Source organism: Apteryx mantelli, chromosome 8 (assembly GCF_036417845.1).
Source record: "Apteryx mantelli isolate bAptMan1 chromosome 8, bAptMan1.hap1, whole genome shotgun sequence".
Classification (NCBI taxonomy): domain Eukaryota; kingdom Metazoa; phylum Chordata; class Aves; order Apterygiformes; family Apterygidae; genus Apteryx; species Apteryx mantelli.
Window position 1 is genome coordinate 22888640 of NC_089985.1, and position 514284 is coordinate 23402923.

A 514284-nucleotide genomic window follows, 5' to 3' on the forward strand; every position below is an offset into this window, starting at 1 on the left:
TAGGGAGAAGATCAAGTCCAGTTGTTTCTGAGCAAGACTTCACCTTGCAATGGTGGGACTGGGAAGAGGGGTGGGATGGGACTGAAACAGCAGCTGGGTATGCCTAGGGAGCCAAAAAAAGGCAAGACTGGACACGGAGTTGAGAGAAAAGTTTGGGACCCTGGGATAAATAATGGAAGGAATTATGGCAGGTATGGAGAGGAAGGATGGTCCAAGAAGCAGGTTGGTGCTCTCACAAACCCTGACCGGGCAGCATGCAGGGGCAGCCGGGGGCAAGAAGGGGAATCGCTGGGGCGAAGCCTGAAACCGCCGGAGACTGGGACTGCGGCAAGAAGCAGACGCAGAGGGTTTTCCTACATCGCCTAACGTATGGCCCATTCCACAGTGTCACATTCCACATACGGCCCATTCCAGGACTCCTGGATTTAAATGGCCTTTTATTAGCAAAGAATAAAGCATGCGTTTGTAGTCCCTGCATCTAGAAGATGAAAAGCTCCTGCTGCCATCAGTCACTTGTGAGCTGGTGTGACAGAGGTCTGCGCAGAGGTCCAAAGGTCCTGACACCGCTGCTTGACTCCTTGGGTTTCTGTATGATGCTGCATGAAGGAATTTCTACTTTTTCAGCTTTTTTCTCTTGACCAGAATAATATATGCACACATACAGCAAAATTCAAAAGCTAAAGCATGACAAAATTAAGGGAGTCTGTGTAGCCCAAATCCACCTCCCATTCAGGTGGCAGAGTATGATGATGTTACATTTTGATTTTGTCACTGCTTTGTGTTTTCCCCAAACCGTGAATGGAGCTTGTCTAGGAATAAAGGTGAGCCCGTATCGGGGAAAGGGAAGCGTGTGCGTGTGCAATTCCCACGCCGTTCGCAACATTGCTGGAAGGTGCGCGACGAGAAGAACGCGGGGGGCGAGCACGACAGCCACACGCTCTCCTGCCCGTTGCCACAGCCCCTCTGTTTCGTGTTGGGCAAATTCCTTCAAAATTCAGCCTCTCGGAGGCTGAATGCGGACTTCTGCGGCCGGCCTTGCGCACACCGCCTACCCGCTGCGCGCCCGGCCGAGCCCCGCGCACGCGCACGCGCTGTCCCGCGCGCCGCCGCCGCGGGGGCTCCGCCCCGCCCCGCCCCTCCACCTGGCCGCCACATTAGCATATCCCCGCCCCGCGGCGCGCGGCCGGCCAACGGCGCGCGGCGGGCGGGAGGGGGCGGTGCCGGGGGCGGCGGCGCTGGCCGCGCCGCGCCGCGGGGCGGGAGTTCAATGGGCAGCGGGGCGGGAGCGCGCAGGGCCCGCGGCGGCCCGCTGCTGCCTGCGCTCCGCCGCCGCGCGCCCCCCGCCCGCGCCGTCCGGTAAGGGCCGCCGCCGCCGCCGCGGACAGCGGGAGGGGGGCGGCGCGGGGGCGGCTGCCCGCGGGGGCTGCGCGCCCGGCGGCGGCGCGGCGCCCCGGCTCCGCTCCGCGAGTGCCCGGCGCGGGGCTCTGCCCCTCCGCGCCCGGGGGTCCCCCGGGGCCGGGCGCTGTCGCCTCCCGCCGCCTCCTGGGGGGTGCTGCCTGCCGCCCCGGGGCTCCGCCGCGCCTCCCTTGGCGGCGCCCCGTGGGCCGCGGCGGAGCCGGAGCTGGGGCCGGGGCTGGAACCGGGGCCGGGGCCGGGCGGACGTGCGCGCTGGCAGCGGCGGGGCCTGCGAGGAATGTGGGGCGGGGCGGCGCCGACCCCCGCCCGGGGCGCGCGCCCGCCCGCGGAGCGGAGGGGAGCGGAGCGGGCCCCGCCGCCGCCGCCCCTTCCCGCGGGACGGGGGCTCCCGCGCTGCGCACCCCCGGGAGCGCCTTCCTCTGCTTCCCTTTCCCCCTACCGGGGAGTTTGTGCTGGGAGAGCAAATTTCTGAAATATCTGGCTTTTTTTTTTTCTTCCTCTCCCCTCCCTTCGGGAGTGGAAACGGCTCGCTCTTAACCGGAGAAGTCTGGAGGTGTTTATAGAAAAGTTGGGGGATTTTTTTTTTTTTTTCAAGCCAGAGTCTCCTGCAGGAATATGAAACACTTCTTGATAATGAAAGGCATGTGTGCAGGGAGGGGAACTTCTCTCCCTCTGTCTTTTAACACGGGGGGGGGGGGGGGGCAGACGTAAGAGCTAATATTTACCAGAAAAAGGTGACTGTTACGTTGACTGAACACTCAGTGGAGTTTCAGTTCGACTGATGTTTTATAGCAAAAGGTTCTCTGAAGTTTTTCCCATTCAGAAGTACTTCGTCATCACTTTAATGTTTTTGAAAGCAGTTGTAGCGTTATTGCATGTCTCTTTTCTCATCCATGTAAAAAAAAATGCTGCGTGTCTCTAAAATACTGCGGTTTTAAAAGCATAGACTTGTTAAGAGAACAGGTCTAACACATCACACTGCTTTAACTTGACTTTGAAACTGGCCAGACTTAAAAGGGACATGTCTCTTTTAGATAATATGAAAATCTCTGTGTCTTGATATAAATAGGTATTATCTTTGTTAGAAGGAAAAGAGATTATGTGTGTTATTTTGTTTTTTTGCTTTTTTTGGTAATTGCAAGGCAGAATTGCAAAGTACCTTTGTAGCCATGAGAATTATATGTGGGAACAAAAGAAAGTTGATTAAACATAATGCTTAAGAACATTTAATGTAAACCTCACCTCAGTCTAGTCGAAGTGTTTGGAATTGCTTAATTGTCTGCATTATTTATATCATCTTATGTGTAGTCTCTTAAGTACTAACTTTAAATAGTGAACAGAAATCAAGGCAGTTAATCTGTGTTGAACTCTAAAATTTTCTTCTCCCTAGTACACACTCCCTAAAAGGTCTGCCAGATTAATTACAAAAATAACTGCTATTTAACCACGTTTCCTCTTGCATTTTTATATTGCAAAGAGAAATAAAGGGGAAATAATGGAAAAATAATTAAAGTGCATTAAAATAATGCCCATTGAAATACATAGTGGCAGTGTTCAAAACATGAAAGATGCTGCTGCTTCGATTGGTCAACACAGATAGGAAAAATATGTACAATACCCAGTCTCAACTTTCATTTAATACTTAACTGGATTGTAATGAATTTTATTTTTATCTACAGATTTGAGATTTGCTGCAGATATGTCTGCAAACAATTTCACACTTTTTGGCTGACGTGTTCCAATTTTGTTTTTTCCCTTAGTGTTTAGCGTGCAGTGTAAACGTTGAGAATTTCTCCCGGTATTGAGAGAATAATAGCAGGCATTGTGACCGCTGCTGGAACCGTACCTGAGTCCGCCACCTGGAGTCTGCTGCTTTGAAATGAATGGCTTAACTTGGCATGGGGAAATTTGCAGTAGCATTCTGTTTTTCCTAAATTAAATGAACACAGGTGGTTGCTTAGTTATACTAACTTAATCTCCCCAAAGTTTGTGCCTTTTTGTGACAGGACGGACTTCTAAGCTGTACTAAAGCAAGACAGCACCCCTCAAATGAACTACACTGAGACTTATAGATAGACTGTGATACTAAAATATTTTAAATCTCTTCATTTTTCTTTGTCTTTTGTTTGCAATTTGTAGTCAAAGATAATAGGCTTAAAAACCCACATAGCTTCTTTCAGGCTGTTTTCCTTTCTTAGACAAACTAATAGGTCAGAAGGTTCTTGCTGGGCCCAATCCGCCCGAGGAAAATTTATCCTATCAGATCACGGTTGTCTATGATCATAAGAGACAGGATGCTGAATACCACTTGGTGGTTGATGCAGGTCAGGATGTTTTTCATGCTCTGTATCACGTCAGGGGTTTTTTTGCATTTCTATTAAGTTACAGTAACATTTAATGGCATAGAACAGGTCTCAGTATGCATGTTATGAACTTGATTCTTACAGTTTCCAAAATAAATATTCAGGGACTGAAGTGTTGTCATGAAATGAGCATGTATTATTAGCTTTTGAAATAAAAAACTGTTTCTGCATACAGCTGATTTTTATGCAGGTATAGCACTGTATATTTGCTGTGCAAATTAAAATAGCTTGAAGTAATCAAAAACCTGTAGAATATTTCAGTTAAACATTTTAATGTAAAGCAGTATCATCTTGAAAGAATTTTTGGATCTTGTCAGTACAACAGTATTACTTCACAAATATTTCTATGCTGATCAGTACTTTTCTCTCTCCCCTCCTTCCTCCAAATTTTAAGGGCTTCACCTTTGGCTTGTCAAATGGACATTAAGCGACACTGAACGTTAACGGCAAGAGCTCTATAAGCGCAGCGGCTGCTGGGATGTTGCGGCAGAACGGTGGAAGTAACAAGCGTGGTTTGGGATTAGCCCGACTGTCTACCTCCAACTTCTTCACCATCTCTAATTCAGGAAATTGGGGAATGGGGCGCAGCACCAAGAGCAGCTCTCTGAGCAGCATTAGCTCCAACTCTGACTGCTATGATAATCCTGTTGTGGATCCAGAATATATCATGCAACTGGTGAATGATGTCAGAAAGTTTGCAGATGTGCTACTCTACTTGAAGGAAGCTGTTCTTTCAGAAGGTTTGTCAGTTTTTTTTTTTTTTTTTTATTCTAAATTCTCTCTGAAGAAAGAAATTCTCTCTGAAACTCCCACAATTCTGTCCATATGTTTTTAACTAGTCTTTACCATGGTTATTGCTCCCCAGTACCTCCTCTCCCCCCCCCCTCCATACTTGCATGGTGATCACAGGAAATGGTGGTTGTTAGTTCAGGTTCTGTATTTCCTCATCCAAACACTGTGCAATCTGTTTCATAATCAACCAGTGTGTAGTGCTTTTGGGTACATAATACTTAAAAGGACAAGGGAGAATAGGTGTTCAGCAGACTGCCTAGGCTGACACTAAAAGTTAGTGAGACTATCAGCTGATTAGTTTTCAACCACCTGAATGTTTTTTGTAATACCAAAGTCGTCTAACATGTTGGCCACGTTCCAGTTTCCTGGGCTAGTACAACTCTGTGGGGTTTCTGTTTCTGTTTGTTTTCTTTTTTTTAAGAAGCTCATACATTAATAGTTTGAACTTGAATTTCAAGGTATGACTGCTTAAGTAGAATGCAACTCTTCTCAACGCTTTCTTCCACTACAAGAGAAGTATTTACCATCTTCTGCCAGCAGGTGGAAACTGCAAAATTTTTTGCTTAGAAGAAGTGCGTCTTCCAGTTCCTTTAGGGAAATATTAGTCTATTTTTGATCATCAACAGGAAAACTTTTATTTAACTTATACAGAAATGTACTCATGTTAATAGCTGAACTGACACGTAGAGCAGCTTTGTATAAGATGTCCTGAATGCGAAGCATTTGCTGGCACTTCTGTGTTTACAGTTGTAGCTTTTTTTGCCCCTACCCATGCCTCACTGTTACCAATGTCCATTTTCTCTTAAGTTCAATTCTGACTTACTAATGAGCAAATTCAAGTAGTGTGCAGGTAAGCAGAAATCTCGCTCCTGAAGAGCGAGATCATACTGTAGATCCTTCTGCAGTTCAGAGACAGTGAATTTGCTATTGCTGATCTCTCTTCTTGTGTACTGGGTCAGTGCAATGGTTGTTATCTCTAACTACAATATGTGTTTAGGATTGCCACTTTGTTCACAGGTAGGGTAATAAGCTTAAAGCAGAATTGTTGTGCTATGATTTTAGGTCTTGCATTGGTGGTTCTGTAGGGAGAAGAAGATTAGAGGGTGAATGGAGCTGGTGCTTTGTGAACCTCAAATGCTTGAGTCTGCACTCGGACTGAAACAGCTATACCAAAAGGTGTGACCAAATCTTAACATAGTGGTAACTTTGGTGACTGATGTTAGTTTCATGTCAAAAGTGTTTTTGCTGAACTCGCCAGATGAACACATCAACTTGTGAGATGAAGTGTTTGGTGCTTACTGATGCTGAATAGGCATCCTGTAGGAAGGGACTGCCAAAATACAAAAATATGTTCCAGCAGACACGCAGCAGTTCTTAATTAATGCTCAGTTTTACATTTGGGACTCAGACCAAAGAAACTAACATGGAAGGCAGAAGTTGTCTCCTGTTTTTATACTACATTGCAGAATTACTTTGTGAAACAATGCTGACTGTTTAAAGGATTGTTAGTCTTATAAAGGAGAAATGTTTGTTTTCTTCCATAAGGAGAGTTCTTTATGACATCTGTCCCCAAAATCTCATAATAGTGATTTCTATAGTATTGGCTTGCTTACTGCTGACTGGAGAGGTCATCTTTGAGGCTGAATACTTTGGATTGCATCTCTTCATCTTGTTTATCTTTAGAAACTTCTATAGTTATCTGTTCAGAAACCTTAGTAAGTTTTTATTAATTTTTGGATGGACTTCTTATGTATAAAATTCTGAACTTGTACTAATTGCAGTTTACCACCATTCTGGAATTAGTTGCATGGTTTATTCCAGGGTGGAATCATTTGCAGTGATAGAAAAATAATTTTTTGAAATTTTGAACAGCATTAATCAAATGACTTGATGCAGATTTTGTTGAGTAGTAAAACTTTGCTGTACAATTTGTACCTAGTAGCAGAACTTATTTTGAGTTATTTTATTTTGCTTATATGCTGCATGCATCTTCAAGCAGTTCAGAGTGACAAGTGTGATGCAGAGTGACAAGTGTGATGCAGCATCACATCATCATTTTGCATCAGCAAACTCTGCGCTTGCCTGGCAAGCGTTTCTGGAGTCTGGCGTTTGAAAATTCCTGTCTAATGCACAGTAACATTGCTCCTGACCACGTGGCTCAGCTTGCTACAGGTTGTTCCCTGTTTGCTAGGACTGACTGTTCCACTGCTCAAATCTGCACCAAAAGTTTAGCTGATCCCAGTAGGTGCGGGTGTTTGATTTTTCCAGTTGACTGATTGTTGTATTCCCTGTTTGTTACCTGAGCTGTACTGGAAGTATCTAGCAGTTATTCTCTTATGTTTCATCCATCATTCTCCTGATGTAGTGCTACTGTCTCGGGTGAAAAATTTAAGCCATGTTGGAGTGTAATATGTATTCATGTCAGAACTAGATCACAAGTGCCTTTGGATATAGACTTGCATACTGGGTTTTGCATGGTACCAATGTAAGTCAATAAATAACATGAGTGACTTGATCTATTTTAGGAGAGAGGGTTACATGGCTGATATTGCTCACCCACTCATTGCCCTTTCTCTTTGCAGTACTTAAATTTCAGCAATATTACAATGAAATTATAAGAAGTTACATTAGTATTAATATGTGTTACTTTTAAACAAGATAAAGATAAAACCAGTGTTATTGCAAGTTATTTTGAGTCTGCATTAATTTTGGACTTTTACCCAGCAATGATTGTTATATAAACTGAAATCTAAAAAACTTGGAATCTACTTGCTAGCACCAAGGAGGAAACTTGCTTCTGAATGATGGTATTTCACTTTTAAAAAAGGCAAGAGCTCTCAGTATAGTTACAGGGTTGAAAAGTTTGTCAAGTGTTAGGACACGAGGGAGCTGCAGTTGCTTCTTGCGTTGAGTGAAATACCATGTGTTCCATATGCTTCAGTTCTTGATGTCCATTTTTAAAATTCCCTTTAGAATCTAGGCATTGTAGTCATTGAATGTAAAGATTTGTTATTAGAGGTCCGTCCTGATGTATAGGACCAAGCTCCAAGAGGAGCGCTGAGCGTTTTTTGAACCTAGGTCAATAAGTCAGTGTTGTATCATGAGACATTTTTTACTTAATATTACTTGATGACAGGCTGAAGCTGTAGTGGTTGAACTGCATAAACTGTCTGGACTTTTCGTCGAGACATCAGTTAAACTTCCAGATGGGTGAGATTGTCACGTCTGACATTAGTAAGAATAATTATATTATCATCACGTCTTTGATGTACTTGAACTGAAAAACCTTTGTAGCATGAGTACCCTCTGGGGTCAGAGGAAACTGAGATGTATCGAGGAGACTCAAAATAAGTTAGTCTTTTGTCCCTTCTGATAAGAAGAAAATGAAAATAGTTTCTTTTAAAAATAATAATAATCCCTGCCTGGCAGACCAAACTTGAGACTATGCTGAATTAACTTATAGGAGACACAAATCTATTTTTACAACCTACAATAAGTTCATCTTCTGTGCTACTGTCTTATGATTGTTTGAGTTTTCAACTATATTGATGGTTTGAAAGCTGGTGGGTTTTCTGTTTGTTTTTTGGATTACAGTAGTAACTATTCAGCTATCAGTTGAGGGTATGAGAAAATAATCGTTGCCTTCAACTTGCACCCCTCTTTCAAAAGGTAGGACATACTAGGAAGTACAATTTGGAAACTGGAGCTATTTGTAATCATCAGAGGTGTGACACACAAGAAGAGACGTAACTTTCCAAGGCAGAGAAAGTTGTAGGAAGGGAGTTGTTTGCCTCCCTCAAAAAGCTGCATAACTACTTGACCACAGTATTGAAAATACTTGCTTTGGAATGTGAAGTGCCTGGACTACACTTAAACTAAATACACCTTGATATAACTATATAATATGACTTACAGGGTTAATCCTTGTCCCAAAAGCACAGGTTTGCTATGTCCACAAGTAAAGATTGTTGAATTTTGAGGATGAGTGACTTGCACATACAGGAGATCTTCTTTTGGAGGAGGAGAGATATGGGGTAACTGTTATATACTGTTCAATCTCTTCAAAATATGAGGGTGCCTGTATCTAATAGAAGTTGTAAAAGAAAATTTGTAAGCCATTTTTGGGGCCAAAACATGTAGGACCTAGCTTTTACAAACTTCTATTATAGAATTTTGTGGAGTTCAAAATAGTATTGCATAGATCTACAGAACTGAGAATCCATGTAAGAACAAGTATTTTCATGGGAGATTGGTGCCGTTACAGTCTGTTCTGTTACCGTCCATAATAAATTCCACTGCTGCTTTAATAAAAAGATGCCACTGTGTGGTCATGGTTGAAATGGGATTCATATATTTGGTTTAACAGGATCACACAAAAGAATCTTTAGGGCACAATCTAAGTTCCTAATTATAAGATTTCGACTTGAAGTGTTTCATTTCGAAACAATAACTAGTTGCTCTTACTTGTATCAAAATCAGACATGGGGGAAACATTCCTGTTCACCTAGTCTGAAGGTAGTTAGCTCTTTAGTTTTATGGCAGCTGCTATCTATTTATTTATTTATTTAAGGAATGTAGTGTATGCTTCATACAGTAAGGTCTGCCCTTGGGACTGTGGGAAATACTGTGTTGCATTATGAATAGCTGTAAGGGTAAAATTTACATCTGGTCTAAAAGTGCTAGAGTAATTATACTTTCTACTTTATATATAATCTGCTTGATTGCACTTCAGAATATATTCAGGGATTATTGCTTGCTTTATCACAAACTTTGAAGTAATCTTCAAAGTGTGGTATTGTGCGCTTCATGTGGGTACTTCTGCATCCTTTTCATGAGCAAAGGCTTTTTTCCTCAAGTTCATTCTATTTGCAATTAATGTAGACTCTAGCTTATTCTAAAATGGTAATGTACTATTTTTCAGATATGTTGCAAAACAAAATAGACAGATAAAGCTCTCGCCTTTAATCCAACATTTCTCTTTGAGGATCAGATTTTGCTGTCTAGTTTCTTTGAGTTTGGCAGGTGGGTGAGTTTTTTTGTTTTGTTTTTTTGGCTTTTTTTCTGTTTTTTGGGGGGGGGGTTGGTCGTGTCCCCCCCTACCCCCTACACACACAGAGTTAAAACACTGATGAAGCTGGATGGCCTTAGTCAGGAATGTCTGCATCCTCTTTAGAGTAGCACCAGTACTTTCAAAAGGATCAGGAATGCTACCTAACTTGAAACCTATCAGGTCCTTATTCTTGAAGGATAGATATTCAGCCCAGTGGGACAACTTTCAAGGTGTGTCAAGTTAAATAGTTTCCTCAAAATAAGGAACTTGTAATTACTAGTGACTTCAAAACCTTGTGTTAGCACCACAGAGATAGATATTACCGCATGGTACACTGAAAGTCAGAAGTTGCCTGCCTGAGCATGGTTCCTGAGGGTCAAAGATGAAAGATTTCTCTTCAGCACCTTCAGGCTTGAGAATGTGTGCTTTTTTCTGCTGTCCATGTTTTATTATGAATAAGGCACTACAGTATTTTTTAGCATTTGATTTTTATTCCTTCTATCTTAAAACATTAATCTTCTCTGTAGCAAAGTTTGAGACACTATCTTGGAAAGTAAGTTTGTCTTGTTTTGCTGGGGATAGTTGAAGTTCATTATCTATTGCAGTGAAGATTACAGATTGAAATTATGATAACTTGTAATGCTAGGTGTAATTTTGCTGTTAGTTCTTTATTCCAATTTTGATGTTTCTCAGTGAAAGCAGCTGTCTTTGATACACCTTAAATTGAACATATTACCTGTCTAATGACACTTGAGGTTCTGAAAATGTAACTCATCACATGAGTGCTTGGTAGGTGGGCAGCCTGTGCTAAACAAAGATCTAATGAAATGTTTACCTTTCTTTGCAAGACTTTCAGAAAGAAATGTTTGTAATTTGTTTTGAGTAATGTTGGATGGACTTCTTTAAGATTTTTGTGGGAGGTGGTGCTGGTTTTCTGTTTAGTAGTATTTTGTATGTTAAATGAAAAACCTTTCTGGGAGAGGGAAAAGAAGAGCACTGACAGAGCAGCTAATTTTCAGTGACTGCAAGAACTTAGACACAATTATCAAATACATAAGCAATCTGTGAATTGATTAAGTGATCTTCAAGGATTCTCAGGAGAGAGCAGAGGAATTTGTGTAAAGTATAGTCCCTTGATTCTTTTATGGCACATAATGCAAAAAAGTGGAAGAAAAACCTGTCTAACAGATAATGAATCCTGCTACAGAAACCACCGCATTTCAGGATGTTGGCACATAGTTTGAAGTGGAATTTTTAATGCTAATCGCTTTCAGAATCTGTTGAAGTGTTATAGAGCTGTAAAATCTGAAGAATAATTCTGTAAACTAGCTTATTGCTAAAACACATTTTTTTTTGTAGATCTGCTCAGGCTTGGTCCGCAAGGAACTAACTGCATGTTTTAAATGCGCTAGGCTGTAATAATGGTTGTTCCTGCATCCAGTGTAAAGTCTGGCATTGCAGAACTCTGCTGAACCAAATAAGGTGGTAAGAGCTGAATTGTGGCAATTCTTATTTGCTGGTTTGCATGTTATTGTTCCCACAGCAGAGCTGGCAGAAGTGACCTTGTGAACCGCAGTGGCAGGGAAACCAGGACAAGTGGTGCATTAACTGAAATAAAATGGACTGGGGCAGGTGTAAGGCAGCTGGAAAGTGTAACTTCTGAAAGTGCTCCTGTGTGAATCACAAGTTTGTCTTCCCCACCAACAGCTGAATTCATGGCACAGTAGTGTAACTGTTAAAAGTCTACAGGATGCATCTAAATTGTTGTTTTCCTGTCTTATTACAAAGCTTGTTGCATCTGTTTTAAACCACGTTAATACTATGTTTCCACAGAAACTTAGAGCAGCTTAAGTGTGAGCTGCTGCGTTCTCGCTACATCTTCCTTGCACCAGCAGCCATGCTCAGGTGACTGCATAGCAAGCTAGTTCGGTGAGCTGAACTGGCTGAAAACCAGCCTTAAGAAAAAAGGAAATAGTTTTCAGCCACATCAGCTCCCTGGGCTGGCTGACTGTAAGGTTTTACTGAGCGCCAGCAGAAGAGGGAGGAGAGGGCTGGCAAAGGAACAAGTGGCCAGAGGTAAAAATGGAAGGAGACTGTGACAGTTTTAGCATAGCTTGTGTGGCGCTCCACCCTGACGTTACAGCATGCATTGCTAAATCCGGGACCAACTTTGTCTCCTCTATTGAATGTTAGGTTGACAGATTTATTTTCCTGAAAGTTTGTGGGGAGGAAAAACAGTAAGTAGAAAATGCCCTTTGTAGGAGGCAAATTAATCAGTCTCTTTAGCTCTAAGCTTTAGACATTCTTGAACTGGATAGTCATCTTTTAAACTTGCCTTCCTAAAACCCACTTTTTAAATGTGAAGACGTAAGCACTTCCAGTCTTTCTGACCTGGAAATTCCTTAGAACACCCTTTCACATATCTCCAAGAGCTAGTCACTTCTCCATGTTAGTACTGCCAGTCTGAAATCAAAACTGTTCATAGACAACTGTGAAATAGTCTTTCAAGCTAAGAGAAGTAAAGGAACAAGGATAAGGACAAAGTAAATATTTTCTTTTTTTTTTTTTTTGTTTTAACAAGTTAGAAGTTATTACTAAAAACTCAAAATGAAAAGTAATGTGGCTTTTTTAACAGCTTCTGATGCTTTTTCTGCCAAAATTGGGGGTGGAGGGGGAGTTGCAAGGCATGCAAACTGCCCCCACTTGCTGGAGATTTCCCTTTGCAGAGCTTTAGGACCACAGCAAGCCAGAGACCTGCTAGCTGTTTTCCCCCACTTCTCTTACTTTCTTGCTGTCATTTTTCCCAAGTCTCTCTCCGAAGCAGAGCACTGAGATCCCTGGCTCGGAGTCCTGTTCCTGTCCAGTGCAAGATCCTTCAAAAGCCTGAGAACTTCTGCAAAGAGAGCAGAAGCTTGATGTGCTCCAGAGAGCTGAGACGACAAGGGAGCTAGTGAAGCCTGAGGGAAAACAAGCCCACACACCAATCCCACATAAACTTGTTTACCATCAAAGTCTATGGGAGACATCAAGAACTAGAGACCATGCTTTTTCCCAAGAAATGTTAGGTTTAAACTGGAAGAGGGAACTTTCCACCTCTATTTCCATTTCACTGCTGGTTATTCCAAGCTGCTGCTTTTCTACATGTCTGGCTTTTGTTAGGAACTTCTGGAATTTTGGATGCTGTGACCTAAAAGAGAGCCAGAGAGGCTGGGCGCTTCCCCCCACAATTTGAAGGCTGCAACATCAGAAATCTGCTTAAGCAGCAGCCCTGCCTAACACCGACCAGACTGTAGCCAGCAACCCAAAGGACAACTTTTTTTTTTTTTTTTTTAACATGTATTGCTTTTTAGGAATCATCAAGCTATATGCTTGCAAAGTTGACTTGATTTTGGTGTAGATACCTGAATAACTACTAAGGGGGTAATATGAAAGTTTTGAGAACAAATGAAGATGAGGCTGGAATTGAAGGTTAGGCATGATTTGAAAGGAGGAAAAAAAAACAAACTTGACACTAAACTTGCTATAGCACTGTTATTGTTTACTTTGTTAGCCTTATGCAAAACTTCTCGTGTTAATACTAAAATATCGCATTTGTGAAACAATTCAGGTGCTTTCAATACTAAGAACGAGGGGGGGGAAAAAGTACTCTTGAAGTTCATTGCAAGCAAAGCTGTGTTCTTAATAGTCCAAGTGCACTGTAACCTGCCTATTAAATGCAGACTGTTAATGCTGAGTAGTAAATGCTGTTCCTTCAATTTTAGGGTTTGGGAAGATTTAAGTTAAATAGTAACTTAGTGGAGCAGCAGACAAGTTTGTGGCTGATTCGACTCCCCCTCCCCCAGGCACATACTCGGCATTCCTTGGGAACAAATGTTCACTTGTTGCTATAGTGTCCAAGATCAGCAGTCAGGAGGGGTGTGTGTGTGTCTTGAACGCTTATGAGTGTTTAAAACGTAAAATCAACCCTTATGTGTACTCCGGATATTTTTGTTGACTTAAATAATTAGCATATCTGTCTTTAGGAAGACTCGGAATTATTTATAAGAGCGCACAGGCATTTTCCATTTCTCTATGTTGCCTTTGAAGTGCCACAAGGGAAAAAATCTGCTGCTCTTCCTTTTTGCATTTCTGATGTGCAGAAGAATCTCAGAATATTTAATTTAAAGAACTTAGTATTTTTACCTTCCCTCCTCTTTCCACAGTAGCAGCACCTAGCCTCCTGAAACTGATGTTACAAGATTAGCAAGATGAAAGGTGAGCAGTGAGGAAGAGAATCAGTGGTCAAGATTTTCTCAGTTTCTTTTTTGACTGACTGAAAAGCCAGACCTTTTAATAAATAAATAATAATAATAATAAAAGTTCTTCTAATGTAGTTAGCAGCTTACTTATGAAAGAAGGGAGCACTTGGCCATAAAACCTTGCATCTCTGAGAACTCTGCACCAACACCTGAAAGATCAGATTTGATCCGTTTCCAGTGTGAACTCTTGTGTTCCTAACACTGAGCAACTCCTGTGTACCTGTAAGAGCCTCTTTGTTTAAAAAATTTCCCTTAATTAGTTTCCTACTGTTGCCAAAATGCATTGCAGCACATCCACAAACATACTCCATTTTCTTATTTCTCTGATGCATTAATTTGTTAAAGTTATAATATAAAACAAGAACATCAGTAGAAGTAACTTTTGCATGCCTGACAGCGTAGAGTTGTCTTGAATTGTTTGTTCTGTTGGTGGTCTGGACTTTGAGGTCTTCATAGACTAATTCTTTGAAATCATTCCTTTTCTACCTATTTCATTTGGAGTGCTGTCCCAGTTTGTGTAGTTAACTCACAGAGCTGAAGCTGACTTGTCTCTTAATTCCAAGCAAGTGTTCATCTGGCAGTGACAGCAGTTTGATTATGTTAGATTCAAAGTCTCACTAATGAATTGGAGTTAGAATTGCATGGCAGAATAGTAGATTTGACACAGAGCTTGGGCATTGACTTTTGTAGGTAGCTTTTAGCCTTTTTAAGGAAAGTAGGGATTTTATGGGAACTTATTCCTTTGTCTCCTTAAAACATTGTTTTTTGTTGAAGATTCAGGTGACTCAGCAGGCTCTAACAAATAGTTGTTTGGGTTAAACCTTTGTCTTAATGACATCCATTACAAAACAGGGTAACTGGAAAACATAGGACTTCAGAAACTTTACTGAAGAAGCTGTGATTTAGCTGAAGAAAGGAATTCTCCTTTTTACTTTCTTTCCTTCTTTACTGTTTGAAGGCACTTTATTAGACTAATTTTTAAAAATATGTAGAAATTCTTATTTGTCAAGTTTGCTTATCTTTACCTTGGAGAGACTATCAACTTAATAAAAAGGAGTTTAGTTTATCAAACTTAACTCTTTAGAGTTGTGCTCTGTGTCAGGACTAAACTGTTTATGTGAGCCAGCCCAGTTATTGTTTAAATTTGAAAGGGCAATGAGAATGTGTCTAATACAAGGAGTAGTAAAAAGCTTTTAAAGGAACTTGCCTGTGACTGACTTCTGGGACTTGGATGCCCTGTTAGAAAGTTCTTTTGCACGTGAAGCAGCATCTAAAATGGCTTAACTTGCTTTGGTCTAGAATGGCAAATGAACGGAGATTGAATGCTAAGGCTTGGCAGTATCATACACTCTTGCAGCATGTGAAATGACAAAATGAGAAGTCTGTATGTAGTTGGGTACTGAAGAATGCATGGGAGAAAAGTTGAAGCTTAATTTGTTTGAAATCTGTAATTTCAGCCACTCCAAAGTATTATTGTAATATTAGAGCTTGTTGCTTGTTTAAAATGTATTGATTCTCCGTGCTGTGCAGAACTTGGGTTTGGGACTCATAGGTGAGTGTTATAGCAATTCATTACACTTTTTTTAAAAAGTTTGTGTTGGTATTGCTTTGCGAAGAGACACAGAATGGCAGTGATATTATGTATGTAGCCATGCATACTGTGAATGCTAGGGAAGTTCTTATTTTGGAAGGAATGAAATGTTTCTCTTAACTTCTGTAGTGATGGCTTAATCCTGTTCTACCAGCTTTGGGAACCCGCAAGATGTAGACGACCTGGTGAGGAAGTGCCAACTGAGACTCATCAAAAATGTTGGCTTTGTTGGTTAGAAATGAATTGCAGGATTGTAGATCAATAATTTGTAGAAAGTACGTTTGCTGGATGAAGTTTAAACCAAATGTCTTCTATCTCTCTCAACCCATGCCCACATTTCAACAAAGGGCTTTGACATCTTTAGGAGTTTTGGCCAAATTTGAGTGTTGTAGCACAGGAATACCAAAGGGTGTGCTTCTCTGAGCCTTGTATTGAGATTTTTTTCAAAGCATGGAGATGTGATTAGTTTAGAGCTCTGTGTTGTGAACAAAATAAACCTCTTGGTTGATGTTTTATTCTGGCCCAGAGCATTTCTCAGCCCTCTTTGTAAGATTAGATGTTTACTGAAATTACTATAGATAGGGAATTCCTAAAATGTTAGTTTAAAGGCTGCTTACTATTCACAAATTCCTATAGCTGTTTTACAGTGTTGATAGTGATGTGAACAAATTCTTTAAGATCCTTAAGTTCTTTTGCATCTTTTCTTACTTATTCTTTCATCTATGAACAAACTCTTTGTCTATAAACAAAAAAGTCTGTTCAGATGTTCTTAAATGCTGGTAAGTGGAAGCAGATATCCACAGGAATCACTAAAGTGGATGTACAGAGAAACAAGACAGTATTGGTCAACAAAATAGGTTGTGGTCTCAGCACACAAGTAGGTTAACCACTGCAAGCAGAAGAGCAGCTGGAGACAGCTATTTGGTAGGTAGTCACAGATGTTTGGTGCTGCATCTGATAAGTCGAAAATTGTTTACCTAGAAGTTTATTAAAGTAAATGATTGAAGTTGGCATTGTTAGTTGAGTGAAGACAGTTTGTGAAGGTGACATATGAAATAGTGACAAATTAAATGCTCTCTGGTTCATCTTTCAGCCCCTGTGCAAGAACAAGCGAGCAAATTCAGCAAGGAATGGAGAATTTTGTTCAGCAGTAGCTAGCTTCAGCTCATGACTAGACACAAGATGTTAGAGAAGTAGGCAGAGAGCTTAGTTTGGAAAGAAAACGACAGATAAGGAACATATAAATAAATTGGATTCTTAATGATCAGAGAAGCTCGTTACACAAAATCCAATGCTGCATGCCGTTAGATGAAGAACTAAGTGGACTGGGCTACTATTCAACTGTGCAATTGACCTCACAATAAATTCTTTGTTTCTATTATAATTATCCCATTCTGCAACTTTTGCTGGCCTCTACATCCTTTCCTTTGGGTTTTTTCATTAGCTTTGGTTAGCTGGAATGACAGCTTTGGGGGTACTGGAGAAATAGCTTTATAAACCCAGAACCATAAAGCAAATGGATTGTGGTTTGTCTTTCACCTTCTTATTGCAAGCCATTTGTGTGTTTAAAAAAAAAAAAAAAAAAGCACCTGCTCAATTAAAAATGTATAGTGAGTTCTGCAGTGGGTTATTGTAATCTTTTGGGACATGCAAGTACCAGCATAATGTCATTTATTACTCTTCATACCAAGTCATCAAAGATGCTTTGGTGTGAAATATCTGATTCCAAAACTTTATTGCAGTAGTGATCAACTATTCCTGCTTCTAGTGGGTGGTAGGTTTTTTAAAAATATTTCTGTTTGAGCATTCCAAGGGTTCATCACTTTGCTGGGTCACCTGTATAAGCCGTATGGCCAGGTCTTACCTCTATAGTCAGGTGGTGGTTTCAGCATGACTTCAGTGCTGGAACTTTGAATAATTACTCCTCAGTGTTCACCGGTTTTCTAGACAACTGATGTCTGTTGACTACTGCAGTGATTTGAATCCTACTTAAAATGTAAGTTCATTTTGCTCAACGAAATCAACATTTAAACAACAAAATAAAAATGGAATGCTATCACACTGTATATCAGTCTATAATTGTGTATAAAAGAAAAGGTCTTTTAAAAGAAATGCACAAAGTAAATTCACATCTTGTTTAACACCACATAATCTCATAATACTGGCTTTGTGTGGCCTTTTGAAAACTAGGTGGGCTGCCAGCAAGAAAATAGCTTCTTCGCTTGATCATTGATTTAGACTAAAAGTGGAAGGAGCAGCCATGTAGAACAAACAGCATTTTAGACTAAAAGTAGAATGGGTTAAAGGTTAAGTATTTCTTTTTTTTTTAATAATCTTTTGATATTGGTAAGCAAAGGTTAAATTTGTTTTGTTTGGGGTTTTTTGAATGATTAAAACAAATCTTCATAATACCCTTTCTGCAGCTGAGTGATATGGCAAAATCAGCTTTCTGGGGATAGTCTTTCCTTTTAGAGAGTTGTTCTTTTTCAGACATTTGCAGTATGAAAGTTGAGTATTACTTCACATTTTTTCAGAACTTGAAGCAATATGCAAGCGACATAGTTACTTACAGCATAACCATTTTCTAGTTTTATTTTAAGAGCCTCTTGTGTTGTAAACTATTCGGTCCAAGGACTGTTTTGCTACGTTTCAGTGAAATGTCCTTGAATAAGAAATAAGTAGTATACTACCAAAAGTATAGTTATTAAATCTGGTGGATAAGACTTTCTGGTAAAATGTGACTGACCTGATTTATTGCAGATGTAGTCATTATAAACACAGCAGTCTTACATCCACTAGACAATTTACAATCCTGACTTTAGAAGTGTTCTTCAACGCTGAAACACTGTCCTCACCTACTTTTTATTCTGAAACTACTGGAAGACTCTGGGAAGTGATATGAGTGGTGGCTAAGATTGCCGCATAGGGTGTTCACTCTCATTTGTCAGAAACAGGTAAACATGAAAAACTCCAGCAATTTTCATCACTGTATTCTTGTCTGTAAATTTTGGTTTAATAAAAGATGAATGTATTCTAAAGATTAAACTGCATGGCTGAACACATCTAGGTTAGTTGAGTGGAATCTCCAGGCTAGTAGAATACAAAAGTTGAAGGAATGTGGCGTACAGCATATTGAAATAGATTGATGAAAAGCTGCATTGTGGTAGGGTTTTTTTTTCCAAAGGCCTCCCCACATACATACATGGGGAGTTAATCTATGAATTTAAATGTGAAATGAATGTGAAGTAACAACGGTTCTGTTGATACCAGTTGGCAAATCAACAAAATGAAAATATTTATCTGCTTGTAATATATGAAGAAATGCAAGGTTTTGATTATTCTAATCTATTTTGCAGGTACCCCATCTATTTTCTTAACAAAATACTGTTTCAACAATTCGAGGCATCTTGATTTTACAACTTTAATTTCTGAAAATAAATCTAGTTGTGATTTGCCTTATTTACATAGGTGATAAGGACTTCTCACACAAGCTCTGACTATTCAGAAGTACAGAACTGGACCATAACTAAAAAGCCCAGTTTAAAAAAGCAAACAAAAAAAGCTACAGCAACTTAATGTTGTAGAGGCTCCTCAGTGTTTTTAATTGCTGTAGAATGGGTTTTTGGGGGGGGCATATCTGGTACTCTGGCCTCTTCTTCCCCAATCTTTACAAGAAGCTGGAGCACATCTTGGTAAATATGATATTGGGATGATAACTATTGGGAAACGTCTTCTGATCTGCGTGCTTCAGCTCTTCATTAAAGCCATACAGCAGTAAGGAATCTGACAACGCTTCCTCTTAACTGTTAAATGGCAAAAGTCAACTTACTGTACTCTGTCAAATGGGCAGAGAGGGGAAGAAGGGAGCCAGAGGCAGGAAGACAACCTGAGCTTCAAAAAATATATAAAAAGTAAACTGTATTTTCATGCAAATTTAAAAAGACAACTTTATCAACAAAACTGTTGCCTTTCATCTAGAAGACATAAAAGGTATAAAGGGTTTTGCCTTTTTTAAAAAGTTTAAATTATCTATTAGAATGCAAACTACTCTTTGATAGAAATGCTTTTTTTATTGTTGTTCCTTAAAGTATGTATATTGTGTTGTGATTTTTATAAAGTGTTTAATAACTGGGAATTTTAAAAAAGCTTAAGGGATTTAGGTACTGAATCAGTTTAAAATTGTAAAAAGCCACCTTTTTATGGTTATGAGTTTATACAAGTTTTTTTTTCTCTTGTGAAGCACAAAGCTTTGAGGCCAGGACAAGGAACAGAGGTGAACTGAAAAGCCTTTATTCTAAGTTAGCTTTAAATATTTGAAAAATGACACTTGGAGAACTGACTTTTTTTCCTAAAAACTTTGTTAAAATTTTTCATTGTTCATTCTCACAAGATTTTCATTATAGCAATTGAAAGGATCAGACATTTAGAATCAAACTGAGATGCTTCGCAAACCAATTTTTTTTTTTATGTGAATAATAAAAAATAGCACCCAAGTTTCTTTACAGAGCCACGGCAAACTTGTTCTTGTGCTCTCAAATTCCACGTGCACTGGTGAGGGCAATATTTGCTATAAACATCAGTGGCAATCTGCTGTCCTCAAGGGTAAAGTACCACAGGCAATCATTTCAAAACAGAAGTGAAACAAGCAGGTAAGATCCTTTGCACTCAGTATTGTTTGTGTCATGTGCATGGGAGATTCGATCGTTTTGGCCAGTAGCATCTGTTGTTGCTCTGCCTTTCCCCAGGGTACCGCTGTGCTACCACTTCCTTTCCCTGCAGCTCTGCTACCTGAGAAAGTAAGAGCATCAGTCATTCCTCAGTCCTTTCTGTGTTTAAAGCTCGATACTAATATACAGTATCAGCTTTTCCATACACTGTATAGCTCTTAAGTTGCATCTTGGAGGTTTGTTTGTTTGTTGGGTTTTTTTTTTGAGTCTCAGGGAAATAAAATAAGTCTTGAGCTTGCTGTGTCCCTGATAACAAGATCTTAGTGCCCAAGATGTCCTTTTGTCATCTTTTCCAATGCAGCTTTGACATAATAATTGTCATCTTATTCCTTCTGTAGAACACACTCAAAGGTTTTCTGTCTTAAACTTTCTCTTTGAGTGTTTAATGAGGGCTATCTTAACCGGAAACAGGTGTAAGAAGTCGTGAACAGCATCCTGTGAAATGTGCCTCAACTTTGGGGAGCCATCCAGTGGCTTTGTAACTTTGTGTTATAGCTAAGGCCATCTACTGTCTCTGGTAACAACTGGAAGTGTTTTCACAGGAATAGTTTCATCAAGAAGCTTAGAGCCAGCCTCTGGATCCAGAGGTAGTACCCCTTTGGACAGGCAGCTCTGTAGGATGTTACCCACCGGGCGAGTGAGATGTCTGTCTGTCCTTTCTGTCATCCAATTTATGAAGCCGTTTGCTGTCTTTGCTCTGAAAGAGCTTCACCCGTCATTTGCTCGTTTTGGGGACTGGAGTGGAGGTAGCAGAGAAGTCTGAGGAGATGCGGGTCCTGCCATAAGAGGCTCTGCTGGCCAGCGCGTGATTCAGTGATAGGCCTGCTCTAAGTGACGTGTGCATTTCCATAGCTGCGTAAAGAACAAATAGTTATGAAGGCCCATATGCTCTTATTCTGCCCTCCTTTCCATCTTGGGCTTTTTCTTCTTCTGTATTCCCGGGGAGTGGGTAAGTATGTATTTTCCTTCTCCCTAATAGCAATTTGATTTTCCTTGGAAAATGTGATCTATTCAAGTAAATGTGAGTGGATAGGCTGATGTATCCTGGCCAATCCCAGGTAGTAATGACAAATCTTAGAAGGGCTGGATGGGATATTCACCTGGTACAACAACAGCTCTTCATGCTGGAAATCCTACCTGGAAATCTAGACTAACAGAGGATAGTGGGTTGGGGGGAGGTGGTTTGTTGTTGTTTGTTTTTTGTTTTGTTTTTGGCTTGGTTTTGTTTTGCTTTTTTTATCCAGGTGCAATTTATTATGCAAAAACTGCAAACGTGTGCTCTTGCTCTGCTTTTTCCAAAAAGTCAGGAAAGTATCTCCACCCTTAAAATCCTGAAACTGTAAATGCCAGGTGCTTTTTCATTTTAACCTCAAATTTGTATAACTGAATTTTAAGATCAAATGTAGTAGTTAAGTCATAAATACACAACTGACTTGCCAATATACAACCAACTTGCCAAATACTTTCTTACAGACAAATAATCCTTTTATAATATGAAACATGGAATAAAATACTAGTTTTAATGTACTGTATTTAATAAGCTGTTTTCAGAAAATTTCCTTGCAGTCTCACTGAACTGAATCTCCCTATTATTCTTCTCAAAATAAACTCCCAAACTGATGCTATTAAGTAAAATGTAGGTGTGGGGAGGTGTTTACTTTTTTATGCCTTTCTCATCTTCCTTCATTCCTAATCAAACTACATGTCCTTAGAATTTTCTTCACAGAATTAATTGGTTAACTGTTTACTTGCCGTAAGTTTTCACTTCTGCTGCAATATAATGTGATTAAAATACTGGTTGCAATGAAATCTGAGGTATGTGTTGCCAAGGACAGTGTATGAATTTGGTGTAGTGTCTTTTAATGATGCCATGACAACAAGGGTTGCCATGATACTGGTTAACAAAAAAGCTAGCACTAGCTTGCTTGCTATTTGGAAAACTCCAAGTACAGGAAAAAAGAAAATAGACCAAATTTTAGCTACCAAAGCTGTTTTAAGGCAATCTAATCTTTCAGATCTACAAAGATAAACAGCTTCTCAGTATATTGAAAATTTTCTGAAAAAATGGAAAAATAGAGTTGGCATAGAGTTTCCTTTAAAAGCTTTAGCAGTCACTTAAATACATCTGTTAATTTGAGAGCATTTTTATTAGCTCTTGCTAGCTTTTTCTAAAATAATTAATGTTCATCCCAGTAGGGAAAACATTATAGACATTTTTCCCCCTCTTTTTTAATCTGAAATTCCGAAACAAGTTATTCCATGTGTTAGGTTTCCAATAACTTTTGAAAAGTGAGCTATTACATAGACAGTTTTCTAAAAATCAATCTACTGATGATTATATTGCAACTTTTTTCAGAGTGACTCTTGTGAACCAGATAAAATTAAAGCTTGATAAGAGCAGTTGCCTTGTTACATACTGGAAAGATGTTCAGTTTTTTTAAGTGCTAAAGTTCGCAGAGTAGCGGAAAATGGCTGAAAGCAGTGCCAAAGATATAATGGGCACTAGTGCTGTTTCACCGTGTCTTTCTATCAAGAACACATTTAGCTGTTCTATGTAGATGGTTAGCAGAGGGTGATTTTTTTTTTCTTTTTTTCTTTTTTTTTTTTTGCTTTAGGCCTACAGTTTTCCACCAGGATGGAAACCACATTATAGGATTTGGCTAGACCATTCCATAATTCCATAAACTCTGACTTTGTCTGTGGCTGGACTATAAGACTACACTATGGAAATTGCAGCTTTTATTTTGTAGCAGCATATTTTTGAAAGTACATGATTTCACGAAATACAGGGGTTTTTTTGAAAACATCAGAGCCTATGCACTTTTTAAAAGTCAGTGAGTGAAAATAAGCTGCTAATTTCATAGGAGTTTATTGTAAATTTTAGTTGTAAAATCTCTTGTCAAAGATGCATCTCGAAAGCATAGATGTAAAAGTCCCAGAACTGAGAAGGACTTGAGAAATAGTCTCCTTACAATTGTCAGCTTCCTCTGGAACCAGTTGCTATATATATTTTAGGACTCTGGTTATTCTTTCTAATGCTTTACTGTAGCACCACTCAATGGCTTTATACCTGTTTACCTGGAGTTTTCAGAATTTTCTGCATTCAGCACTATTTTTAACACAGCAAGACTTATTTTTGTCTACTGTTACAAATCCACCTTGTAGGTCTTAATGACTTTTGAAAGATTTGGAGTTGCACGTCTCAAGTTGTGGTGTTTTCATTCTGAGTAAAATTACTTCCAATTTGCCTCCTCTCCTACTCTTCTCATCACCATTTTCATGCCTGTTTGTATAGCTCAGAAAGGAGACATTGCTACTGAAGAAAACGTGCCTTTCATAAAGAACCATAAAGCAAGAATTCCTGCAGAGTTGATGCCAACTGCTGGAGGATGAATAACACCTCATCTTGTGTAACGAGTGGGGCAGATGAATGACACCTGGGCACGTAGTTGTATTCATTGCATTTGCCAGAGCATGTAAGACGGTCACTGTGTTCGTTTAATGTTTTTGCGCTGGTCGCACCAGCGGTCTGTGTCAGTTGTGAGAGGACAGACAGTCGAGTCAGCACCAAGTTAGAGATACGTTCAGGTGATATCTGATGATGAAACCCTTTGCCATTTTGAACAACCTCAAACTGATATATACCTGATCTGCCTTCTGTGCAATGTAGCAGCAGGGTTTGCTGCTGCTGGAAACCATAGAGCGAGACTGCTTTGCTGTCAAACCTTGGCCTGTTTCTTGCTGCTGAAGGGATGTGTAGCTTCTGATTTCCCCCTCATAAAATGAGGCTGAAATGTGATGACTTCAGTAGTGCCTTTGGCAGCTTCCGGGCTTGTAAGAGGCTTTAACAATTGAAAAAACCTCCATGGCAAATTTTTTCAGAACTCCTTTGAATTTTTGTTTTAAATGGTTATAAAATTTGTTTAAATTTCACTTATGTCTGCAGAGTATTTATACAGCCAAATAAAGGAAGAAATATTACAGCTAAGGCAGTTTTTCTGCCTGCAGTGGCAGCCACTCCCGAATTGTGGCCACCAACAAATAGAATATATATGCTGCCATTAAAGGAAATATGTTTTTGTTCATTTTATGCCTGTACGTCTGATGAAAATGGCATCTAGCCCATATGTATATTGCTTTATGAAAGTTTCCTTGAGACTGGACTAAAAAGCACTGACATAGATCAACCTTACATATGATCAAACCAAAGTGTTGTTGAAGGAATTGTGTGTGAAACATGACTTGACTGTATATTTTGATTTAGTTCATGTGTTTTTACTCTGATAGTGACCTCTGCCAGATCAGACCCAAAAATGGCAGTGTTAGCTGTGTTAGAGTGGGGCTGCTGGGGAGGGGTGGGGATATGATGGACAAACACGCAAAAAGGTAGGTTAGTCTTGGACTGTTTCCCAAAGCTGCAGTTGTAGGGGTTAGATGATTTCAGCCCAGTTCATTGTTGTATGATCATCTTGCATCGTCTGTGCTGCTCACTGGGAAGTCTCAGAGTCTGGATCAGGTTCAGATCTGAATGCTGACAGTTTCCAAGTATGCAATATTGATACTGATGAAGATGGCAGTAACACATTTTTAGTTTAAAGTTACCTTATTTCAGTTAGCTTCATTCCAATGCTGATTGTTCTGACCTAGGTGGCATAGCTACTGATAACATTTGGTCCTTTGCCATAACACAATGGAAACAATGTAATTCACGTTGATGCTGAAAATGAGATTATTGGTAAATAAGAGTTGATGAACTTTTAACCAAGTTGATGGCCTTGGGGGCTGAAATGTTGGTTACTCAAACTTATTCCTCTGAATCTTTCAAATATCAAAGAGATGAGAACACAACTGCTTGCATTTCATAAAATGAAATTTTAATAAAAAGTTCTGGATCCAGGTATTGGGATATTGGGGAAATTGCTTCCTAGTTCATGTGATTATTCCCACCACCCCCCTCCAAGACTTCTCTGTCTGGCTTGCCACCTTTCTCTTGAAAGAGATGGGGTTTAGGCAGACGATGCAGAGTGGAACTTAAAACCAGAACTGAGACTCCTGTATCTACATGGAAGTAGAAGTGGGGCTGAAGTACTTACTCCTAACGTGAGCACACAGAAACAGCAGTTTATAAGGGAGATCTCAAAATGAGGACTAGACCTAGTGACTGGTTAGTTCTGTCTATTGGTTATGGTTCAGTTTTGTACATAATTGGAATTTAAGTCTTCTCATTCATCCTGCATTTATTCATTATCTTAAACTAGTGGAGGCATCTGTAAATCCAGTTAGTTAATTCAACGTAGGCACTTAAAAAGACAAGGTTTTTAATCATATTCCTGAGAGGAGACAGGGAAGCTATTTATGGAAAATACAAGCTCCCTTGTTTATAATAAAATTTGCACCGCAAGTGAGATGAGTCTGTATACATTTCCCCCATAGTCAAAAGACTGGTCTAAGTATACAGACTTGTGGAGCAGGTGTATGGCAGGTTGTTCCACATTGATAGTATCATTCATTGCATGTCTTGAAAGCTATGAAATGCATGAAGCAAAATAATCCCATCTTTCTACTTGTAAAAAGCTTCCTGTGGAAAGTAGGGCCTTATTAGACAAGGTAGAATAGAGTATTTCCTTGTAAATCATATATATATATATATATATATATATATATATATATATAAAAAACCTGATTTCAAGAGAATTTCACAGATAGGTTTTTGGTTACTTTAGCTATATACCCTACCTCTTCTTTTCACAAGTGGGACCAACTCAATTTTAAGCAAACCTTTAGCCATGGCAAAACAGTATTTGTCTAATGGGCTCACCTTCTCTTATGACTTGTGGAAGTGGGGTGGTGGAGAGAGGGTTTGCTGTTAGAAGGTGTTACTGCTAATGTAGCTGGAGAAGCTGTGAACAGCATGATGTGTGGATCTTCTGAATGGGTCTAAACTGCAAGGTGGGGGATGTGATGGCAATGTGGAAAAAACTGTTAGTCTGCCATTTAAACTGGTCTTGGCAAACATTTGTTAAAATAAACAGCCTCTGAAGTGTTTCGGCTAACAGTAAATCAGGTCAGACAAAAGAAATACCAGCCAACTGACACAGCAGTGCCTTTCCCAACTGTGTGTAATGTAATCGGCGTTTGCTGGCTGGGAGCAGGGCTGACGCCAACAAGCTTGCTCAGCAAACTTGATTTTGTTTTGGATGAGCAGAATCCATAGCTGTAAGGCCATTATTGCTTGCTAATGTTTAGTAAACAAAGGCTTCCCTTTGAGAAATAGTAAAATTAGAAAATAGATGCTTGTGCTGCTTTGACGGTGAAGATAGATGAGTGATCATAAAATGGGGTGACTGGAACCATGGCGGGGCGGGTGCTCAGGAGAGAGCAGTGTCCTGCTGGGGTGCTTGTCCGCATATGCCAACAGGCTTCCCAGTCGCTGTGTTATATCGCTTTTGTGTATTAGAGACTTCTGAAGATGCAGAGCTGAGACTAGAAGCTAAAACCTTGGTGTGTGTTTTTCAACTCTGAAATGCATGCTTTTTCCTGCTAGCCTTCTTTCTCTGCTTCTCCTATAGAGCATGCTTTCCTTGTGGCTGTCCTTACATTTTGAAGAGCTTGTTTTCAGCTAAAGTAAATGACAGAATTTAAACCCTGATGAAAGAAGATATACAGGAAACTACTAAGATGTCTCAAGCCATTTTTTCAATTTTAGGAGGTATCATCTAGCTTTTTCCTTTGTGGATGATATTTGGAAATTAGCCTTCTTATGTCTCTGCCAAAATGTTCTTTCTGGTACAATTTGAAACTTCATAACTTCGCTATCAGAGGTGAAAGTGGAAAATCAAACTCCTATATCTGTTTTTGTTTTGTTTTTGGTCTTTTTTGGTGGGGGGAGAGTTTTCCCCGTTTTGGACTGATTGCTTCTTCCAAGAGATTACAAAGAGTACTTTAGTCACCTAAGCCTACAGCTAGACTTGCATGCTTGGAGAGCTCCAGTGTGCTGCAGGGCAGAAGGGCAGTTGCCCGGGGCAGCCCAGGGTGCGTGGCAGTCGCCCAGGGTGTTGCACTCCACAGCACAAAGCGTCACAACCACAGAGAGTGCAATCTTGAGCTGGCCATAGTATCCATTGGTGGAAGAATTTCCTGCTTGACTTCCTGTTGATAAATGAACTTTTATAGTGAGGCAAGAAGGGAAAGAAGAAAAACTGACACTAAATACTGATTTTCATGGTTATTTAAATCAGATTGAATTGCATGAACTTGTTGGAAACATTTTCTCATGCATTCTTTTCACTGTAAACAGTACTTGCTCTAACTTTGTGTAGGTCTCTTAGCCTTATTGGGACTTCTCAGTAATAAAATTGGGTTTCTATTAATCTGGCATAATTAGATTGTTTTCTACCTGAGGCTTGTAAATCTGTCCTGGACAGGAAATTTCTGTATTAGTGTCTGGTGAATATCAGTTGCTCAGTGCAGTGTAATTGTAGTTCCTGATGGCTTTTTTCCCCCTGTCAGCACTACTTGTATCACAGACCTTTTGTCTTCTCCAGCCACAGAAACAATAAATGTTTCAAATATTTAGTAAACAAATAATGCAGTGATGGAATACAAAGAAATGTCAGTTGGGTGTAACCAGATTTTTGCTTTTGAGAGTACAAATAACTAACCTCATGCTTGAATGTGTTATTTTAGTGATAGTGTTCTCTTGGATGGTATGATAAACATCTAATTCAATTCAGCAGTTGTTTTCAACTTGTATTTCCCTTTGAAGCTTACTGCTTCTGTTTCAAACTTGAAGAGGCTTGTGTGCTTGAAGCCTCTCTCTCTCTCCTCCCCTCTATTTTTTGTTCAACTCAGTTGGTCTGGTGAGATACTATCAAATGTTAAACTACGTTTTGGGATCAGATGTGCTCTAGTTAGCCTCCAGTATGTGTTTGTGGGGTTTTTTGGTTGGTTGTTTTTTTGGTTTTTTTTGTTGTTGTTGTTGTTTTGTTGACCCAAGAGGCTGTTTTTAACCTGTAGCAACAAACCTCTAGTTGTGGGTCACACTGAACTCCCCAGGATAATTCATCTGTTTGTCTGCCCTTGAAACAGTCTTTCCTGAGGACTCTCAGACTTTGAGTAGTCTGTAGAGTGCAAGATGAGTTTGCCTGTTTCCTTGCCCCACTTCCTGTGGGACCAGGAGCCCACCTATCCACCATATCGCCAAAAAACCTGTGCTGTCATCTGGGCAGAGCCCTGGTTATGGGACGTGTTCCTGGGTAACTCTGATCATGTAATTAGGAACTGTTTTACTCTCTGTTCACAAGTGGATGCGTACCCATTAGATGGCAGACGCCTTCATTTTGGCTATGTATAGATGCAGTTCTGGTCAAAGAGTGCGCTCGTGCACGCCATCTCTAGCCAGCAGACTCTAATATTCATGCCCTGTAGGTGAGGACTGCGTATATTCTTTTTAAATAGAGACACGTTAAGGGGGAAGGTGTATATTACACCTTCAAATGCACCTGTGAAAGCCTATCTGTCCCAATCCTGCCAATCTAAATCATTACTCTGTCCCCCAGGCAAGATTTGGGAAGATTTGTCCACATCAGGAAGTTTGTAAGAAGAGATTAGAGTCTACTATCTCCATAGGCAATATATTTCAAAACTGAAGTCTACACACGAGATTTGTTTTCTGATGAGCTAGATGGAGTTGCCTTTAATTATCTAATGCTCCATTTCCTGGAAACATGTTACTATAATTTTCAGATATATTTTCTGTGTTGTCTGATCCACTTTGGGTTTGTGGGCATCAGTACAGCTCTGTCTTTCCTTTTCCCCATTACCTTTGCCTGGAGCTGCCCAGTAGTCCCGGTAGCATTTATGGTTGCATAGATTCAGTATAATTGAGCCTTTGATGGATTTAATGCCCAAGGGGACCATTATAATGATCTAGTTTCGTTATGGTGGCTGTAGAATTTCTCCAAGGGCTAGAAGGTGTGAATGGCCATGCTGGTTCAGACTAATGCTGCCTCTAACCCAGCGTTTGAGCTCCAGCAAATGCCAGAAGTGAATAGCTAGCAAAGAATAGAAACAGTATGTCAGATGTGCATGATACTTTTCCCAGGGTCAGAGCACTTCCTGCTCAGGGGAGTTCTTAAGCTTTTGCAGGTTATATACTTTGTTTTAGTATACTACTTAGTAGTTCAGTGGAGTAAAAAGTGGAGTAGAGTCATTTAGTTAAAAAAATAAAAATAAAAAAATTGTGGATGTAGATTCAAAAAGGGGTTAGATTAATTCAAAGGTGATGGGCCTGTAAACAGGTACTGAAGTGCATTGGAACAACGCTGGTGCAGCCGTTGTGTATGCTGGTCTGGCCTCTTCAGCAGCATCTCCTGCTGCCATGCTGCACATGCAACAGGCTAGCCGGACCCTTGGCCTGGCCCCATAGGACATTTATGTTCCTAGTAACCCACAGGGACACTCCTGCAGAAACTTGTCTGATCTCTCCTTGTTTCTGCATCAGCTTGTGTCCACGTTGTTTTGGCAAGGAGCTCCATGGGTCTCTTACATGAGCAACCACCCTTTTTTGTTTTGAAACTGGCTCCTGCTTGCTGTATTTAATCATCCTGAGGTTTGGTTTGGGTTTTTTGTTTGTTTTTGTTTTTTTCAACTGAAAGAGATAGTAAGCACTTGTTTCTATCCGTTGTCTTCATGCCTCATGATTTTGCAGCCTTCTGGCATATCCTCTTGTCCAGGGTCCCAGCCTCCACTGTTGTTGCTTCCATGGACTGTTTGATACCTGCAGTGTTTGCTCTATTAAAGTTCGAAACTCTGAGCTCTAGCACGCCTTTAGATCGACATGTGTCTTTTTTAAATCGCCTCCGCTACTAATGTGTGTGTGCGCTGAATTCTAGCTGCACTTCGTACCAGCCTCCTGACAGCTTTTTGCCTTTGCCTGCTATGCCTATGGGTCCTTGGTTAAAATCCCTGTGTGTATACCTGTAAATGAAGATACAGTCACAAATAAGTTTCTCTCAAATAAATTGCATAGAGCTTTCTTGATCTCTTGCTATGTAAATCAGGTTTTCCTAGACTCATATAAGTCCTGTAAAGGATACAAACTTTCAAGAGCTTCCCACCCCCGCTCCAGTAGGAAAAGAGCATGCCATGCTATGATTGATAGATAATACTTTTGTTTTTATCCACTTCCTGAGTCAAGGTTTTTCCCTTGACCATGGTAAGCCAGTTTGAGTCAAAAGAATCCCCTAATATTTGACATATAGGGAGATAAAGCCTGAAGCACAGTGCTTTTCAAAAAAATTGCTTTTGGTGACTGTGAGTCCCCAAAACTTACTTTTGCACTTAATAAATGCAGTATTATTTGTATGTAGCCCCCCACCCACACAGCAGACAGTAGCAGTATACTGTAGTGACAAGTCGTGTTGTGCTTTGTTGACCCTTCAGAAAAACTTACGTTCTTCTAGTCTAATAATGTCCTGTAATCGGAACAAAACAACTCAGATTTGAAACTGCTCTGAGTAGCACTGAATCACCTTGCAGCACACTAATTGTCTGTGCTGCCCTGCTGGCTGTCGCAGTCGCGGGCAACACAGTTAGAATCACCGTTGCTTTCTGCTCTAGGGGAAGTGAGTCAGCTTGTACGAGATCCTCTTTTTCTTTCTCGTAAGCCAGACTTCCCTGAATTTGAAAGCTCTTTACTGCAGCGTGCAACGCAGCACTCTAGTGCATGTGAAACTTTAATTCCATACAGCGGCTCCTCTCCTGTAATAGAGCGGAAGAGCTTGTGGTTTAACCTGTGCCATGGGTACAGCAAGAACCGCAGAAAAGGGGCGGCAGGGCCTTACACCCCGCAGCAAGGGGAGCATGCTGTGTATCACCCTTATGCATGTGTATTTGAGAATTTTTCGAGTTTAGGCTTAGTCCCACAAAGTTGTTTATGCGTTGACCTTCTTTGAGTTCATCAGGGCTGACATGCCTAAAGAAAGGCCTTTGTAGATCTAGGCTTATGTAATAAAGATGCTTAAGATTTGATTAACACTGGAGTTAAAAGCTAGTCAAAATTAGCCAACCATTGCCAAAAATCTTTACTTAATTCTATGAATAGATAGAGATGGTGTTGAATTTGTATTAATTGAAGAAACAGCTAAATGAGCAATCCAAATCTGCTTTAGCTGATACTGTTTTTTGAACGTATGTAGTTATCAAAATGGTGATTGATTGAAATGCCCTAAGGAAATGCGGGAAAATGATTTAATTGTGAAAAATTAATGTATTGGTGTAGAATTCCTAAAATGTTTGAATTATCTGTGCTTGACTTGGGGAGAAATGAGTTTTATGAAAACGATGCACGTCACAAACTGTTGGCAAATGCTAATACAATTTTCTTTTAAAACAATTTCTGTGGTCTAAGCAGGCCCAGCTTCCATATGGCCTAGATTTCCATGCAGCTGAATACCGTCAAAGCATTTTTTTGTGTCACTTTTGCATGTTAATACACTGTTTTAATGTAGTTTCTCCTTCACCTTTTCAGAAAATCAAGATGGCCTGCATCATGTAGTACATGAACGCTTGGGCGAGTTGCTGCGTGTTTTAAAAGCGGTGATAAATAAACATCAGACTCTAAACTCCGTTGACATTCTTAGTGCCACAGGAACAGTTATTGCAAAAGTAAAAGGTAAGGAAATACTGCTTTTCAAATTCTGGGAAAACTTGAATTAGTGACTTGACACTGACTCTCTTTTGGAACTATGGATAGGATTCCATGTATACAAAAGAAACAGGTTTTTTAAACCCTCAATTTTATTTAAAAATACTTCCTCTAAGTGAAATGTTTATTCTAACCTATTCCTAACCTGCTTAACCTATTCCTAACCTGTTTATCGGAAGCTAGCTGCAAAACTACCTAGAATTACAGAAGCAGAAGCCTTTGATCTTGATCTTTTCTTTACTTGTGTATTGTAGAATGAAACGAAGGGGTTTGATATAACCTTGGGTTTGCCTAAACTCTTTTTAATTCTGTGAATATATAGAGATGGTGTTGAATTTTTATCAAGTGCAGAAATACCTCAATGAGCAATCCAAATCTGAATGGCCTAATGTTTGTAAATTCCTCAGAGAGATCATAAGCATCTTAAAGGTGTCAAACAAAAAAAAGCAAAAAAACCCACACCTTAGAGGCATATGTTAATACTTTCTGTTGCTGGCCTTTGCTGCTGCAGTTCTTCGACAGCCTTTCAGAGGAATACAAATAGCGAAGCACGCAATCATTCCAGCCCCATAAACTGTAGCTGTTTTTCCTATGAGTAGCCTTGGACTGCAGCTCTCCCTATTCTGGAAAAAGTCCAATGTGTTACAGTGGAACTAGTACTGTTTTCTTCTATATGGCATGAAAAATGCTTTGAGTAGGGTTAAATCTCCACCTCTTTCCTATGTTAAATCATGTGGACTGTCTTCCTTCTGAGATGTATATAATTTAGTTTTTCTCCTTGTTCTAGGGTTTTTTTTTTCCTTCGTCTTCTGATTATCTTAATATGGCTGAATATACACCACAGACTCAGTAAAGTTGGAATGTCAGTCAAAATGCTAACATATTTAGCTGCCTGATTCCTATATCTTGGATTTTTCCAAGCTTCTTGTGGATTCTTTCTATAGCCATATTGTTCTGCCTGTTTGCTTCTTGAATATGGCAGGTTCTTGCAGCCCACTTCTCATTTTCTTCCTGCTACATATAGAGTTTCCTATAGGGCTGTCCCTGCTATTTGAGATCATCAGGACACTATACCTCTGCAATTTCTGAACTTGCTTTGAGAGAATTGTACATAACACTAAAAATGCAGAGGGTGTCCCCAAGAGGTTGCTGTTTGCTTTCCTGCTCTCTGGAAGAATTAAGTACATGTGTGCAATGGTAATGGGCTGTTTATCCGTGAGAACAGGTTAAATCTCCAATGAGCACAATTCTACAGCAGCCTTAGACAAGCCTGTTTCTGTGGTTAACTGATATGGTAAGATTCCCATGCGTTTCCCACTTCCCCCTAATTTCAGCGGACATAAGACAAAGTTCAATGTTTCTTTAAGAAAAATTGAGGAGAACTGACTTCACATATGTGATCAAATCAATTACTACAACCTTTACTAAATCATGTTACCTAAAACTTTTACAATAATATTAATCCGCTCTGGACTTTTTTAGTTTATCAGTGGTGTCTTTAATATACAATGCCCCAAATTAGTCACTGTTTATGCCAGCTGAGGCATAAACATGCCTTGTATGATAACATTGTTGATACATCCCAAAATTATGTTGGCCTTTTTTGTAATAACATCATGTTTTGTCAATTTTTGTATTTGATTTTAAGTCCGCTATAAGTCCTAGATCACTTTCTGTAGTTCTGCTACAGAACAGATGAACCAGTTACTCCAGATCTGCATTTGTGCATTTCCCACCACCCCTGTCCCCCTACACCTCCTTCTGAAGTGAGGAATTAAGCACTTTGTTGAATTACATAATTTGGGGGGGAGGGGAATGTTTTGAATGCAAGATGTTTTGAATACGAGTCCATTCCTTTGAAGCATTTGCAACCTTCTGAACTTGATGCCATACTATTCCCCCCCCCCCACACACACACACACCTGCCCCTTTGTGCGATCTGTTCTATCATCCAGTGTTAATAGCACTGAACCCTGGTCAGATGCCTTCCCACTTGATACATTCTCTTATATGCATCTGGTTTTGCCTGGTTGGATGAGCAGCTGCTCTTTCAGTAATTGCTTTGGGAATTAATTTATTTCTCTTGAAAATGAGCAGAAGAAATAACTTTATTAAATTTCTGTGCCACTTTTTGGCAATATAGATATTCACAGATACTCTTGGCTTTTTTCCCTAGATTTTAGTTGACATGGTTATTTCAAGTGCGAACATATTAACTAAACTAACTACCAACTTTATTTGGCTTCGGTTGTTGAGATCACTTGCTATTAGTATGTGGAGTTTATCAGAAGCTGGAGTAATGGAAGGATTACATAATTTTCTAGGTGAGAAGAAAAACTACAGTTAGAAAAACATTTTGCATATTGTGTAATTACAAAATTTTGAAAATAACTATTCTTCATTGTTCTAAGAATGTCACTTGAAATAAAAACGGCACAGTCGTATGTCATCCGGTTTTCTGGCAAATGTGTTCAACTAGATTGTGATGTAACACTATACTTTATGCAGGTCTTCAAGTCTGTGTTCAGCCATACCTCACTTGAACCATCTTAAATATGGTCTTATGTGATGAGAAATATCTCAGAAACAGACATCTGATAAGGGGTGCTTTTGTTATGATAGGTAACAGTCTCTGTCCATGAGTTGAAATTTAGTTAGTTTTGACACACGCACGCACACATACACACACCACCCCCAGACTGCATTACTTTGAACAGTTTTCTCATAAGCAGTGGTTTGACAATACTAAAAGTTTAGCTTTAAGACTCAAAATCAAAAGACTTAAGAATATAGTGGTCATGTGGTGCAAAGTGCTGATCTGATACAAATTCATTCTTCCAGTTTGAATAAATAATAGAAAAAAGTTATCTGATGGAGTAAAAGATTATGGTGTGAAATTACTGTCTGTACACAGCATTCTAACTAATTTGTCATCGAGTTATTTGTCTTTCTCGGAAGCAGCATACGGCTGGCCCAGAATGAGAGGCTGGCGTAAATGGTGTGATTATTCCTTGGCTAAAACACGAGCTTGCTCTGCTGTGGTGAATCAATATACTTCTGATCCAGGGCGGTGGGACTTGGCAGCATGGAGTTCCCAAGTTAATTATCAAGAAAAGACAGCTTTGGATGAAACTAAAGCACATGGTTTTGATCAATCTCAGTTATTTGAATTTTTTGGCAAAATTTATGGAAATCTGTCCGGGAGTTTTTCCCGGATTATAGCCCTGCCTCAATATTTACACTCTTGTTTGATACACATATTTTTCATATGAAGATTTTAGTAACCTTTGCTACTATTCGTTCAGCCATTTATTGTATTCCTTATGTGTCTGAAGATATAAACAGGCAGTTGCAGGAATTCAGCTCTTTAAGATTGTTACTTCAGTCTTACTTCCTCTGGACAGCAAAGCCTGTGCTATAAGAGAAAGGCCTTCTTCCCCCACAGCATAATCTTTGGTTAACGTAAGGACAATTTGTCCCTCTCTTTAGTACCTTTTTGTTTTTTACAGCTGGTTTTTGTTTTGAGGATGATATTAGTCCATTTTTGTACTGGAATTGGAGTATATTGCTGCTGGCACTGAGGAAGTCAAAGTGAAAAGACAGCGTTTTGCGGCAGGTAGTAATTATATCAGTCCTCATGTTTGCTTCCAGTGGTCTGTCAGTAACACATGGGTTTGCAGGTTTTCAGCTGTGGTTATTGCACTAGAAGTAATGTAACTTTTGAAAAAACAGGAAACTACAAGAATGTAAGGACTCGGTAGGACAGATTTAGTATCCTTTTTCTGCTCTCTTCCCAGGCTGTGTTAATGAAATAAGTCCATCTGACTCATCTGTTTCTTGTCATTGGAGGACAGAGCTATAAAAAGACACGGAAGCGTTCTGTATCTGTAGTCAGATTTATGACTAGGAAGAAGATTAACCTGGCATGGAAAATTTCTAATGTTGTTGTTGTCGTTTCATCCTCTCCTAAATAAACAACCTGGGATTTGCACATGAGTTTTTTCCTCCAGAAATAGAAACGTAACTGTTGTAGGTTCTAGAAGGATCTTTTTGAATGTCTCGGTGTAATGCCAGGGTCTCAAGTCTAGTTTGCCTTTGGCACCAAAAGTAGGGGCAAATTTGGCACCAAAAGTAGGGGCAAGTTGTTATTTTAACATATGCCTGCTTTTGCTTTTAATGAAATCGGTTACAGTAACTTTGGAACCAATAATTTAAACTCTGAAGACTTCAAGGCCTGGCCCATAAAGTATTCTTGCAAGTTTAAGTTGCACTGTGATTTATTGTTACGTCTTGTGCAGATGGCTGCTCCATTTAAACTGCTGCTAGTGGCAATGTTTTGAACATTACCAAAAGTTAGTGTGTTTGTGCCCCCTCCTTCAAGGCCACCTCGGTTGTTTCTTAGGTCCTTTGCTGGGAGTGATACAAATGTGCTTGAGTTGCAGATACCCAGTTTTGCTTGATGTTTTTCATTCCATTTTTGATGTTTTAGCTTTTCCTTTGGGGCTGATTGAAAGAAAAATCTGACTATAGTGTGTTAATTTTGTTATAGACAGGGAGTGATGTTCAGCTGAACAGAGTCTGTGAGACTTGCACCGTTTTAGACTGAGATTGCAGGGGGAAAGAGCTTGATTTCTCTGAATATATCCTGGATGTGAGGTGCTTCACTGGGCCACTCCGTGTGGACTCTACTCTTCATCTGCGCTCATCTGACTGCTTGGAGAAGAGTGTTCTTTAAATGACACCTCACTTGATCTGGAGGTATTAAGACTTACTGAAGTCAGTCTTGCTTATTAGTAAGGATGTTCTTGGAATGTGTTCAGTGTCCTATTTCTGGTAGTCACTTCCCAGTCTGGCACACCGTCATGCTCATAGCTGTTATTTTCCCGCTCACTATCTTTAAATAGCTGATGGCCCAGACAGCACAAAGTATGTATGTTTCATGATCACATGCTAAATTCAAGACAGTATTGTTCTTTTTCCTCTAAATTGCACCTTTTGACTTAATGGAATCACTAGATTGAAAACAGGTCCTTGATAAAGCTGAAAATTGCACTTGTCTTGTAAAAATAAATAAACAAATTCCTTTTTAGGTATGGTTATTCTATAATAATTCTGCATCAAAGTAAAATAGCTCTAGCAAAGGTGAACTAATTTCAGTTTTGGTGGTGTTTGTGTTGTAAATTCGGAGCAAGATCTATTAGAGGGCAGATAGGAAACAGTTCCTCAAACTTGTCTTGTCTGCAGTAAGCTAGAGGTGGGGAGGCTGCCAGATCTTGCAGTAAGTACAGGTCAGGGACACTGTGTGACACAGAATTAAAAGCAGAACTGTGGGGCCTGGACAGCCTGCTGATGTTCCCTGCTTGCGAGGCCTCCAGAATACTGTTCTTCTGCCTTTTTTTCCAGGTGGTGGTCTGCTGTTCTTTACTTGGCTTCCTCCTCCCATCCCCAAATTTCCCTTACATATATGTTTTTAAAATGTGGACTCTAGCATAATTAAAGATGAGAAACAATAACAAGAAGCATTAAAATACACTTCTGTGGGTTGTTTTTGAAATAATTCTGAAAGGGTCTCTAAAGCATTGTTGAGAGCCTAAGGAAAGAAAATTGGCTGCAAATGCAGTCGGTTCCAACAAGTCAGCTAGTTACTTGCCCAGTAGTGTGCGGGTTAGAGATGTACACCTGTCTGAGGAAACAGATAGTGGCGGTGTTACCATATGGAAAAAATTGACCTGCAAAGAGAAAATTCTGCGGTCTGGTGTAGGTTAGGCTTGTGCAGGCTCTCACCCAAAACTGGCAAGGAGAACTTTGGTGCTTTCGGTGCTGCAGGTGTCCCTGGGGAGGAGAGAGCCAGCAGACTCCTGCAGGCTCCACAGCATAGCGTGGCTCAGGAAACCCAGGGGACACAGCTGTCTTATTTGACTGGAAGGGGACCAGAGAGCACCCAAGAAGCTGGAGCTGTGCCGTGGCCACTCTGAGCTGTGCAGTAGCTGCCATGAGCTGTCTATGCATCAACTTTTAAGGCCCTGGTTGCACTTGGGTCATGACACCCAAGTGCCCTTCTCCACAGCTCCAGAAGCACTGCTCAGGTGTTCTCGAGCTGCTGCTGCTGGGCTTCTGATGTCCAAAAGCTCCGTGGTTGTTGCTGGTTCCCTAGTCCATCCTCCAGTCCATTCTGTATGTGATTCAGAAAGCTTTTGACGACTTGACCCCAAAGTTCAAAATTACAGCAGCTTGCAGCATTTCGTTGGGGTTATTCAGGCCGCCTCATTTTTTTAAGATACCTTGCCAGCTTTGGAAATATAGATCACCTTTAATGCAAGCCAGGTTTGCATTTCAGGTACTAGTTTGCAGACTTTAATGTATTGCATTCATATGACCAAAATTTAAAGTTCACTATGTGCCATCTGAAGTCTTACTTAAAAGTGCTGTTAAATTGTATACTCACTTTGAAATTTGTAGAACTATAGATAGATAGTTGTCATTTCCAGACATGGAAATATTACTATAGTTCATTGTTGTCAGTAGCTATTGTATGCAGTCAGGATGTCCTGGGGAAAGAGCGTGCATGGTTTAAAGTTGATGTTAAGTACATCAGCGTTCCAGCGGTAGTAAGCTAAAAGTAAGCTGTTTGTATTCAACTGAATTTGTAAGAGTTTGGGCTAATCTGTATTGGGAGAAGTGGTAATTCTGAAAATTTTTTGTGAGACTTGTTATTCAGTTGATGTGATGGAACCTGAAAAGAAAAGACTTGCTCGGTAAATAAAATGTAAAGCTTAACAGAACTCTTGGAGCCTTCCTGGAACAGGAAAGCACAGCAAGGCAGGCGGCTTTTCTTTAGGGTGAGGTTATCTATATTAATGCCTCACTACCAAAGTGAAAGAAGTGCTCATTCTCTGAAGACACTGGGGCTAATGGATATCCTAATGTTTCTGTGGTAAGTGCTTTGAACATATAGCTAGTTTTTGTTGGCTCTTTTTAATTTTCAAACAGTGTGTTTCATGCCTGGAGTCAAATGATTTTTCCAGTCACTAGTGGCTGGCAATCAACAGCTCTCCAAATAGTTGTTGTCACTTAATGATTTGGCATGCAGAGTTTATATTTATAAGCAGCTTTATCTCTGGAAAGCTGAGGTTTTCAACTAAACTGAACTTGGGGGGGGTGGGATTTCTTCCATTGGTATTTATGAAATTGTTCAAAAATTATGTATGTTCTCTATGAAATTTTATTACGAGTCTCATTTCAAACAAAGGTGCCAGAGGCATTTTTTATTTAATTACAAAATGTAGAAAAAAAATGAAGAGCTGGGAGAAGTCTTAATTTAGCAGTGAGCTGTGGCTACAGAGACTGTTAATCTCTGTAATACGTGACAATTTTTTGCTGCTGTCAGCTTATTACAGTGTATTCTTGCAGGTCTGCAAGTGACTGTTGAAATAGTCCACAAGAAGACCACATAGTTTCTCTAAAAGCTTTCTATAGAAATAGTTGTTATAAAAATGTTGGTTATGCCTGTTGGCATGCTGTGTAGAAAGAAATGGATTCAGCTGTGTTAATTTACTGGTTAAAAACTTTTCCTTTCACAAAGGAAGTCTAATGGGGGAACAGATTACTGTACTTTCTTTGTTTGCTACCCATTAGTGTTTAGGCACCTGGCAGGAAGTTTGAATGCTTTTAAAGATTAGAGTCTGTTACCTGAATTTGTTAAGAAAATGTGTATGGAATGGATGACATTTCAACATGATTTAATTTTTGCTACTTCTGGAGTCACTGCAGTCCATTATTTCCATATTTGTACTTGACATGCTAAGGAGAATAAATTTAATATTGTTACAGATCTTGCAAAAAGTGATCAATAGGGGGTGAATTGCTATATCTGTGTCAATGCAGTATCTCTGAAACAGATGGCAGTAATTACAGTAAATTTAGGCATCTAGATAATTAGGGATATATATTTTTTTTAATCTTTTTTTGCAATAGATACTAATGTGGAATTGTCTCTTCTCCCAACGTAAAGGTGACTTCCCTCCAGAAGGCATCAGCTTTGGCTCAGAGGAGTGTACATTACTTCTCTATGAAAAATTTCCCCATCAGCAGTGACCTAGAGTTTAAGCTGGAACCTAGATAAAAGAAACGCTGAGTATTCCTACATGGCTTTGTTTTTTCCGTTCTCCCTCCTCTCCCTCCTCCAGCAGTTTCGTTAATAGAAACCCTGGATGAATCACTCCTCTGCCGCCCTCATTACTGCGGTTTGCTGCGGAGGCTGGAGCCGGCTCCGTCAGCGAGTGCCTACGTACGGCTCGGTCACCAGCTCGACCATTTCGCTTGTCCGAGAACTCCCCATTTCCTATTTTGAGCCAGTGATTGTCCTGCTGAGTCTCTTCCCCACTTTTAACAGGCAAAACTGAGGGGGTTTTGCCATGCCATCATGGAGCTGCTAATTAAAGGGTTTTGCCATAGACGCTACCTTCTGGTAGCTTTCTGTTTTTCTGAACTCAAGACAGAAAACCTGTATACTGATACAATTTACAGGGTTGGGGGAAGATAAGGCCCAGAAACTATTGCTCCTGGTCTGAATTCTAGAATTTTTACCTAAAAAAAGGAGAAACAGTTGCCAAGTATTTGACTCTGCATTTGTGAGCTGTTATGTAGTGTTGCTGCTGCTGTATGATTTGATTCTTGCTAGTAAAGGACTCTTTTTCACTTCCCCCACCATTGCCACCACGTACCCCCACAAAGCTGCTTTTCAACTGGGAAGAAGTGAAAGAGTAATCTCATTCTCATTCTGGAAAAGTTTAGATCATTTTGTTCATCTCTTTATTTGTAGTGTTTTTAAAGTTTTTACTAATTTTTTTTTGAAACTATATTTTTCAAATTGTTCACAAAAGTATAAAATAACCTGTTCCTTAGGAGACTTCATGTATAAATTTATCTCCAGACCTAATAAGATTGCTTGATTCACCGCACTCTCACTGTTACTTGTTTTTTATTTCCTAAGCGGTCAACTTCAAAGAAGTTACTGAAGAAAACAAGAGAGAACTCTTTGGTGAAATATTTTCTTCCATTGAAACATTGGCATTCACCTTTGGAAACGTGTAAGTTGGAATTTAGAATGAATTTTGAAGAGGTCAATAGAGCTGAACAGAACTGGAACTAAAAAACAATACTTCAGTTTTCTTTTCAACAAATATTGACTGATAAGTGAATTTAAATGAGCCATATCCAGAACAGTTTTACTGCTTTACGTTTTGGGTCTTTTTCTCCCTTAACCTGGGAAAACATGATGGCATACAAATTGCAGGGATTACAAGAAGTACTTTTAAAATTATTCTGCAAAATTTTTGAAGGATCTTAGAATTTGAGTTTTTGTTCTCAGTGATCTGAAATTGTTTGGTGAGGTAAACTAATGAAGTAATGCAGTTCTTTGTTTTTCTGGCAGCGTTTCAGACTTCCTTATGGGAGATGTAGACAATGGCTCGTCACTGGGGCTTCCGGTATCTCGGAGAAGTCGGGTAGGCTAAGCACGTTCTTGTGGAGTGTGCAATCACCTCTCTTAAAGCTTTTCATTTCCCCTTGAAACTCTGTGCATCTTGGGGCTGGGGCATTTGGAGTCTTGTTTTAAAACAAGACTAAATCCATTAACAAAATGCATTTGGCGTCTCAGTATTCTCTGTTCTAAATGCCAGTGATGACTCACCTGAGCTAGCACTCTAATGTTAGAGTAAGCGGTAACCTGCTGTAAGTATGTTTCAGATTTTAAATAAAATTGAAATTTATCTCTTTAAATATGCTCTTTTAAAAAAAATCTCTTTAAAGAGCTTAGTGAGAAGAGCTAACGCTTACTTGATAATCGATGAAATGTAAGGTTTACATGCTGAAGTAGTTAGAATAGGCTTGTTAAACCTAGAAGCTAAGCTGAGGTTTAGTTACCTCTTTTGGGGCTTTTAAAAACAAATGTTCTTTACAAGATAACTTTTTCTTCCAGACTCAGTTCGTTTCAATAACACTTCACTAAGAGAGCTGAAAATAGCAGTGTCAGCTTATATGTAGTCAAAGAAAAACATTAGCATTTTAAATTCCCTTTTAGACACCTTAAAGGCAAGATTAAAAAAAATGCTGCTCTGAGTTTTGGTATTTAGACTTTTGGGTAAATCAAGTAAAATTAAAAGATACATAGAGATATATTTAGATAGATGGAAAATGCAGTTGATAATTGGTGTGTATGACAAGCTAAGTTGCTACAACGTGAGAAATTTTAGCTTAAAAAAAAACAAAAAAGCTTCATTGAGATGTGCTGCTTAAACTTTGTCAGCATTCTCTCAGGCAGGCTTGATCATAATGCTATGCAGCTACAGTTGAAAATTAGTCTTTAAGTTTTTACTGTGCTTTAAAACACAAATGTGAGAAAGATGGATGGTCTTAGTTCTTCTAATTCTGTAGTTGCTACAAAGCACATCTTCCCAAATGGCTTGGAGGGAGGGAGGCTAGTCAAAAAATTGCTTTCAGCAGACTTTCAAAGAGAGATATCGATTGCTGATTTTTTTTTTCCTTCCTTGTAATGGCGTTGCAATGCAATAATATGTTTGAGGAAATTGTCCCCATATATTGTACTGCAAACTGAGTGCTTGGCTGAAAGATCGTGCTTTTAAATCTTAAGGCAGGGGGAAAACAAGGGGAAATTAGAATATAGCAAAATTAAGAAGGAATTCTAGTGTAATCTCTCCCAAACTCACTAGCTTATATTTAAAGGCCTTTTTTATAATGTCATTTGCTCTTCTGAAGGTGGAAGAGAACAACTGTAAATAAACTTTGGAGCAGGTTGGATAATATGGTTCAATCTGTTGGAAATTCATCTTAAATTTTAGGTGCATGTTCATTCAGACAAATAAATGTACGTTTAATAGATGAAGCGCATTGCTTTGATCTGCAGCACAGAGAACAAGTTTGGAGGCCAAGCAGGAATTCAGCCTTAGGAGGAGTTAAATGCAAAATATTTAAGTACCTATATTAACTTCTCATTCCTGCAGATATATTCATTCTGTGGTTGAACATAGCAGCTAACTATATCTTATAAAGATTAGAGCATAATTTTTTTGGTCGAATTTAGCAAGTAAACACTTTGACTGTTAATTAAGGAGAGTGATTTAAATTGCCTGTTAAGTTAGGAGCCTTTCTAACGAAGCTGTTGTGGATTGCTTTGAAGTGGGGTGGGAGATGATCTTGTTTCTCTTGACTACAAGGGAATCTACATTCTTTTGTTCGGGCATTCAACTTGGAGGCTTAAGTTAAATGATATGTATATATCCTCTTATTTAGCACATGTAAAGATTTTTATTTTAGTCCTTGTAGTACAACTGGAAGTACAGGGGGAAGCAAAGGTATTTCTTAATTAAAAGCAACAGAGTTATAGAATATATCAGGAGAACTGAGGCAGACGTGTGACCTTTTCTTACTCCACAAGCTGTTGGAAAGCTATCGAAAGCGAGGTAGATGTGAAAGCGTAACAAAGGAGAAGGATAAAAATCCTCAAAATGCGTGTAAAGACTTGCCTTTAACCTAGGTTGAGAGTTCCTGGGCAGCAGGGGGAGAAAAAGAAGTCAGCTTGGTTGAAGTTCACTTGAGAAGTGGAATCTGTCTAGAAGTCAGTCAGGCTTTTTTGTTGCTTGGCTCACTGGGATGAGTGATTGGGCGTTTTGGGGCATATGGGTCAAGTTCTGATGATAAGTAGGAGGATATAAGTAAAAGTAACAGAGCAACACTATCTGTCCACGTGCCTGCCTTTAAAAAGTGTTATCATACGTTTGTAGTTGGGTGAATGTGGATGGACAAACGAGCATCGAAAGCTGCACTAACTAAATTGCCTGAACTACCGGAAAGGAGTGAACAGTTCTCAGGGCTGACATGATCTAGGTCTTATTGAATGGGAAGTGGTGTTTTGTTTTGTTGTGGGCTTTTTTGGTTGTTTGTTTTTTTTAAGGACTAGAATTCATAAGGTATACTTTTTCCCCTCTTCTTGCTTGTTCTTCCCTGACAGATGCATATCGCCTTAAAAGCTACTTGAAGACATTTGATACCCAAACCAGAATTAAATCTGAGGAATATTTATACCTCTATGCAGGAGAATATTAATCTACATCTAGATTCAGATTTTCTACTGTCAGTTCTGTTCAGACAGCTTGCTTTTGTAGATAGACAGCTTTGAATGGATTTCTTACCTGTTCGGAAAAAGTCATTTCTTCTTACTAAAATTAGATAGAAAATGTAGCAGCTTTCATTTTCTTAGGATTGGAGGGGGTGAGGGCTGATTTGGAGTGTAATTTGATTCTGTTTCTATTCATTACTATCTCCACTGTAATTGATTAATACCACATCCATTTTGGTATAAGAAAAAGCTGGTTTTGCTATGAAGTAAACAGTGCTTGTTCAGGGATTTTTCTGTGGTTTATTCATTATCAGTTTCATTTACATTAAACAAACAAGCAAAAAACCTAGAACTAAATGCATCATTGTTACCCTACTGCATTTTAGTTTTAAGTCTGAAAATGAAACAGCACAAAATCTAAAATGGAAACAATATATTTTTGTAAAACTTAAGGCTACTTTGTAGCTATTTCTTGGCCTTTGTCTTCTGCCTGCTCAAAACTCTGAGTTTTTGAGATTAGTTCAATCATTTAAAATGATGCAGGTTGAAAACAAACAAAAACCCTTGAAGGGTTTAACTAGGTAAACTTTTCATTCACTTAAATCTGTTCAGTGGCCTGGTTTACAGCACAGTCCTACAAATTGTTCTATTGTGCAATTAAAGAGGTAGCAAAATACAGTGTGAGGGCAAAGGTAGGGATGAAATCTTATGCCAAATTCCCTTTGTTTATCTTGGGATTAAATTCCGTCAAGTTGCAGTGATTATCAGTACTTCTTTAGAAAGTGTTCCTAGTCTTAGTCAGCCTTTGGGCCTGCCTGGAAATCTGCAAGTAGTTTGGGAGAGATCACAGCTTTATATCCTTAAGGCAGAAATCCACAATTCTAGTGACTTGCGGAAAGGTGTCTAAGTTGTATGTATATGACATTAGGTCTGTATGAAATGCTTTTTTTTAAAGATAGGGAGCAGTGTAAGAAAAGCTGGAAGTCCCTAAAATATCAGCCTAATTTGTTAAAAGATGAACTCTTTCACCACAACCTTTCAAGATTGTTGGTTTACAGACGTATAATGATTCCCTGCTATTTTATATGTTTCAATCTATAACCATTGGAGCTTATAAGGTTATCATAGATAGGATATCCTATCTCCTCAGATAAGAGGAAATTACAGCACAGTAAGGGGCAGATTATGCCTCTTATTTTATCTGTCAGTTCTAGTGAGAGCTTTTCTTCTCTAATTTAATGTTTTGTTTCTTGTACACCAGTCTTTTGAGAACCTTTCTGTGGAGTCTGGGGGATCACTGCATGAAAGGGATGATATTCAAGGTAGGTCATTCCTTTAATGTTAATAAACACCATTCTGTATGTTCTCTCTTTCTAAAATGCTGCAAATAAGTTGCTTGGTCACTCTTTTTATATCTATGTTGCCATTAAAATTTCAGTGTAAAAATTACTATAGCAGAGTGTTATTGTGTGAATAACTAACTTGGATTGCTTTTGGGGCAAAAAAAAAAAAAAAAAGGCCTGAAGCACTTCTGTATATGGCTGATGTTTTGATGGATCACTTTCTTAAACAAAGTTAGGCTGACCGTATGACTAGTCAGGATAACATACTATGACCCTTTAATTTGTTCTAAAACCTCTGTCAGTCCTGTTTAGAGTCAATTAGCATTAAAAAACAATTCCAGATCAGAGCTGCTTTAGCATTCACAGTGGACTAATACTGGCTTTGCTCTTGGTGTGTGGTCATGTCTAAAACTCACTTCCTCAAGTTTGATGCTTTATTTTCAGGACATCTTCGAGCCGAGGAGGTTGATAGCATGCTCCTAAGAACTGACAGTGGGATTGAATCAGCTCTGTCCTATGCTAAAGCATGGTCAAAATATACCAAGGATGTAGTCGCATGGGTAGAAAAAAAGCTTAGCTTGGGTGAGTGGCTCTTTCTGGCATTTAATCAGCTTTGTCATGATGGAATTAAATCTGTTGTCAGGCCCCTGTGCTGCAGACCGTCAATAATGTGATTTCTAAATTAGTAGCTGTTCCGCTGAAGTGGACAGAACTATCAGCCGTTTCCTATAACTAAAGGCCTGTAACAAAGTGAAGGTGATCCCCTCCATAGCCTGTCTGTTAGAGGAGGAATGTCAAAAGCATTTAGCATGTAGTACAGTTGTTAGTGTAAACAGTAACTGTGGAATGTGTTTTTAACAGAAGTGGAGTGTGCCAAAAACCTGGCAAAAATGGCTGAAACTGCTAAAGCCGTTGTTGGACCCCAGGTGAGTACCTTTTAGGTTTTTTGTTTGGTTTGTTTTGTTTTAAAGCTTAAATATGAATTGAATGCCTTGCCCAAAAATGAAACTTTTGGGGCACTGAGAAAAGGATTTTTAAATTGATACAGAATTGACTTATACAGAAAATCATTGGCTAAAAGATCTGCTGCTTTTCATCTCTTCCCATCCCCTTTGGAAATCTGGAGAAGTAAATTTATTTTTGTTGAAAATACAGAGTAGCCTTATGTTTTTTGCAATGTGCTTTTTTCCCCAGTACAGTATCTTGTATGTTTTGCAATCTGGACTTGCAGACTCTTTTTCCAGAGTATTTTCTTATTAAAATAAAATTTGACTGAAAAATTGCATAGTCATTTTCTATACTTGTACATAATCTGACTTCTATACGTATAGAAATACCTCATTAAACTTAACTGAAAATCTAATTCAGTCATACAGACTTTTAGAATGTCTTATCTAGAATGTTAATGTTTTCTGTTGTGTGTGATTTTAGGATTATATGCCATTCCAATCAATATTCATTAATGCTTTTCAAAATGATATTGAGAACAATCAGCTTTGGCAACAAACAGCTGCTGCTCTCCAGTCTAATAAATTTGTGCAGGTAAGCTTACAGAAAATGACCAAGATACTGTATAAGTTTTTTAAAAGCTTTGTAACTATACAGATTGTTCAAAAGAACAAACTCTCAGCTATAAGCTTTTTATGTACTCTATTCATCTTTTCTATCTAGCCTCTTCTGGGGAGAAAAAATGAGTTGGATAGACAACGGAAAGATATCAAGGAGCTTTGGCAGCGAGAACAGAAAAAAATGGTATTTCTTTCATATTTAATTATTCAATCTCAAATTCTTCAAAAAGTTGAGACTTTCAAACTAGGCTGTTTAATGTTACAAACCTAAATTCACATGGAGCACCTCTCGGGCTTACTGGATGTAGTTTGTAACTGTCGGCTTCCCGGTGTATTCCTATCTGTAAAATGGTATCTTTCTATGGCTGTGTAGTTTGAACTGCAAAATACAGGTCTTTGCCTAACAGCCTCTTTAAACATCACATTAAATAACTGGAAAAATAAAATCATTAATTCTGTGCTTTTTTTCTTTGTTGCATTCTGCAGCAAGAGCTAGAAGCTGCTCTAAGAAAAGCAAAGCTGCTATATACACAGCGTCAAGATGAGTATGAAAAGGCAAAATCCTGCACTGCTCGTGCTGAGGAGGAGCATCTTAGCTCAAGTGGAAGCTTTGTGAAAGATGTCAGCAAGCAACTGGAAAAAAAACGAAGACTAGAAGAGGAGGCTCTTCAAAAAGTAAGGGATTTTGTTGCTTGTTTTTAAAGATAAGTGTTTGCTAGTCTTACTCATGGTTCTGCAATGACAGCATTTGAGCAAGTATTTTGCTCATAAGTCTTAGTTTTAATCCTGCTATGCTCTTTCAGACTCTTTTCCTAAATGGAACTCTCCTATTACAACCTGTTTTTGTGTGTTTTCATCTTGCTTCTAGTACCAAGGCCTTGTAGTCCATTGGCCATCTATGCTTGTGTTTTCTCTAGGCTGAAGAGGCCAACGAGCACTATAAAGCGAGCATGGCGGAAGTTGAAGAGAAAAGAAATGATTTGGAAAGCTTTAAAAGTGATGTCCTAACACAGCTTCGGGAGCTTATTTACCAGTGTGATCTTACTCTTAAAGCTGTAAGGATGCTTTTTAAAATCTTTTCATAAGAAAGAAGAATATGACTTGAAATAAGTTGAACACAGTTATATAAAGGCTGTTAAGACTAAAAGAGAACCCCATCTAAAATATTAACTGTTTAAAATAGAAAATTTTTGAAGGATAGAGGTTGTTTTCATTAGTGCATTAGCAAAGGTGTCTGGTGGCTCAAGAGCACAGAGTGGACACTAGCACATTCCAGCGTGGAGGCTACTAATCTTGATGATATTCTCACTTACTACAAGATCCATTTTAACTAATTTAGTGTTTAAATTGAATAGATGTAAATAAGCAAAATATTGTCAAGACAGTGTATCTACATATGCTGTTTTCAAAAACTGTAGAGTCTATTTTGCAAATAGATGTGTACTCTGAAATCAGCAGCTTGAGGAAAAAATACTTGTTCGTTAATACCTAGTTACCATTTTGAACTTTGTCTTCAATTAACACATTGGCAGGATGAATTTCACTGGCAATCAGATTCTGCTTGCCTAAATCAAAAACACTGAGCATTCAGCTAGTTAATGCTGTTGTAGAAAGTTCAAAATCCTACTAAGCTGTTTACAGTGAAGAGGAAGTGTTTCTCATCTCGGAGTGCTGGGATGAGCAAGCCTGAATTCCTTGTGTAGGTACATCATGCCATATTAGCACAAGCTGGTCAGATACTGGCTTGTTAAAGGATAAAAGGAGGGAAGAATATGGCAAGGCAAAAATTGGTTCCTGTTGAAAAAGACTGGGAGGGTGGTAGATACCCCTGCAATCCCGAAGCTGCAATAGAGCCATGGAGTGTCCCTTCTTCTGGTCTCCCACTTGTGACAAAATATTCTAAAAGTTTTGCATAACTCAGCAAAGTAAGTGCTTAATTAGTCTGTTCCCTTGGGACAAGATATTTTGTCTTGTTTCAAGGCGATAGGGAGTTATCCTGGGTTTGGAACTGCCACTGCTTCATTGTTGTAGTGGCAACTAACACATTTCCTCGAGAGAACGAAAGCTGCCTTTTTGGTAGCAGTAAATTTTGCTGTTTCTTGTCTTCTACCCAAAGTGGAAAGACACTGGAATTGCCTTTGCTACCTGGAGGATTCAATAACCCAGTGAGGAAAAAAATAATACTGACACTAATGGATGAAGTATTTGCAGCTGACTTTCAGGAATCTTGCACAAAGTCCATTTCTACAAATGCTGCGATCTTCTAGAATTTGTCTGCATATTTGAAGTGTAAACTATTTAAATCATTCTCTGTCTTGATATTAATTTAGGTTGAGCAAAGTGCAAGTGAAATATCTAGTAAACGATCTACAAACACAGTTTGTTTTATTTTTATTTTATTTTTATTTTTTTCTCCTGCCTAACAGGCAACAGTTAACCTGTTCCAGTTGCAGCATGCTCAGGTCGTATCTCTTCCAGTTAACTGCCAGTCCCTCTGTGAGAGTGCCAAACTCTATGAACCTGGTCAGCAGTATTCAGAGTTTGTGAAAAGTTTGCCAAAGGAAGGTGTTCCTGTTGAACCAACTTCTTTTGAAACTCAAAGTTCCCAGGTTGATGGGTGAGTCCCAACCTACTGGTGGTATTTGCTTATTTCAGAATTAAATGAGGCACACACATTAAACAGTAAAACAGAATTATTGGAGGAATCAAATGAACCCTGCTGTTTTACTGTGGCTTACCATTGTTTTTTTCCTTGACTTATCTTTTGATGGTTGGTGATGATATGTAATGTTGACATTAAAACCTGACTTTAAATTACAAGGAGAAAGTCACTTTGTGTAGTAAGACTTGCTAGAACATTGACGATTGTTGTGTAAGTGAATTGACTTTCTACAATTTTAAGTGTAGATATTGGTTAATATGAAAAATGTAGGGTTTTTTCAATTGCATAATGTTTACCAGATGTGATGTGGCAGTAGTGCTTGATAATCTGTTTTAGAAAGTGTGAGGAAAGTACTTTTCTCCTTCTGCAGGCTTTGCTGCTACTGTACCTTCTCCTATATTATTTAGGTTTGGAAACTTTGTGGCAGGAAGTTTTGCTTGATTTCTGTCTAATGCTGTATGGCATAAAATCTCTTTTTAAGAATATTTCAAAGTTGCCATGTGCGTCTGACATAACTTAATTATTTTTTTCAACTGAATGAAATGGCAGCTTTTACTGTTAATCTATTAAAGAAATGTCTAAGGTGGAAGCAGAGGGGTACCAAAAAGACAACCTATTGTGTCAGTATGCCAAATGCTTTTCCACCTTTAACTTGTTGTAAAATAGTTATCTTGGCACTTGAGCACCAGAATATCCATTCCAGTCTGTATGTTTCACAGTTCTACAGGAAAGTGTCGTCATCGTCTTTCAAAAGGAAACCAAATACAAAAACTTAACACTTGAGTCAGACTTGTAGCAACAAAAGCCAGGAAATTCAGAATTAAAGCTGAGATTCTTAGTTTTTGTTTCTAAATTTCCTGCCTTTTAAGGCTGATTTAGACTGTGTTCATAAACTTTGACTTTAGGGGATTTAACTGTGCAGCTCCCCGAGAAAGTGATGAGCATGAAACTTCAAATTCTTTGTATGCCCTCCCAGCTACTTACTGCTAAAGATTTATAGGAGTGTGGTTCTCCTCCCTCCTCTTCTTGACGTAGCCTTATGATTCTTCTTGCACATGAAGTGATCACTTTATTGTTTTAGGTCTGCATTTATTTAGGGACAGTAGCTTGGGCAAATGCACATTTTAAATGTTTCTAAGTCTTTGTTATTTCCTTCAGTGGGATAGGGGAGAGCTGATTAAGCAACAACTTCCTGACCACTAAACTCTGCTAGCAAGCTGTTTTGTCCACAGGGTGCTTCAGCATTTTACACTAATTAGGCTGTTAACTGCTTTCTATCCTTGTCTTGAGAGCAGGTTTTTTGTAATGGACTGGGAGCCTCAACATTTTCTCTGCTTTTAATAAAAATTGATTCTACACCGATACTTCTCAATATATTAAAGTTTTTATGTCTATAGATGAATAGTTCTGATGGCTGGGAAGAGAATCTCTCAGAAGAAAGGATGAGAGTAGGATGTAAGAGTGTCTGAATTATTCTGGGTTTTAGATGAACAGATTTACTGTGTTTTCAAAATCCACAAAACAGGAATCATAAAACCTTGCAGAGATGTGGAAAAGCTGGTTTACGTTGCGGGGGGAAGGGGAACATTGGGAAATATTACTTAAAGTGCTGCCACCCCCCCCCCTTTTTTTTTAGTAGTATTTGGGCTTTAATAGTTCCATGTCAAATGTGTATGGTCATGAACAATAATTAAGCATTTTTAGTGCCCTGGGATGCAAATTAGATTGTTTTCATTGCTATCTTACTCACTCTCCAAACTACTTTCTTCTTTCTACAGGATTTTTAATAAGCAATCAGCAAACAGCGTCCATACATCGCATGGTAACTTATCTCAGTGTTCAGGAGACTTTCCTACCCAGACATTAGATGATGTGGGAAGCCCAGTTTATCATTGTTCACAAAAGATTGGAGAGAAGAGATCTTCCAGTAGCACAGATATCCAAGGTAGTTCTTTTGTATATCAGCTGGGTTCAATGTCTAAATAAAAATGTCTGAAAAAACAGGTTCTTGATATCTTGCTGTCATAAACTTAGAGTTGAGGAGGAAAAAAATTGCATTTTAAAGTCTGAAGCTTAAAAACAGTGTATGTACTTGAATGTAAGGCCAGATGGAAAATTGTCTTCATATGTTGACAAGAAAGATGACATGCAACTCAAACAGCAAATACTGTTAAACTTAGTGTACTAAACTATTTGAATTAAAGATGCTTAACATTAACAATTAAGAATCTTTTAGTATTTTTATAAGTACTACTTTGATTCCAGCTGTTTTTCAAAAGCACAAGTGTCAAGTTTGTAAAATTCATTTTCCTACATCCTAAAATTTTCCAAGAATATATGCTCTGGGTCTTTTTTACTATATTGCATGTTAATTTAACTTTTGCAATATTTTCCTACTTTGAATACGATCTTAGACTCTTTCAGTAAAAGAAAAGAATTTTCAACCTCATTTTGTCTTTGACATTTGGAATTTGTGGGTTTTCTCTTTAAAAGCGATGCGAGGGCCACCACCATTCAGATCATGGTCAGTTGGCAACCAGAGTGGAGGAATGTGCAGTGATTCTGAAAGTGCAGGGGGAAGCAGTGAGTCACGATCCATGGATTCTCCATCCACTAGCCCAGGTAAAGCTCACCCATGGCTATACTAATCTGAAATCTTTTCTTTGAGCTGTCTTAAATTAATGAAGAGATCATTGATTATTTAAGAAATGTTAGAGCCTATAATAAAAATGAGTAGTTGAGTAGAGGTGATATTTTCAGCTTCCTGAAAAATTTTCTCATCTTCTAGGGGATTTTAAAAGACGACTTCCCCGAACACCTTCTACTGGTACTATGTCATCTGCAGATGATCTTGATGAAAGAGAGCCACCCTCTCCTTCAGACTGTGGTAATGTCATTTCCATAACCTGAAGTCCTCATAGGATGCTTTGAATGTGGCTCTTCTGTTTAACCTACTTTACTCAGTATATTAATGCTGTGATTACACACAGCACTGTTTTTCAATGCAGTGTGCATCTGCTTGGGGTTGAGAGCTGAAAAATAAGGGTCAGGTCACTTTTGTGAAGCAGTGCAGAATTGTCTTCATACATTTAGATTAAGTATGTAGGCAGCCTTTGAATATTTCTAGTGCCTTTACCCTCCCAAGGTAAACATGAATGATCCCTGAACCATTCACTCCAGTCAGTTGCATTTCAAATTAGCTGCATTGCACTGAATCAGGTATTTAAGATCGCTGTGAAGTAAAATGCTTACATATGGAAAGCTGATAATTAGCAAATTGGAAAACACATAGATCCAAATGTTCAGGATAATATCTGACATTTTATCCTCTTAAACTTGCATAAACCAATTTGATAATGTCTGTCGCAGATTTAAACAGCCCATCTTTAATTTTCAAATGGATTTTGACTGTATAAAAATAGTGTTGCCACAGGTACTGAAACCTGAATAACTGGATTATTAATAATAGTTCTACAGTATGTCCACTATGCTTACAAACTAGTTCTGAAATATTTATGGCACTTGTTCAGTAAAGCATTTAAGAAGTTCTTCAGTTATTCCCTATTTTCTAAATACATACTTTTCACTCTAGGAATGAGCCTGTGGTTAACAATACTAGTTTAGGCCCAGATTTAAAGTATGGCAACATGGTAATGAATGCAAACTTTCCCTGGGAGTGGTATTCCTAATCAGTGTTTGAGCTTTTAAAAAGATTTCTGGGCAATTATCTATGCATTAATTTATTTTTACAGATAAAACTTAAGAGATTTTTGTTTTACAGAGTTGTTGATAACATTTTATGTAAAATTTGATTTTAAAAATTAGTTATGAAAAATAATCGTTGCTATTCTGTTTTAGAACCCTTGAAAAAATATGTTAATGTTATTACAGGAGAATTAGTGATGTTTTTCATGGTTTTATGAGTTTTGCTGTGAGTGTATATTGATTCTTCCCTGTTGCAATGTACACTTGTTGAAGTATTTCCAAAATATTATGGACCAAACTATACTGTCGTCTTTCATCTTCTAGTACAAGCTTTTATTTTGAAGTACATAGAATGAAACTTGCATGGACAATTATCTGAACTGTGGGACAGTAGGAATTAAATGTACTAAAATCTTCACATGCCACTGATGCAGGAAAAAAATGGCATATTAAAAAAGTAGAACTGATTGTTTGATTCTACTTTTATGTAAGATTATTTGATTGTTAATGTATGCCTGTTATACAGACTATAACATTGTTTTGCTTCCTTGGGATTGAAACAATTTCAGTTACTTCCTGATAGTTGCAATTACTTAGAATTCTATGTTCTACAGCACAGTCCTTAAAAACAAAACAAAAAATCCCAGTATTGTATTTAACTAGACATTAGAACGCCCATAACACAAAAATTCTGCCTCTAGGTTTAAATGATCTGACATCGGAAACTGCAAATTCTCCAGGACCTTTTAGAAATGCTAATATGTCTAAAGCAGCACAAACACACAAACTACGAAAGTTGAGAGCTCCGTCTAAATGCAGAGAATGTGACAGCTTAGTGGTATTTCATGGAGCTGAATGTGAGGAGGTAAGTTGAAAAGTAACTGGTCGGGTTTTATGTAAAGTTGGGAGTTTTAGAAACTTTGCATAACTTTTTCTTATGTAAAAAGTACAGTCTTTGTGGCTCATAGAATCATGATGAACAAAAAGCGAACAGCACCACATACCAGTGAATCTTCCTTCTTACTCACATATGGGGTGAGAAACACTAGAGAGGTTTCTTATTGTGTCAGATTGTGTCAAACCATGTGGTTTTTTTTCTTTTTCTCCTTGTAGTGTTCACTCGCATGCCATAAAAAATGTTTAGAGACTTTAGCTATTCAATGTGGGCACAAAAAGCTTCATGGAAGGCTTCACTTGTTTGGAGTGGAATTTGCCCAAGCTGCTAAAAACATTCCTGATGGCATTCCTTTCATCATCAAAAAGTGTACCTCTGAAATTGAAAGCAGAGCCCTTAATGTAAAGGTATGCCTAAGTTTGCTTAGGGATGGGATGGGGGGGGAGAACCCTTAACATGATAATGCTATACAGTTGATCTTATCTCTCTGTTTTACACTTGCCTTTAGAAGTAAAACAGAATTGTACTGGTCTTTTAATTTCAGGGCATCTACCGTGTGAATGGAGCCAAATCAAGGGTTGAAAAACTCTGTCAGGCTTTTGAGAATGGAAAGGATTTGGTTGAACTCTCAGAACTCTACGCACATGACATCAGCAATGTTCTCAAGCTGTATCTCCGCCAGGTATGTACTTTAGAGTTCAGATGGAAAACCAAAGCATCATAGTAAACTTCTTCAGTACAAGAGGAAAATAATTTATTTCAGCAATTCTGCAACTGAAGATGAAATTAATGTCCTTTATATTTGCATGTTATTCTCACATGGAACCTATGATAGGGGCTTTGAAAACTGAGATTACTGACAGCTGGTATTACAATTTGGATTCCGCTTGAGCATGATGCCTCTTAAATGCTAGTACTATACAAAGAACAGGCTTTTGTTTATCGACTTTTAGTGAGGCTTAGTTTTTAAAACCTTGTGGTTACTTTACTTGTGAAACTTAGAACATTCCTGTGCTCTTGCCTCAAAAGGCAGACAAATGCTAATATGTTGCTAATAAAACTTTGATTAAATGCTCATACAAGTCATGATGTGCTCATTATGACAGATTATCCACTATTTTCTCTGAAAATGAAATTCTAAGGTGATTGTGTTATCCAAAAGGGTTTTAGTGTGCATCTGAAAAGATGAGACTGTTGCCCAGTGAAATGACTGGATCACTTAAAAGACTTCTACCCCCTGAAGGAGTAATCCTTAACTGCCTTAGGTCCTGTCATGTCCCATTCCTCGCACTGGCTGTCAGAGATAAGCATTCTTAGGAGCATTCCAATCCCATGATCCCCATTAAGTTAAGTGCTTTTGAGATACTACAAAGATGAATTTTGATTTCTTTTTTCAAATAAATAAGATGGTAGCATTTTATATACATCATGCTGGGGTGAGTTGAGACACTCTGCTGTATTTTGAATAAGGTCCATTATGCAAAGTGTTTTCTGGAGGGGGAAAAAAAAAGTCAAATAATGTTTTCCCCAGTCTTATTACTGCCTCTGTGGCTAATCAGTTTGCAATTTTTAGATAGACCTGCTCACTTAAAAAAAAAAAAAAAAAAAAGAGAGAGAGAGAGAAAGACATTTCAGTAAGAAAAACTTTCTTCCAAAGTAATACTTTCTTCATGTTGCTATTGTATTGAAATTAGTTTTAGGTATCAAAATCTGATTGCTATGGAATTTTTTTGGATTAATACATGCCTGAAGTGTGCTGTGAGGTGTAGTGAATGTAGCCACCCAAGAAGTATAATAATAATCTCAGAAATGTAGTACCTTGAGAGGCCAATTGAAGGACTGGGTTTATATCCCAGGCTTTCATCTCCAGAAACTGTAAAATCTGCTTGAGTGTTGCAAATTAGTTTACTTTCTTAGTTGGTCTGTGACAAATGTATATCCCTGCTGAAGGATCATCTCACAGATGTGGTGCCTATTCTATGTTAAAAAGCTAAGTTCAGGCACAGTGAGAGTTTCTATCAAAACTTTGTGTTAAAATCTTTGTATTCAAACTTACAGTATCAAACTTGCAAGAGGAACTCCAATTTAGCAGAATTCAAATAAGTCTATGAAAATATTTTACAGAAGCCTGAATTAAACCTTAGTTAAGGTTATTTATTAAAACTAATTTGATTTTTATCTGGTTTTCCAGCTTTTTTGCTTTTATCTGAGCTGAGGCAGTGCAAATAACCAGGTCAAGTTTGGGGCTTTTTTTGTCTCTCTAATTTTTTTTTTTGATTATGAACTTCCATTATATAATAAGGCTGCTGTCAAACTGAGAGAATATTTCAATCAGAATTAAAAGTAAATGTTATTTGGCCTAAAATCCTATTAAAATTGGAATATGGACCAAACTTGATACCATGTGTGATATACTATCAAAGACTGGAGGAATCAATACTGCATCTTATTATCAGGGTATTTGTACACTTGCACAGTGCAACACCCTCCCTCACAGCAATTGCTTTCTTGAAATCTATGTCTCTACTAATAAACGTTCAGTCTTGAAACTCTTACAGCAAAGTGCTAGCAAAAAGATTTCTGGAAAAGGTGTAGGGGAGAGTTTTTGTTATCCGGGATTGTCTTTGACGGACTGGTTTGAGCTAATAGGAGCACAAGAGTTAAATGATGTGTGCATCTAAGAAAAGATAGTAGACCAGACAAAGCTGAAGAAAAACAGAAAGGAAACAAAGTTAAAATTCAGGCTTAAGCATATTTCTGAAATATTCTCATTTTCTCAGCTTCCAGAACCCTTGATCTTGTTTCGGCTTTACAATGAATTCATTGGACTTGCAAAAGAAAGCCAGAATGTTAATGAGGAATTGGATGTTAAACAAGCTAGCCCCAGATCAAAGAAAAGACAGTCAATCTGTATCGAACTGAATAGGATCATCATTAAAATTAAAGATCTTCTCAAGCAACTGCCTCTGCCAAACTATAACACTCTTCAGTACCTTATAGGACACCTTCACAGGTGAGAAAAGACTTTACATACAAACTGTACGTTGAAAAACAAACTGTTACATGCTGCAAACTAGGAAACTCTTGCACCCTTTGGATGTCTGTAGAGGAAAAAGCCTCAGGGTTTGTGTGCATTTTTGACTTTGTTTATTCCCTGGAATAGTTTTGTGTTTTTGAAAGGCGCCCTGTTTTGTTCCTAGATCCTATATACTTATGCCCCTATATACTTAGGCCAGAAGAGTGTTTAACATAGGCAGTTAAAGTCTGCTCCCTCTGACCTTGTAAGAGGTCCTTTAGAAAAAAAGGCAGGTGTGTGCTTGCATATCTCAACCACTGTCACTAAGTGCTTCAGAAATAGCAGAGTGACTCTATAGTTTGCCTTACATTTAATACTGTTGAGTCTAGGTTTTGAGTTTAGTCATGATCCTGGATTCTAACCTTTACTTCCCAATCTGTGTGTGCACACGGGCACCAATTTTGGTGTTCCAACACATAAGAGAGACAAAGCCAAAATGTCTTTATTTTTGTTTCCCTGAAGCTGTGGTTAGCCAGCTATTGCTTTGCCATTCTGCACCCATGTTCTCAACTTGTGGCTGCCACAAAATCTCTTTAGAAGATGGAAGGGTCTAGTTAAATTTCATTTGACTCAGAGTTATCAATTTAGGTGGTCAGAATTTTTGTATGTGTACATTTATGGAAGATTGCTCATATATAAACCATAACAGTCATAGATGGCTTTAATTCTTTCTGTTCTGGGGAAATTATATATACCCAGAGAAGGTGGTTCTTTTCTATTTTGTTTCCCAATATAATGAATTCTGAGGTGAAGGAAGAATGGAAAATACAAAGGAAAGAGGGAAGGAGCTGAGCTCCATTACACTTGATTCTCTGCTGGCATCAGGGTCAGCAACTAGTAACTAGTGGCAGTTGCAGGGACACAGGTGTGATTTAAGTCAGGATATGACCCAGGTACAGCAGTGATTTGGTGACTATGTATTATAATTAAAGTTGAATCATACTTGGTAATAACTATTCTCCAGTTACGTTTCACTTCCCTGTCCTCCAAATGCTGGATTGTGTGATGCTATATAGTAAGGATGTGCCAAACTGACTGTCACTGAAAATGGGTAATACTGGACTATAGCTGCATAATTAATTGGAATGAGACAGATAATCAGGTTTTCTTTTTCCCCTGGAAATGCCAAATAGCCACAACTATTAACTAAGTAGAACGTAAAAATACCCTTGTGTGGAAAGGGCTAGGTCCAAGTTACTGGTAAGTGCAGTCTGCACTGGTGATTCTGCTTGCCTACCAAACCTATGCTTGGCCTCAGTTTTTTTTGTCTTTTAGCTTTTTTAAATGTAAATTAGAATTAATGTCTAAAATATTTCTGAAGTAGTAAGAATTTCTTACTGTTGCGTGTTTTCCCCCCACCCCCACGCAGGGTTACAGAACAGTCTGATGAAAATAAAATGTCAGCCAGCAACCTTGGCATAATATTTGGCCCAACTCTGATCAGGCCACGTCAGACAGATGCTACGGTTTCTCTGTCATCACTTGTGGATTATCCATATCAGGCCCGGGTAGTGGAGCTGCTCATAACATACTATGAAAAGATATTTGATGTTTCATTGCAACCACTTCTGAGCACATCTCAGTCAGAAGAAACTGCTGTTACAATTGGAGTTGCTTTATCAACAGAAGAGAGGGAGCTGCAGCAGCAAAGGAAGTCATTTGTTGCTGTAAAGGAAGTGAGTGGCTTCTCCTGAGCTGATGCAATGTTGCCTGTGCCATCTTGTTTCGTGTTAAATGCTGCAGCGTTCCACAGCACACTTCTGTGAAATCCTTTTAACAGCATGGGTGGTTGTTGGTTGGTTGGGTTTTTTTTGGTTGGTTGTTTTTTTTAATTAAGGAACATCCTTCCTCTTGAGTTCTCATTTTCTTTTGCTCTGACTTTTGTTAACAGGGTATTCTGCTAGCTCCAAGTGAGAGCAGAGTTTCAGAAACAGCTTCATCAGTTTTGGAATCAGACAATAGCAAGGATGCAAAAGAGCAAGAAGATGCATCTGTAACTGGTTAGTGAGCTTTTATACATCTTGGGGTGGGTGAGTAAGTACCGTTGTAGATGATGCATTAGATTATAGAGTAGCTCTTTAAATTAGACATAAGCAAGTGGGAAAAAAACTACTCGTCACTGCTTGAAACTCTGCTTTATCCTTGTAAGAGGAATAAAGAATTACATCTTTCTAAAAGCTTTCAAGAAACCTGTGTTTATGGAATTGGATTATAAAGTATTTGGTAAGAGAACACAATAGTGAGTTGTTTGTTCTTTTACTTTGAAAAAGACCATTATGCTGTCACTGTCGCCCACGCACTGGATTTCTGAAATCAACTATGATGCTATAAGCCAGTATCCAGCAATTAATGTTTTGACCATTGCTTTTCCCCCAGGACATGTATCATTGCCACTCAGTGGGACTAAACTAGAAGGCTCTGGAAAGAATAACTCTCTGACGGAATCATCAGCTACCAGCATTTTGGATATTCATATTTCTGCTCCAAAAGAGCCAGGTTTGCTGAGCTAACTGTATAAGTCTTCAAGTTTTGTTGTTGTTGTTTTCTGTTAGTCTACTTATGCTAATGGAGCAGTTGATTCATATCTGTGTTAAAATCATCTACTTCATTTAGGAGTAACTATACATGATCCCTTTTAATTACACTGAGATTTTTCTCTTGAGCTGCTGTTACCAGTTCAGTCTGTACATAAATGATGCAACACTCAAACACATTATCCAATCTTTGAACTGAAAATGTCTAGGGATGGGAAAGCACCAGTGTTTAAAAAAAAAAAAGTGCCTTTTTTGCTTAGTGTATTTCTTGGTTACATCTGTACAGTACGTGTTTTACTGCTATTGAAATGCTAGTACTTGGTTAGGCTAGGGTACTCCTAGTATATACGCAAGGTTGTGCTGTATCCTGTTACAATACCAGCTGGCAAGGGGTCATAATAAAGTTAGTCTTGCTGACTTGTCTTTGTATTTGGTACAAAGATCCAGTAACACCTATTTGTGTATTTCTAGGTGATGCTGTGAGTCCAGCTTCAGAGAGAGACAACGATTCTTTTGTTTTTGTAGGTGAAGACAGCTGTAAAATTAACTTATTTCCTGTAAAACCTAGCCGTCAGATTACCAAAGTTCCACTGCGGGTTCCAAGGTCAAAACCAGCTATTCGCCCTGTGAGCTTACCTGTAGACCGAATACTTCCTCCATGTGTTTTGAATGAAAGAAATTCACGAAATGCAGGAGCAGTAAGTCCAGAGAAGCTTGGCAGGAGCCCTACTATTGAAGAAGTTTCAGAGGTGAAGACACTCCCTGCTGTTAATACCTGCTGCAGACTTTCTTGTTATGACCCCCAGACTCTGCGGAAGACTTGGGACAAGCAATATAAACAATATGATATAACAGCAAGGACAGCAATGATTGTGACTAATGTGCCTCAGGAGAACCGAGCACTTGAGAGTGGAACTGTAGGTGCCGTATCTTCATCATGCAGCGTTAGTAACAATTCAGCTAATGCCATTCTTCCTAGTAAGCCATATTCCGTTTCTCTCAGATCAGGAAGAACAACAACAGAAGGGAATGGTCCTGATACCAATCCTCTTGCTGCCTTCAGGGCACCAAGAACATTGCAGCCACCCCCAGGGACATTTTATAAACCACCCTCTAACAAGTCAAAACAAAACGAAGAGGGTTCTGCTAAAGCTTGTGCACCAGCCAGTGCTAGCTCTGTGCTTCACCAGGATAATGCTGTGAAACTGGCTAGGAGCTCTGCACTTCCGTCAGGTGATCCCATACAAAACACAAGCGAACAAAAAACTAGCTCAGAGGATATTCACCCCGCGGAGCTGAAGCCCACTTATCAAAGACTGAGACCAAAAAGGATCCAAGAGCTAGAACACAGGGAAGCTCACTTTGTATAGGGTGCAAATTCCTCTTGAACTATTATGCAAGTTGTTGATCTTGCCAGTGGAGGCTTTGCTTTGCCCCTTTATCCTTTGCCTTCCCTTGAGAATCCCATTTTTGTGCCATATTGGAGTTATTTTTATATATGCAGCATTTTAAAAATGGGGGGGTGGGGGGAATTGTAAAGGAAATAAGTCAGATTTCATTTTGTAATTAAGTAGACTTTCATAAAAATCTATTGCATTCCCAGTCTAGATGCAACTGATAGGCTCATTGGATAAGACACTGAGCTTCATTTCATAGTATGGAATGAAGTGCTTATTCAGAGAAGCAGCTGTTGCATGTAGCCATGAAAGGAGCCATTTTCTGTATAAACCATGTAATAAAAATGGAAAGTTTGATGTTTGCTGTCTAAGCATAAACCAAAGCTTGTGCTTTGCTCTGTTAAAGCATTTGTTCAGTTTTCTAATCTGTGCAATTAAAGCTTTGCTCCTGAACAGACTTACATACTGGCCAGCATGGCCCATAATTATGTATCATATGTGTATATTTTAGGCAGACGTGGTCATCTGTTGCCAGTTTTCTATGTTGTCACTTTAATGCTTTTTTTTGTACAGCAAAGATGCACTTACTGAGCTTTACTTCTCAGAAGCAGCAATCAATCCACATCTGGTTTCTTATATAGCCTAGTGAGTGGGGCAAATGTGCACAGTCTACTTGGTTTGGATGCCCTTCAGGAGGGAGTATCATTGCAATAGTGCTGTCTTTCTCAGCTGAATGAAAAGGCAGTGTGTTTGCTTGCTGTAGATCAGTTTCACCGCTTAACCTGGTATAACTGAAATGAAGAGCATGGTTTCCAAGTTTCAGTGAAAAAGCTGAAAATAACCAAAAATTTGCATTAGTAGGTGCATCTAATGGTTTTCACTTTGTATTAAATGGTTTTTACATGTGTACACTGTTATATTTGCTTTAAAATATATTAACTTGTTAACATTTCAGTGACTCTACGCTTTTTGTATAACTTATTAAAATACACACATTTGGCCTTTGCAATAGTAAGTACCCTGCTGAGTCTGTCTTGGGGGAGGGGACGACTTTTCACAATCAGATTACAATTACAACTAGTTGGACCCTTTCTCACATACTATAGAGTACAGTTACTTTAGCATGGTACCTTTTAAAGATGAGAATCAAAAGGACTCTCAGAGGATAGGAAAAGCAAAGAATCACTTTTCTGCTTTACAAAGCTAAATTTACTTTATACTTTAGTACTCGATTCCTTTTGTCCTTCCTCACAAAATATCCCAAATAAATCCCCCACTGCATTCAGTGGACATAATTTGATTTTAGTTTCTGGAACAAAAGATACTAAGCTGGCAATGCTGACCTCCTAATTCCTTGTCACATTAGCAGGGAAGCAAAGCTTGCATACTTGCAAAGGTCAGGCTACTGTTGGATGGTTCTGGTCATGCTAGGACCATTTCTTTAGGGAGCTGTCTCATAATGAAGGAAAGCCTGAAGATGCTGTAGACACTACTTCTGGCCAGACTACTATTGCAAGTTGTGTAAGAGGAGGGGTGAAGGCTTCTTGACATAGATGGGAGCTTGTTGCACTTGCAAAAGGGGAAGAAGGGAATTAAAAAAGGCTGCTTAATGAGCAGAAAGAGTGTTAATGAAATCTAGAGGCATCACAGCGAACTACTGCACAGCCAGTGAAGGGATGGTGCTGATAAGTATAGACCAGGACCACAAGCTGGCAAATTCTGTGAACTGCAATTAAATATATTGTCTCGTTATATTTAAACATTTTAGCATACTGTATATGCTGATGGCTTAAGACATTTTAATAAAAACTTAGTTTGACACTTCCAGTTAATGGTCGTCTAGGTGGATGGAGGGTCTCCAGTGTTCCCTAGTGCAGGCTACCAAGATTTAGGGTTAGTGGAGTGAATACTAATCCATGAGAACATATGAAAGTAGCAGACAGTATGATGACTTGGTTAAGAAACACTGGTTGAGTTAATGTACTCCTTCTGTACCACCAGCTTCCATGTTTCGCTAGTGTCGAGCACTTCCACTGTTTTAACTGTGCTGCAGATCTGTTTGGCACTTCTCATCAGGCTACCAAGAGCTACCAAGAGCGAATGGCTTTTCCCCAGGCTGCTGTACCTGGCTTCAGCGCTGAAGTGTTTGGAGGATGATGAAAGGAGTGCATGGCTTGTTGTGGTCATTTGGGTGGTTCTTGAACAGTTATTTGAAAAAGAAAATCTCACTTTAAAACTTCAAGCAGGTGTTAATGAATTCTCAGGCCCAGCAACACTGAGAGCCGTTAGCACATCCTTTTTGTACTATTTTCAGTAAGACAAAATAGTTGCTGAAAATAGGTGTATTTAGAATCTGCTGACTTACAGTGGAGAGACAGAATTTTAGGCCGTGTTGTGAAAGGATTCTGTGCAATTTGTGTGTAAATTGTATTTTTTTTTTTTTATTTTTTTATTAGCTAGGCTAACAGGACTGTCAGAAATGAGCACCTTGCCTTTGGCTTTGTAGCAGGAGGCTGGTTGGGGACTTCCCAAACCATTCTCCCTTTTCACATGAAAGGGGTCAGGCCTATTTAGGGGAAGAACAACCCCAGAAATTCTCCAAATGCTCGGCATTTCGGGGCTGAGAATGAGTGGAGACGACAGCGGGTGCTGTAATGTAGGTGATTTGCCTTAGAGAGGTCAGCATGTAGGAAGCAAAGGTGAAATCTCTTGTAATTAGGGTGATTCTGGTCCGGTTAGTAGCAGGTAATTTAGGAAGACTGAGACTTTTCTTTCCTCCTCAGGAAATACAACTCAAAATCAGCTGTTGGTCTCGTGCCTTACAGGCAGTAGTGTCTAGCAGAGCAGTGCGTTTCTGGATGGGGCAACTGTGCCTGGCAGGGCCCAGGAGCGGCGGCGGCCCTGCTGCTGGCGCGGCCTGGCTCGGCCCTGCGGGGATTAGCCGGGCAGTGCCCGAGAGGCTCAGCCCGGAGCTGGAGAGGGAGAAGCTTTGCGTGTCCTTGAAGGCAGCGTCCTTTTACAGTATCTGCGTATGTGGATGAGTAGATATTTCAACAGCTTTGCTGGGTTTGGATACTATAATGCTATGTTGCTATGTTACTATGTTATTTTAAGAAAAAAAATCTTCATGTGAATTATGTACATCTCAGGGTATTGGGAGTAACCTCTAAATCCCCTTTGTAACCTCTTTAAAGCCTTTTAATGTGATATAACCGAAGGAGCTGATGTGTTTCTTTCAAAATGAAAACCTTTAGTTTGGGTGAAGATGATTTAAAAGCATTGTTGTGATCCTGTTTCATGTAGTCCAGCCGGTGCAGCGAGATTTTAAAAGACGCCACCCTTTCCCATTTGAAGAAGTCTGCTCCATCTTGGGGACAGCAGGGGAGGTGCTGTGGCCTGTTACCTGCCCGCAGGGGGGCCAGGCAGCAGGGCAGGACCTGCTGGGGCACCAGCCTCAAACCTGCCCATTCCAGGCCCTTCCAGAACCTTCCTGGCCAGGCTGCTCAGGGCAGCCTCGGGCCTGCCCCTTCCAGAACTTTCCTGGCCAGGCCAGCCTCGAGCCTGCCCCTTCCGGAACCTTCCCTGCTCGGCTGCTCAGGGCAGCCTTGGGCCTGCCCCTTCCGGAACCTTCCCTGCTCAGCTGCTCAGGGCAGCCTCGAGCCTGCCCCTTCCGGAACCTTCCCTGCTCAGCTGCTCAGGGCAGCCTGTAAATGGGGAGAGAGGGGGAGGCTCTTGGCCTGTATGGGCTGGGATGCAGTGCCCTTAGGGCTAACATGTGGCTTTTATTTTATTTTCTTTGACAATTAATGTAACTTGTTGCTTGTCTTTATTTTCTGTTCCTCCAAAACTGGTAAAGAAGCTTAGCTTCAAGACTGCATTTTATTTGGGCTAGTACAGCGTGATGCAGTGTGGCCTTGCTTTCTGCATGAGGAAATGCCGCAGCAGGCGGAGGGGGATGGCAGAAAATGTGCAGAAATGTGTTGCCCTGGGGAGGCGGGGGGGGGGGGGGGCGGGAGGAGAGCAGGAGCAGGACGTGACCAGCCCCAGGTCACTCAGCCAGCCAGCATGCAGAACCGAGCTCTTGGGGCAGCGGAGCCTTTAGCCTGCTGGGAAAAGTCTTTGGCTTTCTTTTTGCCTGGAAATGTTACTAATGCTATCTATTGTTTCTTTAGATTCTGATGCAGATTTCCCAAGGTCTTCTCTTTGACACAGCTTCGCCACAACTGAATTGCAGTGATTCCACCCACCTGCCCCAGGTGACAGGACTCTGGGGTCATGTGAAGTGTGGGCCCCCTGTGGCTTACCCTCTGGGAAGAAACCTGTCTGTGTCAGATTTGCTTGGTAATTATGTTTTCTGAAGTTGTAATGCACTCGCCTCATCCCTCTTAAAGCTTTGGCAGAGTACTGACTTCCATGATAGCCTGACCTAATTAGTCACGACAGCTCTTTGTTTAGCAGGGCCCCTAATGCTACCAGAGCTATGGTTTGGAGACGGTCTTTTCAAACGCAAGGTTTGTTTAGATCTGAAGAAAAATCTTAAAGGTAGTATCAGCTTCCTGGTACAGACTTTATTGTGCTTGTGTTGGTCATATAAAACGGGGGGGGGGGGGGGTTATTCAGCAATGTTTAAACTCTCAGATTGAGCTGTTCTACAGCAAGGAGGGGATTAAAACAATCTCCTTACAGCTGAGCAGTGTTATTCTGCAAGGCGCTAACTGCATCTAAGATATGCATTCCTTGGCAGCCAAGCTGAACATCCCTTCAGAAACCTTTTTCTTTCCCATAGCACATCAATGCTCACACAGGAGGTAAGCTTGTGTGGTAAGTTTTCCAGTTTTTGTTGCTTCTGTTTAAGAAGTCCTTGTTTTGCTTGCAAATCCATGAATTCTTTAGTTTCTCTAATGTGACAAAGGCCTGAGTTCATTTGAAAGCTGACTGGAAATGCTCTGTGAATGCTGTTAGTGTGCGAACGCTAACATTTGTTAATTAGTTCAGATCATGTTTGTACTTTTTAAGTGACTCCCTGCTTAACACTTTCACTAGCACTACAAAGCAAGCTCAGAGCACACAGACTTGGTTTTCTTTGGATGAAGGTAAACTGGCATATGTGCTCCAGCTGCTAAGGCACATTCAGTCCGTGGGGCCAGACTAGAGCTCATCTGAAGTAACTCCCCAAAAAGGTATAGGGTAGATGTTGGGTCTTCAGTACTTGTGCAGATCTACTTTTATTGGGCCATACTGCTTGTCAGTGTACACACAGACTTAGTATGTTGGGAAACTGGACAAACCATTTCCATTTTTCACTTGCAAAATTCTGTGGGTTTTTTCCCATGTTTACAAATAATCATATTTTATATAAAAACGTAAACAGTTATAAGCACATTTCACAGAAGGAGGCTTAAGAGACAAGCCTTTCTGAATAAAAGTTTCTGTCTGCATGCCAATTTGTCTTCATAGAGAAAGGGAAATTCTGTTTCTAATATAGAGGTATGTAGGCACCTAGGAAAAAAAGTTTTCACAGGTAGAAGAAAAAGCTGTCTCAAATCTTTCAACATGTAAAATATTTGAGGGGTGAGTGCTAAGAAAATTCTCATTCCTCTCGGCCCTCGATACTATGCTTCTAACTGACAGAAGAACATTTATGTGAGGTAAACTAGATTATGCCAGATATAGAAAACATGCCTTCTGAGTTTGCACTTGGTATGCTTTGTGCTTGTGTTACTGCTGCGTGCCTTGAGCAGACAGGGTGATTAGGCTACCACTGGGTCTGCACGTGAGCAGGAGGAATTTGTTTATGGTGCCACATTTCCCTGTTTTGACGTGTGGAGGAGGCTGCCTGCTTCTTATTGTCTTTGATTCTTGGAAATGTACCTTTCAAAAGGAAGTTTCACTAGTCCTTTTCTTATTCTCTGTTTTCTTGTCAGCACTCCCCTCGTACCATTATATCAGCAACCATGTGAATGCTACAGCTTCCACCAGCTTCTATGCACTTACCTCTTTGCATCCTATTCTTTTGCCTCTCTTTAAGTGGCACAACTCATTTCCTCCCTTTCCCTCTCCTTTCTTTATTTTTTTCACTAGTCACCATATCCAAGAAATATCATTTGACCCCAACATGCTACAACTTCACATTTTTTTTTTCCTTCAAGTCTCTCCATATATGTTTCATGGAAACCTCTAAAATACATTTAAAAAAAAAATTGCAAAACTTCCAGCTTAGGTTTTTCACAGGAGTTTAAGATAGCTGGGCACAAAATTTCCTTATCTCAGCAAATCCCAGCCTGACTATGCATGTGTTAAGAAATGTGTTAGAATCTCAGCTATTCAATGATTCTGTGAAATTATATGTGCGGTTTTCTCTGCACATTCAGGTCTATGTGTTTGTTTATATAAAATGTTTACACACCCACTCACACAGTTGCCTCAGCAAAACTGTGTTAGCATTAATTATGTTAGCTTTTTAGTGAGGCTGTGTGAGGATATTGTCCTCTATGTATGTAAGAGAACGTCTCGCCAATTAAGAAATTGTCTGGTGGCTGGAAAGCACTATTTCAGAAAATGAGAAATGTTGGCCCATGAGCACAGACAGTAGGCATGAGTACGCATACTTTGAAAGCTATCTTTTCAGCTAATTTGTTAAATTATAATAATAATAATAGAAAAATACTTGCTTATGCTGCTGAAGGGTTTACTTCAGATGTTTTTGTAATTTGCATTACAGCACTTAACAGAATTTGACTTTGCAGATTCAGGAAATAAGAAAACTAATAAAATGCTGGCATTTAAAGTAGCTGGTAAAAATATGGCATGTGTAGGAGAGGTATGTGATACGAAGGTTTAATTAGGTCTTACAGTGACCATATGACTGATTTGTGGCTTTGTCTTTCATAAATTGTGCAATCACACAATCTTATTCTAATAGAACACCTGTGCTGCACAACCCTATGTATTGCGTGTAGGTGTTTATGTATGTACATCATAGAGAGCTTTCTGTTATCAGAGATCTGTTGTGTGCATAACTCAAGGACTACTATCAAATCTGTATTTCCATTCATTACTTTCATTACATCCTGATCCGTGTATGGAATATCTCCTTTTTTGCTGCTGCTAGCAACAAAGTAAGGATTATCAGGAAATCCTTAGAAGCTACCAGAGAAATTGTGCACAAGTGATGTGCTCCATAAGCTGAACAATATTTTCCCCTCCCATGTGAACTGATAGGCCCCAAACAAGCTTTCTATGTTTACTTTCAAAGCATCCACCATTTGCAAAGCAAAAGTGGGTCACAGGTACAGCTGACATAGATGACCGTAGAAAACAAACATGCCCCACCATCATCCGATTGTAATGTAAAAATCTAGTTAGGAGAGATTAGTTTAATCTGTTAGAGCCTTCACTGTGTACATGCAGGCAGCAAAAAAGGATCTGTTGTCTTAAAATAATTTATAAAGTTTCAGTGTTAAAATGTTTGTTTGCTGACTGAGTTGTCTGATTGCCTTGAAAACAGAGGTAGTGCTTAAACACAATGTATAGTCTAGCAGCAACCCTAGTTGTTCTGCACTTGCCATTAATCAGAGTGGACTTACCTCTGCAGTTTCATAAAGTCCTTCGTCTCTCTGCTGAGACTCCAGCAGGGTGAGCATCATTTGTGATATGAACATATGTCCAACAGAAATTAGATCAAAGCCACTTGGAAAAGATGAGAGTGCCTTGTAATCCTTTCTGAAGGAAGCCGGGTTGAAGTCAATAGTTTAGGTGCAAATCTATGCAAAGGCTTGAATGTCCTGAGATGACATTAAGCAAGGAAGCAATGTGCTAAGTGCAGTGCTCTGCAGTTGCAGCATGGCTTGGTATCCACGCATCATTCCATGTTAAATTCAGTGAAGTGGCATCTCATGGATGATTTTGAAAGGTCTCCCTGAAGCCCTGTGAAGGGGTAAGAAAGCAAATGCCACCAAATTCTTTTTTTGTTGTTTGTTAGGGGGGGATTTTTTGTCTTTAAAAATAAAAGCTAGAATGGCACACAGCTTCTACTTGGAAGAGTCACAGAGTTCTGGCAGTGAGACAGTGAAGGAAATTACGATAATACTTACGCAGAGCCACAGACTGACATGAGCACTGGTGGGAGTTTTTGCTGTACTGTTGTCTATTGCAACCCTTAAAGATGAAAATCTATAAAGAATTCAGTGTTCACTCAGCTTCTTTGCTTTGGGGTCTGACCATAAGCAGATACTACTTGGGGGTAATTTATGTTGGAGACGTGGAATGAGCCATCTAGTCCTAATAAGTAACTTGATTTAATAAATATTAATTGAAGTAGAACAGAGCTTGCTGAAAAGCTCTCTGAATGCATCTCTGGAGCTCTGAGTCAGAACATATTTACAGTCGTGTTTTACTTAGCTTAATTTATTTCTATATGAGCTTGCAGCTTGCTGTCATTTTAGAAGTTTTAAAAAACAAAATCAGAGAGGAAGTCTTGGATGAGAAGAATAAGCTTCTCTCCTGTAGTGGTGTTGTGAAACAGTTGCTTTTCTGTCCCACCATCTGTGTTTATAGGCAATGATGGTCCATGAGGAAATGGACCTTAGCTGAAGGGCATTTCTGAACACAGACATTATGAGAACAAACTTATGTGGCTTTTCACGAGGGAAGAGTAGCAGTAGCAAAGGCATTAATTTTGTCAGAATCACTTGTGAAAATGAGTGGGGTCAAAAATTCCATTTGCTATGAGTTGAATCAAATTTTCTCGTTACTGCAGTTCTGATTTCTCCAGAAAGCCTAGAAGAAATTCCCAGTCTCTACTAGAATGTTATGTCTCCAAAAGAAAAAAATACTTATGCCACCTTCATGAAACAACTGGAGTTTAGAGAAAGTACTGAAATCCCCATGACCTGAGAAAAGTGGGGTTTTGGAGTTTTGTTGTTGTTGTTGTTTAAGTAGTGAGAAAGATTTCTGCTTTCCCAAGACTATATCAGCAGACGTACAGTTGAAGGAATTTGCTAGTTCAGTTACTGAGGATGATGATTCTTTATTATAATAATATTAAAGAATATGAGAATTAGAGGATACAGTGCACTGTTCTTAACTGATGGTAATAAGGAAATTTGTAATGTATCAGTACCCTGGAGCTCAGGCTCCTAAGCAAAAGCAGGAACATACTGTAGATATTAATTAAATTAACAAGACAATGACTTAAAGAAGTTACGCAGTTCAGAGAAATTTTTGTTATTTTTTGTTAAGGTGTAATTTGGTTACATACAATGTAACCAAAGTAAAGGGACCCTTTACTAACCATTATTGGCAACCCTGAGGCTGGGAGAGTCCTGCTGAACTCTGGGATGAAATCAGGAAAGAGCTATTGTTCGCTGTTGGTAGCCAGTCAAAATATGAAACCAACTCTACATGATGTACATTTAAGTCTTTTCTAGGCCTCACTATTACTAACCTCATATGACATAAAATATAGAAATATCTGATTCACTGTATAATTGTCTTCCGCCTCCTGTACTGTCAGCTGAGAAATAAATGGTTAAATTAATTCCCAACCCAGATGCCTTTTTGTCGTTCTAGCTGCAACACTAGAATATATGCTATCCAGCAAAAATATTTTGGTTGTAAAAACTGTAACCATATTTTGCTGCCAAACTGCAAAAGCCAGAAAAAGAATGAAGAAAATGCCTCATGACTTTACTTAAAGATTTTTTTTAATCCTTGCTTTTTTCTTGTAGTATTGTCTAAGGGTTGTAACATAGGATTGAACTTGGAGAAATTAGATTTTTTAAAAATATTAATTTATTTCTGCTTATTTTAAAATCATTATTTAGCTTTTATTGTATTGTGTCCTATAACTAGTGGCTATGATGGTGTGATGTAATTAGTTACTTATCTCACTTTCTTGTCTTCAGTCAACAATATGTATGACTTTTCTTTCTGACTATCTGCAGAAAGTCATTCTTCCATGTTATAGCATTAACTGCTAGAAAAAAAAAAAGAAGTACAAAATAAGACCTATTTTTTTTCTTGTGAACTGAAGCTTTGTCAGAGTCTTCCCATGCTTTGCTAGTATGCTGCCGATAGAACCAACTTATTTTTGTTGGCCCTTACACTCAGGCCCCTGGAAGGGAAATCGCTTCCTGCAAAAGGAAAATTAATGAAACATTTACTTATGCCATGGATGTAAGTCACAGCTCTTGTGTTTGTTATCTTCAGGCAGCAAGTGCATAAAATAGTAACAGACACATAATTTGCATTAGCTTCTTATGAAAAACTGAATGAACAATTCATAAGTGTGGGGTTTCTTCCAGTTTGGGGGGAGGGGTTAGTATTTGTGTTAATACCCTTAACTTTCTGGAAACTGCATTTCTTCTAGTGCCTGTGCTATTCCTAATTGCAGCTATCTCAAACCACCACTGAATCTGTGAGCAGCATGCTGCTGCCTTTAAGAATGAAGATAGACCTGCACCATGACTAATCACATTAGAAGTTCATGTTACTCCTGAGCCCATGTGGAGATATCAACATACTGTTCCTAGGTATTATTTTTATCATGGACCTGCCCCATTATTTTACTATAATGTTTTGCCCTACTTGAATTAGTAGGGCTTGAATTTAAGTGCAGTTTTATGTTAGTCTGTCTGGCTGATGTCCAGACAGGAAAGGACATTTTGGAATTGGACTTGAATTATTCCAAACTATGTTTTGCTACAGAATCTGAGGCCTGTTTCTCCACTATCTTCTGATTACATTACTTAAATTCTTTTTTGTTTTTCTTCACTTTTGTCTTATGTTAACCTGTCAAATTCAGATCCTGTAAGCAGGATAAGGTTAACACAGTTTACCACTTGCATATGTTAAACTGTTCCATTTAGGAAAGCAAGGTTCTTTCTTTTTAATTCCCAGTGAAGGTTCTATAAACAAGGTAGTTTGGGGAAATATAAATGTATTCTTGTTCATCCTAAAATTAGAGATGATTCTAAAATGTGTCTGACAAGCCAAATATAATCTTTCTTCCTGTTTTATATGTTGGTTGCATTTACTTTAAGTATTAATGCCATAACTTAAATAGTTTGTTTTAGGCCAAAAGGAAAAGTGCTTTTAAATTCTGAGTCATTTAGCGGAATCTTAACAACAATCAATCTAGTAATTAGTCTTCCTCTTAAAGAGTGATTCCTTTAGCAGTTCATGCATCATTAATGAGTTGCTCATCCTATAAGGAATACCTTTCCCTACCACAAACTAGCAAGGTTTAATATATAAGCACAGTCTGGATAACCTCTCTTACTGTCTTTTTTTTCTCTCCAAGGTTATTAATCCTGGCTTCTCTGCTAATATATTCTGAGTCTCAGAAAAATACCTAGATTATCTAGGGCAAATGTTAACTGCCATTTTATCTGGCAATCCTAATCCCATTTATGGCCTTGCTTTGCAAATTTTTCTTGCTAACAGTAGTAGCAAAACTTACAGGGTGGTGCAAGTATGTCATCCATAGGGAGATTTAGGAATGTGGGCTGACTAAGATGGTGTGTACTACTAGGGAATCTCTCACTGAGATAGGAACAACATAATGCATGGTTCAATAAAGAGCCAGGAGGAAGAGGAGGCCATTGGCAGGGTACAAATTGTATGACCTTGTCACGAAGGCATGAATTTCCTTTCACAGCTGTCACAGAAAACTTGCAGAGTGCCCATCTGAGGGTTTAATGGAAGGTGAGAGAATCTGGAACAGAATTAACTTTTTCACACTTGTTTAGCTCCAGGTTTCATGTTGCAGAATAGCAGGAGGTGGAAGAGTGCTGGCTTATGCAGGATTGTCAGAGAGCCATCTGACTGCCCATAGTCAGCAGCTCTGGGAAGAGAACGTGGTTGGATACTCCTGTGGAACTGCGGGCATGCCATGCTGTTGGCAGCTGCAAGCTGATCACTGCTGGAGCTGCCCTCAACCAGATCTGGGGTAGCTTTCCAAGTGAGAACGTTCTTATGGCCATCAGCATGTTTACATGCAGGAACTGCTGTCACTAGTGACAGTAACTCTTATTTTCTTGATGATGCTCAGCCAATTTTTTTTCCTGGGATCCAAACCCTTCCAACAGCTAATTGCTCAAAAATGCCCTGGATTAGGTAAATGCCTGAAGAAGAACTAGACATGCTTCTTTTCCAGTCCTGAGTGATGGGGAAAAATGTGGATGTTAATTTCTAAATTTAGCCTTTTATGTCTCCCAAGTACACATTGTAGTAATCAATCCAGATTAATTTCCTAGCGTCAGTTCTGTGAAAAGGAAATATCTGTGTTCTGACACTTATTTTTGAAAAATTTGCATCTGTTGCTATATGGATGACTGCCTTTTCACACAAATATAGAGCACCCAACTTTGGAAGAATTAAAATTTAGCTATTTTGATACAGAATTTCCTTCTCGATCCTCTATATTCAGATCTTTGGTCTCAATGTGAAGTTTTCAATTAACGTTCCCTCCAGTATGAATTGAAATAGGTTTCAAATCCCATCAGTGTGAAACTAGATCTCCTAGACAAAACTTTTCCATGCCTGCATGTCATGATGCATGTTTAGGATCCTGATATTATCTGTACCATTAGGACCGGTTTTCAATTGCAGTGGTATGGTGGTGGGCAAGATAACCAAGCTGTGTATTTTCTTTGTTCTCTTTAGCTTATATCTACTGAAGATGGGAGGCTCTTGATCCACAAATGTCCATCTCTTCAAACCATCAATGTTAATTCATTTACTCCCTACGACCGCAGTAGATTTCGTAGCTGCTCCATCTTCCTGTGTTGCTCTGTTTGTAGCTTGATTAATTAAGAGTTGATGGAATGATATTGAAAACTGCAAAAACTGTTAACCTATGAAGTATGGGAATGATCCAGGTTTTGGCACCATCAGTTTTGTATGTAAAGTCTTTCTGCAGAATTTCTCACTTGTTATTTGATCACCTATAAGCAGCACAGCTAATTTTAGCTCAGTTTGACCTCAGATATTCTGCCTCAATCTCTTCCATGCTCCGTGTGTTAAAAGATATCCGCACATTCTTTAGGAACCCTTTCCAGCAGGATTAGTAAGGACTAGTGCCAGCCCTTCTCCCCTGTGCTGGCCTCTTCCTCCCTGGTTGAGGTCTAAATTCCTTTTCAGATCATAAAATGTGTACCTGAAATGACTTTCTGAAAGAGTCAGAGTTATTACTGATTTTTTTGTCAGCTAAAGCCTAGCTGACAGATCGGACAAAAATATTCTGACATGTTAGCCAAGCCTTGTCTCTTAAAATCAAACAAAACCTCCTCCAATTAATAGGTTTTCTACAAATGGAAATTTAGAAGAATGAATAGTGGCAGGAGGGATACAACAAATCATATAATCCATGAGCAACTCTACCTATGTAATTCGTGATACAGGTTTGGGTAGTCTCTAGTGATGGAGGCCTGCAGCCTTTCCACACAATCAGTTCTATTACTTTATCACTCCTATCACTGAGAGTGCTTTTCAATATCTAACTTGCATCCTCTTTTCTGCAGTCTCCCAGTTGTTAACCGGTTATGAAAAAAATACTCTTCAGTTATTTAAATTCTATAAGGCAGTTATAAAGTAGGAAGTCAATACAGGTAGCAAATTGAAATGGTTTCTTCATTTTTGAACAGGCCCCTGTATCTGGCAAGTATATATTTGGACTTATATTTCCAATCCTATTTTTCCTTTTGAAGAGAAAAATTGATATTGGTAATTATAATGAGTTGTGAACCTAGAAAACAGAGCATAAAATGATCTTAGATTCTGTTGTATCCCTGCTTAAATGTCCTGGGAGTTGCTGACCTAAAAGCATAAAAATCTGAGATCCTGTTTTTTTAATAAAACAGCAACAAAATGAATTTTCCTTTACAAAACCCTTTCCAAGCTATGTTAGTCAATATACACCTATAGTGCCTGAATGGAAAGCCTAATTCTGTCTTTATTGTAGTAAGTAGTTGATACAAAAATAAAGTCCAGCTGTAAATCCATCTTTTCTTGGAAACATTAGTTTGAAAGCACAGAGTTAATCTGATAAACGATGCAACAATTAACTGCTTTCATTATTTGCAAGTCCATGCTAATAGTTGGAATGAATGATAATGCCATATTTTCATTCAAAAGAGATACTTTTCCTCTCTTATTTTGACACTGATAAATGTGTCACAGGAAACAGCCTCCAAACAAAGGAAAACCAGGATTTTTCATGTATGATAGTGTATCAAATGCAAAATTAAATGGTGAAGACAATGAAAGGAACTGATCTATATGATAAAAACATAATCTTACAAGAAGAACGGTAAACACTGTTATTTTGCTCTGAAGTCTGTTTCAGTTGTCAGCTGAGAAATAACAATGTATTCTTCACAACAGGTTGACCAGTACTGCTGATACAGAAGATGAGCTTCTTCAGGCAAGTCAGACTTCTGCTATGGAAGAACTGGGTCATCCGGAAAAGGCAAAAGGTAAAAACTTAGTCTTTGGATTTCAGCTTTAGACCATACAGTCCATCGAATAAAGTGACTAGTATGTTTATCAGCATGTAAAAATCACGAATTCCTCAAAGAATCAAATGTGTTCTTGTATAGGCCTTTCACCTGGGATATACTCCAGTGAGGTTTGCAAAGCTGCTCCTTACAGACTAAATATAGAACAGTTTGTTGTACTGTTTTTTTGACAATAGTACAGTGTACCAGGAAAACAGTTGTGGGTAATAATATTTTGTTATGTTCACATAAAAAGATTTTCTGTCAGAAAATGTGGGTGTCACTCAGCTAAGGGAAATTTGATTCTGAATCTTAGATTCACTTTAGAACACTCAATTGTTTTTAGATGTGAATCCACTTAGGGGCCCTTATACATGAAACTTTTTTTAATACGGTTGAATGACATCATAAACTAAGGAGAAAATTAAAGAAATATTTTAAATCTTTTCACATCCTTTTAGATCTTGTAACACTTTTGTCTTTGATTAGAGCACGTGTCTTACTTGCCACCTTATTTCATCTTTGCTCATCTTTTCTTTGTTTAAGCCAAATTTTCATAGTCAAACAAAACCTTAAAACAGGGTCTTGGTCATCTGATGTACCACGACTACCTCTGTCCAGCTGGTTTCCAGGCAAAGGAAACTCCTTTGAGCTCCTATAGTGTTAGACTGCCTATTATTTCTAACTAAATAATAACTACAGTAAAACAGCTGTGAGGCTGTAACAGTCATGCAAATAATTATGCCATAAAAAGAGAGATCAGTAGGGTTAAACTGAACCATGGGATGAGTTGAAATGCTTACTTATACTGAGGTGGTGTTTTTTTTTCTGTGTCATCATTGTGTTTGAGACCTGTTTAAAAAAAAAAAAAAAAAAAAAACGCTTACTCAAATCTGGTTCAGTTCTTAGTCAAAAATGGGTTTAATGCACCTCCAATATTTCCAGCTATTTTGCAGACATGGCTGAGACAGAAACCCTTTGATGTCAAAATATTTTTTGACTAAACAATAAATAAAAAAACAGGTATTGTGTAAAAATGCACTAGCCGTTTTGTCCTCTTTTATAACTCCTGGAGACCTTGAAATCACTGGGAATGACTATTCTGGTTAAAATTCCGGAGTCAATCCATTAGCTGATTTTCTTTGTAGATAAGTTGCATGTCCCTTCTTTCATAGCTTTCTAGTGGATTTTCTCCCATAGTTTACATTGCAATCAAGAGCGGATGCACACAGCATTGCCAGCTCATGATTTAATACAGTATAAAAGTCATTCATTTGCATTTAAGCTAACTGGCACCAAATAATGGAGCCACCTTACAAAGCTAGACTTAAGTTACTTGTTACTAAGGAGCTGTAGTAGTTTGATTTTCAAGTTCAGAAAAGAACAAACAAACAAAAATCCACCTCTTTCTGATCCTCGAATGTGTGTACTGAGAGAACTGAAAGCCGCTGTTGTTTTTTTTTTTTAATTTTTTAGCCAATGGATATTTATATAAGCCTTCAGTATTTTCCATGTATGAAATACTGTTTAACTTGAGCAAATCTGCTCAGGTATTTGACCCAAAGTGCCTGCTTGGGTTTCAGGAATTTCCTTTTTCCTCTTCTCCCCTCCCCCCCCCATAGAGATTCAAAAAATGCTAACTTTGAGGGTTCCTGGTGTTGCCAGAGATCTTTCTGTGATGATCGTTCCTAGCTTGCAAGCAGGGTGATTTACTCTGTAACAGAGAAGTATTTTCTCCACTCTGCCTGAAGAGTAAAACAAACTAACCAAATTTTAAAATGGAGTCAGTAAAAAAACATTTCTTTCTTTTTTTTTTTTTAAAAGAACTGTGTCTCTCTGTCCACAGAATATTTCCAGAGAAGGAAGGTAGCCCAGACAAAAATCCATAGGGTCAAAAACAGCTATAAAATGTGTTTTTGGAAATTTAGCCCCTTTTTAAAGATAACCATTATGCAGTACCATAAATTAAGGCGTACCCACTCTTCTACCCAAGTTCATCATTTAGTCTAATTCAAAAGGGGGAAGACTTCATTACAGAGTTAGCAGCTCACACAACCAACTTAAGCTTGCATATTTAAATGATCATATTGCAGAGCTCAGTCCATTAATGGGTCCATCTGGGTATTACAGTTCTGGGTTGCTAGGACTTCTTGGTGTTTATCTCTGTGGGCTGATGGGCTGCTCTCTGATACTTTCTAGTGAATTCTGAGATACCTGTGTGTCATCAGGAAAAGAAACTATTTCAGGAAGGTATCAGGGCTAACAGCACACGATCTGTCCTCATCACACAACACGTTGTTTACCAGCTTGAAGGAAAAGTTCCCTTGTTCTTTAGCCTTCAATCCCATCCAAGCTAGTTAGCTCAAGCTGAAAGGAACACTAAATTCAAGTCTGAGGATTTTGTACGTGGCTGGGAATGGGATAAGAGCCAACATCTGAGCAAGAACCCAGGTTAACTCTGCAGCAGACAGTAACCAAGGGTCTCCCCAGTTCTTAGCCCTCTGACTTCATTAGCATGTAGACCCTGTCCCAGACATCTTACTAAATGGGTGGCAATGGGTGTTAATCAGACCTGGTGGCCACATCAGCTCCCAAGAAAGGTCTGTAATGCTGTATCCTCAGCTGTGCACAGCAGCTGTCAAGGAGAGGAGCTGTACTGTGGTGGTTTTCCTAGCCTAATAATTTAGTCATATCCTACCCTTTGCTGCTGGCCATATTTTGTCTGGCTTTAAAAGTATCGGGCGTGCATAACTTCCTAGCGGTGCATATTTTTTTTGTTCTATTTAAAAAAGAAAGCCTAGAGACAAAATGTGTGAAATAGGAAATGTTTGCCTGGTGAAAAGCTTACTACCTTTGGCCATAAGCGTAAGCTGTGCCTTATTAAAGCTAGTAGACAAAGTTACAGTGGAAAAAACAGGATAGTTCCAAAAATCTGTTCTTAATTATTCTGTGAATATCTTTCACTCTGCATAGCTCAGTCTGGAGAGGAAAAACAAAACAAAACAAAAAAACATTCACATGTGACCCATCTTGTATCTGGCTCTGCTGCTGTACATACTGTTATATATTTGGTGCCTGGTAGGGCTGGTGGGAGCAAAGGAGAGGAGGCGGGGAAGGAGGGAGGGCTTTTCTGTGCATATACTACAAGGCAGGATCTGGGGAGAGTCTGTCCTGGCTCTTGCAGAGACAGAGAGAAGGAAAGAGGGAGAGAGAAAGGAAAGAAATGCCACGTGGCTAGATACAAAAAAACCACAGCGGGTGCTCAGAGCCCAAACCCCATGTCACAGGATCAAAGGGTTGTAATTTCAAACCTCTGCCAAAACACAGAGACAGTAAAACAAACTAACACAGGAGCGGAGGAAGCTGACTGAAAACCAGGCAGGATGTTGCTCTGTGGGTAAGGCAATGCCCTTGATTCTCTGTCATGGCTACCAGCTGATGGCTGTTCTAAGTATTTTGAAAGATAAGGGGATTAATTTGACCTTAAATGGGGTCTTATATGTTACAGAACAAGATATTTGGCCTTACTATATACATGTCTACCTTTATTAGAAAATTGATAACGTTGAAGTGATTGTTGACAAAAAGAGACATTAAGTAAAGATTAAAGAATTTAGGCTTATGCTAAGGCCCATTGTAGTTACCTTTGGGTAAGCAGACCGCACCGACAACCCACTAACAAGCCCAGCGTTGCTAAAGCATAGGTAGAATCATCTTTTTTCTCTTTTGCATTCAGTCCTTTTTTCCTGTGTTGCTACTGAGTGGCCCACTCTGTGCAACAGCTTTTTAGACTTTTATTTGGTCTATTGGGGGTTTAGCACTACCTGCCTCCTCTTTTTACCCCATTCAGGATCCCTAAATGTTTCTTTAATAGAAGTGGAGAAGCCACCGAGTTAATGGTGATACTTGGTGGGAGTCTGATGAAATCCTTGCTGTTTCTGGGTGTTTTTTTGACATGATGGAAGAGGAATACCCTCAGGCATGTGCTGCACTGGACATTGCTGCTGTAGAAAAGGACCTCGACCCTTTAGCCTCCTAATGACTATGCATGGTTTATGTGTAAAACTTATTTTGAATGGATTTTTCCTTTTTTCCAGCTTCGTTTTCTTGTGGAGCTTGTATGGCCTCTGTCATTATTTCTTGCCCTTGTCTGGCTGAGGAAAGCTAATCCACTGTATCGCCAACATGAATGTAAGAACATCTGAGATATTTCAATACTTGTGCTAGATAATGCCTAGAAGGTCTCAGATGGAGATGCTGGCCCCCATTTGCCAGGTATTATTCCCCAGTGGCAGAAGGACAGCCTTTGCTGCAGGTAGTTTAGTCATTTATAGACATATGATGAGAATGACTTTAAAAAAAAAAAAAAGAAAAGAAAAGAGGCTCAAGTCTTCCTGCAGGGTACTCTGTGGATGGATTTACATGAAGCCTCAAGATTCTGTCAAGCTGTAATTTCTATAGTTCTGTTACTGAGAAAGTACTGCCTTGCTACTTATTTAAAAAAAAAAAAAAAAAAACTAGGTTAGCATTTATTCCAGTTGAAATAGCCATATTGCTTAGATCAGTGACTTTCAAAAGTTTTCATGTGTGGAAAGTTAATAATTTTCCAGTGTAGGAGTGGACCTTAGTGGAGCAAATATGAACTTTATACAGTAGGCTTCTTTTCTTAGTAGTAATCGCTGACTCTTGGGGGCATGCAAGCCAAGGACCTCAAGCCACAGTTGTACTGAGAGGCCATGAATACTGGTTGTTGCTTTGCGAGTAACCCCAATCCCCCTTTTTACATGTTACTGCTGAGCTCTCATGCCAGAGAGTTCAGATGGGCTCTACTTCTGCAAATCAGGCCAGAATTCAGCATGTTTAGTGTATAGACTACATAAATTACTTGATTCTAGAGATATCAGGTTTGCTTATTAGTTACATCATTTGTGAGTAGGTATTACCCCAAACTATTTCAGTAAATTTTGAAAGCATTCAGCAGTCTCCTGTCTCTATTCCTGTTGACATGAACACCTGTTTTACCACTAATTTCAATAGGAGCAGAATTAGTCCAGTATTGATTACTCTTGAAAATCCTATACAAATTATTCAAGTTTTTGCTTAATCAAAGAGAGAGCTTTATGGTTATCGTGGCATTCCTCATTCAGTGAGCTAACCCGTAACGCTCTTTGGATTCACACTGGCTGCATTAGTAAAGACACCTAATTCTTCATATTTTGTGTTTCCATACTCTAGGTCACTTCCCAAACAAGGCAATGCCATCTGCAGGAACACTGCCGTGGTTACAGGGCATCTTCTGTAACATGAACAACCCTTGTTTCCGCAGCCCTACCCGTGGAGAGGGTCCTGGTGTTGTGTCCAACTACAACAATTCTATGTAAGCAGAGCTCTGTGTGAGAGACTAGGCTGGAGTAATTCGGGCCTATTAGGCAACTGCTGACAGCCTGCTCTTGGTACCTGTCGAGTATTTCTTGGGCATGAATGATGTACGGAGAAAGGACGGAGTATCTTCAGCCTGCTCAGAACGGTGCCTCAGTGTGCTGAGGGATATTTTAGAGAATTGTTCGGTGGTGTGAATGAAAAGGGAGAACTGAAAAAGAACTGTGCGAGAGCTTTAGTGCATTGTTTGTTACAGCTGAGTCATGAAAGCACAGTAGACAAAGACCCTTAAAGAGAGGGCAATTGCAAAATTTTGTTAAAATAGATATAAAAATGCTTCAAATTCCCCTTTGCAAATACTCCCCTTTGGAGTATCCAAAGATAAAAATTTATGAGCCAACGATGTCAAGGCCGTCAAAGCTGCAGTCATTTGAAAGCTAGTAGCTTGGAATTAACTTGGCATTTCACCTTTTGTTCCTGGTGAGCAGGATTTAAAATAGTTGCATTTTTCTTGGGGTCAGTCGCACAGTAAGCTGAGGGGCTCTATTTTCTATACACTGTAGCTTTTCCAGGTTGCTTATTACAGACCTGACTGTCCCTTTGTGAGTCAGAGTAAATTCAGTGCATACAGAGGAAGCAAATACATTGTGTTTTCTGAAAGAATTTAGTCCTTCCTGTTTGCTGTTTCCTGTAAGCTAAAATAAGTCGTGCATTCTGAGAGTTATCAATTCACGTATGGAAAAACATAACACCCTTAAAGAAATGTAGTGCTTCATGACAGGTATATGTTCAACTTCAATCTCAGTTTTACTGCAAAAGGAAAAAGAACCCGTGCCAGTTGAATTCCTAGATGTTTGGCCTCCACTGCTGCTAGTAAGAACTTTCTTTGTACTTGCTTACAAACATAGGACCTGGCTACACCCTTACTTGAACTGCATCTTCTAATCCACAGCCAGCTTAAATTGTAAACAGTTGTCTGGCAAAATCAGGCACAACTGTTTTCCCACCTCTGCCAAATAAAACGTTTTGAAAGGACCTACAAGCCACTCTGGCACTGGAGGGATTTGAGCTGGGAGAGATGGAGGAAAATTCTGTACTGGGGTCATTCCATGTCAGTTATCCAGCTGAGCAGGACTACTTGTGCCCTGAATGCCCCATCCATTTGCTAAAGCCAAGCCAGAACCAGAGCACATTTGCACCATGGCTGTGAGGTGAAGGTGGTCTTGGGGGAAGGTCCTGTCTCCCCAGAAGACCAACATGGCTAATGAGAGAGTAAAGATTATGAGACCAACCTTCTGCCCCACCAGGAGCCCTCTTATACCTTCTGTGGTTTCCTCCAAACCTAACTCAATCCCACACCACCTGAAACTACTTTGTGGTCACCATAAAACTGAGCTTTGATGTTTCAAGACTGAGGACAAAACAACTTATTTTTTTCCTCATCCATGGCACACAGAAATTCAAAAAAAAATTTTTTTTTTAATGAGAAAGGTTTTTCTGAGTCATCACTCTTTAATTACTATTTGTTCCTTATTTCTCCTTTCAGCCTTGCAAGAGTATATCAAGATGCTCAGGAGCTCATACTGAAAGCCCCTGAAATCTATGACCTTGGCAGAATCTGGGAAGAACTGATCATTATGACTCAGTTTATGGAAACAATGAGAACTAATCCTGAAAGAATTGCAGGTAATTGTTTTCTCTGTATCCTTTGGACTATTGGATTTTTTCCTTCTGAGACCTGACTAGTAGTTACTTTGTAGAGACTAACAAGTTATAAATGTATTTTACACCTGGCTGTCACTCTACTTACTGTTAGAGGATAAGTTAAAGCTCATTGTAACCAGTAGTATAAAAAACACCTTTCATGGAGAAAGGGGAAAGGCATTCAGCTCCTTTATACAACCAGTTACCTTAAATAACAATAGACAACACTCAAAATACAAAAGCATGGATATCTCACCACCCAAAATAAGACATGTGGATGGAGAGATTTCATTAATTATAGTAGAGGTAAAAGCAGTAAAAAAGCATCCATGGAAGATGCAGAAGAATTTAAGCTAAGAATGTTCTTGAATAAATGTTAGGAGCATAGCCCAGAGGAAAGCTTAGAGAGACTTTTTTGTTTCAAGTGTTAACTGAAATAGATTTGGAACTGTGAGGAAAAAAACATTTTCTTGCTGTTTTGATTATTCCTGTGTTTAGAGAGAGGAGACATTGCATCCTTTTTATAAACAAACAGGATTGCAAATTATGACTCCATCAATTTTTACTTAAAACAACCTGCCACACTCAAAACACTGTTCTGGGAAAAAGTAGTGAAAGGGCTAATAATAAATTTTAAAATTCATATTTGGGTTTTACAATGTTTCAGTAAAAAATCTGAAAAGATACTCCCAAAACTAATGACACAAAAATAGAATGGCTTTGAGAACTGATCTGTCCCATCCTCAAGTCCTTTGCCATAGGAATAATATTCTTGTTAAAATCAAATATTGTAACCCTGCATACATTTTAGTAAGAAGATATGTATAAACCATCTGATACGCATGCTCTACTATTTCTTTGGAGATTTCTAACTAGAAATCAAGAAAGGGACTATCTCATTATAAATAACAGTGGGAAGATCAAAATGCCCCAGAATGCAAATAACAAGAACTGAAGTACAATCTGAGCTGTGGTTTGGAAGCAGCTATAGAAACCAAACCTCTCTCTTCAGAAGTGAGGAAAAACAAAGCACCAGGGGTTTGCTACAGATAGCTAAAAAAAACATACCCCATGGTTCTGGAACTTGTCTTTGCATCCCATATCAACTTCAGCAGTCAGAAAATAGAGAATATTCCTCCCAACTTCTATATAATGTTAATATGGATTTAGAATCTGGTTTTTTTAATACAATTTATTTTAAAGATAGATATTGGAATCTCCTGTTTCATAGAACAGAGAAAAAAAAAATCAGTGCTGAAGTGACACCACTAGTGACAAAATGTGAATTGCCACTTTTTTCCATATAGAAAGAGTTACTGCAAAATTGACTGCAGAAGTTCTGTGTGTAACTTACTATTATTGCCTGTAAGAATCTTAACAGAACTTTATTATAGCTGCAAAGTTGAACAATGAAAAATTAACATATGTCACAAGGTCATTCATTCTCCTGGTTCCTTCAGACAGATCCATCTCTTGAGTCCTCCTTCCTCCTCTTTCCACTCCCATCCCTGCATCACCATGTTTTCTAAGATGTATTCCTGTAGTCTGCTTTCTCCCCCACAGCGTCTGTGTGCTACAAAAAAGTGAGAATATGGGAAAGAAATGGGTCCCTGCTCATTTTCAGTGTTTAGTGTTTGAACAAATACATGGAGAAGCAGTTGCTGAAGAAGTCCTGCTAAGCCCGTGCTGCCCCAGGACAGACCATGCTTGATGCAAATGAAATTGTAAAAGTTAGTCATCAAACTCTGACTACCAAGCTTAAACAAATGGAGACCTTCAGCAACAAATTTGTGCATGGTTACATGGAGATGTCCAAAGCTACATTCCTCCTGTCAATGTGGTGTCTGCCGCTCCTATCAATTTCAAATTCCTGTTCCTAAGGCTGGAAGTTCCAGCCCTTTTCGAGCATTCTTAACCTACGTGTGGTGGCGCTATGTGGACCTCTTTAGTAAAGGCTGTAGTATTCAACAGACATGAACCACATCCACTTTCCAAGTTTTCACTTGGACCGTACCAAGGCAGAATCCTCACTAATACTGATTTATAACAGAGGAAAGGATTTTTTGTTGTTGTTGTTTTTTAAAGCACCACTGACTTTAAGAGCAGCAGTATTTTGACTATTGCTTTTGATGGATGGGATTAGTGAAATTTGACCTTTTTCATGTGTGTTTAGCTTAACAGTGGGTACCCCTTTAGTAGTGGGTTTGACAGTTTTTAGTTTAATAATGGATAATATAACTGTTAAACTATAAACCATCAATGCTTCTCTGTGGAAATTATGACGTTTTGCTTGCGAAAGGTTTTCAAAGGCCTTTTCTGCAAAATTATATAATCAGATTAAATAGTTAAAATTATTGACAGGAAATGATAAATTAGTGTAAAAGTAAAGGATTATTTATACAAAGCCCAGTAGAATGGAACCTCCACAGGGACACTAACAACAGTCGCACACTTGAAGCTGAATATTTAAGATAAAATATTACTTCCAAAAAAGGCAGAGACTTTCAAATGCAACAAGTCATGCTTTCAATCCTTCCATTCCTGGAATCCTACTCTGAAACATCTTTGAGAGGTCATATGCGTAGAGTAGGAATGTTCAACACTTTTTGATAACCACTCCCCAGTAAAGGATTAAAATCATTTTGAATTTCAAAAATCATTTTGGACACCATTGTCACTACTAAACAGCTGAGCCAAAGCATATAGTTTTTGCAGGTTTAAGCCAGGGTTTGTGATGTTCTTCAACTCACTTTGTCTCACTGATCTCTGCACTCCTTTCTGCATCCAGGAAGAGGGATTCGAATTCTAGATATTTTGAAAGATGGGGAGACTCTCACTTCCTTCTTGCTGGAAGATGCTGACCTCCCAGATGATGTCATTTTCCAGCTTATTAATGCTCAAGTGCGCCCTGAACAGGTGGGTGGATAACAGCTTGGTAGCTCTTTGCTCTGTGTAGAATGTAATCTCTTGAGCTGTATATGCAATGTAGTCTGAGAGCACTGCCCAGAATTTCTGTTTGCCTTATATGTTGTTTGCACCGCTTCCTCCTTATTTTTTGTGGATTTGGAGGAAGGGGTGTTTGTTTTGTCTTTAAAAAAACATATTGAAGATGCATTAAATAGAGGTGTTTGTTTTGATGCTGGTTTTAACCCCCAAAACAACTGAACAAACATCAAAAATGATGCTGTCAAGCAATGAGTCTGTCCCCGTGATAAAAGACTTGGCACAGAAGCATAAGGCAGCTGTGCACCATTTCAAGTCAGCAGCCCTGGTAAATAGCAGCAGAGAACTCAGGGCTGAAATGTTTAAATTCTCCGCCCCAATGTAAGCAGAGTAACACAGTGGCTTTATGAGATTGTCACACATGAATAGGTGGGAGTGGAAAAGCAAACCTGCTTTCTTTCCTATTAAATAATAGATCTGCTCAAGAAAATTCACGGTGAAAACAGCAAGTCAGATCACTCCTAAAGCAGCTAAGCAGGGAACTGTGTTTAACAAAGTCCAGGCTGTCTTTGCCTCTGCATGTACTGGTGACTGGGAGCTCTGCAAGGAATGCTCTGTTCATGAATGAAGGTTGTTGAATCAGAACTCTGGAACAATTTCTTTCTACACTGCATTAATGTGTGGGTGGAAGGAAGGGAATAAATGAGGCTGAAAAACACAATTCCTCTTTTTCACCACCACATAAAACCCAAATACTGGAACTGCATGTGGCCAGAAGGAGAGGGGATTAATGAACTTTCATTCAGTTCTTTTTGGACACCAGAGGTTCCAGCTGGTGTCCAAAGAGGAGCCAGGTTACTTATCCGCTGTATTTCTGACTAGTGCTAGGGAAAGCCCCCCTCTCTTCTCACTTTGTCATGAAGCAATACCACAAGACACTACCACAGCCAGACTAAATTGATATATCTCACTTATTTTCACACCTCCATATCAGCTGAGATGGTGAAAATTTGTTTCCTTACTGCTCATGACAAGAAGTATGTATATAGATATCCTGTTGGGCTTCCTTTCCCCTTTTCCTCCCAATCCTTTTCTTCCTCACAGATCTGCTGCACTGAGAGAACTGTGTGCTGCTGGCCGTGGTAGTCTGTATAAGCTCCCCAGTGGCCTTCTTTCATCTGGTGTTGAAAACTCTGTGGCTGCCAGTGTGTGCAGGACTGAAGTGTTTTCAACACCATCACTGAAAGTATGATTGAGACCTGCTGGAACATGGTGTCTTTCTGCTGTATTTTCTGGGCTGATGTAGAGAGGTGTAGTTCTTTTAATGCTAGAAATTAAAGAAATTTGAGCACCAGATAGAGAGAGAGCTGGAGGAGACCTGGTGTTAAATACCAATTTTGCTGTCCTATTGTGAAGTTTTATTGTTAGCACTAATCACAGAGGTACAAGATCATCTCACAGCAGCTGATTTACAGCTATGAGGAAAGAGTTATGGATACTTCCTCCAAGAGCAAATGAAGCAGAAAAACTAATCCCATAGTTTTAAAAAGACTGTAAGAAAATTGTTTTCAATAGCAACCAGGCACTTGCTCTCCTACAGAATATAAATCACTTAATGCTCTTAAGCATTATTGATGAGTCCAGCCCAAGTAACTTTGTTATGGTTGATTGAGCTAGAAATAGCAGAGCCATGACTAGAACCTAGATCTGAGTTTGTCTTGAGCCTTAACCATGGTACTTCATCTCCAGTTCTTCCTGCTGCTCTACCCTCTCTTCACTTGCTTATTGCTGTACACCCTCTCTCCCCAGTTCTGCTGGAATGGAGCTGATCAACCTGAAAGCAATTTGTTTACAAGAGCCTGACTGTTGCCAAAGCTAGCTGCAGATCTAGCTCTGAGCAGCCTGGGAGTGCAGGAAATGACACAGAGCTGAAAGCTAAACCTGATCAAACAGGCAACTAGCTGAAAAAATAATTTGGACTTCATCTTGCCTGCTTTGGCCAAAAAGTGACATGTTGATTAAAAAAAAAAATTAAAGTTTTCCTCTAAGGAGCAATTTTTTTGAGTCATTCTAAGATAAGGATAAGAGGCTGATGGTAAAACACAATAAAAAGTTCAGGAAAGATTGGCAACAGCCCACCCTACCGGAAAAATTGGAAGGGCGGAGGTTTGATGTTTTTCTAATCCCATCTGTTCATGGACATTCTTGAAATGCAGCTATGGTTTGTAAATAACCTTTTGGTTCTCTGTGTTTAATCCTTGTCAATGATGTTAATGTCACGGTTTCCTCATTTCACAAGTCAAAACAAAGTTCCCAGGCTGCCTTCCTGTGCAGCTGAGTTTCATTGCAATTCACACTGGATGGTGAGGATCACGTACAGTTAAAAAATGCTACTTCTTTCTCACATAAATTCCCAGGACAGTAGTGACCGAGCAATTAAGCAAATTTTTTTATTCACACCAGGCCAGTTCAATCCAACTCAAATGTTCTGGTTTGGGACAGTTTGGGGTTTGGGGTTTTTTTTGCAAGCCAGACTGTATCTGTCATTTGCATTTCCTCTTTATTCTGCCTCTCTCTACACTGTCCAACTTATGTTAAAAATGCAGCGTATGTGCCCTGTCAGTGTGTCATTCTTAACATGAGTTTTGGCTTTGCTGTAAAGTAGGTCTCACTTTCTCCGTAATACCTGCAGTGACAGATTCCTTTGTAGGTGAAATTGTGCAGTGGAAAGGCACTATTTGAGGCCACGCTCCTTTGATTTGTCGCATTTTAATGTTTGAAAATTGATAATTTAGTAACTAAATTATCACTGTTGCTGAATGGCCTAAAGTACATATTGTGCTGTATCTACTTTAGGGCAGGATAGACCCTTGCAAAGAGAAAACCTTTGCTTCCTGTGCTGACTGGACCAATAATTTGGACTGCACGTATTGGCAAAGAATAAGCAGGACTGCATGTATTCTCAAAGAACAAGCAATGGTGTAAAGGGATGAGAAAACTGACTGGGGGTAATTAGTTTAATTATTGTTGTGTGCTTAATTTCAGATGCGACCTCTTTTAATTTGTATTATACCTTAGAACTCTAATAATTGTTACTTTACTTGTACGTAGACTCTCTAGTGCAGCTGCAATAAACTAATGCTAATGAAAGAGGCCTTTAAATGGGCACAGCTGTAGTGATGATAGGGACTGTACCTGTCAGGTACTTTTACTAGCCATTCACATCCCTCTCTCACATTGCTATTTCAATACACCATCCGTTTGTAACTCAGGCTCTTTTATTTATATATATATATTTTATATATATATGTGTGTGTGTGTATATATATATATGTGTGTATATATATGTGTATAGATACAAAACTCCAGGTGTGTTACAGTGAGCTTTTTTAAGTGCAGCTCCATAAGCTAAAATTCAGGGCAGTTTCAGTAGACAAACTACAACACTGTGCTAGACCTCTCTTCTCCTGCCTTTTCTATCCTGGATGCTGACTCCCCGCAGTCACAGTTGCAGTTTTGCTAATGGCTTCTGACATCTGAAGCACTTAATAACTCCTCAAAGCCTGAATCCAGTCTTCAAAGCAACTCATCTCATTCTTTAGATTTTTAAGTATTTCTCTTACAGGCCTTGCCAAACAAGTCTCAGCTGCTAATTATAGAAAATTTGCAGGTATAATACTTTGAAAATGTTCAGAATCTCTTAAATGGCCTTGTTAATTTGCTTAAAAAGGAAATAAAAAATGCACCTAAGTCTGATCTGCTGTAGGTTTGGTGTGTTTGTTTTGATCCAGATGTCTGAGGTATGGAATGCTTGGGAGATGATTTTTCTGTAGGAAGTCTTATTCTATAGACATTTTGTCAATTTTTCCATGCAGTTTTTAAAATTAATTTAGCCTAAAGATATTGCATCTGTGTACATTTCTTCTTTGTCTGAAGTTCTGTTTGTCTCACACTGTAGGCATTTTCAGTTTTCATAGTGTTATGAACTTTTTCCATATAATTTGAACTACTAAAGGAAGTGAGCAGAGGATAGGAATATCAGCTTATGAACAATTTCCAGTACCACTTTTTATTATAGTGCCATGTATTCTGGCCATTAGAAAGCAAGTAGAACTGAATCCTGGACTTCAAGCATATTCTATTGCAGCAATATAGATCCCAGGTAAATCTACTGGTTTCTGTGGAATTATTCTGTATTTACATTAGTTTAACTATAAACCAATCTGTTCCCAGTGGTTAAGCACTAAAGATAATTCTTTTCTTCTGTTCCGTGTTTATATTAGAAGCCCTAATCAGTAGATTGGGTGCAGTGTAATGTACAAAGGCTTTTAAAAGTCTGGCTGTATGCCAGTGCACAGTGACAATGATTAGTGGCTGTGGAAGAATCATAGCTGAAATAGTGAAATCAAGCTTGAGAATCAGTGGAACTGGCCTTTTCTCTTACGTCAGCTGGCAGCAAAAATATAACCATACTAAACAGAAAGATAGTGATGTGGCACATTTGGTTGGTCCTGGGGAAACATTTTCAAGTAAGCCATAACTATCCCTCCTTAACCATAAGGATGGGTGGCATGGCATCAGGTATGCTTAGATGATGGAGAGAAAGGGAAAAAGGCTCTCAAGAACTTTACAGCGAAAGGAAGAATGAGGAGACAAAGAACCTGTCTGAAGGTGAGGTGATCTTGCATGATGTTAAGTGAAGGTGGTTCAAGAGTTGCTGCTTCAGCTGACCACATCCTTTTGTCATTTATGAAAACATTTGCAGGTGCTGAAATCAAGGTGTGTGCTTTGATAAATCTCTAATTGTTCCTGAGAAGTCTGAATGTTCCACAACAGTAAATGAAACATTGTTTTTGGTTGCAGTTTGCCTATGGTGTCCCTAACTTGACTCTGAAGGACATTGCTTGCAGTCAGATGCTTCTGGAACGCTTTATTATCTTCAGCAGCCAAAGGGGCCTTCCTTCTGTGCACAGGGCCATGTGTGCCCTCTCCCAGGAAAGCCTACAGAGAGTAGAAAATGCCTTGTATGCAAATGTTGATTTCTTTAAGCTATTTCAGCTGGTAGGTATTAACACAATTATCCTGTCTTATGTTGTCATTTTCCAGCTGGTATTTCATTCCTCTTCAAGAATTTTCTTTGTAATACATCACCAAGGTTCCAAGCTGTTTTTGATTATTTGCCCCAGCAAATGTAAGCTTAGTGGTTAAATTTACATGTTAAATTTATGTTTATGCACATACACACCTGAATATGCTAAACATACACTCAAATCCTTCATGTGTACATGTATATTTCTGTCGCTTTTTGCCAGAAATTAAAGCAACTCACAGTTTTGATAGCAAAATGGAGACAGAAAAATCAAGACCCCTTCCTTTACTGTCTGGCTGGCTCATCTGCAGTGAGGAAAATAAGCCTCTTTCTGGAACACTGCTGTTATAGAACCTGCTTGTTTAAGCCTTATTTGAGACACTGAAGTTCCTTAAACCTTGTAAACGTATGAAAATAAAGCTTTTTAATACCTTATTGCAATTCTGGGGGGAGATAAGTTCTTCACTAGATATGGAAACATGTCACTGGAACACAGCTGCTTTGATCTGTGTGACTACATGGACTTGATATGTAAGCAAGCCGTGTGTAACTCCGTGCATAGTCACATATGCAGAATGAAACATCATTGGCTTTTTTAAAATCGAACTTCTGCATTAGAAATACCTGTGTATTCCAGGCCAGGTAGTTTTCTGCACTCTTACACTTTTAGACCCTCTCTACTGCATAGTCCTCAGGCTACAGTATAACCAACCATATGTCAGAATTTTGCAGAGCTCCTTATGTGAGCAGGCCTCATTTTTAGGATGGGCAATGGATTGGGTTTTCCAGAACTGGACCTTTTATTGGCCCAAAGAAACTATTCAGTTTTCGTGTTCTTCCTTTTTTCCATGGCATCATATTTACTTCCAGTGAATATGAAAGCATTTGGATAGGCAGTTTGGGGAAAGCTTTCATCCCATTCTGTGCTGAGAGTTTATATACATTCCCAACTCTATGCTCTGATAGTAGGTGGAATGAGTGCATGGTTTCTGCTGATCCTGTCTTATGCATTCTCTTAGAGAAGGTGAACTAACCTGAGTATTAATTGTACTGGTAGCATTTCTATTTAGACTTGATTCATACAGAATGCCTACTATAAGAAGTGAGATTTAGGACTAAACACATACAACTTTGCCTCTATTTCTCTTTTTTTTCCTCCTCTAGCTACAGGAAGGAGGTTCTTAGTTCCATATAAACTCCAGGCTTTTCTCTGGTTTACTTCATGTTGTTTACAACACCTGTTGCTCATAGTTTCAAAGGAGCCAGGTGAAGACAAGTGCTTGAGGAATCCAATGCAGAGGCTGGTTCTCCTCAGGGGCCAAAGGGAAAGCATATTTTGAAGCAATGTTTGTGTTTACTTCCTGCCTGGACTGCAAGTGACAGATTGGAACATAATAACATGAGCTTTCCATAAAAGCTCTTACATTGTGATTCCCTGCCAGGTACCTACACAGTGCAGCTGTCTTCTGCTTTCTTAACTACCCACTGACTGAAAGGAATGGCAGGGAATCAGCCAGGTGTACAGCTGCAGTTTTGGGGAAATCTTTTTAGGGCCTGATCTCATAAATTTTACAGTCTGGCTATTTAAAAGTCCAACTTTATATTTTGTTGTAATACCAGAAGAAATAGATGCTTGAGAAAGCCTCCGAGTGCTAACCCTTAGAGCAAATATGATTCTTGAGACAGCTGACAGGGATGCAGTGCCAGAAGCACAGTAGTATGCGACAGCCTGCCATGGTAGCACCTGTTTCTTAAAAAGCCAGCAATAACTGAAGTGTTAGCTTCTGTGGGAAAGGCCATTGGGCCTGTTTGCAGGAGCCTGGAGAAGCCACTGTTTCTGCCATTTCTGACAGACATTGAGGAACAGACTGTCTCCAAAATCAGCAGGTCTCACAGGTGTAAAGTACTACCAGGTATTTTGCCTCCATGGCAAGCAGGGGCTTCTGAATCACAGCACTGGCTAAATTCAAAAGTTAGCAAGAGTCTGTACATGTAACTGAAAGATAAACCTCTGTGAGAAACAGCTCCTCATAAATCTCAGTTCCTGCATTCCTTCTCCACTTTTGTAACTTTGGTGTAACAGGCTTAGGTAAGCAAAACAGATCCTAAGTTGTATTTTCAATGGCCTGTGACTGTTTCAGCCTCATATTAGTAATAACAATTACTCAGGCTACTGTGTGAGTCTATGCACAGGCAATGGATTTGTGGCTCTACAGAACTCACATGACAGTTCCAAATAGCTCAAAGTACTGGAGCTAAAGAGCTGCTATCACAGGATTTTCTTGTCTAACTGTAATAGCTGTTGTCAGGTAGAAGCTAGACAAATATCATTATATTTCTGATGTATTCACAGCTTCCCACTGTGTTGGACAGAAACTCACCAGGTGCTGATCTGAGGTCCTGGGGGAGGATGCTGTCTAATGTCGCCCGAGCGGTGCAAGAAGTAAGTGGTCTGACAATAGGTGGCATCGCTTTTCTGGGCAGTGCGTGGTTCTCCTTTTCCTTTGTTCTATTTATGTTCTGGTTACCTGCTTTATCAGAAAGAAAATAGTCTTGTTTGGGAAGAGGCGATTCATTAGAAACTCATCTTTAACTCACTACAGAACGGACGTAGGCATTGATGGTTACAAAGCATATTGATCTTTTCAGGAAAGGCATGAGAGAATAAAAACTGAAAATGATGCCTGTGGCTAGGACAGAGGACGAGGTTCTGACTGCATGCAGACTTTATCAGTCTAGGCACAACTGAGACCTCTCCAGATACTTTTCTCCTTTAAGTGATTGCAATTAATAAAGAAGTCTTGTTTTACTACAGCTAGCCAGGAAGCCAAGTATTCAGGACCTTTTGGTGGTTCTGCAACCATTTGTTCAAGATGGAGAGCCAGAATCCTTAGGCCACTTGCTGAACTCCCTGTCTGATCTTTTCTGTGGCTACCCGGAAGGAGGTGGATCCAGAGTGCTTTCCTTCAACTGGTATGAAGATAATAACTACAAAGCCTTCCTGGGGATTGATACTACAAAGAAAAAATCCAGTTATCTTTATGATAATACAACCAGTAAGTTTTTTCACCAAACCCTCACAAAGTATGTAGACAGGTGGGCGTTATGTTAGAATGCTAGTATTGCTTTTACAGAATAATATTTTAAAGCAGTTGATTTGGGAAATTAGAGACTGGTGAAATGATTTTACTTCATCTTTATACCTGGAAGCAGAGAAGCCCTGGAATTGAGAACTGACTGAAATATATGTTAACTTTCAAAAGGAGGGCATAAAATCACCATAATAGTTAAGACAATCTGTCTTATTTTCTAATATCCACTGCTGCTATTGGACAGAACTAGATGCTTCTGAAGAAGGTTCAGGAAACTTCATAGTGCAGTATTCTGAAATTACTTCTCCTCAGGCAAATTTCATTTAAAGTCTATCAGTTTGACTTATGGCCTGGAGCACAGGAATTTTTAAATCTCTCCTTATAAATAGTACTTAATTTAATATATGGTGGCTGTTCTCTTCCTGCGTGGAAGTATATGTATCTTGTAACAATGAGTTCTACAGTATAATTAAGTCTTACGTGAAAATATTTGAATTTTAATCTGTTTTAATCAATTTTAAATTTTGTTTCTTCGATTTCCTCACTTCTTGCTATTGCACTAGGAGAGATTGCAAAGAGTAGCTGATTTTTTTTATCTTTTCTGCCATTTGTTATTTGATCTCTTTATTATGCCCCCTTCTGTCTGTTACTTAGTTTTTCTTTAGACTGAGACCACCAGCAATTTTTTCTGTACTAACAGCTGTATCGTAGCTGGTATTAGATTCTCTGTCCTTTCTGCTATGATAGATATGATTGTCTTAAAAAAGTACAGGTGAGCCTTTTGCCTGTTGAGAGACTCCTACCTTTCCCCACTCCTGTTGATACTTGGCTCTGTTCATGTTTGAACCTCCACAAGACCTGTAAAGGGCCCAGTATTCCATTTCTTCAGCCAGGAAACAAAATAGTTGAATGCTATCCAGGTATATTACTTACTAGTACATGAGTAAGGTGGAAATGTTTACATACAAAGTGTTTAACCCAAGTTATTGTAGGATCCACTTCTGAACTCTTCTAGGGTTCAACAGGTTCAGTTCCAAGCCTGCTGGATCTCCAGTCGAACAGTTCATATTGTGTATGCATTAACCACTGATAAGTTTAAAATAGTTTCATGTTAGTATCAACTACCAGGCAAAGAAGTCATCAGAAGAAAAGCAATTGGAGCTAAAAGCTGATCAGAGAGATCTATCTAGTTTCCTTCAATTTGAAATACCTTATAAATAATAGCAACTTTTGAACAGTGAAATTTGTTTCCTCTTCTATATTCCCTGCTGTCTATTTTGCAACTCCAAAATCTACTTGGTATTCTTTTCCATTTCATTCCAAAGTTGTAGTTCTACATTGCAAAATATGCTTAGCCTGTTCAAATTCAAAATGCTTTAAGCCGTCCATATTGCCAGTGAAAAGGCCTGCAGGATGCTATGTATGATAGAATTTGGGTAGGGTTACATAAAACTGTCTCTTTCTGTCTGTCTTTAGCACCCTTTTGTAATGCATTGATCCAGAACTTGGAATCAAACCCTTTAACCAAAATAGTCTGGAGTGCTGTGAAGCCCCTGCTGATGGGAAAAATTCTCTTTGCTCCTGATTCACCTGCTGTGCGACAAATCCTAAAAAATGTAAGAAGTTCTGAAAAAAAAAAAGTGTGTGTGTATGTATGTGTATATACATATATATGTTTATATATGTGTGTATGTATATGTATATATAAAAACAAGTTGCATCCTAAGAGACTTCTTTTGAAAAACAAAGGCCCAGCTATCTCGACCTAATCAGATTTTCTTCTCAGAACTCCTTTTGCTTTGGTCTTCAGAGGCCCATCACTTTCACTTGGTGAAATTAGGGCTCTGGAGTGATATTGGTGTATAAGAGATCATATGTCTGCTATCTCAAAACCATTACATGTTTGATGCAGAGGAAAATAGCCTGGAAAAGAGACAGTATAACAAAGAGTTGCTTGGGGTTCTGTGGAAACTTCTCAGCCTGAAAAGGCTTTCTTGGTGCTGAATTGCAGTTTCATCTTCCTTTCCAGAAATGAGCTCTATTGGAAGTATCCAGAGACTCAATTCTATCACTAATTAAGAACTAAAAAGAAAGGAGAAGGTGTGGGTAGATGAATAAGAGGAGGGAGGCAGTTGGAGAAGATAGATAGTCTCATAGTTAAAACATCAGTTAAAACTTGAGATGTCTGGGCTACTGTAAATATTATTATATTATTTCCCTGTGTGAATTGAGAGCTGCAGTTCTTTTTGTGCCTTACATGGATGTTGTGAATAAGAGAACTGATGGTTGAGGTGTCAAAAAACTAGGATAATAGTGACTGTAGATGTCGGACCTTAGCTGAAGCAGCCAGGTTAGGAACTCAGGCTCCAGCTATAGTCAGGGGAAGGGAGAGAAGAGGGATTTGAGGGAAATCGTTCTACCTAAAAGCTGAGTATTTAAAGGAATTAGTTAACTGGGGTTACTCCAGGCCCATGTTTTTTCCTTTACACGTGCAACAGAAATTTATCCTAAGTGATGTTCCAGTTGAATTCTACAAATTAATTTTTTGAGAAATATTAATGTTTCTGTTATTTAAGAAGTTTATTGAAGTACTGAAGGTAAAGCTATAGCACTTATAAGTTACAGCTTTCAGTGTCACTGGATGCCAAGATCATAAGTTCTGCGTGTTTATCTCTTTAGCATTCAAAATATTTTTTTCTGTTTTCTTATTCATCAGGCAAACTCCACATTTGAGGAACTTGAACGCCTCAGACTGTTGACCAAAGCCTGGCAAGAAGTAGGACCTCAGCTGTGGCACTTCTTTCAAAACAGCCTGCAAATGAACATGATCCGTGTATGTAATAGCTTAGTAGGGAGCCACAATAAGAACAGCCTTTCACCATCCTTTATTAAGGGATAGGAGAATTAATTTGGAAGATTTGGCTGGAAGCACAGCCTTTGCAGCAAAGAATCTGTGGCCTTTAAGGCTGTGGGACTGTGGTTACTGGGCTTGGTTTGAAGACTAATCTTCAATGCATTATAGAGACTCCAGGACAGAACCTCAGATCTGGAAAAACTCTAAAGTCTGGTAATGGCTTCTCAATAAAGGTGGCAATTGGTGCTGCCCCTCCTCTCCAAAACCTCCTTCAGGAGCAGGCAACTTGACTTTCAGCATATGCAAAGAAGGCAGCAGGACCATGTTTTTGCTGGACCCAGCAGTTTACTGACTTAGGAAATAGGAAGATTGCTTTGTCTTCACTTAGATCTGGCCCTCATCAGCTGCAAATAGTGTTTGTAAAGTAGGTCATACTAGAGAAAACATTCATTTTTCCACACTCTTCTCTATTAGATTAGACATTTATTACATTTATCTTCTTGCTTATAAGCAAAAAATGCAATTAATAGTCAAGGATAAATTCCTTTTTATCCATTCTTCAAGTCTCATCTCCATTTCAACTGTGTAACTGCCCATTTATAGAATTCATTCCTTAGCACACTCTTTTGTACTAATTCATAATTCAGAAAGAGTTACTGGAAACTCTTTTTGTCTAAATGGTACATGAAGAGGAACATTGTAGTGAAGTTGGCCTGATGTGTTTCCCCAGGACTCTCTGAAGCACCCTACAGTGAGGGGCTTCTTGAACAGCCAGCTCGGTGCTGAAGGCTTAACTGCAGAAGACATAATCAACTTTCTCCACAATGGGTCCCCAGGGAGCCGGGAGAAGGGAATGGCAGACTTCGACTGGCGGAACATCTTCAGTGTTGCAGATCAAGCTCTGCGTTTGCTCAGTCAGTATCTGGAGGTAAGGCCAGCCCTCCTGCTGCTGGTTTTAGACCAAACCCTTTTAGAGAATGTCTTACGAGGTAGGCAGTACTTGGGGTCTGTGGCAACAGACAAGGTTAAAACCATAAGACATCTTCATTTGTTTCAAATCTCATCTCTGTATTGAAAGCATGTTTTAAAATAACACAGTAGCATAAGAACATGAACAGTTATTATGAAAAACTTTAATTTGAAAATCCACAAATACTGTATTCAAAATTTTGGTTGAATCTCTGAACAAACTTTGTTCGGAGACAGAAAGTGAATGCAAAACATCAAGGAAAAGGTTTTTTTCATAAGTACTAATTACTGATAGACCACTAGTTTCAACAAGAGCAGGATGAGAGAAGCCCGAAGTTCTTTGGAATGTCCCACTCCATTATTTTAAGCACCTGATCAAATGTCCATTGAAATCAATGAGAAAATTTCTACTTGCTCTATAGCCACTTCTGACAAGGTGTCTGTGCCTGCTTCCTGGAATGTACCTCCCCCCCCTTCCCTTCTGTAGGGGCCCTGTGTTTTTAATAGGGAACTCTCAGGCTGTTTAAGAGCCCCACAGCACAGAAAGTGAGGTGCAGTTTCATTACGTAAGTAAAAAGAGCTAAAAATGTATTTATGATAGGGGTTTTTTTTTTTTCAGTGACTCCTTAATGCTGAAGCTATACAGATACAATTTATCTCTTCTTTTCATCTCTCCCATATTGGTGAGCTGAAAATATCCAGCATTCAAGAAAATATTTTGGAAGATACTTTTATTAAGAGGCTGCTCTGACATGAGCAATCTAACTTACTGATGAATTCATTAGACTCAGATGAACAAGTCCAGTGCAAAAAAGGTGACAGGCAAACTAGTGCATCCATTGCTTCCCAGGGCTGTATAAGTGAGGCCAGAAGTTACTTCTTATCTTGTATCTTTCTGACTGCAGGTAAAGATGTGTTGGGAACTGGGCTGCAGATGGGGTGGACTCCTGCTGAGTTAGATAAATGAAATGCCAATTCTTTTTTGTAAGCTTATGAGCCCAAAGTGAACTGGTGGACCCTGCCATGTTGCAGGTTAGGTCTGAGAGTTAACTATTGCTGTTGGCAATAATATTAATATGTGGGGGTTCTATATTTAGTATCTCCCATTGAAGGTCAGAGACTTTACAGAGATTAAATGTATTTTACAGCATCTCTGAAAGAAAAGTAAGTATTTAATTATCATTTAATGGTTAAATAAGTTGAGCCTCAAGCTCACGCAGAAAGTTGCTACCAGCTATAGGGAACAGGACCAAGTCCAGCTCTCCTGATTCCAGTCCAGTTCAGTCTGAAAGACCGTCTGTTCCCTGCAAGAAGGCAGGCACTGTGGGTTTACCACCATCCTAAAGCTGCTACAAGAGAGAATAATAAAGCTTTTGCACAAAGCTCTGCTAAGTCTTTTGATGCTGTTTTGCATCATGTTAGCAGAATTATTTCTTACTCAAGCTGAGTGAAATATATTGCTTGTTGCTGGTCAGTGCTGCAACATTCACAATATCAGGGCAGTAACTATACCTGGTAGTAGCTGATCTTTGTGTCCCAAAGTTGTTTGTAATGAGCTTATTCTTTTAAGTTTGATGTTTACACAGAGTTATTAGCATTTGAGAATGTCACACTGTGCCAAACACAATGGGAACAAACAGCTCCCTTTCTAGGACCCCCCCACACACACCTTTCACCCATAGTATACAATGAGGAGACGTGTGCTGCCAGCAACAACCTTTGGAGACTCCAGATCTCTGTACTGCAAGCTGTGTTGCAGTTGAGGATCCCACATGTTATGCAGTTGCTGCTCTTCCTCACTACCCCAAGAATTTCATTTTCTTCCCTTTGATTGCTTCAGGCAGTGGAACAGCTAAACTGTTTGCAGTGTTTACCAAAGCCCCTTTTAATACTTATTTCAGTTTTTATCTTCCAACCCTGTTCTTGGTAACTTAGTTTTGGTTTTCCCATCTTGACTGGGCCATTTTACATTGCTAAATAATAATTGGGACAATATATGAAATAAACTTCACCAGGTGGAAGAATGAATTTTGATAAGGTGATATTTACACAGGCACAAACTGTGCTGCAATTCACTGAAGAAAGCCTAGGTAGAGCTTTTAGCATTTCTTTTCAAAACAATTAAGGTTAGAGAGAGAAATTCTAACTCTTGGCTAGTAGACTACACTATTAAATCTCTTTTCACTCTTGAATGGGCTGAATTACTGCAACACTGGTGTGTTAGCCTGGGTTTTATACAGGCTTTGGTTTCTTTTTACTTGTACAGAGCACCCATAAACACTTCTTTTTTGTTTTGAATCCTTGTTGCTTCCTTGACTAGACATCTGGGTAAGAGCCTACACTGTTTCTCAGACTAGTCTAGGCACTGTCTAGTCTGCAGTGAATATTCCACAAATACAGTGCCATTCCCACAAATTCCTGTGGAGAACTAGATGAATTCTCCTGCAGCTGACACAAGTACCTTGAACTGAATTCCAGCCTGCCTCATCATAAATAAACTGCAAATAATCCCCCAGACACTTTGAAGACACAGTAACACAACAGGACTTTGCTACAGAAACACTGATAATTTGGATAGAACTAAACTGAGTTCCAGAACTCAGTAACTATGAGGGATAAACATAACCAAAAAAAAAAAAATAATACAACCTGAGCAGTCAGTCTAACCTGAATTCTTTTCTGACCTACAAGACAGTAAGTTTTCCTGCCTTATTTTCCTTTCTGAGATGAAATTCTATATAGCTTAATTTTATAAAGCAGACTAGGAGAAAGAATTTTTGCAAAAAGTTTGAAGCAAAATGCTCAGAAGGATGCTACGTCCGTCAAAGCTACAAAATAATAATGTTGTCAATTAAAGTATTGTTTTGTTTTCCTGCCAGTTAAAAATATATTTCCATATAGATCTCATTAAACTGTGAGGTGATCTTTCAGAATCTCATCTGTAGAAATGAATAATAAAATTGAAAGTGTAACAAGCATACTTCAATCTTTAAAAAAGCAAAGCATGATTTATCAGAAGGAAAGGCTAAACAAAGGAGTCTTTAAATTTAAGATATCTGCCCATTAAAAGCAGGTTGCCTCCATGAGCACTTTGATGTAATTTCTGGTTATTGACCTGCAAGAGATGATCAAGAAGATAAGATCAAACAAGTTAACCTCTTGGTATTTTATGAAGTGAGGGAATTAAATATTTTCTCGGTCAGTCTCAGGGTTAAATACATCTACCCTCTGGCAATGCCTTGCTAATTCTGGAGTGAGGAAGCCAGAGATACAAATATAAGACTGTAACTTTCCAGGTAACTGATGACAACATTTGTAGAATTCACAACCTTTTTGTCTTATGCCTGTTAAAAAGGAGGAAAATGGGGTACAATTAAAAGGATTAGATATTTTGATGACTTGGTGTCTTATGTATGAATTAATAATAGTACACTTTACAATAATGATGGAGACTAAGAAAGAAGACAGTTTGCTGTGATGGTTAAACCACATTTTAATTATTGAGCCAGTTGGAGCTTGTTAACTTAAGCCAGCAGGTTAATCGCACAGCAGAATTCAATAGGAACACAATATTATCAGTAAGATCAATTGACTAGCTGACTGGCATTAAATAATATGTTAAAACTAAAATGTCTAAATAACTAAGAGACTTCAAGAATCAAATTTATGCTGTGATCTGCCAGTGCTGCACTTGACAAAATGTTTTCAGCAAGTGCCATGGCTAATATGTTTTACTTACAGAGCAGCCATCATTTAGCTCCCTGATGTTCACTCAGGGATTGCCTAGGCTGAAGTAATTGTCCCAAAACTTGAAAAAAGGTAGTGTTTTGATTCAACAGGAGTGACAAAAAGTTCTAGTGGCCAAATTATTTAATAGCTATGTTAATTGCTTCTCCTGTACACAGACTGTGAAGGCAGTTCCTTATACCAGGACCTAGTCTGTGCTGCAGCTTCAGCCCTTCCGATTCAGTTATTTGTCTTTTTGAGGGAACCTTTCCAGTATAATCCAAGTGAAAGTTCATGTTTCCGTGGCTGAGTGATTACAGCAGCTTAAATAAATTTTATAAAATTATTCCATTCAATATATTTAGTAAAGATGACACCACAACTTCTGCTCAACTTAGTACCGGCTATGTGTTTTGTACAGGCACATCTAAATTTTTCTTGTCTTGCTTGTATTGCAACGGTAGCTCCTGCCTTGGTGGGGATATAAGGTTTAATGGCTGTAATTCTAGGAAGCCACCTATGGTCACCCACAATGTTAGTGCCAGTTTGAGATGAAGAGAAAATTCCCTTCTGACCCTAAATCTAATGATCAGTTTAATTCTGAGCTATTGCTCAGGGTGTATAAACTAGGCATCTGGGAATTTAATGCTAATAGGAATATCAGTGCAGCAGGCCTACATTTCATCTCTAACATCTAAATTGAAGCTAATTTATAGAGGAAGGATGAGGAAACTTCCTTGGCCCGCTTAGGCAGCCAGCACAACACAGCACTCTCTCAGCTGGGAGCAGGCACTACAAAAGATTTTTCTGATTTACAACCCTATTGATCAGGGCAATGTTTTGTCACTATATCTGCAGAAGAGTCAATAATGTTTTGAGCACCTGCAAGACAGTTATTAGTCTGAGAAACCAAATAGTGTTGCTGGGAACTGTTTAAAGCACCACTAGGACTAGAATGGGGCAGGGTAGCCACGGTAGCATGCCTTCTTCACTACGTCCAGAGGGCCAGATTTTTCACTCATCTGTACATTGAGGACATTCTGTTATCAGACTGGTGTTATCAGGCCAGATAAGAGATGCTAGAATGATCTGTTATATATATTTGCTTTTCATTCTTCTGCCTCTCTGTCTGAAGGCTCATGTTTTCAAAAAGCCCCCCAATCTGATTCCCAAAACTGTCTCTCAAAGGCCATACTGTGCAAAGGTTTAAAAAAAGAAAAGAAAAAGAAAAAGAAAAATCTCAGGGATGAGAGTTACACTAAGAAATTTATCATAATGTCTGAGATAACTTGGTCTTTGCTCTACTTAAATAGAGGAGAGCTCTTCTTGATTATAGATATGGCTGAAGGGCGGGATTTAGCATTCTCGCCTCTTCCTAGTAAGACACTTAGTTTTAGGAGCTGTTTTCAAAAGCCTCTTTCAGAATTGTTCCATCCACTCACATTGACCATGCTAAAACTAAATCTGAGGTTTACAGGTCGTTTAAGGAGAATGTTGTTTCTGAGCTTGGATTGATAATGTTGTATGCTTTGAATTTGTCATAAGAATTAAGCTAAGAAGGGGAAGTCTTCATGGTGGAGGGGAGAGTCAACTTTTAATTTCAGTAGTTTCAGCATAAGCATTTAAAGCTGAAAATGACAGCTATTTCAGATGAACCTACCTTCTCTCCTATTGTCAACCACTAATGGGTGCTTTAATGTATACCTCCTGCTAACTTACTCCTATGCGATTGTTCTCTTTGTGATTATTTGCAGTGCTTAACTTTGGATAAATTTGAAGGCCATCTTGATGAAACCCAGCTGACTCGTCAAGCTCTTCATTTGCTAGAAGAAAACAAATTCTGGGCTGGTGTGGTTTTTCCTGATATAGAGCCCAGAGCCAACAGTCTTCCACCACATGTGAAATACAAGATTCGAATGGACATAGATGCAGTGGAGAAAACAAACAAAATCAAAGACAGGTGGATGATGGTTCCTTCTTAGTTCTTATCTGCTGTCAAATAAATATGAGATGCATAGGGACCTTACAACCTTCCTTGGATACAGGCATGAAATCAAATTGGATTCACTGATATTTAGTATGTAATGCAGAGCAGAATCCATCTCCAGTTACCTATGTCTCACTGACGTAAGTGTCAAACTTGTGACAGTTAGAGCAGGGAGTGGGTAGGTGCATGGATGCATGGCAAAGAGAATGACTCTGCTCAGAACCTGTTCAGTAACCTGCCTGAAGTTCACCTTCCCAAAGTTTCTAACTGGCTCTGTCACTGGGAGGGACAGACAAGGATGTACCATGTGTATTGTGACCCAGCTCTCCTCCCCCTGGACAGCAGAACTTCTCTGCTTTCTCCTCAGGTCCCCTTTCCAGTGGACTCGCTTTTTAAAGGGATAGCAAAAATGATTTCTCAAGCTTGTCTGCACAGAGAGATTTAATGGTGTCTGATAGTTCCACTCCAGCTGTTCCAGGTTAATCTCCAAGTATACTGTATTCTTAATACAGTTATTTCTACTCCAGAACAGTTACTCTGCAGGCAAATTTGGGGCCAAAATTGCTGTTCTGGGTAAGTGTAGAGGAAAATTAAAGGAAATAAAAGTACACTCCAAGTCATTTACTTTCTTAAGCAATGCATTCTGACAGCATGAAATCTGAAAAGGACAACTCCAGGTAGTGCCCCTACAAGTTCAGTGGCTAAGATTCCCCCCTCCCGTCCCCCGCCAGCCACTGCTTACCCAAGTGATTTTCATGCAGGTTTTCTCCTTAGGTACTGGGATCCTGGTCCAAGAGCCGATCCTGTGGATGACTTACGTTACATCTGGGGAGGCTTTGCATATCTCCAAGACATGGTTGAGCATGGGATTATAAAGACCCAGACCAACACTGAAGTGCCATTAGGAATTTATTTGCAGCAAATGCCATATCCATGTTTTGTGGATGATGTGTGAGTAAAAACAGTTTACAGCCTTAATTTTGATGAATATTTGGATTGCTGTACTACTGTAACTGTCTAGGTATAAATCTCTTCCATGTATACCTTAATACTCCCAAACACCATTTCTAGCCCCAGTCCTAAATCATACATGCAAGACGGATAAGTGAACATATTAGCACTCCCAAAAGCCGCCTTTGTCCACAACCTAGCCCTGGTCCCAACCCTGGCTTTGTTGTATCCAGACAACCAGTGTCCAGACCAAAAATGAACACAGCACACTGGCCCCTTAAGAGTCGTCTTCCTGATTTTGCATCTCACACAAAATCAGAAAAAAAAATCTGGTCTCTTTAGGCCTTATTTCCAAACAATAGCGACCCTAACCTCAAACTTCACATTAAATATATCCGAGAATCCATTTTCCATAGGACACCTAAATATAATGCACTGATCCCTAACAATGTCACCCCTGGATCCATCCCTGTTTATTACACAGAATCCAGCAAAAACATGAGCTTTTTAAAAGTTCTTTTACCTAACTCTAAAACTAAGCCTCCTTGTATAGTGTATAACCAGTACCTCTAGCAAAACTGAACACAAAGCATTGACCAGTGTTGGAACCAACACTCTACTTCCTTCTGTTAACTGTGGAGGATCCATCAAAAAGTCCTAAGCCTCTTTCCCTGATTCCTAATCACAGCTTTCGTTATATTTTAAGAACATTTCCTAAAGCAAAACTGAACATAAAATATTGGTCCCAGTGGAATTGGTATCTCTTGTTATCTCTATAAGTCTTGAAGAATGCAACAATAACCCAGGCTCTACAAGTCTTTTACCAAACCCTAACCCTAATTTTATTTAAATCTAGTTATACCAACACCCAAACAAAACTGTAGGTTTTAGTTCTTGAAGATGCTAGCTGTCTGCAGACCTTGCAGAGTCCCAAGACAATTTAGGCTCTTGAAACTTCTTTCCATAATCCTAACCACATCCCTAAACATGATTCCATTTATAACTATGTGACTAGTATCTGAAATACACGGCACTAATTTCTGTTAACAGCAGCCCTTTTCCTTCCCTTGTGGACGCTACAGCTTTCAGCAATAACCTAATCCTCTCCACCTTTATTTTCCCTAGTTCTAGCCCATGGATTTTTATGAGAGTTAACTTTTTTCCTTAAATCTCATATAAATTCACCAGGACTGTGGCTGTAGTTCACTATTGCATGCATCAGGAATTTCCTTCATTGATGAAGAGTGGGACAAAGAAGCCAAAGGAGAAAATTGGTTGCTCTGTAACATGAAAACAGAGTCCTTATGGGTATGGAGGTTTCATGACGAGGAAGGGGAGCTATGACCCCCATTAACATTGTCTAAACCAGCATGCATGGTCTGGGTTGTGTGAAGTGGTGCCACTTCCCTGTTTATGGCGTGCTTGTTCCAGTGCTAAGATATTGGCTGGCAGAACTGTGCTACTGCAACTGTCTTGGTATAAATCCCCTCCATGAAAATCTCACTCCCCCCAAAGAGTCCTGTAGAAATTATTTCGCAGTGTGCTCTGTGTAGGCAAATGCTAGTACTTCAGTTAACTGCAGATTGCAGAGATGCATCATTTGACCTGGTATTCCCCATCAGTAATTATCTGTTAGCCTGACTGAAAGTCACCCAGGCAAGGCTGCTGTTTATTTCCTGACCACTGAGAATACTGCAGGGGCAGAAACCCCATCGGTGCAAAAGCTCTCTGAAGCCTGCAGCAGCAACACACAGTTCAGGGCTGACATGCAAACCCAGTGATGGCCTCTGCAGAGAGCCTGCTTAAATGAAGCAAGGGCATAACCATGGTAAACGTATACATTGTGCTGTGTGTGGCCTAGCACTGGGCTGCACGGGTTCACCAACAGGCAAACCCATTGTGTCCCAAACCTCCAAGCCATTGCACAAAACTATGATTTAGTTTCTACAGACCAGATTGCTCTTCAGGAAATTTTAGTGGAAAAAGTAAAGATTTTCAGTTTATTTTGGCAATGGCAAAAGGGTAGTTCTATAAGGCTCAGAAGTAGGAACCTAAAGGCTTTTTGCTCCTCTTAATTTTTAGCAGCTCTTAGCTTTTTTAAAGAATAAAGCCTATTTGGGCTTTTTAAAGTAAGCTCATTCAAAATTGCCATCTCAAAATTGGCACAAAATGTTTTCAGCTTTTTCACCTCCAAAATCTCTTCACCCCCAGTAGTATGCTCAGGGCAATGCTTTGCCAGGGAGCCTGTGCAAACAGAGAGTCCGGGGGAAGGACGGATGGAGAGAGCAGTGCCTTTCTCACTGTACACAGAGGGCCACCCACAGCAGCCTGCCCCATCACTGCCATTTTGGAGGTGGTACCATTCAAGGCAGTTCCAAGAAAATTCCCAAGTCATGGTTTGCATGAATTTCAGCAGTCTTGCTGGCAACATGCAGTGCTTTTAGTATGTCATTTGTATTTTTTTTTTGTCACTGGATCTTGGGAACATAAGACGACAATGACACTCCAAAATTGTTAGCAAGTGTTCTAAAATACTCTTTGTATGTTATAGTAAAACCATTATGGCAATTCACTGTGAAGACAGATGTATTTCCATGCCTCACTACATGTTCTGTAGCCTTCTGCAACCCTTAGAAAACTTCTTTGTAAAATGGGAATAACGTTTATCTCAGGGGAGGGTAGCAACAACTAGTTCATTAATATTTGGGTTGCTTGTGAAGTCCCTTAACACCATGTTATCAATGTTTAGACTGAGAACTTCCAATCCTATGTTTCATAAATGCATAAACTATTCTTCCATGCTTTTTCTTTTTGTTCTTGCCTTTCATCTTAACACTTCTCTTTTACCTAAATTTCATTCATTCCTCTCTTCTTGCTTGGGTAGCTTCATGATCACCTTAAACCGCTCCTTTCCCATCTTCATGGTGCTTGCTTGGATCTATTCAGTTTCCATGACTGTGAAGAGTATAGTGCTGGAGAAGGAAATGCGTCTGAAAGAGGCTATGAAGAACAGGGGCGTCACTAATGGAGTGATCTGGTGCGCTTGGTTCCTAGACAGCTTCATCACGATGACTGGGAGCACATTCCTCCTGACAGCACTGATTATGGTAAGGATTACCACAGGAACAACAGCAGAAATTCCCAAACTCGCTGTTGTGTTTGAGTGGTTGATACCAGTTTGCTGTCGAGAAACAATAGTAGCCATTCATAGGGAGATGGAAACAGCTGGTGGCCTGTTCTGATCACAGCACTTAGCAGGCACGTTCTTGTAAGCAGACCTCATGGCAGCATTAGCACTTGGCAGAGTCAGAAAGATAAATTCGGTAGTGATATTTATTGCGAGATCCTCCACAAAACAATACATCAGGCTGATTATATACTGTATTTCCTGTAGACAGAGGCAGATCTCCCAATAAATAAGAATTGTGGCTTTAAATAGAAATGATCATAGTATGAAGAATCCTAATCTTGTACTTCACCATGTTTGATCCATTTATTATATTCAGTGGTCACTTAAACTATGGCACTATTGCAAAGGAAAGAGACACTGCGAGGACAGAACACATCCCTCCCCGCCTGGGGGGGGGGGCGGGGAAATCCTGTCTATCCTGTGACTCAGAATTGCTGTAATTTTTTGTAACATCTTATGTCAGTTTGGATTTAGTCTTTAAGGCCCACCTTTCATCTCTTTTAGCTGAGAACCAGCTTCTCCAGGCAGCTATGTTGGTTATATTGTTATATAAATCTGTGACATTTTGATAGGAAAGAATGCTGTGGCATCTCTTCTAACATGGGGAACTGGTGTTGTTATAAATGCATAGCTGGGATTCAATCTGCTCCATCTAATCAACCTGCCCTGATGAGTTGTTCTAGCTCTTTGCAGTTCTGGTACCGTTTGGGTGGGTAGAGAAACTGTACTTTATTTGCTACACTGGTTTAATTAAAAATCAAGATGTAGTTAATACCAGTGAGGAATGTGCTTATACCTATAATTCCCTTCCCTTCCTCAGTTTCACTATGCCTGCGTGAGGCACCTTTGTGCAATATAAATACATTCTAATGAGAGGCTGTAGCATTACATGTTTGATTAAAAAAAAATCAGCTTCACAGGCCCGGTGGGATAGTACAAAAATGTTGTGAACTATTTATATAACATTGTTTTTTAGGAGTAAATAAATAATCAGCGGTGGTCCATGCTCTTTCTTCAATCTACAAAAGCTCTAAAGAAGAAAGGTCAATAAAAGTTCACCCAGTGGGTTATTTAGTACAAAAGAAGCTCTGGGAAACTGCAGTTGGTTTCCTCAGTTGTGATAGCCTCCTAAAATTTGATCATCATTTAGGTGCAGAAAATAATGCTTTATAATTTTTGTGTTTTTTTTTTTTTAAAGAATGCATTCTGTCAGGCTTCCTTACATCGTCTTTCCTGTGCATTGAACAAGGGGACTGAGGACAAGATATGAAGAGGTCAATGAAAATTTATTATGACAGTTCAGATATAGCTTTATTTGAAATGTATGAATTTCCATGCAGGCACATCTTGCTTGGAACCATTTGCACATTAAGACAGGAACAGAATGTCTGTTTTCAATCAGTTATGAACTAAATTCAGTCATCAAATATGAATATGAGCTGTGCAGCCTATGGTACTAACTTGAAATCATAAGCTGAGAGCAGGGATAAAGTCACATCAAGGCTTTATGTTTGTAATGCCCATAGGTGTTAAAACATTATTGCCTGGGGAAGTGTTAGAAACCATATTAGGTAGACTGGCTCATTACTCATTGCAGGATACACGTCAATGGTAATTCTGATGTTTTATGCTAGTTCAGAAAGTGGCAATACTTCTAAATGTATTTGTTTTCCATTTGCTTGCAGTGCGGCCAAGTGCTACAGTATAGCAGTCCACCTCTCTTCTTTCTTTTCCTACTGACGTTTACCACAGCCACCATAATGCAGTGTTTCTTGTTCAGCACCTTCTTCTCCAAAGCAAATCTGGCAGCTGCCTGCAGTGGAGTCATCTACTTCACCTTGTACCTGCCCCACATAGTCTGCTTTGTCTGGCAAGACCACATGACTGTTAATCTGAAGATCCTAGCAGTAAGCCTTTCTCTGATTATCTGGTGTGTCCTCCTCACTGTCTCTGCTCTGTCCATATATGAGTAACAAAGCACTGCACACCTCCTCCTCTCTGCTTTTTTGATTGAGAGATGTCATCTCTTGTCAAACAGAGATTGCAAGTGAATAAGCCTTCAGCAAGCCTAGTCACCAAGAGATGTTTTCATGGCTTTTAGAAAATACCACAAAACGTATTTTATATTTTGAATGTTAGGAAATCAGCATAACACTCAAAGTTTAAAACATTTACTATAAGGCAAAACTAATTTAACTTCTAGTATGTTTAATAAATACAAAGGGAAGTCAGAAAATGGGGACAATTGTTTTCCTCATATCCTATACCCCAGTTAGTAGGGTAATTTCCAAGGATGAGAAGACCCCAGGCTCACACTCCTCCTTTGCCTGAATTTTGAGTGAGGATCTGAACCCAGGTGCTGTAGCTCTGACAAATATTTTCTGTCTAACGAGCTGTAGGCCATTTCTCGTGCAATACTTCCTTGTTGGTTCTTTCTTCCATTATATATATAAAATATTTAACTGTTCACTGGAGCTGGAAACTTCTTGCTCTGTTTTGCAATGAAACTGTGAACTTACAGAATCATTCATGCTGATTTTCTGTGGCCCAATGAATCAGACACTTGCAGGGGTTTGAAAGATCCATCTCTACTGAGCATTCTAACAACCTAGGTAAAAGAAGTGCGGTCTTCTCTTGCATTAGGAAATCCAGTGTAAAAAGAAAAAGAGAAAACAGTTACTCTAACAGCTGTAATTAAGTGTAAATATGGCTGTGAATCAGCTTTCTAACTGCACATATATAGCATATAACATTTCTCGTTCTACAGATAAAGGCAATAAAATGCAAAACTTGATCCTGTCATTAAGTCAGGAAATGAATAAGGTTGGCATTTGACAGGTCCTGATTTGGGAGGAAATGTGGAGACTGCCGTGCAGTCTGAGCAGGAAGAAGGGTTTGATTCTCTTCTCACTCTAAAGGAGGAGGAAGTCAGAGGTATAAAACAATGTGAGAAAGGATATTTGTTGACCAGAAATTCTGAATGTTTTCCTCTGTTCCTGGTATGTTTGGTCTTATATTTGTTGTTCAAGGGTTAGTCTCTGAAGAAGAGCTAACTACAAGGTGTGTAGGGAGGGTTGTGCACTTGGGGGGGGGGGGCTGAAGAAAACATGAAATTTTTTAGAGAAAAGTAAAGTAATTGTACAATGAATGATTGCTGAAAAACAAACACTTCTTTTAGCACATTATGATAGTACCTCACTGGGAGTTTCTGTCAGGATCTCTCTTGCCCCTCCTATTTTTCTACAGACTGATGTTCTTGGCCCTGCCTCAAACACTGAAGAAACATTTTATTCTTCCAGGACAGGCAAAGTGCATGCTACAAACTTCTAGACCCATCTTTAGCATTTGCAAAGCAGAAATATTAAAGGGAAAAAGAACAACCTCTGAAGCTTCGCTGACAGCCAAAGGAAATAGAGCCAAGGTTGAATTCAGTCTTTTATGGCTAAATGCAACTTAAAATTGTTATCGTTCAGAGGATTAGACATCTCAGTCCTATATATTATCAAGTTTCACAGTCCACTCCATAAAGGTCATCTTTTTTTGTACTTGCCGTACGAAATTTTCCTCTGTCTGATATCATGTCATTTTTCCTATATTCCAGAGCTTGCTTTCTCAAGTAGCTTTTGGTTTCGGCACAGAATATTTGTCACGCTATGAAGAGCAAGGTCTTGGTCTACAGTGGGGTAACATCAGAACCAGTCCCTTAGAAGGAGATGAATATAGTTTTCTATTTTCCATTAAAATGATGCTTTTTGATGCTTTTCTGTATGGAATACTTTCTTGGTACATTGAAAATGTTTTTCCAGGTATGTCAGTTTCTTCTTCATATAAAGTAGTGGTAACTGATGTAAGTCGTGTTAACCTAATCAGTGTCGGAGTATTTCTCTATCAGAAACAGGGTTTTTGACATTGTAGACTGTGATTCTGATCCAGCATGGCACCACTATTTTATTAAGGGTTTCCCTTTTTCTCTCTTTTTCTTTAGTCCTGAAAAGAATGGAAAGAAGAAGGAAGACAATTTCTGGTGCTGCTTTAAAAATTAAATAAAAATAAATAAATTGACAAAAAAAATAAATTGACAAAAATATAATTTTAAAAAAGCCAGTTTGCGTATATATTTGTGTACAACCTTTGAGAAGTTTCAGTCATTTCTAGTGAGAACTTTTCATCCTCATCCAGACATTTTGAAAATACAAAAAAAAAGGCCCTAGTTCACAAATGTACTATGGCCACATTAGGTCAACTGTTTCTTAAAGGATGGTACTATTTCCTGAGACATATAGTGTGTCCTAGGTGACTGAAAAAGTTCCCATGTGGATTCCTTTAATTTCTTAAAGAGAATCCTGGTTCTAGAGTTGAGTTCACAAAAGGATTTTCTTTGTTACCAATTACAAAATCTGGGAGCTTTCTTTGTGAGAAAATGGTTTGTCTCGCTATAGCTCAAATGGTTATCTTGTCTCTTATTGACTATGGTTATAGTGTAATACTAAACACTGACTGATCTGCTGTAGAAGCGAGGAAGCTTTCTTTTCATTAATTTCCTACTCCCACATGTGAATTGCAGCTCCAGAGTGTATTTCTTGGCAGATGGCTATCTGCAAGATCCTTTTTTTTTTTTGCTTGAGTGGTTACTCAGAATTTGAGATCTTGCAGATTTTCTCAACTATGAAAGAAAATTGATGGACTAAGTATGCCCATATCACTTAGGATAGTTAATCCAAATTAAGAAAAGGTATGGATTTATTAAATTGTTTTAGATCTCTTAGGATATTTTCTTTCAGAATGAAAGTGCAGCCTTAAGTCTGCTTTGTTTGTTTCCATTCCAAAGTGAACTATGCAACACCAAATTAATGCCTTTTTCAGTTTTTAAGAAATTTGTCCTCACAGAAAAGTTTAATGCAATGTAACATTTATTTTAAAAGTGAATTTGCAGTAACTTTCCTAAGAGTCCCTATTTGGACAAGCCCCTGTTGCAACCCTGTTTAGTTATAAAGAATGGACAGTGTCCTATTTCTACAAACACAGCAGGAATTAAACAACAGGAGAGAGATTCTTTGCTCACAGTTCCAAGTCTTTTTTTCAGCCAGCACTTTACACAAAAGTACTGTCTCCCAGGACTTAATTCAGTGACTTCAGTTGCTCCCAATATTTGCTCTGAGTGTCTCCTTGGCTTTTTTGCTCCTCTGTTTCTGTGGAGTTTCTCATAAAATCTCTCTCACGCACACACAGCTCTACCAAATCAATGCTGTAGTCTTTGAGCTTACTATATGAGTTCCCTTGATAATCCTTTGAATCCTTGAATCCTATGGTTCAGCTCCTGCTCAAGTTTTCTCTACATCCAGCCACCCTTAGGCAGACTGGTCCTTTTGCTGTTTAAGCATTCTGCTCCATAATGGAGTTCAGCAGTTGTTTTAGCCACCAGCTTCAAAGGGATGTAATCCAATCCATAACAAGTGCAAGGCAAACTGCTTATGGATGCAGACAGAGTGTTTGCGTGCATTAATGGGAGTACAGTTGCTTAATGTACAGGATATTTTTGGTAAGTCAGAAATAAACAGACACCTTCATAAACAGTGTCATAAACTAGCCACCCCACCAGTTGGCATCACAAATTCCCTTTGCTTATTTTGAATAAGTAACAGAAGACCAAGGACATCAGGACTCACAAAGGTGCCAGTTTTAAACGTAGCAGCTCAGATCCCTACATTCTATAAATCAATATATTCCAAGAAAGCAGTGTTGACTTGCACTAGCTCTGAATCTGGCCCAACAGGAACTGATGATGCTATTGTACTTTCTCTTTTTGAAACAGAATTAACCTGTGACCAGTAGACCCCATTTCTGTTTAAGAAAAGGATTATTCTGCCATTTTTCCTGGAAAAAGCTGTGTGTTGAAATATCAGCTAGAGTCTTTTTTCTGTTTAGTTGCTTATTGCCAGTTGTGAAGTCAGGCCCAGTGCAATAAGTATAAATACAATAAGCTTTTCACTCATGGAGACTCTCAAGTGTTAAGTGGGACATGAAAGGAAATCACTGAGTGAAACTGGGATCCCATCTTAAGCAATCAGGATCTTTCTTGGCAGTTACTGCCTGGTTGGTAAGCATTCAAATTGTCCTCAGGTAGCGGGTAGCTTAATTAGACCACATTTTTCTTGAGAAAACTTAAGACCAATCAGACTGCACATTTTGTGTTTATTTTACTCTTGTCCAAGAAAAAAATCACAAATAAAATCTGTTCTGCCAGGATCTTGGTGGGTGTTTTGACCTTCCCATATGCAATGCTATGACTGCTGATGCAACTGCAAGTGTTTGATTATAGCTCAGGCTTTGCATAGATGAATCTGTGCCACCTGAGGAATGTGGTTATGAAGTACACTTTACCTACTTATTTTTGTTTTAGGGGACTATGGGCTACCACAGCCTTGGTATTTCCCTCTGCAGGAATCTTACTGGCTTGGCTCTGGACACCCAAAAGCTGAGAAAACAGCAAATGCTAGTGGTGAGTTCTTTCAAAACTTTGGTATTCAGAACAGCTTCAAAATCACTGGGCTGCTTAGAGGTGGCTGCATGGCATTTCCATTATATGAGCTGCTGACAAGATTAGAGATAGCCGTACACTGTGAATCTTGGCAGGTGCCTTTGAACTTGGAGTGGTCTGCTCTTATTAGAGTTATTAGAGTTGAGTCACTGTGCATCTGAGGGCCCCTAAAGCAAGGGTTAACAAGCAGCATCAAAGCCCTCACTCTCTAACCAACACATCTAGAGACATTCAAGGAGTTCTCATTGCCCAACACAGCATTTGAGTGAAATGAGTGATACTGATCTTGTATATGCGAGGGCTCCCCCATACTTCTAAATGTGATTCTCTTCTACCTAGCTTGACACTAATTTAACTCTGTTTCCTTTGGGTTTTTACAATGGTAGGCAAGATCTAAATTGACACCACCCTTGCACCAACTTCAGTGAGTGCCAAAGTCCTGCTTTTGCAGAATTTTTCTGTGCATTGATGTTGGAGTAATTAAGAACAACATTTGGGTGATTTTATTTGAATAGCAATTAAACTGAATGATGATTAATGTCTGGAATAGATGCTTTCTGAAGGTGGTGTTTTGGAACCTGTCTTACATTTACAAGGTAACAGTGAAACCAATCAAAATGACAGATGAATGTGAGTCTTTTCATTACCATTCCTTATCTTTCTTCAGCTCTGGCAGACCACTGTCAAGGCAGTCTCATCTCAGGATGATACTTATAGACTAGCAGGGAGTTAATCCTCTGTAAACATGCTGATATTACATCCACTGCTAACATATTTTGATCAGAAAGGAGGAGGCTGTAACATTGTTTTCTTTGCAAAGGTTTTGCATTTTGGTGCATTCTAAGGGAATGAGCAGCTTTCCCTTTAGACTTGCTCTAACGGTATTCAAAATAGTAAAGGCTTTTCTAGATATTATGGACTCTGTTACCTACATCTGTTTTACTTCTGCTTTACTTCTGCTGCCCACCAGATTAGAACTTGATTGTGTAGGAAGGAGGAGAGAGACAAAGGAGGACTTGGAGCATGTTTACAGATGAATGGAAAAACTTCCAAAGACCCAAATAAGATGTCAGCCACTACATCTCATTGACTTTCCAAGGAATTTGGGTAGATCCTACACCAGAGCTCCTTTGAATATCTCGAAGTTGGAGAACAGAATTACTTACAGGGTTTTAACATTTTCTAGTTACTTAGGATAACACTAAACTTTAGCAGGAAAAGATTTCCATTTTTTGATTGCACTTAATGCCTCACATGTTCTGTGTGCTCTTTAATGTATTTCCAATACAAGGGGGCACAAAATTTCTTAGTACTCAAACTAAAGGACATGAGAAGGCTTGTAAACCCCCCCAAAATTCAGTTGCTCACATAGGTCAGCAACAGAAAAACTAATGGCTTCTGTTTTAATGTCAAGTTTTTATATTATGAGCTTTTATTAGCATTTTTTAGATTGGTTAGATAAAACATTTTGCCTAAGTCAAGCCTGGAGTTCATTCTGTAGGTGATGTTATATCAGATAGCTGAGCTGATCTAATAGTTCACTGTCGAGAAAAATGGGGAGATTTTGCAATACCTTCCTCAGCTCCCATCTTAGCTCTGTTGTCCCATCCCCACCCTTCCACTAGCTTTGGCATTTATCAGAACTTTCAGTGAGCTGATTCAGCTCACAAACCAAGCAGAAAACTATCCACTACTTTGCTTTATTATTTTTCTGTCAGATTTGAGAGTTGAATTAATGCACAGAAGTTTCTGAAGACCTCCAGAGCTGGCACAAAGCAGGTGGTAGAAGCAGGCCGGCATGGGAAGATGGGTGGGAAGGCCACAGGGCCCCTATCTTTCAGCAGAAGTAACCTTTCATATCACCTCCAGCTGCCTCATGTAACTTCACTGAGAGCGGCAGTTTATTTTTCTGGGCTGAAAAAAGTTTTGAAGCTTTGCTGATATGAATGATGAATTACAAGCTCTAGTGGTGCTAGGAACCCTAAGTTTCTCGTATCTGCAAGAAATGGAATATTTTATATGGACATACACAAATCCATGGATGCTGAAGGAGCTGGTCAATGTCATTGTGAGGCCACTCTCCTCTTTGAAAGGTCCTGGTGACTGGGGGAGGTTCCTGAAGACTGAAAAAAGGCAAATGTCACACCCGTCTTCAAGCAGGGCAGGAAGAAGAATCTGGGGAACTACAAGCTGGTCAGCCCAACCTCAGTCCCTAGTAAGACTGTGAAGCAAATCCTTCTGGAAGCAATTTCCAAGCATGTGAAGAACAAGATGGTTGGAAACAGCCAACATGGATTTACCAAGAACAAATTGTGCCTAACCAATCTGATTGTTTTCTGTGGTGAAATGACTGGCTCACTGGACAAGAGGAGAGGAGCGGATGTTATTTAATTTGACTTTAGCAAGCCCTTTAGCATATATTCCTATAGTATTCTGATAGTCAAATTGGTGAGATACAAGCTGGATAAATGGAGGATAAGGTGGGTAGAAAATAGAATGGACTGCTGGGCCTGAAGAATTGTGATCAGCAGTGCAAAGTCCAACTGGAGGCCAGTTATTAGTAGCATCCTTCAGGGATTGACACTGGGGTCAATACTGTTTAATGCCTTTATTAGCAATCTGGATGATGGGGTAGAGTGCACTTGCAACAAGTTTGTGGAAGATACCAAATTTGAGGGAACACTGGAGTATAGGGTAGGTATTCAGAGGGACCTTGACAGGCTGGAGAAATGGATTGACAGGAACCTCATGAAGTTCAAAAACGCAAATGCATAGTACTGTATTTAGGATGGAATAACCCCACATGACAGTACAGGCTGGACACCAATTGGCTGGCAAGCAGCTTTGTAGAAAAGGCCTGGTGGACAACATGTTGAACATGAGCCATCAGCAAAATTTGCCCTTGCAGCAAAGAAGGCCATCTACATCCTGAGCTGTATCAGCAAGAGTGTAGTGAGTGGTTCAAGAGAAGTGATTATTCCCCTCTGGTCAGATCTGTGAGACTGCATCTGGAGTATTGTGTTATCCAGTTTGCGTCTCTCCAGTGCAAGGAAGACATTGACTTACTGGAGGGAACTCAGTGAAGAGCCACCAAGATGATTAGGAAGCTGGAGCGTTTGGCATATGAGGACATCCTGAGAGAGCTGTATCTGCCCAGCCTTAAGAAGAGAAGGCTAAGTGGAGTTATTATTGCTGGTTATACCTACCTGATGGAGAAGATGGAGACATAATTCATAGGGGTGCCCAGTGGAAGGATGAGAAGCAGTGGATGTAAGCTGGAAAACAGATTCAAAATAAGAAAAAAAATTCTGCACTGTAAAGGTAGTCAAACACTGGAACAGGTTGACCAAAGAGGTTGTGATATCTATATCCTTGGAGATAGTCAGAACTTGATTGGACAAGGCAAACAAACTTAAAGCAGCCTGTTTTAAGCTGGCCGTATTCTTGAGGATTGAACTGGAGACCTTCAGAAGTCCCTTCCAGTCTAAATTATTCTATGATTATCTTAGCTAGCCTCAGAGCATGCTGAAACTCATTAATAAGAATTTGATCTGTCTTATTTCAATGTTTCTTCTGCAAAACATCTCCTTGAGTTTTCTCAGGCAGGGAGAGTTAGAAAGATCACTTCTATCTGATGAATTCCTTTGTAGGAGGCACATGATACCTACCTAGTGGAAGCACTAGGACTCTTCAATACCTCAGCTTACATGAACAGCTGTAGAACTTTTCTCAACTTGTATCTTTCCTTCAAGTAACACAAAGCATTTTCTTCATTTATCGTGACTGTTTAATGTGTTGGGAAGAAAACAGGACATAAAAATGTCAGATAAATTTAAATGCAAGGCTGAAAATAAAATTAAGCTGGTTAATTATCCTGGTACTTTTAAAAATGTAGTTCTATCAGTGCACTTCTGTAGCCCCCATTTTGTCAGTTTTAGGACTAGGCAAACTTGTTTTGTTGCTATTTGTTCACCAGGGAATTTCATAAGGTTTTATGAGTTAAAATTTCTGATAGCAGAAAGTTATGGTGAAATTCCACAACAAAATTAAGTCCTAGGCCATCTGATAACTTACAATGTGCTAGTTGCATTCTAGGGTACGAGCTTGCATCTGTTATGTAAACTGTTCCTTTAGTGGCTCCCTCTTCTTACAACACTCTTCTCCCTGCTTCAAGCCTGTCCTCATTAGTGATTTTGTGTGACTATTTTCCTTCTTGGCAGCAAAATCTAAAACCAAGCTGGGAAGATAGAAATTCTTGCACAAAAGTTGACACCAACTCATTTACTCTAGTCTGGAGCTAGTCTCTTAACCTGAGTAGCCATTTGCTTTTCGCTTAAGTTTCATTTGGATTTTTTCCTCTCTCTCCCTGTCGGGCTGGGAAATACTTCTATGGCCTTTCTGTCAGTGTGGTGAAAAACATAGTCTGGAGCTGTATGGACAAAATGTAATATATAAAAAAATGTACCTGGTATTAGTAAGGCGCCTCTACTCTGGGCCTATAATTGCAAATTTGTTAGTCCTCTTTCCTAAATATCCCTTCCTAAGAATTAGATTTTAAACTAGAAGGCCTCAAGTACTATGTTCCTAACCTGAGTAAAACGCTTTGATTAATGCTCTTGGAGAGTTAGGGCTACCTCCTTTTTCCCAAAGCAGCTCTAGAGATAAGGGGAAATTAAATTTTGTTTGGTTAAATGTTGGTTACTTTTGGTTTATATAGAAAAAAGTCCAAAATCAGAAGGCTGTGTGGACCAGAAGGCCATGGAAGGAGAAAAAAATGAAAGCAGAACAGAGAAATCTGAAGAACCTGAAAAGCCAGAAGCAAAGAGTGGCAGCCAGGGGCAGAAGGATGGTAAAAACAAACAATGTAAACACAAACGAAAAAAACAACCCGGTGAGCAGGGGAAGCCTAAAGCAGGTGTCCAGGACAAAGATGAAATGAATAGTAAGGAGAGAGAGCAACCTGAGTACTTCTCAGATATTATACTCATTGTGCTTTGTAACAACCTGGATGTAGGAATGATTGCAGAAGAACTATAAGAACTTAGTAGGCTGCAGGCATTAGCCTTAGTTTCTCCATAAAAGTGTGGAGTAGTATCATACTCTCCTGGCAGTATCTCTCCTCTTGACACTGTAGTGTGGCAATGCTGTCCCTGCAGGATGCACTCGGTTGTCCCGCAGCTGGTGTTTCATTGCAGTTGAGCAGGGGATAGTCTGAATTTCGCTGGGGGTATGTGACTGCCAGAGCTAAGCTCAGGAGAGACACTGACTCCCCCAGCTACCCTCTTAAGTTCACAATTACGTTCACTTACATTCACAATCCCTCAGAATATTTTTAGCTATCACCCATTAAGAAAGTTGTCCTCCAGGAGTGCTCTGTAGCTTATTTTTTACAGTGAAAATGCAGGCTTTCTCTATAGCAAAATAGTGTTCTTGGTAGGAGAAGCCTCAGAGACATGTTCATTGACTTTCTAGGGTTAAATAGAGCCATGATTCAATACAAATACTTATGCTGAGAGGAATGTTATTCCCTCCTGTCCCCTTTTTTTGCTTATCTTCAGCATGTCTTGCATCTGTAGGGAAAGGCTGGTCTCAAAGGGATTTATCTGAAGTGTTCTGTGTGTCTGTCTGCAGCCTTTTCTGATGCTGACATTATACACCATCTAAGAATTGCTGAATGACCTGCCTTGTTTACAAGGGCCAACATCTTCTTTTGCGGGGAGCCAGAGGAGTTTTCTGCATGTGATACTCTGAGGAATGCGTGTGGATTCTGTAGCAAAAGCAGCTACAGACAGCTGTGGGCTCACTCTGACTCTTTCAAAAAGCTGGAGATAAAAGTAGGGTCATCAGAGCTCCTCACGTAGGCACTGAAAACATGCATTCAGGGTGAATGGAAGCAGGACAGGACTTCAAAAGAAACAAGACAGGCAGAGGGCAAAGGTTACTTTAGCCAATCTTCTCCTAGCACTGCCTTATCTTTGTGGTGGTGTGCTCATCAGCTCCCAAGTTCCAGCTGCTCCACAACCACGGAGGTAGGGATTTACCTGTCACTGCACAAAAAAAAGCTTGCCTTCTCTTTCAACCAGCCACAGAGGAACTGCAAGGCATGTGGGGAAGCCAAGAGTAGACCTGGTGTAACTTAAGGACCAAGTTACTAAAAAGGCTTCCCGTAAGAGCTGGCTCCAGTGAGTGGGATGGGAACTGGAGACTGGTTTTAAGGGCTTAACTCTAGGGCAGTCCAATGCTAGCACAGGGCAGAAACACTATAAATCTGTCCTAACTGCTTGCTATGCTTTAAGCAGAGCTTTCGTCAAAGCCCGCATCCATATCCCCCACAAATGCTGCCACCTCTGAAGAATGACCTGAATGGCCCAAAGCTGCATGGAAGGAATAGCATCAGAATAGAAACATGGATCACCACAAAAAAGGGAACTCACCCCTCTACCTGTGCCATGTGGGTATTAGGGGAAACTATCAGAGCATTTGCCTCAGAACTTGTCAATAAGCCTTGCAGGCAAATGAGAACTGAGCTCATGGTACATCTAAGAGCTGGGATGGTACCTCAGTTTCCCATATATGCAGAAGTATCTAGTCAGCTTCCATCTCAATTTTTGTGAATTCAGGGAAGTTTGTATTTGATCCACTGAGGTGCAAGGAAATCTAGATTGCTTCACAAAGCAAAAGAAAGGTCTGTTACAAGCATCATTTCATTTAAAATAAAGCTGTCCAATCTAGTCCAGTGATTTCAGCTGCACTGTGGTATGTGCAGCTCTCTCATATGCAGCATATTTGGGACTTTTTCCCTGGCATTGTTTATAATGACAGAGTCATACCAGCCACTGATGGAGGTGGGGCTGTTTTCACCCAGATGGTATTGACTGCTCTCCACACCGGCCTGCTGGGTGCTGAACAATTAAGTAAACTGCATTTGCAAAACAAGCCACCCTACAAAGCCTTAAGCATTTTTTATAAACAAAAGTGGTCAGGGTCTTTAGTTTAAATTTCTCAGCTCCCATAATTCACATTGCCCAAGGGCTTCATTTAGTTCAAAGGAAGTTTGTTTTGTCTAGAAGCTGATGCAATAAAACATCCTGATGGTGATATTTAAAATAATGCATTTTTAATCCTGAGAGAAAGCCATTCCATGTAGAGCTCATGCTAGATACTGCCTAAGTCTTGAGCTGGCCTCAGCAAGGGAGTAAATTTCACCTACTAGGATTAAAGACAAATGTTATTTTTTTAAAGTGTCATGTTAAAAGAATGCACAGCTGGGCAGATGATTTGAATGGCAGATTTCAGCACAGCTGGAAAGGCAACCTGCTGCTTATTTAATGTAATTTTTCAGCCTATCTAGTTATTTACAGAAAACAGTCCCAAAATAATCTTTCTGCTACACAATAAAAACAGAAAGCATGTTAGCTTCATCTGATCCAGTGGGTTAGCTCTCCACAGACCATTACAATTCTGAGTTCTGTTTCTTCTTTCATGGATAGCATGGTAAGTCTGAATAAATTGCTCTGCAGTTAGTAGTCTTGCCTCAGTTTGATACTGGTGTGACTGGAGAATCTGGCTCTGGCACATAATGCTGCATTTTACTGGGACTGCACCGTTGTCTCTGCCCTTAATAATGAGTCATCCTGAAAGCTAGAATCAAAACATGGCCTTTTATTCTTTTTTCATTCTTGATTTCTTGCCTTTCAAGTAAATACCTTCTTTGAGCCTGAGCCAACAGGATTGATTCCAGGAGTGTGCATTGAGAACCTGGTGAAGATTTTTGCAAGCAGGTCCAAGCCAGCAGTAGATGGGATGAATATTACTTTTTATGAGGGCCAGATCACAGCCTTCCTTGGTCACAATGGAGCAGGAAAGACAACCACCATGTAAGTCTGTATTTTAGGAGAAGCAAATCCAGGGCAGTGCCCTATTGCTCTGTCCTGAGGCCTGCTCTCTTCACTCTTTCCTTATCACTGTACCACCCCTGCAACTAGTTTGATACACAACATCAAGTTTTTTTCCAGACAGGGAAATGCTTCCCCTATGCAAAAAGAAGATATTCTGGACTAGCTAAAGCCCTATGAAGAAAGAAATGCATAACACTAGAAAGTGAAAGTATAAAGTTTAGAGAGGAGGAAGCAATTCTCTCCCCAAAAGCACATTTTCCATGGTCAAACTCCCAATAGGTGAAGTGGGAGGAGAATTTCTGGCTGAAAGAGCTGAAGATATGAAAGCCAGCACAATCTAGTCTTGATTTCTCTGGCTAACTGGCTTTGAGTCAGTCTTGGTTCTTGGCCTGTGTGCAGAGGAGTAGGTAATATAGCCCCAACTGGTGTAAGATGCTGTTTAGATAAAATGGTTACCTATATGCAAGTTCTACACCCAGACTTAAAGTGTTTCTTTAGTCCTACAACACTAGTCTCAGGAAGCCAAACTTTAGGAATATTTAGTTTTCTTTATATAAAACATGGAATGTTTTCTATCAAAAACTTTGTTTGACAAAGTAGGATTCATTGGTGAACAAAACTTTTCATGAGTGTGTAACAATTCCACTAAATATTGAAAGAACTGATGTTTGTCACTGTGATGTTTCCCAGTTGAACCGTTTCTAAACTGTTTAACCAGAACTTAAGTTTCTAAATTGAAAAAGACTTATTTGAAATGTACTTTATAATGTTTTTAAGTTGTTCTGCAGGAAATATGTTTGACCCAAAACAAAAAACATTGCAATCTGCTGAAATTTTTGTAAATTTGATTTTTTTTTATTCCACAAACAAAAAATTCTATTGCTTTGAAATTTTCAGAACTGAAAAATCCATTATTCATCCAACTCTAGTAACAGGTTCCGCTCATTTGCAAGATAATGTTCTGCCTCCTTCCATTTTATGGCAGATAAAGGTGTACGGCATGACTCAGTCAGCGCGGATGCAGATCTCAAACAATTCCTCTGTATCTTGGTCCCAGTGAGTTTAATTGTAGACTCTCTGGACAAAGGGTTGGGATAACATGCTTAACAAACTTCTCTGAAAAGTTTGCTTAGACCAGGCTGACTGAAACAGTTTTCTAATGCACGCCAGGACGATACAGACAGGTCATACCAAAAGTTACATATTAGCAGGGCAAGAGTAGTTTATACGTATGGTTTCCACTTGAGTTGTTTCATCAAGTCCCACAGTAAGAAGTCACTATGCTCCACCTAGTGGAATTATGCAAGGAATCTTCCTGATTTATCAGAGGTGAGTGGGAATTTGCTCATTTTATTTTCCCAGGTCGATACTGACAGGCCTGTTCCCACCGACCTCTGGAACTGTGCTGATTGGTGGCCTGGATATTCAAACTCACATGGACTCCATTCGGCAGAGATTAAGCATGTGCCCTCAGTACAACATCTTATTCAATCAGTAAGTATCACTCTATACTAGCTTTAAGAGCACGGGTCCTAGTCTGCATGCTTGGTATATCTCCAAAGCTTATGTTGTTTCTCTTGGTGTGCTGGCAGTGGATATATTGCAGAAGCCCTCTTCCAGCTCTTAATGTTCCCATAGGATAGGTGTTGTCCTACTCCAGCAGAATTTCTTATTCTCCTGCTTCATTTAGTTGAGAACAAAGAGGTTTCCAAAGAAAATGATACTGTTGTTTGGCATCGATGTTTCCTCTTGCAGTGTGGAGTGTTGTAAGACTTCAGCCTGGGGATTCATGCACTATAATTTAGGCCACTTTTTTCCTTGAAAAATCTGGGCCCACAGTGCAGTAGAGGATACTTTTGTGCCCATGCTGCACTACCACCTAACCATTGATCACCTTCTTAGGTGTTTTCCAGCTTCACTACCATCAGTTTGTATTCATCCCAACAGCAGTCTCTCTTCGTCAATGCAGCTGCCTGTGTGAGCTCCCATTTTACACCCCATTTACTCCCGTTTTTAAACGGATGGTTTGACACCTACTATACCTGTCCTTTTGGTAGCAGGTTCTACTTTGAAAAGGCAAAGAAAGCCTGTGACATCTCAGTAAGGTATGTTGACCCGAAAGAGCATCTATGATCCAGACCAGCATAAAGCAGTCCCCCTCCTCCAGCAAGATAAAGCTAGAGTGAAATTATTGCTATTTGGGAAGAAGTCTGCTTATTCATTTAAACTGGCTCTATGCCTTTCTGTCTGATTTCACAGCCTTACTGTAGCAGAGCACATCTTGTTTTATGCCCAACTGAAAGGGAGATCCAGGGATGAAGCTGAGCAAGAGCTGGAAACGATGCTGGAAGACATGGGCCTCACCCATAAAAGGAATGAAGAGGCTCAGAATTTGTCAGGTGCCCAGGGGGTTCTCAAAATTTTCTCTGCTGCCTTTTCTTTTTCTTTGGGCAATTATCTTCTGAGTTCTGTGGGAACCGCTACCCCACTGTGCCCCGAGGAGGTCTTTATTTTCAAAGGGATAAGACTACACAAAGAGTAAAGATGGCACAATCTGTCCCTAAATCTTTTGCTGCTTATAAGTATGGGAGAAGTTCAAAATGTACTGATGACTTTTTTTTTTAATGAGTATATCAAAAAATACATCTGTCAGTATAAGAAAAAACAAAATACAATGTTTTATTTTTTCAGGCTAAATGAAATATTGTACCATCTTGCTGCTCCACTCTTTGGGTGAATGCTCTGGAATACTGTGTTATTTGTTAGGGACAGTTCCTTTAATTCTAAAGGCAAAATGGTATGTAGTGTATTTGCAATAGCATGGTAATAATGGACACATTTGCACATTCATATTCAAAAGCTGATCTGAATAAACACCCAGGAGTTCTTATACTTTTTTGTCCTACTTGCAACTGTAAAAGTTGGACAATTTAACATGAGAATATGAAAAATCCCAGATCTTCCTACTATTGCTTCTGGCCAGAACCAGAAAATGCTGCACATACGTGATGCATTCTAAAAATAATAATAATGAAAAAGTGCAAATTGTTCTGAACTTTATAAAAAGTAGCTATTAAAATTTGCAAACAGATTTCTGGTGGAGGATGGTTTTTGTTTTACTTGGATCAGTTTGTCCTCACTCTGAAGAGCTGAGTTCATTGCATCCCTGCCATGTATGCAGCTCTCATCTCACTCTCTCGGATGTGTCCCTGTCCTCTGGTAGGTGGAATGCAAAGGAAACTCTCTGTTGCCATTGCCTTTGTTGGTGAAGCAAAAGTGGTAGTCTTGGATGAGCCCACTTCTGGAGTTGATCCATATTCCAGGCGATCTATCTGGGATCTTCTGCTAAAGTACCGCTCAGGTAACAGGTTTGTGGGAAGGAACTGGGTTTTTTTAAAATCTGTCATAGATACAGCACGTGCCTGCTGCATAAATGGTCACTGATGCTGGGATATGAACACATGCAAACAAGATTTTCTGAGCAGACACCTATGGAGCAGGCAAACCTCAGACCTGGCTCTAGTGTTGAGAAAACCCTGCATTAATTGCCATAAATTATGCACAGTTCTGAGTTCCAGAGAGGGTCCATGCCTTGAAGAGTCCTCCTTGTCCCTTCTCCTAGGCAGAACCATCATCCTGTCAACACATCATATGGATGAGGCAGACGTCCTTGGAGACAGAGTTGCCATCATATCCCAAGGAAAACTCTTTTGTTCAGGCTCTCCAGTTTTCCTAAAGAAATGCTTTGGATCTGGCTTCTATCTCACCCTTGTTCGCAAGATGAAAAGCACCAGAAGTGGAGGGGATGCAGTAAGTATGCTGCTCCCTCCCTGTACATGTAATCTGAAAAATACTTACATGTATTGATGTGCTGCACAAAGGTTGAAAGCAAACAAGTGCTGCTTGTGGCTGTGGACAAAACTGATTTCAAAATGAAGAAAGCAATGAGAAAATTTGACACTTCACAAAGATATATGGCTAAATGAGGATCTCTGTAACAAATTGCTGACTTTATAAATTTGTATTCATGAGGACAGGTGAAAATGATAAGTGGACATGAAGCCCTCAGTGGTCTGTAGTTCATTCTGTTCAGTCAAGTATGCCTAAACATTTATGTATCAAGTTGCCTTTGTCCATACATGGGTCTTTCTGATGCCAGCTTTTGCAGTAGTCTGGATGTAAACGTGTTTTTCTCTGGTAACTAGCTCAGAAACTATGAGAGTCTGTATTTATCCATATCTAAACCAACTTCCCACAGCTTGAGAATTAGGGATCTGGAGAGTTTCTGCTGCTAGTGGCACTTTCAGTTTTAGTAGAAACATGATCTGTATATTCATGGCCACTGCTAGTTGCATTTCCCTGGCTATTTGTGTATAACTTAGAATGAGCAGATACACTTTGTGCAGCTCAATTTATGTTTTCTGCACTGCTTGATTCAGTCCTTGGATGACTTTGAATCTCAGTGTAATATGTTCAAGGTGCTCCAGATATGACATATTTTTCACTGACGCAAGCTGTTCAAAGGCTGACAGCCCTTACATCCTGCTTTGCATTTATCTGAAGCACTTTCATCTTTGTATCTGTTGCTTGTCCATGCTAGTCCCTCTGTAGCTGTGGATCTCAGTGCTCCTGCTCCTGCTCCAGCTGTACACGCAGGAATAAAGAAGGTGCTCCAGAGCAGGAACTGGATGGTAAGAAGTGGGATGGTTTGTCATTCCAGCACACAGCTATGTCTCCTGTTGTGTGGTGCTCTCATCTTACAGATCATTGCTGCCGAGGCCTCCTTTTCCAGCACTTGTCTCTGATACCTGTGTTTTATTGTAACATGAATTTGTTAAGGTTTCCTTAGGCTTTTGCTTACTGTTCCCCCTTTTTGATGTATGTGTGATCTAAGGTGCAGATGCTGAACTGGAAGTTTGGGTGCTTCTTAAGTATAGACCAAGTTTTGAACTCCTCTGCATCAGATGTGCAGTTTGGTAATGAAAATTGAACCCTATCTAGAGCAAAAGAAACCGGTTCTCTCAGAAAAAGTCTTTTTGGCTTTTCTACCCAAAAGAACAACTTAAGTAGATGTTCCTGAAGATTTGTTATGCTTTACTAACAGTCCTCAAATAGTTTCCTGCTACATAGTTCCAGAGCCATAACTAACAACATGGTCAAGTCTAGTAGAGAATTAACTGAGGTATCTGTGAGTTATGTAATAAAACAGTCCCATTTTGTATAGTACAAACAACAGCTTTTGAAATCATTCCCAGCATGGTTAAATATTCATTGTTTGAACACTGTTTTGACTTTTCACAGGAGATCTTAATGAGCTAGCGGAAATAATTCATCATCATATCCCAGGAGCAAAATTAATTGAAAGCATTGGTCAGGAACTCATTTACCTTTTGCCCAATAAACACGTTAAACAGCGATCTTTTGCCAGTCTCTTCAGAGAACTGGAGGAAACATTGGATGACCTGGGACTCAGCAGCTTCGGAGTTTCAGATATGCCACTTGAAGAGGTAACAGACACATCAAAATATTTGCCAGTCTTACCATCAGTCCCCAAAATGTTTTTTAAGAGTATTCCTGTTCTTAAGTGTGAAATCTTACTCATTCCTAATATGCCCAGCAAAACCTAGTCACATTTGCTGTGACACAAAGTCACTGGGATGGGCACAGAGAAAGGATTTAAGTTTGGCTGCATGTTAGCCTTATCGAACATGACTCAGTATCCTGAAATCTGTCTTTCTTTGTATCTTAGTTTGTTCCTTTCTTTCTTTTCTGAGATATTTCATAAGAGACCTCTGGTTATGTAATAAGCAGGAGTACTGAAAAGGTGTCCAAAATTATTTCTAAAATATAACATTAAAGGATAGTATATAGTGTTTCAGAGGTCAGCACCTGTACTATTCCTAATCTGGAAATGTGTTCGTCTATGGCAGGTTTTCCTAAAGGTCACAGCAGAAGCTGACTCTGGAATGCAAAAAGCAGGTAGAGATCCATGAATATTTGACAAACTTTTCCTGGGGCTGTTCTGTATTCTGAACACCTAGTAAAGAAGATGTGAGAACTGTCAGTCCTTGTATGGTGTTCTTGTCAAAATACACTTGGTCAGCAAATGTCTATTTTTAGGGCCTGTCATGATATCTGAGAAAACAGCAGAAGTCAGCAGAGACACTTTTATGTGGATTGGATCAGACCCTTAACTCTGTAAATAAAAACGGAATGTCAAGTCCCCAGTGTGTCAATGGTTTTAGTAGTCTGAGTATGAAATACTTTGCTGACCATCAGTCCATAAACTACATACATGATGAACTTTTTTTGTCCTGCTGAGTAAGAGGAGTGTTACCTACATGATGCCACTGGATACAGCCATACTGCAACAGTTGTAATTAAAGCAATGCATGATGCAACGTACACATTTAGTAACATTTGAAGCTTGTTAAAATGCTTGTGCTGCCTTCATGTATAGAGGATAAAGTGTCTTCTCAGCCCCTTTTCATCAGGACAATTCCTGTTATTAACTACATTTCCTAATGTAGGAGGTGCTCAAGTAAACAGTTCTACTCTGGGCAAAATGTTTACTGAGAACAAGACAGCTGAACAAACTCCACTAGAAACCAATGACACTTCTCAAATGCCAGTAGGCGTAGCAGGAGATGGAAATGAAGGCAAAGGGTCCCGGCAGTATAAAGGTTTTCAGCTTGTACGTCAGCAGATCAAAGCACTGCTCATCAAACGGTTCCATCACGCTACTCGCAGCCGCAAAGACTTCCTATCCCAGGTATTGACTCACTATTGCTGTTCTTGACTCTCCACAATGTTCTCAACACTATGTTTCCTAATAGCATCCCTATGCAAAGCAACAGAGGTGCTGCTAAGGGGTAACAGTGTCCTTATGAAGGCTGTTCTAATTATGGTTCCAGCTGTTCTGCCTTTTATTCTTTCTGCCCAGAGTCTGTCACCCTCACCAAGTTCATGATTCAGTCACTGCTAGCCCAGCATGTTCTTTTTAACACAATACAGCTCAGTGACAACCAGAATCTTAACTGAAAGCATTGGCAATTAAATAGTTGGTGTTTGGGAGGTAAACCAGGTTTCATCCATGTACTCCTGCTGTCCCTCCTTTGTTTATGTATATTCTGAGCTGTGTACGGTGTCAATGTAGAGCATATGTGTAACTTAGTGTGATGTTTTCATGTTTCCTGCAGGTTATTCTGCCTGCTAGTTTTGTGTTGCTGTCTTTAATACTTACAGTCTTTATTCCCCCATTTGGAGAATATCCCACCTTAACCTTACACCCTTGGATCTATGGACAACAGTTTACTTTCTTCAGGTGAGGGGAATCACTGTGTCAAATAATCACTGTCTCGCTGAATCACTGTACATCTCACTCTAACTGGTATAAAAAAGGTGCAACTCCACTGGACTCAGCAGACATAAAATAGCATGAAATTGGTGCAAGTGGGGAATACAGTGGCTAGTATGTCTAAACGATAGTCCTCAAACATACTGCTGTCTTTGATACTATCCTCTTCCTACCTGAATTCATGACCTCATTGCTTATAAATGTTTATATCCTGTCTAACAGTAAATCCAATACCAAATCTGATTGTTTTGGATGTGCCACTGAACTACTCCTTTATTCATAATCTTAGAGAACTATGAGATTCAAACCTATCTGCTGACCTGTGGTAGATTTGTTTATACTTCATACAATATTTGGGCAAAATTATAGAAACAAGATGAAAACAGAACACTTAAGTTTTATTAATGTTGTTGCTCAGCTGTTTCTCCCCACACTTGTATGCTTAGGCTGAGTCTAAATTTTATTGTCTACTAGCACCCTCTCTCCTTTCATTCCTCACAGAAGCTTCAGTTCTGTTCTGTCCAGATCACTGCACAAGTCCTCTGTGCTCTCCTGGGCACTGGCTTCACCTTCACTTTCATCCATTCCAAAGCCAAACATGCACCAAGGCAAAACATGTGCAATACAGAGGAACTTTACAAGCAATATTTAAAACCTAGACTAGACTGTAACTAGCAGAAAGCAACAAAACTGAAGACAATAATTTTGAAGCATTTCATTGTTCCTTGAAATGGAACCCATTTCACACCCCTGAGTTTCACATTGAAAATTTACATGGAAATTTAATTTAATTTACACATGCTGATGTGTGAAGCAGAGTCTGATATTCATATCTGTATAACACCTGGTACTAACAACATTCAGTAGTCTATTGTTATTAGGCTGTTGGCTGCAGGTACTTCATCGCTATTATTAGCATTGTCTTTTTGGCCCCAGCAAATGAAAATATAGAATATGTTTTTGTCCTCTGATTACTGAGTGTGACAAGCCTGACAGTGTAAAAATGTGGATTCAAGCCTTTTTGGAGAATATTGCTGTAGGGGCATGTTAGAAGTAATGCCATTGCTTTAGCCCATTAACTGTCTTGGAAGGTTGGGGGGTTTTGCATGCCTTTCCTTAATAAAATAAATCAATTATCAGCATTTGGAGGGGAGCAGGTAGTTCTGCCATATGGTTGTCCTTCACCATTTGCTTATGTGTATTCCATTATAGTAGTTTAAAATCCTTTTATAGAGAAAAATCTTACCCTATTTCCTTAGCAATGAGCAGCCTGGCAGTGAGCAGATGATCTCCCTCACTGATGCTTTCTTGAATAAACCAGGATTTGGAAATCGCTGCATGAAGAATCAGCCTCTTCCGTAAGTTGCTAGCTAATCTCCCTTGAGCTAGAATCTAACAGGATATTACCAGTAGAACCTGAGTAGGGAAAAAAGGAAGAATTGGCTTGAGTTTTCACTAGAACCCATGCTTCAGATTTGTCATTGGCAATAATATCTATAAGTCAAAAATAACAATGAACAGCAAGAAAACACTACTGGATTAAGAGTGAATCACAGCACTAGATGTCAATAGCTGGAAGCTGGCTCATATGGCCTTGTATTAGGACTTAAACAACCTTGAAATGTGTGTTAGTAAGCCACTGAGATCAGACCTGAATCTTCGCATTTTCCCTGGCACATGCCACAAGCAAGTCCCCTTAGGTTCTTTCTGTTCCTAGTGATAAAACTTGAAGGAATAGCTTCAGCAATTGCTCAGATGATGAAGTAGCAATAGGGCAGTCTCTGTGATTTGGAACTGTCCTCACTCTGAAGCAAGGACATCAATAGAGCTCTTAATTTAACATCTGTTGTCCTGCCCACTTTCTCTGACTGTGAGGCCTGCTTTGGAGGCATTTATGACTTGGCATGCTGTGTTCTGCCATTTCTTCCTTTTCTCCTGCCTCTCTCCCAGTTGTGATATCCATCAACTTGATTTTTCTCTGTCCTCCCTTCTCTTCCTCTTCCTCTCTTTCACATAGTGCAGGAGGAACCAAGAGAAAACTTTAAAAAATAAAAGAGAAAAAGTACTGAATGAGCAGGAAGCAAAGAAAAGCATGATCTCCTAGCTAAGATATGTGTCTGCTGCAGATTTCGTGTGTATTAGTGGGTCAGACACATTCCCCTTGTTCCTTCAGTTTCCCATCCACAAGCTGGAGACAATAACCTTGGCAGTGGTGGGGAAGGGGAAGGGGAGATGATATTTATTCATGTTTACCAAGCACTAAAATGTTCTTCTCGTTAGTCATGACTCATGGGATAATGGTTCAGAAGAGAATGTCTGGTGAGACCATTGTGATTTTGTGGATTTTTGAGCTCTCCTGAACTATATCTCTGCACAGCTGAAATACTATGTTTCTCTGCGCAGGAACTACCCCTGCACTAATATGCCAACTGTCTGGAATACCCCTGCTGTTCATCCTAACCTAAGCAGCCTCCTGCTAAGCCACAAGTGGAGCCCTGAGAATCCTTCACCTTCCTGCAAGTGCAGCACTCACAAGAAACTCACTATGCTGCCAGAGTGCCCTGCAGGAGCGGGAGGCCTCCCACCACCACAGGTAATGTTCCTGTGGTGCAGACCTTTGGAAAAAAAACAAAAAAAAATTGCTTGCTATGCCAATGTACATGGGAGGAATTGGGTACATTTTTTAAAGGGAGCAGGAATAGTTGGAATTTAAAACTCAGTTTCAGAGGTTTTGAAAAAGCTTGCATGTTTAAATTAAATTTGATGAATATTTTCATCCAAATTTCAAAACTTTCACATAGAAAAAATTCATTAAAATCATAACAGTTCATCAGATAACTTTTAAATAAAGCATCCTTTTTTTTTTTTTTTGCCTCAAAAGAATAATTCTGTTTAGAAAATTGCCCCCAAACTGAGAATCTTAAAAAAACATAAATCATGATTTAGGGTTGGGGTCATTTCACTGAAAAATGGAAAAGTTAAAGTTGAGTCAATCCAAAATATATATATTTTTATATTTCTTATATGGTTCCATTTCTAGAAATAAAGTACTAAGCTAGCTAATGAATGTTTGTTTGTGTGCATGTGCATGATGAGTAATTTAATAATCTTTAATGCCATATGGAGAAGAGATGAGAGCTACATTCCCACTTGTTACTGTCAATGAATAATCTTAGTAGTGCTCATTGTAAAATGTGCTTGCTCTTTTGTAAAGCAGGGGAAAATTATAACTTGTCAGTGTTTACATTTTCTAAATTTTTTTCTAACAATTTAAAGAAAATAGAACTGCAGCTGCACTCAGAATAGTAGCTCATTGTTTTAATGCCTCACCATGCACACTGTTCAACTTTAATGTTACTGTTTGCCAGACTGCACACATTAGCTAAATGACTTATTAAAATAATTATCGATTTTACACCAATGGCACAAGGTTAATCAATTTCTGTATCCAAATCCATGACATGATCTTTTAAAAATACAGGTTCGTTTTGCTTTGGTTTCTCTGTCACTATTCACAAAACACCAAAGTAAAGTTGTTTCAAATTTCCATAGAATACCAGGCTATGAACCAAAATAAGAAATGAATAAAGTGGTTATATTCTGATTTCATTCATAGCATCTCAAGTTATTTCTGATTTCCAAGTAATCTCTATCTAAAGGATACCCACAGTTGAATTTTGATAATGAGAGAAAAATTTAATCTTATACTTCCTATCCAAGTATGATGCAAAATTATTTCTTTTATTTATTTTGCTGATTTTCTAGTCCTCTAAAAGAAGTGTATTAAATATAGCAACATATTATCCTGATCCTTTTGCAGGATAGGATCATTTTGCCTAACTTGTCATGAAGATACAGGTCATATTTGATTCTCCAGGGAAAGGACAGTATGTAAATAATTGTGAAGTATGTCTGGGTGTGGACAGCTCATTTAATGAAGGCACTGTGAAGATGCTACCAGTCTTCCTGTGTATTTTCTAAAATCTGCTAGATACCTGTCCCATATTTCTTCTGTGTCAGCTAGTACTGCCTCCCTGTGGACAAATATAGGCACTTCTAGAAAGTTTGTTATTTTCTATGCACTAGGCTGTTTTCAGGTTGCAAGGTTTACACTCTGTACAGGGATCCTTAATAAGTACATTCTACTTTGGGATAAACTCAGCATCTTTGAGATTCTGAGTTTCACAGCAACCCTATATTTGCAAGACGCTTACAAAGGCATAGCATCACATGGCATCATTTTCATTACAAAAAAGAAAGTACTCTTCATTCAAATTATCTGACATACTAGTGAAGGTGAGCAAGTTTATAGTTTTAAACATGAATTTTTATTTCAACCTGCTAAAGTTTGGAAAACTATGAACAACCTTATCTTCACTAACACCTCAGTTTATTTGAAAGCCTCCTCTTTCATAGTTAAGACAGAGTCTTGAGCAAACTTGGCCTGTATTTTGAATAAACACAGGCCAAGTTTTAGAGTGAACTGCAACTCTTTTGTGTCAGGCATCACAGATTTCTGTGATTTCATTATTTATTCTCAAATCTCAGTGAAGTATGGATATTTTGGCTAGAAAATGAATGACCCACTCTGATTTCAATGATACTATGAACCTGAACAAAGTCCACCTAGAATAATGCAGTTCCTGTGAACCAAAGCTAGTTGTGCTGTTTCCTGACAAACACTTACTTAATAGGTTTAGAGACTGTGAAGTTTACTGTGACTGATTGGGTTTTCTTTTCCTTCCAGAGAGTGCAGCACAGCACAGAAATTCTTCAAGATCTGACCCACAGAAACATTTCAGATTTTCTAGTGAAAACATATCCCACCCTGATAAAAGGGAGGTAAGGATCAACTTTTCTTAGTTTTTCACAAGTGGCTTTTTGTGCCTGTCCATGAAATTCTCATTACCAATGTGATATAACATAGCACTTCGTTTGTTGCAGTATTGTGTAGACATGAATAACTCCTCCCATGATGTCCATACTCCTGTTAAAAGAGATATCTATTTTAGGAGAGTTAAAATGTTTTAACTATACCTACTTGTATAATCAGGTATACCTTTATTGGCAATTCTAAGTTTTGATGTACAGGGCATGCCATGTTAGAGGTAACAATGTCAACAGTGAGAAAACTTGTGAACTTACATGACATGGTGAACTGCCTTGCAGAGGTGCTACCTGGAGTGCCTGAAGAAACATAGCCACACCAGCATGACCATCTGCTTAAGTTAATTAGCACTTGCTTCCCAGAAGTGCTAAAGAACCCAGGGACAATGTTACATGAATATAGCTATCCTACTGCTAGCTCCTGAGCTGGCCTGAATGTGTTGCATGGTAATTAAGTATGCGCTGTCCATGGCCTAATATTTCTGATTCACATCTTGCTACCCTTTCGGTCTCCAGCCCGGCTCTTGAAATTCCCACAATATTAGCTATCTGCTGGCTGCCTTTGACTCTTAGGACATATCACAGTTCCTTTAGATGCATCTTTTTCAATCAGTTCATTATGGATTTAGGATAAAACCAGTGTGTGTGACTAGAAATCTTGTTCTTCTCTGTATGAGCTGATTATGAATCATGTCAGAAAATAAAAAAGGGGGGGGGAAAAAACACTCCAGAGAATACCAGAAGTCCTGACAACTCCACAACTCCAAGTAATCAGCACAAAAAATACGTATATAAAAAAAATTTCAAGCTGCTTAGGGAAACTCAAGCTCTGCAAGGCATAGGAATTCACCTTTAATTTCCATCTAAGCCAGACAGTACCATTGACTTTGGTTCAGTGCATGATACAGGATTCTCTTTGTCTGTTTCAGCTTGAAGAGCAAATACTGGGTCAATGAGCAAAGGTAAGAAACCAATTCACAGATTATGGTGGCAAATAAAGAAACAATGAAATTCTGTTTAACCATGGAGCCTCACAATGTTTCTCTGAATGGACAGGGGAATCGTAGCAGATAGCACAGAACAGACAAAGAAATGGCTACAGTGTGAAATAGGTTGGGGGTCAGCAAGGGTTTTACAAAGACAAGGGGTTATATTTGTTTGGGCTACCCCTGCAAGGGTGAAGGCCAGAGGCACACAATGGAACTATCACTGTTCTATTATCTGCAAGAGTCTGACTAATGGGATCTGAATGGTGGAGAGTTACAATACAACAGAGTGCTACACTGCAATAGTGCTCTGATGTGGCTCTGTCTAAAGCAGTGCAGAAACATATGACCTTCCAATAAAAGAAGTGGGGAAGATGTAACCCAGACACCAGCCTATCATATACGCAGAGGTAACAACAACAGCTTCTCATCCCCATGTTAAAAGTCTACAGTAGTTGTAAAACAGATTCCACCAGGGCTCTATGCTTATACGGAGGCATCAGCTAACCCCCATGTGATGTCTGCATTGCAGATATTAGGCTTAGAAAGATGACCGATTAGCTTGAAAAACTTATTTATTTAGGTTTTTCATCAGAGGAATTCACTTCAAAGGTAGCAGCAGGAGGACTGGCTTCCTTCAGGTATTGATGAGTCTTTAAAAAATAATAGAGGATCAAGTAGTTATCCAAACAGTCATATTATAATGCCTAAGAAAAAGGAGCAGATCCACAGCCAGACAAGACTGTCAGTTATTTTGATCTAAAGATTTTACAGTGTGCCAATGACTTTTCTCTGCGTATTCCATCTGAATAATAATTTTCTCAGGATCCTAACATGAATCCCTTGGAAACCAATATGTTTTTTATTATTTGTAAACATGATGAAGACCTAATACAGCTTGTTAGAAAAAGAGTGGAGAATGTTATACATGAATTACAACACGTATATAAATCAAACTTATATTAAAGGAGCTTTTAGCCTTTCCATCAATGTACAGAGCTTTGGGTCTATGATATGGCAGACTGATGATACTGTTCTCTTTGTCAGATATGGAGGAATTTCTATAGGAGGAAAGCTCCCAGTCCTTCATGTTTCTGGAGATCAAGTTATCGATTTTTTAAGTGATCTCGGCCGAATGATGAATGTGACAGGAGTAAGCAAGAATCTTTTTGCCTCTTTATCAAAGAATTTATGAAGCTAAAAACCTGCAGCACCAGAATTCCCCCAGAGAGATGATCTTTAGCCTTTTCTTTTTTTATTTTAGGGAGAAACTTCACTGGCTGCTTCTAAAGAAATTTCTAATTTCCTTAAATACATGGAAACTGAAGATAATATTAAGGTATTTGCTGGAAGTAGTCTGCTAACTCAGTCTTTCTTGAGGCAGATGTCAATCTGTGAGAATATTGTTAGTGGCATTATCAGACGCAAGAAGACCTGTAATACTGTATTTATTATGAGTAATATGGGACACTGTTAAATGCAAAATTATTTCTAATAGGGTTGGGTTGTTTTTTTTAACCACATTTTTTTGAGAAGTACATACCCTACTAAATGTTAAAATGTGCTTCTACAAAATCCCTTGGTAGAGTGGTTTTCCAACCCTGTTGGGAATGATTCTTTAAAAGCACAGTATGTGAGCTCCTCCTGCTGGACTTGTACCTAGGAGTTAGGAAATCATGGTCCTGGATTCTTCGCTGCTGACATTACCCACCAAAGTAGGTAAAAGACAGCCAAGTTTTCTTCTGCAGCTCAGGGTTATTATTTAAAGCTTGCTAAATGAATTTGTGCTTTCTGGCTCTTTTAGGTGTGGTTTAACAATAAAGGCTGGCATGCTATGGTTAGTTTCCTTAACGTAGCCAATAATGGAATCCTTAGAGCTAACTTGCGAATTGGCCAAGCCCCTGAGAAATATGGAATCACTGCTATAAACCATCCTCTGAACCTCACTAAGGAGCAGCTCTCTGAAGTCACTGTGTAAGTCTGCCTGTGTTCTGCCACTGGCTTCTGCCTCTTCCTCTCCTGACAGCTTACCACCTCTACTGTGCTCACACTCTGAGTGGGGATAATTCAGTCTTCCCTAAAGTTTTTATTCTTATCAGGGATTAGGTGTAATATCCATTCTTTTCTGTCTCATTGTATTCCCATAGAAATTCACTCCCATTCCACATATGAGCCATGACGTTTGGTTGTACATGATTATATATTTGTGCTGATTCTACAGCACTAAAGCCAGGTTCTGAAGTCTTCTTTCATGCTCTGAAGCCAGTAGGTCTACTTAGGAAATAACACAGAGATCAGAATTAGGAAAGGCATCAGAAGTTGTCCTTAAGTGACTACAGACAGGCAGTAGCCAACAACCGCTGGCTTGGGTGCCAAGGACAGTACACAGGCATGCAGTAGGGCTGGTGTATTCCGGAACCTTGGAAGCCATAATTTCTTAAAAAGACACCTGTGAGACCACATGACTCCCCGCTCATGTCTCCTACTCAGTTCAGAAATCAGTAAAGCTGAAACCTTCTGCCTTAGCACAGAGGCAAGATTTGCTCTTCATCTCACTGTTTGTGTCTTGCCTCTCTGAATACCTCTTCTCCCAGCTCCCAGAGCACTTCTACCATTGTGCCTTAATAGCTAGTTTGAGAAAGAAAACACCACCCATGAAAGGCTGTCAAACCCTGCTATATAGAGAAGCTGAACTGTCTCAGAGAATGACTACAATTAAAAAATCAGGGAATGGAGCCATCAACATTCATGTTTGTTAGCTATTGTCCCAAATATAACATGGGAAAATACATCAGCAAATTTCGGAATTGGAAATATCTTCTACTTTCAAAATAACCTTACTATTTCTAGATCTTAAAATTGCCTCCAGCTTTCCTAAATGTTAATATAGTGTTGTGTTGCTTCCATTCCCTTTCTCACAGCCCCTTCTTCTGTTCCGATGCAGGTTGACCACTTCAGTGGATGCTGTTGTCGCCATCTGTGTGATTTTTGCCATGTCCTTTATCCCAGCCAGTTTTGTTTTGTACCTGATTCAAGAACGTGTGACAAAAGCCAAGCACCTCCAGTTTGTCAGTGGTGTGAGCCCTGCTGTCTACTGGTTAACTAACTTCCTGTGGGACATAGTGAGTAACTGCTGGTCTGATTTCATAGCTTGCAGTTATTCCTGGGTTTGGATTAGCTGGGGACTAATAGGAGAATTGAATGAGGGTAATTTTGAGCATTGCAAAGCATTGATTTCCTGAAGTGTTTCTCAGAGAGTGTGCTAAGGATCTGACCTCTCCTAAATAATTTTAAATGGGGAAATTAAATCAGGTGCATGGCTCGTTATTCAACTAATGAAGCTGGAACTGTTGTAATCATATGGATTTCCAGTCCTTTCCACTGAATGTGTAATAAAGTACAAACAACCATAGCAGGTTAAAGCTCAGTCGCCAAAAGATAGTCACACCTGCCCTTTAGAAGTCCCTTAATGTGTTTCAAGATATTCAAGACATCTAAATGGGAGATGCACGATCTGCTGGAGCAGCAGCTGGAGGCCAGACAAAATACTCTAGTGTATCTAAAATGACATAGATGTATTTGTTTAGGCTCATTGTGTTGTTCCAAAAGAACTTAGAGCACAGTCCCAGGCTTGCTTAGACCGGACTCAACTATCCTTCCCTTAATCCTCAAGCTACTCTGTTACAAAGGGGCAAATTCTTTGCCTTGCTGAGGCACAACAAGGGGCTTATTTTGTAGCCATGTCTTCTCAACAAAGGAAGGGGCCACAGGCTTATGGAATAAGAAAAGTATGAACATGGAAAGGCCTCTTTGGGCTCCAGAAGGGTGCTCCTTCATGCGAAGGTTAAGCAAAGCACTAATTTAGTGAATGAGGGAAAAGAAGCATGTCTGTGAGCTCCTATTCTCTGCTGGTCACAGGGGACTCCTCTCCCAGCAGCTTCCTTGCCCAGGAATTCTGCCTAGCTGTGACTGTTAACCACACGGTGCAAAGGTATTAATCAGTGTTAGCTGCACTGTGAAAAGCTCTGCACAGGCAGCTCTGTGCATTGCTGTAGGCTAGTGCTACTATTGCTGAACAGAGATGCTGAGCAGAGCAGTCGCCAAAGTATGCTCACTTGAGCTTCTCCCAGGCATGTGGTTCAAGTTAGTAGCTTTCTCCATTTTATATACAGCCTTCGCACCGCCCGAAACAGTGCTTCCCTTGTATACCCACTGCCTCTTTCTGTGGGCAGACTGCCAGCAGCACCATTAACTAACTTGTCCCCAAACCATAATTTAAGGAACAAGTGTGTTGTATTTTTGATGAATGGTCTGATAAAAGGTGTGTCAGAAAAATGTTGAGTGCTGCCTTAAACCTGCTGATCCAAAAACTGAGAGCCACTAGTCTAGCTCATAAATTCCAGTGCTTCATCAATTTGAAAATCTTTTTGGAATAACATGTAGGTTCTGAATAGGTTTCCAGACCTTCTCAGGTCTCACACACTGATCTTCTCCCTCTGGTGTGCCAGGTGAATTATGCAATGAGTGCTGGATTGGTTGTGGGTATATTCACTGGATTCAACAAGAAAGCATACACTTCTCCAACTAATCTCCCTGTGGTTGTTGCCTTGCTGCTTCTGTATGGGTGAGTCTTCAAGGTTGTTCCTGCATGTGGGGCCCTATTTTCACACTGGAAAGATTTCCTGGGGTTGAGCCTGGTAGTTAGTGAAATCTAGCTTTAAAGAGTAAAACTGAATGGGTACAATACAGGTTAGAACTGGGTTCTGTCACTGTTCCAGGATACTCTGTCTGGCCACAGGCTGTAAGAAGGGGATTTTTGTCCCTACCTCATAGAGGTTTTCAGCATTAAATGTATTCTTTACAGGAAAATATATTTCTTCTTTTTTGCTGCTTTCTGACACCTACATTGTGTAGAATTTGAATGGTTGTTTATTTGCCTCTTTGACAGCCAATACCTGTAATTTTTCAGCTTTTAACGCAAAGGGTAAAGTGTGCTGAATCTTCAACAAATATCTTTTTTCTTCAAATGAGCATTTGTGCTGACAAAGTAGCATTTTATAGGGCTGACTGAAATTTACTTTGTCTCTTATTTAATTAGTGATCATATGTTTTTTACCTACAAAATCATACTCCTGCTAGCTCTGCAGCTAGGGTAATCTGGGGAAAACAGATCAGCCAGATCTATTTCTAGAGTTAAAAAATAAATGAAGCTTTTTGCATCCTCCTTTATATATCACAAATTAAGTCTAAGAGGGCACAGATCTTTTCCTGACAGACTACCTTTAATTTGCAGTAGTTTTCCTGTTTGTTGAATGAAAATCTTGAGGAAATGCAAGTTAGCATTTAATGTGTGTAAAATACTTCATGACAAGAAATGATATCAGAGTGTCCACTATTTCATTACATCATTTTTAAGTGCAATAATACTGTCTTTTAAAATGTTGTCTGTGGTGAAGGCCATGTATGTTATTTAAAAATAGAGTAATTCCTGGGCATGTGGATGGACACTTAAAATGTCTTCTCTTATTTTAAAGCATCTATTAAGATTTTTTTTACAAAACAAAATCATAATCACATGGCAATTGCTTCAATAATGATTTCATTATTGAATGATATCATTTCAAAATACAAAGTAGAAAGCAAGATAGATTCATAGAATCATATATTAGCCCTTGCTTCCAGCTCTAATCACAATGAGAAATTTAAGATGATTCTTTGTAACAATGCTTTTTTTGTGCCATGAAGCAATGCAGACTGTTCTTACTGAATTCTTCTTAGTCAGGCTGATTGTGGCTAAGCATTGTAAGTTTATTCCGGAGGAATATTCCTCTTCTGCTGCTCAGTATGCATTTGCTATGTCCAAAAAATCATGGCACAGGAAGTTTCAAATCAGGAGTGAAACACAATGGTAGAGGAGCTACGAGAGAATATCAAAATGTATTGAGTTTCTGATTTCTTTGGACGGTTCCAAAGGCTGAGCATTATCTGGCAAAGCAGTACATCGTATTGGCTTTATCTAACCTTTACTTGTTTCTCCCTTCAGATGTAGAGTCCAGTGGGATGTACAAGGATATCTGGGATAATAATTACCTTGCTAGCCTTTTCTCAATTTCATCAGTTTTCATTGTCCTATACTTGATCAGCAAACAAGACTAAGAAGAAGAAACTTCTTTTATTCAGGGAAACCAGGGAAAAATATTCCAGTGGAATCTCTGATTATGCCATTATTATGGCATTTCATTACACTTGGGATGAGAAGAAGAAAGTTCACCTTTATGTTTTCAGTAGGCAAACTAACATGAATGCTGAGAAGCTGTTATCAGAGTATTTCTATCTTTTGCATGCAGATGGGCAGTAATTCCCATGATGTACCCTGCTGCTTCTTTCTTCAGTGTCCCTAGCACTGCTTATGTTGCATTGTCTTGTATTAATCTCTTTGTGGGGATCAACAGCAGTGCCATTACATTCATCCTGGACTTGTTTGAAAATAACCCGGTAAGTGACGTTTTTGTGAAACCTTGTTTTAAAGAGCTTTGCAAAGAGTGTCCAAGTATCATCATCTCCAGAGATAACTGCCTTTCTCTACCTCACCATTTTTCTGGCAGTAAATAAGTGGATGGGGAACTTGCTGAGTGGCTGCAAGGACAGGTGAACAGAATAATCAAAGGAGAAGTGAATCTCAGGGAATTTGATGTCTTGGGCTACTATCCAAACACACCAGAAATTACATAAATATTTTCATCTCTGTGAGCAAACTTCCATCCCCTTTCACAGCTGGGTTGAGGGGACACTTTATGCTTGCTTCCACAGCCTGGGTTGTACAGGAAGAGGGAGAAGATAGAAAAGCGTGGAGTCACCACACCAAGAAAAGGCACTTGTGCCTGCTAGCCATTGTGCCTGAGGAGATGTTCTGTTTATAGTAGCATTTTGAGAGTTGCCCCAAAATGGTTTAACACTACCAGGTTGGTGACAAGAAGCACACAAATAGACAAAATATAGTGGTGCCAAAATTAGCTCTTAGAAAAGCTAGGAGACCAGTTTATAAACCCAGGTGGTTTGTATACACTACTACTGCCTCTACAGCTGCTGATTCTCTGGCCACTGAGGCTGTAACACCCTTTTTACATCTGGCTGCAATACAACTAGTTATCATTACTGACAGTGCATTTTCAGACACTGCAGTGATCAAGCATTGTTGTTTGGTGGGCAGGAGAAGCAGATCTTGGTTCAGTTGGAGTCATGGTTTCAAGGACCAGCTTTACAATACGTTCTGTCCCTGGTGTTCCTGCTTTCTCAGCCATACCCCTTGATAATGTAGGGTTCAATCTAGTGCCAGTCAGTCCGTGGGGCTTCTTTGAGAATATGTCTCCATTGCAGACACCACATCTCCAGAGGGAAAATTGCCCTTCTCTGGATTCAGTGGTGGTGCAGCTAGACTGCTACTGGTGCTTATGCTGTTTTGGGTATCTCCACATTGCACCAAAGTCTACTGTGTAGTTACCCTGAAACTGGTACTTTTTAAGATTATGGCAGTCTTGATTATGGGACTATTCCAGCCATAAATAAAAATATTACAATAGGTAAGTACCACTCTTTTTTTGTTGCTCCTTGTTCCTGCTTATAATAGCAGGACACTAGAATTACATGTTGCCTCTGCCACATAGAGAAATATTTTACTATGAAGATACATTTCTCTCTTCACTGACAATTTTTAATAAGCACCTGGTTTGGTGCAATGTGTGCCAACATTCTCCTGCACAGAGTTCTAGGTTGCAGATGCTTTGGGAGTAGCTTGCTAACAACTCTGTTGTTTTTGTTGTGAGAACAAAAAACATCCAGTTTCTCCAACATGACAGAGAACTTTTCACTCATTTTGCTATGTTTTCTTAAAGATGTCTGGTTTCAACTGCTTTATGATGTTTTTTTCTGTTGTTTATAGTCCTTGCTGAAATTTAATAAAACATTGAAAAACGTGCTGATTGTCTTCCCGCATTTTTGCCTGGGCCGTGGACTCATTGACTTGGCCATGAACCAAGCTGTGAGTGAAGTATATGCCAGGTTTGGTAAGTAAGAGTCAATAAGCAACAAGGGATATCAGTGTTACATGTCCTGACATTGGATGAGATGGTTGGAAGTGTAATTGTGGAAGATAAGTGGCCGTTTCTGAAATTCCCACTTTTCACATCATCAGGTGGGTGAGGAAGAGTGAGAATAAAAATTCAACCCCTTAGGAAGAGTTGCAGCTTCTAATACAACTGCCAGAGCTCCAGGGCCTGACCAATATTCTGTACTGGAAAAGAAACCATTTGTTCAGTGCCAGACTCTGGTCTGTGTTCATCACTTGTCCTAAAGTTCTTAGATCATCACAGCTGGGATATGTTTCTTCATTTCATTTCATTGCATTTGAATACTTTGACAGCCCTCATGTTGATGTTTAAAGTGGCTATTTTTCAAATGCATCCTCTTGGGATGTGGATGTGGCTGTCTTTGATATCAGACAACTTCTTATTAAAGAGTAGTGATATAGAAAAACTCATTTTTTTTATTCAGAAGAGGCATGACTTCCACATAATCCATGCAAATTTCTTGATATGATCTACAAATAATTGCTTATTAAGAGAGCTAATACTCATTTTTGCTCCCATGCAACAACACCTCTGGAGCTAAGCTGAGTTTGTGTTATATTTTCTTAAGAATCTTTACTGGAAAATGGCAGACATTGCCTGATCAAATGAAAGTACATGATCAAATAAAGTACAGATTTTTCATCCTAAACCATTATGCTTGTATCTTTTGTTCTGAGGGCAGTGTTTTGTTTCAGCAGTATTTCACCTTGCTTCCTGTTGCTTTCTCTCCAAAGGCGAGGAACATGTCTCCAATCCATTTCAGTGGGACTTTGTTGGAAAGAACCTTGTTGCCATGGCTGTTCAGGGGATTGCATACTTCATTCTGAATCTGCTTATGCAGCACCATTTGTTCTCTACAGGATGGTAGGTCTAAAAGCTTGTATTAATGTGTCTTTATTAGCAGGATGAGTGTCTTTGTTATTCTGTCTGTCCCTCTTGCTTTCTTTTCTCTTTCTTTTTCTCTGTACTTGTGGCTTTAATAGCTTCATCCTGTTTACTTACCTCATTTCATCTTAATTCACTGATATCCTGGTTCAAGAAAACATTGAAACATGTGCTTAAGTCTCTATCTTCATTGTTTTAACAGTATTTAAGCTTATGTTTGCATAACTTATTAAAGAAATTAGTTTTCTTCAATTAAAACTTTAATGGAAACTTTTTGGATCAAGAAATTGTAATAGTGAGATTACAAAATCACTTGGAAAGTTTGGAGTGTCCTAAGTGCTGGTGTGAAGTACTATCCTGACATCCTAAGAAGTTCTAGGCACAGGAGTTGCAGCCTGGGCACCATGCAAGCGTCCCCTCTTTGCTTTACAAATGTGCCCGTCTTAATGAAAGGAACTGCCTTCCAGGTGTGAGTGGGTCATTCACTCCTGCTGCAGATTGCCAACAGGGGTATTAATTGATACTATTCTGAAAATATTGTCTTACAGGGAAGTCTTCTCAAAAGATTTGTAGAAGGGTATCAATTCACTAGTTACTGAAGAGCTGCCAAATAGCCAAAGCTGTGACTGAGCAACAGCTTATGTCATATCAGTGACTGAAGAGGCACATACACTTGAACAGCCATTTTCTCCCTTTTTAGTACTTAGAGCTTAACTTTCAAAAGTCAGGGATTCTCTCAAGTGCAGGAGTGCTCAAGCCAATGTCACACTGTGAAATTTCAGTCCCACTGCTTCCACCAATCACATTTTTTGGGAATTGAGTAGCCCTTGTTTTGCACTCTGCTATTGTAACTGCACCCAGGGCAACTCATTGTTTCTGCAATCAATCCCTTGTTTTTTCCAGGTTTGCTGAGACTACCAATTCACCTATTATTGGTGAAGATGAGGATGTTGCAGAGGAAAGAAAAAGAATTATGAATGGAGGGAACAAAACAGATATCTTACAACTGCAAGAACTGACCAAGGTACTATTTTGAGAAAGATGAAATAAACAACTTGCTGCTTTTAGAATGCACTTGAGCTGCGGATGCAGATGCATATTGTATTTTTTCAAAATCATCCTTGCACCTTGGAAAATAACAAATTTTTTTAAAGGCAGGGTTTGGTCTGTTATTTCACCATTTCCTTTGGTTAAAAATCAAACCACAAGAAATTCCAGCAAGCACAGTGCAACCCTCCTTGCTCACTCCCTTACTAAAACTTTTTTTTACCTCACATCATCCAACCTGTTATCTATTGAGTGTCCATTTCTACTACTAGTCCTTTTTTCTGCAATGCGTTTTTTCCATAGATAAGTTTTAATCTCAAGCTAACCATTCAGTTGCCTTCCCATTGAGGACTATAGTTATTGCTAACTAATCTTTCCAGAAACTGAAGGCATCTGATTGATGCTTTCAGAATGCATGCAAGCCTGAGATACAAAAATCCAAAGATCACACACATTGCTGGGATCACATGAACAGAGAATTGGAGTATCATTGTTTGGACTAACTTGCTGTATTGTTCCACTTTGATATATCAGAAATACTTTGTCCCAGTGAAATGTAAGGTCTGTCTCCTAGTGTTAAAGATATGAAGTAAAAGGCTGGACAAAGAAAATTTGACATTTTTAGGGATCATTATAAATGTATATATTGTAGGTAAATGTTTGGCTCTGTGGAATGCTTACTCTTTCTTTAAAAAATTTTATTTAGCTATCTTTTATTCTTGCCTTGGTTCTGAATTTGCCTCATCCCAATTGCATTAAACTAAAAGATTCAGAGGATTTTCTCTGCTGTAGATGTCTTGAAGCAGGATTTCTCATTTTTTCTGTCGTTTTAGATTTATGCAGGTAGGAACAAGCCAGCAGTGGACAGACTCTGTGTTGGCATCCGTCCTGGAGAGGTAGGTTGTTCAATGGCACTAGAATATGTTTCATGGATCAAATCAGATTTCATGCTCCTGTTGATTTGCAAGTTGGAAATATTGAAGAATGTGATAAATTTTATAAATTAGTGCTTTGGTCTTCTGGGAGTGAATGGCGCTGGCAAAACAACAACATTCAGAATGCTTACTGGGGATACTGATGTGACGTCTGGAGATGCTGTAGTGGCTGGCAACAGGTAAGTGCCTTAAAAAAACAGACAATCTATTTATCAGGGTAGGACTGCCCAGATCATAGTCTCAATGACTCTCAGCATTTCCTTTCCAGTTTTATGTCACTGAGAGATACCACAGCTAACATACATTGGTACTTCACACTTTTAACACTGTTTGTATTGAAAAAAATGTGAGTAAGTTATAGTAATGCTAAAGATGGGACAAGGCAATCAAATCTGATCCCGTAACTGTACAAGGAGATTGCCAAGAGCTCCCAAACATAAGATATCCCATCCTACAGAGTACTTTGATCTCAGCTTTGGGACTTATCTCTGTTTCTAGCCACTTTGTCTACACAGTGCTGGCATAATACATAAGCAAATACATTGTGATACGGTATTTGTTTATGTTGGTTTAGTTTCGGGTTGTATGTCTTGGGTTCTTAGGTGTGGTTGGGGTCTGACTTTTTGTCTATTGCTGTGATTTGAACAATATCTATTTATTTGTACTTCTCTCTTCTTTCACTGCTACTACCAGCAGACAATGTTAGCATTGCGTCTTGCCTGTCTGCTCCCAGTGACCGTACCCTGTGATGAATTGGCTTGATTTTTTTCATCTAGAAATAAGCACCGTTTGCAAAGAATAATTTCTGCTGAGTAGCTGTTCAAAGAACTCTTCAAGTTGGCCTATACTTAAACAGGAAAATGGGTGAGGGAAGACAGGTTTCCACTCTTACCAAGACTCAGGTGACTTGAATGAGAGTATATTCTTTATTATACTGTGCAGGTGGATATTTTAATAGGCCCTTATATAAGGGAGGATTCATTTTCCTATTACAAGAGCTGTTGCCCCAGAAAAGAAAGATTTTATTTGAACTGTCCATCTCTGTCTTAAAGCTAGTGTTATAGATATGAGGTTCTTTTCTTTGATTCTCCAGTATATTGACCCACATCTCTAATGTCCATCAAAACATGGGATACTGCCCTCAGTTTGATGCCATTGATGACCTGCTCACAGGACGGGAACATCTCTACTTACATGCATGCTTGCGGGGGGTTCCAGCAGAGGAAATCAAGAGGGTAAAGCAGTCTTGCTTTTGACTTCTTCATAATTACACTGAGTATTTGTGGTGATTAACTGGGTCCATTTCATGGCTAGGGCCAGAATTTCCAAAGTGGGCTTGCCTCTTCTATTTTGAAGTCCTGGGAGTGGTTTCTATCATTTTGGATGGATAAATACCAGATTGCACTATCAAATCCAGGTTCTTAGGCATGAGTGATACCTGCAAAACTGTGGGACTAACTGTGGAAGGCTAAAAATGCAGCTGCTGTGACTCAGAACCGTGCTGGTTGCTGTTTTGTTCTCATCTTTGAAGTTGCTTATGTATGAGAAAGAAAATGTGAAGAAGATTCTAGAAGATAACAATGTACATTCTTGCAGTTAGGAAATCTATATCTGGGCCTGGGTTATGGCTTTACATCAAGGAATTAGAATTCCCCTCATCATCACAACATTTTTGGACCCCTCTCTGCTCCAATTCTAAAATGAATGTGCTAAAACCCAGGGTGCCATGTCTCTGACAGAAGAGGGATGTGTCAGCAATCCAGTCTGCTAATTGTTAGCTGTTGTGTGAAAAAGAGTGTCTCTCTCGTAGGTTGCTGAGTGGGGCATCCGGAAGCTGGGACTTCCTATGTATGCGGACCAGCTGGCTGGTACCTACAGTGGTGGCAACAAGCGCAAGCTCTCCACTGCCATTGCACTGATAGGCTGCCCACCACTAGTCCTACTAGTAAGTGCGTAGCAACATTGCTCTGTGATAGTGCAATATGACACCTCATTAAAATGTATCCTGTAAGAGGTACAAGTATGTTTAATGACAGTCCTTGCAAGCTGTTTTCTGCCCTCAACTCACATCTACTTCAATGTAATCTTGAGTTCTTTAATTTTGGAGACTGGCAGACATAGTTATGTTTTGAATGGGCCCTAAGCGATTATGAAAGAAAGATCTTCAGCAAAGAATGACTTGAGATAAAACCTATAATCCAAACAAATCTGATTTTAAATCTATATTGGTTTCAGTCTGCCTTTTCTTGTCAAATTATAACCACTCATGTAAGAGATGATCTTATGACATATATACCTTGCTGATTTATCCAGCAGAATAAATGTTTGAGAGAAGGATAGCTGCCCTTTTGCAACCTTTAATATCTCTGTAATAAACTACAGAAATTTAGACTAAACTATACAAATACTGAAATCTAGTTCTTGTTGAGTAAAACCTGATAGTTGCATAGTTCAATGGTAGTTCTAAATGCAATTACTTCAAAAATTATATATGTAGATTATACTGTAGCACTTTAATTTGTAGGCTAAAATATAACATTTTAATAACTTTTTGATATAATGGTTACTTGTGCAATTTCATGTGCCTTTACATGTATTCTGTCTGTACATAGTAAACAGACAGATTAAATGTTTTCTCATTGTTTTTCAAGAGCAAATGTTGAATGACAAATTTTTTCTCCCAGATTTTTTTTTTTTAACTACTGACTGGGTTGACTGATTTACACAGGACCAGATCCTCAGCTAGTATAAATCATGGTGGCTTCACTAGCTTCTTGGGTAGAGAAATGTGTCCTATATGATTATGTAAGTAAGAAGTAAGGTTATTTTTAAAACTAGACTTGATATAATTTGATGTAACTACTACCATTTTTTTTGTTTTGAATCCTAGATGCTTTGGTAATGAGGTATCACAAATGCTTACAATTTTGGTAGCTAAGACCCCAGACTGTGGACTGCCTTTGTCATAATGGTCACTGCATTCTCTTCCCTGTAGCTGTGTCCTACACAGACAGCATTTTATTCTTACCTGTGATTTCTTGAATTTGTTTCCTTACTGTTAAAGACCGCTTTGTGCCAGAAGTTTATTAATACCCATTCTTTCTCAAGGCACACATGCTTTCTCAAGGCAAAGATTTCAGTAGGGAAGCAGTTATACACTGAGGCCAAAATACACAAAGAATCAATTCTAAATGGATTTGCTTTTCCTTATCAGCTTCTTTGACTGTGGCTGTCTTAACATTTTCCTTCCAGGATGAACCAACTACTGGAATGGACCCTCAGTCCCGACACCTCTTATGGGACTCTATTGTCAGCGTGCTCAGAGATGGACGAGCTGTGGTTCTGACCTCGCACAGGTAAAAATAGTTGGAGTTCAGGCAATTTACTGAATCCCAGAGCAGCTGAAGTTGAGTTTTATCTCAAATATCTGTTCTTTATTTTGAAAGTATGGAAGAATGTGAAGCTCTCTGTACTCGTTTAGCCATCATGGTAAAAGGAACCTTCAAATGCCTGGGCACAATTCAGCAGCTCAAATACAAGTAAGCAGATTTTTTTTATTCCAGAATGGTAGGGGTTTATAGAGACACTCAGCACACATGACATACACCCTTCTTAATACAGCCATCCTGTTTGAAGGACTAACCCAAGAGCTGTCATTTAAACAGACCCATTTCTATGTGCAACTCTGTGATATACTGGACAACTTGAGCAGACCTCATTTCCACTCTTTTATGCTACAGATCACTTCTGGAAGGCAAATACAGACTCCCTAAATTCCTACAGAGCTTAACCTTAGGCACTGTCTTTCAGATATTGTCAGTGTTTTCATAGCTGCTGAAAATTAATTTCCTTCCCTGAATAATGAGACCATCTCTTCACCCAACTCCCAAACCCACATCTGCTTCCCAGGTTTGGAGATGGCTACATTGTCACTCTGAAAATCAAAGCTCCAAAGTCTGGGCTACCTCCAGATCCGAGTCCTGCCGAGCAGTTCATACACACAAACTTCCCAGGGAGTTTACAGAGAGAGAAACACTACAACATGCTGCAGTATCAGATTTGCTCCTCCTCTCTGGCTAAGATCTTTCGGTTAATAATCTCCAATAAGGAAAACTTGCATATTGAAGAATACTCTATCTCTCAAACAACTTTAGATCAGGTGAGTAAAAATTAAAGCATCCCTGAGAAAGCCTATCTGGCAGGATCTGGGCAATGCAATGGGGATGTATCCAAACACCTGAAGGACCATACTGTTCAGTGTAGGGAATTATTCTTGCACTTCTTACTCAGGCAAAACTCCCAGACTGCTCATCAAGGAGGGAGGATCAGATATGAAATCTGTAACTAATTCTCTGAGTAAATAGGTGCCATCTGAAAGCTGGTGAGACAGCATTTCCCAGATTCCAGAGTTCACCCAACCCATTCCATTAGGAGGAGCAGTCTGAGCAAGGTCAGCTATTCAGAATGAGGCTTGTTGAGCTGGGAATAACCTAGTGCTTCTTTCCATTTATTTTAAATATGGGGTTTTGACAGTGTTGTGTCAGAGGTACTGCGGTACCCAATTAAATTATACACTTCTGTCATGCATTTTTATACAGGAGCAATTAGACACAAAAAGCCTGGAAAGTGCACTGGGGCTATGGGCAGCACACAGTCCCTGGAGGACATTAGCCCCATTTGCCTGCTTTTCAGAGTAGTTCAGGGTCTGCATATAGAATCTCTCTTGTGTGGGGATGCTAGTGAGACATCCAGGCTGCCTTACAGCTTCCCAGTAAGATACTCTGTCTCTCCCCCCCATCACAACCAAACTCGCTCATGTCGTTCAAGCCATGCAAGCTTTGCTGAACCCATCTCCTGCTGAAAAAAAATAAGATTTTAGTTGCAAGCAAGTGCATCCAAAGGAGGGGAAAAAGTTGTAACAAAGTTTATCAAAATAAAGAAGAAACTAATGATCCCTGCTGATGTTCAGGGTTCTGATTCAGTAGATGCCTCTGGACTCCCCTTTCTGCCTTTTCCCTGCAGAAAGGCCAAGAGGTTGCAAACTTATAGAGCCATTCAACTAACTCATCTCAGTCAATGAGATGGTGACATTTGTCTGCTCTCCTCACACAGGTTTTTGTGAACTTTGCTAAACAGCAGATGGAGGATGAGGAAATTCCTTTGCATCCCCGTGCAGCCGGAGCCAGCCGAGAAGCAAAGGTGTCCCCTGCTTTGCCTCAACAGGCAGTTGCATAAACTATTCCTACAGCCACTAGCATCAAGAGTGTGCGCAGTGCAAGGATGTGCCATACCAGAGCAGTACAAGGGTAAAATAAAGGCTCCCATGCTCAGTATTATAATGATTTTTATACCTTTCTGAACACTGTGCTCTCAAGTCCTTAGCAACAGTGAACTTCTACTACTCTACAAGGAGAACTATGTACAATACATGCTGAAAGTGTCAAAGGAAAGGCAGGTGCTTGCTCTAGAACAAAATCCTCCTCTAACACAAGGTTCATCATAAGATAAAATGGAGAGGTCTTATTCCTCCTTATAAACGCAGAAAGACCATTAAAGACACCTTCTGTATCTGGCCCTTTTAAGCTGGTAGACTTACCATTTTTTTAACTCTAAATCAATCGCTACCAGTCAAAAGACCAATCCAAAGGCAGAGCATATTGCCCAGCTCAGAAATGGATTCCTGCAATCCTGAGAGAACACAGAACTACCAAGGTCAGAACATTAGTGCTGGCTGAAGGGGCTAGGCTGGGAAACTCCTTCATTATCATGCCAGGTGCCAATGCAAACAGACAGTTTTCTCAGCCAGAATGGGAAGAATCAACTTGGATCTCAGATCCAGGCAAGAAATTTGTTTAAAAAATATTTCTTTATGAAAATGATCTCATACTCGCTTATCTTATCTATTTCACTAATAGAAGCAAGAATGACAAAATGAGGATTAAAGGAAAGAGAGTATGTTCAAATTGGCCCAAACTTTTGTTGTCCCTTGGAGGCCTAGAAAGATATCCTTGTCACCAAACAAGATCAAATTTTTCTCCTTTCCTGTGACCTGGACCTCAAGGGGGTGTAAAGTTTGAATAAGGTATGTGCTGTCTGTCTGCCCAAAAGAAGAATTTCAGCCTGCTTGTACTTTGCACTATATTCAATGGGAAATCATTCAACATTTAGCTCTTTTTCTCTGGTTCACAGTTAAACTAGTGAAGAATGACAATACTGAAAACAAACTTATAATGATGTATTGCTTCAGTTATCTACCAGACCTCATCATTTTTAAGATATCTTCTCAGTGATAGGATGTGCTGCGCAAAAATAAAATCTGGGTCGTGTTTTTTGCTTTGTTAGGTTTTTTTTCTGCAGTTGATATAGATCTTTTTATTTGATGCAAGAACATCTTTGCTTTGTACTGTACAAAACATTATGAAATTTCAGTAACCAGCTTTAGTCTTCTTTTACCGTAATTATTTCAACTGAATTCAAAAGATAGGCTGGAATTTATTGCATATTTCATCCTTACAAATAGTTGCAAAAATCTTTCTATACATCTATTATAGATAAATAAATTAATCAGGAAGAAAACAGTATCTATGCATTCTCTTCATATTCTAAAATAGCTTCTGTAAAATGTTATTCAGATAGATTGCAGTAGTCTTTTTTTTTTTAACTAGGTTTGTACAAAACCCTTTGAAGTCCTACTGAACATCTTGTGAAAAAGAAAACACAGGAAGTCCAAAATGTAACTGATTTTTCTCCCTGACTCTAAAAATAGGAAGGGAGCTAGCATTCTGAGGACTATCAGTCACTGTGTGTGTTTACAAAGTGCATTAAAAATTATTCAGAGAATTCTGACATAAAAGGCTAGGTAAAATGTCCTTTAGTGTCATAAGAACTTGTTATATGAAAACAGGCCACCAGATATCACAGATACAGCATAGATTAGATCTTATAAACCTTATTTACTAGTATACAATTTACTGATAAAGAAGATATTTTAAAAAAAACGTACAGGATGTTACATCCACAAATACTTCTTATTTCACATTAATTTGGCAAATTATGGATTAGACTCAAGTTAGGTATTTGAGATATTGTCCACTTTATTCCAAGAATCACTCATACTCTTTGGTAATGTTATTTCTAACAAAGCACCTGCCTCCAGGTAGCACTCTCTCAATTCAAAGAAGGCAGAACATGCTGTCTTCAGGCCAGCAGGGCACGCTGGCTGAGCTGAGCTCTCCGGTAGCTAGCTGCTAAGTGCTCGTTCCAGCGCACTTATGTCACACTCTTGCTGAATGCCACTGCTAAATTTGAAGCTGCTTTTCAGCACAGGCTTCTCGATATCTCTGATCCATCAAAGGGGCCCTTGACTACCAGCTAAGCAATAGTCTTATTTTTCGGAGGTGCTCCTGAATTAGGGAATTCTTGAGTGTAAGGAAGTATAGCTTTCAAGCTATACAGTTTCCCCAAGCAGTAGAGATTCAACATGCATCAGAATCATCTAATTAATTCACTTATTTGGCAGGAGGTTTCTGAATAAAAAGAACCCATGAGCTTTTTCTTCTTGAAGTTCCGAGCAATATTCAAATTCATCTTTTTTTCTTACAACAAAAAAGGAATAATTGGCATTCGAAGACTTGGATAATCCTTGAATTCTCGTAGATAGGTGTAATGTTTATCCTTTGCCCAGATTGTCATCTGAATGAAGCAAAGCAAGGTGAACAGCCCCACTGGAAGGAAAGAATAAAAAAGATAATGTTTCATTATCAGAGAAAAAACATACTCTTTTATGCTGACAACACTTCGGGGAGAAGTACCAAAGCATTACTCACCTGGGACACACTGAGTCATGATAGTGAAACTGATCCATGTCCCAACCTGTTTTGGCCAAGGAAATGAAAAATATTTCTGGTGACAGCATTTGCATTTATGTCTCAATTGATCAAAAACAACCTTGTCCTAATATAGGTAAATAAAAAGCGAAGGTCAGCCAAATCAATTTCTGGTGTCAATAACCTTTAGCCAAAAAAGTGAACAGTGTCTTGTTATTACAAACAAAACCTTCATGTTTGCTTCCATAGTAATTATCATGAGTAAAATTTTAAGAATTACAACATAGTTTCCTTTCATTTTCTCTGCCTATTTTGTATTTGTTGCTCCTCCATCAATGTTAGGAATGGCAATTTTCTATGGCCGTAGGCCAAATGTTGTTCTCATTAACATCTGTTAATCTCCACTGAAGTCAAGACCTCATGCAGTCTTTCTGCACAAGAGTGCATTTTACCTTGAGTTGCACTGTTTTTAACTGCTTTTAAAATGAGCCAAGAGTTTGGTTCCTGATTAGAGGATATGAAGTGATTCACTGATTCAATCTTCTAAAGCAGCCACCACCAACACAAGTTATTGTATAACTCATGGAATTGGGGAAGTAGGCCTGGCAGGTCCTGTTTCATACCCTAACTTCCCCATTTTTTTCTACCACAATATCTTCTATTCATCTGTCCACTATCTTCTGCATACTGCGATATCCCTGGGCTCTTTTGCGTTGTAAATCTCCCGTGCAGCTCCATTCCCTCACTGCAACACACCCACAGTGTTAGTCTCCCTGTTCTTGTTTGCAAAATGTTCCCTGCCTTAAACTCTCTCTGCATCTTGTCTAGTAGCCATGCTGAGGCATACGCTCAGGGTCTGGAGACTGTTTAAGGTGAGGCCCATAAATAATGCATCGAGGGAGGAGAGGAAGAACAGGTAAGTTCCAGTCTGCAGTGTGGTAGGCCAAAGAAATTTCATGGGGTTTAGGGGAAGAAGGGAAATGTACTGGACTGAACTGTCTTAAGGTTTCCTTCCATTTTTAACATACCAACAGAAATGAAAACACGCCCAGCAAAACTAAAATCTTAGCATCTAGTTTGAAAATACATACCTCATATGTGTAGTTAGGACAAGATACAAAGAAAAACAGCCATGTGAAAGGATTCTTTGTTGGATATGGGATCTTACGGGTTCTGGATCCTACAGATTAGAAAAAAAAATCATAAAAAGATATTGACACTTCTAGGTAAACTGTAAATTTCTCTAATGAAAACCCAAATCTGCCTACTCATGTGTCTCATCACTGCCAGTGGGACAAGCAGGACATGGGAAAACAGGATGTCTGCTGGACCCAGAAGAATAAATAGGATAACTGTGAGGAAATGCTCCAGGCATTAGGAAGACATCCACATAATATTTGCAGGTATGGACTTTGATCACAGTCACTCCCATAAGAGGTACCTCAAGTATGTTTTAGACCTCAGAAATTATAAGTATTCTCAGAGTGTCACGGAATTGGGTTTTGACAGTCACTGTTGCTAAACATAACATGTTTTGCAGGAGGAACCCTGCCCTGCAGGGAGATCTTGTGCCCCCTGTAGGAGCCAGTCAAATTACTTTTGCTTGCTCGCTGAAGCATAGCTTGTACTAGCACTGGAAGACTTGTTTCCTTTTGCGCTACCAGTGTAGTGCAAAACTCCCCCAGCACAATCTGGCCCTAACCAAGAAAACGTACAGTAAGTTAAGAAGTGTTATTTAACAGTCTGGTGGTGGATTCCCTGCACTGTCTGATCTCCCCTAGAATCCAATCTTTACTGTGCTGAACAGCCTACACTTCTACAGCAGTCATCTGGAGGGTATCAACACCCTCCAGGATCAGGCCTCTCATGAGAGTGTGTAACTGTGGAAGTGCTGCCTGGATGCACAAAAGTGAAAAATGATAATGCAATTTTTACCATCTCTCCGGAGGTCACTGAGGGCAACATGAATAGAAAAATTTCCAGCTTCACATAGCTACAAGAAAAGCCATAACAGAGTTAAAAAAGTGTGCTTCCCTTCTATTTATTCTTCTTCCCTTTGTTAGTTCCTGGGGTACTTTAAAAAAGTAAAAAAAATCTATTGTAAAACAAGACTAAATAATGGCAGTTAGTGTCTTAATAAATGTCCTTAACCAAGACTGCTGACTGATAAGAGGATGGACTATCTTTGTTTATCTTCTCTTCAAACGTGAGGCCATATCATGTTGTGCTATATATCTATGAGATTTGTCAGCAAAAGTGGACTCAGTGGCCAAAAGGTCGAATTTACTTCTTATACAGTCCCCATGAGATCTAAAGGTAGTAAATCAAAGAGGATAAAAGTAGATCCAGCGGATACTTGCTTTATCTTTCGATTATACTCATGTCTTTAAAAACACCAGAAAACTTGATTTGGACAGTTTTGGTATCTCAAAAGTTATTAAAATTCCAAGATAAATAACAGTTTTCTTCTCTGGAGATTTATTGACATGAATCATAAAACATAATTGACCCAACATCCTCCACTGCCTTTAAATAATGCTTCCCCAATCAATTATGTGGCAAATATATTGAAATGGCTCATTTATGTAATTATAGACAGTCTCCAGAGTCTGCAAAGCGTAATTATGACAGCAAATGACTGGTGGTCAGAATTCCTGGGTTTTATATCCAGCTCTGTACTTCCAGTTACATAGCCTCTTTATAAAATGAGAATAGATTATTAACTCATGGAAATTTCATGCTTGGAGGCTGCTTTGAGATTCTCCAGTCACTGATCATTAGTTTCTCAAAGCAAGTTAACAGATGATATTCTAAACAAGTTAAAAATGGGCACGTCTTTGTGGCTAAACTATTGTTGCTTCTGTAAGTATAAAATGGTCATAGGCACCATGAGAATGAACAGACACTGACTTAAGGATTTTGCTTCATTAGGCAAGCTGTAAAAAAAAATTCTGAATCTCTTTCCTTGGAATTTAACAGCAACATAATTCTTTAGATGGCCAGTTCTTAGCAATAAAGGAGTTCACAAAACTCACTGGCTTTTAAACACAGGACAGGGATACCGGATTGTTCTAAAAACCGTGAGAGATATTCCAGTAGATAAATAGCCCAGTCTTAGAATGGATGTTCAGTCAAAATCTTCACATTAAAAATGGACAGGTTTATCTGTTCTGCTTGCCGGTGATCAACTTCAGTAGTATGTCCAACTGTTTTAGTTTTAAGTACCTGCTTATCCTATCCGCTCCTCACACAACATAAGAAATAAAGAAGCACGTTTCAATATTTTATATTAAAAAAAAAAAGCAACAGACCTACCAGAAACATGATCACAGCAAAATTTATCTGTTTTTTCCCGTAGGCTATAAAACAAAATATTTACTGATTATTAGGACTAATATATAACTGATAAAGGACTTTAATCATGCTGGGAGCTGTTTTGCTACTTACAAGGAGGGGTGTAAAGAGGATGATTGATGTAATAAGCAAGCCAAGCAGCAAATCCCCAGTAATACAAGCAGTTCTGAAAAATAGGGAAGTTTTCTTTGCTTTAGTATTTTTAATGTTAGGATACTTCAACTGTCCCATTTGTCAAGAGAAATCAATGCTATCTGCTAGACCAGTATTTACTGCAAGAACCACTGATCCTTCAAGTTATAGATAATACAACAAAAAATGACAACACTAAGTGTGGTAAAGTTGGAGGAGACAACAGGAAATAGCAGGAAAAGAAGTAGTGCTTGTAGAGTATGATTTCTTCTCAAATATCTCAGAGCTGTTTAGTTTATAAGCAGTTTTTGAAAATACGATCCTAGTATTGAAAATAAATTCCTCTTGTTTGGCAAGCCATTTGGCCAAAGATGCTGTGCCATAAAGACTGTATGTTAAAGATGGACTTCCTTTGCTAACCACAGAGACTTTATAAAACCTGACTTAGGCACTGTGGTCTCTTCCCTGCTTATTACTTTGTACTGGCCAATATCTTGCCCCTCCCCTTCTCCTCCATCCCATCAGTTTTCTTTCCTTCCCATGCTTTAACTTTTCCTCCCTAAAGTTGTCATGCCTGAACCTTCCCTCTGTCCCCTTCACTGTGATATCTTTAGAGTTCCTCAGTGGAGTTTGTCCTTTCACTGCTGTTCTTGGCTTTCTGTGATCCAGCTTCCATTCTCTAAATTCTGATAATACAGTTCTCGCTAGTAGATGTAGTGATCTATTCCCAACCAAATCTCAAAGTTTGTACTCGGGCTTTACCCACTGAAAAGCTATTTAGTGCAATGGTCTCTACCTCTTGGTAGTTTTTTCTGGTTCTGTCTCTTGTGTTTTTTTCTCCTGACACTCATCACTTCTTCAGTATCTTAATGACAGGTTATCTGCTCCCTCCTTGCCTCTCTGTGGGTAGGAGGGAGGCCCATTCTTGGCCCATTCCTCTTCCTCTACACTCTCACCTCTAGGTGCTCTTCTCTTACAGGCAGACTTTAACCCTTGTCCCTCTGTTGACCACTCATAGATCTGTCTCTCATCAGCTGAGATTTCTTCCTTTATCAAGCCTAGTGTCTCAGTTTCTAGTACTTCAGGGCATGTTTGGTTCGCACCTGGACTTTGGCAAGACCAAAACTGAGCTCTTTATCTTCCTTTCACCACTTCTTCTGTTCTTTTCCTCCTCTCATTCTTTCCCTCTTATTCTCTACTCTTGAGTAAAATACTGATCCTCTCAGTCTTCCAGATGACACTGTTTTCTTGGCCTTCCCATAGGCCCCCATGCCTTAGACATTTCTAGATCCTTCTGCTTTTTCCTTCACAGCTTTCCTTTTCTGCCCACACAGCCAAAACACCTATCCATCATTGCATTCCTACATGTCTTGACTGATTTAACTTCTTTTCTGGCTTTGAGTTTTGCAGCCTTTTTCCACTGTATATACCAAAACTGCATTTCTAGCAATAATACCCCCAAAGTGATTACCTCAGCATCTGCAACCCACACGAGCTGCTGGCCAAGTATCTGACTGCATTTTTCTGAAAATGCTGCTGTGAGGGGTAACCGCCCCCGCTGCTGCAAGTAGTTGTATCAAACATTCTGTTGCATTTCCACCTTCTTTTCAGAATTAACTGAGCCACCAAAGCGCCCAGAGACCTCAAATAAAATGGAGGCCCCTTTGGGTATGGCATAGTAAAAATATATAGTACGTCCTTGTTCTGGAATTAAGTATTAATGGACAACTGATGAGAAAGAACAAATTATTAACCATTAATTACCACTCTAGTGGGACAAAAGGGCAGAGAGATTAAGTGACTTCCCCATAGTGCCTTCTCGTCTTCCCAGGAAAAGCAGCAGAGCTGGAAGAAGAACTCCAGTTTTGAGCATTTTAGTCAGTGTCCTATCCACAAACTATTGCTTTCTCCCTAATGCTAATTTCTTCCACCATCATCCACAATCTACTAACTGCTGTACAAACTTAGATGGAAGCACAATTTGCCCTGAAAGGCTTCTAATCTTGGAATAGCATTTTATGAGAAACCTTTCCATAAGTTTGGGGCTTGGCACAGGCTGGGTCATATGGCATGTATTTTAGTACAGTAAAATTAAATAAATAAATGGTTTCTGTAAAGCATCTTTTAAACTTGGCTCAGCTCCCAACAATACATGCTGTAATTAAACTGAACAAGTATTGTTCATCCAAAGAACATGATTTACTGCAAGAGCATCAGATATAAAGAGTTTTAAGGTGAGTGGAGTTTGCTGCTGCTAAGGTCCTTAGCAGGAATACCATAACCAGCCAGCTGCCACTGTAAGCCTTACTGCTCAGACAAAAGCCTCCAGTGAGATTCAGGTAGGAACAGCAGAATACATGCAGACTTATAAGCTCACTTGAAAGAAAGAAATTGTTTCCATGAATCTTCCATATTCCAGGTACATGTCAAAGCTTTACAACAGTGCTTTATAAAGAGAGCTCGTATATCATCAAGTTCACATATTGCAAGGATCCCATATATTCTTCCTAAGTTTTTAAAGCTCTGCATAGATCTCTAAGGACTTCTGTCTTCTCTATTCCAATTTATCTTTCCTCTGATGATCAAAACTATTTTTAATGCCCTGCCTACATTTATTCATAGCTAGTATGTACCCCTTCATTTGTCTTGTTTTAGTTTAAATAATATTTCTTTAGATCTGGTGTTTTCCTTCCTCCAGACATGATCATAGAAAGCAACAATATCTCTTCTTTTTATCCATGAAAATGTTCAATAAAAACAGTCAAAAGATGAGTCTTTGAGGAATTCCACTGGTAATTTCCTTGTTACTAATTGTCTCACAGAACCTTTTCTGGCACAACCACTGTCATCTTTCCTCTAGTTAGTTCCTTTGTCACCATATAATTTTTGTATTAATCCCTATCTTGCTAACCCCAAGCCAGCCCTTTACTAAAATCCAGATAAATCAGATAAATCCAGATAAAATTCCACCTTACCTTTACCTAAAAAATCATGTATCTTAGAAAGAATGATACTACGTTAGTCTGGCAAGACCTGCTTTTTGTGAAACCATTCTCCATTTTACTGCATCTTCTACTATCTTTTTATTTATTCCTATTTCTTTTTGGTGAAACAAAGACAAAGGGTGAAAATCACAAATCTCATCAAGTCCCTTCTCAGATCTCTGCTTACCAAGATCGCTAAGTGTCTTTGTTTAGAGGTAGCTTTTCATTGTTCTTGGGAAATAAGCAATCTGCTATGTATGTGATCTTACACTTGAAGTTAGAAGCTTTATCTACCATCTGTATGTGAGATAAAAAAGGGAAGAGGGTGTGATATTTTTCTGACTGGTGCAATTTGGGAGTAACACCATTGAAGTCAATGAAATTATAAAAGTGAATCAAACCCAAGCACTGCTAAGCAGGAAGAGAAAGAACTATGAACAACTTCACAGATGAAAGCCAATACCATGAACCTGAGAAGGCAGAAAACTGTTGAGAATGACTGGTAAAAATGACAATTTTAGCAACTACAGTTTGTATGGTTTGAAATGAACAGTTGTCAGAGATGGCAGGGAAAAATGAGGATTTATCACACTGTACAGATTTTTTTTCAAAGTAAAGTTTTTCGATTTTCATGTATCTGCTGCTCAGCATGCATTAGTTACTACTGTGTCAAAAACAAATCTTAACAACCCATGCATCCCTCTGCTTCAGAAAACATTGACAGTAAATTGCTAGGGAGGATTCTTTCTGAAGGCTACTGCTTAGCTATAGACCTTCCTTCCATTCAGAAAGCAGAAAGCATGAAGCCAGAATTATGGTGCTGCTGCACAGCTGTAAGGCATTAGCCACAAGGTAGAGCTTCAGCTGCTGGGAGTATCACTGCCATAATATAAATTCCAAGGGACAGTGTAAATACAAAGTGTTAAATACCCAAATGTTGATATTATACTATGTGCTTTTCCAGCTGTAGATGATCATCTGCTGTATTCCGGAGTATAAAACATATTTTTGATCAACAATATGTATTCTGTTGTGAACATTTTTTAAATTACCACAGTCCATGCATAACCACACAGTCTATTGCACTGCCTTGCGGGCATCTAGGAAATAGGAGGTCTGCATCTTAACAACCACGGTATGCCACAGCAGCACTGATAACATTAAGGTGTGCTCCTGAGCCACAGGAAGAAAATACAGAACAGCCAAGCCGCTTTGTGCTGGAAAAATTAAAGGTAAATTAACAGTTGCTAAATGAAAAAGAGACCATTGGGGGAAACAAGGTGCAAAATAACTGCTATAAAAAGCAGATTTTTTTAATCAACCCTCCCAACAATGTACTTGTCTCTACTACCTTAAAAGTTGAGATTGTTACTAAAACCTTCATACCCAGGGGGCTACCTGAGTGAAAAGAAGGGAATGCTGAAGGTATGAAATGCTAAAAGAGCAGTGAGAAAACTGTAACATGAATAACAGTATGGCAACATGTGGGTTATACAATAGCAAAATTACTCTAAGAAATCTTTTAAAAGAACCACAGATTTATGGGTAAGATTTTCTGTGCATTACTACAAAAGCCACACTGACAAATCTGTGCTGCAGCAGCAGAGCATAGGGTGGCTAGGTTCAATATATAAGGGGGCTATGGATAGATTCTGTCACAATTTACCTTCACAATATTCCTCAGTGGCATAGTCCCATGGGAGAACCGATGAACAAATATTGTTTCAATCAACCTTTTGATGTAGTGGAAAGAATGGCAGATACATGCCAAGCTAGAAACAGCAAGACAAAAGCATTTAAGAATGCTTAAAAAAACCAAGTGTGGCAAGACATTTGGAATAAAACTACAATGCTAACAAGAAATACTGCTCAAGGCCTGCAAACGAACTTACTTAACTACTGGATGTGGGCTTGATGTAAACCTCTCATCCAGGCCATAGACAAAAGGCATGCGGAAATAAAACAGAAAATAGATGAACAATGGACCTGTATATTCTATCAAAAATACCTGCAAAAAGAGAGAGAATAATTAGACAGCTGAATCAGATGGTGGTTGTGCTTTGGTTTCTTTGTAATAAGTAATGCAGTGGGATAAACACCTCCACTGAGCCAGAATGGCATTTGGAGAGGCAAGGAGGGGATAGCAGGTTTGGGAATAGGATATGAAACTTGCAGACATGCATTTAAATCATTTGCAATGCATTTGCAGTAATTGCATAGAACTACAGCCATTGTCAGTGCAGCTGACACAATCTGGGTAAGAACAGGTTATCATGGCAACCCAGAGCTCCTGATAAATGTGCATGCATGTTACATTTACACAACTGCCCTGCTCTTGCCCTCAAAAACTATTGCTTTATTTTGGGTCAAAATGAAATTTGGTGAAGAATTTATCGTGAAAAAGAGGAACTTTGTTTCTAATGAATGAATTTTGTTTAAACTGGAAACATGTTTTGTAAGTGTTCACATATGACATCATTTATATGAACAGGTAACATAGCACATACATGCATGATAAACATGTATGTGCTGTACATTTATACAGACCTGGCATCATTTTGTCCCAGAAAACAACCAATTCATTCTGTATTCAAATAAACTCTTGTTTGAAAAAAAAGAGAGAGGAAAGCAAAGGAAGCTATTATCTAGCTTAATTTCATTTTCAAATGTATTTCTTAGGAACATCACTTTAAATTGAGGTTGACTTTGGACCAAGCTTTAATAGTTTCATTTTCCTCTTCTATAACAGAATAAGGTAGGTCCATACCTCAATTATGGAGAAAGAAGGGAAGTTTTGTGTGCTTCTGTCAAAAAAAAACACATTTCACTGCTTTCTAACACGTTTAGAGCTATTTTGACACTCAGAACAGTTGTATTATCATCAACTTCTGTAATAGAATCAGCATTTTTTCTGGCAAAGGTATGATTTGATTGTAGATGAGAAGTTTGTCTTTTTATTTCATCAAACTGAAGTATTTCTTGGCTTACATTTGAATGAAGTAGCTTAAAGGGCAGGGAGAGCAGAGTGTAAATGAAGGACGATGAAATGGCGGAAGTTGACTGGTGTTACTCTGCATTGTGATATTTCGATGTATATTAATGCATGTGCACCTTGAATCTGCATTGTCTTTATAACTTTTTCCTGGTTTTTGGATTGCATAACAGCTGCCTGTTTTATCAGCAGAGCATCCAAAGTAATGACTGGGGATTTAGTCTTGCAGAATAATCTTTTTTTGTTTGTTTTATCTTTTATTAGTATTGTCTTTGCTATTTGTCATTAACACACAAGATATTATTAGTGTTGCATAGCTAAAAAATGCTAAATGTGCCTTTAAATTACTGGATACCTTTCCCTTTGTGCTGTGCTGTTTAATTAGAACTAGTGGATAGTATGTGCATTGTGGAGTTTCTGAAGACCTTTAAAGGTCACCTCACTGCATAAACAGCAGTGCTGTATCACCTGCTGAGTGAGCTGTGATGGAGTGAGCCTTTGAGTTAGGAGACCAAATGCAGCTTTCTTGGATGGCTGCTAATACTGCAGAAATGATCAGCTGTCATAAGCCTGCCATTAGCATCCTGGGGCGGAGCTCAGACAGCTAATTTTACTTTCATGTATTTTCCTGCTAAAGTCAGTTGAATTACAGAAATGTAAAACCACTCACATGCCTCTTTGCAGGAAAACTCATAGGTGTATAATCCTGATCTTTGAGAGGAGAGGTCAGAAGTTATATAGGCCCTGTGAACCAGATCCTCAAAGACATTTAGACACCTAGTTCCCAGTGATTTTGCATTAGACATCTAAATCTGTGTGAGAACCTGCAGCTTAGTTCAGTAGAGCCAGCCTACCCTGCAGCAAATTTTCACTGCTGCTCTCCAGGGGACTAGGCATTCAAAATATTCTGTTACTGGTTTCTCTGGTTAAATGAACTGAAGTGATGAGGATTCATTGCCTGCATCCACTATTAGAGCAGTTATCATGCAGAAATATTGGAGAGAGACAGAAAGTGATGTAAGGATTAATAATGGAGAAATATCCATTAAAATGTCTCCGACTTGTAGTGTAGCTCACCATAGTCCATCCTATCTGTGGCCCTAAATCTTTAAAATATAAGGTAGCGGTTGTGCCAACAGGGAGGTGCTGCAGGATTTCCTCATCCCTCAGGGACTTTCCTTCTGAGAAGGAAAGAAGTAGTTACATCTCAGTGAAATTAAAGTCAACTTTGGTAGCATCTTAGCCTTATATTGTACTTTAACCAGTCTGTGAAACTCCTTGGCCTGACATGGGTTCACTGGAATCTCAGTAACAAACTAAAAATGTTTGTATTTAATTTTGATTTACCCCAGTAATCACATATAAGCCTTCTTAATCACATCTAGACAGGAGAATTCTCAATCCTATCTGCCAGCCTAGCTTACTAGACTTGCTTCTTCATTGCTACAGAAAAAGTTGCTGATGGGTAACTGTCCTTTAGTACAGGTCACTGACCTCTTAGCTGCATCTCCATCTCCTCTCTTCCCCTCTTCTCATTGCTCATCACCAGACACACCGAAGCTGGGATAAGCTGAGATTGGAAGGCCCTCCTACAGAGCTTTTTATTTCCTCCTTTCTTTCCAACCAACTAACTATGAGGTGATTCCACAGGACTTTGGCTTTTCCCTGGGAAAAGGAGGTAAGACAGAGATGAGGCTCTCTCTCTCCCTGCTTTGTAACATCTCATATATTCAGGATGTTTCCAGACACTTACTTTAACTTCCCATGTTAGGAGTTCGACCTACAAGACACATTCCAGCTTTACGCTGCTTGAGCTGGTGCTCAAGCTTTGAACTCCAGGATTTGGGGGAATCACCAGAAGCCCAGCATTTTCTTATAGCAAGTCTCACAACATAAGCCCTTTGAGGGGTCTTACAAGGTAGATATTTGTGGAAAGAGATAGGATACTCATGCTCCTGTTTGCCATGGATAGATTCTACACAATGAATTAATCTCTACCAGCACAATTTTAAGGGACTGTATAAATCAAATTATGCTGAATAGAAGCAAAAACAAAGAAAATGCTACAGTTTATATTAAATGTTAAGATGAATTAACACAGTTTTGCAATTAGACTTTCTTTTGTGCACCAAGGCAATGTACTAAGAGGCTTCTATTAGCAATACCTATATCTAAATTAATCAAGTCAGCCAGCTGGCATCAGCTATGTCAGCAAATCCTATATCCATAGTAATGTATTTTGCATCAGCTTACTCCAGAAGAACTGTAATTCCTGCCTGAGATCAAAGGATTATGTGAACTGACAGCTATAACTCATAGCCCATCTTAGCACTCCCAGCTGAGCATCACTGTGGGGATCATTTCAGTGCAGCTAAGGAAAGACAGCATCTAGATTCCGTGCTGCTTGTCTTCAAAGCAGAAATGCTCAGGAGTTAGCAAGTGCATTAGAACAATGTCCAGACTCCTGAGTTAATTACCAAACACCAAATACCTGGGTGGAACTCTGTTCAATACTTTCAAAGAATTAAATTTGTTCTGGATTCTCTTCAGCCTTCGCAATGCTAATTAGCATAGCTGGAAACTCATTCTTAAGACCTAATACCCATGCAAAGTACACCTTTTATGCCAGCTCCCTGCTCAGAGCTTTATTACTCTAGTCCTCACAAGTACTTACTTGGATCCAGTCTTATCGACTGCCTTGCTGGATACCACTGAGGATCTGCAAAACCGTATAGAATTGTGTGATTTACAATACTTGTTTTTAGATTATCAACTATTATAATGAATGCAACACAATAAGATAAGATTTAGTTGAAGATTTTTAGGATTATTTATTTTATCATGGAATGTGAGAAATCATGAGAAATTATGTAGCAGGAAAAACACAAAGATGTATGAGGATAGTATAAAGAAAGATGATTTTGAAATCTCACTGTGATCACATTCATGTGCAACTTGCTTAGCATTATGTGTGTATACACCACATTCCAAACTATGTAATTTCCTCTTATTTATATACTTGGTATTCTAATATGATGTGAACTATTGCAAAAGTTATACTCACATAATTTATGGAACATCAGTCTGATTTCCCTAATTGTGGCATTTGATTCAACCTAGGCAACAAAGAATATTATACATACAAAACATATTTTGAAAGATAACTGTTCAAGACTATTCAAGTAGAAATGTGAATTTGACAACAATATACCTTTAACTTTCTTATAGATGGCTAGGGTTGGTATGGATGTTTCAAAGTACTTCTTACAGGAAAAGGAGAGGATTTAATTTGTGGCTCTTGTTTCAGAGACAGCTACTGTAGCAGTGATCAAAGGTGAGCACAACAGCAAGGACAGACTGAAGGGTTGTGAGTGAACAAGGCACAACTGGCACTGCCTTAGTGAAGCAGCTGAAGTCAAGCTCTTTGTCTAAGAGCTCTTTCTGAAAAAGGGTTGTACTCTGTAGGCAGAGTGAAGAAGGGTGCATGATTGTAGCCTCTTCAGTGACCAAAGAAAGGCTATCAGGAGATTAAATACTTTTTGCAAACACTAAATTTACTCAAGAAAAGTTAGTAATTTTTCAATAGTCACCTACCCTTTTAAATATATTTTTGTTTTACCTTATCTAGGAAGCATAGCTGTTTCTTTGTCTTCCAGTCAAGGATTTCCACCTGAGAGAAAACAAAATGATAATTATTAAGCAGAAGTGGCTAACTTACTTATTGATCAAAATACACATATGCCAGGGGGGCGGTTCCTTATGTTATGAAAAAAAAGGAACAATAAAGGATAGAGAGTTAGTTTTCACAGGAGTCAGTAAGGAACAAATTTACCTTCAGAATTGTTATGATTTACAAAACTAGAAAGACAATTTGACAAAGAATAATAATGTATATGTGCATATATATGCATGTAAGCAAATATTTTGAGTACATACAGCTTGAAGATTCATATGCATTGTTTCCAGAATATGATCATTGTGAAGAGAATGGAAAACATTGGCAGATATATTGAACAGAGCAACTAAAGATGCAGAGTTCAAAAATCCTTTAGAGGTTGTAACAGGAATATTAGTGATACTCTTACCTCTTCAGATCACCTGCATTAGAAACTACATATTAGCATTCCTAATGCCTATCAGTAGTGTCATCACAGCTTGGGAAAGGATAGAGTGGGATTATTTCTGTGATCCTATTAGATTTTGACAGAAGGCTATGATTTTAATTGACAGCCAAGCAGAAAAGTCCTTAGACGTTTCAAAGCCCAATAGCAGCAGGGTAGCAAAACCCAAAATACATTGGTCTTTTAATTTAATTTGCTCTCATCAAACTCTTTGTAATGGAACTTTGTGGCATAGCTAAGAGAGAACGTTCAAAGCTTATCTGTCACACCAGATGACTGGGACTATCATTACTTAGTACCAAAGAGTTTGTTGCGTTTTTTAAATAAATGCCTAGCATTAATTATGCTTGGTATTAACTGACCAAGAGAAGAGATTAACATTAAACTTTAAATATGATTCCTAACTAAAAATAGAAGTCACAGTCCAGTATCTCTCTAACAGGGTTGCTTTGAAGAGATCACTTGGTAAGAGTATCTTATTTCCGTCTTGTACTTGTCCTAAATTGTTCTTCCTTTGTTGGTGCAGCAATAGAGCACTTCAGCTTCAGCCAGAAGTATGAGGTCCAGCCTTCACCACAAGAGATACTAATACAGTGATATGCTCTACTTGTGCATTGTAAGATCTAAGGGGGGGTTAAGGCAGGTAGGCACTTTTCCTTCTTTATGATGCATAATGAAGGTGTGACAGGTTATTGGGATGTTACATTTTTCTCTTCATTCTTTATGTTTGAAATACCAGGAATTTCAAGTTTTACTATCTCCATTTATGGAAATCTCCTATGAGGAGCAAGTGAAATGGATTCCCTTCTTATAAGGGTATTCTAAAACTACAGCATTCTGACTTTTGCAGTCCACAAAACAGGTGCTGTGGAGGCTCTAAACCATTTTGCATCCCTCCTGATGCCGAGCTGCTGCAGGGGTTATTGAAACCTTTGGTGTATCTCAAAGCTCTTGTGTCAGTGAATACCATTGGGCTACCCTATAGACTGCAGCAGCACCCACAGCCTTAGCAGTCTCCTTCTCATGACGTAGCATATACATACTGGACCAGACTCCTCCAGAGGCAGATTTAGTCTATCAATCACTTTCAGTGTCTGTACTAGAGATCTTCTCCAGGCCAATTACAGAGTGTTTTTTATGTCTTTCTGCCACCTACTATCTTTTAATTGGGTTATTTTCATTATGCACAGACTGAAGATTGTAGAGCATTTTCTTTTGTTCTGTGGTCTTCCTGGGAGTAGTTGTACAGAAATGTAGAAGTATCTCTCTGAACTTTTGAAATCAGTGTGAAAAACTGACAAACAAATCAGCCAAGACCTGCTGCACTGCTGTTTGGCTCCACTCCAGAGTGTTTCTTTGAAGTGCCAGACTGGCATAACTGCCTGTACTGGCCCATTTCTTCAAATACCTAATGGGAGCATATAGGGAAGATGAATCCAGATTCTCCTTGGAGGTGCGCAGTGATATGGCAAAAGGCAATGGACACCATTTGCAATATTCTAATCAGATACAACGAAATTTTTTTCACCATGAGGGTGGCTGGACATAAGAACAGGTTGCCTAGAGAGGATGTGGAATATCCATCCTTGGAGATATTTAAAACTGGACCAGACAAGACCCTATGCAATCTGATCTAGTTGCACCTGCTTTGAGCAGGAAGCTGGACTACATGCCTTACAGAAGTCCCTTCCAACCCGAATTATTCAATGTTTCAATTTTTTTGGACACTAATTTCTGAACTTAAAACATTTCAGTTACTTTCAGTTACTTTCAAGAACTAAGCAAATACCACACCTCTTTCGTTTTTCAGAAAGAGGAACAAAGGAACACAGCTTTAGATTCTGCCCCAGTCCATGGAAAGCTGTGCAAGGACAGAGTGAAGACAGAGTGAAAACAAGGTAAATGTTTCTTCTAATTATCATGCTTCTTAGCTATGTCAGAGCATCCCCACAGTGTTTAGATGTTCCTTGCAACATAGAAGAGACAGAAAAGCCTGATCCAAGTTAAGAAATATTATCTTTTCTGAACGTAATGGCCAATCACATGAACTCACATAGCACTAAACACAGTGTTTCCAGTCTTCACAGCTCAGCACCAAGTCAGTTAATGTATTGGTTGGCAACAGTTTTTAGATACCCAGCAATCTGTTCTTGGAACATTCACTGATGGGTATCATCCCTTTCAAACATAAACTGTCCGGCTCAGAGAATTTTAATCTCTATGTGTTTTCAAAGCATTTAGCACAATAGGGCACTGATAGTTGGCTTGCATTAGTGCAGTATGACTGTTACAGTCCACTTATTTGGTGAATTTTTAAAGGCCTTTTAAATTACAGCTCCTCTAAGGCTACTTTTAATAGAACTCAATCAATAATCAGATCTGTGCAAGATACCTGTAAGTTAAAACTCTTTTGGAAGTGACTGCAAATATACCCCTTCAGAGTTTAGAAGATAAATTTGTTGTAGTGCATAAGGACCAAAGATTGAAATTGTCTTTAAAAAAGAGGAAAATGTTTGTTTGTTTTGTCTAGAGTGGGTAAAATGCAAAGAAAAATCTACAGTATATGCAGAAAGAAGTACATTCAACTATTAAACTTTTATTCATAGGAGAAGTTGTTTATCAGTGGGGAAAAACAGTTGAGTAGACACAGTGTTTAAAAACAATTTTTAAGATACAATTTCCCTCCTATAGGATTACAAAAATATAGTTGATCTATGCCCCCCCCTTCAAAGCCATGTAAAATGCTAAAATGTCAACAGACCTTCAAAACTGATGTGACAACCATTATGGAAATACCGACACACTTATCACATCTGTGCATCTTGGAAGTTTTATTTGCAGCCATTTGTACTCAGGAGACTCAGTAAACTGTAGCTTGGTGAGATTTTGTGAGCACTGACATAAGCATATAATGTATTGATTTCTTTTTAAATTACTCAGTAAAAAATTGCTTATTTTACAGTCTGGGAACCAACCAGACCAAAGTAAGAGAAATGCAGAATGAATTAATTCTCCCTGAACTTTTAGAGTGCTTACGTTAAGTCAGGTTCCTTTAATGTGATCACTAAAAAAAAAAAGTCCGATGTTTGCCACAGTGTTAATTAAATCAATCATTCTAAACATCTTCCTTTTCCCATGGAATCGGTCATTTCCTTCTTCTCCTTAGACTCCTCTGGTATACTGTGTTGTTCCTGAAGAAAGTAAGCATGCCTTAGCCTGATCTCACACTAGGGCAAATCAAGAATAACTTTCTAAAAGTCAATGGGCTTAAGCCAAAGGGAAATTGCTGTAAGTGTAGTTATACTCAAAACTATGCTTATGCTGCTGGTGCTTCAATTGACTTTTAGTCTGAAACATCCTTGCATCGGAATGTGAGAATGGTTGCAGGGGATGAGGTTAAGGATCCATCTAGAATGGTGTTGTTTTTTTCTGATGTAGCCAACAACAGGTGCCTCAGAAAGAGTAATAAAACAGGGCAAGAATGTAGCAATGGCGGGGGCGGGGGGGGGAATGGACAGACAGACATAGAGATCAAGATTCTCCTGCACCAGAAGTGTGCCTTTGTATTTAATAGCTTTTCATGGATTTTTTAATTGGTTTATTCACTTGCTTTTTAAACTTGTGTAAACTTTTAGCATCCACTTTGTCCTGAGGCAAGGAGTTCCATAGCTTAACTACATGGTGTGTGAAGGATTCTCAAAACAGAATCGAGGCAAATGTTTAGCCACAAAGCCAAATTCCATCCTCCTACCTGTGGAGTGCAGGACCTTATCCTATAAGAGTCAAACTAAGTAAAGCCCTACCTCTCCAAAGCCATTGGCTTATATTTCATGAGGCCAGAATCCCATTACATTATTTCACTGTGTATAAAGGGAGGAGATACAGTGATACATAGACTCAAAAGGTTTTACACAGTCAGATTTCACTTTTGTAGAATTTAGATGTCTAACATTCACAGGTTCACAAGACGCACACTACGTACTTATTCCTCAGTTTCCTAAGTTCTGCTCCTACACATGCCTTTGAGTACCATCATCTTCACTGTGCCGAAACTCTTAGTACATTTTTACTTCTTCCACCCATTTCAGATTTCCTAGCTAGGCATGCTTGCATCTAAATCTTTGAGGACCTTAATCCAGTTGTCACCTTCATCCCAAGGTCAGCACAAAGCACAACATTTAGATTATTTCTGGGTGAAAGTAAACTGTCACCAGAGGAGATGGTCTAGTCCTTCATGCTTTGTATGTAACAGTTAGACGCCTTGCCAGTTAGTGGAAAAACTGTATTCTAGACTGCCCTCTGCCATTCCCCACCCCTCCCGTTGAAGCTGGGACACCAGGCAAGGGATAAAGGATTCATGAGACCAAAACATACAGGCCAAAGGGAACAGGAGTGTATTCCAGTAAAAAGTGTGGTCCCCTACCAAAGAGAAATCCTGAATTTCCACCTCTCTGGACTGCTTCAAGAACTGTTCCCTTTCATTGTCATTCTGTTCAGCTTTTCCCTGAAGTCAATCCCTTTTGGGATATCACATAGTGAAGAGGGAGAGTTGAGTAAACTCAGATACCTCAACCAGACTGTCATTTCTACTCCAGGAGCTGGGTGCCTAACCTGAAGGCATGGCAAAGCCTAACTCCCTTTGTGGACCTGGATCTGAGTACAGTAACAGAAAGGTATAGAGCTATGAATGGTCATCCTTCAGAAAGACAAATCAATTTACATAATTGACAGAGGATCCAATGATTCTGTGCATAAACGATCATGAAGGAAACGAAAAATTCCCTTCCTTGTAGAGTGGGAGGTTGGGTGGGTTTTTTTTCCACAAAATGGAAGATCTACTAGGGGCTTGTGCTTTCACAGTGAATTTTGGCTCTTGAAAGCTTATGAAAACTTTCCAGCTTATGCTAGCATGACATCTTTCAGCAGGTTACACAAGATGGGAAAGGAACCTGCACCAGTTAATACTGACTCAGTGGGCATTTACTTGCATTGACTGAGACAGCTGCACATTGCTGATTTCCCCATCATGCTGAAGAGTCGCATCATTCATTGAACATCACTGTCTCTATTGAGCAGACTAGAGTGCCTCCATCTGAGGACCTAAGCCAGTTTTTACTTAATACTAACTAGGTGTCCAGGGTTTTCAGTAGCATTTCACAGTCTTTTCCATGCACAACATAGAATACTTGTTGCTTCAGGCCTCTGGTTAATGATGATAATTTTCTGCAATGACTATATTCAGGCAGAAGAGGTTTATAAATTCTCCCTGAAATCACAATCATTTCTTTGCATCAGCACTGTGATTTGCAATGTTGAGCCCAAATATCTGTAGTTGTTCCATTACTTCTCTTTGTGGACCATTGTGTGTGTGGATGTCAATACGCATCCAGTGTATGCTTTAGGCATGGAATTGAAGAGACTGAAGAGAGACAAATTTTTCCCTTTTTGCCTAGAAGTATCAAGGATGTCTCCTGTCTACTGACATGTAGGAAGACTGGAAGCCCTGGGAAGTCTGGAGCCTTTATACTGAGAGCTGAACATACACAATTTATATTCATTTCTTAAAACATACTTCAAATAAATCCATTATTTTCTTTAAAATGAGACTTTTGATTTGAAACATAGTCTTCAAACCCTGAGTAGCTTAGGCACTCCCTGCCAAGTATATATAAATATAAGTATATAAAATTAAGAGCTTTTCTTCCACGTTCTATAGAAAAAAAGGACAAATTGCCTATCTTTTAGGTGAAGCAGCACAACTGACTGTACAAAGTGTCGCTAAGTATACAAAAAACTGGCAAGAGAAGAGAAAGAGAGAATTTTTCCCCCTCCATTTTCTAATCTTTTTCTGTGTTAATAATCTTACATGTTACTTATAACAGCAGAGCAGACATTTTCAAACAGCAGGGTAATCTTCAAATTAGCAGTGTCTCTTTAAGTTACCACTCAGATATCTCATATATGGCCTTGTCTTGCTCCGGGCAGCTCATGGAGCACACAGACTCTTCAAACACCCTGCGGGCCAGCAGCCCTGCTTCTGGCACTTGCTCGACTAGGTTCTAGGCAGCATAGCTCTGAGGGGAGAAACCTTTGTAACAGGAGCTGTGACATCTCAGCAATGCTAGCGAGGCAGTACTCACCCCCCCCAGCATTCAGAGGGTTTTTGTCACAGTCAGAAGAGGGAGAAGCTTTGAATGCCAGCAAGGGGGGTCAGTATATTATTGCTTTTAGGCTGTAATGCATATGTTAGCTCAATATATCTTCAGGGAGTGAAGATTCCAAAACATTGTTGGTTATCACTGCTCACAAAAGCCACTTTCCATCCAAAACAGGTAAGAAAGCAAAGTACAGCTGTAGCTCTTATGACACTTATTTCTACAGTATGAGTATATTTGCTCAAGTATCTTTCCTCTAGGAAGACAGAGAACCATACCATTTTCTTTGTACTAAATGCTTTTGAAGACTTGCACCTGTCAAGTAAAAAGAAAGCGTAGAATTCATTAGCCTAACTTCAGAGCTCTGTACTACACACATTTATATCTTAGCATGTCAGGTAAATGGCCTTTTTAGGGAAAAGAGAAAAATGGGCACTTTTTGAACAAGTTGTATGATTAGCTATGAAACTGGAGAGTTGTCCTCTAATCAATTTAGAGAAATAAACACTATTAAAGAATATTAATTATCTAGATATAAGTCTCCATAGCATAGATTCCTAAATCTTGAGATGAATCTCCTCAAACTATCAAGTGCAGTATATGTGCTGAGTAAGCACATATTTCTTTAAACTGTAGCTGTTCTAAAATGTATCTAAATGTATAATCCTAAATTATAAATGTATCCTAAATGTATCCTGAGATATTAGTGATAAAACAGCTATGAGGTGGAATTAGAAACACACCAGTACCTGAAGCAAACAAGACCAATACCAGCATTATTACGGAATAAGAAACCTACAGGCAGCTATTAAGACATAGGTCTAAGAGTCCAGGGACCTGACTTGCATATCAGTTCTAATACAGACATTTCATAATAACTATAGGTAAATCATTCAGCCACTTTGTTTTGTTGTTTTTGCTGTAGATACACTGGATCCGGCATACCTTGGCTTAATTAGGTTGTTGCTCATAGTTCTGGGTACTAAGTTTGAACACAGTCAATTCAAAATAAGGACTTAAAAGTACTTCAAAAGCTGACTCTGCCTTTCACTGGCTTCCTAAAAGTCACTTCAATACTGTGATGCCTGTTTTTGAACTGTGTCTCTGTGCAATGAGAAAGACACTCGTAAAGAAAAAGAAGAGAATAGCCAGTGTCCGAGCACTCACAGTCAGTCTGACATTCTTCCCCATCTTTTTGTAGGTCTGTTCACCGGGGAATCATTTTTTCATGGTTATGGGAAAGGTCCTTCCTATGTACTCAGGAACCTATGAAACTGATTATGTACTAAGCATAATCAAATACGCAAACTAAACAAAACAGGAAGAAATATTCTAGCAGTATACCTCTGCTTAATTGGTAACAGTCATCTTATAAAAAATTCAGACAGTGTCAGTTTAGTGTTTGTAAAGTGCTTTGTGATTCTTATAAGGAGGCACTACAGAAAAGCAATAAAGAGTTAATGGTTTAGAGATATACAGAGAACAGTACAAGACTATACAGCACCTCAACACAGAGAACACTAATGTTTGTAACATCAGTAGACTTTTTTTTTTTACTTAGGAAGCCTTAGGAGAGATGAGACACCTTCTCTCTGTTGCTAGTTCAGTTTTGAATGTATGGTGGGGGAATTGTAATTCAACATACTAAGCTATCTTGAATTTATGATAGAAAGCAAATCAGTGGGGACAACAGTACAGAAAGTGATATGCAACACCACTGTTCAGAGCTACCTAGGCTGTCTGTCTACAGCCTACACAGAGTCCCCTCACTGATGATCTAGGCACTGGATGATCTACATAAATCTGCTTCCACCCATTGCCTGTTGTACAGAGAAGAGGACTGAAGACATGCAAGGATGACATGTAAATTCATGAGGCATTCTGTATTTGGAGTAGTGTTGCTCAGGCACTTGATTTAGGACTCGAAGACCTGGATCTGCTGCTATTACTCTGCCTAGAGAGGTGGTGCAAGTCACACCGCTTCCCTTTGTTTCTCCAGCTGCACAATCACATCACAATAACTACATCCATGCTTTGAGGTCTCCTGGTAACAAGTGCTATATAGAAGTTCAGTACAGCTGAGGTAGAAGAACAAGTCCACAGACCAGACAATGACTGGAGACATTTAGATATTACATGTATGCCTGGTCCTGCATTTGGGTCTCACAGGACTTCGGGACAGTGATAAAAATGCAGAAGGGGGCAGTGAAAAGTTTAGTCGTTTTTCTTAAAATTCCACAGGGAAGTGAACGTTGCAGAGGAAAAGGCACTATGCAGGCACCTACCTCCCTCCCACACTGGCTAGAGACAACTTATTTTGCTGAAGTGTTAGCAATGTCCAAAGCAACTTTTTATCTTTGAAAAGCAAAATCTGAACTTTTAGGTCATGGTAAAGGAGCAGCTGCTTTTCTGATTATTTTAGACTCAGTTAGTGCTATAAGAGCATCTGGTTTGTATTCTACATGGGGAAAAAATTGCATTCCTTTTTAAGCGAGTCTTGTGCTGGAGAAACTGAAGTGTAAGCCTGCAAAAACATAGTCAGTAGAGTCAGCATTGCTATCACTTAGCAAGTGCCAATCTCTTAAGAATTTTTATATTAGCCAGTCTAACTCTCTCTGTCAAAGAGAGTATGGCTGTTTATAGAAGTTGATGAGATATGTTATCCTTCATATCCTTCAGGTGTATGTTACTCTGCACCTTATACATACAAGGCGCTGAGCGTACTAACTTCCTTCTGGATAGTTTTTATTTCCTGCACAAGACTCAAATACACCACTGTAATAGAGGGCTAGTGGAACATACTCAAGGGCATGGGTACTGCAAGATAACTTTCTCTCTCAGCCTTCGAGCAGGCCAGTAGAGCCGCATTCCTCCCGTGGTGACAGTGCATGGTCTACACCATCCCGGGCGCACTGGACTTTGCATGATGGCGAGGGGAGCCAGACTGGAAGCTGTCCTTGTGGCTGGAGACACAAACTTCCTCACAGGCTCAGGGCCACCCTCACCAGGCCGGGGAGCTGCACCTGAGGCACGTCTGGGCAGGGCACCCGTAGGTGCGGCAGTACGGCTCTCAGTGTGATGCACAGCAGCTGGTGACAGGGTCTTCAAGAAGTTGGAAATGCAAGCTCCCGAGAACATTCCTCTCCATCTGTCTGTCTGCCTGTCTGTCCCTCTCTCTCCCGCTAAGGTGCTCAACCAGACCCACCCCGGCTGGCCACGGCGCTAGGCGTGGCAGGATCTGCAGCGAGCCGAGAGCCACTGACCCAGCGACTCCGCGGACCGCCAAGGGCCCGGCGGGTGCCGGGGACCCCCCTCGCTCCGGGCACCGCCCCGCTCGAGCCCGTCCGAGCGGTGGACGGCCGGGGAAGCCGGGGAGAGGGGCGGCCAGGGGAGCAGCCCCGGGAGGGAAGGACGCGGCGGGGGCTCCCGCGGGGCAGGCGGGCGGGGGCCGCCTCTGCCCCGAGGAAACGGCGGCCCTGCGGGCTGCGCCCCTCCGCCTCGGCCCGCCCTGCCCCCGCGGCGGTCACTCGCCTTGGCAGCCCGGGGCGCGGGAGCCTCCGGCTCCCCGGCGCTTCAGCGCGGAGGAAGCGGGGACCCCGCCGCCGCGAGCGCGAGGCGGCTCCGCAGCGCGCCGGGAGCCAGCCAGCCCGCCGGGAGCCCGCCCCCCCGGCGCTGCCCCGCGGCGCGGCGCGGCGCCGCCCGCACCCACCTCGAAGAAGCCGGCTCTGCCGCCCATCCTGCGGGCTGCGCCGCCGCGCCGCGCCGCGCCGCGCCGCCGCCTCCCGCCGCCGCCGCGGCGCCTTCCCCGCGCCCGCGCCCCGGCCAATCAGCGGCGCCCGGCCCCGCCGCGGCCGGGAGCCCTCCGGCGGCGGCGGCGGCGGCGGCGGCGGCGGCGGCACCGCCCCCGACGGGGCGCCGTGCTGCGGCGCGGGGCCGAGCTGCGCCGCGCCGCGCCGCCCCGAGCCGAGCCGAGCCGAGCCGAGCCGAGCCGGCGGCCGCCTCCCCCGCCCCGGCCGGGCCGCGCGCGGCGCGCGGAGCCGCCTCTCGGGGCGCCTGCGGGAGCGCTCGGGGCCGCCGGTAGCTCCAGTGCACCAAGTCCCGCGGTTTCCCGTGCCCAGAAATGGGGGGAAATCGCTGACGTGCGCCGGCTACACAGATGACAGTTCCGTGGCATCTGATTCAAAAGGAAAATGTGTTTTTCCTCGGACGTTACAGAGTTAGTTCAGGAAATTAATCGTATTTCCTATTTTTTACTGATATGAAGTATCTTAATGGGAGAACCAGCAAAAATATAATCGATCAAGATCCAGAAACATTCCCCTTCTTTCTCTGACACTAAACCTTACGCTACAGCAGTGATGTGACTGACAACAGAACTACGCGGGAATGGGCTCTTCTCCTCAGCGTGAGGTGTGCCTGTAGCCCCAGAGGATTAAATGTATGGCTTAAAGCAGTACAGAAGCTGATACTGTTTTTCCTCCAATCAGTATTCATTAAATGATATCCTTTTTTCTAGAGCTAAAGTAATTAAATATTAGCAAATCCTATATGCTGTAAAGGAACTTGCTTTTCCACTGCTATAAATTTCCAATAATCAGAAGCATTTATGTTTTGCACTGCGTAAAAACCCTTTGCAATCCCCAAATTTAACCTGACTCCATAGAATGAAAAAAAAACCCAAACCAAAGCTGCTTAAATGCAATATCAAAAAATGGCTTTCACAAAAAAAAAGAGGCCTCTACTGGAAAGCTTGAAGGTGGATCAGAAAGACCCAACAGGACAGAATTCATTACTAGTGTAAATATGGACAAATCTATGAACAGCTATGGACCTACTCCTCTTCAAGGCAATTATGAATTTGTACAGTTAATCTCTGGGCCAGGTTAATCTTTCTGGGTTTTTATTTTAAAGAAAAAAAAACAAAATTACTGATTTTCCAAATAAATTCACATTTCCTTCAGTATATTTCAGTTCCACACGTTCTGTATTCATATAAAGAAAACATTAAAAATATGTAAAAGTAATCAAATCAAATATGTAAAAATAATTCAAACAAAAATATTAAAAACATTTAGACTAATGCTCTATAGCAGAAAGTGTTCAGAGGATGTTTTGGATGGAGAGAAGTTATGCAAATTGCTGATGCTTTGGCTCAATGTACAGCCCAGGGAAGAAAGTCTGTAAGGAACACAATTCAGATTGCAGTGCTGACAGCAAAATTGCAATTTAGAGCTTGTTGTTCCCCTTCACAGTAGTTATGCATAGAAGAAAAACCCTTCACCCTTGGCTCTGTAATGCAGGAGGACTTTAACATTCACCGTATCGCGCCAGCAACAAGTTGGTCTTAAAACGAACCAAAACCCTCGTCCTGAGTCACTGCAGTGACTCACTTCATGTTTCACCCAATGTATCTTCATTTAAATCATCTGGCATAAGACTGGAGTAATGTAGTCTGAATTAAACGTTAAGTTTCATCAAAATGTAAACATAAACCTAAATAAGCATTTGGTTTCCTTTTGGGGGCTTTTTCCCTCATTTTCTATCAACCACAATTTGTTACTTAAACTCAGAGTGTCATGACTAAAGCTTGAGAGCACCTAATAAAAAATATGTGTAAAACAATAAATTTAGGCACATTAGAATAACTTACTGAATGACTGATTTACAGAATAATCTATTTCATCTAAGTGCTTCCCATTAGAATCACTTACAGAAGAGTTCCCGCTGTCATTGCCGGGAACTAAAGCAGGGGATGAAATATAACCAAAATAGGGTATTTTCTAGATGCAGCAAAACTATTTATAATTGACGAACTCCTCTTCCTGCTCTCATCGCGGCTCCTCTTTGGGGGCTGAAACAGGGACGCGGCTGCACCGTGGCCACGAGGCGGCCCGGGACAAGCAGGACGGGGGGGGGCGCGCCCACCCGTCGCCCCGCCCATCGCCCATCGCCCCGCCCATCGCTCAGCGTGCCATGCCGCCGCCGGCGCCCAGGGGGCGCTGCCCGCCCCGGGCCGCCCAGCGAGGGCAGGCGCCTGGCGAGCGCCGACGCGCAGGCGCAGAGCGGGCGGGCGGCCGTTGGGCGCGTGACGCGAGCGTTGGCGCGGCCGGCGGGGCTCCGCACCGGGCGTTGGGAAGCTCGGCCGCTGCCCTCCTTCGCGGGTGGGCCCGCCCCGCCGCCCATTGTCCTCGTGCCATGTGACCGGGGAGGGTTACAGAGCGCTCCCCCTCCGTTGTTTCTGCTTAGTCACCGCGCCGCGGGAGGGTAGAGCCGCCTTTGCCCGCCACGGCAGGTATCGCGGAGAGCCGGGCCGCCGCCGCCGCCGCCCCCGCAACGCGCGGCTTCTTCATGGGGACGGAGGGCCCCCGCGCCCTCCTGGAGCAGGCGACCACCCTCAACCTGCAGACCGGCAACCTGCTCAACTGGGGCTGCCTGCGCAAGAAGTGCCCGGCCACCCCCGGCGAGGAGGTGAGCAGGGGGCGGGCGTGGGGCGGCTCCTGGCCCCGGGGCTTCCCCTCAAGGTGCCGGCGGCCGTTGGCGCCGGAGTTTCGCCTCAGGGCGGCGCGGCGGGCGAAGGGGACGAGCTCCGGGCTCGGGCTGGGGGCGGCCGGGCGGCTGCCCAGCGCAGCCCCGGCGGCGGGGGCGTCTCACGGGGCGGGCTGCGCTGTGCCGCAGCGGTGTGGCCCGCATGGCGGCCGGGGGAGCATCCAGGCACCTTCTGTCGGGAGTCGGGAGCAAGAAAGCCCAGAGCGCTCAGGGGAATACCCGGAATAAAATACTCGAAGGCATCGCCCGGTGTCCGCTATCGCGGCGCAAACGTTTAGGTGCTGTAACGGCCGCCTTGGTCGTACCGCAGAACACCCGCGGCGCCGAGCTGCGGGGCGCCGGCGGCGGTAAGCAGCGCGCTCCAGGCACAGCCGGGGCGGCGTTGTTGCCTGTGCTTCTGCCTGTTGTAACGTTAATACTATCTTATGCTCGCGCTATCCGGGTATGAAATAGAAAGGACAATCGGACTTTTTTTGAAGTCTGTTTTATGTACTGTAGCCTAGTTAAAAGGCAGTCAGACTCGGGTTCTGTCAGGTCTGTCCGGTCTTCAGAAGAGCAGTATTGACAGGGCCGGCCTCACTGTGGGGGCTAATTCCTTCTCAGTGAATGTGGTTTTGCTGTTGAAATACGCATGAAAACCAAGGTGCTCTCTCTGCGAGCAGTAGAAGTGTTAGCCAGAAGAAGCTTTGCTAGCAACAGGTTAGAGGCCCTGACACCTTCCACCCGGGGGCATTTGTCTACCTGGTGAAACTTTAAACTTTGCTGTGTTCAAGTCTCTTGCTGATGAAACCAGACCATGTTTCTGGTCTCGAGGAATAATGACCATTACAAGATTAAGTATTGGCTATAATGCCAAAGTAGATTGCTGACACCTCTTTGGCAAGAGAGATATAAATTGGTATGAACTTGCATTGCAAATGATGAAAATTCTCTTTTCTAACCTGAAATTAATTTTAATAACTCATTTTTGGTGACAGGTCTCAGCCACTGTTGTCTTTTGTAAAGACTATAGATGGCATTTTTGATAAAACTTTGAAAAAAAATAATATTTAAAAATAATAGTTTAAAAATATTTACCTTTAGCAATGTGTGCCAACAGTTAGATAATCCTGTACAAGTGGGTGGAAATCCTTTAGCCATAGTCTTCAGAACCTCTGTATTTGCTGTCTCATCATTACACAGTAATCTGAAAATGGTCATTTAATAACCACAAGAACTATAACTTCAGCTGGTTAATGCTATATAGTGGCACCGTTGATACTACAGAAGTTGGTTGAGTTCGTACAGGTCATGTAAAAATGGTATAAAAAATAGACTGTCTAGAAGGATGATGTAATAAGAAGGAAGAATTCATCATATGAAAGTTATTTGTTCTAATATGCAACCAGGTCAAACTAAAAAGTTACCATCACATGGCAACCTTCCTGTGCCTAATGTGAAATAGGGTTAGATTCTGTAGCAAAAAGCTGGCTGTATCATAACAGACAGCCTTGCCTCTGGAGAGTTGTATAAAAGTGGTGCATGCCTAATCAATTAAGATATTTTTCTTCATTTGTTTACAGAGAAATCTGCGATTGTACATAAGACTGCCTGCTTCTGAGAGTTACTAGAATTCCAAAGCTCAATAATCATCATTAATTATTGGAAATAAATTATTTTTTAACTGCTCTATTTAGAGTAATTTGTGTGTACATTTTTTTAGTGTAAGAATCTAAGGCAAAATTCTGCAGAATATGAACTAAGTTAGGAGTTTGGGGACCTAACTTATTTGGAAATAAGTTAGGTATTTGGAAAAGCTGTTCAAAGCAGCCAAATACACCGTGCTTTTCACATGTGTTAGGAGGTGGGGGGGGGGGAGGGGAGTGGTGTGCTTTGGGAACAGGTTAGTGTATACTGACTTGATGGAAATGCAAAGTGAGAGAGTTGTGTGGTAGTTATATGCAGAATATACTGGCACTTCACTTTTTCTCAGAAATGAAGAGATAACATAAGTTACATCAGAATGTACTGAAGAAGTTCCAGCCTTGTGATTAGTTATTTGGTGGGGGGAGTCAATTCTTGCCTTTTGACTCAGTTATTTTTTCCCTCCCATTTTTAAATGGTTAGGAAAGAATGCTTAGAATTTGTATTCACAAAATATTTTCACTGTATTATGTCTTAAACATTGTGCTAACCACTTTTACTTATGGGAGGGGGTGGGGGGTTGGCTTCCATACTTGTCAGTCCATACAAGCAGCTGATGTTATTATGGGCTCTCTGAATTGGTGTTAGTTGCCACAGGAAACTGCAATTCAATTTTTTTGTATGATGATACAAAAAAATAGGTATCGACACAGATATAAAATACACTGTTGAAAAGTAAAGTAAAGCAGTGGCTCATGAAGGGTCTCTGTCTGCAACAGGTATCAGTTTGACTGTACCTTTACTTAGCCCACTGGATAACAATTCCTAAGTTGTATAAGTGGGAACCTAGAGCACTGGAGCAGCTAAAGCATTGGTGCAATATGCAGTTAATTAGCTTGTTGAGACTTCATAGTAGCGCCTTATTATGTTTAAGAAGACCCATGATCAGAATCCTGGTCAGGTGAATTTTGCATCTGTGGATGCAGGAAAAATGCAACTGCAAGGTAGGATCTTAGTTTCCATCTTCAGTAATGGATGCCTTAAAGGCATTAATGATATGGCGCAATGGAATAGGCAGGTAATTAAGAACAAGGGGCAGATGCATCTTGGAAAAAAGTAATGAATATAATGAATGTATTGAATTCTCATTTCCAACAATGTAGCATGTATGCTATTACCATCCAACTACATTCAAACCTAAGAATCTCTGCATTAATAAAACTAGTTCTGTTTTGCTTAGAAGTGTTCTTTTCCTTTAAAGGTGGCATTGACCTGAGAAATACATGAAACGCAATACTTACATTACTGCTAAAATTTTTTGTGAAAGAGGAGAGGAAAACATATAAGTAGAATTAAACTAGTTGGAACAAGTTTCCAGTGGAAACTATGAAGGAATAATCTTCTGCGGTTGAAGGAATGGTGCCATTAGTTTACCTTCTGTCAGTCCTCCTAATACACCTATGACTCTTTGTATTTCTGTGCAAATGTAATGTAACTATACAAGAATATGAAAAAATATTTTATAGGTGCGGGACTGCATTCAAAAAACACTGAATGAATGGAGCTCAAAGATCGGACAAGATCTAAACCAGGTAGGAGATGTTCTGCATCTCATGTCTGTGTTACATGTGACCAGCTAAATATTTTTTCTTTTCACACCTTTTAAAATATAAATTAATCTATTAAGTTTATATAAATGCATCTGCAGCTCCAGATATCTTAAAATATTTCTCAACTCCTATATTTTTTAATATTTAGTAAGTTTGAAAAGGCTAAGAAACACTGAGTTAAACAATCCTGTTGATGAGAAACAAGACAATTCTTAGTAAAATAGATGTCCTGGTTAGTAAGATTTCAAGCTTATTGTTGGGGCCATTGCAAAAAACTAATGTACCTTACAAGTTTGCTAGTGTGCTTGTAAAAACTCAGTAGAGAATTTTCTGAACTTTGACTCTTTCATGGAGATGATAAACTAGATAGTTGAAAATTGCCCAGTTTGAGGGGAACTCTAAGTGTAGCCTTGGTTGTCTCAGAAATATTCCTGAAGATTCAGAACTAGCAGTTTTCCCTTTAAGAGGTAAAGGCTTATGGGTAGTAATTAAAACCAAGTTCCTGGCCAAGTGACATCAAGATCTAGTGTATTTGCCTGTTCCTTTTTCAGTATTATTTTTGAAAATCAACACAGCAGTAATGAGCTCCCACTGAATACATTATTTGTTCTGTGAGATATTAACATACTTCATATAAAAAGTAACTTTCCTGATGGTTCTTTTCGTTCATGCTCATTGGTTCTTGGGTAATGCTGGCATAAACTACTAGTTGCTGTATTCCATGCTGGAGTGTGGTGAAGCAGTTATTGCTGTATGATTTGTGGAAGATTGAATGATCGCTTGAGAAGATAAATATAAACATTTGTCTGCATAAGGTGTAGAAATCCTTTTAAAGTTAATTATTAGTGTAAATTAAGTTTTCTCTTAAAACATATTACCTGCATAATTCCAAATTATTTTATGAATTATACTGGTTTCTGAGAATTCAAAAAATCTTAACTTTTTTAAAAACATTGACTGCATAGAATAACTCCATGACTCACTTGAAGATTTTTTTTTTGTATGATAGCAGGAATTATGAAGAAGTTCTTGTTGAAGAGTGTGTGTGTGTGTGTTTGTGTATGTGTACAGATACACACACACACACACACACACACACACACACATATATATATAAATAAATAAAAGCACAAACTTTGTGTAGATAAAGCCTCAAGAAAAGTCACCTTGTACCAGCTGACATAAGATTTCAGTCTAGGCTTAGATGTGGACAGAGAGTGAAACCTCTGAAATTTTCCAAATTTTTACTATAGTTATTTTATAAAATAGTTGTTTTAAATCTCTGTATTTTTCAGCATTTTCATGTTTGGATTTACTGAAATTACAAAATATTATTATGCAAAGTTCTTCACACCCAACACCCCAAACTACTAGTTCTGACGGTGGAGTTTTTAAAACTGAATGAACTGGTTTTGAGGGTTCTCCTTTCCCCCCCCCTTCCTTCTCTCTCATTGTTTTTAGCAAGGCATTTTGAATTGTCAGTGATATGTTCACATCAGAAAAGCAAGATCTCTACTGAAGCTTATTCCAACAATACTGATCAGTAATTCATGTTTTTGATGTTATGAGCATATAGGTCATCTCATACATCTTTATTTTCCTCTGCTCTCCTCATAGAAGTCAAGAAGCATTGGGTTACTGTCTTCTTTGTGTCATTGCATTTTTATAATACTTGTGATGCAAGGCTTTCTTGCTGAATTACTTAAAAGCATTCTTGAGAAGCTTATTACTGTCTTCTAGTGATGAGTTGCTCCTAAATCTAGTGTGCTTACTGCAGGAAGTGCTGGAGGTTCTGGAATGTACTGTAGCTCAAGCTATAGAAAAAATAAATCCTGAAGAAAGAGATGAGTTGAAAGTATCAGGTAAGAACAGAGTCAAGGGATAAATCCGGTGATGATAAAAAGGTTTCATATGCTGTTATTAATAGGGTGTTCATATATTTTTCTTGTTTTGTAATTGTTAAGTGAAATAACAGTAATATACCCTGTCCTACTTTGCTTTGGGGAATCTAGAATTTGGTCAAGAAAGTCTTGAATTAATGTTTCAGGTATTAACAGCTCAGCGGTCTTCTACTTTAACTTCCATCCTCTCAACAGATCTTAAATGTATTTTATGAACCTTAGTTGACTTTTCTGATACAAATTATTACAGTTAATTCTGCAATTAAGAAATAGCATTGGAAGCACATTTATTTGCATAATTTTTCCAGGTTGAATATGATGAACTTGAAGGAGGCAGTCCAAACTAACACTAGTACATTTTGAGTGTCAGTAAGTTGTGAAGAGGTCTGTCTGTACTGTTAAGTTCGGGGTTTTTTTAAACAGGATGTTATGATTACCACTTAGTGTTTCGATGCTTAAATCCTACTTTCTGGTTGTTCAGATCATCCATTAGATGATTTCCTGTTTCGAGACTATATAACAACTTTCAAATTTAAGAGAACAGTGTCTTTATTGGTCAATTTTCAGAACAGTTTTTTTCAGTCTTCTGAAGTGGCTGGTATACATTCTTAAGAACCCTTTACCCAAGAACTCATGTATAGTGTATATAGCAAAAGTAGTAAATATCTGTTTATTTGGTAGTAGCTGGCTTGTTTTAGTTATTGATTCTAGTTTCTTTGAAAATAGCAAAGCTTTTCATCGTTGGATCAAACTCTTCATCAATCAGAGATGCAGTTGGCATGGGTAAGTGTGAGATTCAAACATCTGGTAGGGCTTCATTCTGACTTAAATATTTAGAAATAGAATTCAGAGCTTTTCCAACTAAGAGGTATATTCAATGACTGTCACAAGTATGTTCTCTTTTCCTCTATAGAAGGACCTTAGTAACTTTGAGGGGGAAAAAAAAATAATGTTGCTTCTGTCAGAAAGCTTAATAAATGTGGAACCCCCCCGCCCCCATCCCTCCAATAGTCCTTGGTCCATAAACTCATATCTCATTCCTTGCTCCAAGCAGGAGCAAGTTTTTATTCTTTCATACAAAACTGGTTAAATAGTGAATAGCACACAATGTTTTAGTAACAGTGATATTGTAAGTTCCTGTCAGTTCTTATTGGTTGCCAGTTTTTTAACACAATATGAATTTCAGTACTAACTGTATGGTATTTCTGAGATTGCTATTTGAGAAATAAAACAGTGCTACAAGCAACTGACCAAACAATTTTACTGAAAATAAAATACAATGGCTGTACTGATGTCTAAAGTTCTGTTGTCTATCATAGCCATGGTTGTGAGCAACACAAGTACTGAACTTTACCACTTTGGAAGATTGGGCCTGAGGGATTTCCAAAGAAAAAAGGGTCGGGCATCATTCTTTTCTAGCAATACCCCATTTAATAGTGTCTTTATTCTAAATTGTAGTATCATTTGCTAAAAATATGTTGGTAGAGTCATCTTTCAAGAGAAAATACTTTTAGTGACTTAGTTTTATTCTTTTTACTATGCAGAAGAGACCTCATGACTTGCATTCTTTATAAAGCTCTGTGACATTCCAAGACTTGCCACTTCTCTCTTGCAATTTAAATGTTCATAATGGGGTGTGTTTTTCATCTGACTCCTCACATATATTGCATAGATCTTCTGTGTCCTGTATTTGGGTTATAATTGGTGGAGAAGATTATGAATTTAGTAAGAAATTGATGGAATTGAGGATTGTATTAGTCATCACTGTCTTGAGGAAAAATATATTTTTAACACTGAAAAGGAGAAAAGAGCTTCAGGCTGCATTTGATTTTGTTGTGAGACCTATAATTGAAATTTGGCCTTCAGCTCTATCTTTGATTCTTTGTTAAAATCTTTGTGTTACTATCCTTGACTACAGGTACTCTCAAAGTTCTCAAATGGTGAATTGCAAACTAGCAGAGTGAAAACAGGAGGTGTGTTTTTTGCAGAATTTGAAGTGTCATGGTGCTTATGTTCATACCTTGCACACAATTTTGCAGTATTTTTGTTCTTTCCTCAGCATGTTCTGCACTTGGAGTTGCTCAGTTAGATTCTGTCATTATCGCCCCACCTCCTATTGAAGATGGAATTAGCCTCTCCTTGGAGTATTTACAACCCTATTGGCAAGAACTCGAAAATCTAGTTCAAAACAAAAAGATTGTTGCCATAGGTACCTCTGACTTAGATAAAATACTGCTAGAGCAGCTGTATCTTTGGGCACAGGTGAGAACAAACTTCCTATTTGTAGCATTTCTGAGACAGATGCGTTGATTGCCACATTGTTATAAACTTCTGTTGTAAATGGTTTTATATACAAAATATTAATTAGCCCTGTTATTTTCAGCGTATTACTGATGGTCACTATGTTGTTTGCGGTGGGGGAGGCTCCAACTGTGATTGTCGCTTGCTCCGTGTTCTTACATGAAGCCAGCAAAGATTGGAAACTGCGGGTCTGTTCAGTAGCAGGTTCTTTGAAGTAATGAAGGTTTGAATTTTGAATGCTCTTAGAAAGGATTATAAATAGTATTGGAAAGGAATATAAATAGTACCTAAAAAAAGCTTTCAGATTTATTCCAGTGACTGTCTAAAACCATAGCCTATTTCACTTTCAGCTTTATTACTCTTGGAAGGATTTATCTTTAGAAAAATGCTGCTTGAGTGCTAAACATAAGTGTAAGGAGGAAGGCAGACTATGAATCAAGTGGCGTGATGTTTTTTTGTCCAGTGTGGCTGATTGCCTCTTGTCATGTTTGAGTGATGGAGGTCTGTAGTAGTATGCTCGTGTAAGCTTGTGAATTTACTGTTTCCTGATTAGTTCTTTGAATGCTCCTCTTATTTTGCTTTTTTTCTCCATTTTGTGTTCTTTTGAAGTTTGTGAACATACTGTATCTGTATAAGAGGTCATACTAAGAATCTTGATTTGTACTCATCACTGTTGCATATATTGAGAGCAGAATAGTTGGGGGCATTCATGACCACTTACATGGTGATCATGGATGTAATTTGTGATGAGCAGACGAAGACTCAATGGAGGAGATTCCCTTGTAACTTAATCTGATTTAGGCACTTTACTTGGAGACTTGGAAGATTGCAAATTATATATCCTTAACAAAAAACCTGGGTTTTTAATTTGAAACATTTTCAAATCTAGAGCTCCCGTAATGTTTTTGCTAGGAAGAAAAAAAGAACTGCTGCTCTAGGAAGCACGGCAGACTGGAAGCCAGAATGCATTGGTATATGTTTCACTGTGACAGTATTTGACGTTAGTTTCTATCCTTGTTTTGGGTCTTGTGTTGCAGAAAACTGCAGATGGAGGAATTACCAGTTCAGCATCCTGCAAGTTTAGGGTTATTCTTGTCCAGACGTCAAAACAGCAATCAAAGGCAAATTGTTCAAGCAGTGTTTCTGTTGTAATAGAGGGTATCGGGAAACAAGTAAAATAGAAGTACATTAATATGCTTTTTTTCTTATAAAAATATTCTGTTACTTTCAGGTGAAACCAAGTAGTAACCAGGTAAATCTAGCTTCCTGTTGTGTTATGCCACCTGATCTCACAGCATTTGCAAAACAATTTGACATACAGCTATTAACTCACAATGATCCAAAAGGTAAGACTTTACCAGATACCTTAATAGAAGACTTCTAAATACATTTATTCTGTACAAAACGAGGAATAATTTTTCTTTGAGCTTCAAACATTGTTACATTTGAATCCAGAACAAAGAATTCTAAATGTATACCTTTATAAAATATTCCTATTAAGCTCTTAAGTTTTTGTTTCTAGAAAGATAAAAGCAGTCTTCCAGGATGGGATAGTCTTTTGGAATAGTTTTAACTGGAGGATTAAAAAAAGCAAATGGAACAAAGCATTGAGAACTATGTACTACATACTGTTCAAAAATTGCTTATTTCCAGCAAAATATAGAATCAAATGAGTTGTGTTGCTGAAGCCCAATAAATGACAAATGAAAGATACCTGCAGAGACTTTCTTTGAAACAGCTTGTGAAGTAACATTCATGGTCAGTTGATTTTGATAGTTTAGTAAACTAGTAACTTTGTCTAAATAGGACTCTTTCAAATAAGTGACTTTTTTAAATTGCATTATTACGAAAAGAGTTAGTGTAAATTCTGTACTTGTTTAGAACAGTGATTCATTTTTTTTAATGATTGAAGGACTTTGAGACTTTCCTTTAGACTCTAGAACTCTTGAGTTACCAGCTCCCTAGAATACTGTGGGATATTGCATTAGTTTCTCTTGTACCTTGTCTAATCTTCCTTACTATAATGATATCTTAAATATATTGCTGGAATTGTATACCAAAAGTCTTGAACAATATCTTGCTCATTCCCTGACTGTAGTCGTCTTCATGACCAGCTGTTTATGGTGATAGTACTTTTTCTTTCCTTTCTCTTCCCCCCTCCCCCAAGAGGAGAAAATATGACAGTATTGGTGAATTACGCATTTTATAATACCCCTGTCATTAGTAATGAATTTAATCAGTGCTTGAGCACATATCAGCACTTGCCCCTGCAGCACAGAAGATGAATGACAATTCTATCTGGCAATTTTTATGTCCTGTGAAGTCCAAAATGCAACCTGCAATTTCATGCTCTATCAAAAGTCATGAAATGAAAGAGGTGAGGATTTGGGGTAGAGAACAAAGCAAGGAGTGGTTTTTCTTACGTGTTGCTTGCTAATGTTAACTTTTCTGTTTTGGTCAGCTAAAGAGTATTGAGTGACTATCTTTTGGGAACTCTCCTCTTTCAAGAGATTGTTCCTTTGATATTTAAGAGGAACACCTGCAGGATTTGTATTGTCCTTCCTTTTCTGCTTTGTGATATTTTAAGGGCATTTAAGCCCATTTTTCTTAATTTTGGTGCAATAGAAACATTAGTAGAGCAGCAGGCAAATAGATGCTCTCTGGGCTTGCACAAGTGAACCCAGTTGTGGGAGAAGTTCTACATCTTGAGCTTCCAATGACTGCAGAGGTAACTGAGAATGTTCAGTACTTTGCTGATTTCAGCCTTACTCTTTACTCACCTCTGGTTTGTCTAGCTGACTTCTCAAACTTAATTTTTGGTACATCCTGCTAATGGCTCTGCTCATAGACCCCTCTTGATATTGTAAAAGTCTCAGTTAATTAGTTCTGGTTGCTAATGTGGCAAAAACAAGTGTCTCAAATTTCTTTAATATTGAGGAACTTACCCCACATTCCAGAAGAATGGATCTGGGGACTATTTGGCACAGCTTAAGATATTTGACTGTAGGCAAAGCTTCTCTTACTGTTATTTTTTCCAGTTGTTTACATGACATTATTTAAAGCTTGAATATCCCTTTTTAACTTTAGAATTGCTCTGTGAAGCAAGTTTCCAAGAAGTTCTTCAGGAAAGCATCCAGAACACGAAAGCCCACGAATGGACTCCTTTATGGCTTCTGCGGTATTCGGTCATTGTTAAAAGCAGAGGAATTATCAAGTCCAAAGGCTATATCTTACAAGCTAAAAGAAATGCCTCTTAAAACACTTCCTCATTTTTACAATAGCTTGCTGTTTTAATTTCTTGGGGACAAGGGGAACATTGCTGCTTTTGTAGGAAGACTTTCACAACAGCTGTAACAAAGACCAAAAGTTGTAATTTTTCTAAGTGGTGTCAGCAAGAGTGTCTGCAGTGTTCTAATACTAATTTTCTTTCTTAACCTATTCACCAGTTCATTTAAAATATGAAATATTTTGTTTTCATTAAACTGTTTTCTAACTGAAATTATCTATAAAGAAAATGTTCAAAATATTTTTTTTATATGACCACTACACTGTAAAACTATCACTATATTTTAGCTACCCTCAGGTAGTATAAAGAAACTTGTATATTTTTATTTTTAACAGGTTGAATTTCTCTTAAATAATAGCTATTAACCTGGTAGGTACCTAGATTTCAGACTTTCAAAGACTAATTTGTGTAGATAATTCATCTTTCCTGAAAAATTATCAAAAAAAAAAATTGATATGTCATTACTTGGTATAGGCACATCAGCTGTTTAATTTGTGTGGATGGGAAAATTGGTTTATTTCTAATAAAGTATAAAAGACCTCTGTGGTTTGGGAGGCAGGGAGAAAGCATCTTCAGAATTACTTTGAGTGTTACTTGAATTCCTTCTGGCTTCTTTGTGCCTCTGTAATTTATGTACAAGGGTGATGGCATTTTTACAGTTTGAAATAGAAAATGTATTATTGTGTGTTTAAAGTAAGAGCTGGAAACAAGTGATGAAAAACCTGTTAATTGAAAATCATAATGTGCCTGGTTTATTCTCAACTGTGGCTTGTTTTTTGATATTCAGGAGCCACAGAAGAGAGAGTAAATGCGAGGCTGTTCATTGTATGATCATGTACAATGGATGACTGACTTTGAGGTTGCCTAGGAAATTTTGTTGCTCGAGTGCCATTCAGAAATGACACTAGCATATAGCTTGAAGCTACGTATGTTTCTTTGTGGCGCTGTCTTAATGTGTACTGTACTGCTAGCTTTTGAATCCTAGAGAGACTGCTGCAGCTAAGGCAAGGCTTCTCATTTAATACAGTCTTTCTTTTGAATAGGCCTTTTCATTTCCTAGGCCTTTAAATCAGAATAGATACCAAAAACTCAACCTGTAGTTCAGCAGGGGCTTGATGCTAAGTTTCTAAAATCAAACAAGCATTTTCCTAATGACTTCAGATAGTAACAGGGCTTTATGCTAGTACTTGTTAACTTGGTTTTACATATTTCGAGCTTTGGACTGTGAGGGAATTAACTTTCACTATTTAGGCAGCTAGTGGAATTTCAATGCTTGTAGGCACTGTCTAGAAGTATCAGCTTACTGTAATCCATTCCATTAATTCAAAACATTAACTTTTATCAAGATATTTTTGAGTCCTTAAGTATCTTACCTGTATGTGGCAAATTCTAGGAAGTTTTCCTAGACTTCTTCAGTTGTTTTGTTAAATAACAGAGGGAGAGAACTGGAACTAGTAATGCAACAAGAAAATGTTTGAATTTTTTTTTCTTAACCAAGATTTAGTCTTTTTTTTTATGGAGGGTTGGTGTGTATCAGATTTTCAAAATAAGATGAGGTTCATTTCAAACTTCTGTGCCATCTTAGAGTTGTGTGCTGCTGATGACTAACCACTATTTGTAAATTCTGTTTCTCTGTGTTGGTGGACTATTGACATCCTGTATTGTATTAGACTTGCATGTGTTCAGTTTTACAAATTGAAATACTGCAAAATAAGAATTATGCTAAAACAATGTACAGGTTGTCCTAATGGGATTTGGGGGTTGGACTAGATGATCTCCAGAGGTCCCTTCCAACCTCAGCGATTCTGTGATTTATTTCCTTACTGTAAACCATTAACAGTTTTCTTGCTATAGAAAAGTACATTTTAAGAGATGATCTTATTTTTGTAGGGTCACTGACAGTGTAGCAATTTATCAGGTTTTCTGATTATTGATTTGTTTTGCATTCAAGTGAGAGAGATGGGATTTCCTTTCATGAGGAACTTGAAAATTTGAATTAAAATTTGAAATCTATGTACACCTTTCATCTCTGCTTTGTATGAATTCTGAGCATCTCAGTGATAGTATTTTACACTTTCTGGGACTTTATCATGAAATGGCATGTGTAATACTTTCACATAATAGAGAATGCATACTCCCCACTGTTGGATGGTTTGCTGATCTGAAATTACCACATTCACAAATTTTAAAATAGTATGAAAAAAATCAGATTCCTCAACACTGAAGACGTACATTAGTATGTCAACTGGTGTTTTTTCTCCCTCATCTATACTTGCACCTTTATAGCCAGCTTTCTTTAGATTGCATTGTTACAGCAATCGGTGCCTGTGACGGAAACGGAGACCCATGCATAATGTGCTCCTTGCTTTTTGCAGAAAGCATGTTTATATTTACTTATTTTGTTCATTAAACTGAATTGAATGTGAATGTGGTAAACATTAATTGGCTTTCTCAGGCTTTTCAATGCAAAGTAGATACACCGCTCTGTTGCAGCCGGGTGCTGGTCAGCACTCCCCTTCAGTTTCTGATGAACCTTTGCTATTTTCTGTTTTATATCTGTACCTTGTTTTCATAAGCGGGGGATGATACAGAGGCAGGTCATGGGAACGCTGCTCTCCTGCTTCCGGCGGGGTGAGCGCCGGGCCGGGCCGGGGCTCGCGTGGAGGCAGGGCAGCGGCAGCGGCAGCCGAGCGCCCCTGCCCCTGCGCGGCGGCGGGCGGGGCTGCGGGGCGGTGCCGCCGCCGGAAGTGCGCGCGGAAGGGGCGGGGCGCGGGGAGGATGGTGGCCACCAGGCGGGCGGCGCGGCGGAGGGAGCCGAGCCCCCCGGCCGCCGGGGGCAGGGGGAGCCCACCCGGGCGGGAGCCCCCCGGCGCGGCGGAGGTGAGAGGGGCCGGGGCGCGGGCCGCCGCGGAGCGCCCGGCTCCGCTCGGCGCGGGGCCCGGGCTGCGGCCCCGGGCGGCCGCGCGCAGCGGCCATCTTCCCCGCGGGGCCGAGCCTGAGCAGGCGCGGCCTGGGGCTGGGGCTGGGGCGGCGGCTGCGTGGCCGGGGCTCGGGGCAGGGGGCGGCCGCTCCTGCCGGGCTTCCCGCCCCGGCCTGCAGCCCTCGTTAAGCCACTCAACGTTGCCACGGCTGGGGCAATTTTTTTTTTCTTTGCACTGTTGCAGTTTTAGCAGTTCCCTGTGGCTTTTGCAGCAGGCACGCAAATAACTGTCACTTCGACTCTAATTATTTAGGCAACATGTTTTTTGCTGGCCCAGCATTACTCTTTTGTGGGGAGGAGCCTGCTATTGCAGAGTGTGCTTGCCTGCAGCAGAGCAAGTTTCTCCCCAGACTTTCAGCTGCCTTCGAGGTAATGTACAAGCATCGTTCAGGAAGCTGATTCAAACTAGGGTTTGAGACCCGTCAGTTCCTAAAACAGCTATAATTGGATATGGCAACTATTTTGGGGTACATTCTATCTAGGCCATTGCTGGGCCTGAACATTTTATAGTTGGGCAAATCTTTGTTTCTGAATGTTATTTTTTGAATTTGTTTCCCATGACAACTTGCTAGAACCTTTTAGAATTAGACTGAAGATATCTGGGTTTACTTGCATTTCTTTATGGGAGTAGTGTTTTGGGTTTTTTTTCTACTCCTGTGTTGATCAAAAGACAGCAAACAAATGGGTAAGCTAGGAATGGATTGGTAACGCTTCTTCCATGGAGATAGGGCTACTAAGAGAGAGATAATACATTATCAGCTTGACTAGATTTGTTTAAAAAAGCATTAATGATTAGTAAAGCATGCTTTCTGTGGGGTTGTCTTGTTTGTTAATTGCAGACTTTTTCATTTCTTTTCTAGACAGCATCTGCTGAAAATAGTACTCCTGCGTCTATGAGGATGACTAGAAGAAGGAGTAAAGCAACTTGTAGGCCAGAGGTAATTCATGAATCTCAACTTGAAGAGCTGGAACATGCAGAAACAAAATCAGATGTCAGTGATACCTTAGAGATGCAAATGATTAGAAATCAGAACAGAACCATTGCAAAATCAGTTGCTGAACCACAAACTGATGGGGATGTGTCAGAAACAGAATCAAACTGCTCTTCTGTGTCTGGTCTTCAGACACCTTTGTTTATAAGGGTAACAAGAAGACGACAAATAGTAGTTCCTTATCAGCCGGATTCTCCTGCCAAAAAAAGGCATGACAAGACAGCTTTTCTAAATGAGTTAAGCAGGACTCAGGATGAAGATGATGTCTCTGAAGCTGAGTCTTGTTCTTCTGCTGTTTCTGGTGTCCGGATGCCTAATGTTACCAGAACTACAAGAAGCAGGCAAAGCAAAAGGAAAGTGCAATCAGATCCAATTTGTGAAGCCCAGGGTGAAGATATTTCTGATGCAGAGTCATGCTGTTTTCTTATGGAACCATCTGTCACTACCAAACGAATTACTAGGAGCATGCGAATGAAATCGCAAGCAGAAAATATTGAGCAGACTGAGAAAGTAAACAAAACTGTTTCAGAAGATCAGAATTTAATTGAAGACACAGTTAAATCTAACCCAGTAACAATTTCTGATTCTAGACCTGCTGCAAAATGTGTCTCTGACACAGAAGACATTTCCTCTCTCACTCAGGATAATAAAGAACCCAGTGCTCCTAAGAGCAAATGTTCTCCCAGATCTGCCAATACAACCCTGAGTGAAGATGTGAAACAAGATTTTTTGAATGATACAACACCTAGCAGTCTTGCAAAAGTAACACAGAGAAGTATCACTGAATCGCCTAGAAAAAAAGCAATAAAGGATATACAGACTGTTGGAGTAGATGACTCAAAGGAAGTATGTGGCCAAATACAAGAAGAGCACAGTCAAGTATTTATGGAAGGGGGAAAATTAAAAAGCATGGATCTTACTTGGACTGACTGCATGAGTCTCAAACAATCCCTAGAATCCCAAGGACAAATAACACCAAATAAAAGTAAAAAAAATCCAGAACAGGAAAGAGCAGATGCTGAGGCAGCTGTACAGGAGTCTTTCAACCATGCTGATGAATTAAGCATGCATAAGCAATCTAGTGTAGTGAGCAGCCCACAAAAAGACATAACTATTGCACAAATGACTGATAGCATTGATGGTGAATCCAGAATGCTTGAAATCAGTGTAGACAGTAATGAAGACCAAACAGGACAATATACTGAACCTGTATCCCACGGCAGCAAAAGATCAAACAAGAAAAATGATTCTTTTGCATTGTTTCTGAATAAAGATGAAAGCGATGAATCTGAAAATAGTGATGTAGCAGACACATGTATAGTGGAAGAGGATCTGAGTTGCGCGGAGGCAGATGAGAAGACACCTTCCCTGAACAAATCTTTAGAAGACAGTTCACTGCGTGCTGAAGGGCTTTTTGTAATCGATACTGAGCCAGGCATGGGTTCTAGCCAAAAGTATTATCTAGATCAGGTAGACCTGGTTAGTGATGCTGGAAGTAAGCCTGAAGGAAGCGCAAAAGTTGAGGAATCCTCAGATCTGGAAGAGGCTGAAGAGGAATTGATAGATGAAGATGAGAAAGATGAAGAAGAAGAACTGTTGAAAAATAAGATTGATGTGTAAGTATCTTTGGGGGAATGACTAAAGAATCCGCGTTTCATTCAGGCAAACGCATAGTATATGTACATAAGTGCTAAATGATGTGGAATAAATGAAGGAGTTGTGTCATCACAAAGTCATGGACATGAAACTGGGGTTTTTCAGATTATAAAATAGAGTTGTTATATTTAGGTGCCTAAATATATGTGTGTGTGTATATATATGTAGATATACATTCAAAACTGAAATTCAGTGGTTTTTTTTTTTTTCTGTTTAACGTGTAGCAGGACAGAAGTCTCTGAACTATTTAGGCCTCTGGAGATGCTACTTTACCTGGCCTGGCACGTGTTCAGCTTAAAAAACAAATAAAGTCCAGTAAATCATCTATACATAATTTAATTAGGTCATGCTTTTTAATCCTAGTCAGTAGCTTCTGACACTTCTATGTTTTCAATTCTTCCTATGCTGTGTGATGGTAACACTTCAAGTGAAACCAGCTCAGCATTCAGTCATAGAATAATTCAGGTTGGAAGGGACCTCTGGAGCTCATCTGGTCCAACCCCCAGTTCAAACCCCTTTGTATACTTTGTATGTTTAAAGCATAGTATTGTGTTGCATCTGATAAATAAGCCTTACCCTTTCAAAACATTCAGGTAGACAGGAAGTCGTACAAAAATTTAGACAGGCATTCAGTGTAAAGATATTACGGGAGATTAGTTCATAGCTTAACACGAAATTATAAAGGCCTTGTATTAATAAGTATTCAAGCTACAATAAATATCTGTTGTACCTGTTTAGATATTAGCATATTTCTTCATAAAACTTTATTATTCATTCTTGCCATCAAAAAACTCCTTTTGAGTCAGCCATCATACATTGTTTATAAATTCATTCCTTTGACTGTCTGAATGAAGTAATGAAAAAATTGTGAGACGTACTAGCTTTGAAATGTTTATTGACATTGTTCCTAGTAGCATTATACAGACAAGGACTTAACGTCATCATTTCTCTGATGAATTCTAGTCTCTTCATACTTTTCACTAAGAGTTGAAAATATTTTTACCTCTTATATGTTTGGGTTCCCCCCCGCCCTTTGCTAGCAAGCTATTAAATGTATAGAAGAAGGGTGTTGGTCATGAGTTCGTTTTGCAAGCAACAAAGGATTTTTTTTGTATTTTGCAAAATTAAGCAAATTAAGAATTCAATTTTATAAAAGCAGTATCTAAGATAGGAATACTACATGAAAGATATTTAGAAGAAATTCCACTGGTAGTGCTCTTTAATAAACATTCACTTCATATAATAGCATGGGGTTTTTTTCCTCATCTTAATTATGTAACACCATTTCTTCTAGGTACAGAGAACTCAAAAAAAAAAATTGCAGTGCTGCACTTAATTGGGAAGAAGAAAATGTTTTCTGTGTTTGTCTTTCTCAGAGGACAGTAGAAGATTTAGCTACATGCTTGTTAATTTTATTTAGTCATTAACTGTTTCTCTTTCAGTTTACATCTGTCCAGCAGCATAGATCCTGGTTTGAATATCAAGAAGCTTGGAGGTTTATATATTAGCTTTGATGCAAAAAAACAAAAACCCAGCTCAAATGTAATTAAACAACTGAAAGAGAAAAAGAAGGATGAGGTAATGTGTTTATAATTTTGCAGTTAACTAACTACAGTAACACAAAGATATTAATTTAATAATTTTGTTTTGCTTGTTTAGAAAGACATATCCTACTTTCCTAATTTGTGGAGAACTTCTTTCTTGCCAAAGAGTGTATATAACTTTGGTTTTAATTCTGAGAATATAGATATAGATATATAGATATATATATCTATCTATATAGAATATAGATATATGTGACATTTAAGAAACTGAAAAGCAGTGCAAATACCAGAGTTATCCTGTAGAGAAGAGAACTTAACTATGTCTGTAGGTTTACCTAACAGTACATGAGTTGAAGGTCTGCTAACAAGGTTTTTAGTCCATAGCAAGAATAAATTTCACTAAATTCGGGTCCATACCATTCCTAATATGGGATTAGTGATTGTATTTCAAAGCACTGTTGAGAAAAAAGGAATGCATTATTTTCATTGAGACTGTTTTCTTAGGCTCATCCATGATAGCCCTGTTTACTCTGGTATATTCACTATCTCATTTCTTCCAAAGCTAGCTAACTGCTTTCTGTTGTTGGCCAGAATTCTGCTCCCTCTTTCCGTTTTGAGGGTCACTGCTATCTTCTTTGTGACTCAAATAAGCCATTCTCAACTCAAATGTATTTTATTCTAATGCTTACTTAGATTCTGCGTCATTCCTTTGGTAGCTTCTGTTAATACAAGTGAGCAGTAAAATTCTTCTCAGATGTTGTTAATTTTTTTTTTTCTTACAGCTCTTGCAGAAGAGTATAATAACTCCAGATTTTGAAAAAAAGGAATGTGTTCCACCCTTTAGGGAGTCCCTTCACCAGCTGAAGAAACAGCGCAAGGTGAGTGGAGAGCTAATAACTCAAATGACAAAACAGAACATTAGGTTGGAAACCCCATGTTGGGACTGCGTGCGCATACAGGCCTCACATGGTAGTGGAATGATGAACTGAAAATGAAGTTAGGATCTTCCTTGAACCATCTTGTGAAAAGCAGTCTTGTGGAAGCAAAGTCTATTTGCTAATTGTGTCAGTCAGAAGTTTGGAAGGGTAAATGCTGATGTGGTGTCAGACCTGAGTAGGATCCTTGTTTCTTTTGCTTGCCTTAACTACAGCATTGATTAAACATGCATTTTTAAGCTTGGGAGTTCTTTTCAGTTTTGTTTCTCTGTAGTTCTTACAAGAACAACTTTTACATATCTAACACTGTCTACATAATGCGTTGTTTCAGACGTTTAAGTAACCATGAAATTGAAGTGAAAGGTAATGCTCTCATGTAGTACAAATCTGTGATTAATACAGCACTGATGGCCTACTAATAATAAGGGTCATAAAATACACTTTCTTAAAGGTACAAAGATACGTTGTAAATACTGTACCCATCTTTGTGGGTGAGGGGGGTGGGGAGTAGCCCTCTATCCTGTCCTGGTTGTTGAATGTAATTTGATTATTCTTGGCATTGAATCCTAGGCAGAGCGAGAGAAAACAACAGGTGATGGTTGGTTTGGTATGAAAGCCCCAGAAATCACAAGTGAACTGAAAAATGATCTCAAGGTTTTGAAGATGAGAGCTTCGCTGGACCCTAAGCACTTTTATAAAAAGAATGATAGAGAAGGTTTACCAAAATATTTCCAGGTAAGAAAGCAGCAGCAGTACTTACTACTGCTCTGAAGTTTTGAGCAGTTATCCTTACTCCCTGCCTAATTTGTTGGTAGCCTCTATGTTTTTTTGATTTAATTTCATAGTTTAATTGCTAAAGTATCTTGACTATTTGGCTGCAGTTTGCAACTGCTTAACTGTGTGTTTATTTATGTGTATGTGTTGAATTTTTTAATTTCAACTGTACAGAACAACAAATGTTTGACCTTTTAATCCCTATTCTCAGCCATCAATGGACTGGATTTTCACTGGCTTTTTTTTTTTAAAGTATTGGCTTTTTTTAACAAGGGTGTAGAAAATAATAAGTGTTTATTTTATTAATTAATATATTTTGAGTGGCACCAACTGGCTTATTGATCAGCTAGAATTTCTGCTGTTGTAGCTCTCAGCCTTGAAGCTTTTTGATGAGGAAAATAATTACTGCAGCAAATATAGAACTTGGCTTGATTCCATGTATGTATGTCTGTTTGATTAGGTAGCACACTTGAGGAAATGGTCCACATCCCTCAAAATACTACCGTTTCACTTTAAAGGCTGGATTTTGTTGTATGTGTTTTGAAGTTTCTGAGCATGAAAATATTTGGACAGATGTGTTCCAAATAATGAGATGTGGTCTGTTTTTACTACATGAAATAATTACTCCGTGTATCTCCACTACTGAACTGGCCAACATGCCAGTTGGCATAAATGTGATGCTTTTCAGGTTGGAGCCCTTAAATTAGAGCAGGGTTAACTACTGTTTAGTCATCTAGCAGAAACACTGTGATGATATAGGAAAGAGTTAAGACAGTCAAGAGGCTTTCCTTTCCCTCCTTGGAAAGACGTAGGTTTGTGCGGTTGCTTAAAAGTTAAGAGCTGGATTTGGTTTATGAAGGTAAGTGTTGATGCAGCAGTCCAATCTTGAAAACCGTACAATTTCAAAACTCAGACCCTCCTCCTGAGTGCACTAAAAATGAGAAAAAAAGTTACTTTGCATACAAAACACTGCTTATGTCTGACATTTTACACTTTACCAGGTTAAAAAAAAAAAAAGATACCATTCTGGTCATCTGTGTATATGTCTTAAGAATTGTCACTGGGGTTAAAAACAAAAAAAAGGAGCAAAACAATGAACATCTTGCTGTTACAGTAAGGTCGTTTATAATTTTTATTTTCTAGGTTGGAACCGTGGTTGATTCTCCCATAGACTTTTATCACAGCCGAATCCCTAAGAAACAAAGGAAAAGAACAATTGTTGAAGAGCTGCTTGCGGATTCTGAGTTTAGAAGGTATTTAAAAATGTTTTTGTAAGTCTAATCCTGTATGTGAGAGAGAACTGTATTTTAACTAATTACTTTTTTCTTTTTATTCAGTTTATATGTTGAGGGTTTTTTTTATACTTTAAAGAAGTAAGCATAAATCTGTTTTAGCAGTTCTACAGCACTGCCATTGAGAAGCTCTAAGGGACAGGGGTTAATTAGACTGTGAGAAAGTATATTTTTTATTTTCATAAAATGGTTTTATCCAACTCTGAGGGGTCATCACTGTCACTGTTAAGGAAATGTCACTCAGCCTTGTCCTGGTTCACTTCAAAAACAAGTGTCCCCACAGGCTTGCGCCAAAAACAAGGACTCTGAATGAGTGACTTATGTCTATGTATAAACCTTGTTTTGACTGAAAGATTGAATACTTTTTTGGCATAATTGATAGAAAAGTGCTGCCTATACTGTTTGTATGAAAGTTCATGGGATTTAGTTTTATAAGCGTGCCAGCTTGCCACTTGTCATAGGAATCAAAATTGCTGTAGAAGTCTTACTTGAAGAATATGATTGAATGAATTATTGTTTTTCCAGCGTACTATTTTTGGAGTAGATCCCATAGTTGATCCATTTTTATATTGGTTATTACATGATGCTAGTCTGCATTTCTCTCTCTTTCCCCTCCTCCCCGTATAACATCGTGTTTTCTTGCGGATAGTCCAGAATTTGGGATAGTAAAGTTTAATGTTGTCAGGCTTGTAAATGTCAGGCTTGAAATTAAGTTAATGTATCTATTTCTTAATTAATTTTCTGACTTTACATGGTTTGGCGGATGTTTGTTGAAGTAACTTTAAAATATGAAAGTTGCTGAAATTTGATCAATTAATTTATGCTGTGACTAATCAAGGGCTTCAGCCAGATATTTTAGCATTAATGCAGGTATTTGTCAGGTTTCCAACTTGCAATTAAAAGTCTCAGTACTGCTAAGTGTGTCATGATCCACAGTGATAATTGGGACAGGTACATAAGAATCTGTATTAGTGGAGCAAGTAACTCATATTTAGTAAGTATATCCTGTTCACTGTTTAGTGTTAATCTTATCTCACTCTTCAGTGTCGAGTAGAGGCTGATTATCTAAGTTTGTTAAGAGGGTAGCATAAAAATGAGTAAAACCTCTCTGTAACATTGTTGATATTGATGAGTTTTCCCACTATAAGAAATCGGTAGCAGTGTTTTGGCAAAATGTTCAAAGTGTAATCGCCTATGTAATGAAGTCATTGGGTATGCAAATATTCTTGATTCTTTAATCAAACTTATTTCAGAAACAAGTTTACCTGCATTTATCATTAATGCCAGTGTTGATTTCCCTTTACATAGACATAAGTGTACAAAATTAAAGAAATTTGACTCATAGAAAACATGAGAGAACTCAATTTGGCAAATTATATGTGTAGAGTGTTTTCCATGTTACCTTTTTCTGCACTTTAATTTTACTGTGCTTAAAAGTAAATTATCTATTTTGTTCAGATATAATAAAAGGAAGTATCAGGAGATCATGAGTGAAAAAGCAGCTTTTGCAGCAGGGAAGAAGAATCGGAAGAAGAAGAAGTTTCACAATTAAGACTTGAAGAAAAATAACAAGCTGGAACAACTTATTTGTTATAAACTATTTTACAGAATGCTTGCTGGTGTTTTTGTTTTTTTAAGATTGTGTAAATTGAGGTTTGGGGAAATTTTTGCAGCTGGGATTTTGTTAGGGGTCTTTATCAAATTATCAGGTATCTAAAAGTGGGTTTAAGTGAAATATTTAAATTAATGTTAAAAAGATGATGACTTGAAGGCATATTGTTAAATCTGAGCACTTAATCCAACTTCATGAATTATGGTCTGTTAAGTCTTCAGTTTAATTTCATTAATTCAGTCATGAATGGATTAGAAAGTTCAGCTTGTTAAAGTAGTACTTCACTTTGGGACTTACTGTGTACTAGAGCAAGTTTTTCCATGTCTTACCAGAGGTGCTGCTGGCCAATTCTGTAGCAAAGGGTAGTGAGGAATAGCTTGGTTGTGAAGTATTTATTTCAACAGTGAACATAATATGGTTGAGAATGCATTGGGATTCTACAGGTGCACATAGTTTTGCGTGCACACACACACTTTTTAACATCCACTCCTTTGTTGCTTTTTGTTAATTTTTACCATTTGGTAATTGTCTAATGGTCTTTGCAAAAATAACTTGTCAGTTGGGTCCATTTTCTAGGGTAATTTGCAGACGGTGGTCTGGTAGCTGACTTTGGAATAGTTCTTCAGGAAAATTAATACAGTGGGTTTGGAAAGCCTTGCTACCATCATAGAACTAGAGATAAGGTATCAGTTCTGTCTTTCTCCAGTGATAGTTTATAACCTTTTGTTCTTGTGTGAAGCTTTGTGCTGTTTATTTGATGTTTTTAATGACCTGGTTATTGTTATACTGGTGTTACAGTTAGTGTAACTCAGTTACTGCCTTTAGGTAGCAGAAAAGACAGGAAATAGCAGAAGTAAAACTACCGCTACATTGGTTTAGATGGATTGGGTGAATGAATGTCAGAAGACTAGGGATGCTGATTATTTTTGTATAATGAGAACATGGAATTTTGAAATTTGCAAATTTTAAACAAGAAGTATGTTTTTGACCAATGTTTAACATCAAATTTTCTACAATAGCGAATGAAAAATAGCTTTTTTTAAGGATTAGATATTTGTGCTGCAGATGGTTAAAATGAAATGAGTGTCATGGTATACACTGATCATCAACTGAAGTGTGAAAGAATTTTTTCTGTGGACCTTTGACTCTCAGTTATATTCTTCTGAAGTTGTCCATCTATATTCACTACCAGAGACAGACAGGAATCTAGATTCCTTAAAAAGCGTTGTCTACTTGGAGGTGAATGGTGCAAAAAGTAAAGGGAATTCATTGGGAAGTATCAAACACATACAAGTAGAACCATCTATCCCCATGTCTCAGCTAATATGCAGATGCTATTCTAATACATTTATACGTATGCTAATATTGAATGATAAAAAAGCCAATAAAAACACCTATGGTGTCTCATTTTCTGAATGAGACATGGAAGCACAAGAAAATTTATATTGAATACTGAAGAATGACAACTACTGTGGTGCCTTGTTTTCTTTCTGTTGCATCTTGGAGCATTTGAGTGGAAATTGGAAAAGCAGTGTACAACTTTGAAATGCTTTACAAGAGAAATGCAAGCTTTGGTGTTAAAACAGCAAGTACCAGCTCAGTTTCTGTTGCTCAGGCGGCTCAATAGCCAGCTAACAGCTCATTAAAACAAGTTACTTCATATGCAACATAGTTACTGAGGGATTTGTTTTATGTCCAATAGCCTTCCCCTTCCTTCACTTATTTCTAATACCTTCTGTTTTCCTACACACTGCGTCCAGCAAGTGCCTGTCGTCTTCTGTATGAACAATAGGCAAGATGTGCTGGATCGCGTCTGCTGAGTTGCAAGGTAGTACCTGCGTGTTTGCAGGCTTGCCAGTCCACTGTTGTCTGAGCTTGTGTTTCAGCCCCTCTTTCAGTGAAGGCACTAGTTTGTGTGTTTTCTCAGCTACCAATTTTCATAACAGTATAGGAATTTAATAGTTTGGACTCCTTTACCTTTCAATTAAATTTGATGGAAATTGGCATCAGATTTAAGTTACTGGGGAGAGTGAGTAAAAACAAAATGCATCATGTGATTGCATAAGCTGATGATGATCAAATCTCTCAGAAAATACTTAAATATATCAAAAATTATTTGAAAAACATTAGGATATTTTGAGAAACTTTATAAATTGCAAGTAATATATTCTTGTGACTGTGCTGCCCGATGCATTAATTTGTAATTCTGCCTTTATTGTAAAGGATAAACATTAACAAGAAATTTCCCTGAGATTAAAGAGTAATAGGTATCTTTTAATATACACACGCACACACTTAGTGATATTTTGGATGTTGCTAGAATGTTCTGTGCAGATATGAATAGTAATTCATTTCTTCTGTTTCTTTTTGCTTGCTCCCCCTGATTTTGCCTGTATTCCTCTTTCCTTTTGCTCTTGAGGCAGAAACTATCCAATGTTTGTATGGCCCAGTGAGTTCACAGTCCATCCCCTAGTGCTACAATCAAAGAGGATCAAAAGGGATTAGAGTAACAGTGGTAGAGGTATGAGGATTGGTGGGGTGCTGCCAGCAGGCATGGGAGTTTAGGCACAGAAGTAAACTACTACTGTGTGCTGCTCATTTTCACACTACTTCTTTATCGCTTCTTTGGGATATTTTAATAATCTCTTAGCAATCAGTTTAGTCTCTCTAAAACTGAAGCTATGTTTTCTTGTCTTCCTCTTTTTTTTTCTGTTGATTATCTTCACTATCTTCCATGTGGTATGACTGTTTTTTATCTCTTAATTTTTAAAAAGTTCTGTCTTTTTATTACAGGAGTCTAGATAGACGAGTCTTGGTAAAACTCAGAATCCAAGGATAATTGAGGTTGGCAGGGACCATGAGAGCTCATCCTGGCCACCCTGCTGCTCAAAGCAGGCTCAGCTCTAAGCTCAGACCAGGCTGCTCAGGGCTTTATACAGTTGGGTCTTAAAAACCTTCCAGGATGGAGACTGCACAGTTTTCCTGAGTAACCTGTTCCACTGCTTGACTGTCCTCATGGCGAAAGTTCTTTTTATCCAGTCAGATAAAATGATTATTCTTGATTATTTGACTGTCTCTTTGCCTATACATTGTTTTTTGATTAGTCCTGAATTCTGTAACTAACAGCATTTGTCCAGTTCATGTCACTTGTTGTAATTCTTGCATTTTTCTATTGCTGCATCATGCTCAAAGTCTTAACTACCTGAAAGACTATAAATATGTTGTCTTTGCAGCATTTTCCTCAAAACCCTCTTCATACAAATATTTTGTGGAATCCTTCCCCTATACTTTAGCACTCAGGCTTGCATTGCATTATACTGCCTGTATCCCAGGAGGGCTTTCCCTAGCCACACCTGCCTGTGTGCTCATCCGTAAAGAATTCCCTGCTGCTTTATCACGCAGTTTCTCTGTCTTTCTTCTGGACTGTAGCGCTTACTTAACTTGTAAGCTCTTTAAGTAATATTTTGTAAATATTGCTTACCGCATGCAAATATATATATAAAAGCCTCTGCCCTGAAATTTTCACTGGGAACTAGGTAAATTCACTGACAAACTGAGGCCATCCTTAAATACTAGAGATAGGGGAAATAGTATTTGTGAAGAAAAGCATTGTTGGAAGTGCAAACAAGAAGATTTTGTCATCTGTCACTTGATTTAGATGCTTTTTATGGGATTAATATTGTGAGGTTTTTTTAATATTTATCTGTGAATTCTGAGAGAGTTTGGTTCTGTAATGGGCTGTATTTATACTGTACTTAGCTTAGTGCGTCTTGCTTGTTATTAGCATTCCTGAGAGTGAGTTACAGTTAGTGACAGTTAATGTTATTAATAGCATATTTCATTTTCAAATAGAGGAATTTTTCCTTCCCTTTTTTATTTTTAAATAATGAACGTGATTACGGTTGGAAAGAGGAGAGGCCATAGCCACCCAAGATAGAAGATACCAAATTTTCGTAATTAAGTCTTAAATTTTCACAATCAAAATCAAGGAGGTTTGGTTTTAGTGCTGCTGCTGTTTGGGTTTTAGTCCTTGTTAAATTGCTATTATTAAAAATGCTATTCATCTTCTATCTGTAGATATGTGTATGTGGGGAAGAAAAGGTGATGTTAATTGAAGTGTTAAATGCTTCAGTTTTGTCTGCTACTTTTTGTGGGCTTGTTTTGCTGCTTGAAAATAACTTTAACCAGAAATTATCACGGACCATCACTGAAGTGCCTCCAGAAAAGAAGTAGGCTTATTTCCTACTCAAAATATTTTCGGAAGACTGTTCTGGAAGCATAGAAGCGTAAATAAGGTGGTTTGTAGACACTGACAGCTTTGCTCGAAGTTGCTGCTGTTGCAGACTTGCTTTTCAACGCTGCGTGTGCCAGTGGCGCGCGCCTCAGCGCTGCGGGGCGCCTCCTGCCCGCGCGCCGGCGGCCGTTGGTGCCCGCGCGGAGAGGGGGGAGGACGGCACTTCCCCCGCTGGCTTGGAGCGAAAAGGCCTCGGCCGTTTTCCGCCACCCTAGCTGGGAGTGAAGCGTCCTAAAACCGGTCTTTCTAAGCGGAGCTTGGGGCCGAAACGGCTGCTTCGCTGCCGCGCTATTTGGAGTTTGGTGCCGTTGTCTCCAGCCGCCCCCAAACCCCCCACCCCGTCAGGCGCACTCCGAGAGCTTCGCTGAAGGGAACCGGCCGCCGCGAAGCGCTAGGTCGGTCGGCCCGATTGCTCCGGCCCTGAGGGCAGGCACGGGAAAACGGAGTGAAAAGACTGCGGCTGAAAGAAAGAATAATAAAAGGAAACACGCGACTCCGCCGGGACTCGAACCCGGAACCTTTGAATCTCTTCATCCTCTAGAAGTCCAATGCGCTATCCATTGCGCCACGGAGCCACCTGTTGGACTTTTTGCACACCGCCCATAGAGCCTGCGCGCGACGCCCCGGCGCCCAACGGCCCGCACTCGCCGCCTCTCGGAAGGGACGCCCGGACTTCGGAAGTGCCGTAAGTGCGTTTGACCTCGGATGCGTTCTTTTCAGTCATTAACGATGCAGTTTTTTATCTTTTATTTTTAAGCAGTATGAATAGGCTTAGTGTTTTTAGCTGCTTTGCAAACAAATCCAGAGGTAGCATGTAGGCGCCCCTGAGCCCTGCCCACGGCCTTGTCCCGCGTGGGGGAAAAACATATGAAGGACAGGCTCGCTTTTAAACGTTTGTCATAGGGCTACGTTGTTATTGTTTTGAAACGCTGTTTTTTCATTCATAAATGATGAATATAAAATATTTATTGTCTTCACCCTTGGACATTTTAATATTAACCTGTATATTTAGAGAATAATGTGGAACTGTTTCTCAAAACCTCTCTAAAGTTGCATAAAGGGGTCTTCGTATGACTGGATCTTGTTACACACATGGAGGTGCTATATTGATGAATAATGTCCGCTTTGATTTTGCATTAATGAATATATATTCTAGCAGTATTTCCCATATTGCAATTATTTATAATGTGCTTTTAACATCATTCCACTTTTGGAGTAAATGGGAAAATGCAATTTCAGACCAAAAAACCCTTCCAGCCATAGCATCAAGGATATGGAAAATATGCTGGGTCAACTTTAAAACTTAAGCTATCTTAAATGCATTTCATATGAAAAATACTTTAAGGCTGGTGATTTCCAGCACCATAGGGTTTTAGAGAAAACCCAAACAAGATTTTTAAAACAATAGCATCTGAATTAAAGGAACTGGGGAAACTGTGACTGTGTTTACTGGGTATCCTATGCACAGCAGTGTTTCGCTGGCTTTCCGGTGCCACATGAGATTAAAAAAAAAAAAAAAAAATTCTGTGGGAATCTGATAAGACAAAACATAAGCAACAAGTGAGATGAAGACAAATCCACACAGTCTGTGCTAGAGACTTCCATACCTGTCACCTCATGATAAGTTATTGTAATGTACTTCTGCCTGAGAAACACGCCTGGAAAACAGCGACAGAGGATATTTCTGAGCTCTTAAAAAAACAACAACAAAAAAACCCACTATAAATGGAAAGAAGAAAAAGAAAATGAATTGGGGAAATTATATTTCACTGTGTGACAATATTTTAAATATGAGTGAAAACATTACAGTATATTTGGATTATTGTTCCAAATACCATGACTGGCTATTACTAAATCTATTTAAGGGAGCAATGACTGAACTCTACCTCATCTAAATTCATAGTAAAACTGCCAGTGGATTCAGTAAATCAAGATTTTCCCTTAAAAGCTGTAATTATCATCTGAAGTAAGTCTCTGTTTTTTTTTTTTTTTTTTAATCAAATAGGCATATTAAAAAAGCCAAATGACAGGCTACAGGGTTATTCTTTCCTCCCACCCTCCCCAAAAATTCAATTCTAAACCCAGGCACATCCTATATAGCATTCTGCTTCTGGGGTAAATCCTCGTCTCGTGTGCGTGGATGCCGCCGGCGCCTGGGCGGTGGTGCCGGGGGCCGGGTGGTGCGCGGCTGCCCCCGCTGCCCTGGGGGGTGGGGAGCGCACGGCAGCGGGCCCTGCCTTGTCCGCAGTCCGGGCCGGGGCTGGAGCCGGAGCAAGAGCCAGGGGGGCTCCATCGTGGCAGATGGCACGGGAAGATCTGCTCTGTACTACTGGGGCCTAGTTTATAAAGTAAAATGATTTTGTGAGAATCTCAGTTTTAACTTAATAATACTTAAAAACTATCGGTATCAATAGGAGTAGAGAGAAACTTGACCATAAACTTGCACCCTAGTATCTGAGGAATCAGGAAACAAATCAAATCGATGTAAAACAAACCTCTGAGATAGACTTGCCATTAGCTATTGTAGCAAGGGCTGAGATATCCAGTGTAATGTATAACCTAGGCAACCTGGGCAATGAAGGCGCTGTGCTGGGTCAGCCAGTGTGCACATCACCAGCAGTGAGCCAAAGCTAATTAGCTGGTTGATTATCAAATGGCTCCTCTAATGCTGCTCGGAAAATGTGGGGTTTCTGGGGTTTCCGTAGTTCAAGCAAGCATTGTACTGAAGTTAGGCCCAAGCTAACAATCCCTTGTGGAGCTGGAGCAGTTGTAAAAACATAGAGTATCCTGAGAATCACCAAGTTCTACAAGGCTCCGAGCAGGCCTGGTTGGATTTCCAAGCTCTGCATCCATGAGGTCTTGCCATAACTACACTGTTCTGGATAGTGGTGTTTACATACCTCTGCATGCTTTCCATAGTGCTCCTGGTAAAGGAATGCTGTGTAAGGAAAGCTTAATTTGAGTGCTTAAGCTGTAGCAGCTCAGGTTCTACACACTGCATAAAAGAAGCTGAATTTTCTTTTTAGTTTTTAAGAACTGAGTTGGTTCTCAAAATAATATGCTTAAATTTGTTTGTGCTGCACCATTAACTAAGAAGTCTAGCCAGCCCAGCATCATGTCTTCCTAACACCAGCAGCATATTTGCTGGAACAGCTAATCTGCAACTCAAATATACTGCTTGTAAATAACTAAGAATTGTCATAAACATCTTACAGTTTGGGGATGCCTGGACGCATTTACTGTGGGGTGAAGTGAGTGTCAGTACCTGACCAGTATGAGTTGATAACATTATACACTCACTTTGCACAGCACTAAATAACTGTAGGTAGTGGAGAATCTGAGTTCAGTGTGAGAAGGCTGATTCTGAAGGTGTGTGAGTGAAGAATCCTGAGATTCATGTGATTGTTGTATTTCTCTTATTTTCTGTTTGGTTAGTTGATTTCACAGGGAGATGCTAAGCTGGCTGTTTCTGCCATTCTTGCAGGAGGACTGAATGGGGAAGTGTTTAAAATTTTTCCAGATATTCCAGGTTGTTCAAGTCAGTTTGCTTTTTTCCCCTCTAAACAGTCCCAATGCAAAGTTCACCTTTCCTTTTGGGCAGCAGGTGGAGCTGCTGCATGAGAAACAGGGCAGCTCACTAGTTTGTGAACTAACAAGATGAGATGTGGTATGTAAGGCAAAAACAACACATCGAATTAACCTCTGCTTGCTGCTGGAACTAAATAGGTCCTCTGGACTTCCCCTCTTCTAGCGTCAGCTGAGGCCCACTTACGCTGCCAGCTAGCTTTCATCTTAGCTCTTCTCTATGGTCTGTTTCAGGAAGCAGGAGAAGTTTCTTGGGGGCCTATTGTGCTGCTTTTAGTTACTGGCACTTACAGAATTTTCACTGAACTAAGCTATTTTTACTAATTTTAAATATAGGAAACTGAGGCAAGAATAGCTTGACCCAAGACAGCAAATGGATCAAAGGCAGGGCCAGGAATAGCACTGTCCTATAGCACTTTTCCGCTGATAAAAAATGGAGAACTTAATTATGAGATTGAAGTAATCTTAGAGAGACTTTCTACAACTTGGGCATTAACTTCTATCACTATGAAAAAGTATTTACAGTATATCAAATCGATTTATGTAAGGTATGAACTTCAGTGAATTTATGGAAAGAGTAAATTTTCAAATTTACACAGCTTCTGCAGATGTTTGTTGGGAGGACCATTATCCTAAATATATTTCTTGAGAGCAAGAGATGGTGGAAGACTATAGAGAAGGAGGTTGCCACATACAGATTATCTAAATGGGATTGCTGACTCTCACGCAGTCTGTATATTTTGAGTGATCTCTTTCTCTCCCTTGAAGGAGGGGTTATTACAGCCCTACTGCTGTAATAATTCATCTGCATAATGCAGCAAGTGAAAAGGGCACAAGTTGCCGCATAGCACTCTTCAAAGTTGGCAGGAAAATTGTTGGAAATTTCAGGGACTGATCTTTCAGATAGGAGTCTGAAAAAGACTCTTTAAGGGAGTATTTCTCTCATTGATGCATCTCAGCTTCTGCATCTCTACCTTTTTCTTGGTGAGAGGCTGCTATCTCCACCAGACCATCAGAGCGCTGGGGAACTATCCTTCTCTCTTTTTGTCAGGCTGCCAGCAGGCAGATTGCTGTTGAGTTGTTTAAGCACCTCCTCCAATTATCTTATTTATGACTGTTGTTCAGCTAATACATGTTCTGGCTTCTCAAGTATATTTGGGTAGCCAGGAGTAAATCCCCAAAGCAGTGTCCTTGGGAGTTGAGAGGGCATGCGCAGTCGTGCCAAATCACTCCGATAATGGGATCCTCATATGGTGTGGCTGCTGCAGAGCTGGCTATGAGGTGAATGGAGTCTTTCGATGAGAAAATTTGAACCTTTTTCCTCATATTGTGCAAGTAATTTTTTAACAGTAATTGGAGCTCAGTTTTGCCCCTTTAAGAATCTGTGGCTGCTGCTTCTAGCTGTTTTCCAACTGTCAGGGCAACACAAGTATACCACACTCTGTTCTTTAATTCTCACAGGTTTAGTTCCAAATACATTTAGTTCCGAATATGTCAGAGCTAACATTCGTTTATTGTGCTGTGGTTTGCACACAAATACAGCCATGCTTGCAGGTCATACAAAACCATACTAGCACTGTTACACCAATTCCTCTGCTGTAGGTGACCTTGTAACTAAGGAAGGGTCTGATGTGGGAGGCACATTTGGGAACGCTGAGAAAGGAATGGGCAAAGTCCGGGTGTTCCTCTGCCCCCAGGTGTTTCCAGCTGTCATGACAGCCCCTGGGGGGGGGGGGGTGAAGCTGTGGCACAAGCTAAGATGATACTTGGCTCTAATCATGGAGTAAAGCAAACTGCAGCATGATCTAGAAAAATATGAGATGCTAGAATTTATTTTTCCTTTCAAGTCAGTTTTTATTAATAATTATTTATGATTTTATTCTAGTCTATATTATTATTTTATTTTTATATTTATATTTTCTTTATAATTAAGAAAGCAAAATACATAAAACCCAGTCTCTGCACTGGCTTTGTTTCTCTGAGTTTTTTTTCCCCCCATGTTTTTCTCACTTCCTGAATATGTATATTTGGAGGCCATTCACTGCAATTGTATCTGAGAGACTGACAGCTAAAGTAACATTTTTAATAAATGCAGATTATTGGAGTCAGAATCCAAAGTGCTCTGTTTATGGCGCAGAAGGATGAAAACCATGATTGCAAAGTACTCTTCATCCTTGATTCCCACTGACTTCCTTTGCTCCCTTGTCATTGTGCTATTGATTGTTTTCACTGAAAGTAATTGGAGCGTTAGCACTTGCCAGAGATCCTCAACACCTTCAGAAATCGGTTTCAGTAATTATACATACAGAGTTTTTCTGGAGAAGTGGTAAATGCTTGACAAACATTTACTTCAAGAAGGCTCCTGTTTGTGCCACACACCTAAGCAGAGTCGTGTGGAATCTCTCTGAGCAGGGTCGTAGGAAGTCTGGAGAAGTCCCAGAGGGCGGCTGTTGCCAAGCATGGAGTACCTCCAACTTCCAGCGAGGTGGGAGTCTGTTTCAAGACAGCTTCTGCATTTTATGTTGTTTACATGGGTGGGCTTTTCTCACCAGAGGATATCAAAATTTGTTTCAGAAACGCATAGGGTTTGAGTCAAACATCCTTCAAAAAGGATGCCAAAGTGGTGCCTCCCTTTCACTACATAAAGGTATTCTTAAAATGTTCCTTTCCTTGTTAATATTATGTTTTATGAGTATTTTCCAGTGGGGATTTGCTTTGCAGAATTGTTTCTTATTTAGTTTATGGCCAGTTTTTGCTTAGAATTTTTCTGTCCATGTTCATGTAGCTGATCACAGTCAAAATTAGCTACTGTCATTTTTTTCAAGTGTCACTATAGTTCTACTGTATTTTACTCATATTGTATCCATTACATTTAAGAAGCATGACTTTTTGTGCAGTTGTGTTATTCTGAAAAGACAGGGTTCTTCTGCTCTTTATTAACATTTCAGTTAAATTTCAGTTCAGTTTCAACTTTTTGACTTCCCAAAGTGTTTTTCACACAGCTCTTTTTAATGCCCTTTTGTGTACTCTTAGGTTGTACCTGTCCTCCTGTATGAAGTACTTAACTGTGATACATCCTGAATGATTTTCTTAACTATACCAACTACCCTTGATCTTTGGCCTCCCTATGTTGGGATTTCTGTTTGTGTGGCAACTCTCCATTTCTCCTTGGTTTAGTTCCACTTTTTTTTTTAATCCTAGATACCTGATTTCATTCACCCTATTTGTTTTGTAGGCATTTGTTCCTGTTCAGCTTAAGGTTATTTCCTTGGTATTATGAAATTTTATCTAGTCGCTCTGTGTATTACTAGTAATTTTCAGAGCAAACGAAGAGATCAGCAGCAGCTATTTCTGTCTCAACCTGATTGTCAAATTTATGGAGTAGAAAGCTTCAGTCTACCTTAAGTGCCGAAGCTGTCCTAAAGACTACTTGCTTAAGTTAATAATTATCAAAGTTGAAGGTGCAAAGTTTTGTTCTTGCTGTACTGAGTCATAGCTGGTAAAAACACTGACTTTGGATACTGAATCAGGCTTACGTTTTGAAATCTAGTCATAACCATCAGAGGTTTTATTCTTTAAAATTACCATCAAGCCAGCAAGTATTTACATAGTTGAGTTGTTCCTTTAAAGTTCTTCTGCAGATGACACTATATTTCAGCTCCTCTTGTGCTGTTCAGAAGAATATGTGTATACCTGTGAGTATGATGTAGCGGTTAAATCTTGAACTTCTGGATTCTTACTCCAGCCTTGCAACTACAATGATGAATTACCATAGGCAGTCTGCTCTGTTTTCCCTTCTGTGAGATATAGGTAATGCTCTCGTATTTCACACGTTGTTGTGCAGGTTAGTCATCTGCAAGGTTTAACTGTAATATTTTGAGATGAAACTTCCTGTGGAAATGCTTTATTATTATTATGTACCCTATTTTGTTTGTCAGTTCCTTAGACCAAATCTAACTGGAAGAGAATATATAATAGAATCTATCCAGATTTCTGACAGAGATTATTTAGGAAAAAAAACCACCAACAGCAAGTATACAGATTTGCTCTTAAGATTTCAAAAATAATTTAGAGGGGTGGGGCATGTTTTTCTAGAATATATGTTTATTAAGATAAAGTATCTTGAGATAATCAATATATAAATTTTACTCATCATCAAGTATGCAGATTAAAAGCAAGAATTTGAAAATACCGTTAAAAGATAATGAATCTGAAACAATCTAAAAATTCTTACCTTCTCCTGCACTGTTTAAATGCAGTATTTGCTTCCTCTCCTCACCCATGTGCTGTGTGAATGATGTGCACATACAAAACAAGTGCACTGTTTAGGTATTAGTGCAGTGCAGTCATCTGGTTCAGTGCAGACAGCAGGGGAATGTTTTGTAAGTAAAAACATTGGGTTAACTTCTGCTTTCATTTGAATCATTCTGGATCTGCACTGCCAAAACCAAATCAATGGAGTTATTTCAAGGTTGTACTGATGCTAGTAAGGGCAGAATTTGGCACAGAGTGCCTAGTTTTTTGTAATGAACCAAGTTGGCTTGGTGTTCACTTTAACAGAGGAAACAGGTGATTTTTGCCAAGATTTCTTTGGAACTGTCCCTGGGTTAGTAAATCCAAGCTTTAAGTGTTGTCATTAGCTTTTCTGAGGGGCAAAGTGCTTTTAATCTGCATTGATTGGAACCTGCTCTATGTAGAGGTAGGAAGATAAAATGCTGCATGCTCTTGCTTCTTTGTAAGACTTTCATATTACGGGATGTATTCCCCTTTTTGATTTCCCAGTGTGTGGCACTAGTTGTACTGTATGGATTGTTTTTCTTTCCGGCTGAACACTGTTGTTGAGTCTGTGTCCTGTAAATTGTTCTGAACATCCCTGGGTAAGTGTTGTCCCTAAGGTTGTTTGTGTGTAGTCAGTGCCACTTCTGGAATGCGCTTGCCAGGCATGTTTTCAAAGGATGAAAGGCTTTTATTCTTGATTAAATGTTCTTTTTCTTTTTATTTGGTTATGAATCTGAGTTACTGACTCAGCATAATATTTGAATACTGCCTCTGATCTAATTGCAGAAAAAATATTCTTTAAAAATCCTGTTGTTTTTGCAGGTTTTTATTTGCAAATGTTACACAGGCTGGGAATCTATCCCAGACTTATATGTACCTTCTTCTCCTCCTTCCCCCCAAAAGTTACTAGTTACTAGTTTACTAGATCAGTTTCAAGTGTGTGTTGAATTTATTGTATTAGAAGTTGTTTTTTGCAAAATTATCCCTCTGTAGACTTTTAGAGATACCAAATGTGAATTATATTTTAAAGGTTTATTTTTAACTTGACTTTGTCTATTTGAATTCTCACTTAATGGAACTGTATCACTCTTAATTTATTAATTTGATTTTTGTAGCTAAAGTCACAGTGTGCAATATGAGGTAATGGAGTGATATAGGAGTGGGTGCCAGGAGCTCTCAAATTCCAACCATGTATTTTTTTCTTTGACTTACTGCATAGTTTGGCAAGCTATTCACATTTTCTAATAGGTAAAATGAGGATGATATCCAATTCAGTGTTCTTCAGAATTTGTTTTCTTTTCAGGTTCAGATACTACTGTCATTCTTTGTGATAACAGGCACGGTGGATCTCCAAATCCAAGTTTTAGTATAAAAGTATAAACAAGAATTTTATTGTGCTCAGTGCAAATTGCTACTGTTTTTAGAAGGACAGGTAGTAAATTTGTGAGTTACTCGCAACAGAAATGTGACTGTGTAATATTTCCATGATATTTTTGTGGAATTAACTAACTCTGCAGTCAGTACCTGAACCTTCTAACACTACACTGACATTCTGCACCTTTCTCACTGTTTCGCTCCCGCTTGGCAAGCTGTGAAAGGAGTGTGCTGGCAGTAGTGACTGAGCGCCCGACCCTGTGCAGAGCCACAAACCTCTAGACTGCACAAAGATGCTCAGCAGCTCGTGGTTCTCTCTCGCACACTCACACTCTCTCAAACAGTCTCTCACACACGCCCCATTTTCCCTTCAGTGAGCAGGGAAGATTACATGGAAAGATGCCAAGACGCACATACTACCAAGTGTTACCTGTGGATACTCCAGGTTTTTAGACCAAGAGATGTGGCTGATGGGACTTCACTATTGTCTTAGGCCTCTCTGTATACCATCCCTGTATGCTCTCCGCCAAGTAGGGAACCAAGGTCATCCCATTTTACAGGTTTTATAGAAACTTTTCAGATTTACTTAATGTGAAAATGAGCATTCTCTTTTTTCAGGTAGAGATCTGAAACTACTTTATAGCAAGCAGTCAGAGAAGACTTCGGATTTTTTGTAATATAAATGATATCAGAGTGTAGATCAGAGATACACAGGAGTAGATTAAACCTTGGGTCATTGGGGCAAATGAAGACCCTGAAGGTTACGCATAGATTAGATACCAATGTGATAATTGGATTGTAGGAACCAGAAGTGGGTCTGTGGTCAGTGTATTGATGGAGGTCTTAATTAGGTGAAAAAGAATGGTACACCTTTTTGATACTTCGAAAGTAGGGTAAATGGGAACAAGGATTTGCAGGCTCACAACCCATATTAGTTAACTCTGAAATATAATTTTCAAATGTTAAAAGTGCCTATCTACAATAATCTGCCAAACTTCTGTTTAGAACTTCCAGTTGTATTACAACTAGGTATTTTTTCTGGGGATTAGGGAAAAAAATATTTCACGTATTGGGTGAAATGTGTTTACTATATTATATGCAGTTTTAACAAATGACATTAACATTTTTTAACAAGCCTTCTTTTTTTGAAAGATAGATGGATATTATTGGCTGTATGGGTTACTGGTAACCATAAGCAGATGGAGAAGCTATGACTTTGATTCTCAGTTTGGGTGGCAGTCTGCTGTAAGTTCTTCTCTAATGAAAATGGGAGGAAACATAAAGCATGTATCTGGCCTTAAATACAGACAGTCTGTATTTGAGGCCAGATACATGCTTTATGTTCCATCCTGTAGGGTCTCAAATACCTTGACTTCGCAAACACTGAGAGCTCTCAGCACACTCAGCATCAGAATTTTTGGCTCCAAGGCTTAATATGACAGTTGTAAATACTGGGCTCAAGTGTGGACTGAAGCCCATGGGAGCAAGCAAGAACCAGTAGACTGTAGGCCATATACATTTCCTTATAAATAAACCTGAAAGGATTGTCCACCACAGTGCTTCTGTATTATTATCCAACTACCACTTTTCTGTGTAAAAAGTAGAATTTCTGTCACGATGCCGCTTAGTTCTGTTGTCTTTGTTCATCAGTTCTGAGGCAGATGCATGATCAGAAGTGAAACAACTTGTGTCTCCCCAGCTGCAGCTCTCAGGACTGCCTTAATTCATGCCCTTACTGCAAGTGGTGTTATGCACGACTGCAAGATTAGAGAGAAAAGAATATTACCCTGGTTTCACTCAGAATGGTCTCTTGTACCTCAGAGGGCCTCCGATAGAAGGAACATTATGAGGAAAAATAACATCAGCCTTTTGGACGCCTGTCTGGTGTTCTGCTCTATCTAAAAGACCGTGTTTTTCTTATTTCTTATTTTTCCTTTGGAAAATTGGATCGTGAAGGTGATTATATAATGTAGTTTGACTAGTATCTTCAGAACTGTAGATGTGCCAAATCTATTGTTGGTTACAATAGATTATGCTCATTATTTGAGGTACATGTATTATCTTGTGGCCCAGTTGAAATCTGGCTAATTTGTATTACAGTTGCAAAACTTAACTTACCATGTATTGAAGTCAACAGATGTATCTGAGGAAAGTGAAAAGAACAAAGTTCCACATACATCAATTAAGTTAAAATTTGCTCTCAGGAATCTGCTTTGGAATGACTGTATAAGTAGGCAGCTGCATTGTACACTGACCAAAAATATTATGGCTTGATCAAGGGTTCAAAACTGACAACTATAAAAGAAGGACAAAAATGCTTTGTATGTGTAAACCCAGTAAATTTGCTTTAAAAGTCATTTAGATACTGCATAAGGGAATGTTATGGTGCAATTTTTCAGCAAGCTTAAAAGCAGAACATCAAACTTAGATTTTGCACTTCTGTAATCTCTGTTTTAACAGCTGTAATGGGAGAACACTGAACTAGCAAATGATTTTTATACCTGATCCTTGTTCCACATTCTTCCTTCCAATTTTTGTCTCATAAAACTGGCTGTGGAAGTTAATACAACTTATCAGTCTGCAGAAGACACAGTATGAAGGAAGAAAAAGCTGTACATCAAAGGCTCTTCAGTGCAGACAGTGCAGACACAAAACTTTCTGTGTGATGACTGTGCAGAGTTAGCTCTGCCACTCTACCTCAGCACTGATTTGCCTAAGTTCTAGCACTGCAGTAAAATAACATCCTTTGGTTTTTTAGGCCTTTACTTTTGTTTCCAAAATGCTGGCAGGCGGGAAGCATTGATTTAACAGCCCCCAAAATCAACTTCTTGTGTGCAGAATTGATTGGAATTTGCCTGTTTACGCTCTCATTTACTCAAAGGTCTCCTTTTTTTTTGTGGCAGTGATATGTTTGTGTAAGTTAATCTTGATTTATTTGGGTTAGTAATATGTACCAGTCATTACAGGATCAAAGCAAAACAACTGATAGTCTCCAGCACCTTCCAGAGTCTTTGGTGCCTGGAAATTATAGGAATCACTGTTAGCTAGATCTCTTCTTTTTGCCATCACCCTCTGTGTAAATAATAACAGGAGTGTAAATAATACCGTAAATGTGCCAGTTTGCAGCAGCTAAGGTGTGGAATCCAGAGAAATAGTCTGAAGACAGACTGAAAGAAAATATAATCACAGCCCCCCACCAAAAACTGCAGAGAGCTTTGGGTAGATGTTTAAACCCAGATAGAGGTTCAGTGATTTTCAGTCAGATTGACACAAGTGGCCTTTAACAAATCTGCTGCAGAATTATCACATGCTTTTGTGAGTGTCGTGACAATGAAGGATTGTGTGTGTGTGTGCACGGAAGTAGGAATATGGCTTCTTAATTTAACTTCAAGCACTAATCCTATTCAGAGCTAGTTTGAGGGGAGATGGCCACTTTTTTGTATTAATTGCTATGTAATTAATATTAGCTACATGGAGGCCTTAAGTCTTTTAACTGACAGTTCCGCATCCTGCTTTTCAGCAATACAGTTATGTACTAGAGACATTTGTGTGTTTTGTATAGTAGATTACCAGTTAGAATGAGAAAATAGTCAAAGAGCGTTTGGTGAAAGTGTGAGAAATTATACCCCTAGGCAGGTTGAACAAGCACCATCCATCCACGCTGCGCTGCCGATGGAGCAGTGGTACCATGACAGGAGGAGTTTGTGGGGGATCCGGGAAGCTGGAGGAGTGCAGGGGCTGGGCCAGGGAGCAAACGAAGGGAGAAAGTAAAAGCATAAAGATTTGGGCTTTGGAGAAAGAGAGTAATATTGATGGTGCTAAAGAAACTTTGGCAGGGGAGTTGGGTTTGGTTTGGCATTGGCTTCCTAGGGTCGCTCCTTCAGTGCAGAACAGGGCTGTGCTGAGTGGGCAGCTGCCCCCCCCGGAAGAACATGACAAAATCAGCCCCCAACAGCCTCTGCTAGTTTGTTTCTTCCTATTGTCAGAAATTCAGATGCCTGGGCAGCCCCTGGGCTGGCAGAGCTCGTGTGACCTAGCTTGGGCATGGGAATTCACACTTGCAAGTCACAGGTAGCTTGACTTTAATATAGTTACATAAATTATAAAATCATTCTTTCTCAACTCAGATATTTTGACATTCTTGAGGTCATACCCATATACCTGTCTTCCTTCAGGCTAAATATAAATGATACCTAGTGAATTAAGGTCTTTTCTTTAAGAGAAAAAAACACTTGGATAAATAATTGTAAAATGATGTAAATATACATCTCATTCTTGAAAGTATAAACACTTTCAGGGCAGATAGGCATCCTGAGCGAATGGATCCTGATTGAAACTCGTAAGTGGCTACCATAATCAAATAATAATAACAATAAACTTTAATGTGACATCTGGAGTAGTTAAGTTTACCTCTCCATAGTAATCTGTTGAACTCTGGACTGGTAGAAGGGGTTTTGAGCTTGGGCATAGTTTTACATTGATGTAAACTAAATTGTTAGTTTTGAAACTTCTTATTCCAGTTTATAAACAAACTTTTTTATATTTTCTAAAAATATCCTGCTGAAGTCACAACTGAAAAATAGGAACTTCTTTATTTCATAGTGGTCCAAATGTGCCAACAAATAGTTGGCACATTTTTCACCTAGTAGTCAAGGAATCAAAAAAAAAAAAAAAAGGCTGTGGAAAAAGCTCAGTGCGTTCCTTAACAACATGGTGTACGGCTTGTACTTCATTAAAAAAAGAAAGAAAGAAAGAAACTCATGGCTCAATTATCATCACTGTGATTCATCAGCTGCTGCCTCCTAGGCAGGTCCAACTGCTGATTGGGCATAACGCTTCTCAAGGTGCGTCTTTTAACAGGAGATTCTTGCAGTTTTAAGGCTACCTAGTGGAGTATGATAACCTCCTTGAATGGTAAGATCTGTTGTATATATTTATTAATCAGTACCATCTAATTGTTATAAACAGTGCTCACCAGTTAATAATAAATGTAATGATGTGCTAGGAGATGTTTCCAAACCAGCCTTTCGTAGGTTTAAAATTTAGAAAGATCTTGTTCTTGGATCTTAATTGTGGCAGTTATTGCTCAGTCTGTTAGCATTTTTCTTAAAAACCTGAACTGAACAAAATGTGATTATATAATAGTAAAGGTTATTCTAAAATCCACAAAGAATGAGATAGAAATCTTCTTTGTAATAATGTACTTATTGCAGTGCTTTGAGAAAGTACTTCAATAAGATTTTACATGGTATATATTTTTCATAAAAGTTTATATATTAAATACTGGCAAGTTAAGTAACACAGGGAATGTTTCTTCTCATGTTGTATTATAATCAGGGCATTTTTTATTTTTTTCAGACTTCTGAGTTGGTTTTAGATTTTTTTTTTGTCAATTTATCAATGTAAATTATTTGGGAAATAAAGTGAACTTTATTTCAACAGATCTTTTCAGCTGCCTTTGGAAAAATAAGGGAGAAGCTTGAGGAAAAATGCAGGAAATTGTTGAATAAACTTTTCTCTTGTGATTGATAGTTTTATGTCGAATTTGCTATCAAAAGACAAGATGCAGTGATTGCTTTGAGATAGACACAGGGATTGAAAAGATTTGAAACATGCTACGTGTTTGCCTGTAAATATCTGTGATCTAATGCTGTTAGGAGTATGGTAGAAAAGGCTTAGGAAAACAGCAGCTGTACTACCCAGCGAGAGTGATGTCTGCTTTTCCCACTTTGACAGCAGTACTGCTTAGAGCTCGTTTCACATGACTCTACATGTTTCTGCTCTTGGAAAAATGTTGCAGTCATGGCACAAGCATCAACTTCTGTGTGAGGGATGATACAATAAGCCATACTAAAAAGAGTTTGGTTTTCATTTTGATGTTAAGCAGTGATGCTGTTATTTTTAGCAAATACCTAACTGAAAGCAAACAAAGAACCTTTCAATGGTAAATAACTTATTTTAAGTAAGGAGACATGTATTAAAGAATTGAATCTTTCACCAAGCATCAAAAATGCAAAGATTTCTTAGATGCTCAGGCAAAGGTTTCTTGCTATTAAGTTACATGAAGTGGGTTCTAGTGTTTCTGCATATTTCTTGGTTTTGAAGCACCAGTTTCGGGCTTTAGGATAATAGAATCCTGTTCTTTATGCACATCAGTAGCATCTCTGTAGTTAATAAAACTGAGTGGATTTTTTCTCAGATTTTTAACTCTGAGCACCATTCAACACCAGAGGGTGCCAAAATGCAATATAATATCCACAAATTCCCTGTAAAATGGTATTATATACATAATATAGCTTATCTAAACATTGCAGTTTTGATCCTCTCAGCCTTTTCTTGTTTGACTGCCCACCACCATTATACTGCAATATCAGAAAATGCTCCTGGTTTTAGGTTTTCTTATAGCAAGACATTCTTGTCACCAGCAGCTGGCACCATCAAAGAAAGATTTTCAAGTATGCAATAAACTTTACTTAGCTACAGCAGCAATTCATGTTATGTCTTTGTCTTGCTTGTCCTGGCTATAATTCCATGTATAGGGGTCAGAAGCTGTAATTTCTGTTTCTATATGCCATACTATCAACAGCTAGTAATAAGGACTTTGAAATGCATTTATCGTCTTAGACAAATCCTTGTGCTGTGACTATTTTTCTAATTCTATTATTGATGTGATGTTCTTGTCCAAGTTGAAGCTTTCAGGAGCCACCCATGTTCTTCTGTTCAGGCTCATTTTCTCGGTCTTGCAGCCAGTGTCCTTCAATACAAGGGGAACTAAAATGTCCTCTGTTAGGAATTCATCAGTACTATTGATGGAGCTACTTGCATTTCAGGAGCTTAGAAATTTAACTTCAAGAAATGAAATATTGTGCCTTTGTTTCTTGAATGGGAAAAAAATCAATGTACTCTGACTAAATGACAGAGGATATTTTTCAGGCCATTTTACTTTCAAAAGGTGAGGAATACCATACCTACTGCTGAAGTCCCTACTGCTGAAGAACTGCAGGGTATTTCTAAAGTTGGTTATAGTTCTGGAATCAGTCAGGGAAGAGGTATGTTTCTTGCTGAAGAATACTCTAAGACAATGTATCAGACCTGAGCGATGGAAAATCATCCAGCAGTTTACAATCAGCATGATGGTGGCCTGAATTAGCGAAGGTCCCATGTGTGAATGCACATTTGATCAGTGCTTGCAAAGAAGCAAATGCTTCTTTGTGTCTTCCTTTGTGGTCACACTCAGTAATAAACTGAGCTCAACGAATAAGCTGCTAAGTCTAAAATTCTGAAAAGCAACCATTAATTTCATGCTTTTTTTTTTGCCCCTGCAGCTGATTGCAATCACCAGTCTTAATGTTTAGACACTTAACGTTACTGATTTATTGCTTTGAAGATCGATATCTAAGTGCAGTATTGGTTCCTGCTGTAAGTTACACCTTCAAATTGTGTTTGCACTGGCTTATATGCTTAGAATTATAATTAGATGCCAGGCTAAGAGCTCTTTAAAAATGGGTCCTTTATGTCACATAAAAGGGTTTCTGAAAAGAAGAAAAATAATCTAGGCACTGTTGGAGTCTTTTCTGTATATTTTTAATGAAAGGCCTGTCACTTTATTTGCTGGAATAGTGTCATCAGATTAGTGCTGCTTTCTTAACTGTGTCTAATCTCATTTGATTCAAGCATCATAGAATGAAAAAAATCAATCTAGCATAGATTTGTTTTGAAATAAAGCTTTTTTTAGCCTACGTGTTTAATTAGCTAACATGAATTAGCTGATGCTATTAGAAAAGAATGTGAACTAGCAAACTGGATGCAACCCTATGAAATTTCAGGGAAGTTTTGGTGCGGAAACCAGAAACTTTCAATCTGACTGTTTTCCTTTATGTTGGCATTTTTTAATTTAGCAGAGCTCAGTTAGCAGAAACTAGAACAAACGTTTGTCTATGTGTTTTCAGTAACTCTTTCAATGATGTGAAGCATTTCTTCTAGTCAGTCCCCTTCCATCTAGTGATGAAATCAAAAAGATTAATATTTGCCTACATCTTTGGAACAACTGCAGGAAATGTAAGATCATAAGCAACTCAGAAAATCCTTTACATATCAATATATAAAATGCAAGTCAAGCAAACTTTGTGGTGTTAGAGCAGTGACCTTCAACCAGACTCTGAGTCAAGAATTTCTGTTTCCAAGGCTGCTCATTCTTGCTAAGTATTTTCCTGGCATAATGTATGCATCTTTGTGGTGTATTGTTTGCTGGAGAATGAATGAAGGCCCTCTGGCTCATTTATCCTATTATCCCACTTGGGATTTGAGCTATACTGTGAAAAATGAGAAAGTCCAGTGCTCGCACTTTCCATTTTAATCTCCTCATTACGCTTGTTATGACAATTCTCTGTTGCATTAATATTTTTTTCAACTATAGAACTTAGTGGTAGTTTTGGAGAGTCTGGAAAAGTTGAGTGGTTTTGAATAGTAGCTAGCACTTACTGCATATTGTATAGTTGTGCTTTTGAAGCTCTCCATCAGCAGCAGTATGAGGAAAAAAATGTGTATTTTTAGTAATTTTATTTCACTTCCTCCATACTCTCTTCCTTTTCTGTTTGGTCTTTTTTTGTATTTCGCTTGTCAGCTGAAATTAGGGCTATCATTTTATCATAACACTGATAATAAAAGGTATAGTAGACTGAAAAGTTTAAAAGAAGAAAAAGGAAGAAAAAAGGACTTGCTTTATATCTGGGCAGATACCATTTAAGAATAGAAATACTGTTATCTAATATAAATGTTTTGATTTCCAAAGATGTATAAGAATAGATCACTATTTGTTCACTCTTGAAAGAATGAGACATATCTATTTATATCTATCATATTTATACATAATTATGAAAAGTCTTTCTTTTTAAAATAATTTATTTGAATTAAAAATTAGACCCAAGAGATCATATAGGGGTATTTTCAGTAATATTGAAATTACACATAGGTTGAATCTGGTTGTCTGAGTTTAAAGGCCAAATTTGAAAAGTTACTGTATAAGTACTCTGATTTATGCATCTGATTTACTTTGAAGATGCTGAAATAAAGGTAAAAATTTAATCAGATGCACATTTCATTACTCAGGTGAGGAACAATCTCCATTTCAAATATTCTTTAATGGGAATACATAAGACTTTCTGTAGCAAAGAATAGTCTTTTATGCAATTAGCTTTAGCTGGATTACATCATAGAATTGCCTTGTATTTATTAACCTTCTGTTAGGTCTGGATGGCTTGCTAAGAAAATAATATAACATGTTTTTACAGGGTTCAGCATGACATGGACATGGTTTAGACACAGGTTTTGGGAGAACAAAATAAATCTTTGTACCGATTTTCTTTCTTGAATTAATTATTCAAGAAATATAAAGGCAAAAATCTATGTGTTTGTAACTTTATTAATTTATGTTAATAGGGTAAATTGTCATAGTAGCCTTAAAGAAAAAATAGTTAAAATAAAAAAGTTTTAAGATCTTAAAGTTTTCTTAATCAAAGTCCCAAAATATAACTGTGAACCTGCTGAATGTATGAGCTGGCTGGGGCACCTCCGCACTTTACACTTTGTAGATGAGTAGCTGAGATAATTGTCTCCATCTGAGAGCAGAGGTAAGGAGCATTAATTAAGTAATTAAGCAAAGACTAATACACGGAAAGCCTGATATGCCCCTGTAAGGAGGGCCGTTATTATTAAACGGACTGTAACACCATTCATGGAATAACTGCATCAGTTTTCTAAAATGAAAACTGAATATTCCATTCTAGCAGAGAGTCCTTCAGTGCTGATGTCTGTAACAGTATCTGTTTTCTCAGGTATAAAAGAGACATCCACGACTTGGCACTTTTATATTGGAAATATTTAGATACTAAATACCAAAATGATTTCTAGAAATATCAATCTCTACTGCAGAATCCCTAATTTCCGCTGGTATCTCCAACTGACACCTTTCTTCAGAGGAGTTCAGTATACAGTCTTTGAGAGCTGATACCCTTTGTAATTTCTTCTTTAGGAAAACTGGTCTGATTGTTTTACTTTAGTCTCTAAACAAATAACAACTTAAAATCTAGCTATGCATTCAGACTGTTCTGAACTTGCTGCTGCTTTATTGCATTTGGCAAAGGATCTTAAGCCATTTACTTAGAGAAATCATAGGATGAAATGACTCACTGTTCTGGAAAATGCTGAGTGGCAAAAATCCATTAGAGGTTTTGTGGCACGGTGGACAAAATATAACCTGGAAAAAGTGGCAGAAACTTGGATGATTCACTGAGCAGTTAGAAGCTTAAAAATGGGGAGATTTTTATTCCTAAATTTCACTGTCAAACAGTGGATTAAAACATTTTAGACTGATCTGTTATTTTAAAATCAATGATCTATTTGCTTGTCTGAACCTCAAAGTTGTATTTTAGCACTATACTCTCCTGTTTTTCTCTTACGCTATGTCAGAACCATTCAGAGTATTAACAATTTTTAAAGTTGCTTTTAACTTTCCATCAAGACCTGATGAAATTAAGCAAATCAAAAAACTGCCCCTGAATCACTTTGAAGACGACATCACTTTACAAGGATTCAGTCAAAAGACAGCATACCTGCTGCTGTAATACAAGTATGGGTGGTTTTTTAACAATGAGGAGAAAAAATGTTTATTTAAAAAATGGAAACCTGTTATCTAACCAAATGTTGACCTACTTCCAGAGCAATTAACATATTTACAAAAACTCTTCTATGAGCAAAGCCGCACCACTGCTAATGTAATGGTGGGGAAAAACGGGAAAATTATAGTCATTGTTGTGTATCATTTTTTTCCCTAATCATGCTTTACTACAGGCTTTTAGTTTGTTGTTTGGTCTGTGCTAGATTCCTGTTCTCAGAAAGACTTCAGTAAAATTGGAAAAGATCAGGATTGCCAAAAATGTTTAGGAAGCTTCTCTCATTACTCTGTCATGAAGTTTGGGAACCATCAATAATCTCTAACCCTTCAGGGAAGGAAAGCAGAGCTCTGGGAGTGACTTGTCAAGCAGAGAGGAGGCGCAAGGCCTCGACGGCTCAGTGCTCTTCCCTGGTATTCCACTGGCCTTCTGGGTGCAAGCTCTGTTTGGGGACCCATGCACAGCCAAATTTTTTCTGCACAGCAGAAAATTTCCTTATAATTAAGTAGTTTAGGAAAATATTTCTCTATATTGTAGCTTAATATACTTGTGAGACTTTAATATCCTTCTCTTAGAGCAACATTTGAAATCCGCTCACTTTAGTACGATGACTACTATGTTACAGACTAGTGTTGTTATCAGTTTTCTGTAAGCGTCAGTTGTCATCATGACTTTTCAGATTAACACAGATACTTGTGCTAAGAAACCGCAGGTTTTACAATGCAGTTCTGTCATTCTTGCACCTTGCTTACCATCTTGTTCCAGCAGAGCCTGAATTTGTTGACCCTGCAGTTTTGATCTAGGCTCACTAGAACGCCTGTCTGTCTGAACAAGTCCTCCAGGACAGGCAATGAGCTAGGTTCTGGTTTTGTGTTGTGGAATGCTATTGCTGAGATACAAGTCTGTGTTACTTTTGCATGAATATTTGCTATCCTACTGTAAATTCTTAGAATTTCTGTGAAATAGGGGCAGTGTCAATGAAGGAAAATATATCAAAGGAGAACTGCTGTTACTACAGTACAGTGTTATAAATTAGCTGCTTCTGTCCTCTTTTGCTCTTCCTAATGAGAATCTGTAAATCTTCAGGCAGATGCCAGAGGAAAAGTTTAATGAGTTTGCCACTATTACAGAAGTACAGAAGCACTGCAGTAAACCCCTTCAGTTCTTTCTTGAGACAGCATAAAATCTGTGATGATGGGTATATCTGGTAATTACAAGATTACAGAAATGATACAATCAAAGGCAAAGTAGTGTAGCAGCTGGAAGCCTAATGTTTCACCTGAAATACATTGGGTTTTAAACAGTCTAATTATACACTTGTGCCAGTCAGCAGGTGTTCAGTATTGCTGCAGACTTGGGGCTTGAGTGGGGCAATAAACTTTGCTCTGAGTGAGATTTGAGTTCCTGTAAGCTACACTTGAGAACTAAAGTGCTTTCTAGCTTACACTAGCTCAGCTGTTCTTCTAGATGGTCTCCTATACTGCAATAGTACAGCTGTCATCCTGCCTCTGCACTGATGCTGTGTTACTGCAGCAGATACTGTGTAATATGGATAGGCAAGGCTGGGAAGTTTGGGGGCAGGTCTATGGGAACGTGATGTGAGGAATGTCACAGTACAGAGGTCAGCAGGTAAGGAAGGCCCAACGGTGGGGACTGAGAGAAATCAATAGAATCAAACCTCAAGCTTGCATTTAAAGGTGGTTGATAGCTTGAATGCAGTAACACCCTGGATCAAGGAGTAAGAGGGAGATGGGGAGGGACTGGAAAAAAGTCCCTTGGGCTATCTGCAAAATGACCGATAAAACTCTTGTGCAGACAGACTGATAAAGCATGAATTTTGCTACCATAAAATGAATCAAAAATACTTTGAACAAATTTGAACTGGCACAGCAAGTTTAGACTGGCTCAGCATTTTGTGTTACTTACCTGTGGTGTTTTTTATCTGGCTCTAGAAATGCTGGCACTGCCCTTAGCACATCTTCAAAGGGAAAGGAAACAGTTCTTGATTTATCAGACTTGCCCTATGTTCATGAAAGTATGACCTAGTAGCATTTTTGTAAGTGCTGAGTTGATTTGAAGAAATTCTTGAGTTCACCACCAATGTTTTCTCCAAATAGAACCCAAATACCTAAACATTTCAGCTAGCTTTTTGATCCAAAGGTGCAAGAGAAAAATAAGCAATTGCTTTTTGCAGACACAGACAAATGCTAGAGTCTAGTAAGTAAAGGCTCTGACTGCCTGTTACAGATTGATTTACTAAGATGATTGATGAGGTTACCATCCATATCGCCCTGTGTGGCTGAGCTCCTGGTAAAGCAGCTTCTGAACTGTTGCAATTTTTAGCTGAAGTTTTAACATTACTCAGAAACTGTTGTTATTGTTAGCTGTCTCAAAGCAAGTTATCTGTTCTTGTGAGCAACAGCCTTAAATGCATGTATGCAAGGACATTCAGCTTAGAGGAGTGAGAGAGCATCAATTGAAAATTAAAATAAGATTTAGTTTAAAGTTAGATGTGTTCCAGCTTTGTATCTAGTGCTCTATGAATCATTCTTACTGAACACAATAATTTATTTTAATAAGATTGCTTATTGATCACCTTCAGGGAATGCATTCTTTTTTTTCCAATGTAATTAGAAGTTGATAAAACCAAACAAATCAGTGATTTTAGTGAGAGAATTTCAGACAAAATTAATTATTTCTGTTATTACTTTGTATGCAGCTTTATGAAGTCTATCTGAAGGTAGCAGCTGGCATATTACATTCTGCTCTAAACCCCTAAACAGTTCTATTCATTTTGCTATGCTTTGCTAGGTAACCAGCCATCTTAAGCAGTAAAGATTTTTGCTATTCATTGTTTTAGAAATAGTATCAGGATTTTTTTCTAACACAACATCATTACAGTTTGCTGTATTTTATAAGGAAAAATTATTTTTATTTCAAAGTAATTTAGTTTATCATAAAAAGTTACAAAATAAGCCTCTTACATTAAAGTTAAAGGACCATGGCTTAGCAGGAATACATTTTTCATGTTTTTTTATCTTACTATTAAGTATATTTTGTTACTAGGATTCTGTTTGTTGGTTTTGTGTGATTCAGTGCATAACTGGAACAGTTCCAATCTGTGTGAGTAATCAATATGAAATGTTTTAGCAGGTGCATTTTCCTCTTAATTCATTATTTAAATGAATAGAAATAGTTTACATTATGGGTTGTGCTTAAAATTGCAAAATAAAAGTCAACACAAATGAGCGCACAGGAGGCTGGGGCACAGACCTGGCATGGCTTTGAAGCTTGGGGTACCAGCCTAGTGGTGAGGAGTGAGAAGGAGAGAGAAAAGGGAGGAAGAAGGGATGATACAGATTGCTAACTACACAGTTCAGAGGCTTGGGCAGCCGAACAGTAAGAGCACGTGCATGCGAGAGCGAGGGCCGCTCGTGGAATGGAGAGGCCCAGGACTAGTAGGCTGCTGTAGAAAAGGAGAAAACAAGCTCAGATAAAAAGTTGAGACTTTTGTTCTCATTTCAATGCAAAATCAGCCAGGTTTGCTCAAACCACTTTTATCAGCGACTTAAGCTAAAGTGATAGATTTAGCACTGGAGCATGTGAGGAGTGCCTACACAATCCTGCTTTCTTCTGTTACAGGGCAATAAACTGCAACAGCGGGACATAATGTCTTATAGCCACCATTTGAAAAAAGAGCACGTGTTGGTCCATTAGCCATAATTTAGCAAACACACACATATGCTTTCCTTTGTTACTTGTAGTGCTGTCAGTTTGATTTTTATCACAAGTCTAAGGTGACAGATTACATAGCATCCAGTTTCTGGAGTTAATTGATCATGTGAAAATCTCAGCCTTTTAAAAAAAGTTACATTATCTTTAGAGAGCAACTTGAAAAAAAGACCTAAATTTACCAGGGAAATTCAAACACCAGAAGACAAATAAGAACATATGTATTGTTATTAAATTGTGGAGCCTGATTTATGAGTTTTGTGTGTATAAAATCAAATATTGTGTATGAGCTGTCTTACTAAAAATGCCCAGGATGTTGAAGAGCATGGGGAGTTCAATACTGCAGGCCTACTTTTTCCTTCCCATACAGCCAGGTAGAAGAGGTGGAGCAGGACCTATTCTGCAAGAAAGTGTTTCAGAAGGCTATTGCAGTAGTAACTAAAGAGCAGCTTGAGAAAGTCTCTTTAACTGTTTGAGTGGTCTTGGATCTGCACATTTAAAAAATGCACACTTTGGAGTTGTTTGCTTCCCCCCCCCCCCCCAAAGATAGGACCATTTCATGTACCTAGTTTAGAGTTTGACCACACAAGCAGTAGAACTGGCACAGGGGAGATTAGTAACTTCTGGGCTGATAGAGATGAGGAATTGAAAGGAGCAACACTAGGGCATCTTAAATTTGATCAGACCACAATAAAACAGTAACTCGGAATCACAGCTATAATTTTTCTCTTGAGCCCCTTTCCCCACAGAGAGCTTAGCATGCCAGCTTTAACCAGATTTCTGACTATATGGCATATGCATTTACAGTCTGCTACTGTTAGGCGCATAATAGGCCCTGGCTGTGCTTCAAGCTGAGAGGAAGCTGTGCAGTCTTTCCAACAGTGCGTCTTGACTCAAGCTCCGTATTGCACTAACATTTGTGCTGCTACTGGTTGGCTTCAGCTGCAGGTCGAGTGAATTCCCATCTGCCTACAAAAGACCATGCAGATATACAGAAAGAGGAAAGACTTGCTGGACTGTAGTGATCAATACCTCCTAGTGAAGTGATTTGTGATGTTAGTTCTATTTATTTTCCTAAATAGAATCTGCACCACAAAAATACTGTTATAATTAGACTCAGTCTTCAAGATGTCTGCTAAGATACATGTACTGAACAGATTTGGAGATTTGTACTACTCTGTTCTGGTGAGATGATATGTTCGTTAATACTAGATCAGCTGATTACTGTCAGATCATATGCCAGGGCAAATTCGATGTGTATCAAGAATGCACATTTGCCGTTTCCGTTAATCAACAAGCATACACAGTACGGTATTCATGGTAACCTTACACCAATTGTAGGAAGACGGACAATAACTACTGTGGGCATAAACTTAGGGCACTGCAGATATGCTAGATCAAGTATTGTCAAATTCTGCAAGAGCACGGTGATGCTTTCAAAATTCTTTGAACAAATGTGCACTGGCAGATAGGTTTGTGCCAGATTAGCGCTCCGAGTTAAATTTAAGAACATCTGTATGGAATGAGACCAAAAGTTTATCAGTATCTTCACAGTACAAGTTTATGCTTATAAAAATAGTGTAAGAACAGAAATATAGATTATTATTGCTTATTGCCCTAAGATGCCACCACAGCTTTTGGTAATTCATGGCTTAAGGGTTTTCTGAGATTGTGGTTGTATCTGCATCTTTGTGTTAAACAGTTCTTGATTTTCTTTTTGTTTTTCCTGCATAAATTGTCTTTTAATTTATTTTAGTTTATTTTTATTTATTTATGCTAATATAAAATTATTTATATTTTTGCTACCCGGAACATCTGTGGCAATATGTTCCCCAATCGGACTGAGAGTTGCGTGAAAAAGCGCTTCTGTTCTAGTGCTTCTAGTTAATAACTGGAAATATGTTGATGTGATGAAGTGAAGCAAGTTGCATTTCTGTTCTATAAGGAAGGTAAATGAAGGATAGTTAGTCTATGCCTTCCATAAACATTAATTTAAAAATGATAAACCATTCTTTATGCACAATTTTTTTCTTGTATACTATTGGTGTTAGGAATTGGCTACCTACCGACTGACAATACCTGGTCTGAAGTCTGGCATAAGTTTAAAGTAACTCAGAGTGCTTGTGGTACTGTTCGTGAAATGTTTGGAAAACAGAACTGTATCACAAGAAGAAAGTCAGATATATTCCATATAACTGAATTGTAATTAACTAGAAATGATAATCTTCATCTGCTGTGTAGCTGCTGAGTCACATATATTTAAGTCCTGGCTGGTACTTTGTAGACTCTTTATCTTTACATCAACACTGTCCAGAACAACATGTACAAGTTGAGTAATGTTTTGTGTTTGTTTCTGTAGAGTCTGTAATGGATTTACTAATTGTCATGCTGAACTAAAAATTTGGGTTAGCAGTTTGGGTGCCTAGTTCACACTAGACCTCCCTCCCCCAAGAATTCAGTATCCTTAAGTCCTTCACAACAATTGGTCAAAATTTTTGCAAAGTTACCTTGATTGCTAAGCTTAAAACAATGATTTGAACAAGGAAGCACAGAGTAAATGGGGGACTAAATTAAATGAATGAGAGTATTGGTAGTCTGCTCAGTACGTTATGTGATACTGCATATTCTTACTTGTAAACTAGCTCTTGTACTAGCTCTGCCTACTCTGAGCTATTGCAAAAAACACTCCTCGAGGTGCAGGCTGAAGAGCATATTTAATGTCTGTGATGGTTTGAGCCCTTGGAGACGGAATTGGTTGAGCAGGGCAGTCTGTTCAGATAAATGCAGGGGATTCATTCACATGGAAACTGTTCCTGGAACACAGCTGGTGTGACATAGGAGTGAGAGGGAAAGCAAAACGCAGCTGCAGAGGGCTGCTCCCGCGAGAGTGGATCAGCAGAGCTCCGCTGTTCACAGTATGCGCAAGTTACCTCACATCAGCCTGGCCCAAAGTTGTAAGGGCCAGTGGTGAGACAGGGCTCTACAGTGAACAATTACTTTGAATTCATTTAAAGCCCGATTCTTATTTACATGTATAAATAAACCATGCTATGCTATGGTAGCAGCAAAAGGAACTTTAAAGTGCAGTGATTTTCATCCTCCTTAGAATCTCACTGATGCATTTCCAGAGTACTGAAAAGTTGTATTAGTCTAGTTTAAATCAGTTACGAGGGCAGAAAAAATGCAGACCTAGCCAGCACCAGCATAAGCTTTGTATTTACCTAGGAAATCTGCATTCTTTTTGAAGAAGAATTTTACCATATCAGATGTGCTTCCACTAGGAGGAGTTGTCATCATATGCTTACACTATAAGAGTGTCAGGCTTGGTGCGCTTGAGTTATATAGCTCATTTGATCAAAATGTAATTACTTATAGTTACAGAGTAAAATATCTATAAAATTAACCTATATCTGACTGGCTTGTGGAACTTATTGCTAAATTGTATCCATATAAATATGAAGGGAAATTTACAGCATGTGTTATCTTAAGAGCAAACAAATGTTTGCCATTTGCATTTAGGGCAAAAATTTAGTGCATTTCCTACAGATTAAAATTTATTTTGAATTTCATGTTTTGCATAGAATATTGTTTACTTGAGAATTTGAGACTTCTAAAGTCTGTTTTAATGGTCATAGGAGAAAAACTTGAAATGAAATACCAGCATGGCTAGAAAGCACAAGAAAGAGGCAAGAGAGGGAAAATTTTAAATTTCATATATACGCAGTCCTATGATTTTTTGTTTAGGTGGTTTTTGTTTAATGCTTAGGTTGTAAATACCGATTATAACTTAAAAATAGGGTTTTTTAGAAGTTCTAATGAGACATGCTTTCGTTCATATTTTAAATTCAATATAATATAGCTGTGGCTCAGATTTAAGTGCTTCCTTTGATCTGTTTGCCACCTAAGTATTGCAGAACTGCGGTAAACTTCGTGGTATACAGTTTTACTTTGTTTTTCGTAACATTTTCCAGTACTCATCTCTTTTCATCAAATAATGATATATCATAGCAAAATGTGTATTTTGACAGTTTTTCAGAAATAGGGCCTCTGCATAGACTCCCATGGGAGAAGGAGACAGATCTGAATCAAGTCTGACCTTTCATTAAGAGAGACTGCTTGAGACATTTCAGCTTATGTTTGAAAGACTTTTGGACTGTTCGAGACCAAAGAAAACAAATGTTTAAGCCTGTCAGATGTCACAAACCAGAACTGAAATTTTCCATGCAGCTTTACTATTTCCCTTGTCTAAAAGGGCTTGACTTCTGCACTGCATCGAGCAGCTACTGTGACTTAAAACACTGCCGCTCCTCAGCTGCCTGCCCGCTCCCTCTCCTGCAGTTACTGTCTCCACAACCCAGTTGGCAGAAATAGGAAAGTCTGTGCCTTGTTTGCTTTATTGCACAGTCCAGGATGGATTAAAAGGGTGAATGTTTATACGCAGCCTGTGATCTGGAATGGAGGAGGAGTCCGTACCCTGCAGCAGCCGAGCCTGAGAGGAGCAGTAGCTCAGCTTTGGTGCCCCAGTGGCACCTTTACGTGTGGCCGCTTCCACGTCGCTACAGGCCTTCTGCCAGCACGAGCTTTTGTGTGGCTGCACCGTGAAGGAAATCGGAGACCTGATCTGACTTGAAAGAACAGCCCTTTTCTTTGGGTTATTTTCTCTGTCAGATCACCTCCCCTCACTGTGTGGCCATGCACATGCTAGCGCTGGCGCAGCAGAGAAACCAGGGCAGGGCAGACACCCCCAGCTGGCGGCGGCGGGAGCAGGGCTGCCTGCCGCAGGGCTGCCTGCCGCAGGGCTGCCTGCCGCAGGGCTGCCTGCCGCAGGGCTGCCTGCCGCAGGGCTGCCTGCCGAGCCTCGCCGCCGCGGAAGGCGGCTGCTGGCAGGAGGGTGCCAATAGCTGAACGCAGAAAACCAAAGCGCTGTTTAGACATTCCTTTGGAATCGAAATACATGACTCATCAGTTCTCTCTCCATTCTTACAGCTCTTGTTCACATGCCTGGAAAGCACAGTCACTAAATGCTAGGTAGAGCTGAAAAATTGTTCTCCAGCAGTTTGCTAGCACAGCAGTAGCTTGAACTGAACCATAGCAGTTTTTAAAAATGTCACCAAAATAATTAATCTAATAAATTGTATCTTACAATATAGTAAGCGCACATCTGGTGTAGACAAGATATTAACACATTTGTGGGCAACAAATTACCATATTAGATATGGACAGTACAAGTAAATACCAGTTTTTATGTTAATTCCTGAGTTTTTTGTTACATTCCAAGCTTCAGTTGAATTAATTTTAATGAGGACTGGGCAGAGGAAAAAAAACAAACAAATTTAAACAAAAACAACAAAAAAGTAGCCAAAGACCTTGGTTTTTTTGTTTTTTATCCAAAAAATTTTTCTTATGCAAATTTTTTGAATTATTTGCTAAAGCGAAAAATCTGTTATTTGCCTCTTCAACACAGAAGAAAGCAAAATTGCAAATGCATATTTATTTCTAAATTTTTGAGAATTTGCTGTACAACCTAACAGTATTTTAGCACAGTTTATATGCATAATTATTGTATACTGCCAGCAGCATGGTGTGCATTCTACAAATGAGTAGAATCTTTGGAATGGTCTAATTTATTTGCTTGGACACATGCTGCTTAGGATAACTGTCGCCTCGTTTACTCTCTACCAGCTTAACCAAAATTACATAAAACTTTAGGTATTTGTTTGCATTCCCTGTACAAACAAATGTATTTATTTTAAATAGCCCATGTGGTTCATTGCACAGGAATGTCATTAGCAGTCTTTGTATCTTTTTAAATTCAGATATCTAAAAGGAAAGTTCTCATTACTTTCTTTTGTTTCAATAAAAATCACCACTGCATTTATTTAATTGTATTCTATAAATAATACAGTGGAGAAAGTATAAATTGGATGTTGATGAAAATTCAGCTGTGTGATTCTATTTATGAAAAACTTAGATATTACAATCAAGTTAACTGCAGATATCACCTTGCTAGCACTATATAATACTTGCCAGAACTGAAGTTTCATATTCAAAAATTTGTCCTTCTCTTTCTTTTATTCTCTTCTTCAGTTAATCACTCCCAGCACAGTATGAGATTACTAAAATGAAGAAAGTAAGCACATTAGATGTGTGGCTTAGCAGATATTTCAGAAATTGCTAATTACTGTTGCCTATGCTGTTTTGCCAACTGCCTTCATTTTATAGATATTTTAATCATAAGACTGCATGTTTTTTTTCCTTTCTATAGTATAGACAACACTAATAGGGATCATCTAATTAGATTCCTTATGTTCCTACTGTGATCAAGCTTACTGGAGTTACAAGCTTACTGGCTAATGCATTTTTGTCCCTTCTGTATTCTTCCAAATTTTTCTGAGATTTATTCATTTTTCTCTTCCACTTCCTTCACATGCTTCCCTATGGAAATAACTTGGCCTCATATTTTCTCCTTTACCAATGCTGTGATACCAGCTTGGCTCTTTTATTATTGTTTGACCTCTGTGCATGCTTACATGATGCTGAGAATAGTTGTATGTCAAAAGCTGATTCACGAAGTGCAGAAGGCATTAGCAGGTGCAAAGTATGTTTTCAAACTGTATGGATGTAATTGGTTTCTAAGAGAATTAAATACATATTTCATTTTACTAGGCCACAGATTTTTATGAACTTAAATTGCATGTCTTTATGCTGTCCTAACTAAAATAATAGGATCACCTTTTTTTTCTCTCCACATCTTTCCTCTTCTTGTATATTCTCTACATGTTATAACAGGTATTTATCAGAGGTACTACTGTGATTGTTTTTTTCTTTGTTTTCTTTTGTTAAACCACCATCAATGATCACATTGTTTCACATGATGTTCTTACGCCTTCTCTTTCCCCTCCCACCCTGCATGCCATCTGCATGCAGTTTGTGTTTAGAGCGCATGCCTGGCTGTGGCATTTTCGTAGGTAGGTAGTTCTTCCCTTGTAAGATGTTTATTGATGGAGGTCTGGAGATGGAGTCTGAATGTAGTAATTTTTACATGATGAGTAGTTGTCACCTATAATTCCTTTTCATTCAGGGTTAACTGAAACTTGAAGGTTTTGCATATTATTCCAGTTTGAAGAAGAAACTGGTGATAGCGTATCTTTGATATCAAATTTATATACAATGTACCAAGTTCCAGTTCTCAGAGTACAAGAGGATTAATACAGTAGGGGTAACAGTCTAATTAGTCATAGTTTCCCCCTCCTTTCAGCCACAGTCCTTGGCTCCAAAAGTGCTTTCTCTGGACTGTCTACTGCACTGTGCCAATATTTATTTGATCAGTGTCCGACATTTTGCTTCAGCTGATGGATTGCTTTTCAGGTATTTCTGATGCTTCTGTCTCTTGCCCTGTCTTGCACATGCTCTTCCCTTTTTGCTACAAGATGGGGATGGCTTCATAATACATTATTTCTGATCAGTTCATTACCGATCTATAGCTTTATTAGACTAGAACCGTGCTCAATTCCTAACTAGGAAATCTCTGCAACTTTTAATTTAAGGCAATGTGCTAGCAGAACAAGGCTGGTGGACACTGGCAGTTCACTGTTAATGTGTTCACAAATCCTGGAGAAAGAGGTTACCTTTCTCATGAATGGGTTATCACTGCCATAGACATGAAACATGCTTTGGGTCATTGACTGATGTCTTCTGACTTCGCCACTCTGCATTTAATATTTCTTTAAAAAAACAGTCAGCTTCTGAGATTTTTCCAAGACATACTGTTGTCTTAAACTGTACTACTGACAACATGCTTTCCACTTGGCAAATTTTGTAAAGATGGGGGAGGAGAAATAGAAAACATGATCTTGGCTGCAAAAGAAGAGGCAGGTTTTTTGTATTAAGATTGTAAAATCTCTCAGAGGAGGCATCATGAGGATGAGGACCACTTCCAGCCATTCTAGTTTTTCACTCCACTGCATTCAAGAGGAAATTTCTAATTGGATATGTTATGCTCTGGGATTAAGGATGTTTATCATTGCTGTTTACTCTATTTCTACTGGTAGACAAGGAATGTTAGAACATTGTTCTTTTGAATCACTCAGGTACTTCATGCTGCTTTACCTGCAATTGCAAACTGGGAGGGCTATATATGTTTTTAATTGTTAAAGGCAAACCATGTATTTTAATGAAAGAGGTGCTAACAGATTGGATTTTTTAGGCCTTATTCTTTGTTTCTTTCTGCAAATTGAAATCGACTGTAATCCCAGACCCCACATACCTGTTTGTTCTTTAAATTGAAGATCAGAGTCACCACACATACCCTGACTTCTGAACTACTTTTTTTTTTCCCTCCCCAGTGGTGTAGCTTTTAATTATGAGAGTCTGAGAGTTTGGATTCATTACAAGTGTTTTTTCATGATAAGTAACTGTTTGTACCTAAACTAATGCTGTCAAACTTTTCTGAAGCTGTTGGTCACAATGCTTTATATAAATTACTCTAGTGAGGTACGCTAAGAAGAAAATCTGTATAATTCCTTTTTCAAGGTTTTCTCAGTTTGCAAAAACTTTCTGCCATTGGAACATGAGTTACAATGGAACATTCAAGAAATAACTGTCTAAATTGCGTAATTAAGCATAAATAGTTATGGTGTGAGCAGCAAAGAAAACAAACCTTTGGTCACTGTTATTACTTAGTACTTCATTGGGAGGCCTGAGGCAAACAGAGGGCCTTGTACCTGGAGTATAGCAAGACAAAATCATCAGCAGCATCCTTTGATAGTCCTGGATTATTGTGATGGAGGAAAGAAGAAAACTAATAAGTTATCGGCATACAATATATTATTGGCATTAGAATATAAGCAGTTACATTTAAAAGTTGCACATAAAGCACCCTTCACTCTGCTTTTACTTCAATTATGGTCCAATATGTATGACTACAACTGTTCAAATGTTTTAAAGATATTACAGAAAAACAGGCAGAAAGTGAAAGCTAAGTTCGGTTCAGTAGAGTAGAATGCCACTCTAGGAACCTCCTCGTTCTTCTTGCTACCTCGGAGAGAAATTCCCCACTGGATTACTCTGATGGCAGCTTCATTTCCTACAGGCCTCTGCATAGCCAGTGTTCAGAAACAGAACTCTACAAACCCAGATTGAACTTGAATTTTTTAATTTGATGTAAAATTTCGAAATTGTATATAGGATGTGGGCAGTACTGAAAGACCTTATGTGTGTGTGTATTTCAAAATACTATCCTTTTACTAAATTTCACTCATGAGCTTGTTAAATAATAACTAGTAGATTTCTGTACAGCTGCAGAACAGAGGAAAAACTCTTGCTGAATAAATAGAAGCAAGCCATGGAGCAACCATGACTTCATCTCATAAAAACCGGATGACCTAAGTAAACTTCTAATGATCTCTTTATTACAGGAAACCTCAGATATACAGAAAGTCAGTTTTTAGGATAGGGAAAGAGAACAGAGATCCCACAACTCCCTCCAACACATGTTGTCTTACATTTTTGTTTCCTTCCTGTCCTCTGGTTATTGGACATGCATTTCTCAGTGGGAAAAGTGTGTGCTCCACATCTGCCACATATCTTACCAGTGTGTTTGTAATCATATTTTGGATAGTAAAAAATGCTGGCATTACCTACCCTCAGCAAGAGTTAATCCTATTTTCAGAAATGAAAATAAATTATTTAAAGTAGAAGAATAATAGTAAACTCCCTCAGCCTAAAACCAGTTCTCATAATGATGCATTTAGGATCTTTTCCACAGGCATTTTCTTTTAGTTTATTTGTAATCCTGTTTTACCTTGGTCACACACTGAAACTCTCTCTCATGTCCTGACCACTAGGTTGTACCCTCTGCCCAATCAACAATGGATTGGTAAACAAGAGCTGTTTGAGTTAATGCTTGTGGTGTTTTTCTTCATCAAAACTGCTGGGAGCAGAAGGATCAGAAAGGCAGCTAGTTATCTGCTTGTGGGGGAGAGGGGATTTTTTTTTTTTTCCATAGGAAAAAAATGCTCATCGAAAGAGTAGGGAAAAATCTACACAGGCTTCAACAAAGACTCAATAGCATATGAAAGTACTCCATAAAATAATCATATTCAAAGATGTAAATGCAGTATATTGAAAATAGTGTCTTTTAGTATCTTGTCATAAGTTACCATGTCATTTTCTGCTTGCACTTGAATTTCCTTTGATTTTTTTTCCTCCTCTTTGGTATAAATTAATAACAAAGCAAACGCAGCTGGCCAAGTGAGATTAGATAGCCATTATTTATCACTATATTGTTTAAGGAGCATTTTGTTCTGCAGAAATTCCGGGATTCCTTTCATGCTTAGTGCTAAATTTCTCTTTGTTCTGGAATGAAAAGTACAGCGACTCTTCACCAATTCTTGCAGATATTTTTAACTGCTGTGTATTAGCATGCAAACTAAATATTCAAAATGAAATATAAAATTGGCAGTCTTACAAAATATGTTCTAAGTTAGGTTGTTAAACGGTTTTGAAGACAGATTCCTTTTTGAGAGCAAAATTCAGTCTGTATCCGGATTAGCAGAAGTGGATGAACCAGAAAGGAGCTATTTGTCCACTGGTTTACCAGCGTCTTAACCAGCTAGCTATGTTTTTCTTTTACCTCCTTGAAAATCCTGTGCCTTTCATGCTGACCATCTTGCAGCCTGAAAGTACCCTCTTAAAGCAAAGCAATAAATGGCAGATTTCAGCGGAGCCGGCTGAGCTTGTCTTCCCCTCGCATGGGAATGTTCTCTGTGGCCATAACATTCTGCAGAGAAATTCTTTGCGGTGTGCTCAGTAAGTGCTGAGACTTTCTGATCGATGTTACTCCTTAAGATGCTCTTCAATTGTTACTATAATACCACCATTCTTTTGGTGCATTACTAAATTGCCAGCCATGGCCTGCGATATTTTCACAATAATAAAAAAAATGCAATGGAGCAAATGATATGTGCAATATAATGGTCTATCCAGGTGGAGGATAGCAGGATTTCACAATGTGATTTGAAAGTTAACGAGTTTGTTCTTTAATGGTCCGTGAAGTGAGCGAGTTCCAGGTTAGGCCTTCGCAACATAATGGTATTGCTGACTTTGAAATGTAACCCTTTTGACTAGTTTCCAAGGTTGAGTGCTGAGGTGAAATTCTTAGTGGCTTCCAAAATAATGTTTGGTCCAAAATGTTCTGTGGCTTCTAAAGATGCTTTTTCTAATGGAAATGCTTTTTAGATATTTCTAGGAATGTATTGTACATTAACACAGGTGATATTTCTATTATTGGTTGCCTTTTTTCTGGAACAATCTTTTTGGCAGCTTGTATTTTAAAAAGAAGAAGAAGAAGAAGCAGCTTCAGCACTTTTCTGGTGTTCCAAGAATTATAACAATGCTAAACAGCTAACTAATTCTGTCTGACAGAAAGCAATAATGGTTCTTTGCTGACCGTAACACATCAGCCTGTGGGCAACTTCTTGTTATGTGTTCAGAGTAGATAGACATGCTGGAACAAGTGGTTTGTTGCTGCAAAGTCATAATTCCAGTTAGTTTCTACAGAGCTAATGAGCAAGTACTGTTCTTGAACAATGTATGAGAGAGAGAAAATCTTAAAATGAAAAAAAAGTACAAAAAATGTAAGACTGAAATACTACATGTCTGAACATGAGTAATTCCTGTTTCTGGCGTCAGTGCTCTGATATGAAATTTTCAGATCACGAGTCATAGATTTAGAATTGGGCCTTCTTGAATTTATGACATGCTCAAACTTGCCAATGGAAAGCTCTCCACAAACTCGGAGTAATTCTTTCAAAGCTGTAAGTATTATAGATGCTCACATGGAGCACTGATGTTGGGAGAATATTTAATGTTTTAATGTCTATCTTTTATTTCATTTTAGCAGTTGGAGAAAAGGAGGAAAAGTGACAAAAATAGGCCTATTCACGGATAACTCAAGCTCAGACAACATCACGATGGAGACCAAATGTAGTAATCTCTCAGTTACTTACATTATAGATGTACTCCGTAATGGGTTGACTTTAGCTGTGTTCACATCTTGGACAAACACCCGCCACAGAATGCTTTTTATGTGGAGGACTTCACAGAACATGCAGTTTCATTCACTTTCTTCACATTCCCATGAATATCACTGCTGCTTTTGCTATTTCTCTTCATTGTGTACATTTTCTCATATATGTTACATGTTTGGGAGGAATGGTATTACCAATGAATGAGCATATTGAGGAACATTCTCCATGAATACAAAGGCTGAACATTTTTAACTGATACCATAGCACTGAGGGACTCCATTCATTTTCTGAAAGATTAATTTAGTCATGAGAGCTAAACAAAACAGTCTTCAACATTCTTGGTTTGTACGAATTAATTGTAAACCAAACATGGATTCTCAGCTGGCATAAATTGTTGTCGTGTTTCCACTGATTTTGGTTATGGTGAATTAAGATCCTCAGACATCATAAAGTAATCTTTACCTACCTATTACAAAATGGCCAAGAAAGTCTTCATTTCTTTGGGTATAATGGCAGAACTTACATGCTATTAAGTGCTCTCTGAGATGTTGAGTCATTTAATATTCATAAGCAATAATATTGTAACGGAGGTTTGTGGGGTTTGTTCTTGGTTTCTTTCAGAGTCAATGACATTGTGAGGTGAGGGAAAACATAATGAAGCATCTACCCATTCCTAACTGGCTGACCCAGCTTGGTCTCCCAGAATATTGCACGCTCTTTGAACAGTATGATGGCGTAGAGGTAAGAACTGGCTTTTTCAGTAAAATTGTTCAGAAAATCTCAAGACCACAGTCTGTTATAAAACAGCTTAATGTTGGAGCAAAAAACTAAAGGCTGATACTTTGCTTTTGTCTTAGGAAAGGGGAAAATAAAACCAATGCATTTTGTAACTGTGTGCTAGCACTCAGTAAAATACAGTCACTTAGCCAGTGAGCTAGATAAAATGAGCTTTTTATGCTTTCTAATGCTGCTTGTCTTATATCAATCAGGGCTGTCTCAGATTGTAACTAACGGGTATGTTTATCAGAGCAAGAACACATAGATAATTTAATGTCACATGTTAATTGTTATATGTAGTTTTTATAGGTAGATGGATATTATGTGGCTAAAAGTAGTCTTCACTATTGAACAAGTACCACATTACAGTAGAACTTTACATCGGTAATCTTGAAGATCCCTAGAAATTTATTTAGAAATTCTTAAGGCCTTTCCCCACGGGTTTTACTTGGTCAAAATGAGACTTTCCTCTTTATTGTCCATTTTGTAATTTCAGTCCTTATTATGGATGTATAGACTTACTGGCATACACATAGAATATCATCAGTTAAATACTACTTTTGACATGTTTTAATTCTGTCTCTCAGTACTCCTAATTTAGAAAACAAATATAGAAAATATAACTAAGTATTCTCATCAACTCAAAATATCCTTGGATTCATTTACAAGCAACTTAATTTTTTAACCATTTTTTGTCCCTAATCAAAGTTTCATAAAGTGGCAATAACGTTTAATTAAAATTGGCTTCTGTGTCACATATGTGCTGCTGGTGTCAGCACATGAGTGTCAAGGTAATCTTATAATCCAAGCAGAATAAAGATAAAAGGATTTCAAATATAATGCAGAATTTGTCACAACAAGGAAAAGGACATTTCTGCGTTCCAAAATGGACTCAGTCAATAAAACTTAGAAGCACATTGAAAAATTTTATTATGTGATTCACACTACCTTTGTAACACAAAAGATGGTTAAATAGATCTTTGTGACAGCTGAGTTGATAGCAAACTGAAAAAAACTTGCAGCAAAAATAGCTTACAGCTTTAATGGGCCTGAAAGCTAGCTTAAAAAAGTTTTTGCTGAAGCACAAAACTTAGAAATAGGCTTAGTGCATCATTTTGAATACAATGAACTCTTTTTAAGTTCAGGGCCACAAATCAGTCTTTCAGTTCTGCAATTTCTGTAGAATTTGTTCCATGGACAGTTGTTATATCATTTCTCAGTTCCTCAGCCAAACTGAATCCTTTCCTGAATCATAACTTTAAGAAAATGCCTGACTTACTGAGACTTCACCTACTTACTAACACGCTTAAGAATCACGTTGAACTGAGTTTCTAAGTTCTTGGAAGTCTAAGTAGTTGCCTTTGATGATTTCTACCTTAAAAAAAAAAAAAAAATACTAATAACTGTTTACATTGGGATTTTTAGCTCTACAGTAGAAGGTATGATTATATCCATTTTGCTGAGGAAAGTGATGCACAGTTTCTTGAATTAAATTATTCTTAGATAAGTAGTAAATTCATGGCAGTAGAAGCATGTAGTAGAGCGTGGCTGCTCTAGCCAGTTCAAGATCAGAAAGTGTTGTTTATGATCTTGAGTCTCCTACCTTGAAGCTTTCTTGCTTCATTCTTCTCACTGACAAATAAAATTTTCACATATTATTGTTCTCTGCTGCAAAAATGTAGCAGTTTCTTTAAAGCTACTAAAAAAAAGCTCAAAATGCTTCTATAGAAGCTCCGACTGTGTTATCCTGAGTGTGTGCTGTTCAGTGCTGGACTTAACACCAACCCTTTTTGTGATTCTCCTTAAAATATTTTTGCTAAAGTTTGAAGAGCAGGCATATCACATTTCTATTTGTTTGTGTGTGTTTGGACCATTTTAGGGGGGGGTTCTGAGGGAAGGGGAGGGGGCCTCCATCACTGTTGCCAAAGTTTAAAAATCCTTTCTACTGAACTGAGAATTCATCATTAGTATTAATTTTAATTTGAGTTAACGAAGAAAGACATAAGAATAACTGTTCATCTCGCTTCTTTTGTGTCACTGGATACATATGATGTATCATTTAGGAAACACTTAATATTACATTTTCAAACATAGAGCTAGATCTTCCCTCACAGCATCTAAAACAGCCTTAGGTAGTGACACAAAAAATGGAGGCTCTCAGCAATTAGAGGACTACTCAGCCTAAAACCAAGCATGTTATGCATTTGCACTGGTTTTAGTTTAAAAGCAAGATTTAGAAATGACAATTTCTGAAACTGGCTCAACTTAAATAGGAATTCTGTGTCAGTCATCTTCACTATTATACACTGTAATAATGTGATCTGTACTTTATGGTCCTAGGCCCCAGCTGTTGAAGCTCCATAAAAAGACCACTTTTCTGAGTACCACCTTCCTGTAACAAAATGGAGTATGTTCTATAGAACTGTCTTTATCTGATTTACAGACAAAATACAGAAGAGTTAAAATGAGAAGAAATGCATTTGATCCTAAATTTTCTATTTTGAATATGTTTTCTTTTTACTCTGAAAGATGTTAACATTAAATAGAAATTCTGTACATACTTATAAATAATGTCTTGAATTACTCAGCAGCTTATTTGGGGAATAAGCTAGTAAAGATTTAGTAGAGAGAAGGGGAAAGAAAAGAGAACAGTTCAGTTTTGATTATCTAAAATACATTAATGGGAACTTCATGTTACTCAAAACAGGGTCACAACCCGTGCTGTCTATTAATTACATTAAGTAGTCTCTTGATAATCCAAAACCTTCCCTTCTAATATTATTGTTCACTCTGAGATGCATCTTCCTTCATGAGCTTAGTGCAATTAGCATATTAGCAGTTCTGGGGGTTTATTCAAAGGAGTCTTAGTTTTTAGAAACTCTCCGGCTATCTTGACCAGTTTTGCTTTGAGAAAAATTTAGAGACAATGAATGTGTTTTAAAGAAAAATGCTTCATCTCTTTATTGACATAGCTTATCACTACCAAGGGATTTCATGTAACATGTGCTCGCTGTTACTTAGCTTACAGTATCAGAAACAGCAAACTTGTCTGAAGGAAATTTGAATTACTCCTGGACTGATAGGTATAGTATGTTCCTTACTCTGGCATTTGCTGCAGGACCTACTCCATCTTACAGAGGTTGATCTTAGGAAAATGGGAATTGGAAATCAAGTCCACCGAACACACATCATTTCCAATATCCTGCTGCTTCAGGAAATAGAAAAAAAGAGAGGTAAGATCTCTGTATTGTCTCCTAAAGGCTGAGAGAATGAGTTAAGGCAGCCTGAGCTTTCCTGTCACAAAGATAAGATAAATTAATATTCTGATTCAGCCTGCTCTGTCAAATATACTGTTCTGAATAAGAATCACAGGGTTACTGTACATAGACAGTAAGAAGAATAGCTAAACATTAAGCTGTTAGCAGTCTTTAAAAAATATATATATAACATACTTTTTTTTAGGACTTGTCATTAGAAAAGGCTCCGCTTTCATTTCACTTTTTATTGCTGTCTTCAGCTTACCAAGATAAAGTAATGGTAACAGACCATAATTGATGGAAGACTGTGTCAAGAATCTGTCTTCCTCATTTGGAAAGACCAAAACCAAAAGGTCAAAACTAAGCAATGTTGTACATGTGCCGCCTCACCCATGTGAGGAGGGAGAAAGAGTGTCTTACACAGGCGATCCTTACCCTCCTTTCCTATTTGGGGCTTAGCTATAAATTAAGACTTGATCAGAACATCTTTTGTTGCTTTTATGATGCTTTTTTCAGTTAAGAATCAAAATGCAGCTCAGGCCAGGCTCATGACAGTTGGAATGAGCATGCTAGCTCTGTGAGCCGTTCTGTTCTGAGGGGAAGGATATAGTAAGGTATTATTCAACTATGACTCATTGTACAGGATATTTTGAGAATTGTGAACAAGATAACAAGATACGATTATTATGCAGTCTGCCCAATAATTCTAAAATATCAGTGCCTAAGGGTTTCACAAATTTCATAGGAAGCAATGTTTTACTGAGCTGAGATTCCTGCCTTTCCCTTCTCTCAGTCAAGATGAAAAGACTTTTAGAGCCTGAGTCGAGATAAAATATTCATAAAATTTGTTTAGCTACTTTAACTTTTTAGAACAAACTAACATGCGGTGAACTAAAACTAGTTGTGTACAAGTACATCGGTATATTTTCTCAATATTTTCTGGTGAGTTCAAAATAGATTCAACAATTATGTAATTTTTCCTATAATTGCTTGGTTTAACTTTTGTATGAATGTAAATATGACATTTTTGTACCTGCTCCTTTGAACAAATTAGGAAGTTATTCAAGTTGATTACTGCAGTGAAACTAGGAAATATTTCAATTAGAATCTGTTTTCATTTGGTTTGGGGACTTGGTTTTGTAACCTCCAGCTTCTGGAGTGAAGAATAGATTACTGTTCTCACTGGAGCATTTGTCAGATGAAGGGACCCCTCGACCAGTCATTCACACAGTGAATTGACTTACAGATATTCATGTAACAGTTCCATCAACTGAATATAACATTGCAAATTCTATTAATATAATTACAATTTAAGGTTGTTCAGCTTCAGATATGTCAGGTTAAATCTAATCTTGCTGTACTTCCAGTGATTTCAGTGAATTTGAATTTGAGTGAAGCATTTTATCTCTGAATTGGAATGTGTATTTTATGACCTCCAGTCAGATATCCTGCAAGGTAAAGCATGATGCCATGTGTTTCTTTTTTGGCAGTTAAGTGCTGGAGTTTAAGCTAAGTTTTAATAAAAATAGCAGTGCTTCATATTTTTCTGGATGTTTAAAAATATCTTAGTGTTCAGTATTTTCATTCACTCTCCAGTTTGGGCTAATGAAACAATTAAGTGTATAATTGAATTATATGCTTGAAAACAGAGCCACCTTATAATCTCTGACTGGTTCTGTTTACACCAGGATATTTACACCCAAGGTGGCTTTACCTGCTGTATTCCGGATTCTGGGAAGGCTGCGGAGCAGATCAGTGCCGTCGGCCCGGGCTGCCTGCAGCCTGCTTTGTTTTCTCAGTGGGGCAAATGACTGTTATCTAGTCTCCAGCCTATTATGGCATGTTTTTGTTTTGTGGCTGTCTTTGGCAGAGTGCTGTGTCTAGCAGCAAAGTGCTTAATCAGTTACGCTGAAAACGCTTATTTTTCAGCACTGAACTGTACTGAAGTCAAACATCAGAACATCCAATGTTTTAAATCTTCCATTAGGTTAAATAAATATTATTGTCTTACTAAATGGTAAACCAGTACAGAGCAAAAGATATATTATTCTGTTTGCTGCTAACTTGAGCTTTAAACAATAGCATTGTATTTGTTGCTAGTTCAACATTTTCTATACAGTGCTTGATGTCATAAGTCATTTTAATATGTGAGCCTTTTCACAAGGTTAGTTTTATAGGTCTAAACATTTCTATGTACAGCGAAGTTAAGTTTTGGAAAATCTTGTTACAACATTTTCTGTTTTCTAAAATGTTATTTTAGACAAACATTCTAAAATGTTTACCTGGTTCTGAAGCTGCATTTAACAGGACGTGTCTCAGTACAGAGATTTGGATTCTTCCCTTCTAACTCTAAGTACTCTGCCTGTGGTTCCACAGTAATTAATGCCAAGATCTATGCATTGACATACTGCCCAGCAACACATTTGACCTGGATCAAATATGTGCACATGATCACTTATCTGTTGAATTAGGCAGAGTGTACAATTCAAAGTTCAGTAGCTTTATGCTTTTATGCTATCTTTATACCAGCCAATGGGAGGGAAATATTTATAAGAACTGATTTGACATGGGTATCAATAGCTAATCGATATTTAAAAAAAAAAAATCAAAATTGTTAAACCACTTAATCCAGCAGAATGAATTTTATGGTGGATCAGTGCTTTGGACAATGGGGCTGTGATATTTTTGGTTGGTATTAGAAAACCTAAAGGCTGCTCTACTGGACTCTTGACCTTAATTGAAGCTGGGTTTCCAAAATGCCAGCCCAAGCAATCTGTGCTGCCTTCAGCTTTCCTTGAGCTGCTTTTTCCCATCTCTGTTTCATTCCTTTGTTGTCAACACAACTATTCTACAGCTGCATGGTGAACCTGATCTGGAAAATTATCTGCCTGAAAAATAACTTTTCTTCCCTGTTGTTCATCCAGATAAAGTCCCCTTCCAGTTTACCGTTCAGCTGCACAAACATTTGTACAAGTATGAATGGTCAGGGAAGGGAGAGCCGGGCAGAGCCGTGGTGGCTGAAAGAGCCCTCCTGCCGTAAGTGAAACCACAGCCAAAGGTGCTGTACTGGGAGGCAAGTCCCTCTATGCTGCTTCTAGTCGTTAGAAAGAGACAGGCAAATTCAGGACGTAATTTACTCCACTTTGAATTTTAATCACCTTACGCAGGTGTCTATTTTTTGTTGTTGTTGATTATAGAGAGACCCTAGGATGACTGCCTTCATAGCAGAGCACCCAGTAAATGCTTGTAGCTGGTGGAATGAATCTAAGCCTAAAAACATTGTCCACAGTTGGACTGGAACATTTCATCTCTTCTTTTGAGTACAGCCTTCCAAATTTTAAGAAAATGTTTGATTTCTCTTTTCTAAATCCAAATGATCTCAAATGTTAACCTAGGGCTTATCACTATTTCATTTGTTTGCGAACCAAAACACACAGGTGGAAATATTATTCCAATTTCTAAAAACTTTCTTGCTAAATGCAAAAAGTATCAGTTATATACACACTTTCTAACACCATTTCATAAACATAAAGCCACAAAAATGGCTGGGTACTGAGTGAAACTGAAAGTTACTTAAATCCAGGATCCTGTATCAGATGGTGCCACAGTAAATGTCAAGTGAAACATAAATGGGCACACCAACCCATAGTGATGCTTTCCCAGAATACTTGCTCAATCTCTAAGCATTTAATCTAACAAAAATTAAGTTACAAAAGTTATGCATGTTGAGAGCTGTAAATATTCTTTCCACAGTCCTTTTGCCTATATCTTGACTTACTTTTTATGTGCACTGCAGCACATTCTGGGTCCGGGTGTCCCGATCACCTATTCATATATTCCTGGCATGCTGCGACTCCTTTGAGATGTACCTTTTGATTTCCTTTGCAGGAAAATTGTAGTCAGAGGGTGGGGCCTGCTGCTTGCCTGGGCTTGTCCCGGTAAGGAGTCAACATGCGTACAAGATTCGGGTACTAAAGCACTCGCAAGTACCGCAGTGTATATGTGTGGACTGAACTTCTGCTTGTGCTTACAGCAGTGGTGTCAGCTGCTGTCTAGCACCTTTTTGTTGTCTTATAAATGTTTGTTTGGGATAGCAAAGAAGTCAGGAAATAATATCTTCCAGATGTAGCTTCTTGTAATATGAGAGAAATAGGTAACAAATTTGGGGTAATCTGACTCCTGTATCACACAAACAATTCTTCCTTTCCAGAGCAAGAGGCAGAGCACTCTGTCCTGTAGCTATGAGCACTTCAAGAATGACATGCTGAAAGCCGTAGCCCGGTAGTTAAGAGCAGTGCTCCAGAAAAGAACTGTCATTTGCCAGAATCCCCTGATATAACTAAAGCAGAGTTTGATGCTACGTGGGGTTGAGACAGAGTGATATTTAGTCATATTACAATATCGTGCTACAGTCTTTAGAAGTGTGGTTTAATTGTGGTTTCTTATGAATTACGGTAATAGAATAAATCATACTTCAGGTATGTTGAGGAAGGACACCATGTTCCAGCTGCTTCAGTACAGTAGAAATGTCACTATAGAGAGGGTAATGTAAATATATTAATGTAGATGTCTATTTTGATATAATAAAAAAACAGCCTGGATTCTGCCAGATTTGGAAGATATTTTTTGGTTCCTTTATCTTCATGAATTTAAAGACAGAATTATTTTTAGAAAGTTTTGTGTCATTTGATGATTAAAATGTTTGTGTACACTCATTTGCGATGTATTCTTGTGTGCATTGCTGGTTGAGGTGTGAGTGGAAAGATACATAAAAAGTCAAGTGACAAGAAGTTTTCTTATGAGGCATTCTGAGAGCTGGAACTATGTTTTTCCACTACCTTTTCTTACTGAGCTGAATTCTGATTAATAGCATTTTATGGCTTAACATTATTTTATTAACATCTTAGAGTGTTTATATATAAAATGCAATACTGTTAACTCTTTTCCTTTGAGAGGCTAACGATATGAAGAATCTTGCCTTTTTAACTTATATTTGTATTGGTTTTCCTGTAGAGAGGGACTGCAGTTTTAATAGGATTTAAATTCAGATCTTTTATAATTGTATTAGTTTCATACAGAGAAGGCTAGCTTAATGGATTTAAATAAAATATAAACATTGACTGTTTTCTGTGGGTGAATATAAAATAATATGCAAAACCTGAATTAGGTGAAATGTAAACTGATACTCTGTAACTTTGTGCATTTGGTGGGGAAAAGAGATTTTATATTTAAATTCTTATATAACTGTTTTTGCAGATGTTGTATTTCTTTCCCTATTGCAGTAGTGTAAAATTAAATGTGAAGTGTTCTCTCTTTCCTGCTGTCTGCGTCTTCTCCCTCTCATTCATGATACAGAAGACCTAAGATGTGTGCTATTAAGAAGGAAGATGAGTGATACTTGTGAGTGATACCCCTGCTTGTGCTCGGGACAATATAAATGGAGAGGCAGAGAAAAGTCTATCTTCAAAAAGTTCTAAAATAACTGAGATGCTCTCTCGTGTTATTATCAGAAGACCAGAATAATTAGCATAAAGGCATAAATGGTTTTGCCTCATCGTGTCCATGTATATTGCCTTAGTCACTATCAGATATAGCCCTTTTGCTCATACTGTCTTTTTTTGCTTCTCTTTAAAACATTGCAAACTCAACCAGAAAGCTTTGGAGGGTGGTATGTAGTGTCAACCTGGCAGATTCCAGATTAGTGCTAAAGTATGCTGGTAGCTTTGCCAATAGATGGAAAGGAGGCTGCTTTGAACACTTTCATTTGTGTAACAGATTGCTTGCTACCTGTGTGGTCTATGTTGCTCTCACTGAGAGATATAAGGATTTGAAGGTGTTTGCCATTTCTTTTTGAGGAGCTCGGAAATGTAGGTATTGTTACATGTGTGAACATACAAATCTGACTGTACCATTTCATCCATAGAAATTTCCAACTTCATTTATTCTTACGTTCTGGCCTTCTATTTATCCTTTTCTCTTCATCAGTTATATTCTGAATGAAAAACTCAGAGTCTGTCACATGCAGAGAGAGGCTGTTAATTCTCTTGTATTTGAGATGTTTTACAGAAACATGAAAAAAAATAAGTTTACAAGAACATCTTAGCTTCATAGTAACATGGGTCTTCCATTCCTAGAAAAGAGAGGAAAATAGACCTGCTGGTGAGAAGGAAACCATAAAACCATGTCCAGCTTCCTCCTGGTCTTGTCTTCTGGTTTATTATGTCATTTACCAAAACTAGTCAACAAAAGAAAACTGGTTTTAGTGCAGTTGTAACCATGTTCATCAAACTTTTGAAACAGGACTGCCTAATCTATACCAGCACAAATTGGTTGATGTGGTTTTCAGTACCAAATTGAAGGTTGGGGATGGGACAACATGTTATTGTCACAGATTTTGTGCAATAATTAATTTTTCTAGTGTAAAGTGGATTTACTAATTGGGAGTTGTTAAAGATGATCAGTTTTCTTGCACTGTATCAGGCAAGGGCTGTTTTTCATTCAGCGTTTTGGTTCTAGCAGTGGCCAGTACTAGCTGACTCAGACTGCGTGGACCTCTGCAGTAAGCAGTTCTGCCAACTTCTGATAACTGCAGTGAAGATTTCTTCCAAAGCTTCCAGTTTCTTTCTGACTTAAGACTCACATTTTTGTGAGCTGCAGATTAGAGGAGTTTAACAGTAAACCAGTTCCTATTGGAAAATACTGATTTATCAGAACTGAAGCTTTAACCAGTAGTGAATGAGGATCAGACATCTAGTATGATACGAACCAAGTTTGCCCTCTGCTAGGTCCACAAGAAATGAATGTGCTGTAGCCAAAAACTCCAGCAAGTCACAGTATGTTCATGCTCTAGTTTTTCACCAAATGAGCTAAGGGTTATATAACTCCTCTGACTCTCCTGCTTTACTACAGCATTATTTCCAGGACCATCAGCTGAGAGACATTTCTGGTTGCAAAACTTCTGAGGCTATGGATCACAAGGCTTCTCAAATCTGACTCGTAATCGATAGCTGTTTGGGGTTTCTGAAAGGCCTTGGGTCTCCGGGCCTAAAACAGGCCAAAAAGCAAGACTGGATATTGGTAGCTTTATCCTGGAAGCCCAGAGAGCTACTGGCTAAATTTGTCCGTTTCAGTTAGCAACTAGGGGGAATCGTAGAAAGGACAGTTGTCATTGTTCATAGTTTTCAAATGAAATATTGTGGGATTCCAAGTACTGGAGCTTTTTTCACTTTTGGGTTTGTCACTCTAATTTGGCCTGATTTGTCTTCCATTAACTTGAAAATTATCGGTGAATAAATTTGATTCATTATTTTGTCCATAGGGTGTCTGTGGGAGTTAAGGGAATGTGGCATTTTGTTTGTTTGGGTCCTTTTTCTTCTAAGATAAGTCTACAGTAAAAACTTGCTTTGACTTTTGTTTTTTTAGGAAACCTGTAACCACTGCTGTGTGAGCAATCCATGCATACCATGTCGTAATCTTGGTGTAGCTACTTCTGCATTTTATCATTGCAGCTACACAGCAGTGCTTTTAAAGTAGATGGATTTTCTCCCAGCTATTTTAGGAAGACTGGAATTCTGAAGTTTAAGGTCAAACTGAAAAATTCTCATGAACCCTTTTGTTTCATCCCATCATCTCTTTCGTTACTGTGAGCCAGGTCCCTTTTGAAAATGCTCTCCCAAGAATTGGCAAGTATTCAGTTCTTAACACGATTAATGTACACAAGCTACAACAAGCAGATATAAAGTCTTGGCACTGGCTGGAGTCCCAGTTAGGTTCTCCTCATTCATCTGTTCAGACAGCTGCTTGTATAGATGTCTTTGCAGTAGGTGGAAAGATGCACCTGTACACGTTCCTCTTGTACAGACAGCGGAAGTCGAGGATGACCATACAAGGCCACAGCAGTGTGTGACACAAGACCAGGGACTGTCAGCGTGCTCCTGGGTTTTTAGCTTCCCTGGGATGATGTCACACAGGACAGCACTTCACCAGTAACACTTTTATGGCAAGGAGATACACAGGTAGCATGATGCTGTATAGATAAAATGATGATTAAGGGGGCCACAGCTCAGCATGGGATACTGGTAGGAGGGCTTGGCAAAGACACTGCAGTTGTTTCAGGACACAGATGCTTCCAGACTTTATCCCACATCTCAGTAAACCCACTTCCAGAAGTAGATTTAATAAAATATTGAAAAAACAAAAATCTTGCAACAGGATTCTAATCTGATTTAATTCAAATTAACTCACAACTAATGTACTTACCTAGTGTAGGCAGTCCTGTAAGTGCCTCATTCTTAAAGACTGCAGGCAAACTGCCAATAAAAATGCTTTATATAAAGTGGGGACAAGGATGTGTTGTGTAAATTGTCATAGAGAAGACAAACTTTCATTTACATCTGAAGACAGAACAAAACTACTAGGAAAAGGATGTAATGACTCATTCAAGAGTAATCGCAGTTTATGTAGGACTGCCCAGCTACCAGTCCTATTACTTAACACCCAGTCATGTAGCTAAGGAAATTACTACTCCTTTTCTAGTTCTTATTCATAAAAACATGACAATGAACCATGACATTATTTCCTATGTAATTGCACTGCCTGAAAATTTCCTGATTTTTTTAAATCAGTCAATAGAGAACATGTTATATGCTAAAATTGATTTGAATTTTTAGCATGGTTTTAGATGTTTTTACCTAAACTGTAGTATATATTGTTTAGATAGAGAAGCAAGACATTTTCCTTTATACAGTGAGGAAAATAATAGTGTGCACTTCTGTAGTATCTTCCACTTGATAAGCTGATGAAGTACTTGCACATTCTTTTATGTGAAAATCTCTACCATTGTGATGTACATTAGAAAAGTTTAAGTATACATCATATAGGAAGTGAGTCAGAGTATCATAACTATAAGTATAATCCCAGTATGTCAACTACTGTTACTGTATTCTCATCATAATTCTATTTTTCTTGCACAGGACTTATTAATGAGACATTCTGGTGCCCAGGGCAGGATCACAGTCTGTTTTTGTCTGGTTCCTTTTTCCTCTCCCTGCTCCACCCCCCCCCCCCCCCCAAAAAAAAAAGTGTATTTTGAAGAAAGATTGTGCATGAAACATCCTATGGGAAATCTCCATAGACTGTTGCTGGTGACAGTGAAATTATGGAGTCTGTCACTGTGCCCAGAACATTTCTGTTACCTCTCACTCCCTGTCCTCTCTACTTACCTGATTTTGCATGACTGGCAATGACAAAAGATACTGCAGAGTGCTATCAAGCCATTCAAGATTTGCCTGCTTTCCTAGTTCATCAGTAGCTCAAATGTCATTGCATCTGGGAAATTGAAAACGATTGAGTTTCTGTCATGGGTTTAGGCCTCATTTTATGTGAAACTGGTTTGAATTGAGATCATAACTACTAGGTTTTGTTCAGTGTCAGCGTGATGTTACAATTTTCTGTAATTGGGGGAAGAAGTTACTGAAATGTGGTGTCTGTGTCCCTCAGTGTGCCACAAGTGGTGAGTTATGGCCTACCACCAGTGAATCCTTTGGGAAACTGTTGTCTTTTACATTTACCTGAACTTTGCCTGGCTTGAAAGTGGTTATTGTAAAAGGTGTGTGGCAATACCAAGAGCGATGATGTTTTCCTACTGCTCGTGCCTGTATGTTAGGAATCTGAAGTGGGATTGCTATGGGGAGGGGGGAAATAAAAGCACAGTTCAGAAATGCCAAGCGTGAGCTGCTTTTACTTTGGATAATACTAATTTTCTCATCTTTTCTCTCCTCTTCTTTCCCTACTGCATATTTGAGCTCTCTCTATGTTTATTATTTCTCTCTTAACTTTACTAAACTTCATCTTACTTGAGCTTTCTTATGGAAAGATTCTGCTCATATCCATGACAACTCTCAAGACTCTTTCAAGAACTCTCCTTTCCCAATAACTGCTTCTGTAACATACATATTGGCTAAAGCATCTTGATGAGCTGAAGGTTCCTTAAGCTCCAGCTACACTTCAAAGCAAGGTCCAGTGCTCTTTTTTAATTTTATTTATTTAAAAAAAAATTTTAAATTTCATTCTACTGTAAGATGATGTACGTATAACATTCAATCCAATTTTAGATAGCTCAGCTTGCAAAACTCAGTATTCTGCATAAAATGCATAAAAACAAACTACAAAGAAGTAGGTATCCTAGTTCAATATCCAGTGATTTAGTCTATGTTAGGTTGCCGTTTGGAATTTTAATCCTGCTGTTGTCACCATCACATGTAGTTTAACTTGTTTGGAGTGAGGATACCACAGTTTCATTTATTTTTGATGACTAGTTTGATAATACACTGAGGTCTTGGAAGCTGAATAATCTGCTCCTTAATGACCTTTATCATTTAGACAGTTTAGGACCACAACATCAGCAACCTATGAAACAGACACAAGAGTCTCATTAAAACTAGTCCCGGGAGGAGTGGAAAAAGAGTCAAAGGAATAGATATTACAAGGAAAGTAACAGATATTAGAGTGAAATAAAAATAGTGCATGAAAAGGATGTCCCAAAACTGAGGAACTGTACAAGTAGGGATCAAATATTTAATATCAAAACCAATTAAATGTTTGACAGAGAAATATTTGACCTTGAAAAGCTAATGTCAATAGGATAGCTGTGAAAAGGTATCAGTTACAGAATGTTGGCTTATGAATTCTGACAAGAGGGGAAAAAAGAAAGTTGTCAAAATTGCTTTGGACAACTGGAGTAACTGTGGCAAAACAAGAGAGAACTGCTGACCTGGCAGCTTGAAAGATTGAGCTAATAGGAAGAAGAAAAACACAATGTTGAAGAAAAAATAGCAGATCTAGACAGTGCTTTGAGACTCAACTGAGTCTCTCTTGATTTCTATTTAAGCCAAAGCCTTTAGGTTGAATCAGTGGTACAGCTGAAGGTGCTTGAGATAATTTCTTCAAGAGCAATGTTCTATCTGTAATTATGGGATTGTTGTAAAGGGTATACTTCCCCAAAAGGGGTTAACTGACAAGAGGTTGGCTCCAGGAAGACTGGAAAGAGTACCAGGGCTTCAGATACACTGACTATAAGTGTATGAGTAATAATAGAAAAAAAACACACACACACAAGAACTATTAACTTTGATCCAGTCTGTCCAACAGATTCAGATCCTCTCCTAAAAAGTAATTCTGCAAAACCAAAAAACTAGGAAATGGAAATCAGCACAATTTTACTTGGTTACTGCTAAAGGTAGAGGGCTTCAAGGAAAATGAAAGAGTACAAAACAACATATTCAGACCCAAATGCCTAAAGGTAGGGATGCTGTGGTAAGGTGGGTAAGACCTTTAGGTAAGACTGTTCTGCATATGTATCTTCTACTGTTGAAGCTATTTTCTTCTTATGAGATCTTTGTTTCAAGAAAGCTATTCTGTATTACTGTAATCAGCTGGTCATTAAATGACAAGAAAATTCCCACCTGGCACAGACCTCTGGCTTTAAAGAACCCAGTTTCATAAACAAAAGGTCTTTGCAGCATCTAGCAGCGAAGGGTAGTTCTGTCTGGTTGACTCGCGTTAACAGGCGAGAAGACAAAGCAGCTTGTGTGCTCAGCTAGCTTCTGCAAGCGAGCGCTTTATTTGGGCTCCGAGACGAGTATGAACGATATTCATCAGAAGGAAGACTGAGGTGGACAATAGCGTGCTAAATGTGCACAGGCCCTGTCTGGGTTGAAACAAGCAGTAAAATGGCCTTATCTTAAGAAAGGAGAGGATGGTTTGAATGTATGTCTCAGAGGTGTAGTTGCTAAAGGGGGGGGGAGGCTGGACGTTCCTAGCTGTAGTGTCAGCCTGTGCTGTTCTTCTAGATAGCATAATGAGTAGTCAGCATTTCTCGTTGTGAGAGAGAGGCTAATATGTTTGCTCTCTTCAGCTGCTGTGTTAATAGCTCCCAATGCTTTACAGGTATCTGAACCTTTGTTTTAGAAAATGGATTTTATACCACCAGCCTGTTGCACAGATGACTTCACGTAACAGGGTGGGAAGAGGGGAAAGTCTACTAATGTAAGTAAATTACATGTGTAAAGTATGTAATATACCCTGAATTGTCCGTGAAAAGGGTGGATTTAGGAAACAGTTTATCTTCGCTTTACTTCCATAATTTCTCCTCTTAAATTAGCACTAAAGGTCTTAAATCCATGAAAAAGGGCACCAAGAGGTCACTGTATGTAAATACTTGGATGTCGGGGCTTCGGCGAGCCTCAGCCTGAATAGCCTGCGGAGGGGTGTGGTTAGAAAGCCGTAAATCACCGCTCGGCGCTGGCTGCGCGGCTCACAGCGCCTGCGGCCGCGGCGCTGCCTGAGCTCCTGCACGCAGCGCGCGGCCGCGGGGGGCTTCAGAGGCCGCCGCCGCCGCCGCCTCCTCCTCCTCCTCCCCGCGCCCGCCCGGCCCCGGCCCGGGGCTCCGCGCCCGCCGCCGCCGCTCCGAGCAGGTGAGTGGCGCCCGGCGCCGGTCTCGCGTGCTGCGCCAGGAGCAGGGGAGCCACGGAACCAGCTCTGTGCCCAGGCTTTGGACCGCGGTTGGTGTTTTCACGGCCGGAGCGAGCGAGCTCGGCAGTAAGGCGCCCTCGGAAGACTCCGCTCGAGTCATTTTAGTTCAGTTATCGCGAAGTGCTCGTCTTCAGGAGGGAGGGGTGCTGGTGCGCGCCGGCTCCTCCTGCGGCAGGGCCCTACCTGGGGGCTCCCGAGAGCGGCTCCAGGTCATTCACTGTAAGCGCTCAGGACCGCTGCCGTTGCGGGCCCGGCTCCCGGCCGCCCCGCTCCCGCCGGCCCCCCCGTTTCTTCGCCCGCTCCCGGCCGCCCTGTTCCCCCGCGTTGTCCCGCTCCCGCCGGCCCCCCCGTTTCTTCGCCCGCTCCCGGCCGCCCCCCGTTTCTCTCCCCCCGCCTCCTCCCGGCCTCCCCCGCCCCCGGCTGCCCGCTCCCGCTGGCCGGCGTCAGCCGGCACCGCCGCCCGCGGGACTGCGCAGCCCTGGGGAGCTGGACGGGACTCGCTGCCAGGAAGTCGCTTGGCCGAGACGAAGCTTTGAACTAATCCCCCCAAAGCCGGGCAAGCAGCAGTAGCGATCGGGCCGGTAACTGGGGGGGCAGCGTTGTCCTCTTTCTCGGGGGAGAAGGAGGAGGGGGGAGTGGGGGGCGGGTGGGTGTGCGCGCCCCACGCTGAGGGCAGGGGCCGCGGAAGCGGGCAGAGCCCGGCGCTGGCGGCGTCTGACGTGCACGCTCGGGAACTGCCCTGCCCGGGGCTCTGACTGCTTGGATGTTTGATCCACTGCGATACTTGAGCTTAGATTTTACCGGAATGAGTCCCCCTGAAATCTCTCCAGTAATCTTTAAGTTTAGAGCACTGGTGTACTCCAGATATCGAGATATTTCACTGAGTAGACAGAAATTAAATGCTGTGGGGTTGGGTTTTTTTTTTCCGGTCCCTTAAAGAGGAACATATGCAGAACTGCTTTCGTCTGTCCAAATCTGTAATTTACATAAATCGATTGTTAATTCCAAATAATAAATAGCATGCTTGCTGCTGGAAAGGTCTTTGAAAGAGTTCATTTTCAGTCAATGTGGGATTTTTACTTATTTATTTTTAGTAAAATAGTGGGAACAGAGCAGCAGGCAAAACAATAAATGACTTCGTATGCCAATGGAAGAACAAAAGCGGTATTTTGAATCATTAGCTGAAAAATGCGTAGATTTGACTTTAGCCTTGGTGAAGTTTTCTGTCTATTTGTGCTGGCAAAGAGGGGAGGGAATGTTTATTTCAAGTCAGGGCTTCGTACCATTCAGGATTACTGAGCTAAACTGGTGGGTACTTAAGCTTCTTAGATAATTTTATAGTATAAATCAAATGAGGTCTCTACTTGTTATTGAATCCTCTTTAATGATTACTCTTTCACGGCCTTCTTTATGGATCTCAAGGAGTTTTACAGGTAAAAAGGAAGTGAAGTATGGGGTTTATCTGTTTCTTTCATCTCAAACTAAGAAAATTTGCAAGGATAAGTTAACCTGTCCTGTGTGCTTTCTGCTGTCTGAGAATAATTGTAAATAACATTTTAAATAGACTGTCAGATTACAGTGCAAGGATGCGTGGTTAGGGTTCACGTGTGTCTGTGTATATATATGTGTGTGTGTATATATGTATATATATACACACATGCATATAAGGAGAAAGCAAGAACAGTTTGACAGCTCTTCAAGATCCTTTGAAAGCACTGATCCATCTGTAATCTTGCGGGTTTTTTTTTTGATGTTTGACAGGTTCACGTTTCTTCTGATAAAAGCTTAAAGCCTTTGAACTCTCATATATGCTTTCTCAATCTATTTCTCCTTATCACAACAGTCTGTAGATTCTTGAATCTTAATATTCTTTTCAAAGTCCTGTGACCTGTTTGCTAAGCAGCTACTGCATCAGTTTATTTTGTAACAAACTAGCAGAAAATATAGGTTGTAGAATGTTTAATCTAAGCTATTTTGGGAACAGGAATCCACTTCTACTAATAAAAAAGACTACCATACTTCTAGGGAAACAATTAACATGAAATCTGAGTGGATGAATTTATAGTGGCTTTAGTTTTAACCATATTTCTTTCCATAATACGTTAACTCTTGTGGCTTTTCAGTCATGTTTTGTTCTGTTTCCTTAAATTACTTATTTTACCAAACAGAGGAAAAAAAAAAAAAAAAAAGCTCAGGAAATCAGTCTGATTTGTATCCTGAGGTTGACTTTGCAAAAGTTCTTGCCCAATATGGTTGATCACTTCCATTGTTTCCAACATACACATACATAGTGCAGGCAAATGTGCCAAGTAAATCAACAGGGAGAAAAGAGTAACATGTCCTCCACTTTCCCTAATTTACTATTTTAGGAGAGGGGGGAGGTGATGAGATTTGATGTATTGAAAATAATTCTATTTTTTACAGAAGTTGACTCCATCCCATCCCTGAGAACATAAGGCAGTTTTTTATCAGTTGGATGTATTATAATGTGTTCAATAGGTAAAGAACTGGTGAGACTGGAAGTAAAGTGTCATACCATTGCCAATGGTACACCAGGTATAGACATAACACCAGGTATAGACTTCAGAGAACTTGATCTGAAGTCAGGGGGATTTTCCCTGTTAAATCAATAAGACTTTGAGAGATGTGTGAATCATTTAATGTCCAAAACTGGTTTAGAAATAATTCTGATAGCTTGAGAGTCTGATTACTTTTTTGTTTCCTTTTATAAGGCTTCCATTGGCATGACCATATACGGCCTTGGCCGGTTTATTAGCCATTCATGAATCTCTGAGGCCAAGCTGGAGATATTCCTTTCCATCACTCCCTCTCCTACAGTGTATTGAAACAACAAAATAGCAGCCGTCACCACTAGTTGTGTTTTGTTGTAGTATGGAAGGGCCACTTACTCTCGTATCAGATTGAATAAAGCTTCAGCACATTTTCTCAGGCTGTGTGAACTGCTTCAGAAAGTTCTCATGATGAGCAGCTGAGCCAGAAAGCTTGTATTTGTGTCCCAAAACCAAGAGGGCATAGATTGAAGAATTTTTGCCTGTTGTTTTGAGGTAGGAAAAGGTAATTTGTTTCATTGTTCATATGTTTTTTTCTAGCCTTAAACAATGATGTGAAGAGACACCCCCCACCCCCCAATGGTACATATTTGGTCTTGCCCAGCAAATACGTATCTGTGTCCAATCTCATATATTTCCTAAAGCTCATGATGGTTTTAAAGACCTCTTGGTTTGTATTTGCTCACCCCCATTCATAACAAACAGGACATGTCAAAAGCTATCTGCAAACCCTTCATGCCCTCCAATTCTCTGAATTCAGAATCTGACTCCTTTTAATTCCCTTCCCTTATACTTTCTCCAGTTACAGACTGTAGAAGGAAAAATGACATTATATATGAAAATACAAAATCACATAGCATTTTTAGCAGCATATTGGCATGAATTAGTCTTGTTTGCATCTATTTAGGGGAAACTTGTATGGCTTCCAAAGCTCTCTGTTCTGTAAGGTTCTGTAATTTTGACACATAGGGATGTGTAAAACTGAATTTCATCTCTTTTTGTTGCTACTCTTCTGGCATAATTTCTACCATTCCTATTGTTGATTGCATAGTAACAGACGTTCAGAGAGTACTGTCTCTTGGGAGTAAAATTTTCAGGGTTTCTCTCTGTAGTACAGTCAAACATTCCTTGAATCATATACTAAAATATTTGAGACATTCCAGAGTCTTCAGCTGAAGAGGCTCACTACTTGCAGTGTTTACATTCAATACGAGAAAAAAATATGGAAGTTTCAGCAAGACTTTTGTTACTGAACTGATTGTTTTAGTTCTTGGTTTACACTTACCAGGAATTCTTGGTAGAGTAGCAGATAGGTAAGCAGATAAACTTACGGGTCGAAGTTAACAGACTGGGCTTGTTTGGAGGGGTTTTGAGGGGAGAAGTGCTTGAAATACTGTCAGAGCTTCTGTACACACATAATTGTGGCTAAGTATCTTGCAAATTCTTGAGTTGTAAATATTTCTTATTAAGTACAGACTCTATTTTGAGTCCTCAAAACGAAACTCAGGATTGGGTACTGAATTTGTGGATTGTGGAATGGTACTGAGAGAGAGTGACTTAAAAGGTGAAATGATTAAGACATAACTGAGGGTTTGGGTTTTTTTATTTTGTTAAGAAAGGCTTCTTAGGAGGGGCGGTTAAAAGGAAAATGCTCTACTGTGAAGGATCGTTGTTTATTTAGTGAAAATTCTCACAGTTTTGAATTAGAAACCTACTGGATTGCTGTAATATCCTGTGATAGGGCTAGGAGAGATGCTATTTCCAGAAGCTTTTCTGCTATAGTATAGAGCAGCTGTGCTCAGAGCCTTGGCAAATTTAAGATTAATCATAATCTAAATATTAATTATCATTTGTACTTAATGAGTATTTATTGTAAGACCTTGAATAAGGGAGAAGTGGGAAGGTGTTTGTTGTGGAAGTCTGGAAAACCTTATCCAGCCTGTGAATTTCTCTGCAGGGCAGCTGACAGAAATTAGAATTCTTCCATGAATTTGAGATCAGCTTTAGTGTTCCTCTAAAACTAAGCCTTTTAGGATAACTATTGAGTTGAACTAACAGTACTTTTAGTGCAGCAACACTTTGATTGTACCTGTGATGCTGAGGCTGGATAAGGGGTGGGGAGGACTGTAGAGCCAGCTCTGCTGTCACTGCAGCGCCTCTGCGTTCCCCCAGACCAGAGGAATTCTTGTGCAGTGGTAAGCAGATGGCTTTTCAGGATACTACTATTGTTTTTCAGCAAGAAACTTGACCAAAGTCAGAGCAGATTCTCTGTCCAGAACTGCTGTTTCCAGAGTCTTTTCTGATTTCGTGTGAGTCTTGGCTGCTCCTGTGGCTTTTTCAGTTTTCATAGGAGACACCTGGTCGATTACCACCTGTGTCCAGTAATGTAGGATTGGTTGACCCTAGGTCTGTTGGCCAGTAAAGTGGCTTTAGCAGACTAATATAACTGGGTAGGATAAGACAGGCCTGCCTTATATTATATAACATTATGGAGTGAGCACAAGGCAGCTTTTTTGAGGAACAGAACGGGGACCTGTGTCTGAAGTGTTTGCCTCACAAAGTTTTGCTCATGGTAATAGAAAACCCTGTACTGTACAGCAGGCTGTAATTGATAGTGTAAGAGATAGACAGCTATGCAAATCTCTAACGTCAGCAACGGTTTGCCCCAGCGGGCTGTGCATGCTGCAGAAGAGAATTCCAGTCATCTGCTCCTGCCCTTATCTCTTGGTTAGAGCCCTTTAGTTTATAGCCTGTCAGAAATATGTAACCATTTCTTTGCTGGATTTATTACTTGAGCAAGACTCTTCAGAAACAGTTTTTCCATCACAGTGGTACCTGCTACTGGGTTTAGAAGGATATTCTTACAAACTGAGCTGTAGAGTCTCTTATTTTTGACAGAATGCTTTTAAAACTTTGCTTTTTGTTAATGATCGGGTTGAACATCAACACCTCAAACTACAGCTGTGAAGGAGCAAAAAAGAGGAATTTTGTAGGAAAAAAATGGACAATGGCTCAAGGCCTACACTTGCATATGTGCCCAGATGAGTAGCTTTTTTGGTTGTGACTCTTCATATGTATAAAAGTTAATATACACGTGTATGAAATGTGCAGTTGTGAGCAACATGACTGAATTGTAATACAGGCTGCATCTTGAAGTATCTGACTGCCTTAAAAGAAGCAAAGTGGAAGTTCAATTCTAGGTGCTTTCATTAGTCATGCTATTTAATTTCCATTAAAATGGGGACTTTGATTGATGTGCTATGGTAATTTTTTTTTTCCCCACAGAACCAAGAATGATAGCTGCAGGCAAATTTGCAAGTCTTCACAGAAATGTGCCGGTGAACCATCAGTTCTCATTAGCTTCTTCCATGGACCTTTTGACCAGCAAACCCTCGCTGGCTGAGCATCGCGCAGATTCCTTTCAAGACATCTCTATCCATGGCACTCTCCCCAGGAAGAAGAAGGGAACGATTCCCATTAGGTCTTGTGATGTGTTTAGCCACATGGGAACGCTGCCATACACCAGGACGCACCGGCAGCAACCATCTTTTGTACAGGATGTCATAGAAGAGTATCCTCTGCAAGATGGGCAGAGCAACAAACTCCATGTCAGGTACTTTGTAAAACCTTAATTTAGATATGCTTTATGTACAGGAATTGTTATGCATTCTTCTAGACCTTTAAATGTCCAGTTACAGGCCCAGCTCTTTATTATAACTTTGTGTGCTAATGGAGGTTGATATATGGTGTTTTTTTTTTTTTTTTTCCTCTCTAGTACTCAGTTTAGTTCTTGGTGGAAAAAGCCAAACCCCAGAACCGTTGTGAAACACAGACTATGTGATAGTTGGGGGAAAAAAGGGAAAAAAAAAACTGATTGGATTTCGGGAACTCTCTTTCTTTTTTCTTCCCTTTTTTTCAGCTTATTGAGTAGTTCAGACTTAAATCATTTTCCTTGCACAACAAGATCAGTCAGTACATGGGCTGTTAAGTACTCATGCCTGTTTAAAATATCCTTTCTATACAATTGTTTCTGTGGGATCTAGGATTTGGATTTTTGGTCTTTTGACATCTGTGTAGTTTTTAAAAATAATTTTTAAGGGCTAGGTCTTGCCTCCAAATGTTTAAAATGTATAGCATTTCAGATACTATTCCCATTGAGGAAACTTTCTAAGTAAAGATTCAGAAGCGACTGAATTGACATGAAATGACTCTTTGTATTGTTCTAACAAAGCAATCAGGAAATCTGTTCAAATTTGTTTTTGGATTCAGTGCTTATATGGGGGGAGCACAGAGGAAAGCAGAGAGAGATGTTCCAGCTGCTGCCAACCTAGAGCTACATGTGAACTATGGTTCTTGAAGATCCCGTGGAACCCAAAGTCAACTGAGCTAATGGCAAATTATCCCCTTAGTAATTCTTATTTGACTTCCAGGTTATAATATCCATGACTCTTGAGGAAGACTTCTGCACTCATAGCTATCTTTTCTTTGGGGAATCTGTTATCATCATTGATATTTCATTGCTTACAGAAAAGTAATTAACTTTGCAAATGTCCTTGTTTGTTCTGATATTTAGGTCTATAAAATGGGAAAATTTTTCCAGCTGACACCAGAAAAATTTGGTTTGATACAGTGGGTCAGTTAAAGGCACAAAGATGAGAGAGTGTTAGGCTGCCTGGGTGACAGAGGTTGAGAAAGGATAACCAAATGAGAACTTCTGAATTAGGATTTATAGTTTTGCTGTGTTCTTCATTACAAGATTTGTTTTGTTTTCAAACCTTGTGAGGGAAGGACAGTTCTAATTACAAGGGGTTGCGTGTGTAGAGTTGGGTTTTTTTGCCTGTGGCATATGCAATCAAGCTTTCTTCTCATTTGAGAATAAATCTTTCTTTATTTCCCATCCAATTTGTGTAAGAAGAAAGGGCTTCAGTGCATTTAATGTTCCTCTGTGTCACTGACCTATGAGATGTACCTGCTTCCTGCTATGTGAACCGGCTTTTGAACATAGTTTGCTTCTTTTGATTTGTATACTTTTAGAGAACACAAGAAGCCAGGGCTGCTACCATTAAAACAATATGGCAGTATACAGTGAGGTTTTATCCTATGTCTTCTCAAGAGCTGTTACTAAACATGATTTGCAAGACATGTTTGCTCTTCTTGAGAGACCAAATCTTATGCACAAGGCATAAGAGTAGGAACAGAATGCTTGCGAGGGAAAGGTCAAGAAGTTCTGCTTAATCAGAATGGAAACGTGACACTTGAAGTAATATAAGATACGAAGAATGCTGTTAGTGCAGCCTATTGAGTCATGGTAGCAAGTGCTGTTTCTGTGGTTGATATTCCAATTGTTTTGCTAAAACACACAAGGAGTGCTATGGTGACAGCTTCTGACTTCTGCTTTCGTTAATTTTCGCAATGAATCCTTGCATGTTCTGCTTCATGACCTGACAGCCCAGCTGTAGTAGAACGGAAGGTACTACAAACTTGACAGTCAGCAAATAGGTCACTTCTTGAGTCTCCTCGAGGTGGCTCTGCACCTTTTATTAGTACATCTGACAAGACATGCCTAAAAAAAATTGAGAGCGCAAGTCTGATTTGCCTGTAGTATGCGTTCTGCTGTAAATGGTAAGGTATATATCCTAATGCTTATGCTCACATTGAAATCAGTTGGGACTAGGAGTGTAATGAAGTGCATTTTACCTTATCTGAGTTTTGATAAAACAGTCCTGTAATATTTTGGTTACAGTGTAGGGACTGCTTGTGAGATGTTTAAAACCTCATATGGATATTCAGGAGTAAATTAGCCTTTCATTGCTATAATGCTGTTAAAAAAAAGACGACCCTAAAATCATGAACACACATTTTAACTAAACCTTTTCACGATGCACTGTTCAACTCTTGTGCTGTATTTGACGTCACATCAGAACCAATAGTCCAAACCAATGCATGTGCAGATGGATCCAGTTATACTGAACTGCAACTCAGGAATGTCATAGTTTTAAACCTGATAACTTATAATTTAAAAAACATAACTATGATAGCAGTTTCTTTGAATAATTCAAAGTGAATAATTTGATCTTTAATACATAAATTTGGGGCTTGGGAACAAAAAATAGGCTGAAGTGCGGAGAACAGGAAAAAGGTAAGGAACTGTGTTGTTTCCTAGTGGAACTCTTCTGGTTTGCAGAAACTTTGCTCCTGTCTTCTGTTACAACTAACTATTTACATTGTTCTGCAGCCAAGATGATGTGTATATGTAGTAATGTTATTTGTAGGATTATATTCTACCAAGATACTTATATATGTATGACCAGGAAAAGTATGTCTTTATGAAATTTCTAACATATTTTCCCACGTTAATCTACAAGATAATTCTGACATGAAAATGCATACTTCTAATGTTGCAGTAACTAATGCTTGCAAACAGTAGCAAGTTAAATAAACACGAAGAGGTGAATGACAAAGATGGTCACTTCTGCAAACTTGGAGAAATTATTTTGTCAACTTTAAATAAAATAAGATTATTCTGTGTTTGCTTTGGGAATGCACACCTGTGCTAGTTAGTTGTGGGGCAGGGGAGTTATCTGTTATATTAGTCATGAGAAAGCCTGAATCTGATTTTGTAGAGTCTCTTGGAAGTAATTGAACAGTCAAAATTAGGAGCAGCTGAGCCCTTGAAAGCTCTTCACTTTCAAAAGAGAATTCTTGTTCAGACCATAAAACTGCAAAGCTGTTTGTATTTGTTTATTATCTGATGTTGGCAATTAAACCTAAATAATGCACAATTAGAATTTCCCTTTGACACCTGGTCCATGGGTCATCTTTGTTTAATTACCTTGACTTTAGGATATGATGTCTTTATTTAAAACTGAAATTGTTCAAACACATATCTGTTGCTAGAACTGGTAGTCTTTTTTTGGCTTGCTTGCTGTGCAGCCATCAGAAAACCCAGAATTCCTGAGCTCTTTTTGTTTTGTTAAGTTTCAAAGTTGTGTTGATGAAGAAAGGGGATCAGCCCAGCCCTCTATCCCACTCTACTTAGCACAGCAAAGAGTAATTGGCTGTATTTTTTTAATATAAAATGCTGCATTTCACTATGTTGATACTAGCTGAGATAGCTGTGCAAGACCATGAGTATCTCTTCCAGGGAAACAAAGTAATCTTTGTTACTCTGTTCTAGTGTTTTGGGGAGGTGACTTTTTTCTTTCCAATCCTTCCCTAGTTTTCACAGACAATGCTAATTCAAGTATTTGCATAAATTTAGACTCTGTGGCTCTTGCAAGGCATTCCATTTAAAATAAACAAATATTGGAAACATCAACACACTTCAAATTTTCTGTGACTTAAACACATTTTCAAAACTTAGGAGGAAAGTCTGCCATCCTGATTAAAAGATTTGTCAAGTACCTACATTTGGGCAAAAATCTGAGGAAAGATGAATCATAGCCTCATGCTGTTAAAAGCACAAACTTGAACTGTGTTGCAGTAACAGAAGAAGCAACATCACTCTGAACTACCTGTCCACTTGGATCGTTGTGTTTCTCCCTGACTGATGTTTTCCAGTTTGAGACTTGTGGCATTTTCATCCTTTTCATTATTACAGCCAAATATCCCTCAGATATACAAGACCTAAAAGCAATGCAATCTAGCAATGTCACAGCAAGTTTGAAGTTAGTGATGAATGCTGCTGTCATAGACCACATCTGGACATTCTGCACCATTTGCTGAGAGTTTGTTTGATGCCAACGGTACCCACATAGCCTTAGACTAAAAAAGTACTACTTGTCTCTGTGGGTCCAGTACTGACTAAGATATGAAAATACGTAATTGTTCTCTTATTGTAGAGGTACACAGAATTTATGAAGGCTGTTCAAGAGGATGATATGGATAAGATTTTTGCAAAGATTCTGAAGCAAGTGCAGTTTCTAGTGCTGATACTGTCCTCGCTGGTTTTAATGAGGCAGAGTTGCTGCAAGAGATAGAATAAGTGATTGTGTTTTACCTGGCATGTGATGACAGCCATACTACTATTCTGTGTTCCTGAACTTCTTAATAAAATTTCCAGAAACAGACGCTTTAATAAATCTAACAAAGACATTCCAAAAGACATGTTTTTCATGAAAGCCTCATGTTTCATTTGAACTTCAATAAGATTGCATATGTATTATCCATAATTAGTCATCAGAGAGCCTCTATGTCAGGGAGGGGAAGAAGAAGAAGAAAGAAGAGCATGAGACACATTCTGAAGGTCTTTTGTCCACTGAGGTTTTGAGTTGAAATTAATACTCTTACAAGACACACAAAAATCCATTCCTTAGTCAAGGCTGCTGTTGCATGTATTCTTCAGGAGCTTTTACAGAGTAAGCATCTACAGAGGTCTTTTCCATGATTAGGATAATTCATAGGATTTCTTCTTATGTGGGGTTCTCTGACTTAAAAAGGTTGAACAGATTATGTGATATTTTTCCTCTTAGCTCATTGTCATGGAGGGAGTAATTTTTCTCTGCTGCCATGCCACTTATATTTATTTCTCACAAATTTGTAAAGACATTTTTGATACCACCCCCCACCATCAAATTGGTCACTTGTTCCAAAGTAGTTAGTGTGGAGGGGAAATAATATAAGTGGTATGATAGCTTCAACCTTCTGTGCTTAGAGAATCAGGCTGATACAGCTGTGGTCTCTATGAGCAGTTTAAAGCATGATGAGGGAAAGAAAAAAGGTACTCCTTTTTCACTGGTGATAATTCCTCTGTTACCTGCAGAGTAACAGGAGAAAAACTTAGCCTATATACCTGTTGAAACAAACAGACTTTGCAGCAAAACCAAGTGAAATTCAGTTTCATTATAGCTCTGGTGTAAAATTACAGCATCCAGATTTGCATAATACTTTTCTTTTCCTTTCTTTTTTTGCCTTTTTTTAATAATGCTTTTGAAGGAATTCAGTGGAAATTTTAAGGTTGATAATCTAGCACACTTGTAAATCTCAACTAGACAAAATATCTTACTAGGAATAATGTTATTAATTTGTGTGTGTGCTTTGGAGATTAATATGTCCGTTTAATGCCCTTGGTGCTTCATGTGATTAAAACTCAGACCTTTTTACTAAAGATACCTGATTGATAAAAGTATGTATATGAGAAATGTAACATTTGATGGAAAAAAAGATGAGTTAGTTTTGTCCTTGCTCTGCATGTGTGTGTAGTAGGGAACTATCTGTAGAGTAGAGCTTTGGATATTTTAGGAGAAACTGTGTGGTCACACATTTGCATTAAATCACTCTCCTCCCTCTGCTGAGCCTCCCCCTAGGAAGTGTTGAAACACACCATCTGCCAGAAATGATCACTGTAAGTCTTCGTGCTAATTAAAACCTTCAAACAAAGTTGACATTAATTTACACTGGCTGTTTCCAGTTATACAGGATGGTTGTGATGAATATATGCCATTTTAAGTCTTACTCTATTAGCTGTCTTTTCAGTAGCCATTTCATCTCCTCACACTTGCAAAGATAGTTTTGGGTTGAAATTCCATTCTTTGTCTATACTGACATTTCAAAAGTGGAGTCGCTGTTAAACAGGGCTGTATGATTGGAACTGGCTTGAACTCAAAATACTTTGCCCGTTTCTCTCAATTATGAATAATGCCCTAATGTTTTGTTATAACACAGTTTCTGAGAGATTCTGACACACCAGCTGTTCAGAATTAGAATATTTTTCCTGGTTTTGAAGCTTCTCATTTAGCTTTCTATATATTTAGAAGTATGGAATTGTAACTACAGAACTATAATCTTCACCTTTTCCTCTTAACAGCTGTTTTCATTCTGCATTTTCAAGCCATGTGAATTCCTGACTATACTGAAAGCCCAGACTGCATTATAGATAGGATACTTCTGTTTTTTTGACTTGGCTGCCAGCTCTTCCTTTTTTGTAGGTAGATAAGGCGTAACTGTTTAACTGTGCCAAAATCTCAAATATGTACAATTCATACCTAACATTCTTTTTAACATGTTTTAGGCAAAAGAGAAAAAAAAAAAACATTTGAGTGTGTGGGAGGGTGGGGGGACAGCAGGGGTTGGGGGTTGGTTTGATTCTTTAACTGTGGCAGTGAGCAGCCCAGCAGTTGTAACTCTTCCAGTGCTGACTGAACCTTGTTCCAAATGATGAAAATGTGACAAACTGTAAACTAAAATGTAGTTTATAGATTAGCTCTAAGTATCTACCTATAGCTGCTAAGAATAAACTTAGTTTTTGTAGTTCTGAACAGTTTAATTGGTGTTTATATTTAGCCAGACTTTAGCCTCTTAGTTTGAGTATTAGGCAGCAGAATTTTTTTGTTGTGTTCCATGTCAGCTGTTTCTCCCATAATTTCAGATAAAGCGCTATCATCTAGCATTGGACTTTCTATTGCTACAGCAGAGAGTTAGTCTGGAGCAGATTAGTTTATCTGATCATTTAAGATGTTCTGTACCTTTCTTAATTTCTGATCTTTGTTGCTCTGCACATTTAGCTGGGTGAGATTCACTTCCTTCTCTAGAATCCTCAATAGCATCTTAAATAGCTGCCCAGGAAGAAATAAAAATATGTTAAATTTTAAACTGACTAGTACCACTGGCATCAATAGGACTACTTTATCAACGTAAAGTTAAGCAGATTCACTGTCCTCTGCAGGACTGTATCCTTGGAGGTACTATGTTTGGAAGCTACCACGGTGTTTGTCTTGAGTTATAAAGCCATTGATGGCTGTATTCTGGGTTCCTGAAACATTTCCTTTCCTCTCAGCGGTATTAGCACGATAGATGACAATTGTTGAACTGTTTGAATTGACAATTCCCTGATTTGTAGGGGAAGAGAGCTAGTGGGGCAGTACTCCTGGTGAGGAGCACATTATTCAGGGATTTGCTTCTACCTTGGCAGAAACAGCCTGTTTTGCTTCTGGAGATGCTGCAAATTCTGTCTGGGTTTTTGTTCAAGTTTTGAGAATGTGGTGGGTCAGGTATTTATAGGGTAGAATTGTTACTAGAGATTTATAAAAATGCTAGTGTATTTGATGGGTATTTTGCTTGAATATGTGTTACTTTATTTTTATACTATGTATGCACTTAAAACATACGATTAGATGCACTTTGAGAATTAAAATATTAATAAAATTTCATAAAATTAAGATTTGAATATCTCAAGTAAAACCAATATTTTACATGTTTTATGCATGGATCAAAATAAGAAGTAAAAATAATGTTTGGGGTTATAGAAGGCAGTATGATTCTTCAGGTAAGAAAATATTTGCAAGACAAACGGAAGAAAGATCTATACCTTTGGGTTTTTTGAATTGTAGGGTAGGTTGGGGAGAGGTTTTTATAAAACCATAGAATTTGTGAAGGAAAAATGGTTTAGGTGTAATGCCTGAAACTTCCTCTTAGTATGGAGTTGGTTTTCCAAAAAGCTGACCCAGACTGTTTGAGAATTTGTGGTTGTGTTTTTTCATAGGAATAAGGCTATCGTGGTGAATTTAGGGCTATTAAATATTTCTTTGACTTTTCATGTGCACACACAAATGCTTTATTGAAAAGAAGAATTATTCTAGATTTTTCTTTAAAAAGTAGTGGTCTGTTTTCTCAGGTGAAATCTGCACAGATTTTTTTTCACAGTCTGGAATTGGATGTTGTATTTTAATCATCCATGAAGAAATTAAACAGAAATATATCAGAGAGATTTGCTTCTTTTCATTATGCCATGATGCTATTTCTTACATCCTTTTTTTTTTCTTTTTAACAGCTATTTAAAGAAAAATCCTTAAATTTGTTTTCAAAATTAATTTTCCATTAAAGGTAGTCAAAGCAGCTTACTAGTAAGGCAGCCTCTTTCTGGCATCAGGTTATGCCCCAGAGCTGAAACAGCTGCATTTTTTCTGAGAAGGACAAACCTTAATTAATTATGTGTTGTAAAGAGGCATTACAGTTTCCCCTGTGTTGCAGTCAGGTATGTATTTTTATGATAGGTTGTGGGATATCTGCTAGCCTCTGAAAGTATTATAGGAGCTACCGTTAGTTTTTCACAACGCTTTTCCTTCCATCCCCCCACTTTATTATTTCTTAATATCTTACAGTTGTTTTATTATGCTTCACAATTTGTTCTCCTTAAAGTACTTTCAGTCTTTCTGTCCTCCTGCTGGTAAAAGTGTGTAGCCAGTGGATTTCTCATGTCTATTCTGGCAATAAGATAATTTGATACTTCTTCATTTAAAGAATTTCAGCTACTACTGCAGAAACTGGTTATCCTTTAATGAAAATGAGAATATGGGGCATAGGAACATACAGACATGTGTGAAATTAAAATCAAGTATTCCTAGCATTTGCTAACCAACTCCAGTAAGGGAGCAGTACTTCTCTGTCCCTAACGCAGGTGTGGAGTTGTGGAATTGTGTAGTGCTAAAGCTGGAGTTGTGTGCTTAGCTCACTGCAGTCACCAGTGCCAGCTGGTCACAGTACAATCTGCTTTGGTGATGGAGGGTGGGGAGGGGAGATGAGTGATCAATTATGATATGGGCTTGTACATTTTTAATCTATTAGTTGGGAGGAAATCGGTGAAATTGGGTGGACTATCCCCAGCAGAGTTAAATGTCACACAGGGGAGTATACTCCTAGTGCTCACTCACAATATGCAACATCAAGAATATGCCAGAGGTATTTGATGCAATGAGATTCTTAAACTGGGGTAAGGGAATTGACAGGCGGTTCACCCCAGTTCTGCTGCCCACGATCTTTGTTCTTCAGTCCTAAAGCAAAGGATTAACTTTCCTGTGTTCCAGTACAAATACTCATTCCTCAAAGAAATGTCAGCCACGTGACAGCTGTGCTTTGTGAATGAACAAACTGTACCTAGGTCTCCATGAATTTCAAATGAATTATTGATAGATTTTGTGAATCTAGTGAGCATGGATTGATTTTTTTTTGAGGAATGCACGTATTCATTTTGCAAGGTAAAATGATCTGGAATTCTTAAAATAAAAACTTGCTGAGTTGGATTCTGAATAACTGCAAGACTTAAAGCACTGACTCTAAAGTATTGCCAGCTGAAGGTGTAAGTGAACAGACAACAACAAAAATACAGAAGAGTTTGTAGAAACGGTGACCATTTTGAATAAGCTATAGTCTTGCTCTCCAACCACTGCTTTTATAGAATTGCAACAATCCTGTAAAAGGAAGACTTATGGAGAGCTTTGAAGAACAGAGTTTTGGCTCTAGGACCCTTAAATGTTAAGGAAAGTAAAGAAAAAGAATGGAGATGCTAAGTCTGAGCTTTTGAAAAAAGCTCTAGAGAGCAGTACTGTATGTGGTTCAGAAGTAGAAGTTGACTTGGAAGAGGCAGAAAAATTGGGGTAGATTTTCTGCTGTGATAGATAAAATGGAACAAGTGGAGGGATGTGAAAGGACTGAAGAGGTAAAAGCAAATAGCTGTAACAACATTATCTCTGCAGGAGCACTCCAAACAAATATGAGCAAATCAAGATTTCATTTAATTTCAGAGAAGATAATACTGTATCTTTTCTTGAGTTTTAATTACTGCACAAAGTCCCCACTGTTCTGGTGTGAATTGCAGGTCATTATGCCCTTGGTCATAGCAGTTTGCACTTGTTTCCACTGGTGTTTGAATGAGTCATGCCCATAGTGATGTGCAGCTGTAGGATGAAGGGTGGAATGGCCTTAGGAATGCAGGAGTGTGTGTGAAGCAGAAGCTGCTGTAGGGCAAAATCACTGGGTTTTTTTTTTGTTTGTTTGTTTTACTCTAGTTTACGGTACAAATAACGTCAATCTTCATTACATAAATACTGCCTGTCTAGCATGTTCAAACTTGCACCTGTATACTTAAATAGTTGTGCATTTCTTAAATCTACATAGATGGAGAGATTTCAAAGACACAAATTGAAGAAACATTGAATCCTATTTGGTCTTTTTATAGCACTTTTGTCTGTTTGAGCAACTGTGCAACATCTTGGTACAATTTTCAATTTCTCAGGCTCTGTTTGAGCCTGTGTTATCTTCATTCTGATTTCTCAGGCATCAGCCTTGGCACTGTCAAGAACACTGTTCTGCTCAAGGCCACTCTTTCAGTGTAGTAGAAAGGAGGTGCTTTTGAAAAAGTCTTCAGCAAAGGTCGCTTTAAAATAAATAAATAAATAAGCTTTTATAATTAAAGTGTTAGCAGACTAGAGCAGATAAATGGCAATGTGTCCTAATGTTTCTCCCATACATGTGTTTATAAAAATGTGGAATAGTGCTGAGCTACTTCTAGGCCATTCAGTAGTTTCTTGAACACTAGGATTCTTCTTTTCAGTGGCAGTATTGATTATAAGTACATCATAACTTTATCAAGGATTTAAAAAGAGTGACTAGTTACTCAGACTTTAATGTTTCCTTTATTGGACTTTCATGTTTGGTTGCTCATGGTCTTCAAATCAATGCATGATTTGAAGTTTTCAGAAATATATTTAGTCTGTCGTTACCAAAAGTATGATTTCAGTTGCTTAGAGGGTTTTTTCTTCTCACCTATAATTGTTGATGTTGTCAATTTCCAAAGGTGATTTTTAACTTCTTCCCATGCTTTTGGCTGCCATTTAGGGGTGTTGGGAAGTGGAAGAGCACCTCATGCAGTAACATCTGAATTCTATTCCTTTTTCTTATTTGAGTCAGCTTTAGCTGTATCTCAGAGGAGTCTACATACAATGACAATCCATATTTTCTGTGAAGTTGTATATTGGTTCTTGTGGTATTCAACAGTATTAGTTGAATGCTCATGGATAGTCATTTGCAACCAGTATGACACCAAACTCTTCAGGTTGCAGCAGGTTTATATTGGTGGGAGAGGAGAGGAGTAGCTCTGTGTTTTCTGTTGTCCTTCCTTCATCCTTTTGTAGGGTTGCTGGAGCTCCATGCCTGTTTTCCAAGCTTTGTGTATTTTCTTGGCAATATCAGTAAGAAACCTACACATGCAAAAAGACATAATGCTAATAAGAATCTTGTAGCTGGGCTGAAGAAATTGAGGTAATTTCCAAGGACTAGTAGGGAGAGATTAAAGGGTTATACATCTTCAAGGTTGGCCAGCAGAGAGAGAGAGGCATTTCCAGAGGTCGCTAGGGATGCTGAAGAAAGAATGTGTTTCTGGTCAGAACAGCCTCAGAGTAGTGGAGGTCAAGACTGTGATGACTAATTGCTTTTTTTTTTTTTTAAGTGATGTACTGTTACTGGAGAGTATTTATTCTACTACAGTTTCCACACAGTCAATAGAGGATTTTGACTGTTCAGGGGGATGGTTAATAACATGTTATCAAGTCAGGTTTTTATTTTTTTGTGACTTATTGAAAAAAATACTGAAAGGAGGTTTTTTATTTTTTTTTCATCCTTGCCTCATCTTTGCCTCTTGAGATGAGGTGGCAGAGACTGGCACCGATGTGAATACCAAATTATTTGCATCCCTTCCTTGGGTTCTTTTCTGAAAGAGTATGAAAAAAGCATGAAGACAATACTGTGTCCTGCTGCAGCCCTTAACCAACACCTTACCTTGAGGTGTTCTAAAAACTCTATTCCAGATGACATCCTGACAAAATAAGGAACTGCTTCTCATTAAACATACTTTTTATCTGAATGGAAGTAGGGCTTATCTGATCATTAGGATGCCAAAACGTATAATATAACATAATCTGTGAACCCACAAATTACACAGTACTGCTTGACTTAAGTACAGGCTTTAATTCATATATATAGGAGGTAAAGAGATGCAACTGAAAAAAACTGTAAAATCAAGGTCGTTATGAAGATAAACATTAACATTACTAGAAATGTAATAATATCTGATGAAAGATGAAGAACTTAAAGTTATTGAAACAAACCTTCAGTTGAATTGGTTTGGGAGATGGCAGAGCCTACAGTACTTTTCACCTGGTCTGGTACTTACCTGAAAACATTTAAGTTTTTCTGCAGATGATTTAATACAAAAAGTTAGATTTTGGGGTTCACCTTGTTTATTAAGATGCCTTGGAAGGAAAAATGAAAAGGAAAGGAATTAAAAAAAATAAAGTGTGTGTGTATATATATATATATTTCTTTAGGGTTTTGACATGGTGGATTTCCTTTGCTGGGAGCATATGGCATAAAGAAACAAATCATGATTACTAACAGAAAACTGAGATTCAGGCATTAGTTTTGCCATCAGTTCCTAATTATTTGGGCTGATTACTTAATCTCCTGTTTCTCTGCATATAATATGGCAGTCTGTGGTGGAATTGAATTATAGGAAAATACAGTAATTAATCTTTACAATTTGTTGCTCCCCACCATTAAAAGTAACTATATCTTGAAAATGACCTCCAAAATTTGTGCAAAGATGAAGACTTGGGCAGGAGGGGAAGGTGGGGAAGCCCTGCTAGGAGGAAGGTATCTGAGGTAAGAGAGCTGCAGCACGAACTTCCTCTTGCATAACCCAGGCTAGTGAGGAATTGCAGGGTTTCCAATGTGGTGTTGTATAACAGCTTGTTAGACAAAATATATGAAAACATGATAGTACTTATGGAGAGATTTGTCACACCATTCATTTCCTAAAGCCAGATTTCTCAAACGACTTTTGTCATGTGGATGGTACATACAGGGAAGGAAATGTAGGCCCCCTTTTTTTTTCTTCTCTCCTCGTTTCCCTGCTGTATATAGTAGTAAATAGACTGGTTTGTTTTAAAGCCTTTCTGCTTCTTTGATTTTATTTTGGCTTAATTTAGCTGAAAGATCTGTTGCCTTTTTTCTGACAATGGGAACAGCGGAGCCTGCAGCCAGGCTAGTCTGCAGGAGCGTCGTTCATAAACGCAGCCCAGGGTGAATTCAGGGCTGACTGGCAAAGTGAGCAAGTAAACTAACTGGTAGGCTTATTGCTCGGGTTTGTGCTTTTTGAGTCTGTTGCATCTGCAGTGCTGTTAGACCCTTGGTCCTGAAAGATTCCAGAGACAAGTGAAAAACTAACTGTGAAGTTTTTCAGCAGCATTCAGCATTGGCATGACTTCCCTGTGTTCGTTTGAATGTCAGCAAAGTTTGGCCATGTTTAATGTATTTGCTGAACTGGTTAAGAATGGGATTTTTTTCCAGTCAAATTGCATGGTGTTAGGAAAAGAAAACATTTTTATTTTTAGCAACTTCCTTTTCCTTTTCCCTCTGTAATTTCACCCCTGTTTTCTCTGTTATGTTTATACATATTTTATGAGCATATGGTTACCAGCCTTTCCCTTTTTTGTATATTGGCTAGGAAAAAGTCTCAGGGACCAAATTCCATTTGCACTGGATTTGGCAGCATTATTCCTTTTAATTTAACTGGGAATGGAATTTGACCATGATAAATATTGTAATAATGTGAAGCAGCAACTCATGACACAGCCTGGACAGCTGAGCACCATCACATTAGGAGAATCTTTAGGGACGAGGCTTAGAAGCAGGAAGGCTCTGCTTTGCCACTTTATTTTGTTCCAGATTAAAGGATGTTAGGGGACAAGACTAAAACCTAGTATAAGACAGTAGCTTAGTTTCAGCTTATATACAATTAAATTCAAAAAACAACAGTGAACTTAGAGACTGTATTCTGGGTTGGTAGATTCTAGCGTCACCCAACTTCTACATATTTGAAGCTATTTATTAAGTTTCCTATGTTACATCATCATAACGACCACTGAACAGGATTCTGTTTCTAGATTTATGAGACGTATGTTGGCCATGTGACAAACTGGATTGCCATATCAAGCCCATGATCCCTTTACAAGTTTGCAAGGTTTTCAGTGTGCCAGTTAGTTACGTGCTTGCATTTAAGGCAGCACCGTGTATGTCATCTTAGATTCTGTAGAAAACATCCAAGCCTATGCTGCAAATTCTATTAACCTGCTAGTTTTCAAACAAAAACAAATGTACAAAACCCTTTGCATGTATGTGTTTATTTTTATTCTTTTTTACAGAAGCAGTTGTAGTTGATCACATGACTCTTCTCTTAGTCTTCTGTGCCTTTGGGAATTTTTGTCATTGGTACTTATAAAAAAACCTGCAAAGAGATCAGTTATCTTTAAAATGAGACAATGACATGATTACCTGGTTTTCAAATAATCATAGCGTTGAAATTATGATAATTTTGAGAAGTTTGTAAAAGAGTGCAAGAACCATATTTATTTTTCAAAAAGTAAAATTACCCTATTGCAAATCCATGAAAATTTTGCTTTATTTATAAGAAAAATGAATGTTTACTTTCTTTCTATTTTCTTGCGTTACCAATGCCATCTCAATGCTATCCTTAGAAGTAGCTTAAATAGGAAGTCATTTAAGCAAAGAAATAAATTTAGAAGCTCTTGAGAGAGCTCTTCTTTTAATTTTTTTGAAATGTTTTAGGTGGTATGTAACTGTTTTAAATGTCATTTTCCATAAGATTGATTGTTTTCACTTTGCTTAAAACTCTATAGTGAATTTTATTTCCCAAATGAATTACTAGAGATTCCACTACTGATCTTCTAGAGGCAATCAGTGGTTTATATTTTTGTCAAAAGTTAGATAACATAGGCCATGTAGCTATAACACACGAACTATTTTTAGCTTGGATTTTAACATAAACTAGTAGCCTAATGCTCATATAAATGCATCTCTTCAGTATAAGAAATAATTGGACTCACTGTTTGATTTTTTCTTTTCTTTCTTTTTTTTTTTTGTGTGTCCTTCCCTCTTTTGCCCCATTTTCTTACAGAGATCAGAATATCCTGGATCCTACGCTGGAGTATGTTAAGGTATGGTACCAGTTCTTACCCTCCGAATATTTTATTGGGTATGTAACCAGCATTGCCACAGCATTTCTGGTCCTTTGTAGTCAAATAGTGCTTCTGTCTATCTTCTGTTACAGAAAAACTAACTGTATGCATCAGACTCTTTTCTGCATGTTTCAGTGATACTTGGGGCCATTGTGTTTTGGAGGTATATTGTATTTTGATATTGAAGCCTCTTTTCAGTTACATGCTGAATACCTATTATCTTGCCTTTGTTAACATTAAAAGAATCTAAATATTAAAACTGCCATTATTTCATCTCTCATCCAAAATATTGTACCTTAATAATGCCTGTGTTAATTCACACAAAAACTCTGTTCTAATTCACTCTGAAATCTGAGCATATTGGGCAGTAGTTCTAGGTGTTCTTCAAGGGACTTGCTCTGTCCTTTTAAATGCTCTCTGTAGAACGTGTAATATAACTGGAATCCTGCCAAAATTGTATATCCTTGTGTTTTCATTTGCACAAGATGAGAGTTCTGAAAAAAAATTCTTAGAGTAAATCAAAAATACTCTGGAGCGTTCATAAATTTTATTCAAAAATCAATCCTGTATTGTCAATATAGAAACTTTTGAAGAAACCTTAGGGACGTGATTCTGTCCTGAGAGTCTCTTGCAATGTGGTATGTCTGTAATTTGCACTGAATTAGTACTGTTCGTCATGGTTAACTTAAGTGAATATTATTTCTCAGATCCTTGAAAGAATCTGGCTTATAAATCATGTGTCTCTACAACGGGATTCTTTAATTGTTGGGCTTTTTTCCTGCCTTCTGAGAGATTTTAGTCCTATGAAAAGTACCTGATAAACTGCGTTATCCTCCTTTACTGGAGGATATTGCTGTAGCTATTCATGTGGACAGTCTAAATTTTTGCTTTAGGTTAGAAGTCAAGTGAGGAAGAGACTGAGGAGAGACAGTAGCAAAAGGTTGAAGAGGAAATGCCAAAGTCAACAGGGAACTGCTGCTAGAATTTCCTTTGTGGGTGTGCGTAGCCCAGGCCAGCAGAGAGGTTAGGGCTCAAGGTTCATACAAGGACTAAACCGGGAGGGAGAGTAATGCAGTGTTGAGAGGGGACTGCCAAAGGGAAATGCCAAGCATTGATTTGCCTGGAAGTTTGGAGGGGTCCTCTGTTGGGCTCTCAGCCTGGGGTTAGGGTGGAGGTTAAAATTAGGATTTGGAAGAAGAGAAGGGGAAGAGCAGATCTGAGAGGTGCGTGGAAAAGGGGCTGCCAAAGGACTCTGCGGACTGTTGCCGGAAGGCCACTCCGACCATTGGGCAGCTCAGTGCTGTGAGGGCCCTGGCCTCGGGCCCAGCCAAATGTTGGCATTTGGCAAGGCAGCCTTCTGAGCCGGAGAAAGCTGAGAGCCTCTGGAAGAGCGCGGTAGAAGAGGGGATGCCAAAGGCAACAAAGTGATGGACGTGTTAATTGCTAAATTTAATTTACTGTGTGTCTTGCACTATTCTGTACGGAGTATGTTGTTACATTTTTAATAATATGGCCAAGTAGAAGGCAGAGCTTTTATTTGCCAATTCATCAATATGTATGTCTTGTCTTGTTGCAGCAAGTTTTCTATTATAAATGTGGTTTCTGATCTTTTCAGCTCTTCTAGCAGAAGCATGTCTTGGACTCTTGTCAATAGCTGTGGTGTTAAGCTTAGTTATTAAAACTTCGATGTTAGGGAGGAAAGCCTGGGGAAAAGAGACTTACGAGGGACAAGGCAATGGATGCCCTCACCTTCTTTTCTCCTTCCTCTTTCAAAGCTTTTTCCATCTACATCCCTAGCTTTAGTGAGCTGTGAGTTAGTTTGATCCACAGTTTAATGGCCTGAAAATAGGAATTCTGGAGAGGAAATGCTTGGGTTCCTAAATCACACCTTCAAAAAAAAATGCAGAAATTGCTTTCTAAATATACCCTGCCCCCCCCCCCCCAAAAAACAACAAAAAAACAACTTTTGGCTGTGATATTTATGGTTACTAACAAAACTGGTTCCAGAAGTGTATTATTAATCAAAATTATCAGCAATGTCAAATAAAGGAGGACTCCTATCAATAATTTGTTACCAGTTTGCTTTGACTGTAAAGCATATACTTGAATTAATAACAAAGGGATCTTGGAACATTTAAGTGGATCCTAAAGTTTCATCAAGTATGTGCTCATTATCTTCTATAACTTGCCTTATGATATCTATCATGTTCATGTTTATAAAATTTCCAGCTCCTTGAATAAATGATGCTGGCAGTGTGAAGTCAGGGGTAAACTACTAAGCAGTAAGCTATTCAAGTTGCAAAGTTTAAAGAATAGATTTCTGTAGCATCTCACTGTGTTTTTACCAACATTGCTATTTGCACAAGTTTGACAAGAAACACAAACTGTGTATTTAGTCTGAATAAGTGGGTTTGGTGCCTGTTGGATAGGCTTTGATAGGTGTCTGTTAAGTGATAGTAAAATAATAAATACCTTTAAATGGAGAAGAGATGGTAAGAGAAGAGAGAAAAAGCAACAAGAGCGCTTTTGGTAATCCCATCTTGCTGATTCAGGATGTCAAAGTTTTGAGAGCCAGATTCATGTGTCTGATGCACAGGAAAATACAGGTGTGTTGTCTCTAGGCAGAGAATTGTTGAGTGACTGACTGAAAACACATATAAACTTGAATGTTAAGCATCTATGATGTATCAAGTATACATCAAAGGAAATGCTAGAACAAACTAATTGCACACAAAGTCTTAATATTGGTTCTTGTTTGTCTCATCTTGTTGTTCTTCTAAAAGAAGAGAGACTTGGGCTTAATTTAGCTTGCATAAACTGCATTATGTTGAAAGTAGTACATGATACAAATTGTATCGGTAAGTTGTGTTGGGACGGTCAGCATGCTGGTAATTCTACCCAAGAGTTGCAGTCCCAAGTGAAGTGGACTAATAGTACCTGGCTTTTTTGAAAGATCCACAACTAGGAGCAATCAAATAGGTGCTATCCTCGTAGCTGATCCACGTTACCAGGCTGTACAGGCATTCAATTTCAACACAGGCAGCTGGTTTTAAAAGGTAGTTTTAAACAAGGATGCTGGTCCCAGAGCTGATCTTACAAGTACACAGATGCAATTGAGCACTTTTTCTGCAGTGATGCAAACATGCTACATGAGTTTGTTGTGGGTCCCATAAGAAAGAAGTTGAATGTTTGTTCAGAATGTGCTCCTGCTGGGAAGTGAGCAACAGCTCTTAAAAATTGGATTCTACTGTAAATAGGATGGGGAGAAGTCAGTTGGTATGAGGAAAAATAACATGGTTATTTTTTGATTTAATGTGCTGTGTTTCACAGCAAAAGGAGTATCATGGTGATTATCATGGCAGCAGCAACTGCTAGCAGGCATTGTCATAAAGGGCAGAGAGACTGGTGGTAAACTTAAAAGCTGTCTATCCATTTTATTTTCATACAAACCTTTCTTTGCTAGAATCTGCTGATTAGAAGTGAAATAAATAATTCCTTGTGTTTCGAAATACTCTGGCCAGAGCAAAGGCAAAATAAATCAATTTTCCTTCTGTTTTATTCTGTTCAAGATACAAGACAGAGAGCACTGATTATGGAATTAATCCTCTGAAGACATTCTTTTAGAGAATGCTCTCTATAGATGTACTATAGTTTCTAATACATGAATCTAAATTAAAGCTCACAAATGGCAGTTTCGTGCATCTTGAATATTGATGTATTAGATCATTCAGTACATAAAGAGAACTAATTATGCAAAGCAAGTTCTAAGGGAAAAATGTACTGATTTGCTGGAGTCTGAGTACTGAAGTGTCCATATGACTTCAACCCTTCCTTTGTTTTCACAGTGCTGCTGAAACCATGGTCACAGTTAAATGGCTCTTTCAAGAAACCCTTTTATGGTAGAAGTGAAAACAGGCCAGACTGCTTTGAGTCAGGCTGCTAAGTCGTGAAAGAGATTTACAGACACAATAGCACGTTGTACATTCTGTGAGATTTTTACAAGTTTTATGAGCCAAATAATAGGTCCATTGGTAGTCTCAGCAGGTTCCTCCTGTGCCCCAAGTCTGCAATCCAGAGAACAAACTCGGCAGGGGAGAAAGGATCAAATGCTGACAACTTTGAGTGTGTCAGAGAACTTTTGTGAGTTGTTTTGATCATATTCATGCGAACTAAATATAGCTTTCCATTCCATTCCTACCCACGGTAAATACTTTAGAATCTTTTTAATAGAGGTGTATACTGTAATCATTAAGGCTATATCAGGGTGGAAGGAAAGAAAAATGCATTTCTCTCTTCCTTTCATGGAAACCTTGCAAAGTATTTCCTGTGAAAGTGTGCTAATAGCTGCAGAGATACTCATCAGCTCACCGCTGATGAGTACAACTATGTCCTGAGATTTTGGAGATGCATTTTAATCCATTAGTGGAAGAACTGCAAAATTTATGACTGATTGTCTGCTGAGCATGGTCATGAGGGAAGTTTATATTTAGATTTGGATTTGATAAAACTGTCACTGGTGTAAGGAAGTTAGAGCTGCAGAAAAAAACGTTATTCCTTTGTGAAGGAATACCCCATTCTGCTGAAGGGTACTTGTTTGTCTCAGCCCCGTACTGTTCATTTTACCCTGGTTTTATTCCTTCCCAATTTTGTTAGAAAGCAAACATCCATGTTATTGTCATTTATGAGGGCTTTTGTGATTGCCCCTGAAAATGAAATTTTGATGATGTTCCAATGAGTTGGTCTTATCAGTAGCTTTGCAAGGTGGTGCATTATTTGTGTATTTAACTCAGCTTCAGGGAACTTTAATCATGTGAGGAAGCTTACTGCTGCACAGTTGGTGTAGTTAATTGCATAAATTCATCATATTACAGATGCCAAAAGTTTACATTCTTTTTTTCCAAATTACAAAGATCTCATTTTTTTATTTTTCTTGTACAGGTTCTGGCAGGAATTGTGATTCTTTGCTGACATTGAGCTGCTTGGGTTATATGTGTGGGTAGTTGACCATCGTCGTTCCAATGGGTGTGCCAAGAGTGGAATTTGGGAAGAGCGCTATCAGATTGGAAGTGTGTGCCTATGGACGTTTGGGGAAGTTTGGAAAAATCTTAGCATGACAAGTAGCCACAGTTTGGGAAAGAATATTGAAAGGTATTGAAATTTCATCGAAAGGACCCTTTTTAGACAGGGAAATATATTAGATAAATCCCCACTCCATTGGAAAACTTTCTGAGTTCAGGGTATGCCTTGTTATGAGCTGCTACGTATCACTCTCCTGTGGAGGCTTGCCTGTTGAGATGCGAGTTACAACCTGCGAGCAGAAAGTTTGTCAGGTTTTTGCCTTGTTTGACCGTGTTATACATTAAGTATCTGAGCTTGGAGAAGGCCTCACAGACTAAAGCACCAAATGATTGGGAGATTCCTTTTAAATCAAAAACTTTTTTTTTTTTTTTTTTTTTTGCAACTGTGACAGAGACAACAGCATCATGAAGCAAGGAAGCATTAGCTGCAATGTATTTTGATAAGGAGAAAAGGAGTATGCCTGTAGAGCTGACTTTCATTTTACATGTTTCTTTTTTGTCATCGTGCAATTGGCATCCAACTAGAAGATGCTTACTCGTGCCAATGTTTCATTAAGATATATTTATATTTTTCCATGTTTATCTACTTAGTAGGAATTTCAGTTTCAGAAGCATCACTCAACAGCAGTCACCTCTTGTATATAAGCAGTATAATTCATAAAGAAATATCCTGTTAATTCTAATCTAATTTAAAGTTAAATACATTGATTTATCTGTCTTCTCAATGAAAAAAATCTTTAGGTTTGAGGCTTGAAGGGTATCTGATGGTTGCACGCTGCCCTCTGCTGCGTATCTGGAGAAGGACACTAACTGTATTTTTTTAATAGTCATGACTGTTAAAAATTACATTTTTCATAATAATTTCATAACTATTAAAAAAACCCTCTCTGGCCTGGTTGTTGAAAGTTGATTGTTTTTTCTCTGGATGCATGGAATGGTGAAGAAAGACTTTTTTACCCCCTTAATTTATAGAAGTAGGTCCTAGAGGGAACTTGAGAAATTCTTTGTTGGGGTATCACTGAGATTATTAGAATAGATGTTTTTCTGATTTGTTCAAAACCTCCAGTAGAAGAGATTCTGTAGCCTCCCAAGATAAACTGTTCTACTTCCCATGCTAGATCAGTCTTAACAGTCTTTTCATTGTTACTGGTGGGAAAGGTTTTCCTGGTATGTAATGTCATCTTTGTTGCAAATACAGGTGATTGGGTTTTGGCCATCTGTCTTTTTCTTTCCTTGATGGAATTTTCTAATGGAGTAAGTCTTGACTGTTGCAATAAACTGGACAAATTGTCTGTTCTGTAGTTTTAATCCTGTTCTAGTAGTATTAAAGTTTGGAGTAGTAGAATTCTTTTCCTGAGCCTCATACCAGTCTTTGTTCTTACAACTTGTGCCCTTCTTCTATTTAGAAATGGCAACTATTTCTTTAAGTATGTATGGTAGTCCACTGTTACTCCTAAAAGCTTTCAGCAGACCCGGAGACTTTCAAAGATGACTTAAGAAGTTGCGTATCTAATTGAATTCAAAAACTCTTAAGTAGTTAATTCCCCTAAACTCATTTTATGAATCTTGCTCCATCTATTCAGAGTTAATGAAAACTTGTTTTATTTGATAGCTTACAGTTATCCATAATTACTGGTGGAATTTTACACACAGGTTTCAAATACATCTTTTCCCATGTTTAGCTGTGTTTGGCCAACAGGCTAGTCTCTGAAAAGATGGTGGAGTCAGCAGTTTGGTAATCTTTCAGGTGCAGAATGAGCAAAATCTGAGCTGGTGTTTCCAGTAAATATGCTGGCAGTGTGATTTTGCAGCTGCTCAAGTCTACTGTCCTAATCCATGTTTTCCTAGCAGAGAAATTCCCAAATTAGCCTGTTCCTGTTTGGGGAATTTTTGTTCTTTCCAAGCCCCCAATTTCTGAATGACCTGACTAGCTCTAAGATCTGTTTGGGTGTTGCTGCTGTTGTTGTTGTTGTTTTTGTTTTAATACTGTGAATAATTCTGAACAAAAGGAAATTTGTGCCTTTTTACATTTTTCTTTGTGAGTGATAATCCTCATTTGAATTCAGTCAAGTGAATAGTGTCTTTCTAATTATTCTGGCCTTCATTATGAAGTCTTTTAGCAGTGGCTCTTGCATTTCCCAGAGGCTGAAGTAGGTTTAGGACATTTAGTGTATGTATCTTTCATAATGCTTAGTATATTTGGGGTAAATCTAAAATGATGATTCTTCTTTGAGCACATGTATTTATTCTAGTTGCATGCTACAGATTAATCTTACGTCTGTCCTCTTGTTATAAATTTGACCCTGTTAATGACTGTACTTTAGTTCATATATATTTCTACTCATTAACTCTTAAATTCTGTTTGATCTGTAATCATCAAAAGCTGCTACATTTACTGAGATTGCAGTGGCTGAACTTTGAGCTGACATCTGTCTATAGAATTACATTGCTCTAATTTCCATGGTACCAGTATTAATACTAGTGCCAATACCAATAATTACCTAGTTGATAATTTCAGTATCCTGGTGAGCTCAGTAACTATTATCAACCCATATTCCCAGATGGAGATACAGATAAACTGGAAAGGCCTGAATCATAAACACAGGCCAGAAGTTTTGAGGTACAAAGAAAGCACAGTTTCATACTAAAAATATCATTTTTATTTTGTCTCCAGAGTTCTTGTGAAACTTGGATTTAAATGAAATACCCCTTTGTCTCCAAAATATTAATGTCTCTGGATTTCAAATGCTGACAGTTATATGTTGCTATTGATAATATCCTCAAGTCAAAATGATGGTGTCAGTGAAAGAAGGCAGTAGTGGTAGATGATATGTATTTACTTTTCAAAGGAGGGGAAAAAAAAGTGTGGATTTTGCTTATAAGATGTCTGGTTCACCTTGATATGCGATTCATTTTTCTTGCATGTAGAGTTACTATACGCTTCTATTAGATACTGTGATTGTTGAAGTGACCGATCATTTGTGGCAAACAGTGCTTTCCCATATTGAATTGAACCAAGGTGTGTGATCCTGGACCTGATCCACTGCATTACAGTAGGTACTATATCACCTCTTGCCGAAAAAGAGCATGCCATTTCCCACAAAAGCAGTACAGATGGGGAAGAAAAAAAGTGCTGAATTATAGTACTGCTATGCCTGATTTCTCCCACCTCATCTGCAGTGTACATTTTATCTCTTCTTGGTAAGAGCAAAACCGTGCATGATGAAAAGGATTGAAGATTTTGGATTGGAGAATAAGCAGTACAGTGCAAAAAAAAATGTAACTGGCTGGGAAAGAAAACCATACCTGCTTTACATTTTCAAATTCTGTACGAACACTAATGCAGTTGACACAAGGAGCAAAAAAGCATCTTTCTGTCTGTCTGATGGCATCACCTGGAATTCTTATAGCTTATGATAGACTGTTGTAGACATATAAGAATGTATATAAAAGATACAAGTTCCACATAGAATTTTGCTCCTTTTCATGTGAGATGATTGAACCATTAATAACTGGGGACATGACTGCAGTCTACCATGTTTTGTGTTGATATTTTCTTAATTGTTACTAAGCTGTGTCTGTTCTACAGAACACCTCTTATTTTTCTCTTTTCATTTTAGGCTTTCAGACCTGTCTTGTTCTATAGCAGTCATGCTTTTAAGGTGATACTTGCTGATGAGTCTGGGTTCTTTCCATAATCTTGAAGATGGACTAAAAGCAAAAGTTGACTGGGACATGAAAATGTTTATGCTTGATTCCTTCATAATGACACCTGACTGAAGTTGATTTTGTAATGTCTGTAAATCTATTGTGAACCACAAGGAGGAGTGACTGTATAGCTTGTGGAAGGCAAATTACAGTAAGCATTTCAGATAGTGTAACTAAACAAGGCTTATGGAGGTAAAGCTCCTAATCTCCCGGAGTTGTGCTTATAGTTACTAGTCAGAATAAGACTTGGCCCACTGTGTGCGTCTGTACATCTGGCCTCTTGTGGGAGGCATGCTGATGGGTATGCTCTGGCCCACTGAGAGGGCAGCAGAGGGAGCCCAATTAGAAATACCTTTCGGTTGGGAAGCCATCTGTTCTGTATGCTGTCAAAGGAGCAGGATTTGCTGCCTGAGGATTTTGTATGTTGGATACTAATAGGTACTAAGCACCTGAACAAATGAGGGAGTATAATGTTTGGGTGTTCATATTCTGGCTATCTAGTATACCCTGAGGTCTTTTGCCTCCTTTCCCTTAAATCTTTCTATTAGTAAACCGCTGAAAGGGCAGTACATGAACTGAGATAAGCTTGCTGCTTTTAATTCAATTTTGTCAAAGTGTATTGTGCAAAAATGTGGAAAAGAGGCAGGCCTCTTCAAATTCATGCCTGCTGATAAAGACTTTGAAAAACCTAGCTCCTGCAGAGCCCAAATGACTTGTGGGTTTGGTTTTCAAAAATGTTACTCATCCAACATCTCTCTCCATAAATGGGAGGTATTTGGGAGTGGGGGTATTCAGGAGTTGTAGATAAATAGCTGATTTTGAGATGCCTCCACTTATCCTGGTGCAATAACAAAAATTTTTCATCCTTGAATAACAGTTGAAATTGGAGTAATGTCAGACAAATAAAACATTTTACTTTGGCAGGACTGGGGAGGCTTCCAAACGCAGGAATCTGAAGTTAGCAATTTTCTTAATGGGTCCTTTTTATAGGCAAGAGAACTCTTGCACAAAGTCCAGAAAGCTTAAGTTACACTAACGACAGCTAAATCAGCAGGAAAGGGAAGAAAATATGAGCCAGAAATCATGAGCTCATTCTGAACAAAAGGAAATTAGTGCCTTTTTACATTTTTCTTTTTTTTCCCTCCAATCTAAGGAATAAATTGAAGTAAAGAAGGGGGAGGCATTATAAAATTGCTTTGTTTGTACGCAGGTTGTCAGACAGTAGATGGAGCTCAAGAGCATGTAGACCAGTTTTTGGTAGAATCAGTAAAACTTGCTGGTAGCTTAAGAGGAAGTTGGCTAGAAGGAAAACTAAGCCAGAGTTCAAATGATGTCTATAAAGTTGGTATGTTTTAGTTACAAAAGATCAGATTTTTCAAATCTGGATCCAAATCTGGATATTTTAAAGTGCAAATGAGGACCTAGTGGGAAGCTTTTAAGCAGGTTGGGCTCTTGTAGATGCCAATCTGTATTTTTAGATGAGTCAGATTTTCAAAGGGATTTGTTCAAACAGCACTGAAAATTAAATAGATGCAAATTCTGTTTCCTTACTATTCCAGTACTACAACTGTAGCATATTTCTGACTTTGCCTTGTGGACTGTGATAGAGAAGGAAGAAATTATGTTGACTTCTCCCATACCACACCCCTGCAATGCAAACAAGTGTAATTACCACCACAACTGTATCTGTTGACTTATGATCAGGAGCTGCACCAAGAACAGCCTGCAGAAAGTGAGGTTAGAGAGAACAGGAAAGAGTCAGTTCACTGTGTGGTGGGACATGATGCACGTGTAGACAGTAGAGTTAAGGAAAGATAAAAGTAAATAGCAGTTTCTAGAATGCCCTTACTTTCTTACATTGTGGTCCTCCCCTTTCTTCCAGATACTTTACACAAAAAAAAACAAGTGTTCAGCTGTGAACAGTTGGGCAGTACCAATACTTGGAGGCATCCCCTGCAGAACTTCGTTAGAGCTGATGGGCCAAGTCCTAAGGACCCAGAACAAAGTAGGGCTTTGCGGAGATGCTATTTGTGTGGGCAAATTGTTTAACAATTGTCCTCTGTTTCCTGACATTTTCTCACATAACAAGAACGCATAATTAGTTACAGAGAAAAGTATATTAAATCAAGAATATTGTAATCTTAACGTTTAGATGCTTTGATTTGTTCTTTTTCTTTCAAATTTTATTCATATTGTACTTTCTTACAGCCTTACAGGTGATGCCATTTTATAGCTGTAGACACTCATAACCACAGTTAGATTGTGTATATGTACTTTATAATCAGGTGGTGTCCATATTCCATATGGTATCATTAGTCCTGTGACAGTGAGCAGGGTGCTGTGGATTGGCTGCATATCATATAAAATCAGATTTAGGTTGTTGACCCTTGCACAGTATGCCATGCCATCTCTTTTTTATATTTGGCTTTTTGCTTGGATTACTTATTTTCATTTATTGAGAGAAGTCTAAAAGAATATCACATATATTCCACTGAATATTGTTAGGCTGATTGAATACTCAGTTGGTATGTTGATGTAGCTTCAACTACAAGTGGCCACCAATTCCCTCATCTAGTTTAGTCTGAAATGATTCTTCTGTAATATGTAATCAGACTTACTTAATTCTGTGTGCAATGTGTAAGCACTCTTATGAACAAGAGCACTATCTGGTTCAAAATAGCTTTTTGCAGATTATTTTAACGACTTCAGACTGCTTGTGAGTTTTCAAGTGTTTGTATTTTAACAGAATTTAGTTGCCTTATTTGAGCCATTTGCAACCTTGAAGCCAAGGAAATCTTTCTTTTTGTAGAACCTTGGATGCTGAAAGGAAGAGAAACCCTAAAACCCAGGAGATACAGGTTTTATTTCTATATTCTGTTTTGTTTGACATGTAAAAATAAAGCAGCCTAAAAGGATTGCCCCAGAGCAGGTTCCTTATTCAGTGTGAATGCCTGAAGCTCCTGCATATGCACTGTGCTGCTAGTGGAGCTGGAGACAGTTTAGGTGTGTCAGGAGCATAGTCTCAATATTCAGTGCTGAGTAAGTGTAATTTAGACTGGACTGTGAATCACCTCGAATGACTCTAGAGACATTGTAATAATACAGGCGGGGGTCGACAGAGCCACCTTAATTGCTTTCCCTGATGGGCTATTAGAAACTTAACACAGAATGTTATCCAGGGGTTTTATATGATCAAGTGTCCTTAAACTCTTGTGGCCTTAAATTCTATGAAATTATGAAATCTTTTTGTAAAAATTTAGCTATCAAATGCAGTCTAGCCAGCAATTCTTAGAAACAGATGAAGGCATTGTCAGATACGTTATGATTTTTGACAAGAATCTTTGAAAACAAAGAAGTTAAGCTCTCTTAATAGTGGAGAGCATTAGAAATACATCAATAGATTGAATTACCAGAAAGATTTCATTTGATGTTTCTAAGGTGCACGAAACATAGTTTATTTCTCATGTGCAGAGCCAAAGAACCCAAGGAACCAGCAAAAAGTTGCAGAACAGGAGAGAGAAAATGTGGCTTAACCATCCTTTGTTCGTATGAGTCAATATTTACCAGCTATGTATGAGGAGTAAACTGGAGCAGCCTGAAGGCTATTCTCAGTCACGCTAGCTGTAAGCAGCTCCCTGATATCCAGCAGAGCAGGAACTGCCCTACTATCACCCAGAGGCTCTCGTGTACTATTTGTGATTCCTTCCAGTAGTCTTAACTTTCATACTGCTATATCACAGTGCCACCCAAAGGTCCTGGTTCTGACTCTGGCCCTGAATAATGTGTTATCTATTTATTGAACTATATGTTCAGAATCCATGTTAAGCTTTAAATAAATACAAATATCCCAATAGTTATGTTAAAAGAAAAAAAAATAGAATTCTGAATGTTCCATTCATTGTCTAAATAAAGCCTCTCTCCTACCAGTTACAGTGTTGATAAAAACTGTCAGCATCTTCTGTATGAAATTGTACAGTATTACTTTTTAAGGGCAAGGTTCATTATTTCTGGCATTCTTACACCATACATAGTTTTTTTTGATTCTTTACTTAGTTTATTACAGGCAGGAAGTAATGAACTGGCAATTAGAATTTGTAATTTATGCCATGCTGTTTATTTTGAGCTGTGGATAAAATACTTAAACATTTTTCAATGCTGTTTAATAACAAGCCTTTCAAAAGAAAGTATACACATCCACACTGAATAGATATTAGACCAAATTCACTATCCAGACTGAGCTGTGCTGTTGCCATTGAAGTGAACAGATTGTGCCTATAATCAAGGGAATCTATTGAATGAATATATCAATTCAATCCTTTTTGCTCTCAGTAGGAAAAAATTAGAAGGGGAATCTAGGTCCTGTTGAAAAGGTTTGGGAAGATGATTCATAACCAAAAATTTCATGCATTGCTTCCCCTATGTTTTTATTTGTTGGTTCTGGGGAAGGAGCTATACTGGGAATCGTATCGTTAGACCTAGACCAATAGAACTATACCGGTAAGTATCCCTGGGTGAATGAGTCCTAAAAGAAGTTGCAAAACTTGTAGGTCTTTCTGTAAGACATGAATGTACATGTAAAGTGTTTGAGGGCTGGGGAAATATGTGTGCTTTAGCTAATGAATCATAATAACAGTTGGTTTGGTTTGCAGTCCAGAGCTTGAATAAGGTAGGAACACACAAGTACCTAAAGGATACCGCATCCTCTCTGTTGTCATGAGCACCATATCATGTGATTGTGGAGGTTTGGATGTTGGGTTTTGTTCCTTTTTTTTCTTTTTAATTAAATGTTCCATGTTGGACTCTGTTAGAACTGCCACTCCAGCCTTCAGTTCTTTGGAAAGGTGTTCTGTTATTCCTGTGATGATTAAGAACATTTGTCTAAATTCCAGTGTAGGTTTATGTACTGCTAAGTCATAATAATTCCTGTTCCCCACCCCTCAAAAAAAGAGCTCCTCTGCTTTCTGGAACTTATTTCTGATTCTTCTCAGAGTACTGTCTTCCCACAGTACCAAAAAAACTCCAGACAAGAAATCACAGTTCAAGCTTTTGGATTTAGTTTTCTGAGTATCTCTGACCTTCTCTTTGCTGGCTACCTGCTATGGATTTCCTCAAAGTGGAAAAGAACTAAAAACAAATTAAATATGCTGCAGCGTAAAATAGAGGGAAAAGGATGACACTTTCACGTTCTTAATATTTTATTTACTTATTCATTGTTTGAGCCTGTCATAGACTACTTTGAGAGGCTTTTCCTCTCCAGCTATACTAAGACTCCCTCTTCAAAGCTATTATTCTCAGCTGGGCCAATTCTTTTCCTGGGCCAGTCTTTCATCCTTTTGCATGTCAGGGTAATCACTTTTCAGTCCATTTAATACTCTGATCTCTACAGAGTTTGCCCTTCCTCAAAAGGTTCACGGACATAACATCTCCTATACTTAGCCAGTTAGTCTGACTAACCTTATGAACAATTCTGGTTTTATTGGTTAACTCAGTGCTAGGTACCTGCAAACTTTTGGTGGTCAAACAGGTAAGAAAACTTCAGACATCATCTCCTTTTCCTTATTATCCGGACTGGTATTCCCTTTTTTTGGATGAGCTCTCCATCCCATTTGCCTTGGAAGGAAGTATGTGTTTTATGTCTTCTCCTTGCTCAGTGCTGCTGCTTGATTTATGTGCCAAGTCCCGTTGCTTGATGCAGGTCTTGAAAACGTTTCACACTGTTCAGTCAATGTGGATAGGAGGTACTCTATTATTAGGTGGGAAGTATTGCCTTGTAAGAAATATATGAGGACATCCATAACCACTTAACACCTGTGCCTGCTAATTATGGAATATATTTTCTGCTGAGGAAAAAACAAGTAGCTCTTCCCTTCACCTGCTCTTTGGCACTAACTCGTTCCTAATCTGAGGTCTGAAATATCCATGACTGATCTCTTCAATGTTTCTCTTTTTTAAATATTACAGGCTTTCTTGTGCTCCCCAGTCCAATGCATTTTGTTTCCTTTCACCAAGTCTATTAATGGGGCTGCTTATGGAGATAAGGTCTCATTGTAATTAGCCAAGTTATTTGTCGTTTTGCCTTTTTTACTGAGAGGGCATTGAGGTCTGTAGGAGAGATACTTTGCTGATCTCACATTTACTGTTCAATAAGCTTTCCACTTACCACATGATCTGGGAACCTGTTAACTCTTTCCTGTCCTGTTGTCCTGGGGAGTTTGTGTTCTCAGAGCCTTTCATACCTCTGTGCTACTGGTAGAAGCCACTCTCCAAATCAAGAGAACTTTGCACATCTCATGGCAAAAGTTGCTTTTGGAATTAAAGTGCAAGCTACTCTGGCTACAGACATATCCAGATAGCCTTGGCCCTTTCCCAGTTGAAGTCACATCAGGGTGGGCATGCTCAATGCCATCATTAAAGCAGAAGGGGGAGGATGAGTGCAAAGTTGTGAAAATCAGTGCAGCATTGATTTCAATTCATTTCTCTGTCAAGGGCAACAGAAATCTCTCTAGCTGGGTGGGGACTAAGTCACTATGGTCTACATGGTAATTCTCTGTGTTCCAAACCTGTGGCTCTTTGAGTTTGTTCCTGACATATAAAGGTAAATACTAGTATCATACATCAGTTTTCCAAAACAGGAGATTCTCTTTGGTAAGGAATTCTGAGCTTCTCAGTTTCTATTTGCTGCTGCAAAGCCTATTTTTCCTTTCCCCCTCTTCCTCCTGAGAAGCACAAAAGAGCACCTTGACTTTTTCATGTTTCACAACAAAGCACAGCTTGTAGAGATCTCAGGTGAGCAACTTACTGGAGGATAGGACTTTATTAACATCTTCTGCAACTTGTAGGGGTTTCTGTTGTCTGTCAACAAGCATGGGATCAATCACATGTAATGCTTCTGTGACTGATCTGCATGTGCACAGATACTTGGGGCTTTGCTTTGTTGTAGCTCTTTAAATCTAGCAAATGATGGTGAGTGCAAGATTTGATGTGTTAACTCTCAGAGCAGAATCTGCAAGAGAAATGTTGTCAGACAACAGACTGAAATGTTTTCTCATTAATTTTAACTCATAAAAGAGAATTAAGAACCTCAAAGTGTATTTGATCTACATCTTGGTAACACACCTTTTAGAAAGTTGCTTTGTAATTTGAAAGTACCAGCTGGTAACCTGTGTGTATGTGGTCAAGCTATACAGAGAACTTCTGTGGTCATAACTTCTTGTTCATGGGCAGTCATTAGACCTTATGGTTCTTTCTTTGTTTAATCTTACTTCATTTATAACTGAGCCTGGCTGACAAAATCAGCATGGAGATCACGGCACCTCCCTCTGCACTGTGCAGCTCTGAGACAAGTTTTAATGAATCACTAGTTAATTTTGACTGAAACTGGAAATAAAACTTTTTAAACTTAAATTACTAAAATTAAGCAATGCAGTGTTGTTCTTACAAATAAAGCACTCATTTTTGGCTTGCTGAACTATTTGCTCTAATAATATTCTGTGTCAATGAATTCCACAAGCTTTTTATGTACATTTGAGTGAAAAACATTTCTGTTAGCATTTACAGCACAGAACCAGCATCAGTCTTTTTATGCTAGATGCCGGTTTTGTTCTCTTTGAATGACAGTGGAAAAGATGTAATACCATATGTTTTTGAACACTTACAGTATTTTAAAACAGTTGACTTCAGTCATCAGGACATATATTAAATTATAAGGAGAGAGAAGGACTAAATGCCTTTTTGCAGCTGAAGGAGAATTCCCAAAATTATACCTGAGCTAAATGATAGTCTATGTGACCTCGTAGTGGTAAGAAATCTGAGAGACAGTGAACAGTCAGATGCAGGGAGTGCTGCATATACAGACATTGTAGAGATGTACACATCTCATTCTGTAGACAATTTGTGATAAAGTTGTATCCTTGGAGAAAGATACTGTTTCTTCTGTGATGCATAAATTAGGACTGTCACCAGGAAACAGAAACATATATATAGGTAAGACATCAATATTAAAAACATGGTATAGAAGAAGCTGTTAAGCAGTTTCTAGTTCTCTTTCCCATAGCGCAAACAGATTAAAAAGAACAGAGGAAAGATAATATTTTAATTGTCACCATCTTGCCAGTGATCTCTGTGCGTGACTATGCTGTCCAAGAAAATAGGATCACAGGCATAAATATAACCTTTGCCAAAGCAAAGGTGTTCTTAAAGTCTTCTCTAGCAGTTTGCACAGCCCTGCAGGACCATCACCAAGCCAAAGCTGCCCACTGATGGCTTTAAAAACATAAAGGTGCACTGATTAAACCAATAATGTTGATCATGCTGGTAGTGTTGCTTTCTTGCTATTTTTTACAAAGACATTGCCAGAAGCTTCCTAATGAAAAATAAACAGATTTTTCTTTTTCCTTGGTTACCTAAGCTCTAAGGATGTAAATCTTATTTGAGTATGAAGTGTAACAGTCGCCAAAAGCTAATCAACTGCTCTTCCTCTTTGGTTTTATCACTTATGTGTTTGACGGAGTTATTGATGATGCAGATAGAGACATTGCATGATTGAGCTGGAGTGACCGATCAAGCCTTCATCAGCACTGGGAGACAGTCAGGTCCTGTAGCTCATCAAGAAAGATTTGCCTTGAGCTTGTGGCTTAAATACAACTCTGAGCCAGGAGCACCAAGATAGAGGAGCTAGTATTTCACTGGTGAGTGGAGTAGATCACATGAGGCTTCTGGCACGCTCTCTATGGCAGGCTGGGAGCTAGCATGCCAGAGGCCACTGAATTGATAGTATCAGCTTCAGCTGTGGAAGGTGTCCCAGACTGATCCGTGAGTAGGGGGAGCGTAGCAGCTCTGGCAGGCAGTGGGGTTACTAAAGAGCTTGCAATACCTTTGAAAACTGCTGGTATTGACCATTTGTCTTCAGTCTTGAGGACCCACAAACAGCAGGATTGAAAATGCCAAAGGATTGTAATGTTTTTCAAATGCTGATTGCAGCTCTTTGCTGTTTTTATCATCGTAAGTCTATTATCAGAGTCAAGGTAGGTGCCCTTTTTCAGTAACAGTAAATATACAATGTGCTTGTCAGTAATGCTATTAGTTTCTGTTCAGAATTGTTTTTATATGACAGTTGGATAGAGTGTATTTCTGTTCTAAAGAACGTCTTCAGAATGCACCGTTGTCTCAGAGAGGAGCTGAAACAACTTTCAGTTTTATAAGGTTGAAGCTGACTGTCTTAATGTTTAGGCACCAAGTTAAAAATGCTTCTGGCATTGGACTTGCTCGACAGTACTTTAGCAAAGTTAGGGTTCAAGCTTGCAGAATCTAACTGATCAGGTCACTTGGTTCCCTAGACTTTTTCACCTGCTTGTTGAAAGCATAGGGAATTGTGCTCAGAAGCTCAGTTTAAAAAAAAACAAAAAACTTCAGGCCATTTTGAACTTGCTTTTCATACTTTTAGACTATTTTAATTATAAAACACACACAATATATTAAGCACTATATGGAAAAAAAAAGTCTTTTAACATTTAGAGCCATATTTTCAGAGATGTCTAAGTGACTTAAGAATTGAATTATAATCAGATTGGGGATCAAATTGCTTCTGAGGATCTGTGAGCTACACCTAAGCTGTTAAATCTTTTTATTTAAGATTTATGCTTGAACTGTTCTTTGAATTACAAAGTCACAGCTGTGTCAGCGATTGTGCTGATGTGTGTAATTTTTCTGAAGCACCTCACAATGAGGAAGGATGTGAAGGTTGCTATCTTCTGGCCTGTCAGCTTTCAAGCTCTGATAGAAACACTTAAAAGTTGGAAAAAAAAATCAGTGGTTTAGCTGCCTAAATGACTTGTCCATTTCTGAAAGTGAGACGTGGGGATCAGTCTTTTGGGCATGCTGAAAAAGTGACTCTGATCAGACTCTCTCTTCTTTCACTGGAACAAATGTCAAGTTATCATCAGGATAGAGGGCGAAGGACTGGGTCCTATTACCATAATTATTTTTTATTTTCAGTAGGATTTTAAACATAAGGCCTAATTCTGTTGTTCCAAAACTTTAAAAATGAAGTTGGGCTTTATTGTTGGCTATCAGAACAGTTATAAAACCGTTGTTCTTGATCATGCCCTTTGTTTAACTTGGCATGAATTTCTAATACTTAAAATAACGGTGGTGTTGTCATGGCAATTTTCCATTTGGTCTAATCCATATAGTCTCTAGAGAAAATGAAACATTAATAGTGTTTCCTGTAGAGTGGAGAAAAAATAAAACCTTTTATGTAGAAACAAATTACAGCTGGGCTCTTTCAAAAATAATGTTCTATTTAAAGAGATTTGCAGCCTTTAAAATAGCTTTGAATACATGTGTTCCAGCGTGTAGATCTAGCTTTAGCTGAATCCGACAAATTGCTATTTTAAGAAGTCCTGATGGTAGGAAACTGGGTACATTTGTTTCATAGAAAATGGCTATAGGTATAGAAACAGCCAGTGGTGAAATCTGCCAGTGCACAAAGTCCACACAAAGTGCCAAATGATGTGCTTTCCATGAAATGCCAAAGTGCTTAGGATCACAGCAAAAACAACTTAGGCTAAGTTGTCCCTTACTTAATTTGTAAAAACATACCACTTCAAGCACAGTCAGTTTCTGTAATTAGATGAGATTAATTTGTAGTTTTAATAGTGGATGCTGAGGTAATAAAATATCAAATTGATCCATAAATAAGCCCATTGATATCTGCAGCTACCTCTGAGAGAAACTGAGATTTTTTGCTGCACTGAGATAAATTCATTTTAATTACATTGTCTGATTTAATTGAAAGCAATATGTGACCAAGCATAGGGTTGCCCCATTATGTCCCACCAAGCACAGGGAGCAATGTAGCACCTGAACACTCACATATCACTGTACTTTTAGCATGTGAAATTAGGATTTCAACAGCAGAAGTTTAGTTTGTTTTCCCATACATTAATAGAAAATATAACGGTCAGTGCAGATGATCTGAACTTGCATCAAATTATTCTTCAATCATGATATATCAATATTACATTCCCATTTGATTTTAGTAGCTGCTTAAAGTGAAGGCCAGCTTCTACGTTTGTGGACAACGAAGGAGAATCACTTTAGGGTGAGGGGCTCCTCTTTGTAAGAATGAGTTAACCTGGCTGCAAGACAGATTGTTGTTCTAGCTAATGTGGTCATCATGACTGGATGGAAAGATCTTGAAGTTTAAGTATTTTCATTCTTAATTGTCTGCCATGATGCGTGCTCGGCTGAGGCGGTGCAAAAGGGGAAAGCCACTCAAATTGTCAGGACTGCCAAGTTTAAAACTTCCAGCACATAGATCTTAGCTCATTACTGGGTAATGTACTAATGTTATGAATGTGGCATGGGTAAGAGGGCTTTTATAAGCAGCTACTTATTGCAAGTGCCATTTCTTGGATGAGTTGCAAACGCTTTTTATAGATAGCAGATCTTAATTAATATTTCTTCAGTATGTGATGTGATGATCTAAATCTGTTTCACTGGCATCCTTGGGCTTCATGTATCCAGTTTCAGCATGTATGTGGAGGCTCTTGGACTTGATAAAATGAATTTACAAGTCGTCACCACCCAGTGTTATGGGTCTGTCTTTTTGATGTTAGATTTGTTGTTGTTGGAGAGGCCCAGATGGGAAAGATTGACTTATCAGAATGATGTGAAATTTTGTGTAGCTCACTGAACTTTGGTTCCCCACTGTCTTGCCTCTGGGTTTGTGGTTTTGGTGAATGTTATACTATATCATCTTTGCATTTCCCAGGTAACTTTACATAGCTTATCAAATTTTGACTGCAGTATGCCCTCTGTCAGACAGTACAGGGACTGCTGTTGCTCCATGAGGGATTCCTTTTCCATGCTATGGTAACATTCTCCAGTAGATATTTATGCATTTGGCTTCTTGGTGATACATTTAGATGTTTCTCAGGTTAAAACAAAAAAAAAGTAACCAGTTCTAAAATCCTTCAGATTTACTGGTCAAAATCCCCAGTGCCACTGAATGAGGAGATTAGAATTTGACTAACACTAAACTCTAAAATTGGAGAAACTAGAAATGGCAGTGTCTTTCTATTTCTGAATGTGATCACTTAGAAAATTAAGGAATTGTTATCATTATAGTGGTGTTGTGGAAAGTGGATCCAGAGTCCACTAGAACTGAAGTCTCTCCATTGTCTTTGGTTAACATTAGACTGAATTTGGTACTAAACTCTCCCCCCCCCCCCCCCCCCGAACAAGTATCTCGCTCATGAGTTAATGAAACATGGCCACTTTTCTGTGAATGTCAGGCAGGTTGCATTGTGCATAATGGCAGACTGAGGACATGCACACAATGGGGTTTATTTGATTTTAAAGAACCAGCATACTCATGATGGAAGTTTTTGCAGAGACTTGTTATCTTTCATCAGTGACCTCAAAAAATTCTTAGCTGATATCTAAACGGGCACAGAAAAATCTCATGGCTTCAAAATTGCCGTTCTACTGTATTAGTTCCCTTCTCTGGTTAGTTCTACACTTCTCTCATATGTATCTTGGGCATGGCAAAAGTTTATATATTATTTGTTCCATGTCTCGAACAGCCAATTAAGACTCTAGAAGATAAAAAATCTTGCTGAAGCTAGCAGTCAGGCATACAAAGACACTTTCATCATCCATTTTATATCTCCTGTTACACCATTAGTCAGGTACTTGTAACAGTCCTTAGCTGTGCTTTAAATAAATAATACTTTGCCAAGAGGATATAAGGAGAGATGACATGAATTCTCTGATAACCAGAAATTAAGCAAGAGATTTTGGACTACTTCAAAGTATGTCTAAAAAGTGAAGGTACTTGCCTTCATGATTCAAGCCATTAAAAAAAAGATAACGATCACTTTGGGGAGAAATTAAAACCATTTTTTTCTGCCTAGGCTATCCTCTAATCACATTGTACTTGTGTCTACCAGTTTCAGATATGAATTGAGGGAAGCCACCAAAGCTGGAACACGTAAGCTACAATTTGGGGGAATACATGTAGAAACCTGTGTGATTCTCCTCTCGGTTATTTTGATATTCCGTTGGTGCAGTTCCAGGTACTTCCCTGGAGTTATTGTAGACTTGGAGAAAGAATCCAATGCCAGTAGGCAACAGAAGTAACTGTGGGACTTTTGTTTACCACCAAACTCATCCGGTAGATTATTCAGCACAGTTCAAAATTATTCTAATTTAACATGGTAAGTTCAGCTGGGATGGTTAACACCAGAGTTTGATATAGTGAGTTTCTTCTAGAGAGTGCCATTCTCTCAAATGAAAATAAAAATAATCTTTTGGATGCATGAACAACAGATTATTGTGGAAAGTTTCCATTCAAATATGTTCACAAGTTTCATAGGTACAGCAAATAGTGGTAGGCCAAGTCCTCCTTTAAATTTACCCTAAACAAGAACATGTTTAGATGTTTGACTTCCTTGAACTTTAATATATTCCAGTGTTCAGCACACTCAGTTAATATTTGCCTGAGAAACATAAAATAATATGTAACATCAAGACTAGTTTTCTAAACTAAAAGTAGGCCGGGCTTACTGATGTAATGGTCCTGGAATAGAAATCTTTTGCGAAATATGAACTTGTGCGGCATTTACTAAAAACAGTAAAATAATTGTGCTAACTGGATTTTTTTCCCTCTAGAATCTTGGCTCTCTAGGTTTTCCACTGGGGATTTAAGTAGGATTGAGGACTTCTGCTGGAGATTGGTCATATTGCATTGCTAGATAGTTTGGAACTTTTTTTAAGACCTGTCCACAAAATCTCAGCATACCAGCAATACCTTGAAATAGCACCAGGCTAGAACAAAATGTGAACAAAAAGTTCTGGAAAGCACATCTGGGAAGCTCTTTGTAGGTCAGTGAAGTCGAAGCATCTCTATTTCAAAAGAGATCTGTTGACTTGATTTGCTTGTGTATTCAAGAGATCTCCAACAGGGTTATTACTATCTGGAAATCTTTAAGAGTTTCTTTCAGCATGTTTTGTTGCAGAATATGCTTTTTTTGTCCTAGATTTTTGTTATCCTTTAATTTCTTCTTGCTATCTATTTCACTATCTAGCAGGAAATGTAGATTTGGTTTTCTTACCATCATTTGGTAAGAGCCAACAAAGTGCCTTAGACAAGGACATAAACTGAAGACGTACTACAAAATGAAGGCTTGTTGCGAATAAATTAGTGCAAATTTACAGCATTCCACTCCTGTACATTAACTTATTGCTGCAGCAATTTATTGGGAAATGAGGCTGAAGTATCTGCACCACCTTGAGTGGAATAATCACCTTTTCTTTTAAAACACAAGTCCGTTGACATAGCTAATTATGCCATCCAAGGCTTACACTCTTCCTCATTTGCACACTAACATGCTTGTGTAATCTGTGCCTGGACTGATTTTGATCCCTTAATTGCAAGATGTAAAGTTCGGTGCATGAAGAGATTATTGCAGAATCACAGGCCTTGGATATAGGGTTTAGAATAGAAGGACCTTTATCATTCCAGACAGTATATTGGTCAGACTTCCTCCTTTAATGCACATATAAGAAACCAGTCTCAGCCAACAAAAAGCTGTCCAGGAAGACAGATTTGCAGCAACTACTTACCTAGGCAGTTCCCCCTTACCTATTTTGGGATATGCACCAGCTGCAGGAGTTCTTCCACTGAGTTCCGAGTCACAGAAGGGTTATTTCAGCATGTTTGCTTCGGCACAGGAGATGTCTGACCTCTGGCAGTCAGGGTATTGGTCAGTGTGGTTAACCATGGTGGAATGGATTTTTAACAAACCACTAATCATGAATGTTAATGATTTAGTTGGTTTGGATTCCTTAAATGTTTTCCTTGTGATGTTGCTAGAAGCAATTCGAGTGCAATGTGTGTCTCATTACGTTCACTCTAGAGTAGTGAGAAATCTGTTTAACCACCAGAAGTAATTCTAGGCTTCTCTGCTGTATTTGACATTTCTCGTGAGTCTCTAACTTGATCAGAATCTCTCCAATATGTTATCCAGCCTGTGTTTTTAAGATAATTTATGTCAGTACAGTGGATGAAAATCATTCATATGCAAAGACCTGTAGCTTTCTCTGTTGGCTGAGGATCTAGCTCTCCTAAGCACATAGTCGTTGCATTTTTTTGCTTTGGTCTTACTGATCCCACGTATTTCACCAAGTGATATTCCATTATACAATAGCTTTGCCTCCCACTAGGTTACAGCTGGTCTTGGAGTGATGGTAACAATTCACTACAGGACAAGTTTTAGTTTTTTAGTACCTCAATATTGCAGTCAGAAATGTCTTTCAAATTTTTATCTTGTAATAGATACAGTTTACATAAAAGTAGTAATTCTTTTCAGAAAATCCAAAGGCATAGCTATGCATGCAAAAGATTTGTATACTGTTACAACTGAGTGCTGCTGTTTAGACTGGAGAGCGGACTTTAAAAGTTTTCCAAGCACTTGCATATGCGCTCAGTGGAAATGTGGCGGCTCAGATACTCTTGAAAATTCTGCTCTCGATTTGTGTGCTCTTCACTCTGCTTTCACCTCCTCAGCCTGTGCAAACGCTATCACACGTGTTGTAATTCTGTGAGGTGTGGCAGTGAAATGGCTAACTCTTTAGTCTGGAGTCTGTGCCAGTGAACTGTAAATGAATATCCAGCCATTTGAGTTGGGAAGTCAAAGGTGGCGGGCATGTGCCACTAGTCCTTCAGTTATGCCGGTCTGATAGGACACAGAGGCTTGGAATGGAGGGAGATTTTTGACTTTACTATGCTTTGATACTTTGATATGCTTTTGGACTTTCGAGTCCTCACCATAGCCTCTTGTATGACTCTTCCTGCACCTAGTACCTTCATCTCTTCATGTTGTGCATGTTATTATGAAAGGAGCACTTGCAATGAAAGTCTTTTTTGTGGCATGGTTCATTCCCACGCAGACTTTTCTCAAGAGGTTTGAGAGGAATTGATCAAAGTCTTTGACTTTACAAGAGGGCAGAGAATTTACTCCATGTTGAAAATGATTGTCTGTTTTGAACCATGTTTGTATGGATAACCACCACCCTAATATGGTTCACAGAAGCCAAATTGAGGTGAAAAGTGATCCTTTACCAGGTGTTTTTTATCTGCTGCCTTTCTGTATAAACTACTACACTCACTTATGTCTGTCTAAAAGAAGCCACAGTTTTTTCTGAGAGAGGCAGACAAGAAGAGAATTTATCTCAGAATTTGTCTGGGCTCCCAGCGTGTTTAAATAGTCTTGGCAGCAGGATGCCTCTTCTGGCATTATTCCACCAAAAATTTGCTCTCTAGTAATCTGTTGTAATTCAGTCTACTCAAAATTGCAGAGAGGATTGTTGAAGGTGGCGCTAAATGTGTGCCACCTGTTCTCGCAGTTAGGTGCTGTGAGTATTCAATATGAAGAAGAAAACTCTAGAGAGCAGTCTTGATGGAAGGAATAGGATTGGTGGGCAGGCAGCAGCATTCCCAGTTCTCTTTGAAATGCTGCATGCACTGCATATTTGCATCAGAGTGTCAGTGAAGGGATCCTGGGAGCTTTGGCTCATAGCCAGAGAACTAAGAAAAAGATGCATAATGCTATAGGGAAAAATGTTAACTGCATATTAGTCTACTTCCCAACTGGTGACCTATGTTACTTTCTCTGTTTTTCTTTCTTTTTTTTTTTTCTTCCTTCTCTTTTAAGAGGGATTGTACTCTGTTTCTTTGATCAATGTAGCAACATGTTGCCTGCCATGAGCCTGTTTCTGTTGTGTCATAGGCTTTTGAAGCTCTTCAACAGCATTAAAGATAGGCTGAAGTCCCAGGCCCTTGGGAGAACGTTAGGAAGTCCAAGGAACTTCCCTCCACCGACTGCTTGAGTCTGGGGCATGTCTCTAGAGAAGATACTGCACCTTACTTTGTTATCAATATTGCATCCACAAGAAGGGCTAATGAGCCCTGATGGGAGTAGTCTAGTGTGGGAGCTCTTCTGCAAGAATAGAGAAAGATGGAAGAAATCTTCCAGAATATCTTATATTGGATGTATAGTGGTGATGGGGTTATCTCCAAGTAGTTCTCATGCTTTGTGTACTAAGGGGCAACAAGACCTTTTTCTTTTTCCCCTTAAGATGAGAAGATGTTGGAGATGCAGATTTAATGTGCATTAGAAGCAAGCCCTTTAAGGAAGAAAATTTACGTTAGTAAACTTTTTTTTTCAGTGCAACAGAAATATTTGAACATGTCCAGTTTAGCTTGTCTTTCTGCGTTTGAATGTTTTTATTTGGTTGGGCCAAAGGAAAAAAAAAAAGAAATATTAATCTAAAATGTCAATTTAAAGATCAGGAAGACTATTCAAGCAGGGTGTTTGGATCCAGCTCCGTTGTTTTTGCTATAATTAGAATTCTTATTGGGAAAAGGGAGTAAGAGAAGTGATTCTGCAGGTGCATCTTTATTACCTTGGTGTACAGGCATAACACTTTGCTGTATTCTGTGCAGCATATAACAAGAACACCTTATCTCACTAAATGTTGGATTTTGCAAATACAGCCTAGAGATCGAGGCCAAGCCAGCCTGATAAAAGCAGCACCTGCATTCCAGTGGCTAGTACACATCATGTGATGGAAGTTATAACCCAGGTAAAATGTTAATCACTAAACTTGGCACAGTTTAAGCTTTTAATCTTTTATTGCAGTTTTCTAAAGAGAGGCAACTTATGGACAACAGCCCAGAAAAACTGAAGAAGGAGTTAGAAGAAGAACTGCAGCTGAGTAGTGAAGACTTGCGTAGCCATGCCTGGTACCATGGACGTATTCCTCGGCAGGTACGTGCTTCCTGGTCTTTGCATTGCCAACAGTGTTTCAAGCTTTTATGGATGGATAGGACTGCACTGAAATATTGCACGTTGATCTCTGATGTTTGCATTAATTTAATAGAAACATAACTCTTACTAGCGTAAAAAACATGTTATTTATCACGGCTAGGTGTAAAATAAGACTGAGAAAAAATTCAGGGCAGATGTTGGTGGAAAATATAAATATTAAAGGATTTTTGTGCACCGAGTAAAGATACAAGTGAAATTTAAACTTTGTATGAGAATAATATCTCCATATATTGTTCAGAAACACTGGCATTCATTTGATTCAGTATACTTAACTGAAGTTAAAATGTACTATTTATTTTCTGGAGCTTGGAATTTGGGAGAGAAAAAAGCACAAAACCTATGTAATAACTTCGTTTTGATCCTTACAACGATAGTTAAAAATATTTTTTAAACTCGTTATATTGAATCTTCTGTACCGAAAGCATCTGGAGCTCCCCCTGCAGGCCTCGCTCCTACGTGTATGCACCCAGCTCTCCCCGTAGCTGTGGCCCTGCCTGCTGCCATTCATGTAAATACGGAGAGAAGGCACGGTGTCCGCAGGCACTGCGCTTAGAACTTACTTTTGGATATGTAGTTTATCTTATGGAAAGGACTAACTCAAAACAGAAGAAAAGATGTTTTCAGACTATTCCTGGTAATATGCAGTATTCGCTAAGAATAAAAACATTAAGCCTCTGTCACTTGAAGTCATAATGAAAGGATGATTTTTGGCTGCCTGTGGTCATGGCTTCTAAACTTTTGTGTAAATATATGTTCAAAAGCTTTAAACTCTAGAATCCTGAGTCGCTGCTTCCCTTTATGCCTTATTTTCTGTTAAGAAATTAAAAGAAATGTAACCACAAAATGCTTCTGGCTGCTGGGCATTGTCCAAGAATCCCCCCCGACCTCTGCTGCGGGGTGACCTCTCAGTTTTACAACTGGAGAGATCATTCTTCTACCACCTCTATTCTTTACTCTTTATTTTCTGGCTTTGCCTGTGCTCCCAGAGCAGCCAAATAAAGTCCTATGTTTAAGAGTATTTTATTGCTAGGGGGTTAACTACTTGCTTTCTGATCCTGAAAGTATTTTTCATATTGTTTTTTTTCCCTAAAAAGGTGGCAGAAAGCCTGGTTCAGAGAGATGGAGATTTTCTGATTAGGGATTCTCTCTCCAGTCCTGGGAACTTTGTTCTTACCTGTCAGTGGAAAAATATCTCTCAGCATTTTAAAATCAACAGAACAGTTCTAAGACTCAATGAAGCCTACTGCCGTGTTCAGTATCAGTTTGAACTTGAAAGTTTCGACAGCATCCCTGGCTTAGTTAGATACTATGTTGGGAATCGCACACCAATATCAAAGCAGAGTGGAGCAATTATTTTTCAGCCTATCAACAGGACTGTGCCTCTCAGATGTCTAGAAGAAAAGTATGGTGTATCTCCAGTCCGACAAAAAGAACCAAGTATCCCTGAAGGAAAAACAGAGACTGCAAAAAGGCTGAGTCTTGGCATATCCAGCATGCAATCCCAGGAGCAGAGCTTACCCAGAGGAAATCTTTTGAGGTACTTTAATTTTGCTGTCCTTCTAAAGGGAAATCGGGTAACACTGTCTGCTCCTGTTAAAGGTGATGTGAGTTTTCATGCTGATTTTATGTGGAAGGATTAGGCTTCAGGTGTGCTAATTTTTAGCAAAGAATTTCTTATGGCCTGATTTTGAAACTTCTTGAGGTTGTTGAGAACATGCTAACTACTTTGTGGTTGCTGGATTTGATTTTAGAAGACTTAAACTACATTAAGGAGTTAAAATAGATGGGATGGGTGAAGCCATGATGGGAGTGGCAAGGCTGCACATAGTCTTCACTCATCACGTGATCCAGAGCATGCGTCAAGTTTACAGGAAGGCACTTAGCCCTGCTATTGCATTACAACAGCGACAAAATAATGCTTCCTGAATGCCATTTAAATATGTTATTAGCCTAGCGAAGCACAAAATGCTAGCAGTCTGGTAAATGAGTGAAATAATCAGATTCTGAAAATATCTTTGGAAAAACAAGATGCCCATATGCAGTTTTGTAGGGATTAGTTGCTTAAAGATGGTGTTGCCTTTGGCTCTCCTTCTCCATTTGCTGGTTGATGGAAACCAGGGAGGGTAAAGGGATAATTCAGTCGAAATCCAGAGTGAGAGCAAATTTAAGACTCCGGAAGCATAACTGTGGTGCAATTTGTTCTTCATTGGCTTAGCAAATAATTACAATCCTAATATATACTGAAGGATTAAAATGAAATCTTGCTGCTGCTGCTCCTGAGAAGTCTTTCTTCCCATATTTCATTTCTGCAATAAAAACACCAAGCACTGGGTAAAGAATAAGGTATTCTAGTAAACCTGGCTCCTTGATTAAGATAATGGATCCTAATTTCTCTTCAGTGCCCAGATCGAATGTTCTATTAAAAAGTCTCAGCATTCAGAGAAACATCCTGATGAATGCTGGAGGTTCACACACATGAAATCCCCTTTCATTGCTGCCATACCAGCAGGAAGTAGCTTTTAATCTTATAAGCTGCCAAACTGCAGTGCTAATGATCCTTGCCCTGATTATGATATGTTCTGGTGATTAAGTATGTATGTTAAGAGTTGTTGGATTTGAGTGATTTTTTTCTTTTTATCTACCCTAGAAACAAAGAAAAAAGTGGTAGCCAGCCAGCTAGTTTGAATCATGTCCTGGAGAAAAGATTCCCCCTAAAAGCGCACCAGTCGGAGAGCTATCTGCCAATAGGTATGTTTTGTAATTAAACTTCTAAGATTTAGAAGCTGTGTGTGTCCCGATTATCTGTTACGCTTCAGACCAAAGTTAGACTGTTGAGTGTTTTGAGTACTGTGCATACGGCTGCTGTTTAACAGCCAGTGTAAGCTGAATTAGTATAAGCATTGCACTTCAACTATAATCATTGGAACAGGTTCTTTATTTACAATGCACCAGCCAGTTCGGTATCTTAGCACACAACTCAGCAGGCTTCCACACCACAAAAATGATACCCACAATTGGCATGAATTAATATCCTTTCTGACAATGTTGCCTTTCCTCACTTGTGGCTTATAAGAACTGACTTGTTTCTCTCCTGTTGTTCTAACAGAAGTCTCTTAGGTAGAAGAGGTGAACTTCATGGAAACTTCTTGTTAACTGCATTTTCTCATGTAAAGTATGCAGATGTGGTACTGTGGTGTTATCCATCAACACAAAAGTAGTGCCATGGCTTCATATTCTATTCTGTTCCTCCTTCGCTCTCTTTTTTTTTTTCCCCTTTTTTTATTTTTGCCCTTGCTTCTTTCCCTTCAACACCCTTGTTACCGTGTGATTCTTGCTGTTTTCCAGAGCACCACCATCACTGTCATTGCTTTTATGCAAGTGATACAAGGTGTACCAGCACTTGTTCAGCTATTGATTTTGGCTTTTTCTTTCTCAGAGGCACATTGTTTCCATACCAACATACTTTGTAAGGAAACTTGCAATGATACTACAGCTGCTAAAATTTATAACGCCCATTGTAGAAAGACTTTTTGAGATAAAAAGATGTTAAATATTTATATAATGAGGCTGTATCTTGATAGAAAAGGTGCACTCCTATATTTAGCAGTGGAATGGACAGAGGCATTCATAAAACAAATTCTGTCTATCTGTAATTGAATCAATTATCTTATTCCAAACCATGGCTGCAAAAACATTTCTTTTGCTGCTGTAACAGCTAACCTGAAAAATACTGCTGTGTGTTTTGTGCTGGGATCCTCAGAACAGGTTCTGGTGTCATAAGACTGTATCACTGGAGACAGGCTGTGATCTGCTAATTTTGTTATCTGCTGCGTGAATTGAGAGCCAGCTGGAAACAAGCAGCCAAGCCCATGTGATACAACTGGCCGACTTGCTGTGAATACGAGCAAGTGCCCTGAGAACTCTGATCTGGGAATGTCTGATATACAGTTCAGTCCTGTAGTTGATGTCGATAGGTTTGCATGTGCAATAAGTACAGGATGAGGCATAAATACTTAACACAGAAGTATGTGGATGTTTTTACCCAGCTCTTTGAATCGGCTACTATTTAGCAAAACAAGATTAGCATCCCTAAAATTCATTCTTTCCATACCTCACTACATGTTCAGGCTTGACTTTTGGGAAGCTTTTCTTTCATCTCAAACTTATCATTCTCAGAAATGACTCATCTCTTATGTGGTGCAGCTGGAAGTTTCTGTTTTTGTAGGGTAGATCAGGTTACAAAGAAACCTCTTATTGCAAGCCATGGAGACTATCCAGCTCTGACATTACAGCTATGTATGCAGCAGGGACTAGAGTTATTGTCAGTGTTACCACAGGATAACATTATAGTGCAGCTGTTCTGTGTATTTGGGACTTTGGGAGGATCAGTAAGTGAATGGAATTTTCTGGCTAGCTCATTCCTGAAAATATTTATTTCAAATACATTTTTGATGGTGAATAATTGACATGATCTGATAATATTTCCCTTGGGAAATATTGTTAAGAAAATGAGCCCTGAGTTAGGCATCAGGAATTATATATGTTTTTACCTTCTAAATTATCATATTGTGAAAATGATTTTTTTTTTCTTTCTGTTTTCCTCCACAGGTTCAAGACATCCTTCTCAACTACCTGAAGCAGATGCAAACTCCTGTCCAAGCTCTCCTGCATTTAGAACAGGCAGTGAACCTTCCCTGAGCCCCACAGTTGTTCAGAAAGTCGCCTCTGAATCACACATAGGGGAAGCTCTTAGAGGGTCAGACAGTCAGCTCTGTCCAAAGCCTCCACCTAAGCCCAGCAAAGCGCCCTCGCTGAAGCCCCCAGAGTCTCCTTCAGCCTCACACAGTTCAGAAGGACACTATTGTGAACTAAGCCCTGCCAGAGATCCTGCAGCAACAAAACAACCCTTATGTCAGAAGAACAGCTATGTGGAACATCTGACACTAAAGGAGAGGGGAACACACTCATTCAGGAACTCTGAAACAAGCTACTTGATCCTGGAGGACGATCCTATTATGAGCTCTGCAGATCCCTTAGAAGCTTCAACTGAGATGGCTGAAGAAGACAGCCCATTTTTTGCACCTGTTCTTGAGACAGTGTCTAGTTTTAAACCGAATGATTTTGAATCCAAACTACTTCCTCCTGAAAACAAGCCATTGGAAACATCAATGTTAAAAAAGGTTAAGGAGCTATTTACCAACAACAATCCAAAGATTATTGCCCAACATATTGTTAGAATGGACTGCAAGGTAAAAAGATTAATTGTAAAAGCAAATAATTGTAAAAAGAAATACTTTTTTTGCATGTTGTTGCAATGTTTGCATTGTGTGGGTTTAGACTTTTTTAAGAACTGATTTGAAAAGATTAATGATTAGATTTGCAGCTAGTGTAATAAATACACTGACTTGCTTGCAGGGGTGGGATTAATTTTTTTTTTAATTTGAAGAAGAAGAATGCTGACAAACACTTTGGACTAAAGGTCTCTCCCACCAGCCTTGACTTTAGATCTCCTATCAGTTGCTGTATAGCTGTGATTCAGCCTTTCTTCTCCATAGGAGGAAGAGGTATCTGTGTTGAAACCCATAGTGGAAGTAACTATTGGCGACAGAAAATAGCTAGTCAGGTTGCACAGGCAAACAGTAGACAGCACCTAGTTGCCATACTGTTGGGCATAATGTAAGAGTTTGAATGGCGCTTAATACGTGTAAGCTTCCAAAACTAACAGCTCTTCTAATCTTGTCTTACGATGGGATGAGCAGTGTGGGAAAACAGTTATCAGGACTTCTGCAGTCCTCTCCTACGAGAGGACTGTATTGCCAGTGGAGTTGTTTAGAAAGCTGTAAAAACACAAAGAAGTATTTTTCGCAATGTAGACTTTGTTCAACTGGCAGAGCTTGGTCGATCAGCTATTGGAACAGAAATATGGAAAGGCAGGAGAAAAGTCTCTCTTATGAGGTGGTGATTTTGTGTAATAAAAGAAACATGCAACTGCAGTTAAATCTATGCTGGGATGCCCGAGTGCTGTACCTGCCACAAAGCAGCCCCGCGGGCCAAACCTTGTGTGTTTAGTTTTGTTTTTGTTTTTTGTTTTTTTTTTTTTTAAGAGCAGCTTGGGAAGTGACACATCCAGCTACTCACTGGGGAACTGCATTGCAGACCAGATAAAGTGGGAGTGGTGGTGCTCCAGCAGAAACCGGACTGCAGCATTTTCCTAATGCTGCTGTACTGATTTACACCATAGCTCTGGGAGGGGAACAGTTCATCAGAACTGTTGAAGTGGGATGAGTGTGTGTGTGAACGCTGGCTGCTGGGTTCCTGCTGATAGCAGGTTAGCAAACACTGCTTCCCTCCTCAGGAGCAGCATTGCCTGCTGCTGAGTGAGCCTTCGTGCAGATATGGTGACTCAGAACAAGTGCTCAGCAGCTCCACTTCTGCTTGCTCTTTCCAAAAGTGACAGACTGTGGCTTCTTCACTATGACTCTAAGAATAGTAGTGGCATTCTCTAGCATTTTATTTTGAAAATGCACATTTTCCTCCTTCAACCTAGTAACAGTAACCAGAATGTCTTTTAATGTATTGCTAAGGGGTATGTTGACTGAAGGCATAGGCTATGCATGCCTTAGTGAAGTAGTCAGGGTTTATATAGATAGATAGTATTTAATTAGCTTGTTAAAATAAATGAAGCATAATCTATATATTTGGGGGAGTATGACATGAGTTGTAGCAAAAAATGTGGGTAGTTCTCATGCCTGCACTTTCAATTTGACCTTTTAAAACTTGATTCTCCTTCAGTCTTTTCAGCAAATGCTGTGAACTGTGGAGTACTATACTCTTCACCTGCACCATCAGTTGAAGATTAGATGCTCTGAGCATCATGCTTTGAGAATTTTGTGGCTAAGGGGTACTCAGTTTCTCTTGTTGACATTTCCATTTTGTGAAGGGGAAGAATATATTAATTGAAGGTGTGAGGGCAGCTCTCTAAGAGGCTCACCTGTGAAGGGGGAGCCCTGCGTTTGAAGTCCTGCTCCAGTGACTGTCCCTTTATTTTAAATCCTGTAAGCTTCAGAGTAGGGTCCAGGAAGCTGACTTGCTGGAAATGTGGGGGCTGCTACAATTAAGAGGCGCTGGAGTGTTTTAAAGATCGAGGGGTTTGGATTTTGGAGCAGGAACAGTAACTAGCTGTGACAAGTAGAGAAATATCTGTATTTTATCTTCATCTAGAAGAGCTGAGAGCTGTCATTTGTTGGAAACTTGTTGCATACTATTGCGCTGATAAGAACTGCATGATACAAGCACATTGGCATGTGAACTGGGCCAGAGTAGATGTGCTGTACTGAGATCTGTGATAAGGCTGAAGTTCTTGGGTCTTCTTGTTGCATCAGTATCTCAGTCTTCCTTTTAAACAGTGAAGCTTCTAAGTCCTCTAGAAACTTTCTTTTGTGAAACACCCATTATTACATGAAGGAGCGAATGTCTTGCATGCCTGAGAGGGATCTTCGTGAAGAAGGAGGAGTGATCAGTGCATCTCCAGGGGCTTCACATCACTCCTGCTTATCTGGAAGTGAAACAGGTTTCTCTACAGTGCTAGGTTTTGAACCATTAGACTTCTTGTTTGGCCCAGATTGCTTTCATCTTTTCATAACCAAGGAAGCCTGCTGACGGGTGTATCAGAAATAGCAGGCAGATTGGTTTGTAAGTGTATCAACATACAGGTTTTAAACCAGCACATAATCTCACATTATCAGATAAATGTGGTTTTGCTTGTGGTTAGCACAGATAATAGTGATTGGTATAACCAGTAGCTAATACTGTATGTTTAAAAAGCAAGGACCAATTGCTGAGGATGTCTGTTTTTACATATTGACTTTGAGTGTTCTCTTTGAAGTCCTTTTATTAATTAATCCTCATCAGAACTATGTGGCATAATCTGAAACATTTTGAGCAATGTCCTCTTTTTAGAAATGATGAAGGTGAAACAAATCTGTACTTGCTTAGGGCCAAAGAGCATTGCTATCTTGACAAGCATCAGGCTGAGGGAGCACTCAGATTTCCGGCTTTGTGTATATGCATCTCCTTCTGGAAATACAGGACATAAGTTTGATAAAGCCCCTATAATGACTGATGTCCATATGTAAGATAGCATTTTGGTTATGACTTTCATGTTTTCGGAGATCTGAATCATTCTGCAAAAAATATTTTATTGATCCTTTTGTGTAAGGTACTGAATGGGCATAAGCTAATGAAGCTATTCTTAAATGACTGTATCCTGTCAGGCACTGTGCATGTATATGCTCTCCACTAACCTGGAGCACTTCTGTGGGGCTAGTGGTTTTTTTGAAACAAGTCAGTTTCAAAACTCATGCACAAGTTTTTGCACTTGGCAGGTGGCCAGGATACTAGAAGTTTCTGAAGAGATGAGGAGGGTCATGGGAGTGAACTCTGGTCTTGAACTGATTACGTTGCCTTATGGACATCAGCTGCGCCTTGACCTGATTGAAAGGTAAATGTTCCTGTTACTCTGCATTTCTAGGGCAGATGGCCAGAAGATCACAGCACTTCTGTGTTCTACATGAAAGCATCAAAGACTGCTCTCCTGCACGCTTTTCTGAATTCATGTGTACAGAAGATAACTCAGTGATATATAAAGTATCATTTCTATTTGCATAGGGAAATTCCTGAAGATTGTAGGAGAACTCCATGAATGTAATACAGGGAAACATAGGGAGAGCATAATGGTACTGAAAGCAGGGTCCTAAAGCTGCCAAACATTGTCAGCTCTCCTTTCTGAGCTGTTTTCCAGTAGGAGTGTTCAGTCATTCATGCCATGAGCATAATTTTGGGTTCAGAGCTTTAGCGGCTCAAGCCAGTGAGCTAGCATGTCATAAGGTACTACAGACCTCCCTCTAACATATAGCAACTGACAGCTAATGTGCTCCTGATCTCTTCCAGTATGGAGTAAAATAGAAAAGCAACTCTTAACTGTCAGGTTTGGTTGGTTAAGGCAGTCACGCTCCATACGCTCGCTGCCAAGTGGACTCGGCAGCTACTGTTCTACCATGCTTACAGGGCATCGACCAGGTAATACCTCCCTGAGATGAAGTGTCACAGAAGGTCTGGCTGCACTGTAGTAGTATCTATTAATAATATCGATTAAAATTTATTAGCCCATAAACTCAAAACCAACATATCTATATTCCATATATTGGCATTACTGCTCCTGATACAAAGATGTTAACAGTGATCCAGTTTGCTGAGCACAATCAAGATACTGAAATATACCTTCAAACTGATCTTCTCTGAATACATGTACAGCATAATGTATTATCATTTTGATAATTGGTAACCAATAGTATAAATTATCTCCCTTCTAGGCACAATACCATGGCAATAGGAATAGCTGTGGATATCCTGGGTTGCACAGGAAATCTAGAGGATAGAGCTGCAACATTAAACAGGATCATCCAAGTAGCAGTGGAGCTGAAGGACTCACTGGGAGATTTGTATGCGTTTTCTGCCATTATGAAGGCACTAGAAATGCCACAGGTAAAAACTGTTTTCTCTTTATGTTCCAAAACCTGGAGTTGTTTGATAGGTTTGCTTTATTGAAACTAATTCTGGTCCTTACGTAACTGTCTCAAGACTAAAGAGATAGTCACAACAGAAAGTTCACTTCCCCACAGACAGGACAATCAGGATTATTTTCAGTCACTGTGAACTTAACAACACATCTAACTATGAGAGCAGGCTAATTCTTGTTGATGCCAAATATACTGGAAAATTGTTGTTTTCTGAAACAGGACTTCATTATGTGAAATGCAAGTTAATGGTGCAAAAGAAATGGCTTAATCCTATGAGAAAAAAGGAATGTATCAGGAAGCAACTGTATTTACAGTTGCAGACAATGTGGTGTCTTGATGCATGTCATTTTTGCATGTTGCTGGAATGTTTGTGAACTTTCCTGCTGTGTTCAGATAATCTTTCAAACTACCATTTTGTTAAGGAGGAATAATACTGAACAATCCTAAAATACAAAAAAAAAAAAAAAAAAAAACTGTGAAAGAGTAGTTATTTCTAGTGGGAAGGAGAAGTGCAGGAAGGATGCATGAGTTTTGAGACTGAAAGTGTAGAGGAAGTTAAACCTGCTGAAAGTCTACGGGTAGCAATAAAAGGAAAAAAAGACCATGAGTTCTATAGTGACCTTCCTACTTTGATGCCCTCTAATGTAACTGGCAGATTCTTCCACACATGCCTGTTGGTGGGGATGGGTAATGGTAATCAAGTAGACATCTGCTGGGGAATGTAGGGAAATTACAGCAGAGCGCCGAGTCTGACAAGTTCTTAGAATATAGTATGACTTCTTTTTTAATGAAGTAGGAGAAGGAAAGGCTTTTCTAGGTTTGATTCCAAACAGTAAGAGGCAGACTAGATGAAAATTATCTTGAAATGACAGGAGCAAGAGAAAACAAAAATAAAAACAGTGAACTTCTAGAAGTCTGACTTCAGTATTTGGATCTGACAGGTTTAAAATCTCAGTCCTAAGAGAGCAAGAAGATTTGGTAGTTCCTCAGAGAAACAAATCTGTGAAGGCCTAAGTGCAAACTCTTTCAGTTGGAGGAAGGCTAGAAAGTGCAGTAAGAGACAAACTTGGCTAAATCATGAGCTCTTCCCTAACCTCTAAACCAAGTTGGAATAGTACAGGAAATAGAAACTTCTTCAAATTCTTAAGGATTTGGGGAGGGAGGGGGGTGTTAAAATATTAAATACGTAGAGGGATAAAATCTAAAGTTCATGGCATGAAATAGATGCTGCTAAAGAGGCACCAATTTAATAAGAAATCAGCTTGTAACTACTCTACTGAGTAAGACTTAGGAAAACATTGTCTTTGCTGTCTAAGAGAAAGTTGTCAGCAAATGCCAGTGAGGAAATCAAAGGTTTGGCTGTGATTTTTTTATTTTTTTTTTAAACATCAATTTTCAGTAAAAAGTTCAACTGTGTGGATGACTAACATGGTATGAAGGATTCTCAGCTTAGAATCAGAAAAGAATAGAAAGTGGATGTTTTCGCACATCATCTGGAAACTTCAGCATTTTAGGATGAGCTGACAGTCTTTCAACTGTTGCAAATTACTTTTGTGAGTGCATCAGGATTAGATGAGATACAGGGACTTGAGAAAGGAAATGGGAAACTATTAGAAGGGGGCTCTGAGGCAGAGAAGAGCAGTCAGCCTAACTTCAGTTTCCAAAGAAGTTCTGTACCGAACTATTTGTAAAGCCCTGGAAATGTGTAGTAGCTACAGTGTATTTATGGAGATCAAATTCTTCAAGTTGCTTTAACTCTGTTCTGCAACTAACCTTCTGAAGGAAACAGCGATGTCATCTGAGAACGTAACTTACTGAAATCAAGATACAGCGTTTCCATAAACAAGGGAAAAAATGATCTGGCTGAAACTTACTTACATTTTTCTAACCACTTATGACCCCCAGAAAAGTAAGTTGATCATAGCTATCTAAATGGAAGAATGTATCAAATTAGAGATCTCTGCATCCAAGACTGTTGAATGTTTTCATTAAAATGACCTAGATTGGACAAATTATGCATGTATCTGCTTAAATCTGGATCAGAGATAATAAGTTACTAAATGATAGGTGGTAGCAGAAAAGATATAAAAATAGCAACCCCACTGCTCCAACGGTGGATATTTAAACAGGGGTCTTGCCTTTACACATGCAAAAGAATCCTTTTACTCTACCCAGCAATGAAGAGATCTCAATTTGAATACAGTGCCCAGTTTTGGATACAGGTCAAATGTGGACTAACCAAAGACATTGAGCGCAAAGTGATTGGGAATCTAGAAAACGGGCAAAATGAAAAGAGAGTGAGCAAATTAGATTATTTAGCTTAAAAAAATGGAAAGTTTGAGGAAGTAGCCTTCAAGAATATGGAAGCTAGTTACAAAAGAATGTTCTGCGTATCGCTAGTGAGTAGGATCAGAATTAGCAAGCTTAAATTGCAAACAAGAAGCTTCAGGTTTTGTGTCAGGAAAAACTTCAGGAGGGGAAGCCCTGGTATAAATTGCTTGGATTATCTAGGCAGCTGTGGGAGTCTCCATCTCTGGAGACCTTTAGAAAAAGTACACAAATGGTTTGATAGCTATGATGGCTATCAGGCTTGATACAGGGATGATTCCTCCTCCTGCCAAAGGAAGGGCCAACTAGATGATTTCCGACACATCCATATAGATTTTATTAGTAGACATTAGTTGAATAAAAGTAGTTAATTTTCCAGTCAGGCATGAAAATTCCCTCACAGTATACTTTAACTTTTGAACTAAAAATACTTAGAAATTTGAGGGTTTTTTATTCTACAGCACCTAGGTATGCAGAGAGAATCTGTTTTACTGGATTGATAATGATGAGACTTACCAATTAATTTGTTGGTCTTTTCTTGCATGTTCACTGGGGTGGAACCATGCTTTCAGGTTTGCTCTGAAGGGCTTGACGAAGTTTTCCATAATGCAAACTGAGTGCTGCACCAGTTAGTTGGCAGGAGGAAATTCTGCACGCTTTTGTTTTGAGTGAGCCAATTCTTTTCTTGGGTTGGGAGTGGTCCTGTACTGCAGGGGATCATATCTTGGGAACAGAACATTGTGTTGTAAGATACCACTGGTAGAAAGGTGGTATTATTTAAAAAATTTTGAATCTAATGTTGGACTCAAGCCTTTGTAGTAGTTACATCTTACCTAAAGGCAGTGTACTACTGAATAATTTAGACTGACTCAAATTTTGCCAGTAGCAGTGTGTTTTCCATGTGAATTGCTATGGAGTCAAAACAGGTATCCCTCTATTTTGTTTGAACAGGTCACTAGGTTAGAACAAACCTGGACTTCTCTAAGACATCATTACACCCAGACTGCCATTATGTATGAAAAACAGCTGAAGCCATTTAGCAAAGCTTTGCATGAAGGACAAGGTGAGTAATGACACTGGTTTCTGTCTATCCTTACAACTCTCCCTTATAACTCTTGAGGAGTCTGTGTAGGGAGAGGAGGCAGCTGCTATTTTGAGAGCTGTGTATCATATGTTAAAAGTGACTACATGAACTTCTGTAATGCAGTTTAACACAAGGGAATAGAAGGAAACATCTGCCAGCGAAACATCATGCACCCATGCAGAATATAACATTCTTTGTCTGTTCAACCCTCCCTCCCTCTTTGTGGAGAACTTGGAGGAGCAGGGACTGACAGGAACCACTCTGCATCGTCTCACCTCAAAGACAGCCAGTGGACAAAAATCTCCCTCTCCCTATAAAGGGTGGAGGAAAGTGACTTCTGGCAGGTTTTGCTTTGCCTATTGGAACAGAGGACAAATGTTGAAATACAAAGAATGGGTCAGTAATTCCTCTGATCACATAAAGTGTCCCTGCTGCCTGCATTTGCATGACCCAGTCAAGTAATTCCTGCTGCTCTTGTATCATTCTTTGCAGCTGTATTCTCCAAATGGGATCTGAGGGGAGATAACAGAGCTGAATGCTTCTCTGACTCAGGGAAAGGGGAGAGAAGGAAAACTTTTAGCTCCACAGAAATTGTTGGAGGTTGCTTTGAAGGCAATGACACAGATTTTAAATGTGTTTAAAAGCCTAACTCTTGGTGCTTTTTATTGCTATACCACTATCTAGTATTTCAGCAGAGCCTTTTCCTGTAGCAAATACAGTTTGCAACACTGTCATTTATCTTGGCTGCCCCATCACCGCTGCAACCACCCCCAAACTTGCTGGAAACTGGTAGGGTTGGTATGACTGAGGTGAGATGCTAATTTGAAAGATGGAAGACAAATATTAGTTTCTGACTTGGAAAGAGAATGCTGCAGTTAGTTACAATACCTTCTTAAATTAGCAGGTTTTAGAATTTCTGACAGTATGGTTGGTTTGCTGCTCTCTATCCCAGAGACCATTGGTGCTCCACAGAACAATATAACAGTGCCACTGCTGATGCCTCTCGTTACCTTGATGGAGCGACAAGCTGTCATTTTTGAAGGGATGGACCTGTGGGAAAGCACTGACCAAAGCTGTGAAATAATGCTCAAGCACTTGGCCACCGCTCGGCAGATAGCACAGAATGCGGAAATGTACAGGGTGACTGCAGATCAGATGCTGGAAGGTAGGGAGCACTAGCAGGAGAAACTTCTGTGTATTGCCAGAATATGTGGGTTGTATTTGAGGAAAGGTTTTTACTTAAGGGACACTAAAAGTTAGAAGTTAGCAAGAAGTTCTTCTCCTCTTTCATATGAACTGAAATAGCAGCAAATGTCTTGCAGGAAACTCACTCTGGGGGCAACAGCAGTATTGTTTAAAGAGAGACAGCAGATTATTCATCACAGTTAGTTTTCCAGGAAGCAGTTTGACACACCTATTAAGTCTTGACTTAATATCCTGCATTGTCTTTTTAGCAACTGAATTAAAAGTACAGTAAGGACTGGGGATAACTTACAGCCTTCTGTACAATTTAAAATCTGACTTTGCAAATAAAACTCTATTTACCATAGTAATATTCTTTACTGTAGGGCAAGATGCAACACTGAGATCTTAACCATTTGTAGTCAAAAAGCAAATAACAGGTTAACCTTATATTTTAAACTTGCAATGAAAAAGTTGCCAGTGAAGAAAAAATTAAGTATTTCTGCAGGCTGCACGTATACATCAGTGATGATATTTAATGTCAGGCTGTAATGATGATGCAAAACAATTAAATTAGAATTAAGCAAAGGATAGCCTGTCCTAAGGTTCCCTGGAGCCATCTAAGTGCTGCTAAGAACACAACATATTGAAAGGATTTTCACTGCTTTTCTAGGTTTTTAAACCATTGTGCAAAATGAACCTAGCATATTAAAGCTAATGTTGTTTGGAAAGAATACATTTTAAAAGCTTTTTCCTCTAAGTAAAAGAACTGCTTAATGGTGATACTGTGGGATTCTTTTGCTTATTAGGTTTCCAGCCAGATGAAGAGATGAGTGAGATCTTCAAGACGGAATTTCAAATGAGATTGCTCTGGGGCAGCAAAGGAGCACAAGTTAATCAGAATGAAAGATACGAAAAATTCAGCCAGATTTTAACTGCACTTTCCCGAAAACTGGAACCTCCTCCAGTGAAGCAGGTGGAACAATTAAATATCTAAGACTCTGCAAACCAAATGTTAAATTTGAAATAACCGTAGCTTTTCTTTAGGCAATTTGATACTGCACAAACCTCTAGCATTTCACAAGATGTTTAGAACTTTAACTGCACAATGCACACTTGTTTTAAAACTACTGATTACTAAACAAATTATTTATTTACTGTGTCTCCAAGTCATTTTATGATCCTTTGAATGACTAAGATTATTCCTGTAAGACAGTCTTACAGACTTGTAATGTTTTAGTAATATTTAGGGTAGGGGGAGTTGGGCATCTTAATGATATTAAAATGAAGCAAATAGTGTAAATAAAGGTATAGATTAAGTATGTGACATTGCAGTTGTATAATATTCCTTAAATGAATATAAAACATTGTACATAGAATTGTGAATTAAAATATATCTTTATGCAAAATAACTTGCAGACTGTGGTTGCAGAAATGATCCTTTATCTGTGACCACAACTGAAGGTCCCATTTCACTGGACCTATGACAGTAAAAAATTAGTTTTAGGTATGTTGGGACAATTGATTTTGTTAAGACAACATCTGTACACTAGAGCTTCGTCTTTGCTGGAGCCTGCACAATAGCTATGCTGCCAGGAATGAATGATGACATTGCAAGAACAAACAGTTCTGATAATTAAAACACTTCCAGATATGAGTAAATGTGGGCGTATGTATATATGGAACTCACTTCAGTTACTGAGGTGAATCACTTTGATAAGCGTTACATACTTTTTTTTTTCTTGGATGAAGCCAAAGCATAAAAGTTATTAGCATTTTTCATCAACATCATGCACACTGATTTCCTATATAAAGAAAAAAAGAGTGGAATTTGCCATGAAAAGTTGCATACAGAAGCAGTGTATGAGCATGTAAATATTTAGGCAACTGTGATTAGAGCTGAATTTGCTCTTTGTCAGTAAGTCTAGTTCTGAAGTGAGAGGTTACATTTGAAAAATATTCAAGGAGGGTAGGCTAACAACAAAACCAACCAACACCAAAATGGTAGCATCTGTTCCACGAGCTACGATCATAGGTGTAAGTCTCCCTGTCACTCTTAACAGAACACAAATGGGGAAGCTAAATTAGACCATGAAAAGATTTCTTTATTCCATGAAAATATTCTCAACAGAGAACACTATTTTTAAACAAAGCATTTAACATTTAAGAAATCAACATGTGCACAAAAAAAGATTAAAAATTACTGGAAAAATGGAAGATTCTTTAAGACAACTCACGTTCAGAATTTTAGAATAAGTGATTTATAACTAGCTGTGCAAGTACAAATCATTTTTTTCCTATGTTTAATAACCCTCATACAAGTTGCACTATCCCTCATGAAAGGAACCTGCCTCCAAAGGAAGCAAATCCTGGTTTTAGAAAAACAAACAAACAGTAGCATGAAAAGAACATTTAGTCCTTTACCAGGAAGAGTTATTACTAACCTGCAAGGCTGTTAAGCCAGGCAAACCACAGGCCCTTTAGCAGAAAATACACAGATCACATTTCCTCCTCTTCTCTAATTTTAAAATAAAAAAGCACTAGATTAAAAAACCCAAAAAAAACTACACATGTAGTTTTGTCAGTATTGAGTAATGTCACATTATTATATAAATAACCCTGTATACAATATCCAAAAATCTAAATTTTAGAGTTTAATAGCCCCCAACTGTAATACACTAGGTCAAGCTGTGTAATAGTGGTATACATAAGAAAAGGAATAAACCGCTACACAAGTCACTCAAATTCAGTTTTACTGGTAGTACAATTTCTAATAACACTGAAATGAAAAAGAATCCAGCACTGCTGCATCCAAATATTGCTTCAGACCCCCAAACAGGATGTTTTGATTGATTATTATTTATTTCTTCCCCCACACAGCAGGTGGCTGGGCTGACAAGCTTTGATTGATACAAGTATCCCTCCCCCCAACCTCTCTAGTCTAATTCTTATTACCCTAATAAATCAGATATGATGTATTTATTAATAGAACCACAAATGGGAAGCAAGACAACATAAGCAATAGGGGCACTGCAGACAACTATATTTACATGTATAAACATATCCAAATTTCAATTGTTTACAAGTAAAAGTGCACATAGATCATTACGAAGTATCACTCAAATTTCAACTGGTCCATACAATGAAGCATCACCTGGAAACAAACTAGCACTGCAGTAATTAAAACTGGAACTTCATAGTCAAAAACTAAGAGACAAAGTTTCCATAAAAATATTTCTAAAAATATTAAAGTCAAATGAAGAGATACATGTCTCAATGTATAAAATTCATGATGCACCATGTATCCTGTAAAGTAGAGCTCTAGAAAACACCTACCATGGCTACCTCAGCAGCTGCAGCACTGTGGAAAGAGCTGAGACACAAAGCCCTTTGTGGGATACTGTAAGTGGTAGTGTTGGCAATCAACAGATTTAGGCACTCTAGTTTAAGGCAGCATTTGAATGGCAAGTGGTTGACTTTGAAAACAGTCATTAGCTTGCAGTGGTGAATCTCTCTGGTGGTGTTCCAGGTTTTCAGTGCTCACATTAGGTTACTGAAGTGCTGAAGATGGACCACAGTTCTGGGAGTTTCTCTGACTGCATTGTAGGCTAGAGCTGAGATGTATTATTTATTTCCCCAAACCAACATAAATACATTATGATCTTATATCAGTTATGTCAAAAACTGGAATGTAATGGTGGTTGCAGTGGAAAAGTTATAGCAGCATACATGGATACTGGGATGAGACTCTAGTGCTGAAGATACTTAAACAAACAGAATGGTTTGTTACAAAATAAGAGAAGCAATGATGACAATAAAATGTTATGCAGACATGCCTGACTGTCCTAGGCATGCAGGAGGGGGTTAAGGGCGAGCATGGAGGTGGCACAGGCAGACTGACAACTGACATGGTTCTAAATGACTGCCAATTACGATCAGTTGGAAAAGAGCATAATTGAGATAGATAACCAAAATGTAGCACAATCTAAAATATAGTTTGTGCCTCTTTCTTTGAAAACTAAGGACAGTAAGAATAAGCAATTTTAGTAGCAGTTGCCTCTCTACTCTGGTAATGGAGCTCTATTTTGCTGCAGAAATTTAAGAATTTGTAATACATCCTTAACTATGTATGGAAATGCTAAGAATGTTAGTGACTAAACGTATGTCTGCATGCATTCATGCAACTAGCTTTTCCCCTTGCTTACTGGGCCTCCCAGGCTAATACCCTCCCTCCCCCCCCCAAAAGCAGCTGCATGTAACCTCCTTCAAGATCTCGCCCATTTTCTCAGAAACCCGCTTCAGGAACCTGCAGTCCAAGAGGAGAAAGAAAAGAACAAAGTTACTGAAGGCCTTCAGAAAACAGAGAAGCGTGCTCAGTTCTAACAGGCCATTCCCAGTGGCTACACATTAGCCTTGTACTTAATTTCACAAACATTCTTAATAGGAATACCAGACACAGCTTTTAGATTAGCTATTTTTTTTCCTGGTAATCAAGTAGTGCAATGTAGTTTTCAAACTTTAATAGTGAGGGAGTTACTGTACATTTTAGATCTTGATTTCAACCCAAACACGATGCAATTCAAAGACTCTTAGCTTACAGGCACAGATTAAGAATTTAAAAACAGTCCCTTTTCAGGAGCAGAGAGAGGTTAAAATTCAGTAAGACATGAGCATTACATGTGGTCTTTTTTTTTTTTTTTTTTTTTTTTTTTAAGGTATCTACAGTTAAAACAGTGAAGTTGCATCAAATACACAATATTCTAGGTTACAACCACTGGAAGGGAAGGAGAGAGGCAGGTCAGTGGACTTTTTGTCCTTTTTAATTGTAATACTTCTTCCTGAGTGTTTTTGTTGAGCTTTCAGAATCAGAAAACATTTTCCTCTTTAAGAGGTGAAAGCTGCCAACTATTTGCAAAGGAAGGAAATTAATAATTTTCAGTAACTGAATTCAGTTAGTTAGAAAAAAGCCTCTGTTTTAAGCATATAGCTTAAGTCATAAAAGTGGGAACAGTAAATTTTAGAGGTCTTTAAAACAAAGTACTTTTCAGTTCTTTGTAAAACCAACTACTTAGAACAAGCAGGAATCCTGGTCTTTTTCAGTTTAAAAGATGAATCAAATTTAGCACTTCATAAAGCAGGAACATTAGATCAGTTAAATAAAGCAGAAGACACTGGTCAAAATTACAGACCAACATAAAGTACTTAATTTAATGCTGACATCTCTGAAAAAAAAATATGGCAAGCTCACATGGCAAACAACAGCCCACTGCTGCCTTCTGATACTCTTGATTCTTTCCACGAACCTGTGCGACTTACTATTTTTCCACTATCTATCTCCCTGGGGAACGTACAGCTGAAAACTGCCAATTTTACTGTTAGATATAGGTTACTGCACCTTTGCTGTTTTTCTCTAGCGTTACATCTATATATGATGTTGGCACATAGCCTTCCTCTCCGTTATGTCTTCGAGCTCTTGTCCACCCATCTCCTTTGTCCTCCTCAATAATGTACAAAATTTCCCCTTCTTTCATTGCTAGAGTGCCTTCATTATGACCTGGGAAAACAAGAGGCAAAGAAGTCTCAGTGTTACAACAGAATTTCAAGTAATCTTTTTCCTAGGACATAGCTTCCAGGTTATATATAAACAGGAAGTATCAAAAATCTGTGGAAGCAAATGTATTGTTAAAAAGGCTTGCAGACAAAAACCTGGTCGCATTTGTAAATCTGAGCATTTGCCAATAGCTGTGCTTTCTAATATTTATCTCACAACAGCATAAAAGTACTAGTCTGCCCATGAATTAACTGATTTATAAAATATTTCCATTGATCTTATAAGCAACTTCTTATAAAGTTAATGTACTTAAAATCATTTTACCTGTCTTTCATGTAACAAATAATCCATGCCTTTTAGTCAAGTTACCCTTAGTCAGAGAAGAATGTATGTTGTTAACCTTACCATCAAAAGGATATATTGCCTTGCAGTGTCCTATAGCTGGTAATGGATCATCATCTTCAAACTCATCATCAAACTCATTTGGATGTGCATGCTGCTGTGGCGGGCCTCTAACTTCCTGATTTGCATCATCTGTGTAACTCCCTTCAGGGCTGTAACACAACAATTGGAACATGAGGACTCAGAAGAGTTCTTAGCTCCAAAACTCAGAACATACGTGCATCGCAGGATGGATAGATCATGGATATTGCTCTGGGAATGCCTGTTAGCACTGCATACATTTACTGCTGGAGGTGATTTTCTAAAAAAGTTTTGAGCTGACAGGCTTGGGACTGAATTCTCCTAAGAAAAAAAAACATAAATTTGACATACCTGTATCTACAAAACCTGCATAACTGGTGAGCCTTATGCAATGGAATAAGATAGCTTTAAAACGCTCTGCTATTTAATGAGTGGGTGTTTCAGTTAGACTCACAATTTTTTATGTTCCCATGACAACACGAGGTAAACCCTAGAATTTGGAACCAGTAAGATTTTCCTTTAGAAGGACATAGACTTTCAGAGGATAAGGAACAACCATCATCTACTGTTAACAATCAAAGGGCAGTACTGATTCTAACGTAAGACAAAAGCAGTAGAGATAGAATAGTGACCTCTCTCTGCCCTGTGTTACAAGGTGGTTGATATCACTGCTGTGCCGCCTGTCGCTTCTGGCTGCTACTTTACCTTCAACTTCAGACAGCCAAGCCTTGAAGAGAAAAGACAAATATTGGTGTTAAAGAAAACTTAATTCTAAGACAGCAAATCCATTTTACAAATATACTTACAGCACACAGTTTAGTTTTCAGTACACAACCATATAAAGACTGCATTTACATGTTGAAGTTTCATACTTCTTTTACATGAAGCATGAAACTATCCCTCTGTTTAGCTTATACTCCATACTAGAATTAAGAACGTAACAGAAAAAAAATCACATCTTTAATAGCTAAAGTGAATTGCAGAATAAGTGATTAATGAGGAACTTAATAAGAGTTTATATCTTTAGAGGAACATACCTGAAAATATGGCACCCCATGGAAAATTGAACAACTTCTTAAGTATTTTTCTGGTTGCTACATTTGTAATTCATAAGGCAAACTACTGTATTAACATTCATTTACATTTTCAAAGAAATTGTTTTAGATTCTAACCTCATTCTTGTGTATTTCCATCCGAAGACGGTCCATGTTGCTCATGGTCTCAGCTAGTTTTGGTTGCAAACTGCTAGGATCACCCATCTGGGGATTTTTTTCATAAACATCCTTCATCTTGATGAGGGCATCTCTAACAACATACAAAACCCCACAATTATAAAAATTGCATACACCTCTACTGGTTCATTAAAACTAAAAAAACGTTTACACGTGTGAGATCCTGACCTATAATTAGAGGTCCTAGATACTAAGCACAGACATGAGGAACTACAGCTCCCACACCACTCCTAAATCCTTTTCCATTCTGTCACCTTAGCATTTTGCTTTCCTTTCTTGCCTCTTGCACAAGCACACAAGGAATCCAGTTGTTGATTCTTCTCTATGCAGCTTCAGTACTGTTTCCCAGTTTGTTATATGCAATTTTCTACATAATGCTCTTTTTAATGTAGTAAGTTGCAGCTCTCTTGCTTGACAGACCTACACACTGATATTCAGTTACTGCACACTTACTTTTAGAGCCAGTATTTCCTATGCAACATTACGATCGCAATGTGTATTATAATGAAGCAGAAGGAGGCAATGAAAACAGAATCTACCTACAATAAAACATAGATCAAAAAATGCTTTATAATAGACAGCCTGAGATAGCACATTCTCTCTTAACTTTTGAGCACTATTGGCTCAAGCAGAGGACTGTAAAAGACATAGACATAAAGAGAACCATGACAGAACTCCAAAAAATACACTCACTTTTGGTCTGTTTCCTTCTGTAGTTCTCTGTTGAGTTCATCAATTCTCTGCTGCAGTTTCTTGCGTCTTTGCTCTGGAGGCAGGTGGCTGAAGTCTTCTAAAGCAGGGCCCTGCAAGTATAAATACTATTAAACAAGTAATATGCATATACCTAGAGAGTTGAACTGACATATCCACACACGAACAGTGTTCACTGGAAGCAGGATGAGCCTTCTTAACAACTCTACTTGACACACAGATCTATAAAAGACCACAAAGGAATAAATATATGTTCTTGCTGTCAGATCGTAGTCATTCATTCATCCCCTTCCCACTTTTTTTTTTGTGGGGGGGGGGGAGGGGGCCACAATTGTAGCTACAGTTAGATGAGGAGATTTGAAGAAGGGTTGTCTATCCATCTGAATATATGTCAAAATAACCACATGAGAAAAAGTATTAATAAAATATTTACAAGTCACTATGGCATAAAGTCATTTTGTCTACATACTAGCCAGAATATATTTTGAATGACTTCAACTGAGCTAAATGAGAAAAGACTTCAATTCTTTTGTTTCACGGAATCACAGCATAGATCATACAAATTTAGTCTGTCAGGACAGATCTGGTTATTTGCAATGCAGCAAGATACAAAACCTGAAACATTCTTAGCAAAACATCAATTAATTTTTTTTTGTAATATGACTACAATATTCACTTACTGAACCTCAATATTCTGAAAAAGCAGTAAACAAAAAATCCATACACAACTGAAATTCCCTCTTTTGAACAAAATTACCTACCAGTCTGAAACATGATTTTTATTTGCTTTAAATTACTTTGTAAATACAACTTCAGCCAATAAGATACTCTTACTGTCTTCTGTCACAGTTGGCTCAGGTTTGTAAGTAATAATTTGTAGACCAAACAATAATTAGTTTGAAAAGCTGAACCATGAACCTCCCTATTACATCCACTGCACTTAAAGTAGATTTAGAAAGGACAGATTTAGAATTACTGAACAGTAATTCCAGTCAGAATAGAAATCTAAGAAGCAATATGTATATGATTGCTTTTTTTTTTTTTTTTTTTTGGACTGTATCCAAATAGTCATAGAAAACACAGTCCAGGTAAAGAATCAAAAAGCTACAATTTGGTAATTTGGATCTCTATTCCAAATTATTATTATAGTTCTCTTTCAGTTGTTCATCAGTCTTACTATAAAACGTATTAAAAGGATCTGAATTAGACTTAGAAAGTTCTGTTACATTTTACCTAGAATGAAAAAAGTTCATAGAGTACAGAGAATGCCTTTATACCATCAAAATTTTGACCTAATTTGTTACCCTAAATCAAAACTTACTTAATAACTCCAAGTTGCCTTTTTTATTGTAACAAAGAATGTTTCAGGGAGGAAAAAAAATTGCCACTAATTTTCAAACACTTTTTTTTTTTTTTAAGCTCAAGACCACCTACTGTTATGAGCCCAAACCTGCAGAGGTTGACATCTTGTTGACACAAGTGCAAACTCGTGTCAGCATAATAATCAGGACGGATGGACTTGGGTGTGTAAAGCATGTGAAGAGATTTTTACATATCTTTCTAGTTTGCTGTGAAAATTCCTCCTGTCAGGTGACAGACATCCTCAGTGCTTTTTAAGAAGGAAATAAGGTACATAGTAACAGAAAGTTATATTATACTTACTAGTTAAGTAAGTTGTTTTAAGCACAAGAACACCCCCACACACACACCCAGCCATTACAGTAGCCCTCCACAGAGGTAAACCGAACTGGACAGCATTTCTTCTGTCAATAAGAAACTTGACAGAAACTCGACTGTCAGGATTTTGGCAGAAGCAACCACAGGCTCACATGCCTATGGTTGTAATTTTTACAGTTTCCAAGGTTTTAAGTATCCCTTCCTAAAAATCTTCTTCCTCCTCAACTACTTGTTTCTTTTGCACTCATTAAATCATAATCTCACTACCTTTTTAGTCACAGTGTTCAAGAAAGGAAATCAAGATCTGACGTTTCCAATATAAAGCAGAAGCAGTTCTTTTTTCTTGGGGGGGGGAGGGGGGGCAGCATTTCTTGCCTTTTACACACTACAAAAACAAGAAAAGACAGTAACATCCTGTTTCATCACTCCTCCTTACAGGTCAGTTAAAAACAGAGTAAAAATCAGTAAAAATCAGAAGAACAGAGCTCTTACTGTGAATTTTACTGATTTACTCTGCAAAACAACAATACTGACCAAGGTGTATTTTTCATCTAATATAACAGTTTTGTAATATACTTGAACATGAAGGATCATCTCCCCTGCAAATTTTTGGTTAAATTCAAAGGATTGAATTTTACAGCATTCAATATTTCTCCTTTACGCAAGTTTCGTAATCTTTTCACACAGCTATTTTATGCTGCTTTAACAATTTTCCTGACAAAGAGAAATCACTATTTCCATCATGACCAGCTCATGAATACTGGTCAATGCTAAAACTCCAATATCACAGATTTAGTTGAAGCCAGATCACAAGTCTAATTATCTCACATTAAGCACAGACCATTAAAAAGATGACTGTGATGAGGTGGAAAATCTGAAGATGTATTTCAGCACCTGATTTAAAGCAGTTATGATATGGAAACACTTTCAAAAGATTACTTTCATGCTATCTTAGCAGAAGTACAGCAGACAGATCAGCACACGGGCTTACCATCTTCACCGACCACTGCACAGTTCATTTGAAAACAGAAAGAAACGGGAAATTATTCACATGCAACCACCAGTTAAGAATATGATTAATGCCTAAGAAAGTATCTTTAAAATATTATTTAAAAGATACAAATTGTAATTTGTAAAAAATACATTTTACTATAAGAACAAGAACAGCAAAATACAAGAATCTGAAATGCATTTCTGCATTGAGAATTATTGATGATTTAAAAATTACAGTAAATGATAATGGGTATTTTAACTTATGAAATTATAACACAATTTCATTAGACTACTTTTGAACTTAAATATTTTGAATAATATGCATAAGATCTTCTATTGTAAGAGAAGAAACAAACACACAGCCAACATTGCACAAAAGAGCAGAATTTGATGACAATGAAAGAAAGACTGGTCAGCCATATGCAAAAAATTAGTTAATTATAGCTAACAATCCACTACCATCACTTCTACAAATATAATTTTTAAAACATATTTATTTCATTATCTCAATAGAACAACAACAAAACACAAAAAAATCTTCCCTTTCAAGTATAAAGGTTTATAATTTTATTTTTTAAAAACAGCATATTTTGGTCATTGCTGCTATCCTGAAAATACTTTAGTCTAGATAAAAATAAATGGGTTCAAAGAGTAAAAACTTTCTTCTTAGAGAAAGCAAATAAAACACATGAGATGACAGGTGTCATATCTTGGGTTTGACAAGTCACAGCATTCTGGAGATCTTCCAGATTTTCAATGACTTTGGATAAGCCCTGCCAGCAAAACACCAAGCAATTAGGAATGAAGCTTCCACTACTATAGCAAGGACTTGTGTCTACCAGGCTGTTTATGACCTATAGCAACTGCTATGACTGTTGATTGGGGCACACGCACAGAATTTCTAGCCATAGAAAGGCAACTACATGAGGAAAGAGAAACACCTTCACAAACGATAGCTTGGTAGAAACCCTAATAAAGTCCAAGGACATAAAATGGCTATAAACTATTTTTTCCCTTTAGAGAGAGTCTTCCAAGAAAACACAGGCAAATCTTACATGTTGTTCATGACATATCCAGTTATGTATCAAATGGCATTGAGCAAAGACCCTTCATAAGCACTAACACTATCTGGAAATGTTAGGATTCAGAGAATAACAAAAAGCATGTAATAGTATTACTAACAATAGCAAGGCATAGCTACACTTCAGACTTTTTTTTAAATAGCCTATTACTTTTTTGCATGCATTGGTAACTAGAATTACCGTTTGCTGCTTTATCTGTACAGCCAAAGGGGGAAAATCTGATGCATGAAGCACAGAACAAGGGGAGTTCGGTTTGGTGATCTTAACTGTCTCAACCGAAATTTTGTACAAGGCAGGTAAAACAAAATATCCAGTGTGCACCTTATCTCATGCCAACTCATGGATATATCTCAGTAGAAACCAAAGCAAATTAAAATGCTACTTGATAGTTATGCATATAAATACCACTTGGACAAAGTTTTGCAGGGACAAAACTGTGAAAATCACAGGATGATGTACTAGCAGCTAGCATTGAATCAAAATACATTAAAAAGATAAAACTAATCAGTGACACACAAAATCTATTAGAATTACAGTATACAGGGAAGTTGAAAAGGCACTTAGTATGTGATAATGTAGTATATGTTAAAATGCTATTGGGGTATTTCAAAATATTGAAAAAAATTAAAATGTTCACCCTGAAGATTTACAGAGATTAAGTATTTGATATTGTAGGATTTTTGAGTTAAACCAGATTTGTAGGATATTAATGATCTATGTTAATATTACAGAATACCACTTTATATTACATTCAACAATATGATCAGTGAATTGTAAAAATACAAAATTAAAGGAAAATGTTTTTTCATTTTCCAGTGGCATTCTGTAGCTATCAGGAGATGGTCTTTTACTTCAGTAAGAAGTTTTAGGACTAGTAATGCTACTGGGCTTTGATTTATGAGCCAGGAGCTGATACATTTAGTGATCAACAGAAAGGGGGCATAATCAAGACCTGTGTTATTTCAACATCTACCTTATCCAGTTCCTCACTGAGTAGAAGGAACATTATCTTCATCACCAAAGCAAATTACGATAGAAGTGATTGAGAGGCAGAAAGAATCTGTCCACCATAAATACTTAAGAGGACCACAAAGATCTTCTAAAAATGGTGGTGGTAGAAAGGGTAGGTCCCAAAATATCTGGGGGCCTGAAATAACATGCCACCATGTGAGTAAAAGATAAACAGATTTTAAATGTAACCAATTATAACTCAGAATGACAGTGAGGGAGCCTCTAAAACATTAATTTTATTGCAGTACAACATTGTTGTGCTTTGATCTCCCCATTTCATCAACAGTAGCCAGTCATTGCTGATGCACAACTGAGACAGCAAGTCAATTTTGTTTTCAAATATCAGAAAGTCATGAATTATATATAATCAAATGCATCTAATTATCCCATTATGTGGATCAATAAATATCATAAAACTTACATAAACAGACAGCCTGTGTTTCACTGACATAACAGGAAACTGCCAGTATATTTATCACTAGTACTATATATGTTGCTAGGAAACCACTTAACATTTCATTTTTATTGTCTTTTGAACAAATTCTATTTGCAGAATATACCACTATAAATTAGTAAATGAATTGATAAATCTCAGAAAATGGCATTTGGTAAAAATTTATAAATGATTTTATCCAAAAGAACCTTGAGCAAACAGGAACAATTTAACTATTAATCACAAAATGCATTAAAATAGTATTTCAAAATCTGCAAACACCATATACTACAGCATTTGATGTACAAAAGAGAAATAAATTTCTCCCTTCTTAATTTGATGTCTCAAAAACCAACTACTATTATTTCAATTAAAAGTCAGCAAATAAGACATCTGATCTGTCAGATTTTTTTGTGATGACTATATACCCAATGATAAATTACTGCAGAAATGTGTTACATGATGGTAGGAAAACATTTGTGAATGTGAACAACAATGAAAAAAGGTATCATACATATGCTGAGCACCCTCTTTATAACACCTTTCTTTTGGGCATAAGTATTTGGAATGTTATAAAGAGTTTGTTTTTTTTTATTTTTTTAACCTGTTCAAAACATCTGTATAATGTGAAACAAAGTATCCTAAAAGTGACCTTATAGCAGAGTGTTTTAACAGAGTAAGCCTTATAATGAGGGTGAAGAGCATTAGAAAAGCCACGTCACAAACACACTGCTCATAGCCCATCATGCATTTCAACTTGTTATCAAACTTACCCCTCTTTTGAGGCTTCTGAAAGAAGGAATTCTGGGCTTCCCTGTTTTTATGTCACTCATGCAATAATGCACTGGTTCAATGGAGAATATGGGATACTGGGACCCATTAGGAGTACTGGATGTGTATAAACTAGTAGGGGTTAGGGGTGGGGACTGTGGCTAATACGGAAATAAAGAAAGCAATAAATAAGCCAAATGTTCAGAGTGATTTTAAAATGAAAATTCTGTCTTACAAGAACAAAATTTCCATCCAACACAGAAACAGTCTGTAACATGTTCCACAAACACATTTACACTAGAACTGTATTGGTTTTAACCAGTTTCTGTCATGAATTAATCTTGAGAGTCACAGGTTGGTGCAGAGAATGAAGGAATATCCAAGAAAGCTTTAGACCCAACTTCTGCAAAATCCTAAAAATACCAAAGCTGCCTGTCTCTTTTCTTAAAACAGGAAGTTCTGCTTTTTCCAACTTTAGTTACAGTCATTCTGGAAGCCTCTGCACTCCTGCTTGCTTTTTCTTCCTACATATCTGTTTTTTTTCAATGCATCTGGACAGGTAAGCTACAAATAGAAACATTAAGTACATCTATGGAGAATGACTAAAATAAAAAGTAGATTCAATTTCAATAGTCAAACTGGACTGTTAGAATGGCTGCATGGCTTTCATGATCATAGCCACTAGAACTTCCTCCACTTGTTTTAAATTGCTTCCCTCTTTTTTTTTTCCTCTCTCATACCTCTGCTTATTTTCCATTTGAAAGTTTCTTCCCTACTATTTTTCTGCTGCATGACTCATTCCCCTTCCAAAATACTCTTCTGTCTTTGACCATATTAAAAATAGGTAAATAGTGTATCTAGTCAAGCCCAGTCAGAGTTTCAGCTAAATCAAGGCCCAAATGCCACCATGAATACCCCAGCTACAATAAACCAGCATATTTTTATATTAGCTAATATAAGAATATCCACTTTCTTAGCTATCAAGTTATTTAAATGATATTTGAAGTTAAAAATAGATATATATCATGACAAGTATTCTGCTCCTGGCTGCTGATTTGTAAAGGTTTGTTTCCCCCCCCCCCCCTCATTTCTCCCAAAGAGATGAGAAAATGGATGTAATCTTCCATTTCCCTTAGGTACTTAAGGTAGAAATGCATGTATGTATGTACATACATATGTATGTCTGTGATTCCATATAGGAAACAGTAAATGCTGACTATCCAAATGCAACATACAACGTGAACAAACCAGGGAGAAAAGAGTGGAGGGGCGAAAATCCTGTCAGCTTTCTTCAGTAGTCATCACACTAAAGAATTTCTTGTAATTACAGTAAGTGCCAAGGTCCAGATTGTAAACTGATGTAGATTTTCACAGCTTCACTGTCCACAGAAGGGAGGACATCTTCTTACAAAGATGTCTTATTTTCAAACTGGTAATGATCTTCTCATTTCAGAACAAGCTGAATCTCACCTATCTCTGCAGCCAGATACAATAAAACATGCTAATATGTTGCACTGATAAACTATAGTTAATAATTATACTGGATGAAAAGTAAATAATCAGTTTTCATTGCTAACACACAGCTGCAGTTACATAATACACCGAAGAGGGAATAAAGAATCAGATATATCCTTTCTTTCTGTAGAGAAGATCTGCTTGCTTGGAATACTAGCAATGGGAAAATAAATCCTATCACTAAAAAAGGCCTAAGAATAGTTTGCTATAATAAATGATTTTAATTTCACCAGGCAGAAGCCTCACTGAAATTTGTGGGTATCATTAAAATGACTCACTGATATGCTTTAACACTAAATAAAGGCCTAATATAAAATTTAAATATATATATAAAATTATTCATTTATATAGCTAGTTTGTATTAATAAATTTTTTTGTTGACTCATGAAGACACCTTGCACAGAAAGTGTCACTTGAAACTAAAATAATTATACAAGAACGAAGCAATTTCTCTGCTTTAATTTTTTTTTTTAGTATAATTTTTTTTTAAATCTATTTCATAGTAACATTTCATTTAGAAGATTTACCTGTATGGAGCTTCAACAGTTCGTTTTACCAATGAGATATTAAAAATTAAAAAAGGTGCAAGTATAATAATCTACATTATACTCCTATATATAAACATCTAAAAAAAGTGACATTTAAAGAGTTTCCTTTTCTTAATATATGAGAGATCTGAAGTCCACTTGATTCTAAAGCATAAAACCCCCCAATCTTTTCTGCTTATATTACATTCTAGATTAATACTTTTTCTATGGAAGGGCAGAAAGTCTTTACAGCAACTTAGAAATGTTACAGAAATGGGAAGTTATTTTTATTTACACTGTTTAAAACTATGTAGAATATCAAATAAGTATTTAAAAATTCCAGGACACAAATCAGTAGAAGAAAAATTGCAAAACTTCCCCAATGAGAACTTCTGTAAAAGCAAAATTTGTTATTCTTGATTTTTTCTATAGATACCCAAACTTCACTCAAACCTTCAGATCTCTTTGTACATCTTTAAAAAGAAAGTGACGGGCAAGGGGAAAGTTATTTTAAAATAAATAATTGCCACTTCCATGCACTCCAAACCTTCACATTTTTATTTTCTGAATAGTAATTTCATAATTGTTACCTTCGGCTTCTTTCCGAATAGCCACAACTTTCCTTTAGCCTTGCCCACTGTAGTTTTTGGATCAATTCTCATTCCTTCCTGCTTTGGTGTACTGATCGTTCCATCAGAGATAGTTCTGTAAATATTCTGACTATAATCTTCAAATGGGAAATCTCCAGGAGGTTCAAAACCAGATTTGAAGCAGTCTATCACTAGTTGAGAGTCCTAAACATAGGACATTAGGAGTTTAAAAACAAGCAAAGACATCCAGATATGAAGAGAGAAATGGAGACATAAATTCTCCCTTTAAGTACTGAAATACACAGATGGGAAAATGAGAGAGAGCATGAAATGCACACTTTTGAATACATCAATTTAAGCTAACATTTGGGTTTTTTTCTCAGCAGTGTTACCAAGCGTGTAAATCAAAGCATATCCTGCTATTCAGAACCCAACAAATACTCCCCACAGCTCATCACAGATTTAAAATAGGACACCCTTTAGGGCCAAACTATTACTCCATCTTACAATCCTTCAGAATTAGCACTGAAATTAGTTGAAAATAACACCAAGAAACTAGATTTAATAAGATATAACAGGGAAGAACTCTTATTAGAAGGAATGAGAAAGACATAAGTGTGCTCCCCAGTGAATAGCAGCAAAGAGAATGAAATAGAATGATACTTTGTTAACTGAACATCCTTAAATGATTCAGTGCTATATACTGGAGAAGGTAACAACCATGTTAGTATCTAGAATGTTTCAGGATAACCAAAATAAAGTGTCCAAAATCATATACAGTGAGGAAGCATCAGTGAACCTGAGATCATGAGAAAGCAATGAAATGTAAAGAGAACTGACACCAAAATGGAAGTGACCATTTAGGCTAAATATTGAAGTCACAACACCTTTAAGGCAGGTAAATATTCAGCTACAAAAAGATAAATGGACAGGATAAATCAGTCTCTCCCCTCCTCCCCATTCCACAGTTTCAGTATCATTTAACTTGCTCACACACACTTAAAAAGTGGCTCAACTTTACTTACTCTATGTTCATCAACTGATTTTGCTGCAAGAATCATTCCTTCTAAACATTTAGAGATGATAGGAATAACCTTGCGCTCAGAGTCAGCAAAACCTTTGTAACATTCACTAAGTTTGATAGTCCTTCTTTCATCCATTTCTTGAAGTTGCTGCAAGCATAAAGCAAAATAAAATAAAGTTTTTATTTACTGATATTTTTCTGATCCTGATGGATGCAGTTATGGTGGTCACACAGTATAGTACAAAATCTCTGTGCTTTCCCAGTATTTTCATTTGCTTAACAAAACAGAACCTAATTAAGTTAAAAAATCAAGTCATTTCAGACAGACTTAAAAAGAACAGTAATCATGAAAAGCCAATACTTTTTGATTATTGAAAATGTTGGAGACTGGACTTTTTTTCCCCCTCCTTTTCAAAGGATGTGTATGCTGTCTTCAGCCACATACTTAATTACAAATATTTGTTCCATGCAAAAATGAAAATTATAATGAAGAAAAATACCGCTAATTTCTACATCTCCTCACTGTCTCCTTTCACTTCCAAACAATTTCTCTCTGGTAATAAATCTGCAGTCTCATTTTCTTTAACTTTGCTTTTATTTTTATGCTTTCCAATAAATACTAATGATTAATAAAAACAGGAAAGGTTACAAATATTAAAATTATGTGCCACTTAGACATGCTGTCTCATGTGAAATACAAACCATTTCCTTTAGAAGTGTGCAAGAAAATAAAGAAAAGATTACCATTACATAAGATTTGTAACAAAAGTCTACTGGAACACAACTAAAAGAGAACAAATCAAAGTGAAACACCATTAAGATAACAACCCCGGACCTTTTATCTAACTGAAGGTGAAAAAAAGAAAACAAAAAATAACAATACATATTATCAACTGATTATCAAAATGACATAAGAACTTAGATCTTTCCTATATCTACTCTAGCAGAAGCAGATGTCTCAAAGAGCATCTGATTTTGTCTGCCTGAGACAAAGTGACAGCCAAGTCATACTAACCCCCTCTCCCCCGGTTTTCCCATATAACGTTACCAAACACTTGAAAGGAAATAATAAAAAGTAGCCCCAAGGAAAAGTTGGACAAGCCCTTTCCACTCTTATTAAAGATTTCAGAAAACACAAGTAATATCTCACAGTGATAATGGATTTTAAACCTAGAGAAATAAAGGCAATAAAACAAATCTCTACTCCAAACTACACAGATGATCGAACTGTTTCTCCTGGGAGTTGGCTGCAATTCCTCCATTAGTCTGCTAATGTCAGATCTACTGAAGCACTGCTTACCAGTTAAAATATTAAAAACTTCTTTAATAAGGCAGGACAATTTCCTCCTGTGAATCCTGGACCATCAAATAAATAATTGTTTAAAATAGGATCTCCCCTGTGTTTCTGGAAAATATCAAGCATTCTCTACTTGAAACACTTTTAATGAAGTCAACACTCACTTTTCTTCCATTTCCTCACTCTGATTCTCAGAATCAAATTCTGCAGTCACAGCGTTCTCCCAAATGCCTGAACATACATACCACTAGACTTCTGAAGACTTCCTCTGCTAATGCTCCTCACTTACTTTGCTTTAAACTAGTTTTGCAAAATCTCATTTTTGAAAACATTTTTTTCTTAGCAGATATGCAAAGCACCTTGAGAAATTTCCTTTTCAGATGCAAAGTCTTGACTTACTTTCACTTTTTACTTTTATATTATTTTAGAGATTGCAGTGGACTGCTAGTAATGTTATGATGCAATAGTAGTCCAGCAACACAGACGGAAATGGCCTTATCCAATCAACCGGGGGGAGGAGAGGAGCCCTCTGCCTCCAAATCTACCCGATATGCACCTGTACACGGGATCCACTATACCACATAGTCTCCACTAGCTATGTTTTCCTTCATCTCTACCAGAGTCAAGGCATTTTAAAGAAAACAAAGAGTTAATGATCAAAACTTATCAGAATAATTATTTTAAACATCTGCTCAGTCAGATCTCTCAAATTTTTATTTTACCATACTTCTTCAGTATTATTTAAGCAGTCTACAAAATATAAAATTTTCATAGAATGTGCAACAGAATGTTTTCATTGCAAGTCTAAGCATAATTACTGCAAGCAATAGAACTCATCTGACAAATGGCAGACTGCATCAGATTATGCTAATTTCCTAAGAAAATTATCTACTAAAATTCTAAAAATAAAGTTTGAAGCTTTAAAATCTATTTCCTCCTCAAAAGTAGTTCAGACATACTTAAGTATTATTTTACCTTATAAATTTGAGGAATGACAATGTAGTAGTGTTTGTGTTGTTCCCCATTAAAATTCTGTAGCTGTGCAGCGTATTCATTTTTGTTTTCATCAGCCATGTGTGTGCGCAGGTTTAACTGTTGCTTAGCCTAGTAGGAAAGTGTTAACAGTTCAAACATGTCTTGTGCTTTTCAAAGATATATAGCTTTGTTTTAATCTATTTTACCACCAACTATGTAAAAACACTAATCACAATAATCACTGAAGCTGATACACTTCTTACAATTGAAAAAGAATGTGAGCCTTAATTTATACCGACAGCCTACAGACCTACTGTGCTGTATACAGAGAAAGCAATGATCATTTTAGCTCCCCTAGAAAAGTCTTAAATACATATCCAAAAAAAGATACAGAAGTGACTGAACTAGACTAAATATACACCACAAGATACAAGATAGCAGTAAGCCTGCCTGCTGAAGGAAGATAACCCACTTGGTATCATCTTGAGAATAACGAAGAAGCATACTCCCTTTCTGCACTATCTTACATTTTACAGTAACTTTGATTTTGCCCATAAGCAGCAAGCATATGCATATAATAAATGATTTTATACACTCAAAGAATGCTGTTCCAGTACTGCTGATGATAAACATGCAAATAAAATATTTTTATAGCTAAGGGAAAGGAAAGAAAGAGATGGCACCACTCTTACCTTCTCAACATCAGCCTTTGTCGCATTAGTGTCATTGTCCAATCTTTCATAGCTTTGCTGTGCCTTCTCTGCCTCTCTGCATTCTCTCTCAAATTTTTTTTTGCTCTACAAGAAACACAGACTTACTGCATCAGCAGCCACTATCCTATTTTGATTTCGTACAGTAACGTTGAATTCTAATGATCAAAGCTTCCATTTAAATAAAGATCTTAAATTCATTAAGTACACTTTTATTTAAGTAAAGACACTTCACTAAGTACCTTTGTTTAAGTAAATACACTGCTCTTGTAAGGGCGTGCAATTAGGTCTCCAAAATTTTCAACATATTCAACAAAAATATTCGACATATTTATTTAAAACCTATCTATTTCCTTCAAGTACCAGCAAGGAAACAATTGTAATTAGGCTATAAAATATCAACTGATCAAAATACAAAATATCCTATTACAGACAACTGCAGTTAATTAAAAACAGGCAGGTCCACTTTTTAGCCAGACTTCAATAACCTAAAAGAAAGGTAAGGGGAAGAAAATAGAAATCTGGACTCGTATTAGTAAAGTTTGAAAGTTAACTTCTTCAGGGCTCAATTTTAGTTGAATAAATTCAACTAAATTATTTTGAAGATAGTCAGAAAGATTCATCTACATCCTGAGATCTTAGCATATCCAGCCATTACCACCAGCATTCATATTAACTGGAGTAGCTCTGAACAGCAGAGACGAGAGCAGTATTCTGATGTTCAATACATCTGGCTGTTGTCAAGACAATTGCTGCAGGAAAGGCTGTTGTGGCTCAAGAAATTAGCATCTCCACAGATGAACAGTTAACAGAGACTGGGAGTACTTCTGCTTCAGTGCAGAGTCGGGTAATTTAGGTTAAAGTGTCCCTTTAAGGCTGTGTGAATTTACAAGATTGACTTTGCACTCAAATAAATATAGCACACACAACAACTGATTGCTTGAGGTGAACTCTGGGAATTATCTTGCTGGGGGGTGAAAGCATCTTGAACTACCGCATCTGCTTCTACTGTGGCCATTTGACCGTGGATTAAACTCTTGACATGATGCTGAACATTGCTTATCTGGGTCTACAGCAACATAACAGAAATTCATCTCTCCAATTTTGCTTCACAATAATCTAGATCAAAGATACAATAAATTTGAAAGACAGAGAAACAACAGAGTATCAGAATGCATCTGAACACACATGGCAAGTTTTATATTTTCCCCACCTTAAGTAGTATTGCTTCCAAGAAAAGCAGCTTATGGTCAGTTCTAGAGAACTTTCTGCATTTCTCTGTAAAAATGTAATTCCATCTCCTGGAAGGATAATAGTCTATAGTGCCATTCTTGAAACAAGCCCTCAAATTCAAGTCTAATACAGTGACTTGATTTGTATTTCATCTTCTTGTAAATGAATAGTGACTAGTAATTACTCTCTAAGCAAAAAATAGCCTACTGAGAAGCAACCAGAGAAGTCTGCACCCGTGTTAAAAACTGGTTCCTCCACACTAGATAAAAGCCAGGGCTTCAGTCACACACAGAATAGCTGTTTACAGTGAGGGGTTTTTATCACACAGAATAGCTGTTTACAGTGAGGTTTTTTTATGCAGTGAACTACAATATATTTGACTGTATTTTGGATATCAGTAAGTCTGATTTGGTCATTCAATAATATATCTAAACATTATTGTCTAAGTAGTCAAGATGACAATAGTTAAGTTGAATAGAAAAAAAAAACAACTCACATTATCCATCTGTTTCCAGCACATGTCCAGATACTGTTGAGCTTTTCGCCCTTCCTGAAGATGCTGAAAACATCACAAATAAGATTAATTTACATATATTTTTAATACTGCTAGCTTTATCAAGCTTCTGCTCTAATCTACACACATTATGATGTGCTATAGCTCCAGGAAGTTATCAGTACTCTTTTTTGAAAGATAATCACTAATCATGCAATAACAGTACTACAGATGAAAAATTACACTGGAAAACAAGCAAGCACTCATAAGCACTATCTACCAAGATCTTAATTCTCAGATTTTAATAACTGTAGCAAACCAATACATAAAAATATCAGACTTTCTTTAAATATGCATTTGATACGTGTACAAAACCTACTTATTGCCAAGTTCATGAAGTTGGGCAAAAATATTAATTCTTTCAAAGACATATCCATTTTGATACCCTATTATCAAATTAAAATACAGAAATTACCATTTTTCTCTCAGTTTTTAGATCATGAGAATATCTCATCAACTCTCCATACACTCTGTGTCCCATTTCTTCTGCAACTACTTCTCGTTGTCCTGCATAGTCATTCAACTCATTAAGGATGTTAAAAAAGGCTATACACGAGGTAAACCTGACAGAAAGCACACACACACAAACACACATATACAAAAAGTGAAAAAGTTTTTTAAAATGGACTTTCTTTTTAAATTAAATCAAGAATACATACGATGGTAAAATCAGGTATTTTTTACAATAAACCTTATCTCAGTGCTGATTGAATTACAGTAGAAATGCAAGTTGGGAAAGCCTACATTGAGCCTAGCATGTACTATACGTTCAATGTTTCTTCAAATACTTTTTATAAGAATATGGATTTTTGTGGATGGAAAAGAAAGAAGAAGAATACTACCTGGAGAGCCCTGCTGTATAGTGGTATCTCCTAAGCTGCCAAATGAGAGGCCTGAGCTTGGGAACGGATACATACGTCCCTAGGCTCGCAGGCTGAACTTGTTGCAGAGATGATGTGCTTGGTGGTCTTGAGGGTGGAACATGCCAATCATACCACTCATATGCATCCCGATGGATGATCTACAGAACAAGTTTGCTATCAGCTCTGGAGACAGCTGCCTGTTTGCCTGCCCACCTCTTGGCTGGAAGTAAGGTGCCACTATGGCTGGCACTAAAAAGGGGGGAAGAGGAGGGGCAAAGGGTAGAAAGTATGTGTGGAAGGAAAGAAAGAAAGAAAAAAAAAAAAAAACAGGCACCATATTAAAATATGTATCTTTCTCTCTTTAACTACGGAATACTGCCATCTCCATTGGCTTGGCTCTCTGGAATTCAAATGCCATCCTAGAACTAGAAATCCTGTTTCCTGTGGTCCAGGATCTTTGAACAGAGTCAAAAGAACTAGCAGAAGTCCTAGAGTGGATTCGCAGGCACTCTGTGCACAGCATGTGCTCTGGCTGCAACCTGAAGTCCAGCCCACATGCTTTCATTCATAAGCATTTTATTTATGTCTAAAAAAAAAAAAAAAGTGTTTTTCTAAATAAATAAAAAATGGCAATGGATATGGACAGCAAAATAAGCACTTCTCTTTGATAAATAATCATGAAGTTGTTTAATGCAAATCGCTCCTTCACAGGTAGGCATTCAAACTCATTTTGTCTCTGGAATCAAAGCAAGTCAGAAGTTTAAGAGGCCTAAGTTCTTCTAGCCAAAAACGTGACAATTTTGCATACACTCAAGTTCCAGGTCTGCACAGCTACATTCCTATTGCAATATAAATACACTGAAAAAAAAAAAATACACTAAGTAAAAACTAGAACCTAAGCACAAATCATTGCTTTTCTACAAAAAAATCATACTGGAACATACATAGCATACTAAACGTTCAAACTTTTGTCTACCTAACTTTAATTTGCAACAGCTCAATTAAAGTAAACTGATTGTTTATGCTTAAGAATTATGACAGAACTATAAAAAGCCAAGTAGAATTCTTTACTTCATACTTTTGTTGTCTTATCCACTTAAAAATTTTCTAAAAACAAATAAACAAACAAAAAAACACTCCAGAAAACCACAGTTAAAAGTATACTGTGGTACTGTAGTCCTTGTTTCTTATACACAGAACTTGAAATGCACATTTTTACCTGGGCTCCTCATCTTTGGGTGAACGTTTAGGACAGTACTTCTTAACCAGATTTCTATTAAGGAAGAAGAAAAAACAGGATGCTATTTTAAAGTCTCCTCTCAGAAGACATACACACAGCAAACTGCATTAACAAATAGTTTATTTTTAATGACTTCAAGGAACAAATCTATTCACTCTGTAAACTTACAAGGGTTCCTAAGTTAACACAAGGCAAACTATGGCATTTCAACAGTTATAAGCCACTTGGAACTTGAACAATATATTTGTAAATATTTTGAAGTCTCTATTGCACAGTGACTAAACATAAAATAATGAGTCATCTCATTTATTTAAATTTCTTCTTAAGCATGCACAATAAACTAGCAGTCAAGAAAAATGCAAACATACGATCACTTTGTGTGACGTATATATAGCACCCATGCTGTACCCATGGGCGCAAAACTCCATGCCTGGTTTAAGCTTTGAGTATACATTCACATCAATGGTTTTAACTACAATACATCCAAATCTTCAAGAAGCAGGCTTCCAGAATATAGGAGACAGCATCTCTTTAAAAGGAAAGTGTTACATGTTGTACTACCACCAGTGTTACAAATAGCAGGTTTTCAGAAACTAAGCAAATCTCTGCAAGAGGAGCCATGGGCCCACCTCCAGCACTTTACAGAATATCAGAGCCCAAATTTATTTCCGAGACCACAGAGAGGAATTTATCATACCATGCAGAAACAACACCTCATGAAACATATAAACAATATAACCTACTTTACCCTAGAGTACAGATAATACAGGCGTACACTGCTTACAAAAACAACTGCAAAATATTTGCAGCTATATATACACTGCTACAAATACCACTCTATATTACCCTGGTAATTATATGGTGAAGATCCTGTAATGAAAATGAAATAAAGTCACATAGTTTTACAATCACGACAGGAAAAGAGAGAGAGAAAAAACAATTTATAATAGTTTTTCACATTCAAATCTTCCTGTGAGCCAACCTTTGCTTGCAGAAGTTTTTCTGAGTATATATCTCTTTCTGCACAACACTCTGCCCTTACAATAAATATTATTTTTCTGACAGTAATAAAGAAGTCTTTTAAAATTCTTGATATTCAAGAAGACACATGTTGTCAGTCTTGAAAAAAAAAATCCATAATTCTCCTTCTGTTTTTAGTATAGGGAAGATCATATCTTCAATTGGGGGGGGGGGTATTCTAGCAACTTTCAAAATTGTCAGTTTCTTCCATGAAGCAGAAAAATTGAAATTAAAGCTCTACTAGTGTTCCTCTCCTTTCCCTGAGATAATATATTGTTTTATAGCAAATAAAGGATCTTTTTCCATATGAAAGAAAAACAGGTAAGACGTAGGTTTTTTCTCACATTGCTCACCCCTCAACCTTTGTGCTCCTTGGGATTACAGAGGTGATGCATCTCAGTTGCAGTATATTTTTTAAAACCATAAGCAGTATTTAAAAAGAGGTCTTCTACTACTCAAATTAATAAACCAGTTATTTAAAGAACAAACCCCTATCCCCACAAAGATTCCCTTATTTTTCAAACATTAGAACCACTTCATCAAAAACTCACTAATAATGTTTACACTGTGTGACCGGATCCCCCACTATGGGTACCTATCATTTAAACTATCAAAGTAATATTTTAAGTGTCAATTCACATACTTAGCAGAAGATGAAGCGTGTCGATTACTTGCTTTACAAAGCACAAATAATAGCAACAGAATGCTGGCAATTAGGATTCTTTTCACACATCTCTAAATAGCGTTTATTAAATTTTCTTAAATACCATTTAAGAAAAAACAAAAAACAACTGTGCACAACTGAAACATTCTGTTCAAGAAACAGCATGTTTGTCTCCAGCTTGTCAGAGAATAATTCTCAAAGTGCATTCTTGAGAGGTGGATCCGGATTATGCAAAGAATGGGTTTGGGTTTTAATTGGTCTGGAATACATTTCATTTAACCTTCTGTATTCTGAGAGGGGACAGTATTTTGTAAAGCAACAATATTCTACACTTCCACCCAAATAAGAAATTAAGTACAGAACAATGCAAGAGCTTCGCATGCCCAAGAGTTACCAGCTTCAGCAAACCTAGCAGAACTGCTTTAACAGTAATCTTTTAATTGGCCTCAGGACTTAAATCTTCCATCTGTCTGTCCAGCAATAATTGAGACAATCAGCCTTTGATTTCCTAGAGTAATTATTACTATAGCTCAAAATACCTTCCCTTAAGCAGCACACAACTGGACTAGAGAAAACAGCCTGCAGCCGCAACGCTGCAGAGATGGCGGAGGGAGGAAGAGGAGATGATTATATGAGACAAAATCTTAAATGTATCTTTTTATCACATTCCCACTGGCTGCATGGAATTTTATTTGCTACAAAGAATGACCTCTCTTATCATTATCAACAGGGGTGCTAGTCATACTTTCATCTAAAACAACCTTGTATAATATCGCAAGTCAATGTGTTTGGAAGTTGGAGATTATCTCTAAGAGATAAGTAGTGAGACCGTGTTCAGTCATGAAGTATACATCAAAACATGAGCAGGGAGTCACTGCGGAAGTAGCAAGGTTAAAACCTTGTGTCTCTTTGTACATTCACAGACTACAACCAGAAAGAACTTCCTCACTGAAATCAAAACAAGAATTTCTCTTCAGTATCACCAGAATCCACTGCCTGTTGTAAAATTTTACCTGGTAGAGATTAAAAGCAGGCATCTTGATTGGAAAATGCATAAACACAACTCAAAAAAGAATAACCTTCTTAGCCAAGTGATTTCCCCATGTTTCATTTTCCATTATATTTCTGCATTGCTCCTCGGTGCTTATTAACAAATGGGAAACTCCTAAAATTCACCTGATTATTATTCAGAAGGTGAAATGCGTAACAAGTGTACAATGCCGTAACTAAGCAACCATGCAAGAGCCTTTTCAAGGGAAGACTTTTGGACTGCTACAAATGAGAAAAGAAGCCACTTAATATAAAATAGACAGTTTAGAGTGACAGGGGAGAAGGGTCACGAGTATAGATCATTAACTAGTGTGCTGATTTCTGTTCTAGCTTCATTCTTTAATGTGACTGTTTACTATTTCCAGGAAGACAAAAAATATTATATAATCCTTCCTCCTAATAAAAGTCAAGCTACCTTAATCATGATTCCATTTACATTAATTAGTCATTACTCATCTTGTCTGCATTTAGGATCACAGGAACATATAGTTTTGAGGCATTGTGTGATCAGGTTATAAGGCTCAAAAAACAATACAAGCTACAATCTTCAAAGTTAATAAGTATGAAATGACAAACAAATGCAGAATTTATATCAAAGAGAAAGCAAGAATGCATATGAACAATAAACGAAGCATAAATGCTTTTTTAAAACAGTGAACACCAACACAAAAAGCAAACATAACTGAGAAATTAAATTTAAATCCTTGAAAAAAATGCAGGTTGACTAGAAGTTAGGATGAGGGTGGACCTGAAGATATGAGGAGTAAAGCAACCATCTCAAAGAGGAGTCAGTTGACACCTGGTGAGGGGGGAAAGAAGATCTTCACCATTTTTACCTAAACTTGTGTCTAATTCTCTGGATCCAAATATGGAACTGGACTAGTCTGTCTAGAACACTCCAAGGTTTAGATCTTTAAATAGATCTTTAAAGCCAAGGAATGATGCTAAGGACTCAGTGTTCACACTCTAAGAATTTCAGGAGGCTTTACTTCAGAGTAGCACTAGCCTGGTGCCACAGGTTAACCACCCATTAACAAGTGCACTTCCCACAACTCAGTTTCACTGGAAAGAAGTCCAGTTTGTGTACTTTCAGACTCCTCCACAAGTGACCTACAGCATAAGTGGGAACAAATCAGCAGATTCATTTGTAAAGAGCATTCCTGACTCGGACTAAAACACTTGTGTAAACACATCCTTACTAGAACATCCGGACTGACCCTGCTTCAACTGCAGTTAATTTAACAGGAGTCCTTGTCAATGCCTAGCTGGAGAAGGAGAAAGCATGAGCAACCTGCCCCCCCCCCCACTCCCCAGTCAGATCTGTACAGGTCTCCTTACATTGGAGATTTTATGTATGTAGGTAGGTATATGCAGGTATGTACATATATGTATAGGTATGTATGTATATGTGTGTATATATACATATATGCTTGAGCACTTAAATCAGAGCTTAAAAATAAGAATCTAAAATAATTGCTTACTTCACCAAGTTACTCTTGTCACACTGCTAAGTCCTCTTGTATTTTAGTGAGAATTTAACTTTCTACTATAATTGAAAGGAGAGAAAACAAAAGCCTGGCAACGGAATCTGAATATTTTGTTCCCTGGTCATCAACAGAAATCCCACTGATGTTAGCAGTAATCAGAAATGACCATGAACCAGTCAGATCAATTATCATCCACTTCTTAGCAGATGAACACCTGCACTACCAACAAAGGAATTATTTTTAACATCAGTTAGTGATGTTGGTAGACATGGTGAAGATGACAAAGGTCTCTGAAACAATACCGTGAGCTCACTCAGAGCAGAAGTCCTTCACAAAGATGGTAGAGCAATCTTGGACTGCCACTTTTTATGACCTTCTCCATGGACAAATGAATGAACTCACAAATATACAGAGCCAAATCAGCACCATGAGGATGTTGCAGTTAAATTAAAAATAAATGCAGACTCTTCCTTATGCTTCCAATTTCCTTTTTATTCCAAGGAAATAAAAGCACAAAAGTGCAAGTGACAGATCTAAGCAACAGTGCTCCTGGGTTTAGAGGAAAACCATAGAAGTAATCGCAGACCATAAGAACTGGACTAAATCTAGAGGACAAATTGCTCTACACTTCCTTATGAACGTATAGATTGATGAAACTTTAATCCTCTCTAGAAGCACAATCTAGACTTCTACCACATTCTGTTTTACAGCCATCTGGAAGCAGATTTCATACAGGACTAATCACATCCAATTTGTGCTGCTCCTGTAATCTTATCAGCTTCTCTTCTCAGTATAAGTCAGTCTCAGGTGAACACTAGTGAGACAGCAACCTGGACTATATTACTAATTTTTAAGAGAACAAGCACCTCAGTCATGTAGCAGGAAGTTTCAAAAAGCACCCTACTTAATCAATTAAAATGATTTATGCAACTACATATAACATCTGTATAAAATTTTATAGACATTTGTACAAAAATTGGGTTCATGAACTCAAAACTCATTTTTATTCAGTCACCCATTACAGTATGCAGAAATGGGAGTAACATCAACAATACTGTAGAATTTGCGTGAAGGCAACTGCTCAAGTATTGTTGCATCTATTTATACTAAACTTCTACAGGCTCCACATTGTATTACAAAAGAGTCTGGAAGCAAAATTTTGAAGTCTGTCTTCACAAATTATAAAACAATGCAATTAGAGCTGTAAGGCACTTCAAATTTATATGGAAAGTAATACTTTCCAATAGGGTTTTGATGGCTTCATTGACTGCATATCAACACACAAACTGTGTGAAAACAGACAATGACAATGAACAGCATTCAGTAACATCATGTTATCAGAAAAGGCTTTTAACTGAAGAGATGAATCTTTAAAAAATTATAATGTGGAATTGAGTTTACAAAACTGAATATCCTTGGAACAGTTAAGAATTCACATGTTTTGGCTTGCAGAAACATCACTATAAAAAAATCTGCCACATCCACATTTGGATAATAATCAACGGCCTAAACTCTCAGCTCCAATCAAAGGAAAACAGATTTGACAAACCCATATGGTGATAATTTGTGTTCCCAACCTCACATTTGAGCCTACACAGATATTAAATAACTTTTCCAAGTTTCTGCATATAACAACTTAGGTAGGTAGGTCTCAATTTGATTAGATATATGCATACATTAATATATTTAGAAAATAATCCAGTTATACATAATAGTGTGCAGAATGAAATACTAAAAACGCTAAAATTAAGTTTGCTCAGATCAACTAGATATCTCCAGAGATTATGATGTACAATTTTAAAAGGGAAACACTCAACTAGTTCAAGAACAAGCCTCACCATTTCCTTTAGCTGACAATAAAGAGAAACCGACCAAATTCAGAAATCTTACTTCCATAGCGGTTTAATGTGTAACTACATGTGTAACTTGTACTACTGCCTAACATAACAGAAAGTGGAACTCCTGCTTCAAAAGTGTCATAATGCTTCGGACAGAACAAGAAGGGAGTCAACCTCCACCGTGATTGTGTGTGCCGTGAGCAGGAAGTAAACAAAACAGACCTTCACCCCTCCCCTGCTAAGGAACAATGACTGCCTGATCAAAAACAACATCTGAGAATTCAATTACAAAATTTTGTGAGAGCCCAGTAATTTGACACATACTAGAATCCGATTTCTTTCCAATTATAAAATAAGAACAAATTAAATAGTCATATAATTAAACTGAACTCTATTAGTATACAATGTACATTGCAATATGTCTGTCCTGATTCAGGTCCCTGTAACGTAGTAACAGCCAACAACCTTCATATTCTTTGGGATACCACAATACATTATTTGAGACCTAAGCCACACAAACTGTAAGATTTTCCTTTAAGTATGCTCAAAATGAGAATATAATTGCATTTGGGAGAACTAAGCACATTGCAGACAAAGACAAGACAAGGTTTGCACATAATTTTTCTTCTCCACAGACGTCCTCAGCTTCTTGACCGGTGACACTTAAGCACTTTTTTCGATATCAACAACTACCTATCAAAGAATAGCAAGGAATGACTTGTGACCTAAAAACAGTATTGGGACTAGATTCTCGTTAGCATTTCCAGAATTACTCAACAACCATAAACTATCAATTTCAATAGCTTCATACAATAATAATATAGCAAGTGCATTCAAATAGTTCTTTTTAAGCTTATGTGCATCACTTGCTTTCGATCTCCCAGAAGGCTCAGAACAGCTGTTGTACCCAGGAAAGTCTCATCACTAAGTCATAACAGCATGGAAAAAATATTTTATCAAAATGCAAGGGTATACACATAAAGTGAGTATGAATTTCTGCCAGGACACGGACTCTAATTTGTGAAAACTGTTATAAAAAAAATTAACTCAAGTAATCATCCTTGGGTTTAAGTCTACAAAATTCAGATCCATCAACAACCTTAACAGCAAGTTGGTGACCCACACTGAAATCAAAGCAGAAGAAATATACCACCACGTACCTCACTAGCTTTATCTCTCCTGTTAAAATTGTTTTTTCTTGGTCTCCCATCTAAGTACTAATACAGAGCTAGGACTACCAAGAGGTGGCCACAGACCATATTGTTTATATTTCTACTAAATAAGGACATAAATTTCAGTTCTAGAGCTCATTATGAAGAGATTCTCAACACAGTATTTTTCAGGTTATATTTGATTACAAAAGGGAAAAAATGAAGACAAACAAAAAATATCTATCAGAGATATGAAAATCCAGCCCACAGGCCATATGCTGCCAGCATTCAAATCCACAGAACCACAGCCCATCCCAAGATCATCTCTCTCAGAGCTTCTCAGGAGCAAGTTGAAGGATTGCTAACTTTTCTGGATGCGAAAGCTCCACTTGACCTCAGTCTCCCCTGGGGCCTTATGACTCTTCACTTTTACACAGTTAACATCAGTGAGCATCCTCAAGAGAAATTATGGCTGAAATCAAGGTGCTATCATAAGACAGTTCACTATTACCAGCGCTCCCCCAAGGAATACCTATGAAATAATATCCAAGAGTGGCTACAAGAACTGGTCTGCTGGCAGAAACTCAGTCACCCTCTTTTTTGTGTGCTGTCCAGACGCTGGTTGGCAGCAAGCAGGAAGCGCACACATGCACTGTACAACACATGCGCAGCAATATCAGGGCTTCCCAAAACTGGCATACCTATTGAACGTACACAGTAAGTCCAGTCATCTGACAAATGTTGTACTCTACATAACACTTTTGCTTTTAAAAGATACTTTGAGAAAAATCAATGTTTTACCCAAATGTAAAATGCTGCACAGAAAAGACTTCCCATTTTTAATCAAATCTGAAAGTAATAATGTGGCCTTTCATCTTGCTAGCTGTGGGAAATGAACCTTCAAATATAATTAAGCAAAATGGCACTTGCTCACACTATTTAAGGAAAAGATCTGGATAGATCTGTGCAAATAAAACAAGTTTCCATTTTTAAACTGAAAACTGAAAACAAAGCAACACTGGGATGTAAACTGGTGTTGTGCATGCTTCAAACTTTCCTTTACCTCCTGAAGTTCTTCTACGCCAGCTTTGGAAAAGTGGGAAGTATTTATTTCCTTCCTTTCAAGAAAAAAAAAAATCCTTCAGTAAAGTAGTGTGGCATAATCTTAGCAACTGGATCAAAAGAAGATGATAAAGAAATCAAGCAGAAAAGGTAAAAGAGTAGCCTAGACAGAGAATATCCATCCCCTCAGCAATAAACCTCACTACTGTGTTTATGAGAAAGGATTCCTCAGCTCTGTATCTGATGACAATCTAGTTGTCAGTGATGAGAAGATGGAGGACACCAAAGGAGAGAAGCTGCTATCAGCTGAAGTCTGACACAGGCTTGGTAGCAGCTTCAATTGGGACCCCAAGGTAATGCAAGACAGCAAGGATTATTGTAAATGCCAATGTCTTAGCACTCGCTTATTTTAAATCATGGTCTCCACGCACTGTGTGCTTTTGGTAAAAATCAATCCTATTTCATTCAGAAGAACGTGTTTCTGTGCCAGTTCATTGCTGCTACTCTCCTTATATGATGCTGAGGAGAAACTCCTATTGGATCTAAAAGGTATTTCACTTGGCAGCAATAGAAAGTAAACTGGAGATAAGACAAAGGGTGGTTGGGCTACAAAGCCTCACCCAAATGGACAAGACCAGCTATGGAAAGGGTGCGCTTTAGAGGACAGGAAGATCTGCCACTTTCTGAAGTTCTACTCAACGATTTTAATCAGATTTTTCAAACACAATGTAGTGTAGCTCTTGCCAGTTCAACATGAGAAATTAATTAGTAGCAGAGGCTTGAAACTGGTTGAACACACACACACAAAAGTAGATTTGGATAACATGAGAAGTTTGCTACAAACAAACTGATAGTCAGCAGAAAAGCGTTAGTAGGGCTTTTTTGTTTAGTTTTTAATCTTAAAATTCCACTGAACATATCTTTCTTGTTCAAAGATTTGAAGGAGGGGGAGGGGAAAACAAGCAAGCAAGCATATACCCAAAGAAAATTTTCTCTGCTTTGGAATAGTAGAGAAAAACTTGTCTGTCATGAAAAGAACTAATTCACTCTGTAAATGAAAAATGGTCTTTAACCATGAAATTACATACTTGTCCATAATATGATGCAGTGATTTTAAGTAACTGTTAAGATTCTTCTGAAAGGAAGGAAAAAAAAAAAAAAAAAAAAAAAAAACTTACCTCAGTTGTTTTGCATAGTTTTGCTCAATCTCTATCCTTTCTTTTACAAATTTTGCGTATTTCTCCAAGAAGTCAATGCCCCACTGCGTATGCTTGTCTAGGTTATCAAACTGATCCTTAAAAATAAAATGAAACAAAAACACCCAGAATTAGCTAAGAGTAAAACCATCACCAGAAACAACATATAATTTACTTATGAGTTGTGCTTTGAGGGAAAGCTTGCTACTTGGATAGAAGTTAAGTTAGTCTTATGTATATATACCAGTTACATACCAGAACAACAAATTGTATGTGCAGGCATACACCTAGGTCTTTCTCTATAAACAGCTTTCAGTATTTGCATTTTAAGTTCTGTGTAGCCCTTGTCCGATCACTTTCACAATGAAAATATTACGCCTTTTTCCCCCTAAAAATCCTTTCATTCACAAATGGATGTTTTCCAAGATAACAAAGATATAATCAGAGATTAGTACTAGATAACTAAGAGACTGTTCAACACAAAAGATGAGTTTGGCAGTTTTAAAACACAAAACGCAACTTTACTTGTTGCAAACTTCAACTCTTAAGACTACCCACTGAAAGAAAAATAATGTAAATTACAACTGCATGACTAAGTTGGGTGTAGTCTGCATTTTAAAAACCTTTATTAAAATAAATCTATATATACACAATCAGTTCATGATCAGGTCTAGAAAGAGATTCCAAAGAGAGCAAACCTATCCTCAGTCATTAAGAACATTATGGCAAAACAAAGACACAAAACAAATCAAAGATAAGTCAAAAATAAAACAGCCTTCAAAAAAAAGTTGTAGGATTTTTAATAAATTAAAACATCTTCTGAACTGAATTTTTACTGTATTCTGTACTGATCAATAAGCGGAGGATACTCTAATCAGGACAAGTTAAAAATTCCAAAAGTGAGAGGCAATATGGGGGTTAGGGAATTAGGCAGGAACAAACAACAGTACAATAAATGAGCACAATATGACCTAGCAAAACTTTTAGTCTAGCGAGTAAGTTTGCATTTTTATGCTAAAAAATCTGCCACAGTGAAAAAATCCAGGATTTTCAGTTTAAAACAGCATTTACCATAAATTTTCCTTAGAAGTTACCCAGTAATCCAAAAATACAAGCAAGTGCAACATCAAATACAAAGTTTATGTCCTATGTATGCTGAATCCAAATACACTTCACAGTAAATACAAGCTAAAAAATTTAAAAATTCACAGTCAATGAAGAAAAAAAACCCTACAGAAGCAGTTTAAATTCAAAGCTTATTTAATTTACATAAAAAATAGTTTGGGGTGAGGGGTGTTTTGGGAAGCTGTGTCTTGCAGATTCAATAACATACCTAAACCTAGTATATTATGTCAACCTTTATTATTAACAACTCAAGTCTTCCCATTTCAACATGCAATAGGATGACCTGAAGATAAATCAAAGAACACCATAACGCTGCTGGGCTCAAGACTCAAGAAAAATGTGTTTACTAAAAGAGAACACTGGGAAGACGATAAAAATATATACTACCGGTGAGAATAAAAGTAAATAAATAAATAAAAGCCATGAATTTAAAAAAATATATAAGGAATAAATCAGAATTAAGGTTTCTCTCAGATCTTGTCTGGCCTGCTGCTCTTAGTATTCTGTACGATGGACTAACCCTGGCTGTTGCCTTGAATCCAGTGGCAGCCAAGTACCACCAACCAAAAGCATCTGTCCTGTCCCACTTGCTCTTGCCACTGTATCACTCTCTTCACCAAAGAAGAACTGCTTTCCTTGATCTGTTTCACCACAGAATCATAGAAACTGGGGAGAGACAGGAGAGGGCCTGATGACAAAATTTTAACGTGTTTGGGAAACTGCAGCCTGTATTGCATGCTGTTCTGACAAACCCAATTTATATAAACTGGAGATTTCCACTCCAAATTCCTTTTGTCAGATAAAGTCAGATTCCTGTCATTATTTTAAAAAGAGTTGCGTAGGTGGTGTTTGTGGGAAGAGGGAGGTTATCATCTTGCTTTTAGCATTGAACCACTGTTGCATATATGCATAAAAATACAGCATTCTCAAGAAGCCTTGCTTTTTTTTATATTCTGCTCTTGGTTTTGTAACTTGACAGCATTAGCCTGATATTCAAAAGAAGTTTCAAAAAGGTGCTTTTGGCATGGAGCCAACAGCCAATGCCATTAAAAAAGAAAGACTTCCTTCAGTGAACAAAGCCTCTGCTGTCCTACTTAAGCTCCTTAGTCCACAGTACTCCAATTCGCTGCTAAGGTTTCACTAACACCATGGAACACCAAATTACTGATGTTTCAGAATGCGTAACCAGAGCGGATGGCTTTCCAAATATTCATCTTTTTCAAACAAACAAATCAAAAAAAAGGACTCTACTGGTCAGAATTAATTCTCTGCTACCAACATTAAGCTAGAATGGAAATAAGTGGGTTCAATTGACATGTTATTCTCCCCCTGCCCTTTACCAGAAGTATTTCATCACTGACCAGCTCCTGAAAGCTTTCCTTTCCTCAATTCCTCTTCCTTCATCTGATTCTAGAAACTGTAGGCTCTGAGCAAAGATAACTTTGTAGCATTATCCCACAGCCCCTTGAGGAAAGAAAAAATTTGTTCCCTCCCTATATGAAGAACACACACAGAATATAGACAGAACCACCTGAACAGAGTAAAACACAAAGCTCCTGCAAGATAGAGCTCAAAGATTAAAACAAACCCATCTAGTTATCCTCACCACTCTGTGGCTCTCTACATTAGTTCCCCATTTTACAGCTGGTGATGTGGAAGAAAGAGTTGAAAGCAATGTGCCTGAACACTCACATCATGTGATCTATGAAAAGCCCAGAGGAAAGCCGGCCTTCTGGGGCTCAGCGCAGCTCCTCCACCATTACTGATATCTATGGAATTACTCATGTGCATTAACGATCTGCTAGATTAGGACTAGAAATCCTAATTTAGTGAGCCACTAGTCCATCCTTACTGGAATTAAAAAAAAAGGGGGGGGGGGGGGAGGAGTAGCTCTCACTCTTCCGAAGATGCAGACAGTTTCACAAAGTCAGTTTATTCACTTCACTGACTTTCTTGGTCAGCAATTATATATATGTATCTTAGAATGATGCATACAATATGAAACATACAAAAATAATACTTCCAGAAAGTACCAAAGCATCTTTTGAAGGGTGGCTTATGAATGACCAAAGCTGGTTGCCTTAAAAAAAAAAGACCTACACATGATTTGTAGATAATAATTTGTGTTTAAACTAAAAATATTATATTAAACTCCCAAATAAACACCGATTTCTTGGTTTAAATTGAACATACTGACTACGTCTGTTCAGTTCTCTATGTAGCATGTACGTATTGTAGAACGGAGCTCGCAAACAATTAACGGGTAAAGAAAATATGTTAAGTGAATATATCTTTCACAATTTTTCCAATTCTAGGTAAACAAAAAACCACGGAATGGAAGTCTGCAAGGTCACACAAATCATCTTACACTGCTCAGCAAGATAAAGGAAGCTTCAGTAAAGCAGCAGACAGAAAAGAACTATCACATGGAGCTCCTCAAAGGGAAAATCCGGCTACTGACATTAGTCTCGTATTTGTATCTTTTCAGAAAGTAAGTCACAAATTTACTCATGGTCCTTTCAGCTTCTCTCAAGAAGCATCCATGTTTAAGCTTTGGGCTTCAACTTAGCAAAAAGCTTTCTTTTCGTCCAGGAACACTAGCAGAAAATTTTCCACACTACTACAAAGGAAACTCAAGTTATGCGTTGAGATACAAGCCAAGCAGTATCTTGAATGGAAAAAAGGCAAAAATCAGGCAATATAGCATAGAGGAGAAAATGAACTGAACAGTTGCAATAAAATTTAAGCCTGGAACTTTCAAATGAAAAAAACTGATCTATTTATAAATATGACCAGCTCCTTCATAGAAAATGTGAAAGTTGCATTAACTAATAAAGATTGACAAAAGGCAACAAAGAAAACAAGTAAATCCTACAGCATCTGGCTATCTACTACCTTGAGAGCAAAGTATTTTCTCAACAACCTTCCAAGGCAAATATACACTGCTGTTTGTCCAGTAACTCCCAAACTTAAAAAGACAGCTGAGCAGGCAAGTTTTGTAAGAAGCTTAATTAAAAATGCATCTGTCGCTATTACTACTGATTACTACACTATTTCTTACTGATTGTCAGCTAATGGACAGTGGCCCTAGTGGAAACTGCTCACTCAAAAGCAAAAACGCAGTTCACAGCCTCTGCATCATAAACAACTCTGACACTTCACAAAAGGTTTATAGTAAGTCAGTATAGACTGTTCCATACGGAGCATTACCTCTGTAAATTGTACTTCAAGATTACTTACTGGAGCCATAGATTAAGATTTTGAATACTTCAGTCATGCAGTTCTAAACTTACCAGTTTGTTGGGGATACCAGGAAGCCTTACAACAATAAGGGCTGAAGCATCAAAACAAGTAGCTGAGTTGAACCAAATCTTCAAAGATAAAACAGTATTTCCCAGGTTAAACCCAAAATTTGCTCTCCCCCCTTACTGACAACTGTTTTTTTTCCCCCCAGACAAGCCTCAAGAGCCAATAAAGAAGAAAATCTGGAGGGTCTCTTCAAAGCGATGAGCATGGAAGGAATGCTATAGCATAAATAGCAAACTTCTCCTCCTCCTAAAGCTATCTTGTAGCTAGTCCAACCAATTTTTTGGGGTGGTAGTTTTAAACAAAATGTGTAAAGCAGATCAAGATTTTTAAGCAGTTATTTGTTCCCCAGCCTTCATTGACTTTGGAAAGCGTTTCTACTTGTATTAGAAACTAGGACTATAATGCAGCAGTACCAAATTCTGTAAAAGTTCTGTTTTACTGAATGTTTCTGTTGCAAGGAGCTCTAGTTTACTGCATAAATATCAAATTGCTGCTGATTATTTTCCATTTTATTGACCTCCATTCTGACGATGATCTTCAGACAACTAAGTTCAAAGCCTACTTTCAACCACATGTGAAGAGATGGAAGGAATTTAAGCTAGCATTCACAGTACTCTGTTGCTATACAGTTCATAGATTCCAAGATTAACAATCATTTCATCTGGCTTGCTGCCTATACCAAAACATCATGTTCTTTCCTCCCCCCCCCTTTTTTTTTTAATATATCAAGCCTGTATCAACTTATTTTATCTGCAAGCTTTACTTAAAAAGCTCCATGGGCTACAAATCCCACCACACTGTTTTCCATCTATTTTTTCCAACAGTTAATTTCACTTCCCCTCTTTATTTCAATCGCATTAATTTATCTTTCATTTCTAATCTACTAGATAACTTTTTTTTTTGCAGACTTACAAGCTACCTTTAAACAGCAATTTTTCTTCAAAAAGGTACTCAAGCCACCTCTAAAAGTGGTCGTGAAGTTGTATCTTCATTAACCAAACAGACTTAACTTCTCCCTCAAAATTGTCCCCATAAAACCATAATTTCTGGACTACTAAAACTGTAACTTTTTCTAATTTTTTTCCATTCCCCACACAACGATTTCTCTGATTTTGGACTTACTACACCAAAAATGGTCTCCAGAGTCACACCTATAGTCAAAACCAGCCTTTTCATGCTCCAGTTGAGTAATTCCTCAGTAATATAGACAACATTTCTTTACTACAGAAGTCTGACTCAATTATTATTCACAATGACTCTTTTTTTTTTTTTTCCCTCCAACTAGAATCCTGCTTCTATCCTGGAAAGAATGACTTGTATTCTTTATTCTTGGATGTAGGACCTTGCACTTCATTGCCAGAACATGCCCTGTTTGACTGAATCAATCTTACAGGGGCTGACCCACCTACTGCTGTTGTTATTGACTTGAGCAGTAAATATTACTGCCTGCAAAAGCTACCAGTAACTTTATTATATCCTTGATTAGAAAAAAAAAGCATTAAATCATATCCACATCCCTGATGTATTTTACACTGAAAATCTTCTAATACAACAATTCCCAACTTACATTTTTATTAACTAGTTTTTAAGTAACTATCAACTATAGCAACTGTCTTATGAAAGTTTAAGCATCTTATCTCAACCATTTATTACATCAGTTAAACCTGCAACATTTAAAATAGATTATCTAACAAAACATTTTATTCAAAATCATGACAACTGGCACTAATTATGCTAGTATCATTGTATTCTCTTTTGACTGAACTGCACATCAATATTTCCACAATTTTATCTGACCAATTAGTCTGCAGCTACCCAAGTGATCTTATTTGCCATTTGAAGTACTGGCACAAAATTCATTTTTTCCCCAGTTCTTTGTTCCCCAGGCTGTCTAGCTTGCCAGTCTAAACTTCCAGTTCAGTGAGTGGGAGACTAAAAGCTGAACTCCACATCTTGCTCTCCAAATTCCTAACGCTACACAGTTCAGTATAAGAAAATATCCACTACCATGCTCCAATGGCACCCATGGAAAAGAGTGTTTCAGAGCATGGAGCAACTTCAATCGGGTGTTTGTCAGGAAAAAAAAAAAATTGGCACACAAAAAAAGCCCAGTCCATTTGCTGATAGAAATGCTATATTTTACATCATCTTCAGCAAAGCAACAAATTATTTAGCCACACAAATGCAAGTCCACAGAAATCCAACTGAGAAATCAGGGTTGATTATGTAACTCAATATTGATTACGATAGGTCTTGTTTACTCAATCCAAGCCTGTGAGGGCTTCTCAAATGAATCTGAATTATGCAGAAATTTAAATTGTAGGTTAAATAATGTCCTTCCTCCCTTCATCTCAGTACTGCAGAAGACACAAAGTCCCAACTATATTCAAGTAGTTAAATAAAAAATTTTAAGTTACTAGACATTACAAAGCCACTACTTCACATATTAGCTTATGATTTTATTAAACTTCTCCTGAAATATCTGAAGTGTTTGTATGAAACATTATGCAGTCTTTTTTTTTTTTTTTTTTAATTAAGAGCAAAGCCACTTAAGGTCAAACAATTCAACATATTTTATGTAAAATTAGATGAGTCAAGGTCAATTTTTTTCTAACTTGCAGTGTTTGTGCAAAGAACTGCTTAATGTGCTACTTTAACAGGCAGATTTTAAAATGGAAATCATCATTGGACTTAAATATATTAATGATAAGTTACCAGTATAGTAGAGTGTACCTTTCCCTACTTGTCTTCAGGACAAAACAGGTAGATTGTATTTTCATTACAATATTTTACACTAATCTACTTCTAATACATTTCAGTTTTTCTGATCCTTTGAAACTTCTTCCCTGCCTAAGTGTTTTTTTCTTCTCCTTAGTCTATGCATCTATATGCATTCCTGCTTCCTTTTCTATCCCTGCATAATAGCTCTTCTATTCTACTGTCTGAACTAATTATCACTTTTTTTCTCTTCCTGCCTGCTTGTTTTTATAATTACTAATTTGGTCTTCTGGTCCTTCTTTTTTCTTGCAACTGCAGTCTGCTACTCCTTAAGAGGCAGACAAGAGCTGCTTCCAGCTAAACAGTAATTTATTTTTTAAAACATCCTGTTAGTTTTAAATGTAAAAACTAACAAAGAGCTGTTTCTATACAGAGAACAAACTAGAGACAGTGTTTGGCTTTTCTGCTTTCTAAGAGTTCTGGATTGTAGCTTCCAAACAGATTAACCGGCAAATTATACCTCATTCCTCTCTAAAAACTACATATTACAGTTAAAAGAATAGAAGATATGTGGCTGTGAACAAATTTAGAGATTAAACATTTTTATAGACAAGATTAACATCAATGAGAAGGAACAGAACAGCAATACTGAATGCCATAGCTACATCAGAAAAAACAGAGACACTCAGAGATGTAAGAAGAACAAAAAGTTACATGCGTATATGCATAAACTTTTTATTTTAATACAGAATTAAAACGTGAAGTACTGTTTAGCTTAATATAGATTATACAGGAGTGAAAAAAATACAAGTCTTTTGGATACAAAAGAGGAAAAATAATTCCTAAAAATAACTTAAAAAAAATTGTTAGACAGCTGACTTCCAGGACACAGAGCTGTTTTGCCTGCAAAAACCAGGAAATTGTATTAATAGTAATCCTTACGTTGCAGCTTCAAAATACTTAAGTGAGAAACTCCATTACAAATGCAGACTTGAAGTGCTGAATATGCAAAAGGAAAACAACAGCCATGAAAAATTTACTTGTAGCTGGATGAAAGACTACTTTCCTCTAAGGCGTAAGAAAAGGAAATAGTTCACATTATGAACAAAGTACGTAAAATCCACCTGCCCATTAGACTTTTGGATATATTCTAAGAAAGCAATACCAATGTTAACTTGATTTTTAAAAGTCAATTTCTACATTTTATGATTATAAAAATGTCTGCATGATAATGTGCATAAATAACTTAAAAGCAGTAATAAACTGCTGGACACCTAGCTATCCCATAACATGAGGTATACAGCAAGGCAAGGTTCTGAAGAGACACTAAAAATGGAAAGCCACAGTTTAGGAAGAGAAGTACAATGTCTGTGCTTTCCCTTTTAAAGATGGCCTGAGACCAGCAAAAAAGGAACTGCGTTGGAAACTTTTCATGGAAAATCGGGTCTAGCAGGAAGGGCTATCTTGTTTGGCAGCCAGCAACTTAACAGGTGTGCCAGACACATTTACTTTCCAGGAAGAGAGAATATACCACAGAGAGAACAGGAGTAGAAAAATTCACATTGTGGTTGCTTTTGGAATGAGCAGCCTGAACTGCAACAGAACTCCAGCACTGTATTTGGAGATCAACAGAGCAGCCAAAAACCAAGCAGGGAAATAAACACAGTATCACATCTCCTGCATGTCTAAGCTACAAAAGGCTGTTTACATTTGGAAAGTAGGAATACTAACACCTATTTCACAGTGGATAAGCTAGGATGACCCAAGGAGTCACTGAAGCACTTCCCTGGAGAGTCAAACCAAGAGAGGGCAGGGAGCGAGACATCATTTTCAAAAGCAGACAGCTGTTGAATTAGCTCAGACATCTTGTGATATCCCACCTTGAGGACACCATTTGACATTAGAGACTACAGCTGTGCACAGTTCATCAATGCCACTGATTCTATCAGTGTCATTCAACAGAGGAGAGGAATATGCTGTGCCACAGAGGGGCCGCTACATTTCCTGGCTGTCCAGTTTATAAATCAGTTCCAAAATTCTTCAACTGATGGACAGGTGCCAACATGAACTAAAATTGTGTATTTATCTCAAACTATCAGGCTGTAAACTTAGGTTAAGGCAACTCAGTTCTGTCACTTCCCAAGCTTAAGCTGTGGACATGGGTCCTGTTTCTCTCGGGGGACCCCTGCTCTCCTGGCCATGGCAGCTCACTCCTGCCTCGCTCTGCAGCGAGACCGCTCAGGTCATTACAGCACAACCTCCTCCAACACAGCACCTGGGAGCCAGAAAACAGCAAGAAAACAGCATTCTTCTTCACTGCTACCCATCACAGCCTCTTCACATCTTGCTTCATGTTTTGTTAACCAACAACCAAACTGGGTATACATCAGCTTGAACGTAACATCTTTACCTACAAGTTAGAAAGGAGGTAAGATACTCTATCCTAAGCAAACAGAATGGACTTCCCTACCACCACCACTTGAGAAATATATAAACACACATATAAATATATAAAAGCAGGTACCACCAACCATATATCCCTGCTTGTCATATCACATTAGCACAAAACTTGTACAGAAAATGATTATGCAATATTTAAAAGCATACATTAAATATATACTAGGAAATCCTGCTTTGAAAACTGGACCAGAATCCACCCATTTAGCTTCCAAATAGCCTCTCATGTCATTAATCTTTTAATCTGGAGGAAATCTCATGTGGATCAATAAGTAGCAAATGGAAACATACCATGCCCGCAAAACAAATTCAAAACTTGACGACTTTGTTATTACCACAACAAACATTCCCCATGATGAGGTCATCAAAACCCCAGGCTCTTATGAGTGCGCGCACACACACACACTTCACAAAATATCGAATATTTTATTCAATGCATCAAGCACCCTCATATAAAACTGCAGGGGTAAAACTAACAAACCACTATACACTATAGCACAACTTACAAAGAACAGAAAATACCTATTCAAAAATAACAAAATATTTCATAGGAAAAAACTGCATCTCTGGTGTTTCCATTCTATTCTTTAAGGGAGATCTACAAAAGCCCCTTTAAAAGGTAAACTAAAAATGAACCCCTTTAAGACATTGGTTTTATTGCTCCCCTGTGTCAAGAGGTACCTAATCACACCACGTTTCCTGTTCAATAAATCATCCCTCTTTTTCTTTCCTCAGAACATTGTATTTGAGCATTTCTTCCCTTGCTGTTGACACCTTTTCTTCTTCACAGGTATCAGTTGCTTTTTATTTCAAATGGTTCCATTAATAATGCAGGTTAAAACTGGAGCAGCTGTTTCCCACTTCCGTTTAGTTTTGAAGAACATTACCTTCTATCTCAGACCTGAAAAAAGGGTTGTGTGCTCAAAAGTCTATTTTGCCAAAAATTAGCTGATCTAACAAAATACTTTGTATCTCACCACTAAGCTTGCCTCACTGATACACGTTCAGGTCGTAACATCCACAGCACTACCACCAGAAATTTGGAGGCACAGCCCAACCTCTATTCCAGCCCTTACTGTTGAACACTGAAGACTTCCATTCTAATTTATGTCTTAACTACTGAAGTACTCAATACATCATGGGAGCAAGAGTAAACAGGCATGTCTATGTGAGCAGAATTACTGAGAGGTTTCACTTTCCCATTGTGAACTATATAAAAAAAAAAAGTGAGATTTCATGAGAAGGAAAAAAATTGTGATGTAGTCAAGGATAAACACACAAACCACTTTGTCTATATACCACTGAAGTGAGTTTATCCACTCTGATTTACCACACAACCAGTAAAACCAGATGCTGCAAAAAACAAACCATCATCCAGTAGCAGATTGGTACAAGCAATATGGGCAATAAGCAGACTGACACAACATTCAGGTAAACAGCATTAAAGTACAAGCTACTATAAAGAAGACTGATGAGATAATTCAATATACAATTCAGAGCCAGTATAAAGATGGGGCAGTAGAGCTATTTTAAGTCAAGATTTTAACGCTGAATCTTCTGACTGAGAACTAATTTACTTTCAGACAAGGTCTGCTCATTTGAATTCCTTGTGAAACCAGATTTTTTTAATCAAAAATTTTTTAGGGATAACAAAAAGGCAACATCTATTTGAGGTTTTTATTTTGTATTAAACTGATTTTTTTTTAATTAACTTCTGATAAATTAAAACATTAACCAGGGTTTTTTTTGCATATGCTCTTTACAGAGACCTTTAAAATACTAGAGTTTTGTTTGCATTTGATCCAGAGAACTTAATTTTGAAACAGTAGTTCACCATGTACTTCTACTTTGAGCTTAATTCTCATATAAACAGATATCAGATAATTTTCAAACAGTGCTGGCCAAGAAAACAACAGTTCACAAATCAAATAAATATGCTTTCAACCATTATTGGATTAAAATAGTTATCACTTTAACAAGCAGACAGACAGCACTATACATGCCTTGTACATACAAAGGACATAATTAGGTCCATTTCCCTAAACAGAGAGGAGTCGTACTGTCACGAAGCCTGAACGCAAGCATTTTTTGAGTCTTCTGGAAGCTGCTGAACAGAAGTATAAGCAAGTTTTAATCCTAGTTATGTCACTTGCAAAAGGAGCCAGGAGAACTTTAAACATAAATGAGTTAAGTGATTTGATGCATCCCAGTAAAAATATATTACTTTTTGTACAATGCTTAGAGATGCTGTTGCTCATTCTAAGAGAGAATGGCCTCGAGAAAATCCTGTCTTTACAGGAGGATTGGAAAAACACCAAGTATAAAGCATTGGGGCTACACATCAATGAAGCAGGAGAATACTGAAATCACTACATGATCAGTATCCAGGCTAGGTCTCAGGTGAAGTAAGGGTTCTGTAGAAAAACAGCACAATACTGTATGATGAAAGTTATCCTGCAGAAAATCTGCAAGAAAAATATCTGGCTTGGAAAATACTGCTGCAAGATTTTTATTTTTGAAAAATTGTGTAAAGCATAATTTGTTCTTCAGCTGGAAAAGATTATTATTACATGGTTTGCTTTCAATTTACAAGGTGAACATTTTTGCATACAACTAAGCAATCCATTGCTAAAACTATTCAAAACTTAAAAAATTATAAATATTTCCAGAATGTTATTAAAAATGCATCCATAGAAGGAGCAAGCAGCCCTGACACTTTACAATTCTTGCATATTTGGTTTTGTAATTATTTTTGCAATCTAAAGGATCCATTTTCTAAAAACGTGTAGAAACAAGAAAGAGATATCACCTACTGCTAACTTCTTCAGAGAAGGGTTAACTGTGAAGTTCCTACTGTGGCCTGTTTGGCATAGTATCTAACCAGCAGAGTATGTACTGCTTTTTTCCTCTCCATTAATTAAAGGAGTGAACTTAAAACAGTGTCCTCAAGAAAAGGAGGGAGTAGTACAGATGATACAAAGGTAAATGGCTTTTGAAGAGAAGGAGACAGTAATTACCTTGAAGGTAAAATGATAAGGGGTAAGTATGGAAGAGACAACAGGAGCAAGGTAAAGGTTCTGCAAAGGGATTATTATTGTGGAATGTCTAGGTGCCCTAAATAACAAATTCAGAAGAGAACAAGCTCCACCAGCTTTGCTGCTCATTCTGTGGCTATGAACCTGCATCCACTGCTCTGTAGGACACAGTCATTACATTTCAAGTTATTGGCCTCCATTTCTTACACATACACACAGAACTTCGCACAGGCTATATCCCAATTCGTCCAATTGCACTACCAAGAAATCCAGCTTACACTGCACTCGCTATTTAGTGAAAATGTTACTGAGCTGAAATGAGACATAGGTAAAATAACTACTAGTTTGTATATAACTTAAATAGAGTCATAGTTCTGTACTCACCCAAAAGCCAAGATGATTCCAAACTTCATAGAACAGTAAAACACTGTCATGTAAAACTTAATTTCAGTAAAAGAAAAAATTGAGGACAAGAAGGATTTAGAAGGTTAACAATGAGAAGAAACACAATAAGGCTCTTCAAAAAGATAAGAGATAGTAATACACCAACGAAAGAAATAAGCCTCTTAGGATAGAACAAACCTGCTTTTTGAGTTGAAAAAAAGATAAACAATTAGAGAGAACAGTGACTGAAGTACTATGTAGTATTTTCATAAATATTAAGTAAAGTTTATTACTGAGGCACTTCAATCATCTTCTGGACAAAAATCCAGAAATCTGGTGGGGCAGGGTTGTATTTAGCAAACGCTAAAGAGGAGAAAGCATGGCCAAAAGAGGAATTTAAAATTCAAATTTCACAAATTTTATTGTGCTTAACATCATGATTCATTCAACTACATAAAAATAATCAATGTGGAAAGTATCTACTCAGGCAATTCATGTCATTAATACCTTTTTGCATGAGTTAAAACAAATCCTTTAAAATTATCAGAACAACAAACACTGCAACTGAATTTAGATATTTTGACTCCAATAACTAGAAGATAGTGATGAGAATTTCCTTTCATCTATCTGCACATTGCCCTAGCACCAACATACTGCAACATAAGCTTGCTAAAACAGACAAACCAATCAGCCTGATTAGTCAGACTTACCCGAATGCTCTTTTTAAGCAGGTGAGTCTTAAGTGGGCATTCACTTCCAGAAAGAGGATGTAGAACTTGCCAATTAAAGCCAAAATTAACACTGAGACTTAAAAATATTTTTTACGGAATGCCAGTTTTGTAAACTAACTCAATGTTAGTTTCTTAAAACAACACCACAATTCAGTCCAGATCAGCTTCTTCACAGCCTATATGTTACTGCAGAAATGCCTATATCTTCACACAATGCTCTAGACTCAATAATTTAGAAAGTTCTTTAAAAATAAATCTAAAATATTTGCAGTTTTAACTCTCTGTATCATTCATATGCAGACTAATTCTAAGGTTAAATCATTAAGACTTTTTTGCAATTTTTCAAATGTCAACCATTACATCAATGCTTTTTAGGGTAATAAATTAGGCAATAATTTCTCATTTTTTGAATTTTCCTAACACTCATGTTTATCACTAAGAGCATTAACAAGTGATACAAATTAAAAACAAGTACTTTCAGCTAGCTGGCGGGGGGGAAAGAGAGAGAAGGAGGGAGGGCATGGGGCAGAGAGTATCAACTTCCCTGTCATCCAAATATCACTTCCTTGTATTTATTTGCCAGCTACATAAGTGTCAAGGACAATTCTGGGGCTACTATTTTTATCCGATGTAAAAACCACGAAGTGTTTAACCAGTAGTGTGCACAAATCCCACTCAGAAAAGTCAATTTTGTGTGTTTCTCATTTAAAGATATATATTTAAGCTGTATCTCAGTGGATAAGTAGACAGAAATTAATCGTTTGGTACAGGTTGTATCATACCACCTATTTTTCTGACAGTTAGGACAAACCTAGTATGAAAATAACTACACAGAATCCTACTACTATCAGCAATGGAACTGCCTTCACAGTTTAAACAGGTATAGAGTAAGGTGTATCCCTTATAACCCTAACTTTCCTCCTTGATCTTTATTAAAGGTACGGATTCTTAAGATTATTAAACTCAACTCAGCAATTCCTTAAACAAAATATCTTTCGAGGCACTTTCTAAACAGTGATTTGGAGTAAATAATGAACTCAAAATAAAGTCTATAGCACAGGAATAAAACAAACTCATCCTGGTGTTAACTCTACCATATTACATGACTACACATAGTACAATAAAGCATTTTAGAGTATTTCCCACAGCAAATGCAATTAAAATAGCCAGTAAACCTACAGAATTTGCTACCAAAATAATAAATACCGGATCTTAAGATAAACATGAATTCTTTAAACACAGGCACAGAGATGCACACAGAATCTCCTCATCGATCATAGCTCTCCCAAGTTGTTTCAACTATTCCCACAGTTGCCAATGTATTTACACTGTAATACACTGAACGCAACTGGAATATAAGGTATTTCCTAGTGCTATTATTAGCTCCCATCAGATAGATTTAAGATGAACAGGCACATACCTTACCCTTGTTGCTCCTGGTATTCAAAGGTACAACTGTACTATGAAGTCTGTCAACAAATATTTGCAGTTCTAAATAACCTGAAAGAGTAGGATACCCATATACAGGTATTCTAATCAGCTCTTCAATTTTATTGGACTGAATCATTTGTCTTCTATTGTTTATGAAAGACAGGCTGAAAACATTAACAGAATTAATCTCTGTGGACTCAGTTCTGAGCACTCATGTCCCATTAAATGGGAGCACACACTGCTCAACACCTCAGAAGATCGGAGATCACAGGGGACTGGTTAGGTAAACAGCTAACAGAATTGGAAGGCCAGGCTGTTAACTCATTTACCATATGCTTTGTTTTTGCCAACTCAATAGACCAGTGGACTTTCCTGTAAAGAGTTCTATTCTAAGGTGAGGAAATCTCCATTTCAGTATCTCCTGTGAATATTTTACTGTTCAAAGAAAGTATATAGAAGCCACATCTTTTTTCCTTAGTTAATATCTTCTAAACCAGAGTGAGTATTTTTTAAATGTGATTTTAAAACCAGATCCATATACTTAATAGGAGTTAACATGGAAGTAAATTAGGGCCTTCCAACCTTCTACTTCAGATAACACCTTGCAAAAAAAAAAAAAAAAAAAAAGAGAGACATCCTATATTCACAACAAAATTCACCACACTCACTGTTTCTAAAGCAAGATTTGTAGTAACATGTAACATAACTGAATAAAGAATTTAAAATAAAAACAGATGTCAGTACTGGCATGTTCAAAACCATGGAATTTTTCAAAGTTTTGTGATTCAGATAATTAACATTAAAATGTAACATGATTCTGCTGTGTGAATTTATCTCAGAGTTTTTAAGATATGAGCCTAGAAAATACACAGCAAAATCCTCTTATACTTCATTATGACAGACTTCAGGATCATAACCTGTACTACAAGAAAAACACTAAAATTATTCATAAAACAATTGTATCTAATAGAAAAATACTTTCTTTGCAAGATCAAATAATAAATATTCATAGTGTTCTCCTTCCAGATTAACAAGATATTTTTCCTTCCCAAAAATCTAGAATTAAGGGAAATTATCAGTGATGTAATTTAACTATAAGCATATGCAAAGTTGCACCTTTAAAAAAGGAAATAAAACTGTAACAGCCTATTTAGACACTGAAGTTGAATATACAAAAGCTGAGTACAAACTACAGGGCACCAAAAAAAATGCATTTCTAAACTCTCATAGCTACATTACCCATTTTCTTTCCAAAAACCCAAACTCAAAACAGCTCAGTTTCATATTGTTTTCATAATCCAGAACAGTAGCTGCACCAGTATTAAAAAGGCAACAGGCTCTACAAACATATTCCGCATTACAGTAAGAGTTTAATACTGAAATCACACAATTCTATGGCATAATCAGTGCAAATATTTCTGAAGTAATCACATGATAAATAGTACTCACTTTCAGGGCAGAAGAATGACAGGGTCACATCTGGCAATAAGAACACCAGACTGCATCCATTTCTTTTTTAAGATCGAGAGCTAATCAAACAGCCAATCTACAAATTAAAACGTACTTCAACAGCAGTGTACTTTCTGCTGTTATTTCACTTCTGTCTAAACTAATAGAAAGACAAAGATATTTGTACTGGACTACACTGGAGGGCAGAAAGATATAAATCAAATCCATCAAGCATCAAATCTAAATACTGTATCTGTGACTGAGAGAGAAATGTCTTTGCCATTTCTTCCCCCTCCCCCCCAACCTTACTCCGGATCAGTTTCCAAACATATTCTAACCTAGTTTTTGAGCGTTCCATCCACCTACTACTTCCCTTGTAATTCCCCCTTTAAGCCTCTTTTGCACAATTTACCCTAGTGACATGATTGAACTGTTTACTCAAACTGAGAAACTCCTCTCTGCTCTAATCAAGGAATACTTTAGGAAATCAAAGTAACAGCAACATTTTAAGCACTACTTTAATTCTATACTCCATGCAAAGCAGCTTGTTCCATTACCAACAACCACAGAAAAAATGCTACTGAAGTAAACAGTAGCTCTCTTCCCTAATGATTTTTCAGTATTACTGAATTAGGCAAAGATGGCAAAATAAAGGGCAAAACAGTAAGACAGTGCTCAACAATATATTGGAGCTACAGTTCAGAATTTAATTGCAAGTCTACACAATACCTCACTACAAATCCTAATATTTCCCTTTAAAACACAGGTTCTACTTAGTTCAGTTCTAGTCAAAGAATCACATAAAACTCTCACTCTGCATATCCATCTATAAGTAAAAGAAAGCAGCACAGTCTTTTTTTCACCTAAAGATGTGGAATCATCTCCTGTCTTTTATATCATTGCCACATCACACGTTCTTTATGTCCTATATGGAAAACCTAACTATTTGTGGAAGCAAAGTAATTTCACTCTTCAACATAAAGTACTACTCATGTCTTTAATATATACTAATTTCACTAAACCCTCAGTGAATTAAAACAGCAAAATATTAAACAGTGACTGAAAAATCTCAGTAAATAAGCCACATTCCAGGTACTGGCATGAAACAGTAAGTTCTGAGAAATAGCCTCAAATATTGAATAAAACAAGAAATAATGACAAAACCACAGAAGTGTTTCTTTTATACTGAATACAACTTTTAGAGTTTTCTTAACATGCTGACTATAAAACTGAAACCATCTAACTATGTAAGGTAATTTTTAAATAATTTAACTAACACTCTCTAACTGCTGTGATTCTCCATTGTCACTGTAAGTAACTTTATTTGTTCTATTTGTATTTTAAAGTCATGAGTTGCCATATATTAATATCTAACATAATCATACTTTTAACTAAGCTTACAAAGCATTTTGATTAATACAAAAGTTTTTTCCTCATGAGTATGACACACCTCTTGCACCAAGGATTCCAAACCCAACAGCACAAACAAAAATCTGCTTTCTACCAGGCTGCAAAAGTTTCCCTTAATTCAACAAACAACAAAACTAGAAAGATTACACAACAGACTTATCACTACATCTGCACAGTCATCTCTGATTTCTGAATCTGCATATGAGTAGAAATTAATACTAAGCAGGAGATAGAAACTCATGATGTTAAAGCAATTAAATGAATTTCTTAAACAGCAGTCAAAATCTGACTTTTTTGCAGTCAGTCGTGAAATTCAGTGGGAAGAGATGCATATTCATAGCTTAAATATATAAAGAAAAATCCATTCTCAGCTTTCTGTACAAATCTGTGAATAACTCCAACTTCCTTAAACCGAATTAAAACTAACAAAAACTTCTTTCTATGAAAAGTGGAACTAAGGAACTAAAATGGCATCAAAGGCTAAAATGGCACACAGCATTTTTGAGGTTTATTGATAACCAAATCATAAGCACAAGAAGATAGCTTTGAGGTTGACAAGAAATGTGAAAAAAATCTATTAATTATGTCTAGAAATTAACAAGGGTCTTTAGATTCAAGTGTAGAAAAGAAGAAAAACACCAAAGCTTGGTAGCTACAGAAGGAACTAGGAACTAACTATAGGAAATTCTAAAGAAATAAAAGATCATGAATAAAAATAACATAAAAAGTCTAAACAACTAAAAATGGAGCAAGTTTAAAAAATTATATACTTGGAGAGATATAAGCTTTTTCTGCTATGTACTTTTGGAGAAGGACTGGAGAATTTGCATACTTAACCAAAAACCCCTTATGAGCAGGTGACATTTATCATTTGACACTCTATGATTGCTTTAGGACAGATGAATCCTGCAAGTGTTCTGTTCTTCCTTTGCATTTCTTTATCATGAACAAATGCATAGAACTAAGGTTTAAAAATATGCATCACTCATGCCTTAATATTTAATGAACAGAATATATAACCAAAACTGAAGATAACAAATTCTGCAATAGACACATGGTGAAATTAACTACTGAAAAGTCACATATAAATCTACTGAAAATTATTAACAAGTTTGAAGCTGTATTGTATTGAACAAGAGGATGCAACAATTTAATAAAGGACTAGGAAGAAACAACACTATGAAAAGCTATGCTGTTCTCCTAATGGAATAACTGGTACCAGTCAAGAAAGTATTACAGACAACATCCAAACAACTGTCAGATTTACTTGGAGATATAGGAACATGATCCTCTTCCCACAAATGAACAAAAGTCAGCAAAAAATGAACCCTCTTTTCCAATGACCTAATGAAGAAAAACAGTCATGAAAGCCACAGGCTTCAGGTTTGACTTACGGTCTGATTATGTTTGCATGATAAAAGTTTGAAATGCTAAGTACACAGTACTACAAATAGTCTATCAGAACTGTAAGAAACACTTTTATTTAAGGTCTTTGTTAGAAATTCACTGTTCTCAGTTTCCCAGCATTCAATGAAGATAAACTAATAGCAGTACTCCCAACTGGTCTGTATATAGTTTAGAGAAAGAACAGCTCTCCTTTCAGAGTTAAAACTAAAGACCGAAACTTGTGTTTGAAACACTGATAACTCATTATATCCCATACTAAAAAAAAGCATGTGCTAGCCATTCAGCACTATGACCTTCAGATGATTACAGAGTTTCTCAAAAATTGTAACAGAACACATTTCATACAACGGCAAGATGGATTCGTTACACAGCCCACAATTACAGCCTTGCAGTATAAACCAAACAGAACATGGAAAATGTTTTATCTAAGAATCACTACACACAGATACCACTGACATCTCATCTCTAAGAAGCTATGTTAAACATCTGAGAAAATATCTTCAGTTCAACTACTGAAATTTCAGTGAAACTAAATGGTAGCCTCTCAAACCCAAAGTAATTCAAAGTAGTCACTGGGTGTTAGGCTGTCAAAACAGAACAGCTAGTATACACAGGCTTTCATTGTTTTTGTTTGGAGCTATTAAAATTTTAACATACAGAGCCAATTCCTTGTTTCCTGGACTCCAATTACCATCCACAGATTGATTGGTGTAATTTCTGGTAAAAACTTCTTAGTTATGAGGGACTATTCATATCTTACTACTTCCCTTTCAGGAACGCAGAAGATAAAACAGGAACTCAGGGAATCATACCTGTATCTATCAAGTTCTAGGCTAATGCCATAAAGAACTGCAACATCTTTCCTGGAAGAGAGAGACGATCATTAAACTTCTCAGTACCAATGCCAAAGTAAAAATGACTTTTAAAAAGACATTTTGGAAAGAAGATACTCTTGTTATTAGAGAGATCACCAGAGTCAGGCACAGACTACTTTAATATTAAAGGGGTATCAAAACCTGGGAGTTAAATAAATAAAGTCTAGGTTATACGAGTGCAGTACATGAGCAGGAATGAGAACCGGGCTTAGAAAACAAAAAGCCTCAAAGGTGGTTTTATATATATATATATAAAAAAAAAGGCAATCAAGCAAAATCAAAACAACTCACAACCTCTATTCTTTAGTCTCAATCAGATCATCATACCTCTTGATACAGGAATAAATATTTGAATATCACATCACAAAGAATTAGGATACTTCACAGAATTACTTGGCTTGCCTCGCACTGTGACACAGAATTGTATACTCAACATTCCCTTCACACTATTTGTGAAGTACAAAAATCCCAGGCATTCAGATTTTCCTGATAAATTACTACTTCTCTTCAAAAAAATCATTTTTCCTCTTTCAAACATGCTCTGCTCTTTAGATACATGACCTAAGCAGGAATTCGAGGCTGCTGCTTTTTTTCCAGTTTTATTTTAACATGCTGAAGAACCTGTTAACAGGAACTTCTCCATTTTCTTCCTCTCCTCCAAGCAAATTTGTGACATCTTCTGGACCATACTGCATGGATCTCAGAAGCATCACCATATACTGTTTAACAAATTCCCCCAGATAGTAAGAAAACATAGTTATTAAGATAAATTACACTTTTTTATTAATAAGGTTAATTCTGAATCCTTTGAAAGTATAATTTTCACCAGTCATATATCTAATTTCCAACCTATAACCATGATCTACTAAATCTCAGCTTCCAGCAGTCAAAGCTAAGAAGCCTGAAATAGGATTTTCTGACCCATAATAATTAACTAAAATAACAAATCATCGGTAATTTTTGCAGATTAAGATAACAAAATACAGCAACTACAATCTAAAGGTGGAGCCAAGAAGCTTAGATGCAAAGTTATAACTCAGGATTCTACCACAGAAGCACATTTTGGGGGATAGACGGGGGGAGAAATAAAAATGGTTTTAGACCTTTCCATAAGATTACCTAGAAGAATGCATTATTACTGCAATATTACCAGAGTATCTTCAGATTTCATTAACTTTCCATTTACCTCCTCTCTTCGAAAACTGGCTCTGGTAAGTTCCTCATGTACAACACTTAACCTCAAGCACGTTAATTAGTTCCAATGATTCTGCAAGACTTTTGTTCATAGTTGGTATAATTAAATACGTAGTCGGTATAATTAAACACACAGTCAAGTATTTACATCATTAGGACATAAATAAGAAATAGGCCTAAGAGGGGAAGGGAACTCCTAGAAGTACTTGACTCTTCATAACTAAATCTTTTTTTTAAATCAGTCCTCATTAATTGGCCTTCATAGTTTTCAGTTTAATAATCACTAATATGATTTAATTTTTAGTGAAAAACTAAGGGAAACAGTGCTTCATTAAAATCCAGATAATATGCATCATCCTTCTTTCAGCCACTGCATTTTATTTTTTTGTATCTTTTATAAATTGGGGTCCTAATCTTTAAATTTTATTTCACTTGAGCATTTGATCTCTTCCCTGAATCTCAAATTCATGTTCTAACCTAAGACTTGTTAACAATTTCTGCACAGCTTCTTGAAAATAAGGCTCTTTCTAACCATTCCAATAGATGCAATCTTTGTCCATTCTCCACCCATCTGATTTTTCAATTACTGCAACATCCTCTTCTCTGGTATCGACAAATACAATTTCACCCACATATGCTTCTTGAGTGTTACCCTTACTCATCTCCGTATCCTTTTCTATCACATCAAACATTAGCTTCTTGACCTCACTTTCAAGGGCCTTCCTGGCTGATTCCAGCTCTTTTACCTCATTATACCAAAGCATCAACACTTGCTTTTCATGAGATTCCAAAACTCCCTTGAACATTTCAAGAAGTACTTTCTGTGTTCTCTTACGCTGCTTATGAGCTAATTTCCTGCGAACCTACAGAAGGTCCCCCCTCATTGCTATCCTTTGCTTGCAAGGCTTATCAAAAGAATCAGTTAAAATGATGAATTGACATCATTAAACATTGTGCTGATTAATATTTGCTTTTGCACAACTCTAGTGCCAGTTACTGACTCATCTTCTGCCGGGGCTGAACGTTAACTGAATTAGGGATGGTCATTTTACTCTGTACAAGCATGGTACCATGGGATCCTACTACGTGATTAATGGTTCTAGGTACTAAATAAATGCAAACAACAATAAAACGCAATCCAAATAACAGTTACAGACATCAAACATCTTAAATACTCCTAAAATTGTGACCTACTTCATATAAACAGGAAAAAAAATTGCAGACCAACTAGAAGTCATAGCAGATAGCTGAAACAGGAACAATCTATCCATTTATTATAGCAATAAATGAATGTTGGACATAAACATTAAAGCCTCCTCTGCCAGACTATTTCTTTACTGCAGAGAAATTGAACTGTATCACACCACAGATACTATCTTGGTTTCATGCATATCCATTATTTTCCTACTCACTGCCACACAAAATCCCTACGCCTCCTATAGCAAATGCTTATTTGAAAACACTATTAAAGTAACAACACATTTTAGCTTCTTTGAAAGCAATCGAGCAGTTGAAAAACAGGTAGTATACCCCACACTCAAAGAAAACTTCAATTAATCTGTCAATCAGAGTTTACAAAGTGAGGTTTTCACATTCACGTAAGTCGGGCACCCATTATGAGAAAGAAACCTGCACTCAAGTGCTCACTTCTGAAGGATTTATAAAGCCGATAAAGATCCATAAAGAACACCCATCTTCATCGTCTTCACTCAAAGCTGGTTTCCCCAAATATGCCAAAAGCAAGACTGCCTCTGGACTCTCCAAGGCAACTGCTGTCATATTTCAGAAGTTCTTCAGTACATATCTAATATTCTAGACTCAAATCATGAAGTGGATGTCATTTTATTGCACAATGCTGAAAAAATATTATTTACTTAATACAGAACTACAAAAAAAAAAGCACATTGAAGTATTTTTTGTGTACCAGTCTATGACAAGTGATTTGCACAGTACCTGCCTCCTAAACAAATACTTGATAAGCATAAGCATTATGTGAACAAATGCTATGATAAAATAGTTAAATTGTTTAGTAATTTTACCCATTCAAGTGATATTTGACGAAACATTGTAAACAATTTTCTTTCAAAATAGCTTCAAAGCTACTATTTAAATATATTTATATGACGAAACTTTTCTGTACAAAAGTCATCCAGATAGCAAAAAGGGTGCTATGCTTTACAATGAGGAGTTTTAAATGGTTCTTTCCAGCAGACAATCTGATCAATGAGAATTAGGCAGAAGTCGTTAGAATTTGCTGCTTTTGGGGTTAGTGTATAATGTTTTAAAACACTATATTGCTTTGCACTTGCACATTAAAGAATCTTAAGGTATTCTACAAAGGAAGGTATCATTACAATATTAATTTGATGCAAATAAACTTTATTCCAATTTGATAAGCCAATTAACAGAGACAAAAAGTAAGTTTACTTAACCAAGACAACACAAGAGGTCCACAGCAAAAAACAAGAAAAATTCAGGCCTCACAATACTAGCTTTTTATCAGACTACAAGACTACACTTCTCTGAAAGATGCAAAAAGGAACAGAACCATGCATAAATGCACAAACTACAATGCCAGCAGGCAGCTTCAGCAGTCAAATGCCCTTCTTTCTTTAAGTCACAAAGCAGAGTTCTAACTACAGAAAAAACAAAAGGAAAAGGAATTAATGAATCTCACGTATAAGTTTCAAATTTCAATACTATTAAGATATAAACAGAAAAATAAGCACACTTGAAATTAAGCCCTTCCTTGTTCTTGTCACTCAGCATGAAGTGCAATACTGTTACCGCTCTCCTCTTAGAACAGAACTTGTAGTAAGAAAAAAAAAAAATAATAAGAATTTTATTGCAGATAATTCCATAAACATAAAGTCAGTGTAGAGAGGTCAGCATTTTAATGAAAACCTTCTGGGTTTCATTATTATATTACTCTTTTTTTTTTTTCCTCTTCCCATCCAGCTGAAACACTGTCATGTATCAGAGGCGGAATTTATAAACTTTCTGCCAAGAGAACGCTGGGACTGGGGTACGTAAACTCACTAGGGGCAAAATGAAGCAAGCTGATTGGAATTTCAGCTTTCACTGAACAATTTGTTCATCAACACAAGGAAAAAGCTGAACATATCTGGACTTTGGGGGATTCTTTTTCTACCAACAAAAAATTTAAGTTACTGAAAAAGTATGTGCGTGCGCTTTTAACAATAAAAATTGAATCAGTAATGTGTTAAAGAACTTCCTCTCCATAAAAAGTAACTGCTTTACTCAATTGCTGCCTTCACCAAACATGCTAAAAGGCTGTTCTGCAAATATAAGGAATGAGGGATTTAACTACTGTATTAACAGAAATTCTCACCTAAATTAACCCAGTATAAGAATTAATTTAAATACACAAATGAACCTTTAGACATTTTCCCATAGCACTACTTCTTTTTTCACTGTATCTGTAGCATCAATGACAACTCTACATAAACAGTAATACACGAACCTCCTGTTTTCAAGCATTTATATGGAAACTGCCAAAAGCCCATATCATACATATGTGGACACTCTTCACCAAGAACTGAAACCTAAACACATTGATCATAGACTTTGCTCTACCCACCATTCCACAGTTCTGATGGTAAAATTTGCAATTTCAAAGGATCATGTTCCAGACATTATTTTGACGGGTATGCGCTTTAAAGAAGTTCTCTGCTTGGTTGGGATTGTGTAATCTCAAGCAACCTCCTGCTATTCTTACTCAGAAAAAAAATCAAACTGCAAACTGTAGCATGCAGACTTTTGATATAGCCAACTCTCAGATTTTTTATTGTGAATAATATTCTAGGTAAATAAATAAATAACCAGAAAGGAAGATAGAGCCACTTTTCCAGCGTTCAGCAAGATTAGAAAAATCCTATGTATGTTTATGCAAACTTCCTTGAAAAGTATTTACATTTCCAAATACATATGCAAATGAGGTCATAAATAAAAAAAAGAGATGCCATTTTAATAGCCATCAAGTGATAGTTTTCAAAACTGAAAAAATACTTCCTAAACAGATACTCAAAGGAACAAACCTGTATGCATCCTCAAATTAAATTACGTTCAATATTAAAAACAAACTGATAAAAAAAGTCTCAAGACAATGACTCACTCCTTCCTGGAAAAAATAGTAAAAAGGTCAGATGTTTATGAACTAGACAATTGCTGGAAAAATACAGATAAATATTATTTCTAACTAAGACTTGATATAATTGTTTTCATTCCTGAGCCAGAAGTAACTACACATACAATAATCAACTACTCGACCTTACATAACTTTCTATTTGGAAATCTCAGAGGTCTTCACAAGAATGAGATAAGCGGCACAATACTTGGGTGAAACAGACTGTAAGCTAACAGAGGTTAAGCATCTCATCCAACACCTTACCCAAGACAGAGGATATATCAGAGGCCATTTCATGCATCTGGAACTCTATGCAATTTCATACTTTAGCCACAAGACATATTCCTTGCACACACTTGCAGACTACAACAGGGTCACTGAATGAAAAAAGAATCCATACAGAGTACTGCTTGTACTCTTTAAATTAATAGGGATTGCCACTAAAGGCAAAGGAGAAATCCGCAAAAAAACCCATCAAGGTTTCATCTCATAAGCATCTACATATTAAATAAAATATTGCCTTTAACACAGTATATGTTAGCATACTGAAAAATGAGTTTACAAAACATTACGATTCAAAACCACAGAAGAATTTCTGCATGTGATATGAGCCACAGAATTATTTCAATGTTTTTTAAAATGTTCAAAAAAAAAGTTAACAATTCAGTGACTACATAACCACATCACCTTGCATTAATTGTACAGAAAGTTTCAGTATCAAATTGCTTTGAAACCCTTTAGAAAAAATGATTTTTGATCTAAATATAATTTACTGAACATAAAAATAAGAAACAACATTACAACAGAAACATGCTACATAATTGTTAGCTTTTAAAGTCAGTGATTTTTTTTTTCATATTTACATTCCATGGATATTTTCCATATAACTAAACATGATGATTTTTAATAATAGACAACATCACTACACACAATTTATCCTCTTCTATGCAAAGAGAATACACCATTTTAAGACAAGGAGCAAACCTAATGCACCAGACAGGCAACAGTACCATGTGAAAAATTTCAAGAGCTTTTGAAAAACTACTAATACAATTGAAGATGATTTAGTCTTTTTGTAAATAGAAGTTGGTTTTAGGCATGGAATGAATTTTGTCTAAGGGAAGACTAAAAAGAGCACATCACAATGCATACTTTGATCTTTCTTTGGTCAACTGTAACTTATTTCTACAATAGTATTATACAGTGCCAGTGGTTTCTTAATTATAAAAAAGGGTGTGCTTCTGGCCCCAAGGAGCTCAAGACAATAGTATCATTAAATCTTCTATGCCTTTTTTTTTTTTAAGCGTAAAATCTTAGCACAAAAGCCTTCAGCATAACTTTTGCTTTAAATATTTATCAAGAGGTGAGAAACAGATGGCTAGACTGGTTTTACAGACTGAAAATATTGTGACATGGTAGTTCAACCTCTTTTTCCACCAACTAAGAGGTTTACAGAGATTCCAAAAAAGAAAACATGCCTCAAAAAAGTTGAAAATCATCCCTTCAAACAGTGTCTTTCTTCTGGTAATGCTTCAAGTGATTTTTTTTAAGAGACAGCACTAACCGCTAACATTTAAGGAAGTTACTTTAATAACAAAAGTGCCAATCATGATGAGTTTCACTTGCCTCCATTCATTAAGCTAAGAATTTCACTACCATCCTTCAGTCTCCAAAGCTTGGTGAGCCTTTAATGTCAAAGCAATGTTAAGTTAATGCTATTTGTATGCTTTATATCCATTGCAAAAAGAACTCCAAAAGTACAGAGACATGTATGCTAAAGAGAGTCTCATGCTGATTCATGATTCTTTAACAAATCAGAACCCAACATTTTTATTTCCAAATATTTCAGGTTGCTACAAGTCAATTTTACTACCACTTATCTATTCTTGCCTTGGATGTCGCAGTACAGCTTGAGAGAGATCAGACCGGGCCATCTTATTAAGCAAGTATGCAAGTCTGTTGAGGACTGCATTGTGAAAATCCTCTTACCACTCGTGAACATAAGCATACTGCATATGAAAAAAAGCATGTTAAAAAGTTGAATCTCCAAAAAACTTATTTCAATAAACAGCAGCAATTTCCCTTTACCAATGAAGTGCAGCAGTGGTACTTTGCTATCACATGTCCTCTTTCATCAGATGATTGTGGCTTTACAAGTATTACATAGGAAAAAGTTAAATATTACATATAGGAAAATGAAGAACAGAGCAGTCCAATTCACAGAAAACACAGTTTCAATTGGATTACAGAAGACTGGGATCCAGACTTCTCAGTCCTCACTACTCTGTTCTAACCATTAAGAAGAGATTATCATGCAAGGCAGTTCCCTAAAGTATTTTCCCTTTTGTCCAGACGTATCATAAAGAATATGCTGCAGAGTGACCACAGAAACAAATGCACTAACAAGAATAAAACTATTTGTGGAATAAACTTTCACAATTGATGAAAAAATTGTTGTTGTGACAAAAAAGCATAAAAGGGAAACACGTTTCACACAGTGTAGAAAAAGTTGTAAAACGAAGCAGTCCTAACGATACAATAGCTTAAACAAATCAACATTTATTTTACTATTATTAGTTCACATTGTTTTATACAATGCTGTCAAAGAAAACGTATTCACTACTGGAAGCAGTAACACAACAGGGAGCATGCAGTGTAGCCAATATACATACTGAAAGGCACAAAGTGCATCTAACCACTTCAGCCCACACAAGATGTATATATATTGGCCAACACACACACACTTTGGAGAGTGGTGGTGTACTTGTAAAATGGTTGACTGAAAAACAAAAAGCCCTAGAAACTCCAAACAGAAAGAGCAGCTACAGCATTTAAATAATTAGAAAATATTGACTTATCAAAGAAAACCTTTCCACTGTCATGTCCCTGATATAACCATGAAAGACATTTAAAATAAAAGTAGCATATGCAGTATTTTAGTACCAGAAGAGCTATATTTAATAAGTGCTACATAAATATCAGACAGGAGTTGATTTCCTAATCCCCTAAACTTCCCCTGAAACCTTATCTCTAAGTTTATCCATGCACATTTCTTTCTTTATCAGAAGTAACAAAAAGACTCCAGGAAAAAAACATACATAACAAAATAATTCAGTACTGCCAGTCAGCATAAAGTATCAATAACTAGCATGAAGAGATGCAATTAGAGATGTCTGGGTTAAGAAGATTTTAAAACACCATATATACAAAATTATCAAATTTGCCTCAGTGTATCAGAGAAATCTCATGCATATGTGTAAAATGTTTATTAAACAACATTCAGAAATACTGTCATCTAGATTCTGAAAAATCCCACTGTATTACCATAGGTATAAAGGCTAATGAAGGGAGAGCCTCAGGCTCAAGGTCCCCAGTAAACCTGTGCAGAACAGCTCTCTGCAGCTGGAGTCTGTAATACCATGAGCTGCAAGTGTCCTGCTGCCATTAGCATCCCCAGCTTGGCTTCGGTTGCCTTCTGAAGCTGCAATGATGTTAGCAACAGTGAAAGATTAAGAAAAAAGGTAGAACATAACATAAACACATCCAACCTTTTATCCACACATTGTTCACAACTCTGTCTTTGAAGCTCCACTAATAACAGTTTCTTCCTGTGTTTTTAACCTAGATTGATGCTCATTTTTTTCATAAATAAGTTTTATGCCTGATGTCAAAACATCTTTATTTTCCCATCAAAAGATATCAAAATAATTTAGGATTTGACATGCTTTTCAATCAGCAAGAGGAGCACCGAACATTTTTTCTGTTGAGAAAGGAAATGGCTTGCTTTATAATATTCAATAATAGATAACAAGAAAAAAACAGATTCAACAGAAAAAAGTAACCCCTTTAAAAGGGACATAATATAAAACCTTTTATTATCAGAAGCTGGTTGTATAGTTACAGACTATTTTATGCATAAAGTTACCACATTAACAGAGCTGTTGGTATCTCCACTGAATCTAGCACAAACTACATTAATTTTGCAGAGAAATTAAAGTGTCACAGTAAAACTTTTAACTTAAATATTCTGACATGATTTCTTCAAATTAACACAAGTTAGAATTGGTGACTTAGGCAAAAAATTCCAGTATGTCTGGATAAAGTTCAGCTCTTTGCCTGACAACATGAATAAAATGCCTGTCATTCAAAGAAAGTGTGTAGTCAAGATCCACCTTTTTGTATATATTTCCTTTAACACAGAAGGAAGATAAACACTTTCTTACAGAACTGAACACAAGACAGAATACAACAACTTAAGCTGAAGGAAGAAAATAAAACTAAGTGGCTGTCAAAATGAACAGAGATAAGTAAGCTAAAACTTTCTTTTCTAAAGTGATGCATGCTTGTTCAAGAGCATATATCAGTCTTCTCTTAAAATACAAACTCCTGCTCTTCCAAAACACTGACCTATAATCTCTCATGTGAAGTATTCACAAGCGTGATCTACAAAGACATACTTATGCTGCCAATACAAATCGTGTATTTTATTTGGCACTATTAAAATTACAATAGCGAGATTTTTTTTTGGTTTTGTTAGCAGTGCTGTCAGTACTTCACAAGCCGATTTTATCTGGATTCTCACAGTGCCTATGATTCCCAGTTAAGTACTGTGCACTGCACAAAACGCTAACACAAAAGTAATCCTAAGTATCTTTCATGCAGGCTTCTCCATGTAGTAGACTCGATGCAAAACTATAACATCTCCATTTCGCATAACGTGCCACAATTTACTTGGCTGGCTTCAGGAGCTTTGCTGGCCCGTGACTCCTGTATCTCATGCACGTACCCTGACGGCAAAGCTGCAGCCCACCTTTGATCCCCAGCCTGGTGAAGGGAACCACAAGTCCTGGTCTTGAGCAGATCTCTGCTTCTCTACAGATCGAAAGCCCTATGCTACAAGCCCATCTCCCATCATATGACGTTACAGGAGATCAGGCTTCCCCCATAAAGGATTGGATCCACCTCAAAAAACAGAAAGGTACAATGCTAGTGCCAAACTAAAAGTTCCTGCACAGACTTCAAGCTACAATATTTAGCTTTCTCTATTTTTTTTTCTGAGAGAGCAAGAGTGTGTGCTTTACAATCTTTAGTCTTCATAAATAAATGGTCAGACTGCATTTAAAACAGGGACATTAAACCATCCTAGATACTATCATTTTTTTCTTAAGCTTTCCCACGACCAGAGTTACCAATTCAGCTTCATTTGTAGTAGTAACAGTAGGAAACGTAGTAGAAAAAAATAAGACATCGCACACCCCCCGTCCGTGGGCAGACATCAGTGCTTCACTCCGGAAGATTCCCCATCGGAGAAGCCCTCCCTTCTGTACTGCCCCCGGCAAAGCCAAAAGCGTCGGAGGAACAGTTTAAGATTTAAGAAAAGTAGAGATGTAATGCAGCACAGACACCTTCTGTCTCCTTGCTGCAAATTCTTCGTACATAAAAACACACACACACAAAAACAATACGGCATTAAGCCGTGTTCTGTGCTACGTTTTGAGACAAAGCTGCTTTCAATTAGGGGAGACAGCTCAAAATGATTTACTTGTCGGAGCAGTTCGGTGGTTTGTGGAAGCAGAGCCCGGACACACGGCTGGCTGCGCGCCGCCGGGACGGAGCGGGCCGCCGGGCGCTCCGCTCGCTTCGCCTCAGGGAGAGGCGGGAGGGGGGCGCGCGGGGCCGCCCCGCCCGCTCCGACTGCTGGGGGGCTGCGGAGGGGGCCGCGCCGCGTGCGCCCCCCCCTCCCCCCGCCGCGAGCGCCATGGCCGCGCGAGCCGCCGCGCACGCCCCCGCGCGCCCGGGCAGGGCGCTCCCCTCCCCGCCCCGCCCCCTCCGCCCCTCCCCGGCTCCCCCTCCCCAAGCGATTACGCCACCGCCGCCCACCCACCCACCCACCCCACGGCGCCCCCTCCAGCGTCGCCCTGCCGCCGTGGCCACCCCCCCCCCTCCCCGCGGCGCCCCCTCCCCGCCGCGGCCCGTCTCCCCCCAGCGCCCCCGGGCGCCCCGCCGCGCCCCCCTCGACGCCGAACAAAGCGCCTCGGCCGCGGCCCGGGCCCCGGCGGCGCCGAGCCTCCCGGGAAGCCGCCGCGGCAGACAAGGGAGGGCGGTGAATCCCAGACACAATGAGAGGCGAGCGGGGACTCACCCACAGCTCCGTGCCCCAGCTCATGGCGGCTCCGCGGGCAGCGCCGGCCCCAGCAGAGGCGGCGGCAGGCACGGGGGTCGGGCGGCGACGGGCCGGGGAGGCTCCCGCTGAGCAGCGCCGGTGCCCTCGGTCACCGGGGAGAGGCGAGAGACGGCGGCGGCAGGAGCGGCGGCGGCTGGGGCTCCGGCTCCGCCTGGCGCAGGGAGGGGGAGCCGCGGAGGAGACTGGGAGAGGGGCGGGCCCGGCCGAGGCGGCGGCGGGGGGACGGAGCGGGGAGCGGCCGCTGCGCCCGGAGGAGTCTCGGCGGCGGCAGGGTCGGGGTCGGCGCGCGGCCAGGCCCCTGCGGGGGCCCCGGGAGCGAGCCCCCGTGGGGCGGCACTGCCGGCGCGCGGGTCGCTAACCGTTAACGAGCGCTGGGGGCGGCGGGGCGTTAACCGTTAACGAACATGGGGGGGGGGGGGAGGGAAGAGCGGCGCGAAGGCTGCGAGCCGGCACGGAGCGGCGCGGCCGAGAAGGAGGCCGGGCCCCAGGCGCCGCCTGGCAGCCCGTCGCGGCGCGCTGAGCACAAATAACACCCGGGGGCTGAGCCGGGGTGAAAGGGAACGCGCTTTAGGAGTATCTGCAACGAGATCCCAGGGGCAGCGCGTCCCCCGGGCGCGCCGTCCTGCCGCGGCCTTTGTGCGGCGGCGGCGGCGGGCGGGTTGCGCAGGGCGCTGCTCCGGGAGCGGCCGTGCCCGCCGCGACGCGCTGCAGGAAGCGCTGCCCCGCCGCGGGGTTAAGCCTTCGCGACAGCCGCCCCTCCGATAAGGAGCGCTGAACAGGAAAGGAATCTGGTTTGTGAGTAAATCCCAAATTAACAAATCAGGTTATTTTTCATCTGATGCCAGTCTTGTATTTCCGGTTTTTGATGGAGTAACTTGAGTGATTCATATATTAGGACGGGGGGTTTCCTCAGCCCCTGAAAAAGGAGGTGTGTTAAATCCCAGTCAAAGATTTCTTTCCATCAAAATGTCCCTGTTATGTAATTATTAACAGAAAGCAAAGACCTTGAAAGTAATCTGAATAAAAGTTAGATTCCCCTCTCAATGAAGGCATCAATTTCTTAATTTTCCTCTCATTTTTAAAGTAAAACCATTTTTATAGGCTGTAATAACAACTCTGATAATACTGCTAAGTCTATCAAGCAAAACTGATTCAAATCCAAATTTTTTTTTTCATTTCCAAGTCATCTTTCAGGCAACATTCTTTTGCATCATACTTAATTTAGGTTTAATCTTACAAAAAGAAAAGAGAGTTCTTCTATATGAATTTTTTTTATTACCTAGGATATTAATATTAGGATTTACTAAAATAAGTGGATGATCTTGAGATCACAGGTCAATGTAATTTCTGGAGTGAAATGTTTAAGCTAGCCACATTACACTTAGAAATACATCTGGTCTGTGGGGATACACAAACTGAATAATTGTGTCACATTTTGTGGTGGCCTACAGTATGTCTCAAGCAAGCCAGTGGTCATATAACCCCAGTGTTTTAGACTGTGAAGATTAAATTCCAGATGTGGGCAGACTTCATTTAAACTCTGACATGTTAATTCAGAGGGTTTGTAAATTGCAAACATTACTGAAAATACTCACCAAGCTGAATACGTTTTGAGGATTTTGGTAGTCAGTGCTAGGAAAAAATATGTTAAACAGTCAACTTGAATCAACTTTTTGTTTTGATACCAGGTCACGACACACAAAGCTTTATATGATTTTTCAGAAAATAAAATCAGATGGCATAATGCAATAACCTGGCTCAAAACATCATTAGGTAAAAACTAAAAGAATGCGCCCTTTGGATATCCTTCTCTCTCTCTTCTAAATTAATACCTATGCCATAAGTTACTGCATATGTAATAATTCTAGAAATGGTGATTTCAAAAAATATGTCATGCATTAAGCAGAATCCATTTACTAATGCGTCTCAGCCAAGGTTTGTAAACCCAACCAAAGATTTGGGCAGCTTTATTTTTGGATGCCAATTTGGCACATCTTTAAAACAGCATAATTTTGAGAAACAAACGTGCACTGAACTTCTAAAACCTGGAGGTGAAATCCTGACTGTTAAAATGAAATAAAAACTTGCTGCTGGCTTCAGTATAGCCAGGATTTTTTAATTTTCTGATCATTTCTGGAAAATTGCCATTTTTCCAATGGTTTCAGCTTAGACATCTAAAAATTAAGCCCTGAAAAATCTTTTGAGTTAAAAATTTCAACCTTAGAAGCCCCAATAGAGTATATAGAATTAGACTAATGGGAAAAAACAAATCCTAAATTCTCAGAATTGCCAGGAGCTTTGAAAGTCAGGTGCTCATTTCAAGATTAAACATTTAGGCTTGCAAATTTGAAAAAGAATGGCCTTTCACACACATGAAGCATATATCAGGAGAGCTTTAAAGTATTTATGATACTTCTAGTTTGTAGATAACTGAACCTCCAGGTTCTTTCACTTAGCCCTAATTTTTAAGTTAACTAATTATTCTTATGTCTGCCAAATGTGCAAGGATAACACGCCAAGCATGTCTGGATTTGTTTTCAATTCAGAGCAATATAAAAAAATTGATCATTTTATGATCTCTAGCAATTTTAGGGGAAAGCAACTGCAGCTAGTATCACAGATACATAAACACAATATTTAGCTTCTCAGTGATGCGTGAAAAGCCTAATTCCAGCTGATGAGAGATTTCCCCAGGGCAACAGGAATCCGTCTTTCTCTGCAGCTCTCTTCAAAAGACACCTTTACAAGCCCTCGGTAGAGCAAGTGTCGGGAGCTGGATGGCGTTGCAGTGATTCTGGGTAACCTCACAACCACTGGAGCAGGCCAAGAGGCTGCTCTGAAACACAGTAAAACATGACAGGCGTTATCACAGCAACCTCTGGACTACAGGCCCTGTAAGACTATGTGTACACTATAAAAAGTGGTGATCAACAGATAATACTGAGCAGGCTTTGAACAAGCTAGCACTGGAGTAGGAAACGGTATAGCTACTGCAATCTGGCTAATTAGTCATGCTGAGAGGTTAACTACCAGAACTGGGAATTAAGGCTGATTAGGCCAGAAGCTGTACACACTGACACACTGTTTCTAGGACCCAGCCTAGTATCCCTGCATGGCAATGTGATGAGCCATTTAGCTGTATCAGTTCATTCAGAGCTAGCTCAGATCTTGGACCTTCCTTATGCAATGTAGAAATATACCTAGAGAACAAGCACAAAACCTGACTCAAAGGTACAGCTCACAATTATGAGAGATACTGTTAATAACCATTAGTTCTTCAGGTAAACTAAACAAAACATTTTGGGAAGAGTTGGATGATATATGTACTATAAAGAAATTGAGGAAATTTTTAATGCTTCCAAAATTTCTAGAAAGACAAATACTTTTTAATCAAATTTAGGCATAATAATATTTTAAAACATAAAATCAATTGAAGGTTTATAGTCTCTACAATATAGGTTCAAAGCCTTCATATAATGCCTTTTATACAGCTCTCCATATTACAGAATTCTAAAATTCACATTCAAATCCTGTTTCTTGTTAATAAATTTCAGTGGCTTTATTAGTATTTGATTTGAAATATGGGCATAACTGTTTTCAAGATTGGTGTCAGACTTTTAGTTTGCTTTTAATCAATCTACACTTCTTCCAAAAACAGAAGTTAGGTTCATATATGTATCTAAAGTAAATATGCACAGATGTGCATTTCACCCTTCTTCAAACTGGAACCACCTCCTCTTCATCAGTAAAGGAAAGAACATAGCTCATTACAATAATAAACTACAAAAATAAATTGGTTGTAAGTAATTTAAGCGACAAAGAACACTTAGATAAGTTAGCGCAGCCCCTGGAATTCATACATAAAGTACGAATTAAGACCACATAATAAAATCAAATTTAACTTATTGAAAATAAAATAGGAATATTAGCAGCATAACACTTATCTCAGTCTCCACTAATTCAGAGAGAAGTCTGACATCCATTAACATGAGGCCCTTTTCCTGCTCAAGCATAGTCTTGTCTTTGGAGATTTCCATCCATATACAGAGCTATGCTCTTCTCTAATTTAGCAGTTCAGGATCAGAAATAATCTATCTGTAACATGAGGAAAACAGTATATTGCATCTATGAAAGATATTGCTAGAAATGTTATAATTAATCATTTAGAATTTTGACATTGTTTCCTTTATCAGGGATTGCAGTCAGCCTCCAGTTGGCTCTAGTCCTAGAAGTAATTTAACAAATATTACCCTACATGTTTTTATTCTCTCAGTCACATCTTTAAAAACATTAAAGACAAGTCTTCTGAAAAACAAAGATAAAAAAAGAAGAGTCTCACCCAAGACACTCAAGAAGAGGAATACACTAAAGATACATTTAAGTAATTTATACACCCAACAAAGGCTTCATGATAAATTGTGTTGTTCTAGTATCCTTGTAAACCATTATCATTTCTCTTTCCGGAAGATAATGGCAGCTTGTATTTATCTTAGAAAATTTACTGCTATATTTAGCTGTTTTCTCCATCACTGGCTAATTAATACAGGCTTTAAAATAAAACTGCCTGATTTTAATTTTAGGCTGAATCCGCATCATTCCAGTTATTGTAACAGTTGTAGTATCTCGTTAATTCTGTTCACTTTTCACTACAATCTACTTGGGTTTACAAGTGTATCTAAGGATATTATTTTGGCAGAACAACAGTTTGCATGATTGATTAACTTGGAATGACAGAAAAAAAATCTTTCTGGCACTCTCTGTGGGCACACTTTCTAAAGAGAGAAGCAGCTTAGCTCTCAATAGCCACAGAAGTCAGCAGGATCAAACAAGTTATTACCAAATACCTCTTCCTTGGTGTTAGGGGCCAATAATCCTTTTCTCTGATAGCCAGCAGTCTCTTTGTCATATGAAAATTGGATTTTTCCTCCACAAAGAAAATAAGGAAGTGTTGCAAAAATCATAAGCATTTTTAAAGCACTGTGTTCTATTACAGCTTCCAAACCAAAAGAATTAAGCTTTTCTCCCTTGTTTTTACATGTACTGCCTCCTGTGATGAGGAGTCTAAGTACTCTCCTTTTAAACATATTAATGTTTAACACCTCTGTGTGGTGAGAGAATAATCATTATTTTACAGTTAAGGAAATACCTTGAGACAAAAGAATCAGTTATTTGACACTGGAGAACTTGTGTAGAGTTCCCCACAGATTTCCTGTCTCCCAGGCTAGTTATTTAACCCTAAGCAGCAGTATCCAAAGAGTTTGTAGCTGTGCATTTGACTAGAGGCTTACTATTTCAACTGTTCCTATTTCAACTGTTAGGCAAAATATTCAAACTTGGGCTCACAATTTTACTATGAGTGCTGTTTTATTTGAAGCAGAAAATCAGTAGGAAGCTTCACTAGACCACTCACTCCTCCCCTCCACCCAAGATCCCGTGTTTTCTGAAAGGACACTCAAATACCTTCATGCTTCAAGGCAGTAGGGAAACCACACTCCCAAGCTCAGCCTCTTCTTAGATTACCCAGTTCTATTTTTTTCCCCCCACCTCTGAGATTTTGTGTGAGGCACTATACCCCCCATATTTTTCAGTCTATGCTGGGATGCATTTTCTAGGGCAGAAGAAAGGTGCATTTGTTCTATTTTCCCCCAGCAAGCAAAACAAAGGCATCACCAGTGGTCAGAGAACAGAAGTGAAAGGACACTACTTACATCAGCTGTAAGTAGGAGAGAAATGAGAACTTTCACCTACTTCCACCTTAACTTCTGAAATCTCCAGTTCACCTAACGCAGGTCTTCTCCATTCCTCCACCAGCCCCATGCACATTTTCTTACATTAAAAGAACATCAAGCTGTATCTAACACATGGAATTGAGTAATTATGGTGAATTCAAATAGTCAGAAATTTTTATTACTGTATTATCTTCCGGCATAAAGATGATTAGTTTCAAGATAACAACCAAAGACTTGAATAACAACCAAAGACTTAACTACTATCTGCATTGATTAGCTAGCAACTTTCAAGCAGAGTATATGGATTAACATACTGCATCAGTATTGAAACATGGTCTGTCATGGCACTAACTCAGGTTGTAGAAAAAATGAGTAGCTGAGGAACATGGAGCTAAGGATCAGCAACACCCATTTTCAGACTTGCTAGAATATTTTACTATCATCTGATAGTGCACTATGATCAGGAATACCAATATATTTATAAATGGGCAAATCTGTCCTAACATTTGAACATAACGAGTATCCTGTCTCACACATAAATCTGTTCAGTGGAATTTTAATCTAGAACCATAAAATTAATTACCACCTTAGACCATAAGGCTCAGCTAACAGGTTTGCAGCAGTTTCAGCAGATGTCTACCTGAAACCCAGATACCGACCTTGACAGCCACCTGCTGGTAAATAATGGAACAAGTAGTGTAACATAATGCCAAGTGCAAAAGAAACCCGTTTCTGGTGTAATTAATCGGATCGTATTTCAGTGAATGCAAATCAGGTATGAGTTACATTAACTTGAAGCTGAAAGGGTCAGTGATCACTTGAATGTCCTACCTTCCGTACCCCTGCAGATCTTGTGACTTCTCTCGTCTTCCAGAGCTTTGAAAGGAACTCATCACAGTGGTCAGCGGTTTACTTTCAAGTGTCCTTCCTCTGTTGCTGTTGTAAATCTGTGACGGTACCTCCTTTTCTCATGAGAAAGCTGATGTCTGTGCTGATAATACTACATTTACATTCTGGCATGAAAGGACTGGCAAAGGATCACAGTCTGGAAGGAAACTCAGAGTAAACCACATCCAAGAAAATTCCCTCCCTCTTTCTATTAATCACTTTAAAAGAGCATCAGGAATCAGTAAATAAATCAACATTTGAAATTAGAACAGAATGTGCTGTGCATAGAATATCCCAGTAAGCAAATCCATTACTCTCCTCTGTCATTTTCTCTCACGTTAATAAAGATACCTACAGCTCTGTCTATCATTCTTATTTGTCCCATGTGAGATTCTGACCAGAGACTATTTCATTAGCAGAAATTTTAAAATAATTCCGAAGAAAAAATAAAAATACAAATTACTTCACACAAAAATAAAATTACTTCATAAACATTACATGTTTGAGGCTCTATTTAACCAATTTTAAAGAGCAGCCCCTGCTCTTTGGACTTAAGATGCAGATTAAATCTAAAAGGTGGCCAACTATTAAGAGTCTATTAAGAGTCTTTTTCCTTTGGTCTCTTATATATTCTCTTTGCATAGAGTGAGATGAGCTTTTCCCCACAGATTTACTGCTACCTTGGACACTCTTCTTATGCCCAGATCTCCTCAGCTGACAGATTTTTGAAAATGAGGTACACAGAATGATTCAATTCCATTACTTGCTTTTTTGCCCACACTGTGCAGTACCACTGTTTTTCTTCCATAGGAAGATACTAGGAGAGTAAAGGTGATGAAATCAGTCTAAAAATCACATCTTAAGATCAGTGAAGAAATAGGAATAATCTTAATTTCAGGTCCTGCCTGGCTTCAACAGGTTATCCATGTAAATTTGGCTTTATAATCTGCTAACTAGATCGTATATGTGGTCCTGCATATTCCTACCAGATTGGGAGTAAACATTTCAGCAACTGACTGATCCATGATTCAACCTCTAGAGCAGAGCCTGAGGCCAGCAGAGCTGATGCCAATAGCCCAGCAGATGCTCTGTGAAGGGTTCAAGTCTTGGAGATGAGCTCCCCAGCAGGGAGGTGAGCAGGGAAGAGGTCAGCAAGGAACCTCTAGTGCTGTCATTGGCAACCTCTAAGCTCCATTTCCAGCCAACCCCAGGTGATCCCTAATATTTTTCCTTTTAAATTCGAAACCATCAAAATTGCAAACAGACTAAAGCCTACTAAAGCTAACTCTCCACTGATCTGTATTACAATCACTGCATGATCAGCTTTGAAAAAATCAAGTTACCAGAAATACTTGTGGAGTTCATCTCACAATAGCTTGTTTTATGAGGTCTAAGTAATTGTCATTTCCTATGTTTGACTTGTGGATTCTCTAGTGTCTAAAAACAGGCAAGCACCAATGAAGCTTACAGAACTTCCCATTCACTTTACCTTATTAAATATCAGACTGCCTATACACAACTCAGAAAGCTACTTCTTTTGTGTCTTTAATAACTAGCCTGTGAAAGAATTTATTGGGTCACTATTTCCTTTCACAGTAAAAAAAAGCCCACATTGCTTCCAGCACCAAATCCAAAAGCTGGCTGAATTTGAGGACTCGGTTGGTCCCTCTGGATTTATTCACCATTGAGGCAGGTTACAAAAATATATCCAAACATGGATACATATGAGAGAATTATTCCCGCATTCAGAAGTTTTATTCTGAGTTTGTAAAGCAGGTACTTTTAAGCATGTTCTTTTAACAGTCAATAGCACAGATGTCGTTTGAAGGCAATGTCCAATCCTCAGTCACTTTCTCACATAATTAAAAACACAACTAAAGAAATCAATGAAAAAGGTCTCTCTCTCTCCAGCCTTGTCTGCTACTATAGTTCCTCCCACAAGACTATTTCATTCATGCCCTAGACCCTTTTCATCTCTGAAGGGAAGCTGATTTGGAGTAAACACTTCTGCCTATGCAGGTTCTTGAAGTATTGTGTTATATGCCCAGGTGGGCCATTTCTGTTTGTGCCCAGTTCTTTTATTGCCTTTTGGGGTACAGAAGTGAAAAGACTGTTCATTTTCCTGAGAGAAAAGTTTGAAAGGCTATTTTTGTTCCAGAACATCAACTAACACTAAGATATGTAACATAGCATAAGCATTTTCTACGTTTTGGAAAAGATAACTCACCAATGGCAGGGACAGACAATGTAGTCTTGTGTTTCCACATACTGCAGATAGAATACATACTTTTTTCACATTTAGTCAAAAATTGCCTCTTTCATTTTAATGATACAAACATTGATATACTAAACTATTTCAATTTGTTTAAAAAGCTTTAATTCCACTTAAACTTTTTATTGAAAACTAAGTTTTTAAAAACAATTTTGAAGTATTTCAAAAAACTGCCAAAAAAAATTTTTTTTAATGAAAACAGGATTGTTTTCAACAATTTCAAGTTTCACAACATAATTAGAACATATTGAAAGCAAGAAAATATTGTTATTCATAACTTAAAGGTAAATGAGTTAGCTTCATACAAGACTTACCCAACAATCCCAGACAATTAAGCTTTCATCGACAGAGAATATATATCAATATCAGAGAATATGGAAGATGTATGTAAGTACACATTTAAGAAAACACTATTCTACTGCCTTTTTTAAAAGTATTGATTTTTACATGCGTGAAAAATAATCATCTATACATGAAAACTTGCATCAGACAGTTGTTAGCATTGTAGTAGAAAAACCATTTTTGTTGCTCATATTCCTTCATCAGAGTTTATAAAATTTTTGGAAAGGAAGTTTGTCTTCAGCTGAGAACCTCTTTTACTGCAGGACAGGATGTAGAAGACTGTCAGGTTTCTTGTGTTACTAATTACTGATGAATTTAGTTCTCTTCCACAGATTACACTTTTATCAGATTAAGCTGTGCATGAAATAAAGAACATTAATTTGATTTCTAATTCAGCTGTGGGTTTTCACTCTACAGGCAACACAGTTAAACTTGAACACGACATTAATGAAACTGAGTCCTGGCCCATAATCCGGGATCCTGAGCACTGTGCTATTGCAAATAAATGCCTTCATCTCAGATAATGACTTTTATAACAAGGTGTATGTTTTTCCAGTTACTTGCTCTCTAGATGAGTCACCATTCCACAGCCTGACATGAAGATAACATCTTGTTCCTTTACACAGTGCACCACCTTTTAGTTCTGTAGCATATGAAAGTGTTAACTTCAAAGCACAGCACAGACTGTTTAAATAACAACTTTATTATACCAGGCAGTGTAACATTGCCTAAACCTAAATAATGCTTGTAAAATGCTTTGAAGATATAAAGCTCTACAATTACTGACTAGTAACAGTATTGAATAATACCAAAACTGGTGAAATAATTCCTGCTGAAATGGGCATGGAAATTGTTCCAAGTTACCCCACAGAGGACTACTCCTCCCGCAGCATGAACTACCCTGGGCAGGGGGAGGGAGGAGGAGAGAAACCAAGCCCAGACCTTTCTAAGGTGAGGTTCTTCTGCCTTTGAAGAAAATGGAAATAGAGTTCAGTGACTCTAGTTTAACACTCACCACTTTCTAAGAAAAAAAGTAAGTATTACAAAAATCAACCACACAAACATTCAGCCTTAAAATGACATGTAATCTTTACATAACTTAACACACCTCTTAAAACATAAATCTTAACCCCAAAAATGTAAAGCATAATAGTTCCTTGTATTTAAAACTCAGAATAAAGAAACAAATCACACCAGTAGTGTCAATCCTTACTTGTACCTTCAGTTCAGGCCGTGTGACAGAAGTCTGTGTGTTGTACTCCTATAATTGACATTACAATAAATCACTTCCATGAAGAATTAAAATAATCAAATGTCTCTCATAGGCTACATTGTAGCCTAGATTATTCAAATTTCTACAGGGCTCATCCATATGGCAGAATCCATACGCTACTGGATGTATGAATGACTGAAGTATAGGATCTGACATATCCAGTTGGATTCACTGTCCTTTTGCTGTGAAACCTCCACTCCTCGAGCATCAGATCAGTTGCGCAATGGCAAAGTACCACAGAACAAAAACGCCCCCAATGCAGGCGCTGCCTGGATTTGTTTCTTTCCAGCAGTGTACAGTTCTAGTGTACTTGTCGCCCCAAGTACCCAAGACCCAGGATAACTCCTTCCAATGCCAATATTAAGTTCTCAGCAAAATTTATCTCATTTCCATAGCTATTTTGGCTTGGAACTGAAAAGAGAAATAGTCATTTTAATCAAAAAAATTAGACTAAGTGCAAAAAGCATCTTTTGAAGATGAACCTATCATTCCTGACTGCCAGCAAATTTTAAAAGGCCAACAACTAAGCCTCAGTGACACTCCTTTTTGTCATACCAGACATACTCAATTTTTACTCTAGTCACAGAGAACATACACTGAAAAGGACTTATAGCAAGTCCTATCAAAGAACTAGACAGTAATTTATCCATGGGCAAAGTCCATCTTAACACTGGCAAGTCCCCCACTGAGTCAGCTGCAAAATAGAAGTTTTTCATTTTAGATAGGTTTGTAGTACAACACTGAAAGTAAATCTATTGCTAATTAGCCAGTTTAACCACATCATTCTTAAGTACTGTTCATATTACAGTCCTTTCACATTGTTTTGTGCATAGTTTATACAGAAACATAATCCAACATTATGAAACTTTTTATAACTAAATGCAGGCATACATTCTGAAGATTACTGAATTCATAAATGTGCTTTGGTTTAGATGTAATTGAGTTTTGCTGGTCCACAATGAGCATCAAGTAACTTTACGTTCCTAATCTGGCTCGAGGCTTCAAAATTATGAAGAGATCAACACAGGTATTATTACACAAGGTCTTTCTTAATAGGGACACTTTTACAAACAATGAAGAGCACCATTCATAATTGTGGCTTTCAGAGGCTTTTTCCATTCTTGCAGAAATTCCCTTTTAGTGTTTCAATATTAAACTTGCAACTAAACATATTTAAGTAGTAAAATACAAATACCATTTTAGGTAGTTGATATTTAGAATCCTTAAGACGCTTCCTTAAAAAGTACTTCAGTGTGGTAAATACAAATTATTTGTTACCCACAATGTCACGCAGACATATGCTTTATTAAAGCAACAGAAAGGAAGGCTTTTGCAAGAAAGTCACTTAACAGTAGAAGCACTCTGAAACTGTCAGGCTGATTAGGGAAAATCCACAGAATCTAATAAGCTCTCTATATAAGAAACAGACACATCCTTATACACGTTTCTTCTGAGACAAAATACTGATACAGTTCACTAACCAAACTTTACACTATACATATCTAGCGTACCAAAAATGAGAAGTACCATAACTCCAGAAATAGTGTCTTCACTGAATAAGCAGTACATGGAAGCATCAGGAAGGAAAAAGTATTACAGAAGGCTTAGTTTGTTGAGAGACCAGTGAAATTGATTCCCCCCCCCCCCCAACTGATAGAGTTTATTTTTCATACTTAAGCTGGAATGGCTGAATAAGTGAAGTAGTCTAAAGTTTTCTGATTATAATTAAAAAAAAAAAAAAACTGACTCAATGTGAAATTAGTTCAATGGGAGACTAATGCAGATTCTAATTTCCCCAACCTCTGCCTGTGGTCTTTCACTTTAAAATACCTTCAGTTTAACAGTAGGTTATATCTGACCTCAGGATTTTTGTCCAACTTTTCAAGAGTCAAGATGACCAGGTTAAAAAGTTTAGTTTATAAATATTCATATAAGCAAAATGCACTTTCCAAGAGGAAAGAGAGCAGGACAAGCCCAGAAATACTGTTTGCAAATACATAAAAACCCTAGTGAACAGCAATGCCATCCAACAACACTCAGGCTGCAAAGACTTTGGTCGCAAGAAGTGTTCAATAGGTCAAAATGACAGCAGAGTTTAAATAGTCTTAAAGTTCTTCTTTATAACATTATAAATGCAATGAAGAAGACAGACTATTCATTAAATATAAAAGCAATTTTATAAAAACACATCAGAAGTTTATTGCTTGAAGAATACAGCATATGAAAAAAGCACAAGAATGTCCAAAAGAAAGGTCACAAGGATCCAAACATATTACACCATACATACCAGATGCAGTAAAATGTTAACCTGAATTCTGCATCAGAAAAAAAGCGTGAAAGTATATCTAATATTGTTTTTTTAAAAGGAAAAGACTCAATTAAAATAGAAAGTGTGAAGGTGTTACAGTACAAATTAGAAAAGCCAACACTGCACATTAACATTGTATCACTAGACTAGATTTTCTACCTTTGGTACTTAAACCTTTACAGAAAACCACTTCCTTAGTCAAATTTTGCCTAACGTATTTCATGTAGTATCCATGATTTTATTTATTTAACTTAAACATTTAACAAATCTTTTTTCTGAGTTTTCACTGCATGAATGCATTTAAGGAAGCGTTCACATTTACTCAATAAGTAACTTAATGTATCTCAAATTTAAATCAAAAGTCACTATGTGACTGAGATCTGAAAATATACCAATTGTACCTTGTTCAGATCTTTACCTAAAAATGGGCACATTACTTTTTGTTTGCATCATTATGTAAACAGACTGCTGCAGCCCTCCTCAAGAATTCCGACTAGAGCAACTTGCTGAGGACCTAAGTTAAAAAAACAACCCACATTGTTATACGTCTATTGGATTATCTACAGCAGTATGCAAGTGGCTTTTCTATTCTGCTCAGATTAGTGTACCAGAAGATATGCCAATATTACTTCAAGTAACACATTAAAACTCAGTAATGGACACTACTGTGCTTTATTTCAACACAAAGAACAGCTGCTCATCCATTAATCAACAGAATTTTCAAATCAACTATCAAAAGGACTACTACATCATTTCCGTTCCATGTATTGCTGATCACTCTTGGGGAATAGTTTATCAAAAAACCTGGACTTACCTATAAACCAATTTGAATGAAGAAAATGCTATCTTTCAACAAGGTATCTTAGTAATCCAGTGGCAATCTAGTCTGGAAAAATGTTAGCATTATGCTGACAACAATGACTAATCAAGGTTAAATAAAATCCCTCTTTTACTGTAAGCATGCTCTTAGCTTCAGCTTTTGCCTTCGTAGGCTTGAACACTTAATCATTCCCAGTAACATCAGTGGAACTAAAATAGTTCTGTTTCATCAAGTTCCAGCTTTACATTTCAACAATATGAATATATCTGGACTACGCGAGAAATACCATCAACAACAGTTAACATTAAATTGGAGTGAAATAATAAGAATAATTAGTCCTCCAAACCAGGCAGTCTTTGAAATGAAATATTCAGTTAGTTAGGACTTTCAATGGATGTCATAATAAAACCACGGGTTTACTTTTTTCACCCCTATACAAAAAATGACTGAATTTGTACAACTCCTATTAAACATACCTTTTCCTAGCTTGGTGAAAATGTATCATTTTCAAATTTGTAACAAGTGTGGTATTTGAGCATATATAATATTTATTGCCATTTACATCCTCACTTTAAAAAGAACTAAGAATTCAGACTCTACTATACTGAACTCTGCCTTTTTCCCAGTAACAGATGTCTACTGTACCACTCCCCCAAAAAACAATTAAAAATTCTAAGTAAGATTTTATAGTTTAGTTAAAAGGGAAGAAATGCAAATGTGGATTTAGAGCTTTTTGTATAAATCTCACTATATTTTATAAACTTGTTTATTGTAACACTGTTTATTGATCAAATAAATGACGCACTGCTATCTAAAATTTCCATATACACCATTAAAAATCCAAAGTTGATATGATACTGAACCTTAAATCTTCAAGAGTTCAAAAAAAGACAGTTTATACATGTACAGCACAACAGCAGACACCCCTAGAATACCAATTGCCAGTCCATGATGCGTACAAAATTACAGGTAAGCATTCATTTCACTGTTTTCATTGTGCAGGAAAAATATTTCTTAGTGAAGACAAACTCAGCTGGTGAATTTCAGATATCATCTTCATCATCTTCATCCTGAGAGGATCCTGCCTGATTGGATGCACTGGCTGAGGCAGCAGCAAGCTGTGCTTGTTGAGCTGCTTGTTGCATCTGTAGCCATTCCTGCTGTGCCAGTTCTGCTTGCTGTTGTCTAGCCTAAAGACATGAATTCAATTGTTAGTCTTTCAATAACTTGTGAAGAATCTCTAGAGCACCTTAGCTTTAAAAGCAATTTTATTTGCACCTGCAGTTTCCAATAGGCCGTTTTGTATAACTTTTATTAATTGTACATACTTTCACAATTTGTACAAAAATGTTCAGCTATCTTTAATCTAGAATATAAATGCCTTTTTGATACAGCCCTTTCATTCTTGCTGTTGACAAAATTTCTTCTACTGTACCCTGAAGAGGCCACCATTTGGAGCATTTACACTTACAAAAACAAGAGGCAGGAGCTACTGTACTTAAGTTCCATTGTAAGTATCGTGCAGAACCACTTCCTAATGGAAAAAACTAAGTGAGGCAAAGCAATGCAAAGTTTAAGCTTCAGCTTTAAGGGACCATAACATTCAATCAGTTCAGAGATGAGAACAATCCTGCTTTGTTGATTACAATACAAATACAAAAACTAACAAATGTGCTGTCCTCTAATCGTACTCCACAGACACGCTATTACAAAAACATCAAAAAAGCCATGTCTTGTTTTGCTAAGTTCGCAAATGAGGATGTGCAAATTAAGGATGTCTTTGTCGAGAATGGTACATTCCTTTAATTACAGGTATGAAAGTTGCTAGCAAAACATTTCAAATAGTTCAGCTAGATGCCCACAAATTTTTCTATTGAGAGTTTTCACTTGTTTTCTGGCAGACACTATTATTTCAACAGTATTCTAGTCACTTGTGTTCAGGAACAGTTACAGCTTCAATTTTTGTTGTGTGTAAGCATTAGAAAGAATTCCTTGAAATTAAAATTCTTCAGACATTTTACTTTTCTCCTTTTGCAGGTCATCATTAAGATTGCAATAATTTCCTTTCCAACCCCATTTCACTCACTGAATTTTCCATTTTTTTCCAAAGCATCCACAAATTAGGCAGTTTTCCAGACTTCAAGATGCCCAAGGATGATGTTTTGGAAAGTGATCACAAAAACAGCTTTTCTACTTAGTATAAGTGAAAAAATAAGTCTTCCCACATTACAAGAAGTGTCACAATTCCTTGGTCTGTTCTAGCATAAAAAGAACAAACTTTTACAGGGGTAAAATCTCTTCTCAGTGAGGACTTTTCAGTATTTTCAACTTTAAGTGGTAGCAAAGTTACAAAGTTTGAAAACAATTTTTAAGACATTGTGAATTTTTAAATACAGGAAGACAACAGCATCTGTACTCCCACAGTAGGGGCATAAATATTTATCACACGCTAGATGACAATAGGGCTCCCTACTGACTTTGCTACAATGAAGTTTACTGTACACTCAACAAGGTGATGCACACGCATGCACCAAGAATCAGAGGCTCAGCACTTCACCCTGGACAGATCATTTTGTTCATGCTTACCCTGACATATTTATAACCACACCACTTTCTTAGACATTTGGAAAATAGGAAAAAGAAAGAAATTCCACTGGGTTGTACTGGCTAAGGGCCTTTATCAGGATCTGGTGAGCTTATTCTTTAAATGCTCAGGCTGTTTCACAGATGAACTTTACCTGCAATCTACAGTGAGTGATCCCTCCCCCACCCCCAAAATCACATCTGTGAAGGCCTTTATGTTATACAGATACCTATGGACATGCATTAACATTGGGATGTGTCATTCCACTGACTTCAGGTATTTACAGTCCTCCAAGATATAGGTGTCAAGCATTCACACTATTAACAGGAAAATATTTTAAAACTAGTGCAGGTACTTTTACCATTCAAGCAGTCAGCATTAGCATCATGATCTGGAATAATAAAAAGATGAAGCAGACAAACAAATATGCACTCAAGTAAATATTTTCAATAATAATTAAATAACCTTTTCCAACAGCATACCACAACTGATATTTCTGAAAACGAGACTGCCACCTTAGAACATAAACAAAGATTTTGCATATTAGCAAAGAATATTTTTTAAAAATGTATACGATCTTGTCAAACTTGTATGCATTGCCCTAATTTATAGACATTAACACACAGTATTACAAAATTCAAAAAAACCCCACATACCTCAAGAGAACATTCTTCAGAAAAAAATGTGGCTCACATAAGGTGGCAATTGTTTGTCTTTATTTTACTCAGGAGCTAGTATTTCCTCAACACAGCTTTTTACTGCTTTTTATTTTGTGGACCATGTTAACTTATTTGAACAAAAATTAAGGAAAAAAAAACAGGTATCAAACTGTTACTTGTAAATCCAACCCTTATTTCAGAAGAAGCCATGTTGGTCTTTTTAATGCCAGCACAGGCAGACAAAAGTTAAGCACACATAAATTTGTCATAACTAAATCCCTGAAGGCTGATGAGAGCCATGTGGTATGCTGAAACTTCAACTGCCTTAAAATTCATCACACACTTAAGATTAACACAGGTGGCATCTCATAATATGAAAAACAGTTATTAGCGTTTTGGCAAGATATGAGAATAGTAAAGCCAGAAGAGAGGAGGTTGCAATAACCAGATGTGGTAACACAAATGAAAAAGCATTTTCATGAGAAGAAATTCAAGTAAGCAAATTGAGAAAATAAGGCTCATGCCTTGAGTGAGAGAGGAAAAACAAAGGAGATGCTTTTCACATCGCTTAGTTTAGAGAATGGTCTTATTTTCAAGCAAAGAGAAAAAGAGAGGGAAAGATGGTGTAGAAAGATAAATAAAACTGGCTTTTCAAAATTTAAACTTGGGGTTGTTTGCAAACTATCTGGAAAACCTGCGGAGGGGAGAAAAAGGTGGAGATGAAGGACTACGTACATGTGTCTTGCAAGGAATCACCTCCTTAAAATTTATGAATGAATTCACTCAATCAGAATCTTACCAAAAATAAAGGAAGAAGAGAAGGGACAAATTAGAAATTCCCAACAATTAAACATTTTTTTCAAACACTAAGAAAATATTTGTGCATTGATGGTCAGAAAAGATATTTCTACTTTTTAATGCCTCAAAACTGGTAATTTCCTAAAATACCAGCTGTCATTCCTGTATCTTGTCAGACAAGTAATTCTTAATGTATTCTCTACAATAGAATGGAAATACCTGCCTTAGTATCTGGGGGGGGGGGGGGGGGGAAGGCTTTTTAAACCTAGAAAATAAGTTAACTGTTTGTATCAAAGTTCTATGTGCCAAATTACAGAAGTAACATGAACTAGCATCTTATTTATTGTCTTTACTTTCCCTAATTCAAACAGGTCAAGGTCAACAGCATCTTACAAGCCATAGCAATCTACAAGGAACAGGATACTTCTAGAGGCTTGCACATGTTTTTGTGGCACTAGATCAACAGCATTAATTATTCCAACCTCATCAATACCAGTACTGTCTCACTTACTTTTGCAAATAATTCCTGTTGCTGCCTTAGAAGCTCTTCTTCTGGAATGCCGAGATTTTCCAAGCGTGAACTGGCCTTTCTCCTCTTTAGTGCTACTGTTTTGCATTCTTGTAAGACTTCTTTTACTTCACTGATATAGGAGCCAAAACCCAAACTTTCTAGTGCTGGAAAGAAAGAAAGAAAACACATTGTTCACCTTTTGTAAGATTTCTGACAGTAGGTATCAACTTGTTTATTCAAAAGAGATCTTCTAAAAAAAAAAAAAAAAGTCACTTTGAGCATTTTTCTTTCATCAGCTGATGAAACACTGTTTTCATAATGATCTGACAGCTATTTTCCCTGTCTCTTCTCCTATGCCATTTAAGAGTTCATATTATCAGGCTAGAAAAATTAAAGGTAGTGCAGTACATCCAACTAGTCTGTACTTGAAGACAGCTCAGGAGATTCAGATACATTTCATACTTTCCCTAAAGAGGTAGGCATTATTCTCTGAAGACATCTTTCTCCCATGTTCTACCTATCAGAACCAAGCAGGAATTATACAACCAAGAAGTCCTTCCTGTCTGAACTGTTCACCTTTAATCTCTTGGGGATTCTATCCTTCCAGTTTTGTTGCACGTTTTCAACAGAAGGTAAATTAGCTACCTATTAGAGCAGAAATATGATGCATGGAAAGTGATTGCAGATCTTTCATTAAGACAGAAATAACGGATATTACCTTAGAACTATCCATTTTCGCATTTATTTCTTAATATCTAAACTCATATTTCAAATGTCAAAAGGTTAACAAGATCATATTTTTATATAAATATATATATATTTTTAAAAAATCTATAAACTATGTATGACCTTTTCTTTATTATTTTATTTCTAGAGAGAAATCCTTTTATTTAGCTCCACATGCAAATGCGTTCGGAAATAAATTCCTATGCTTTCATCGGACACAGAAAATACAAAAAGCAGCTATCTCCTACAACAACAGTCTTTTCAAGAATGGAAAATTAAGGCAAAGGATAAGAAAAAAAAAAAGAGTAGAGCAAGTGACAAAAGGCACACTGTTTCTTGATTCACCTATTTACCTCCAAATGCCTACACCCCCTCCAAGAGGAAGCTATTACAAAATATGCTAAAAATATTATATAAACACCAATTTTATTAGAAACAAGTCTCAGCTTATTATAACAGCTAGTACACCTCCAGTGTTTATACAAATTACAGTTCTCCCTACAGAATGATAGATCTTACTTTACTTCAACCTTATGTTACAAGCTATTCAAGAAATAGTACTAGAACAAACTACACAACAACAATCATCATCAATAACTTGTTATAACCAAACTCTCATTTACACTAATTCATACTACATTTTGATATCAATTTTGTAAGCGATCTTTTCCTACCCAGAAGTAAGGAGGCATGCCATTGTATTATATACCTAAACACTAACCCCAAGACATCCTGCAAGTTTTCAGCTTCCAAACTGTACTCAGGAGACAATTAGTGCATTGTCTTCAATACAACAGTGCAGCGCAGCTCTCTAATCATGCAGGACTAGCACTCCTTTAAGAGATATCATTTATTTGGAAAATGAATTTACACAATATCTATTTTTAAGAAAAATTAAAATACAGTCTAATTTAGATATAATTAAATGACTTTAAACACAGTATACCAAATCAGCCTCAGCCCACCCAGATACCAGAAACAAACAAAAAAAATAGTCCACAGTTTCCATAGAACCACCAAAATCATTCAATAACTTGTTTAACATGACCTCAGCAGACAGGAGGCAAATATGTTTCATGGTGCAGAACTGGTTGCTTAAGTGGCCAATAAATGCCTCCAAAATATTTAAGAGCTCACTGAATTTTAAAACTTAAATATATACACTAAACTATTCCAAGTCATAATTCATATTTTTTAAAGAATATAAAATTAAGAGCCCTACAAGTCTAACTTCACTAAGACAAACCATCACAGCACATACACAGATGTTCATCAAAAGAACATTCATGGTGATCAGGCTTGGCAATCTGCTGCATTAGAGTATGAAGAACTGCCTAATCTGAAGTGAACAGTGAAATATTTTTATAGAAATTTTAAATAACATAACAGATTATAGGCAATAGATTTTTAAATCTTTCTGAAACACATCAAGGCTTTACAGAATGCATGCATGGAAAGAATACAAATCCCTTTTTAAAAGCATGGTGCTAAAATGTGGGATAAATAGGTATTATTTCAGCAGAACTACTGTTCCACCAAAATTCAGAATCTTTCTACTTCTTTTAGAGACTCTTAAATCCACATGTCTATTCAGATTGCTTAAAGTTTGGTGTCTTACAGAGATTAGGATGATCACACCACATTTAAACAGCTGAATCCCAAAACACAGCATATTCAAGGAAAAAAAAGGAAACTTCTCATAATTTACAAACACCAACATCACAACTGTCATTTCTCCAGCTTCCTCCCTTCTTAAGGACTTAAGGGGCAGATCTCTGATTAATCAGTATAGCACAATTAGTTCTATGTTTGTTTTTAATACAGCCAGGTCATGCACATCTGTGACACTTTTACTTTTTATTTCCCTTTAAAATGAAAATAACTTCCAAAGTGAGATTCAAAACCTTAACCATTTTTTCCATTAAATGCTAAAGTAAACAGTATCGATATCCTAACAGTTCATGAAGAGATGCTATAAAATTTCTCATCAATTCACAGCCCACCTTACTGCTAGACAAAGCCCACCTACAGTAGCCCACCTACTGTAGACAAAGTAATCAACTTCAGGAAAATGCTGATTCAACATCTCACCATTTTCAGAAGTCAATGAAAGACTAATTTCTCATAAAATACTGCTTCTTCACATAAGAAACTCTTATAACTCCATCAGATTAGGCTATTTTCTATGCCAGGGCAGAAGTATTTTTGTTTTTTTACTAGAGCCCTGCACCCACAATTGGATTCCCAACAGTGCAATTCCACAGTAGACATGGAGACAATCTCCACGTACTGTTACATAGCCTTGGTGCTTTGGGCATTCTCCAGGCAAGCTGCTTTGTTTTGTTGCTGTTACTGAGCATTTGGCACAGTCTGAGCGCATCTACCAAATCAGATCTCTCATGGGATGCGAGCAGCCAGCGCTGTCCTTTCCCTGTGTTGGTTCATGGCATTGTGCTGGTCCAGTGTTTGTGCTACCACACAGTGAGACAGAGTGGGGAATTCATCTACCTGAACATAGCCCAGAAGGGAGGGGGGGGTCTAGTTCAGCATGTGGCCACACAATCATTTTTGCTAGCACAGCAAAGGAACAAGCATCTTATGCACCACTGCTGCCTACAGTGACAAACTGTATTTTCACATTACCTCCAACACAGTCCGACTGCACGGTGTCACCAAAAGGTGCAGTTCTACCTTCTTTCTCCTTCCTCCTTCCCAGCGAAATGCCTTCCCTGCCCCTTGCACCAGATCTAGCAACTGCATGTCTACAAGAGTCAGATGAACAAGCTCACCTGACAGAAAACTATGCGTCCTCCCAATTCCCACTGCCCCAACTCACCCCTGTGGCTACGCGATCGCTAAATCCAGCTCCAGAGAGGGCACAGAAGAGTCCTTTAGGCAGCAGCTGCTATTTAGACTGGACCAGGTGTGATGTGATGTACCTTAGCCTCATTTTACTTCTAAATAAGCTGGTTTAAGCAATTGAGAGGACTAAGATATCTAGATGACCGTAAGACAACAACATATTTTTGTATTACTGAATTTGTTAGCATCATTGTGGCAAAACCATGCCAAGAGGTATTCGCACATCCTAGATGTTTGCTAATTTGAAGACCGAACTACAAAAATGCTGAAATGCTATGTCTATATACACATAACCTCACCATTTCCAAAATGACTGATCTAAATCCTCATGTTTCACAGAGGGATCATCTGCTAACTAATCAGTGTCTGGAAGAAGTGAATAGCACCTACACATCCTTAAAGATAAGAACAGCAGTAAATCCAGGAACAACTCCTTCCATCCCTGGAGCATTATAAAAAGGATAGATCTCCAAGTTTTATTTGGTAAAATCTGACTAAAATGGACAGATCTAATTTGAAAACAACCCCCCTTTTTTTTTAAACCCTGGAATTTGATGACTCAAAAACATAGAAGAAGGCATAGACGAAATACTTGCTTGGGGATCACCTGCTGATGACATAGGCACAGTCCTAACATTTCAATTTCCACTTACTCTTACAGTTTTGGATATCCTATCAAAAAGTGTCCTTTGTTTTCAAAAATCCAGACTCATCCTAGGATAGCAATAAGTGAAAGTTTTCCAAGAACCACTTCTACTGGGCAGAAAAATACTTTAAGCGAATTATTTATTGTTCTCAACCTTAAAGACTATCTCTATTCTCACGTTAAGGACTGAACTCAAACCTTTTGGTGATCACTTGAAGAAACTTTATGTATAAGAAGCATCATACCAAAGTATACTTCCATGTGTAAGCACAAGTTTTACCCTTTAAATCCTGAACTTCTGTAATAGAACTGCTTTTCTGAACTTCCTGTTACCAATTTTAAAATGCATACTTTGTTTAACATTAAAGGTCATATACGGTGTGTATTTTCATCTGCTGTCCATAATCCAGTCAGGTATTGTAATGCTTCTGGTGAGCAAGTTGGCATCACAAAGGAATCTGATTTTTTTTTTGTTTGTTTGGTTTAACTAGAGAATCTAGTAGGATGTTACCAAAACAAAACACACACCAAAAAAACCAAAACATATTTTTCCCCCCATTAACTTGATACCTTTGCAGCCCTGGAAACAGCTCTACTACAAATGGTACTCTTAGCAGCTCTACCAGGCAGCAGAATGAGACACTCTGGCCACTTTCAGTATTACTACTATTAATCTGTTTGCGTCAGACATGGATATCGACAACCTTTGCTCAAGCAGCAAAGCGAATGAAACAAGACACAAGAAGAGCCACACTGGAGATTTGAGTATAAGATAAAAAAATCTCCCTGTTTGTGGCAGAATCTAAAAAAAAACGAATGACAAAGAGAGAGAACTCTCTTTTTACTCAGCAAAGGGAAGTGCAAGTCCACAGCAGAAAGAGATGCAATAGCATATGCCATGTTTAGATATTTTCCACAACAGATATGAATGCTTAATTTTTAAGCTATCAAGCTCCAAAGGTAGCCCTGCAAACGTATTTAACTCTTTATATAATGCAGACAAAGAGACTGGATTAAAGACTAGGCCCCACATACCCAATCAGACATACCCCTTTGTCAGCCTCCAGTCAGAGAGGCATTTAATCAGTTCAGGATCTTAAAGCATTCTGCAAGAGCAATCTGCGTGATCACTCTACAAAGCAGACTTCGTTCCGCGGGCGCAAGAAGCGCCGCAAAAAGCAGCGGCCCGCTGAGGCGGCCCCGGCGCCACACAAAGGCGGCCCACGCCTCCCCTCCGCGCCCGCCGCGGCCCTGCCGGCTGCCTCCCAGGCCGCCCCCGAGGGCGACTCGCCTTGAATGACGTGCTCGGGGGAGATGGTTTTCTTCTCCGACTTGTTGCAGATCTCGTTGGCCTCGGAGGAGATGAGGTGGATGAACTCGGTGCAGCAGTTCACCACCAGCTCCCGGGCGTCGTTGGCCACGCGCACGTTGGGGAGCGTCTCCTTGATCATCTTGTTGATGGCCGCCCGCGGGATGGTGAGGTCGTCGTCGTTGCCCGAGGACGAGGCCATGCCGGCTGCCGCTCGCCGCCCCAGGGGCGCTGCGCTCCCGCGCTCGCGGGCTCCCCCTCGGCCGCCGCGCGGGGCCCCAGCGCGCGCCGCGCCGGGCGGGCGGGGCCCGGGCCGCGGAGGGGCGGCTCGGCCGCTGCGCGGGCGGGCGGGGCCGCGGGCCGCTGCGCGGAGCGGGGAAGCGCTGCCCCGGGCTCAGGGCTGCCTCGGCCGCGGCGCCTGCCACTGCCGCCTCCGCCACATCCTTCGGGGCGCCGGCGCCGCCGCCTTATGACCCGCGCGGAGGGCAGGGGAGCGCCCAAATCGGCGGCGGCTTCCCCGGCCGGTGGCGGTAGCGGCAGCGGCGTGGGCCCGGCGGTGCAGGCGGCCGCCAGGCGGAAACGGGCCGAGCACGGACTCGACCTGCCAGCGACGGCGCTTCCGCCGGAAGCCGGGTCAAGCTTCCGCCGCCGCCCGGCCCCGCCCCGCGCCGCCAGCACCGGAAGGGCGCGGGCGGGGCCACGCGGCGGAGGGGGCGATAGCGGCAGGGCCGTTGGTGGCGCCGGGCCGGGCCGGGCCAAGCCCCGCAGTAGCGTTGGTGTCAGGACTGCGTGAATCGCAGCGCCAGCCGCACCGGTGCCTGCGGGAGCCCCGTTACAGCTGCCGCCCGCCCGGCGCTGCGGGGAACGGTGTCGGGGGACAGCGCCCGCAGACCGCCGCAGCGCCGGGCGGGCCCGGCCCTCGCCGCTGCGGCCCCGCGCGCCCCCGACCCCCCCCCCCGGGCAGCGGCCGCCGAAACTGCCCTAAGCGCAAGTGGGGCCTAGCGAGTCCGTGAGTGCGGCCAAGGCATCCCGGCCCGGGAGGGAAGAGACAGCGCAGACCTTCAGCTAACGTTACGTTTGGGTCTAACAGGTCCCTCTTGGGGAGGCTCGGATGAAGGACAGCCTGCCTCCCGGCTTCAGGCACCTCCTCCTGCCGTGCTGAGTTTCATGTGATTTTCCTTTAAAAAAGGAAGCAAAGCCAGTTCGGAATTTTCAGTGTTGAAATTGCCCAAGGAAGGGAAGGGATTTACATTACTTTTTAGTGATGACATTTTAGTTTTGCAAGAAATACAACAACATAGTAAGAAGGAATTTTATTTAGAGATCCTTTTTAAAAAACTGTTATTGTCCACTCCTTGTAGTCAGCAAGTAACCATTGCCTATAAAGCAAGCATTCATACTATTATATGTATATAAGAATATTAAAATATTCTAGTTTCAACTTTTTAAAGGACTGAGTTTTTTTCTCGTATGTTTTGTATGAAAGGATGCTGCTGCTGTGATTGAGGGATTACTATACTACTAAGCAAAGTGATAAAATATTTTTGATTTGAGAATCTATAAACAATTTACAGACAGTACACATCTCAGGTTGTGTTATATGTAATAAATGAAGGGGGTCAGATTAGTATTAAATACATAAATGTCAGTTAACGTTCACATTTCTATGAAAACAGATCTCTGTAAAAGGCAAGAGCTAAACCAACTAAACCTATAGTTAGAGGATTTTACTTTCAAGGTTCTGGAAACTGTAAAGTTCAAGATAAATGAATCAAGCTGAATATCTTAGCTAAGCTCAAACAAACATCTTGAATACCTTTTTAACAATTACAGAGCAAAGACATTTTAATAACAGCATACTGTGTTATCAATAGCTAGAACAAATGATTCAGATGTACACAGTATAAACTGGCATTTATTGTGAGGGTTTTCCCAGGTCAAAGCTCTTTCTGCTTCTCCACCTTAGCAGTTTGATAAAGCTAAGACTTGCACTGAAGACTGTCGTGATGAAAAACCATTTTGTAGAATATATCAATGGGTTGATCTCCATTTGGATCTGCATACTTCAGAGTTGTCATCGGAGTATACAAGGTGTCGGTCTGATAGCGAAAAGGTGGATTTTCTGCAAGAATTACCTTTACTGTATGCTGTCAAGAATGAGAAATCTTTAAAGAACCTTTATTAAAATAATAATGTAAAAAACTGGTTTTCAATTAGGCAGAGGAAGAGTGGAAGAATAAATTGTAGAGTTGTGTAAAACCCTGGATGAAATTTTTTAGAATTGAATTAGAATTTTTTCTTAGAACAATTTTTAAGTCAAAAGTACTTCTTATTTCTTATTAATCCTATTTCTGTTCATCTACACCATGGTGATGGCACCTTACACCTAAGCATCCTGAATAGTCCTTCAAAATTATCCCTGTATGCCCACAATAAATAGATACCTCCTATTACAGTTCACTGGAAAAGGATCAGAATGGTGCGCTTTGCACCAAGACCTGGGAGGCTTCAGCTGACACCCAAGCTATCCCTTAGCGTCAGCACCTGAAATCGTTGTCCTCTCCCCCAACTTGCCTGAACTTTGCTTCCTGCAGAAAGCCCCAAAGACCAGAAACTATCTCCTTTTTTGTGACTTGCCGGTCTGGGGTAGCTGAGTGAACTTCACACTGATGGAGAGATGACTCTAGCGAGACAGAGAGGAGAGGGGCCTTAAATAATGGTGGGAACCCTGTGTCGCTGCCTGGTAACAGTGCAGAATGTCCAACCTTCACCAGCTAATGTGTAAGTACATCTATGCCCTCAAGGGTCTTTAAACTACAATTCACAATTGTCTTTTAAACTCTTCAGTAATTCTTAAATTACAAAAAAAAAAAAAGTTGATGAGTTACCTCTGCAACGTCCTCAGCACTTTGTCTCAGGCTCTGGAAAATTCGTTTGTAATTTTTAAGGTAAATGTTAGTAAACATCTCAGCTATTTCCTTGTCTGCGGCTGAAAGATCCATTTTCATTCCATCTTCAAAAGCTTTTCTTTCAAACTCTGTGACCACTGGGCCTGGTTCGATCAGACTTAACCTGTTCAAAGAGCAAAGATAAACTGGTTATTGATTCTTATCCATGGGAAACATTCCTAGCTATCCTTAAAAAGGAGAATATTGAATAGTTACAGTCTGAGTACACATTAGCAAGCAATAGTAAATGGTGCATTCTGTAATGGTGATCCATACCATATTATTGGCCTGAAGCTCCTACCCATCCATATGAAGATGTAGAAAAAAAGTACAGATTTAATTTCTGGGAAGCACTATAACTTATTTTGTGGCAGAAGTGAATACAGTTGTTACCTGCTGTCTGACAACTGTGGAATCTTTTGTGATGTGCAGTTTCCACGGGTTCCTCAGTTTGTTTCTCCTAGATAGTAGCAAGCTTTAAACATTTGTTTGCTAGCTCTGAATATATTTTAAAACTGTGTAAAATATAGTTTGCATCTGGGGATCAATACTTACTGCAGTTTAAACTTGAGCGCCTGTATAGCTAAACTTTCGCAGAATCCTTCCACAGCAAACTTAGATGCAGCATAAACATCATTAAATAAGATACCTGATGGTACAAACAAAACATCCTGAGAATGTGATTGTATGCAACATACTAATATTTTAGCTATACTAATAATTTAGTTTAAGAACCTCTTGTATTTTACCCAAATTTCTACAGTCTTGCTGGGAAAACATTAAAAAAAAAATCCTTCTTTATGTCAATCTAATGAGCCAATTCTAGCAGTATTAAATATTGCTGATTTTTGCCACATGAACTCAGAATTACTTATTCTAGAAATGGGTGCTTGACTAAGGCTTCTCCTCCTCCTAGCTGATGCTGTCATCTCTTTGGATGATACTAAATATTTTGTAGTCTAACCTATGAAAGTGTCCATACATACAATACCACCTGCATTATTCATTGGCAAGACTTAATAGGATGTAGAGAAACACAGAAGCTGAGTGCAATGCAGGAAATAAGATTATGCAAGAGATCCAGCTTGCATCTGAAGGACTTTGAAAAAGTAGTACATCAATCCGCTTGAATGGATGGTAAGTATTGTATCAAACTATAACAACTCTTGCAATTTGACCTAGAACTCCTGCTCACCACAATAATCCAGGTAAGATCCTTGCAGTTATAGTAATAATTGAAACAAATATGGTTACACCAGATGGAACAGAAGAGTAGGAGCATGGCTACTTGTTCCTAAAATTAGACACCGTAGAGCTTTATGAGAGGAAAATCTTTAAAAAAAGGTGACAGAGTTGTCCAGGACATGATCAGATTTCATCACATATCTTTGTGCAAAGTGTAATAAATGTGTTTGCCTTTTAATCACTTCCAACAGGAAAGAGACTAGTAATATTGTTAAATCTTGTTTTCCAGAGAATCTCTAATAATTGTGTTTGGATTAAAAACTGATAGCCCTACTCCCATGAAAAAAGACAATCCACTCTGCAAGTTTTGTTGTTAAAGTGTCTTGAGAGTAGCTGCACAGTAAAATGCTACTAAGATGCGTTAAAAAAAAATCAGATCTAAGTGCTGTACTTCTCATGGTTGGAACTTGAGCATTACAGAGTGCAATAGTTTGATATGCTAGCTCCTACATTTTTTCAGGTGAAAAGAAGTAAGCTTTAGATTTTGAATACTGAACTCTTAGTTTTAAATAAACAAACAAAAAAAAAACTTTGCCTTGTATTCCCATAACACTGTTTATTATAACTATATGGCCGCTCTTTCTCTTCTTCATGTCAGGTAAAATCTCCTTCAGGAGCCGAACTAGTCCAAAGAAGTTGGTATCCATCACAGTTTTCATTTCATCTATGGTCTGACATTCAATAGGTCCAATGAGTCCCTTTCCAGCATTGCTAACTGCACAAAATGGAAGACACAACAGTGAGCAATAACCTCCATAAGCAGTAACTTGTGATTTTTACTGGAAAGCATTTGAGAGTAAAATGAGAGAGAAAAATAAATGATTGAAACAAAAAGAGTGGTTATTCTGTTAGTAAAACTTTGTGAATATATTTGTCATTTCCATTATTTTTTTATTTTAAATTATGGTGTTAATACAATTTAAATTATTTGCTATTTTACTTTTTATCTAATTTATTTCTGATTAGTCCTTTTTATTTACATTACAAAAGGATTACAGGGAAATGAGCAATAATGATCTACATTTGTTTACAATTCAGTACTAAGAACTAGAAGCTACAGTCAATGCCCATAAGAATGAACAGAGGTCTTCAACTTATTTAACATGGCCACGTTCTGGTCCGCTTTCTGTTCATTTTTTTGTATTCTCATCTTCAAGAAAAAAAAAAAGCTTAAATCAGTTTTGCTACCAAAAAGTTTTTATTTGCGTCCTAGATATTTATAAGCAGGGAATATTGATAAAACACGCATTCTGCACTGAAAGTAGCATGTCAGATTAGAGTATATTCCAATTTGCCAAAGAACCTTGTTAATCACTGCTTTAGTGATTTATCAAAATTAAGGCAGACCCATGATTCTCTCTTAGATGAGATTTACTCATTGGTGGTGTAAGCAATTTCCATCTTACTAAGATATTAGCGTTTATTTTTACCAAAATGGTATAAAAACTCTTCTTGCTAAATGATATGTAAACATATAATTGTCAATACAAAATCAGAATACCCTTCTTTTATTTGCATTTGTTCTTTTACTTGCTAATTCCCAAGCACTATTGCTTTCTTACTATATGGATCTATTGCTATTGCTTTCTTAGTAAATAGGGCTGTGCTTCATCTGAAGGGAAGAAACAGTCTTGTAAATGAAGATGGGGATTTAGACTTACTACAAACTCTATCATCTTACCCCAAAAATTTCTTTTCTGAGACCATGTTTTTCCTTTGTAAAACAGGGAAAACAAACTTTCCTACTTCACAAGAGCATGGTGAGATTTAATCCACTCGTGTCTGCATAAGCTTTAAGAATCTTGAATAGAATACACTATGCAAATGTTATTATTTTGATCATTTAAAAATTACACTAATGAAACTTCCCCAGAGTATATGAGAGAGTTTTAAACAGAAAACTGATGTCAGTTCATAGCATACATATCTAACACTTGCCTAAGACATCAATCCTTCTGTCGGGGATACTGTTCACACAAGTCTTGATGGACTGTTCGTCACAGACATCTAGTTGTTTAACCTCCAGGGCCGTGCCCAGCCTGCCGCCTGCAGCCTCCTCGAGCGCCGCTCTCTTGGCCAGGTCCCGAATGGTGGCATACACTGCGGTGCGCCAGGAGCAACAGTTAGCACAAACACTGCCACCAAAAAGGTCGTCTTCCTGAGCAGCATTAAAGAATAGTGCTTTCCCATCTATATCTTAAATACCAGCAATACAACCCCAATAAAACCTTAAAGTAGAAAGAATACATTTTCAGCATATAAATACTGCCACCGACTTCCCAGAATCTGGTTCTGAAACCCCCAAGGAATATAAAGGAGAATGAAACCACTACGTACAATGTGGAACTTCTGGCATATGGGGTTAATATCATTACCAAAACTTTTGATGATGGGTGCCAAAATTAGGCTGCTGAATCATTTTTTGGTACGTAAACATAGATTTCAGATTCTATATGCATTTTTTTAATCACAGCCAACATATTTAGCAGAGCAACTGTAATTTTATGAAAAAGTGGAAGACAGCTGCTTCCTCTGGATCTGAAAATGTTTATTTTTGTAAGGTACTTATCAAAATAGAAATTAACTTTATCATTATTCTGACCTAATTACCCTGACAACTATGAAGCTGCATCCAATCTCTTGGCAGTAAAGCACAGTGAGAACAACTGTGAGGAACTGAATTTCCACACATGCTGTATTTGCCTTGTCATCCATTTTCAGTCATAGCAGATGTCCCATTTTGGGGCGGACAAATAAGTCCCAACCCTTTTGTTCAGCCTCATTTGCCTACGCAGCATTCGAATAATGAAACATGCTTTAAGGAAAAAAAATGCAAGTTTAAGAACTCTTTTCCTAAATCCATCTTTTTGTCCAGAAACTGGCACGTACATTTTGTTCAACAAAGGTTTTAGAAGCACCAAGCAAAGCTAGCTAGACCTCTCAATGTATATCCAGGCAGCATACTGCAGACATTTTCAATTATTTGTTTTTACACTACTGTCCTTTTTTTGTAATTGATTCACTTCAGGTAGGTGTTCAGTTTCAATATAGTTACAGAAATAACGTGCTTGCAGAAAGCAGTGTATTTTTATTGCATTTTATCTTCTTGGGAAAAGGGGGAACTAACAAGAAAGGAGTCACTAGACTGAATACAATCACTTCTGTTAAATCACAGAAAAAAGTGACTACCTCAATTATCTTTTTATAAAGACAAATAACAGAAACATTTTTACCTTTAGATCTTTTCTGTTCATCTCTTGCCATTTTTACAGCTGAGGCCAGTCCAATTCCTGAGGAACAACCCGTAATGAGGACATTTCTTTTTGCCATTCTTTTCACTGAGTGGTACGAGCAAGAGTTCTTGCAACTCTGAGGAGCAAAAGCCTAAATGTAGCTACAACATAATGTCATCAGCCTTTAATGCTATCACCAGCTTTCCTGAGTCAACAAATTTGAAAATGCACACCTGGACACTGCATGATTAAGGGAATAATCATATATAATAGCTTATAATCTGCATTATCAATATGGAATAAATTTAATAAAGTTTTGTATTAAACTTTAAAATGAGACATTCATAAACTACATGGATATTTTCTAATAGTGGAATAACTGGTCTGCATGCTACTGGCAGGGAAAGCCTTGCCACAATTACAATCAGTCTGTAGTGTTGAGTCCTCCAGTCTCACGAAGGGGAAGCAAACGGCACCCAAAATGTGATCCCTCTGGTCAGTGTGCTCAGGCTTCATTCTTCTGTGCAACAGAACAGGGCATGGATTTATTCCCTGTTGTCTTACTGTTACAGAAATGTTTGCACCTAGAAGTCCTGATAGGCTTTATAGAAAAAGTAAATTGAAATTGGATTTAGAAAGAGTCAAACTGTTTAGACAGATTGCTCACATTTGTTTTTGTCCCTATTCCCATCCAAGAAAGGTGAAAGCAAGCAAGCAAGCACATCAGCAATGGAGAACAGCCAGGAAGATCTCGAACAGACCAGCTTTGCACATCCTCGCAATCCCTGAAACCTCTTTGAACACTTTCTGTTCACCAACTGACAGGCTGTAAAAATAAAAAAACAAAACACATATACACACACACACACCTAGCATGGTATCTGACTGTTTCAGTTTTGCAGAAAATATTCACAAGCTTCGGATACAAACTCTGAATTAAGTAGGGGGGCATCCAGACTGGCAATTTGGTGCAGTTCATCTTTAATACACAACAGCCATAGACATGCTACAATGAAGAAAGAAAATCAGTCTCTTGTGAAATTTATAACCTATCCTGAGCAACAGAAAGAGAATTATCTTAATAAGCAATTAGCCTTCTGAATAGCATTCAGCTAACTGCAGTGCAATCTGTTACACACAGAAAAAGATGTTCCAAGAGTCAATAACCCCAGGTTAATGCAACAGAGTTCAGAAGAATGAACTTAGTGTTCCAGGGTTTCTGTAAATGTGAATTGGTTAGTAACTCAAGAAAAGTAGGACTCCACAGAAATATTTAACTGAAGTTACAATGTTAGGAAAAGAGATGCCTGTTTTCCAAACAAATGCATACACTTGGACAGTGTAACAAGTGGAACCATTATCTTCCCAGGCAAGCAACAAAATAACAAGACAGCATCTAAATTTAATGAGAAAATGTAATTATGATTCCACTTATTTATCAGGTTTGATGACCAGCTTTACTCGAGAAAGTAATGTCCGAATAAACAATTTCAGTACAAACACTATTTAGCTGATTCAGTTATTAGGCAACTGCTCATGCACATTTTTATTTAGTGCACTCAGGAGAGGCAAGCGAGGCTTTATGCAACAACATTAGTGGAATTCCGCTAGTGTTATGATGCAACTGTAATTAAGGATGGGTTTCATTTTCCACTTGAAATCCTAGTTTGAGAGGATCAAATATTCCTTTGCTTTAAAAGATCAGTCTTAAATTTGGTGTACAGATTTCTAGTCTGAAGGCAAAATGATGTGTTTAAAGGGGGAAAAAAAACCCCAACAACTTAAAAGCAGTTTAATGTTTTTCAATTATTACACTGGCCAACTTAACTCTAAAGCTTTTAATTTAGTATTACGTAGAGAAACAAATGGCTTGACTTGAAACATACATGTAAGTAAACTATTTTTTGCTACATTATTGTTTTCATAATGGCAAAATAAATAATGTGAAACTGCAGAAACGCATACTTTAGATGTGCGTATCTTGATCTTGTCCAAAGTAGCAAAATGTGTGTCTGGTTTTGTTTAACTACCAAAAGTAGACCAGCTGCACTTGTGAATGTGTTTCCATAACTAGTGAAAGGGACCTACCTGCTACAGAGGAATTTAGCATGCTTCCCCCTGTACAGTTACTGAAATACAACAGCTAGTTTTGCTGCCCAAAATACCCTCTTAATACACAAAACACAAAATTTGGGCTTAGTCCTTAAATTGCAGTACATTCATTTTTGTTCCTCTTGCTCTATGTCAAATAGCTTTGCTAAAATGATTTTATGAATTATTTACAGCAATGGCTTAATGCTTGCAAACCAGGTTTGCATTAATCAGACTCAGATTTAGGCAGTTTCTGACTCTTTCATAAATATAAATGTTAAGGATGAGGGTCACAGCCAAAACATTTGTATTAGCTGAATGTGTAATACATTTGGAAAGCTGGAAACAACCATATTTTGGAATGCATAGTTATGATGCCGCTTTATTCAACAGTAGCTTTTATATGGACTCTTCTGGAAAAAGAACTTCAACCTGTATGTCCCTGTCCTGTACCTTTTTACATCCAAAAGAAACCACTTCGAGTGAAGCAAGCAGGTTTTGCCAGAGTGTACATTTACGGTCTTGATCAAATCAGCATCCTAGAACATCTTACAAACATGTCAATTTTAATAAGATATTGTTTCTGCACATTGAATGTTTACAAAAAGAAAGAGAAAATATTTCAGAACAAAAACTGTAAATAAGGTAATATCATTGTGCTCTTAATTAAAAGTCAGATGGGGAACACAAGTACATGGATTAAAATCCTAGTAAAAAGACAACAGCTGAAATTCATTCCTACAGCTCAAGATACTTAAAAATAAACTTTATTTCTCAAAACAAAATAATAACTGATTGTATCAAGGCAATAATCTCAAAAACATTTGGAAAAATAAAAAGGTTGGCATCTATGTCAGTACAAATACATTCGTTATTTACAACTCTCCTATATTAAAATTTCCTCTTTGAATGCAGTGCTGCATTGCCAGCAACAGCTTTTGTGGGCTACCGCGTGTCCAATGGGAAACATTCCTTCCTTCACAATTCTTGCCCCTGAAACAAATTATCTGTGATCAGAATCTTTCTTTAAACTTCCTTACTGAATTTACCAAATCTAAGTACATTTGTTTCAAGATGTTACTTTTCATTATGAAGATTTCTCTTACAAAATTAGGCAAAGTAGCTGCAGAAGGTCTCAAGTCCATGGCTTCCTTCTCAAATTCTGTTATCTAGGCTACAAGTATTAATGTATTTTGATTACTCCTCTTGTGATTGAAGTTAATTTGCTTTCAAAATCAGGATCACTTAGAAAATTTTCAACATAAATTAACCTCTAGCACATAAGTAGGAAAACATTATGCAGAATAATTTGATAAGAAATATTATACAAATCTCTTTAAAAAAAAAAGTACAATTTAAAGTAGTATTGTCTTTTGGACTAACTGTTCTGTACAAGACTGAAGGTTCCAATAAAATTTGATTGGATTATTGTGTTTATGTTCCTAACAATTTAAGTTTCTAAAAATTCAGGAAATGTTTATGAAAACTCTGCCAACAGTATCAAAGTATTTCTGTCATGAGAGAAGGGGGAAAAAAAAGTCTATGATTTATACCAGTACAAATTGGGAAAAGTCTCATTAATATTAATATAATTATTCTGGTTTTACAACAATATGAATAAAAATGCGGCCAAGTGCATTACTGTTTTTTATTTTTAATTTCTAGGGGTTTGGCATGCTTAGAAAAAACAAAAAAAACAAGCTTACATTCTGGATTTAATTGTTTGACAGTCCACTTTTACAAATAAAAAACCCCCCAAACCCACCCCAAAATAACAGGAATGTTTGGAGATCAGCAAAAAGGTCTCTCTAAAACATGATCCATATCAGCTACGATTACATTAGCCAGTACTACGGCACAACAGAAACACATCTGTGAAGTAATGAGAAACCAGTTTGTGAGGAGAACCTGTTGCCCATCCTACATGCTTTTCAGGGGTTTTACTTCAGAGTGGCTTATCTGGTCCTGCAGACTTACTGACCATTAGTAGCTGGAACTCCTTCAGTGCACTTGTACAGTACCTCTTCTGGTTTGTTTTCATCAGAAAATAATCTAGTTCATAATGCTTAGATATCTGGTATCATCACCTTATACTATGGCTCCTGTTAATTATACATACAATAGCCGTTATGTTGTACCCATTCACTCTTAGCTAGGTGATTATTCTTTAAGGAGAATGCTATTTATAGAGTACACAGACATCTATAGGTAGTACATAATGCGCTTATGGCTAATGAACAAAAGGTTATTATACTAACTTCTAATTATTTTTATACTATATATTAGATGCCTCATCATCCTCATAGTTTTCTGGATTTTAAAATAATACTAATACACAACAAAAATGTATGTATTTGTGCAAAAATATATTTTTTAAAAACGATGAACTAAAATGCGTGGCTATGTGTATATTAATTGGGACTGAGTTGCAGTGACATACCTAACTCTTACATGACACTGAATCCTCCTACTGTCCTTCCCATCTAACTCTTTCACATGGCCAAACAAACAAACAAACACACACACACTGTGGTTCTGTAATATACAGGAATGTGTGTTTTAGGCCTTCTAGGCCTAAATTTATATGAATTTCTTTAACTGTTTCTTGTTTCTCAATAATTACAAAACACAAAGTAAAAGAGAATAATATAAAAATAGAACTGGGTAATTAGTTTCACTTTCTTCATTGCTGTTGGTAAAAGATCCTCTGAATACAAAAGATTGTTTTTGTGTACAGAACTTGCCTTAAATATTTTATGTATGACACATAGTCAAATCAACTTACCTTGTCAAGCAACCCTTCACTTGCAGCACGAACCATTCCATCTCTGACCTGAAGTTGTGGCCGCAGATTACTGACAGTATCTTGAGCCTCTTCTAACTCTCTCTTCACCTGTTGCAACCGTCCACTGAGATGGTAAGAACCAGATTTTTGGTATTCTGTCGATATTTGCCATTTTGCTTGGTCTTTCTGATGAGCAATCTTCTCAAATTTAAGAAATATGACAAAAGCATTGTAAGATTTACTTTATATAAATCTCTGTCAATCTAAGTACTTATCCTATCTCACTTGATATATCAATTTTCAAACTTACCATTATTAACATAATTTTATTTCTCATTTCAGGAAGAAACTGTGGCCACATAAGATTAGTATGCCATAAGAAAGAGTCCTCTACCATTGTTATTTAAATCAATTTCTAACCAGGAAAGGACTCCAAATTCCCACCAAAAAAAAAAAAAGAAAAAGCCATTCTGAATGTTCAACAAGATTTTTCTACTTCCTTTATTTGGAATACTTAAAACTTCCAGGGGTAGTAGAGTTCTGTTTTGTAACAAGATCTTCATCACAGATCAAAGCAAAGCAAGAATGAGTCAGCTGAAAAATCTGGGATCTGGTTATTTTCTGAGTCCCAAAAGAGCAGAGTAGCCCAGGGGAGAAATAAACCCCTGTGAAGAAACAGATAGCAATTCCTATCCTGAACTAATATGTTTGCTCTATAAGCAGGCAAGAAAACGTATTAGAGGGAAAAAGAAAGAGACAAGACTACACACACACACACACAGGTGCACATACAGATCCCTTCCACAAATACATTGAGTGCATATAGTGAGCAATTAAGTGTTCAGAAATCCCTATCTAGAACTAGCACAGAAAGTTTCTGTGGAAGATTGGTCAGTCTGCAAGAAATAATTGTGTTACTAATGGAGAAGTTTTTTTCTTATAACATGCTTATATATATAATTTTTAGACAAAGAAGCAACCCTATAGTATTCTAAATGGAGCCAGATCCTCTCTGTGATATATTCCACTTCTATATAGAATGCTTCTGAAATCCAGTGTGAAATCCAGTGACTTAACTATGCTGAAAATAATCTTTAAATTCCACTTCCTTCATTCCGAATCTCTCAAGGCAGATGATTGGAATAGGTATATTTTCACAGTCTTGCCTATACCATTCCTGGAACTCTCTCTTTTTTCCTGGTATTCCTTGGAAAAAATGACGACAGTGCAATTTCCTGAATGCTATGAGAAGCTGTGTTGAACCTAGATATGAAACAAAACCCTTCCTTTATGTAATATACAGGAGGAAAAAAAACAACAACAACAAAAAAACCTTTGTAACACAGATCTCCAAGGTTACTTTTAATTAGATGCATAAGCATGTTAGTATTTTCAGTTCAAAAGTATGAGTTATAAGTGTCTTACAGTCTGATGGACAGATTTTAGGAACAAATCTCATTTCGAAAACTGTTTTTTCAAAACTGGACATGAAATAGTGATTAATCAGTGATTTAAATAAGCTTATATTAATAATACACTGTCAAATTCCAAGACCTGAAAAAATGGTAAACATCTAAGACTTAAGTCTAGGATAGCCTGAAAAAAATCTGAATCGGAATACACATTCTCTGGTTTTATTTTCCATTTCCTAAAATTCACCCAAAAGACTGTCTCCAGAAGCCCAGGCAGATCTGGTGAAGGACCTGTAGAAGAGCAGGGTAGCATTTACCACAATGAAAAAATACATGTCTCAGTTATAGCACCCCTTTAAACACAAGAGATTTTAAACTCAGTAAGATCAATTTGGAAGTATAAATTAAAATTGGAGTAAGCCATCCCCTTAGTTGAGTGAACCAGTGAGAGCTGCAAAAATATAGCTTGCCCAGAGAACCTGACTAAAAATGTTTTCCCTCCTCCCTCAACATTTTCCAGCATAAATGGTAAATGGCAGAGAGAATGTGATTAGAGTTGTGAACTTCTTAGATGGTACATTTATATAGGTAACTCTAGGGATTTTAATTTTTCTTTGAGTTTTTATTTATGCAACCTTTTTCTGGTTAAGATTTTCATTCAGGAGTATTTATTTGATCAGAAAGACAAGGTGTATAACAAGCAAATATCCTTAAGTGAACTCACATCACTCTCACTGTGAGAGGAGGAAGAGTCTGGTAATATGCCGAATTCTCTCTCTTAGGATTTAGTCACTTCATGATGTGAAGACAATCCCTGCATACATGAGTTTATTTTTGGACAAATGTGGATCTTAGATTTTTAGAAGATAACTCTAACTGCTAAAGACTTCCTTGAGGACTTAGGTGAACCAACTCATTACCTCTGAAATCTCTGCTTATACACAAAAGACCCAGAAGCCATAAATGGCCTTCAAGGAACAGTTACTCTTTCTGTATCCAAATAATATTAGCTGATTGGAAGCAGTTGTCACAAAACATCACCTGCTGCTTCAAAAAATGTGTATGCTTATTCTTTTAATTTAGACTCCTTTTTTGTCTGAGAAGGAAGTGTTCAGTCAGCAGTTGTACTGCAGCTATGTAGGAAACCCTCTCCTTCAGAATCACCCCCAGAGTGTTAGAAAGAGTTGGAAATGATATGTTAATGACATGTATGCAGGGTGGCAAGTAGCAGCAGGTAGATGGTTCATGAGTGTCCTAAATAATCATTTTAAGAGAAGTCAAAAGAGCAGATACAACATTACTTCCTTTTGCAGTGAAAGAACCCTCATATTTAGCAGGGACACAGCTAAACCACAGTGCTCCAGAAAACAGATCAAATGCCTCTGGTAACTGCACAGAAAGGAAAACTTCTCACATGTCTTATCGCTAGGAAGAGAAAAAACAGACAAATCCAACGTAATTAAAATGGCAGGAGCCATTTCAGTTGTGGTATTTACCTCTAGCTGACAAGCATCTTTTAACAAATCTAATTCTGCAGAAAGCTTTTTTATCTCAGATTGCATTCGTGCTTCTAGTTGAGCTTCACGAGCCTGGGCAGCACCAAGTTCTTCTGCCAAACGATTTGCACGAGATTCCTGAAAGATAGTTAGTGATATTATGAATCATGCCTGTAAATGAAAAATGGTGTAAATGCAAACTATTATTTAAACCTGAACAATCATGGGAGGTAAGTGAATCTGAGTTCGTGTTTTAGGTGAGGAAGCATGGAGAGGTCAGCCATTTCCCTATTTGTTCATATGGAATCAGCAGCTGAACAAGGCCTAAAACATGGCAGTCAACAAGTTGCAAACTACTTGTTTAGTTCCTAGGACTAAGCCTAGCAAATAAAAGCAGTATAGAGTCACACTCCCTTGACTAGATATTTGCTTGCAGAAATGTGGTTGTACATTACATAGTCAAGCAAGAAACCTTAGAATTTAGAATACTTCTTAGAGATTACACACAACAGGAAATGACTACCTCAGCCAGGTGGTTATGAAGCTGCTTTTACAAAATGTTATTATTATTTTTAAGCTCTTTGCGTGAGAACACTCTTCCAAAACTTGGTTAGGACTGTATAGCTGTGCCACTAGAGGTTTCTAGAGACTGATAACTGGCAAATCAGGAAGACAAAATAACTATGTTTTTGCAAATGAATGCTCCTTTCTACCTTACAATGTTCTCTCATTTTCTTTCTAAATTTTTTTTATTGACTAGTATTACAATTCTACATCTGCATTCTATTGACATACGTGTCTTCACAATTAGCAACTACACCCATTTGATAAAGAGGGAGAAGAGAGAGAAATAAAGAGACTAACTCATGTTAAAACAGGTAGCCCGTATCCAGACTCAGGAACAGAATTGACACTCCTGTATTTAAGACTACTATCTTAAGCAGAAGAGCAATCTTCTGGTTTTATTTACTATGTCTTGTCTTGCAAGAAAGCCATGAAAATTGCTGATTTATACACATTTAACTATTAGGCAAAGGTAGTTATCATGCTTCAGTGAACCTCACAGTTCTTCAGTGAAAAACATGGAGAAATGCACATCCTTTCTTTCCATTTTCTCTGCACTGGCTACTAACCCGTAGTATCATAAAAGAGAGGAGTAGCTATATTCAAGAGAGAACAGGAACTGCAGCTGGGTCTGACCTGTGTATGGGAAAAAGGAAAGACAGTGGGCAGACAGCTATTGTGTGAGGTTCTGACTCAGTCCAGTTCCTTGCATATATTTAGTTATGGAAACATTTCAGCTATTTCCCATTTCTGTTCCACGCAACAAAAGAAATATCACTTTTTGCTGGGCAGTTTGGTAAATTTGGTTGTATATCTATTTTTTGCTGGCAATAGCATCTTTAAATTTGGACATTTCTTCTGTCCATAGTTACCGAGAAAAGATCTTTGAAATTTTCTCTTTCAGAACTGAAACAAAGCTGCCATTTATGGTAAAAGTCAAAGGGAAAAGAAAACCTAGACGCTCCCAGCCCAAAACAAAACTACAACATGCTTCACTGTTACAAACTTCAAACTGCAAAGTAAATGTACCCTTTCCAGAAACAAACCTTTTTTCAATAGCTAATTCTACTACTACTGAAAGCGTCTTCTGAAAGTTGAAATGCTGAGTCACCTTTTCTCGGGACAGATGGTTTACTTCTTCCAATTCATGTGAGAGCCTGTCTGCTTCTCTTTGAGCCTGAACTAGCATTCGACGAGTCTCCAGCAGTTCTGAGCGAGTCTGCTGCAGCTGTTCTCGTTCCAGCCTCAATTGCTGACCCAAATCTAATGCTTCCTTGTACTGGTCTCCAATGCAATTCTCCTGATCTTTCACTGTCTGTAATAGGTAAATAACACCAGATCTCAAAGAATACATACATGGAACACTTGCATTTGTCCCTCCTTGGGGGGAAAAAACAAAACAAAACAAAACAAACCCTATCAAACACACAAAACTCAAAAAATGTAACCATTCCTTTTGATAATTACAGACTCTTGAAGGTTGCAAAGACAAGATGCATCATACCATACCTGATCTATGGTCCATCTAAGTCCAGGGTGGTATCTCTCATATCAGGCCAATACAGATAAAAGGAAGATGCAACAACACTTTATAGTGAACATTTGCATAGTAACACACTCATAAAAATAGTGTATTTTTAACCCATATTAATTATTTGTAGGTTCAGGCCTGAAAACAAAGATTTGTATAATTCATAAAGTAAAATTTACCTACATTCTCTATTCTATCTGTATGCACCCGTTCGCTATACAAAAGTTATCTTTTCTAGTTCCCATAAGCACCCTCAGTCTCAGTACTCTTTTGATGCAATTATTCCCACAAGCTAGACAGTTAAAGCATAAGATGCTCTCACCATACAGCATCTTATTTCATTTCATTTCAGGGAAGACCTTCTCCATATCCAGTGCATCAGGTTCCGAAAGAATGAGGTAATCAGTATTTTTTCAAATTTCTCCACAAAACAAAACATTAAAAGTGTACCATTAAGTTTGTTTATTTTTATACCATTAAACTGGTTTAATTTTAATTAAGATTCATCAAATCCCAGGATATACAACTGCAATTACTTGGGGAGAAGTAGTGACATTGTCATTTTTAAAGAGACGCTATACAGTTCTTTCTAGACAGTTATGGTAAATAGTAAAAACTGATAATCTGTTTAAAACGAACTTCAACCAAGAATTTCAGTAGATAATTTCACAATATTTGCAAGCACCATGTTTATGGAGAAGACTGTTTTCTTACCTTATTTATTAAACAGCCACACAGACTACATACAAAGAACTGTTCAGTGAATTGTGAATAAAATATCCTGTGTATCCAAGTAACACTTTACCTTTTCAAAAGCTGCTAGCCTTTGTTGTTTTCTTTCAATTTTTTTCTTCAGCTGATTTATTTCTTGATCTCTCTGGAGCAGTTCAAACTCTTTTTCACGAAGCTCATCTTTAGAATGCTGGAGTTTGCCATCTAAGCTCTCAATCTGAACACAAAATGCAATTAAATCAGAACAGATATTTTACTGAAATCAGGACAATAAAAATAATAATAATAATAACTTAGAAGTGCTGTCAGTATTACCTCTGACTTTGGGTTTCCTTGCCAATTTTTATATTTTATTTTAACAACATTTTCTTATTTTAAAAGAGCAGTTTGAGAGCTATATTTTATTAAGTAAAAAGCTACACTTTATTTATTTATACTGGCATTTTCCTGTAATAGTTTAAGTGATAAAAAAAAAATTTTTGCTGGCACAATATTAAGGTACTCCCCTCTTCTTTCTCCTCACAATAAGATAGATGTCTTGCTTTTCTGGATTAAGCCTGGCTAGCTATTGTGTCCCAGGACCAGACATTCCTATATCATTAATAGCCCTATGGTAGCAGAACTGGGTTTTTAAGCAAGAATTACCTGTTTATTGCATTCCTTAATTTCTAACTCTGATTTCTCTAAATTGCCTTCTAATCGAATTATCTGTTGTTCCATTTCTCCCCTATGTTCACGAACTGTCATATCCAACTGTGTAATCTAGAGGTAAAATGGAAAAAAAAGAAATATTTTATTTTGCCCTACTATGCAGAATTTAAGAAATAATGTTACAAAATATGATAGTATAAGGAATGAAACTAATCCCTTTTAGTCTCAAGAATATGCTCTCAAGCAGTCAATATAAAAATGCAACTCATCCATCTCTGGACTTATTTTCCCCTCCTTTTCTCTTTATATTCGGCCGCTATTTTTAAATAAGTCCATAACTGAATATATTTGGTCCTCAGATACACAGAATGCAAACTGAATTCTCAGTTTAAACTGAACTCACTATCTTATTAGTCCTTCATGTTAGAAAATGTCTAACTTTGCCAAAGCAAAAAAAATCCTTTTGTTTTGATGAATTCCTGGAGCAGCTCCCAGAGCAGTGTGGTAAGAATATATTGAAAGCTCTGGCCTCCTTATTTTCAGTCAACAGAATTTTTTCTTTTTTTTGTGTTATTTGGATACAGAGGCTGCTAACTCCTGCAGGAAGTAGCTATTAGAAGGTTAATTACAAGTGACAGAAGAACAGTTCTTCTACAAGGGGAATCAGATCCTGAAGTCAGACCAAAAGACTGAAAATATATCAAGTGAGCTACAGAAATTTATTCACAGCAAAGATACTACTTTGTATTTAGAGGCTGCTTTATATCTAATCAGATATGCTCCAGTGGAAACATGGAAAGGAATCTGTCATCTCAGAATGCACTTCAATGCAGATCTTTCCTTCATTTTATCAAACATCAAGGAGAAACCATCTGCCCTGTAACTTTATTACTAAGAAATCATGCAACAGATTTACATGAGGTTTCTGTTCTGTCAAAATAGTAGTCTGCAACCACTTAATCATAATCAAATGTATGCTCTCAAAGGAGCATAACCTGATCTGTCCTGTTACCACAAGGCTTGAGGAACATACAGGTAGCTTTGAGGTTGACACCCTGGCTATATTAACAATACAGTTTGGAACGATGTGTTAAAGCTATTAAATCTAATGGTCATTTTATAAATTATCTACTACATAATAGGAACAGTTGTCAGTAACACACTTAGAACGATCTGACCTGAGCTGCTCTTTGTTTCAGTTCCCAATTCCTTTCTTTCAGTGCTTGCTCCATGTCCAGGAGTTCTTGCTTTTTGTCTTCCATTTCTCCCTTGCAGTACCTGAAATTCCAATACATTTATTTGCTTAACTGCACATTCAATTCAATTGCTTAGTTTCAAGTATCCAGTTTGAAAATTATTAGATCTATTCCATATTCAAAGTAAAATTACTCTAAAATGTAAATCAACTAACATTGCAAAAAAAAGCAAACCCAAATGGAGTAATTCCGTAAACCGTCTTCAAGATTTCCCAATAACTTCTTTATTCAAGTTATTTAATTGGTTATTAGGACAATATATTGTTAAATAAATATATTCCCATATTGCTAAAAAAAAGAACAGCATAGAAGAAAGTGTCATTTTATCATCATAGAAGAAAATGGACAACTTAATTGTAAAAGAAAGTAATTCCTCTTACTATTATTTCACAGCTTTGGGATTCAGAAAGTAATTTTAACACATTTTAAAACTGTACCCCAAAACAAGAATTCAGCATCACTTTTAGAAATTAAAAGTGAGCCAAGGTGCTACTGTAACAAGTTATCCAACAGCCACAAACCAGCCAAAAATTAGAGAGCTGCTTAAAAGATAAAAAAAACATCCGAGCTACCAGGCAACTGTTTTGCTATTTCCAAGACAAAACTAATGGAATTAAGTTTTCAAGACAGAAAAGATACCAGCTTACCTGAGCTCAGCTGTTAGATCCTTGATAACAACATGCTTCTCCTCCAGAGAGGACTGTGCCTTCTGTAATGCATCTTGCAATTCCTGAAGCTGTTTTAAAGTGATTTTTAATTCTCCATGGGCATTCTGTAATGAAGATTCTAGTTCTACTATTTTCTGTAAGGCTTCCCTATGGCAAGTCTCGCTTTGAAGCAGCTTATCTTCCAATTCATTCACTATTATGATTTTAAAAAAAAAAGAAGAAAAAAGAAAAACAGAAAAGTTTAATGATCAGTAAGTCAGCTTCTTTATGCAATACCACTGCCTATTAGCATCTGTAGTCATAACCAATTTCCAGTATCACTATTTTTAAGAAAATCTAGAAAAACAGTAACTACTGGGGTTGTAACAACCACCCTTTCATGGCACCGTAGCCTTCACTCTTTTTATTCAGCTCAGAATCTGTAATACACTTAAAATATGAGGACACATCTAAAGCATTTGGCCAAGGGGAAAACGCAGAGAAACCACAGCAACTGTAGTGCTATGTAAAAATGCAAACAGAATTGCTGGCAAGCCTCTGGTTTAAAGGAATAGTAAAATCAAATGGACAAGGGTGGGAAGTTTGTTTGTTTCCATAGATTCTCTTGTGAATTTTTTTAAGAGCTGATTTTTTGTGAATAGAATATACCTTTGTTAAATCTATGTCTTGTTTGATTAACACATTAAGAAACCACTTTACCAATTTACAGGGACAATCTGCTCAGTCCTTTCATTTGCAGTAAAGGTACATCCCACACAAGTGAGAGTTTGCAGAGGCTATCTTAAGAAGTATATATAATATTTTACTATGTAATTACCAGCAAAATAAAAAATTATGAGTAAAAAACCCCCTCAAAACTGTCATATTTTAGGTCTCTTGTGGTACTTGATTATAAAATAACAGGGAAAGATCTATCTATTCTAATATATAAAGCATAGAGAAATTGCATTATGAATGGAAGCCTTAAAAACAATGTAGCTAAGTTACCCTCATTTGTCTTTTTACTGAGTTCTGATCGTCTTTCTTCCAAAATAACATCCAATTGATTTATCTGCATTGTTTTGTCTTCACCATCTTGTTTCAATTGCACTACTACTTTTTCCACACCAGTAAGTTCAGCCTTGCACTGATCCATCTCCAATTTAACCTCCCTGATTAAGAAAAGCAAGCAGAGCAAAATGTAATGGATCTTGCAATATTAAAAGCAACATATATATAACCTTATATGTTCTGAGAAGACAGACGCACTTGTGAATAGCATAATACTGAAGAATCCACCGGGATTCTGTTCACAGATCTGCAACAGATTTACTAGGAAACCTGTTAACTTCAATTCAAGAAGTTTAAGCTGTTTAGGAAAAGACAATACTATGTAAGTGTCATTGTTATTACTCCCATCAGTTAGGCAAGTAACTGAAACAATGACAGGAATAAAATTAAGCTTTCTTGCAATCAAAAGTGTATTCTTTGAGTCTACCAATTTCTCCTAGGATTTAGCATCTAATATTACAAGCAACTTCATAATACAATTCAATTCATAAATATATCAAGTGCTATCTTAAGACTAATTAAGTTGTCTGGACAGGCATTTACTCCATTGAAGACCCTTCCAGAACCTCATGTCTCTACTGGTTATAAACTTTCCTTCTGACTTCCAGGCTGTGCTCATACAGAGACTGTTTGACTACATAGCTAATACCATTTCAACAACATTTTACTAAAGAGCAATCTTTCTAATCAATATGTGCATCTGTAGAATATACCAGTCAGTTATTTTAAACCTACCTGATTGTGCTAGTAAGTTCAGCCACCTTTTGTCTTTTTAAATCTGCTTCCTGAGAAGCTAGGCAAAATTTCCCCTCTGCCTTTCTCAACTCATCTTCTGCATATGCTTTCTGTTTCTGAAGCTCTTGTTCCAAGTTAGATACCTATTTAAAATTGTATTCAAAAAGCGTTGGCACTTCTAAATTACATTTCAAATAAATATACAACCTTCTCTTGCAACTGACACTGAGAATTTTAAGACAAACAGTTTCCTTAGAGTCTAAAATTGCACATAAATTAACACTAGAAATATGCCGTCACATTTGAAAGACAAGTAGTTTCTAGTACATATAGCTAGGCTCAACTTTCTCAATTTCAATATATCTCTCCCTAATTCAAGTCTAGGGCTTGATTTTCCAAGTATTCAGCCACTCTAATGCTAGTTAGATAGCATAGAAGCTGGTAACAAAAAAATTACCACTAAAATACTTATTTTAGACAGATCTGAAATAACAACCATCAACTCAGTAAGTTATTAAATAAACATACAGATGCTGTTACAAAACACATATAAAAACATTTAAATATCTGTCCTTACTTATACTATTCTCACCATACTGTACCTGTTTTTCAAGTTTAATTTGATTATCTTCCAGTTCCCCATTTCTAATAGTTTCTTGCTGTAACATTTGCTGCTGGTGATGCAAAGTTTGTTGTAGGAGAACATTTTGTTCACTCGTGTCCTGAAGATTTTGGCTTTTTAGTTTTATTTCTTTTTGTAACCAACAAACCTGAAAATATATTCACTTTCCATTACAATAAAACACTTCACTTTGTGCTAATTCATCATTCAGCTATGTTTTTTTAAGTACGGAAAGAAGTCATTTAATTCTTGCTTTCTCATCAGATCTAAACTGGTCATATTTTAAAAACAAATGTAATCAAGATTTTTCATTTATAAATTATTATTTCTGCACAAAACTCAGAGGTGAAAGACCTTCCTTTCTGTTACTCTTCCTACTTTATTTCTCAGAGTCCCTTTTCTCCCCTCAAGACGCTGTCCCCAGTCCTCCCCTTTCTTTCTTCCTGTCTCTGTCATTGGTAAAACCACCAGGGATTCTGAGTGTCTGACTTATCACACGTTGAGCGGTCTGTTTTATCAATGATGGATGCTGAGCGTTTTCTGAAAAATCATGTTCTTGGGGGGAAAAAAGAAAAAAACAAAACATTAACTGCTTGCTCCAGGATAGAAGTAGTAACTCTGTTAGTTACTTATGAAAATACTGGTCATGATTGCAAAACCTCAGTTGCTACCCTTGAGTTTCACAGAGCATCCAGTCTCTCCATATGCAGCATGATGAAGAACAATGGATTTTAGGGCTTAGAAAGAAACAGTGGGTATCACAGGTTTATGCATAACACAGACCATAGATTTCTATCCAGTTAATTCTGTATAAAGTCCAGTAACCTAGGTTTGATTAATGCGTGTCTCTCAGTAGGTAATGCAGAACTGACTTACACATGAATGGTCTCCTGTTTCCCTTTATAATTAGTCATCCACACTACTTAAAACAAAAAGAAAACCCATCACACTAACTTCAGTCTTTCTTGCTTTCATATAGTAATGGAAAGTGTGATAAAATTCAATGGTTGGAATTTGAAAAGTTTTCTTGTGTCCAGGATTTCTTCCCCAGTAGGATGCTCACAACACAAACATATCATATGCACATAAGTTTATACAGTAATAGCTATCTCCATCTCAATTTTTTTCAAGACAGTGCTTTCCTTCACTTAATCCTGATTGTTTTACTTCTTTCAGCATCTTTTTCCTCCTGGTATTTCTTCACCTTAAGCTTATTCAACGTTCTCTAGTCACACTTTTCACTCTTTTAGCTTCACAAAACATAGTCTTTTCTCAGCTTCCTTCCTTTTCACAACTCCTGCTGCAAATGTTTCATCTCTTCTTTCAAAGACAAACTTTTAGATTACATCATTCATAATAGCAGTTTTCTCTGTAATACAGAAAAGTTGTTAAAATAAACTGTTACCTCTTCAGATTTCTTTTTAAGCTGATTTTCAAATATCTCCTTATTTTCTTCTGACTGACTCAAATACAGTGCAAATTCTTCCTTACATATGTCCAGCGCTGACTGAAGTTGCCTCACCTAGTTACATGTAACGGACCACTTAAAATTAGCGAATTTCTGATTAACGAGTTGGAAGTCTAAAAAAATGTTAAAACTCACCTTTGTGTAAAATGTCTGACAAGCTACATTTTAATCTAAGTAGTGTTAAAACAGGCATGGAATATTATGATAAGTTTCAAAGAATTGAAATAACATTTAGAAATGAAAATTATTTATGAAATTAAATTACAATATTTTAGACTGTGTTTAAATCATGTAAGGCTACCATACTGACAAGATATTCCAGTATGCGTCACTAGCTAGAATTTAAAAACAAACATATGCACAATACCAAGTCACTTAATCTGTAATAAAGCATGGTGTATAAGTTTTACATACAGAATTTTATTTGTAAGTTTGGAGTGGTCATATGTGAATTGTGACAAGTCTTTTTCAAGAATGAGATTCAGATCTTAATACATCACCTCTCAAAAGGCTACTCAAGAGCATATATTTTTGTTTTCTGCTGTGAGAGACAGTGCCTGAGTTTCACCAGAAAGGAAAGCAACAGCTTTAATATAAAACATGAAACGTAATTTCTTATGGTAGCAATGCCAATACTAAACTATCTGCTTTTTTACTGTTAATTTGGATTTGAGTAATCTCAAACAAATACTTTGTAATCTTGGAGAGATATAAAAATTATAAAGAACAAATCTCCAGAGATCTTAAGCCACAGTGATTAAACTTTTCCCACTGTTTGGTTTCAGTGCTAAAACAACATTTCTCATCAACTCATTTCAACATCAATTGTGCTGATAAGCTTTGGTGGATGGGCTAATGCTTTCAATGCTACCAATTTACTAAACCATACCATACTACCATGTTTCTTCTGAAAAAAAAAAAAAAAAAAAAAAAAAAGGATAATTGGAAGGCTTCAGGTCAATGACTTCCAAAATATTTACATGAGACAAATTTCTATGAAGTAGCCTTTAACATAGCTTGTCCATAAAGGATAAAAGGAATGAACTGCATCATTATTGCAGTTTAAAGACTATTAATTGAAAATTACAAGAATTTACTAACTTTGATTGTTTCTTCAGTTAACTGACTTTGCAATATCTTCAATCCTTCATCTTTCTTGAAATTTTGTTTCTCCATTTCCTGTTTGTACACATATTTTTTCAAGGGAACAAAACATTAATATAGTTGCAGTAATAAAAGTTAATGTGCTAAAAACTCATACTAGGAATCAGGAAAAAAAATCAGTGTATTTAAAACACAATTGCTTTTATATTGTACTTGTGTACATCACACTTCTAACTGAATTTGGCTCCTAATAAGTGTCCCTTTATATTCAGTTGTGAATAGGAATTCTAAAAGGAGTGCAGATTGCCATAGTACAGTCATCTTAGTTCTCCACCTTGTGCAGAATAGATGCAATAGCTCTTTATTTAGACCTCTTTCCTTTGATTGCAGCAAGAAGCCCAAGGTACAAACCAGAGGCATAACCAGAATGCTGAGAGAGCAAACAATGGAGGGTCATTAAAGTTTGTACAGCTTAGAGTAGTTTGGGGACTAAAATAGATTCCATCAATGACTCAAAAAAGAATTAAGCAGCAGCAAAAGACATAAGCATCTTTCATCTTCTCCCATTTTTCACATGTCCTTGGATATGCTTTTCATCCCTAAATGTCACTTGTTTGATTTGCATTTTGAGGAAATCAAGAGCCAGCCTTACCTCCCTGCTTTCTATCAGCAGCCCATCCAATGATTCAATGTGATGCTGTTTACATATAACATCTTGTTGTAAAACAGACAATGTTTTTTCTTGTTCAATGAATTGTTGGTGTTTCTTATCCAGCTGTGTCTGAAGCTGTCCATAAACAATTATTCATTTATTATTTTGATAAGCTTTTTCAGAGAACTATACATCTAATTATGTCATTCAATTCCATTCACCCACCACCTTGAAAATGAAAATTGAACAGGTTCATGCTATCAGTAATATAGCACAATATTATAAATATCAAGAAACTCCAAATCCTTAATATTTAAAAGCAACAGGAGAAGCAAAAGAATCAGGGCAGGCAGAGTGTAATTACTGTTTATATTGTCATCAGCTGAAAAAAGAAAGACACATACCTCTTCTTTTAGTAAAATGTGACAAGCTGCTTTAACAGCTAGCCAACGTTATACATCATATCACATGTTATACATATATCACACGAAATGACTGAATTCTTACATAAAGACTGAAAAATCCTACTAAGGGTTCTTGCTGAACACAGATATTCCTAAGACTCAGCCTGGCAAAGGTTCAGCAAACAAATGAATAGTGACAGAAGCTATCGTTTTCTCTGTTCTAGATGTTTTTCTTTGGACTTAAGAGCAACAGTAATCTTCCTAGGCCTGTATTTCTCTTCAGTTTCCCCTTAGTGTGCAGATGATGGACTTATGGGGAATGACTTCCAAGGATTTCAGGGGATTAAGGAAAGACGTTGCTATGGAAGGATATCTGACTACCTGTTTTGAACAGGAAAGAGGATATCCATATCTCAGAGAGGTGTTGTGACATTGTTGAGTGTCAGACAGAAAATAAACTAAAATCAGGAAATGCACAGAGTGTTGATTGGGTGTCTGCCTCAGAATTGCTGAACAAACAAAGAAATTATTCAACATAGGAGAAAAGTTACCAAGTATATCACTCGTACATATTAGCACAAAAGGTCTTACTAGTTCAATCTGTTTCTCCATCTCTTTGTGCTGCTCAAGGTGAATCAACTTTGCTTTTTCAAAAGCTGAAGCTATTTGCTCATGTTCTTCACTGATGGTTCTTTCCAACTTATGAATGTGGCTGTTCTTTTCCTGGGAAACGGCAACAGAAAAACCTTGATAAAAGTATTTAACTCTGATACCAAATAGTGTATTACTTTGTAATCAAGTTCCTAGACTTCATAAAGGAACAACACAGAGAATACTAAAGTTATAGACAGCATGTTTCATCTCAAAGAATATCAAGCCTACAATATACGTATAGAATGCCCCTAAATGCAGCCACTACACACAGACAGGATGCCTGCCAAGGTGGACTACTGGCACAGATTACAGCAACTGGAGGAAGGAACTTCTGACAGATAAAAAGACAAAAAGAATTTCTAAGTTCACATAGATGTATTGAATTTTTAAAATACAAGTTTCCATTTGAAAGGGACCACAGATATTGTTGCCTTTTCTAGCAACCCTAGATCCTACCCCGTTAAGAGTTTATTTAACAATACCAGGACCTGAATTTCAAGCGATCCAAATGTTAACCTATCTTCCTCACTGCTTCCCACGTACAAGACTTTTTTTGCAAGGGTCAATATGTATTTCTTAAAAATATGCAACTTAAAAACAGCAACAGGAAAAAAAAAAGTGATTTGCCCAATGTCACATTTAACATTTGGAATCCATCTCTGCTATCTCTTACCCTAATAATTTCACACAGAAGACTGCTTGAGAATTTCAGAGAAAGAAAGAAAACATTGCCAGCACAGTACATTATAACTTTTCCCATGCTCTTTTCTATTTGTCCTATATCCCAAATCAATCATGTATATGTTACTTTAGGAGTAACTTTGCTCTAATGGAAAAATAAGGTAGTTTTACTAAATTGGTATTAAATACAAGAAAATTTAGACAGTGAGCTGAAAGGAAAGAAAATCTCAAAATTGTAATAGTGTGAATAAAATCCTGGTCTCACTGAAACAAATGGCAACACTACTAATGATTTTGATAGGACCAGGTTTTCATTTTACAAGTAATATATCCATTAACAACTTAGTATTTGTGTTCAAAGTTTAAAAAAAAAGATATTTGAAGTGAGATTACTCAGGCTTTTAAAACTGTAGTGCCTAAAAATTGGATGGACTGTCTAGCACATCCAAAAGTCTATCCATTTTGAGTATTGTAATAATACCATTTTAACTTAAACTTTAATCTCCATTTATTTAATTTTACAGAGATGTAGCTTCTCACTATTTTACCATGAGTTCCTTTTCCAACTCAGTATTTCTTGCTGCAGCCGAAGAATAAGCAACAGTCTTTTCTTCCAACTGTTTCTCAAGTGCAGAAAGTTGAGAAGATTTCTTTGCTACCTAAAAACAAATATGGCATAAAACAGTGCGAAGACAATTGTTTCAGGTTTATTCAAATATCTGTTATTTGTATATATATTTTTATAATCAATTCTGTTTTAGCTACTATAATTTATTAGTATTTTTAATGCTTTATTTATTTTTGTATCATTTATTAATCATTATTACTTACAGAGAAGAATTCAGGACAATTTACCTCAAACACACAACTCATAATAACTATCAATGTCATAAAAGCGAATTAGCTATTAAGGATTTATAGCATTTCATGGCTACTATGAGGAAATATTGCAAGTCAAAGTATGCTGAAATTCTAAAAACACATTAGCACCAGAATGTAAATATTAGCATTTCAACTTATTTAACCAGAGAACAGCTAGTTAAAGCTTAGTTTCTTTTGCAATTCCACAGGAACAATGTTGATTTCTGGCAACTATATTAACATTTAATGAGGAAAAATACTTAAAACTGTTCTTTCAAAATCTATTCCTTGAGATAAGTATATACGTAATTCAAGCATATTAAAGCCACAAGACCATGCATACTTCCCACATAACAATCTAAATTGCAGTAATAAAGCCCACTAACTACTTCAGCTTTAAACCAGAGATTTCTGACAACAGAAAAATTAAGACTGCTACCTTTAAATTTTCTTGCTTGCTCAAGAGCTTGTTATTTCCAATTTTTCTTAAATAAGCTGGACTTAAAAATTAATATGGCAATTACAGTTTTCCATAAAAATTGTCTTATCTTTGATTACTGAACAAAACAAAAAGTGACACATTTTTCCAGTGCCACTAACAACTTACTTCTCGCTCTAATTTACTAGTTTTTGAAGCCTTCTCCAATAGTTCTTCTTGTATGATTTGAAACTGACTGGCTCTCTGAGCCATGCTGGTCTTCAAAGAAGATTTCTCATGATTCACTTTGGTCAGTTCAGTGCATAACTCTTCTATCTCTTTCTTGAATCTTTGCCTCTCCTTTTCAAATTGTTTGCTGATGAGTTCCAACTGTTGACATTTTCTCCTCTCTCAAAATTAGAAAAATATAAACCTAAGATTTATTTACAGAAGAGCATACAAACCAGCAATCAAGTTAACAATCATACATCCCATCAAAAGAGAAATAAAATTTAACTGCAGCACGCTGAACTAATAAATATAGTATTCAGACACAAGACTTTTTAATTTTTTCCTCTAATGTAACTACATACTGTGACTCAAGAAAAAAACACAAACATCAAAAAATTGAAGGCAATGCCCTGAAGTCATTTTGTCATACAGTCCTAACAGTAATTGCAGAAGCAAAAGAAATTCAGTGACAGCAGGATACAGACAAAAGAATCAAAGAAAATATGCAGACCTTGGCATAAACAGCATAAGGAAAAAAGACATATTTCCATTTCAACACAGTTGGTAGCTAAAACAAGTAACAAGCTGCACAAGTAACTCTTAACTCACACACACACACAAAATATAATAATAATATTGTGCCTGGAGAACACCACAATTTCCAGAAGCAATTACTAGAAAAGCAATTCTAACCCCACAAAAATTTGAACTCCTATTCTGTGGTTTAATCAGAAGGAATTGTACAGCTAGTTCAGTAAGTTTACCTGCTTGATTTCCAGTCAATTTGACAGGCTCTGTTTCCATGACACATAATCTGCTACTTTCTTGTCCTTCGTTATCATTAGAAAGATACTCTGCTATCTTACATGCAGTTAAGTTTGTGTGAAGCTTTTGAATTTCTGCTTCTTTCACTGCCAATTTCAGTCTATCACAAAAAAGAAGGTAAGTATTTAATATTCTCTGTATGTGCTAGTTCTAAAATCTCCTAATTATCTGCCTATTCTTGCCATAATTCAGTAACCAGAAAGTTATACCTCAGGTCTGCAACCAAAGATTTATTTGATTCACAACAAGAGTCTGAGAGAGCTTCTTTTGTGGAGGAACTGGGCAGCTGATGTTTCAAGTGGTGCCATTTAAACTAAAAGTTAAGGGAAAACCAAAATCAATGCAAAATTGACTTTTTGTTGCTTCACAGCATGATTAATTCAAGTATTCTACTAGCAGATCATTTTTAAGACAAACATGCCAGGATGTTAAAAGTTTGGGTAACCTGACCTTTAAAATTCTTCTAAATAAGTGAGTGGGAATTATAGGCATCAAGTCCCCCTAAGACTGAGGCCTCTCCTTTATATATCTACATACAGGCACTGAAGCACAAACATTTTTGCCATTAAAGATTAAATAGAGATATTATAAGAAATTCCACTTTTTGAACTTTTCACATCATACTTCCTTTCAGATTTCAATGACTGCATTTAATATCATTTTCCCCCTCAAGTTACAGAGCTTCTGAATATTCCATTAAATTACTGAAATAATTCCTATTTTTCCAAAAATAATAAATATAATTTATGTTCCAAAAAGGGCCAAAAAACAATTCTTTAAGGACCCTCCAAATAAACCTCTATAGTTACAACAGACCAAAACATCGCATTTCATACAAAATTACCATACTGTCTGTAGCAGAAGCCACTTTGACAATTCCAAAACCATAAGAAAGAATACGTTTGATTTTGTTTTCAATACAACTACTCACATTTATACTTAAAAATAATAGAAATCAGATGTGCTCTGTGCTCCTGACCTTGAATGTTTCTCCCTAGCCCTGCTGTCTACTTTGACTTCCCAAAGAGTTCCTCCAAAAATTCCAGTCACAACTTTGTGTTTCTTTACCTGACTTTCCCAACCACAATCAGTTTAGTTATGAAGTTCACCAGTGCAAGCCTCAGGCTGATATGCCAGGCTTCATTATGTTAAAACAAAAGTTAATTTGCAGTCAGGGAAAGCACGCCTTCTCTTTCCAAACAAAAATATTTCCTACAAACATCTCTCTAGTTCTAATTCTTCCATTACTGCTGTTGAGGTTGACACATCAATTGTGGCTGTGTGACACTGTCATACTGTTCAACTGAGGAGCCTCAGTATCATATAGTAGGATATCACGTTTTGGAGAATATACTTTCATCTGAAGAATCGATACATAGGACAGAAGAACAGAAAGCACCATTTTAAATGCATGCTCATTAATCAACTCCAAAGCACCTATTCCTCATTCTTGAATAGGACAACAAAGTAGCAAAACACTTCATCCATGCATCTTGAAAACAAAAGCAACTGTACTCAGGTTATCCCTCCAAAACTTCACAGAATTTCCACGCAACACCAATTAGAATCGTTCAAGATGCACAATACAATTTATAATGATATATAAGCTACCGTACCTCTTCAGATGTACTTAGAGACAACTGGGAAATAATGGTTTCCAGTGTGCTGAGCTCTTTCCTTGAATCCTCAATTTCTTGATGACATAATTTCAGGTGGTCATGTTGCTGTGCTGTAAGTGCTTTCAGCTCTGCATTTTCACTTATTAAAGCATTTTTCTCTTTAAGTACTATTTCTTTGTCACTAAGTTCTCTCTCAAGCTTGAGGATCTTCTGGTTAGACTGAGTCAGCAGTGATACTGTTTCAGCATTCTTTGACTCTAGATTCTTAATTCCTTCTTTTGTGCTATGATTCTCTTCCCTTGATTGCCTAAAAGAGTACATAAATATTCAAAAGGCATAGCTAAACATAGAGAAGTAGACTAGGATTCTCATTCTTAAAAGTACTAGGAGAAGAATGCCCCATAACATACTGCTTCTTCACTAGTTTCCTTCCTCTCAAAATCTAGGATTAACTCCATACAAAGGACAGAGGAGTTTTTACGGCTTTACTAAATTTTCACTCTTCCTAAGGACCAAGATTCAAACTGCTATGGGCAAACAGCAGAGAATGAACTCTTTCTCACCCTTAGCAAGTTATTGCAGTTTTAAGCACTATCAGGAGAGTCAGTGGTAGGAGATACATCAAGGTGGCTTTAACTGTGCTGAAGAAAAGGGAATTCAAGAAGAGGATAAAATAACTGTATAACTTCCAATAATAATAGATGAAGATAATGTATTAAGACTGAGCTAATCTAGTATTCTGTTACTAACAAGAAGGGGAGGGATCCTATTTCTCCCCTCCCTGCTGTATCTGACCGTACAGCAAGCCAATTATATTTTTAACCCATCAGAAATTATTAACTTTTTAATGTATCTGCTTGCCTGGCAAGTTGAATTGGCTCAGCAAAAGGCCTGATGAGAGCCAAACCCGGTGCAAATTAGCAGAGAGAAGAGGGCAGTCTAGAAGAGAGGTCACTGTCAGCAGCAGACAGCTGTTAAACAGGCTCAAGTTAGTGTGGGGATGCCCACACCGCCCACCTTTGGCGATATGGCCTAGAGAGCAACTACTGTTAAGACAAGAATGTGAGTGTGGACGCTGTGTGTGAATGGGACACCCAAAACTGTCTGAGAGGGTGTTTGCCCCAAACTGATAATACTAGAGGAAGACAACCATCAGCTGGATTTAACAATAATGAGGGAATTACAAAATTCCGAAACAAAGGAGGAGTCAACTTGAAAAGAAATATATAGAAAGCAGGACAATTTTTGACAGTGGGGAAAGACCTTGGAGTGGGAACAGAGCAACAGCCAAAACCTGCTTTGACACTGCCAGAAGTTGCCCTGCCTGCATCCCAACCTCTGTTCAGACCTGAATGCAGCCTCCCCACTGGATACTGAGAGCAGCCTGCACTCCAGCTAGCAGGATGGGGTGCAACAAGCAGGGACCCACACCTGTGGGTGCGCGTAAGCAAACTTGTAGGGTGCTTTCTCACTGGCATGTACATTGGCAGACTGTAGGGAGCAGAAGAGATATAAAGCCAGAGCACCCACATCTCCCATAGGAGCTATGCACAAGCAGGGGAATCTCCACTCCCAGAAAAGGGGTGGGGAGGGGAAAATTGATCTCAAATATTCACTGGTGCTGGTCCTGATTCGGTTTAAACTACATGAATTGGAAAGTAGTTTCCCAGAGACAATTGTAACATGTAATTTCTTCCCATATAACTGTACAGAAATTTTTAAAATCTTTGCCTTACCTTAGTTGCTCTTCTAGGATTTCTAAATCCTTTCTGTAGCTGACACACTTTTCATTCAACTTCTCTTTTTCTTTTTCACAATTAATTAAATATTTTTCCAAGACTTCTTCTTCAGCTTGAACCTTAAAAAGCAACTTTTCATTACTAGTAATCTAAAATTCCACAGCCAACAGGCTTTTTAAAAAAATACTATAAACAGTATGTTGCTGCTTTTTTTCTAGTAAGCAGTACATAATTCTATTGCTCACTAGTTTGAGGACTAGGAGAGCAAAAAAAAAAAAGTTGTTTTTCTTTTCTTCTGACATTTGGGGAAAAGTAATATTATTTTGGTTTAGTATTTTTAGGACAGTATATTTAGGTAATGTCCTCCCACAAAGAAAGAAGTCTAATCAAATCAAAATTCTCCTTAAGAGGTAACTATCTCAAGCCTGTACAATTTAATGTTACCTGCTAAGCAGGTAACATTAACAGCTTTGACCCCTGGAACTTTGGGAGATGACTTCATTTTCATCTTAGCTCTTCTCTAGTGTACGTTTCAGTGGACAGCTTATGTGGAGCCAAAAAGGTTCTTTAAAAGCAATCACACACCTTTAAACTTAGAACTCCTGACTGACAAGCAAGAGACAGAAAAGAAACAGCAGCAGCGATAGGCTACCTCAGGGATGCAGACCGGCTAGACTGTGCAAAGACAGTTTAACACCGGATAGCTGAAGTTAGCAGAAAAAGTAGTTGTTTACCCTGCCCCACCTCTCTTAAGACTTGCCAACAAGCAGAGACAATTGATCCACTAATGAACCCATTACTGTTTACTGCCCAGCACATTGGAAGAAACAAGGCACGTCAAAAATAACTGAGGGGGAAAAAAAAAAACACATACCTTTTCCAATTTTTCAGTTATTTTCTCTTTATACTTTTTGAAAGCTTTTGTCAGCTCCTCAGCATTCAGCAAAGCTTCATTTCTTTGCTGTTCTGCTCTGAAAATAAGTATAACAACTTTAAAAATCATAGTTTCAGTAATTATATAACTATCTCTTCCAGTTACCCAAACCCAGAAAACACAACAACAAAATTAACAGCCTTTGGTAACTTTCTTTCTCCTTTCAACTTTTCAATTCTTAGGTTAAAAAACCTGTTTCATATGAGGCACATTCTTTTTTTAAATTTCATTTTTGCATATTAACATAAACTAAATCCAAATAATAAGAATGTAGAAAAAACTTCTGATGCTTCTCAAAAAGTTTGTGATTCAAGTCATCATGCAGCCCCCTTGTCCCTACCACTAAAAGGCACTTCCAGGGATTGAGATAGTGTGTATGATAAAGTACCAGAAGACAAGAGTACCCCTTGAAATTCAAAGGGCTTAAGGGGGACTAGAAGTGGTTTTGATGCTGAAGGGAGCTCTGTGTGACTGGAGTTATGCTGGGACTGACAGGAACTGATCACAGGATAAATTATTTGGGGATACTGAAGAGACGGCATCAATAATGGTAAAGGAAACAGACACTGGGGTGATATGAGGGTGAGCAACCGTTCAAAGAAGATATCCAGACCGCCTGTTATTTCTCTTTATTCCTCTTTCTACCTCCCTCTTACCTTCCTCCATCATTACTCACTTGGGAAGAAGTTGGAGCAGTAGCCTTGGGACAGTTTAAGGATGCAACCCGTTCAGGACATCCAACACAAACACAACAATTACTGCTGCTCACTAAGAATTTCTTCTCTTTCACTGAGGGAACTTTGGGGACAGGGCAAGGGCCTCACCTAAGTACAGCCTACCCCTAGATCAGTGTTTCTCAGTCTGAGGACCATTACCCATTTGGAGATGGCAAAAGCATTCAGAAAGAAGGGGATAAAGGGACTTCAAGATAATGAAAAATATAGTGCCAGTCAGAAGCACAGAGTGAATAATAAGTGGCTGTAATTACTGATTGAAAGCAAGTTGCAATTATTGTTTACACTAATCAAAACATTGTATGTTGCCTTTAACACCCGGTAGAAGCTCAGTTTTTCAAAGGTACCCAAATATTGACACCTGCAACTAGTAACTAACTACAGCTAGTTCTAGCACCACATGCCCTAAACAGTGAGCATAAAACAACACACATTTCTTCAGCAGTAGTGCCAGGCTAGCATTATTGTCTCTTGCATAGCTATGGGAAGGCCAGAGCTAATTCAGGGGGTAGATAGACAAACCAGACAAGGGTTTCACACTCAAAAGACTTGAGAAATGCTTTCCTAAATCATGAATTCAGTTATCCTTTTGCCCAAGGTAATGCAGTTAAATGAAAAGAGTCCTACCTGCCCAATTAATTTATTCCTCTGCTTTCTTTAAAATTACATTTTGGGGGTGATAGGATTGTGGATGGTAACCTCCCAACAGTTCAAAGAAATGATCTATCCTTCCCAGTAGCCACACAACTACTAGGTTCAATGAAAAGAATGCAATAGGAAAGGAAGGTGAAGATGAGGGGAAATGACAGCATCCTTTTCAACTGTAACACACATGTAGATAAGATTAAGCATAACAAAACCATTCTCTCATGTAAGTTGTGTTTTTATTGCTTCTCCTCTCCCCCTAGTAATACCACACTGGGGAATAGTTCTGTTGACTGCAAGTATATACTTGAACTACAGAAAAATAAGCATATGCTGTAGGTGCTTGCAAGACAAATTGAAAAATAATCCAGGTAAAATACATTCTGGACACATTTCAACTCTCAACAGTACTACATCTATTTTAAGGAGAAAAACAGGTGATAGATTGGCTAGGCAGATAAACTATATTTTAGTGCACAGTATCAACTTGCAACTATGAGCAAACTTCAAGATTAAAAAATAGTGCCATTTTTAAAGGCACCTTTATAAAGAATGATAATTTTCCCCATTTTTTTTTTTAAATAACACATCCATAAATCTGAGGGATAATTTGATTCCACAAAGTAAACATCCACCAATGGGAATAAACACGCATTAGTACAGACTTTTGTATTCAGTTTATTAAAATCACAGTACCTCTTTCCTTGCTTGCTTCGTTCAACTAACTCCATTTTCAGATTTTTATAGTCCTCTTTATATCTTTGTAACACGTGCTCTCTTTCCACTACCATTTTCTGGCTTTGCTCTAGTTTATCTTCTGTATCTCTAGCAAATGAACATAAGGTATAACTAAAAAACAGGAACACTTTTGTTTAAAAAAATTTTTATCTTTCTCTTCTGCATATGATGTTTCAGAAGAACTAGTCTAACATGCTGCAAATCTCAGAACTAGGGACCCTCAGTTTCCAGGCTAACCAGAGAACACCCCAAGAGTGCATGTCTGGTCTGGAGGGGTATTCAAATGTCAGCAGTAGGCCTCAAGTGTCATTGATGCCAAGGATTCAGATGACAGACTTTGTGTCACAAGAAAGATCTGAACACAGAAATCACTATTTTTCTGGGAATAGGTATAGTCATACCTATGCACATACACAGCACATACAGCACTCAGCACATACACATGGCAAACCCACCGAACAATATTTAAAAACAAATATTTTACTTGCTTTATGAAAACAGGCTTATTGAGGTATTATTTGAATACCACATAGCTTCAGGTATTAAGAAACTGACAGCCAACTGTGTCTTTCAATCTCTGGATATTTTGCTTACATTGGCTTTATTTGGCCAATTGTCTTGATTGACATACTCAAGAAGAAAGAATCTGTTATCTGCTGCAAAATCACATCTGAAAATATGTATGTTTGCTTACTACATAAGTTATGTAGTCACATAGTGCACAAACACTTGACTTAGTCATAAGGGCACACTCATGTTTAGCGTAGATTATAAACTCGTCCCTTTAACAGCTTTTTCTATTTTCCTCCATTTCTTAAAGTACATTCTCCATAAATAAGGTATCAGTACAAATGAAAAATGTCTCCTCTCAAATGTGGCTTTGAAGTGAAAATTTCAAAACCCAGACCTGGTGACCCTCATGGAACTATCACTATGTGATCTTGAGAGAAGAATTTAAAAAAAAGTTGTGATCGACAAGCAGACCAAAATAAAACATTGATTAAAAAGTACATTTACTACCTCAGAATTTTATCTTGAGCTGAAACTTCTGCTTCCAAATTTACAATCTGTTCTTCTAATTTAGGAATGCTGGCTGACCGTGTACCTAAAGCCGATTCAAGATAAGAAATCTGAAATATAAACATATTTGGGGTTTCATTAACACTTGCATATATATACCTTCAGATAAGTGCACAAGAAGTATCTGTTTATTGAAGGGCACAGTGCCTTTAACTTTGCTGTAGAAGATGCTTGTTCATATACACAAATTGACCTCCAACTTTCTGCTCATTTAATACCTTCCCAGTTCCCTAGCACCATTCCAATATGACACACTGTCTAGCAGAATGGTTTCTTTATATGTTGATCTTGTCCCTTGCTTTTTCCCCCCACAAGTTCATGTTTCTCTATTTGTCCTTCCCATGCCAGAACATCAAGTATTTTGTTTATCTACTTATTTGCACTTAAAGATAACACTTCTCAAACAAAAAGTGTTAAGCATAGCTACATTTTATTATTGTTACATTTACACCAAATACAAGAATATAATTGCTGTATGGAAAAAAGTATATATAAAAGTATATGCTAAATAGTAAAGATTCATTATCTACAATTCATCTTCACTTTTTCTAAATAGCAATGTTATTCTAACTCAAAAGATAAACATTTTTCACTTCTTAGACACAGTATAACTACTGTGTTATTACTCACATTAACATAGCTCAGAAAAATATACCTAGCCACATGAATGTGCCATACCAATTATATCATTGAACTATTTTCTCACATAATTTGTTCTTCCATCTCTTCATTATCTAACTACATTTTATGATGTGAGGGGCAGGAACAGTTTTTTCCCCCCCTTTCATATAGCACTTGGCACAACAAGTTCTCATTCTATGACTTATTCTCATTCTACAACTTACTGGCTTTAAAATAAAATTTTGGAACATGAATAGACAGATTTTATAATTAATACAGTTGTTTTGCTCATGGAAAAATAGATTCCAAACTATTCTGTCCTAAAATTAATGACAAACACCACTTTAACTATTAAAAAAACACTTAAACAGAATAAGCCAAGACAGAAAAATAACATGTTTTGCCTGCAATTATGAACTCAAAAATCACGGTCACTAGTGATATTTATTTGGAAAATGAATAATTAAAGATACATACTCTTGTTTTTGACTGCATCAATTCAAAGTTGATTGTTTCAACTTTATTTTTTAGGTAGTGGTTCTGAGAAGTCAAAGATGCATTTTGTTCATGAAGTGCATTCAGTTTCTCCTTAAGATGCTTATTTTCTTGTTCCACAGTTTTACTGGAAGTTGTAGATACTGAGTAGGACTAGACATTAAAAAAATATATATACACACACATATACACACACAAGCAATATATACACCAAAGAACCACTACATTATGTTTAAGAAATGATCATTGACATAGCAGCAATACTGCACAGTTCAATGCTAAAGTGTATCAACTCAAAGACATAAAAGCAAAAAGTATTCATAAACTTATAAAAGAATATATAACAAAATATAGTAAAAATAAGTAATGAAGAGCAATATTTACTTTGGATTTTCTTTGAAAATTTCTCTCCTGGCAAGATGTTTTACCAGCATTTTTCTTACAATTGGAAGAACCTTGATAGTTGCTATTAGGTTGAACAAGATCCTCCAGAGTGAGGTCTGCAGCCTCTTCAAGGTGGTCAGAATGTTCACTTGCACTAGTGCTAGGAGGGAGGTAAAAAGTCATTACCTCAGTTTTCTTTAATACTTTTCCTTTCTTTCTTAAGGTATTCAAAAGCAAAACACAAAAAAGCTACTTGCAGTAATCCTTAACATGAACAAGATGGATTTAAACTACATGAGACAGTCTTCTGTTCTCATTCCCAAACACACTCATACCTGGAAAGTTCTTCCCCTACGGTTTGCAGATCCCTTTCAGTTCTCCTCAGCTGATTCCGTAACGACTCTACATTTGCAAGCAGTTCTTCATCATCATCATCACTTTTAGAGTGAGTCCACATTCTGTATTCCTTTAGCACTATACATATGGCTAAAATAACACTTAATATTAAAGCACTTATAAAAGTACTTCAACACTATTTGCAAACATACACTTTCAAAGATACTGAAATAAGGACACAAACTTTTTGAACCAAAAGTGCAAATTAATTCTGAAGGCTGTATTTCCTGTTGTTACAATACACCTTGAACATTCACAAGTCAGGCCTGGGGATCTCTAGGAGCTGGAAAAAACACAGTCACTTACAAAGCCGCTGGGAATCTACCCACACAAGGGTTACTGCTGCATCGCGGGTGGGAGAGCACTGGTTTGACAACTAATAAATTTGCACAGAGTAAGTCACACATACTCAGCACATCACTACCTGAACAGCCAGAACATATATGCAATATCCTTCACTCTCTAGCTCACCGGTTATCAGAATACTCAAACACAAATCCCATTCTTATCTGTAAGTCGTTGGACACAGCTCCCGAGGGGGGAATGACAACCTAAAACTAGCCTCGCTTGCCAACGAGCCGCCAGGCTCAGAGCAGACCGGGGGCGAAGCGGTCCGTGAGCAGGGCTTGACGAGGTGTTTTGATGGGAAACGGTCAAAGTTTGCTCTGGGGAGGGGAAAGCGGGCGCTGAGTGGCAGCGAGGGCAGCAGCGGCCGCCGCCCCGCGGGGACCCGGCAGCGGAGGGAAGCGCCCCGACGCCCCTCACCGTGGGCCCGGGCAGGCCTAGGGCCGCCGGGCGCCCGCCTCAGCGCTCCCCCACCACCAGCCCTCGGCCGGCCAGCCGCCCGCCCCGGAGCGGAGCAGAGCAGAGCAGAGCAGAGGCTACCAGCCGCCTCTAGGGCTACACCAACAGCCGCTCCCGCCCCGGGCCGGCCCCCTCCGAGTGCCCCTAGGCTCCGTCCTTACTCCGCTTTGAACTGCGCGGGCCGTTGGCGCCTCGGCCCACGTCCTCCACCAGTGCCTCATGGCGCATGCGCAACACCCCGCCGCCGCCTCGCTCCCCGCCATGACCGGGGCGGGGCGGGGCTGCGCCGCTCGGCGAGCCGCGGCGCGGGCAGCCTATCGCCGCGCTGCGCCGCGGTGCACTGTGGGCAGGGGGCGGGGCGCGCGGCGGCGGCCGCTGCTGTTGGGGCGGGGGGGGCGGGGCGGGGCGGTGCCTCCCCGACGGCGCCGGCCGCGGCATGGGCAGGGGCGCGGGCAGCGGCATGGGCCGCGGCGCGCTGCCGCTCCTGCTCCTCGGCTGCCTGGCGCTGCTGCTGCTGCCGCCGCCGCCCGCCGCCGCCGCGTTCAGCTCCTCCCTCGACAGCGACTTCACCTTCACGCTGCCCGCCGGCCGCCGGGAGTGCTTCTACCAGCCCATGCGCAAGGAGGCCTCGCTGGAGCTCGAGTACCAGGTCGGCGAGGGCGGCGACCGGAGCGGAGCGGAGCCGGGGGGCTCCCGGGGGCGCCCTGGGCCGCCGCCGCCGGGGCTCGGGCCGCGCTGAGCGGCCTGCGGGGCTTTCGCGGGGCGGCGCGCGGCCCCCGCGGGGAAGCGGCCCCGCTCGCGCGGTGACCGACTGGGCAGGCGGCGGGGGCGGCGGGGGCGCTGCGCCTCCCGCTGCTCGTGTCGCGTTACTGGCGAGACCGTGTCTTAATGGCGGGTGGAAACTTTAAACACAGGAAACCCGGCAGGTTACCTCAAGGATAATCCCGATGGCTAAATCTTTTTTTTTTCTTCATTCTGCTAGCTGGTTTTGGTTTTACTTGCTAAGCTCTCAAGGTGCCATCCTTTAAATCAGTAAAAGTAGAACGTTAACTTTTGTGACCTTGGATGATGTAGCTCCAAAGCACAAATAAAACTGTTGCTGATGTACAAAACACTTACTTGCCTATCTTTGGGTTAAACACCTCTTATCTGGGAGGTTGAAGTTTTTCAAAAAGTCTTATTTAGCTAGACCAACATTAAGATCTTGAAGCTCTTCTTCAGAAGAACTGAGTTCTCCAGGCATCTGTGCAAAGACCTCACCTTTTCTTAACTAAGACCTTTTCAGGGCAAATAAGCACAGTGTGAGAAGCTGCAGTGAGTGTTTTCTCACCCTGCTACTGTGCCTCAGGACTGGCCTCGGTCTGTCCTCTTTTTTCTTTTTTCTTCCTTTTTTTTTTTTTTGGTGCCTCCCAACTGAGAATGCAAAGCAGAAGAACTGAGTTGCTAATCTTGATTATTTCCTAATTGCTTTAAGTTACATGCAAAATGGAACAGGAATCAAAGATGGAGGTGATCAAGCTCTGCTCACAGTCCTGTCTAAGCAAAATTAAAGTTTTTTAAAAAATCCTATTTTAGAAAGACAGTGCAAAGTAATGATAATGGCCCTTTCAAATTTATTACAAAGAGAACAAATGTCTTTAACAGGGAACTTACTTCTTCTACTCAGAGATAAATTTCTCTGCACTAATGGTAATAGTATTGATTCATCTTTCCAGTTGAATGTGTAGAAAAGGAATGCTATTCATGTGTTACTGGAAAGAGTTTGGGTTTTTTTTTTAATAGTTATCCTCAATTTAGTGGCTAAAGCACCAGAATATTTAAAGTGGAGATGCAGGTCATTCTCCAACGACATAATGCAGTAAGTGCTATGCTGATACAAAGTTTTGATTCAGTATGTTCAGATTGTATCATAGCCTTAAAGGTATATCACTACATATGTCTTTAATTAGATCAACTGTTAGCAGCTCATTTTCTCTTTTGGTGCATCTCCAGTCTTACTTTCAGTCAGGGCAAACTTTGCCCTTGATTTCAGCAGTAGATGACTTCTATACTCAAATAACTCACTGGAAAACGCCCCCGCACACCTCCACACACCCTGGCATGGACCAGGTTTAGTAATGTCATTGTAAATGTGATCCCTCTCTGCCCCCCGCCCAGTTACTACCTTTCCTGTTGAGAATTTCTACAACACAACCTATGTAGTGATACAACTGTAGCCATGTTAGTACTGTTAAAACAGCACAGTTTTGTTATGTTGTATACAGTTACTATGAAACTTTGAACTCTCATAGACAGATTCACCTTTTAAATTCTTCCTGCAACAGTTCCCTTACTTAGAAACTTATCTTCAGCAATGCAGACAGGAATTTCACTGTTTTTTTTGTTGTTGTTGTTTCATAGGTTTTAGATGGAGCAGGATTGGATGTTGATTTTCATCTACTGTCTCCAAAAGGTGAAACTCTAGTTTTTGATCAAAGAAAATCAGATGGAGTTCATACGTAAGTTTTACCTTTTTATAAACACTTAATGCTTTTTACATGGATCTTACCATAAGCTGAAGGATATTTTTGTTTTAATGATAGCTGTTAATAGTGAACAAAAGTAATTACTGTGGAGTTGAAAAAGGTATCCACAATCTAATATTAAAAACATGTTGTCAGTCATATAAATAAGGGGAAAAGTCCCCTATTTCTCTTTTTATCAAGGCATTAAATTAGAGTATAAGAATCCCACTGATATTATAGATTTTTCTTAGTCATTCACAATGTTTCAAAAGCCAAATAAAGGAAAAAGTAAAAGTAAGCTGCTGCTATCTTCATCATATTAAGACTTAAGAGTAGGCAGGGTTGGTTTTACTGTGACTGTGCAATCTGTAATGTGTCTTTAAATTTCTTATTTTTATATAAAAAGTTTACTGAGTTATTCCTAAATGCATGCTTGTCCCTCTTAAAGAGGAAAACTTGCTAATAAAACTCATCATTTCAGGACCAGTGCTAAAAATGTAATTAATTTAACAATATTTTGTTTATATATACAGTGTAGAAACAGAAGATGGTGATTACATGTTCTGCTTTGACAACACATTCAGTACCATTTCTGAGAAGGTTATTTTTTTTGAACTGATCCTGGACAACATGGGAGAAGATGGAGGACAAGATCAAGAGGACTGGAAGAAGTACGTTACAGGCACAGATCTCCTGGATATGAAACTGGAAGACATTCTGGTAAGTATTCAATCCTAAATTCTTCTGAATGTAAGAATATTTAGAAAAACTCGCTGTCATTCAGCCATTCAGTCTTGGTCTGATACATCATCCTGGAAGCTATTCCACTTGCCTGAAGTTCTACTGATACATGAAGCCCAATACCATGGATTTCTTGCTTCCACACAGAAGCTTGAGAATAGTTTTTGGAATAAAATTTCAGTCAGCTAGAAGAAGCTGTATAGATTTAGAAGTTGTTCTGCTTCCCATTCAAGCTTCCTTTTTCCTTACTGCTAAAATGGGATATTTTTCCCTAGTATCAATAAAATGAATATTTATAATATTAAAATATTGCTTAATCTCAGTGATGGAATTGGAATCACTGCATAGATTTCATCATGTTTGAAAATATAGTATTGGGCAAGTCTCTTGTTCCCATCTTTGCACAGGTGCCTCAGCCAGCATATGAGTTATTATTTCTATCTTAGACAATTTAGGAATTACTTTATTAGATTTTTTTAATCAATTTTATTTCCATCTTTTCCATCTCATAAACAATCTAGCTAGATCAGGAAATAATCTATACCACACTGCACGTTCACCTTTGCAGGCATTCAGAGGACATCTGAGAGAGTAGTGGTGAACCGCTAATAGGGCTGCTGAGCATGGTAGTATTACTGCTAAAGCAAGTGGAGAGAAGTAGGTGCTCTAAGTTACTCATCTGGCAGAGATACTGCACATAATGTCCTGAGGCACTGAGCAACTGCAGGGGGAAACTGTTCTCAGCTGATCCCAAGAAAATCTGTGAGGGACCTGCTCTCCTTGGCTGCTTTGCTTCTCATTTTTAATTCTTAAAGCTTACTTGAGTCAAACTGCTTCCAGTTTGTGACAACAGCAGCCACAGTTAGGATTTTCAGTTACTGTGAATGGTAAAGTTTGCTTAAACTATACACTGGTCCTGTGCGATGTAGGAAGATGACTGCCTCCCAGTCAAAGCTCTGTTTCCTTCCATGATCACTAAACGTTCAGATTACTGCAGAAGCAGAGGACTGCTTGGTGTTTCTGTAGCGTGTAGCACTGTGTTCAGCAGGATGCAGTAAAAGCCACTGTTTGTTTGCTGGTAGTTACAGACAGTAGGTATCCTGTTTAAAAAAAGTAAAATTGGCATCCAGAAAGACTCATTTTGAATACTTACTGAAGACAATCAGGTATAAGGAATGATGTTGTTTGTTGTGTCCTATTTATAGGAATAAACTAAAGCCAGATTTTCTAATGACAAAACAAACTTAATGTTTGAGATGCCAAATGTGTTGTAGATATATGAGGTATTTTTACATAGTTTAAGCCAAACACTGGATCTGAAAGTCAGACAGCCCTTCCAGTGACAAAGTGACAAAGCCAATTAGAGAAAACAAAGTCTAGAGGGGGGATTGCGAAGGAAACTCCTCTTACGCTAATCACAAGTAATATTCTAATGGATCTGAGAGTTAGTGTTGGGTATGTAAAAATATTTTTTCCAAAAGAAAAACAAATGCGGAACTTGTCTTCATTTGAGGTCCTTGCAGATCTTTAAAGCATGTAATTTTTGTGAAGTTAACACTAGTGTTTGATACCATTGTTTACCTAGTCAAGCTATTATATTACTTTTTGGAATTTCTGTGAGGACTTGCACAAATACTTAGCAGTTAAAGTCCTTAATTGCTAAAGTGCTTAAAGATAAACAAGACATTTTCTGGGGAAAATGGAGAAATATCTTATTTGTAAAGTTCTTTTATGCTGCTGGTGACATACGATCTTTAGTATTACCATAAAATTATCTGGCGTCCAAAAATAGCTTTTTTTGAAATGTTTTATGTTTAATATGGAGCAAGGAAAATGTCCATGGAGAAAAAGTTACTGATGGGGGGTTTTTTTACTTTTTTTTTTAATTTATACCATTCATCTACTATACTGTTACTGCACACATTACTCTTTTCACTAAAAGTTACCTCAGGTCCCATGGTGACAGCAAGAACTTAAGGCCTAGAAAATTGACACTTGATGAGATTTGCCTTTAGGTTGTGACTATCCATTATGCTGTGGATGAAACATAACAGTTTATAGGACCAAGTGTTTACTCTGTAAACCCTAAACACAGAGCGGATCTGGAGCAGCTGTTCTTAGGGCCAGAATGTTTATGTACTTCCTTGAGGCGAACTGTGCATTATTCATCTCCTTTATAGGATCTCTAGTCATCCTATTGACAAGATTTTTTTAAAAGTCAAAATTCTGCTTTAGTATCAAAGTTGAAGCAGTAGTTTATGGCCATTACAATTAAAGCAGAAGAAAAGAGATGGGAATGTAACATTACAATACCTCTTTTTTTTCTTTTTTTTTTTTTTTCCCCCTCCCCTACAGCTATAGACCTGTTTGGGTTAAAAGGTGCCTTAATCAGATTATTCATCAGAAAACAACTACCTTTGTTTTGCAACTCACTAGTACATTACTTGTTTTGGGTCTAATTTTTTTTTTACAGATAATTGCTTTTTACTTGCCTGAATACCTGGAATCACAGTTCCCCAAGATACAATGGAATATAAAAAAAATGGTTTTAGGTTTGACTTCTATCACACCTCCTATCCTCCAGTATGTGATGTCTGGGGGGAACAAGGTATTACTACTTGACCATAATGCCATGTTAATTAAGCCTTGTTAGGTGACAAATAATAAACAGGTTAGATGAATTAATGAAAACCCAGTGATAAAATATAGGTTTTATAAATGAAGTTAACTGTCTACTAGGTAAGAAATTAATACTGTATTACTACATTATTATTTAATACTTTCTATGTACTGCAAGCTATCTGTTTATATGAAATGTCCTTTTTTCCTCCTTCTAAAAATATTCTTTTGTTATTTACTAGGAATCCATCAACAGCGTCAAAGCTAGACTAAGCAAAAGTGTCCAGATTCAGACCCTACTCAGAGCATTTGAAGCTCGTGACCGAAATATACAAGAAAGCAACTTTGACAGAGTGAATTTCTGGTCCATGGTCAACTTGGGAGTAATGGCGGTGGTATCAGCTGTTCAGGTTTACATGTTGAAAAGTCTCTTCGAAGATAAGAGGAAAAGTAGAACTTAATATCCAGTATGATCATAAAGATATACAGGTGGGGGGAAGCAATAAATTGCTACAGGAAAGAAACAAAGAAAAACGTGACCTTTCAGATTCTTTTGAACAGCAGTAGACACATCAGGTTTCTAAGTCATATGGGGCTTTTTAACATGAACAAAACGCCTTGCCCCAAGCTCTTCCATCTTTGCAAGTGCTATTAACAAACAATTGTTTTTCATGCTTTTAGCATTTGTTAATCATTGTTAATGACTAGCTTATGCATAGCACAAAGGATGTGGGTTCATATGCAAAGTAATGTTAATACTGTCATCTTTTTGTTTGCATAAAACTTTAAATGGTAACTTAGATTTGGTTTGTTTGATGTTAAACATTGAGTGAATTTAAATCTGTGCCTACATGTTTACAAGATTGGGGCTCACAGAGTAGTCTGTGGTTACCATCATTTATCGTCAAAGCGAAGTGTTTTTTAAAAATACTCAGCTTTTGTTGTACAGCATCATGTAGAAACACTGGGCTAACATTGTGAGAACAAAATTATAGCTTTTTCATTTTTTTATATACAGATGGCTAAAATCAGCACTTTAAAGATAAACACTGTCAATGTGAAATTGAGTAATTGAGTCAGCGTTGAAAAGAATTAGAGAAAATAGGTGCAATTCCTGTTCATAATTTTTTGTCTTGTTTTGCAATCCCATTTTCCTTTTTGGCTGTTACATGAGATCCAAGATAAACTGACTATATATGGTGCACAGATGGATGCACACACAAATTGAAGCATGGTTTCTGAACTCTTAGTAATAGATGTGATCTATGTGTGATCACATCTAGATGTGAATTCATGTAATGCATTTTCAAGAAGTCATTTCTCATATTTTTTCCCTTTTATTTGCCAATTTTTTATTAGTATTTTTCTACTACATGTCTAAGACTAATGCAGCAATTAAGAGGGTGACTTGCATATGCATCAAAAAAGCATAGCTGCACATCTAAATTTTTCCTTTTTGCTCACCCTAATAGGTCTCTTAGCTGTGTAAGTACATTCTGTTCATATGAGCAGTGTTTGTAAATCTAGCTGTTTGTATGAGTAAGGAGGCATGAATTAAGGAAGCAATAAGGACAGGCTTCAAATTTTAGGATTAAATGAACATGTAACATGACTTAACTAAGGCAAAGCTATCCTCAAATTGCTGGCTTTTAATAGTACATTGTGAGTATGGAAAACTTGCCAAAAACCTTAAGTATATAAGAATGAACTTTTTTTAATAGTTCAAACTTAGCCATTTTTACAATGTGCCAAGTCATTGAAATTCCCTACAGAAATGAACTAACTACATCATTTCATCACAAAGTGTTTTAAAGACAATGAGTGTATTAGTGTTCTCCTTGTTCTTGGTTCGTCTGGGTATTAACAGCAGAATTGCAACTTTGAGACTTTCTGGGATAAAATTATTTTAGGGCGATAAGACAGGGTCAATATATGAATGAACAAACTTCATTCAAATGAAGTAGATGCTAGCAAGGGCTACAGTACACAGGAGCTGCGCTTCAACTTCAGACAATGGGACCTAGCAATAATATTTCTGGATAGTTTTTATAAATTAAAGTATTATTCCTTACAGAACTTATTACAGAGGATGCCAAAGGCTGCTGAGCTACTTGTCCCTTCTGCAAAGCTGCGTCCAAAATAAGACTGTTTCCCTTCAGTGTTCTGCATATCTTCTTTTCCCACATGATGCGTTCTATTCTCAACTGCTTGGAATTGGCAAGCTTATTAATTTGGTCAGGATAAAGCCTAGGAAAGATTAACTCTTTCTCCCAGTGTGGCAAATATTTTTCTGCCATTTCCGCCACATCTCCTGGCAGCAAAGTATCGTGTATCTATAACAGGACATAAGCCAAAGCTCACTGGAGTCAACTTTCAAGGTTTGGATCAGGTCCCCTCAGGGCAGGCAAATCAAGATTCTTCCTTTTGCTAGAAGAAAGAGGAGATCTATCTTCACTTGCATCGCCAAAAGTGTGATGCTACAAACCATCTGCACAATACTGTAACAGCTCTGTGAAACTCTCTGACATCTACCTCTTACATTTAAGCTACTAGATTCTAGCTTTCAGCTTAGACCTCCAACAGATGAGCTCTGCCAAGTTTTCCTAGAGCACCTCTCAAGGGATTAGGTCCACAGCTAATCTGCTCTGTCTCTCTGCCAGAGGTTAAACATCCAGTGCCAAAACAAGCCAGAATGTGCTTGCGCTTCACTTATCCTAGTTCAGTGTGGTATATTAGTTTAAGTTGCCTATGAATGCAGGCTTCTGATAAGACACCAGACTAAACTGCAGCAGCTTCTTTGATTAGGGACAGCAGTCTCTGGTACAGGGAAAATAATGCAACAATTATGGGCAGAGTTCATCTGGATGAAAGGATTATTTTCTAACTAAGAACCCTTACTGAATTTCTCCCCATTCAAGTTTGGCTGGTTATAGAAAATTTTAAACAGGGAATAAACTATAAAGGTTAACTGTGCTTTGACTTTAGCAGCTGGAAAATGTTTATCATAAGTGAAAGATTTGGCATTTAAACTTGCAGTTAAATAAAATTTCAACGGAATTTTGAAGAGCAGTCAAGTTGTATTTGATTGTATAAAATGTACAAAGGAAAACATCAATCTACAATAGTTTTTTTCTTAATGGATTTTTTATTCAGAATTAAATGTTTTTAGACTTGCAGATATTGAATAAGATTATGCAAAACCCTGAAATTTTCAATAAATGAAGCTTAAACTTGTGTTTGTGTTCTTCATTTTATAGTAAAGGAAAAATGCAAAAGATTGAGCATGCTAGGCTAACAAGAACTTTGAGTTATGCAGCTTTTAATTTCTTCCCTCATGCAAATGACTGTAGATTTACATAGCCGTCAGATCAGAATTTGACACCAACCTCTGTAATCTCTGTAAGAAAGTGCAGATATTTAGTTCTGAAGTGACATCAGATGTATGTCAGCTAATGAGCCTTCAATTTTTCAGTATTTGCACTTTCATTAATAATGGTATTTTGTATTACAGCTGCAGTATATCCCTCCCAAGCTGAGTGGCTTTCAGTTATGCATGCAATGAGGTTAGGAACAATGCTGGGAAGGATAGCAGGCGCTGTCTTGTGCAACGTTGCAGCAGAGATCAGTAATACTACTGAGACTAGTAATAGATAAGACAGTTCCAAATGACAGTAATTAGAATTACTCTTAATACAGTGCTTGTGCAAAGTACAAAGCAACATGCAGTTACTGCAGTAATATATCTTTGTCAATGGCCTGATTACATCATAGACAACTAATTCATGCCAAAAGAAATAAGCACTGAATTTTTGTTATGCACCCTCCCCACCCTTTGCCATGTAAGAATGTAGAAATACTGTGACATTACTAGTTATAAATTTGCATGCAATGAGGCATTCTCTATCTTCTGAAAGGGGCAACGTAGCATTCACCATCTGTTGTGGAAAGCCTTTCTTACCATTGTTACTCTCTTCCATGATAGGAACTCTTTTCTCCATCTGTTAAAACTTATTCCTAAAGTTTAGGGGCTCTCCCTATTTAAAACTTCACCTGAACCTTCCAGACAGAATTCAAGATGTACTATCATGTAACATATCTGTATGTAGAATAAACTAACTATTCCATTACTCAGGGCCATTCTAAAGGAAAAAGAATTCCACCTCACTAGAATCAGTAATGTGAATTCACAAGATCTTCAGCTTCTATTAACAGCTACCACTATAAAAAAATCTTATGCAACTACTTATTTGGGACAGACAAGGAATTTACTGTCCATTTAATCACTATGAAAGAAGTAATATTGTCAGTGTTTTAAATGCAGTGATAGTTAAACCAAAATTATTACTCTTGTAAACAATCTTGCAAAAAAGATGACAAAAATATTCTTACCTAAAATTGGATTTCCGGTTAAAGGTAAAGCCTTGCATTTGCATTTTGAGAAAAATCCCACTAAAATAATCCATTTTAAATAATGAGTGAAGTAAATTTTAAGAATTGATGAGCTGGTAAAATTGGAGCAAATGGCTGGTAGAAGACACTCAAAAGGAGGCTAGTTCATTGTTTGGTAGTATTATCAGTGCCAAATGACCATGGCATATCAAGGGAATCTAAAAATTGTACCAATTTGCAGTCCTGATTTTGCAAGTGTTCAAACCAGCAAGAGCATGGCTAAAGTCTGTTCTTCTGGTTTGAAATACTAGAGTTACTAATGTATACAAAACCTCACAGATCAGTTTCACTTACTTACCTCTAATCTGGCTTCCAAATTTTTTTTAATATCCTCTACATATTACCAAGTGGGAATGGTAGCATCTTGCACCAAAGCTCTCTTCAAGCTTCCAACAGCATAAGCAAAACTGCTTTTGCTGCCCCACAGTGCAGGATCTAGGTCCAGACCAGGTCCAGTTTGCCCCTTCTTCATGAAAAGGTGGAGCTACACCAGCAAAGCTAAAGTCTAAGCCTGAGCCCAGAGAATCAAATTAATTGCTTCAATTGCAGTAGCTTTTGTCCCACAAACCTAACCTCTTCCCTGGCATTAGAAGTCAGCATGGCTTTCTTGGAAAGCGGTGTTAAGAATTGGGTCTTGGCTATTTTGCTGCCCCAGGAGACTGCTTGCTTTGCTTATACTTAGAAAAAGGCCTGCTCCTTTTAGATATAGCACTGCTGTGGCCATACCAGTCTCTTATCTCCTTTCAGAGTGTTGCAGAAAATAAAAGTAGTAGCCTACAGTACTTCTTCACTTGCTGCAGGTACATCAATTAAATTGCACACACTGTCTCAGATGATTCCCCTCACTGATTAGTTTTCTATTTATTATTTTTACTTAAATAGGCTATCTGTAAGAGAGCACTCTGCTTTAACAAAGAAGAAACTGTATTAATCCACCACATGTGTTTTGGAAACAGAAAGCAAACGCAGGATTGGAGAACTCAACAGAACAAGCAGCAAATGAGCTTTAATAACTATTGCTGTCAGTACACAAGTACAGTAACAAATTTGGCAAGTTAACTCAAGCGACTTTGTACCCTGACCGAGTTCTCAGGTTCTTGGAGCACCAAGCTTCCAGCATAGCAAACACAGCATCCAGCTCCCCAAACCAGCAAACTGCCTCTTCTAAATGGTGGGTCCTATATTATCCAGAGGACTACAGATCCTTCTAAGTGAACCTAATTTACAGCCAGACTTGAACTGAGTCAGTGCCCATCAGAAATGGCACTGAGGTCCCCGAATCTAACCAGCCTGTCTGAATGCAGCAGGGAAGAGTAGATACTGTGGACTCTGATTAATCACTTGTTACAGTGGTCCAGTTCCCATGCTATCTGGTACTACTTTCTTCACAACTATCTAGTAACTCATATTCCTCCAGAGCAAAAATGTTCACACTGTACTCAGCTGGATTAGATTCATACTTGCCTCACGTTAAAACCAGCACCATAGTGGCATTTTATCTGGTGAAATGCTTCTTTAGAAATACACCGAAATTAGCATAAGCAGCACTAGATGCCAGTCTCTGTCTGGTCAACATGCTCTAGTGTCGAGGCTCCAGCAAAATTAACTCTTGGGAAACCATCTGTTTTAATTGTTTTAGTGCAGAAGGGGAAATCCCTGGTTCCAGCAAAACTGCACATACCACACTGACACTGGCAAACTAAAGCAGTTCCGCATTCGACACAAGAGACAGTAAAAGCCTCAGGCCAGCCTAAGTCAAGATAGTTTGGTACTAAATCAGCACCTCTGACTTAGGGAAACTACTTGTCTAGCTGGTTTAGTTACTAACAAGTAATACTCAAGTCCCAAGTGTCTCACGTTAAGAAAAAGTGAGAGGTATTATTCCTGAGGAACTGATTAATGGGAATTTGTATGCTCATGATATCACAAAAAAGACAGCAGCAAATTGAAACTGAAAAATGACTTTACTGCTGAAAACCAGTGACCGTCTGTCTTCACAAACACTTTTTAGAAAGGATTTTACAGATGAACTTTGGCTTGATATGTTGTTCTAACTTGTGTGCATGTTTGTACATCTGCAGTTAACAAGCAGTACGTAAGTCACATGCAATTATGAAAAGAATATAATAAAAAATATTTTTTTTTTCAGAGGCAAACAGCATAATCTGATTACCCACTAAGTGCTTCCAGAAATTCTCTCATTTTCCTCCTCTAAAGAAACAATTTATCTTACAAAAGTAAGTACTTGCATTCCTGATCAGGTATCATCAACATATTAAAAAATAAACACCTAGGGAAAAACAGAAGGAAAACAGAAAAATAATAAAACAGATTATAATAATAATAATACTATAATAATATGCAAGACAAATCAGAGCTTGTTTACCATTGCAGAAGACTGTTGTGAAACTCAGATCTGCCCGGAAGCCTGGTAATCACATTGCTCAAGTAATGAAACAGCAGCTTCCTTTTTCTCCTGTGTTGTGAGCTGGGGAGGTAGATACAATAAAATACCAAGGTACGATGTTATGTTGCTGAACGGGGCAATTGCCAGCCGAGGGAACAGTGCTTTGAAACGGTCCATGTGCAGGGAAAACGATCAAAAGCCCTTGTGGACAAAGACATGATAAACGTGTTCCACGGTGCCCTCTCCCTTTCCTGGTCTCTCGAAGAGCACCTCTGTGAGAAAGGACACCTTCAGCCTTAACTTCCCCATATGCACAACGCCAGCGCCCTCGTGCCCGGGGCTGGCACGAGGCCGCTGCAGCTCGCGTACCCCACAGCGCAGCGCAGCGCAGCATAGCACAGCGCTTCCTGTGTTTATTCAAGCCCATTTGCCAGTTTGCAGCACTACCCTCAGAGAGGCCGTAGCCAGAGTGGTACAGTGGTAAGACTACCTTATTAAAAATATTATTTAATCAGCCACAGCAATTACCTTTTTTGAGATTTTTTTTTTAAAACAAATATTTACATGTAAATCTGTCTTAAAGACTCATTATCCCCAGTAATGAACTAACTTCTTTAAAAACTAAGTGCTTCTATGTCTTGCCTGGTTCCAAAGAACAGTTCACTTTTTTTAGACTTCAACTTTAAAACTTCCTAACTTCTGCACTCTGCTGCAGATAGGAGATAATGCTAGGAGAGGAGATGCACAACGCAGGTATTGCTGAGCAATGGCTTACCTGAAGCCCTTCCTTTTCTTCAGACTTCTTTCTCTCCCCAGTAGTACCCTATGACAGAAACCCACTATTCATACAGGAGAAATGCTAACAGAGAGGTGAATAAGCAGCGTATAAATAAAATTATTGCAGAGCAGATCTAAAGCTATCCACCTTATTGCAGGATTTCTTTGTTCGATGTTGTTCTCAAAACCAACCATTTAGTTAAGGTAACTGTTGGTTTTGAAAGCAGGTGAAAATAATAATAAATAAAATCTAATAGTAAACACGCCTATGCTGCTTAATTTTCTCTAGAAGCATCTGCATTATGTTATCTTCTCTCATGCTATCAGTTACTATAGCTGAGGACGGTTAATAAGACTTGGAAACCAGTAGAGCTCACAAGCCCAAGGTTAGGATGTACCAAGTTTCTGGAAACAAGAGATCCTTCATAACTCTCCATCTGCTACCTGCCCAATTGGCATACCAGTGTATAAGGTAGGCAGAGAGTTGACCAGAGAACAGCTGTAATAGCACATAGCTACTCTATAGTCTGTATCTTTATTTCAAACCAAACGTTATGTTCAAGGTACCTGACATTAGCTATTTTCTAATTAAGGTCATTTTTCTATTATGCACGAGGATTTTAAGGAGTGGTGAATCTCAGCTGAAGTCACCAAAGATGCCCACAACTGTCCACAAAAAAAGCTTGTCACAGTTTGTTGAACCCTAGTCCCAGCCAGTTAATGAGAAAACTCCTGATTACATTCTCTGGAGAGATGGGAGAAGGGCAGAACCGAACCCTCCCATGCCACCCTGCCCCACACTGCCTCTCCTAAAAGCATTCTTCCCCGTATCTTCTCTTCCGCAGGATGACAGCACAAGCCTGGGAAGAAGGAAGCAGGCTCAGGTACCAGTAGCCAAACCAATGGAAGTTCCCACTCTAAAGTTCAGCACTTACCTCTCAATGACTGCTGTGCAGGTGAGCACTTAGACGACTTGGGTTTTTGTACTAAAAGCTTCACCTTCTGTAAGGAAGGAACTTTTGTCACTTTTGTCACCTTTGTCACTTTTATTGATTCTTAGTCCTATCTCTAATCCTTCTTCTCAGGCTCACCCTTCCCTCCCGCTCCCACTACAAATATATTTTTGTATGCTATAGCCTGAAAATCTCTGCAATTGTTCATTCGTTACTTCCTCTTCCCTGAATTTCCAACCGCTGCCTATAGATCTCCAGAATTTGACTATCTTACTGCTTTCTGATTGCTGCTGTCATGCAACCAATTTGTCAAGTTATGAATATAGAGCTAGAGCAAGCAAGTGAAGAACACATAAAGTAGGCAATGCATAACATTCTTAGTTACATTCATGAACAAGAGTAAAGTGTATGTAGCAAAGCAAAAACTACCAAGTTACATGATGACATGAGCGAATGCAATAGTAGCAACAACTTTCTGAGTATTCAATAGGACATGGCAGAGCACAATGAAGTTCTTAGAAATGGTGCTTACAGAAGAACAAGCTTGATTTAGAGCAAGATAGAACTATTGATTAGCTTCTTGCCATAAAGCAGGTTTTGAAGAACTATGCAGAACATAAATGAGCTTATAAGAGTAATCCTGCAGATTTCAAACAGGTCTCTAAACATTTTGCAGGACAACTTTTGTCAGGTTTTGAAAATGTACAGCATCAAATCCCAAGAATCTAGCTGGACTAAGAGTGAGCGCTTCAAAACAACAACGATCCTAAAACAGTAACGCACATATTAACCGTAGGTGTTAACACTGTGAGATGCATTAAGAACAATCATGTCACCTTTAGGATCACAATAAAGTTAATGTTACTGCACTGGACATGGAGCTTTTAAACAGAAGACTAGGAAACCAAAAACATGTGGAATGCAATTAACACAGAACACAAAATACCCAATGAGGAAAAGAACAGAAGACTGTCACACTCAGAAGCTGGAAACAAACTAGGACAAGTGAAAAATAAATGCACATTAGGATCAATGAGCAGATTAGGCAAAAATGACATTAAAAGAACTGGATGAGCTACAACTGTATTTGAAAAACTAAAATCAGGAAGGCAAAATATTCTGGTATGAATAAAAATCAGAACAACTATTTGTCTTATGGTGTATGGATTTCATGAAGAAATATGAAGAAATCTCATAAGAGAAAAAACAGCAGAGATGAACTAGCTGAGAGGAATATTTAAGGGATTCAGAATTACAGAACAGAAAGTAAAGAATGTCATAGCCATGCCACTATACTGCCCCAGAAGGTGAAAATTTTGATGTATGTCAAGAATGATCCCAAAGGGATACCACAAATGGAATTAGGTAACAGGAATTAAAAACAGAATATGAAGGATGCATTGGACACACTTAAGACATATATAAGGCATACATAATCCAAAAGTTTGAGTGAAGTTTACAATATAAAATCCACCATTTCACTGTTGCTGAAGGAAGTGAAAGAACAGCAAAAGTGTCAAATTCCAAGCTCATTCTCAGTCTGTGCGCTTCTATCTGTACTCTCTTGCTTTACTTTCTTTCCCCTGCATTACCTTTCTCAAAAGATGGTCATTACCCTTTTAACTTTCTTCGGGGACTCCAAAGGATTCCACTTCTTTCTCTGTCCTCCCCTTCTTTATATCTCACCTGCAGATGATCCAATTTGCAAAAATCAACTTGCCCATGAACTTTAGGTTGACAAATCAGATTTAAAAAACAAACAAACAAACAAACTCCTTACTACATCCTTCTGACTAAACTAAGATCTCAATACATCTTTCTGACACCTCCACATGGGTGGTTTAGGCATCAACTTAGGCATCAACTTTAGGCATCAATCAAGTTCAGCATAGCCCAAACAGAACTTAAAACTTTCCACCTCAAGCCTTTTTCTCTATTTCTAGAGAATATCATTTTCTGCCATCATACCACCTAACTCAGCTAGATGTGGAGCAACTGGGGAAGTGGTATGGTTTAAAGCCTGAAAACTTTACCTGCATAGCATTTGCAAGATTCATCCTTTCCCTTTTGTGCACAGAACTGATGTTCTTGTCCAGTTCATCGCTGTGTTCTGACTATAGCTCCATCTCCAGTCTTGACATGTTTCATCTCAATTCGCCAATTTCCTTCTAAAATACAACACTGAAGATCACTTTAGTGGGATGTTTCAAATACTTGCCCATTTTTCTGATTATCTCCACTTACCTCCCCTACTCCTCCCTTGATCACAACTGTTTTTCTTCACTTTCAAGGCCCTTTTTGGATTATTTCCAACTTTTTTATGCTAAATGAAAATATTAACCTTCATTTCACAAATCATGCTGTTTTTCAAAATTCCTTTGTATTCAAACAAATTCAACATGTACTCAAAAAGTCCCCTATGCCTATAAAAGCATAGTTATTTTTCAAAATTCCTCTTGAAGTTGTTTTGTTGGGAACAATGACTTGGCAAGCAGTTTGCTATGACCGTTGTTTTAAAATGCTTAACAATAAATAACGTGCCATTATTTCTTTGCTGTCTTGTTCATCTACCTGATGCCTACATTTTTAGAATGGCCTCAAGACAAAGAGTTCGCCTATCTAAATACTATGGTAATACAAATAATACATAATAGGAAAATATTAAATCTGACACACATGGAAATGATTCTGAATCAATGACCACATCCAGGCTGGATTACCTCCATTTACGCACATGCACACATACAATAATCAAGTCACACTAATAAGAAATCATTATGTACAGCAAAATTTGTGTTTGTCCTTTAGACACTCCATTACCGCACACATCAAAATTCACATAAATAAGAGAAAGGCATTTGCAGGTGTGCTTTAATTACTACCCTAGCTGTATCTTCAGCAGCACCACTGCAGCATTTCCAAATACATGACCTTGTAACAAAGTATCCCTCAAGCATAGCTGGAACACAAGTTAGTGTCTATGTGCAGGGCAAATGCTCCAGGGTCACACAGGAAAGCTATAGATAGAGGAACAGCAGATGGGAGGAAGCTACCAAGTATGTATTTCACAATACGGAATCAAAACTCATTCTCCTCTCTCAAAAAATACACACATTTAATGTTGGTCTTTTAATTCTAAGAAAAAAAAAAAACAATTCCAAAAATACAAACTGAACATCAGAGTCAAGTCAACCACCATAATAAAATGAAACAATGACATTCACAATAATTAAGTCTATGGACAGCTTAAGTTTGACAAATATTTTCTTCCCCCCACACCTCTAAAGTCCCCAAGTACATTCCAATATTTATCTTCAATTGAATCTTCACTGAAAATACTGCTGGTGTTCAGTTAGAATTAAAGGACTTGGATAAAGTGAAATAATAAAGACAGATACAGATGGTGTGAGTAAGGTTACAAAGGCTTTACATTTTGCATTACCCCAAGATATAAACATTCAAAAATTAACATGAAGTTGCTGTGTTATCAAAATATTGCAGCTATAGGCAAGGCAACATTAAATTAATAGCTGAGGGTGTGAGAAAAAAAAACATTTTAGTGAAGGTAAACAGAAGTGTCATTTTTTAATTAGCGTTTTTATAAAGCTAATTTTATTACCTGGCCAGCCATAAACCAAGCACAGGATAACAAAGTTTTCTCTGCTTCCTTTGGCTATAAGGTGACAGAAAAAAAGCACCTTTTCAAGATGTTCAAGATGAGCAGAAAAAGAGTCAAATAATCAAGTAATGGAATAAATAAGTACTAACTCAGGCAATACGCTTTAAACCAGTTTGTCATTTATAAACGTTACATAATTTTATTTTGGTGGTAAACCATAAGCATATAAGAAAATTAACTTTATGCAGTACAGTAAATAACCACCAAAGTAAAAATATTCTTCTGTTTACTCTTTGGCTAAAACCCCTCAAAAGTAGCAGACAAAGAAAAAACATCTAATACTGGCAAAAGACTTTTTTGACTTTTTTTTCACAAGTAAAATAAACTTATCAATTTAAAACTTGGTACATTTTATAAAAACAAAAGAGGTAATGTTGTAATAAAACCAGTAATGTTACTTCAAATGGCAACATACTGTTTGTTGACCCTGTGCAATAATACACTTTGTTCATACTACATTTATCAAAATATGACTAACTGTTTCTATAGGTATGTAGGAATCTTGTGTGTGACTCCTGTCAACTTAGCTCATAACTGGGAGACAAAATTTACAATCAATGTGCCACAATAACTTTAAAAGTGTTACTTCTAGTAATGTTCAAAATGTTCAAATCCTGCATTATTTTTTAACAGTTAATTCACAAGGAAAAGAATGGAATATATTACCTAGAGCATATGGACATCAATGACTGCACCCATTGCCAGAACACACTGCACTGCTTTGACACTTTTCCTTAGTACACAGAAAGCAACAGCACCCAATAAGCCTGAGAAGAAATGCTGCTGTGTAAATACTGGCAACTATTCCTGATAAAAGAATTATGGGATGTATATTCAAAAGCTGCCCAATCCCATAATTTGTATTGCATAGGTCACAATCACACATATATACACACACACAAGTATGTGTGTGCATATATACATATGTATATACACACACATACGCGCACACACACACACACAAAGAATATATTAAGAAGACAATGCAGTCTGGTCACAGAGCAATTTACAGGCTCAATATATTTTTTTTCTTTTTTTTTTTTTACACTTTGCTTGAAAGAAAACTTCAGTATTTTACAGTCTTCAGTAGGCATTATATACACTGCACTTATGAAATCTAGAAAGTATTGAAATAGAAATACAATTCTGCAAACATTTGGGTAAGAAAACAAACCAAAACTTTTCAAAGATTTGTGCTATCTACATAATATTTTTTCTAAATCACAATAACTGTATCCATGGAATGTTCTCTAGAAAATGTCTTTTTTTTTTTAAACACCATGCACATTTTTAAGCAATTGTAACCCAAAATATCCCAACCTAAAACAATCTAACAACGTTCAGATTAAAAAATTTAAGTTTCAGATCAGATTTTAAAAAGATAAGTCTTTATCACAAGAGCTGTAATGATAACAATTACATGTTAAGGCTAAATTGGTTTTGTTTTGTTTTTAGAAACACATCAAAGACACGCTTCTCTCGTGGCTCTGCGTTACGAACTGTACTTACAGATGACAGTGCAGTGAACATAATGTTCAGTCCTACAGTCAGGATGCAGTTGCTCCTTCCCACTCCACAAGATACTGCACCTTTCCATCAAGTGTCACCCGGCGAGCCAAAACACGGTATTTTTCACCACAAGCTATTCTACCTGCTGCACCAAAATAACTAGTAATTGAGTTCTTTAGATGATTGAGCTGTAATTCCTGATCTGCTAAATTGTTAAGAATCTCTGTATTGAGTTCATCATACTGATAATCTTCTTTGCTCTCATCATCTTTCACAATTTCTGAATTCTGAGTCTGGAGTGCTTTTCGTGGAAAGCGACCTCTTCTTCTCAAATGTGGTATTGCAGCAGGCCAAGTTCTTCCTGTACGAGTCCTTTTTCTTGAGTCAGATAAACTAACAATAAAAAAATGCCAGCATTAACTCCAAGACACCTATTCAAAATGTGCACTTTAGTATCAGTTATTTTCTTACAGCTCAGTCATGACTTCCTTCTGTTATATTTTTCACTGATACAAATATTTATGTGCTGATATATAGATGACAAACGTAGCACTTTAAAAGTAAAGATTATTTACATGAGAAAAATTGTAGTTATTTAATAAAATGTCAAAAGTTTAGCTAAATGATACTAACTCATGCCTAGAGATATGTTAGGAGCACTATTTTAATACAGCTTAATTCCATTCTTAAGAAAATAAAAAAAACTGTCTTCAGAGGACTCTGCACCAAATATGTTTAAATTTGTAAATTAAAAATACAATTTTATTACATAGATAAGCCCCAATTACAAAAAGCTACACTGTAAAGAGTTTTGGAGAGCTGATATTAGTGAAGACTGTAAATAAAAAAGGAATTTATGTACAGTTATTTTGCAAGCTGAATTTATTTTAGTGATCAAAACTCTGATATATGAAAGAAGCACTGCCAAATCTGTTCTACGTCACTCTTTCAATAGTCTTACACTTCTGACTTTCCAAAGATATATTTCATGTGGCCAGAATAATGTGTATATCCAAAATTGACACAGATTTATATCTAGTAATGAAAATAGGAGCTTATGACATTATCCAAGTACAAACCAGCACCCAAGTATTAAAAACGTCCAAGATATAAATCCTTGTGTAAATACCTACAATTGGCACATATTAAAATATGTCTGATAAAGTCCTAAAGTAAATGGCATGCTTACTTTGATCTTCAAGATGCTTATGTAACATACTGAGGGAAAAAAAGGCATCTGTTTAACATAAAAAATGAATGGAATAAACTGCAGAAACATAAAACACTGATTTAATCCTTGGGTAACAATTTCAGAAATCTGTAAGTTAAAAATTAGTTTTTGCAGACAGACTATTTGTTGCAGTAACACACACAAAAATGATTCACGACAGCACTTGACAGCATGAACCAGAAAGAGAGGAGACAAGATACGTATATTGAGGACCATGTATCTCAATAAAAGAGTATGTTAAATGAACATACTTATGTTCACTGAACTTGAGAGAGTAGGAAAAAGTTCAAGTAACAATTTATTTGCAGAAGAACAGGCTGTAGTTAATAATTTATCTAGGAAGAATGTGCCAAAATTTTTTCATGCTCTATTGACTGTAGAAAATTGCGAGTACTTAATATTCCTTAGCATGAATAAACAAAACTACCAAAACAAAAGCTGTTAAAATTAATTTGGGGTACACATCACCTCTTTTGTGTCTTTTATTAGAAAATTAAGCTTAGAAAGCGCTTATAGAGTTTCATTCTTTTCATCAAAAGTAATTAAAGTATGTATTTTACATCAACAAAGAACAATAGATAGTGATCACAGAAAAACCTGGGTGTTGCAAGCAGCACCAATGAAGGCTGCCTTTCTGCAGGTTTGTGGTCTATTGCTTTAGATTCCCCCACCCAGCTTACAGCTCAACTCGGAGTCTCAACGGCTCAGTAGTGCAACTCCCAGTGAACTCCCACATCCCCAGTGTTACCCCACTGCAACATCCTCAGCTCTTCTCCATTTATTCTCCCACCAGTTCTGTAATACCCTTACCTCCGTTCCACATCCACCATGGCTAAATCACAACTTAAGTCAACCCCCTCCCTTACCTTCCACCTAGGTTTTGCCTGTAGTTTAGTCAAACAAACAAACAAACAAAAAACCAGCACTGCCAGGTACCAAGCTACAGCTGATGAGCATACTGCCTGCCTTTGTATAAATGGGATGCTATTTTGGGTTTCTCCTTTATTCGAGTATCAATCTTGATGAAGCGTGTTAAACTGCAATCTCTTTGAAACTACCTGTGTCAGGTTTGGTTGAAGTTAGCCAAGATGTTCAAAACTGATTGTGAAGTTCAGGGGGCCAACATGTGACATTGACAACACAAACCTGAAAATCTCAGTTTTTCAGGTTTTAAGAAACCAGGCTTAGAACATCAGCTCTCATGCTTTGGCAAGGTATCTCTTGTAGGATTCTTGTAACTTCTGTTTATTAAGGGTGAAGTGCTGCTGAACCACTTGTTTCCTGTCCCCCCGACCAGAAAATAAAAAATAAAAATAAAAACTGAATATATCATTAAAAATCTTAATCATTATAGCAGATTGAAGAATTACCTATAATGTCTGGAAATGCTAGATGAGGTAGTTTCTTTCATACTGGCAGCACCTGTGGATTCCACATCTGAGGTATTGGATGAATGTGCAGTTCCATCAGATTTCCTGATACGCAAGATAACAGGGTTGCCATGTAATGAAAGCAGTCTTACATTAAAAATTGAGCTGACATTTCCAAAGCAACAAATAAAAGGGAGAGGTTATCAGAATAGTTTTACAGGGATTTTTTTATTTTTATTTACCCAACAGAGCAGGGCAATTCCAAGGCTGGGTTCTCTATCACTGGAACTGGTTCATTATCCTAAGAAAGAAAAACAGTACTTTAGATTAAGTTTAAATTGTCATATCTATTTTTGAGAGAGAGAGAAGGGGGTATATCACTATTTAAATTAAGTGGTTATGTTTTTCTTCAGAAATGATAATCCAGTTACAGGGAAAAGAAAAAAACATATCCAAAACCTTACCAGAGGAGACGACTCTGGAGTTTTGTGAATCATTTTTCTTGTATAGGGACCAGGTGGACGACCTACTGATTTTTTTTTCCCCTTTCTTTCTATACCATTACTTAATTCCCTAGAAAAAAAATTATATTTTGTGCTGTATTATTAAAGATACTTGTCATTGAATACATGTTTTCCTTAGGCAATGAATACATGTTTAGATGTCTATTGCTAAAACATTGCATTAAATGAGGTTATTCTGGTAAATCAAAAATTTCATCTACAAAACTACAGATTTTTGTCTCTGGAATAATATAATAAACAGACACAAGATCTTTCCAGTGACATTACTGATTCCATAATGTTGAAGAGGAATGAACAAGTGTTAAATGTTGCTTACTTATGGGATCACACTTGCTAAAAAAGATGGCATATCTCTAATATGAGTTATAACTCCATATCATACTTACTATTTAGAATCCTAGTTAAGATCACTGCATAACAGGCCCAGAATGGGAAGCAATTTTGTTTCCTAACCGGAAGCAAAGTTGGGATTTTTTTTTACTGTTTTTTTACTGATAAACTTCATGCTTTTTCAGAAGGATCCTAATAGAATACTAATTAAATAAGTTCATACAACCTGTTTCCACAATCACTTTAAAGTACAATGTGAAACTAAATGAGTTTATGTTTTTTAAATATTTTCAAAGTGCACATGTACATTATATAATGAAAAGGCCTTTTTGTAGGCACCAAAAATATACCCAAACTAACTCCAATTCACCACAACACTGCTCAAATCACTGGATTATTTTACCTCACATCAGGAATGGGTTTAGATGATTTTCTGCCTTTAATTTTGAACTCATGAGATGTTCCTTCTGGTTCTTTCTCAGCTTTTAAAGCAGCATTCGGTGGCACGGGAGGAACACGAATTCTCAAGCCAAACAAATGTTTCTTTTTCTTTATTTCTTTTCCAGACATAAACCTAGATATTTTCAAATTAATTGTTAAAATTCGGATACCAGGGAAAGCAACTTTTAAAATAAAAGTGCACATGTGAAACAAAGCTATGCAAATTAAACTATTCATCCTAATGCTATTTTATTCCTCCTTTTCCCCTAATGCAATCCTCACTCTCAAATACAGGATGCAAAGTGGGAAGAGGATGGAAGTCAAAAAAAAAAACTTTGCTCATGATCTGGGTTCCACTCTAACTTCAACAGCTATGTGATGATATTCTGAAACAGAAACAATATTCAAAATTTCAGTGTCATCTACAGCCACAGTGATTTAGACAGACTGAATTAAGGAGACTGAAAACTGTAATCTACATCAGAGTAAAATAGGGAAAAAACATTTAGAGCAAAAAAAAAATCAACAACTTACATGGTCTTGTAATCATTTAATGCCTCCAGTACATGCTCATATCTTTCAGATTTTGGTGTATCTGCCAGCTGTGAAGTATTAAGAAATTATTTAACCTGTCAAATTCTTAAGTAACAAAAAAGATCCTGTTTACTTTGAGTCACTAAAACTATAGATTTGGATGTGAAATACATTTACAAAATATTTGTTGTGGAAACTGCCTAACCCTAAAGGGTATTAGCTATTATCCCGTATATTCTGTGATTTATACCTACAGAATTTACTCCTGGATCCAACCCAGGCCAAAGAATCTACATTTCTCTTGCAAGAAGTGCAAGAAAAATATCTCTTAAAGAATTCTAGTATACTCAACACGATACTAGCTTGACTCCCCAAGTCCACTAACAAAAATTCCTGAATGACATTAAGTACTCCCAAATTGAGATCACAAGCAGAAGATAATCCTATTGACACAAGAACTGTTAATTATTTTATTCTTGATAATTTTAACAAAAATCCTGCTACAGGGCCTAATTCCCATTTTTGCCAACATCATTCAACATGATACAAAGATATAAGAGGCCCTGAAAAGTTAGAACAAAAAATGTGCAGTAATTTTCATGCCTCTCTTGCTGAGATCCAATCTACGCTCCTTCTTGCACCAAAGCCTAAAGTAGTCCCCACCAAGTTATCAAAACCTGTAATCTTTTATCTGAAAAATTAAATAATGCATTTATAAATTACAGAGACCTAAAGCACTATGGGTATCATGGTGACTATAAAGAATTGGATACAACATTTAAGTAACAAACTTTTAAAAAAATATTCATTTTTATATTAAATAAGACAGTTATTTTTAAATTCTAATGAAGCCACCACATTTCAAGTTGTCATGCCAAAATGTTCCAGAATTACATCCAATTGGATCTGTAGTAACTCTATCTTTAATTATACAGTTAACAAATAGTTTATAAAATTTCACTATTAATATTAATACCACAGAACATACCATACAACATTGGCAACTTGAAAAAAACTCGGATACTTTCTAAAGAATAAAATTCTGACCACACAGGGCAGATCATTTAACACCTTGACCATTCCTAACAGCTAAAAATACACTCATAGAAAGAAACATTTTTAATACAGTTTTGGACAAGATTCACCATCAGTCTATCTGACTAACGAAGATAAGGGAGAGACTGAAACTATTTCAACCAAAGAAAGTAACAACTGTTTTTCAGATATCTTTACCACATGCATTCAGCACAATGCATTCTTATTCATAGGTCTTGCAACTATACAGCTATTAGCTACAGAAAACTATGATATTTTTATTGCATCCTAAATAATGCCATGCTAAAAAATACTGGCTTAGGAGCTCTGACAATTCCACCACTTACTCCTAGCTTACATATGGCTAAAAGACTTTGCCTCTTATTCAATTAAAACAACCTAAAGAAAGAACTCAAAGGGTCATTTTTAACAGTGGCAAGCTACTTAAGAATACTACAAAAAAACTAAAACCATTAGTATTGTAGAATTTATTCTATGATTAGTCTCTGCTTAATAAATAAACAAGATTAATCAAAACAGTAAGATGAACTTGCCTCACTTTTTTCAACATACAATTTTTTTCCCAACTTAGTGAGAGAGGTTGAGAAAATCATATCAGAATAACTAGTCTTGAAGATTTCTTCAACCCAGCTTTTGTGCATTTATTCAAAACCTAGGCCTTCAAAAATGCAGCCTTCAGCATGAAAAGCAGCAAGTTTCCTTTGAAGGTGGAGAAATACTGCTTAAGGAATTGAAAGTAACACTTAACAGACAACAGGTGATTTTTCCTGTTCTGGATCTCCCCTCTTCTCCCTCCCTCTTACAGACCCAGAGCTGTGGGTTTTTCAGGGATGGATTGAATGGGGAGGGTGGGAAGAAGAGCAAAACAAGGGCCGTAGCCCCTCAACTTCTTCAAAACATCATGTGTGCTCCAAGTCCATAGCAGGTAGGTAGCCCCACTCTCCTCATCCACACCATGGCTGCTTTGTCCTGACATTTATACACAAAATTATGTTGAATCTACAGAAAGTTAAATTATGTGACATAAACATTAATTTATTCTGTATATTTCTCAATACTAAAAGAAACAGAAGTCAAAATTAAACACCCTATATGCATTTGTCAAACTACACAGTAAACCAGACAGATCATTTCATTCTACTGTCTATTATCATACTTTGTGCAGGTTTTTCTTTTAAAGCTTCTGACTTGATATGATAGAAATTATTAGACTTAGCTAAGAGATGCCATATATCTCACAGAAGTAAACCAGATGTCTCATTTATGACACTAATGATCATTTTGCAGTAAAGTTTGAATATTAATGTTTCTCTTTTAAACAAAGTTCTGACTCTCATTGTCTGAACACATGTATTTTGAAGTATTTTCCATTATTTATGAATAGAATAGGTGTTACTAATCTAAACCAGAAAAACACACATTTGATTCTCACATTGTGGCTGCTAGTAAAAATGGATTACAGATGTATAAATTTACTGAAAAGAAGTATTGAAGTAGGACATACTCATGACATGAAACTTTCAAAACAGTTAAATGTCACCTGCATTAAAAAACTTCAAAACCTAAAACAATTTTCACACAAGAAAAAAGCTCTACTAATAGTATGTCGATTCAAATTTAGTCATAAATTTTGCATTGAACCCTACATGCAGAAACAAAAAAGTACCTACACTGCTCCTCTTAGTTAAATATTAAGTCAATTTACTTGGGGAAATGGATTTCCTGTAATGCTAACATAACTGCCCAGTAAATCAAATAGCTGGAAAAATAACTAGTATAGCAGTGAACTAAGAACAAGGTGCCTTGACAAGCAGTAGAATCAGACTGGAAAATGATTAAAACAATCTTTAGACCAGTAGACAAACAGATCGTATCCCCTGTTGGGAAGAGGGAGAAAACAGGAAATCTCTGTGTACAATGATTTATCAGGTATTACACCTAGAGACTTTGAAAATGTCTTCATACTCTCTATACTCTATATTCAGTTCTACATTTAGGTTTTCTGGTCTGTGCACACGAAAACATCAAAGAACTACGTGACAATTATAAAACAAAAACAAAGGAAGATATGTATATGCAACAGAATAAACAAACAGCTGAGTATAAATAAAGTTGCCATGCAAACAATAAACTAATAGTTACCTGTATCACTTCAGAAATTTTACAGCTCAGAAAAACGTATACCACTCCAAAGCACTCTATTTCTACAAGGAGATTAAAGATGCTCTCTTCTTGGGTTTACCAGATTTTAAGGCAATAAAGGACCTAACCTTCTACATAAAATTGTTCATAGGTCCCACACCCCCCACTAATTTTCAAGACATATGCACTGTTAGGACAAACAAGAAAGAGTATTTCAATTACTCACCTCACCAGGATGCAATCTATCCCAGTTTTCATTAATGTATGCCATGAGTTCAAGTTCTGAATCAAAGTATTTCTTCTTATGAATAACACTTAGGTTGTAAAGGCATAGATGTGCTATATCTACCCTAGAATTCAGAAATATTTGAATAAAAAACAGAGAAACAAATCTTTTAATTTTTCACAACTGTTTTTCCGTGAAATAATTAGTATAAAAGATATTAGCACAATATGGCTAGAGGAACACAGCACAACTTGAAACACTCTCAATTCAAGAAACAATATTATGAAGTCTTTTGTCATTTGTCTTCCTTAAGTGACTCCTCCTGTTTTGAAACTTATTTTTATCTCTTCCTCATCTCGTTGTGATGATGTTCTTTTAGGCTCCAAAATTGGTTTAAACAGCAGCGTATTTAAGTGATTCAGAATTCATACCTGAATGTATCAATTCTGAATTCATACAAATACTTTGGTAAATTAACATTTAACAAAGTAATTTCCACCATTTATTTGTTAACACACATATTCATTAAATTGGATATTATTTCTAATAAGAGCTACAGTTAAAAGATTTCAAGCTACGACTAAACATTAAATCTCATCCACAAAACTATTATAGAATGTGTCAAGATATTTACTCTTGTACTCACTACATTTGGCTTACCTAATAGCAGTACTCTAAACCTGCAAAAAGGACTTTGTTTAGATATCTCGATTTTCATACACACAACAAGCCTGTAGTTGCTTGCAACTTAACTGAACAATCCCAGGAATAAATCCCAAGAGCATGCAATTGTAATATACCTGTGCATTTAAAGATAAGCTCTGAAGGGAAAACTGCCCCTGTTCATAAAAGTAGTAAGGACAACTCAGGAGATCAACAGAGCAAGTGGATTTCCTTATTTGCAAGGAGACTCAAAATACCAAAAAGAAAAGAAGAGCAGGTATTCAACTCACCCTTTTCTTCATTTTTATTTAATTTGTACTTACCATCTCAGGGGTAAACGTTTGAGGTATTCTGGTCCAGAACTGCAAACTGAGCAAATGAACGTATAAAACCTAAAAATATATACATATGTATGTATGTGTGGGTGGGTGGGTGTCTGTGTACACACACATATTTAATGCTTTAACACACTACATACTATGAGCCACCACCTCACCATTCCAGACAGGACTCTTGAAATTTTTTCTCAAGGACAGATTGGGGAAAAAATTGAAATAAGCAGGCTAGAAACCCAGTCATATGATGTTTGAGAGACACCTAGTTCTCTATCTCCATTCATCCACTTCCATAATGTGTGCTGACCTGTATCTGGCCCATTCCATACCCCTGCTTCCTAAACTCCATCTTCCAAGTCTTCCCTCTTATCTTCCCAAGATGGGATGCTCCCTAGTACCACCGTTCCACACTCCCTAAAAATTCCCTCAACCTGTGAATGTATTGGTGAAGATGTTCCCTAATGTCCCCACTCCATCTTCGCAAATGCAGAAACCTGTGCACAAGTGCAAGCATCCATTTAAAGGGGCATTTCCTAGGTCCTAACTCAATCCCTCCATACAAACATTCTAGCACAACAAAGAATGTATAATGAGGTAAGTGAATGAGATGCTCCTTGATTCCTCTCTCTAGTTTTCCCCCTCATCTGCTCCTACTGCTCCAGTTCCCCTTAAAATGAAAGCACACACCAGAGCCCTGGCTCATTTCCTTTACTCTCCTCTCACCCCACATGAACAGAGGACGTACAGAGTTCTCAGCTCCCTAAGCTGAGAATCCTCCAGCTTCTCCAGTTCCCCGTACTAATAGTTTTAAGCGAGCAGGAAAAGAGTTTGAGGGACTCAGCACAGCTAGATGGGAATAAGCATATAGATGAGCTACAGGAGATGGAACAAGCAGGGAAATAAAGCCAGAAAAACATCTTTTCTGTTCTATTCCACTAAAAGTGGTTTCCAAACTGTTGCTAGATATCCCCCACTGCACACACACACACACACACTGACAGCCTACCTCAGAGCATGGTGCCTGTTGCATGGGGGACATTAGTCACCTACACAGTTGAAATTTGAAGCCCATATCTAGCTTATAGGCCCACTCAAGTGATCTGCTTTAAAGTTTCCAATCTCCCAGTAGCCAGTGCCTAGAGTATAATGGACTTCTGTGCAAAGTGAAGTCAACAACAGTTTGAATTCAGCTATTCATCGATTACCTCTTTCTCCCACCCTTTTATTTATTTATTTATTTATTTTTACAGAGATGACAAAGTGCATTTCCCTGACACCTGAACACATGCTTCACTTTGTATAATCTTCTACACAAAATACATTCCAACGTTTTGGAAAAACTGTCATAATATGGATGCTTTAATAAAAGCTCACATGTGAAATATACCCTCTGCATTTTAAATAAAGACACCATAACGTATAGTTCAAGTTTCTTACCTGTCACCAAAAAGCATCGGCTTTTGGAGGCACTGCACACAAGCCTCATGAAACCACTGCTTACATTTGCAGCACTGCAACATCTTTAGATACCAGCTTCACCAACAGAAAGAAAAACAAGATGTGTTAAAACAAGTTACTGAAAATGGTACATTTAAATTAAATAGCAAGGAACCTTCTGACTGAACTGACTTCCATAGTTTATAACAAGCACGATCATCTGTAAGGATATGTCAGTAACATTTAGTTCCACAATGAAAAGCGTCTAGAAAAACTGACTAGGAAAGGCCTTGAATAATAAAAGGTAGTCTAGCAAAAGGATGAATTAAGTTGTTAAGTAAATAAAATTTGAATTTGCTCTGAAAACTACTTTTTAATTTTCAATAAGAATTCAAGAACTCCATTTGACCTCCTTCCACACACTAGATTAGCTTCCTTGCTATTTTCCAAAGCAAGGCACAGCAGCATTAAGTCAGAAACATTTGTCCTGAGGCTTCAAATATTTGAACTATCAAACTGAACTTCATAGTTTAGACTTTTTTTTTTTTTCCTTTTTCAGCTTCTCCCTGGAGAAAAGGAACCATGCAAAATAGAAAGTGATGTTTGTCCAAGTCTGTAAAATTCTCAAATCAGAGCTCTGTATATGAGTAAAAATTCATAAGATTCGCTTCCTTGTGGGACTTTGACAATATCACCTTGAGATCTTCAATGCTACTTTAATAAAATAATAAACAACTGTTCTGCCTCAAAGTGTATGTGAGGTAGAAAATGTCCAAGCCACATTCACTCATCCATGCAAACACCAGAGCATTTACCTCTACCTGCTTAGAAGTCCTCAATCCTCATAAGAAAGAATACACAGAGGACTCTGTAATGACTTTATAAGAGGAAAGAAAGCCTTCTTTCCCACAGTAATTGAAAAACAGAGCATGATGTTAAGGTAAAATCAGACAGGATCCCATGTCATAGCATACTACATTACATTAATTGCATGTTATATTACTGATGTGAGGAAACAATCCAATATAACTTTACTAATGGGAGCAAGGGATAGCATAGCATTTGTGCAAGCAGTTTTACTAAACTGACTTTAACCGAAAACTTCTAATGAGGAAGTGGCGACATCTAGGATAACACAGCAACACAATACTCATTTCTTTTTCAGGGGGTTACTGTTTGCATATTCAAACCTAATTTATCTGGCAGTGTTTTGTAAGCTTGTCTTTCACAAAATATCTGAAGAACTTCAAAATGTAATAAACTGATCTCTAGATAGCATTTATATTTGTGACTAATGACAAAGAGCTGTGTTAATATCAAAAGACCAAGGTCTCTCTCCACTGATTCACAGAGCAGTTACCACCACTGCCTGTAATTGCAACGAGGTCAGCAAACACTTCCGTCCAACCTCAAGTGCAGAACAGTAGCAATGCAACAAAATTATGTTACTGTTTTTTGTAGAAGGGACTTTGATGTTATGTGATAGTCACATAATAAAACTGAAATAAACAAAGAGACTTGATGGAAGAATTTAAGCCATTAATAATGTGCTTCCCATGAGATATCTTAAAAAAATATATATATATAAATTTCAAAATTCCACTATTCATCAATTTAATACCTACGCACAATAGAGATAGAAACAAATTTAAGTTCACAAGTAAAAGTCTACAGAATCAGGGCCAAAGTTTGCAGCTGCTTTATGGAGAAAAGTTCTTACAGAATATCTGTTTACTTACTCTCCAGGTCCTCCACAATAGCAGTAACACTGCTGGACATTGGTTTTATGACCTGCATCCCATTCAAGGTCTGTTGCGTTATATGGTAATGTTTGTTTCATGACTTGCAGTGCTTTGGCATTTGGTCCTTTCTTAAGCGCACCACCCCTCTGGGCCAAAATAAATGCATACATTTATAAAGACAATAATATGTTTCCAATACTTTAGTTTGAAAATTATGAAAATTTGTATATAATCAAATAAAACACTTTCACCTGTACTTATGTTTTAATATACTAGCCTATTTCTTTAAAAATAATTTGAAAACCAAATTTTGACTATTTCTAAAATAAATATTAATTCCCAACATATAAAACTTTACCATACAGATCAAGGTTAAAGAAGGAGAAATCTCTGAAAGAGGCTAGTTTTTTATTTTTTAGTTTCAACTTCAAAAAAAAATGCAAGCAACATGCGATGTTATTAAGAAGTGTTTTTCTAGAAACACACCTTTGTTGTTGTTGCAAAAACGCACTGTCGACAGAGCCATTTATCATCTGAATCAATCACGCTGGAATCAATATTTGGTGTGTGACACAGCTGATGATAACCTGTATTAAAAATGACCAAAGTGTTATTATAATGGCAATGGAAGCATATGCATATAATTTTAATGGAACTGTAATGCATTATCTTTCATTAAGTATCAAAAAGATCAGCATCACATTCAAAATGGTCTTTTAAAATTTCTTAGTGGAAAAAATAGAACTTTACTGATAGAACAGGTGTTAGTCACTTTAACATTGATTATCATTATTCACTGAGAAGTTAACAGCCTCTAAGGGCCATAAAATTTAAGATCAGTTGAGCAGTCAGTCATAGCCAGGCAAATATCCCCCTTCATAAACAAATCTAAGTGTCTTTTAAAGTGCAGTAAATAGAAAAAAAATTCTAATTACCTTGACCACATTTATCACATATAACCATTTCATTTGGTGCTTCTGAATACTCTTCCTGACATATTGTACAGACCATTTCCCCACTCTCAGTGGCTCCTAGACAGAGATGAAAGTGCAATTTTTTTTCAGACTACACCTGCAGTTGGAACGGTCACTATGTGTACAGCTTTTTATTGTAATTTGAGTTACAGATCCATGCATTGTAGAAACAGATTATTACAGAGCTTAACTTTCTAATGAAAAATAAATTGAGGCATTTTGTACTGACTATATTTTTTACAAGTTTTTACATCACTTATCATAGGTTATAGGTTATTTATAGGATATATATTGCCTATTCACTATGCTGTCAAGGGTTCCTTAATATCAATAATAAAAAATAAATAACTGTGAATAAGAAATGTAAATGCAGACTCAAAAATATGCATCAAAATTTCTATCTGGACAACTGACAGATTTGTTCAGTATTGCCAGTAGTTTGCATCCTTTTCATATAAATATTATATGCCTGATTTGGTGCATATCTTTAAGACAGATCTGCCCAAGGCACTTTAAATTTAATATTGAACTCCAATACTCCTAAGAAACATAGTATTACTTCTTATACCTATCCGCAAGTGTACAAAAGCACACAATAAAAGTAGAGCTAAGAGACAATGTTAAATTGTAGACTGGAAAAAAAAAAAAATCTTGTTCCAGTTGTGCTGCAAATCAGTGCAAAAATCTGGATTAAAATACAAGTTATTTAATCTAGGTATTATAGTGATGCACTAATGCTTAATTGTTATCATAAACAAATCAAAGATCATAAACTAATACTATACAGAAACAGAACAAATAGTAGTATTTTAAAAACTTCTTGGAAATAAAGCAGTATTTTTTTTGTCATTATGAACACAAAGTTTATCCTGTTAGCAGATAAAGTGTTTATCCTAAACATCAAGAAGCAGTAAGAGCCAGATCACGTTTTCATTGCTTTTATGTGATAAAGAAATTCTAACTGATTTTCCGATACAGTCACCACAATTATCATCCATGCTTCATTAGAATTAGAGTACCAAAACACTTTCTACTCCCCAAATATTTGAAAATCAATGCTAATGCACAATAGCATCTCACTTGATAATTGAACATTTCTTTATAGTACATGAATACTCCAAAATCTGTAATGGTTTCTTATGTGCAACAGCTATAGTGTTACATTTAAATGTGAACGTTCCCTTCAAACCTGGTATTTTCCAATCTTTGTTTGCTTTCCATGTCATACTGTTTCAATTGAAAAAAGCAGGACACAAACTATAGCCTCAGTGTAAGTGAGGGCCTGGAGTTTTCTGTTAAGATGGAGTATTATACTCTGCCCCCATCCAAATAAACTCAAACGTGATTATTTTTAAAAGTACTCTCTCTTCCCTGCACATAGTTATGTGAAAAAAAAAAAGTAATGTCAAGGATAAAAAGTTGTTTGAAGAGGAATTTTTTTTTATTTACCTAGTTGACAATGCCAGGTCACATTACACTATTCTTTTGTATTCAAGAATATAATGTAACAATTTATTTTATTTTAACAGATATAGTAATCTAAACAAATAAAATACCAAACAATGACTACTTCACTGAAGTTCTTGCCTGTTTGTATGTCCTTCCAGAGAACCCAGGATTTGGAACTGTCTTCAAATATAATGAAGCAGTTCTGTTTCAGTTTGTTTATCTGGAAAAAAAAAATGCAGTGGAAGCCATGTGTAAAAGGGCTAAACAAAACAATGCATTTAATACTAAATAAGTGAGACAATACTACTGTCATATTTAACCAGCATATGATACTGTAAGACTGCAGCCAAGTTAAAAAATATTTACCTTTTTGATAGTTCCAAGATAAAACAAGCCATCTGACCATCTAGCTAGGACATCCTGACCTTCTTCAAATTTACACAGTGGCTTTTTAGCTTTCTGTCCATCACGTAAGGACAGCTTGGTCAAGGATGCTGAGGTCTTATGGCTTCGACGTAGAGGAGACCGCTTATGGACCAGTGAATTACCCACCCCTGTAGAGTCTCTAAAACAAGGGAAGCAAGAGAAAAGGTAAATGAAATCAAGGTAAAGTTAGAAACCATGTACATTCAATATTAATATGATTTACAACTAAAACTCATTTAGCTAACACCAGCATTTTAGGTAACTAACAACCTGGTCATGTTTTCAGATTTTATGCAGCTTTAGTAGTAGTGCCCCTGCAACTGTGAAAGTCTACAATTTTGAAAGAGACAGGTTTATACAAAAGAAAAATCTTCCATGAGACCAACAAATATAAATGGGGGGCAGGGAGGAGACAAACATTGCAGCTCAGAATCTCTTCATAAAGTCACCAGAAGCAGGAAAGAATGCATCAAGAACATCCAGCCCGCATCACCTATGCAAAATATTAGTCACTAGAGTTAGAAAGGAGCACTGACAGACTTCTAAAATTCCAAGGAAACTAAGAGGGGTCTAAGCTACTTCTGACCCTATTGCTTTGGTAGTGAGGGAAGTATTTGTGTGGTTCGTTGCATAGTTAGCTGCTCAGAATCAAAAAAATATGGGGCAGGGGGGATTAAGAGCCCAGACTGAGCACTGTGCTAACTCAAGGTCTAAACTAATTCAGGTACCTCCTGCACCATGTTTCACCACATAAACATAACTGTAGAGATTTCCAGCAAAGAAGGAATTTCTACATGCTGAATTTCTAATATAAAACAGAATTTTCCTCTCCCTTAGAATCAGAGGAAAACATTAAGGGAGGAAAAACAAGAGGTCTTTTAGCCTTTCTTCAGATAAGAAACTCTAAATTATAAATGACTTGGATCAATAATCAGCATCTTCTTGTATGCTACTGCAATATATAGTCTCTTTATAAATAAACATATATAAGTGCATATGAGAATTAAAAAGAAAACATACAGGAACTCCCCTCACATTCTGAATATCAAGAAACTTTTATGACAGATTAGCCTACTGCTACCAAACATTGCACACCATGCAAAAATGAGAAAAATACAGCAAATTATAAAATAGGATCACATAATGCATAAGGAAGAATCTTCACACATAGAATTTAAGGCCATGAAACAAAGTTACCATTTCTATATCCAAAACCATTTTCTCTTTGGAAACTAAATGTGTGTATACCATGCAAACACAAGGACAGACCAGAATTATGTGGGACACAATCTTTTTGACAGATCAAAGTTTCACCTCACTCAGGACAGCTTAGTAACATTATTAGCACCAGTAACATTTGAACTAATCAGAAAGCACTAACAAGACAGGAATTATAATGGCTTAAACCATCAAAAACAAGCAAGAATGCAAAAGTTTATCTTCTAGAGACCAATCAACATTTTTTTTGTACTAAGGAGTTTAAATAAAGCAAACTAGACACAAGAAACTTAGGCAGCTATTTCAAACGTATTTTAAACTAGTAAAAGCCCCAAAAACGACCTGACGGGAAGAGCAGCCATACCAGGCCAGAGCAGCGTCCCACCCAGCCCGCTCACTCAGGCACCCTCCTGCACAACAGGGCCACCAGGTTCAGGCCTGCTGCCTTCCATCACCAGAGGAACAGGTAAAACTCTCCAGGCCTCTAGCAGGTTGTGGCATAGATCTCTAGAAGCAATGTCCTTATTTTTTTTTTAAGAGTCTTTCAGGGAATATTCTTCTGTGAGCTTTACTACTTGTTCTGTTGAACCTGTAAAGCAGCACAGTTTAACTAGGTAAGATAAAGCAGCACCTCTTTTTTTTTTTTTGTCTCACAGCTGGTGCTTGTTTCCTTCCCTTCTAAACTATCATTCTCCACCTTCCCCCTTCATGCCCCAGTAATGGTTTTCAGACCCACCCAGGCATATTTCCAAGATAAAGAATTCTACCAATTGTGCTGCTTGCACTCGAAAGCTCATTAATATTGCTGATACTTTTCTCCAATTCTACTTTATCCTCGATAAATGGCCCAGGATACACACAGCATCCAACATACAAGCTTACAACAGTATGTTAATATCATGGCAGCCTAGCTCATTTTTCATTCTTTACTCCTTTCCTACCAATAACACATATAGCTTAGGTACATACAGGCATTGAGTTTAAAATTTCAAAGAATGACTGGAAACCCTGGATTCTCATGTTAAGTGCTAGCAGTCAGTTCATAGTCCATTGTTTCCCTTTTCACTGTGTGTTACTTCTACCTGCACTAGATTTCATTTGCTATTTCATTATTCAGCCACTCAGCAGCTTGAAGTTCTTCCACAATGCTTGGCCAGTGACCTTCCACATTATTCTGAATAAGCTGATACCACTAGAAAAATCTGTCATTTAAAGTTACTACCTTTTGCATATCATTGCAAAAATTTTCCCCTTATCTTGCATAGTAGCTTAAAAATTTTAAAGAGCCTTGGAAGCAGGACCCCTGGCCCTTAACATTCGTTATCACTGCATTCTACTCTCTCCTTTGCATCTGCGCAACCATTTACATATCAAAGCACCAGATAGTTTCCAGACAGATTTGCTCCTGAGCCTAAGTCAGTGAAGAGGGAAAAAAAAAAAAAAAGTAATTTTGAACCTTCATCAGTTCCTCAAACCTTTCTGACTATGCAGATATCCAAGGCAGCACAAAACAAGCAAGTGGAGCAGGACTAGCTCAAAGCAGTCTAAAAATATTTGTTAAGCTATGTCCTCATTCCTGCTAACAATTCTTTGCTTGGGAAGGACTCAGCATTCAGATGCATTAAAAAAATTAGATGCTTCAAATTACATCTATGATCTTGAGTTAATATACTAAACAGGTCATTAAACTGGATACCTTAAAGCATCTTGAGCAAAGTCACTAGCTCTAATGGAACTTGATACAGCTTAAGGAAGGTTTTTACAGGAGTAGTCTCTTCTACAGCTTCACAGATTTTTCTTTTCATTTTTTTATTCAGTTCAATTTAAAGGATTAACTAACTTCAAATCAAAAATGTAGCTGAAAAGTAGGAAGCTTTACTCTCCTTTTTCAGGATGTGAGAAAGGTATGAAAAATCTTGGAGGCAGTAAGCACAAAGACAAAAATCAATTCATTTATTATATATCAGCTAGTAAGGATTTTCATTTAAATCAACAAGCAAGGTATTTTGATGAGTTTTACATATAAAAAGAGCATCAGATGCTTTTGAAGACTTCCCCCCCCAAGTAAAAAAAGCTTGCCCCCAAACTCCATTCAAGTTATAACAAAAGTGCCTTGTGCATCATTTTCTGTCATAAAACATTTAAATGAGGTGTCTACACATTGACTTACATAACAGCCTAAATTCACAATAGCTATTGGTGCAGATCTTTACTATGTCTGAAGTAAAGCCTATTACTTCTCAGTTGTCCACGTTGTTCTTTTGATGGAAGGCATCACTGCTGAAGTGATGACTGAACAGCTCATGAAGTAGCTCCTGATTTGCTGGTTTTCACTTATAACCCTGTTTTCAGTCTAGTTTATTATAATAGGCTGACAGCTGTAGCTAGCGTGGGAGTTGCTTTCCAGGTACCTTCTGGAGAGACTACACAAGAAATTCAGTGTTGAGCAGCATAAAAACTACATGCTTAGAACATTAATCACTTTCCAGTCTCTCTTGCCACAGTTGTCACAGAGGACCAAAAAGCTGCAGCAACCATTAAAATAAAATTGCTGTAGGAAGTTAAGAGAAAAAGCAAAGTGAAGGTTAATTCCTTGCTTGTCAAGTTTGAAATTGATCCAAATTCTAGGTGTTTCATGTTTTCCAGAACTTTGCTTTTGAATCTTCCCTAATACTCTCTCCATAGCACCCTCCTACCATCCAATTAAAAAGGTTACCAATAAAACCAGTACCACTTAAGTAACTATTTCTCCACCATCTTAAAAATGTCCAAGAAATTTTCATTGCAGAACATCTAACAGACATGGTCTTATTTGTTTTTCAGACTCAGCTGATAAATTCTACATCATCTCTTCAACCTGCAGGACTAAGCTACACCACGTGTCATAGAGCATGCACAGCTGTATATATTAGGCATGTTTTTTGTTCAATACAGCATATGTTGTGGCTGTATTCTTATTCAAGCACTCACCCTCAAACACCTAAAGAGAGTACTTGACCACGCAGGAGGTCTTCCAGAAGTTCCTTGGGAAAGTCGTTAAAATCCATCTGCCTGTTGAAGCATGATTCAAAAGAGGGAGGGCACTTTCACCATTCCCCGAGAAGGTGATTTCATGAAGTATTGAGAATACTCACTCACTTTTCAGCCCTGGGTCTGGATTGTAATCATATTCAAGTCAGTCCTTCTACTCACCTACTTAATCAATTAGTTTATAATATTATGCTGCAGTATCAGAAGATTGCTATCATTCTTTATTGACAGAAATGGTAAACTCTGAAGACAAGCTACCCAAGAGTCTCAGCAGCAGACTATCAATCTGCAATCAGTAAACCACAACAAGCTATTATTCATAGCATTTTATTTGTTAAAGTCAGCAAAATTAGATTTTTGCATTAAAAGCTGATCTGTTACTTTGATTGAAGGGTAGAGAGGCTAAGTGTTCATGCAGTGCCTCTGACCCTCATTTCTCCAACAATCTATAAAAGGAAGAAACAAAAAAGCCAGGAAGAGAAGAGATGCGAAGAGGCTAGAGGATGGAAGACTGAGCAATCTCCCTCTTGTGTCCAAGTGCCTTTTTTCCTCCGCAGCACTGCCAGGTTAGGCCTTTCATACTCTTGTACTCCTCCAGTTGTAACAACTGCTCTGAGACACTCCTGGTAAGGAATAATCTCCCTCTGCAGAGTTATTCTTTCATCCAGCTCAGTTCACTGATCTGTTACACAGAATGGCTTGTCAGCACAATAGGGCAAATGCAAACAAGCGACTTGGGACAGGAACTCCTTCAGCTGGCACTGACAGAGTGCACCATAGAACTACAGGCTATTTCATTTATAATCCACACAATTTTAAGTTCCTTTGCAGAGGACTCTGTGATTCACAAATACTGATAACTGTAACAGATGATAGCTACTCTATGAGCACATATAATATATATTTGGAAGCCCGTTAAAAAACATTTAATGTTAAAGTACCCAAAGCATATTAAGAGGGAACTTTAACCTGCTGAGACAACTCATACAAATTGGATTTACAGATAGTTCATTTATTCTCAGTAAATTTGAATCACACTGAAGGGAAGCTGGGCTTGGAGAGCCCAGCAGGTTTAGCAGAAGGAAGTTCAGACTAGAAATCACAAACTACATATACTACGTTCTACTAAGACAGTTTGTGCAGGTCCTAAAGCTATCTCATAACTGGAAAATGTGGTATCACATAGGAGAGGAAGATCTAGTGAAAGAACTTGTGACAGCCAGATATATTCTATTTAAATTTGAATTAGAAGCAATTTCAGCCTTTCAATCTCAACTGTAGTGTCTAAAATTAGAGGAAACTACTCTTTCATTAAACTAAAACCTAACCTGGAACTATGAATAAGGATTGTAAAATCCAAGCAATCTGTTCCACTCTCCTCAAGACAGGAGAGTTAACATTTCACAGGGAATGAAGAAGGGGGCCGGGGAGGGCAACAAATCTAGGAAAGACTCAGAACAGACAAAACTGAGGATACACTTCTACATGTCAACTGAGCAGCTCGCTCCCCTCCCACCAGCTCTGGAATGACAGGCAAGCTTCCTCATAAGCTTCTCTATCCAGTGTCCCTTTCCTTACCATGGATTAGTTTCCTGATATTTTAAACAAACTAAAGCAGCTCATAGAAAGGTCTTGTGACTTGCACAAGCCAACACCAGGTGAGCAGCAAGAGCTCAGGCAGAGGTCAGCAGAGAAGAGGAACGAACCTTTTCCGGGAGCCACAATCTTGGTTCACCCAGTGCTGCGGAACCAAGCCCCATGCCATGGTTCCAGTGCAGCTGTTAGCAGCTGGGGAGATGCTGGATCCCAGACATTTTCTTCCCACCTTCCTTGCATCATCTCTGCCATTTATCAGATCTCATGCTGAACCATATTTGCTTACTGTGTCAACAACATCCCTTCCCTCTTGCCCTCAAACAGAAAGATTCAGACAGGCCAACAGGGAGTACAGACTAAACAGGATAAATCTAATTTTTTACAATCTTTAAAAAAACTCAAATTAGGATTAGTCTGAAAAGACATGTACAATTCAAAAAAATTTTCACTTTGCTTTTCATAACAAGAATTTGTGATAAAAGTCACTGTTCTGCTTATACATGAACAGTTTACTATACTAGCAAGTTGCAATGAAGTTTCAACACCTGGCAGATAGAAACTTATTTTTTTAAACCAGAGGATTCACCACACATCTGGACATAGTCTATCATTTTATGCTACTTCATGTAGCTGAATGCATATTTGACTTCCAAGCTGCTGTGTCATAGAACATCTGTAAGATGTACTTTTAGCTCCTTACCTTTATGCTATTTTATATGCTGGTACAGTAAAAGCCTAGGCCACATTACCAACTGTACAGAAGAAAGAATAAAGGGACTCTAACCTAGACATCCTACCATCTAGAAAAAGACAATAATTTTCAGGGAGAGAAGAAATATATACTCAATTATTTTCAGTTCTTACAGTTGTTTAGAGTCAACATGTAGTTCAGGCTGGAAGGGATCTCACAAGGCCTCAAGTTCCACTCAACATGGGGTCAGCCGTGAGACCAGACCATGCTGCTCAGGGCTTTATCCAGTTGGCTCTCAAAAGCCTCCAAGGATGGAGGCTGCACAACCTGTCTGGGCACCCATTCCACTGCTGGACTACCTGCATGGTGGTGGTGGGGGGGGAGCTTTGTCTTTATATCCATTGAAACATCTCTTATTTCAACTTATGTCTGTTGTCTCGTGTCCTCCTGCCCTGTACCATTGTGAAGAGCCTAGTTCTGTCTTGATGATCTCCTCATGGGAGCCAGTTCCCTCAGCCTCTTCTCATAGGGCAAGTGCTCCAGTCCCAGACCATCTTGGTGGCCTTCCACTGAACACACTTCAGTTCATTGATGTGTAGAATATTGTGTCCTGTTTAGGGTCTCCTAGAGGAAGAAAGATGTGGTCTGATAAGTGCTGAGTAGAAGGGGATACTCACTTCCATCAGCCTACTGGCTCTGTTCCTGTTAATATAGCCTAGCCACCTTTGCCGCCAAGGCACACTGCTGGCTCATGTTCGGCTTGTTTTCTTCCAGATCCCTGGGCGTTTTTCCTGAAGCTTTTTCCTGCCAACAAGATGGTTTGGGACTGGAGCACTTGCCCTATGAGAAGAGGCTGAGGGAACTGGCCTCACTCCCTCTGAGGAGGACAGGACTTCGGGGAGACCTAACCAGCTCCCATGAGGAGATCAAGACAGAACTAGGCTCTTCACAATGGTACAGGGCAGAAGGACACGAGACAACAGACATAAGTTGAAATAAGAGATGTTTCAATGGATATAAAGACAAAGCTCCCCCCCCACCACCACCATGCAGGTAGTCCAGCAGTGGAATGGGTGCCCAGACAGGTTGTGCAGCCTCCATCCTTGGAGGCTTTTGAGAGCCAACTGGATAAAGCCCTGAGCAGCATGGTCTGGTCTCACGGCTGACCCCATGTTGAGTGGAACTTGAGGCCTTGTGAGATCCCTTCCAGCCTGAACTACCCTTTGATCCTGTGAACTATGACTATCTTTAATAGGATTGATTCACACCACTAAGAAGAATGCACTTTTTCTGGTGGCTCCCTAACTTAATAATAATAAAATCATCTGGGATTTTGGCTATATTTGCTCATGATTTCCCTCAGAAAATAATCAAAAGTGCTTTAATTCTATTTGATGTGCAAAGTTAAAGAATCAGTCTTTAACAGATCATTACAGAACAATGTATTTCCCCATGTACTGTAGTATGTAGGGAAATAGGGCAGGGTAGTACTGTATTGTAACAGCCATTTGTAGAATGACTTGGGATTGATCATGTGTTTATACACAAAGAAGAGGAAGTAGGCAGTATCAAGGAGAGACTATGGGTATGGTATCAGGATGCAACACACCCTGTTTTTATCAGATCTTCCCTTAAATGTATACTTAGCATCCTCTTTAACCCAGCTACTGCCTTTTCGGTTTCCACAGCATCCAAACACAGCATGCCCAGCAACATACCTAAAGGAGTATAGCATGAGCATGCATCCAAGCAGTAAAAGAGATCACAGAGCACATTCTGACTTGCACTAGGGAGAGATGAGAGGCGGAAAAATTTCACAGGCAGTCAAAAACCATGAGGATATATTTCCTCCTTTAAGGCCATTCGACAAGAATAGCAACCTTTACAAACACTCCACTGCAAGAAATTAAAAATAAATCAATTTATATATAAAGGATGAAGTGTTATTATCCTCTGAGATATTATTTAGTGAATGAAGTATGTCCAGGCTCAATAAGAATGCTATCATCATGAATTCCCCTCCTCTTAAGGGGACAAAATGAAAAGTCAAACTTTTCAATTTCCCTCCTTAATAGAGTTCCCACTTTCTAGGAAAAGACTGTCAGCTTGAAATCTGGATCCTTCAACACATTAATTCAACTAGTTTCAGTACTTTCAGTTACAGGTATCACCCTGCCCAGCTACCCATTAGCAATACCTGTGGTTTTACAATTCTTCTCCTGGTTTGTTTTACTCAAAGACACACTTCCCCTCCATTTCCTGCAAGGAAGGCCTGTAAAGAAGGTGAAACCAACTCTGCAGCAAGCTCAGAGGTCAGTCATGCAAGAAGCACTGTCAATTCACAGACTAAGAGAAAAGATTCATAGTGGCTTTCAGTTACAGGTGTTTCTTTCCTCCAAACTTTCTCTGCCACAACTAACATTAGGAGCATAAAATGCACTTTACAGCAATTTAAGGTGCTTCTAGTACTGTTTTCATTCACATCTATCTCCAGGTTATACAGAAGGCCACCATTTACTAGCACATTTCTAGCAAATGAACTGCAACTTATTTGTTACAGCTGTTCTCATACACTTTACCTGATCTCCTAATGCAAGGAAGGACAAACATAACAGTATCTGAGGCTAGTCTTGATATTAACTAGGAGTGCAACCTTCAACTGTTTTTTTAAAAATTACATATCTAAGCAATTGGTAAACAACCATATTAAGCCAACTTTTCAGACTCAACTGACATCCAATTTAGCATTCTTCAGAGTAGAGAAGACAACTTGTTGAGAAACCACATATCTGTATCTGGCAAAACCGAATTAACTGTGGAAAACATTACTACATTATACTCTCTAAGTATAGAGCCACATCTCACTAGCTTGTAGCTCCTCACAAAGATCCTTCTAACCCTCACTACTTTATGTCCCTTCTTTCATATTCTTAGTCTTTGTTTCCCCTTATTCTCTTTTAACTGAAAATGAAAAAGCTATAAACATATTAACCTATACTCTAATGTTATGACACTTACTCTCTTTTTTAGCCTCAAATGCTTTCAAATTAACTGTAATTTGAGCTCTCTGAAGAGGGACAAACATCAGCTTGTTAGCTTTTACTAACCTGATTATAAACAACAAAAATTAGAGAAACTATTTTCTCATTTTTCTGTGCTTGACAGTTTAGGTATAAGGCATAATGACCTACAGTGTAGGTCAAAAGAAAATCATGCTACTATCTGTTACTACGTATTACCTTTCAAAGTCCCGAACAGGGCCAAGTCATCAGAAATTCAAGAAACAAGCATAACATTACACTGCTTTCTGGCAGGCCCCTTCCTTTTAATAGCACCCAAATACATCTGAGGTAGATGACAATCCCTGATATTCCAACACTAGTTATCACTGTCCAGACTGTCTCACACAACAGCATATTGTTCCCATTGACTAATAAAAATACCAACACAGTTTTCCTACAAAATTTGAGCACCAAAGAAAGAAAATATGCTACTACACATCCTTTCAGCCAGCAACAGTTCCCACATTTTGGTGGACTAAAACCGTGAGTTTTAAGCACATTCGAATTGCTCTAGCTCGGCAGAGACTAAAAGAAGAGGTATCACAGAAAAAAAGCAAAGTTATCAGCAGCTACCACCACCTCTTTTGTGTTGCTCTTTTTACACTTGAGCAAACGCAGCCTATTCGGCCAGAGTCCTTAAATAAGGCACACAAAAAGCCCAGCTGGGGCAAACCTAATGGCAGCCCCCGGGCTGCAACACCTCCGAGGCCCCCGTTAGCCGGTCTCCTGCCTTCACTCCCTTTGTTTTGGTCACGGAGAGGCACCACCGGCCCCTCGCCCGCGGCCGCCGCCGCCGCCGGAGCTCCCTTCCCCCCGCCCCGGCCCCGGCCCGGGGCCACCGCGCCGGAGCGGGGCCCCTCGCACCCCTCCCCGCCGGCGGCCCGACCCCCGCGGCGGCGGCGGGATGCGGCCCGGGGGCCGCGGCGGAGGGGCGCCCCCCGCCCCCCCCCCGCCGGGCCCGCCCCCCGCACCCCACCTCATTCGGTCTCTCCGGTGGTGCCAACCGCCTCATACAGGGAAATCAGCCAGCTCGGGAGCCTCCCCCCGGCGCCCCGGCGCAGCCGGGCCCTCAGTGCGCAGCGGGACCCCCCGAGCACGGACCCCGCGGCGCGGCAGGGGGAAGGCGGCGGGGGAGGGGTCAGACCCGCTTCACAGACAGCCCGGCTCCACCGCAGCCCCTCGCCATTTTTGTTTCCCGCGGAGGAGAAGCTGGTGCATTGTGGGAGCACAAAGAGCCGCGGCCCCGCCCCGGCCGGGCCCCGCCTGCGCCGACAGGCAGCTCCCCGGCCGGGGGGCGGGGCGGCGCCGCGCTGCGGCGGAAGGACACAGGTGAGGCCGAACCTTGCCCGCTGGTGAACAAAGAGGGACTACTTTAGGCGTGCTCGCCGAGGGAGGAAGAATATCCCTGCTCGCGGCCGGGACTCGTTGCGGCAGCGGCGAGGGGTGCGCGCCGCCCCGCGCGCCTCCGCCTATTGTTTCCCCGTCGCACCTGTGGCGAGGCGGGAGGTGCCGCCGGGGCGGCGCGGCCCCGCGGGGACCGGCGCGGCCCTGCCCGCCGCCCGCCCGCCTGCCCCGCGCCGCCCACCTGCTCCCGGCCGCGCACCTGGGCCGGGGCCGTGACGCGGGGTCGGCCGGGCCGTGACGCGGGGTCGGCCGGGCCCCGCGCCGCCCCGGCGTCTAGAATGATCCAGGCAGGGCGGGAAGGGCCCTGCCCGGGCGGCGGCAGCCGGCGTCGCGCCCCGAGGGCCGCCGGGCGCCTGCCGTGTCCTCCCCGGCGCAGGTAGCGGGGCTGCCCGGGAGCCTCTTCCTGCCCAGGGCAGCGGCCTGGAGGAGAAGCTCCTCTGCAGGGACAGTCGTCAGGATACTGCCATTTTAGGAGCTGCACTGAACTTCAGTTTCTGTTTCTAGCAGCAGCTGTAGCAGTTACGTGAAATAGGCATTTCAGTTTTCATCATCATGAGCAGCTTGTTTTTATGGATAGTTTCTTAGGCTGTAATATTAGCACAGCCTCAGTAGCAGCTATGATTAAGTGCAGCCATTGCGCAGTGACACAATAGCGAGTTGCCCCGGTCCCGTAAGGGCAGTTACTCGGCATGGTTCAGACTCTAAGCAATAGCCGAATGCAAATATTTACTAGATGGGATCTCACCGGACCGACTCGCGTAATAGGCAAACAGGGAACAGCCGACCTCGGCCAAGTACAGCACGAATTTCTGACTCGCAGCCCACCTGGCCTGCGCCCTCCACCTCGGGTATCGGACGAGCTTTCCAAGCCTTCTTCCGCAGAAGGATCAGCCATTGAAAACGAGACCGCTGGATCTGCTTGCCGACCCTCTTCTGGGGCAGCGGCAGAGTAGCTCGCCAGCCTCCCTGGGTCCATGGTCCCTAGAGGAGTAACTCCTGGATGCACACGGTCCTGAGGGACGTGGAGCCAATTTGTCGCCCTGGAGAGGGGCAAAGGGAGGGAAGTTTGGGTAGAGCAGAGGAGTCTGACACAGCTTTCACTTTGTCACAGCTTTTCACTTAGTCTGGCCAACTCTGAGGTACATCAAAGTAAAACTATATATGATCTAAATCTCTTCTTGTTCACAATGGTTTAAAATACAAGTTTTAAGGAATAATTCTCCCTTGGATGTGCTAACTAGCCACTGCTCAGTAATCGTGATGGCCTCTAAATCTGCAAAGAACAGGCTTGCACAGCACAATGGCCACAGACTGCTCTTCATATATTTTGAGATATTGCTAACAGCAGTCAGGTACCATTAGTACTAAAGGCAAGAAAAAACGTTGCACTTAATCTGAGAAAAACTCACGTGCAAGTATTTATTTTTTAGTTACACTGATAATAGTAGTGTGAGAGCCAGTGTTAAGCCAGTTAAAAAGCAAGATTTTTTTATCAGCAATAGGATGAACATGACTAAGCAGCAATAATTGGCTCTCTCACAACTTACTCTTTTTACAGTCACCCTTGGGGGCCTTACCAGCCTGTTTCTGCTGTATTTTTGAAATTACTTAAATCAGAACCTCTCAAAGTACAATCCCCCCAATGTAAATTTTTTAGTTGACCACCACTACCCCCTATAAAAGAAATGAAAAACCCTTCCTGATCAGTGAGACATGTGCTAGCTCTACCCTCATTTTCCTTGGAATATTGTTCCTCAAAACCATTCACATAACACCAGCATAAAGCTGCAGAGCTGCATGGCCCCATCCTATACATAAAGCACCACTTGTCACAGAGCTAGGAGTTGCTGCTGTAATAGCATTACCTTTATTTGAGGGCACCACCAAAGAAACTAGGAATCCCCACAGTAAATAAGGATTATTAAAGTTTGATAAACTGATAAGTTGGCTATTAGAGGGATTGCACTAGTTAGTCCAGAACTTTGCTCCCAAAGCTTGTTACTATTAGCTTTATTACTACAAACAGCAGACCATATCAATATTATCCCCACAAACTTGATTCCACATAATATTTTTCTCTCAGAATTTCTATGAAGCACAATATGGGCTCACAGCCAAATCCCAAATAAAGCCATTTTAACTGCTGTTTCCTTTTAAGGCCAGCTATTACTGATAGCTAGAAAAATTCCAATCCATGTACCTCACACAGACACCCCGTCTTCCATCACCGTAATTTAGTAACTTCAGTGTTTAAGAAGTTTAGCAGATCACTGAATCGTCATCATACAGGAAGCTCCTTTCTAGAGACATCACCATGTGAGTCTTATTCACCTGATCCATTTACTAGACCAAGTAAATCAAATGTTTGAGGAATACCTAGACATAGGGACTAAATTCAATTACTTGTACTCTTGGAGGAGAAACCTGCACTGGAACAGTCACTTTCATAGTTCTTTTGCCCAACCTGATGAGGTTATTGCAGGGTTGGGACTCTTACTGCAAATGTGCAAATGATTCTTTTATAAATGGTTTTCAAATTAAAATGCTTAAGTCAGCAAATGCTGAAACCTATAATTGCAGCAGAAAGGATCCTAGTTATCACTGGCATATGTGGGGCAAAGAAGTAATGGCAAAAGTAAAAGCCAGCCTAGTTTAGACACTCTGTACAATTCCAATGTCTGTGAGACATGTACCATTAACCTGATTCTGAGCAAACTAGAATCCTCGTCTGCTTTCTATTCAGCACTAGTAGTAAAACAACTAGTTATTGCTTCTGATAACATCCAGTAAGACTGTATGTCATGGCTTTAGAATGGACGTTCCTGTTTTATTTTATTTTTTGCCTTTTGATAATACCTTGAAAGTATTTGCACATACAGTTTACGCAATCTCTGCTATTGTGTTTTCAATTCCTGACATATTACATACATACTTTTTGGCACAGAGTGGCCAAGGCCAAATTAAATTACTTCTCCTCAAATGTCAGTAAGGGTTTTCTTGTGTAGGAGTTTCAGAAAAAAAAAAAAAAAGACTTTCATTATCAGGTTCTGCCTAATAATAAATATTTTCAGCTTTATTCCACCTCCTTTCACAAATAGCTCTACTTCCAAAGGGAGTTAAAGAATACTGACCTCACACATTTTTACCTCTTATTGTTAGGTAAGTTTTTGCCATAAAAAACGAATAACAGCAAAGTCTTTGCTTTTTGAAATTGTATCTTGCCTTTCTGTGACAACAGAGAAAATTTATATTTCATATTCAAAACGTAAATTCTCTGTACCCTGTAAAGCTGGATAAATTTAAATCAAATTTAAATAGTCAGAAATAGTGTCATATCCCTTTGACAATGGCCTTTCTCTTGAATGTTATCATATTCTAAAGCTGGTGTTATGTTTTTACACTTTCCTCAAATATTAAAAGTAAACAACTCAAAACACACAAAAAACAAACATTTAAGTCAACAGTTTATGTAGCTGAGGACACCAACTGCTGTAGAGTATTATTTCCATTCCCTTATCGTATCACCCAACATAACGTCAAAATGATAACCTTGAACAAGACAGTACTGTAAAGCTTATCCTTGTACAGATGGTTGTCATGACCACAATTCAGTAAGGAGGGAAAATTAGATCCCAGGCCACTTTCTCAGTATTGTTTAAGCATGGGAACAGTGAGGAAGCTCACCTGAGATCTTCCTATCTTCAATCTAGTTGAATACGGTACATCTATTTTTACATAAACATAATAATTAGTGAGACAATGCACTTATGCTGTATTTATTATTGTAGGACTCAAAAAGGAATCTTCAATTTCAAAATATAAGAAATAGGTGAGTGATGTTATAGGATATGAAGAAATTAGTATTAATTGCCAGATAACATTTGTTATCATGGAATTACAGTAATTATTCTAACTTTATAACAAAGATATAAAAATAGTTCTGAAAACAAAACAAAATAGATATCTTAAAATATTTTTTAGATAGGCAAGATTTTGCATCCTCATATATTAACATTACAGAAGAAAATACATTAGTATTACTGGATGCTGATCACGCTGTCATTGGTCTACACAGAGAAACACTTTTTTTTATTCTGGTAAAAGCATTTTATATACTTAAGATGCTTGAAAAAATGTTTAAAAAGAGCTGAAGCTTAAAGTCTCCCTAATATTTGATTCATTCTAGAATTTTATTCCAGATATATAACCTTTCAGAAATTACTTGTAAAAATTTAGCTGAGATTCTTTATGCCTGCATGGTCTTTGATATGTAAATAGGTAGATCTTTCTCTACAGGTGCTCTATAGTTCACAATTCAAAACACAAGCTATTAAATGCTCACATAATTCTAATATAAGACCTTAATTGTTTCTAATTTGCAGTTCATACCCTGCTCACCCCCACCCTCACCCCGTGGCTGAAATCTCTCTTTCCTGGAAATGGTTGAATAAGAAGCAATCTGTCAGTTCATATAATATATTGTATATATATTTAAAGAGACTGAGAGATTCTGAGACTGAAATAATAAGAGTGTGAGGCGTAGTGTTTCTATGTTATATTTACAAAATCTTTGAATACACTTTGTAAAGAAGGGGAAGGGCTTTTGTGAGAAGTAGGTCAGTGAAGAAAATTAAGGGGTAGGAAAGCATTATCTGTCATGTATCTTGATTATACTAATGCTCTTTTTGTACCTAAAGACAGTGAGGGAGGTCTGAAGGAGAAAAAGCTAAGTGCTTGGGTAAGTTTGGACTTGCCAAGGGTGCTTATATGCGAGTTACCATGTTCTTAACAGAAATACTGTATTTCTGTATTGAAGACTTATGAACATATGTAGCATTATTTTAGCTCCAGAAAATAGCTGTGAGAGAACTAGAGCTTATTACTATCCTAGCTAGTGGGAACTGTGCAAAGGTTTTCAAGAGCTGTCCTGAGTAATCTTTCTCCCCTTCTCTTTCTTGTGAGGCCCATGCATAAAAATATTAGATCATACCTCAGAGCTGGAATTTAAGAGAGGTTTAGTACTCTCTCTGCACTGTCAAATGTGGTACATACTATTGCTGTGGTCATATAATAAGCTTCTCCCAGAAAACAAACAGCCAGCAAGACCTGCAGTTTTGGTTAACTGCCTGAGTCAGAAAATGGTTCTTGTTCCCAAATTCCCTGAGAATCCAGGCACACACCGGCGTGATGCATTTCTTCCCTTACTCTCTAAGCACAAGTCTGGATGCAGTTGCTGAAGCTTGAGTGGCTGAAGTAACAGTCCATAGCTAGCACTTTAATTTCATTCATTCACTTTGGCTCTGTTCTGCATATATGCAAAACTGACTGCAGTCTCAAACATTGTACTTCATGATGGGCTGTATCATGGCTTCCTGAAGGCTGTGGTATCCTACAGTTTCATGGCAAGGTTTTGTCCATCAGCGCCTGTGCTTCTTTGTGTACTGTAAAAATGTCTGCTAGAGCAGAATTTCCAGCTCTTGCATGGTTAATATTTGTAGTAGTACGGACCAGACTTACCTCTTAACTCTAAACTGAAGTGAAAAAATGTTTAACGTCCCCTCAGGACACAGTAACATGGCAGAATATTGCCGTTTCATCTGCAGTGAAAAATCTGTTCTGGACATCAGTCTGGCCGGAGGGAGAATTAGTGCAGCATTCCTCCTCCCCTCCCACCACCTGGAATGCAGCATGGGCCTTTTCACAATCTTTCAGCAGACCTGCCAAGTCCCACTCAGATGGAAAGTCCCTCACTTCCCTTATTTTCTTCTTTTTTTTTTTTAAATAGCATCTCTTTATCTGATGAGAATGGAGACAGAATACTTTTGAAGAGTGCAAAATGACAGGATCCTGCTAACACAGCTGTTTGCAGCCTTGTAAATTCAGGTGCAGGGACTGACGATAAGGCTGTAAGGCTTTCTAGTGCAACAGCCAATGCAACAGGGAATGTGCAGAAAAAAATTAAGTCCTCCCAGACTGACACTAGTCACGTTATAAATTCTGTGCTTCATTTTTCCACTGCTTATAAAATAATTATACTGTTATATTTGTTAACTTTGATATGCCTAAGTAAAAGGTACAATCTAAATATCATTGTTTTGGCTAATTCAAATGTAATAGTAATTACTTTATGTGTATTTTGATCGTTCCACATTTGTGCCATGTTGTTTCAACCTGAAATCCCTGATTCTGTTCTAACACAGCACAGCTTCTCTGCATTTAGCTAAAAAATGATATAGAAGCAAGATCAAAGTCAATTCTCTTTATATCATACATGTTTATTTTCTGTTTTGGCAGCCTTCCCACCAGCACTGATATCCTCATCTGTACAGTCCTGACTCTAAAATCTGAGGCTGCCAGGACATGCCTTTTTTTTTTCTTTTTTTTTGGTATTCTTTTAGTACTACGTGCTCTTGTGATGAGTTAAAAACATTAGTTAAAGATCAGAGTAAAATCAAAGCAAAAGTACTTTTGCTTGCAACATCATCAGGCTGTAAAAACGTATTGGAAGCCAGATTGTGCCTCAGTCAGCTGCTCGAACTCGTACAGTGGATTGGTAAAATAGTAGAAAGATTGGTCATAGCAGCACGCAAGAGCTACCTTTTAACTAGATTAATGTAGTTAAAACAGAACATTTTGAGGTTGTCTGAGCACGGGTGTAGTTACCTGCGTCAGACAGCTAAATTTAAAGCTGGGTTTGGGAGAGGCGGTGGAACATGGCACTGAAGAGTACAAACTAATTCCACAACAGAGATAAATAGTTTTCTGCTTGTTTAGCCCCCTGCGCTTACTCCCCACAGAGGCAGGGAAGCACTGGGCCATGGCGGGGGGATGCGAGCCCCAGCGAGGGGCTGCGAGTCCGGCTGCGCTTTGCAGCTGAACTGAGGGTACAGTTTCGTGACCCAGCTGAACTTGTCCGACAGCTGCTGCCATCTCCGGTTGCGCTTACCCCTGCTAAGGACGCTGCTGACTCTGGTGTTTTGCCTGTCCCCTGTGCCAGCACCCATGCGCATACGGCCCTGTGGTTGGTCAGATCAGTGAACTGCTCCAACTAAAAAAGGTTATTTTTATGCATATACACACACACACACACACACACACACAAATACATATATCTCTACTTATATAAAGATATATATATACACATAATACATATATATGTGTGTATGTCTATACACAAATAATATATATGTATATATATATACACACATAATTACAGTTATTTCATTCTTAAAAAATGGCTCTAGGGTTGCTAGTGCTGTTATGGATCTGATAATATTTATAAATTGGGGAGAGAGTACAGGACCAAGGTAAAAGAAGAGGTGATAAAAATATTAATTTTAGAAAATGGAAATGCAAGAGAAAAGGCTTATTTTTTTCTCGATTCCAGTTACCAAATGAAACATCTATGAAAAAAATAACATTGGAGCACTGAATACACTGCAAGGAGTTCTCCTGAAGTAGTTAGCTGGGACCTTTCTCTTGGCATGAGCCTCCTGGCCTCTCATAACGAAAATATCTAGAGGTCCTGTGCTGCTGCTGTCTGTGCCCCTCGCTCTCACAGATGCCGTGTGCAGTCCAACAAGCCAAGAAGGAGGCATTCACTGGCCTTCAGGTTCACCCAGTGGACAGCCATCTCCCTTCCAGCTGGCCAGATGCCTGCTCCATTGGCAGTGGCAGCTGATGAGGGGACAACTGAAATGTTTCTGATTACAGGACAAGTCCGCTGCTTCCTGAGTCAGGAAAGCAGAAGTTTGCTGAGCAGGACTGCCAAGCAGACGTGATGGCCCTCCGCATTCATGGGTCCGGATGGCAAAGGCTTTTGCCTATGTGAAAACATCCTAAAAGGCTGAGACAAATTAAACCTATTAAGCCAACGCACATAAAGTAAAGCCCACTAAATGTGTGTGAGGATTATCTGATTCAGAAGTCAGTTTGCTGTAGTTTAATTCTCCTTTAAATTACAATATTCTATGGGTGGTTTGCCTTTCACAGGATCTTTACCAACTGTCTCAAATTTCTCAGGTAGGAAACATTTGAAAGTCTTACTTGCCAGGAATAGGAGGAAATTTGGGCAAGCGTTAAGAAGACACAGTGTTAGCACACAGGTGGTTGCCAAAAGTAGAACTGACTTTCCTTTGCCCTGCCTGGCATGCAGCAAGCAGGCTGGCTGAGAGGTCAAATAGTGATGGCCTCAGAGGACTTTTTAATTTACTACAGGTTCTAGGATTTAAGCTGTCTATTACAGTGCTTTCATACTAGTAAAGATATAATGCTGCATCAGTTTACTGGTGTGATTTAATTATCAGCACATAGCCTGTGGTGAAAAGGGCCGTAAACCCTGCTCTTCTTTAAAAATGCTTTTCAGTCAGAACCTGCAAATTTAGTATGAATTAATCACTAGTTGAAAATGTATTTTTCTTCTGCTTAGAATCATACATGCCTTGAATCATACATGATGGCTGAAAGAGGGATGGAAAAAAAGGGACTGAAAAGTTGTGTGGTCTCCACTTTGATCTGATTTTAAATTAAAACAAATTGTAACTATCAATTTCTGACACATTTGGAAACAGTAGTTATGGTTGGAGTTTGACTTGAAAAAAAAAAAAGTTCATAAACCTACATCTTCAGTTGTGCAAATAAGCCCAGGTTAAAACAATATTGGGCAAAAGGTTTTTATGAGGTCAGCTGCAGGATGAGAATGGGCAGCTCACATAAAACATAGATAAAATGGGATCAGCTTGGGTGTCAGCATTTTGTCTATTTGTGTATATAGAAACAGTCACAGAACAAGATGTTTGAAAACTCTGAAAATCTCACATAAAAGTTGACCTAAACTAAAAAAAAAAAAAAAGTTGTTTAGTACCCGAAGTGCATCTCTAAACAAAATGAAGAATAAATATCTGTAGTCATCTGAAATGTGTTTGAAGAAGTCACACTACCTGTTTCAGATACAAGGACTGCATTGACCCAGCTATCAGTTAGCTCTTATCAGAAGTGCAAGAATCTAACAAAGACCCTGGTGTCTTCAGAGAGCTGTTCGGTTCACTACCCACCACTCGGTTTTCGGCAGGGACGCTCCGAAGTCCCAAGCCCAAGTTGCTTTCCTGGTTTGGAAATGTGAGTTTGTGGATTAAATCTCCTTTTGTGCAGCCACTCTGTAATACAAAAGATCCAGAAAAGGTTTGATTGCCTGTTAAGTCGAAATAAAATGCTTTATCTGCTGTAACTACTCTCAGGATGGGATAGTGTTGATGTTTTCGTGCTCAGTTTGGAAAGCGGGTTCTGGGTGTGTGAACGGTGAGACTCAAGGCATGCAAAGCAATAGCACTCTTCATCATAATAGCAGTGAATATATGCAGTTTATCCCCCAAAATATATTTTCAATGCATTTCATCTGAGTTAATAAATGCTTTGCTTAACTCCAGTTGTTTATTTTTATGCACTTTGTCAAACTATAGTTATTTTTAGTAGACTAAATTGTATATAAAAAGCAAAAAAGCCACGTGAAGTACAGTTTACATAGTAACAGCCTTGGTTTCTTATAAATGAAGGTGTCTTCTAAATGAAAGACAAGGAATAAAATAGCACAATCTCTGATGTTGATTCATACAGAGCAATGTTAAAATAAATCTTTGAGGTCTATGTTCCTGCAGATACCAAGTGGTCAAATAGCAACAAGACTTTGGCTGCAGCTCCGTGATACATTTTCTTTAGCAGAGAGGCTGGTTTAAGAAGTTCCCACTATAACCTTCTTCTCGGGCGCCTTCCCTGCACCCTTATGTGCAGGCAAAAACTGTTTATTCAGCTGCGCTGTGATTTTCATCACAGAAGCAAAGAATGGGTTACAGATAATTTCTAATTGCAAAGAACTGAGTAATAGTGATGGTCTAGCTTGCGGAAGCAGCTCAGACCAGCTTTCGGGGTGCTTGGGGAAGGGCTGTGGCACAGAAGCGGGAAGGAGCAGGGGGAGCAGGGCAAGGGCAGCTTGTGCCGCGAGCTGCCGCATGGCTGGGAAACCCGGTGCCCAGCGGCGCGGGGAGCGCTGGGGCACTGCGCCCTGCCCGCCTCGCAGCGCCTCCCAAAACCGGGCCTAAGGCTGCTCCGAGCACATGTTGTTATGGTATATCAGCATGATGTAATCAATCTACAACTGCAGCGGCGCTTATAACATATTTTTTAGACTACTGAATTTATTTTGCTTGTGGACTTTCAATGATATAAGAAAACGTGTGCAAATGCAGTTCCACACTTTGCTTAAAACAGCATTTTTGCTCTAAACAAGTTGCATTCTAAGTATAAAACAGTTTTACTTTATTTTAATAATTATGTTTATAGTGGGAATTACTGCTAAGTACTGTAGTGATTTAGATGTTCAGAATTTTTAAATAATTCTATTAATACTTCATGCCTACTGGGATATTTTCTATCAAAAATCCCACAGTACTTTATAGAAAGCAGGCTACAGGAATTAATTAATACACAGTCAATAGACTGCCTACTCTAGGGATCAAAAAAGGCGTCTATTCTGTGCCAGAAGTACACTTGACTGTCTGTCTGTTTGTTTTATTAATTTAAAGGGAGGTGAAGGCTGTTGTAGCTAGAAGAAACAGTGGTGAATACCCAACTAGATCAACTGTACCTACAGTTAGTTAATGCCTGGAATTTAGGAATGACATTGCTAATCCCTTTAGAATGGGTGATAGGTTTTACGAAAGTTCCTGTAATACAAATAACCTCCGAATTACCAGCTTGAGTCAGATATTACCAAAAAAATGAGGATTTCCACCAAACAAATTTAGAATCCTTACAAGTAGAGGTTTTCTAAAAGGAAACATTTATTTCCTAAACATACCTACTAATTGTTACTACCTATGCAGGATGCTGTCAGAATCCTCTAAAAATTCAGTTCAAAACTCCACATTTCAAGTACAGAGATCTTGAATGTAGCAGAATAATAAGGAAGGCAGAGTTATATTTTGAATCATTTCTGCCCATGTCATAAAGACTGTTTGATAAGGAATTCTGGTAAATCGTATTCATTCTTGCCTATAGGGCCGGATTCTCAGCTTCAGTAAAGCTTGAACTGAAGCAGACGTACTTGAGGTAAGGTGTAAGGCCCGATGGAGCAATTAGCTCATTTGAAATTCCTGCATGAATTGATGTTGCTGTCCACCAGTTTGGAGTATTTATTTTAGGGAGACATCAGTTTTAGAGCAGGCTTTGAAGAGCTTTTCTTCTGCTAATTATCCCATTTTAAGCAGTTCCTGTTTCCGTCGCTTAGTCCAAACGCCAGACTATTCCCACATCTGCGAGTGTGACCATCTTTTGAGTTGCATAGAGAATCAAACTGTGGAGCCAATGTGGCTTTTTTCTTTTTCTAGGTTATTTTTACTTTGGATGAGTTCCCTACAAGAGTTCACCATTCAGCTGTACAAACAGCTACATGGCAGAACAGAGAGAACAGCGCGGGAGTTCAGCGTAAGTGACAGCGGACGAGAGAGAAAAGGGCTTCCCGTAGTAGCACTGTTATCCGTAGCTGCTGTCTTCTACCAATTTTTCTCCTCTGCCCCATAGTTGGCAGAAGGGGGTGCGCGTCCAGGCCGCACCAGCTGAGGTTCACAGTCTAGCGTTTTAGCGTGAACTGACTTTCACAGGCAATTAGAGCAAATATGCCAGACTGTGAAATGAAGCAGTTTGGCTGTGGAAATGTCCTCCGGCAGAGGGGGTGGCAGGACAGCTGGGGGTAGCAATGCATCAAACCACTGCAGCTGTTTTCCTCATTGCGCTTAAGTCAGAGCTCTTCATTAAGTATACCACGTGTGGAAGAATTTACTGCGCTGGTAGGTAATTTGCTCCAATATTAACTTTCTTAGGAGTTAAAAACAAACATCTTATTTCTGATTTGAATTTTGCTGACATCTCCTCGTCACTGATCTTTTTATGTCAGTGTCTACTAGCTTCAGTACTTAACTTTGAACTTAAGTAGGATTTTTGAAAGAATGTGGACTAGAAGGAACTTGGGTGTTTTCTAGCTTTCCAGGCTACTTTATAAAGTAAAGAGGAAGGTGGAAGTGCTAATTCAGGGTAAGAAGTTTTGGCAGTGGAGTATTAAGCAAATACCAGCTACAATATTTATCTTTATGGGAAAGTTTATAAATAGGAATTAAGACTCTAACACTGAGATTTGAAAGATATATTTTTTTAATGGTATTTTACCATTATTTTACTTCAAGTAGCATGAACAGGTATTTTACTTCAAGTAACATGAACAGAAGTTTATAGTAGATTACAGCTTTACTGTGCTGCTAATTCAAAGAAGAAAATAGCCTGGGTAATTAGTCAAAATGCCTATGTTGAAAGACAGGCACATTTTTAATATCATTAGGCAAAAAAGCATTTGTCTGAAGACGATAAAATGATTTCCTAAACAGAAATAGATTAATGCTAGCAAGTGTACTCTGACCATGCATCTAACATCTAATCTCAATTAATCTTGAGTAAAAATCTTGAACCTAATAAATGGAGAAATTAATAGAGGAAATAGACTTGAATGAACATGTACTTAGGAAGGAAACTTATTTTTATTGGTTGATTGAATCTGAACTGTTGTCTTTGCAGGCTTTGAAACAATGAGAGCACCAGCGTGGACTGTTTAAGATTTGCTTACAATTGACCATTAATGAGGTAATGATTACCTTCAAGCCTTTTCTTTTGAACAGAATATTTTTGGCATTCCCTGTGTCATCTAATATATAAACCCTTCTATTCTGAAGTTATTAAAAAAGATGCCCATAACTTAATTATCTATTTACTATAAATACTTTATGTTTTCGAGTACATTCTGAATTTTGAACTGTATACCAGAAAAGCTAGTAGACATTGTGTCTCTTAAAGGAAGGACTAGAGGGCTTGTACCCCAAATTAATCAGCCTCTCTGAATGTCTACTAATATTTGGATGTCATCTCAGACAAGAGCTACTAATGATTCACATACATTAATGTCATTTATCTGACAGTATTAAAATATGATTGTTAATGTAAATATGTTTAAATAAGTTTCAGTGGTTACAAACAGCTGCTTTACTCTGGCATAAATCCAAACTACTGATGAAAGGGGTTGGACTCTCCCTAAGCTAACTCAGAACAAAAAGAATTAAGATTAATTTTCAGCTGATTCGGATCGTTGATCCGGTTCTTTATACAGCAACAGAACTGGTTGTGCCAACCCAAGGAAGAAGATAGGGACCAGCGGCAAGAGCAAGGAAAGAGGGTGAGACCATCTGTTTCTGCAGCAGCATGGTTTTATGTGAGATTAAAGTGACCGTATAACCACAACCTTAGAAATGAAACCTGCTGGCTAGAAGAGGCCATTTCCTCAAATAGATTAATGATTTGTTTATAACAAGTTAAGCCACAAGGGAACCCTTAACAGGTTTTGTCTGCTTTCTGGATAAGAGAGAGGCTCCACCTATTCATGTACTAGGCATTAGCATTTTAAAGAATTTTAATGTGATAGGAAACAATCTTTTATGATAAAATTAGCACACTGATTAAATTAGAGTTTACAGAAATTTGCAGTAGGGGAAGGAAATAGGTTTAGATCTAAAGGCTGCATTTGTCCCCAGATCTTCATTGTCTCTCACAAAGAGAAACCTAAGGAGGTAGGGTTGGTATAGAAAACAAATTCCCAGGCACATCTCTGAGGAAGCATCTTGATAGCTGGATAATATTGGAGAGAGAGAAACCTCTAAATTTATGCAGACTTTATTTTAGGAAATGAAGGTGGCTTTATTTTAAATTGTTGTCATGTTATATATCATGCAAATACATTTAGTAAAGGTAATTACAAACCAGGGTAACTAGCAAATACTAAGGCATTCCATTTGTGCAGGTGCTGTAATCTTTGAAACTGTGGTACTGCCCTGGATTGAGAAGCCAAAAAGAATAAAAGCACTTACCCAGGAAGCTGTGCTAGGCAGACTGGGAGTTGGTAAAGCTGCTGTAGAAAGACAAGTCTTATGATTATTAACATTAAAAGTCTTGTGATTCTTAGTATTAGCCAGAGGCTCCAGGCATGTAACACAATGGTGAAGACAGTGTGCAAACCCAGAGGATTTTCCATGAAGTCTCTTACAATAGCATTCAATTTAAATCACTTTGTGGGTGCAGTTGCTTCGAATAATTATGTAACAATCAAGTCCTGCACCATTGCTGAGTTAATGTTTAGCTTTTGTTAAATTAATGTTAAAACCTGTATTACTTGTTCAAGTAACATAGACTTTCTTTAAAAAAGAAATTGGATTAAATCCTTTATTTACTATATTTCTAATGTGCACATTACACTGGGTATCTTGAAGAATTCAGACTTCTGGGGCTTTCCATTCTGTTCATTAGTCTCATATTTTCATCCAGGGTATGTCCAGAATTCCTGGACATCTCAGCACATGTAACAGCTCTCAGGTTCTTCTGAGTTATATTTAGCATGTAATAAGCACTAAGTTGTCGTAGAACTGAAGGTGAAAGTAAGAAGGTGCTGTAAAACCACATTTACCTTTAACATGATGATCAACAGATACTGCTTCTGTAAAACCAGCCACTGATTTCTATGTTTAAAAAAAAACCCATATCACTGGAATGATAACACTCAATGTTGATATAGCTGGATGGGAAACCTAATCATTAATGGGTAGTAATAAATCAGCACAACTTTTATTGCTTTGGCATTAACCTATGCCAATGTTTTGGCACTGGCATACAAAAAATGGGTGACATGAACTGCAGAATGGAAAGGCACGCGTGAGTGGAGAGGCTGTATAGTAAATGATATATCAGTATGATTTATGTTCCTCCTCTGCTGCGTTTCTGCCCCTGCCCCTGGTCTTCAGAATGTCCCTCTGGTTTTGCACTCCCACTGAAGGCCACGTCGGGACATGTTCCCCTCTTCTGTTGCTATTCTGGCTTACTTGGCTGAGCTTTACCTGGGAGTTACATCTCCCAAGGCTTAATCTGGGACTCTGTGTTTAATAGGTAGCTGAAAAAGGCTGAAATGGCCTTACTTCTTAGCATTTAGCTAAGTCTACATGCAAAGAGTATATAAGGAATAACTAAACACTTCAGTGCTGGAACAAAGCACCTGCTCTCACAGATGACTAAAATCTCATGCACTAAGTGAAAAACATATTCCCTAATGAACATATGCCAGGAACTGTTTGGATCGAGATGTAACAGGAATGAAACATTTAGATCCTTGCCTGCCATATGGGAGACCCACATTTCATGATTACTGCCTGCCTGTCATTCCAAGGGCTGGCAGAGAGCACTGGATAAAGTAATTACTTGAGATTATTCAGCAAAATGTTTAAATGTTTGCTCTGCAGTCTCCTCTTGTGCTGCCTTTCCGTTGCGTGCCTGTAATGTAGCTAGACTTGTGCGAACCACTGAACTGTAGAGGGAGGTGATGCAGAAAGCACAGCCATCTGGGCCCGCCTGAATAGGAAGAGAAGAAAACACCCTTACTGCAAGAGTTGCTGGCTGTTATTAAGGCCAGGATGGCTTTTACAGGAGTGCCAAATCTTACTAATTAATTTTCAGGTTTCTACTTCAGAGTGAGTCTGGCAGTGATTATATTATTCAAAAAGTTGTCGCAGACTGTTCTTGAATCTTAAAGTATAAATCTCTTTAAATTCTGCAGAGTTTTAATGCTTTGTGACCTCCTAGCATTTGGTTTCCAGATACACATCATTCTTTAAGAGTAAGTCCTGCCAGAAAACCATAACTTATTCTTACACTAGCATTTTTGTGACCTTTCTTTTCATCAAAGCAGCCGTCTTTGGTAAGTGTACAGAACAACAAAAGCCATAACATGTTACATTCAGCTTCTCATTATTTTTGTCCACACACAGGGGCAGAATCAGTTTGGCCGAAGTTTCACAGCCAAAAAGCGTCAGAGCAGGAGACTCCCAGCTTCTGACTCCAGCTCTACTGAACAGATCGTATTAAAGGAATCACAGTCAAGTCATAAACACAAGAAGACAGAACAAAATTAAATTTTAATCTTTATGTAAAAAAGAATGATTTTACTTGAAATTAGCAATGTCTCCACTAATTTCAGTTGGACTGGGACTTCTCACAAGTGTGCAAAGCGTTCAGAGATCCTCTGGCGAAGGAGTGATTGATAATTCCTCCCTGTTTTACGAGATCACTGTCCCTCATTTGTGTAGATGTTACATCAGTCCTTGTCTGTTTTTCTTTCTGAATTAGATTACATAGAAGAAGAATAATGTTTTGGACCACTGAAGGATCGTTCGTTGGACCATGGCTAGCTAATTCACTGCTGTTTACGCAACAGCCTGTCCCAATTTGGCTGCCGTTACTGGTGATATCATAGACTATTGCTATGACAAATGTGATCATGAAAGTGCCACTTTTTTTCTTCTGGCAGTAAACCTGCTACCATTACTGCTGTTGAACATTGTATTAGCATTGCAGAAGTGCTGGAATAAGAAAAAAACACACATCTGCTTTCCAGAAAGCACGGCGCTTCTGACATGGAGATCAGCCTGACTCTCACTGAGGGGGTCAATGGCTGCTGGGAGAGGCCTGGGGCTGTGGCTGAGCAGCCTGGGGCCACCACCAGCCCCGAGGCGCATGGACGAGGGAGGCCCCGGGCCACTACCAGCTCCAGGTGCATGGGCGAAGGAGGCCCCAGGCCACCACCAGCCCCTGGGCGCGTGGGCGAGGGAAGCCCCAAGCCACCACCAGCCCTGAGGCGCATGGGCGAGGGAGGCCCGGGGCCACCACCAGCCCCTGGGCACGTGGGCGAGGGAGGCCCGGGGCCACCACCAGCCCCTGGGTGCGTGGGCAAGGGAGGCCCAGGGCCACCATCAGCTCCGAGGTGCATGGGCAAGGGAAGCCCCAGGCCACCACCAGCCCTGAGGCGCATGGGCGAGGGAGGCCCGGGGCCACCACCAGCCCCTGGGTGCGTGGGCGAGGGAGGCCCGGGGCCACCACCAGCTCCGAGGTGCATGGGCGAGGGAAGCCCCAGGCTGCCACCAGCCCCTGGGTGCGTGGGCAAGGGAGGTCCAGGACCACCACCAGCCCCTGGGTGTGCAGGCAAGGGAGACCT

The 514284-nt window shown here is 38.3% G+C and overlaps 11 protein-coding genes, 3 long non-coding RNA genes and 1 other non-coding gene across 33 annotated transcripts; 7 read left to right on the plus strand and 8 right to left on the minus strand.

Moving 5' to 3' along the window:
• The first annotated feature begins 1299 nt into the window (after positions 1 to 1299).
• On the plus strand, positions 1300 to 62209 carry ARHGAP29 (Rho GTPase activating protein 29). 5 transcript variants are annotated; one of them, XM_067300907.1, is made up of 24 exons: positions 1300 to 1356; positions 4174 to 4519; positions 31768 to 31911; positions 40937 to 41033; positions 41378 to 41450; positions 45342 to 45402; positions 45868 to 46005; positions 46285 to 46349; positions 46855 to 46965; positions 47095 to 47175; positions 47478 to 47666; positions 47909 to 48046; positions 49418 to 49608; positions 51432 to 51598; positions 52147 to 52275; positions 52442 to 52540; positions 54060 to 54223; positions 54472 to 54660; positions 54798 to 54935; positions 57034 to 57266; positions 58699 to 59005; positions 59221 to 59329; positions 59706 to 59825; positions 60389 to 62209. In XM_067300907.1, the coding sequence occupies exons 2-24, from the start codon at positions 4258 to 4260 to the stop codon at positions 61231 to 61233; spliced, it is 4050 nt and encodes a 1349-aa protein (XP_067157008.1). In that variant the 5' UTR covers positions 1300 to 1356; positions 4174 to 4257; the 3' UTR covers positions 61234 to 62209. The 5 variants fall into 5 exon arrangements, with proteins under 5 accessions (XP_067157008.1, XP_067157005.1, XP_067157006.1 ...); XM_067300904.1 differs by having other exon boundaries at positions 1301 to 1356; positions 60335 to 62209; XM_067300905.1 differs by having other exon boundaries at positions 1301 to 1356; positions 52442 to 52537; positions 60335 to 62209.
• A 13462-nt stretch (positions 62210 to 75671) lies between these two features.
• ABCA4 (ATP binding cassette subfamily A member 4) lies at positions 75672 to 151601 on the plus strand. The gene is made up of 49 exons (XM_067300448.1): positions 75672 to 75737; positions 79856 to 79949; positions 80994 to 81135; positions 82684 to 82823; positions 85630 to 85757; positions 90648 to 90845; positions 93227 to 93316; positions 93689 to 93929; positions 95442 to 95581; positions 96682 to 96798; positions 97550 to 97747; positions 103269 to 103474; positions 104276 to 104452; positions 107337 to 107559; positions 109328 to 109549; positions 111244 to 111448; positions 114043 to 114141; positions 118898 to 119122; positions 121880 to 122057; positions 123441 to 123572; positions 124338 to 124477; positions 125302 to 125439; positions 125701 to 125888; positions 126679 to 126769; positions 127380 to 127585; positions 128009 to 128057; positions 128609 to 128850; positions 129278 to 129402; positions 130695 to 130793; positions 131839 to 132028; positions 134183 to 134277; positions 135252 to 135284; positions 136356 to 136461; positions 136573 to 136647; positions 137113 to 137282; positions 138253 to 138430; positions 139817 to 139932; positions 141656 to 141803; positions 143248 to 143371; positions 144169 to 144298; positions 145223 to 145343; positions 146200 to 146262; positions 146374 to 146480; positions 147395 to 147536; positions 148112 to 148246; positions 149554 to 149657; positions 149748 to 149840; positions 150211 to 150460; positions 151414 to 151601. The coding sequence occupies exons 1-49, from the start codon at positions 75672 to 75674 to the stop codon at positions 151534 to 151536; spliced, it is 7002 nt and encodes a 2333-aa protein (XP_067156549.1). The 3' UTR covers positions 151537 to 151601.
• A 1039-nt stretch (positions 151602 to 152640) lies between these two features.
• On the minus strand, positions 152641 to 177653 carry LOC106499774 (very-long-chain enoyl-CoA reductase). 5 transcript variants are annotated; one of them, XM_067300449.1, is made up of 13 exons: positions 177575 to 177653; positions 167209 to 167259; positions 166654 to 166705; positions 166264 to 166308; positions 164667 to 164770; positions 162490 to 162605; positions 162264 to 162369; positions 157575 to 157647; positions 157443 to 157486; positions 156063 to 156120; positions 155219 to 155307; positions 154128 to 154173; positions 152641 to 154025 (listed from the first exon to the last, which is right to left on the minus strand). In XM_067300449.1, the coding sequence occupies exons 1-13, from the start codon at positions 177599 to 177601 to the stop codon at positions 153898 to 153900; spliced, it is 939 nt and encodes a 312-aa protein (XP_067156550.1). In that variant the 5' UTR covers positions 177602 to 177653; the 3' UTR covers positions 152641 to 153897. The 5 variants fall into 5 exon arrangements, with proteins under 5 accessions (XP_067156550.1, XP_067156551.1, XP_067156553.1 ...); XM_067300450.1 differs by lacking the exon at positions 177575 to 177653 and adding an exon at positions 166801 to 167048 and having other exon boundaries at positions 167209 to 167261; XM_067300451.1 differs by lacking the exon at positions 154128 to 154173 and having other exon boundaries at positions 153919 to 154025.
• Positions 177654 to 179946: 2293 nt separating this feature from the next.
• Positions 179947 to 202915, plus strand: DNTTIP2 (deoxynucleotidyltransferase terminal interacting protein 2). 3 transcript variants are annotated; one of them, XM_067300913.1, is made up of 7 exons: positions 179947 to 180333; positions 194973 to 196720; positions 198203 to 198338; positions 199087 to 199182; positions 199810 to 199974; positions 201157 to 201266; positions 202764 to 202915. In XM_067300913.1, the coding sequence occupies exons 1-7, from the start codon at positions 180214 to 180216 to the stop codon at positions 202855 to 202857; spliced, it is 2469 nt and encodes an 822-aa protein (XP_067157014.1). In that variant the 5' UTR covers positions 179947 to 180213; the 3' UTR covers positions 202858 to 202915. The 3 variants fall into 3 exon arrangements, with proteins under 3 accessions (XP_067157014.1, XP_067157015.1, XP_013816803.2); XM_067300914.1 differs by lacking the exon at positions 179947 to 180333 and adding an exon at positions 189098 to 189192; XM_013961349.2 differs by lacking the exon at positions 179947 to 180333 and adding an exon at positions 194225 to 194481.
• A 74-nt stretch (positions 202916 to 202989) lies between these two features.
• On the plus strand, positions 202990 to 322828 carry BCAR3 (BCAR3 adaptor protein, NSP family member). 6 transcript variants are annotated; one of them, XM_013961345.2, is made up of 14 exons: positions 202990 to 207896; positions 243501 to 243620; positions 246775 to 246889; positions 265300 to 265627; positions 280760 to 280799; positions 307312 to 307440; positions 308595 to 309037; positions 310148 to 310248; positions 312109 to 312749; positions 315885 to 316000; positions 316872 to 317043; positions 320358 to 320469; positions 321443 to 321655; positions 322482 to 322828. In XM_013961345.2, the coding sequence occupies exons 2-14, from the start codon at positions 243534 to 243536 to the stop codon at positions 322667 to 322669; spliced, it is 2685 nt and encodes an 894-aa protein (XP_013816799.1). In that variant the 5' UTR covers positions 202990 to 207896; positions 243501 to 243533; the 3' UTR covers positions 322670 to 322828. The 6 variants fall into 6 exon arrangements, with proteins under 6 accessions (XP_013816799.1, XP_013816800.1, XP_067157013.1 ...); XM_067300910.1 differs by lacking the exon at positions 202990 to 207896 and adding an exon at positions 242776 to 242835; XM_067300912.1 differs by lacking the exons at positions 202990 to 207896; positions 321443 to 321655 and adding an exon at positions 242775 to 242835.
• TRNAR-UCU (transfer RNA arginine (anticodon UCU)) lies at positions 207702 to 207786 on the minus strand. The gene is given in 2 exon segments: positions 207702 to 207737; positions 207750 to 207786. It is a non-coding gene; the product is annotated as a tRNA-Arg (tRNA).
• Positions 322829 to 323764: 936 nt separating the features above from the next.
• Positions 323765 to 387545, minus strand: FNBP1L (formin binding protein 1 like). 2 transcript variants are annotated; one of them, XM_067300916.1, is made up of 15 exons: positions 387366 to 387545; positions 355534 to 355649; positions 346063 to 346116; positions 344396 to 344543; positions 343924 to 343986; positions 342177 to 342281; positions 341485 to 341613; positions 339214 to 339360; positions 338189 to 338392; positions 329572 to 329681; positions 328819 to 328951; positions 328279 to 328373; positions 327629 to 327777; positions 327068 to 327226; positions 323765 to 325978 (listed from the first exon to the last, which is right to left on the minus strand). In XM_067300916.1, exons 1-15 carry the CDS (start codon positions 387387 to 387389, stop codon positions 325971 to 325973), a joined length of 1644 nt encoding a protein of 547 aa, XP_067157017.1. In that variant the 5' UTR covers positions 387390 to 387545; the 3' UTR covers positions 323765 to 325970. The 2 variants fall into 2 exon arrangements, with proteins under 2 accessions (XP_067157017.1, XP_067157016.1); XM_067300915.1 differs by having other exon boundaries at positions 323765 to 327226.
• Positions 379439 to 384754, minus strand: LOC106499778 (uncharacterized). Its single transcript, XR_001295258.1, has 2 exons — positions 384548 to 384754; positions 379439 to 379884 (listed from the first exon to the last, which is right to left on the minus strand). It is a non-coding gene; the product is annotated as an uncharacterized lncRNA (long non-coding RNA).
• A 12540-nt stretch (positions 387546 to 400085) lies between the features above and the next one.
• DR1 (down-regulator of transcription 1) lies at positions 400086 to 411416 on the minus strand. Its single transcript, XM_013961350.2, has 3 exons — positions 411117 to 411416; positions 405592 to 405755; positions 400086 to 402229 (listed from the first exon to the last, which is right to left on the minus strand). Exons 1-3 carry the CDS (start codon positions 411334 to 411336, stop codon positions 402083 to 402085), a joined length of 531 nt encoding a protein of 176 aa, XP_013816804.1. The 5' UTR covers positions 411337 to 411416; the 3' UTR covers positions 400086 to 402082.
• A 1633-nt stretch (positions 411417 to 413049) lies between these two features.
• On the minus strand, positions 413050 to 423323 carry LOC106499780 (retinol dehydrogenase 8-like). Its single transcript, XM_013961351.2, is given in 9 exon segments — positions 413050 to 413134; positions 413136 to 413281; positions 414023 to 414206; positions 414638 to 414731; positions 415863 to 416042; positions 417266 to 417427; positions 418561 to 418696; positions 419228 to 421644; positions 421758 to 423323. Coding segments are annotated over 8 exon segments (1044 nt in total). The 5' UTR covers positions 419285 to 421644; positions 421758 to 423323.
• Positions 423324 to 423566: 243 nt separating this feature from the next.
• On the minus strand, positions 423567 to 451912 carry CCDC18 (coiled-coil domain containing 18). Of its 3 annotated transcripts, XR_010884879.1 has the most exons (28): positions 451802 to 451912; positions 450776 to 450926; positions 450441 to 450600; positions 450039 to 450209; positions 448881 to 448990; positions 447819 to 447947; positions 445684 to 445780; positions 444807 to 444928; positions 443068 to 443377; positions 441661 to 441764; positions 441391 to 441551; positions 440585 to 440805; positions 439665 to 439775; positions 438373 to 438504; positions 437378 to 437512; positions 436723 to 436800; positions 435559 to 435675; positions 434134 to 434301; positions 433532 to 433674; positions 432734 to 432897; positions 431726 to 431939; positions 431001 to 431100; positions 429817 to 429933; positions 429245 to 429388; positions 428020 to 428223; positions 426345 to 426482; positions 424514 to 424699; positions 423567 to 423634 (listed from the first exon to the last, which is right to left on the minus strand). XR_010884879.1 is itself a non-coding variant. In XM_067300918.1 (27 exons), the coding sequence occupies exons 1-27, from the start codon at positions 451866 to 451868 to the stop codon at positions 425092 to 425094; spliced, it is 3816 nt and encodes a 1271-aa protein (XP_067157019.1). In that variant the 5' UTR covers positions 451869 to 451912; the 3' UTR covers positions 424711 to 425091. The 3 variants fall into 3 exon arrangements, 2 of the variants coding, with proteins under 2 accessions (XP_067157019.1, XP_067157018.1); XM_067300918.1 differs by lacking the exons at positions 423567 to 423634; positions 424514 to 424699 and adding an exon at positions 424711 to 425139; XM_067300917.1 differs by lacking the exons at positions 423567 to 423634; positions 424514 to 424699 and adding an exon at positions 425153 to 426237.
• A 154-nt stretch (positions 451913 to 452066) lies between these two features.
• Positions 452067 to 461645, plus strand: TMED5 (transmembrane p24 trafficking protein 5). Its single transcript, XM_067300919.1, has 4 exons — positions 452067 to 452289; positions 454041 to 454138; positions 454678 to 454864; positions 457747 to 461645. Exons 1-4 carry the CDS (start codon positions 452077 to 452079, stop codon positions 457963 to 457965), a joined length of 717 nt encoding a protein of 238 aa, XP_067157020.1. The 5' UTR covers positions 452067 to 452076; the 3' UTR covers positions 457966 to 461645.
• A 1211-nt stretch (positions 461646 to 462856) lies between these two features.
• LOC106499782 (uncharacterized) lies at positions 462857 to 471306 on the plus strand. Its single transcript, XR_001295259.2, has 3 exons — positions 462857 to 464190; positions 465983 to 466093; positions 471225 to 471306. It is a non-coding gene; the product is annotated as an uncharacterized lncRNA (long non-coding RNA).
• MTF2 (metal response element binding transcription factor 2) lies at positions 469187 to 496930 on the minus strand. Its single transcript, XM_067300920.1, has 15 exons — positions 496732 to 496930; positions 486099 to 486297; positions 485871 to 485952; positions 484245 to 484340; positions 483796 to 483896; positions 483307 to 483455; positions 481568 to 481663; positions 480119 to 480187; positions 479133 to 479256; positions 475709 to 475776; positions 475137 to 475307; positions 474344 to 474452; positions 474122 to 474180; positions 473880 to 473984; positions 469187 to 471671 (listed from the first exon to the last, which is right to left on the minus strand). Exons 1-15 carry the CDS (start codon positions 496734 to 496736, stop codon positions 471317 to 471319), a joined length of 1788 nt encoding a protein of 595 aa, XP_067157021.1. The 5' UTR covers positions 496737 to 496930; the 3' UTR covers positions 469187 to 471316.
• Positions 496931 to 497006: 76 nt separating this feature from the next.
• LOC106499690 (uncharacterized) lies at positions 497007 to 513200 on the plus strand. The gene is made up of 4 exons (XR_010884880.1): positions 497007 to 497084; positions 508541 to 508637; positions 509778 to 509843; positions 513062 to 513200. It is a non-coding gene; the product is annotated as an uncharacterized lncRNA (long non-coding RNA).
• The last annotated feature ends 1084 nt before the right edge of the window (positions 513201 to 514284 follow it).

Coding starts and splice junctions, on each gene's coding strand:
- FNBP1L (XM_067300915.1), bottom strand. CDS start 387,389: ATGAGCTGGGGCACGGAGCTGTGG. Junction 339,361..341,484: donor TCATTCCTCAAATTTATAAG/GTAAAATAATAC, acceptor TTATGCTTGCAG/CAACTTCAAGAAATGGATGA. Junction 327,778..328,278: donor GTAACACAGGGCAGAGAGAG/GTCACTATTCTA, acceptor GTTGTGTTACAG/CCCTGAAGGGAGTTACACAG.
- DR1 (XM_013961350.2), bottom strand. CDS start 411,336: ATGGCCTCGTCCTCGGGCAACGACGACGACCTCACCATCCCGCGGGCG. Junction 405,756..411,116: donor CCCCGAGCACGTCATTCAAG/GCGAGTCGCCCT, acceptor CTTTCTTTCCAG/CACTAGAAAGTTTGGGTTTT. Junction 402,230..405,591: donor AACAGGAATTATTTGCAAAA/GTAAGTGAGACA, acceptor TCATGTCTTTAG/GCTAGACAACAGCAAGCAGA.
- TMED5 (XM_067300919.1), top strand. CDS start 452,077: ATGGGCAGGGGCGCGGGCAGCGGCATGGGCCGCGGCGCGCTGCCGCTC. Junction 454,139..454,677: donor AAATCAGATGGAGTTCATAC/GTAAGTTTTACC, acceptor TTATATATACAG/TGTAGAAACAGAAGATGGTG. Junction 454,865..457,746: donor TGAAACTGGAAGACATTCTG/GTAAGTATTCAA, acceptor GTTATTTACTAG/GAATCCATCAACAGCGTCAA.
- ABCA4 (XM_067300448.1), top strand. CDS start 75,672: ATGAGCTTCTTCAGGCAAGTCAGACTTCTGCTATGGAAGAACTGGGTC. Junction 137,283..138,252: donor CAGCTCTCTGAAGTCACTGT/GTAAGTCTGCCT, acceptor GTTCCGATGCAG/GTTGACCACTTCAGTGGATG. Junction 141,804..143,247: donor ACTTGTTTGAAAATAACCCG/GTAAGTGACGTT, acceptor TGTTGTTTATAG/TCCTTGCTGAAATTTAATAA.
- ARHGAP29 (XM_067300904.1), top strand. CDS start 4,258: ATGTTGCGGCAGAACGGTGGAAGTAACAAGCGTGGTTTGGGATTAGCC. Junction 47,667..47,908: donor AAGAGGAGGCTCTTCAAAAA/GTAAGGGATTTT, acceptor TGTTTTCTCTAG/GCTGAAGAGGCCAACGAGCA. Junction 59,006..59,220: donor CATTTGTTGCTGTAAAGGAA/GTGAGTGGCTTC, acceptor TTTTGTTAACAG/GGTATTCTGCTAGCTCCAAG.
- CCDC18 (XM_067300917.1), bottom strand. CDS start 451,868: ATGCGCCATGAGGCACTGGTGGAGGACGTGGGCCGAGGCGCCAACGGC. Junction 445,781..447,818: donor CGAAGCAAGCAAGGAAAGAG/GTACTGTGATTT, acceptor ACTTATTTTCAG/AGCAGAACAGCAAAGAAATG. Junction 429,389..429,816: donor TTAAGGAATGCAATAAACAG/GTAATTCTTGCT, acceptor TTTTGTGTTCAG/ATTGAGAGCTTAGATGGCAA.
- LOC106499774 (XM_067300449.1), bottom strand. CDS start 177,601: ATGGGCGGCAGAGCCGGCTTCTTCGAG. Junction 162,370..162,489: donor AGCCCACATCCAGTAGTTAA/GTAAGTTCGTTT, acceptor TGCTGTTTCTAG/CTTGGCATGTATCTGCCATT. Junction 157,648..162,263: donor CACTGAGGAATATTGTGAAG/GTAAATTGTGAC, acceptor CCTATTTTTCAG/AACTGCTTGTATTACTGGGG.
- MTF2 (XM_067300920.1), bottom strand. Junction 483,456..483,795: donor TTTTTGCAACAACAACAAAG/GTGTGTTTCTAG, acceptor ATTTTGGCCCAG/AGGGGTGGTGCGCTTAAGAA. Junction 480,188..481,567: donor CCGATGCTTTTTGGTGACAG/GTAAGAAACTTG, acceptor ATATATTTTTAG/GTTTTATACGTTCATTTGCT.
- DNTTIP2 (XM_067300913.1), top strand. CDS start 180,214: ATGGGGACGGAGGGCCCCCGCGCCCTCCTGGAGCAGGCGACCACCCTC. Junction 180,334..194,972: donor CGGCCACCCCCGGCGAGGAG/GTGAGCAGGGGG, acceptor TTTCTTTTCTAG/ACAGCATCTGCTGAAAATAG. Junction 201,267..202,763: donor GCGGATTCTGAGTTTAGAAG/GTATTTAAAAAT, acceptor TATTTTGTTCAG/ATATAATAAAAGGAAGTATC.
- BCAR3 (XM_013961345.2), top strand. CDS start 243,534: ATGAAGCATCTACCCATTCCTAACTGGCTGACCCAGCTTGGTCTCCCA. Junction 243,621..246,774: donor AACAGTATGATGGCGTAGAG/GTAAGAACTGGC, acceptor CATTTGCTGCAG/GACCTACTCCATCTTACAGA. Junction 309,038..310,147: donor CCCAGAGGAAATCTTTTGAG/GTACTTTAATTT, acceptor TATCTACCCTAG/AAACAAAGAAAAAAGTGGTA.